General features: G+C 46.3%; 1 protein-coding gene across 1 annotated transcript; it reads right to left on the bottom strand.

The window, feature by feature from the left end:
* Positions 1 to 79,922: 79,922 nt before the first annotated feature.
* GUCA1C (guanylate cyclase activator 1C) lies at positions 79,923 to 323,427 on the bottom strand. The gene is made up of 4 exons (XM_075333828.1): positions 323,173 to 323,427; positions 197,135 to 197,284; positions 101,011 to 101,098; positions 79,923 to 80,056 (listed from the first exon to the last, which is right to left on the bottom strand). Exons 1-4 carry the CDS (start codon positions 323,425 to 323,427, stop codon positions 79,923 to 79,925), a joined length of 627 nt encoding a protein of 208 aa, XP_075189943.1.
* Positions 323,428 to 442,535: the final 119,108 nt, after the last annotated feature.

Raw genomic sequence — 442,535 nt, 5'->3', positions numbered from 1 at the left:
CGCAGATAATCGGTGGATCCTGGTGATCTGGTTTTTACAATCCAGTTCCGGGCCGTATTTTGGTTCCCATACGAGGGGCTGCTGATAAGTCTTTGGCTTTACCCAGAAAGAAGCAAGATGAGATGATGAAACTGTATATTTATTCAACATACTCTCCACTGATATCAACACACTTCTTACATCGGTATTCCAAGTTCTGTAAGACTAGCAAAAGGAAAGGATTTCTGTTGTGCCTCAAACCAGGCATCTGTAGCAGCCATAACATCATAAATGGTGTGAAATTTCTTACCTTTGAGGTGTTTCTTCAGATTTGGAAACAGATGATAGTTGGAGGGAGCTAGATCTGGTGAATAAGGTGGATGGTCAAACAGCTGGAAGCCCAGCTCTGCCAGTTTTGCCGTGGTCAATTGTGCAGTGTGAGCGGAGGCGTTGTCTTACAGGAACAAGATTCTTTTGGACAGCTTGCCGCTCCTTTTGGCCTTTAGAGCTGCCTTCAATTGGTCCAAAAGTTCAATGTAATACCTTGCATTGATGATGGAACTCTTTTGAAGGTAGTCCACTATCAGCAGGTCCTACTTATCCAAGGACACAGACGCCATCACCTTAGTGGCTGGGTTTTGCACCCTGAACTTCTTTGGACGAGGAGAACCACTGTGCCTCCACTCTTTTGACTGTCCCTTGTTTTCAGGGTCATGCAAATAAATCCAGGTCTCATCCATAGTGACCAGTGGATCCAGGGAGTTCTTATCAGTCCGGAAACGCTGACAAATAGACTGGGAAGTTTTCACTCGCATGCTTCTCTGATCTGTTGTCAAACATTTGGGGACCCAGTTTGCAGATAGCTTCCTCATGTCTAAATGTTCATGGATAATGACACAAGCACGTTCACGGGAAATCCCCATGATGTCTGCTATTGCTTTAGCTGAAAATCGTTGATTCTCCAGTATGAGGTTGTGCACAACATCGACGATCTCTGGAGCAACAACCACTCTCGGTCGTCCAAAATGTTCCTCTTCATTGGTGCTGAAGTGGCACGTTTTAAATTTGGCAACCCAGTTCTTAACTGTGAAATAAGAAGAGCATTGATCCCCCAATGTCTACGACATATCACCATGAATATCCTTCGCTGGCTTTCCTTGCAGAAACAAGAATTGTATCACTCCTCTGCGTTACTGTGACTATCGCATTAGACTCCGCCATTTTGTTTTCCCAAATGCGTAAAACACTGTTGCCATAAGCAACAAACAAACACATTTTGAAAACCTACAGTACAGACCAAAAGTTTGGACACAAACACCTCATTCAAAGAGTTTTCTTTATTTTTATGACTCTAAAAATTGTAGATTCACATTGAAGGCATCAAAACTATGAATTAAAACATGTGGAATGAAATACTTAAAATAGTGTGAAACAACTGAAAATATGTCTTATATTCTAGGTTCTTCAAAGTAGCCACCTTTTGCTTTCATTACTACTTTCCACACTCTTAGCATTCTCTTGATGAGCTTCAAGAGGTAGTCACTTGAAATGGTTTTCCAACAGTCTTGAAGGAGTTCCCAGAGATTCTTAGCACTTGTTGGCCCTTTTGCCTTCACTCTGCGGTCCAGCTCACCCCAAACCATCTGGATTGGGTTCAGGTCTAGTGACTGTGGAGACCAGGTCATCTGGCGTAGCACCCCATCACTCTCCTTCTTAGTCAAATAGCCCTTACACAGCCTGGAGGTGTGTTTGGGGTCAATGTCCTGTTTAAAAATAAATTATGGTCCAACTAAACGCAAACCGGATGGAATAGCATACCGCTGCAAGATGCTGTGGTAGGCATGCTGGTTCTGTATGACTTCAATTTTGAATAAATCCCCAACAGTGTCACCAGCAAAGCACCCCCACACCATCACACCTCCTCTATGCTTCACGGTTGGAACCAGGCATGTAGAGTCCATCCGTTCACCTTTTCTACAAAGACACGGTGGTTGGATCCAAAGATCTTAAATTTGGACTCATCAGACCAAAGCACAGATTTCCACTGGTGTAATGTCCATTCCTTGTGTTCTTTAGCCCAAACAAGTCTCTTCTGCTTGTTGTCTGTTCTTAGCAGTGGTTTCCTAGCAGCTATTTTACCATGAAGGCCTGCTGCTCAAAGTCTCCTCTTAATAGTTGTTCTAGAGATGAGAAGGTGTGTCCAAACGTCTGGTCTGCACTGTATATTAGACACATAAGGCTTTCATCTGATGTATCATTCGTTACCATAGAAACAAAAAAAGATCACAAAGCCAAAGACTTATCAGCAGACCCTAATATAAGTCTATGGGGATCAGAAACCGCCAATTAAAAATGTTGGTAGAAGAGATAGGGGGATAGGAGCAGGCGTGCTGTACTTATGGAGGGTCCGGCACAGCTGTACACTGCCTCCAGGCTGTCTATTCCCTTCAGGTGGCGCACATTAGTGTTCATTGCATATGCACTGCTTTCCCCGCCCACCGGTGCCTGTGATTGGTTCCAGTCAAATGCGCCTCCACCCTGAGTATCAGTGAGTCAGCTGACACTTCCAATCACTGGCGCTGTCTGCTGGTCTATCGTCCAGTAAAAATAAATAAATAAAACATCTGGCGTAGGGTCCCCCTTATTGTGACACCAGCCATGCGCTTATCTTGGCTGTGTATCAAAAAAAGAGGAACTGCATGCGGCTTTTTTTAAAAAAAATTATTTAAATAAATAATTTTAAAAAATCAGCGTGCGGTTCCCCCCCAATTTTGATACCCAGCCAAGATAAAGCCAAACAGCTGAGGACTGGTATTCTCAGGATGGGGATGCCCATGGTTATTGGGCCACCACCAAGCCTAAAATTAGCAGCCTGCAGCCACCCGCGATTGTCACATCCATTAGATGCTACAAACCCGGTGCTTTACCTAGCTGTTCCCGATTGCCCTGGTGCAGTGTCAATCAGGGTAATATAAAAAGTTAATGGCAGCTCACAGTTGCCACTTAGCTCTAGATTAGTAATGGGGGGGGGGTCTTTGAGAACACCCCTCATTACTAATTAGTAAGTGAAAATAAACACAAACACCGCAAAAAATTTTTTCCTTTGAATAAATTACAAAAACATATTCTTATTCACCATTTTATTAACCCCCAAAACACCCTACAGGTCCAACATAATCCACACAAAGTCCCACGACGATCTGCTACATCTGAAGACACAGCGCATGGAACATGACTGCCCACTGTGAGCTCCAGGCAGGGAATGAATGAGCCACATGATCAGCGGTGACATCACTCAGGTTAGTTGCGGTCGCAGCTGTAGTTTCCCACGGTCCTCCACCTGTTACCACAGGTATCCTGACCTCAGAGGAGCTCAGGTGACCTCATTAAACTCAGTGAACTAACCTGTATCTCCTGGCAGAAAAACACATTTTTTTTGCCATGAGAAGCAGACTTGGTGCTGAATATTTTACACCACATTCTTGCACCATTCTACACCTCCTGGCAAAATATTGCATCACTAGCACATCACTACCGCATGCGGTTTTGATGCGTTGTTTTGCCAGGAGGTGTAGTTTGGTGATGACATTTTTACAGCATATTCATACACCCAATCTACACCTCCTGGCAAAAAAAGCATAAAGACCGCATGCTGTATAATACGGTAGTGATGCAGTTTTTTGCCAGGAGGTGTGGACTGGGTGCAGGAATATGGTGTAAAAATTTCAGCAAAAGGAAAAAAATAGTCCAGCTCACCCCAATATAAACGTCTATGTGTCTGACGTCCTGGATGCACGAGATCCCACTGCTGTTTTCAGCATACTTGACACTAAGAAGAAAGAAGGATCCAGCTTCTGGTGGGTGTATTCAGGTAAAATCAAATCTTTAATAAATTCTTTAAAAACAGTACAAAGCTTGTAGTTCTCACATGTATTGACAGGAGTCACAACCAGTGGCGGAACACCAGACGCGTTTCTATTAAAATCTGATCTTAGACTTGGTGAATATGTGAGTTGGTCTACACACAGAATTAAGTAGACCAATTCATTATAAATAATAACATATGTTAAGTGAACCATTGCCTAAATAGTTAATAATAACTACTTAACAATTTATGCAATGATTCACTTAACACATGTTATTGATTATTTCTAATTAATTGGTCTATTTAATTGTGTGTGTGGACCGACTCACATATTCACTAATTCTAAATCAGATTCTGATCAAAATGCATCTGGTGTTCCGTCACTCATGACTCCTGTCTATACATGTGAGAACTATAAGCTTTGTACTGTTTTTAAAGAATTTATTAAGGCCCCATTACACAAGACGATATATCGGGCGATATGTCGTCGGGGTCACAGATTCCGTGACGCACATCCGGCATCGTTTGCGACGTCGTTGAGTGTGACACCTACGAGCGACTCTGAAAGATCGCAAATAGGATGAAAATCGTGGATCGTTGACACGTCGTTAATTTTTAAAAAATTGTTCGGTTTTGGCGATGCAGCCGACATCTTGCTCCGTTTGACACCCTGCCAACGACCAACAACATTCAAACGACCGCCTGGGTCCAACAATATATCGTTGATCGCTGATGCGTCGATTTTGAGATCGTTACATGTGACAGCAAATAAACGACCTATGAGCGATACCGGCAAATCGTAAATACGATCTGGGTGTGTCACGTCACTCATGAGATCGCCCGATATATCGTCTCGTGTAACGGGGCTTTTAGATGGATTTTACCTGAATACACATATATATATACAGGTAGAGGGCCATGGGAACCTACCGCTGGGACCGAAAAAACCCTGAGACACGTCACCGCTGATCGCACGGCTCATTCATTCTCTGCCTGAACCTCACAGCATTTGGTCATGTACCATGATCACGCGCTGTGATCTGTAACTGTGTGATATGTAGCAGAGCTGGAATCATCATGGGACCTCGTATGGATTACGTCGGACCTGCACGGGTGTTTTGGGGGTTAATAAATTGGTGAAAGACGGTGTTTTTTGTATTTTATTTCAAATAAAAGATTTTTTCAGTGTTTGTGTTTATTAACTTTCACTTATAGATCTTTAAAAGGAGGGTCTCACAGACCCTTCCTATCACTAATCTAGGGCTTAGTGGTAGCTATGGGCTGTTATTAGCCCCTTATTATTCTGCTTAACACCGCACCATGGCAGTTGGGAAGAGCCGGGTAAAGCACCAGGATTATCGCATCTAATGGATGCGACAATCCTGGGTGGCTGCAGGCTGATATTTTTAGGCTGGGGGACCAATAAGCATGGGCCTCCCCAGCCTGAGAACAGCATCCCCCAGTCGTCGGGCTTTATCATGGCTGGGTATCAAAATTAGGGGGAATCGCACACTCTTTTTTAAAAAATATTTATTTAAATAATTAAAATAAAGCTGCATGCTGTTCCTCTTATTTTGATACACAACCAAGATAAGCATTTGGCTGGGGGCTGCATCCTGTAGCCGTAGCCTATATCTGTACTTATAATACAGGGAGACCCTATCTGTATGGGGGGACCTTTTATCTGTGGTCATAATATGGTGGGACCCTATGCCAAATATTTTATTTATCTTTATGCCACGATACTGACCCGTAGACAGCGCCTGTGAGTGGTGCAGTTAGACGCTGTAACACAGGCTGGGGTGTGCACCTGACTGCAACCAATCACTGACACCAAGATGGCTGGTGGTCGTGAAAAGCAGTGCATATGGATGAGCAATAATCAGCGGCCCAGGAAGTGAGGGAGAAGCCGCGGGAACAGTGTACAGCCTTGCTGGAGCCTTAGTAAGTGTGAAGCGCTTGCTTCATTCTTATTTTCTTTAATTTTCCTTTATTTTTTTTTTTATAATTTCCTCAGCGCCGGATCAACACCCGGAATCCCGGGCCCAGATCCGGCACCAGGTAGCTTTGAAATTGCGCAGATCCGGACTTTTACAGTCCGTGTCTGCCCATCACTAATCAAGATGCTGATTAGACAGCATGATTATTCTACAGGGGTGCCTTAGGCAGGCCACAATTAAAGTCTCAAGTGGGTTTTACATGCAACGACATCGCTAACGAGATGTCGTTGGGGTCACGGAAGTCGTGATGCACTTCCGGCCTCGTTAGCAATGTCGTTGCGTGTGAAACGCATGAACGCCCGTTAAATGATCAAAATTACCTAATCGTTGATCATTGTCCGGTCGTTCTAATCCCGATTATCGTTGCTGTTACAGGATGCAGGTTGTTCGTCGTTCCTGCGGCAGCACACATTGTTATGTGTGACACCGCAGGAACGAGGAACATCATCGTCCCTGCAGCCGCCCGCAATGAGGAAGGAAGGAGGTGGGCGGGATGTTCGGCCCGCTCATCTCCGCCCCTCCGCTTCTATTGGGCGGCCGCTTAGTGACGCCGCTGTGACATCGAACGAACTGCCCCTTAGAAAGGAGGCGGTCCGCTGGCCACAGCAGCATAGCTAGGCAGGTAAGTATGTGTGACGGGTGTTAGCGATGTTGTGCGCCACGGGCAGCGATTTGACCGTGACACACAACCGACGGGGGCGGGTGCTTTCACCAGCGACATCGATAGCGATGTTGCTGTGTGTAAAGCCCGCTTCAGTTCTTTGAGTTCAATTCTTGAAAAATGGTAGCAAAAACAAGTGTTGCCTTGAAATTTTTGTTCAGTATATATTTAATCATTACTGTAGTCTCAGGTGTCCTTTCAAAATCAGCTGTGTGTAGATAAAGAATAACTACTTAGGACCTTTTGTATGCTACGCTTTTCAGAAGCTTCCCCTCTACAGATTCAAACTTTAATTAACAATTTTCAGAGCACTTTGCTTCAAGAAGGCAAGAGACTTGCTGCTTAGAAACTGTATATCATATGCACAGCACATGTAAAAATGAGGAGATCCCACTTCTCCTGTCTCTCATAACACAGAAATGCAATAGAAGCATAGTGAAAATTATTACAGGAGTAATAGGGATTGTTGCCATATATCTAACACTGAAGTGAGGCAGTCAAATGTTTCATAGTCTCTGCAGCTGCTCCCTCTTCCTTCTCCACACAGTTGTGCGAAAACGTTTCAAGACTGACACAAGTTTTGGTGTTCAGTAAGTTTGCTGCCCAGTATTTTTAGTTCTTTTAGCCCGATCTTTCTATATTTACTAAAGTACAATTATAAGCATTTAATAAGTTTTAAACCTTTTATTGACCAATAAAAAACTAAATAAATTGCTGATCCTTCTGCAATTTGCCATGGTTGGTTATCCCATTCTAGACCCAATCTGTAAAATGTTATCCAATTCTTGTGTAAGTAGTGCTTGGTCTTTATCACAATTTCTGTGTTTTGATTGTCCCCCACTTTTTTGAGAATTAACAATAGGTCCTCAATGGGATTGAGATTTGGCGAGTTTCCTGGCCGTGGACCCAAAATGTAAATGTTTTGTTCATCTAGTTAACTATTTTGTCTTGTGACATGGTGCGTCATCATGCTGAAAAAAGCATTGTTCATCACCCCATGGCGACTAGTTTGCAGGGATAAGTTGTAAAATGTTTAGATACCATGCTTTATTTATAACAGTGTTTTTGGGCAAAATTGTCAGTGACCACACTCCCTTGGATGAAGAACAATTCCACACATGAATAGTCTCAGCATACTTTGCTTGTGGCATGACCCATGACTTGCACCGTGTCACCTGGCATGGCCTGCCGCTCTCCTGACTGGAGCAGGTCGGCTGCATGTATTTCTATGCAGCTGAGATGCTCCTGTCTGGAGAGCGTCAGGCCATGCTGGGTGATGCTATGTAAGACTTGCACAAGTCGCTCGCAAGTGTGACTTCAGTCAAATGAATACATGAACTCCAATATTGCAATAAACATTTAAAACACAAGGTACTTCGTTAGCATTTTTTTTATCATAAAGAGTGCAAAGGCCATCCAACCATGTCAAGATGTATCTTTAATATGAATGCTTCCTAAACACTATTGTACTACCTCTCCATGTCCGCTCTTTGATCAAAAACGTTAAGTATTTTAAATTTTTGTTTGTAGCAATATTGGAGTACATGTATTCATTAATTACAGTTGTGCTGCTGCACCTTGTATGTATAAATCATTCTTCCACATGTACCAAACTGTCTAAAGGGGCCTTAGTAAGCTAAACTAACTTTACCTCAGTCCTCGGCAGTCCAATCCTTGAATTTCTTGTGAGTAAGTTTTCTGATGCAGTCTTTGTTACTCATACACTTTTTTTCTTTTGTTATTAATTTTTTCCCACTGTAAATGGGGCATGCATAGGAGACCCAGTTACAGAAAAAAAACAGCCATTTTCTTTGCCACATGTCACTGGTACAGTTGGTCTAGGTTTGCTATGACCCAGCAGCTCTGCTCTGCCAGGCAGAGACCTCGCAATCATGTGATTGCCATGACCTACAGAAGCATGATATTAGCTGTGCTATCTTCTATCTTTTTTGCAAGGTCCATGGGTGTATCTCACAGCTGGGGACCGGATCTGCTTTTTGCTAGACTGCAGAAGCTTGAGCTGTATACAGCATTTATAAACTGGTGTGTGGAATAACAATAATAATAATACAGGAATAAGCATCGTAAATTAATTGGTCTTGGTAATTATCTGGTCAAGTGACCTTTCACCAATTTGATGTATATAAGCAAAAACTTGGGAAAATGTTGTGTTGTCTTTCGGGGTTCAATAAAAAAGTCTGAAAAGGTCTAAATTTACATTGCATTTGTGAATGTAGCAAAAATAATATAGTGGGAGCTTTTCTCAACAATATACTGTGACTTTGCAAAATTTCAGAACTCTTTAAAAAAAAAATTTGGTTTGTGCCTCCATTTTCTGAAACTCATTACTTCTTTTTTTCTTTTGATTGAATAAAAAGTGGCCTTGTATTTTTGTGTGAACGTTTTTTATTGGTGCTACTTTAGGGTATATATAATGCTTTGATGGTGCCAAACTGTCCCTAACATGTCACTTCTGGTTTTTTTTTTTTCTTTTATTGTGGCATTTACTACCTAGGTTACATACATCATTTTGTATTTTGACAGATCAGACTTTTACTAAAATATGCTTATTTATTTTTACTCATCTGTCTAAGAAAAGGAATGATGCATGGTTTGAGCTGTTTTTGATTTTTTTTTTGTTTTTGTTTTAAACAATTTTTCACAGTTTTTTTTTTTAATTCCCCCTTAAGAGACGTAAGTTTGCAATATATACTGCAATCCTTTTGACCAAGATGATGGTGACAGAAACCTTCAGGAGGTCCTAAATGCCAGCTATCCTGGGCCAAATTGGGCCAACTCTAGGGTCAAATTGGTGCCTGAGCAAATCCCTCTCATATTAAGTCACTGAAACGCTGCTGTCATATATTGACAGTACTATTGAACTGGTTAAACAAAGATATGAGCTACCTCTTATTAGTGATGTTAAAGGTTGCTCCATACACCTGCAGGCGACATCTGATGTCCATGTGTGTCACATGTTGAGAAGGGGTTAATTAATATTATCTTCTAATTCAGATATCGCCTTTAAATAGAACCAACCAGCAGGATTGTCATGTACAAAGTAAAGCCAGTGCTAAACAGGCGCTAGGATGCTGAATGTAAGTATACTTTTTGTTCTGGGATTGGATGTTTTATTTCAGAAATGTGTGCAAGTACAGTCTCAGAAATGCACTGCTATTTGATAGGTGCAACAGGAAGAGAATATGTGAGTTGGGTTTTGCTATCTATTCCCACCCTGTCTACCTCCCTGGCCTTTATAGATGTTAGACTGTATGGACTGTATTTTGAACACACCCCTATCTCGTGACAGAAATACCTGGAAGGAGCCTATACAGTCTATTATCTACTAAGGCCAGGCAGGCAGACAGGGGCGGGAATAGATAGCCTGACCCGACCCACATTTTCTTACCCCTATTGCACCTGTCAATCAAATAGCAGTGCATTGCTGTAACTTTACTGGTACATATTTCTAAAATAAAACATCCAATCTCAGAACAAAGGTATGCTTAGATTCGGCATCCTATTGCCAGTATAGCACTGGCTTTACTTTATATATAAAAATCGTGATGGTTCGTTCTCTTTAAGCCTTTTAGTAAAGGTGTGCATCAGAAGATTTCCCAACATAGACATACAGTGGCAATATAATTGGTATTCATAGACGTACATTTACATGGGCTTCTTTGTTGAAAATAAAAAAGTTCACTTTTCTCTACAAAAAAATGTATATTTATGTTTATTAATAGAACAGAATAGACAGATTGCTGGGTTGGGATGGTGAAAACCCAGCAGTCATGGTGCACATTGAGAAAGTTAGAGGGCCGTGGAAGGTCCTTAAAACTTATACTTGTACTTATAATGAAGTGTCCAAGAATGAAAAGAAACCACTATGGATAAATAAGACCTTACTAAGTGTAATAAGGAATAAGGCAAAAATAAAGGGCATTCAAAATCTTGAAAGCTGAGAATACAGAAATAGCATTTCAGGACTATAAAGTTCTCAATAGGAAATGTAAAAAAGAAATTAAGCAAGCAAAAGAATAATGCACCTAGGACAGAGTAATCCTATTGCTGCATATACATTAAATGAAGTAAACTCGGAACTGCAGAACAGGAGAAGGACTTGGGTATTTTGGTTCCAAGTAAGCTGAGTAGCTTGACTCAATGTCAAGCAGCGGCTGCAAAAGCAAAGAAGATTTTAGGGTGTATAAAAAGAGAGGTTAGATCCTGTGATTCCATTCTATTGTTACCCCTCTTTAAATCATTTGTAAGGTCACATCTGGAATATGGGATCCATTTTTAGGCTCCACATTTTAAAAAGGATATTTAGAAGTTAGAGTCAGTTCAAAGTCAGGCAACTAATTATTAGAAGTGACGGAAGGCTTCCAATACAGTGAGAGGTTGGAGAAGTTGGACTTCTTTAGCTTACAAAAAAAGACGTCTCAGAGAAGATCTCATTTAGATCTATAAATACATGTCTGGTCAGTATGAAGGAGTGGCACATGCCTTATTCCTTCCAAAGACCATGCTAAAGCTAAGGGGGCGCTCATTACGGGTGGATGTACAGTTAAAGCAGATAGACTGTGGAATGTCCTATCACAAGAGTAGTAATGGCAGACATTATAACAGCTTTTAAAAAAGAGATGATTTCTTTAGTACACATAACATTGTTCTTCATTGTATTGCAAATATAAAATTGGCTATTTTGAGTTCATACATTGTTAAATGTCACAGAGTGGGCGTCTGTAATTGGATGCTTTAGTAACCTAAAACTAGTCCATACATTCTAGCATCTAGAAAGTATGGGAAGATTCCAGGTTACTCCAACAGCCGATCACAGACGCCTATTCTGCGTGACAGCGTCTGAGATTGGCTTTTGGGTCCCTAACATATATAGTAGTGTAAAAATAAATAATTTAAAAAAATGATGCAGCACTCCATGGTACTTTTGATTCTCAGCGCAGATAAAGCAGACAGCTACGGGCTGCTACCCCCATCTGCCTGGCTTTACCTAGCCTGGCAATCAAAATACAGGGAAGCTCATTAATTTTTTAAAATTATTTAATCTGTAGGCTCCTGCCGTATTTTGATCGCCAGTCAGGTAATAAAACCAGGCAGCTGGGGGCTGGGATTCTCAGCGTGGTATGTCCCAAGCATTCTGGGCCCCCACGCTTAAAATTGCAGTCTGCAGCTGCCCCTGGAAATGGTGCATTGTTTCTACCGGCCCTGATGGCAGTGGCACGCTGGGTAATAAAGGGGTTAATACCAGCTTTCTATTCTCAGCTGGTACTAAGCCCGAAATTCATGGTGTCACGCCAAATTAGACATGGCCACCATGAATTTCTAGTAAACAGTTAAAAAAAACCCACAACACACACATTTATTTTTACTAGAAATAAAATAAAAAAAATTTAGAGACTCCATCTCTATTATAAAAAAATCCTTAGCCCGACATAGTCCACAGGGAGAGCAATGTCAGCTCTGCTTCATTGCTCTGTACAGACAAGTGTCTATACAGAGTGAGAATCAGGATGACACTGAGGGTATGATTCCACTTGCGTATGACTTGTGCGAGTCTCGCATCGGTATCACCCAGCACGGTGCACACTCTCCTGACAGAAGCGCCTCAGCTGCTTAGAAATACATGCAGCCGCCCGCGCTCCTGTCAGGAGAGTGTGCACCGTGCTGGGTGATACAGATGTAAGATTCACACAGTGACAGTCAAAGTTCAGCTGAGTCCATGGCTCATTCATGGACTCGGGTGAACCCTGACGTCATCGCGAACATGGCCGAAAACAGCTGAAGACTGGCGAGTGACGAGCAGTGCAGTGAAAACCCACGGAAGTTATTGATCGGACCTGGAAGCAGAAGCGGCTGGGAGACAGGGGCTGAGTGGGTCTGTAGGACGCGTTGCGGGAGCAGTAAGTTTAATGACAATGTTTATTATTAACTATATTCTTTTTTTACAGACCCCCCCCATCCCATCCCATAACTGTAAAGTCCAAGTTCGGAGTTTGGATGCAAGTTTGCGTTATCTCAGAACCTGAACTCGAACTTTACAAAAAGTTCGGGCAAGTCTCCTGAACACGAACATCGGGGAGTTCGCCCATCACTAGATGTAAGTACTTAAGCTTTGTGTGATGGTGTGATATTGTGGGTTATGTACCATTTGGTGTGGGTTGATGTTTGGACGTGGTTCACTGGCCATTGTTTGTATTGCTTGTGTGTACATTGTATTGTCTGCAGGGTTATAACTCCTTGAGTCACTTCTGTCCCTAGGTGTGGGGGGAGGTGAGCCTGGAATCCACCTAACCTCTTTGCTTACCTGGGGGAATGAGGCAGTCTGTTTGAGAACTTGAAGAGAGAAGGACGAAGGTTGATTCTCTGGGCTGAAGGTGACACCCCAGACAGACTGTGAGAAACCCCGATTTCCCTGGAAAAGGACTGCTGGAGGATTGTGACTTATCCCCTAGACATTTATGCAATTACTAGAATATTTTACCCTCTTTGTGGTGGATTATTTGATGGACATTCTGGATTGCATGGAATAGATATGCTTTGGATTGCTCACTCATCTCTCGCTCTGTTGATTGTGTGATATGGGAGAAGGACCCTGTCACAGTTTGTATGTTAATATACAAAAGTGTACGCAATATCATACTTTTAAGTCTGTATTTTACTTTAAACTTTATAATAAAATTACCGTATTTTTCGCTTTATAAGACGCACTTTTGTTCCCCCACATTTTGGGGGAAAGTAGGGGGTGCGTCTTATAATCCAAATATACGGGGGGGAGGGGTGTATATATATATTTACTAGCGTCCAGGGGAGGTGGGGGCAGTTCTGGAGCACTGCTGGGGGCTGGTGAAAGCTGCAGGAAGGCAGCGTTAGATCTCCTGCTCCCGCTCATATAATATGCACTGCCGCTGTCCATCACTGTGGTGCTGAAACCGCACCGTGGTGATGGGCTGGGGCAGCGGCGCATATTATATCTGTCCGCACCCCCCATTGATGGCACATGCCCTCCCTGTGTTAGATATGGCCCCCATGCTGCTGCCCATAGTAAAATAAAAAACTATTTACCTCCTCCAGCGCTGATCTCCGGTGTCTCCCCAATCTCCTGCTGCCACTGTGATCAGGCACGCAGAGATGATATCACTCTGCTGTGCCGATCACATGACCAGCACCGAGAACCAGGAAGTGCAGGAGATCAGCAGCACGGAGGGACACACGAGGGAGGACAGCACTGGAGAAGGTAAAGTGTTTATTTTACTATGGGCAGCAGCATGGGGGCAATATCTAACACAGGGGGAGGTGTGCCATCCATAGGGGGCCATATCTAACACAGGGGGAGGTGTGCCATCCATAGGAGGGAATATTTAACACAGGAGGAGGTGTGCCATCCATAGGGGGCCATATCTAACACAGGGGGAGGTGTGCCATCCATAGGGGGCCATGGGCAGCACAGGGGGACGTGTGCCATCCATAGGAACCTGTGCCAGCTATAGGAGACGTGTGCAATCTATAGGAGACCTGTGCCAGCTGTAGGGGATATCTGCCAGGAATAGGGGACGTGTTCCAGCACAAGGGGACGTGTGGCATAAATAGGGGACGTGTTCCATCAATAGGAGACATGTGCCAGCAATAGGGGACGTGTGCCATGAATGGAGGACATGTGGCATCACTGGGGGACGTGTGCCAGCACAAGGCGGCTATATTCAGTATATAGGGGCCATATCCAGATTAAGGGGGCTAACTTTAGGATGGGGGGGCTATGAGGGACATATACCCTTTATGATTTGTTAGATGGACACTGGCATTATAAGACGGACCCCATTTAACATAAAAAAAAATAATTTTCTTTTCCTTCACCAAATTTGGGGGTGCGTCTTATAATCAGGTGCGTCTTATGTTCAATCTATTTTCATTGTAAATATATTATATTGTACATATACAGCATGTAAAACTGAATGACTGACATGTCAAACTTTTTATAAATTGCATAGAAAAGAAATCAGGTTTTCTCAATCTTTCTCAATTTGACCGAATAATGAACACTTTTCATCGATAAACCTCAATAAACATCTTCAAATTAAATTCCAACGAGAACCCAGGAAAAGGAAAGGAGAAGAGAGAGAGAAGAAAAAAAAAAGAAAGGAAAAAAAAAGGGGAGAAGGGAGGAAAATTAGAGGGGGAAGTGGGGGGGAGGTAGGTAGCAGTGTGAGTAAGCTGGGAAGACAAAGGAAGACACACAAGGGAAAGGGGTGGGTAATTTGATTTGATTAGGTTGGGTAGCCTCGTTTGCCTGAGACCCCAACTCTGATAAGAATACCGTACAGAAGGGAGACTGTGTGTTCAGGGGGGACGTTTTTAGTAAACAGTTCTTCAAAGGCACTATAAGTGCCCTGAACTCGACCGACGGATCTCCCCGGAGAGACAAATGTGGGCAAGAGGAACTCCAACCATTGTGAACTTCTAGACGGGAGTTGTGTCCGAAAGATTTGGAATGAGGGTAATTTACCATCAATCAGTATGTGCCCCAAGCGGATGTCTTCCTCCGCCCTCCAGCCGAAGTAGTTTCTCTGTTTATATCCAGGGCGAAATGATGGAGTATAGAATAAGGAAGCAAGGGGACTAACTGGCTGTGGAGGGGACATTTTTTTGGATACTATGTGACTAACTCTGAGCGTTTCTTTGATAAAATCTGAAAGCAGCCCCACGCTAGGAAGGTCTGAAGGAGGTATCCAAGGAAGGTGTTTGAGAGGGATCTCCAGTCCTTCTTGCTCTACCCATATCCATTGCTTATAGTCACTGTTGAAATGCCAGTCTAATATACGGGTCAAAGCTGCAGCCTGCATGTAGACTCTGAAGTTAGGAAGGCCCGCTCCTCCACATTCCTTTGGAAAAGTAAGAGTGCGTAAGTTGATTCTAGGTAGAGATGAGCGAACCGGTCGTGGTTCGGCTCGAGTTTGGTTCGCCGAACGGAGGTCTCGTTCGAGTTCGGTTCGTCCGAACCGCATAGGAAACAATGGCAGGCATTCACAAACACATAAAAACACCTAGAAAACACCCTCAAAGGTGTCCAAAAGGTGACAAACAACTCACAACACAACACAAACACATGGGAAAGTGACAAGGACATATACTCATGCGAAAACAAAAGAGCTGGATAAGGAAAAAGAGGAGGAGACACAGATATAGGCATGGCACGCCCTTCTAAAATCATGTAAAACACCGCAAGGTGACTCCAAGCGGAGTCTCCCTTTTTTCCAAAAATTGGGCCACACACACACCCCATCAGTGGCAGCACTTGTGCCCCAGTTGTACACTTCACAGCTAGATTTGCATCAAGCACATTCAAAAATACGCCATACTTAACCGTCCCCAGGATGACCCCGGGGTAGGTAGCAAAGTCTTTCCTGATCCCAGCTCTGTTCATCTTGGCACCTTTTTAAACACTGTAAGCAAGGGTTACTCCAAGCGGAGTCTCCCTTTTTTCCAAAAATTGGGCCCCACAGACACACCCACCCCTTCAGTGGCAGCAGTTGTGCCCCAGTTGTACACTTCACAGCTAGATTTGCATCAAGCACATTCAAAAATATGCCATTCTTAACCGTCCCCAGGATGACACCGGGGTAGGTAGATAAAGTCTTTGCTGAACCATGACTTGTTCATCTTGGATCATTTTTAAAAACAATGTAAGCAAGGGTTACTCCAAGCGGAGTCTCCCTTTTTTCCAAAAATTGGGCCCCACACACACCCACCCCTTCAGTGGCAGCAGTTGTGCCCCAGTTGTACACTTCACAGCTAGATTTGCATCAAGCACATTCAAAAATACGCCATTCTTAACCGTCCCCAGGATGACACCGGGGTAGGTAGATAAAGTCTTTGCTGAACCATGACTTGTTCATCTTGGATCATTTTTAAAAACAATGTAAGCAAGGGTTACTCCAAGCGGAGTCTCTCTTTTTTCCAAAAATTGGGCCCCACACACACCCACCCCTTCAGTGGCAGCAGTTGTGCCCCAGTTGTACACTTCACAGCTAGATTTGCATCAAGCACATTCAAAAATACGCCATTCTTAACCGTCCCCAGGATGACACCGGGGTAAGTAGATATAGTCTTTGCTGAACCATGACTTGTTCATCTTGGATCATTTTTAAAAACAATGTAAGCAAGGGTTACTCCAAGCGGAGTCTCCCTTTTTTCCAAAAATTGGGCCCTACACACACCCACCCCTTCAGTGGCAGCAGTTGTGCCCAAGTTGTACACTTCACAGCTAGATTTGCATCAAGCACATTAAAAAATACGCCATTCTTAACCGTCCCCAGGATGACACCGGGGTAAGTAGATAAAGTCTTTGCTGAACCATGACTTGTTCATCTTGGATCATTTTTAAAAACAATGTAAGCAAGGGTTACTCCAAGCGGAGTCTCCCTTTTTTCCAAAAATTGGGCCACACAGACACCCCATCAGTGGCAGCACTTGTGCCCTAGTTGCAAACAGGATGTTTTGATTTGCATCAAGCACATTCCAAATCCACAAGCATTTACTCTCCCCAGGATGACACAGGAGTAGTAAATTCCTTGTGGATCCATGACTTGTTCATTTTGATGAACGTTAGTCTGTCCACATTGTCACTGGACAGACGCGTGCGCTTATCTGTCAGCACACACCCAGCAGCACTGAAGACACGTTCAGAGACAACGCTGGCAGCTGGACACGACAAAATCTCCAAGGCGTAACTGGAGAGCTCTGGCCATTTTTCAAGATTTGAAGCAAGGCTCCATTTGCAAAGTCATGGCATCAATGTTCATTTGGAGATACTCCTGTATCATCCTCTCCAGCCGTTGACTATGTGTCAGACTTGTTGTCTCTGGTGGCCTTGCAAAGGACGGTCTAAAAAAATTCTGAAAAGATTCCATAAAATTGCTGTTACCAGCACCAGATACGGTGCTACTGGTACGGGTAGACTGTTGAAGATGACGAGACCGTCCCATGTTTGGCAAGTTACAACTGGGAGATTCACTTCCTGCACCTGCACGGTTGTTTGGTGGAAAAGCTGAGCTAAGATTGAGTAACAGCTTCTGCTGATACTCCTGCATACGTGCGTCCCTTTCTATGACTGGAATTATGTCACAAAATTTGGACTTGTACCGGGGATCTAATAGTGTAGCAAGCCAGTAGTCATCATCACTTCTAATTTTGACAATACGAGGGTCATGTTGGAGGTAGTGCAGCAAGAAGGCGCTCATGTGTCTTGCGCAGCCATGCGGACCAAGTCCACGCTGTGTTTGTGGCATAGAGGTACTAACCGTTCTTTCTTCCTCTGACATCTCCCCCCAACCTCTTTCAACTGAAATTTGACCAAGGTCTCCCTCATCCGCTGAGTCTTCCATGTCCATGGACAGTTCGTCATCCATTTCTTCATGTTCTCCTGCACCTTCCTCAACATTTCGCCTGCTACCATGCGCCCTTGTTGATCCCTGTACCCCATGGTCCCATGCCTGCCGCGTTGGTGATGATGAACGTCTGGACCTTGGTGATGTTGTTGTCCCTTGCGCATATGAATCCTCCTGTAGTTCCTCCCCTTCCTGTTGTCCCACCCCCTGACTCCGAATAGTGTTTAGCGTGTGCTCCAGCATGTAAATGACTGGAATTGTCATGCTGATAATGGCATTGTCAGCGCTAAACATATTCAGCGCCATGTCGAAACTGTGCAGAAGGGTGCATAGGTCCTTGATCTGAGACCACTCCATCAGGGTGATCTGCCCCACCTCTGCATCTCGTTGGCCCAGGCTATACGTCATGACGTATTGCACCAGGGCTCGGCGGTGCTGCCACAGTCGCTGTAACATGTGGAGAGTCGAATTCCAGCGTGTCGCCACATTGCATTTCAGGCGATGAACCGGCAGGCCGAAAGACTTCTGGAGCGATGCAAGTCGCTCAGCTGCGGCGGTTGAATGGCGGAAGTGAGCAGACAGTTTTCGTGCCCTGGTCAGAAGGCCATCTAGGCCGGGATAGTGTGTTAAAAATTGCTGGACAACAAGGTTCAACACGTGAGCCATACAAGGCACGTGTGTCTCCTTGCCCAGGCGAAGGGCCGCACCCAGGTTTGCAGCATTGTTGCACACGGCCTTACCAAGCTGCAGGTTGAGTGGAGACAACCATTTATTAAACTCGGACCGCAGAGCTGACCACAACTCCTCAGCTGTGTGACTCTTATTCCCAAGACATGTCAAGCTAAAGACCGCCTGATGCCGTTGCGCTCTGCTGCCAGCATAGTAATGAGGGGTGCGTGATTCCTTCTGCGTAGTGAGAACGCTGGTGGCCTGACCAGGCAGGCTTGGGGCGGAGGTTGAGGACCCATATGAGGTGGAGGAGGCAGAAGCAGTGGCGGAACTTGGACAGACAGAGGATTGACACACAAGTCGTGGGGACGGCAAGAATTGTGCAGCAGACCCTTCACCATCTATCACCATAGTTACCCAGTGCCCAGTCAGCGACATGTAACGTCCCTGTCCATGCTTACTGGTCCTAGTATCGGTGGTGAAATGCACCCGTTAACACACAGAGTTTCTAAAGGAAGCGGTGATGTTGTGTGTGACATGCTGGTGTAGCGCGGGCACACCTTTCTTAGAGAAGTAGTGGCGACTGGGCATCTGGTACTGGGGCACAGCGACAGACATAAGGTCTCTAAAATCCTGTGTGTCCACCAGGCGGAAAGGCAGCATTTCGGTAGCCAAGAGCTTACAGAGGGATAAAGTCAACCTCTTAGCTTTGTCATGGGTCGCAGGAAATGGCCTTTTATTTGTCCACATCTGAGGGACAGAGATCTGGCTGCTGTGTGTAGACGGTGTTGAGTAGGGTGTCCCTGAAAAAAATGCAGCTTTGTGAGGAAAGTGCAGGCGTAGACATGATGTTGCCTTCATCCAACGTTGGTGCTATTGATGTCTGAGAGAGCTGTACACATGCACTTGTTTCCCCTTCCAAACCAACTGACGACCTACCAAGCAAACTGCCTGTTGCGGTTACAGTGGTGGAAGTTGTGCGTGGAAAACCAGGTGTGACAGCTGTCCCCACAGTCCTAGAAGATGAAGAGCGCGCGGATGCACTAGAAGGGGCAGGCGGTGGATGGTTCGCTCCGCTAGGCCGCAATGCAGCACGGTGAGCTTCCCACCGGGACATATGATATTTATTCATGTGACGATTCATGGAAGAAGTTGTCAAACTGCTGAGGTTTTGATCTCTACTAACAGAATCATGACAAATTTTACAGATCACATAATTTGGGCGATCTTTTGCTATGTCAAAAAAGGACCAGGCTAGGCAAGGCTTAGAGGGCATGCGACCTGCTGATCCACCCCGACTAGTGCTCAGAGGCAGAGTGGTGGCTGAGGATGCAGTTGTAGACGTGCTACCAGTACTCCGACTCTGTCCAGGAAGGCGCAAGGTAACTTCGTCATCAGTTGCATCCTCCTCCACCACCTCTGTTGACCTCCTCGAGTGCCTGACTGTGGGTTGACAGTAGGTGGGATCTAGAACTTCCTCATCAATTGTTGTGTTTGCACTCCCCTCACCCTCAGACCGAGCCTCTTCTTGCCCTGACCGAATATTTAAGTTGTCATCCCAATCTGGTATCTTCGTCTCATCGTCATCAGTATGTTCCTCATTGTCTATAACAACAGGTGTTACAGTTGGTGAAAAAGGGTCAACATTATGCTCAGAAACTTGGTCCTCATGGCCTGAATCAGAGTCACAAAGGTTCTGGGCATCACTGCAGACCATTTCCTGGTCTGTACTCACTGTAGCTTGGGAGCAGACCTCTGATTCCCAGGCTATAGTGTGACTGAACAGCTCTGCAGACTCAGCCATCTCAGTTCCACCATACTGTGCAGGGCGGATGGAGACTTCAGAGCTGGGAGAAAGCAAGTTTGATTGGGATGACAACTCAGAGGACTGGTGTTTTTTGGATGCGGTAGTTGAGGTGGCGGAGAGGGCACTTGTTGGACCACTTGAGATCCATTCAAGCATTTTCCTTTTTTGGCCATCATCTACCTTTGTTCCAGTTGTCCGTGTCCGTAAAAAAGGGAGCACATCGGATTGTCCACGGTAAGTAGTAGACATCTTACTTTTGCTGGAAGATGGTCTATCTTCAGCAGATGTTAATAGAGCTTTGCCACCTTCCCCACGGACAAACCCTTTTTTTCCTTTTCCAACACACCTCTTACCCTTTCCACCAGCATCTGTCATTTTGCCACTCATTTTGATTGCGACAAGATTGTGCACTTAAAATGTGGTAGTAAAAATTGAGAGGTGGTGTAGATTACAGCGGTGGTCTATCTTTATTAACAGCAGAATAAACAACAATAATTATCACTGACAATGCAACTACGGCCCTTAAACTGGCAGCAGTGTTTGCTAGTATAATGGCTTAGTAACAATGAGTTTGAGTGTGCAATGCAGGCAGACGTTCTGCAAATATCTTTGCACTTGTGGGACAATACAGAAGTCCAACAGCCACGTTTAGGATGCCACTAAGTTCACTCAGTGTTTGCTAGTATAATGGCTTAGTAACAATGAGTTTGAGTGTGCAATGCAGGCAGACGTGCTGCAAATATCTTTGCACTTGTGGGACGATACAGAAGTCCAACAGCCACGTTTAGGATGCCACTAAGTTCACTCAGTGTTTGCTAGTATAATGGCTTAGTAACAATGATTTTAAGTGTGCAATGCAGGCAGAGGTGCTGCAAATATCTTTGCACTTGTGGGACAATACAGAAGTCCAACAGCCACGTTTAGGATGCCACTAAGTTCACTCAGTGTTTGCTAGTATAATGGCTTAGTAACAATGAGTTTGAGTGTGCAATGCAGGCAGATGTGCTGCAAATATCTTTGCACTTGTGGGACGATACAGAAGTCCAACAGCCACGTTTAGGATGCCACTAAGTTCACTCAGTGTTTGCTAGTATAATGGCTTAGTAACAATGAGTTTGAGTGTGCAATGCAGGCAGACGTGCTGCAAATATATTTGCACTTGTGGGACAATACAAAAGTCCAACAGCCACGTTTAGGATGCCACTTAGTTCACTCAGTGTTTGCTACTATAATGGCTTAGTAACAATGAGTTTGAGTGTGCAATGCAGGCAGACGTGCTGCAAATATCTTTGCACTTGTGGGACGATACAGAAGTCCAACAGCCACATTTAGGATGCCACTATGTTCACTCAGTGTTTGCTAGTATAATGGCTTAGTAACAATGAGTTTGAGTGTGCAATGCAGGCAGACGTGCTGCAAATATCTTTGCACTTGTGGGACGATACAGAAGTCCAACAGCCACATTTAGGATGCCACTAAGTTCACTCAGTGTTTGCTAGTATAATGGCTTAGTAACAATGAGTTTGAGTGTGCAATGCAGGCAGAGGTGCTGCAAATATCTTTGCACTACTGGGACAATACAGAAGTCCAACAGCCACGTTTAGGATGCCACTAAGTTCACTCAGTGTTTGCTAGTATAATGGCTTAGTAACAATGAGTTTGAGTGTGCAAAGGGCAAGAGGGTACAGTGGCAGGGTTGTGGGTCTCTGGGTAGAGGAAAGGAAGCCTGCGTTCTATCCCTTCTAATGGGGAAATGCAGCGAGGAAATCCCTGACCTTAGCTACACAGACGCTGTCATCTTGTGTAGCTGTTAAACTCTGTTTTCACGGACCTGTCACCTATGGCTCTGAGCCTGCCGGTATGAGCCCTTAAAAGGACTGATAGAAAGTGCTATCCCTATGCTGTACAGCGCTGTGTATGGAGCGTACACAGCAGTATCGGCGATAGGAGCTGCGCCAGTGATGACTGACACCAAGGACGCAGAAGGCAGATAATGGCGTGCTGGAGGAAAATGTCCGGTTTTATAATGCAGGGACATGTGACATGGACATCCTATCACACATGCTGTTGCTTCTCTGGCTAAAAGTCCACTTAGCTGTGTGTGTTTCTGGGATTGGCTGACATGCTGGCCCGCCCCACTACACGCGCGCACTTAGGGAAGGAAGACAAGGAAAAAAAAAAAAAAAATGGCGATCGCCATTATCCATACAGCAGTGATCTGAATGCGCTGTTCCCGCACACTATACACTGAAATTTCATAATAGTGTGAGTCACAGAGTGACTTACACTATTACAGCGGAAAGCCAGCTAGGAATTAGCTGGTCTTTTTGCTGCTAGAACCGTTTTCGACGTATCTAGAACTATCGAGCTTTAGCAAAAAACTCGAGTTCTAGTTCTATCTAGAACAGCCCCCAAAATCACTCGAGCCGCGAACTGGAGAACCTCGAACTGCGAACCGCGCTCAACTCTAATTCTAGGTTTAATTTTACCCCATATGAATCGGATAATAGCAGATTGAAGGGTACGAAAAAAACTACTGGGAGGAGAAATGGGGATGGTTTGAAAGTAGTACAAAAAGCGTGGCAGGATATCCATTTTAAGGACATTCATCCTGCCCATCCAAGACAATTTCAGTCCCCCGTAAGACTTTAGGTTTTTGATTGTACCTTCTAGTAGTGGTAAGTGATTAAATGTATATAGTTTGGAGAGGTCCGCTGGGATTGAAATACCCAAATATTTAATGGCCGAAGGTCTCCATTTGAATGGGAAGTTAGACATTGCCTGGGAAACTTCAGTTTGGGTCAAAGAAATGTTTAAGGCTTCTGATTTTGATAGATTAACTTTAAAGTTACTAAGGAGGCCGAATCGTTCGAATTCCAACATTATAGACGGGATCGATATCTGAGGTTGAGAGATGTATAACAGGAGATCATCTGCATATAATGCGATTTTATGATGGGCATCCCCGATCTTGAGTCCCTTGATGTTACTATTCCCCCTGAGAGCATTAGCTAAGTGTTCCATGATGACTACATATAAAAGCGGGGATAAGGGGCAGCCCTGTCTGATCCCGTTTCGTATAACAAAGGCGGAGGATAAAGCCCATTAACCCTGACCTTAGCGGTTGGGTTATCATATAAAGCGCCAATTTTCTGTATAAATCGGGGTCCCAGTCCCAACTGACCCAATGCTGCCCTCAAAAAGCCCCAAAGGACTCTGTCAAAGGCTTTCTCAGCATCGATGGGTAGGAGACCCAGCGGGGTCGAATTGCTTTTAGCTTTAGCAATAAGAGACAAAGTTTTAATTGTATTGTCTCTTGCTTCACGGCCTTTCACAAACCCCACCTGGTCTGTGTTAATGACGGAGGGCAGAAAAGGGGACAATCTATCAGCCAAAATCTTAGAGTAAAGTTTTAGATCCACGTTCAATAATGAGATAGGGCGATAGCTTGCAGCTAATAATGGATCTTTCCCCGGTTTGGGGATCATGCTAATGTGTGCTTTTAGAGACTGAGGGGTTAGCCTTGTGTCTTCATCAATAGAATTAAATGTTTTGGCCATTATCGGGGCTAATTGGTCCTTAAGCAATTTGTAAAAAGCCGGGGTGAACCCGTCGGGGCCAGGGGATTTAACTGAGGGAGTAATTTGAATTGAGTTACAGATTTCGGATTCCGATATATCCTCCAGGGTCTCTATAACATTGCTATCTAGGGAGGGCAAGGCTGTCTCTTGTATATATCTCCTGATTTTATCTGCCAGGTCAGTGGGTGGAAGCTCCGCATACTGCCCTTTAATATTATATAGGTCTTCGTAGTAGGACTGAAAGACCTCCAGGATCTCTGTTGGATCATATGATTTTTTGTCTCCTTTGGTGTTGATGCATGGAATGTATGAAGTGTTGGCCCGGACATGCAAGAGTCATGCCAAAGGACGACCACATTTGTCAGATGAATTATAATAAAAATTTTTAACTCTCTCTCTATGGCAGAGAAATTTCTGGTCCAATAGGGTTTTTAAGTTCGTTCGTTTAAGGTCGAGTTCAGGCAGAACTGTGGGGGTACGTGTCAGTTTATGTGTATTTTCCAACTCATGGATCTGTGTTAACAAGTTATCAATCTCTTTAGCTCTTTCCCTCTTGATCCTAGAGCCATGCTTAATCAGTATTCTACGTAAGACACACTTCAAGGTCTCCCATTGGGTGCGCTGAGAAGTTGGGTCAGACCTATGGACTTGCGTAAAGGAGTCGATTGAATCCCTCAACTCCGTTATTCAGAGATTGTCTTTGAGTAAGTTGTTGTTTAACCTCCAGGTCCATGAGCGTTGGGGGAGGGAGGGTACCTGAAGGGATAGGTAGACTGGGGCATGGTCGGACCAAAAAATTTCCCCTACCTCTGCAGTGGGATGCCAGGCCAGTGCTCCGTGGCTTACCAGAAAAAGGTCTATCCTGCTGTATGAGTTGTGTGGTGGGGAATAGTATGTGTAGTCCTTACCTTGAGGGTTTAGGGTTCTCCATACATCAATCAGTCGGAGGGTGTGAAAAGTCCGCTTTAGGGCACAAAGTTCCTTAGTGCGGACATTGCTCCGTCCAGAAGAGGAGTCCATGGCTGGGTCTAGAGTAAAATTGAAGTCACCGCCAACCACCAATGTCCCCTCTGCAAAATCAGATAGCTGCGTCAGAAGGGCTCTACAGGTAGAGATCTGATTAGTGTTAGGTAGGTACCAGTTTGCGATTGTAAACATCGAATTTGCGACCTTCAGTTTAAGAAATATGTAACAACCCTGCTCGTCTATACAGGAGTCGACTATGGTGTGCACTAAGTGTTTATGTAGTGCAATCGATACTCCTTTAGATCTGGCCTCTGGGTTAACGCTGTGAAACCATACTGGATAAAACCTATCTCGTAGTATGGGTACATGATCTTTCTTGAAATGCGTCTCCTGTAGTAAAAGAATCTGAACATTTTTTTTGTGCATAGAATACAGGTCCTGTGAACGCTTTTGAGGAGTACTAAAACCCCGTATGTTAATCGAGCAAAAATTGAGGGTAGTCATGTTGGTCCAAGGGTTTCAGAGGGCGTGAAGGGATCTGGGAAAGGGAGGGGAAGGGAGACAAAGAGACGTGGACAAAGAAAGAGAAGAAGAGGAGGAAAGAGCGGGGAGAGAGAAGGAAGAGAAAAAAAAGGGGGGGGGGGAAAGGGGGGGCCCTCAAAGAAGGTAAGATGTGTAAGATAGATAGGATAGTCTACCAAGAGACAAAGAAGAAGGCACAAAAAAGGAAAAGTACAGGTAAATCAACAATCGGGAGGTTAGTATAATCTACACCTGCCCGCAGTGTGTAGACCTCCAGAGGAAAGTAGGCTTTCAACGGAGGTCTGCTCCTCCCGGGCCGACCCACGACCCAGTTTAAGAATTGTACAAAGTACTGAAAACTGAATAAAATAGCAACACACCTAGCTCCATCAATTCCTGAATAGCTTTAGTAAACATTTAAACCTCTAAACATTTAAATGTTTAGCCCTTTTAGGCTAGGTTCACACACTGCGTTTTTTTGCCGCTGCGTTTTTGTGCGTTTTTTGCGGCAAAAAACGCACAAAAACGCACCCGGGTAAAAAAAAATGCGGCAAAAAACGGGCGCGTTTTGCTGCGTTTTTGCTCACTGCGTCTTTATGCGTTTTTTATCAGTGAACAAAAAAAAAAAGGTCTGATGTCATTTCCTTCTTCAATATGTTCTTCATTCTCCACTAGTGTATGCAGGAGAGCAGACAGCTGCAGAACTACAAGGCTCAGCATACTCCATCCAATAGTGTATGCAGGAGAGCAGACAGCAGCTGCAGAACTACAAGGCTCTATCCATGACTGTATGCTGGAGGGAGAGTCAGGGGGAGCAGACCTACAAGGCTCAGCATCCTCCATCCAATAGTGTATGCAGGAGAGCAGATAGCAGCTGTCGAACTACAAGGCTCAGCATCCTCCATCCAATAGTGTATGCAGGAGAGCAGACAGCAGCTGTCGAACTACAAGGCTCAGCATCCTCCTTCCAGGACTGTATGCAGGATTTCTTTGCCCCCCCCAAACAAAAAAAATGACGTAGGCTTCGCCATATTTTTGTATGCTAGCCGGGTACAGCAGGCAGGTACGGGCTGCCCCCCACCCCCAGCTGCCTATTTGTACCCGGCTGGGAACCAAAAATATAGAGAAGCCCTTTTTTTTTAATTATTTCATGAATTTCATGAAATAATTAAAAAAAAAAAAATGACGTGAGCTTCGCCTAATTTTTGTGTTCAGCCGGGTACAACTAGGCAGCTGGGGATTGGAATCCACAGTGCAGGGTGCCCATGCTTTCTGGGCACCCCTGCTGAAAATTGCAGTCCGCAGCCACCCTAGAAAATGGCGCTTTCATAGAAGCGCCATCTTCTGGCGCTGTATCCAACTCTTCCAGCTGCCCTGATGCCAGGTGGCTCACTGGGTAATAATGGGGTTAGGGATAGCTGTATATTATCAGCTGGCCCTAAGCCCGAAATTCATGGTGTCACACCAATATTAGACCTGGCCACCATGAATTTCTAGTAAAGATAAAAAAACCACAACACAGAAAAATATTTTTATTAGAAATAAAACACAACACAATTAGTGACTCCATCTTTATTGAAATAAAGAACCCCCCCTCCGCAGTAATCCTGGATCCGCGCCGTCCAATCCGGATCCAATATCATCTGATCGGTTTGCTAGAAGGCGAGTTTGATCCCGTCCGATCGCTGCAGGAGCTGCCGGTAATCAGGGATGAAGTCTCCTGACGCATCCACTGTTAGGTTAAACCGGCCGGCCGCTGGCGTCACCCCGAGACTTACGATCAGCTGATGCGTCAGGTGACTGCATCAGGTGATCCATCGCCAGGTCCTGCATCCTGTAGGCATACGTACCCGGGGAGACTGCATACACCCGGAGCGGCGGTACCGGGAGGAGATGGGAGCGGGCATGGCACCGGGAGTCTGCAGACAGGTGAGTATGACTTTTTTTTTTTTCTACTGTTCACTTATGATTTCGCAGCCGCTTCCACCTCCTGCCCGTACATGACGCCGCACGGCAGCATACATGCACAGGATTGGAGGTGGAAGCGGCGGTGACGGTACCGGGAGGATTCACGCTTCTGTGTTTACTGACAGAAGGAATCCTCTTCCTGTACATGTCACTTTACTACCCACCTCCTGCGTTTATAGCTGCGTTTTTGGTCTTTGAAACGCACCAAAACGCACCAAAACGCAGCTATTTGCGTTTCTCATTGCGTTTTTCAACATCCCATTGCACTCAATGGATGAAAAGCGCAGTGAAAAACGCGGGAATAATTGACATGCTGCGTTTTTGTGGCACCACAAAAACGCAGCTGAGAAAAACGCTGTGTGCAGACAGCAAAAATGAAAACTCATAGACTTTGCTGGGGAAGCAAAGTCATGCAGTTTTCTGAGCAAAAACACACCCGAAAACTGCGCAAAAACGCCGCGAAAAACGCACTGTGTGAACTTACCCTAAAGGATGTTTAGCCTAGGATAACTATCTGGGCATGTGAGATAATGAGATATATCAGGGCAAGATTTTATCCCTAAAGCCATTTTACGTGGACCTTTAAAGACCATTTTTCACACCTAGCGCTGGACATAAGCCTATATGGGAAAGAAACAATAAACTCAATAAACTGAGTCTCCAGATGAGGCAGGAGGGATAGACTCCTTCTCTCTTCTTCTCTGCGAGCCTCGATTCCTCCTACATGCCCCATCCCGTTGTGGCAGGGGGACATTGGCCTTCATCCCAGAGTTACCGTGAACATAAGGTCAGTCTGTAACCAGAATGTGTATAATGGGTATCTCAAGGGCCGTGCAAAAGCTTGGAAGATCTTTTAAAGAATCAAGCACATGTAGGAGTCCAGCATGTCGGACCTGTAATTTGAATGGAAATCCCCATGAGTATAAGATATTCCTTTGTCGGAGGGCATCCAGGAGAGGCCTCAAGACTTTGCGTTTCTGTAGTGTATGACGGGATAAATCTGGCAACAGTTGGACTGGTGTATTTTTAAACAGAATGGAGTCCTTCTGTCGAGCCTTGTTTAAGATCTCTTCTTTCTTTTTATATTTATGCACTCTGCAGATGACATCCCGGGGGTTGGAGCCTTCCACTGGTTTAGGGCCCAGGGATCTGTGTGCCCTATCTAGTTCCAGACGAGGGTCTCGTGGTAGGCCTAATATGGAGTTGAATAGGCGCCATAGAGATTCATCCAGATCTTGGGGGCAAGAGACTCAGGGAGACCCCTTATCCTAATATTGTTACGCCTACCCCTATTTTCTAAGTCATCCAGCAGATCTGTCAAATGCTCAATCTGAAGAGCTTGCGTAGACAGGGCCTGTGCTTGAGAAGCAAGTTGTGTTGAGATAGAAGCCGTGCAGGATTCAGAGGTTGCCATGCGTTCATTTAGCTGTTGCATCTCTCCTTTTATAGATGCTGACTCTGCTTTATATGAGGCCTCCAATCTAGTTATGTAATTTTCCATTTCTTCTCTAGTTGGTATGGATCTAATTCGTGCCTTGAGGTCATCCCATACACAGTCCACCTGAGTATCCATTTGTGCATCTCCATCTGTGAGGCTGTGTGGAGGAGATCTGAGAGCAACAGGAGTTGTGCCTCTTTCTGGGAAGGAAGGGGTCTCTTGTAATAAGACACTGCCTGACATATCTGGCAGCGTGGGAGGAAGTCCCAATGTTACCCGTCCAGGGTGTTGCATATATAGAGCCAGCAAGGGGTCACACAGTGCAGGGCCAGGTGTATTGCCAGTGAGATAAAAGGCAGTAGCAGAGTGTTTATTCTGAGCACCAGAAGCACTCTCCAGCTCCGTTGGTGCAGGAGCTATGGCAGGGGAGCTGGATGTCTGCTCTGGCTGCTGGGGCTGCGGTGGCATAGCTGCTGATTTTATTACTGTTGTGGACTGCGATCGCTGAGGCAGCAGGGGTTCTCCCTGCATCTTACCCCTGTCCTGTGTGTCCTGTTTGCCGTTGTTCTGCTCCATAAGATGGTGAGGTGAACCCCCGTCCAGCGCGGCCATCTTAGGTAAGAGGGGATTTCCCTCATGTCGCGTTTCTCTGCTGAGGCTGGGCTGCTGCTCACCGCCGCTTGGTCTCTGAGAGGCTTTATCTGCTGCAGGGGTCCCAGGTGTCTGCGGCCGTTCTGTGTGTCGGGTCAATTCCCTGCTGGTTGATGGAGGGGCTGTAGCTGGAGAGGACGCTGTCGCCATTTTGGGATCGACGGAGCCAGGCCCGAGCTCCTAAGGAATCTCTGAATACTTGCAGGGGAAGGCACCGGGTGGTCACTCCTCGGTCTGCTGTAATCTCTCTTCTTCCTGACCGGAATTGAATGTGTTTGGAGCAGGGTGTGTATCTTTATAATGGGTCTAGGGCCACTCCGGGCACGGGAGCTAGAGTGATCAGTGTCCTCACTCCTCCATTGCCAGGCCACGCCCCCATCAGGTGCGTCTTATAAAGCGAAAAATACGGTACTTCATTGCCTTCTTTAAAGTTGTATTTGAACCTTAGTGTTAAAAATATGTCAAAACAGTTATAAATAATTTAGTTGCCAGCTAGGGAGCCAGCTGTCAATCAGCATGACATCGGCTGTCCCACCTCATTCATCTATAGAGTAGAGAGGAAAAGAACGTCCCTCTGTTGACTAAAGGTCTAGTCACACTAAACAACTTACCAGCGATCCCAACAACGATAGGGATCGCTGGTAAGTTGCTAGGAGGTTGCTGGTGAGATGTCACACTGCGACGCTCCAGCGATCCCACCAGCAACCTGACCTGGCAGGGATCGCCGGAGCGTCGCTACACGAGTTGCTGGTGAGCTCACCAGCAACCAGTGACCAGCCAGCAGCGCCGCGTGGAAGATGCTGCGCTTGGTAACTAAGGTAAATATCGGGTAACTAACCCGATATTTACCTTGGCTACCAGCGCACGCAGCTACACGTGCAGAGAGCAGGGAGCAGCGCACACTGAGCGCTGGCTCCCTGCTCTCCTAGTTACAGCACACATCGGGTTAATTACCCGATGTGTACTGCAGCTAAATGTGCACAGAGCAGGGAGCAGCGCACAATGCTTAGCGCTGGCTCCCTGCTCTGCTAGCTATAGCACACATCGGGTTAATTAACCCGATGTGTCCTGCAGCTACATGTGCACAGAGCAGGAGCCGGCACTGACAGTGAGAGCGGCGGAGGCTGGTATCAAAGGTAAATATCGGGTAACCAAGGACAGGGCTTCTTGGTTACCCGATGTTTACTGTGGTTACCAGCCTCCGCAGAAGCCGGCTCCTGCTGCCTGCACATTTAGTTGTTTCTGTCTCGCTGTCACACACAGCGATCTGTGCTTCACAGCGGGACAGCAACAACTAAAAAATGGCCCAGGACATTCAGCAACAACCAATGACCTCACAGCAGGGGCCAGGTTGTTGCTGGATGTCACACATAGCGACATCACTAGCAACATCGCTGCTACGTCACAAAAGTTGTTCGTTAGCAGCGATGTTGCTAGCGATGTTGCTTAGTGTGATGGGGCCTTAAGCCACTGTATCGCCAGGAGTAGTGTTCTGTAACTGCTCTGTGCTAGCGACGGACAGTGCAGGGTACAACAATCAGGTAGGTAGCAATTAACAACCTTTCTTTGCTTAGGCACATTTTATTTATATTTTTTTAAAATCCCAGATACACCCTTTAACTGTGATTCAGAACTCCAGCAACTGATATTTGCAAAAGTGATTTTAAACTGCACAGCATTTTTTCTGGCTGCGGAAATTTCTAGTTTAGCAATATAGTTGACTAATTTTCACTTATTTTAGGGTTATATAAAGTTGAAATCATATTTTTCATTTTGCTCCATCTTGGTGTATTTGGTGAGGTTCGCGAAGTAAAGGGTTGAGACAACCTATTGTAAAGTATGGTGAACTTTTAAAACACTTATTGTCACCCTTTGCTAAAATATACAGTACTTGTAAATACTTTTCAAATCCACTAATTGAGAGATGCACTATATTAATCCTTTATATATCGCATACAGTCAATTTTGTCTTTGCCTAATGCCCTTGCTTAATCTTCTATATCGATGCTCTTACTAGAGCTGGGCTTTTCTCTTTGTATTTTAAATTCTCTAATGTTCTTTGTTATCTAAAAAAATCAATATCTCAGTGTCACACCAGAAATAGCCTCAAAGCTTTTGCTTTTTTTTATAGTTTTGACAGTTGAATGAAAATACAAAAGGTGAACTTTTAACAAACTTAAAAGTTTTTGCTCTGTTAAAAGAAAGCACATTCTAGTGAAATTCACATGGAACATGTAGGAATATATTCTTCTTCATTAGGGAAAGTACTTTCACTTATCTCAGTCCTGGGGGCCAAGATATTGGATATTACTAAGGTACAGTGCCTACAAGTAGTATTCAACCCCCTGCAGATTTCGCAGGTTTGATAAGATGCAAATAAGTTAGAGCCTGCAAACTTCAAACAAGAGCAGGATTTATTAACAGATGCATAAATCTTACAAACCAACAAGTTATGTTGCTCAGTTAAATTTTAATAAATTTTCAACATAAAAGTGTGGGTCAATTATTATTCAACCCCTAGGTTTAATATTTTGTGGAATAACCCTTGTTTGCAATTACAGCTAATAATCGTCTTTTATAAGACCTGATCAGGCCGGCACAGGTCTTTGGAGTTATCTTGGCCCACTCCTCCATGCAGATCTTCTACAAGTTATCTAGGTTCTTTGGGTGTCTCATGTGGACTTTAATCTTGAGCTCCTTCCACAAGTTTTCAATTGGGTTAAGGTCAGGAAACTGACTAGGTCACTGCAACACCTTGATTTTTTCCCTCTTGAACCAGGCCTTGGTTTTCTTGGCTGTGTGCTTTGGGTCGTTGTCTTGTTGGAAGATGAAATGACGACCCATCTTAAGATTCTTGATGGAGGAGCGGAGGTTCTTGGCCAAAATCTCCAGGTAGGCCGTGCTATCCATCTTCCCATGGATGCGGACCAGATGGCCAGGCCCCTTGGCTGAGAAACAGCCCCACAGCATGATGCTGCCACCACCATGCTTGACTGTAGGGATGGTATTCTGGGGGTCGTATGCAGTGCCATCCAGTCTCCAAACGTCACGTGTGTGGTTGGCACCAAAGATCTCGATCTTGGTCTCATCAGACCAGAGAACCTTGAACCAGTCTGTCTCAGAGTCCTCCAAGTGATCATGAGCAAACTGTAGACGAGCCTTGACATGACGCTTTGAAAGTAAAGGTACCTTACGGGCTCGTCTGGAACGGAGACCATTGCGGTGGAGTACGTTACTTATGGTATTGACTGAAACCAATGTCCCCACTGCCATGAGATCTCTCGGAGCTCCTTCCTTGTTGTCCTTGGGTTAGCCTTGACTCTTCGGACAAGCCTGGCCTCGGCATGGGTGGAAACTTTGAAAGGCTGTCCAGGCCGTGGAAGGCTAACAGTAGTTCCATAAGCCTTCCACTTCCGGATGATGCTCCCAACAGTGGAGACAGGTAGGCCCAACTCCTTGGAAAGGGTTTTGTACCCCTTGCCAGCCTTGTGACCCTCCACGATCTTGTCTCTGATGGCCTTGGAATGCTCCTTTCCTTTGTCTTTCCCATGTTGACCAAGTATGAGTGCTGTTCACAAGTTTGGGGAGGGTCTTAATTAGTCAGAAAAGGCTGGAAAAAGAGATAATTAATCCAAACATGTGAAGCTCATTGTTCTTTGTGCCTGAAATACTTCTTAATACTTTAGGGCAGTGATGGCGAACCTATGGCACGCGTGCCAAACAGGGCACGCAGAGCCCTTGTTGCTGGCACGCGTGCTGTCGCCATATTCAGCCACTCTGCACTGTCTGTGTGGTCGCGCCGACATGCAAAGTGGTGTTGGAACAGAGGAGATATTTCTCCTCCCTCTGACACGCCTCCTCTCCTGGGCTGCAGGCCTGTTGCCTAGGAGATGGAGGAGCGTCAGTAGGCGGTGCCGGCATCTTGTGGCCGCGCGGGACCTGAACTAACTGAGGACGCAGCGATGGAGCGGGTTCTGCAAGGTGAGTTGTTTTTTTTTTTTTAATTTTTAAGCTGTGTGCGGCTGTGCCAAGGTGTGGGGGACAGAGCCAGCACGGGGGGAACATGGAGCGCACGGGGGAAACATAGAGCGCACGGGGGATACATGGAGCGCACGGGGGATACATGGAGCGCACGGGGGAAACATGGAGCGCACGGGGGATACATGTGGAGCAAAGGGGGAACATGGAGCGCACGGGGGAAAGATGTGGAGCAAAGGGGGAACATGGAGCGCACGGGGGATATATGTGGAGCAAAGGGGGAACATGGAGCAAAGGGGGAACATGGAGCGCACGGGGAAACATGTGGAGCAAAGGGGGAACATGGAGCACACGGGGGATACATGTGGAGCAAAGGGGGTACATGGAGCGCACTGGAGATACATGGAGCGCACGGGGGATACATGGAGCGCACGGGGGATACATGTGGAGCAAAGGGGGAACATGGAGCACACGGGGGATACATGGAGCGCACGGGGGATACATGGAGCGCACAGGGGATACATGGAGCGCACGGGGGAAACATGGAGCGCACGGGGGATACATGTGGAGCAAAGGGGGAACATGGAGCGCACGGGGGAAACATGGAGCACACGGGGGATACATGGAGCGCACGGGGGATACATGGAGCGCACGGGGGATACATGGAGCGCACGGGGGATACATGGAGCGTACGGGGGATACATGGAGCGCACGGGGGATACATGTGGAGCAAAGGGGGAACATGGAGCGCACGGGGGATACATGGAGTGCACGGGGGATACATGGAGCGCACGGGGGATACATGGAGCGCACAGGGGAAACATGGAGCGCACGGGGGATACATGTGGAGCAAAGGGGGAACATGGAGCGCACGGGGGAAACATGTGGAGCAAAGGGGGAACATGGAGCGCACGGGGGATACATGTGGAGCAAAGGGGGAACATGGAGCGCACGGGGGAAACATGTGGAGCAAAGGGGGAACATGGAGCGCACGGGGGAAACATGTGGAGCAAAGGGGGAACATGGAGCGCACGGTGGATACATGTGGAGCAAAGGGGGAACATGGAGTGCACGGGGGAAACATGTGGAGCAAAGGGGGAACAGGGAGCGCACGGGGGATACATGGAGCGCATGGGGGATACATGGAGCGCACGGGGGATACATGTGGAGCAAAGGGGGAACATGGAGCACACGGGGGATACATGGAGCACACGGGGGATACATGGAGCGCACGGGGGATACATGGAGCGCACGGGGGAAACATGGAGCGCACGGGGGATACATGTGGAGCAAAGGGGGAACATGGAGCGCACGGGGGATACATGGAGCGCACGGGGGATACATGGAGCGCACGGGGGATACATGGAGCGCACGGGGGATACATGGAGCGTACGGGGGATACATGGAGCGCACGGGGGATACATGCGGTGCAAAGGGGGAACATGGAGCGCACGGGGGATACATGGAGCGCACGGGGGATACATGGAGCGCACGGGGGATACATGGAGCGCACGGGGGAAACATGGAGCGCACGGGGGATACATGTGGAGCAAAGGGGGAACATGGAGCGCACGGGGGAAACATGTGGAGCAAAGGGGGAACATGGAGCGCACGGGGGATACATGTGGAGCAAAGGGGGAACATGGAGCGCACGGGGGATACATGTGGAGCAAAGGGGGAACATGGAGCGCACGGGGGATACATGTGGAGCAAAGGGGGAACATGGAGCGCACGGGGGAAACATGTGGAGCAAAGGGGGAACATGGAGCGCACGGGGGAAACATGGAGCGCACGGGGCAAACATACAGAGCACGGGGCAAACATACACAGCACGGAGCAAACATGGAACGCATGGGGGAAACATGGGAGCACGGTGCAAACATGTGGAGCACGGGGCAAACATGGAGCGCACGGGGCAAACGTGGAGAGCATGGGGCAAACGTGGAGAGCATGGGGCAAACGTAGGGAGCATAGGGGAATAATACAAAGCACGGGGGAAACATACAGAGCACGGGGGAAACATGGGGAGCACGGGGCAAACATGGAGCGCACGGGGCAAATGTGGAGAGCATGGGGCAAACATAGGGAGCACGGGGCAAACATACAGAGCACGGGGCAAACATACAGAGCACGGGGGAAACATGGGGAGCACGGGGCAAACATAGGGAGCACGGGGCAAACATACAGAGCACGGGGCAAACATACAGAGCACGGGGCAAACATACAGAGCACGGGGGAAACATGGGGAGCACGGGGGAAACATGGGGAGCACGGGGCAAACATGGAGCACACGGGGCAAACATGGAGAGCATGGGGCAAACATAGGGAGCACGGGGCAAACATAGGGAGCACGGGGCAAACATACAGAGCACGGGGCAAACATACAGAGCACGAGGCAAACATGGAGCTCACTGGGCAAACATGGGGAGCACGGGGCAAACATACAGAGCACGGGGCAAACATACAGAGCACGGGGGAAACATGGGGCAAACATGGAGCGCATGGGGCAAACATGGAGAGCACGGGGTAAACATAGGGAGCACGGGGTAAACATAGGGAGCACGGGGTAAACATAGGGAGCACGGGGCAAACATAGGGAGCACGTGGCAAACATACAGAGCACGGGGCAAACATACAGAGCACGGGGCAAACATGGAGCTCACGGGGCAAACATAGGGAGCACGGGGCAAACATACAGAGCATGGGGCAAACATACAGAGCACGGGGCAAACATACAGAGCACGGGGCAAACATACAGAGCACGGGGCAAACATGGAGAGCACCGGGCAAACATACAGAGCACGGGGCATACATACAGAGCACGGGGCAAACATACAGAGCACAGGGCAAACATACAGAGCACGGGGCATACATACAGAGCACGGGGCAAACATACAGAGCACGGGGCATACATACAGAGCACGGGGCATACATACAGAGCACGGGGCAAACCTACAGAGCACGGGGGCAAACCTACAGAGCACGGGGGCAAACCTGCAGAGCACGGGGGCAAACCTACAGAGCACGGGGGCATACATAGAGAGCACGGGGCATACATACAGAGCACGGGGCAAACCTACAGAGCACGGGGGAAAACCTACAGAGCACGGGGGCAAACCTACAGAGCACAGGGGAAAACCTACAGAGCACGGGGCAAGCAAACAGAGCACGGGGCAAACATAGCTGCAAGGATGGGAGAAACATGCAAAGATGGAGAAAAATGTGCAAAGATGGGGAAACATGGCTACAAGGATGGGGGGGAAATATAACTGCAAAGATGGGGGGAAACATGGTTGAAAAGATGGGGGGGAAACATGGCTGCAAAGATGGGGGGGAAACATGGCTGCAAGGATGGGGGAAACATGACTGCAAGGATGGGGGGAAACATGCCAGGATGGGGTACATTTAGCAGGAAGCGGAACATGCCAGTAAGGGGTACATTTACCAGGATGGGGGGAAACATGAAAGGATGGGGGGAAATATGCCAGGATGTGGGTACATGAACATGCCAGGATGAGGAAAAATGCCAGGATGGGGAACATTTAGCAGGAAGGGTGACATTTATCAGGATGGGGTACATTTACCAGGATAAGGGAACATGTCTGGATGAGGTACATTTACCAGGATGGGGTCATTTAACAGCATGGGGAACATGCCAGGGTGGGATAGATTTACAATGATGGGGTACATTTACCAGGAATGGGGTACATTTACCAGAGTGGAGGACATTTACCAGAAATGGGGTACATTTACCAGAGTGGAGGACATTTACCAGGAATGGGGTACATGCCGGGATGGAGGAACATTTACCAGGATGGGGCCATGATGGGGACAAATATACCAGAATGTAGAAAATATATATCAGGATGGGGACATGTTTACCAGGAAGTGGCCGAGTATGGGGGACATAACTTCAGAATGAAAGGGGAGGGGATCAACTCGTACGTCTTTATGGGATTTCAGGATGTTCAGACTTTGAAATGTAGATGTGGATTACAAGGTGACATCTGATTGCATTCCAGGCTAAAATCTCTGTCTAATATGCTGCAATTTTTTTCCAGAGGGATCAATCCAACTGCTGTGTCTGGAAAGGGCAGGGGCTCAGCTCCAATGTGTGGTAAGCATGCATGAGCGTGATGCCCCCTGCTGAAGAGAAGGGAAGACGGCAAAAATAAGATTACAATCAATTATTTACATAATAGGATTGGTTGGCACTTCGGAAAAAAAAAATGGGTTTAGGGCTACAGTTTGGGCACTCGGCCTGTAAAAGGTTCTCCATGACTGCTTTAGGGGAACCAAACAGAATTCTGGTGGATTGAGGGGTTGAATAATAAATGACACTCTGAATAAACTTTTCACAATTTAAAACAAAAAAAAAAAGAAATAACATTCTTTTTTGCTGCAGTGCATTTCACACTTCCAGGCTGATCTACAGTCCAAATGTCACAATGCCAAGTTAATTCCGAATGTGTAAACCTGCTAAATCTGCAGGGGGTTGAATACTACTTGTAGGCACTTGTATATTCACATTAGTCAATTTTGTTGCAGAAATTTCTGTAACTATTGTATTTATCTGCATGGGATTTAAAAATTCCCATGTGATTGCAGCAAAGGGGACCTCATTCACATGTATATCATGTGTATAATAACTACCTTATGATGTATCAGATGGGTCAGTTAGCTTGGTTGTTAAACCCTTAAATTCCACATAATCTGTAAAATCCGGCATATAGTTTGTTTGAAGGAATCTATCAACAGGGTTAATATTTATTACTTTCTTCACATTAGGCTGACACTTTTGGTTCTGTATAGTTCACTTCTTATGCCTGCTTTACACGCTTCAATAAATCTTTCAATCCGTCGTCGAGGTCAAGTTGTAAGTGACGCACATCCTGCATCGTTCGTGACGTATTTGCGTGTGACACCGACGTGCAATCAAGATTGAACGAAAATACGGTGATCGCATACACATCGTTTATTCCTCATACATTGGACGTTTTGTTGTATGAACCTAGTGAATTGTAACGTGTGACATCCCTCATACGATTTTGGTGTCTGATGCTTTGTGCGCAGGTGTGCGCTCTGCACCGCAGCTTAAAAAAGGTCCGCTTCAGAGCGCAGCTGAAAAGCTGCGTTCTGAAGCGCCTCACAATGTCTGTCATGCACTAATCTCTGTCAGTCGGTCACTATCTCTGTCCCTCTCTCTCTGTCCATGTCAGTCTATCCCTCTTACCCCCTCTCTCATACTCACCGATCCCCGATCCCCGGCCCGGCTCTGCACGGCATTCACACTGCTCCGGCGGCTTTTACTGTTTTGAAAAAGCCGGCCGCCCATTAAACAATCTCGTATTCCCTGCTATCCCCTTTCACCGGCGCCTATGATTGGTTACAGTGAGACACGCCCCCACGCTGAGTGACAGGTGTCACACTGCACCCAATAACAGCAGCCGGTGGGCGTGTCTATACTGTGCAGTGAAATAAATAATTAAATAATTAAAAAAAACGGCGTGCGGTCCCCCCCAATTTTAAAACCAGCCAGATAAAGCCATACGGCTGAAGGCTGGTATTCTCAGGATGGGGAGCTCCACGTTATGGGGAGCCCCCCAGCCTAACAATATCAGCCAACAGCCGCCCAGAATTGCCGCATACATTATATGCGACAGTTCTGGGACTGTACCCGGCTCTTCCCGATTTGCCCTGGTGCGTTGGCAAATCGGGGTAATAAGGAGTTATTGGCAGCCCATAGCTGCCAATAAGTCCTAGATTAATCATGTCAGGCGTCTATGAGACACCCTCCATGATTAATCTGTAAATTACAGTAAATAAACACACACGGCCGAAAAATCCTTTATTATAAATAAAAAACACAAACATATACCCTGGTTAACCACTTTAATCAGCCCCAAAAAGCCCTCCTTATCCGGCGTAATCCAGGATGGTCCAGCATCGCATCCAGCGCTGCTGCATGGAGGTGACCGGAGCTGCAGAAGACACCGCCGCTCCGGTCACCTCCACACAGCAAATGAAGACAGCCGGCGATCAGCTGAGCTGTCACTGAGGTTACCCGCTGTCACTGGATCCAGAGGTGGATGCAGCGGTGGCCGCGGGTAACCTCAGTGACAGCTCAGCTGATCGCGCTACTCACCTCAGTTGCTGCGTGGAGGTGAGAGGAGCGGCGGTGAGTAGCGAGATCAGCTGAGCTGTCACTGAGGTTACCCGCGGCCACCGCTGGATCCAGTGACAGCGGGTAACCTCACTGACAGCTCAGCTGATCGCGCGGCACTCTTCAGTTGCTGTGTGGAGGTGACCGGAGCAGCGGCGGTGTATTCTGCAGCTCCGGTCACCTCCATGCAGCAGCGCTGGAAGCGATGCTGGAGCATCCTGGAGTACGCCGGACATGGAGGGCTTTTTGGGGCTGATTAAAGTGGTGAACCAGGGTATATGTTTGTGTTTTTTATTTCTAATAAAAGATTTTTCGGGTGTGTGTGTTTATTTACTGTAATTTACAGATTAATCATGGAAGGTGTCTCATAGACGCTTAACATGATTAATCTAGGACTTATTGGCAGCTATGGGCTGCCAATAACTCCTTATTACCCCGATTTGCCAACGCACCAGGGCAAATCGGGAAGAGCCGGGTACAGTCCCAGAACTGTCGCATATAATGTATGCGGCAATTCTGGGCGGCTGTTGGCTGATATTGTTAGGCTGGGGGGCTCCCCATAACGTGGAGCTCCCCATCCTGAGAATACCAGCCTTCAGCCGTATGGCTTTATCTGGCTGGTTTTAAAATTGGGGGGGAACCGCACGCCGTTTTTTTTAATTATTTAATTATTTATTTCACTACACAGTATAGTCACGCCCACCAGCTGCTGTGATTGGGTGCAGTGTGACACCTGTCACTCAGCGTGGGGGCGTGTCTCACTGTAACCAATCATAGGCGCCGGTGGGCGGGGAAAGCAGGGAATACGAGATTGTTTAATGGGCGGCCGGCTTTTTCAAAACAGTAAAAGCCGCCGGAGGAGTGTGAATGCCGTGCAGCGCCGGGGATCGGTGAGTATATGAGAGAGGGCTGCTCAATTCAGTTACTCAGGAGTTTAGCGGTCACCGGTGAGCCCTTCACAGGTGACCGCTAATCAGGGCGCGACACAGACAGAGCCGCAGCATGACAATGAAGCCGGGTGAAGTTCACCCGAGTTCATTCTGACAGTGCGGCTCTGTCTGTGTCTGCTGTCAGCGGCCATTCAGCTCTGCTACATGGCTGTCTGTGTCTGCTGTCAGCGGCTATGTAGCAGAGCTGAATGGCAGATGACATAGTAAAAACGCATCCCTACACAATACACACGCTTGGCAAGTCAATAAATAAAAAAAAAAAAGGTGCCCAATGCATACGTCACAGAACACATGATCTAAAGGATCGCACACAAAATTGATCAATTTAACATAGACTACTAACGCACGTGTGACAGCAAATGAACGACCTACGTGCAATCTCATTCAATCGCATATGCGACCTGGGCGTGTCACATCGCATACGAGATCGCATACCTAATTGTAAGGTGTAAAGCTGGCTTTAGCAGTCATCATATTACCATTACAATTGCTGTGAACAGATTCTACAAAATACACAATACTAGTATAACTAGAGATGAGCCAGCCTCTAGAGGCTCGAGTTCGGTTCAGTTCGTCGAACGGAGGCTGCGTTTGAGTTCGGTTCGGAGAGCCGTTCGATGAACCTCTCAAACCCCATTGAAAACAATGGGAGGCAATCACAAACACATGAAAACACATTATAAATGTACACATACAGTTAATAAACATTGCCATTACCCTTACCGGTCCCCGCAACTCGTCCTGCACTCTGTCTCCTGCCGCTTTTCCTTCCGATAATCGCTGCGTCCTCCCAGTAACCAGCACTGATGATAGGACCTTCCGTGATGTCAAAATAGCTATGTGACCAGTCACGTATCTATTATCTCATTGGCTACAGACTGGTCACATGACTATGACGTCATGCTAGGTCCTGGCAGTGCATCTCTCTGGTAAGCGATGCTCCTTTGAGCATGTCCTTTTACCGGCGAGATAATCTGGCACATGATGGGCATCCCCGTCCATGCATGTCGGCGCTCTTTACAGAGTCAGGCCACATGCAGGGACTAGCTGTCACAGCCGGTAAATAGCTGCACTGGGGATCACGTGATTGGAGCACCGTTGCTATGGTAATCCATCTGTCAGCAATGACGTCACCATTTACAGCCAGCAGCCTCTGATCACTCACGGAGTGAAAAGACTGCACGGGAAGCAGCAGCGTCTTCCTCCCATGCAGTGCTGTCTGATGTAGCAGAGCTACATAGGTTGAAGGGGAAAGAAGACAGAAATGCAGGATCGTGGAGGGGTGACAGGGAGTAATAAACATGGAGTCTCTAATGTGTCTGTGTATTTATTTCTATTGAAGTATTTTTTCTCTGTGTGGTGTCTTTTTTTTAACCCTTTATTGGAGATTCTTAATGGCCGGGTCAAACTTGCCTGACATTAATAAGAATCTCTGGCTTAATACTAGCTAGTAAAACAAAGCTAGTATTAACTCATTATTACCCAGCAAGCCACCCGGCTTCAGGGCAGCTGGAAGAGTTGGATACAGCGCCAGATGATGGCGCTTCTATGAAAGCGCCATTTTCTGGGGTGGCTGTGGACTGCAATTCACAGCAGAGGCGCCCAGAAAGCTCGGGCTAACCTGTGCTGAGGATTCCAATCCCCAGCTGCCTAGTAGTACCCGGCTGGACACAAAAATAGGGCGAAGCCAACGTCGTTTTTTTTTTTTTAATTATTTCATGAAATTCATGAAAAAATTAAAAAAATGGCTTCCCTATATTTTTAGTTCCCAGCCGGGTACAAATAGGCAGCTGGGGGTTGGGGGCAGCCTGTACCTGCCTGCTGTACCTGGCTAGTATACAAAAATATGACAAAGCCCACGTCATTTTTTTTTTTAGTTTTTTGGCAAAAAAATAAAAAATGCTTCCCTAGATCTTCCATTGCCAGTGAAGGTAACACCAAGCAGTGGGGGTTAGCAGCCAGTACCTGCTTGGATTACCCTTAGCTAGCAATACAAAAATTGCAGCAGGAGCCTATATATATTTTTTTAATTATTTATTTAAATAACTAAAAAAAAAAAATGGGCTTCCCTGTATTTTGATTGCCTGACATCACAGTACTGTAAAAATAAATCATTAAAAAAAATGACGTAGCGCTCCGCGGGATTTTTGATTCTCAGCGCAGATAAAGCAGACAGCTAAGGGTTGCCACCCCCATCTGCCTGGCGTTACCTTGACTGGCAATCAAAATACAGGGAAGCCCAATAATTTTTTTTATTTAAAAAAATAGTTTAAAAAACAATGACGTTGGGTCCCCCCATCTTTGATAGCCAGCTAGGGTAAAGCAGACGGCTGTAGCCTGAAAACCACAGCTGGCTGCTTTACCGTGGTTGGTGATCCAATGTGAAGGTCACCCCAGGCTCTTTTTTATAATTATTTTATAAATAATGATAATTACAAAAAAAAGTAGGGTCCCCCCCAAATTGGATCACCAGCCAAGGTAAAGCGGACAGCTGTGGTCTGGTATTCTCAGGGTGGGATGGTCCATAGTTATTGGCCCTTCACAGCCTAAAAGTAACAGACTGCAGGCGCCCCAGAAGTGGCGCATCCACTAGATGCGCCAATCCTGGCACTACACCCCAGCTCATCCCGTGCCCTGGTGCAGTGGCAAACGGGGTAATAAATGGGGTTGATACCAGCTGTAAGGTCACCTGACATCAAGCCCAGCAGTTTGTGATGTCATGGCGTCTATCAGATACTTGACATCACAAACTGTCAGTACTAACAAAAAAAAATGTATTTGAAAAAACACTCCCCAAAACATTCCCTCTTTCACCAATTTATTGTAAGGAAAAAAAATAAGGGGGTCCCACGACGACTCTGGACCATCTAGAATATGGGGTGACATGCTCAGGGAATGTATCCCCCATTTTCTAGGAGTGCAGACCCTCCATGTGAGGAGTGTGGGTGCAATGAATCTGCACCCACTCTCCCCGGGTCCACAGCAGCAGAGTCCATGTCATAACTGTTGCTATCAAAGCTGCAATGCCCTGCTCATGAGATAAGGGCATGCCTATTCAGGAGAACTATTCTACATTTCCAAATATTGGTATTTGCTGATATTATTGCTATTCCACCTACTTTATATTGGGTATAGGATCTTGGAGATGGAATTACCCTTTAAGTCCAGTTATCCAGCTGAATGAATACTAAACAACAGAGCTCGATATTTAGATATGTTTTCTTGTGGCATATAACGGACTCTCATGTTTGGTAGTCGTTCAGCAGGGCAACTACTATAAAATCAAATACCTCCATTTGGAAATGTAGTATAGCTCTCCTGATCAACTATGTTCCTTACCTCATGAGCAGGGAATTGCAGTAGCTTACAGATGCATGGTTACCACCACTCACTGTGTCTGAACACAGGAAGTTGAGCTTACAGCCGCTCTGTGCATGCGGCAGCAAGCATCTATTGTGAAGAAGGGGGCTGCGGGGGAGGAGTTTTCTGTCGCATGTGTCATGGCACATGCGACAGAAATCAGAGGAATAGGGTGAATGCGGCCAGCGCGCTGCTGTGCATGCAGCCATCTTGGATTTCCGGGAGGGGGTCGGGGGGGGGGCACTTTGGCGACACCAGGGGACCTGGGAGGAGATTTATCTCCCATCTGACATGTTTGTTCATGCCAGATGGGAGATAAATAATTTTTTACCGGCGCTGTCATTTACTGTAACGTGATCATCGGTATACGGTGTATACCGGTGATCACGTGAGCGGGGACTGGAAAAACCGGCCTGAATCATGATCTCCAGGGTCTCAGCTACCTCCTGAAACCCCGGAGATTTTCTGACGTTGGGGGGCGCTATTCACTTATTTCTGCCTGCTGTTTATAAACGGCAGATCAGAATAAGGCTACATTCACACGACCGATCCGTTTTTGCAGTCCGCAAAGAAAGGTCAGTTTTTTCCACAGGTGCATCCGTGTGGCATCCGTTTACGTTCCGTATACGGTCCATATGTCATCCGTTTGTCATCCGTGTGCCTTCCGTTTTTTTGTGTACTGCAAAAAAACTGAAGGAGGGAAAATACATAAATTTACCCAAGATCCATAGCTTCAACCTACATGAGGCGGTCACATGTTCACTCCAGTGCCATTTTCTACTGGTTTTCACAGCGTAGAGCGCTCTGGTGATTTTCCTGTGCTTGTACACTTCATATCAGTCTTTTTTGTCATTATAATGGCAGAAAGACACATAATGTCCCACTCTCCTGCATTTTGTAATTTTGCACCCTTTGGTGCCTTTCATGTGGCACTAAGGGGTGCTTAGCCTTGTATTTAGCAAAAAAAAAAGAAAATTAAAAAACAAAAATATTTTTGATAGCCAGCTAGGGTAAAGCAGACGGCTGCAGCCTGCAGACCACAGCTGGCAGCTTCACGTTGGCTGAAGGGCACCCCACGCTGTTATTTTAAAGTGGACAGCTGGGGTCTGATATTCTCAGACTAGGCAGGTCCATGGTTATTGGACTCTCTCCAGCCAAAAATAGCAGGCCACAGCTGCCCCAGAAGTGGCGCATCCATTAGATGCGCCAATCCTGGTGCTTCGCTCCAGCTCATCCCGTTTCCCTGGTACGGTGGCAAACGGGATAATATATGGGGTGAATAGCAGATGTGTAATGTCACCTGGCATCAAGCCCTGGGGTTCGTGATGTCAGGCGTCTATCAGATACCCGACATCACCAACCCAGTCAGTAATAAAAAAACATAGACGACAAATACATTTTTATTTGAAAAAACACTCCCCAATACATTCCCTCTTTCACCAATTTATTAGAAAGAAAAACAAATCCAGGTCTGGTGTAATCCAAGGGGTTCCCATGACGATCCATACCATAGTCAATGTCCCAGTCAATGAAGAACAGAATGTTCCATATTGGCTGGGAGAGCAATGCGGTGACCTGAGCTAACATCAATAGGTCAGCCCAGGTCACTGCAGGGCATGACAAGTGCTGCTGTCAGGAGGATAGCGAGGTACATTACCTGTGGTGATCGCTGCACTACTGATAGCAGAGCTGTCACTGCAGGGCATGACGAGTGCTGCTGTCAGGAGCATAGCAGATACATTACCTGCGGTGATCGCTGCACTCCTGATAGCAGCGCTGTCAACAAGAAAGCCTGCAGAGACACCATCACATGTTTCTCAACGCTGGCAGGAAACTAGTCAGGTCTTTCACCGGGAAGGAACAACCACGGAAGAAAATACCCCGAAACAGCTGTCAAAAGAAAAACAAATCCAGGTCTGGTGTATTCCAAGGGGGTCCCATGACGATCCATACCATAGTCAATGTCCCAGTCAATGAAGAACAGAATGTTCCATATTGACTGGGAGAGCAATGCAAATCATATTACAGCAAGGCCGCTTGGACCTATATATAAGGAGCTCCTTATATATAGGTCCAAGCGGCCTTGCTGTAATATGATTTCTTTTCCTGAGGAAGGAGACGGATGTCTCTGAAACGCGTAGGAACTGTCCAATTAAAAGGAAATATTTTAAGTTACACGCATCAGTGTTTTTTAGCGCGGCATAAACCGGGTCTTCTCTTCTACCTGTGTGATACAAAATTCCTCTCCCGGGGCTGCAGCTAAACCACCGGGCACTCACAGGCTATCATAAGTGGTTGGGACTGGCACAACCTCACCAGGTGAGTGCTTCTTTGTCTTGTTTGTCCACCCTCATACCGGGTAAGACCCTATTGCGCTTATTTCCCCCTTACAGTTTTACAAAGAGTGCAGGAGGGGGCGGAGCCGAGCGGGGAAGTGTCGGCTCCCTGCACACGTAGCCAGGGTAAATATCGGGTTACTAAGCAAAGCACTTTGCTTGGATACCCGATATTTACCTTGGTTACCAGCTTACCGCAGGCTGCCAGCGATGGCTCCCTGCACACTGTAGGTGTAAAAAGCCACGCTTTTGGTGATCGAACCGTTCTCGAACGTAACTCGAACTGTCGAACTTTTAGCAAAAAGCTCGAGTTCGATCTCGAGCACCCCCCAAAATCACTTGAACATGAAATTGGCGAACCTCGAACCTTGAACATCGCTCAACTCTAATAATAACAGAACATAGCTGCTGCAATCCTTTAATCAGCACTAGATGATGTCCACTGCGGAAGCGTAATATAAAGCATAAAAAAAGAGTATTGATGTAGGGTACGCTGACAGTAAGGAAAGGTCTTAATACTGGGGAACATGTTCATAAAATGTGCTCCAGTGCAATACCCAATTATAAAAAAATGCATATAAAGCCACACTTATGCATGTGGGCTAAAAAAACCTGCCTCCCCTAATGGTAGAGGTTAGGCTAGTGTGCAATAAAATACTATGAATGCCATAAATAGATACAATTTCACAAGAATAAACAAACATATACTACAATAGAAATAAGAAAATGTAAAGTAAATATAATTTAAAAAACAAAGGTGTGTTTGGTAAAGTCATGTGACCAGCTCGATAACCTGGAAGTACAAACTGTCTGAACGTGATAGGAGTAAAAGTATATAAATGACATTAGCAACTTCTAAACGTGAGAACATAATCCAGATTCACTGACAATGATAGAAAAAAAAAGCTATCATCAGACAGATATGAAACATACAGTGAGGAAAATAAATATTTGATACATTGCCGATTTTGCAAGTTTTCCCACCTATGGAGAGGTCTGTAATTTTTATCGTAGGTACACTTCACCTGTAACATAGAGAATTCCCCAAAAATGGTGTAGGATTTTTAAATAATTAGCATTTTATAGTATAAAATAAATATTTGACTCAATAGAAAAACAGAACTTAATATTTGGTACAGAAACCTTTGTTTGCTATTACTGAGGTCAGATGTTTCCTGTAGTTCATGACCAAGTTTACACACATTGCATTGTAGCATGGATTTTGGTGGACTCCTTCATACAGATCTTTCAGGTTTCAGGGCTGTCAATGGGCAACATTGAGTTTCAGCTCTTTCCAAAGATGTTCTATTGGGTTCATGTCTGAAAACTGGCTAGGCCACTCCCAGACCTTGAAATGGTTTTCACGGAGCCACTCCTTAGTTGCCTTGGCTGTGTGTTTCAGGTTATTGCCATGTTTCAAGACTCAGCCACAACCCATCTTCAATACTGTTACTGAGGGAAGAAAGTTGTTGGCCAAAATGTCGGGATACATAACCCCATCCATCTTCCCTTCAATATGGTCCTGTCCCCTTTGCAGAAAAGCACCTCAAAAGTATGATGTTTCCACCACCATGCTTCACGGTTGGGACGGTGCTCTTGAGGTTGTACTCACCCTTCTTTTTTCTCAAAACATGGCGAATGGAGTTGATACCAAAAAGGTCGATTTTGGACTCATCTGACCACATGCCTCCTCTGGATCATCCAGATTGTCATTGGCGACCTTCAAACAAGCCTGGACATGTGCTGGCATGAGCAAGGGAACCTTGTGTGCCCTGCAGGATTTTAACCCATGACAGCATAGTGTATTACTAACTATACAAATTGTCTCCTCAGAGAGGAAGACACCTTGAACTCTTATGCCACCTATTAGTGTGTTACTGGCTGTAATGTTTGCAACTGCGGTCATAGCTCTATTCAGGCAATTGACCAGGTCCTCCCGTTTAGTTCTGGGCTTATTCCTGACTTTTCTCAGAATCATCCTTACCCCACGAGGCGCGATTTTGCATCGAACCCCAAACCAAGTAAGATTGACAGTAGTGATGAGCGAGTACTAAAAAGCTCGGGTGCTCGAGGCTCGGGCCGAGCATCCCAAGATACTCGTGTACTCGGCCCGAGCACCGAGCCCAATGTTATCCTATGGGAGACCCGAGTATTTTTGTGAAATGACCCCCGGCAGCATGTAGAAACCCTAAAAATGGCACAAAAGTCTCAGAAGAGTGCTCAAATGACATGGCAACAGTATGGGGAAGATCCCTTGAAGCATTTATCACTCAAAAGTTACAGCTGTGAACAATTTTGTCCGCGTTTTACGCCATTTTTACGGACTCACCAGAAAACCTTCAAAATTGACACCAAAATGAATTTTCATGGCGGAAATGTTAAGGGCACATACCCAATAGTGAGATAGAGCTAATGTATGTTACTTTTTGAGATTAATACATGAAAGATTTTACGTAAAACATTGTGTGGCACTCCGATGTCCCTGAGAAGAGACGTACATAAAGGCCTCTGAGTCTAATGTGCCCATTTTGAGGAAGTGAGTCATTGTAGTATTTTCCTTTGCCAGGGCAGTCCAAAATTGTGAGGTTCACCAATGCCCCTGCATACAGACGTGCATGAGGGCCTGTAAACCTGAAGTGCCCATTGTAAGGAAGTGGGTCTATTGTAGTATAGCCCTTAGGCAGGGCAGCCAAAAATTGGGAGGCTCCACGTTGTCCCTGGATAGAGACGTGCATGAGGGCCTGTAAACCTGAAGTGCCCATTGTAAGGAAGTGGGTCTATTGTAGTATAGCCCTTTGGCAGGGCAGCCAAAAATTGGGAGGCTCCACGTTGTCCCTGGATAGAGACGTGCATGAGGGCCTGTAAACCTGAAGTGCCCATTGTAAGGAAGTGGGTCTATTGTAGTATAGCCCTTTGGCAGGGCAGCCAAAAATTGGGAGGCTCCACGTTGTCCCTGGATAGAGACGTGCATGAGAGACTGTAAACCTGAAGTGCCCATTGTAAGGAAGTGGGTCTATTGTAGTATAGCCCTTTGGCAGGGCAGCCAAAAATTGGGAGGCTCCACATTGTCCCTGGATAGAGATGTGCATGAGGGCCTGTAAACCTGAAGTGCCCATTGTAAGGAAGTGGGTCTATTGTAGTATAGCCCTTTGGCAGGGCAGCCAAAAATTGGGAGGCTCCACGTTGTCCCTGGATAGAGACGTGCATGATGGCCTGTAAACCTGAAGTGCCTATTGTAAGGAAGTGGGTCTATTGTAGTATAGCCCTTAGGCAGGGCAGCCAAAAATTGGGAGGCTCCACGTTGTCCCTGGATAGAGACGTGCATGAGGGCCTCAAAACATTAAGTGTCCATTGTCAGGAAGTGGGTGTATTATAGTATAGCCCTTAGGCAGGGCAGCCAAAAATTGGGAGGCTCAACGTTGTCCCTGGATAGAGACGTGCATGAGGGCCTCAAAACATTAAGTGTCCATTGTCAGGAAGTGGGTGTATTATAGTATAGCCCTTAGGCAGGGCAGCCAAAAATTGGGAGGCTCCACGTTGTCCCTGGATAGAGACGTGCATGAGGGCCTCAAAACATTAAGTGTCCATTGTCAGGAAGTGGGTGTATTAAAGTATAGCCCTTAGGCAGGGCAGCCAAAAATTGGGAGGCTCCACATTGTCCCTGGATAGAGACGTGCATGAGGGCCTCAAAACATTAAGTGTCCATTGTCAGGAAGTGGGTGTATTATAGTATAGCCCTTAGGCAGGGCAGCCAAAAATTGGGAGGCTCCACGTTGTCCCTGGATAGAGACGTGCATGAGGGCCTCAAAACATTGTTCCCATTGCAAAGGAGCGGGTCTCCTGGCGTTGTAATGTCCATTCTGCAAAGAATGGGCGAAAAAATTTACCACTGGGGGTATACCTGAAACAAAGGCCTAACTATTGTAATGGTCATCATTGTGGCGCATGAGGAGAAGGAGCAGTCCAGCGATTATCCAAAGTCCAGAAGTGTGTACCCATGGGTGAGTGGAGGTACATGGCAAATTCCCGTTACAAACTTTAAATTCCGCTCTCATTTGCTGGTGGTGTGGTGAAGTCTGGCCCAATCCAACCCTTGTTCATCTTGATCAGAGTCAGCCTGTCAGCATTTTCAGTTGACAGGCGGGTGCGTTTATCTGTAATGATTCCACCTGCGGCACTAAAAACACGCTCTGACAAAACGCTAGCGGCAGGGCAGGCCAGGACTTCCAAGGCGTAGAGAACCAATTCATGCCACGTGTCCACCTTGGATACCCAATAATCGTAAGGCACAGAGGAATGTCGGAGTACAGTTGTTCGATCTGCAAGGTACTCCTTGAGCATCTGGGCAAACTTAGGATTTCTTGTGGCACTACCCCGCACCTCAGGGGCTGTGGTACGTGAGGGGCTGAGAAAACTGTCCCACATCTTAAAGACTGTTCCCCTACCTCTGGCGGATTGGACTTGTGCCTCTCTCAGCTGTACGCCTTGGTTGTCCACTGATTCCTGACCTATGCCGCTAGCGTTTTGTGAGGGGAATGCTTTGCCTACTTCCGTGACTATGGCCTTCCGGAACTGCTGCATTTTGGTTGACCTCTCTGCCTCGGGAATAAGAGACATAAAGTTCCCCTTGTAGCGTGGGTCTAACAGTGTTACCAACCAGTAATGATTGTCGGCCAAGATGTTCTTAACGCGAGGGTCACGAGACAGGCAGCTTACCATAAAGTCAGCCATGTGTGCCAGACTCTTAACAGCCAGGACTTCAGTAGCCTGACCAACACGATGACTGAACATGCTGTCCTCCTCCTCCTCCTCCTCCTCCTCATCTACCCTGTCCTCTGGCCAGCCACGCTGAACCGAGGATATGACTGGTGTGCATGTCATATCCTCAATTTGGCCGGAGAGTTGCTCCATGTCTTCATCCTCCTCCTCGTCATAGTCCTCCACTGCACGTTGTGATGAGACGAGGCTGGGCTGTGTGTTATCACCCACACCCACTACTGTTTCTTGCTGCAACTCATCGCGCTCCGCCTGCAATGCATCATGTTTGTTTTTGAGCAGAGACCGTTTTAGAAGGCAGAGTAGCGGTATGGTGACGCTAATAATGGCGTCATCACCACTCACCATCTTGGTGGAGTCCTCAAAGTTTTGGAGGATGGTACATAGGTCGGACATCCATCTCCACTCCTCAGGTGTTATGTGTGGAGTTTGACCCATTTCCCGACGGCTTAGGTGATGCAGGTACTCAACAACTGCCCTCTTCTGCTCACATATCCTGACCAACATGTGCAGAGTTGAATTCCAACGCGTGGGGACATCACACACCAGTCTGTGAGCCGGAAGATGCAAACGGCGCTGAAAGCCGGCAAGGCCGGCTGAAGCAGTAGGTGACTTTCGAAAATGTGCAGACAGGCGGCGAACTTTTACCAGCAGATCAGACAGCTCTGGGTATGACTTTAGAAACCGCTGAACCACGAGGTTGAGCACATGGGCCACGTATGGAACATGTGTCAGCTGGCCTCACCTCAAAGCCGCCACCAGGTTCCGGCCATTGTCACACACGACCTTTCCTGGCTTTAGGTTCAGAGGTGTGAGCCAGTGATCTGCCTGCTGTTTCAGAGCTGTCCACACCTCTTCTGCATTGTGGGGTTTGTCACCTATGCAGATTAGCTTCAGCACAGCCTGTTGCCGCTTCGCCGAGGCAGTGCTGCAGTGCTTCCAGCTTGGGACTGGTGTGGAGGGTAAAGTGGATGAGGATGTGCAGGAGGAGGAGGCTGAAGAGCATGACATTCCGGAGCTGTAGAGTGTGGGTGAAACCCTGACTGAGGTAGGGCCTGCAAACCTTGGTGTGGGAAGGACGTGTTCCGTCCCTCGCTCAGACTGGGTCCCAGCTTCCACAATATTAACCCAGTGTGCCGTCAACGAGATGTAGCGGCCTTGCCCACAAGCACTTGTCCACGTGTCTGGGGTTAGGTGGACTTTGGGTGAAACAGCGTTGTTCAGGGCACGTGTGATGTTTTGTGACACGTGGTTATGCAACGCGGGGACGGCACACCGGGAGAAATAGTGGCGGCTGGGGACCGAGTAACGTGGGACAGCTGCCGCCATCAGGTCGCGGAATGCTTCTGTCTCCACCAGCCTAAAAGGCAACATTTCCAGCGCAAGCAGTCGCGAAATGTTAGCATTTAGAACTGTGGCATGTGGGGCGTTGGCAGTGTATTTGCGCCTGCGTTCAAAGGTTTGCTGAATTGATAACTGAACGCTGCGCTGGGACAAGGACGTGCTTGATGATGGTGTTATTTCTGCGTAGGCAACTGCAGGTGCAGGACCGGAGGAGGCTTGTTCGCAGGCAGCATGGACAGGGGATTGGCTCGCATGCACAACCAGCGAAGACGTAGCAGTGACATCAGCAAGCACTGCTCCTCGACTCTGTTGTACTTCCCACAAAGTCGGGTGCTTGGCTGACATGTGCCTGATCATGCTGGTGGTGGTCAGGCTTCTAGTTTTGGTACCCCTGCTGATGCTGGCACGGCAGGTGTTGCAAATGGCCTTTTTAGAATCATCTGGAGCCAACTTAAAAAACTGCCAGACTCGGGAAGACCTAACATTTGTACAGGCACCTTGTGTCGTGTTGTTGTTCCGGGGAACGGTTGCCTGACTTCTGCCTGGAGCCACCACCCTGCTTCTTACTGCCTGTTGGGATGCTACGCCTCCCTCCCCCTGTGCACTGCTGTCCTCGCTCTGCATATCCTCCTGCCAGGTTGGGTCAGTTACTGGATCATCCACCACGTCGTCTTCCTCTTCCGCACCCTGCTCCTCCTCCTGACTTCCTGACAATTGTGTCTCATCATCGTCCACCCCTTGTTGAGACACGTTGCCAACTTCGTGAGAACATGGCTGCTCAAATATTTGGGCATCTGTACATACGATCTCCTCATGACCTACTTCAACATGAGCTGGCGAGAGGCCAGAATGTGCAAATTGAAACGTGAACAGCTCTTCCGAGTGTCCAAGTGTGGGATCATTAATGTCCGAGGACGTGTACTCAGCCTTGTGGTAGGAAGGAGGATCAGGTTCTGAAATGTGCGGTGCAGTATCACGGCTACTGACACTTGACCGTGTGGAAGACAGAGTGTTTGTGGTGGTGCCATTCTGACTGGAAGCATTATCCGCTATCCAACTAACAACCTGTTGACACTGGTCTTGGTTCAAGAGCGGTGTACTGCTGCGGTCCCCAAGAATTTGGGACAGGACGTGCGAGCGACTAGATGTGGCCCTTTGTTGTGGCGAAATTAGAGCTTGCCCACGACCTCGGCCTCTGCCTGCACCACCATCACGTCCACTTCCTTGTTCCTTGCCAACGCCCTTGCGCATTTTGCAATGCTGTGCTGTGCTGACGTGTATTATACACTAGACTTGTGCATTATATAATAGTTTGTAAAAAACGCACACAAGTGCACCTGTACGCTGCCACCGACAGGCACACACGTGCGGTTTTTAAATGCAAGCACGGACGCACTAAGAACCTAACAGGTTTTTAGGAGAAAAAATTACTGAGAAGTCTGACACTATCAGACACTGCTGACTGACATGTATTATACACTAGACTTGTGCGTTATATAATAGTTTGTGAAAAACGCACACAAGTGCACCTGTACGCTGCCACCGACAGGCACACACGTGCGGTTTTTAAATGCAAGCACGGACGCACTAAGAACCTAACAGGTTTTTAGGAGAAAAAATTACTGAGAAGTCTGACACTATCTGGACTGTTTTAGACTGTGTACACCAGCCCCAGATATGATGAAGGCTGGTATATGGTCACCACTAGGAATGGCTATATACCCTCCCTGCCTGCCTGCCTGCCTGCCTGCCTGTATACTGCTACAATAGTCCTGACAAGGACTTTTCTGGTCACTCGCCTGTATTCCGACCTGGCTATACCCTGCCTGTATATAGCAACAATAGTCCTGAGAAGGACTCTGCTCCTGTACTCCGACCTGGCTATACCCTGCCTGCCTGTATACAACTAGAATAGTCCTGAGAAGGACTTCTGGTCACACTGTTTGCAGCCCTGCTACGGAAATAGCTATAAAGGGCCGCAAACCTTTCCCTGAAGCAGCGACACTCTCCCTGCACTGACTGTCTGGATGGCTGTGAGCAGAGCACAGCGCGCCCACCGGTATAAAGGCTCGGTCACGCTGTGCGGGCCGGCCAATCACTGCAATTCCACAACTAACAGGGCTGTGGCATTGCAGTGGTCTGCCAGCCAATCCCTGCATGAGGGCTGGCTCTCAAAAGAGCGCCAACATGCAGGGATGAAGACCACGAGTACAGCACGAGTATCGTGAGATTACTCGGTCCCCGCCGAGTAGCCCGAGTACAGTGATACTCGTGCGAGTACCGAGTAGTAACAAGCATACTCGCTCATCACTAATTGACAGTCATCTTGTGTTTCTTCCATTTTTATAATAATTATGTCAATAGTTGTTGCCTTCTCACCAAGCTGCTAGCCTATTATCCTGTAGCTCACTCTAGCTTGTGTAGGTCTACAATTTGGTCCCTAGTGACTAGAGTTGGGTGCGGTTCACGGTTCTCCAGTTCGCGGTTTGAGTGATTTTGGGGGCTGTTCTAGATCGAACTAGAACTCGAGCTTTTTGCTAAAGCTCGATAGTTCTAGTTACGTTCGAGAACGGTTCTAGCAGCAAAAGCAGGGCTTTTTACAGCTACAGTGTGCAGGAGCCATCGCTGGCAACCTGCGGTAAGCTGGTAATCAAGATAAACATCGGGTATCCAAGCAAAGCGCTTTAGTTAGTAACCCGATATTTATCCTAGTTACATGTGCAGGAAGCCCACACTTCCCCGCTCAGCTCACTCCGCGTCCCCTCCTGCACGCGGCGTGTACACACACACACACTCACACTCACCTGTCCCCAGCCATGCAGTCCACGACACTGACGTCCTTAGCGCCACATGGTCCCGCTAGGCTCCACCCACTTCACACTCTGCCGCCTGCACACATAGCCCCGCTAGGCTCCGCCCACCTGGCACTGTGCACACATGGTCCGCTAGGCTCCGCCCACCTGGCACTCTGCACACATTGCCACGCTAGGCTCCGCCCACCTGCACTCTACACATATGGCACGCTATGCTCCGCCCACCTGGCACTCTGCACACATTAATCCGCTAGGCTCCGCCCACCTGGCACTCTGCACACATGGCCCGCTAGGCTCCGCCCACCTGGCACTCTGCACACATTACCCCGCTAGGCTCCGCCCACCTGGCACTCTGCACACATTGCCCCGCTAGGCTCCGCCCACCTGACACTCTGCACACATTACCCCGCTAGGCTCCGCCCACCTGGCACTCTGCATACATTACCCCACTAGGCTCTGCCCACCTGGCACTCTGGACACCTGGTCCCGATAGGCTCCGCCCACCTGGCACTCTGCACACATGGTCCCGCTAGGCTCTGCCCACCTGGCACTCTGCACACATTACCCCGCTAGGCTCCGCCCACCTGGCACTCTGCACACATTACCCCGCTAGGCTCCACCCACCTGGCACTCTGCACACATGGCCACGCTAGGCTCCGCCCACCTGGCACTCTGCACATATGGCCACGCTAGGCTCCGCCCACCTGGCACTCTGCACACATGGTCCGCTAGGCTCTGCCCACCTGGCACTCTGCACACATTACCCCGCTAGGCTCCGCCCACCTGGCACTCTGCACACATGGCCCGCTTGGCTCCGCCCACCTGGCTCTCGGTGCACATGGTCCCGCTAGGCTCCGCCCACCTGGCACTCTGCACACATGGTCCCGCTAGGCTCCGCCCACCTGGCACTCCGCACACATTACCCCGCTAGGCTCCGCCCACCTGGCACTCTGCACACATGGTCCCGCTAGGCTCCGCCCACCTAGCACTCTGCACACATTACCCCGCTAGGCTCCGCCCACCTGTCACTCTGCACACATTACCCCGCTAGGCTCCGCCCACCTGGCATTCTGCACACATTACCCCACTAGGCTCCACCCACCTGGCACTCTGCATACATTATTCTGCTAGGCTCTGCCCACCTGGCACTCTGGACACCTGGTCCCGATAGGCTCCGCCCACCTGGCACTCTGCACACATGGTCCCGCTAGGCTCTGCCCACCTGGCACTCTGCACACATTACCCCGCTAGGCTCCGCCCACCTGGCACTCTGCACACATTACCCCGCTAGGCTCCACCCACCTGGCACTCTGCACACATGGCCACGCTAGGCTCCGCCCACCTGGCACTCTGCACATATGGCCACGCTAGGCTCCGCCCACCTGGCACTCTGCACACATGGTCCGCTAGGCTCTGCCCACCTGGCACTCTGCACACATTACCCCGCTAGGCTCCGCCCACCTAGCACTCTGCACACATGGCCCGCTTGGCTCCGCCCACCTGGCTCTCGGTGCACATGGTCCCGCTAGGCTCCGCCCACCTGGCACTCTGCACACATGGTCCCGCTAGGCTCCGCCCACCTGGCACTCCGCACACATTACCCCGCTAGGCTCCGCCCACCTGGCACTCTGCACACATGGTCCCGCTAGGCTCCGCCCACCTAGCACTCTGCACACATTACCCCGCTAGGCTCCGCCCACCTGTCACTCTGCACACATTACCCCGCTAGGCTCCGCCCACCTGGCATTCTGCACACATTACCCCACTAGGCTCCACCCACCTGGCACTCTGCATACATTATTCCGCTAGGCTCCGCCCACCTGGCACTCTGCACACATTACCCCGCTAGGCTCCGCCCACCTGGTACTCGGCACACATTACCCCACTAGGCTCCGCCCACCTCGCACTCGGCACACATGGCCCCGCTAGGCTCCGCCCACCTGGCACTCTGCACACATGGCCCCGCTAGGCTCCGCCCACCTCACACTCTGCACACATTATCCCGCTAGGCTCCGCCCACCTGGCACTCTGCACACATGGCCCCGCTAGGCTCCGCCCACCTCGCACTCGGCACACATTACTCCACTAGGCTCCGCCCACCTCGCACTCGGCACACATGGCCCCGCTCGGCTTACCCGCGGTGATGAAGTTCCGCCCTCCCGACCTCAGCACTGTCACTGTCCTCCATGGCCGCCGCTTGTCACATCACCTTCTCTCGCTTCCGACCCGAGACTGTGGCTAGCGGTGGCGTCACGGGCCTCTCGCGATACTTGACTGTGAAGGTCATTGAACTCAGTGACAGGTGCTGTCAGTGTGCTGGAGATCAGCGCAGGTAATGTACCTCGCTGACAGCAGCACTTGTCATCCCCTGCAGTGACCTGGGCTGACCCATTGATGTTAGCTCAGGTCACTACACTGCTCTCCCAGCCAATGGGGAACATCCTGCTCTTCATTGACTGGGACAGTGTGGATCGTCATGGGAACCCCTTGGATTACAGCAGACCTGGATTTGTTTTTCTTTCTAATAAATTGGTTAAAGAGGGAATGTATTGGGCAGTGTTTTTTTCAAATAAAAATGTGTTTGTCGTCTATTTTTTTTTATTACTGACTGGGTTGGTGATGTCGGGTATCTGATAGACGCGTGACATCACGAACCCCAGGGCTTGATGCCAGGTGACATTACACATCTGGTATTAACCCCATATATTACCCCGTTTGCCAACGCACCAGGGCACGGGATGAGCTGGGGCGAAGCACCAGGATTGGCGCATCTAATGGATGCGCCCCTTCTGGGGCGGCTGCGGCCTGCTATTTTTAGGCTGAGGAGAGTGCAATAACCATGGACCTCCCTAGTCTGAGAATATCAGACCCCAGCTGTATGCTTTACCTTGGCTGGTGGTCCAATTTTGGGGGGACCCCCACGTGTTTTTTTTTCTTAATTATTTATTTAATTTAAAATAACAGCGTGGGGTGCCCTCAGGTTTGGATTACCAGCCAAGGTGAAGCTGCCAGCTGTGGTCTGCAGGCTGCAGCCGTCTGCTTTACCCTAGCTGGCTACAAAAATAGGGGGAACCCCACGTCATTTTATTTTCATTTTTTTGGCTAAATACAAGGCTAAGCACCCCTTAACCCCTTCAGCCCCCGGGCACTTTCCGTTTTTGCGTTTTTGTTTTTTGCTCCCCTTCTTCTGAGAGGCGTAACATTTTTATTTTTCCATCAATCTTGCCATATGAGGGCTTGTTTTTTGCGGGACGAGTTGTACTTTTAAATGAAACCATAAGTTTTACCATATAGTGTACTGGAAAACGGCAAAAAAATTCCAAGTGCGGAAAAATTGCAAAAAAAGTGTGATCGTACAATAGTTTTTGGGATATTTTATTCACCGTGTTCACTATATGGTAAAACTGAGGTATCTATGTGATGCCTCAGGTCGGTGCGAGTTTGTAGACACCAAACATGTATAGGTTTACTTGTATCTAAGGGGTTAAAAAAAATTCACAAGTTTGTCCAATAAAAGTGGCGCACGTTTTGCGCCATTTTCCGAAACACGTAGCGTTCTTATTTTTAAGGATCTATGCCTCAGTGATGGCTTATTTTTTGCGTCTCGAGCTGACGTTTATAATGGTACCATTTTTGCGCAGATGCTACGTTTTGATCGCCTGTTATTGCATTTTGCGTAAAACTTGCGGCGACCAAAAAACGTAATTTTGGCGTTTGGAATTTTTTTGCGACTACGCCGTTTACCAATCAGATTAATTGATTTTATATTTTGATAGATCGGGCATTTCTGAACGCGGCGATACCAAATATGTGTATATTTATTTATTTTTTAACCCTTTAATTTTCAATGGGGGGAAAGGGGGGTGATTTGAACTTTTAGGTTTTTTTTTTTTTTTTTATTTTTTAAAACTTTTTTTTTTACTTTTTTTTTTTATTTTACTAGTCCCCCTAGGGGGCTATAGCGATCAGCAATCCGATTGCTGATCGCTATCTGCTGATCACAGCAATACCGCTGTAATCAGCAGATTCAGTCACTTTGGTTTTCCCTCTGCTCTCGGCCGAGGGAAAATGAAAGTGAAACATCGTAGCAGCAGGCGTCATCACATGACCCTGTGCTACGATGGCAACCACCGATAGTCACGTGATAACACACATGACTTCCGGTGGGGGCGGCGGTGAGTAACAAACATGGCCGCGCGCATTTAAATCTTGCTGCCAGACTTTGGCAGCAAGATTTAAGGGGTTAATGGCCGCGGGTGGAAGCGATTCCACCCGCGGCTAGCAGGCACACATGTCAGCTGTTGAAAACAGCTGATATGTGTGCCGATCCACGCCGCCTGCCCGCGGCAGGGGGCGGGGCTTAACGGGACACGATCCTGGACGGATAGATCCGTCCAAGGTCGTGAAGGGGTTAATGCCACATGAAAGGCACCAAAGGGTGCAAAATTACAAAATGCAGGAGAGTGGGACATTATGTGTCTTTCTGCCATTATAATGACACAAAAGACTAATATGAAGTGTACAAGCACTAGAAAATCACCAGAGCGCTCTACGCTGTGAAAAGCAGTAGAAAATGGCACTGGAGTGAACATGTTACCGCCTCATGTAGGTTGAAGCTATGGATCTGTACCGCCCTGGGGGCTCGGCTGCTCTCCGCCGAGCCGCTCGGATCCGGGCTTGGGTTGTTGGTGGCTCGAGCGCCTCCGGACCGGGGGCCACGTCGCTTTGGAAAGGGGGGAGGGTGGTTTTTTGGTTTGGGGTGGACCGGTTTCACGGCCGGAGCCGCGGTGACCGGTAACAGTTCGTGATGGCACCCACGGGTCGTGATGAGGTGATGAGCACCACCGCTGCGGTGAGGGTGCGGGGGCTCGTCCGGGATCGGTGGTGGGTCGCAGCTAGGTGTTGACCCCTCCGTGGGTAGGGGGTTTGTTGGTTCCGGGCCAGGTTGCAGGAGCGGGGTGTTGCAGTACGCAGGGGCTCGCTTGCAGCGCGGTGCCTGATGGCACTGGTGTACTCACGATTAAACCACACAGAGTCAATGATAAACCAAGTTCGGTGTAGATCGGTGCCCGCAGCCGGCTGCGTGTGTCCCCAGTGAGGTTGGTGATGTCGCCTTTCTCCTGCACTTTTAAATTTGCTTTAGTGACTCCTATGCTTCAGCAACGGTAGTCCGCTCCCCGGCTTTTGGGTACCGGAGGAGCCCTTTTGCCCGCAGGCGCTGGCGCTTTGGATCTCTGGCCCTTGGCGGTGGCTCTTATCCGGAATCGGTGGGCTTTTGCCGTCTATCGGGACTTTGGGTGGGAAAGAACCCCTGAGGTCCAGACCGCAATCAGTAGATTTGTCTGAGCCCGGTTGCTTCTGGGCTAGAACGGGGTCTGAGTACCCTGCCTGGTGCTCCGGTTGACTTGTTAGCTCCCTGGTTCGGGTCTGAAGGGTCACCACCCTCTTCTTGATCCCTACGGTTCCGCAGTTCAGTCCCTGACCGGACTCCTGCAGACGGCCACCACCGTCTGCCTGCCTGACCGTTCCAAGGGGTCCTAGGCTCCGTCCTAGGCCCCTGACTTTCAGCTCGCCACTTTTACTCCTCTCACTACGCCTCTCCCCACTCGACTCACTTGTCCTTTCCCTGCCTCAGGCCAGCAGACTCCTCGGAGGGCGTGCCTATCCGCCTGGCTCCGCCCACCTGGTGTGCCTTGCTAAACATGAGGGAGGCGGTCAGGACTTGTTGGCTGCTGGTGCCTCACTAGGGTGGGGGTGTGTGTGGTGTTGTGTGTTGTTACCTGTGACCCCTGGGGGTCCAGGGCATCACAGATCCTGGGTAAATTGATGTATTTTCCCTCCTTCAGTTTTTTTGCAGTACGCAAACAAACGGAAGGCACACGGATGACATACGGACCGTATATGGAACAGATACGGATGCCACACGGATGCACCCGTAAAAAAACGAACCGCAAAAACGGATCGGTCGTGTGAATGTGTGAATGTAGCCTTATTCTGATCTGCCGTTTATAAACAGCAGGCAGAAATAAGTGAATAGCGCCCCCCAGCGTCAGAAAATCTCCGGGGTTTCAGGTGGCTGGTGAGACCCTGGAGATCATGATTCAGGCCGGTTTTTCCGGTCCCCGCTCACGTAATCACCGGTATACACCGTATACCGATGATCACGTTACAGTAAATGACAGCATCGGTAAAAAATTATTTATCTCCCATCTGGCATGAACAAACATGATAAAACTCCTCCCCGGTCCCCTCCGGTTCCCCGGTGTCGCCAAAGTGCCCCCCCCTGACCACCTCCCGGAAATCCAAGATGGCCACGCGCAGAGCAGCGCTTCGGCCGCATTCACCCTACTCCCCTGATTTCTGTCGCATGTGCCATGACACATGCGATAGAAAACTCCTCCCCAGGTCCTGCCAGGTCACCCCCTATAACCCCACCGGTGTTCCCCGGTGTCCCACGGTACCTGTGCAGCGTTCATCCCCCGCGGCCCTCTCCTTCACAATAGACGCTGCTGCATGCACAGAGCGGCTGTCAGCTCAGCTTCCAGTGTTCAAACACAGTGAGTAGTGGTTATGCATCTGTAACATAAATGGGCGGCACGGTGGCTCAGTGGTTAGCACTGCAGTCTTGCAGCGCTGAAGTTCTGGGTTCAATTCCCACCAAGGACACCCTCTGCAAGGAGTTTGTATGTTCTCCCTGTGTTTGCGTGGGTTTCCACTGGGTACTCTGGTTTCCTACCACACTCCAAAGACATACAGATAGGGAATTTAGATTGTGAGCCCCAATGGGGACAGTGTTCCCAATGTATGTAAAGCGCTATGGAATTAATAGCGCTAAATAAATTAATAAATTATTATTATTACTGCAATGCCCTGCTCATGAGGTAAGGAACATAGTTGATCAGGAGAGCTATATACTACATTTCCAAATGGAGGTATTTGATTTTTATAGTTGCCCTGCTGAACGACTACCAAACATGAGAGTCCGTTATATGCCACAAGAAAACATATCTAAATAGCGAGCTCTGTTGTTTAGTATTCATTCAGCTGGATAACTGGACTTAAAGGGGTATTCCATCTCCAAGATCCTATCCCCAATATATAGTAGGTGGAATAGCAATAATATCAGCAAATACCAATATTTGGAAATGTAGACTAGTTCTCCTGATTAGGCATGCCCTTACCTCATGAGCAGGGCATTGCAGCTTTGGTAGCAACCGTTACGACATGGACTCTGCTGCTGTGGACCCGGGGAGAGTGGGTGCAGATTCATTGCACCCACACTCCTCACATGGAGGGTCTGCACTCCTAGAAAATGGGGGATAAGTTCCCTGAGTGTCTCCCCCCATATTGTAGACGGTCCAGAGTCATCGTGGGACCCCCTTATTTTTTTTTACAATAAATTGGTGAAAGAGGGAATGTTTTGGGGAGTTTTTTTTCAAATAAATTTTTTTTTGTCGATTTTTTTTGTTAGTACCGACAGTTTATGATGTCAGGTATCTGATAGACACCATGACATCACAAACTGCTGGGCTTGATGTCAGGTGACTTTACAGCTGGTATCAACCATATTTATTACCCCGTTTGGCACTGCACCAGGGCACGGGATGAGCTGGGGTGAAGCGCCAGGATTGGCGCATCTAGTGGATGCGCCACTTCTGGGGCGCCTGCAGTCTGTTACTTTTAGGCTGTGAAGGGCCAATAACTATGGACCATCCCACCCTGAGAATACCAGACCACAGCTGTCCGCTTTACCTTGGCTGGTGATCCAATTTGGGGGGGACCCTACTTTTTTTTGTAATTATCATTATTTATAAAATAATTATAAAAAAGAGCCTGGGGTGACCTTCACATTGGATCACCAACCACGGTAAAGCAGCCAGCTGTGGTTTTCAGGCTACAGCCGTCTGCTTTACCCTAGCTGGCTATCAAAGATGGGGGGACCCAACGTCATTGTTTTTTAAACTATTTTTTTAAATAGAAAAAATTAATGGGCTTCCCTGTAGTTTGATTGCCAGCCAAGTTAACGCCAGGCAGATGGGGGTGGCATCCCATAGCTGTCTGCTTTATTTGCACTGAGAATCAAAAATACCGCAGAGCGCTACATCATTTTTTTTTAAAGATTTATTTTTACAGCACTGTCATGTCAGGCAATCAAAATACAGGGAAGCCCTTTTTGTTTTTAGTTATTTAAATAAATAATTAAAAAAAATATATATGGGCTCCCGCTGCATTTTTTGTATTGCTAGCTAAGGGTAATCCAAGCAGCTACTGGCTGCTAACCCCCACTGCTTGGTGTTACCTTCACTGGCAATGGAAAATCCAGGGAAGCATTTTTTAATTTTTTTACCAAAAAACTACAAAAAAAATGACGTGTGCTTCGCCATATTTTTGTATGCTAGCCAGGTACAGCAGGCACCTACGAGCTGCCCCAACCCCCAGTTGCCTATTTGTACCCGGCTGGGAACTAAAAATATAGGGAAGCCCTTTTTTTACTTAATTCATGAATTTTATGAAATAATTAAAAAAAAAAAAAAAAATGATGTAGGCTTCGCCCCATTTTTGTGTCCAGCCGGGTACAGCTAGGCAGCTGGGGATTGGATCCGCAGCACAGGTTAGCCCAAGGTTTCTGGGCCCCTCTGCTGCGAATTGCAGTCCGCAGTCGCCCCAGAAAATGGCGCTCTCATAGAAGCGCCATCATCTGGCGCTGTATCCAACTCTTCCAACAGCCCTGGAGCCGTGTGGCTTGTTGGGTAATCATGAGTTAATACTGGCTTTGTTTTACTAGCCAGTATTAAGCCAGAGACTCTTAATGTCAGGCAAGTTTGACCCGGCCATTAAGAATCTCCAATAAAGGGTTAAAAAAAAACACCACACAGAAAAAAAATACTTTAATAGAAATAAATACACAGACACATTAGAGACTCCATCTTTATTACCCCCTCTCAGCTCTCCACGTTCCTGCTCTTCTGTCTTCTTTCCCCTTCAACACATGCAGCTCTGCTCCATCAGACAGCACAGCTGCATGGGGGAAGACGCTGTGCTCCGTGCAGAAATCACTCTGTGAGAGTGACCACAGGCTCCCAGCTGTAAGCGGTGGCACGGGTTGCCATAGCAACGCTGCTCCGATCAATTGATTCCGGTGCCGCTGCGTGCTGGTAGCGGGACTTCCCCGTCACCTCTACCAAGCGCGTTGCTATGGCAACGGTGATCTCCGTGATTGACCGGCTGTGTCAGCCGGTCAGGAGCCGGTTTTTACGGACGCTGGTAACTACGGTAAACATCGGGTAACCAAGAAGCCCTTTCCTTGGTTACCCGATATTTACCTTCGTTACCAGCGTCCGCCTCTCACACTGTCAGTGCCGGCTCCCTGCACACATAGCCAGACTACACATCGGGTTAAATTAACCTGATGTGTGCTGTGGCTAGGTGTGCAGGGAGCCAGCGCTAAGCGGTGTGCGCTGGTAACCAAGGTAAATATCGGGTTGGTTACCCGATATTTACCTTAGTTACCAAGCGCAGCATCGCTTCCACGCGTTGCTGCTGGCTGGGGGCTGGTCACTGGTTGCTGGTGAGATCTGCCTGTGTGACAGCTCACCAGCAACCCGTGTAGCGACGCTCCAGCGATCCCTGCCAGGTCAGGTTGCTGGTGGGATCGCTGGGGCGTCGCTTAGTGTGACGGTACCTTAAGGGAACGGGGAAGCAGAGCAGGGAGTCGACCGTGTGCTAGAGCATGTCACCGGTACACGGCGATACACAAACGTGCACCGTGTAACAGAGAGATGCAATGACAGGTCCTACATGACGCGTCATAGTCATGTGACCAGTCTGTAGCCAATGAGATAACAGACACGTGACTGGTCACATGGCTATTTTGACGTCACGATAGGTCCTGCATCACTGCTGGCAGTGCTGGTTACCGGTAGGATTCAGCGATCATCGGATGGAATAGCGGCAGGAGACAGAGTGCAGGAGATCGCGGGGACCGGTAAGTGTTATGGCAATGTTTATTAACTGTATGTGTACATTTATAATGTGTTTTTATGTGTTTGTGATTGCCTCACAGTGTTTCCTATGCGGTTCGAGTGGTTCGCCGAACCGGTTCACCGAACCGAACTCGAACGAGACCTCCGTTCGGCGAACCGAACTCGAGCCGGACCACGGCCAGTTCGCTCATCTCTACTAGTGACCTTAAACAGCTCTTTGGTTTTGGGAAGGTTGGACAGGTTGGAGTATGATTGATTATGTGGACAAGTGTCTTTTATGCAGCTCAGCTCTCCAAACTCTACATCCATACCCTTTTCCCATCATTCACCAAATGTTGTCAGGAAAGCATCACCTGATGCAATAGTAAGCAGGCTGCTCTTTTCCCCACCTATAGTGAGGAAAATAAAATATTTGATACAATACAGATTTGCAAGTTTTCCCACTTACAAATAATGGAGAGTTCTGTAATTTTATCATCGGTACACTTCATTCAACTGCTGTGACAAATAGAATCCAAACAAAATCCAGAAAATCATTGTATGATTTTTAAATAAGTAATTTGCATTTTATGGCATGAAATAAGTTTGATTTTTGAAATTTGATCACCTACTAACCAGCAAGAATTCTGGGTCTCACAGACCTGTTTTTTTCTTTAAGAAGCCCTCCTACTCTGCACTCATTACCTGTATTAATTCAACCTATTCGAACCCTTTAACTGTATAAAAATACACCTGTCCACACTAGAGATGAGCCACCCCCTAGCGCTCGAGTTCGGTTCGGTTCGTCGAACGGAGGCTCCGTTCGACGAACCACTCGAACCCCATTGAAAACAATGGGAGGCAAACACAAACAAATAAGCACAAAGCAAAGCAAAGCACAAAGCAAATAAAAACACATTATACATGTTCACATGCAGTTAATAAACATTGCCATAACATTTACAGGTCCCCGCGACGCGTCCTGCACTCTGTCTCCTGCCGCTTTTCCTTCCGATAATCGCTACCTCCTCCCGGTAACCAGCACTCATGATAGGACCTATCGTGACGTCAAAATAGCATGTGACCAATCACGTGTCTATTATCTCATTGGCTACAGACTGGTCACATGGCTAGACGTCATTGCTGGGTCCTGTCAGTGCATCTCTCCAGTAATCGTTCAAGCATCTCCGTGTACCGGCGAAATGCTCTGGCACATGGTCGACTCCCCGTTCCTGCATGTGGGCGCTCTTTACAGAGTCAGCCCACATGCAGAGACTATTCAAAGCAAGAAAGCCTGCGGAGACACTATCACATGTTTCTCAACGCTGGCAGGAAACTAGCCAGGTCTTTCACTGGGAAGGAACAACCACGGGAAGGGCAGTCTCCAGTCAAGGAGACCACCTATGCCAAACATGGTATCCATCCACAGACAGCTGTTTCGGGGTATTTGCCCCTCATCAGTGTGGAGTAGGAAACTGGGCAGTGGGAGCAATGCCTAGTAGAAAACTACATAAGCAAGGATGGTTGACCTTAGGGAGATCAACATCCAACACTGCGGAGACACCATCACGTGTTTCTCAACGCAGTGATTCTAGAGCACTGCCCCCTGGGAAATTTTCAAAACAAGAAAGCCTGCGGAGACACCATCACATGTATCTCAACGCTGGCAGGAAACTAGTCAGGTCTTTCACCGGGAAGGAACAACCACGGAAGAAAATACCCCGAAACAGCTGTCAAAAGAAAAACAAATCCAGGTCTGGTGTAATCCAAGGGGGTCCCATGACGATCCATACCATAGACAATGTCCCAGTCAATGAAGAACAGAATGTTCCATATTGACTGGGAGAGCAATGCAGTGACCTGAGCTAACATCAATAGGTCAGCCCAGGTCACTGCAGGGCATGACAAGTGCTGCTGTCAGGAGGATAGCGAGGTACATTACCTGCGGTGATCGCTGCACTCCTGATAGCACCGCTGTCACTGAGTTCAATGACCGCCGCCTTCACAACCAAGTATCGCGGCTGCCTGTGACGTCACCGCTAGTGACAGTCTCGGGTCGGCAGCGAGAGGAGATGTGACAAGCGGCGGGCATGGAGGACAGTGACAGCGCTGACGTCGGGAGGGCAGGACTTCATCACCGCAGGTAAGGAACTTTACTAACCTCCTGACGGCAGCACTTGTCATCCCCGCGGCTGCGCCACCTTAACAGTGTTCAGGTGATCTTTATTACATGACCGGTGCCAGATTTAAAAGCGACACACAGCATATCCTGGTACTACGGTCTTTTTCTTTCCCCTGATGAAGCTGCTCTGTCACCAAACAATGTGAAATGTACATCAGGGAGCCTGATCCTGGGACTGCACTCACACTAACTACTTGGTGCCAGTTAGCCCTCGTGCCACACATACACCGCTATGTAACTACGAGTGTTTTTCCTCCTTATCATGCTGTGGCTTTTGCCTTAAGACTGTTACAGGTGTCCATCGTAAAGGGTGCTTTACACGCTGCGACATCGCTAGCGACATCGTGCGCGATAGCACCCGCATCTGTCGTTCGTGTGACATTTGGAGATCGCTGCCGTAGCGAACATTATCGCTACGGCAGCGTCACATGCACATACCTTTTCAGCGACGTCACTGTGACCGCCGAACAATCCCTCCTTCAGGGGGAGGTGCGTTCGGCGTCATAGCGACGTCACTGCGGCGTCACTAAGTGGCCGCCCAATAGCAGAGGAGGGGAGGAGATGAGCGGCCAGAACATGCCGCCCACCTCCTTCCTTCCTCATTGCCGGTGGACGGCAGGTAAGGAAATGTTTGTCGTTCCTGCGGTGTCACACGTAGCGATGTGTGGTGCTGCAGGAACGACGAACAACCTCGCTACTGACCAGACACCGATTTTGGGTAAATGAAAGACATGTCACAGACCAACGATTTTTAAGTCTTTTGCGATCGTTTAAGGTCGCTCCTAGCTGTCACACACTGCGATGTCGCTAACGACACCGGATGTGCGTCACAAACACCGTGACCCCGACGATATATTGTTAGCGATGTCGCAGCATGTAAATGGCGCTTTAGTCATCACCTATTTGTGCACTTTGATACTTTTGTTGCATTTGCTGTATACCCTTTTTTTTCAGTTATATTATAGATTGTCTTTCTTACGGTCTATCTGCAATATCCTGTCAATGTGATCCGTGTGCATATGTGCAATATTGTAACTGTCAGTGTGTCTTCTTTCCCAGATCGCATTGCTTTTTTCCCTTGTAAACTATTGGTGTTTTAACCTGCCACTGCACTTAATAAAATAGTTATTGCATTCCCTACTCCTTTCCTCTTCTTTTTTGATTATGCATCTGGAGTGTGCTTTCTCCCTTTTTGCTGCATATTTGTGCAGTGTGGCATTATCCGATTAATCCATATGGATATTGTCATTTATTCAATCAAAAACTTGTGGGTAGAGTTGAAGAAAAAACTGCATACATAAAGTGAGTTAACCAGTATATAAACCAACATTAGGAACGTGCAGAAGAGACCTGGGATCAGTGGAGACATGCTTGGATCTCATCGGGAGCATGTCCAGTGTTGAAAGCCAAAGCTGGATTTACAAAATACTAACAAAATAATAAAATAAAAATTTAGAATTTTAGGAGCAAAACAGTAACAATGCAGTGACATACCAAGAATCTGCATAACTAATCATATGCTAAATACTGTAGTTTCAAGTCAAATTTATGTATGAGCTAGCCAACATGATTGTCTGTAAAATGAAGGTAGTCTCACTCTCAAAGAGGTCATGGAGAATGAGATATGGAGCCTGAAACTGAAAAGTTCAAAACATTGTTACGCTTTTGCTCAGCAATGTAAATGTGTGTGTAACGTGCAGTGTTTGTATCACATGCAGTGTGTGTATGTAGCATCCACATGCATAAATACTGGCAGCATAGATGAGAGTTTCATAGGTATAAATATGTCAATCACTCAGCGAAGGAGCCATATACTGCTGATTTATCGGGTGATTGAATTGTTTATGCTGGAAGAAAAATTGTTTTCAAAAACACATTGCTGGTAGTGTAAACTGCAAATGAGCTGCTCATAACATGATATTTGTACTGCCCCGAGCTCGGCTGCAACCGAGCCACTCGGATCCGGGCTCGCTGGTGGGTGGCTTAAGCGTCTCCGGACCCGGGGCGGTACACATATCATGTTATGAGCAGCTCATTTGCAGTTTACACTGCCAGCAATGTGTTTTTGAAAACAATTTTTCTTCCAGCATAAACAATTCAATGGGTTGTGGTGAAGGTGGACACCACAGCTACATTTACAGGGCACCCGGGGGGAGATGTTGCGCAGCAAGATGTTAACCCCTCCGCGGGTAGGGATGGTGGCCCCGGAACCCGTTGGGGGAATAGTTGGGCAGTGCAGGCAGATTGGCGGCCGGAGGGCACTGGTGTACTCACGATTAGTAACACACACAAGTCTCTGGTAAACCAAGGTCATGGTGGTCGGTGCCCGCAGCCGGCCGCAGTCTGGTCCCCCACCCGGTTGATGGTCTCTGCCTTTCTCCTGCACCTGTTTGAGTGTTGGTGGACTACCTGAACTTGCAATACAGGAGTCCGCTCCCCAGCTTGTGTATGTCGGAGGAGCCCTTTGCCCATAGTCGTTGGCCCGTGGGATCTGTCTGCCGTGGCGGTAGCTTTCTATCCCCCTCGTTAGGCTGTTGTCTTCAGTCGTTTCCACCGAGCTATGGGGAGATAAGGTATGCACACCAGTGACTATGTAAGGAGAATACATGGAATAGCAGAAACTGCTGTGTGAATACTGACTTGAAAAATCCAATAGCTATATGTAAGAGTGAAAATGTGAAAAATGGAATCTGCATTACTGCCATGAACATATGAATCAAGAGAAATTTAGCTACTGAATTGATCAATGCAATAGAGCCCCAACACTACGCCAAAGTATTTCTCTACGTTGGGGTCCCTAGCTTGTGTGTGTCCTCTCATGCAGTTAAAAAAAAACTTACCGTGTATGGGAAGCTGAGACCCAGGCTATTTATGCGTATGATATGGATTGGCAATAGGTGTGGTTGGGGAGGGTTCACAAACGAAGAACAACTAACAAATAAGGAATAATGTTTGGAACACCATTCTAAGTCTGAACTGGGTGCAAAAACCTAAAAAAACATCACTATGGGGAGATAAGGTATACACACCAGTGACTATGTAAGGGGAATACATGGAATAGCAGAAACTGCTGTGTGAATACTGACTTGAAAAATCCAATAGCTATATGTAATTTCTCTTGATTCATATGTTCATGGCAGTAATGCAGATTCCATTTTTCACATTTTCACTCTTACATATAGCTATTGGATTTTTCAAGTCAGTATTCACACAGCAGTTTCTGCTATTCCATGTATTCCCCTTACATAGTCACTGGTGTGCATACCTTATCTCCCCAGTGATGTTTTTTTAGGTTTTTGCACCCAGTTCAGACTTAGAATGGTGTTCCAAACGTTATTCCTTATTTGTTAGTTGTTTTTCGTTTGTGAACCCTCCCCAACCACACCCATTGCCAATCCATATCATACGCATAAATAGCCTGGGTCTCAGCTTCCCATACACGGTAAGTTTTTTAACTGCATGAGAGGACACACACAAGCTAGGGACCCCAACGTAGAGAAATACTTTGGCGTAGTGTTGGGGCTCTATTGCATTGATCAATTCAGTAGCTAAATTTCTCTTGATTCATATGTTCATGGCAGTAATGCAGGTTCCATTTTTCACATTTTCACTCTTACATATAGCTATTGGATTTTTCAAGTCAGTATTCACACAGCAGTTTCTGCTATTCCATGTATTCCCCTTACATAGTCACTGGTGTGCATACCTTATCTCCCCATAGTGATGTTTTTTTAGGTTTTTGCACCCAGTTCAGACTTAGAATGGTGTTCCAAACGTTATTCCTTATTTATTGGTTCCACCGAGCTGTCTTCCCGGCTCCTGCAGGCAGAGGCCTCCGTATGCCTCCTAGCCAAAGTTGTCCGGGCTCCAACCCTGGCACCTGTTAGTCTGCTAGAGGCCTGTCACACAGGCCTGACCTCCTCCACTGAACTCTCAAACTGAACTGTTTGTCAAACTGCACTGTTTTGCTGCCTCAGGCTCTCTGAACTCCTCGGTGGACATGGCCAACTGCCAGGCTCTGCCCCCTGGTGTGTCCATCAAGCACTGAGGGCGGTGACTAGGGTTTAAATGGTTCGCTGCTGACACCTTATTAGGGGACTGGTGTTGTGTGGGGCTCTATCTGTGACTACCTGGCTGGTCCAGGGCATCACATATGCATGGGGGAAAGAATGATTTATTAGTGATCTTTCTGTGTCAGTCTGTATAAACAGACTGGTAAAAAAAAGCCAAATTAGCTGAATTTTGCCGATCGATCGCACTCATTTCACCCTTTCATGCCGTGGCCATTTCCCATTTCTGGCTTTCATTTTTTCCTCCCCTTCTACCAAGAGACATAACTTTTTTATTTTTCCATTAATATAGCCATACAAGAGCTTAATGTTTGCAGGATGAGTTGTACTTTTGAAATTCCAGAAGCAGTGAAATTGCAAAAAAAGTGCAATTCAACAATGGTTTTTTGGGTTGCTTATTTGCCATGTTCACTTTTGGGAAAATTGACATGGTAGTATGATTCTCCAGGTGAGTATGAGTTTGTAGTTACCAAACATGTATAGTTTTTTTTTATTCAAAGTTTTTTTTTAAGTGGTGAAAAAAATTCAGAAATTTGTAAAAAAATAATAATAAATAAATTTGCATTTGTCACCATTTTCTGAGATTCGTAAAATTCTCATTTTTTGGGATATGCGGCTGTGTGATGGCTTAAAAGGGTGGTTCACCCATATTTTTTATTGTCTAGATCGATATTATATTGAGAAACAATGTTTCTCTCAAATACCTTGTGTTGGCAATAGTGCCTGTCAGAGGCACTATTGCAGACCGCTGTTCCCCCGTCCAGTGACGTCTCCATCAAGTGCTGCGCACGTCACATCCGTGCAGCCGGCTGCATTCTGAGCCCATCTGCTCCATGCTCCTCTTCCCTCTTCCCTCACAGCACAGCGCGTCTCTTGCTTGCAGCATTCTGCGAGGAGGGAGGAGAGAGGGGGAGCAGGAGACGCGCTGTGCTGTGAGGAAGGAGGGAGGGGGGAGCAGATGACGCACTGTGCTGTGAGGGAGGAGGGAGGGGGGAGCAGATGGGCTGTGACAGTGGTGAGACACAGCTCACAGCTCAGAGTCTGGAAGAATGTAGCCGGCTGCACGGATGTGACGTGTGCAGCATTTGACGGTGATGTCACTGGACGGGGAACAGCGGTCTGCAATAGCGCCTCTCACAGGCACTATTGCCAACACAAGGTATTTGAGAGAAACATTGTTTCTCAATATAATATCGAACTAGACAATAAAAAATATGGATGAACCACCCCTTTAAATGTGTGATAAGCTGATGTTTTTCCTGATACCTTCGTGGACGAGATACAATATTTTGATTGCCTCTTATTGCATTTTTTTTCAATATTGTGGCTGCTCCAAAAAATTAATTCTGAAGTTTTTAATTTTTTCCCATTGCCTGTTTACCAATCTGTTTAATTTATTTTATATATATGTTACAAGCATAGTATGAAAACCCAGCATTCTATAGAATACCTAGGCAATGTATACAATTCCTGTCATTTTCAGGCAAGATATGAAATATCTGCATTCTATACTTTCCTTAGGCATTATAATACCTAGACATTTTACGTAAAGAATGACAAGAACTGCTCAGGGCAAAGTCTGATATAATGTCCAGATTAGAAAAGTTAGCCATTACATAAAATGTCTAGGTGCCCAGATTGGAAACGTTAGCCATTACATAAAATGTCTAGGTATTATAAAGCATGACAAGAACTGCTCAGGGCATTGATCTGATATAACGCCCAGATTGGAAAAGTCTTTAGTAGCAAACAGTCAAAAAACTAATGAAAGAAGTAACAAACAGTCAAAAAACTAATGAAAGAAGAAATCCTAAATGAACAACAGGATATCTTTACTGAGAAAAACACAAAGAAACAGAAGTATCATTCCTGACTATAAGGGGCACTTTGCACACTACGACATCGCAAGCCGATGCTTGCGATGCCGAGCGCGATAGTCCCCGCCCCCGTTGCAACTGTGATATCATGGTGATAGCTGCCGTAGCGAACATTATCGCTACGCCAGCTTCACATGCACGCACATGCCCTGCGACGTCGCTCTGGCCGGCGAACCGCCTCCTTATTAAGGGGGCGGGGCGTGCGGCGTCATAGCGACATCACACGGCAGGCGGCCAATAGAAGCGGAGGGGCGGAGATGAGCGGGACGTAAACATCCCGCCCACCTCCTTCCTTCCACATAGCTGGCGTGAGCCGCAGAACGCAGGTAAGAGATGTTCCTCGCTCCTGCGGCTTCACACACAGCGATGTGTGCTGCCGCAGGAACGAGGAACAACATCGTAACATCGGTCATTTCCAAATTATGGAAATGACCGACGCTACACCGATGATACGATTATGACGATTTTGCGCTTGTTAATCGTATCAAAAAGGCTTTACACACTACGATATCGCCTGAGACGCCGGATGTGCGTCACTTTCAATTTGACCCCACCGACATCCCACCTGCGATCTTGTAGTATGCAAAGTACCCCTTAGTCTTTAGTAACAAACAGTCAAAAACATGAAAAATGAAATGAAAAATGAACAACAAGATATCTTTGCTGGGGAAAAAAAGGAATCAGAAGTGTCCTTCCTGACTATGTGTTGCAGCATGGGAGGCTAGAATGGCATTTTAATGCTAAGGGCAACTGAGCCAGTTTCACAGATCTGCTTTTTTGCTTTTTTTTTGCTTTTATATAAATATTACAATATATTTATATTTTAATTTCTGAAAGTGATACCAAATGTGCTTTTTTATTAATTGTTTTATTTTTAATGGGGCAAAAGAGGGGTGATTTGAACTTTTGTAAGGGTTTTTTTTAGATACTTTTAAAACCTTTTTTTTTCTTTTTGCGTTTTATTGTATTACTAGTCACTTGTTCTATATAGAGCACTGCATCAGCACTGCTCTGTATAGCTGAAATCATGGTCTCCTATGAATACAAGCTCTCTATTTTTATTATACTAGTTTCAAGCAACTTTAAATAATCTACAGTTTCAAAAACCAACTCTAAATCTCAAAGTGTGGGTACATTCTATATTATTTATCTCGGTCGTTGAACTACGTTCTATATTTGAGGCAGAGGCAAAAACAGAAAAAACACTACCAATGCAGATACACATGCACCAACTTCCCAATATTATTTGAAGACTGACATTTTCTTTTTCCGGTCAAGGAAAGAGTGTCTCAAAATGTATCAGGTCAGATGCATCTCAGTTTCTACTAATCAGGCCAGTTACCATTTTTTCCCCATACAAGCAATGTTGTAAATTAATGTATATTATATCTTTATATTTTGCAAATATAAAAACTATTACGGTTTGACCAGGGGATTACATTACAATAACAAAACACACTGGTGACAGACCACTCCTTTGGCCAAGAGCGACTCACATTGGTCACTGTTCGTAACTGCAGGGATCTCTCTACTGACTCAATTGACAACTTTATTCACTTCCGTTTCTCATTATTGACTCAAACAGTTATCAATCTTATCATTGGAAAGTCATGGGGACCCAGGGAATTCCAGCAGGTCAAGGTTGCTGCTGTACCCTGGTTGGTATTTATTCTCAGAAACAAAAACAGGTATCATAGTCTAGAATTCAGCTTGCACCGACAAGCAATAGGGTGACAATGTTTTGAACTTTTGATTTTCAGGCTCCATACCTCACCATCCACTACATTTTTTAACTTGATTGAGACTACCTTCATTTTTATAGACAATCATCTTGTCTATCTCTTACATAAATTTGGCCTGCAACCATTTAGCATATAATTAGTTGTTCGGATTCTTGTTATGTCTCTGCATTATTACTGTTTTGATCCTAAAAATCTAAATTTACATTTGTATTATCTTATTAGTATTTTATTAATCCACCTTTGCCTTTCAACATTGCTTGAATCCTTCTGGGCATTCTCTCAATAATTATCAAGCATGTTGCTACCAAAATCTGTTCTCAGATGAGCTCTTCTACACATTACTAATGTTGGTGCATACTGGTCGACTCACTTAGCGATGTATCCTTCGGGTCGTTGTTCTCCTGGAACACTACGTCGTCCTTTTCATACCCATAGTACTCGAGTATCTCATCTTTTAGGATCCTAACATATAGCTCAGCAATGAAACCACCATCATTCCTGATCAAGTATCCTACACCTTTGGCTTTGAAACAACCCTATATCATCAGGCTTCCTTCACCAAACTTGACAGTTCCTTAAATTTCTTGTTTTGTTTTTTCCCTTGTTTTTTCTAGACCCATTTGCACCCATCATAGACTAGCCTATTGACTTTTGTCTCATCGCTCCAAATCACCCATTTCCAATTTTCTATTGTTCACTTTTCTGCAAACTCAAGTCAATGCTTCTTATGACGATATTAAAGGCAATGCTTCCTCACCTTTATTCAGACCACCATTCCAGACTTGTGTAACATGCATCACACAGTGCTTGCATGGACATCTGTGATCTCACTATTGTGAAGCATACGCGCCTCCTCCACTGCTGTGTTTTTTGTGCTAGAACTTATAAACCTTGTGATTAGCTGACTTGTCGATACTGATATTTTGCCCGTATGTTCACCTCTTGGTTTTGAATGAATGGGAATACTTAATTTCATATTCTTCCAATTGTCATGGCACTCACATGATGAAGTTACTAAGAAATATACACTGTCTTATGTTCCATATCAGCACACTTTGCACAAGGTCTGTTTGGTATATTAATATGACATGTCCCTGCAAATTATAGCATCATCTTGTCTTTATATTGCTGTACCGTAGACTGTGAGCCCTCACAGAAAAACAAACTTTCAGCCAATAAAGGGAAATAGCAATATATCAAAAAGTAAAAATTATATAACCTAATATTATTTTTCCCAAACAATAGTGTATAACAGGCTTAATGATCAAAAGAACAGAAAAAAAAATAATTAATTAGCCAGATAGTAATAAAATATCATTTTATTAAATGTATTAAAAAAGTATTTGGCAAATAATAACAATGAGAACACTAGGAGAAGGGCGCCTTAGACAAGCTGGATGGGGACACAAAAATATCGTAAAGTTTAGCATCCTGGTGGTCCATATGAATATGATATAAATGATAAACTAATGAAATCATAAAGATACATAGAGTAAAACAAAGAGCAAACCTGCCTGCATGTTCCAAATGACACTGGAATGGCACCAGAGACCCGATGCACGCATTTCGACTTGGAAACCTTTGTCAGGGGGCATTGTGAGTCCTCACAGGCAGAGTCCTCTTTCCTCCTGTACCTTGTATTGTTTATGATTATTGTACTTGACTATGTATGCCCTCCCTTTTCACATGTAAAGCACCATGGAATAAATGAAACTATAATAATAAATAATAATTTATGCAATTTTACAGTTTTTTTATATAATAAATACCGTATTTTGCTGCATATAAGACGACTTTTTGACCCCTGAAAATCTTCTCAAAAGTCGGGGGTCATCTTATACACCGGGTGTTGTCCTATACCGCTGTACGGTGCACGGTGCTGCATGAGCCCATTGTTTAGTAATGCCCTCCTACCGGTCCCCTTCTTACACACAATAAACATTATTCTCACCTGTCCTCCGTTCCAGTGGTGCCTTCATCTTTTTCTGGCAGACTGTAGACCCATAGATCCCTCCGCGATAGCGTCCTGTACATGGGGCCACTGCCGCTGCCGTCATGGCTTTACTGCAGTTGAATGCTTTGTGGTGCCGTAAAGCATTCAACTGCAGTAAAGCGCCGACAGCAGCGGCGGCAGCCCCGTGTACAGGACGCGATCGTAGAGAGGTCTATGGGCCTGCAATCCGTAAGAAGCACTCCTCCATGATCGCATCCCATACACAGGGCCACTGCTGTCAAAACTTTACTGCAGTTGAATGCTTTACGGCACCGCAAAGCATTCAACTGAAGTAAAGCCATGACAGCAGACAGCAGCCCCGTGCATCGGATGCTATCATGGTGGAGGGGTCTGTGTGCCTTGCAGTCTACAAGAAGCAGCTGAGGTCACTGCTGGAACGGAGGAGAGGTGAGAATAATGTTTATTCTGTGTAAACAACGGCATAATAGGGGAAAAGAAGGGGACCGGTAGGAGGGCATTACTAAAACAATAGGCTAATTACTACAAGGGGGGGATAAGGATGGGCACATTACTAAACAATGGGCACATTACTAAATAATGGGCACATTACTGCAGGGGACATTACTAAGCTATGGGCACATTACTGCAGAGGACATTACTAAACAATGGGCATATTACTTGGGTCGGCTTATACTTGATTATATACAGTATATCCCAAACTCAAAATTTTAACTGGAAAAATTGGGAGTCGTCTTATACTCCGGAAAATATGGTAGATTTTGGGTACAATATACTCATTTTGTTTTCGGCTTTTGTTATCAAGCTTGATTTAAGATTATACATAAAATAGCATGCAGAGCATAGAATCCCAGAAAATTCTTTAAAATTCCATAACAATCTTCAAAGACTAACTAGAGAAAGTTTTCCCAATGTAGGAGAGCGTGTAAGACAAATGCGTATGTACATTGTTTTTTTTGTATCTTTTCAACTACAAAAATGCCCTCTTTTTAGATCTCAGAAGGTGTTCTTGAAATCTCAGTTGTGCCTCCAAAACATTTTAGCGCAGTCCTAACTCCAATATAAAAGTTTCTAAGATTCAGTTTACAACCATTGAAAATGAAAAAGCACAGCTTGTGATTTTCAACAATCATCAATTTTTAATGTAGTGTTTATTTATTTTAAACCTTTTATGAATATAGATATTCTGTACACAAATGTAGGTGTTTCTATATAATATAGCAAATTTCGGAATATATAGCTTTATTATAGTTTAAAGACAAACAGTGTGCCCACCCATCTTTGTCACACCCCTCAACAAGTTTTGGCAGACCTGAAGACTTTAACCCTTTCTTTTTTCTAACTTAAGTATGTAATATAAGTAGACAAAGAGAACTAGGTCAACATGTGTGGATAGTGTCAAGTAGATGAGAGTATATGTGAAGTGCAGTGAAGTGTAGGTGAGAGTAGACACAGAGATGTAATGTAGGAAAACAATTGGGATAAAATATAGAGAATAACTAAAAAAAAGTGAAATGTACAAAGCAATCGTTTAACTTAAGAATATTTAGAAATTGTATGAAGGCAAGTGTGTGAAAGAAAAAGGAATGAAGTATATACAGTAAATAATAAAGTATTGATGTCACCAATGAATTATAAATGTGCACCTGAATGTTGCCAGATGTTGTCCTTTATTAAAGAAACAAAGACAATAATAATATATGTAGTGCCTGGTAAGAAAATGCAAATAATACAATTGAAAAAAAATAATAATCCCATATTCAACTTTATTGGAAATGAAACAGTGTAAACAACAGTAAAGAGCATTCAAATTACAGAATATAAAGCTACATTAACAAGTAGATGCTCAATTTAAAAGAAGAACATGTAAAATTGCATAAGTTTAAACTAGTGAGGAAAAAAGGGCTATCTAACAGACAAAATCGGCTTCTAGTAGCTATATGGCATTCGTCTGGAAATGTGTTAATGCAAAGCTCAGAAGATTACACAAGTGCAGCTATAGTGTTTGTCCCAGATAGATCATGATGTTATAGCACTCTCTACATGTTGGCATTATTGAACTCTGATCATTCATATCATTCTGTGACAGTCCCCTTGCTATTTATTTTAGTTTGTAGTATTTAGCACCACAATTTTCTGTATTTTTTCACATTATCGAAAAAGTACAAATTGTGTCCCTAAAACAATAGTATTGAAAACCAAAATGTATGCAACCGACTTGCCCTGTATCCCTTTTATTCATTCTACATTTTCCAAAAATGTAAACCTTTACTTTATTTTAACTATAGAAACATATAAGCATATACAGTGAACACTTGTGTGTATTCACTTACATCAATGATACTCCGCAATATTCCTTTTAAATTGATGCTAAATGTGTCAAATGAGCTTAGGCTTCTTCCGGTATTTCAAAGGATTTTTATTAACACTTTAAGGTTATGTGAGAATCATCTGGACCTTTTAAAATAACCTTTGAGTCTGAAAGTTGAGCAGAGATGTTGTATAGCTAATTTAAGTAGTGGTTAGTTACATTGAAAGGTCAGACAATGTCTCCTCTATTCTTGTCTAATCCAGATAGAAGTCAATCTCCTCTAAAGTCATTTAAACTGGATTTAAATCAACGAGTCCCTGAGAGATTACTTTTTTTTTGGTCTAGTACAGACTGGTACGGTTTTATGTTACATAATATAAATATTCCTTCAAGGCAATATCTGGAAAGTGCACAAAGCATACAGTTTGTTCCTCATTTGCTGTTTTCCTCATTCAGTTTTAGTAACCTCCATCCTAACAAAAAAAGAATCCCTGAATGATAAATGCATAGATCCGCAGAAAGAAAGACATCCTCATATGTAAGACAGTTATGCAGAGATCCCAAGTTTATGACCCTCCATTTATGGAATACTTCTCCGTCTTCCATTCTGAATGATTTTCAATACATTTGAGAGGTCAAAACTTTTTGAAATTATTTCCAAAAGCTCCGAATCCTTTTCTATTCCACCGATAAACTCTTCTAAGGTCAGCTCACCTAGAAACAAAAGGGTAGTATATGAGAATGTATGTAGATTTCCGTTTTTACTGAGATTGAAAATGCAGTTACTACAATCAGGCTATAAATGAAAAGAAAACCAAATACTAGTGATTCTTATTAAAGTAGTTGATTCTTAGTCATTATTATTATTTTTTTTTTAGAGATTGGAATTTTTCTATTCAATTTAATTTCTATTTTAATGTGATGACAATTTCAACAAAACTAGCAGCAGGAACTGCAGCCATATTGGTATGCAGCTTTAGTTTAGATTAACTTAATTATAGTAAAGTGCAATACCAATGTTTTGCCAAAGCGTAAGGATATCCAGCATGCAGCGTGACACAAGGGGAATGACAGGAATGCTATAGAAAGAAGGCCTTGGTTATTAGAAAGAGGGGGGGCACCTTCTGCAACTCACCTGAGTCTGTACCCTATGCTCCCTAACATCCCTATAGAGGTCCTTCCCCATTAGCATAGCATGCTTAGGCCCTTGCTTGTCTTGAACTCACCTTGGCTAGTGAGAAGGTTGGTAAGAACACGTCTCACCACTGCAATGATATAACACAAGGTAAGGGAACAGATATAGGGAAAATGGACACAAAAGGGAAAACATTCCAAGCTCCTCCAATGCAGCTAAACACCACAGCTGCAATAGTCATGACTCCTCAGCTTCTTCCACAGACAGGTTCCTTCCAAAGTGGACAGCACAGAAATGAGAATCAATAACCGGCATTTTAAGGTAAGACACATGACTTGCTATAGTGAAGGGAAGTGGTCCCAAAAGAGCTGCACCTGAGATTAAGGCTACCAAGGACAGCCAGATAGGAGAGAGTCCATAACCCATGCAGCACTAAAAGAAAGTAGATTCACCCAAATACAAGCTGTAGACCTGCAAACACTAAGGCATTGTCCCAAACTCGCCAGAGGATTCCCCAGAATGGGACACACTCATGACAAACATTCAGAACCCATGAATAAGATTAATATTTTTACTGAAAAAGCAGATCATCTTTCAAATTGGACAGAGTTCCTCACTCTTTTATTATAAAGGGGACATTGTGTAAAGGCCACTTTACACACAGAGATAAATCTGCGGCAGATCTGTGGTTGCAGTGAAATTGTGGACAATCAGTGCCAGGTTTGTGGCTGTGTACAAATGGAACAATATGTCCATGATTTCACTGCAACCACAGATCTGCCAAAGATTTATCTCTGCACGCATACACACATATTATGTGGTCTTAGTTACCCGATGTTTATCTTGGTTACGTGTGCAGGGAACCGGCTCCTAGCAGCTGCAGACGCACGCAACTAATGTAAATATCGGGTATCCAAGCAAATTATCCGATGTTTACCTTGTTTACGAGACTCCACAGCTGTCAGAAGCCGGCTACCAGTCTTTCACGTTCAGTTCCCCTCACTCCCGATCACATGACTCCAATGCCCGCCCATAAACTTAAAGTGACAGGATCCTGCAAAATAATACATGCGTTTGCATGCGTTTTTTTGCTGTAAAAGCAGGATCCTCTTTTGCAGCAAAAAAACGTTCATGACGCATGTTAAAAAAACGTAGGGTGAAAGCAGCCTAAGGGAAATAGTAAAATCAATAAAAAAAAATTAAAAAAAGTTTTTAAAAATATGAAAAAAAATACAAAAAACCTGAAAGTCCAACTCCCCCCTTTTGCCATATTGAAAATAAAACAATAATAAAAAATACAAATCTTTGGTATTGCTGCTTTCAGAAATACCTGATCTGTCAAAATATAAAATCAATTTATCTGATCAATAAAGGGCATAGTGAGAAAAAAACCCCCAAACTGTCTGCATTACTTTTTTTTGTCTGCTGCAACAATGCATTAAAATGCAATAACAGGTGATCAAAACATCGCATCTACCCAAAAAATGGTACAATTAAAAATATCAGCTCAAGCCGCAAAAAATAAACCATCACTGAACCCCAGATCTTGAAAAATCAGAACACTACGGGTATCGTAAAATGACGCCAAAAGTACAATTTTTCTGACAAACTTCTGAATTTTTTTTCACCACTTAGGTAAATGTAAAACTATACATGTTTGGTGTCTAAAAACTCATACTGACTTGAGGAATGATAATACTTGGTCAGTTTTACCATATAGTGAACAATTTAAATAAAAACAAATAATTATGGAATTGCACTTTTTTTTGCAATTTCACCGCACTTGCAATTTTTTCCCTGTTTTTCAGTACAATATGTGGCAGAATGAATGGTGTCATTTAAAAGTACAACTTGTTCTGCAAAAAAATAAACTGTTATATGGCTATACTGACTGAAAAATAAAAATGTTATGACTCTTGGAAGAAGGGGAGGAAAAAAACAAAAACGGAAAACTGAAAATCACCTGAGGGTGAAGGGGTTAAACTTTTCCACTTTTTTTTAACTTTACATCCACAAACTTAAATGTATCTTATTGGGATTTTATGTGATATACCAACACAAAGTAGCAAATATTTGTGAAATGTAAAAGAATTGATACATGGTTTTCTAAATATTTAAAAAATATAAATCTGAAAATTATTACTTGGATTTGTATTTAGCCCCATTAGGTGTAAAGCCCTCAAATAAATTCCTGAGTTACCAATTGCCTCCAAAGTCACCTAAATAGTTATTTGAGTTTACCTGTTTGTAATTTATTCTCAGTACAACTACAGCTGTTCAGGGGTTTATTTGAGAACATTAGAGATCAAACTGGATCATAAAAATCAAGGAAACCACTAGACAGGTCAGGGACAAAGTTGTGTAGAAGAGTAAACCAGGGTTAGGTTATAAGAAATAGCTGCAACTGCAAACCTACCAAAACAAGACCATCCAACTAAACTCACATCCCGAGCAAGGAGGGCACTAATTGAAGCAGCCAAGAGGTCCATGGTCACTATGGAGGAGTTGCAGATATCTACAGCTGAGGTGGGAGAATCTGTTCACAAGACGACTACTAGTTGTATACTCCACAAATCTGGCCTTTATGGAAGAATGGCAAGAAGATGGACATTTTTAAAAAAATGCCATTCGAAGTTCCATTTCCAGCTTGCAAAAAGCCATGTAGAAGACACAACTGTGGTGACCCATGGGTGAGGTGCCAGATATGGGATATGTAGTTCCACTGGTATCAGATGGTACTGTCACGGTAATTGAAGTGTGTCGCTGGACCCCTAAGCGCTTCCCTCGTGTCCACAACAATTGTCAATAGTGAGGTGACACTTATGTATATGGTATAGGACCTCCCTGGGGGCACTCATATGGAGGTGGTGTCTGGGTGCAAGTGTTGGAGCACCAGTGATGTTTCTGCAGTTGTAAGCAGCCAGACACAAGGAAGATCTTGCATTAACAGTTTACTGAAGGAGAAAACAGGCTTACAGTTTCTCTCTTAAAGGTAAAGAGGCAGCAGTTCACTGTATACGATACACTTAGAATTTTGTCTATGAATTAAAGTTTTTCTCCTCATGAAACAAGCAAGTTTGAGCCTCTCAGGGCATCTGCAGTACAGTTCTCCTCACTTACTGTAGGAGGTAATATAATGCACAGTCCAGTTAATGCTTCCCTGATGGCGGGACCTTCATGGCTTGGCTCCCCATGGTGACACAATAGTGGTATCAAGCTACTCACGGTTTTGGAACAATTCTGTATTGCAGGGGGTACGGCAGACAGAGTTTGTGGCATAGAAGTCACAATACACTGGTTCTTGCTGGACGCACACAAGAAACCAGTATGCAGAAGAGCTCATGTTCACCTTTATCTCTCCTGGCTGTATGAAGCTTCACTCCTCTGTGGAGGGGATTATATGAAGAAAATGATGTCCTGTCCCCTCAGCATAGACTGGGTTAGAGATTCTGGGAGCTTCTTCTCTGTCTCCTGACTAGACCTGTTTGAACCAGTTTACTGATTATGTCAGCACTGAGGTGGGAGACTCCTCCCAGCCATTTTCATGGCAGCTTGTTGTGAGGAGAATGAACACCTAACTTTCATACGCATACATTGACGAGTAGATGGCAGCAAAGTACATTTCACAATCCTCAGTGTCCGCACATCACAACACAGTGCAATTCACACTGCCTGACTCACAGTGCACAAAGTAATTCTGGCACTCTGAAACAGATCTACTGCCACACAACAACTGTTTAACTTAGAAGCAGCAGAATGGGTACCGGGACAACTAGACCAGACAACTACCATGTGGAAGAAGATGCTCTGGTCAGATGAGATCAAAGTAGAACTTCTTGGGCTACATGCAAAACCCTATGTGTAATGGAAAACTAATGAAGCACATCCCCCAATGCACAAAACACCATACCCTCATCAAACTTGGTGATGGCAGCATCATGCGGTAGAGATGCTTCTTATTAACAGTGACAGGAAAGCTGGTCAGAGTTGAAGGAAAGATGGATGAAGCTAAATACAGGACAATCCTGGAGAAAACCTGTTATAGTCTGCAAAAGACTTGAGACTGGGGCAGAGGTTCAGCTTCCAGCAAGACACGGACCCTAAACATTCTGCCAGAGCTACAATAGAAGGGTTTAAGGGTACTTTACATGCTGCGATATCGATACCGATATTGCTAGCGGGCGTACCCACCCCCGTCAGTTGTGCGTCACGGGCAAATCGCTGCCCATGGCGCACAACATTGCTAACACTCGTCACATGGACTTACCTTCCCTGCGATGTCGCTCTGGCCGGCAATCCGCCTCCTTTCTAAGGGGGTGGTTTGTGCCGTGTCACAGCGACGTCACACGGCAGCCATCCAATTGTAGAGGTGGGGCGGAGATGAGCGACCGGAACATGGCGCCCACCCCCTTCCTTCCGCATTGCCGGTGGACACAGGTAAGGAGATGTTCGTCGTTCCTGCGGCGTCACACATAGCGATGTGTGCAGCCGCAGGAACGACAAACAATATCGTACCTGCAGCAGATATTTGGAAAAGGAGCGACGTGTCAACGAGCAACGATTTTTCACGTTTTTGCGCTCGTTGATCATCGCTTCTTGGTGTCACATGCTGCGATGTCGCTAATAGCACCGGATATGCGTCACTAACTACGTGACCCCGACGATATATCGTTAGAGATGTCGCAGCGTGTAAAGCACCCTTTAGAGTATAGAACAATCATCTGTGAATGGCCCAGTCAAAGTCCAGGCCTACATCCTATTGATAATCCTTGACAAGACTTGAAAAGTCCTGTTCACAGACGCCTCCATCCAGTCCCAATGAGCTAAAACTATTGTGCAAAGTTGGGTGAGACATACCTCAAAAGACTTACAGCACTAATTGAATTGAAAGATGGTCATACAATGTATTGACTTAAAAACAGTAGTATTTATTAACACATATGCCACAAAGTACACACTTAAAAATTTTTGGGGAAGCACCACAATGAATAACCAGGTATGTTATGGGAGATTGACATATATTGATTTGTATTTTGGTGACCTAAGCTTGTGCAATGGAATCACATGAGTGATGTTGGATATGATTTTGGTATTACAGAGGAGTTATTTTCGTCTGTGAAATTTGGCATTTCAGGATCAGGATATAATATAGGTATGTGCTGGATTGTTGGGACAAGCTGTATGAAATATTTGTATTCATGTGATATTTAATGGCATAATGGTTGCAAAACAAGATTTGACTCTTGTTATAGCGTACACTAATACTGTAATTGGGGTGGTCTGTTATATTTATATTTACAGGCAGAATTTATTGATTGAATTTGGACAATGTGTTCATATCAAATGTTTATTTTTAAGGCTATACTCTCAGTGGAAAGAATTTGTTGATGCATAGTCAACTTGCTGATGCTGATTAGCCCGGACCAGTGGCTAAGTATACAAATTTTAGGCGCATATATTTGCTGCCTGCATCAGGTATACATGTACACCAATTGGTCCTGATAGATCAATTTATGTGTGTTTTTTTTAAATCTAAATCAGTCCACTTTCATTAATTCCCAGATACACTGGATGATTTAGCTATGATCCTGGAGGAGGGACCCAAGTATTACGAGTTTCTTGATTTCTTTAACAAAAATGGTCAGTATACTATAATACAAGTGTTATGACCGGTTTGTAGACCTCCAAACTTGGTAACAGTGGCCTATACATTATCTTTTGTTCTAGGTTTTGAAGCTGTGATTCAAATGTCAGGGATCCATGTTGTTATACCCCTGATGAGCCCCAATTATTAACGGGAGGGCGAAACGCGTAGGGTGCATCCTGGAAAATAATACAGCATAAGTCATCACTGATTGTTGATATTACTGGTAGTCGACTGAGTCAGACCCTGCCCCATAGACATAAAAAGACACATACTTTGCAACAAAGAGGATGATACTGAAATATTGGTTGGAGTCAAAAGTACCATCTTTCAAAGACGTAATAATCCACATAAAACGGCTGATGGAGTTAGAGAGCCTTGATGCTGGAAGGAAGTCGGGACGATTGGGTAGTCACTTCAAAAAGTGGAGGGAGTTTATTATAACCTACTTCAATTCGGAGGAAATAGAACGCTTAATGTCACCATTTAAGGAGATGGCGTGGTATCACTCTGAGAAATTAGGTGGTACACTTTGAGGATTGGATGTGGGAGTTGAAAGTGACTAGGTGAGAGTGGGTTTGAGTAGAGGGGAGTTTGGGGGGAGTAGGAGAGTTTAACAGGATGGTTGCAAATTCATTCATATAGTTAGTTATAAGGGTTTCCGTGAGGTATTAATGGTTCTGAGTCTTACTGTGAACACTGTGAACATTGATTAGATGTTGTAGTACTGAATTGTAAAAGGAGCGATATACGACTTTCTTGTCATTTTGCTGATAATATTGTTGATATTATTAATATTATTTGCTCTATGTAATGATTTGCTTGCTTTTGAAAATCAATAAAAATTATAATTTAAAAAAAAGACACATACTGACGGACTGGCACACACTATCCCTGTGGGCTCTATTTTGGGTGTTTCACCTTACCCACTTTTATCTAGGAGCACGGGATCTATATAGAGTGAGTGGAGGGTCAGCACAGGACTCGAGTTGACGCGGAACGGGGGCGTCACGAATATTTAGGACGCCGACCCCTGTATGATAGGAAGGGTGAGAGTTAGATGACAATAATTCCCACCTTTCTTCTCAACACAAAAAATGTTTATGTGTGTACTTTGTTTGTGGCATATGTGTTAATAAATACTACTGTTTTTAAGGTAATGCAAGTTTTTTGATTTGATAATCTACCTTATTAAATTTGATTCGGTTTTTGGTCATACAATGTATTGACTCAGAAGTGCTAAAGACAAATGTATATCATAAATTTCAGATTTACATTTTTAAATCATTTAGAAAACCATTTATAATTTCCTTTACATTTCACAAGTACTTAACATTTAAAGGGAATTTGTCACCAGGATTATGCCAGCTAATTTGATAGCAGCATAATGTAGGCGCAGAAACCCTGCTTCCAGCGGTATTTCACTTACTGGGCTGCTTTGCGTAATTTTGAGAAAATAACAGTTTAATTAGCAGTAGATTATCATTAGAGGACTGCTTGGTGTGCTGCAGGTAGTCCAGCATATTCTTGAGCTCTGTGTAACTGCTAGATCTGCAGCAGAGAAAACATTCATTTTATCAAAATGACAGCAAACATCTCAGTAAGTGACACATTGCTGGAATCAGGGTCTCTGTCTCTACATGTGGAGTGGGGTAAGTGAGCCGCCTGCAGTAGTTATTTACATGTCCAATTTTGAATTTCAGCTACATGGTGGTGAGTGGTCTAAGGTCCAACTTGATATCTAGTCTGGTCTGATGGCTTTTAAGGGCTTGGATTCTGAATGTAATTTATGGTCTGTTCTGGTATGTGAATTAATTTTAGAAACTAGCCTATGATCTGATTTATTTTTAAAAGTCTAAAGTCTGAATATATTTAATATTCTAATTTTGTAATAATTTTTTTTGTGTTGCAGTCAACTCTTTGGATTTATCACATTTGTTGCCCTCCTTTGAACTCGCTCAAATTGTACTTTATCTATGTGCTTCTATGAAGTGGAAAGTCAATAGCTTTAGGGGTGTTTCACACACAGCGAGATCGCTGCTGAGTCACGGGTTTTGTGACGCAGCAGTGACCTCATTAGCGATCTCGCTGTGTGTGACACTGAGCAGCGATCTGACCCCTGCTGTGAGATCGCTGCTCGTTACACACAGCCCTGGTTCCTTTTTTTATTGTTGCTCTCCCGCTGTGACGCACAGATCGCTGTGTGTGACAGCGAGAGAGCGACGAAATGAAGCGAGCAGGGAGCAGGAGCCGGCATCTGGCAGCTGCGGTAAGCTGTAACCAGGCTAAACATCGGGTAACCAAGGTGGTTACCCGATATTTAACTTCGTTACCAGCCTCCACCGCTCTCGCTGCTAGTGCTGGCTCCTGCTTTCTGCACATGTAGCTGCAGTACACATCGGGTTAATTAACCCGATGTGTACTGTAGCTAGGAGTACAGGGAGCCAGCGCTAAGCAGTGTGCGCGGCTCCCTGCTCTCTGCATATGTAGCTGCAGTACACATCGGGTAATTAACCCGATGTGTACTGTAGCTAGGAGAGCAGGGAGCCAGCGCTAAGCGGTGTGCGCGGCTCCCTGCTCTCTGCACATGTAGCGACGTTATGATTGCTGCTGCGTCGCTGTGTTTGACAGCTAAGCAGCGATCATAACAGCGACTTACAAGGTCGCTGTTACGTCACAGAAAATGGTGACGTAACAGCGACGTCGTTGTCGCTGTCGCTATGTGTGAACCCAGCTTAAGTAAGCAAGAGGCTTAAACTGGTTTCACATTGATGTAAAGAGCAAATTTTAGTATGAAAATATATATACAGTGGCATGCAAAACTTTGGACACCCTAGCCAAAATTACTGTTATTGTGAACAGTTAAAGCAAGTTGAAGATGAAATGGTATCTAAAAGGCATAAAGTTAAAGATGACACATTTAGTTTGTAATTTAGACCATTTGTTTTTATTTTCATCTTGCACATTTTAAAATTAACAAAAAAGAACAATGGGCTGATGCAAAAGTTTGGCACCCCCACATGGTTAATGCCTAGTAGCACCGCCTTTGGCAAATATCATAGCTTGTAAATGCTTTTTGTAGATATTCAGGGGTTTTTCAATTCTTGTTTGAGGGATTTTCATCCATTCATCCCTGGAAAAGTCTTCCAGTTCTGTCACATTCGTGGCTCATCTTGCATGCACTGCTCTTCTGAGGTCTAGCCACAGATTTTCAATTGTGTTCCGATCAGGGGACTGTGAGGGCCATTGTAAAACTGCAGCTTGTGCCTTCTGAGGTAATCTATTGTGGATTTTGATATATGTTTAGGATCGTTATCCATTTGCAGAAACCATACTCTTTCCAACTTCAGCTTTTTTTTTTTTTTAAACCAAAATGTTTTTATTAAAGATTTTATACAATACATAAATCAGACAAAATCGGGGTCAACATAACCCCAAAATCCCCATCCTTCCCTCCCCCCAAGTGGAAAGAAAATAAAAAAATCACGTATTTGACTGTTCACCACGTATGATGAATAGATGTCGCAGTTCTCTTTAGAAAATACAATGTCCAAGGGTATACAAGAGGACCAGAATCATCAACATTCTCATCCCGGCTAACATCATGTATGCCAAAAGTTAGATAAAAGCAAGCAATGAGTTCATAGAAGGAAGTTACAGTTCCCGCATCCATACAACATTTCAATTATTTATACCATGGCTTAAAACAAGCCCAATCGGAACCTAAATAAGTCCCTAGATGCCAGACCGGAGTCGTCTATCCACGGGGCCCAGATCTTTTCAAATGTGGCCATACAATTCCGTTTTAAATATATTCCCTTCTCCAGGTTTACCATCCAATTGATCTTGTTAACAAACTCTGATGTGGTTGGAACTTGATCTGAAACATGATTAAGACTATGTGTCGAAACGCGTAGTTCTGTGGGGTTCCTCTCTATGTCCCCTATACTTTTCTAGCTGACCGCTTTGTACACCACTTATTTTTAACGGATTTATCAAATAAAAGAAACAAAAAAATTTAATTGCAAATTGAGGACTGCGCTGGACTTTTTTTCATCCTGAATATGAGACTGGCAGCCTAGCCTTCCGTGCGCGGATCCACATATACAGCGGATTACAGCAACTCAGTGAGCTGATTTTCTCATTTATTGAAATCCAATATTGTGCTATTAATTTCCTTGTCATATATAACATACAGGCAACCGCCACTTTACCCTCATCCTCCATCTTCAGGTCTTCAATATAACCCAGGATGCATACAAAGGGGGTGAGGCTCAGATCTATGGTATACACTCTATTAATGGTTGAAGTCATGCCTCTCCAAAACACCTCCAAACTAGGGCAAGACCACAACATGTGGAGCATGAACGCTGAGTCCGCCCCACATTGTGGACAAGTGGAGTCCGGTGTGGCACCTATGTCAAACAAAAATTTTGGGGTACGATAGACTCGATGAATCACATACAGCTGAGACAATCTGTGGGCTTCCCCCAGAGACAGATAGGGTATTCTTTCCAATATTTCCACCCACTGATTGTCCTCAATAGGACCCAACTCCTGTTCCCATCTCCCTTTAGAGTTTGGTGAATGATGCATTAATAACCTGTCCAGTACTTCACCATACAATACAGATATTAAACCAGATGAACCACTTGAGAAAGCTATTCTCTGAATTATTCTATTGCATTGGATCGCATGGCCGGCTATACTGACTTCAGCACGGTATGCATGTCTTAATTGAAGGTATTTATAGAACTCGCCATTCAAAAACCCAAACTCCAATTGTAACTTGGAGAACTTTTTAAAGCTATCCCCGTCCAGTAGCTGTGTGAGTCTGACCAACCCTCTCCCCCTCCAGCCTCCAAACACCTCTGGCTTATTTAGGTTGGGCAGCCATGGGGTATCCCAGACAGAGGTAAACTGCGAAGGTCCCTTCATGTCCTGCATATCTTTAATTTTATCCCATAACTTATGTATCAACATAAGGGTAGGTGTAGTTTCCAGGGACGAGTGAAATCTACCTGATTCCAGGACCTCGTAAAGACTAGATGATTTGAAATGTTGCTGCAATAAGACTCTTTGCGGGTCCCCCCCCCCGGATCATCCCACCCTCGGATATGTTGCATTGCAAAGTACACCCATGGATTCGCCACTGAGAGTCTTCCTTTGCATTTATTTCTCTGTAGCATTTCTAATTTAATTCTTGGACTATGTCGTCCCCAAATCAGCTCCCTAAAAAGTGAATTAACTTCATAGAAATATCTCTGGAGTATCCAGTGTGGAGAATTATGGAGGACGTACAGCAGCTGGGGAATCCAAATCATTTTCACCAGGTTCGCCCGTCCGACCACCGACAGAGGTAGCTGGGTCCATATGTCAACTTTATCCTTAAATATTTTAAGAATTGGGGTCAGATTGAGTTTAGTATAATCATTCACTCTGGCGATAACGTTAATTCCCAAGTATTTAAATTGCGAGGAGATCTGCAGTCTCTATCTAGGGATATTATTCAAGTTTTCTACAGGGAGTAGCACATACTTCCTCCAATTTATAGCTAGCCCAGAATAACTTCCAAACTGCTGAATCAACTCCATGGCGAATGGTAATGAGACCATTGCATCTAACAGGAAGAGGAGAGTATCATCCGCATATAGAGCCACTTTTTCCTCTCGATCCCCTCTTCTAAAGCCCGTTATATTTGGATGTCGGAGCAGAATCTCAGCCATGGGCTCTATAGCCATTGCAAACAGAAGAGGTGAGAGAGGACACCCCTGGCGAGTGCCCCTAGCCAAATTAAATGTTGGGGTAAGCCTGCCATTAACACGAATTCTGGCAGTGGGCCCGCCGTATAATAATTTTACCCAGGAGATAAAGTCCTCACCCAGCCCAAACTTATGAAGAACTGCCCACAAAAAGTTCCATTCAATAGAATTGAAAGCTTTGGCTGTGTCTAGGGAGCAGATAACTCTGTCCCCCCGGATTATCTACTGGAAGTTGTAAATTGAGGTGAAGGCGCCTAATGTTAACCGCTGTAGATCTAGAGGGGATAAAGCCGGACTGGTCAGAATGAATCAGAGAGGAAATCACCTTGTTTAATCTAGATGGCAACACCAATACCTTGGCTATGATTTTGATATCTGTGGTAAGGAGAGATTTCGGTGTATATGAATCAGGAAGTAAGGGGTCCTTACCTGGTTTAAGTATGACCACCACGATGGCCTCCTGCATTGATGGAGGAAGGCAGCCCCGTCTGAACCGCCCCTCGGAACGTATCCGGAAGCTGCGGCAATAGGATATCCCCGAATTTTTTGTATATTTCTATGGGAAGACCATCCGATCCCGGGAACTTCCATTAGACATGGAAGTCACTGCCAGCTGCAGTTCCTCCAATTGCAGTGGGCCATTCAGGTAGGTCCGATCCGCCTCAGAGAGCCTAGGAAGAGGTATACCCTCAAGATATGAATCAATCTGGTCCTCATTAAAGCTTAGTTTGGAAGTATATAATTGCTGTTAAAAGTCAGTAAAAACCTGCAAAATCCTCTCCGACTCATTAACCACAGATCTCGTGGAGTCCCTTACTGCCCCAACAAAGGAATTTCCCTGCTGTGCCCTAGCTATTACAGCTAATAGATGCCCTGCCTTTTCCCCCTCTTCAAAAAATGTGTGCTGTGAGAACATCCACCTATTCTTGGCCTTTTTTCCTGAGGTGAATATCATATGACTTCTGGGCCTCCTTCCACTCCAACAGATTCTGAGTGGTTGCCGATTCTATGTACTGACGTTCTGTAGACTGAACCCTGTCCCTAAGAAATACTCTAGCTGACCGGGTCTTAGATCTGCTAATCCCCTGTATTAATGCCCCCGCAAACAAGCCTTCATGGCATCCCATAAAACATTTTGAGAAATATCCTCCTGGACATTTTCTTTAAAGTAATGGTTTAAGGTAATAGCAATAGGGTCAGCCTCAATAATTTGCAGCCAAAAAGGGTTCAGGGACCAGGTGTCAAGGGCCGGGTCAGGCTCAGGGAGAAGTCGGAGGCAGGTCACCATGGGCGAATGATCCGAGATGGCTCTAGGTAGGTAAGATACCCACTCCACTAGTGGCAACACTCCCGCAGACCCCAGTGTCATGTCAATTCTAGATAGGGTTTCATGTGACTTAGAGTAACAGAAGAATTAGCGAATCCCAGGGTGTCCAACCCTCCACACATCTGTCAGTGCCAGATCTTTTAGCGTCTCACCAAAACTTGAAATGGGCAGTGTCGCCAGAGACAGGTCATTGTTAAATTTGTCCCAATATGGGTGAATAGTGTTATTGAAATCCCCAATACATAGCACCTGTACATCCGAATTCTCCTGCATAGCCTCCGCCACCATCTTTATGACCTCGTTATTGTAGGGTGGAGGGATGTATACCCCTATTAGTAACAACTCTTTGCTCAGAATTTTACACTGGACCCAAAGAAACCTCCGCTCCTTGTCTACTTTTGATGCAATGGGTTCAAACGGTATGGCTTTATGTATCAATAAGCTGACCCCCCTGGAGTAAGATGAAAAAGTAGAATGGTAACTATAGCTAATCCATGATCTATTCAGGTATGTTATTTTTTCCTTATCTAAGTGGGTGTCCTGTAGACAGACTATAGCAGGAAAATGATCCCTGACAAAGTCCATAACTGCCACCCTCTTTGTGGGATCACCCAGACCACGGACATTCCACGTTAAGATATTAACCTTCCCCGCCATACCAAACAAGTAGAAACATTTTGCATTCCCAACAATCCCTCAATGTCATCATACAGTCATGGCCAAAAGTTTTGAGAATGACACCAAAATTATATTTTCACATGATCTGTTGCCCTCTGGTTTTTAATTGTGTTTGTCTGATCTTTACATCACATACAGAAATATAATTGCAATCATATTATGAGTACCAAAAGGTTATATTGACAGTTAGAATGAGTTAATGCAGCAAGTCAATATTTGCAGTGTTGACTCTTCTTCTTCAGGACCTCTGCAATTCTCCCTGGCATGCTCTCAATCAACTTCTGGACCAAATCCTGACTGATAGCTGTCCATTCTTGCATAAGCAATGCTTGTATTTTGCCAGAATTTGTTGGTTTTTGTTTGTCCACCCGTCTCTTGATGATTGCCCACAAGTTCTCAATGGGATTAAGATCTGGGGAGTTTCCAGGCCATGGACCCAAAATCTCTATGTTTTGTTCCATGAGCCATTTAGTGATCACCTTTGCTTTATGGCAAGGTGCTCCATCATGCTGGAAAAGGCATTGTTGGGCGCCAAACTGCTCTTGGACAGTTGGGAGAAGTTGCTCTTGGAGGACATTCTGGTACCATTCTTTATTCATGGCTGTGTTTTTAGGCAAGACTGTGAGTGAGCCGATTCCCTTGGCTGAGAAGCAACCCCACACATGAATTGTTTCAGGATGCTTAACAGTTGGCATGAGACAAGACTGGTGGAAGCCTCTTCTTCTCCTAATAAGCTGTTTTCCAGATGTCCCAAACAATCAAAAAGGGGATTCATCTGAGAAAATGACTTTACCCCAGTCCTCAGCAGTCCACTCCCTGTACCTTTTGCAGAATATCAGTCGGTCCCTGATGTTTTTTTTTTCTGGAGAGAAGTGGCTTCTTTGCTGCCCTCCTTGAAACCAGGCCTTGCTCAAAGAGTCTCCGCCTCACAGTGCGTGCAGAAGCACTCACACCAGCCTGCTGCAATTGCTGAGCTAGCTCGGCACTGCTGGTAGTCCGATCCCACAGCTTAAACAGTTTTAAGATACGGTCCTGGCGTTTGCTGGTCCTTCTTGGGCGCACTGGAGCCTTTTTGGCAACAATGGAAGCTCTCTCCTTGAAGTTCTTGATGATGCGATAGATTGTTGACTGAGGTGCAACCTTTGTAGCTGCGATACTCTTCCCTGTTAGGCCATTTTTGTGCAGAGCAATGATGGCTGCACGTGTTTCTTTAGCGATAACCATGGTTAACTGAAGAGAAACAATGATACCAAGCACCAGCCTCCTTTTAAAGTGTCCAGTGGTGTCATTCTTACTTAATCATGACTGATTGATCGCCAGCCCTGTCCTCATCAGCACCCACACCTGTGTTAATGGAACAAATCACTGAAACAATGTTAGCTGCTCCTTTTAATGCAGGAATGCAATGATGTTGAAATGTGTTTTGGGGGTTAAAGTTCATTTTCTTAGCCAATATTGACTTTGCAAGTAATTGCTGTTAAGCTGATCACTCTTTATGACATTCTGGAGTATATGCAAATTGCCATTAGAAAAACTTAAGCAGTAGACTTTGTAAAAATTAATATTTGTAGCATTCTCAAAACTTTTGGCCATGACTGTACACTCTTGGTCCCATACCCGTAGAACCCTAACAGACAGAATCATGTACAGAACTACGACATTAGCAATATCATACATTCTTAGTTTCCCATAAAGCCCGAACGAAAAAACACATTCAAAAACATTGAAGCCGAACAGAGGACACCAGTTCATCCTGCAACCTGGCATGAAACTCTAAAAAAAAAAAAAAAAAGAGGGTGCAACAAAAAAAAAGAGGCGATCACCCCCGGAGACGCTGCCTCCTCAAAATGACATAGCCAAATTCTGTGACTACTGGGCCATAGTGGTTCTAAAGAAGAACAAAAGGAAACAATCCTGCAGCCGTGAATATCTACCGATTATTGACCGGTAGCACTTGACCTTGAGAAGAAAAAAAAAAAAAAAGGAAGAAGTGGAAAGAGATTTTTCTCTTTTTCTCTCTTTTCCCTTTATATCTCCATAAAACTAAATTAAACATCCCCTGGATTTCTCCTCCTTGTAGCAGAGGTTGTAATTTAATTCAGCAGCACCAGGGTTTCTCCTCTCCCTCCTCCTCATTGTTGCAGAGATTGCTTGAGTCGCTGCTCATTCAGATCCAGCCACCGGAGGGCATCCTTCGGATTTTCAAAGAAAAAGATCTCGTTTAGTGCTGCCACTCTAAGGGGTACTTTGCACACTACGACATCGCAGGTGCAATGTCGGTGGGGTCAAATCGAAAGTGAATCACATCCGGCGTCGCTGTCGACATCGGAGTATGTGAATCCTTTTTAGTACGATTAACGAGTGCAAAAGCGTCGAAATTGTATGATCGGTGTAGCGTCGGTCATTTCCATAATTTCGGAAGGACCGATGTTACGATGTTGTTCCTCGTTCCTTCGGCAGTACACATCGCTGTGTGTGAAGCCGCAGGAGCGAGGAACATCGCCTTACCTGCGTCCCGGCTGCAATGAGGAAGGAAGGAGGTGGGCGGGATGTTTACGTCCCACTCATCTCCGCCCCCCTGCTTCTATTGGCCGCATGCCGTGTGACGTCGCTGTGACGCCGCACGACTTGCCCCCTTAGAAAGGAGGCGGTTCGCCGGCCAGAGCGACGTCGCAGGGCAGGTAAGTGTATGTGAAGCTGCCGTAGCGATAATGTTCGCTATGGCAGCTATCACAAGATATCGCAGCTGCGACAGGGGCGGGGACTATCGCGCTCGGCATCGCTACCATCGGCTTGCGATGTCGTAGTGTGCAAAGTACCCCTAAGCCTGTTCTCTAAGTCGTCAGTTTTGTACATCAGGGCTGCCAGCTGTTGTTCATGACTGCTCACCTTTCTGGTCACTTATTCTTCCTTCTGAAGCTGCGATTCTGTCAGATGCTTTTTGCAGGCCCTGACTTATATGAGATATTTCCTCTCTGAATTGTCCCGTCTGGGTATTTAGAGTGGTGCCAAATTGCTTAATAGCAGATAATATGTCCTTCAGCGTGTGCTCCTCACCCTGAAAGCTCACATCACCCATAATGACCTGTGTCTCTGTTGTGGCAGGATCCTGACCATTTTGCAGCAATGGGGACATCACTTCCTCCATAGCCGATTCACTGTCCTCCTCCCCCTCCTTCTCCATTAACACAGCATACTGGCCCGGATTTATTAGTGATTCTTGCCTGCTTGAACCTGCTGGGCTTTGTAGTACTCCGTGACTGCTTGAGCCTGTCGGACTTTGTGGTGCTTTGTACTTGCTCAAGTCTGCTGGGCCTTGTAGTGACCCTTGTTTGCCCAAGGATGCCCAAGGATGCAGGGCTTTTTGTTATCCTGCACTTGCCCGGGTCTGCTGGGCCTTGTGGTGCCCCTTATTTTCCCGAGGCTGCAGGGCTTTTCGATACTCCACACTTGCCCGAGTCTGCTGGGATGCATGGGCTTGCTGAGCCTTGAGGTGCCTCCTGCCTGCTCAACTCCACTGGGCTTTGCGATGCCCTGTGTTTGCCCGAGCCTGCTGGGCTCTGTAGTGCCCCCCCAGTGGAGGGGGTTCCCCCACCACCAGGAGCCTTTGCAAATCCCGCCAGCTTCACTGCCGCATTTACTGCCACACTCCTTCCCGCCTTGGCACTCACTGTTTGCTGGCCAACGCCATTTTGGGACTTTCCCCGCTCTGTGGCTGCTGCTTCCCGCTGCCGTCTGCTAATCCCTCCGGTCATGGCTCCGCACTTTGAGGTAGGTAATATGATCAGGGAGGTGTCCAGTTTCTATTTAGTTAGTAAGTTCAGTCCTGTGGGCCCAGTGGAATCAGTAGTTTGCAGCCTCCCCAGGAGCTCTCCTTCTATGCTTCCTCTCTCATGCCCGGTCAGGCCCCGCCCCCCCAACTTCAGCTTTTTGACAGATGGTGTTATGTTTTCATCAAGAATTTATTGAACTTTCAATAAATCACTCTAGCTGTGAAATTTTCCCTGTGCAATTGGCTGCAACACAACTCCAATGCATGACTGATCTACCTCCATGCTTAATGGTGGGCAAGTTGTTCTTTTTCTGAAATTCTGTGCCCTTTTCTCTCCACACACACCTTTGATCATTGTGGCCAAAGAGTTCTTTTTTAACCTCATAGATCCACAGGACTTGTATCTAAAATGCATCAGGCTTGTTTAGATGTCGTTTTGCATACTTTTGATGCTGAATTTTATGGTGAGAATGCAGGAGATGATTTCCTCTGATGACTGTATCATGAAGGCCATATGTGTGCATGTGTCTACAGTGCTGGCCAAAAGTATTGGCACCCCTGTAATTCTGTCAGATAATACTCAGTTTATTCATAAAAATGATTGCAATCACAAATTCTTTGGTATTATTATCTTCATTTAATTTGTCTTCAATGAAAAAAAAATTAAAAAATGTCATAAAGCCAAATTGGATATAATTCCACACCAAACATAAAAATGGGGGTGGACAAAAGTATTGGCACTGTTTGAAAATCATGTGATGCTTCTCTAATTTGTGTAATTAACAGCACCTGTAACTTACCTGTGGCACCTAAAAAGTGTTGGCAATCACTAAATCACACTTGCAGCCAGTTGACATGGATTAAAGTTGACTCAACCTCTGTCCTGTGTCCTTGTGTGTACCACATTGAGCATGGAGAAAAGAAAGAAGACCAAAGAACTGTCTGAGGACTTGAGAATCCAAATTGTGAGGAAGCATGAGCAATCTCAAGGCTACAAGTCCATCTCCAAAGACCTGAAAGTTCCTGTGTCTACAGTGCACAGTGTCATCAAGAAGTTTAAAGCCCATGGCACTGTGGCTAACCTCCCTAAATGTGGAAGGAAAAGAAAAATTGACGAGAGATTTCAACGCAAGATTGTGCGGATGGTGGATAAAGAACCTCGACTAACATCCAAACAAGTTCAAGCTGCCCTGCAGTCCGAGGGTACAACAGTGTCAACCCGTACTATCCGTCGGCGTCTGAATGAAAAGGGACTGTATGGTAGGATACCCAGGAAGACCCCCCTTCTTACCCCGAGACATAAAAAAGCCAGGCTGGAGTTTTCCAAAACTTACCTAAGAAAGCCTAAAACGTTTTGGAAGAATGTTCTCTGGTCAGATAAGACAAAAGTAGAGCTTTTTGGGAAAAGCCATCAACATAGAGTTTACAGGGAAAAAAAAGAGGCATTCAAAGAAAAGAACACGGTCCCTACAATCAGACATGGCGGAGGTTCCCTGATATTTTGGGGTTGCTTTGCTGCCTCTGGCATTGGACTGCTTGATCGTGTGCATGGCATTATGAACTCTGAAGACTACCAACAAATTTTGGAGCATAATGTAGGGCCCAGTGTGAGAAAGCTGGGTCTTCCTCAGAGGTCATGGGTCTTCCAGAAGGACAATGACCCAAAACACACTTCAAAAAGCACTAGAAAATGGTTTGAGAGAAAGCACTGGAGACTACTAAGGTGGCCAGCAATGAGTCCAGACCTGAATCCCATAGAACACCTGTGGAGAGATCTCAAAATGGCAGTTTGGAGAAGGCACCCTTCAAATCTCAGGGACCTGGAGCAGTTTGCCAAAGAAGAATGGTCTAAAATTCCAGGAGAGCATTGTAAGAAACTCATTGATGGTTACCGGAAGCGGTTGTTCGCAGTTATTTTGGCTAAAGGTTGTGCAACCAAGTATTAGGCTAAGGGTGTCAATACTTTTGTCTGGCCCATTTTTGGAGTTTTGTGGGAAATGATCAATGATTTGATTTTTGTTTCACTCTCTTTTGTGTTTTTTCATTGCAAGCAAAATAAATGAAGATTATTTTTGGCCAGCACTGTATTAACAGTAGAACAATGTACCACAACTGCAGAGTCTGATAAATCTTCCTGAAGGTCTTTTGCAGTAAAGAGGAGATTCTGATTTGCTTCTCTAGAAATCTTATGAGCAGCTCTCACAGAAATGTTGCTTCGTCTTCCAGACCTTATCTCGACTTCCCCTGTTCCTATTAAATGTTATTTCTTAATTATATTTCAAACTGAGGAAAGGGCAACTTGAAAACACTTAGCTATCTTCTTATAGCCTTCTCCTGCTTTGTGGGCCTCCACCATTTTCAGAGTGCTAGGCAGCTGCTTAGCAGAATCCATGGCTGCTGTTTTGTGGCACAAGGTTGGAGAATGTTCGCTTTCTATAAGGATTTGAAAGTTGCATCACCTGGTCTTTCCTACTGATGACAGTGAACAAGCCATAACTCCAGCAGGCAAATCAAGGTCTGAAAGGTTGGTCAAACTATCTGAGCACACAAATCTGAAAGGGTGCCCACATTTTTGCATTGGTCCACTTTCCTTCTTGTAATTTACAAAATGTTAAAGGATTAAAATAATATATATATATATATATATATATATATATATATATATATATACATACAGTATATATACAGTGTATATATATATATATATATATATATATATATACACACATATATATATATATATAATTTTTTTTTCCTAAAATACAAAGGAATAGTGTTATCTTTAACTTTACGCCTTTTATAGATCATTTCATCTTCAAGTTGCTTATCTGTTCACAATAACTGTAATTTTGATCATGGATGCCCAAACCTTTGCATGCCACTGTAAGTTTGCAAAACATTAATTTCCCTGTTGGTTCTGCGTAACAAAAGCAAATGTCGATCATATAACCAGTTTCTTGTATTCTCTTGTGAGGTACTGTTTCTTATTATTGGGGTGGAAAAAAATAACTTGCTGCTCACCTTTCCCACTTTTGATCCTACATGCATTAAGTAAAAATGATGGAGGAGCACAAGTGGAGTATTGTTGAATGGACTGTGGCAGTGAAACAGGAGAGTAGAGAGGTATTTTTTAATGGCTCTCAAAAATTCAGAAAAGTGGCAGCCGGATGCCGTTTTGTTGAAATAGCACAAGGGAATTTGCAGAAAAATAGTATTTAGGCGAACTTGAAGTGTTTGTAAAATTTGAGGTGAAATCAATTTGCCTCAAACATATCAACTGATTTCTATGATTTCTACTACTAACTCTTCCAAACACGAAAGCAAAACAGGTGAACGTTAGTCAAACATACCGTCTCCATTGACATCAATCTTTTCAAACAACATTGATGTGAATTCCTCAGGACTTATTCCCTGGTGACCATTTATAGATTGAACTGCCTAAAAAATAAAAAAAATACCATAACATGTAAGATAAAACTGCTCAAGTTGCATTGTTTTTATTTAGAGAATCATATGAATGTATAAAGAGCCAAGCATGAGGAACCTATCAGCACAATATTAAATGGAAAGCTCTAAAAATAAGATGCAAGGCCATAGGAAACAAAAAGTAAAATATAGAATTTTATTGAATCAATTTTGTTTTAAATATATGGTAAAACATAGTAAATTAGAATTGAGATTTTTTCCATAAATGTAAAATCTCACAAACCAGCGCTGAAAAATAAGAGTAAGGATTATTTTAATATTTTATTACCACCAACACTCCTAATCCCTAACAATATAGACAAAATTCCTTTCTACAAATAGTAGGAGACAAAGGACAAAAATATACACATTGATGAGCACAATATAACTGTAAAAACGTGGGGCCCCGGCCGGTGGCAACCACGATTATTAATAAAGGTTACTGATGTTAATAGTCCGATTAAAAAAAGGGTGACTTTCTCAAAAATAAACAGTGAATAACTGCAGAAAGTTTTTCCAAGGAGGTACTACGACCGTACCAGCCCGTGTATAAGGGCAATCCTCCTGCTTACGGGTGCCTGCACCGAAGTTAATAATTTACTGTTTGTTAGATTGTCACTGACAGCCACGCTACACTCATTCACGATCCCTGGTTAGGGTTGAAGATACCGCGCTCCTGACAAGGAGTCTAGCGGTAAAAGCATCAGTGCACCGGGGGCCCGTTACAGGTCCCCAGTGTATGTTACCTGACACCGATGCTAACAGAGGGAGCTCCGTGAGATGTGGTCCTTGCGTGGAGTGATTTTTTTCTCCTGTCTGGAGAGGAAAAAGTTGATGCTGAGTCGCAGTGTACAAAATCCTCAAATCCAGAGTACAGGATGCCGATTAAAGATTACTAAAGCAGGGCTGTACTGCCCTGGGTTATAGGCTCCTCCGTGCACCTGCTTGGGCATTTACCTGCCAGTGAACCGACAGGTTCCGTAGTCGGTGGAGAGCAAACAGACAGTTACGTCTACTTCACAGCACTGGACTGAGCAAGATCCGACGCGCGTTTCGGGGGCGTTACCGGTCCCCTTCCTTGAGGATCCTGTACTCTGGATTTGAGGATTTTGTACACTACGACTCAGCGTCAACTTTTTCCTCTCCAGACAGGAGAAAAAATCACTCCACGCAAGGACCACATCTCACGGAGCTCCCTCTGTTAGCATCGGTGTCAGGTAACATACACTGGGGACCTGTAACGGGCCCCCGGTGCACTGATCCTTTTACCGCTAGACTCCTTGTCAGGAGCGCGGTATCTTCAACCCTAACCAGAAATCGTGAATGAGTGCAGCGTGGCTCTCAGTGACAATCTAACAAACAGTAAATTATTAACTTCGGTGCAGGCACCCGTAAGCAGGAGGATTGCCCTTATACACGGGCTGGTACGGTCGTAGTACCTCTTTGGAAAAACTTTCTGCAGTTATTCACTGTTTATTTTTGAGAAAGTCGCCCTTTTTTTAATCGGACTATTAACATCAGTAACCTTTATTAATAATCGTGGTTTCAACCGGCCGGGGCCCCACGTTTTTACAGTTATATTGTGCTCATCAATGTGTATATTTTTGTCCTTTGTCTCCTACTATTTGTAGAAAGGAATTTTGTCTATATTGTTAGGGATTAGGAGTATTGGTGGTAATAAAATATTAAAATAATCCTTACTCTTATTTTTCAGCGCTGGTTTGTGAGATTTTCCATTTATGGAAAAAATCTCAATTCTAATTTACTAAATTTATCCAGGCAATTTTTGGGGCAGTTTTTGCCTAAAAACCAGCTGCAGAATTATAAGCTAGCCTTTTGGGTCAAGCGCTTACTATTGTCTTAGGACAACTTTTTATGGTAAAACATAGATACAAAAGGTATCAATATAGAAATACAAGACTGGCAATTGGAAGAATAATATTTCCAAAAGATGTACAAAATAATATGAAGGGTATATCAAGTAATAGTATTGCGAACGGATACTCACAATGCATGAAAAATATTAGTGACCAAGCAACACAGTAATAGAGAGAGGTGTAAGAATGTTTAAGAGAGGCAAAAGAAATGCACAAAAGAAATATAAAAGTACCGTATTTTTCATTTTATAAGATGCACCGGATTATAAAACGCACCCCAAATTGAGATAAAAAAAAAGGTAACAAAAATAATGGGGTTCATTTTATACTCCAGTGGTGTCTTACCGGAGGGGGGGTGGCAGCGGTGGTGGAGTGGAGTCACTGGAGGCAGGGGCATTGGTGGAATAGGGCAATGATACTGCCAGTGATGGGATCTGTGCTGGCAGCAGTGGGGGCTGTACTGGCTGTGTGGAGAAGGCCAGTGCAGCGGGTGTCCCAGATGCTTTGTCGGCGGTGTGGGCTTCAAAGAAATGGTGCCTGGAGCGGCGCGTGCACAGATAGAGCTCTCAGCTCAATGACAAGCTGAGATCTCATCTGCACATGCGCCACCTCCGGGCACCATTTTCATTAAGTCCGCTGGTGGGAGATCAACGTGCGGGAGACGGCGCATGCTCAGATGAGATCTTGAGCTGAGAGCTCCATCTACGCATGCACTAACTCTGCACGCTATTATTCGAAGCGAAGCATCTGGGACACCCGCCGCACCACTCTGCTCCACACACCTACCACAGCATGCACAGCCAGTTGCCCGCACAGGCAGCCAGCCGCACTGACAAACAGACAGCCAGCTGGCCGCCCGCACAAGCAGCCAGCCGCCCACACAGACAGCCAGCACAGTGCCAATTCTCCACCTCCTGGTAAGCTATATACGGATTATAAGACACACTCCTCATTTTCCTCCCAAATTTTTGGAAGGAAAAGTGCACCTTATAATCCAAAAAATACAGTAATACTATGGGGTCAAAGGATTAGGAGTGGTGATGGCGATAACGAAAAATAAGATTAATAAATAACCCATCAAGTTAAAGTGCCATGTGGAGTGAACTCACCAGTCAGGAAAAATGCACCAGAAGCGCGTTTCGCATGTAGCTTCCTCTGTATGGATGTTTTAGATATTTATATATTTTTTAAACAATTCAATAAAATTATATAATTTTACTTTTTGGTTCATTTGGCCTTGTACCTTATTCTTATAGGTTTCCATTATTTTGATTTCGTCCATCTCTAATATTTGATAGAATGTAAAATTTTAGCACCGTGATATTCTTTATGGAAAAATCTGGATAATGTACTTTTACTATAAAAAGCATGCTCTGCAGTAAATAAAGTAAAAGTTGCTTCGATGACATATTTATTACATTTTAATGCTTTTCACTATTTCATTTTACAATATCTCCAATGAATATTGGCATAAAATATTTTTTGGTCAAAAGTTCTGTTTTCTATATATGTTTTTTAGTCCTGTAAAAGAGTAACAAAAAGGGGGTCAAATTAATTATAAATGTTTATTGACTTGCTATTCAAATATTGTCATGCATGAACTAGAATATACCGGGATCATGGGTTTGAATCAATGTATTGGAGATCTCTATTATCTACTATGTCTGCATGCTTTTTTTCCCCAGGATGATTGATATTTTTGACCACATCGCAAAAACAAAATTAAAGTAATTTTTACAGAAATCCATTTATGGCTACAGTGGATATAAAAAGTGTACACATACCTATTAAAATGGTAGTATTTTGTTATCTATAAAAATATACCAAGAGAGATTGGGAAACTAACTGAAATATTTTTTAGGGGTGAGTAAACGTAAAACAATGTTGTGTCATAGGTGGTAACACCCTGTTATAATTGGAGATGTCGTTACATAGTTACATAGGTTGAAAAAAGACCTAGGTCCACCTCAAGACCCATCTCTTCCAACAAGCCTACAACATACAATAGCCCTCAGTCCAGTACACCACTGCGCAACCAGCTCTGTCCTCACCTATTATACCAACACCCATTCCCTGTAGACTGTGAGCCCTCGTGGGCAGGGTCTTCTCTCCTCCTATACCAGTCTGTTTTGTACTGTTAATGATTGTTCTACGTATACCCTCTTTCACTTGTAAAGCGCCATGGAATAAATGGCGCTATAATAATAATAAATAATAATAATCTAGTTCAACCTTCCTTCATTAATTATATATTTCGTCATTAAGTCATTTAAAATTAGCCATTCACATTTAAACTCATATTAAATAGTAGTCAATATAAAGCTGCCATCATTTAAAGAGATTTTATTTAACTACATAAAAAGTGTATCTATGCTAGTAGGATTTTCCTGCCATTTTCTTAGTTTAATTTTACAGCAAAAGCCATAGTCCATAAACAGCTTACCACACAGCAAAGGGATCTCATTATTAAAAGTTATCAACCAAATTTACACTGTAAACCTGTACACTGCTTGCTTTACATTGTAATCAAAAAGTCATATCTTCAGTGTTGTCCCATGAAAATATAATAAAATATTTACAACAGTGAGAGGTGTACTCACTTTTATGGTATACTGTAATTAACTCTGAAAAGTAACAAATTGTTAAAAGTCTTACAGAGGGAAGCAGCATTCTTGGAATTGCTTAAATTTTGGGTTGGAATAACAGAATAGTCAAAAGTTTTGTTGCAAATAGTCAACAAGGTCAAAGTGGTGAGAAAAAGAAATTCACATTAACTGGCAAAAAATTGAGAAGAATGAAATGTGAGGCAATCAGGAACCCATTATCCCCAAGTTCTGTCATATTTCAGAACTGAAACCTCCCTGGAAGTCTAGAAGTACAGTGCTGAGAGACATGGCCAAGTTAAAGAAGGCGGAAGCCCGACCACCACTAAATAATAAGCATTCAAGTATATACAGTTTAGAGTTGGAAAATATGCATAAGGATGATGATATGGTCAAAATACTCACTTGCCTAATAATTGTGCACACAGTGTATACAGTCATTACAGATAATCTTGTAGCCATTAACCATTAAAAAAAAACAAAAGCAGTCACCTATTGAAGACAAAGAGACATTGCCATCTGAGTAAATTCAGCCTATACCATAGAGGTGAAAAAAGCATATTAATCACTTGTGAATTATTCAACAAGTGTGTTTGATGGCAATGTGCTTGTAAAGTCTTGTGTTTCTTTTCATTTCTCACATGCATCAAACCTGCTCTGCATTGTGTACAGATCCAGTGTCGAAAACCATGCAGGAAAACATAACAGAGCTCAGTTCTTTGCATACAGTTGGGACATAAAACATAGAAAGCTCATGGACCAATATTAGTCAATGTATTAGTTCACATGCACATTTTTTGAACACGGACCAGCTGTGGAGAATAAAAATTGCAAGATTTGCTAGTTTCATCTGTTTTTTAAAAAATGGGATTCACTTATGCGTTTTAATGGATGTGCAAACAAAATGATGCAATAACACTCTCGCACCCCTACAATCTATCCTCAACTCTGCCGCATGACTAATCCATCTCCCCCCCCATGCTGCCCCAGACTCTCCTCTGCCAATTCCTTCACTAGCTTCCTATTGTCCAAAGACTTCAGTTCAAAACCCTAACCATGACATGCAAAGCCATCCACAAACTGTCTCCTCCATACTGCTAGTCTCCCAGTACCTACCTGCACACAACCTCCAATCCTCACAAGATCGCCTTTTCTACTCCCTGCTTTTCTCCTCTTCTAAAAATTGCAAACAAGATTTCTCCCATGCATCCCCCATACTCTGAAACTGTCTTCTCCAACATATCAAACTTTCACCGAGCTTGGAAACGTTCAAAAGGAACCTGAAAACCCAGGTTTTCCGACAAGCCTACAACCTGCTGCAACCCTCAGTCCACTATACCGTTGCATGACCACATCTGCCCTCACTTACTGTATCCTCACCCACCCCCTCTTGCAGGGCCAAACTGGGACTAAAATTCAGCCCTGGCATTTGGGGGTACACAGGCCTACTTGTCACTTGGTGAATGTGTAATAGCTTTGTGCACTTGTAGATTGTGTAACACGACCATATAACATGTAGTCATGACTGCATCCAGTATTACAGCTCAGTCCTATTTATTGCTCTTACAGTGCTGGCCAAAAGTATTGGCACCCCTGCAATTCTGTCAGATAATACTCAGTTTCTTCTTGAAAATTATTGCAATCACAAATTCTTTGGTATTATTATCTTCATTTATTTTGCTTGCAATGAAAAAACACAAAAGAGAATGAAGCAAAAATCAAATCATTGTTCATTTCACACAAAACTCCAAAAATGGGCCAGACAAAAGTATTGGCACCCTTAGCCTAATACTTGGTTGCACAACCTTTAGCCAAAATAACTGCGAACAACCTCTTCCGGTAACCATCAATGCTCTTCTTCTTACAATGCTCTGCTGGAATTTTAGACCATCGTCTTTGACAAACTGCTCCAGGTCCCTGAGATTTGAAGGGTGCCTTCTCCAAACTGCCATTTTGAGATCTCTCCACAAGCGTTCTATGGGATTCAGGTCTGGACTCATTGCTGGCCACTTTAGTTGTCTCCAGTGCTTTCTATCAAACCATTTTCTAGTGCTTTTTGAAGTGTGTTTTGGGTCATTGTCCTGCTGGGAGACCCATGACCTCTGAGGAAGACCCAGCTTTCTCACACTGGGCCCTACATTATGCTGCAAAATTTGTTGGTAGTCTTCAGAGTTCATAATGCCATGCACACGGTCAAGCAGTCCAGTGCCAGAGGCAGCAAAGCAACCCCAAAACATCAGGGAACCTCCGCCATGTTTGACTGTAGGGACCGTGTTATTTTCTTTGAATGCCTCTCTTTTTTTCCTGTAAACTCTATGTTGATGGCTTTTCCCAAAAAGCTCTACTTTTGTCTCATCTGACCAGAGAACATTCTTCCAAAACGTTTTAGGCTTTCTCAGGTAAGTTTTGGAAAACTCCAGCCTGGCTTTTTTATGTCTCGGGGTAAGAAGGGGGGTCTTCCTGGGTATCCTACCATACAGTCCCTTTTCACTCAGACGCCGATGGATAGTACGGGTTGACACTGTTGTACCCTCGGACTTCAGGGCAGCTTGAATTGTTTGGATGTTAGTCGAGGTTCTTTATCCACCATCCTCACAATCTTGCGTTGAAATCTCTCGTCAATTTTTCTTTTCCTTCCACATCTAGGGAGGTTAACCACAGTGCCATCTGCTTTAAACGTCTTGATGACACTGCGCACCGTAGACACAGGAACTTTTAGGTCTTTGGAGATGGACTTGTAGCCTTGAGATTGCTCATGCTTCCTCACAATTTGGATTCTTAAGTCCTCATAGAGTTCTTTGGTCTTCTTTCTTTTCTCCATGCTCAATGTGGTACACACAAGGACACAGGACAGAGGTTGTCAACTTTAATCCATGTCAACTGGCTGCAAGTGTGATTTAGTTATTGCCAACACCTGTTAGGTGCCACAGGTAAGTTACAGGTGCTATTAATTTACAAATTAGAGAAGCATCACATGATTTTTCAAACAGTGCCAAAACTTTTGTCCACCCCCTTTTTATGTTTGGTGTGGAATTATATCCAATTTGGCTTTATGACAATTTTTTTTTTTTTCATTGAAGACAAATTAAATGAAGATAATAATACCAAAGAATTTATGATTGCAATCATTTTCAAGAAGAAACTGAGTATTATCTGACAGAATTGCAGGGGTGCCAATACTTTTGGCCAGCACTGTATTTGCAGAGCTGGATCCCATAGATAATGAAGAGGATGTTGCGCTCTCCATATAAAGCTTCGGCCTCATCATATAGCTGATGGGCAGGGATCTAAATGATCAGATACCCCTGAACTAATATTGAAATGACCTATTCTACAGATTGGTGATCAGAGAAGCTGTATTTCACTAGTGCTAATTGTGGGTGCGCACCACTTAGGGAAGGTGCAATAACATTTTTGGGGGCAGATCCCACCATGGAAACCACTATGAAAAATTGCAAATGAATGACCATCTGCATCTACCCGCTGTGCACAGGTTCAGGCTTTTGACCATTTTTTTAACCAGTTCAGGTTCCTAAAACCGCGCAGTGGTTAAAAGAAGTGACCGCTCCATACTTCTGGTGTTTTCCAGTCAGAAGAGGCTCTATACTTTACAATGGGAAGGCTCGGAAGATGCCCAGACGTCTTTTGTTGTGTTTACCATCACTTTTTCTTAAAAGTGCAGTAAAAAATATGTGACAAAACAATGGGAAAACACTAAAAGAAAAACCAAAGATGGTCAAAACCATTGAAAAAATATCCAGGAAACGACTGTAAAACTACACAGAAGATGTGTCAGGAAAAAAATGCCACGGTTTTCAACATCTTCTGCTTGAGAAACATGGCGGTTTTGCTTGAGTTTAAAATCCCTTGTGTGCATATTCCTTTAGATTTTCCAGCTTTAAGTGGGATTTACACGCTACGATATATCTAATGAGATGTCAGCAGGGTCACGTCGTAAGTGATGCATGTGGAGACACGGGGCTCAGTGGGTGCTCTTGTCCACTAAAACCCGCCACCTTTAGAAAGACATCGTTGCTCAGGGCTCATCCCACCTGAACGCCGGCCTCCTTAACCGTGGGCGTAACACTACTCAGACAACACAGGGTGAGGGAATCACAATAATTAGACTTTATTGGATCCCCAAAATATTAACGGCACATAACACATAACCAGCAAAACACACAAATGTAACAGGCAACAGAGTCTCACCCTTCCGCTGGCTCACCAGGGATTTAGAATGTCCATGCTTCAGAGCTTCCAGGGCCGCTTACTCCAATCCAGCAGCACCCCGCTTTCGGCGGGCACCCACCGAGAAAGGAATAGCGCCAGATTTAGGAAGCTGTGTGAGGTCTGAAAAGTCTGTAGCCAGGTGACCGGATTGTCCCAACCTGAGTGTCCTCCTTAGGTAGTCCTGATATAATGTTACAATTCTGGCAGCCGGAGTCGAAATCCCTAGGCTGTGGATATGGTCTCCAACCGGAACCGGAGTCCCTAGATTGAAGCCATAAGATATCCTGATCCTCTAGTCAGCTCCAAAGAGCTTAGACTGGATCCATCAGCATCCATCAACAACCTGGTGGCTTAAAGAAATCCCTTTTATAGCCACAGCCTTCCACTTGGATACATTGCGTCCTCATCGATTGGTTGGACAAGATCGCCTCTCCCATTGGATGAATCTCAAGCTGCATGGACAATGTTCATCCAAATGATGTCTACAGAAAGACTGAGGATATCTACATGAAGTCTGCAAGTCACAGACTCGACAATGGCTACTAAGGTAATCACATTAGCAATACACAACTACGTTACAATGGTTACTGAAAGAGTCTGGAGAAACAATACGTCTGGCTTTCAGTGGCCAACACAATTACATGAGTCAACAAGAGTCTTGTAGAAACAATGAGGGACTTATCCCCTGTCTATAAACAATCTATCATCCTGTCTGGCTGAATTTTAAGAAACTTTAACCCATGAGAGTCCATGTCGTCACATTCCTGCCCCTTCTTAATATTAGCCAGACATGATAGGCTTCCGATCATCCTTCTCCTCTTGACGGCATTGTCCTTTTTAATGGTGAGGTCAGCATCAGAGGCTTGCATCTATACACCTCCCCCTGATTACCTCCCCCAAGTTGAGCAGCCATATTGCGGACAAGCACTAAGGTGGGGTCCATGAGTTGGGCTTGCATACATTTCTTACTATCAATCTTCCCCCAGCCAATAGTCACGATGTGGTTAGGCTTACTCACGTTTCTTGGCTCAGAAGTCGATGCTGGAGACTGGGAATGTGAATTATCCTTGGAAAAGATGTTAGAAACATCCACATCAGGGTCCTGCTTGGCTTGGAAGTGGGTGATGGCTGCTTCAAACTGACTGGATAGTCCTTGTCCTAGGTCATTCTCCAAAATGACAGGTGTGAGCAGGTAATCCCCAAGCCCCACTTTCACTTCCCTTTGAGTGGTATCCGAAACAACAGGCTTGGTGGGGCCATCTATGAACCCCACTTCAATTTCCTCCTGGCTAGTCCCCGAAACAACAAGTGTGGGGAGGCTGTCCATAAACTCCATATGGACCTCTTCCTGGTCAGACCCCAAAGTAACTGGTGTGGGGACGGTGTCCATAAGCTCCACATCAGCTTTGCTCTGATTAGTCTCCACAATGACAGGTGTGGGGAGGCTGTTCACAAGTCTCACATCAACCTCTCCCTGGTCCTTTCCCGAAATAACTGGTGTGGGGACGGTGTCCATAAGCTCCACATCAGCCTTGCTCTGGTCAGTCTCCACAATTACAGGTATGGGGAGGCTGTTCACAATTCCCACATCGATCACTTCCTGGTTGGTCCCCAAAATACCAGGTGTGGGGAGGCTGTCCACAAGCTCCACCTCGACCTCTCCCTGATCGGTCCTTAGGTCCAACTGCACACATGCCAGAGGAATGTCTGAGCACTGGCCCTCAGCCAGGGAGATGGATAATTGGGAATCTGGTACGGGGTCTTCTGGGGAAACAATAACTGGGCTTACCAGGGTAATAGAGGAACCAGTGTCTCGTAGTCCCTGACTCTGTATGTCACAGACCTTGACCGGCTGAGCTGGTAGATGGGCTCCAAGCATGCGGCCTCGGTTTTGGAGACAATCTTTATCTATATGTCCATGGCGCCCACATGTATAACAGCGCCATAGATTGGGAGAGTCACAGGCCCTGTTTGTAGTCCTTTGTTTTGGCGCAGCTTCTGCTGGGTAGCGGGACCATCCTTCTCGACCGGCTGGTGTTAGCAGTACTGCAGCTGGAATCCCATAAACATATTCCAGAACATAAGCCCTCTCTTCTCTTGAGGATCTAGGCCCCAATGCATCCAACAACGCTGTGGCTTGGGCCATTTTGGACAAAGTTGATTCCCGATTGTCACTAGATCCATGATGTGGCACATAGTTTAAATCCTCTGGGTCAATATCGGCGGGATCCTCATCGTCCTCTGCATCATGCTGGGCATCCCAACGGACTAATTTCTGGATCAAGTCTGACCGAGTCTCAGCGTTCCAGTAGATAATCTTTCGCCTCTGGCACAGATCCTGTAGCATCCATTTACTGCAGCGGTCGTAACTCCTCTCTTGTCCTTGTCCCATGGCTGAGCTGGTGGGGTTGGACATGGCAGCAGCATCCGAAACCTGAATGCCTCCCCTATGGCCTGCTGGGTATGCTTATGTGCCTCCCTGGTTGTTGAGCCCTGGACGGTGTCCGAAAACACCAGTCCGCTGCAGCTCCCCTGGGTAAACCAGGCTGAGTAGTATCCCACTGCTGCCACCAATTGTGGAGACACGGGGCTCAGTGGGTGCTCTTGTCCACTAAATCCCGCCGCCTTTAGAAAGACAGCGTGGCTCAGGGCTCATCCCACCTGAACGCCGACCTCCTTAACCGTGGGCGTTACACTACTCAGACAACACAGGGTGAGGGAACCACAATAATTAGACTTTATTGGATCCCCAAAATATTAACGGCACATAACACATAACCAGCAAAACACACAAATGTAACAGGCAACAGAGTCTCAGCCTTCCGCTGGCTCACCAGGGATTTAGAATGTCCATGCTTCAGAGCTTACAGGGCCGCTTACTCCAATCCAGCAGCACCCCGCTTTCGGCGGGCACCCACTGAGAAAGGAATAGCGCCAGATTTAGGAAGCTGTGTGAGGTCTGAAAAGTCTGTAGCCAGGTGACCGGATTGTCCCAACCTGAGTGTCCTCCTTAGGTAGTCCTGATATAATGTTACAATCCTGGCAGCCGGAGTCGAAATCCCTAGACTGTGGATATTGTCCCCAACCGGAACCGGAGTCCCTAGATTGAAGCCATAAGATATCCTGATCCCCTAGTCAGCTCCAAAGAGCTTAGACTGGATCCATCAGCATCCATCAATAACCTGGTGGCTTAAAGAAATCCCTTTTATAGCCACAGCCTTCCACTTGGATACACTGCGTCCTCATCGATTGGTTGGACAAGATCGCCTCTCCCATTGGATGAATCTCAAGCTTCATGGACAATGTTCATCCAAATGATGTCTACAGAAAGACTGAGGATATTTTCATGAAGTCTGCAAGTCACAGACTCGACAATGGCTACTAAGGTAATCACATTAGCAATACACAACTACGTTACAATGGTTACTGAAAGAGTATGGAGAAACAATACGTCTGGCTTTCAGTGGCCAACACAATTACATGAGTCAACAAGAGTCTTGTAGAAACAATGAGGGACTTATCCCCCGTCTATAAGCAATCTATCATCCTGTCCAGCTGAATTTTAAGAAACTTTAACCCATGAGAGTCCATGTCGTCACAACGCACATCCAGCATCGTTAGTGATATCATAGCGTGTGACAGCTATGAACGAGCAGAAATACTCACCTTCTCGTTCATCGCTGACACGTCGCTCATTTTCTAAAAATCGCACGTCCTGTTGTTCATCGTACCCGGGCAGCACACATCGCTCCGTGTGACACCCCGGGAACGATGAACTGCAGCTTACCTGCGGCCGCCGGCAATGCTGAAGGAAGGAGGTAAGCGGGATGTTTACGTCCCGCTCATCTCCGCCCCTCCGCTTCTATTGGCCGGCCGCTGTGTGACATCACTATGACGTCGAATGTCCCACCCCCTTCAGGAAGTGGATGTTCGCTGCCCACAGCGAGGTCGTTTTGAAGGTAAGTACGTGTGACAGGGGGTTACAGGATTGTGCGACACGGGCAACAAATTGCCCGTGCCGCACAAACGATGGGGGCGGGTGCAATTGCAAATGCGATCGCACAATCAGTTGTAATGTGTAAAGCAGGCTTTAGAAACCCATTCCCTGCATTGTTTGTTTGTTTTATTCCCTCTCCTTGTCTGCTATTGTCTTCAGCGCTGATGTCACATCAAAATTATAGCACTGCAACCACTCAAGGAGCTCAGCAGCTAACTGAACGGCTACAGCCCTGCTGATGTGATGTCAGAGATGCAATTATAGACACCAGATACAACAGCAGTTTGTATTTTTTATAACAAAAAGGACGCATCAGACATCAAGAGGATGGGAGCACTCAGTCATGGAAGGGTACTTACATGAATATATCACTAGAGCCAAAGATTTGAGGAGGATTTGGAGACATTCTGCTTAAAAAAATGTGTAAACATATGCTAATTTACACTGTTTTGGAGCAGAAACTGAGTAGAATCTTGACAAATTCTCCTCATAATCTCAAAACAAACTTTTGATAATTTTTAAGCTTTAACATAGCCATGAAACTTGCTTTGGATTGTCAAGTTCAGAACCCCCATCAGCACATGAATGCCACACCAGAACCACCATCAGCACACAAATGCTGCACCAGAACCACCATCAGCAAATTAATGCTGCACCAGAACCACCATCAGCACATAAATATAGCACCAGAACCACCATCAGCACATGAATGTAGCACCACATCCCCCATCAGCACATGAATGTAGCATCAGAACACCCATCAGCACATGGGTGTAACATCAGAACACCATCAGCACATGAATGTAGCACCACATCCCCCAATCAGCACATGAATGTAGCATCAGAACCACCATCAGCACATGAATTTAGCATCAGAACCCCCATCAGCACATGAATGTAGCATCAGAACATCATCAGCACATGAATGTAGCACCAGAACCCCATCAGCACATAAATGTAGCACCAGAACCACCACCCGCACATGAATGTAGCATCAGAACCCCCATCAGCACATGAATGCAGCACCAGAACCACCATCAGCACATGAATGTAGCATCAGAACACCCATCAGCACATGGGTGTAGCATCAGAACCTCCATCAGCACATGAATGTAGCATCAGAACCCCCATCAGCACATGAATGCAGCACCAGATCCACCATCAGCAAAAGAATGTAGTATCAGAACACCAGAAGCATATGAATGTAGCCCCACAACCATCATTAACACATGACTGCAGCATCAGAACCACTATCAGCACATGAATTTAGCATCAGAACCACCATCAGCACTTTAATGTAGCATCAGAACCACCATTAGCACATGGATGCAGCCCCACAACCATCGTCAGCACATGAATACAGCACCAAAGCCACCATCAGCACATGACTGCAGCGTAAAAACTAACGTTAGTACATGAACCATGCTTAGCCCCATTTACAATTGGATTGTATGAACCTACATCTCTCAGTTTGTCCTTAATAATGGTAAAGAGATTCTGAGCGTTGTTCTTATCAATAATTATCTGACTGCGGACCATACTGGAACCACAGTACTGATAAGATGCAGCAGTATCACAAATAAACTTTTACATCCAGGTACCTTATAGATGACAGTCTCTGATCAGAGTCATTCCTGTCCCTTTTATCTTCACGTAGTATAGATGCCATGATGAGATTTGATACCCTCAGTTCGTTTCTGAAGACCTACCTCTTTGTTTTTCAGCAGCACTTCCTGACACAGTGCCTTTAAAATTAAAAGTATCATTATTCTGACCCATTAATATAAATATTTCCCATGCTGTGACCCTGAATAAATAATTGCTGTACTTCCTTCACAAAATATCTCCACCCATATACACACTGCCCCTCTTCATAATATACCCCCTACGCTGCCACTCTCCTTAATATACCCCCATGCTGCCACTCTCCTAAATGTACCCCCATGCTGCCACTCTCCTAAAGGTACCCCCATGCTGCCACTCTCCTTAATGTATCCCCCATGCTGGCACTCTCCTTAATATATCCCCTCACTGCCACTCTCAATATGCCCCCCATGCTGCCCCTCTCCTTAATATACCCCTACACACTGCCACTATCCTTAATATACCCACCAAATTGCCTCTGCAAAATATTGCCCCCCCGCCCTTTTGTAAAATATCCTCCCACTCACACACACTGCCCACTCTGAATAAAGTACTCACCTCACTACCTCTCACAAAGCTGTGTCCCTTTCATTTCCCTCCACCGTATCCAATTCAAACTTCTAACACTGACCTACAAAGCTGTGCATAATCTTTCCCCTCCGTACATCTCCGAACTACTCTCCCACTACACTCCAACACGTCACCTCCGGTCCTCCCAAGATCTCCTCCTCTCCTCCTCTCTCATTCGCTCCTCACGCAAACGACTCCAAGACTTCTCCCGAGCATCCCCAGTCTCCTGGAACTCGCTGCCTCAACACGTCAGACTATCCCCTACCCTTGCAAACTTCAAACGGAACCTGAAAACGCACCTGTTCAGAAATGCCTACAATCTACAATGAACTCGCTGCCGCCCGACCACCGTGCGGAGCTGCCGCCCGACCACCGTGCGGAGCTGCCGCCCGACCACCGTGCGGAGCTGCCGCCCGACCACCGTGCGGAGCTGCCGCCCGACTACCGTGCGGAGCCGCCGCCTGACCTACACCCCACCTATTGTCTCCTCCCCATAATCCTATAGAATGTAAGCCCGCAAGGGTAGGGCCCTCTTCCCTCTGTACTAGTCTGTCTACTGTAACTTGTATACGTATTTTGTATGTAACCCCCCTTCTCATGTACAGCACCATGGAATTAATGGTGCTCTATAAATAAATAATAATAATAATAATAATGATTGTGCACCCCTTCCCCAGCATCCACACTGATTACACAGTTCATCTTCACCTCCTCCATGCAGCACTCACCGCTGCCCGACTTTTCTCTGTTGCGCCCGCAGCAGTGTGATGACGTGAGCAAGGTGCTGATCTCATCACGCTGATGCACGTCGGAGCCCAGACCTGCGTGCCGTGCTCCACTGTTCAAATGTATTTACTACGGCTGAGAGATGCAAATACATTTAATCAGGAAGAAGAAAGCTGCGGTCACCAGCGCTGCCCTCAGCAGTGAGTATGCCGACCGCAGGACCGCACAGCAGGGCCGGCATATGTGCTCAAGCCAAACTAAGGCTGCGCGGCGTGCACACTGCTGTGGAGAGGGGCGGTGACTGAAGATTGAGCGGCCCACTACAGACACCGGCCCATCTGGCATTTGCCAGACTTGCCCTATGGCCAGTCCAGCCCTGCCTTCTTGATTGTGAGCCTTTACGGTTGTGCGGGCATCACACGAGACAATCTATCGTGCGAGCATGAGCGATAGCACCCGCCCCCGTTGTTTGTGCGTCACGGGCAATTAGTTGCCCGTGGCGCACAAAGTCGTTAAACCCCCGTCACATGCACTTACCTGCTGAGCGCTGTGGGTGGCGAACATCGTTTTCCTGAAGTGGGTGGGACGTTCGGCGTCACAGCGACGTCACAGAGCGACCGGCCAATAGAAGCGGAGGGGAGGAGATGAGCGGGATGTGAACATCCCGCCCACCGCCTTCCTTCTGCATAGCCAGCGGGACGCAGGTAAGCTGTGTTCACCATTCCCGGGGTGTCACACGGAGCGACGTGTGCTAACCCGGGTACGATGAACAACTGGCGCAGAGAAGAAGAAACGACTTTTTGAAAATCAGCAACGTGTGAACGAGCAACGATAAGGTGAGTATTTTTGCTCATTCACCGTCGCCCGTAGCTGTCACATGCTACAATATATCAAACGATGCCGGATGTGCGTCACTTATGACGTGACCCCGCCGACATATCGCATGATATATCGTCTCGTGTGACGCCTACATTAGGGTCCTCTCTCCTCCTGTACCAGTCTGTGCCTTGTGTTGTTCACAGTTCTTGTTCTTGTTTTTTTATGTATACCCATTTTCACATGTACACCGACATGGAATAAATTGTGTTATAATTATACAATTATACTGTGGAACAAATTAAAAAAAATGTTTTGGTGCCTCAGGTATTAGCCTTGATTTTAGGTATATTCAGTCCTCTGAACTGACTATCTACTTTTTGAGATAATGTAAAGTTGCCTACACATTAATTTGTTTGTTTTTTTTCCTCGACAGCAGTATTAATTATAGAATCAAAGATAGTTTGTAAGGTATGTGACAAATGCTTGTAAACCTATTAGATACAATGCGCATTTAAATAACTATTAAGATATAAGGCTTTCTGATGAAAATGGGCATATCACAATATCGACTAAGCAAATGCCAGCTGTTCCTTGACAGTTCTGAGTGGAGCCTAAAATGTGTGCCAATAGGTAACTCAACTAAGATAACTGAAGAGCAAAACACAATTGCTCTGGCCCTACAGAAAATATCATACAATCACCAGTAGCCAATCTAGTGGATTTAAAAATGGTAAATATTGTCATGGGACAGCAGATACACCAAGTATCCCTGTTTTTTCTGTCCCTGGCATTGTATATAAAAATGAGCACTGGATGAGAAAACAGTGGCCTCGAAAGAACACATGATAGTAGTAGAAAAGAATATAATTGCAGAACCATTGTTTGACAAGAACAACATTATAGCGCCCCTAAAAGTCTCAGGGCACTACAAGGAACTGCATCCTCTTGGGGATGCAGGACCTACCCCCTGGGACCTGGAGTACCAGTGCCGATTCCACCAACACACATCTAAATCCTAATTCTCCTCTCCACACTGGGCATAAAGGGTTAACCATGCAAGGGGATGGTCACCATGGGAACGAGTCCCTGGGTATAGCCAGCCTGGTGGGAGGGGTCATAGAGTCAGAAGCAGTCAGAGAAGTCGGGAGCACACAGGAGAGGTGTGCGGACGTGCCTGAGCTGGGTCTGTGTAACGGTAACCCCGGGGGCACAGGAGAGAGGTTGCCAGGATGGGTACCGGGATACCGCTGGGACTGGAGCACGCATGGGGCACAGGGCCCTGGGTCAAATGTCAAGTTTCAAACGGTTTGATAAATGCCTGCACGGTGAGGACACCTTCACGGACTTCATGTAACCAAATAATCTGGGGGCATCAGCAGTAAACTAGGATCGGGGTTCGGACAATTACCTCCCTGCAGGGTCCGCACTGTCCGCCGTACGGAGAAGGAGACTGTACCCCAAAAGGGACAGTCGGGTTTCCCAATTGCTCCACGCTACGGGGGCTCAATCTACAAAGAGTGTCGGGGACAGAGCAACCTGGGTCACTACATTGGCACCGATACTCCTGCGACCGGAACCAGCAAGCCGAGGGTCCATGTGAGTAGAGACTGTTAAAGTTAACCTGGTGTGGTCTCAATCATTATACACCATACATCTCCCAGGCACAGCCCAACCTGCGGAGGGCCTACCACCATAGCTGCCAATACCACCATCCCTGGGAGTACCCACGTTGAGCAGCGGCGGTTCTCCACTCTTAACCGCAACCCGCAGGTGGCGTCACGAACATTAACTCTATTATACCCTGTAATTACTCCCCCTTTTATTAAGCGTCCCCAGGGCATGGGACCGGGTAACGGCCACCTGAAGTGACATTCCCGTTTGCAACCGCCCGCGACCGAGTACTCCCTTCCCTGGGCGACACAACATCACTATAAAACCACTGCACATTTCATAAACACTCTTAACAAAGAGAGAAAATGCTTTAACTATATCTGCAGAAAATTTCTAAAGGTGGGTATTTTTGACAGTCTTCAAATCAGAAGACTCATAAAAGATCCACACTTCTAAGAGTAATTGAACCATGCTGTGACCGATGCATAATACCCTTTCACTATAATTGTACAGAATTTTTTATTTAAATCTAAAGTAGACAGTTACATTGAAGTAGTAGAAATAATGCTATCTTCTTTCCATCACTTTGGCTGTACAATGAGTATTTGTCATGGTGATAGGGGAAAACAGGGGACTAAGGTTCCAAGACAGGCCCTCATACTAGTGGGACTCTAGCTATGCCTTATCTCAGAGTTACCTCTAAGGCCCCCTTCACACGTCCGTGATACACGTGCGTGTTTGGTCCGTTTCCGTATATACCGGAGACACGGCCAAACGTGCACCAATGTTAATCTATGATTGTGGTCACACGTGCGTTATTTCATTATGTCCGTGTGTGCGTGTCCGTGATCCGTATGTGTTTGCGTTTTGCACGGATGCATGTCCGTTTTCTGCACGGAGCACGCACACGTGGACACAATGAAAGTCTATGGGTATGTGCACACACGTTAGTAAACACGTATGCATCTACCTATAGTCCGTGTCCGTTTGGTGTTTTTATTTCTAGTGATGTCGGCTATTCTGTCTATTTCTGTGTATGTCGGTCAATCTCCCTGAGTCCATCGGTCGGTCTCTCTGTCTCTCTGTCGGTCTCTCTGTCTGTCTGTCCCTCTCTCACAGTCTGTCGGTCAGTTTCCCCCCCTCTCTCATACTTACCGTTCCCCGATCTCCGGCGCAGCGCTCCACGGCATTCACACTGCAGCGGCGGTTTTTACTATTTTGAAAAAGCCGGCCGCTCATTAAACAATCTCCTATTCCCTGCTTTCCCCGCCCACCGGCGCCTATGATTGGTTGCAGTGAGACACGCCCCCACACTGAGTGACAGGTGCCTCACTGCACCCAATCACAGCAGCCGGTGGGCGTGTCTATACTGTGCAGTAAAATAAATAAATAAATAATTAAAAAAAAACGGCGTGCGGTCCCCCCCAATTTTAATGCCAGCCAGATAAAGCCATACGGCTGAAGGCTGGTATTCTCAGGATGGGGAGCTCCACATCAGCTGAGCTGTCACTGAGGTTACCCGCTGTTACTGGATCCAGTGACAGCGGGTAACCTCAGTGACAGCTCAGCTGATCGCACGGCTGTCTTCATTAGCTGCGTGGAGGTGACCGGAGCGGCGGTGTCTTCTGCAGCTCCTGTCACCTCCATGCAGCAGCACTGGATGCGACGCTGGACCATCCTGGAGTACGACGGACATGGAGGGCTTTTTGGGGATGATTAAAGTGGTGAACCAGGGTATATGTGTGTGTTTTTTATTTCTAATAAAGGATTTTTTCTGGTGTGTGTGTGTTTATTTACTGTAATTTACAGATTAATCATGGAAGGTGTCTCATAGACGCCTGACATGATTAATCTAGGACTTATTGGCAGCTATGGGCTGCCAATAACTCCTTATTACCCCGATTTGCCAAAGCACCGGGGCAAATCGGGAAGAGCCGGGTACAGCCCCAGAACTGTCGCATCTAATGTATGCGGCAATTCTGGGCGGCTGCTGACTGATATTGTTAGGGTGGGGAGCTCCCCATAACGTGGAGCTCCCCATCCTGAGAATACCAGCCTTCAGCCGTATGGCTTTATCTGGCTGGCATTAAAATTGGGGGGGACCGAACGCCGTTTTTTTTTAATTATTTATTTATTTATTTTACTGCACAGTATAGACATGCCCACCGGCTGCTGTGATTGGGTGCAGTGAGGCACCTGTCACTCAGTGTGGGGGCGTGTCTCACTGCAACCAATCATAGGCGCCGGTGGGCGGGGAAAGCAGGGAATAGGAGATTGTTTAATGAGCGGCCGGCTTTTTCAAAATAGTAAAAGCCGCCGCAGCAGTGTGAATGCCGTGCAGGGCCGCGCCGTGGATCGAGGAACGGTGAGTATGAGAGAGGGGGGGAAACTTCAGTCACTCGGGGGAATAGCGGTCACCGGTGAATCCTTCACAGGTGACCGCTAATCAGTACTCGACACAGACAGAGCCGCGGTATGAGGATGAAGTCGGGTGAAGTTCACCCGAGTTCATTCTCATCGCGCAACTCTGTCTGCTGTCAGCCGACATTTATAAACGACATTGTGCATCACACACACGGACATTCCACACGGACATTACACGTACACATACACGTTAATTCCACACGCACACACGGACGTTCTGCACACAAACACGGCTAGCATACGCAATTCACACAGGTGCCACACGGACCATAAAAACGGACACAAAAACGGGACACGGACCCGAAAAACGGCCCGTAACACACGTGCGTGTTTTTCACGGACGTGTGAAGGGGGCCTAAAGGTGAGGATGTCTGAGATGCCTTCTAGACCCTGCTCCTGACTAGCCCCAATCTTATACCCCCTTCATCCAAACCCATGGGGAGGGCTGGGAGAGGAGTGTGATAACACCAACAGATATAGACAAATGGGAAACCAAAACTCTATCTCATAGCACGATCACACAAAGTAAAAGGTAATAATAAGTAAGGAGGAAAATAGGAGCAGGGAGGAAACAACAAAACGATGAGAGAATTGCACAACAACTCCAAGCACCATGCAATATAATCACCAGCAGGACTGGGACACACCGGCACACAGACCAACACAGCAGTAAACTATAGTCAGTGTGGGAAGATGGATTCTACCAGCCTATAAAGGCGGGAAATAAATGTGATTTACTGTGATTGAGGTTTCCAGCAACATGTGATCTTAGAGGTAACCAGCAGGCTAGCAGAGATTAAAGGCCCCATCACACACAGAGATAAATCTTTGGCAGATCTGTGGTTGCAATGAAATCATGGACATATTGTTCCATTTGTTCACAGCCACAAACCTGGCACTGATTTTTCACAATTTCACTGCAACCACAGATCTGCCACAGATTTAGCTCTGTGTATGACAGCGCCTTAACTCTTGCTAGCCTGATCATTAGTGAGCACACAGCTGGTCGACGCCTGAGTTTGGCTGTGTATCTGAGAAACAGCAGAGAAACCACAATATGGAGTGTCAGAATCTGTAGTGTGAACACCATCTGATGCTGCCATGAAACTCGGCAACTTTTGAGCAAAATTCTGTGTGACAGTTGTGACGACATGGACCCTCATGGGTTAAAGTTTCTTAACATTCAGCCAGGCAGGATGATAGATTGTCTATAGACGGGGGAAAAGTCCCTGATTGTTTTTACAAGACTCTTGTTGACTCAATGTAATTGTGTTGGCCACTGAAAGCCAGACGTATTGTTCTCCAGACTTTTCCAGTAACCATTGTATTGTAGTTGTGTATTGCTAATGTGATTACCTTAGTAGCCATTGTTGAGTCTGTGACTTGCAGACTCCATGTAGATAGTTTCAGTCTTTCTATGCACATCATTTGGATGAACATTGTCCATGAAGCTTGAGATTCATCCAATGGGAGAGGCGCTCTTGTCCAACCAATTGATGAGGACACAGTGTATCTAAGTGGAAGGCTGTGGCTATAAAAGGGACTTCTTTAAGCCACCGGGTGGTTGATGGATGCTGATGGATCCAGTGTAAGCTCTTCGGAGCTGACTAGAGGATCAGGATATCTTATGGCTTCAATCTAGGGACTCCGGTTCCGGTTGGAGACCATATCCACAGCCTAGGGATTTCGACACCGGCTGCCAGGATTGTATCATCATACCAGGACTACCTAAGGAGGACACTCAGGTTGGGACAGTTCAGTCACCTGTTACAGACTTTGCAGACCTCAGACAGCTTCCTAACTCTGGCATTATTCCTTTCTCGGTGGGTGCCCGCCAAAAGCGGGGTGCTGCTGGACTGGAGTAAATAGCCCTGGAACCTCTGAGGCATGGACATTCTAAATCCCTGGTGAGCCAGCGGAAGGGTGAGACTCTGTTGCCTGTTACATTTGTGTTTTGCTGGTTATGTGTTATGTGCTGTTAATTGTTTGGGGATCCAATAAAGTCTAATTATTGTGGTTCTCTCACCCTGTGTTGTCTGAGTAGTGTTACGCCCACGGTTAAGGAGGCCGGCGTTCAGTTGGGATGAGCCCTGAACCACGCTGTCTTTCTAAAGGCGGCGGGTTTTAGTGGACGAGAGCACCGACTGAGCCCCGTGTCCCCACAACAGTATCAAGGTGAATTATCTCAATAGCCACTTAGATCATTTCCCAGAAAACCTTCATAGCATAAGTACAGAGCAGGGGGAACGGTTCCACCAAGCTTTAAGAACTTTAGAAGAAATATTCCCGGGGGCTGCAGTGCTGGGGCCGCCGGCACTTTAAATCACCACATGTGCTACTTGTACGAACCAATGGGCTCTCCCACTGTCCAGTGTCAGCGTGCTCAGCGGTGTGTGCCTACCCCCTGCTATCGGAGCGGTGTGCCTGCCCCTCTGCTCTCTGGAGCGGTGTGCCCGCCCCTCTGCCCTCCGAGCAGTGTGCCCGCCCTTCTGTCCTCTGAGCAGCGTGACGGCCCCAATGCTGTGTATCACCCCCAGTGTTGTGTTCCCCCAGTGATGTCCGTGCCCCTAGTAGTGATGTCTGTGCTCTGAAAGTGCTGTCCGTGTCCCCAGTTCTTCCAGTGATCTGTGCCTCCCCAGTGATGTCTGTTCCCCCCCAGTGATGTCTGTGCCCCAGCCCCTCTTGTGATGTCTGTGCCCCCAGTCCCTCTTGCGTTGTGTATGTCCCCCCCAGCCCCTCTTGCGTTGTGTTGTCCCCCCAGCACCTTTTGCGCTGTATATGCCCTCAGCTTCTCCTTTGATGTGTATGCCCCATCAGCCCCTCTTGTACTTGGCTCCAGCGTCTCCTGTGACTCATACATCGCATTGGAGATGCTGGGAGCATATACATCACAGGAGACACTGGGGACATACACAACACAGGAGGGGCTGGGAGAATATACATCATAGGAGGGGCTGGTGGCATTTACATCACAGGAGGGGCTGTGGGCATTTACATCACAGGAGGGGCTGTGGGCATTTACATCACAGGGTATGGGGGCATATATAGCCTCTCATGTAATGTATTTGTCCCCCAGTGTCTCCTGTGATGTATATACAGCAGTCCCAGCATCTCCTATCTGATGTATATATGTCAGTCCCAGTGTCTCCTATGTGATGTATATGCCCCCAGGACCTCCAGTAATGTATGTGCCTTTAACATCTCCTGTGATATATATACAGCAGTCCCAGTGTTTCCTATGTGATGTGTGTACCTGCAGCATTTTCTGGGATGTAAACACAGCGTCTATTATGTGATGTATATGATTTACCAATCTTATTATCACAAGGAGTTGACTGTGCTCCAGAATGAAACAAACCTGAAAAAGCAGCTCTGAGAAGAAACATGATTAATATCATCAAACATCTCAGCCGCACCACAGAGAAGCTTCTCCGGCCACCACAGTAGGGGTGTAGGGGTGAGTTAATTAATTGTTTGACCAAATATAGTAGGGTCATTTTCACATTGATAATTTTGTGCGGCCCCCGAAGGTTGGTAGAAATTTCCAAATGGCCCCCGGCAGAAAAAAGGCTCTCCACCCCTGCACTAGAGCAACTCACTGCAAGAAAATCTTTAAAGGGACGCTTTTGCTAGGTACCGTATCTTAGTAAATGAACAACGTCTCAATGACAACTTTTTATGCATGTTTAATGTTTATTTTGTGATGTAAATTCTTCATAAATAAAAGAAATCTACATGTATATATTTCTTTTAATAAGGAAGAAGACAAAAATAGTAATGTTTAGTAGACATCAGTCCTAGTGTTTGATCATTCGTATACTTATACAATCGGGTATATCACAACTCATTAGCTAGAGTAGATGGAAGAACAATAAGGGCAAATTTAGAATCAGCAAAACAAACTGACCTGAAAAGCATGACATGCACCAATTTTGCTGTTCCCCAGTAAATAATAATAATATTAATAATAATAATAGAAAACTATATTTGGCCTTGTATAACTTTTTACTTATTGATGTATAAAAACGGAAGCCATGAGGAATCGTTGGATCACTATATGAAAATATTTCTTAGGGAAGTCCTGTTCATGGCTAGGAAATTGATAGCCTTAAGATGGATGGGTGGTTCAGATCCAACTGTACAGTCCTGGGTCAAATTAATCAATTCAATCATACTCTATGAACGAGTGGTGTATTACAATAGAGGTGCAAATTCAATCCAAGGAAGGGGGGAGGGGAGGAAGAATCCAGCACCGAAGTAAAAAATACTTGTTTATTCCACCAATTTAAAACATGGATACATGTGCAGTTACGCGTTTCGAAGAGACAAAAAAACTCCTTATTCATAGGCAACATAATAACAAATGAAAGCAAAGATGGCTATAAAGGCTAATCCATCTTGTTACTGAGCCAGATCTACATAAAGTAGTACCATATGAATGTTTAAAAACAACATCGTGAAAATTTCACAAATAGCATTACACAAAAGAGACAGTATATAATATTTACAATATCAATAGATATATAACAGATCAGAACTAATGCCCCCTGGATAACGGGCATTTAGTTTAAGAATCCAATACGCCTCCCTAGCAAACAACATTTTCTGTCAGTTTCCACCTCTATATGGTCTATTAACCCTCTCCACTCCCTGTACTTTTAGTGAACTGATATCACCACAATGGGTGTCTCTGAAGTGTTTTGAAACACCAGAAGTAGTGTGTCCTGTCTGAGAAGTGGATATGGCTCCAGCAACATGTTCACTTATTCTCTTTTTCAAATTTCGGGTCGTACATCCAATATAATATTTTTGACATGTTGTACATGAAGCCATATACACTAGATGTGTGGTATTACATCTACATTTATGTAGGTCCTAATTTCATAATTGTTACCACTATTGTCTGAAAAATGGTCCCCCCTTAGCATGAACTTAGGGGTATTTTACACGCTGCATCATCGCTAGCAATTGCTAGCGATGTCGAGCGTGATAGCACCCACCCCCGTCGTACGGCTGATATGTGGTGATCGCTGCCGTAGCGAACATTATCGCTACGGCAGCGTCACACGCACATACCTGTTCAGCGACGTCGCTGTGACTGCCAAACAATCCCTCCCTCAAGGGGGAGGTGCGTTCGACGTCACCACGACGTCACCGCTACGTCACTAAGCGGCCGGCCAATAGAAGTGGAGGGGCGGAGATGAGCGGGACGTAACATCCCGCCCACCTCCTTCCTTCCTCATTGCCGGTGGCCGCAGGTAACCAGGTAAGGTGAAGTTCCTCGTTCCTGCGGTGTCACACATAGCGATGTGTGTTGCCGCAGGAACGACGAACAACATTGTTCCTGCAGCAGCAACGATAATTGGGAATAGGGGGGCATGTCACCGATTAGCGATATTTAACGTTTTTGCGACGATTCAAAATCGCTCATAGGTGTCACACACAACGACATCGCTAATGCGGCCGGATGTGCGTCACAAATTCCGTGACCCTAACGCCATCGCTTTAGCGATCTCGTAGCATGTAAAGCGGCCTTTTCTGATACTGCATTTTGTATGTCCACATTTGTAAGTACCCTTATAATTCAAGCAAGTTTTATTACGTGGACTTCCAAGGAAAGTAGATGGCGAAATGAAATCCCCAATACTTTTCCCTTTCCTGGCAACATATCTGATTCCATTTTTCAAAATTTGGTCTAATTTTTCATCCAGACATAAAATAGAAAGGTTACGTTTAATTAAATTCTGAAGGACATTGAAGTCTATAGAATAGGGGGTAGAGAATGTTAAAACTTCATTTTTCTTACAGTCTTTGCAATTTTTGTTATTGTTTATTGAGGAGGCTCGCAAGAGTGAATCTTGGGTTTTATTAGCAGCTATCTTTTGAACTCTTGTCACATCATGATGGGTGTAGCCCCGTGTTCTCAATCTATTATACATAGTATTGCTTTCTCTAAGGAAAGCGTCCATACTAGAGGCAGATCTACGTGCTCTAATTAGTTCCCTCACAGGCAGATTTATACAGACATGTACAGGGTGACAGTTATCCGCTCTCAGTAATGTAATCCCACTAGATGGTTTACGATATAATTCAGTATGGATTTTTTTGCTGGTAGGGTTTCCTATCAAAAATTAATCCAAAAAAGGAATTTAATTTTTTTCCACAATTAGCTGTAAATTTGAGATTCAAATTGTTCAAATTGATAAAATCCACAAATGTATTCCTCTTAGCTTGGACAGCAATTTCAGAATCCCCTGGATGATGCTCCCAAATAATGAGAATGTCATCCAGCTATCTACCGTACCAGCGAATCAATTCCAAAAATGGGTTACTAGGTGAGTGGATGGTATTCTCCTCCCACCATTCCAAATAAATATTTGCCAAGGTGGGAGAAAAACTCGAGAAACTGTTATATATCTATTGATATTGTATATATTATATACTGTTTCTTTTGTGTAATGCTATTTGTGAATTTTTCACAATTTTGTTTTTAACCCCTTCACGACCATGGACCGATCTATCCGTCATGGATCGTGTGCCGTTAAGCCCCGCCCCCTGCCGCGGGCAGGGTGCGGCGATCGGCGCACATATCAGCTGTTTTCAACAGCTGACATGTGTGCCTGCATGTTACAAGTGGAATCGCATTCCACCCGTAACATTAACCCCTTACATTTCACTGCCAAAGTCTGGCAGCGAGATGTATATATGCGCGGTGAAGATTTTCACTTACCGCCGCCCCCACCGGAAGTCACGTGAGTGATCACGTGACTTTCAGTGGTTGCCATGGTAGCACAGGGACATGTGATGACGCCTGCAGCTATGACGTTTCACTTTCGTTTTCACTCGGCCTGGAGGCCAGTGAAGCAGGAAGTGACCATATGTATATGCAGTTTACAGCTGTATAGCTGTGATCAGCAGATTGATCAGAGCGATCGGATTGCTGATCGCTATAGCCCCCTAGGGGGACTAGTGAAATAAAAAAAAAAGTAAACAAAAAGTTTTAAAAAATTAAAAAAAAACCCTAAAAGTTCAAATCACCCCCCTTTCACCCCATTGAAAATTAAAGAGTTAAAAAAAAAATACACACATATTTGGTATCGCCGCGTTCAGAAATGCCCGATATATCAAAATATAAAATCAATTATTCTGATCAGTAAATGGCGTAGTGGCAAAAAATTCCAAACGCCAAAATTACGTTTTTTGGACGCCAAAATTACGTTTTTTGGACGCCGAAAGTTTTACGCAAAATGCAATAACAGGCGATCAAAACGTAGCATCTGCGCAAAAATGGTACCATTAGAAACGTCAGCTAGAGACGCAAAAAATAAGCCATCACTGAGCCATAGATCCCAAAAAATGAGAACGCTGTGGGTTTTGGAAAATGGCGCAAAACATACACCACTTTTATTGGACAAGCTTGTGAATTTTTTTTAACCCCTTAGATACAACTAAACCTATACATGTGTGGTGTCTACAAACTCGCACCGACCTCAGGCATCATACCCACACATCAGTTTTACCATATAGTGAACACCGTGAATAAAACATCCCAAAAACTATTGTGCCATCACACTTTTTTTTGCAGTTTTTCCACACTTGGAATTTTTTTGCTGTTTTCCAGTACACCATATGGTAAAACTTATGGTTTAAAAGTTTAAAAAGTAAAAGTAAATTTAAAAGTACAACTTGTCCCGCAAAAAACAAGTCCTCATATGGCAAGATTGACAGAAAAATAAAAAAGTTACGTTTAATAAAAAAAACCACGCAAAAACGGAAAGTGCCCTGGGGCTGAAGGGGTTAAACATTCATATGGTACTACTTTATGTACATCCGGCTCAGTAACAAGATGGATTAGCCTTTATTGCCATCTTTGCTTTCATTTGTTACTATGTTGCCTATGAATAAGGAGTTTTTTTGTCTCTTCTTTGTCTCTTCTGTTCTTTTGTACGCGTAAGGCGTAACTACACATGTATCCATGTTTTAAATTGTTGGAATAAACAAGTATTTTTTGCTTTGATCCCCCCCTCCTCCTTGGATTGAATTTGCACCTGTGGATGCCAAACCATTGGATCTGAGCACTAGATTAGGAGCTGCTGAGCAACACATAGAGTGGTGAGCTGAACAATTACTCTATTAATTACAATAGGGGGGCATCCAGAAAAATGTATTAAAATCTGGGACCTGTGGAACGCCTCCCCTAGCAGATTAACAGAAGCCTACAGACGATCACTATGGCACTGATGGATTCCTCTGGGCGTTAGAATGTAGAATATGGTATGCTGTCCTACGGTATACTGAAACACTACGTAGCTGTTATTGTTGGCTTTGTTTTGTTTTTTTATGTTGGTTCTTAGACCATATTTATCAAGTTGTCTGTGTATTCCATATAAAACTTGATGAATGCATAAATGTTAGGATGTATGGACAACAACATCACTCTGTTTTAGGTATAAGCTGACGCCATGGAAGCTGTGAGAATTTATTAATATGCCTAATCTTGATGTAGCTTTCTGTTTACCGGGCTTGTATAACGTTGTACACAATGTAAGATGTACTATTTTGATGTGATTATGTTGTTAATAAAACGAAGTTAAAAAAAAACAAAAAACGGAAGTCACACTAATGTTTACAAAGGGCATACAATTAGAATTTATTCTACACTTTTTTTTTAAATGGTCAATTTATCATACACTTATATGACATTAGGCAAAGAGGTATACATGTGCATAAGCTCTTGCTCCACAAAACCGAGGACATATGAGGCGTGCATTTATTTGACATAATGGAAGGAATCACACTGTTCTGTTGGCCAGAAACAAATGCAGATATTTTTAAGCTGAACAGGAAATACAAGACAGTTGGCAGCTATGATATTTACATATTCAGTGTATAATAGTACATACTTATCTGGTATTTTCAACTGTCTGTGCCATCTGTTAGGATCAATTTGCATTAAGTGAACGAGTCAAGGTGTTTTTATGGTAATTCGGTCTCAATTTTGCAGTTATATCTGAGAATATGTCTATTTTAAGGGCGCAGCTAGGCACTTAAATATTGGGCCAACGTCCCATATCACTAGTTTTTTGCCCTGAATTATACTCCGCATTGCTGTACTAAACTTACTTCCAGCCCAGTGCAGGAAATAAGATGAGTACTGCCTGATTGTCTGCACTTCTCTAAGCACTTAGTAGTCTTCTGCCTTACGTCATGATACAATTAGCCAATCACCAGCTATGAGAACAACATGCAATAATGCTTCTCAGTGTGATTAGCCCCTGAACAGGATTGCTACCAGCATCTAGTGGGACGTCCTGCTGCTTCATTCTGCAGTATATCTTCAACTTCTTCTCATTCCATCTTCTAACCTTCCTAAACCCGATATATCCCTTTCTGTGTGCGGCACCACAACAACGCCTAGGCAGCAGGCTCGCTGTCTGGGTGTTATACTTAACACCAATCTCTCCTTCACCTCTTATATACTATCTCTTGCCTGCTCCTGCCGCTTGCACCTCAAGAACATCTTTAGAATCTGCCCCTTTCTCACAATGGAAATAACAAAATTTCTCACCGTGGCCCTGATCCACTCCCACCTTGACTACTGTAACTCTCCTATTAATTGGTCTCCCCCTAACTAAACTCTCTCCTCTACAGTCTATCTTTAATGCAGCAGCCAAGGTCACCTATCTGGTTAACTGTTACTCGGATGCCTCTGCTCTGTGCCAGTCATTGCACTGGCTGCCCATATATCACAGGATCAAATTCAAATTGCTTGTTCTCATCCACAAAGCTCTCCACAGTGCGGCACCCCCCTACATCTCCATTCTCATCTTTCTCTATCACACTACCCGTTCTCTACGCTCTGAAAACAACTATCAACTAACATCCACACTAATCCAAACCTCCCACTCCCGGATCCAAAACTTCTCCTGAGCTGCACCAATCCTCTGGAACGCTTTACCCCAAGAAGCTAGGACAAATCACAACTTACTCAGAATCAGATGCTCCCTAAAAACACATCTTTTAAGGGTGGCCTATCACACGCCCTAATCAAATTAAATTCACATATTCCCTCCACGACCTCTCAGAACATAACTCTCCATCAAACTCCACCGCATCTAAATGCATCTCAAGGATCTGGCAGACTGGTTCAGGAAACCTTTATCTATCTCCCATTTCCTTGAGATGGCTAGATTGTCACTGTAAATAACCACCTGTACCTTGTCCCCCCCCACCTCATTGTAGATGTAAGCTCTCACGAGCAGGGTTGTCATTTTTGTTCTAATTATAGTATTTTCTATAACTGTTACTTGTTTGTATATGAACCTCCTGAATTGTGAAGCGCTGCAGAATATGTTGGCGCTATAGAAATAAAGATTTATTATTATTATTATTATATCTTCTAGGCCTGTCTGCTGTGCCTTAGGCCTCTGTCACACTCACGTGAAAATCACACACGTGCCGTGAGACACGTATTTTCCTTGCGTGTTGCGTTTGGTAAGTACGTGTCTCCAGTACGTGCATGCTACGTGTGTTCTCCGTGTGCTTTCCGCGATAACACACGGAGAACCGGTAATTTTAGTACTCACGTGGTCCTTGCTGCTGTCCAGGGTACTGATTTTCGGTTCTAGCCCCGCCCACTCCCCGCTGATGCTGCTTCCAGCCGAGCGGAGGGGCGGAGATTAGAGCCCATGACATCACGCCCACCTCCTGAACACGCTCATAATGAGCGGCGGTCGCCAGCAACTGTTTGCAGTGGAAGATTCTGCAGGGCTGGTGGAGGTGAGTATGTTTTTTTTAATTTTAAAATCATGACACGTGTTTCTCCGGCGCGTGTCACACGGGACCACATCCACACTACATCTGTGTGGTACGGGTGCGGGCCGTGTGACACCCGTGATCCGGAGAAAAACGGACATGTCGGCGTGAAAAACACACGGACACACGTAAGTACGGAACGGACACACGTTCCATTCAAAAATATTTACGTGTGTCCAATATATTAGGAATACATTGGTCCATGTGTGTATGTGTCTCCGGTACGTGAGAAAACTGGCAAACACGTACCGGAGGCACGAACGTGTGACAGAGGCCTTAGACTGGAAATATATGCAGCTGACCCGCCCTTGTCAGGAGAGCTGACTGCGATTCCAAACAATGCGATGTGCTCCTCACGTGGGTCACACAGGAGGGTGATTCCAGCCTTCCTCATCTATATAGGAAGATTTATTCCTAAGGTCCATTTAAACTGCAAGACTATTGTGAATGAGTCTACCTACCAAGACTTGTTTCACGATAATCTGACAGTCCAACCAGGCTCCGAGCAAGCAAAATGAAATTATAGTTTATATTGCACTGCAGATCATTGTTTTTGGCAGCGCATTATGCTGTGTAAGGGTATGTGACCATGATCTGTGTTACTTGTGCTTTTATCGCTGGGTCAAAAACGCAATGTTTTATCATAGAAGCAAAGTGGATTAATAGAAATGTCATGTCCACTGTGCCTTTATTTTATGCTGTATAATAGAATTTGACTTGCGGTGCATTTTTCCAAGCTGCAGCATGTCAATTTATCTTACAAGTACGCAGAATTTTCAGTGCAGACTTTCCAAATAGACTTGCATTAGATGCGGAAAATATAAAACGCATATGTGTTTTTATAGCATTTATGCCGTGTGAATGCACGAAAAAGCGCATCTAAACAAAACATATCAGGTGTCAATAAAATTGATTGAATCACAGGCAGCAGAACAAACAGAAAGATGTCCAAAGCAAAGAGTTCAACATCCCAATTCACACAAACACACACATACAGACAGACACACACACACACACACACAAAAAAAAAAGATATAGCTAAATAGGTGATAGAAAAATATTGGATAGAATAGATACAGTAGAGAGATAAATATCCTGCAGCTATATAATGTCACAGCCCCCCACATATCATACACTTACATCGTTTAGTGCCTTTTATGTGGCACTAAAGAGTGTTTAGCCTGGTTTGACATAATAAGTAAATGGTTTAAAAAAAATGATGTGGGGTCCACCCTATTTTTGATAACCAGCAAAGGTAAAGCAGACATTTACACGCTGATATTATAAAGCTGGGAGGGCCGTGGTTATTGGGCCCTTTCTAGTCTAATAATACCAGCCATCAGCCACTCCTGAAGTGACGCATCACATAATATGTGCCAATTTTGGTGCTTCGCCTCAGCTCTTCTAGATTGTCCTGGCGCAGTGGCAGTCGAAGTAATGGTAGTTGGGGTTGATGTCAATTGTGACTAAACAGTAGAAATAGGAGGGCACTCACCATATATAAGCAGTAAAAAACTTTGGATTTATTGATTACAAGGAGCAGGCATAAAATACAGGACCGAGGGGAGAAGGACTGACCCCACAAAGACGACAGCTGTTTCGCACCGGCAGTCGGCGCTTTGACAAGTCCCTAGTGGATACGTCAGTTCCTCACTCTTTTAAGGGAGTGGACTAAGGAATGACGTCAGTGTATTAAAATCACATTAGTAAAATACTAAACATATCTAGAAAAATACAAAACAAAATTTACAGAATGCAACAATTAGCAGTATTAAGGAACTTTTTCCAATAGTAAAGCAGCAGAAAAAAAAAATCATTACAAAAAGACAAGCATGTCATTTTTATCGTTAAGACCAAGTGGCCCCATTGCATCAGTTTTTATAATCTACCTTGATTCCTGCCACAGTAAAAATGTATGGGTATCACCCCCTGCAGCTGCGGGAACAATTCTCTCAAAGCCGGTTGTGTAGTGTCAGCTGGCATCAAGCCCTGGTGTTAGTGTGATGCCCTGGCAAAACCAGGTAGTCACACATTAGGCTCCCACATAACACCTTCCCTCACCTAGGTTACACACAGCCGACCTGAAACCCTAGTCACCCCCCTTTAGGGCAAGACAGGCACATCAGTGGGCGGGATCAGGTGGTAAGGGAACGCCCACCTAGGGGTCTAGACAGCCCGGGGCGGGAAAATAAGCAGATAAGTTTGTAGTTCGAGTTGAGAGGAGTGTGGGCTTGAGCTAGGTGTAGCTCCAGCAGGGAAAGTTCAAGTTGAACGGTGCCAGGGTCAGAGACCTGGTACCTTGGCTAGGTGGCAGACGGTGGTCTCCGTCAGCAGGAGACGGGAATACGGCTTGGCAGATCCGAGGAGGACCGGAGAAGGGTTGGAGCCCACCGGTACCGACACCGGAGACCCGACCGGAAACTGTGCATAGAGGGGGTACTCGGACCCTGAAGCCAGGACCGAAACCAGCGGCCTAGCTAATTAACCGATTGAGGGCAGGATTATAGGTCCTGTCCCAACCAAAGTCCCAAAAGCAGACAACCACCCACAGAGAGGGATAGGGCAACCGCCAGGGCCCATAGTTCCCACGGGTCAGCGTCAGTGGGCATGGCTCCTTAGGCACACAGAAAGCCGGGAGAAGACTCCTGAGTTCCAAACCAGGCAGGCCACAATACACAAAAACAGTGCAGAGGAAAGGACAGCGACCACCAGCCCAGGTGGGGGACCAGAGTACAAGCGGCCGCGGCGGCTGGCCACCAGCACCTTGGTTTACCAAAAGACTTGTGTGATTCATTCAATTGTGAGTAACTAACTATCCCCTGGTTCATCTGGGCGTGCAAGGTCCTGCCGTCGCCAAACCCTGCACAGAGACACTGGGCCCCGGGGCAACCATCCCTACCCACGGAGGGGTTAACATCCGGCTGCCATTACATCTCCCCCGGGTATCCCACAACAGCAGCGGTGGCGTCCCACTTCACCACACACCGTGGGTGGCGTCACAGACATTCTACAATCAATCCCGTACAAATACGTCCCCCTTTTATTCGCAGTGACCGCGAGACCCCCGGGTCCGGGGAACCCCTCGAGCCGTACCATAGACCCCGGATCCGAGCAGCGCCGGCTGCTGGCACAGGGGCGGCACATTAGTAATGGAGAAGTGTCTATCAGACACCCCCATTGTTAACTCAGTAAGTGAAAAGAAAAAAAACACACACAAATATAGTTCACTTGAACCCCCCCCCCCCCACAATTTCCCTGGTTCACTATTTTATATAAAAAAAATCCATGCAGGTCTGCTATAGTCCAGGGATTTCAATGTAGTCCAGAAATAGAAACCTGAAATACATGAATAGAGAGAAATAAAAACAAGAGACTGTCTCTCGTTCACCAATTTATTAGAAAGCAAAGTTACCAGCTCCAACATAGTCTAGCGGTTCCCACAACTATGAAGCATCAGTTTCAGGCGCTATAGGCTTTGAGCAGCACCCAGTCCCCGCTCATGCTGTGCACCGCGAGACCCGGCACTCTGATGAGCGATGGCATCGGAAACATCACCACTCATCACTCTGATGAGTGACATTCCCAGTGACTTTTTCTGAGCAACCTCTCTTCTGCAAATAAGAATTTTAAATGGATGTGTTTGGTATTAGTTCTTGCACATGTATTAGGGATGATTAAATGTTTTTAAAGTCAAATTTGCTACATTTTTCTGAATAATCTGATTCTCAACAAATTGATTCACAGTGAACTTCAATACTAGAAAGCTTCCAATTGCCTGGAAAAGACGTGTAACACTCCAAGGTCTCCTGATACTGTACTGATTCCATTGAGAGCTCTTATATGCAAGCACAGCCTTAATCAGGCTTTACACGCCAGAACAACTCTAACGATGTGTCGGCGGGGGTCATTATCGCTACGGCAGCTTCACATGGACTCACCTGTCCTGCGACCGTCGCTCTGGCCGGCGACCCGCCTCCTTATTAAGGGGGCGGGTCGTGCCGCATCACTGCGACGTCACACGGCAGGCGGCCAATAGGAGCGGAGGGGCGGAGATGAGCGGGATGTAAACATCCCGCCCACCTCCTTCCTTCCGCATATCCTACGGAAGCCGCAGTGACGCCGGTAGGAAATGTTCCTCGCTCCTGCGGCTTCACACACAGCGATGTGTGCTGCCGCAGGAGCGAGGAACAACATCGGACTGCCGCGTCAGCGTAATCATGGATTACGCCGACGCTGCACCGATGATACGATTACGACGCTTTTGCGCTCGTTAATCGTATCATCGAGCCTTTACACACTACGATGTCGCATGCGATGCCGGAAGTGCGTCATTTTCAATTTGACCCCACCGACATCGCACCTGCGATGTCGTAGTGTGCAAAGTACCCCTAAGTGTAATGATGATCTGTGCGCTCTGACCTCCTATCTCTAGACTGTAAAACTGTAAAATAGACCTTTCTCTATCACCCTCTTTTATGGTGGCTGTGATAGTTTCCCTGATTGGCTGCAATAGACCATGTGGAGAAGCTCACACACCCACACCAGATGTCATATGCTCCTGTTTTTTGGCTGATGCAATCTGTTTCAATATGTCGCCAGGTATTTTTTATTGACTATTCACAGGAATTGAATTTTATATTGTTCGAATTTGCTTGGATATGCCAATTTCACAAAATTTGATTAGAGGTCGATTCCCAGCAGATGGATGTGATAATCTCTAAGGGCTGATGCACACGTTGCGTCCTGGCCAGTGCAGAAACTTGACGCTGCGTTTTGACAAAAATAATGCATCCAAAAACGCATGTATTTTGGATGCATTTTGCTTGCATTTTACATGTGTTTTGGATGCATTTTTATCAGTGCGGTCCCCCGGCAATTGAGCTCTGCTACATGCCCGCTGACAGCAGACACAGACAGAGCCGGGCAATGAAAATGAACTCGGATGATCTGCACCCGACTTCATTGTCATCCCGCGGCTCTGTCTCTGTGTGCTGTCATGAACTCAAATGAACCTCCAAGGTCAGGGGTCCGCAGCAGTGACATCAGAGCTTCACCCGATTTCACTGACATCGTGCGGCTCCCTCTCTCTGTGTCGCAGCCTGATTTGCGGTCACACGTGAAGGACTCACCTGTGATCGCAAATCCCCTGAGTGACTGCAGTGAGCCGCGCGATCAGCTGTGCTTTCACTCAGGTTACTCGCGACCACAGCTGCAGTCCTCAGTGACAGCACAGCTGATCATGCGATTCACTTCAGTTGCTGCATGGAGCTCACAGGAGCGCCGGTGTTCTACTGCCGCTCCCGTCAGCTTCCAATGTAGCAGAGCTGAAAGCGTCGTGGGACCTTGCGTGGATTACGTCAGACCTAGAGGTGTTTTTGAGGGGTTAATAAAGTGGTGAAAGAGGGTGTTTTTTGTCTTTCATTACAAATAAAGGATTTTTTGGATGTGTGTGTTTATTTTCTTTAACTTACAGATTAATCATGGAAGGTATCTCGGGGAGACGCCTGCCATGATTAACGTAGGACTTAGTGGCAGCTATGGGCTGCTGCCATTAACTCCTTATTACCCCGTTTGTCACCGCACCACGGCAATTCGGGCTGTGACGGGTAGAGTCCCGGGACTGTTGCATCTAATGGATGCGGCAATTCCGGGCAGCTGCTGGCTGATATTGTTAGGCTGGGGGTCTCCCCATAATGAGGAGCTCCCCATCCTGAGAATTCCAGCCTTCAGCCGTGTGGCTTTACCCTGGCTGGTATCCAAATTGGGGGAGACCGCACATCGTTTTTTTTTTAAATTATTTATTTATTTTTTTTACTGATCGATATAGACCCGCCCACCAGCGGCAATGATTGGTTGCAGTGACACAGCTGTCACTCAGCGTGGGGGTGTGTCTGACTGCAACCAATCTTAGGCGCTGGTGGGCGGGGGAACCAGGGAATACGAGATTGAATAATGAGGAGAAGCCGCCACAGTGTGAACGCTGTGCAGCGCAGCGCCGGTGGTCATGGATCGGGGAGTATGAGAGAGGGGGTGGGAGGGAGAGACCGACATGGACAGAGAGAGAGAGATAGAGACAGAGAGAGAGAGAGACTGACCAACAGACCGATCGACAGAGAGAGAGAGAGACCGAAAGACCTGCGTTTGTTATGTTAAAAAAAACATGCGAATCGCAACAAAAATGCAGTGCAAACGCACTGCTTAACATTTTGGTAGCGTTTTTCTACAAATCATTGATTTCAATGGGTGTCGAATGCTGCCAAAACGGAGAAAAGAAGTGACATGCTGCTTTTTTAAACGCAGAGATTTTGTCAAATTTTTAATTTTTTTTAAAAAAGCTTCTTGCGCCCAGATTTTGCATGATTCTCATAGACTTTGCTGGGGAAGCAGAACGCATGCATTTTGACAATGTGACGCTAAAGCTTAAAACACTGCAGAAATGCAAAAAAAAATACAATGTGCACATGAGCCCTAATACTTATTGCTCTCTAAGTTGGCACTTTCTCCCTAAAAATGTTTCAGTGTTTAGCAGAGAGCTGAAGTCAAGCCATTTGGTGGATAGTAACATGAAGCTTTGTAATTGCAGAACTTATTATGTTGAAAGTGCATGTAAGAAGATACAATGGCCTTTCTATTACCAACCAGAGTTTCCTCGCAAGGATATATGAGGATGAATACCTGCTAGGCTGAGGGCTTTATTAAAATTCTGTTTGCTCCAGTGTAAAATCTTTTTCTTGTGGTATAAAGCAGTATTGAACAAGTAGCTCTGGATTCTAATCCTCATAAATGATGTATAATAATCTATTCGTGAAAAGAGAATACATTCAGACTTTTTTATCCTCTACAGATATTTCCATAGTTTTTTTATATCTGTGCTCAAACCTGATTTTGTTTTGCACTGGGACTGGAATTTGCGAGTCTTCATTTTCTTCCCTTTCCGTCCCTGACTTTGTGATATGAATTTTTGATTAAATATCAGAAAATATATTTGTCCAATATTTAGAGACACAATTATGTAGACCATTTATGTCTACTGACTATGACTTAGCTGGTTATGGATATGACTAGAAGGTGGCCCGATTCTAACGTATCGGGTAGTCTAGAATGTGTATGTAGGTTATTCAGATTTAATAATAAGGTAATGAATGGACTGGATGGGTTAGGTTTAATTTAGTATTCTTATAATTGTTTATTGGTTTTAAAATGACAAACAACAGAACAGTTTTAATAGATGAGTCTAATGTTTAATGATGTCCATGGCTGGTAATGAAAGAAGGCCATGAACAGTGTACAGTTAAGTAAAAATATGCTGATGCTGTGATGTGGCCCAATGCTGGTATGTGCCCCCATAATGGTGCAGCCACCATCCTGACATGTGCCCCCATCCTGCGGGGTAAGGGCGCTTTCACACTTGCGTTCAGTGCAATCCGCCACTATGGAGAATAGCGCAGTCTGTTAATGCACTGCGCTATTCTAGAAACTTGTATTGACGACGTACTGTAACACAAGTGTCTGCGTTGCATCCGCTGGATGACGCTGAGTCGTTATTTTGACGCAGCGTCGGGCAGAGGGAACGCTATATGTAGCGTTTTTGGGTCATTAAAATAACGCACATTGACAGATTCCGTTGGAATCCACCAAGGTGTCTAATGATTGTCTATGGTGGCGGATTTCGCCGCTATGCGCTAATCGGTGGAATCCGCTGACAAATTCCATCATGTTCTACTGAGCATGCTCAGCATGTCCAGCAGAACGATCTAAATCGTTTAAAATCACCCCTGGTCTCTCTCCCCCCTCTCACCCACCTCTCTCATACTCAACGATCACGGGCGCAGCGCTGCACACGGCTTTTCCTCTTTTGAAAATTCCGGCCGATCATTATTCAATCTCGTATTCCCTGCTTCCCCCGCCCACCGGCACCTATGATTGTTTGCAGTCAGACATGCCCCCACGCTGAGTGACAGCTGTCTCACTGCAACCAATCACAGCCACCGGTGGGCGGGTCTATATCGTGCAATAAAATAAATAAATAATTAAAAAAAAAAAACGACGTGCTGTCCCCCCCAATTTTGATACCAGCCAAGATAAAGCCACACAGCTGAAGGCTGGTATTCTCAGGAAGAGGAGCCCCACGTTATGGGGAACACACCAGCCTAACAATATTAGCCAGTAGCCGCCCGGAATTGCCGAATCCATTAGATGCGACAGTCCCGGGACTCTACCTGGCTCATCCCGAATTGCCCTGGTGTGGTGGAAATCGAGGTAATAAGGAGTTAATGGCAGCAGCCCATAGCTGCCACTAAGTCCTTAGTTACTCATGGCAGGCATCTCCCCGAGATACCTTCCATGATTAACCTGTAAGTTAAAGAAAATAAACACATACACCCGAAAAAATCTGTTATTTGGAATAAAAGACAAAAAAACCCCTCTTTCACCACTTTATTAAACCCCCAAATACCCCTCCAGGTCCGACGTAATCCACAGAGGTCCCACGACGCATTCAGCTCTGCTACATGAAGCTGACAGGAGCGGCAGTAGAACACGACTGTTCTTTATCAGCTCCACAGAACAGCTGAAGTGAGCCACGCGATCAGCTGTGCCCTCATTCAGGTGACCCGCGGACACAGCTCTGGGCTGGAGGACTGCAGCTGTGGTCGCGGGTCACCTGAGTGACGGCACAGCTCATCGCGTGGCTCACTGCAGTCACTCAGGGGATTTGCGGTTACCTCTCTCTCTCTCCTCCCGACCGGAAATCTCCTTTTCCCGGCGTTAGCATTAAAAAAACCCCCAAAAAAACGCAAAACGTTCTTTTACAGGAATCTGTTACTTTATTAGCACACTATTTGCAACGCATCCGTCACATGCGTCACACAGCGCACTGTGACGGATGCCTCACAACGCAAGTGTGAAAGCAGCCTAATGTGTGTGGGGAGCGGAGTGCGGGATGGGTGGAGCCGAGCAGGCCCATGGCGCTGAGAACGTCAGTGCCAGGGACTGCATGGCTGGGGACAGGTGACTATCCAGGTGTGTGTATGTGTGTGAGTTCAGTGTAAATAGGAATAACGTTTGGAACACCATTCTAAGTCCAAACTGGGTGCAAAAACCTAAAAAAACATCACTATGGGGAGATAAGGTATGCACACCAGTGACTATGTAAGGGGAATACATGAAATAGCAGAAACTGCTGTGTGAATACTGACTTGAAAAATCCAATAGCTATATGCAAGAGTGAATATGTGAAAAATGGAATCTGCATTACTGCCATGTACATATGTGAGTTCAGTGTATACATGCGGAGTGTGTGGGGGGGGCGGGCGTTGTCCTGTCAGCCCATAGTTCGTGCTGTTCAGTTAGGCTCCCTGCACACGTAGCCAGGATAAATATAGGGTAACTAAGCAAAGCGCTTTGCTTAGTAACCCGATGTGTACCCTGGTTACATGTGCAGGTAGCCTTAGCTGAGCCGTTGGTCGCAGGCTCGTTAGCGCACGCGCTGTGGCGACGGTTGTCAATGTAATGACGTCATTTTGGAGCAAGACAGACAGACAGACAGACAGAATAAGGCAATTATATATATAGATGATCATGTCATAATGTGGCCAACACTCCTCATTTATATTATCCTCTTCATCTAAACATGTAGCTTGTAACTATAGTCTATAACATTTTCTACTGATTGATTCAGTGGTGATGATTCTCCTTGGTCATTAAAGAGATTATCCATTCTTTTACATTGATGGCCTTTCCTTAGGATAGGTCATCATCATCAATGTCTGATGGGCTGGGGTCCGACCCCCACCAACCCCACTGATCAGCTGTTCTCTATGCCGGTGGCAGCAGGCGGCCGGAAATACTCGGCTCTGGAGCTGCCCTGTCTTTTGATAGCGATCGCGGCTGGGCACTGCACATATGCCTCCTATTGATTTGTCTGGGACTGGATCTGCAGTACCCGGCCACAGTGGCTATAAGAAGATGAAGCAGCTTTGAAACTGAGCATTTCCATCCACCCGCTGCTGCCGGCACTAGAAACTGCTGATTGTCGGGGATGTGGGGTATTGGACCCAGGTCAAACAGACATTGAAGACCTATTCTAAGGATAGACCTTCAATGTAAAAGTAGTGGAACAGCTCTTTAACTGTGAGCTTTACATATACCTGCATTGTAGCTGAATGGTTCCAAACCTACAGTTGCAATAAAAATTATTGAAACCCGATTACAAATCAGATTTATTTGCAAAATGTATATGATGTTTTCAAGAAACCAAACAAGAACAATTAAAATACTTCAAGACAACTTGCCAGGAACGCTGCCTACAGCTGGTTTCTAGTTATGCATCACATTTGTAGCAGGTCATAACAGCCAAAGTGGTTCTACTAAGCTCTAACAACACTTGTCATAAAGGGGATGAATAATTCTGAGACATCAGTAGTCATTAACAGTGAATTTGAAGAAACCACTTGTAAAAGTTGTGATGATGTATAGTTGTATAGTATAGTTCTTGATGTATGATATAGCATATATATATATATATATATATATATATACTAGAAGGTGGCCCGATTCTACGCATCGGGTATTCTAGAATTTACGTATTGTGTAGTTCATGTATGATTTTTGTTATATATATATATATATATATATATATATATATATATAGATGTTGTTATGTGTAGTTACCAAGTGTTTGTGTAGGGCGATGTACATGTTCCGGGTGTTGTCTGGGTGTGGCGGGGGGTGAGAGCGGTGTTGTATGTGTGTTGCGTGTGTTGCGTTGTTTGTGGAGCACTGTGTGTCTGTAGCGTTGTGTGTGTGTTGCGCGGTTTGTGTGTGTGTGGTGTGTTTTGGGGGGAGGTATGTTTTGTGCAATGTGTGTGTTGTGCGGTATGTGCGTATATTTGTGTGTGCAGCGTTGTCTGTGTGTGTGGGTGTCTGTGTAGGGCAGTTGTTTGTGGTTCCCAGTGTGTGTGTGTGGTGTGTTGTGCAGTGCGCGCGCGTGTGTGTGTGTGTGTTGGGGGGAGGTGTGCACTTCCCATCGTGCTCCATCCCCCATGCAGCGCACTCCCCATCGTGCTCCATCCCCCATGCAGCGCACTCCCCATCGTGCTCCATCCCCTATGCCGCGCACCCCCCATCGTGCTCCATCTCCCATGCTGCGCACTCCCAAACGTGCTCCATCCGCCATGCTGCGCACTCCCAAACGTGCTCCATCCGCCATGCTGCGCACTCCCAAACGTGCTCCATCCGCCATGCTGCGCACTCCCAAACGTGCTCCATCCGCCATACTCCGCACTCCCCATCGTGCTCCATCCCCTATGCTGCGCACCCCCCCATCGTGCTCCATCTCCCATGCTGCGCACTCCCAAACGTGCTCCATCCGCCATGCTGCGCACTCCCAAACGTGGCCCATCCGCCATGCTGCGCACTCCCAAACGTGCTCCATCCGCCATACTCCGCACTCCCCATCGTACTGCATCCCCCATGCTGCGCACTCCCAAACGTGCTCCATCCGCCATGCTGCGCACTCCCAAACGTGCTCCATCCGCCATGCTGCGCACTCCCAAACGTGCTCCATCTGCCATGCTGCGCACTCCCAAACGTGCTCCATCCGCCATGCTGCGCACTCCCAAACGTGCTCCATCTGCCATACTGCGCACTCCCAAACGTGCTCCATCCGCCATGCTGCGCACTCCCAAACGTGGTCCATCCGCCATGCTGCGCACTCCCAAACGTGCTCCATCCCCCATGCTGTGCACCCCCCATTGTGCTCCATCCCCCATGCTGCACCAGCATCAGCCTCTCTACCCGCAGCATCAGCCTCTCTGCCCGCAGCATCAGCCTCTCTCCTCCCAGCATCAGCCTCTCTACCCGCAGCATCAGCCTCTCTCATCCCAGCATCAGCCTCTCTGTCCCCAGCATCAGCCTCTCTGTCCCCAGCATCAGCCTCTCTGTCCCCAGCATCAGCCTCTCTGTCCCCAGCATCAGCCTCTCTCCTCCCAGCATCAGCCTCTCTGTCCCCAGCATCAGCCTCTCTCATCCCAGCATCAGCCTCTCTCCTCCCAGCATCAGCCTCTCTCCTCCCAGCATCAGCCTCTCTCCTCCCAGCCTACCCCAGCCTCAGCCTCCCCCAGCATCAGCCTCTCTTCTCTCAGCCTCCCCATCCCAGCCTTCCCCAGGATCAGCCTCTCTCCTCCCAGCCTCCTCCAGCACGCCGTGCTCCTCTGCCGACACTCACAGATCCGATCGCATACACTCACACACATCCACACACACCCGATCGCATACACTCACACACACCCGATCGCATACACTCACACACACCCGATCGCATACACTCACGCACACACACATTGACGATATTGCACATACGCGCTCATACTCACAACATCCGGTGATACCACATGCTTCTGGCCATGTGATCCTCCGGCAGGTCCTGGAAGCTCACAGCACAATATCGCCGCAGAGAAGCAAGCGATATCCCAGGATGTTGTGAGTATGTGGATGCGCTGGTAACTATGCTACCATGGTTACCAGCGTATCTCGTCCCCCGCTCGCACGGGAGCCCACACCAGCATACGCCGGCCAGCCCCAGCAATGCGAGGGTATGTGTCGGCTGGTTTGGCGGCGTACGCTGGTAGTCGGCGGGTAGTCGTGGCTCCGTGACCGTGTCGGTTCGGGGAATGCGAGGGGGGGGGCGGGGCCAGAGCTAGCGTGCATTGCGTGAGGGGGGCGGGGCGTGGCCGAGTTGCCAATGCCTGCAGGGTGCCGGGGCGAGAGGCCAATCTGTGGGGGGGCGGAGCCTGGGCGAGCGGCCGGCCAATCCGTGTGGGGGCGCAGCCTGGGCGAGCGGCCAATCCGTGCGGGGGGGGCGGGGCCATGGCGAACCCAGAGGCCAATCAGCTTTGTGTCACCGTAAGGACACAATTTTGGAGCAAGACAAATAATTATTAAGTAGAGAAGTGTCTACTGCATTAACAAAGGCAAGAACCAGCTGAAGGAAGGAGGGTCAACATCTAGCCTGACGTTTTTCACTGCGTCACTATTTCCTATTTTCAGTATCACTGTGTTTGGCGTTTTTTCTTTGCTTAGTTTGTTAGAATGTTTTGTTTTAAAATACAAAAAACATGAAGGTTGTCCACCTTTGGGGCAAAAAAACATTTTGCAATTGGGTTTCATTAAAAAGTTTGCCTTCTATAGTCTCTGTAGTACACTGTCTATTGATGGCCGTAGAATGATTTAATGGCGTTGGCCACATTATCTTCATTCTGAAAGATGTGCTGGGGACATGATTTTGTGTCACTTACCATTATATGGATAGGACAGGTTTTCCTCCTGCTTCTATTAGTACATCTTTCCTCACAGATGGCACAGATCTCCAATCTATAAAATGGTTGGTGGCGGAAAACCATGTGAAAAGTCCTGTCCAGCAGCCTTGTCCAATTGAAAACCTCTTATGAGAAAATTGCTTTTCTATTGGAGGAGACTGATGGACAAATTTGGTCTCGTGTTCCTCCACCACCAGCCATTTTATAGATTGGAGAACCCCTTTAACTATTTGTGCATCATTTATAGAGATTTAAGATTAGACTTTGGGTATACCACCCCCTAAAAGGACCTCCCAAGGTGAAATCCAGGTACAATTTGTCAGGTATGTATAATAATAATAATAATAACAATAATAATAAAAAAAAATCTTTATTTCTATAGCACCAACATATTCTGCAGCGCTTTACAATTTAGGGGGTTCATATACAAACAAGTCATAGTTATAGAGAATACAATAATTAGAGCAAAAAAGACAACTCTGCTCGCGAAAGCTTACGTCTACAATGAGGTGGGGTGGGGGGGACAAGGTACAATCGCTTATTTACAATGAGAATCCAGCAATCTCAAAGAAATGGGTGATAGGTAAAGGCTGCCTGAACCAGTCAGCCAATCTTTGAGATGCTTTTGGGTACGGTGGCGTTTGACGGCGATTTATGTTCTGAGAAGTCGTGGCGGGACTATGTGAATTGAATTCGATTAGGGAGTGTGATAAGCTACCCTAAAAAGATGTGTTTTTAGGGACTGTCTGAAGCTGAGTAAGTTGTGATTCATCCTACATTCTTGGAGTAGTGCATTCCAGACTATTGGTGCAGTGCGGGAGAAGTCTTGGATCTGAGAGTGGGAAGTTCAGATTAGTGTGTCGAACGTCGTTTGCAGAGCGTAGAGAATGGGTAGGGTGATAGTGAGAGATGAGAATGGAGATGTAGGGGGGTGCTGCAGTGTGGAGAGCTTTGTGGGTGAGAACAAGAAATTTGATTGGATCTTGTGATATATGGGCAGCCAGTGCAATGAAAGGCACAGAGCAGAAGCATCCGAGTAACGTTTAGCCAGATAGGTGACCCTGGCTCCTGCATTGAGGATGGACTGTTAAGGGGGTGTTACACGCAGCGATATCGCTAGCGATATCGCTGGTGAAAGCACCCGCCCCCATCGTTTGTGCGTCATGGGCAAATCGCTGCCCGTGGCGTATAAAATTGTTTGGAGCCGTCACACAGGACTTACCTGCCTAGCGATGTCGCTGTTGCCGGCGAACTGCCTCCTTTCTAAAGGGGCGGTTCGTGCGACATCACAGCGGCGTCACTAAGCAGCCGCCCAATAGAAGCGGAGGGGTGGAGATGAGCGGGACATAACATCCTGCCCATCTTCTTCCTTCCGCATTGCCGGCGGCCGCAGGTAAGCTGCAGTTTGTCGTTCCCGAGGTGTCACACATAGCGATGTGAGCTGTCTCGGGAACGACGAACAATCTCCGTCCTCTACAACCAACGATTTTTGAAAAGGAACAACGTGACAACGATGGACGATAAGGTGAGTATTTTCCATCGTTAACGGTTGTTCCTTGCTGTCACACGCAATGACGTCGCTAACGATGCCGGATGTGAGTCACGGAATCCGTGATCCCGGCGATATATCGTTAGATACGTCGTTGCGTGTAACAGGGCCTTTAGTGTAGTTTATTCATTCTACATTGAACATTTAGGCCCCTATGGTACTCTGACACTCTTCCAAGGTGCTAGAAGGACACCTCTCTGTATGTGATTATTATACTTTTGATGACCATGCTATTTTGGGTTTTGACCCTTTTCTTGTTTTTGCATAACTGCTTCAAATGCATAAGATTTGGGAAAGAAAATCAGTTCCATTTATCTTGCAGTTGTTTCAGGGACAGGCACATGGATTTCTGAAAGCTCCGTTCAGATAAATGGGACACATGCAGAAGATCACAAAGAGTTTTACTGAGGTATAAAAATCCAATTCAGAAATCTATAATTTTTTCTAGGAGGTTTTCAGATCTAAACTGTACTTTAAAGTGTTTTTTCACACACACTTTTTGTCAGCATTTTGACTTGGTAATGCCTAAATTTTAGAACATTTCATGAAGAATTCCCTTCAAAAAAGGGATGTTTTTTCCTCCGTGAAGTATTCAAAGCAACATAAGGAAAAATCTTCAATTAAAATCAATATGAAGGATATTTAAATATTTTGATCTGGATCGTTGTCAAAAATTCCTCTGTGAACATACCCAAAGTGTAATCTTCCTATTGATATCCATGGATAAACATATTGCACCTGGTGCGGGGTTTTTTTTTTAAACAATTTTTCAGTGAGAAAAAGAAACTACAAATTTTGAGTAATTTCAGCCTGAAAAAAATAAGCCACAAAAAAAAAAAACGATTCACCAAAAAAAATGTAATAAATTTTTTTTCCTAATGTGGTTTTGGATGTGGATTATTTGGCCAGCAAAATCTAATTAAAAAACTCTGTGTGAACAACCTAAAACATGTTGTTGTGACGTGTGAGTTCACATGACAGAGTCAGATTTTTTTGCCGAGTGGTCAGCGAAAATAATGAAGAGTTTTTGAATCTGTCATTTTTGCAAATTCACATTGAAGTCCGGTGCACAAGCTCAGTGATAGTGAACTACCACTGTCTTGTCTGAATAATGGATGGCGTTAGTGCACGCTCCATTTTCCCATGGGTGCTTTAGCAGATTGACTTACATTGGTGCAGTCCTTTTCTACATTGACAGTACACTGACCAAAAATATGCTAATCTGAAATAGGCCAAAGAAAATTTACATACATGTCTGGATATGCATTTAGTGAGACTGTTGGCATTATCATTCTCTGGAATACTGGGTGTGCTATAAGAGTACAGGGGTGTTTAGCTCAATAGGAGGCTGTCCGTGGATGTTTTTGTATTTATAGCACCATGCAATAGTTGAACACATTTGTTAATACAATTGTTTTCTTTATTCTCATTGGAATGTGGACCTTGTAGATTCAGACTGATTGCAGCAAAACCACAAAGGAGCACATATGGAAGCAAAAATACATAACTCAGCATTACTTGTCTAAAGAAGACTACGGGATGCAGAACTTTATGATCGAATTGCTGCAAAAAAAAAGTTACAACCGTGGACCGTAAATAAGAAGAAGAGTTTTTTGGGCCAAGCAACACAAGGAATGGACATTAGATCACTGGACATCAGTACTGTGGTCTGATGAATCAAAATGTTATATTTTTATTACCAACCTCCATACCTTTGTGAAAAGTTGAGTTGTTTTGAATTGTTTTACAGGGGACACTGTTGGTGATTTATTTCAAATTCAAGGCAAATGTAGCATGGGCACCACAGAATTCTGCAATGACATTCCACCCCATGTGGCCAATGATCCAAAAAGCATCTTCAGACTTTGTAAAGGCCAAAATATAGAGGAATGGTGTGTTGTGTCAGGTGACATGGCCTCCACAATCACCAGACCTTAACTCAGTTGAGATGATTTGGGATGCATTGGACTGAGGAGCGAAGGTAAAGGTGCCAACAAGTGCATAGCACCTCTGGGAACACCTTCATTACTGTTAGAAAGCCATTCCAGTCGAATGTCTGATAAGCCTGCTTTAGAGAATGCCAAGAGAATGTAAACTTGTGGTCAGAGTAAAATTGAAGTGTTTTGATGTACCTAAGGTTTAACACATATTGCGGTTTGTTTCACATGTCTCTTTATTCCATGTTTCCATATATGTTTCTGTATGGTTTCAATCTGTATCTACACTGTGCACTTTCTAATAAAAACAAGGAAAACCATTGCATGAAGTGTATCAATTCTTTAGACTGCTACTGTACATATTTTCCAGATTATCATTTTGGTTAAGATGAGTTGTTTTTGTTTTAGAACTTAATTAATATGTTTATGATTTTCAAAAAAGAGACAGATGGAAGGTATGGTAAAGCATAAAGAGTTGAATTACTTGTTTTACTGCTCACTGTCTTCTTTTAACACAATATTTTTACACCTACAGACTTTTATTTTTAACATGTTTGTCTAAAATACTAAAAGAATGCAATGAGGTATACTTGTGATAAAGTTAATATACTAGGGTATGTCATCTGTAATTCAGTTAGATTAATTAGGTTAGAAAGTACTTTATTAATGTTGCAACATACTGAAATCCAGCTAAGGACTCATTCAGATATCAGGGAAACTCATCCAAGTATTAACCATGATATCTACATAGAGAACTCATGCCCATTATTGTCTATTCGCATATTCACATGTTTAAGCTTTTTAATGGTCTGCAAAAAAACAAAACAAAAAACAGAGACGTGTACATTTTTCATTCTAGTCTAAGATCAAACATGCCACAGTAAATCTATGTGACCTTGAAAAAAAAAGTGGGAAAGGTAAGCACTCCATAGTTGAGTCGATAAAACGATGGACTTTTTTGGGAGACAAAGATAGAGGAACAATAAGCGTGAGGGCACATTATGGGGATTAGTATGCAAAAGAGATAAAAGTGAGAGGGGTACAGTTCAGAAAGGGGCGGTGTTGGGAAGGGTATAGTGAGAGAGGACATTGTGGATTGATGGCACAGTATGGATGGAGGACACAGTATAGAGAGAGGGCAGTGTGGATTGATAGTATGAAGGAACAGCATAGAGATGGGACAGTGTGTTAGCACAGTTAAATAGGAGATAATGTTGAGAGGCAGCATGGAGATCGGTACAGCATGAGTGGAAAGAGTGGAGTGGAAATCTCTTGAATTTGGGACAGTTTGAAGGCCATAGCTCATAAAGGTGACGTTGTGTTGGTTGTAATTTATAAGGGAGAAGAGTGTTGTAAATATAGCTGATTAGAGCAGATAGTGTGGTAAGCCTCTTTCATAACGGAGGGTGGTGTGGTGGTTTTAAATCAAAATGGCAGTGTGGAGGCAATGTATCATAAGAGGGCAGCATGGGATTCACGTAATTGTACAGGTAGCATTGAAAGGCAAGTTATTTATCCCGGGGCATAGCGTGGGTGATAGTTTTAGAATAATACTTTGATTTATGAATTATTAGAGGGTATATCTGTGACTTAAAAAAAAAAAAGTTCCCAAGCACTAACAGGCAGGTAGTTGCTAGCTGCCTGCCTGTTGTGCCTGGCGCCAATCACCGCTGACACAGATCAGTCACAGACCACTCCTGTCAGCAATACGATGGCTTTGTCAACCGAGCAGAGGTTTCTTTTCCACTTTGCTCTGTAGATGAGGTGGGACAGTCGACATCATACTGATTTAAAGCTGGCTCCCTGCTGCCTAACTGGGGGAGCTGGCTGTCAATCAGCATGATATTGGCAGTGATGCCCATCTGCAGAACAAAGCAGATGAAAAACTGCAGCTCTGTTGTCATGATGTCAGTTGCAGAAGCTGCAGAATTGATAGCAGGAGCTGTCTGTGACGGCTCCATGTTGGCGAACAATGGTAACAATGGTTAGGTAAGTCTGCTGAAATGAGTTGTGACTGTCAAAGTCATCATGGCATCTGCACCCATTCTACACCTCCTGGCAAAAAAATTGCATCACTACTTCATCATACCTCATGCTGTTTTGATGCTTTTTTGCCAGGAGGTGTAGATTGGGTTCATTAATATGGTGTAAAAAATTAATAACCGAATTTACATCTCTTGGCCCATTAGTAATCTAGGGCTTAGTGGCAGCTGTGGGCTGTTATTAATCTCAGCTACCGTGTTTTTCCAAAAATAAGACACTATCATACTTTTTTTGCCCTTCAAGAAAACACTAGGGCTTATTTTTGGAGGAGGTCTTATTCTTGGAGAAAGATGGTTGGGGGTAAGTTTACCCCCCCAAAAAAGCAGACACCCCACTTCCCAGGATATTTATACTTATCAGACCCGGACGTCTGCGTGGCTCCCAGGTCCTCCCTGTGTTCTCTGGTGGGTGCTGCACGCCATCCTCCCTTGCTTCTGCCCGACACACTCACACACTCACACACTATCTATATATATATATATATATATATCTATATATATATATAGATATATATATATATATATATATCTATATATATATATAGATAGATATATATAGATATATATATATAGATATATATATATATAGATAGATAGATAGAGATATATATATTATATTATAGCTTCCTCAGAAGGGGCTCAAACATTACGCTAGAGCAGGGTTCCCCAACTCCAGTCCTCGAGGGCCGCCAACAGTGCATGTTTTCAGGATTTCCTTAGCATTGCATGGGTGTTGGAATCATCAACTGTGCAGGTGATTAAATTATCACCTGTGCAATACTAAGGAAATCCTGAAAACCTGCACTGTTGGCAGCCCTTGAGGACTGGAATTGGGGACCCATGCGCTAGAGTGTGCAGCTATATAGGGGCAAATGCCCTATGAATGGGAAGGACACTGCTTTCAGCATTCCTCCCAACCTTTGAAGGATAGAAAGAGGGACAGAGTATGCGTTGTGCACCATGGCAAATTTTGACTACACCCCTAGCTACACCCTAGCCACTCCCCAAGCCACACCCCAAACCACACCCATTTGGCAGTGAGGGATGTTCAGCAGATGCCCTGGACTGTTCTTTCGTGTCAGTCAGAACTTTCTCACATTTATATAAGCTTCACTATAGAACATGTTGATTTTTTGTGTCTGAAAGGCTATGTTCACAAGTTGCATAAATCCGGTGTTTTTTTGTTTTCTGCCACTGTCGGCACCAAATTATACAACTTATACGATAACAATCTTCTCTGATTGTTGCTTTTGTGCTGTATTTTCTATGCTTCTTCCCCATTATTTCATGCATTTTTGGTGCAGATGTGAATCTGCTTTTTATAGTACAGAAAAGCTTTGATTCTGCACTTAAAAAAGTAACTGGAGGTTTTTCCATGTGGTTTTTTAAGCTCCACATAGAAGCCTCTAGAAAAAAAAGCACCAAAACTGAATTCAGCGGCGTCTTTTCATGAAATCCACTTTGTTTCGACATTTAAACACAGCAGAATTTATGTGCAAAAAAGCAGCAGAAAATCCCGGCATTTATGCTATTGGGACGCCTCTGGACTATCAGGTCGTCACAGGGTATTGCACAATCTGCCCTCCTATGCAGTATCCACCTCCTTATTGGTTATGAGTCCCCAACTATATGGTGTTGCCTACATTAGCTAATCAAATCCTAGGTACACTCTCCACCACACCCATCAAACACACCAGTGGACGGCTTGAGTGGAATAGAGTCGCCCACTTGGGGGGGGTTAGAGAGGGGAGGTCAGGAGTGTCAGGAGTAGAGAGTTGTGTGTTGGAAGTGAAATAGAGAGGAGATCAGGAGGAGGGCTCCTAGGAAGCTATCTAGGTGGCAGACGGTGGTCTGGGCCTAGAGGAGTTGGACCCCCGGTCGCAGATGATCGTGGTGTCCCGCCCCCGTGTCAGCAGCCGAGCTGCTTGGATCTGGACCCACGGTGACTCGAGGGGCGTCCGGACCCGGGGTCTCGTGGCCACTCGAATGAAGGGGGGTATTTACAGGGGGTATGGTATATTGAGAGTTTGTGACACCACCTGCGGTGTGTGGTAAGATGGAGTACCACCGCTGCAGCTGGGAGTACCCGGTGGCGATGGAGTGGGCAGCTAGTGGGGATGCCCCAGGACTCAGTGGTGGTAACAGGGAGGTGCCGTTGGGGAGGTAAGGGTCACTTGCGTACTCACTCAGTCCAATAATGCTGACACGACAACTTTAGTAAACCAATGTTCTGGACACCGCTGTCGCTGAGGGGGAGCACGTTTCGGTCCCGTTTCTGTTGGTGTTGCCTGTTGATCTGTGACCTTTTCCCGTGGCACCTTGTTTCTTTTTGGTTGGTCCCTGTAGCCTAAAACTAGTCAGGTCCCGCTGCCCAGTATGGCTAACTGAGGGAGCTTGCTCTCAGGGTTCACCTTTAGAATCTCTTGGACAGTATTTGTGGAAAATCCTATCGCTCTTGTTGCGCTAGTATCCTGATTTTGGAGCGGGTGGAGAGTGGATCTTGAAGGCTCCATTCTTGTCGGGCACATTGTCAGGTTGCCTGAAGCTATTCGCTGACCTAGGGTCCACGTACCCCTTTGTGCCCTGGTCTAAGCCCGGTGATGGTACAAGGCCGCCGGCTGTCCTCCATGACAATGCTGTGTCCCTTGTCATGATCCCCTGCGACCGGGGGTCCAGCTCCTACCAGGCCAAGACCAACGTCTGCTACCTAGTAGTTCCAAGGAGCCCAGCTCCTGACCTACTCTCACTTTCACCTCCAACTCTTCACTCTCCCTTTCTCTGACTCCTTACACTCCTGACCTCCCCTTAACCAACCCCCCAAGTGGGCGACCCTATTCCACTCAGGCCGTCAACTGGTGTGTCTGGTGGGTGTGGTGCAGAGTGTTCCTAGGATTTTGATTAGCTAGTTTTGGCAACACCATTTGTTAGGGACCCGTAACCAAGGAGGAGGTGGATATTGCACAGAAGGGCAGATTGCTCAATACCCTGTGACGACCTGATAGGCCAGTAATAGATGGTGGGAGGCCACTCAGATGGGCAGACCCAGCACATCTATCAATAACATTGACAGCAATTCATTGTATCTTCAATCAGCTGTATATTATATGTGCATGCAATTGACATAGTCCAGTGTCCCGGATCAACTTATATATATATATATATATATATATATATATATATATAAAATTGGGAAAATAAAACAAATATAGTAGTTTAAGGTTCTTCAGAAAAAAAAGGAGAATAAAGTTAGGTGAAATTGTCTCTTTGCTGTCTAATTACGCTGCCTGCAGTGAGACTTCCTGCTTCTCAGTTGCGAGTTACCACAGTGTGTGGGGGGTGGGTGATTGGAATTGTGCATCATCTAAACATAAGTGAGATGTATTTTGCTGTCTTTTTGCTATTTCATACTTCATATAGAATGTTATTATGAAGAGGCAATGTAAGAATGATTCCTATGTATTTAAGAGCAGCAGAAGGATGCTAGAAATAGTGATTGAGGGAAATCCTGTCACGGCATGCTGTGGCTATCTATATGTGTTCAGTATGTAGCTAGAAACTCAAATATTTATAGGCAATTGATTCCTTCTTATGGAGATTAACCCTTTATAAGCTGCTATACCTTTGTTCTTTATCTGCACTGCATAATGCTCGGAGATATCTTATTAAATGGCTGGCATGTTTCAATATTCTGTATATTGTGAAGTTCAGGCAACTGGTGAGAAGTGAGACAAGTTTCTGCCTGTTTCTGTTTCCCTGATGCATTGGGATGCGTGGTTAAATTAATTCATCATGTGTGTGATATTATTTAGTGAATGTATTGCATTTATGAGAAATTTAGGTGTGCAAAGTCTCTCATTACATTCTTAGGAGCAGCAAGTTGCGAATATGGCGAAAAAGGGCAAAATATGTTAGATATGAGAACAAGTTGGGGGAATTTAATTTGGCTTGCTCTCATGTGGAGGGATTAGAAACAGTGGACAAATGCAGTCCTTGTCGAATTTAATCAGCGTAAGTCTGCTGCATTTTCTGTGGACAGGCGTGTGCTCCTATCAGTGATGATTTCCCCAGCAGAACTGATAATACACTCTGACATCACAGTAGAACCCGGGAAGGCCAGCACCTCCAAGCCGTATAAGAAGAGGTCAGGCCAAATGTTCAGCTTGGACACCAATAATTAAAGGTAACTGAAGCGTCAGAAAGGGTGCAGTTATGGTCACTTATGTACCCCTTGACCATGTTGTGTAACTTCTCCCTCCTTGGCATTGTTACAGGCACAGATAGCCCTTGCTGATGTGCTGGTTTATTGAAAATGGCCCAGTTTGCACACATTTTCCCCCTACCTCTGTTGGACCTTGTGTGCGTGTCTCTTCCTATTAATCCTTGGTGTTGAAAAGAGTCGGTATCTCTGACGCCAGTGTTGTCTCAGGGTGATGTTTTAAGCAACTGATCTACAACGAACAACCCTCTTGAAGGCTTCCATTCTGCAACCCTTTGGTGACTACAAAAGGAGAGAAGGACATTTCTCCTTGTACAGTGGGTTCAGAAAGATGGCCAACCAGTATACATAGTTACATAGTTACATAGTTACTTAGGTTGAAAAAAGACCTAGGTCCATAAAGTTCAACCTTCCTCCACCAGTTCTACATTTAGTCACTAAGTCATTTATAACCAACAATGTTTTGTGTACTGAGGAAATCATCCAGCCCTTTTTTAAAAGCTGTTATAGTATCTGCCATTACTACCTCTTGTGGTAGGGCATTCCACAGTCTGACCGCTCTAACTGTAAAGAACCCTTTCCTATTTAGGTTTCGGAATCGCTTTTCTTCCACTCGCAGTGAGTGCCCCCTTGTCCTTAGTATTGTCTTTGGAAGAAATAAGTCATGTGCCAGTCCTTTATATTGACCACACATGTATTTATACATATAAATGAGATCTCCTCTGAGACGTCTTTTTTCTAAGCTAAACATATCTAACTTTTTCAACCTGTCATCATATGGGAGGCCTTCCATTCCTTGTAATAGTCTAGTTGCCCGCCTTTGAACTGACTCTAACTTCTGAATGTCCTTTATAAAATGTGGAGCCCAAAACTGGATCCCGTATTCCAGATGTGGCCTTACAAGTGATTTATAGAGGGGTAACAATACGTTGGGATCACGGGATCTAATCTCTCTTTTTATACACCCTAAAATCTTGTTTGTTTTAGCAGCTGCTGCTTGACATTGAGTGCTGCTGCTCAGCTTATTTGTAATGAGAATACCCAAGTCCTTCTCCTGTTCTGTAGTCCCGAGTTTACTTCCATTTAATGTATACGCAGCTATAGGATTACTCCGTCCTAGGTGCATTACTTTACATTTATCAACATTAAATCTCATTTGCCAAGTATCTGCCCATTCTGACATCTTATCCAGATCTTTTTGTAATATTGTACTATCCAGGTCAGTTTTTAATATCCTACATAGTTTGGTGTCATCGGCAAAGACTGACACTGTACTATCAATCCCATCCACAAGGTCATTAATAAAGAGAGTAAAAAGAATCGGTCCAAGCACAGATCCCCGCGGCACCCCACTGCTGACTATAGCCCATTTAGAGAATGTACCATTTATGACTACTCTTTGTTTCCTATCTTTTAGCCAATTCCTTACCCAGTTGCATATTGTGTCCCCTAGTCCTTGCTTCTGGAGCTTTAGTATAAGGCTATTATGTGGTACAGTATCAAATGCCTTTGCAAAGTCCAAATAAATCACATCCGCTGCATTACCAATATCCAGGTTTGAACTTACCCCCTCATAGAACCCCAACAGGTTGGTTAGACACGACTTATCTTTCATGAATCCATGCTGTTTGTCAGTTATCATATTATTTTCTGCAATATATTTTTGCATGTCATCCCTTAAAATGCCCTCAAAAACTTTGCATACTACTGATGTCAGGCTTACTGGACGGTAGTTGCCTGGATCTACCCTCTTACCTTTCTTAAATATCGGTACCACATCAGCAATCCTCCAATCCTGAGGCACCAACCCTGTTACAAGTGAGTCTAAAAAGATGAGATACAGTAGTCTGTTGATTACGGAGCTCAATTCCCTCAATATTCGTGGATGAATGCCATCTGGCCCTGGGGATTTGTCAATGTTTAATTTACTCAGACGTAGGCGTACTTCATCTTGTGTTAAATTAATTATATCGGGTGGTGGACTTTGATTTTTCACTTGTTGAATGATCCCTGGTACAGTCAGTTCCTTGGTGAATACAGATGAGAAATGCCTATTTAATATCTCAGTCTTTTGTTTGTCCTCTATAACTAACTTGTTATTATATTTTAAGGGGCCAATACTATCCTTTGTTTTCCTTTTGGCATTAATGTATTTATAAAAGATTTTGGGATTTATTTTAATGTCATTGGCGATTTTTGTTTCAGTAGCTAATTTTGCTTTTTTGATTTCTTTTTTACATTTCCTATTGATATCTTTATACTCCTGCAATGCTATTTCTGTATTCTCAGCCTTTAAGATTTTAAATGCCCTTTGTTTTTGTTTTATTATACTTTGTACAGTCTTATTTATCCATAGTGGTTTCTTTTTATTCCTGGACATTTTATTACCAGAGGGTATACGTTTTTTACAGGACTCTAGTAGTATATCCTTAAACTTACCCCATTTATGTCCGGTATCCCCAGTTACCATGACTTTGTCCCAATCTACACATTTAAGCTCTTCCCTTAATTTGTTGAAATCAGCTTTCCTAAAATTCCAGGTTTTAGCATTCCCCCTTTGAAATATTCTATTGAATATTATGTTGAAACTTACCATATTATGATCGCTGGTGCCCAAGTGCTCCCGGACCTGTAGATCTGAAATTGTATCCGGTCTATTTGACAGGACCAGATCTAGCAAATTATCTCCCCGTTGTTGGATAAAATGTGTATAACATGCAGGGTCGGACTGGGATGCCAGGGGCCTACCAGGGAAATTGCCTCTAGGGGCCCACACTATAGCTACCATAAACGTTTTTTTTAGTTGATCATTTCCGGCTTCTCTCAGTATAACGTGCGCCTTTTAGCAAACCCTACAGTTCGCATAGAGCTCTGTCCTGTGCCTGCAGATAGCACAGGATTTCTTGTAGCCTCTTATTTATTGTAGTTAATAATGGAATCTATTATTTACAGTCAGCCACAGTTTTTCTTACACACGGACATTCCTTGTCCTAGGAAAACCACCGAATCCATCAGCCAAATAATATTCCAAGTTAAACAAAATGTTATCCAGCATCTTCACATGTAAAAGATTACTAAAATTAATCCACCTCTGCCTCCATCTATTCCCCCCATATAGGGTCTGCCCTAACTGACTTGGGAAATCCCCTATAGAGTCAGTATGTGGAGGTGCGCAGCATTAACACCCAATACTCTTGATTTGGAGACTGGTGAATTCTCTTCTCTTTCCGCCGTCACACATTACATCATTATCAGGTATTGATCGGTCCCCAGTGTCTGTACTGGATGTGACCAGTCATTCTGGGGGGACAGAGGCCTAGAAAATCTAGCCGCACTATGGTTTCCACATTAGTATTACATGTTGGATAAACCCTTTATTAGTCCTGTGTATGTCGCGGGCGGGGAGGAGGGTGTCAGCACACCGCGCTCACCCCTTCTGCTCGGGTCCGGCAGTTGCTCCTGGTGGCTCGAGCTGTGGGCCGGATCCCGGGGTGTCTCGAGCGACACTCCTCGCCCGTGAGTGAAAGGGGGTGTTTGTTGGGTGTGGGGATTGTTCTAGTTCGTGACGCCACCCACGGTTGTGGTGATTGCACCACCGCTGCTCAGTATGGGGGTCCCGGGGATGATGATGCGGAGCAGCCAGGTGTTGTGTTGCCCCTCCGTGGGTAGGGGTTGGTGATCCCGGGGCCCAGTGAAGAGGTGTAAAGTGTAGGGCCCGGTGGGCGCAGGGACGCGGGGGCAGCGCTGTGCCTTGCGGCACTGTGGTACTCACTCAGCCTGAGACACGGACACAGTTTGTACGGTAAACCAACGGCTGGTAGGACGGTCCCACAGACGGCTGCACCTGCACTCCCGGTAGGTGACGGTGACGTCTCTCTTCCTTGCACCTGTATTGTCTGATGGTAGCGGTGGATTCCCTCCGGTTACCCGCTCCCCGACTGCAATCTGGGCCGGAGGAGCTCTACACTTTGCCCGCAGGCGCTGGCCCTGGGGAAACTGGTGCCCTGGCGGTGGCGGTGTCTCCCCGGTAATGGTCGGGCTGTTGCCGTCAATCGGGACTTGGTTGCTGGGGGATCTACGTCCACTTCACTGACGGATTTGGCAAATCTGGCGACTCCTAGCCTTGCCGGGGTCCGAGAGGCCCCTGCCCTGGTGCTGACTGTCCTTCGGAACACTGCTCCAAACCACCGGGCACACAGCCAACGGGGTCCTTCCAGGAACTTCCAAACGGTCCCCCTCCAAACAGTCACCGCTGTCGCTGACCTTGCTGTTCTGGCCCTACACAAAGCTGGGCTCCCAGGCTTTCTTTCCTTCTGTCACTTTACTTGCTTTTCTCCTTTACACTTCTCTACTTTCACCACTTTCACTTAGCTGTTTACTTTCTCACTTCAGCTCCTCACACTTGCCCTGCCTGGGCTACTCTTCACTCCTTCCACTTCCTCCTCCCTGACAGAACTGCCTGGAACTTCCTGCCTCCAGGGCTGTGAGCTCCTCGATGGGCGGAGCCAACCGCCTGGCCCACCCCCTGGTGTGCATCATCAGACTCCTGGAGGAAGGCAACAAGGATTTCTGGTTAGCATGGTGTGCCTACCTGGAGTGTGGGGTGTGGTGGTGTTGTGACCCGTGTCCCCTGGCTTGCCCAGGGCGACACATTCCCCCTTAGCAAAATGCAGACCGTCCGCGGGCTGCCGTCCTACACCGGTTTTATTTTTCTGTAAAAAGGGGATAACAGGGTTAAGCAAAACATAAACACATTTTTAATCAAAACTCTTCCCAAGACGTGAGGCACATTTACTTAAACGTTGCAACGGTTTACGGCTACGGTTTCCGCTCTCTCCCACCCAAGCAACCTGGCCCTGATGCTGCCCCTAAAGCCCAGGCAGCACCCCTTGACCCACAGTCCAGCACAAGTTACCCGAGCGGGATCTGTCCTTCCCCTCCAGAGGGTAGCCACCGTTTCCTTTGGTGGCTGGGCCCTAGCCTGCTCCGCTCAGGGCCCTCCCTCCAACCTGCCTCTCCGGAGGCGGCATTGCGGAAACGGTAACGGTACCCAACATATTTACAAGCCACTTAACGTTTGTGGTGCCCTGCAAGTTCACGGGCTTGTCCATGGATAGTTCCCATGCATTTTAAACGGTCCCCACGGGGACAACGGTGCCGGCTCCTGCCGGTTCAATCACAAAAGCAAATCAGATGAAAACTCGGGGATCATTTTCCTTATCATTCTTCAAAACTTTTTAAACTTTTTCAAACAAACAACAACTTCAGTGATGGTCCCCACGGGGACGGTGCAACGGGCATCCGCTGCCCTACTCCGGTCCTTTTGCTGCTTCATCCGAGGGAGGGGATGCAGAGCTCACCTTGCTCTCCGGGCTGCCCTTCAACTTTACATCCAGGGCAAACCACCCCCTCTCTCCGCAGTGCCGGGTGTAACGCACCATGTCCCCCGGTATAAGATTGCGGCCAGGATGCTCCTCGGGCAGATGGGCATTCACGTCCCGCCGGGCCACAAACACTTCGGCCTCCAGGCCCGGTTCGTATATGAATCCGTAACCCCGGCGGACATCAAACCGCCTCACCTGCCCCTCGTAGAACGGGCCCCGGACACGGAAGGTCGCTTGCCGCAGGTTTTCCTTTTCCCGAATGGCTCGGGCCACCAGCTCGGCTTTCCTTCTCTCCCTCTCCGCGATCTCCAGGCCCAGCTTTGTCGGCTCCCTGTCCCAGTATGGCGCTGCTGCCAGCTCCGGCGCACGGGTTGAGCCCCGCGGGACATCCAGCACGTTACCCACTGTCAGGAAGGTGGGTAGCGTATCCCGCGGTGTCATGGCCTTGGGCGCTGCCTTGCAGCAACAACCCGGCGCCACCTCAGCCGAGGTGTGGGGGATGGGCACAGGGGCTTTCCGCAGTTGGGCCTTCGGCTCGGATCGGGTCATCGGCTCCGGCTCGGGAAGCTGCTCGGGGACTGTCTCTAGCACAATCTTCGGGGCCTTCCAAGGTAATGCCTCCGGTTTGTTACGGGCTCCGGCTACAGGTCGGTCCGCTGGGGCGGACGGGCTGGGTATCGCTACCGGTGGCGGTGGTAGCGGGCCTAGTGGCGGGGTCACGGCCCCCGAGACGGGTGGCGAGGGAGGCAACGGGGGGAGAGGGCTTGGACCGGGTCCCTCAGCCGCAGCGACCGGTCCCTCCGGGACATAGGGGCGTGGGTCACTCACCCTCCCTTCCTCCGCTTCCTCCTCGCGTCTCCGCACGGTGGCTATAACATCTGCCATGTCGGTCTCCCACTCCTCCAAGAGGAGCTGCATTTTGACCTGCAGCCTTAGATGGAGCTGCGCGGTCCGGATTTCCACCCACGCTGCGGTTCCCGGTACGGGGGCCACGGTGTTTCGGGACGGCATCCACATGGTGTCTTTTCTGTTTGCTTCCAGGAACGGTCTTCTTGCAAGGTCCTGGCGTCCCTGCTTTTATAGCGGCGACTACATGCCGCCAGCCGCCATCGCGTCCCCTTTAGCTCTTTCCGGCCCCTCCTCTCTCGGGGTGGGGTTTTGGCCTTCGCGCCTCTACTGCTCGAGAAGACGCTCGAGCGGGAACTTTTCGCGCCAAAGATGGCGGCTTCTGAAATTTTTCTGCCGGATACCTCCGGCGGTAACAAGGCGCACCTCTACCAGACGGCAGAGCGGTAAGATCCTATTCGTGACGCCAAGTTGTCGCGGGCGGGGAGGAGGGTGTCAGCACACCGCGCTCACCCCTTCTGCTCGGGTCCGGCAGTTGCTCCTGGTGGCTCGAGCTGTGGGCCGGATCCCGGGGTGTCTCGAGCGACACTCCTCGCCTGTGAGTGAAAGGGGGTGTTTGTTGGGTGTGGGGATTGTTATAGTTCGTGACGCCACCCACGGTTGTGGTGATTGCACCACCGCTGCTCAGTATGGGGGTCCCGGGGATGATGATGCGGAGCAGCCAGGTGTTGTGTTGCCCCTCCGTGGGTAGGGGTTGGTGATCCCGGGGCCCAGTGAAGAGGTGTAAAGTGTAGGGCCCGGTGGGCGCAGGGACGCGGGGGCAGCGCTGTGCCTTGCGGCACTGTGGTACTCACTCAGCCTGAGACACGGACACAGTTTGTACGGTAAACCAACGGCTGGTAGGACGGTCCCACAGACGGCTGCACCTGCACTCCCGGTAGGTGACGGTGACGTCTCTCTTCCTTGCACCTGTATTGTCTGATGGTAGCGGTGGATTCCCTCCGGTTACCCGCTCCCCGACTGCAATCTGGGCCGGAGGAGCTCTACACTTTGCCCGCAGGCGCTGGCCCTGGGGAAACTGGTGCCCTGGCGGTGGCGGTGTCTCCCCGGTAATGGTCGGGCTGTTGCCGTCAATCGGGACTTGGTTGCTGGGGGATCTACGTCCACTTCACTGACGGATTTGGCAAATCTGGCGACTCCTAGCCTTGCCGGGGTCCGAGAGGCCCCTGCCCTGGTGCTGACTGTCCTTCGGAACACTGCTCCAGACCACCGGGCACACAGCCAACGGGGTCCTTCCAGGAACTTCCAAACAGTCCCCCTCCAAACAGTCACCGCTGTCGCTGACCTTGCTGTTCTGGCCCTACACAAAGCTGGGCTCCCAGGCTTTCTTTCCTTCTGTCACTTTACTTGCTTTTCTCCTTTACACTTCTCTACTTTCACCACTTTCACTTAGCTGTTTACTTTCTCACTTCAGCTCCTCACACTTGCCCTGCCTGGGCTACTCTTCACTCCTTCCACTTCCTCCTCCCTGACAGAACTGCCTGGAACTTCCTGCCTCCAGGGCTGTGAGCTCCTCGATGGGCGGAGCCAACCGCCTGGCCCACCCCCTGGTGTGCATCATCAGACTCCTGGAGGAAGGCAACAAGGATTTCTGGTTAGCATGGTGTGCCTACCTGGAGTGTGGGGTGTGGTGGTGTTGTGACCCGTGTCCCCTGGCTTGCCCAGGGCGACACATGTATTCTGACAATGCTGCTCTATGGGCAGATCTTGTATTTTTTTTTTTTTTGCATATACAGTATTTATACTGAAGCCCCGCCTGTACTATCATCACATATAGAAGCCGCCTAAAGAGTAATTACATATAGCCTAAGATAATGACACGGACACTGGGGGTACAGAACAATGACACTGACACTGGGGGTACAGGATAATGACACTGACACTGGGGGTACAGGATAATGAAACTGACACTGGGGGGTACAGGATAATGACACTGACACTGGGGGTACAGGATAATGACTCTGACACTGGGGGTACAGGATAATGAAACTGACACTGGGGGGTACAGGATAATGACACTGACACTGGGGGTACAGGATAATGACTCTGACACTGGGGGTACAGGATAATGAAACTGACACTGGGGGTACAGGATAATCACACTGACACTGGGGGTACAGGATAATGGCACTGACACTGGGGGGTACAGGATAATGACACTGACACTGGGGATACAGGGTAATGACACTGACACTGGGGGTACAGGATAATGACGCTGACACTGGGGGGTATAGGATAATGACACTGACACTGGGGGTACAGAATAATGATAATGACACTGGGGGTACAGGATAATGACACTGACACTGGGGGTACAGGATAATGACACTGACACTGGGGGGTACAGGATAATGACACTGACACTGGGGGGTACAGGATAATGACACTGACACTGGGGGTACAGAATAATGATAATGACACTGGGGGTACAGGATAATGACACTGACATTGGGGGTACAGGATAATGACACTGACACTGGGGGGGTACAGGATAAGACACTTGATATCAAAGGGAAAGCTGAAAGCTGAGGACAAGATGGATATGTATCAGACCATAGAAAAGATGGATGATTAGGAGGAAAAAAGCTTCTTTCCCTCAGCACAGCACCCAGCTTTCCCAATCCCATCCCATGCTGTGACTGCTGCTATCCCTCTTTCCTTAATCTCTACTACTGATATATGGCTACTGAGTGGACTTCGCACACACCATGCAGCACACTACCCAAATCACATGGCACACATCTTTTTCCGTATATTATTATATTACCCCTCTCTCAAACACAATGAAATCGCATGTGCCACACACCCTGTATCCCTTAACACCCCTCTGTCACAGTCTGGACCCATCATATGCCACTCACCCTGCACACTTCCCCCTCATGTCCCACTCATTCCCCCCCTCACCGGACACTTCTTCCTCCAGCACATCATCCCTGAACGGCAGCTCCTGCCCGGCTCCTCCCACACGGTCACATGGGCATGAGTCATCGCAGGTCCTGCACCACTAGAATCTGTCTTCTTCCTCCCGGATGGATCCTGCTCTGCCCCTGCCGCGCTGAAGCTCAAACGTTGGGGTGCCTCCAGGTCAGGAACGTCCCTCCCCCCTGCTGTCATCTGACTGCAGCCTGCAGCCTGCATACAATATTATCACCTGCGGTGGCATCTGGCGAGCCGTGGCCGCAGGTCATTGTAATACACCCTGCGGGGGGCCCTGCAGGCTGCCGGGGACAGCTAGATTACAGACAAGGGTGGGGCCTACTGGGGGTTTCCCCGGTACCCCGCCACGCCAGACCGAGCCTGATCACATGAGTGTCTTGCCACAGACACTTACACATGAACTATGCCATGTGGATCAAGCTGCAAATAGGCAAAGGTTCTGTGTCCCCACCAGGAGGAACAATACCCATCCTCTCCTCACATTGACTTGCCTCCTCCTCCTCCTCCTCCACCTCCTCCCTAGCCCATCCATGCTGGACAGACATGATACTGGGGTTGAGAGTCACCTGTATAGCATTGGGAGTCACCTCAGTAGCACAGAAAAACAAGTCCTCTCCCTCCTTATCCTCCTCATCAATTCAGCACTCAATGTTGCCTCAGAAAATTGGCTCGGCTGGGTAGTATCACCCATTTTGAAATCTGGCTCCATAGCCACATTCTGGACACTCAAAGCTTCCTCCTTGAGATTATGCAATGATTGTTTCAACGGACACAGCAGCGGGATGGTTATGCTGATAATAGCTTGATCACCGCTCACGAGCTTGGTGCCGTACTCAAAGTTCTCAAGAACCTCACAAATGTCAGCGATTCACAACTACTCGACAGTTGTTATGTGTGGTGGTTGACTCTCAGTCTAATAGGCATGTTGAAGCTGGTATTCAGCTACTGCCCTCTGCTGCTCACTAATCCTTGTTAACATATGATATGTAGAGTTCCACTGCATGGGCAGTGGGCACATGACTCGATGACTTCAAATGACAAATTCAAGTGCTTTTGCAGCGCTATAAGACCAGCAAAAGTGGTAGAGGAATGGCGGAAATGGTCACTAATATGGCGCACCTTCTCAAGTGAACATGAGCTTACATGTTGCATGTACACCAACTCATACTCAGGCTCTCTTTGTTGTTTTTGGGGGTTTTTTTACCTTCCCAAGTAGGTATGGCAAGTCAGGGTATGTTTTCAGAAATTCTTTATAACCAACAATGTTTTGTGTACTGAGGAAATCATCCAGCCCTTTTTTAAAAGCTGTTATAGTATCTGCCATTACTACCTCTTGTGGTAGGGCATTCCACAGTCTGACTGCTCTAACTGTAAAGAACCCTTTCCTATTTAGCTGTCGGAATCACTTTTCTTCCACTCACAGTGAGTGCCCCCTGGTCCTTAGTATTGTCTTTGGAAGAAATAAGTCATGTGCCAGTCCTTTATATTGACCACACATGTATTTATACATATAAATGAGATCTCCTCTGAGACGTCTTTTTTCTAAGCTAAACATATCAAACTTTTTCAATCTGTCATCATATGGGAGGCCTTCCATTCCTTGTAGTAGTCTAGTTGCCCTCCTTTGAACTGACTAACTTCTGAATGTCCTGTTTAAAATGTGGAGCCCAAAAGTGGATCCCATATTCCAGATGTGGCCTTACAAGTGATTTATAGAGGGGTAACAATATGTTGGGATCACGGGATCTAATCTCTCTTTTTATACACCACACCCTAAAATCTTGTTTGCTTTAGCAGCTGCTGCTTGACATTGAGTGCTGCTGCTCAGCTTATTTGTAATGAGAATACCCAAGTCCTTCTCCTGTTCTGGTTTCCTGAGCTTACTTCCATTTAATGTATACGCAGCTATAGGATTACTCCGTCCTAGGTGCATTACTTTACATTTATCAACATTAAATCTCATTTGCCAAGTATCTGCCCATTCTGACATCTTATCCAGATCTTTTTGTGATATTGTACTATCAAGGTCAGTTTTTAATATCCTACATAGTTTGGTGTCATCAGCAAATACTGACACTTTACTATCAATCTCATCCACAAGGTCATTAATAAAGAGATAAAAAAGAATCGGTCCTACCACAGATCCCTGCGGCACCCCACTGCTGACTATAGCCCATTTAGAGAATGTACCATTTATGACTACTCTTTGTTTCCTATCTTTTAGCCAATTCCTTACCCAGTTGCATATAGTTTCCCTTAGTCCTTGCTTCTGGAGCTTTAGTATAAGGCTATTATGTGGTACAGTATCAAATGCCTTTGCAAAGTCCAAATAAATCACATCAGCTGCATTACCAGTATCCAGGTTTGCACTTACCCCTTCATAGAACCCCAACAGATTGGTTAGACACGACTTATCTTTCATGAATCCATGCTGTTTGTCAGTTATATTATTTTCTGCAATATATTTTTGCATATCATCCCTTAATATGCCCTCAAAAACTTTGCATACTACTGATGTCAGGCTTACTGGACGGTAGTTGCCTGGATCTACCCTCTTACCTTTCTTAAATATCGGTACCACATCAGCAATCCTCCAATCCTGAGGCACCAACCCTGTTACAAGAGAATCTAAAAAGATGAGATACAGCGGTCTGTCAATTACGGAGCTCAATTCCCTCAATATTCGTGGATGAATGCCATCTGGCCCTGGGGATTTGTCAATGTTTAATTTACTCAGACGTAGGCGTACTTCATCTTGTGTTAAATTAACTATATCGGGTGGTGAACTTTGATTTTTCATTTGTTGAATGATCCCTGGTACAGTCAGTTCCTTGGTGAACACAGATGAGAAATGCCTATTTAATTTCTCAGTCTTTTGTTTGTACTCTATAACTAACATGTTATTATATTTTAAGGGGCCAATACTATTCTTTGTTTTCCTTTTGGCATTAATGTATTTATAAAAGATTTTGGGATTTATATTAATATCATTGGCGATTTTTGTTTCAGTAGCTAGTTTTGCTTGTTTGATTTCTTTTTTACATTTTCTATTGATATCTTTATACTTCTGAAATGCTATTTCTGTATTCTCAGCCTTTAAGATTTTAAACGCCCTTTGTTTTTGTTTTATTATACTTTGTACAGTCTTATTTATCCATAGTGGTTTCTTTTTATTCCTGGACATTTTATTACCAGAGGGTATACGTTTTTTACAGGACTCTAGTAGTATATCCTTAAACGTACCCCATTTATGTTCAGTATCCCCAGTTATCATGAGTTTGTCCCAATCTACACATTTAAGCTCTTCCCTTAATTTGTTGAAATCAACTTACCTAAAATTCCAGGTTTTAGCATTTCCCCTTTGAAATGTTCTATTGAATATTACATTGAAGCTTACCATATTATGATCGCTGGTGCCCAAGTGCTCCCGGACCTGTAGATCTGAAATTGTATCCGGTCTATTTGACAGGACCAGATCTAGCAAATTATCTCCCCTGGTCGGTTCACCTACCATCTGAGAGAGGAAATGGTCTTGAATAGTAGATAAGAACTTACAGCTTTTAGCAGAACCAGAAGATTCTATGTCCCACTGTATGTCTGGATAGTTGAAATCCCCCATAATAAGAACCCGATTATTAATATTAGCTGCCTTTTCAATTTGTTCCAGCATTTCACCCTCTATTTGTTCAGGTATGTTAGGAGGCTTATAGCAAACTCCAATTAGCATTTTTCCATTATTCCCCTCCCCATGTACATTTACCCATACTGACTCTGATTGTTGCAATGTCATAATTCAACACAGGTTTTAGGTTACATTTGATTAATATACACACCCCACCACCTTTTTTGTCTTTCCTGTCCTTCCTAAATGTAGTATAACCCTGTATGTTTGTCACCCAGTGATATAGAAGGGTTAATAGTTTCTCTATTTCTTCATTAAAGATATTTTATTGTTATTAGTAAGTATATCTGATGGTAGTTCATAGTCATTATTGAGCCTACGGAATAAGAGACAGGCTCAAGGATTATTATTGTCTCTAAATGTTCTTCTTATCTTCTTCTTATCTCATATGCATGACTCTACATTTTTGTTTTGCTAAAACTTAAAGGTCATATGAGCAACTTGTAAAGTCCAGCTAGAAGCTTTTTTTGCAATATCACATTGATCTGTAAATGGTATAAATAAACTGTACTTTGGTTGAATAAACAGAAAATTGATCATGCCCACATGAATGCAGGTCTTTTTCTCCGAGCGCTCGATCTTGATTAGGTCTGAAGAGGCCTAATTCAGAGGACCTCACTGGTGATCACATAAGCTGACTTGTGACAAAACAGAACAGCTACAACAGTTTTTGGTGCCCAACGTGGAGCCGTGGCCAACCAGCCTATTCGGAAGAAGTTTTGGGGACTCTTGAGACAGTAAAATTTCAGCTGGAGCAAGGTGAGAAGCTTTATTCTTACACTTTATTTCACTCTCTCTGATTTCCCAAATATTCTGGGTAAGGCTGTACACACGGTTCAAGAACTCTGGCATCACCAGTGAGTATTGTTTTTTTCATGCATGTCTGAATGAGAGTTGAAATATAGAGTAATAAGATAATCTGAGGCGCTGAGCGAACTTTTAAATACGGACTGGGATAATAAACTCATTCGCCACGATATTTCTCTTACTGAGGACATGGAAGGAGAAAAGCCAAAAGACTTGGATCTGCACACACAGTCCTATTTCTTCAAAGACTATGCCTTACTTAGCCTTACCTCTGGAACCACAGGAGGTATTGGTACCAGACTGTATATACAATGAAACCTGGACTCAATCTAGATTTTTGGGAGAAGATGTACCTCGTGATGTATCTGCTACATTGACTATAGTTGGATGGGTCACTAAACCTTGGTTCCAGCTAAATATCACACGGCCCGATGGATACTCGTGGTGTATGGAATACGATTCAGACAAGGGCATAATTGCCAAAATAAAGACTAAGATTCCTCATTCGGGCCCCATTCCCCATGATGGATTATGGTTCAGTCTTCAATACAATGGTGTTGGAAATTGTGGAAAAGACAATAACTGTTTCTATATACATACACATGACTTAACCAAGGACAATGAGATAGTATATCAGAAGGGTATTGAGGGCTGTACATCATCATTTATTAGACGGACTTTTAGGAGGGAGCGGGGTAGCTGTATCTCGGGTATGACCGGAAAACAAATGAACAATACATGGTGTGCTCATAAAGTCGTGAAGGGGCTTCTGAATCTGCTTTATTGTGTACAAAGTCAAACTCACTTTTGTATTTTCCCAGAGGGAGTGTTTTTGGTTTGTGGGAATCGTGCTCACAAGTGGGTGAGCCCTGACATGAGAGGGGTTTGCACACTTGCCAGACTTACACCAGCCACTTTCATAGTTCCTCATAGTAAAGTAGATGTAGCAGCTGTCCCAATTCATACCTTGTATAAACGAGCAGCAGATAATAAACCCTGGCCAAATGGTAGGCCTCATGTAGTAGAAATGGGAAAAGCAAATAAGGTATTTAGTGCTATTTTCATACACCCTTTCTTAATGCAAATGTGGGACAAGCTAGTAGAGTCCACTGACTACCTGGATGATCAAATTTTTCGGGTTCTTGAGATTCTAAATGCTACCAATGCTATACAAAAACAATTAATTGTAGTCACTAACCAGCATACTATAGTGCTAGACTTTTTGACAGCAAAAGACGGCGGAATGTGTCAAATAATTGGTCCTGCCTGTTGCCAATACATTGACCCTGCAGGCAACCTCCAGGTTAGAGCAGATATACAGAAAACAAGTGAACTTAGGGATAAATGGTTAAAAGAGCACGATGTCAACAAGGACTCCTGGTGGGGAAATACATTTTCTTTTATGAATCCAGCCAATTGGTTTAAGGGCCTAGCAGGTTGGGTTTCTGGCATTATACAAACCTGTATGCAAATATTGTTGTTCTGGCTACTGCTTTATATAGCTGTAAAAACATTGATATATGCATTACCTAAACTACTGAATAATGTATGTGCTAAGAGTCCCAGCATTGAACCCTCTGTAGTTTACTACGGACCCCAAATGGCCTCTGCTGACGGGGAGTAGGTGTCCACACTGAGGGTGGATGGGTGAAGTGGTAGGAAGACCCCTCATGGGTACTAGGCCCATGAGCCAGCAGCTCCTGTTTGGACGCCTACTTACCCTGTAGTGAAGGTTATACCATTTACAAAAGGGGGAAATTGATATAGAAGGGTTAATAGTTTCTCTATTTCTTCATTAAAGATATTTTATTGTTATTAGTAAGTATATCTGATGGTAGTTCATAGTCATTATTGAGCCTACGGAATAAGGGGTGCTTCACAAACAGCGAGATCGCTACTGAGATCGCTGCTGAGTCACGGTTTTTGTGACCTCATTAGCGATCTCGCTGTGTGTGACACTGAGCAGCGATCTGGCCCCTGCTGTGAGATCGCTGCTCGTTACACACAGTGCTGGTTCATTTTTTTATTGTTGCTCTCCTACTGATAAGCACACATCGCTGTGTGTGACAGCGAGAGAGCAACAATCCTGAATGTGCAGGGAGCAGGAGCCGGCGTCTGACAGCCTATGGTAAGCTGTAACCAAGTTATACATCGGGTAACCAAGGTGGTTACCCGATATTTACCTTCGTTACCAGCCTCCGCAGCTCTCACGCTGCCAGTGCCGGCTCCTGCTCCCTGCACACACTAAGCTAAGCGGTGTGCGCTGGTAACTAATGTAAACATTGGGTAACCATACCCGATGTTTACATTAGTTACCAGTGTCCGCAGCTACCAGACGCCGGCTCCGTTCAAGCGCAGCGTCGCTTGCACGTCGCTGCTGGCTGGGGGCTGGTCACTGGTCGCTGGTGAGATCTGCCTGTTTGACAGCTCACCAGCGACCATGTAGCGATGCAGCAGCGATCCTGACCAGGTCAGATCGCTGGTCGGATCGCTGCTGCATCGCTAAAGTGTGAAGGTACCCTAAGAGACAGGCTCAAGGATTATTATTGTTTCTAAATGTTCTTCTTATCTTCTTCTTATCTCATATGCATGACTCTACATTTTTGTTTTGCTAAAACTTAAAGGTCATATGAGCAACTTGTAAAGTCCAGCTAGAAGCTTTTTTTGCAATATCACATTGATCTGTAAATGGTATAAATAAACTGTACTTTGGTTGAATAAACAGAAAATTGATCATGCCCACATGAATGCAGGTCTTTTTCTCCGAGCGCTCGATCTTGATTAGGTCTGAAGAGGCCTAATTCAGAGGACCTCACTGGTGATCCTGACTCGCCCACCCCAGGGCTATGGGACACCCGGTGCCGGGCCGGACTAGTCCGGTGGTAGTCAGTGGTGGCTGGGCCCGGCTCCGTGGCCCTGGTGGGTGTCAGTAGAATATGTGGCTTGCTTGTTAATGGTTGTGTTCGTGACGCCACCTGTGGTATGCGGCTATTAAGCCGCCGCTGCTGTGTGAGGCCTCCGGGATGATGATATAGCAGCTGTGGTAGTACTGCTCCCCACAGGTGGAGCAATGCCCGGGGCACAGTTGGTGCTTGTGGAAGTCTATGGTGCTGTGTGACTAACACGGTGCAGGGCCGACAAGCAATGAAAGAAACAGGCACAAACAGTAGTCTCTTTACCTTCTCCTCTTTTACTCGGCAGAAACTTAGTCCAGGGAGACCGTCACAGATGGTAAAGATGGTCCGGCCGGCCTGGAAGTGCCTGGGGTGATCTTTGGCCAGTTGAGTATGAGGCCTACTCCTTAATCTTTCTCTGCTGTTTTAGGACACTGCACTTTAGGTTTGCAATTGCCCTCTTGCTGCTGGGACTTGTTGTTCGTCCCCTTTTCTGTGTGGTAGACTGCGCAGGCCCTCTCTGGTGCGTCTCTGCTGGAGCCCACACCAGGCCCTTGGAATGCAGCTGTACCTTCAGATTGCTTCTGGGACAGGGGGCTTGCAGCTCTCCTGCCCTCCGGATTCAGCTACCAGGGATGGATTTTATGCCCTGGCAACTACAGACTCCGATGTCCGAGTCTCTGCTGTGCCTCTCTGCTCCCCTTGCTTCCCTGGGCCAAGCTATGCAAGCTCTAGGCCCCAGTTTCACAAGGCAGCACTACTCTGCGTCTGCACTCTTTCACTCCTGTCTCCAGACTAACTACCACTTCCTCCTTCCAGCCAGACTTAAGGAATGCTCCCTGAAGTTCCAGGTTCAGAGCTCCCCCTGCTGGCCGGAGGGAGAACTGCGGTTGGTGTTACACTTACTGGCCAATAGATCTCCCAATTACCTCCAGGCTCAGCATTAACCCTTTGGGAGGGCAATGCTGTTGTGGCGACCAGGTCCTGGGGCGCCACACTCCCCCTTAGTTAAATTCAGTACTCCCGGACTGTAGAAACAAACATGACAAGTTAGAACATTTCATCCCATTATGGGAGGCGCAAATACTTTAACGTTACAAACTTAAACATTACTATAAGAGTCCAGTGTGGCTCCCTGCCGGGTGTCCATTACACTGCTCCATGGGGGACCCGCCGCGTTCAAACCCCCAACGTAGGCTCTGGGCGTGCGTCAGAGCATTGATGACCCCACTCTATGCACGCCGGACGGGTTTTTCTTCAGGGGTGTTGAGCACACTGGTGCTAACTATGAACAATTTAGGTGTTGGCCACCCATAGTCCAGTGGCCCAATTGTCCATTTTCGCAATCAAAGAAAAAGAAAACATTTTGTACACAACATGACAGACATTTTGCATAACTATTTACATTCTAATAAGTACTCTTTCCCTTATACAGTTGACTCTCTATACCTTAGAGGGGGTTGTCCCCGAGTGCTGCGCTGGGACCTACGTAGCTCTGGTGTTTGCCCCTGACTACGTGGTGCGTCTTCTATCTCAGCACTACAGGTGGGCCTAACCCCAATAGGTAAGCGTGATGGTTGCTTTGTGATCTAAGAGTCGCCAAGGGTATGACAGGTTCACCACTGACAGGGGGTTGATCCTCCTGTTCCACTGCTGGCGTGTCATCTCGTGCTGGAGCGGACGGTTCTTTAGGTGGATCCGGAACCTTTTCTGTTTCTGGCTCGACCAACTGCGGAAACGTCAAAACTGGTACCACTATGGCATTGTTTATTCGGGTCCAAGTTTTGGGGAATTTTCCAAGGATGGTTTGAATCATCTCCCCTTCTTTCTCTTGACTTTGGGGGCTTCCTTGTACTCCTTCCATTTCTCTTTGGATTCTGCACAGTTCAGGACACGCTTTCAGGCGGTCTCGAGAAATTGCTTGATAGGTCTTGCCTTCATCCTTGCTTATGAGGCATACCTTACTATTGTCAAAGTTGGAGGGGATAATGGTGTAGGGCTCGTTTTCCCACTGATCATCCAATTTATGCGTCCTCCGCTTCTTCTTGAGGACTTGTTCTCCAGGTGCTAAGGGAGTTGCTGGGGCAGTTTGATTGTAATGCTGCTCTTGTCTCGTTCTTGCTTGAGACAGGCTCCTCTCTACGCACTCCTGGACCTTACGGTACCGCTGCTGCCGTTCTGTATCCCAATCCTCTATTTCTTGAACCGCCTCGGGCGACACAGTCCCCATCTCAAAGTCTACAGGCAACTTGCCAGGTCTGGCTCGCATCAGGTAAGCGGGGCTGCAGTTGGTCGAATTCACTGGGATATGGTTGTACAGGTCTACCAGATCGGGCAACTTTTCCGGCCATTGGTTCCTTTCCTCCAGCGGTAGGGTCTTCAGCATATCAATAACCACATGGTTCATTTTCTCGCACAGTCCATTGGTTTGGGGGTGGTACGGTGTGGTTCGGATTTTCTTACAACCGTACATGTTACAGAACTCTTGGAACACTTCAGCCTCGAATGCAGGACCCTGATCAGTCAGTACCCTTTCCGGATAGCCGTGAGGTCGACAAAAGGATGCCTGGAACGCTCTAGCTGCTGTCCTGGCTGTCTGGTCCTTCACAGGCACTACTACCAGGAAACGAGAGTAATGGTCCACAATGGTGAGGGCGTACACATAGCCTGACCGGCTTGGTGTTAACTTCACGTGGTCCAGGGCCACCAACTCCAGGGGCTGCTTCGTGACAATTGGCTGTAGGGGAGACCTTTGGCTGGCATCATCCTTCCGCCTCAGGTTACACGGGCCACAGTCTCGGCACCACTTCTCGATCATCTTTCTCATGTGCACCCAATAGAACCGATCACGGAGTAGGGCCTCCAACTTCTTCCACCCGAAGTGTCCTGCGTTATCATGATACGCTGCTAGGACCATTGGAGCATCCCTCTGCGGAACCACTATCTGCCAGACAAGTTCATTTGTTCGCCAGTTGACATATCTCTTGCAGAGCTTGCCTTGGTAGGTGAACAGTCGTCCCCTCTCCTTCCACAGCTGCTGGGCTTCCTCTGGAGCGTCTGGGCCAAGATGGGTCTCAGCTTGCGCTAGCTTCTCTTTGACCAATCGCACGGCCGGGTCACCGTTCTGTGTTTCTTCCCAATTATGGTGGAGTAATGGGTTGACCGAGACCTCGTGCTGGCTTGAGCGCTTCACTCCCACCGCATGCTCACACTGGGAGACACCTTGGTGATGGAAAGCCGGTAACTCTATCTCTTCGAGTTCATCCATGTCTTCTCCAGACTCGGGTAAGTGAGGCATTCTGGACAGCGCATCAGCATTGTTATTCTTCTTGCCAGCCCGATACTTGATGGTAAAGTCAAAGTTAGACAGCCGGGCCATCCATCGCTGTTCCATCGCACCTAACTTGGCTGTTGCCAGGTGTGTCAACGGATTGTTGTCCGTGAAGATGGTGAACTTGGCCGATGCCAGATAGTGCTTGAAGCGTTCAGTCACTGCCCAAACAATAGCGAGGAACTCCAGCTTGAAGGAACTGTAGTTTTCTGGATTCCTTTCTGTGGGCCGAAGCTTCCTACTGGCGTACGCTATCACCCTCTCTTTGCCTCCCTGTACCTGGGACAGAACTGCTCCCAGGCCCACGTTGCTGGCGTCTGTATACAGTACAAACGGTTGGCTGTAGTCAGGGTAGGCCAGAATTTCTTCTCCCGTGAGAGCCCCTTTCAGCCGGACAAAGGATGTTTCCAGTTGGCTGCTCCATTCAAATGGAGGGCTCTGCTTCTTAGCCTGCTTTGGCTGGCCCACCAGGAGATCTTGAAGGGGCGCTGCTATCTTGGTGAAACCATCAATGAACCTTCGGTAGTAGCCCACCAGTCCAAGGAACTGCCGCACCTCCTTCACTGTGGTGGGTCTTGGCCAGTCCTTGATTACAGTGACTTTCTCCGGATCAGGTGCCACACCTTCTGCGCTGACCACATGACCCAGGTACTGTACCTTTGGCTTCAAGAGGTGACATTTGGACGGCTTGATCTTCAGGCCATATTTCGACAAGGACTCAAACACTTCTGCTAAGTGCTTCAGGTGGTCCTCATAAGTCTTGGAGTAGACTATGACGTCATCCAGGTACAACAGCACGGTTTCAAAGTTGTGGTGGCCCAAGCAGCACTCCATCAACCTTTGGAATGTCCCTGGGGCGTTGCAGAGCCCGAATGGCATACAATTGAACTCACAGAGGCCCATTGGTGTCGTGAATGCAGTCTTCTCCTTGTCCGCCTCTGCCACGGGAACCTGCCAATACCCACTGGTGAGATCCAAGGTGGAGAAATAGTTAGCTGACTTTAAGGCTGTTAGTGACTCCTCTATTCTGGGCAGTGGATAAGCATCTTTATGTGTAATGCGGTTAATTTGCCTGTAATCGACACACATTCTCATCGTACCATCTTTTTTCTTTACGAGCACTAGTGGAGCTGCCCAGGGGCTACAACTATCTCTGATAACCCCAGCCTCCTTCATTTCCCGTAACATTTCCTTGGCACACTGATACTGTGCGGGGGGTACAGGGCGGTATCTCTCTTTAATGGGATGATGATCACCCGTGGGGATTTGATGTTTAACCCCTTTCACCTGCCCAAAATCTAGGGGGTGTTTGCTGAAGACCCGCTCGTACTCCTGTACCACCCGGTAAACCCCATGCTTTTGGTGCGAGGGGGTGGAGTCGGTGCCTACATGTAATTTTTGGCACCAGTCTTCCGGCTGCCCCTTGGAGCCATTGTCTTCCGCCTGGTCGGACGGGATCAAGGGTTCCACTGCTTTAATGGTATTGTTGCTGACAGTGTACAGTTTTGCTACAGTGGCGTACCGGGGCAATTTGGCCTCCTCCTCCCCACAATTCAAGACACGGACGGGCACTCTCCCCTTGCGGACGTCCGCTACCCCTCTGGCTATCAGGACTCCAGGCCTACTGTCTGAATACACCGGTTCTACCAAGGCATGGTAATCCTGACCCTTGAGGCCTATTGCTGCCCGACACCATATCAACATTTCACTTCTTGGGGGTATTACAATGGGGAGGGGGTCACTTACCCTCACACTGCCAATTTCTCCTCCGGCTAGCTCTACCTGCTGCCTCCTCATCAGGGCTCTGATCTCCCTCTGTAGGACACGCTGCTGCCCGGAGCTGGCAGTTTCAGACGCCTGTTGCAACAAAATTATCACTTCGGCAATACAATTTTCTATCACATTTGTACCAATGGTTAGCAGTGGGTCAGATTCTTTGCGATCAATATCTACAATTATCATCCCCTGACATGGCAATTCCACCCGCCCCACTTTAATGGTTACTTCTTTGTACCCAATTTGAGGTAAGGGCTGACCATTACTGGCCACGATTGTTAAATCATCATCTGGGCCATGGTCAATGTCTGAATCAGCCCAATATCTTTTGTACAGTTTGTGGGGGATGGTTGTTACCTGGGACCCCGTGTCCAGGAGGGCATTCAAAGGGATCCCATCCAGCACAATGGGAAGGACCGGTCGTCCTCCCACGTACTTGCTGCGGCTGGGGTTTGAGCCGGGCTTCCTTACACCTGGGGGTTGGCTCCTGGCCCCAGGCTCAGCCCGTTTAAAGGACAGCGTCGTGCAATGTGGCCCGCCTGGTTGCAGTGGCGGCAGATCGGTTGACCTGTTGAATCATACCGGTCTGTGTCTCTGCCTCGGGTCGGCGGAATCCTCCTCTGTCGCATCCATGGGACGTCCTCTGGGCTGGAGGCCAACTCGATTTTTGCAGGCGAGGGGGTCATTTGTAGAGACTGCACGGTCTTGGCAAGGGCAGCCACAGTCTTGGTCAGCTCCTGGAACTGCTGTCTGAGCTCTGCAGTGGGATCCTTATCCAGGGACTGCGCCTCAGCCCCTGCAGTGGCTCGTGTTGCAGGCACCACCCCGGGGTACGTGATAGCAAGAGGCCGGAGGGGTACTGGGTCATTCGGTGTAGATTCTCTCAGTACCCTGATGGCCTGGTCCTTAAACTTGGCAAAGTCCAGAGCAGGGTTCTGCAGGACCAGGATACGCAGCTGGGTCCTGTGGGCATCTGACAGGAGCCCCTCTATGAACTGCTCAGTTAGGAGTTTGTCTTCTTCACGTACACTCTCTGGATCCACCTGTTTAACTGCTTTCAGGGCCTCCTGCAAGTTTAAGGCATAGTCCCTTATGCTGTCTGTGGCCCGCTGCTTGCACCCAAAGAATCTCATCTTTATCTCTGCTGCGGTGCGGGTGTCAAACGTACTCTTTAGCTTGGCCAGTATCTGGGCTGCTGTCCCTTTATCTGTATCAGGCCAGGACTTCGCTTCACGCTGGGCTGCGCCGGCTAGCTGTCCCATTACTATGCCCACCTTCTGGCTCTCAGTCAGAGGATACACCCGGAACAAGCTGTGCAGGCTTTCTCTGAAGTCACTCAAGGTATGGGACTCCCCGGAGTACTGCGGCAGCCATTCTGCTCCCGGTATGTACGGCATGGTGATCGGCATTACCGGCGCTACAGTGGGGGCTGGGGCGACGGCGACTGGGACTACTTCGGCCGGTGCTGCGGCGCCTTGGGCGATGGCAGCCACCTGCTCTCCCTCGGAGTCGGACATCTTCCTCCCCCTTAGTGAACCTTACCAGGCTCCGTTCACTTTTCAAATTTTCCTCTGGGTCGCGCGGGGTTAACAGCGCTCTGCTCTGATGGCGCGCTCCCTTCGCGCTCTTTGTCAGGCACGCCCCCCTTCTTCCTGCGCTCGGCGAGGCTAATGGCGGCGGCGGTTTACAGACAGTACACAGTCTTTTAAGCACAATTCCTGCAGGCGCACAGTACCCAGTGTGACCGGGCACGAAATCCTGTTCGTGACGCCAAAATTGACTCGCCCACCCCAGGGCTATGGGACACCCGGTGCCGGGCCGGACTAGTCCGGTGGTAGTCAGTGGTGGCTGGGCCCGGCTCCGTGGCCCTGGTGGGTGTCAGTAGAATATGTGGCTTGCTTGTTAATGGTTGTGTTCGTGACGCCACCTGTGGTATGCGGCTATTAAGCCGCCGCTGCTGTGTGAGGCCTCCGGGATGATGATATAGCAGCTGTGGTAGTACTGCTCCCCACAGGTGGAGCAATGCCCGGGGCACAGTTGGTGCTTGTGGAAGTCTATGGTGCTGTGTGACTAACACGGTGCAGGGCCGACAAGCAATGAAAGAAACAGGCACAAACAGTAGTCTCTTTACCTTCTCCTCTTTTACTCGGCAGAAACTTAGTCCAGGGAGACCGTCACAGATGGTAAAGATGGTCCGGCCGGCCTGGAAGTGCCTGGGGTGATCTTTGGCCAGTTGAGTATGAGGCCTACTCCTTAATCTTTCTCTGCTGTTTTAGGACACTGCACTTTAGGTTTGCAATTGCCCTCTTGCTGCTGGGACTTGTTGTTCGTCCCCTTTTCTGTGTGGTAGACTGCGCAGGCCCTCTCTGGTGCGTCTCTGCTGGAGCCCACACCAGGCCCTTGGAATGCAGCTGTACCTTCAGATTGCTTCTGGGACAGGGGGCTTGCAGCTCTCCTGCCCTCCGGATTCAGCTACCAGGGATGGATTTTATGCCCTGGCAACTACAGACTCCGATGTCCGAGTCTCTGCTGTGCCTCTCTGCTCCCCTTGCTTCCCTGGGCCAAGCTATGCAAGCTCTAGGCCCCAGTTTCACAAGGCAGCACTACTCTGCGTCTGCACTCTTTCACTCCTGTCTCCAGACTAACTACCACTTCCTCCTTCCAGCCAGACTTAAGGAATGCTCCCTGAAGTTCCAGGTTCAGAGCTCCCCCTGCTGGCCGGAGGGAGAACTGCGGTTGGTGTTACACTTACTGGCCAATAGATCTCCCAATTACCTCCAGGCTCAGCATTAACCCTTTGGGAGGGCAATGCTGTTGTGGCGACCAGGTCCTGGGGCGCCACAATCCCATAAGCTGACTTGTGACAAAACAGAACAGCTACAACACCCAGTCATGGCTTTCATCCAGCCAGGTTTCCGTAATGCCCACCACATCATAATCCATGGTTGACATAAGAGTCTCCAATTCATTCATTTTGTTTGCAAGACTTCTTGCATTTGCCAGTAGACATTTAATACTATTAACAGCTTTATTACTCCTAGACTCCCTACGTTCCTTGCATGTCCCATCCCCCCCTACTCCTTCATTGACCCCTACCATCTCACTGTCTCTATGTGCTCTATCTATCCCCTTTTTTGCTCCACTACCCTCCCTCCCCTCAGATCCTAGTTTAAAAGCTCCTCCATCCGTCTGACCATTTTCTCCCCCAGCACAGCTGCACCCTCCCCATTGAGGTGCAGCCCGTCCCTACCGTAGAGCCTGTAGCCGACTGAGAAGTCGGTCCAGTTCTCCATGAACCTGAACCCTTCCTTCCTGCACCAATTTCTAAGCCACGTATTTATCTCCCTAAGCTCCCGCAGTCTTTCTAGTGATGCTCGTGGCACCGGTAGTATTTCTGAAAACACCACCTTGGAGGTCCTGGACTTCAGCTTCTCTCCTAGTTCCCTGTAATCATTTTTAAGGACCTTCCACCTGCCTCGAACTTTGTCATTAGTACCAATGTGCCCCAGGACCGCTGGGTTTTCCCCAGCCCCACCCAGCAATCTGTCTATCCGATCCGCAATATGCTGAACCCGAGCACCAGGCAGACAACACACTGTTCGGCATTCACGGTCTCGGCGACAGATGACCCTGTCTGTCCGCCTAATTATAGAGTCCCCTACCACCAACATCTGTCTGGGCTTTGCTGCACTCCTATTTCCCCTCCTTCCTACAGCAGTTGTTTTCCTGGTTGCTAGGAGCTGCTGTAGTGACCCTTGTCCTGGCCCTTCATTCCTAATATCAGCCAAACAGGCATATTTACTAGGTTGTGCCAGGTCAGGACTAGGCTCCCTGACACTTTTCCCCCTACCTCTTCTTCTAACTGTTACCCAGCTACCTACCTCTGGGTCCTGATCTTCTCCACCTCCACCCTCCTCCATATCACTGGCCCCAGCCAGAGAAAGCTCAGTGAGCTCTAAACTCCTCTCCAGGTTTGCAATGCCCCTGAGTGTTGCAAGCTGCTTATTTGATCAGTTACCTTGGCTTCCAAATACGCAACAAGCTTGCATCGAGTGCAGACATATTCACCCTCGAATGGCTGCTCAAGGCATGCATACATCTGACAAGATACACACTTGGTAGCATCGTCCATGGAGCAGCTATTAAATGGGGATAAACAGTAAAGTAGAAAAACAAATAATGGGAAACGTATAAGGATAAATTCAAACTATGTTCTTGTGTCAAACTATGAGATTGTGTTAAAACTATGCCACACTTATCTTCAATCGCATCACTTTACTTAAGCACCTCGCACGCTCAGCACCTCGCTTGCTCTGGCTGGTTTATATAGTTCTACAAGGACTACCAGAAGCTGCTAGAAGCTTCTACAAACAGGTGTGGCTAATACTACTGATTAAATCACTAGAAACACTTTTTTTTTTTATTTTTCACAGTACCACATACAAACACAGACAAACAATTCCCTAATGAAATTAAACAGTTACAGTTATCACCACTATGAGATTGTGTTAAAACTATGCCACACTTATCTTCAATCGCCTCACTTTACTTCAGCACCTTGCACGCTCATCAACATCAACCTAAAGATAAAGGTATTTATAATCCGTAGATCCCAAATCAAAGGGTAATGACGGGTGGGTCTCCAATCGGGATAGATAATGTTAAATACTATACATTATTATGACAAGTGTAAAATATCACACGTGAACTGACCAGAGTAGCCCATGATTTTGATTGGCTTCCTGGTCCATGTGACCTTGATTGGCGCCGGCTTTTAAACCCGGACATCCTGTGATCTGTGCACACAGCCTTGGATTACTCCTCCAGTGACATCTATAACCTTCCAGCCTCCTGATGATCCTTATATCTTGGGAAAGGATAAACACGTTGAGGCAATGCAGAGCATTCATCTAAAGGGAAGTAACTAATTCTTTTTACCTTCCCTGGGTGTATTTTCCACCCTTATTCTTATTGCTCTATAATGATTTTCTGATTGCTTTTAACCACTATATTGAATGTATTCACATTGTTTCCTTAGGGTTACACAGTTTTTTCTTTGCAATCCTTTTTAGTGATGAGCTTATCCATGTATGATTGCCATATTATATTCCATTAGGACAGGGGAGGAGAAACTGATTGATGGAACTGTTGTTTTCCATCATAATGTTATCCTCCATTATATTAATGTAGATTGTATGCCATGTATCATGTACTATTCTCTTCCCAAACTTTTCATTATATTGGGGCTTAGCATGTGATCATTCTGTTCTGTATGGCTTATTTTTGATTGGAATTTATCATTTTTTGCTTACATTGTGATTAATCAACACTTTGTGCATCATACATTCCAACATTGATATATGGCCATCTATAGTGTAATTATAATTTTAAGTCACTAACTCTATAGGACATAGTGAGGGTAAGCCGATGTGGAACGGGAGCGCTCAAAACATTTACGGTGTCACACCCTCTGTTGGCAGGTAGGATATAGGGATCCCATATATTTAGTTCCTCCTCTCATTTGTCCTTGTGTGTGTTTATAACCACTGGGTGTTTTTTCAATTTTAATACATATCAATAAAGGAATTATTTTTAATAGAACTTTAGTTTTTTTCGTTTCTGCATATTTGACTCAGTTCGGTCATACTGTATACGGTTTTCTTTGATTTTATGGCAGGTTTCCTGTCGGGATCTGTCGGGGCAGACAACTGGCTAGAGGACGCGGTTCAAGCTTTGTCTACTGAGGATAGCAACTCAGGATCAAATTCTCCAACTTTAAGGAGCATTTTTAAAGAACTACAGGACCTCTATTCAGAAACTTGAGGGCCTGGTGGGAAGTAAAGGCTCTAGAAAACTATATCAAACAAAGTATTGTTCCCAGGGGGCTGAGGATAAATATCAATCCCTCCCCCAGACTACATGATCCTGAGTTCCTATCAAATTGGGAGAAAGAATTGATAGCATCCTCGCTTAGGTTTATGCAATTACTCTTGGATAAAGAAAAATTTAATTATAACGATTCTCTGACTAAGTTGGATTTATTGAGTAAAAAAGCCCTTGAATTGAAGGGTGATCCTGACTTTGGCAGAAAAGAGTTCTCTCTACAGAATAACATTGAAAAGTATCAAGTCACTTTGAAAAAACGTAAACATAAACAGTTTTTGCGTGACTTTAACAATTTCAAAGATAAGAGAGCATATAATTTCACTGCATCCACTGAACCGAAATTATATACAGACATATCCTCTTCTGACCAAGAGTTTTCAGATACAGAGAGGGCGGGTCCCACCTTTTCTGGAGATCGTAGTAAAGGAAGGGGGTATATAAATAGACCGCCACGAAGACAGTGATGGTGCAATCAAAGGGGAAATCGTTCCTCCTATGGCCCAAATATGGCTTCAAGAACTTTCCAAGGTCCACCACAGCCCCCCAAAGGTTCTACCTCATCCTATACGCCCTCCATGTCAGTTGTTCCCTCTTTTTTAGAGAAGGGAGTTCCCAACTCCTACAATCTCAGGAGTCGGGATCAATCAAACCAAAGGACCTAAATGATACTCAGGTGATAAACCTCTCCTCATGCACACTCACGGTTGAAATGCTATCTTTTCTTAGAAGGGGTTTGTCCTTCGTGCCCATGCAATCCTTTGATAAATTCTCTTGGATGAAGGATATTAACCTCTTCTGTAGAAAATTAAAATGGAAACATTTTTTTAAGAACAATGACCAAGAGAGGTGTAAACAACTGGGGATTGAGGTTTCAGACCTAGAGGGCATAAACATCTTGACCAAACTCCTGGAAGAAGGAGAGTGGGACAGCGGATGGGTACACTTCACGGGACTTAAGAATAAGAGCCAGAGATTGCCGCCATCTAATGATCTATCATTGACATCTTTTTGAAGGTAGTTGAGGAGGACATTTCCAAAATTCATGGGAATATTGACATCTATAACCTCAATGAGGGAGAGGGAGGCTCTGCAATTGCTTAAGAACAACCAAACTATTATTGTAAAGCCTTCGGACAAGGGGGGAAACCTTGTGGTGATGGATCATGGACCCTACGAGAGTATATGCAGGTCTCTTTTGGATGATCGGACAGCTTATGGGGTACTTAAGACTGATCCAACAACCCCTTTTCTATCGGAACTTATGGGTATTTTGGATCAGGCTCTTGAGGCACATCTGATCTCTAAAACCGAATACGAGTTTATGCTACCAACTAGACCCACAGTAGAAATGTTTTATGCACTCCCAAAAATCCACAAGGGGTATCCCCCACTTAGGAGGCGCCCTATTGTTTCAGGAGTGGGGTCTATTACTCAAAATGTGGGAGTCTATATTGATGACATCCTTAAGCCCTTTGTTCTTACCCTCCCATCCTATATCCATGACACTTCCGACTTACTTTCAAAAATTGATGGGGTTACTGTGGAAGCTGGGATGTTTTTGGCATCCATTGACGTTGAGGCTTTATATAGCTTCCTACCTCATCAAAAAGGTGGGGATGCAGTACAACCTTTCTTGCGCTCGAGGGCAGTGTATCTCCAGGCCCAAAACAACTTGGTGCTAGAACTTTTGGTCTACATCCTGACGCATAACTATGTCATTTTTGACGGCAAGTACTTCCACCAGCTCAGGGGCTCTGCGATGAGGAGTTTTTGTGCCCCATCGTATGCTAATTTGCTCCTTGGTTGGTGGGAGGAAAGCGTCATTTTTCCTGATGACTCCCCCTGGTGGGTCCCATTGATCCACTTTTGGGGGAGATTCATCGACGATATTTTTATTATTTGGTCAGGAAACAAGGAGTACTTCCATCAGTTCATTAGGGACATAAATAGCAATGAATTGGGTTTGGCATTTACGAGTGAGATCCATACATCCTCACTTTCCTTTCTGGACATCTCGTTTACTGTTGACGGCCTTGGGCACCTTTCCTCTAGAACACACAGGAAACCCACCTCAACTAACAGTCTCTTGAGGTAGGATAGTTTCCATCCGACCCCCCTTAAGCGTGGTATTCCAAAAGGGCAGTATCTCCATATGAGGACAAACTGCTCAAATAAAAATGACTTTTTTGATCAGTTGAGAGACTTACGAGATTGATTTCGACAAAGAGGTCATCCTGATGTGGTTCTACGAGGAGCCTTCAATCATGCCCTTGGCAGTGATAGGGAATCCCTCCTTCAACCGAGGGTGAAAGAGAAAAGTGAGGATGTTATTCGAGTCATAGGCACTTTCGATTGTCAATCAGAAAGGATCTATGGTATACTCCGGAAACACTGCAGGATCCTTCTTGCGGATCCTGATATTTGCGAAAGCATCTCCCCTCGCCCCTCTATCACATATAGATGTGGTGGTTCACTCAGGGATCAACTAGTCCACAGCCACTATCAGAGACCAACTCCCCCAGGTACTTGGCTGGATAGAAGACCCACTGGGTGCTTCCAATGTGGTGACTGCAAGTATTGCAATTGGATCTTGCCATCAAAAATATTTCTGAGTGCTAGCACAGGTAAAAAAAACTCCATTAGAGATTTTTCCAACTGCAAGACTAGTGGGGTAGTCTATATGGCCACGTGCAAATGCCCTTTAAACTATGTGGGTAAGACCACAAGAGAATTATGCAGACGTATCAGAGAACATTTAGGGGATATTAAACATAAAAGGGATACACCCCTGGCCCAACACGTCCAGGAATTCCATCAGGGCGATAATAGATCAATCTCCTTTGTTATTCTGGAAGTTGTAAAACCTGGTGCTAGGGGAGAGATCTTGACAGAAGGATCCTCCAAAGAGAGTGCCGTTGGATCTACTACCTTAAAACACAAGCCCCACTGGGCCTAAATGATAGGCTGACTTATTCCCCCTTCCTCTAAAAACTGCCCTCTCTTATCCTCTCTTTTCCCTATAAGATGGGTCAGTTCACGTGTGATATTTTTCCCTTGTCATAATAATGTATAGTATTTAACATTACCTATCCCGATTGGAGACCCCTCCGTCATTGCCCTGTGATTTGGGATCTACGGATTATAAATACCTTTATCTTTAGGTTGATGTATCATGGTCATTATACTCTGTTTCTTTAATTTATTCTTTATATTTTTTTGATCATTGAATTATGATGATAATATATGACGTCTGGTCAATAAAGGGTTAATCTTTGGAGTGGCATGATCTTGTGATAATCATACAGCTGCTGCCTATTATGGTATATTAATCCCCTGTCTATGGTAACCTAGTGGCATGCAAATTATGCAGTTACTACTTATTTATAAGGTCCCTATGGCGTGGAGGGTGTTTATGCAGCTGCAGTTTACATAGGCACGCAGGCACTATATACACGCCTACTGAGTACGTATTTGTATTCAATTGGTGTCAGTGTAAATCGTCATCTGATACTTCCGGGTAAAGAGCTGTGTTGCCTTACTGCGTCTCCATGGCGATAGGGGCGTTTACGTAGGTGGTACCGGTATGACACATCGCTGTAGCTTTACAAAATCACGCCCCCTGGACATGCGCGCTGATACTCCCTGGACACTATGAATCTGTGTATTGAAGCGCGGGCGCGCCTGCACGGTCATGTTCCTGGAACCTCTTGTGTCCAGGACTGATATGACATGTGCAGTTTGATTTAAGAGACAGAGTAGCCCATAATTTTGATTGGCTGCCTGGTCCATGTGACCTTGATTGGCTTTTTTAAAAGTTTTTAAAACCCGGACATCCTGTGATCTGTGCACACAGCCATGGATTACTCCTCCAGTGACATCTATAACCTTCCAGCCTCCTGATGATCCTTATATCTTGGAAACTGGAAACGCGTCGAGGCGATGCAGAGCATTCTTCTAAAGGGAAGTAACTAATTCTTTTTACCTTCCCTGGGTGTATTTACACCCTTATTCTTATTGCTCTATAATCATTTTCTGATTGCTTTTAAGCACTATATTGAATGTATTCACATTGTTTCCTTAGGGCTATGCAGTGTTTTCTTTGCAATCCTTTTTAGTGATGAGCTCATCCATTTATGATTGCCATATTATATTCCATTAGGATAGGGGAGGAGAAACTGATTGGTGGAACTGTTGTTTTCCATTATATTAATGTTATCCTCCATTATATTAATGTAGATTGTATGCCATGTATCATGTACTATTCTCTTCCCAAACTTTTCATTATATTGGGGCTTAGCATGTGATCTTTTTGTCCTGTATGGCTTATTTTTTCTTGGAATTTAGCATTTTTTGCTTACATTGTGATTAATCAACACTTTGTGCATTATACATTCCAACATTGGTATATGGCCATCTATAGTGTAATTATAATTTTAATTCACTAACTCTATGTGTATCCACAGTACACTGTGTAGTCAAGGAAGATTTGTTGCTCTTTGAGAAATGCGAAGAAACCTTGTTGTCTGTCATCCAAGGCAGAATCTGCTCTCGCTATTCTGGCTTACACACATGTTTACGTTCCAGACTGGGAAATTTGAGGAGGAGGAAGGTAGAGCCCAGTGCCACAATGGGCGTATTGTAAACTGCTATGGAATATGTATTCCATCATCTGAGTCTCAATGGTGGAGGGACTGCCCAAATGTACAAATAAGAGCAGTCCCTCCCAAACGTATGTTACTAGGCCACCTCAGGGCCCTCACCAAACTGAGCCTTCCTGACACCTGCAGGCCCTCTGAAAACTTGAATTGAGGGCTGCAGAATGACATGGAGGAGGAGAAGGTTAAAGTCCATCGCTACAATGGGCACATTGTAAACTGCTATGGAATATGTATTCCATCATCTGAGTCTCAATGAGGGAGGGACCGCCCAAATGTATAAGTAACTGGAGTCCCTCCAAAACGTATGTTACAGGACCACTTGAGGCCCCTCAGGTGAATGATCAACATACCAACGGCCTTCCATAGTACTGGGGAATAGCTGACTAGAAATTATGTATGATAGAGGGACCTACAAAATATATCAGGGCCCTCCCAATTGTAAAAGTAAAAAAAAGTCAAAAACACTACATGTGAATAAACGCTAAAAGGGATATTTTTTTCCCCAGTTTATTTAGTCTTATGTACAAGTGATTATGCAGGAAAAACTGTTTCTTAACCTTTTTGGCCTGTAAAATGCAATTTGAGCTAGGTTTGGTAGGGGTTCTTGTGCATCTGTAATAGTGGTATAATACTGTGACATCTTTATTCCCAGAAACCATATATGAGTCAGAAATGCATGCAGGCATTTGTGGCGCCCCTGAGGCTTCCGTCGCCACAGAGATATTGCACCTCAGCCAGAGGTGTGATGTCCCATCCTGGGTAAGAATGGGGTCATATGCCGGTCCACAGACTAAAACTTGCAAATGTGTCGCCCTGGGCAAGCCAGGGGACACAGGTCACACACCACCACACCCCACACTCCAGGTAGGCACATCACAGCTAACCAGAAATCCTTGTTGCCTTCCTCCAGAGGTTGATGATGCACACCAGGGGGTGGGCCAGGCGGTTGGCTCCGCCCACCAAGGAGCTCACAACTCTGGAGGCAGGAAGAAACCAGGCAGTCAGCTCAGGGACGAGCTTGAGTGAACAGCAGATTAGCCCAGGCAGGGCTTGAGTGCAGTTGAGTCCAGGAGGAGGAAGTGGAAGGAGTGGAGGAGTAGTTTAGCCCAGGGCGAGGTTGTGTCAACAAGTGAAGCCCAGGCAGGGCTAGAGTAAACAACAGAGAAGTGAAAGTGGTGAAAGTAGAGAAGTGTAAAGGAGAAAAGCAAGTAAAGTGACAGAAGGAAAGAAAGCCTGAGAGCCCAGCTTTGTGTAGGGCCAGAACAGCAAGGTCAGCGACGGCGGTGACTGTTTGGAGGGGGACCGTTTGGAAGTTCCTGGAAGGACCCCGTTGGCTGTGTGCCCGGTGGTCTGGAGCAGTGTTCCGAAGGACAGTCAGCACCAGGGCAGGGGCCTCTCGGACCCCGGCAAGGCTAGGAGTCGCCAAATTTGCCAAATCCGTCAGTGACGGGGACGCAGATCCCCCAGCAACCAAGTCCCGATTGACGGCAACAGCCCGACCATTACCGGGGAGACACCGCCACCGCCAGGGCACCAGTTTCCCCAGGGCCAGCGCCTGCGGGCAAAGTGTAGAGCTCCTCCGGCCCAGATTGCAGTCGGGGAGCGGGTAACCGGAGGGAATCCACCGCTACCATCAGACAACATAGGTGCAAGGAAGAGAAACGTCACCGTCACCTACCGGGAGTGCAGGTGCAGCCGTCTGTGGGACCGTCCTACCAGCCGTTGGTTTACCGTACAAACTGTGTCCGTGTGTCAGGCTGAGTGAGTACCATAGTGACGCAAGGCACAGCGCTGCCCCCGCGTCCCTGCGCCCTCCAGGCCCTACACTTCACATCTCATCACCAGGCCCCGGGATCACCAACCCCTACCCACGGAGGGGCAACACAACACCTGGCTGCTCCGCATCACCATCCCCGGGACCCCCACACTGAGCAGCGGTGGTGCAATCACCACAACCGTGGGTGGCGTCACGAACTATAACAATCCCCACACCCAACAACCCCCTTTCACTCACGGGCGAGGAGTGTCGCTCGAGAAACCCCGGGATCCGGCCCACAGCTCGAGCCACCAGGAGCAGCTGCCGGACCCGAGCAGAAGGGGTGAGCGCGGTGTGCTGACACCCTCCTCCCCGCCCGCGACAACTTGGCGTCACGAACAGGATCTTACCGCTCTGCCGTCAGGTAGAGGTGCGCCTTGTTACCGCCGGAGGCATCCGGCAGAAAAATTTCAGAAGCCGCCATCTTTGGCGCGAAAAGTTCCCGCTCGAACGTCTTCTCGAGCAGTAGAAGCGCGAAGGCCAAAACCCCGCCCCGAGAGAGGAGGGGCCGGAAAGAGCTAAGGGGGACGGAAACAAGATGTCTGCGCCCGACGGAGCCGCTGGAGGAGCGGTGGTCGCAGCCGCAGCGGCACCCGCGGATGGGAATGGGCCTGCGCAGGTCCCGGTCGTACCGGCGGGAGGTGCCGCGGCCCCCGCGCTTGCTCCGGTCATGCCGTTTTCCTTGCCCTATGCGCCCGGAGCTGCCTGGCTACCGCAGTATGACGGGAAACCGGATGCCCTACAGGCCTTCCGGAAAAAGCTTAACCCGTTGCTAGAGCTGTACCCCCTAAACGATAAGCAACGAGCAGCGATAGTGCTAGGCCAGCTAACCGGCGCGGCGGAGCAGGAAGCGGAGACCTGGACCGAGGGGGACCGGCTCTCTGTAGCCACCATCTTTGAGAAGCTACAGACTGCCTTCGAGACCCGGACTGAAGCTGAGTTGAGGATGCAGTTTTACCAGTGCCGGCAACGAGCTGGAGATAGCATTCGGGACTATGCTCTACGTCTGCAGACCGCCCTCCGCACGCTGAAGCGGGTGAACTCTATTAATGAGGCGGATAGCAACAAGATGTTAGTGGAGCAATTTGCGCAGGGGATGAGGTCCCCTGAGGATCGTAAACAACTCCGGCTGTGGGCCCTGGAACACCCTGATGTGGACTTTGCTGTGTTAAAGGAGCGGGCTATCAAGGCACTACAGCCCCCAGCTGCTGAAGTCCTGGAACCCGTCCCGTGGCCCGTCGAGACAGCTCCCGTTGCGGCGGCCTCCGCCAAACCAACCTCCTTAATACCTGCAGCCCCGAGCAGCACCGTGGAAGAACTGGCAGCCCAGGTCCGTCGCCTGGACGGAGACCTTGCCAAGATCCTTGCTGCGCTACAACCTCTGACCAGATCTCAGCCTCCAGCGCAGATACAGCTTGCTGACAGTCCCGAAGATGTTCCCTGGATGCAGCGGAGAAGCGCTAACAACCCGCGGAGCAGACCCCCAATCTGCTACAAGTGCCGTAAGCCGGGTCATATTTACCGACAGTGCCCGTTAAACGAGCAACCCCTGGGGCCCCGGGCCAATCCTTAGGAGTAGAACACCGTGGCCCCCCGGACTGGCGAGACCGATATGTCGGGGCCCGCCCTATCATTCCCGTGGCTGTGGACGGCATACCGGTGATGGCCCTCTTGGACACTGGATCACAGGTAACCACCATACCGTACACGTTGTATCGGCAGTATTGGGCCACAGACGAGCTGGCGCCTCCAGACAATAGTATAAATTTGATTGCCGCTAATGGACTTCCATTGACCCAGGTGGGGTATAAACAAGTGGCCATGACAGTGGGGCAAGCTGAACTGCAACACCAGGGTATGATTGTGATCATGAACGAACCCAGTGACCATAACCCGAAGACCCATGAGAAGATATGCCAGTTGATCGTTCCTCAAGCTGAGGTCGCTACTGTCCTGCGGGCATACCATGATGGTGCTGGCCACTTCGGGTGGAAGAAGCTGGAGATGCTGTTGAGGGAGCGGTTCTATTGGAGTGGGATGCGTGAATCGGTGGAAGCCTGGTGTCGAGAGTGTGGTCCTTGTACACTGAGAAGAAAGGACGAGACCAGCCAGAGGGCACCGTTACATCCCATAGTCACTCATCAGCCGCTGGAGCTGGTCGCCCTGGACCATGTTAAGCTCACCCCTAGCCGAAGTGGGTACACCTACGCATTGACCATGGTAGACCACTACTCAAGATTTATGGTGGTAGTCCCCGTTAAGGACCTAACTGGTCGAACCGCTGCTCGAGCGTTCCAGGCTTATTTCTGCCGACCCCATGGGTACCCCGAGAAGGTGCTGACTGACCAAGGCCCGGCTTTTGAAGCAGAGGTGTTTCACGAATTCTGCCAGTTGTACGGCTGCAAGAAGATCCGGACCACTCCGTACCACGCCCAAACCAACGGCATGTGCGAGAAAATGAATCACTTGGTCCTGGGGCTCCTCAAGACGCTACCGCTAGAAGAACGGAACATGTGGCCGGAAAAGCTACCTGACTTGGTCGACATGTATAATAATATCCCGTCCAGCTCGACGAAGTGCACCCCAGCGTATCTGATGAGGGCTCGGCCTGGCCGCCTGCCGGTGGATCTGGAGATGGGGTTGGAAGCCCCAGAAGCACTCCCTTCAACGGCAGAGTGGGAAAGTCGGAGGAGGGCACAGTACCGGCAAATCCAGGAGTATGTGGAGAAGAACCTCAGTCGAAGCCGAGAGCAGCAGGAGCACCGGTTCAACCAGAAGGCGCCCGCAGGTCCTTTCCAGCCAGGGGATGTGGTGCTGAAACGGAAGAGGAAAACCCACAAGCTGGATGATCAGTGGGAGCAAGTCCCTTATGTCATACAACCCACAGAATGGGTAGACGGGAAGACTTACCAGATCAGTCGTGACCAAGGGGACACCCTAGCCACAGTTTCCCGGGACCATCTAAAGAAATGCCCCCCAGCGCTGAAGGCAGAGGCCGAAGTACCGGTTCCTCCACCAGTGGAAAGGGCAGCAGAGGTAATCCACACTGTAATGGGTGACTTCCCAGCAAACTGGCCTACACAGAACGGCGCGGTGATACTTCCAGTGATACTGTTCCCACAACCCGTGAATGAAGAAGTAGTGGAAGCGGTCAACCGTGAGCCAGAACTAGTGCCAGTGCCCAGGGATGAACCTGTACCCAGCTCCCCTGCACCTCCGCCTGCCCCACACTGTAGCAGGGAGGAGGAACCGATTGTTCCCTCTACCCCACTGTCTAGTACCACTGACACCGGGCCCCGAAGGTCCACCCGTTCCAACCTAGGTAGACCCCCACTTAGGTACAGGGAGACCGTTCTATGAATGAAAGGGGTCCGCAAACGTAAGAGTGTTGCAGTTTGTTTGAAAAAGTTTTGAAAAAAAAAATTCTGCAAATGATAAGTGAAAATGATCCGAAGTTCACCTGATTCACCGTGTGATTAGCAACCGGCAGGAGCCGGCACCGTTGTCCCCGTGGGGACCGTTTAAGTTTATTTGCATGGGAACTATCCATGGACAAGCCCGTGAACTTGCAGGGCACCACAAACGTTAAGTGGCTTGTAAATATGTTGGGTACCGTTACCGTTTCCGCTATACCGTCTCCGGAGAGGCAGGTTGGAGGGAGGGCCCTGAGCAGAGCAGGCCAGGGCCCAGCCACCAAAGGAACCGGTGGCCACCCTCTGGAGGGGAAGGACAGATCCCGCTCGGGTAACTTGTGCTGGACTGTGGGTCAAGGGGTGCTGCCTGGGTTTTAGGGGCAGCATCAGGGCCAGGTTGCTTGGGTGGGAGAGAGCGGAAACCGTGACCGTATACCGTTGCAACGTTTAAGTAAATGTGCCTCCCGTCTTGGGAAGAGTTTTGATTAAAAATGTATTTATGTTTGTTTAACCCTGTTATCCCCTTTTTACAGAAAAATAAAACCGGTGTAGGACGGCAGCCCGCGGACGGTCTGCATTTTGCTAAGGGGGAATGTGTCGCCCTGGGCAAGCCAGGGGACACAGGTCACACATCACCACACCCCACACTCCAGGTAGGCACATCACAGCTAACCAGAAATCCTTGTTGCCTTCCTCCAGAGGTTGATGATGCACACCAGGGGGTGGGCCAGGCGGTTGGCTCCGCCCACCAAGGAGCTCACAACTCTGGAGGCAGGAAGAAACCAGGCAGTCAGCTCAGGGACGAGCTTGAGTGAACAGCAGATTAGCCCAGGCAGGGCTTGAGTGCAGTTGAGTCCAGGAGGAGGAAGTGGAAGGAGTGGAGGAGTAGTTTAGCCCAGGGCGAGGTTGTGTCAACAAGTGAAGCCCAGGCAGGGCTAGAGTAAACAACAGAGAAGTGAAAGTGGTGAAAGTAGAGAAGTGTAAAGGAGAGAAGCCAGTAAAGTGACAGAAGGAAAGAAAGCCTGAGAGCCCAGCTTTGTGTAGGGCCAGAACAGCAAGGTCAGCGACGGCGGTGACTGTTTGGAGGGGGACCGTTTGGAAGTTCCTGGAAGGACCCCGTTGGCTGTGTGCCCGGTGGTCTGGAGCAGTGTTCCGAAGGACAGTCAGCACCAGGGCAGGGGCCTCTCGGACCCCGGCAAGGCTAGGAGTCGCCAAATTTGCCAAATCCGTCAGTGACGGGGACGCAGATCCCCCAGCAACCAAGTCCCGATTGACGGCAACAGCCCGACCATTACCGGGGAGACACCGCCACCGCCAGGGCACCAGTTTCCCCAGGGCCAGCGCCTGCGGGCAAAGTGTAGAGCTCCTCCGGCCCAGATTGCAGTCGGGGAGCGGGTAACCGGAGGGAATCCACCGCTACCATCAGACAACATAGGTGCAAGGAAGAGAAACGTCACCGTCACCTACCGGGAGTGCAGGTGCAGCCGTCTGTGGGACCGTCCTACCAGCCGTTGGTTTACCGTACAAACTGTGTCCGTGTGTCAGGCTGAGTGAGTACCATAGTGCCGCAAGGCACAGCGCTGCCCCCGCGTCCCTGCGCCCTCCAGGCCCTACACTTCACATCTCATCACCGGGCCCCGGGATCACCAACCCCTACCCACGGAGGGGCAACACAACACCTGGCTGCTCCGCATCACCATCCCCGGGACCCCCACACTGAGCAGCGGTGGTGCAATCACCACAACCGTGGGTGGCGTCACGAACTATAACAATCCCCACACCCAACAACCCCCTTTCACTCACGGGCGAGGAGTGTCGCTCGAGAAACCCCGGGATCCGGCCCACAGCTCGAGCCACCAGGAGCAGCTGCCGGACCCGAGCAGAAGGGGTGAGCGCGGTGTGCTGACACCCTCCTCCCCGCCCGCGACACACACACCAATTGGTAGGCATACACTGGGTCAGGAATAGTGGCAGCAACCCCCACAGATGTATTCCAGGGGCCGTAAGTCCCATTCCTGGTCCCCAATAGTGTGGGTGGGGCCCAGCCAGTGGGTGTGTGGGAGGAGTCAGAAAGTGTGAGTAGACAAGGGAACCAGGAAGTTCAAGTTCAGTCAGTCTGGTAGAAGAGCAGTCTGTGAGAGGGAGAAGGAGAGGGAGGTAGTTACCTCAGGAGAGTGAAGGAGAGAAAGTGACAGCAAGAAGTTCCTAGTGGAGATCCTGGGGTCTAGTTAGGCCCAGGTGACATCTGAAGAAGGCAAGAAAGGATTCCAGGGCCACGGAAGGGCATATTGGCTCGTGGCCTGTTCCACAGGAAGATCGAGTGGAGGGATCTGGCTGCATTCGGGGAAGGTCCCCAGACAGAGGGAAGAAAGACATTTCCTCATAAAGTAACACCGAAGGCCTGGGGTGGCTGCAAGCGCCCAGGGCCACAACCTGCCGTAGATCCCCTGGGAAGAAGGCAAGATTCCAGTCAGGCAAGCCCCCTTGACCAGATTCTATGGTAGAGGCCAAGACAAGTTCATCTATCAAAGTCAAGGCTGTGAAGCCAGCCAAGGAAAGAGACATAAAAGTGGTGTACCGGTATTAACCCTAAGAATTACCTGGGATCGGCGGAGGCACTGGACAGTGGATCCCAGCATATCATGGGCAACCGGACAGCTGCCGTGTTAAAGAACACAGTGAGTAAACATCTGAAACTGCAACCTCTGGTGTCACTTCCTTTATTCCGCCCTGCACCGCATCATTCACAAAACCATCATAGACTCTTACAAGCACCAACGGTTGTCCCGGGGTACCGCTCCACCTGTGGGGGGGGCAGAACCACCATAGCTACCATTAAATCAGCCCCGGAGACCCCATCCAGCAGCGGCGGCTCCATAGCCGCAATCGACAGGTGGCGTCACGAATATATATTTCCACAAACTTTATTATTGATCATCACCCCCACAGCCGCCATATTAATTGACCCCGCCAGGGTCACAGAGTCGGGCCCCGCCACCGCTGACTACCCGGGACTAGTCCGGCCTGACACCGGGTCACCCAAAGCCCTGGGGTGGGCGAGTCACATTTTCTCCAGGCTCTCCCCATTCAGTTTCATCACTCTCCCATCCATTTCAGCCTTTTCCTTAGACCCCAGACCTCTCTGTTGTGTCTAGCAGAAAATTACTCGCATTTCCCATTAACTTGCATTGTACTCGCTATTTGCAATGAATACACAAATATTACAAAGTACTCAATACGAATATAGCAATTACAAATATTACGGTACTCGCTCATCTCTATTTGTTGCATCTTTGGCGTCTATATTATTTCAATATTTAGATTTCAGTGTGTCATCATCAGAGAATAGCAAATTGATTCGGAACAAAAGAAATTTGTTGCACTTTGTGAGTCCATTGTGAGAAAAACACAATATAACTGTTTTATTTGTTCTTGACATTCATTTTTCATCATTTGATTTGCCCAAATCCAGGAAAATGGTGTCCAGCTGGATTCTTTTGCGGGATCTCGACTTATCATGAGAAGTGATTTAAAAACGATCTGTCTGCTTTCTTTTAATATCTGTTTTAGAATATCCACAGCATAAGAATTATATGTTTTTTGAACACCTTTTCTGAGAACCCTGCATTGTGCTGTTACGCTGCATTTTCCCCCCTAGAGATGCACTGTATTTCGAAGGGACTGACAGCACAATGCAGAGGAAAATGCCCAGAAATGAAGCAGGTCGGGAAATCCTCTTGAACACACAGAAATGGTTGTTTCCACTTCGATTATGTCTTACATTCTCTCTTTCCCTCTTTTACACATTTAACCTTTCACTTTTTCTATTATCACAAAACTGGACCTAAGAAGGTATAACATTTATGCCATACATAATTCTTTTCTCATAAAAAAATTGCCAGAAACCAAAGCTTCAGTGACTGCACTAATGTAAGCTGAACTTTCTTTGGCCTCATTATTCCCTGTTGAATTCTTATACCACGTCTGAATCATGCCACAAAAATGTATCTTTCACTTGGGTCATATAAAACATTGGATAGAAACTTTAACAGACAAAGTAAAGATGAGTGATAACTAAAAATAATGTACATTTACGTCTATAAACAGTCTTCAATCCCGAGAGAGAAACTCACTTTTCCTTACCGTTAGTATACTTAGCAATTCTTTTCGGTCAATTGCACCATTTCCATCTGCATCATATAGTTTAAAATACCACTTTAATTTTTGATCAATTTTTCCTCGTAAAACCAGGTTTATTGCAGCAATAAATTCCAAAAAGTCAATAAATCCATCCTGAAAGAGAGCAAAAAAAATACCAAGTAAGTACAGGCAGCAAGAAGAACCTTTCTATTATTGCTTTGCATGTTAGTTTTTTATGTGCATTATTATGTGTTTTATGTTACATACCCTACATTTGGAGCTGCTATGTTACGTGTCCTGCATTATTCTGTGTTTGTCTCTGTACACAAGGCGTCAGCACCTGGCAAACTCGGGCAAGTGCCGGGCCATGGACCACCGGGGGGGCCCACACACAGTTGGCTGGGAGGGCATACCACTAATGGCAGCAAGCCATGTGACCGCTATGGGGTCCGTGTGTCAGGGGGGCCCGGTGCCAGTGCTGCATTATGACGTCACTACTGTGCGCCTGCTCTATCTGTACACACTTGCATTGACATTCCTGTTCATATCTGAAGCCACAACATATAGGCAGATACATTGGATGGCAGATACCTCCTGCCTCAATAGACTTTGCTCATAAGGAATAACGTTTGGAACACCATTCTAAGTCTGAACTGGGTGCAAAAACCTAAAAAAAATCACTATGGGGAGATAAGGTATGCACACCAGTGACTATGTAAGGGGAATACATGGAATAGCAGAAACTGCTGTGTGAATACTGACTTGAAAAATCCAATAGCTATATGTAAGAGTGAAAATGTGAAAAATGGAATCTGCATTACTGCCATGAACATATGAATCAAGAGAAATTTAGCTACTGAATTGATCAATGCAATAGAGCCCCAACACTACGCCAAAGTATTTCTCTACGTTGGGGTCCCTAGCTTGTGTGTGTCCTCTCATGCAGTTAAAAAACTTACCGTGTATGGGAAGCTGAGACCCAGGCTATTTATGCGTATGATATGGATTGGCAATAGGTGTGGTTGGGGAGGGTTCCCAAACGAAAAACAACTAACACATAAGGAATAACGTTTGGAACACCATTCTAAGTCTGAACTGGGTGCAAAAACCTAAAAAAACATCACTATGGGGAGATAAGGTATGCACACCAGTGACTATGTAAGGGGAATACATGGAATAGCAGAAACTGCTGTGTGAATACTGACTTGAAAAATCCAATAGCTATATGTAAGAGTGAAAATGTGAAAAATGGAATCTGCATTACTGCCATGAACATATGAATCAAGAGAAATTTAGCTACTGAATTGATCAATGCAATAGAGCCCCAACACTACGCCAAAGTATTTCTCTACGTTGGGGTCCCTAGCTTGTGTGTGTCCTCTCATGCAGTTAAAAAACTTACCGTGTATGGGAAGCTGAGACCCAGGCTATTTATGCGTATGATATGGATTGGCAATAGGTGTGGTTGGGGAGGGTTCCCAAACGAAAAACAACTAACACATAAGGAATAACGTTTGGAACACCATTCTAAGTCTGAACTGGGTGCAAAAACCTAAAAAAACATCACTATGGGGAGATAAGGTATGCACACCAGTGACTATGTAAGGGGAATACATGGAATAGCAGAAACTGCTGTGTGAATACTGACTTGAAAAATCCAATAGCTATATGTAAGAGTGAAAATGTGAAAAATGGAATCTGCATTACTGCCATGAACATATGAATCAAGAGAAATTTAGCTACTGAATTGATCAATGCAATAGAGCCCCAACACTACGCCAAAGTATTTCTCTACGTTGGGGTCCCTAGCTTGTGTGTGTCCTCTCATGCAGTTAAAAAACTTACCGTGTATGGGAAGCTGAGACCCAGGCTATTTATGCGTATGATATGGATTGGCAATAGGTGTGGTTGGGGAGGGTTCCCAAACGAAAAACAACTAACACATAAGGAATAACGTTTGGAACACCATTATAAGTCTGAACTGGGTGCAAAAACCTAAAAAAACATCACTATGGGGAGATAAGGTATGCACACCAGTGACTATGTAAGGGGAATACATGGAATAGCACACCTATTGCCAATCCATATCATACGCATAAATAGCCTGGGTCTCAGCTTCCCATACACGGTAAGTTTTTTAACTGCATGAGAGGACACACACAAGCTAGGGACCCCAACGTAGAGAAATACTTTGGCGTAGTGTTGGGGCTCTATTGCATTGATCAATTCAGTAGCTAAATTTCTCTTGATTCATATGTTCATGGCAGTAATGCAGATTCCATTTTTCACATTTTCACTCTTACATATAGCTATTGGATTTTTCAAGTCAGTATTCACACAGCAGTTTCTGCTATTCCATGTATTCCCCTTACATAGTCACTGGTGTGCATACCTTATCTCCCCATAGTGATGTTTTTTTAGGTTTTTGCACCCAGTTCAGACTTAGAATGGTGTTCCAAACGTTATTCCTTATGTGTTAGTTGTTTTTCGTTTGGGAACCCTCCCCAACCACACCTATTGCCAATCCATATCATACGCATAAATAGCCTGGGTCTCAGCTTCCCATACACGGTAAGTTTTTTAACTGCATGAGAGGACACACACAAGCTAGGGACCCCAACGTAGAGAAATACTTTGGCGTAGTGTTGGGGCTCTATTGCATTGATCAATTCAGTAGCTAAATTTCTCTTGATTCATATGTTCATGGCAGTAATGCAGATTCCATTTTTCACATTTTCACTCTTACATATAGCTATTGGATTTTTCAAGTCAGTATTCACACAGCAGTTTCTGCTATTCCATGTATTCCCCTTACATAGTCACTGGTGTGCATACCTTATCTCCCCATATCAATAGACTTTGCTGACTTACAAAGGAGTCCTTTAGGTTCCGCCAAGTTATTTGTTGTTATTACTAGAATAATAGTGGTGCATTCAGCCCTGAAATGTGATTGAATCTGCCATGGAGGATTCCAAGAGAGCATTCTGCACAGATGTGAATATAGTTATATATCTGTTATGTTTTTATGCAATATTACTACATTAAAAAGAACCTGTCATCAGGATTTTGAATGTTAAAAAAAAGTCATGGCCATAATATTGCTGTTATGACACCGATTTCATAGATACCTCCAGTGAAGAAATCAGCGGGTTGTTTTTTTATTAAATCATTAGACGTTTTGGTTGTCTAAGCTTTCGGTACTTTGGGACGGGACTGTGGGTTGGATCTTTGGCTCTGCTCTGGCCCCTCCACTACCTCTGGTGTCTGTATCATCTTCCTGTTTTATATTTTCTACTGGTGCTGTCCTTAATATGGGTGAAACTTAATCAGGTTGATATTGTGACAAATCTTAGTAAAATGGTGGCGGTGGAGACGCATGTGCAGGTTAACCTGCCGATAGTCTTCAGTACGCAGATTGAGATCTCGGCATGTGCCATCATTGGAGCCATCTTCCTGAAGACTGCCAGGGAGATCAATCTATGCAAGTGCCTCCTGGCTAAATCAGCACTGGCACAACATTTAAACCAGTCAGAAGATACAAGATACAGACACCACAGGCAATGGAAGGGTTGGGGCATAGCTGGGGAAGACCCTACCCATGGTCCCTGCACACAGTCCTGCTCCAATGCACCGAAAGCTTAGAAAATCAAAACTTCTAATGATGATTAAACAACAACCAGGCTGAGGATTTCATCACTGACAATATTTCATAAATCAGTAGAACAGTGCCAATATGGCCATACCTTTATTTTAACATGTATAATCGTGATGACAGGTTGTCTTTAATATGTGTACAGGTGTTATGTGCACTGTGTTATTAGGACCATTTTTTATAACCCAGGCTGTAGTTGCAATATTATCTGTATTATAGTATATGTTATAGATTTGTTCTACTACTTATGCAATATTTCATGTTCTGTAATGTGCATTGTGTTGCATGTAGTATATTAAACATGCTATAGCATGCATCATACTATATGTACTTTATTATGTTTGCTGTGTTAGGTGTGTTGTGTTATGTGTGCTATATGTCTTGCATGTGCTATGTTATATGGTGTATAAGGTGAATATTTAAATGCACTATGGTAATTTGCATCTGTGCATTTTCTAAATTGTTCACATTTTTTTTGTTTCAATTATATAACATTAATTTTTCACAAAACAAATGTAAAATAAAACTGCAAAGTAAAATGTACTCTTTAGTTTTACTAGTTAGTCATTTTTATCCTACTGAATTTTTAATTTGCTTACAGCTGAACAATCTGTAATATCCATGTAATCTACAGAGTTATGAAGTAACAGATAGCTCGTACAGTATATAGTGGTTACAACACAGGATCTGTATTTGGTAAACTATACTCTTGAAAACATAAAACTAAAATTGTACTTGTCTAAGGTTTTGTTCATTCCGGTTACAGTAGTTGTTTTTACAGGATGCACAAAAGGTCCAGTCACACTAAGCAACTTACCAGCGATCCCAACAACGATAGGGATCGCTGGCAAGTTGCTAGGAGGTTGCTGGTGAGATGTCACACTGCGACGCTCCAGCGAACCCACCAGCAACCTGACCTGGCAGGGATCGCTGGAGCGTGGCTACATGAGTTGCTGGTGAGCTCACCAGCAACCAGTGACCAGCCCCCAGCGCCGCGTGGAAGATGCTGCGCTTGGTAACTGAGGTAAATATCGGGTAACCAACACGATATTTACCTTGGTTACCAGCGCACGGAGCTACACGTGCAGAGAACAGGGAGCAGCGCACACTGAGCGCTGGCTCCCTGCTCTCCTAGTTACAGCACACATCGGGTTAATTACCCGATGTGTGCTGCAGCTAAATGTGCACAGAGCAGGAGCCGGCAGCACAGGCAGTGAGAGCGGCGGAGGCTGGTAACAAAGGTAAATATCGGGTAACCAAGGACAGGGCTTCTTGGTTACCTGATGTTTACTGTGGTTACCAGCCTCCGCAGAAGCCGGCTCCTGCTGCCTGCACATTTAGTTGTTGCTGTCTCGCTGTCACACACAGCGATCTGTGCTTCACAGCGGGACAGCAACAACTAAAAAATGGCCCAGGACATTCAGCAACAACCAACGACCTCACAGCAGGGGCCAGGTTGTTGCTGGATGTCACACACAGCAACATCGCTAGCAACGTCACAAAAGTTGTTCGTTAGCAGCGATGTTGCTAGCGATGTTGCTTAGTGTGACGGGGCCTAAAGGATATGACCAGGTCCGTATTTGATGTTTATGCTGCTCTAGGACGTTTAAGTTGTCACGCCCCCAACTGGTAAGTCAGACTAGAGGCCCCTTTACACACTGCAACATTGCTAGCTATATCGCTGTAACTTCACCGGTTTTGTGACGTAATAGCGACCTCCCCAGCGACATTGCAGTGTGTGACACACATCAGCAACCTGGCCCCCGCTGTGAGGTCGCTGATCGCTACAAGTCATTCAGGACGATTCTTTGGTCCTTTGTTTCCCACTGCGCAGCATGTATCGGTGTGTTTGACACCGTTACAACGACATAGTTAGCGACCCAGCCCATAGGCGTGCTAGCGTTCCCTTTCCAGCAAGGTCGTTCTGCAGGTCCGTATCGCTGCTGCGTCGTTTGCCAGATCTGCCTGTTTGACACCTCACCAGTGACTGTTAGAGACTTTCCAGCGATCCCAGCCAGGTCGAGATCGCTGGTGGGATCGCTAGAAAGTCTCAGTGTGTAAAGGGGCCTTTTAGGTATGTACACACAACATCTTTTTAGGCAGATTTGCTCCATAACCCACCTGAAAAAGTGCTAAATAGATGCATTGTAGTGTAAAAATGATGATTCTAAAGAATTATTCTAAAATGCACGTTAATCTTTTCAGCTGAACTTAATGTGACCTTCTCTAAACTTTTGAATGCACATGTCCAACTGCTCAATATTTCATTACTTTTTACCCAAATTGCTGTTCTCCAACAAGAAGCTTAATGGCAAAATTCACAGAAGGTGTTTGATTTGTCGCGGGCGGAGGGGCCGCGCTCGCTATGCTCGGCTCCCGGGCTGCTGCTGCTCGGTGGCTCGAGCGGTGGGCCGGATCCGGGGACTTGAGCAGCGCTCCTCGCCCACGAGTGAAAAGGGGGTGGTTGGTTTGGGGAGATAGTTCGTGACGCCACCCACGAGTCGTGGTGATAATGGGCACCTCCGCTGCTGGTGACGGGGATCCCGGGAGCGATGGCAGGGAGCAGCTAGGATGTTGGTTCCCCCTCCGTGGGTAGGGGTTGGTGATCCCGGGGCCCGGTGGTGGTACGGGGAGGTAGGAAGCTGGGGTGCAGGGTTGCGGAAGCGGCGCGGCGCGGTGCCGGATAGCACTGTTGTACTCGCACAAATTCACAGAGTCTCTGGTAAACCAAACGGCTGGATGGACGGGTCCCGCAGCCGGCTGCAGTGTCTTTGCTCTCCCCGGACAGGTTGATGGTGGCTGTCTTTCCCTGCACCGCTGTGTATGAATTGACTCCGATGGTTTCCCACTGGTAGTCCGCTCCCCGGCGTGTATGTACCGAAGGAGCCCGTTTTGCCCGCAGGCGCTGGCCCTTGGATTTCTAGCCTATGGCGGTGGCTTTTTATCCTCACTGTGTGGACGGTTGCCTTCTGTAGGGTCTTGGGTGTTAGGGAACCCCTGGGGTTCCGGTCACTATCGGATTTGACCGTTGTCGGCGGCTCCCAGCCTGGTCGGGGCCTGATGGCCCTGCCTTTGTGCTTGGTGCAGATCTGCTCCCCGGCTCGGTACCAGCGGGCCATCGCCTGTCCCCGGTCCTACGGTTCCGCTGACTTGCACCACCTGTTGCAGACGGCCACCACCATCTGCCGATCTTGCTGACAGTGCCTGGGCTCCTACCCAGACACTAACAGTTTCTCTACTCCACTTCTCCACTCCACTGCACTTGAACTCCAAAACTCCACTAACTGAACAAACTGCTTTTTCCCGCCTCCAGGCCTGTGATCTCCTCGGTGGGTGGGGCCAACCGCCCGGCTCCGCCCCACCTGGTGTGGACATCAGACCCTGGAGGAGGCAACAAGGATTTTGTTTGACTGTTGTTAACTGTCCAGGGGAGGGTGTGTGTGTGATGTTATGTTTGTGACTAACTGGCTAGTCCAGAGCGTCACAGATCCATGAATCGCCCAATAAATTACGTGGTTAAAATTGGCATTTAAACAGTCCTCCTCATCATGCTGTTCACTTTTTGACATCATGAGACCAAGACAACAGATAACAATTGATCAACAGTATTTTGCCATTGTGAGACTTCAAGCAGGATGTTCTCAGACAGAAGTGGTTACTGAGTTTAGAGTGTCACAGAGTGTCATCAGCAAGTTGAAACAGAGATACAGAGAGACTGGAAGAACCAGAGAAAGGCATAGAGGTGGACGTCCTTTTGGACGGATGATAAATGCCACACAACTCCATGCACATTTAAGGGCAGAAAGACCATTCAAAACATCAGCGTGGTCTGCCTGCTAAATGACCTGCAAAGGTACCTGACCACACAACAAGACACAGGCATCATTATCATGCTGGAAGAGGGACCAGTGGGCCTCAGTGCTTTTCACTGATGAAAATTGGATCACGCTGAGCCGAAATAATGGTCGCCAATGATATTGGAGACATCAAGGAGAGTGCTATGCATCAGCCACTGTTGTCACTAGATGAGCCTTTGGTAGTGGTGGTGTTAAGGTGGTGTCACACACAGCGACAACGACGTCGCTGCTACCTCACCATTTTCTGTGACGTGACAGCGGCGTCCCGTTGCTGTCGCTGTGTGTGACATCCAGCAACGAGCTGGCCCCTGCTGTGAGGTCACCGCTCGTTGCTGAATGTCCTGCTTCATTTTTTGCTCGTTGCTCTGCCGCTGTGAAGCACACATCGCTGTGTGTGACAGCAAGAGAGCGACGAACTGAAGTGAGAAGAGGAGCAGGAGCCGGCTTCTGGCAGCCTGCGGTAAGCTGTAACCACGGTAAACATCGGGTAACCAAGAAGCCCTTTCCTTGGTTACCTAATATTTACCTTAGTTACTAGCACCGCCGCTCTCACGCTGCCAGTGCCGGCTCCCTGCTCCCTGCACTCCTAGCCAGAGTACACATCAGGTTAATTACCCGATGTGTACTCCAGCTACGTGAGCAGGAAGCCGGCACTGGCAGCGTGAGAGCACACCGCTTAGCACTGGCTCCCTGCATACGAAGCCGGAGCCGGAGTACACATCGGGTAATTAACCCGATGTGTACCCTGGCTAGGAGAGCAGGGAGCCAGCGCTAAGCGTGTGCGCTGGCAACCAAGGCAAATATCGCGTAATGGTTACCCGATACTCACCTTAGTTACAAAGTGCAGCATGGCTTCCACAGCGACGCGTGTCGTTATGATCGCTGCTGCGTCTGCTGTGTTTGACAGCTAAGCAGCGATCATAACAGCGACTTACTAGGTCGCTGTTGCGTCACAGAAAATGGTGACGTAACAGCGACGTCGTTGTCGCTGTCGCTATGTGTGAACCCAGCTTTAGAGCATGGGCAGGTGTGTCTAGTCAATACAGAACAATGAATAGTACAATGACAACCCTCTTCTACTTGAATAACATAATTAATGCAGTCATTGTGCCTTTGCATGAACAACACAGGCCTAATTTATCTTCATGGATGACAATGCTCCAGCTCATCAAGGCTGCATCATTACAGAACATCTGTTGGAGACTGGAGGACCTCAAATGGAGTGGACTGCATTTTCTCCAGACCTGAATCCCATAAAAAGCCAATGGGATCAGCTGAGTCACCATTTACAGGCTCGTAACTCTGTATTCCAGAACCTCAATGACCTGAGGGCCATCCTTCAAGAAGAGTGGGATGCCATGTCTCAGCAGACATTGTGAACAGCAGGGGACATTGTTGTCAAGCTGTAATTGATGTAATTGATTAATGACAAGTTAGAGACATTTACATTTTTTGGGGGGTATACCCACCACTGTTGTTGGCTTTTGTTTCGATTAATTGTTTGAGATGAGGAAATCACCATTGCATGCGTCTACTTAAACGCCCTACTTTCATGATAAAACATCACTGTGGCGTGAATGTTTTACGTTTTACATATATTTCAATCAAAAAGCAAGTATCATTAACATTTTGTGAGTAAAGTATGTTCATTCTTTTGAGTTTATTTTTTTTTAAACACAAACTTTATTTCAGTTTTCAAATTACACGCACAGACAATGCCCAAAAAAGGAAGTATGGACAACATAATGTATATAACGTACATTCCCCGCTTTTGAGGGTTTTCAAACTCTTAAAACTGCATTGCCACTCCATACTGCAAATTTTATTTAACAGCCTATAAAGTTTACATCCAGAACCTCTCCTTTGTTACACTAACGAGATTTCCATGAATACTAGTGCCGTTGTTTACACCCTCTGTGTATGAACCTTCAATTCCTGCAGGGTACCCTGAATATCTTCCCAGAGGTACCATTCCATGTATGTGAAGGGCGAGACTATTGCTTTTATGTCTGACTCTGTGTATTGTTTCAGCATAAATTTTCTCCATTTCTTGAAGAAATTCTCAGTCAGTATATCTTTGTTTTTTTCTGCCTCCAGTTTTTCTATTTTAATAGAGCTTTAACCTGGCCCACTACCTCCTCCAAGGATGGAGCAGTGCCCTCTAACCATTTGTGCAGTAAGCTCCTTTTGCGTATCATGGCTATACTATGAAATAGTTTTGGTATGGTAACCTTGCGTGACCCTTCGTCTCTCTCCTCTCCCGCATCTTTGTAATGGAAAAGCCACAACATCGGGTCTAATTCCAGTTCAACCCCCCAAATAGTCACGACTAGTCCCCGTACCTCCCTCCACAATTTCTGACTCTCCACACATAGCCATATCCCATGGAACAGATCTTGCACTTGGGGCAATGCTGCACTGTATTTATCCTTGTCTATCAGGCACATGGAAACCATATATGGCCCTATGTACAAGCTGGAATTGGGTATCCCTCCACCCTTCATTGATTAACGCCTTTTTCATGTGCATCCACCCTTGCAGTATCTTGTCCCCCGCTTTCACATCCCCCAACTGTCTGACCCAGGATTCCGTGACCTTAACTGAGCTGGGTGGTGCTAAAACTTCTCTCAGGTCTCTGTAAAGCACCTATATATTTATTTCTGCTAAATCTTTTATAATGACCCAGTCTATGTCATTTGATAGTTATTCCCTTTTGACATCCCTGAGAAGCTGAATAACTCCCATGTTGACTTGCGCATATTATCTATTCTGAAATGGAGAAAGCCCATACCTTCCCACCACTTCTCTAAAAGTTAGCCATCTGTTTTCTGTTTCATGAAACAAGTCTGCCACTACTTTTATTCCCTTTTCTCACCATTCCGTGAAGAGCCCTATCCAATCGGAAATCTGAAAAGCCCCATGTGTTTAGGTACTTGGAAATTCCCTAAGACAGATCATATTTCTTTCTCACCACCTTCCATGTCATCACCGTGTTTCTATATACCATTGAATGCTTGATTCTATATGGAATAATTGTGAGAGAGGTGTGGAGTAGTGCCTCTGGGTCCCAGGGTGTGCAGACCTCCGATTCTAATATAAAACCAGAATATTGGCTGGATTTCCTCAGCCAATCAATTATGTGGCACATCAGGCACACGAGATTGTAACCCCTAATATTGGCAATTTGATCCTTTCAGCACTAATTCTTGGTCTTTTGCCCCTCCAAAGAAAGACTGCAAACGCCTTGTTTAGTCTATTCAGATCTGTATGCGAAAGGCCCAGCTCCAGGGCCGGGGGGTACTCGTTACCGGGCCGGACTAGTGATGTCGCGGCAGCGTGGCTCGGTTCCGAGACCCTGGTAGTGTCTTTCAATAATAAAGGGTTGATGATTATAATGATGGGAGTTGTAGTTAAAAGTAAAAGTTCGTGACGCCACCCGTGATACTGCAGTTATGTGGGCTGCCACTGTGCTGTGTATTCCCAAGGGCAGGCTAATCATGGTGCAGCTGAGGTGATATTGCTCCCCACAGGTGGAGCAGGACCCTGGGGCAACCATTGGAAAGTCTATTTTTGGCAACTGGTGGGTTTCAGGGTGCAGGGCCAGGGATGTGGACAATAACGGACAAGGACTGCAGTTTCGTTACCTTTCACTTTACTTGGTTACTGGTGAGGAAGTCCTGGGAGACTGGTAGAGATGGTAATGATGGTGGTCCGAATAGCCTGGAAGTAGTCGGGGAAGCCTCCCAGGCCAGGTGGGTGTGAGGATTACCCGCTACGCTCTTTCCTGGTTTTCAGGGCCCCTGCTGCGTTAGCTAGACTGAGGCCCTCTCCTCTGTCACTTGTGGTATTTCTCTCACCTATATGGCAGGTACCGCTTTACTGACAGCGGCTCCCGGTCCCTAATCTGTGGCTTTGCCTTCAGGTGGTCTGTGGGAGCCAGGAGACTTGAAATCCTCCTGCCCTCCGGATTTAGCTGCCGGCGCTCAAGGACCCGAGCAGGCATGGACTCCGGTGTCTGGTTTCTAGCGTGCCCTTCTGGTATGAGCCGGCTTAGCTCCACTCCCCACAGTCTTCCTCCTTTTTGCCTCTTTGTCAGACTCCGTTCCTGTAGGCCGAGCTCCCTGACCTCAGGAAAAAACGGTCTGCTTTCCTCAAACTCCTGGCTCGAACTCCTCTATTTCCAACGGTCAACTCCCAACTGTCACTCCTCTAACTCCTCCCCCAGGTCAGAGCTTCTGGGAAGCACCCCAGAACACCAAATTTAGAGCCCCCTTTGCTGTCCCGGAGTAGGAACTGTGTTGAACATAGGTACTTACTGACCAAGGGACCCCTCACTTGCTTCCAGGCTTAGTATTAACCCCTCTGTGGGGGCAACACTACTGTGATAACCAGGCCACTGGTGTGCCCCATATGCTTCAGTAATAAGGGGATGGTCTGCATTGGATAGAGTAACTACGGAAAACTCATCATTTTAATGAGGTGGTTCCTGCCCAGCAGGGATAATGGTAAGCCCACCCAGGCCATTAATTCCCATTCTATTTTCCCTATCAAGGGCGATCAGAGAATAAGCCGGTCTTTTGAGCGTATTTTAATTGCTTCAAGTTTCCAAAGATGCAAAGTGGTTGAACGAAGTGATCCCACATATACATTCATCAAGTGATATACAATTATTTTTTAATGCAATTTAATAAAAAAAGATCCACAAAGGATGGAAAAAAGGATGACTGAAAAGAAGCTCCACACTGCCCCCTTTTTCATACTGAACCCATCTCACACCACCCTCTTTTCCAAACGGAGCCTACCTCTTGCTGCCCCCTTTTTCATACAGTGCTCATTTTACACTGCTCGCTTTTCCACACTGAGCCCACCCCACGCTGACTCCCTTCTCGTAGTGAGCCCATCTCATACAGCCCCCTACACCATAGAGAGCCTACTCCATGCTGTCCCCTTTTCGATACAGAACCTACCCCACGATGCTACCCAATGTTGCTACCCCACGCTGCTCCCTTTTCTATAGTGATCTAATCCCATGGTGCCATTTTTCCACACTGAGTCCACTGCATACTGCCCCCTTTTCCATACTGAGCACACTTCCCCCTTCATCCACAGTGATCCCACCGCACACTGCCCCATTTTCCCTTATAAACATAAATGACGCTGCCCTTTTTTCCATTATAAGCCCACCCTATGCTGCCCCCTTTTCAATAGCAGATTGCTACTTCTGTACACTGAGCCTTATTGAAATAAGCCGATGTCACCGATGTCACATGGAGATCTCGCGCATGCGTGCGTCTCATTACTGGCTTCAGACTTTTTCTTCACATGGTTTGAAGCGCAGGAGACTTTGGATCATGTACACTGCGCTTGTGAAACCAACACGTGTACACCCGGCTAAGGGGGCCAAACGACACTGCGGAAATGAGATGCGCGCATCCGCAAGATTTCCATGAGCCGGCGGTGATGTCTGATTGAAATCATCGTATCATGCCCATAGAGGTGTGATACCACGGAAAGAGGGCAGACTAGTCAGGGTGGAGCAACGCCCTTGTGAATAGTCCCAGGGCTTATTAGCATTGGAAAAACGTAAGTTATAAACCCTTTTTTTATACTTTGCTTTTACAGAATATTATTAGACAGGGATGGTGTGGCAGGGATTTTTAGCTCACAAATGTCCCTGCTGCTAGGTTAGAAGGCATATAGGATCTGACAGGTTTACTTTAATATATATTTTTTACCCCTACATTAATTATGCTGTGGGGCCTGGAGAGACACCAGAGCATAAGGCCATGTGCACAACTTGCGTTTTTTCTTTCGTTTTGGTTGTGTTTTAAACTGCACTGTGTCATTGACAAAATGCATGCGTTTTGGTTCCCCAGCAAAGTCTATGAGAAGTCAGAAATTCCATCCGCACGTTGCTTTTTTTTAGGCAGTGTTTTGGTTGACAAATATTTGTCAAAATCATAGCCTAACAAAAAGCAGAATGTTCATTCTTTTTGCGTTTTGGTCACGTTTTGTCAAAATTCAACCAATATCTTAGCTTTACGTTTGCACTGCATTTTGGTTGTATTTTGGATTCATTTTTGTCAACAAAAATGCAGGTCACCAACTTTTCTCCATTCTCTCTCTCTCTCTCTCTCTCACTCTCTGTCTCTCTCCGCTTCATACTCACCGATCACTGGCACTGCGTGGCTGTCACATTGCTCCCACAGCCTCTCTTGCTCCTGAAAGTACCGGCCACTCATTAGGCTCATTTCATATTCATTGCACCCACTCATTAGAATCATTTCATAATCAATGCTTTCCCCGCCCACCGGCGCCTATGATTGGTTGCAGTCAGATGCACCCCCATGCTGAATGACAGCTGTCTGACTGCCACCAATCACAGCCGCTGGTGGCGGGTCTATATCGTACAGTAAAATAAATAAATAAATAATTTAAAAAAACGACGTGCAGTCTCCCTCAATTTTGATATCCAGCCAAGATAAAACCTCACAGCTGGAGGCTGGTATTCTCAGGCTGGGGAGACCCACGTTATTGGGAGCCCCCCATCATAAAAATATCAGCCAGCAGCCACCTGGAATTGCCGCATTCATTAGATGTGACAGTCCTGGGACTTTACCCAGCTCATTCCGATTGCCCTGGTGTGGTGGCAATCGAGGTAATAAGGAATTAATGGCAGCCCATAGCTGTCACTAGGTCCTAGCTTAATGATGGCAGGCGTCTATGACAGACACCCCCTCATCACTATTCTGTAAGTGAAAGTAAATAAACATGAACACGGAAAAATCCTTTACTTGAAATAAAATACAAAAAAATCAACCCTCTTTCACTACTTAATTAACAGCAACACAACTCTCCATGTCCAACATAATCCACACTAGGTCCCACGATGCTTCCAGCACGGCTACATCTGACACTCACAGCGAGCGCCATAGAACAGAACTGCCTGCTGTGAGCCCCACACAGCAACTGAAGTGAGTCGCGCTATCAGTAGTGACGTAACTCAGGATAGCCGCTGCCACAGATGCAGTCCTCCACCTGTGACAGCAAATCACACGAGTGACTGAAGTGAGCAGCGCAATCAGTGGTGCCGTCACTCAGGTGATTTCCAGTCACAGCTGGAGTTCTTCACCTGTGACCGCAAATCAGGCTGCAACACAGAGACAGAGCTGCGTGATGAGAATGAACTTGGGTGAACCTCTGACGTCACAACTGCGGGTCCCGTACTACTGCCTCAGTTCATTTTTATCGCATGGCTCTGTCTCTGCTGTCAGCGGGCAGTCATGCTCTATGGTGCTTCCTGTGACAGGACAGGGATGTAGCAGAGCTGAATCGCTGTGGGAGCTCCTGTGAATTACTTCGGACCTGCAGGGTGTTTTGGGGTTAATAAAGTAGTGAAAGAGGGTGTTTTTTTGTATTATATTCCAAATAAAGTATTTTTTGGTGTTCATGTTTATTTACTTTGACTTACAGAATAGTGATGGAGTGGGGTCTCATAGACAACTGCCATCACTAATCTAGGACTTAGTGGCTGCAACTCCTTATTACCCCAATTGCCAGAATTGGCGCGTCTTATGGATGCACCACTTCTGGGGTGGCTGTGGGCTTCTATTGTTAGATTGGAAAGGGACAAATAATGATGGGCCTTCCACGTAATAATATTAGCCCCTAGTTGTCTGCTGCACCTTGGCTGGTTTTAGAAAAATGTAGCTAAGGTACAGCAGACAGCTGAGGGTTGCAGCCTGTAGCTGCTGCTGTTCCTGTGCTGGATATGAAAAATAGGAGGGACCCCACATCATTCTTTTACCAAAAAATATTACTATATATATATATATATATATATATATATATATATATATATATATATACTGTCACATTTTGACAGCGCAAACTAAGGGTTTAACAGACATGGGTGGATTGCGGATCCAACTGCACCTACTGCACACTTCTGCTGTTCACATCAACTTACCGCAGCAGCCAGTGGTAATCACCCTTTCATGATTTATAATGTACCGTCACATCCTAGGTCATGAAGGGGTTAATAATGACAATCGAGGGTCTGCTGAAGACCACTGTGCCTGTCATTTATGATCCTCCTATGAAAGCTAGCCTGGAACTGGCATTCATAGGAGATCATGGTTTTAGCTCTACATAGCAGTGCTGTAGCACAACTATATATAGCACAAGCGATCAGACAATAGCAGTTACAAGTCCCCTAAGAACTATTAAATACAAAAAAAAGTAAAAAAATAAAAATAAAATTACAGAAAAAACAAGAACACAAAATTTCAAAATGACCCCCTTTTGCGCCATTAAACAATAAAATAAAAAAAAAAACCAAACAAAAAAACCCAAAACATATTTGGTATCGCTATGTTTGTAAAACTCCGGTCTATTAAAATATAAAATAAATAGTCCGATCAGTAACAACATTGCAATAAAATGCAATAAGAGTTGATAAAAACATTGTATCTATTCCAAAATGAACAGCAGCCGGCATGATTATTTTCCCCACTGTATATCTAATATATAAAGCTGAATGTGTGTATGTGTGTATTTATGTATGTCCGGGATTGGCATCTGCACCGTCGTAGCTACAGCCACAAAATTTTGCACACTCACACTTCTGGACCCCGAGAGCGTCATAGGCTATGTTTTGAGGGGAAATTTTAACCCCGCGCTTTACAATAATTCACCAAAAAACCTGCCTCCATTAAAGCGAATGGAGCTGGGAGCCACAGTGCAGCCAGAACTACAGAAGAATGTGCAGCCACGCCCTTATATGGAATGTTGGCGTGTCACAATGCAGCCAGGGAAAGAGACAGACACAGACAGGGAAAGAGGCAGACACAGACAGGGTAAGAAACAGACATAGACAGGGTAAGAGACAGACACAAAGAGAAAGACACAGAAAAAGAGACAGACTGACAAGGAAAGAGACACAGGGAAAGAGAGGGAAAGAAAGAGACAGGTTAAGAGACAGACACAGACAGGTTAAGAGACAGACACAGACAGGTAAAGAGACAGACACAGACAGGTAAAGAGACAGACACAGGGAAACAGACAGACAGGGAAAGAGATGGAAAGAGACAGACAGGGAAAGAGAAGGAAAGAGAAAGGGAAAGAGACAGACAGGGAAAGTGACAGAGATAGACAGACAGGGAAAGAGATAGATAGACAGATCGGGAAAGAGATTGAGACAGACGGAGAAAGAGACAGAGACAGACAGGGAAAGAGACAGACAGACAAAGAGATAGACAGACAGAGAGATATATACAGAGGGGGGAGAGAGACAGAGAATGGGAGAGAAACAGAGAGACAGTTACTATTCCGGGCAGCGCCGGGTGCTATGTTGTGAGGTGAAATTTTAACCCAGTGCGTTCCAATTTACCAATCAATTTTGCCCCTATCTACATAATGGGGAAAAAGTAAAACGAAAAGTGTTGGGGGCAAATTGACAGCTGCCCGATGTGAACAAGGGGGACTTAAAGAATGAGAGCGATGGCGCCAAAGAGTATATACCGTACAGTTGCTAAGGTGGGGCCCCGACATGGGATACTCACCACAGGGGCCCCGACATGGGATACTCACCACACTCGGGGATTTGAACACACACACACAAAATGCGTCACACATTACCACGTACTTGAACACATATACCACCCTCAGCACACATCTCACCACACATACACCAACCTCGCCACATAATCGCCCTAAACACACACAAGTCTGGTATTATCCTTCAAAAATAAAAATCTGATTAATAAGCAGCCAAACTACAAGAACAACAAATGTACCATATAGGAAATATGCCAGCTGTCAGTCACATGACCTGTCTATTTTGTGTATGTGTGAGCTAATATATACTGTCAGGGGGGAGGGCTTTCTGTTGCCTGGAGATTTATCAGGCTGGCAATAGCAACCAATCACAGCTTAGCTTCTATTTTGCTACAGTTAATTAATCTAAGCTCTGATTGGTTAATATAGGCAACAATTTAATAATTACATTTCTATCTATTTGTTTTTGTGTGCAGAATACATTATTGTTAATACATTCTATTTTGTTAACAGCAGTTATTAACCCGGGCGAAGCCGGGTAGTACAGCTACTCTACATATATAATTGTCTAATTCTGTCTGTTTGTAACGGAAATCTCGCGTCGCTGATTGGTCGCGCTAGCCGCCCGCGACCAATCAGCGACGGGCGCAGATCAAGATCAGTCCTGGCAGGATAAGTACTGGGACAGTCAGGCCTATCATATCTTTCGTTAATACCCCTATTCTATGCGTCTCCCCAAGAGCTATAATTATATAGTTAATTGCATAACCGGGGATTGATACATATAATATTTGCATGATATTTGGGTTATTGGACCATGACCTACGACACATGACTATTAATCACTCCAACACACTTCACTTGGTGGTGGTTTTAGGCCAGGAATAGGGACAGGGACAAATAGGGTAAGCCGCCGAGGAACGGGGGGCACCCAAAAACTTAAGGTGTATCTGACCTCCGTTGCTAGGAAGGGATAAATATAAGGGAATATCAGGTCCCCCTATCCCACTATCGCTATTTTCCATTAACAATTTACTTGTAATGGGTGGTGCACGCCCCTGTCCACTACCCTATTTCAGGGCCTCACATATCATTACACTTCACGATTTGTTGAGTGACCGTAACAAATGGACATTACTCCAGGGTTTTTAGATAGAGATTGACTATTTTAAGTAATACAATAAATGTTATTTTATAGAGGTTTTTTCCTGGTTTATATAGAGTCCAAAGTAGAACTTTTAGAGCTAAATGCAAAACACTATGTGTGGCAGAAAACTAACACTGCACATCAACCTGAAAACTCAATTCCCTCCGTAAAACATGATGGTGGTAGCATCATAGTTTTGGGATACATTTCTTCAGGAGGGAGTAGGTCAGCTGTTATGATTCAATAATTTTTTATTAGGTTTTCAAAGTTTATACATAAAACAGTTCTAACAAAAACAATAAAACAAAGTGCTGTATAGCATTACTTCATGCTATATCAAACAAATAATATACAGTAGACATATACAAAAGGAGAAACAAACTAATAACATTGGTAAAAACTATGATATACAGTCGGATTAAGTAGTTACAAAGTATGATATTCAAATAATATGTCAGGAGATAGATGTAAACAAACAATTTTCTTATTAAACTAATTAAATAAGTATAGTGTATTACGTTTATACAAGAATTATAACTAGATTAGATTTAAAATTTTATGTATTGTTGTTAATAAAGTCAGTCCATGGGTCCCATTTTTTATGAAATCTGTTCCAAGAGTTATTAATTAGAGCATGCTTCTCTTCATAGAACTTATGAAGGGATATTTTTTCTATTAGATCGTAAATATTTGGAATTTTATTGGATTTCCAACGTGCCGCCAATTCGATTTTGGTAACTAGAAGGATATGAATTACGATGGCCCTGTATTTTATGTTTATTGTATCCGAATCTATCGATAAGAGAGCTAATTGTGGGGTTAGACTTATTTTTGAGTGCATTATCAGATTTATTATTTTAGACACTTTCTGCCATAAGCTTCTGATTTTAGGACAGCTCCAAAAAATATGAACAATGTCACCTTTTGTATCACAACCTCTCCAGCAGGTTGGTTTTTGGCTTGGGAATATTTTAGCTACTTTGTCCGGAGTGAAATACCATCTGGTATAAATCTTATAATAAGCTTCATGTAATGTAGTGCAGATATTGGAAAGGTATGTGTTTTTAAGAGCTTTATCCCATTGGTCTTGGGTGAATTCTACTTTCAAGTCCTTTTCCCAACTGGATATGTATATCATTTTTCTTGTGGTGAGTTCAGATTTGTAGGCATGATAGATGTTCTTATGACTCCATATTAGTTTGTTATTTGGGTTGTTTATCAATTTAAGTATGAATTTGTTTATTTTACATTTGGGTTCTACACGTTTCCGGATGGTTTTCCTTATTTCTAGGAAGAAGTAAAGATCTTTATCTGGTATATTGTTTTGTAGTTTAAGTTGTAAGAATGAGGTGAAGTTTGTACCATCGTATATATTTTTTATGTATTTTATCCCTGACTGGATCCATCTATCTACTGTCTCGGTATTGTTTGACAAATCTATATTTTTTATCTCAGTATTTTTAAAGACTTCAAAAGTCATTTTGTCTTTGGAGATTCTTGAAATATTTTCCCAGGAAGTAAATGCAGCATTAATAGTGCTGCTATCATAGGTATTTGATTTTCGTCCTCCAAAGCTTAGTAACTGTTCCAGTAAAAGAGAGCGGAAAGAATTATTTCCTGATAATATTAGTTCCAAGTTAACCCAAGTTGGAGTATTTTCATTTTTTAATAACTATTTGTTGGTTTGTTTTAATAAATTTGAGTAATAATATGCTTGTATATTAGGAAGGCCGTATCCTCCTCTAATTTTTTTTTTGAATAATGTATTTTTGGCCACCCTTGCTTTACTATTATTCCAGACATATTTGTTGATCAATTTTTGCAATTTGACTAGGAATTCGTCTGGGATGATGATAGGTAGACATCTAATTGTATATAAAATTTTGGGTAGAATAAACATCTTAGCTACCAATATTCTACCAAGCCAAGTCGTTTCGGTTTTGTTGTATGTTGCAAAGTCTTTTTCAATCTGAGATAAGAGTTTGTTCATGTTGAGGATTAAGGTGCTTTTAATATCTTTTGTGAAAGTAATACCTAAGTATTCAATAGCGTCTGTAACCCATTCATAATTAACATTATTTCTAAGATTTTCTTGTGCTGTTGGGATGAGGTTAAGAGCTAGCATTTTTGACTTTTTCTCATTAATTTTAAAGTTTGAAACAATGGAGAATTCTTTCAAAATGTTGTTTATTTCATTGATGGAGTTTAATGGGTCGCTAAGAGTCATAATTACATCGTCCGCAAAAAGACTTATTTTAAAGTTTTCTTTCCCTATGGAAATACCTTTAATTTTTTCATTTGACCTGACACATTCTGCCAAAGGTTCCATAATCAGGGCAAAAAGTAGCGGTGATAAAGGACATCCCTGACGAGTTCCATTGGTTATCATAAAGGTTTTTGAAGAGTGGTTGTCTGATTTAATTGTGACTGAGGGGCAGGAATATAGCACCATGATGGCGTTAATGGATGTGTTGTCAAAGCCAAATTTTTTCAGGGTGTTTTCCAAGAATTCCCACCCCACTCTATCAAATGCTTTCTCAGCGTCAAGCGATAAAAGTAGGGTGGGTGTTCTAGATTTTTTAGCGTATTCAAGAATGTTTAGTAATCTTCTAGTACCGTCTGATGCTTGTCTATTTTTAACAAATCCTAGTTGGTCTTGATGGATCAATGATGGGAGAATTTCTTTTAATCTTTCGGCTAATATTTTTGAATAAATTTTTACATCTGTATTAATTAGAGAGATGGGTCTATAACTAGTCACTAATTCAGGGTCCCTATTTGGTTTAGGGATGAGGGTTATATTTGCCTGGAGCATTTCTGCAGGGAATTCTCTGGTGGAAGCTGCGTGATTAAAAATTTTACAGAGGTGAGGTACAAGTAATTGGGAAAAAGTCTTGTAAAATTCATTGGAAAACCCATCTGGGCCTGGGGACTTGTTTATTTTTAGGTTTTTAATTGTTTGTAAAATTTCAGAGTCAGTAAATGGACGATTTAAAATATTTAGCTGATGCTCATTTAGTTTAGGAAGATAGATTTTGTCCAAGAAGTTATTCATTTTGTTGAGGTTATCATTCTGGTCAGAAGGAGTGGAATTGAGGTTATATAGTTTTTTGAAATTACTCGCAAATGCTTTTACGATGTCTTTTGGATGGGTGTAGGTTAGCTTTTATTGGAAAAAGGATTGAGCTATATACAGGGCAGTCCTGGAGGAAAACCTGTTAAAGACTCGAGACTAGGATATAGATTCATATTCCAGCAGATCAACGATCCTAAACATACTGCTAGAGCTACACTGGAATGGTTTAGATCAAAGCATATTCATGTGGTTGAATGGCCCAGTCAAAGTTCAAACCTATATCCCATTGATAATGTGTGGCAAGACTTAAAAATTGCTGGTCACAGACCCTCTCTATCAAATCTCACCAGCCAGAGCTATTTTGCAAAGAAGAATGGGCAAATATTTCAGCCTCTGAAGGTGGCTCAGGGAAGTAGTTACAGCAAAGGGATCTCTCCATTAGTCCGTGCCCCAGCGATCTCCACAAAGCAAGGGGGTTCATGTTTGCGGTGGTCCTGGCTGGGTGATTGGTCTTCCAGGGTGCAAGTCATACCTTTTTTAGATTGTCTAACAGGCTATGACCCATCCGCAGAAAAGTCACCGACACATACCGGGAATTCTTTTTTAACAGCCTTTTACTAAATGTTCCGCAAAGTTCTTTCATCCCATTGATGCTTTAAAGTGTTCTTTACAGGACACCTCATTATAGAGCACACTTTTCATTTGGGCTTCTCCATAACCTTTGATACTACAGAAGTGGCTAGTCCATTCTCTTCCATACTGCTCAGCATCACTCTCCCGCATGTCAGAGTCATTAAGACCCCATTGGCTAGAGGTTGGCATCCCAACCACAGGGATTTGTTCACTAAGGATACATTCATTGACCGGAGTGTACAGACTATTCACCTTGTCTAATGTCCATTACTGTATCGAGCTGTTCACCCAGGTCTATGCTGCACGTCCTCCTGAGGACTCATACTATTGGAGACGGTCTGTTGACAGGATAGTCTGCTTAGAGTCCAGGGCCTGGAGTACCTTGTAGGAGGATGGAACTAGTTCTCCGTATGTTCTCACTCTATAGGCTGCTTTACACGCAGCGACATCGCTAAAGCGATGTCGTTAGGGTCACGGAATTCGTGACACACATCCAGCCGCTTTAGCGATGTCGTTGCGTGTGACACCTACGTGTGATCGAAAATGGTTCCAAAATCGTTAATCATTGACATGCTCCCCTATTCTCAAAAATCATTGCTGCTGCAGGTACGATATTGCTCGTTGTTCCTGCGGCAGCACACATCTCTATGTGTGACACCGCAGGAACGAGGAACCTCACCTTACCTGCGGCTGCCGGCAATGAGTAAGGAAGGAGGTGGGTGGGATGTTTGTCCCGCTCATCTCCGCCCCTCCGCTTTGATTGGGTGGCTGCTTAATGACGTCGCTGTGATGCCGAACGAACTGCCCCCTTAGAAAGGAGGCGGTTCGACGGTCACAGCGACGTTGCTAGGCAGGTAAGTAGTGTGACGGGTCCAAACGATTTTGTTTGCCACGGGCAGCGATTTGCCCTTGATGCACAAACGATGGGGGCGGGTACGCACGCTAGCGATCTCGCTAGCGAGATCGCAGCGTATAAAGTGGCCTTATGAGTTCTTTGCAGGAGCTCCATAATCTCTGTCCACTAGATGTTGCTGTCACAAACACCCCCTAGCTGCGGCCTAGATATTCCAAACGGCTTGCACATCTGACTTGTCACAACACTACTCTTTAGTAAACTAAGGCCTGTTCCCATATCCGGCTTTTCAACGGTTTGGCAGATGCGGCACACGCCAGTACAGTGTATACAATACACTGGCAGCGCAACAAGCGCCGGTCACATGCTGTCATGTGACCGGAGCATGTGACCGGGAAGTTGCGGCGCTGGCACTGTACTGTATCATACTGTACTGGCGTGTGCCGCATCTGTCAAACCGGCGAAAAGCTGGATGTGTGAAACCGGCCTAAGAGGGAATCTACTCCCTACCCCTAGAGACTAGTTCCACCCCCAGTGGGTTGTCCCACAACTTAACTTCTGCTTGTCCTTACTGTCATCTGTTTCTACAAACTCTATATTAACCAGCCCCTAGATGGTGACATTTCCTGCATAACAATTGTATTTTATATTTACATTTATACATAACAATCCTACTTTTTACATTTGCACTTCTGTCACATACATTCAATACAGCAATATGCTTGTGGTTTAAGGGGTAGGAATTCAACCACCTTTTTACACGCTACATGTGCAAAACTTGTAGAGCCATACCCCAAAAGATATACAGCAGTAATTGCGATGAATTGTGGACTTACAATGTATGGCCTAATACAAATGTACATCACAATTTTCAGATTATATATATATATATATATAAAAATAACATTTTTTCAGATTTTATATATATATATATATATATATATATATATATATATATTTATATTTAATATTTAGAAAACCACTTCTAATTTCCTTTACACTTCACAAATATTTGATACTTTGTGTTGGTGTATCGCCTAAAAAATTCCAATAACATACATTTTAAGGGAACCTGTCATCAGAAATTTAGCTTGAAACCTAAAAGTTTCCCCCTCTGCAGCTCCTGAGCTGCATTCTAGCAAGGTTCCTGTACTTTTTGTGGCCCCTTTTAAACCAAATTAAATACTTTATAAACTTGTACCTTTTGCTATGCAAATTTTGTAAATCGTCCATGGGGGCGTGCTCTCTGCTGACCGTTGCTGTTCCTCCAGCACATTGACGCCGTCCCCCCACGCTCCATTTCATCCATCAGGACGCCGCCCACTGCGCCCGAGGTGCCGCCCACGCCAGGATCGCTGGTGACGTGTGTCACAAGCACGAGATTATGGGCGGCGCTGTGATTGCATCGCAAGTGCCCGCCCATAATCTCGTGGACGCGCTTTCCCCCACTGCCTCCAGCGTTCTGCGCAAGCGCTCGCCAGCCAAATGACCTGATGTCACCTCCATGGGAAAGAGGTGACGTCAGGTCATGTGGCCAGCAAGCGCTTGTGCAGAATGCTGGAGGAAGAGGGGAAAGTGCGGTCACGAGGTTATGGGCGGCACTTGCTGATGACACTCACAGCGCCGCCCATAACCTCGTGCCTGCGCAACACGTCACCAGCGGTCACACGTGCACACAGTGCACAGTCCCGCTACAGTCGCGCAGCGCATGCGCGGGACCACGGGCGCCCAGGGGCGGCGTCCTTAGATATGAAATTCAGCGTTGGGGGGCAGCGTAAATCTGCTGGAGGAACAGCAACGGTCAGCAGAGAGCCCGCCCCCATGGACGATTTACAAAATTTACATAGCAAAAGGTACAAGTTTATAAAGTATTTAATTTGGTTTAAAAGGGGCCACAAAAAGTACAGGAACCTTGCTAGAATGCAGCCCAGGAGCTGCAGAGGGGGAAACTTTTAGATTTAAAGCAAAATTTCTGATGACAGGTTCACTTTAAGTTTCAAGGCACTGCATATGTTACCATAAGCTCTATCATAACATGTATTACCAGTAGCAGCCATTCAAGTTACTCAATTCTGCTCACTGTTAGGCAATTAAATTACTATTAGTATGAAATATAATATAAATAAATATAATATATAATAATAGAATAGAATAGAATAGAATAGAATATATAATATAATAATAAATATAATATTTTAATATAATATGTTAATATTAATTTTAAACATAATTAAACATAATTAAACAATTAATTTCACGTTATATTTAAAGATGGGAAAACAGCTCTCAGGGTCACAATTAGACATAATATATGAATAAGGGAGAATGCTATAAGGTTTTATGAGCGTATTTCTGCTTTATACTAGGTAAGATAATGAAATATTAAGTTTGAAAATTAAATTTTAAACCCTTCATGACCTTTGACGTACTTTACATCAAAGATTGTGTCCCTGCCTGCATACCTCCTAACTGTCCTGAATTCAATGTAACTGTCCTGATTTGAGGGCTCACTCCCACAGTCCTGCTGTTCACTGCTCTTGCCCCGACCCATCCTCTTCAGTTCAGTGAATAAATTAACTCAAGAAGAGCAGTGCATAATTTACGGTAAACTCTCAACTGCTCTGGTGTCCCACAACAGGACTAGAACTGATTGTGAGCTCTGTTTGCATAGGAAGCAGCACTAGCATTGAGCCACTGCTTGTACTACAGGAGCATAGGAAGATTTGGTAATCTTGACCAGTATTGCAAGCAGAGAAGCCAGAAGCAAATTATTCAGTTACATAGAAATATAGATAGATATATACTGTATCTCTATGTAGGTGAAGAAAGAAGTCAGATTCTTTTATTCCTATAAAACTACTATAAAGAAATGAGAAAAAAAAGACAAAATTTAAACCCCCCCCCTTGGAATCAAGCCAATAACTTTTAAACACATTACAGCAACCTTATCTGTTCAGCTACAGGCTCTGCTGACATCAGAGAGAGGATTCTATATAGATAAACCTGCATTGCAGTCTCTGACTCCACAGCAGATTACACTGGACATAGAGATCCATTGTACAGAGCAGTGTTTCTGTGTCCTGTATTCTAGAGGGAGAGTAAAAGATATTTTTTCTTAAAGAAAATCAATAAAAGAATAGAGTAACTTTGATTGCACTTTTTTTTAAAAAATAATAAATATCACAAATCAGCAAATAACATGGACATATTTGGTGTCCCTGTAATCATAACGGCCCGAACAACACAGCAATCAGATTATTTATGGGGATCGGTAAATGGTGCAATTGATTATTTTTGTCTATTAAAACCTATAAAAATTGTAATCAAAATGTAACACTGAGGCTGTGTTCACAGTTCACACGTAGTTGTCACGCTCCCCGGGTCCTTGGCTCCCCTCCCCGGGTCCTCCGCTCCGCTCCCCGGGTCCTCAGCCCCGCTCCCCGGCTCACCTGCCACGCTCCCCGGGTCCTTGGCTCCGGTGCCCGTCCTTCCCAGGCCCCCTGGTCTCCGATCGCGGCGCCCGACGGCCTCCCAGGCCCTGGCCGGCTCCCCTGCGTCCTCTTCTCAGCCTCCTTCCCTGGCTTCTGGCACCCGGGCTGCGCGCATGCGCATTAGGGCGCGCGCGCGGTCACTGACCCTTTCTTAAAGGGCCAGCGTCCATTAACAGGAAATGAGGCTGAACAGGTACAGGGTATATAGGGGTGTATTGTCCAAGAGGGCGGGGCCTGATCTTCGTGTTTTCCAAGCTAGGAGTCAGGTCTCCTTGTGTCGTCTTGCCATACTCACGTATCTCTCTTCTAGAGCTGATCCTGCCTCGCCATCCGGTCCTGCTGAATCCCGAACCCCGCACGCTGTCCGTCTGCCATCTGACAGTCCGTACCATCTCGGATCCCTGCGGTGACCCGTCATCTCGCTCCAAAGGTTCCGGACCCCGCCTGACATCACCTCGGCTTCCGAACCTGAGCTACGTCACCCGGACTACCATCTGTGACTCCGCGGTCCCAGGGACTCCTTCGTTACACTCACTGGCACGGACTGTTCTACTGCCCATAGTGCTTCAGCTACCGGACTCCTTACCACCATCTTAGAGTTCGGCCCAGTGGATCCACCTCCTGGGTCTGCCCGACCGCCTGGCCCTGACAGCAAGATCAGGCCATGGATCCCGCTGCAGCACTAGCGGCCTTGCAAGAGGAACTCCAACGCCAGCGTGAAGTCCAGACCCGCATGCTGAACTTTATGACGTCCGTGGACACTCGCCTGACCACGCTACAAGCGGCAGTCACGTCTTCAACATCCAAAGCCGCCACTAGTCAAGCCACGTCCCCCGCTCCCGTGGCTGCCTCTTCGGATGCTTCCCGACTGCGTTTGGCCTCACCACCCCGGTACGCCGGAGATCCCAAGACCTGCAGGGGGTTTATAAACCAATGCTCCCTCCATTTCACGCAGCTGCCACATCTGTTTGCCTCCGACCAAGCCAAGGTCGCCTTCATCATGTCTCACCTGGAGGGCGAGGCACTGGCGTGGATGAACCCGTTGTGGGAGAAGGAGGATCCTATGACCAAGGATCTTCAAGAGTTCCTGCAGGCCTTTCGCAGCACCTTTGACGAGCCGGGACGCGCCTCTGCGTCTGCTTCATCTCTTCTCCGATTACGTCAAGGAACACTGACGGTGGGCCAATACGCCATCCGTTTCCGCACTTTGGCTTCAGAACTCGGGTGGAATAATGAGGCCCTAACAGCCGCCTTCTGGGAGGGACTCTCGAGTCGCATCAAAGATGAGTTGGCGGGTCGTGACGTGCCCTCCACCCTAGATGCCCTGATTGCCCTAGCAACTCGAGTGGACATTCGTTTTCAGGAGCGCTCCAAAGAGCTGTCTCGTGAGAGACGTCCGGTACGGCATTCTTCTCCTCCACAGAAGCCCTCCGTACCTCAGTCATCAACAGCTGGGATTCCCGTCCACGAGCCCATGCAGATCGACTGAGTACGACAGTCTGAACAACGTCGAGCAGAGCGGCTCGCCAAGGGCCTCTGCTTTTACTGCGGAGAGGGAACACACCTCCTACGCTCCTGTCCAGAAAGGCCGGGAAACTCCAAAGCCTAGGGTTGGTAGGAGAGGCCACCCTAGGTGCTGGGACTCTCTCAGATCCGGTTATGTGGACTGTGCAAGTGTCTACGGGAGAGACGCACTTCACGGCTGAGGCATACCTCGATTCTGGAGCAGCAGGCAATTTCATCCAGCAGGCCACTGTGGACAAGTACCAGCTGCCTGTTACTCTACTCGAGAAGCCCCTAGTGATTGCCTCTGTGGATGGGAGACCCCTCTCTGATACCATCTCCTGGGTCACCAGACCGGTCGAACTGCGTATCGGTGCCCTGCACACCGAGAACATCGCTCTCTACGTCCTACCACACATGTCCCATCAAATCCTGCTGGGACTTCCCTGGTTGCGGACACACGAACCATCAGTCAGCTGGGGTACTGGCGAAATCACCCGATGGGGCCCTGCTTGTCATGAGAAGTGTCTGAAATCCATACAACCCATCCGACGACCTCCGGTTCCAGAGAACCTACCGGAACTGCCCTCGGCCTATTGGTCCTTCGCAGACGTTTTTGACAAGAAGGAGTCTGAGGTACTTCCGCCACACCGTCCCTACGATTGTGCCATCGACCTGCTCCCAGGAACAACACCACCTCGAGGACGGATATATCCGTTGTCTCCCGCCGAAACCAGGGCCATGTCTACCTACATCACAGAGAGCCTGGCAAAGGGATTCATCCGGAGATCCTCCTCTCCTGCGGGAGCGGGCTTCTTCTTCGTTAAGAAGAAAGAGGGTGACCTACGCCCATGCATCGACTACCGGGGTCTGAATCAGATCACCGTCAAAAACAAGTACCCTCTGCCGCTCATCCCCGAATTGTTCGACCGGCTCAGAGGAGCCCGTGTGTTCACCAAGCTGGATCTGCGGGGTGCATACAACCTAGTTCGTATTCGCTCCGGGGACGAATGGAAGACCGCGTTTAATACTCGCGATGGGCACTATGAATACTGCGTGATGCCCTTCGGCTTGTGTAACGCACCAGCAGTCTTCCAAGAATTGGTGAACGACATATTCCGGGACCTTCTCTACATCTGTGTAGTAGTTTATCTGGATGACATCCTTATCTACTCTCCGGACCTCCAGACCCACAGAGAGAACGTACAGCTGGTTCTACAAAGACTGAGAGAGAATCGTCTCTACGCCAAATATGAGAAGTGTGTCTTTGAGCAGTCTTCTCTCCCTTTCCTGGGATACATCATCTCGGGCACTGGACTGCAGATGGATCCAAAGAAGGTCTCCTCCATACTCAACTGGCCTCCCCCTTCTGGACTGAAGGCAATCCAACGGTTCCTGGGATTCGCCAACTACTACCGCCAGTTTATCCCTCACTTCTCTGCCCTGACTGCTCCTCTCTCCGCTTTGACCAAAAAGGAGGCTAATCCAAAGGACTGGTCACCTGCGGCCGACGCCGCGTTTTGCTCACTGAAGCGAGCATTTGCCTCCGCGCCTGTACTCCACCGTCCGGAGTTAAACCGCCAGTTCACCTTGGAGGTGGATGCCTCCTCCTCGGGAGCCGGAGCAGTGCTCATGCAGAAGTCCTCCTCCGGCAAGATGGTGACGTGCGGTTTCTTCTCCAAGAGCTTCTCAGCACCTGAACGCAATTACACCATCGGTGACCGAGAACTATTGGCGGTCAAACTGGCTCTGGAGGAGTGGCGCTACCTCCTGGAAGGAGCAGTGTACCCCGTGATTATCTACACGGACCACAAGAACCTGGAATACCTGCGGTCCGCTCAGCGACTGAACCCACGGCAAGCCAGGTGGTCCCTATTCTTTGCCAGGTTTGACTTCCAGCTCCATTTCCGACCCGCGGACAAGAACGTACGCGCTGATGCTTTGTCTAGGTCTTTCATGCCCATGGAACAGGAGGAAGAGACTACCCAACCCATCATCTCTCCTAGCAAGATCATTTCGGTGGCCCCTGTCACCCTGGCCCAGATACCGCCCGGAAAGACCTATGTCTCTGAGACTGACAGGCAAAAAGTGTTACACTGGGGTCATGCCTCAAAAACAGCCGGTCATGCAGGCCAGAAGAGAACATGGGGTGCGATTGCACGCCATTACTGGTGGCCATCCCTTCGCAAGGACGTCGCTGCTTTTGTCTCTGCCTGCTCCTCTTGTGCCAGAAACAAGACGCCCAAACACCTGCCCTATGGCCGTCTTCTGCCTCTGCCTATACCCTCAGTTCCCTGGCAACACATTGCGATGGACTTTATTACGGACTTGCCATTATCCTCTGGACACACAGTCATATGGGTCGTGGTGGACCGGTTCTCCAAAATGGCCCACTTCATCCCCATGGCTGGACTGCCCTCTGCTCAGGAACTCGCGGAAGCCTATATCCATCACATCTTCCGCTTGCATGGCTTTCCATCCCACATCGTGTCCGACAGAGGAACTCAGTTCACCTCCCGCTTCTGGAGGGCGCTCTGCAAACACCTGGGAGTAACTCTGGACTTTTCTTCCGCATACCATCCTCAGTCTAATGGCCAAGTGGAGAGGGTCAATCAAATCTTGACATCCTTCTTACGTCACTATGTCAACACCCATCACGACGACTGGTCCACGCTTCTGCCTTGGGCTGAATTCTCACATAACCACCACATCAGTGAGTCGTCCTCCAAATCTCCCTTCCATGTCGTTTACGGACTTCAGCCCTCCGTTCCATTGCCTATATCCCCTTCTTCGGATGTTCCTGCGGCTGATACTGTAGCCCGTGACTTCGCTACCATTTGGGACTCTGTCAAGGCGTCCCTTGGACGCGCTTCCCAGCGGATGAAGAAACACGCTGACAAGAGGCGTCTGGACCCTCCGTGTTTCTCTCCTGGTGACCTGGTCTGGCTTGCTTCCCAGTACATCCGATTGAAGATACCTTCCTACAAGCTGGGTCCTCGCTACATCGGGCCGTTTAAGGTCCTCGCCAAGATCAATGAGGTCTCCTACAAGCTACAGCTCCCGGCCACGATGAGGATACCCAACTCATTCCACGTCTCCTTGCTCAAGCCGGTTGTCCTTGGTCCCTTCTCCGCTGCTGCCAGTCCGGCTCCTCCACCTATTGCCGATGACGACATCTATGCGGTAAGGGATATCGTGGCCATGAAGACCGTACGAGGTCGACAGTTCTTCCTGGTGGACTGGGAGGGGTATGGTCCTGAGGATAGGTCCTGGGAGCCCAGGGAGAACGTGGGCACTCCTCTGATCCGTGCCTTCATGTCCCGGTTGCGGGGAGGGGGGCGTGGGGGGGGGTACTGTCACGCTCCCCGGGTCCTTGGCTCCCCTCCCCGGGTCCTCCGCTCCGCTCCCCGGGTCCTCAGCCCCGCTCCCCGGCTCACCTGCCACGCTCCCCGGGTCCTTGGCTCCGGTGCCCGTCCTTCCCAGGCCCCCTGGTCTCCGATCGCGGCGCCCGACGGCCTCCCAGGCCCTGGCCGGCTCCCCTGCGTCCTCTTCTCAGCCTCCTTCCCTGGCTTCTGGCACCCGGGCTGCGCGCATGCGCATTAGGGCGCGCGCGCGGTCACTGACCCTTTCTTAAAGGGCCAGCGTCCATTAACAGGAAATGAGGCTGAACAGGTACAGGGTATATAGGGGTGTATTGTCCAAGAGGGCGGGGCCTGATCTTCGTGTTTTCCAAGCTAGGAGTCAGGTCTCCTTGTGTCGTCTTGCCATACTCACGTATCTCTCTTCTAGAGCTGATCCTGCCTCGCCATCCGGTCCTGCTGAATCCCGAACCCCGCACGCTGTCCGTCTGCCATCTGACAGTCCGTACCATCTCGGATCCCTGCGGTGACCCGTCATCTCGCTCCAAAGGTTCCGGACCCCGCCTGACATCACCTCGGCTTCCGAACCTGAGCTACGTCACCCGGACTACCATCTGTGACTCCGCGGTCCCAGGGACTCCTTCGTTACACTCACTGGCACGGACTGTTCTACTGCCCATAGTGCTTCAGCTACCGGACTCCTTACCACCATCTTAGAGTTCGGCCCAGTGGATCCACCTCCTGGGTCTGCCCGACCGCCTGGCCCTGACAGTAGTGTAAATGCTGCGTTTTTTCTGCAGGTGTCAGCACCAAACAACGCAATATGAATCTTCTCTGATTATTGTGTGTTTGTTGCTTTGTTTATGCATTTTCACTGATATTTGATACAGGTTTTGTGCAGATGTGAATCCGGGTTTTTAATGCATTTTAATACTACACTGTATGCAGAATTATTAGGCAAGCTGTATTTTAGAGGATTTTTTTTTTATTATAGATCAACAGCTATGTTCTCAATCAACCCAAATATCACAGCTTAATATTTTTGGAAGTTGGAGTGTTTTTTTTTTAGATTTGGCTAACGTAGGAGGATATCTGTATTCCCATCTCACTTGTTTATTTTCACCAGGTAAACCAAATATAACTGCACAAAATTTAGAAATAAACGTTTCTGACATACAAAAACAAAACCCCAAAAAATAAATTACCAATATCGCCACCGTTCTTTATGATGACACTCAATAGCCTACCATCCATAGATTCTGTCAGTTGCTTAATCTGTTTACGATCAATATTGCATGCAGCAGCCACCCCAGCCTCCCAGACACTGTTCCGAGAGGTGTATTGTTTTCCCTCCCTGTAAATCTTACATTTTATGAGGGCCCACAGGTTCTCTATGGGGTTCAGATCAGGTGAACAAGGGGGGCATGTCATTATTTTTTCCTTTACTGGCCAGCCACGCTGTGGAGTAGTTGGATTCCCTTTGATGGAGCATTGTCATGCATGAAAATCATGTTTTTCTTGAACGATACCGACTTCTTCCTGTACCACTGCTTGAAGAAATTATCTTCCAGAAACTGGCAGTAGGTCTGGGAGTTGAGCTTCACTCTTGCCTCAACCTGAAAGGGTCCAATAAGTTCATCTTTGATTATACCAGCCCATACCAGTACCCCACCTCCACATTGCTGGCGTCTGAGTTGGAGTGGAGCTCTCTGCCCTTTACTGATCCAGCCTCTGGCCACCCATCTGGCCCATCAAGAGTCACTCTTATTTCATCAGTCCATAAAACCTTTGAAAAATCAGTCTTAAGATTTTTCTTGGCCCAGTCTTGACGTTTTATCTTATGTTTCTTGTTCAAAGGTGGTTGGTTTCAGCCTTCCTTACCTTGGCCATATCCCTGAGTATGGCACACCTTGTGATTTTTGATACTCCAGTAATGTTACAGCTCTGAAATATGGCCAAACTGGTGGCAAATGGCATCTTGGCAGCTTCACGCTTGATTTTCCTCAATTCATGGGCAGTTATTTTGCACCTTTTTTTTCCCAACACGCTTCATGCGACCCTGTTGGCTATTTGCCATGAAACGCTTAATTGTTCGGTGATGACGCTTCAGAAGTTTGGCAATTTCAAGACTGCTGCATCCCTCTGCAAGACATCTCACAATTTTGGACTTTTCAGAGCCCATCAAATCTCTCTTGTGACCCATTTTGCCAAAGGAAAGGGAGTTGTCTCATAATTAAGCACACCTTAAATAGGGTGTTGATGTCATTACACCACACCCCTCCTCATTACAGAGATGCACATCACCTGATTTACTTAATTGGTAGTTCGACTTCGACTCAGACGCCAGCAAAGTGGAGGTGGGGTACTGGTATGGACTGGTATCATCAAAGATGAACTTGTGGGACCTTTTCGGGTTGAGGATGGAGTGAAGCTCAAGTTTCTGGAAGACAATTTCTTCAAGCAGTGGTACAGGAAGAAGTCGGTATCATTCAAGAAAAACATAATTTTCATGCAGGACAATGCTCCATTACATGTATCCAACTGCTCCACAGCGTGGCTGACCAGTAAAGGTCTAAAAGATGTCAAAATAATGACATGGCACCCTTGTTCACCTGATCTGAATCCCATAGAGAACCTGTGTGTCCCTCATAAAATGTGAGATTTACAGAAAGGGAAAACAGTACACCTCTCAGAACAGTGTCTGGGAGACTGTGGTGGCTGCTGCATGCAATTTTGATTCTAAACAGATTAAGCAACTGACAGAATCTATGGAAGGTAGACTGTTGAGTGTCTTCATAATGAAAGGTGGCTATATTGGTCACTAATTTTTTGGGGTTTTGTTTTTGCATGTCAGAAATGTTTATTTCTAAATTTTGTGCAGTTATATTTGTTTACCTGGTGAAAATAAACAAGTGAGAAGGCAATATATTTGTTTTTTATTAAGTTGCCAAATTATGCAATAATAATCTTCCCTGATTAATGCAGTTTTGCTGTATTTCTTATGCCTTTTCCGCATTATTTCATGCGTTTTTGGTGCGGGTGTGAATCTGTGTTTTTAAGCGTTTTTATAATACAGAAAAGCTTGGATTCTGCACCCAAAAAGGTAACTTTCTGTTTTTTAAGCTCCACATAGAAGCCGCTAGAAAGCGAAAAAAACGCAGAGTTCAACGGCGTCATCTCATCCACTTTGCTTGGTCATTTAAACACAGCAGAATTTATGTGCAAAAAAAGCATTAGAAAAACCCAGCACTCTATCCATATTGAGGATAGAGTGAAGCTCAACTCCCAGACCTACTGCCAGTTTCTGGAAGACAATTTCTTCAAGCAGTGGTACAGGAAGAAGTCGGTATCGTTCAAGAAAAACATGATTTTCATGCAGGACAATGCTCCATCACATGCATCCAACTACTCCACAGCATGGCTGGCCAGTAAAGGAAAAAATAATGACATGCCCCCCTTGGTCACCTGATCTGAACCCCATAGAGAACCTGTGGGCCCTCATAAAGTGTAAGATCTACAGGGAGGGAAATCAATACACCTCTCGGAACAGTGTCTGGGAGGCTGGGGTGGCTGCTGCATGCAATATTGATCGTAAACAGATTAAGCAGCTGACAAAATCTATGGTTGGTAGGCTGTTGAGTGTCATCATAAAGAAAGGTGGCGATATTGGTCATTTATTTTTTGGGGTTTTATTTTTGCATGTCAGAAATGTTTATTTCTAAATTTTGTGCAGTTATATTGGTTTACCTGGTGAAAATAAACAAGTGAGATGGGAATATATTTGTTTTTTATTAAGTTGCCTAATAATTCTTCACAGTAATAGTTACCTGCACAAAATAGATATCCTGCTAAGATAGCCAAATGTAAAAAAAAAACACTCCAACTTCCAAAAATATTAAGCTGTGATATTTGTGAGTCTTTTGGGTTGATTGAGAACATAGTTGTTGATAAATAATAAAAAAAATCCTCTAAAATACAACTTGCCTAATAATTCTGCACACAGTGTATATCCTGCTCTCCTCCTCTTCCTTAACTCTTTCCCTGATCACCCAGGTGCAAGGACAGCCGTACTACCACACTGCCACCTGGTGGCCATTTACACAATACACATACATATTATCACATTAGACATAGATCACCAGTGTGCTGGCTACTTCTGCAAGGATGGGCATAGCCCTAACCTCACTACAACACTGGTAGCATTGGTCTCTGCATACCTCCAGATACATTGAGACCACTGATAATGTTCGCTGCTCTATATTGCTGTCTCTATGGATCTAAGCTGGCAACAGAGCAGACGCTGTCACTGTTTAGATCACACATTGCACAGCAAGCAGGGAAGGACAGGGCAAGGACACCGCAGCCTCTGAAACGAGCGTCACTGATGACCCGTCATTATAGGAGGTGGTATAGGCTGTGACAGTCACTGCAGCCTCTGCCCCCTGCTTTGATGACACTTAGGGCGGCTTTGCACACTACGACATCGCAGGTGCGATGTCGGTGGGGTCAAATCGAAAGTGACGCACATCCGGCGTCACTTTCGATGTCGTAGTGTGTAAATCCTAGATGATACGATAAACGAGCGCAAAAGCGTCGTTATCGTATCATCGTTGCAAGCTCTGACTTTTCCATAATTTTGCTGCAGCGATGGTACGATGCTGTTCCTCGTTCCTGCGGCAGCACACATCGCTGTGTGTTATGCCGCAGGAGCGAGGAACTTCACCTTACCTGCCGCCGGCGGCTCTACGGAAGGAAGGAGGTGGCCGGGATGTTTACATCCTGTTCATCTCCGCCCCTCCGCCGCTATTGGCCGCCTGCCGTGTGACGTCGCTATGACGCCGCATGACCCGCCCCCTTAGGAAGGAGGCGGGTCGCCGGCCAGAGCGACGGTCGCAGGGCAGGTGAGTGCATGTGAAGCTGGCGTAGCGATAATTTTCGCTACACCAGCTATCACACGAGATCGTACCTGCGACAGGGGCGGGGACTATCGCGTGCGACATCGTAGCATCAGCTTGCGATGTCGCAACGTGCAAAGCCCGCCTTAGAGTATCCCAGCATGCCCTGGGATTCTCAGACGAAACGTCATCAAAGGAAGTAGGGAAAAAGAATCAATAGTAGTTAGATACTATAGTCGTGGAAGGGTAGGAAGTTTTTAATATAGACATATTAGAAATTAGTTGAGATTGGGACAATAAATAGGGGTTTAGATTAAAATTTCTTCAGCCTTCGGACCACCTCTTTAAGTTTTTGCAATGTTGACAGGTCACTGAATCTATTTCCTCCATTTGTTCTCAGTTAATTGCTGTAGGGACATAATGTCCTGTTTAGGAATATATCATAGAATAGATATAAAGATGTCGCACAAAGCTCTCACAGCCAGAAACCTCTGGGCTGACTTTAAGTCATATTTTGTCATTTTTGACTGATAATTATTTCCGTCCAATGTCTGGAAATAATGCCAGTGGTCATGAAAGCACAAGGAAAACTCCTTTGAAAGTTACTTTTACATAAGCAAACTTGTGGATGGATGATATCACCATGTCTTATGATGATCACATTATGAATAGTTCCACTTGTTGGTCCTTATCCGTGACAAATAGCATTTCCAGGTATCCACAAACACACAGCATAGAAAGGAACAGTTACTTCACATTTTGACATAACGGCATGATTTTCTACAGGTTTATATTTGGTAAAAGAAAATATCATCCCATGGAAAAGAAGATTATATGCTCAGATCAACTTGAATAATGCTCTTCTTTCATCTTCCTAACAGACACAGAAAACTACTGAAAGATGCTTATTATTACAATTTAAAATAGGGCCATTTATGAAGAAACATTGCAGAGCAATTTTCAATGTATTTTGGCTAAATCAATATATTTTTTGTCCTAAAAAATAAGGATGATATACGTGCATAAAAATTACATTTTCACGGCTGTGCTTGGAGTATATGGACAGCTCATTATTCTGTGCAAAGATCAGGGAAAGGACATGAGGCACTGGATCGTCATCATTGCATAAATTAATTGTTTATATTAGCCTATGCCTAATGACTATTCAGTAAGAACCCATAAAACTTCAGCTCTCCCTCACCATTTTTGCCCTACAAGTCATGGTATTTTCTCACCAGTTCCTCTACAATTTATTTTAAATGCTTCCATTTTGTTCTCATGGCTCATATCCCATTAACTTCCCCTTCATGGGCACTGAGAAGGCTGGTTCATGTGTGCCCCTTAAAATATGTAAGGTACATTGATTCTTGGTGATAGAGTGACTCCAGAGATATACAATATATCAAAAAAGTGAGTACACCCCTCACAGTTTTGAAAATATTTTATTACCGTATATCTTTTCGTGAGACAACACTGAAGATCTGACACTTTGATACAATATAAGTGTACAGCTTGTATAACAGTGTAAATTTGGTGTGCCCGCTAAATAACTCAACACACAGCCATTAATGTCAAAATTTCTGGCAACAAAAATGAGTACTCCCCTAAGTGAAAATGGCCAGGTTGTGCCCAATTAGCCATTTTTTCTCTCTGCTGTCATGTGACTCATTAGTGTTACAAGTAGGGATGGGCAAACCCGAACTGTAAAGTTCAGAGTTCATACAGGATACCTTGTGCCCGGTGTTGAACCCCGAACACAAACATTTTACTGTATGTCCGGTCCCTTTTCAGGTTTGTCACCCGAATGAAGGCTGTTGAAAGGTTGCAGAGCAGCCAATCAGCAAGTTTTTAGGCTTTGGGCACTTCCAGAAATATCGCAGCCATGCCAAATGTTGGCATGGTTGTTATTGGTCAGGGAAATTACTGTAAAAACAAATAAAAAATGACGTGGGCTACAAAGGGAAGTAAAATAGTAGTAAGAGCAGGAAAGTTAGGCCTAAAACACATGGCATGAAAATTGGGCCGAGTGGAATGTGATAAAACATTGCATTCCACTTGGACCAATATTAACCTATGTGTCAGCACCCATGAGTGATTATTTTCTCGGCCCCAACTGGACCGAGAAAACAATCGCAGCATGCTGCGATTGTAATGCGAGACTCTTTCTCTCGCACCAATTCAAGTCTATGGGGCGAGAGAAAGATCCCACTGCACTCGCGGTACACCGGTGTACCACAAGTGCAGGGCGAGAATGGCAATAGCCGACAAAGGAGGAGAGAGGGAGATAAATCCCTCCCTCTCCTCCTCTGCGCCGGCGCATTCTCCACAACGCTGGCCCGCCCTTCCTCACTGCCGGCCCGTCCCCCGCAGCTGAAGTCGAATCGCATAATCGGACCTCAGTCACAGTGACACTCGCATGACACTCGGCTCCGGCTGTGCTGCCAGCGAGTGTCATGCGAGGATTGCATTAGTCCCCGTGTGGCCCCGGCCTTATGCATACCGTGTTTCCTGAAGGATCACACTGCAGTCAGACTCTTTTCCATGCCCGCTAATTAAGGTTCATCAATATTTGCTCCTTCCTCTGCCCATCCTCTGTGCCAGTTTCTGTGATTGATTGCAGACTGATATACATTTCTCCCACTTTATGTCCGTGTCTGTGATTGTGATTGCAGTCAGTTTGCTATATGGTAAGGTAATATAAAAAAGCAAAAAAGAGTAATAAATATCATTCCTTACAGCAAAGATGGAACTGCAGCTTTATATTACCCAGGCCAAAAGACTACTTCTACTCCAGCAGGATACAGCTAAACCCCCACTAAGTGGAGGTGTTCTGGGGGGACCGCTGCCGCTTCTCTCTCGGGAGGTCCGGCTCAGATCCAGGTTCGCTGCTGCGGCTCGAGTGGTGACCGGACCCTGGCTCGCACGGCCGCCCGTCCTCACAACCGTTGGAAAGGGGATATTTACAGTGGATTTTGTTTGTGACGCCACCCGTGGGTGGCGGTGAGGGATGGTGAAACCGCCACTGCCTGGTGATGGGGCTCCTGGGGTTGACGGAGTAGGGCAGTAAGGTGGAATCCCCTCCACGGGTAGGGGAGGTGTAATCCCAGGGTCCTGGGTCGGAACACGGGAGTGATGGCTGCTGGAGGTGGCGCGCCGAGCTGGGCTGGGGGACAATGGTGTACTCACAGTTCAGTAATTTCACACAAGTCCAGTAGTAAACCAAGTTGCCAGTGGCCGGCTGCCTTAGGAGGGTGCATTTGGGTCCCGCACCCAGGTTAATGAACAGGTATCCCTTCCTCATGCACTTTGCGGTTTTCCTTCCTTTTGGACGACTTCGCATGGAACGGAGAAGTCCACTACCGGTTCTGTGTGTGTTGGGAGCTGTGGCCCGCGAAAGCTGACCCTTGGGATCTCAGTGGGTTCTGACGGACAGCCTATCCCCCGCGTTGGGCTTCCGTTTCGCTCTATCTAGGCAATTAATGGGACAAAGTCTGGAACCTTGTCCCCGGCTGGTAAATTGGAGAGGGGCTTGCAACCTTCCTCGCCCTAGAGTCCAGGCACCCCGAATCCGGACCGGATTCACGCTGTCGGCACCGGTGGGCTACAACCCTGCCCCGGTCCACTTTAGGTCTCCCGCGACCGGATCTCCATCGCCTATGGCCCTGTTCACTCTCTGCCACCTAGCCGGGTAGTCAAGGGGCCCCTACCCCTGACTACACTGCACACTTCGCTCCTCTCACTTCAACTGTCAAAACTGAACTCAACTTGAACTCCAAACTCACTCACTGACGTTTTCCCGCCCCTGACACCTCAGGACCCCTGGGTGAGCGTTCTCATCCGCCTGACCCCACTCACTGTTGTGTCCTTATTATCATGAGGGGGTGACGAGGATTTTAATGGCTGTGTGTTATGCCTAAGTGTGGGTTTTTGGTGGTGACAAGGAGGATGTACACTTTTGTGACTACCTGGTTTTGCCAGGGCGTAACAGAGGCATCACAGGTGCAGGAGGAGCAAATCACACACACTTCCAAACATGGAGGAGGGGATTGCTGGACGATAAAACTGCACACTGATGGCTTGCATAGAGCACTGTTCACACTAGCAGACGCACAGTCACAAACCCGCAGCCTATTAGGCGACGCCCATACTATTAGATCAGGCAGGCTGCCAAGCCGTACCCCAACTGTGCACTACATAGGGACAGGAACTCTAATAGCAAGGCCTAACAAAATGGGGGCCTGGCTGTATCCCGTACAAAAAAATATGAGTTTTTTTGTTAGCGTTATGGCCATAAGACGGAAGCCTACAACCCTCGTAACGGGAACCTCATGCTTGTAGGTCCCTATACTATATATAATATACATATATATTGTTTTATATTTGCTCCTTTGCCCTGTGATGCCTCCACTTAGTCGGGATTTAGCTGTATCTTGCTGGAGTAATAGTAGTCTTTTGGCCTGGGCAATATACAGCTGCAGTTCCATCTTTGCTGTAAGTAAATAGTAAGGTAAAAATAAATAATTAAAAAAAAATAATGCAGACTCTCGCCATAGTTTGATAGCCATTGCAGGTAAAACAACAGCTACAGGTTGTAGCCCCTACCTGTGAGCTTTACCGTGGCTGGATATCAAAGTAGAGGGGATCCTACAGAGTTTTTTTAAAAGATTATTTAACCTTTGTCAGGCTGCATAATTTTACAACGTTAACAGACTGCAGAGGTACAATTGTACCTTCATATATACCTCCACTGTGGGAAGACTTTCTCCTTTACTTGGTTTCAGAAACTAAAGTTCATTCAGCTACAAATGTTATGCTGATATCTATTGGCCAGTGTTGTTACTGCTCACTTATGTTGCTGTCAATTAAGTTGATTCAAACTGGGAGTGGCTTCTACTTCTCTTCCTGCCTCCCTCCTCTCAGTAGCCATTTTGCTGTTCATCTCATTGCTGTGAGCACACACATTTCTAGGCTTGTGAAGTCTTCAATTTCTTGGATACGAAGGTAGGAAAGTCTCACAGCATCTAACAGCCAGTTATACCTTCCTTTGCCTTATGTGGGGACAGAACAGTCAGAAATTGTCTTTGAGCCTGGACTTGGCTTACATATATTTTGTATGAAACTTATCACTATAGATATGATTTTTATACGAAAAATGGATAATACTTAGTATCTACATATTGTTTTACGATGTTTTACTTATATTTAGCACAAAATAAAGATGGTGGCTCTGTTACAATTTTCCAATTGGTCGAAAAAACAGTCAAAGATGGAATGAAAATTCTGAAACCGTATACGGTTTACATAATATATAAATGAAATTTATAAATAATTATCACTAGAAATAATTTACTTTTTTATCTGCACTTTAGAATCGAGTTTCATTCTACTTGCCACATGTTACTGAACTAAATTACGAAGCCAAAAATTCAACTACCAAGTCATCATGAGTGATAGTGATGTTGGATCTAGTTTCCGCCATAATCCAAGAAAACGTGTTTGCAGGTTAGTATGATTTTGTGATAAGCCAATAATGTAGTATTGTGTAGTATTTCGGAAAATTATTTATTTTTCATTTTTTCATATTTACAGATTTACGTCTGACGAAATAAAGCGAATGCTAGAAGAATCTGATTCTGAGCATGAGGAAGAACCATATGTTGCATCTGATGATGAAAACTATGTACCACAAGTGGATGTTACTGAAGAAGATTCAGACATTGAACAAGAAATGGTCATAGAGCAGGAAAAAGAATACGACTCAGACGAAAGTGTTGAGGATGAGTCTGTGCCTCAAAGTGCAGGCGACATTTGGACTGCTAAGGATAAAACTCAATGGTGTAGTGATCCACTGCCAAATGCACAAACAAAATCTCGTAATGTCCTACGACAAAGAGGTGGCCCTGCAGCAATCAGCAACCTGTATACAGCAAAAGAGCTATTCAAGTCAATCATGACTCCCGAGATGTGTGACATCATATTACGAGAAACGAATCGAAAGGCCAAGAGAGTTTGTGATGCTTACAACAACGAACTGGTACAACGTTTTCCTGATTCTTCTGAACGGCCACCACAAAAAACATTCAAGCAATTTACTGAAACTGAATTCCATGCATTTTTGGGCATACTGATTGTTCTGGTATGCACAGAGACAACAAAGAGAATCTGGAGGAAATGTGGAATGTTGCTGCTCTGCCTCTTATACGTGCAGCCATGTCTCGTGACCGCTTCAAGATGATACTCAGATTTATCATATTTGAGAACAAAAATACACGTGCAGAACGTGTGCAAACAGATAAAGCTGCACCAATACGGGACATCTGTACAATGCTGAACAGAAATCTGAAGAGAGTCTACAAGCCATATATGTATGTATGTCACGCTCCCCGGGTCCCCTGTGCTGCCCCCCGGCTCACCTGTCACGCTCCCCGCTCTCCAGCACCCCTTGCCAGCGCGTCCCCAGCGTCCTGGTCCCCGCACCCGGCGTCCGTCGGCTTCACAGCCCCATCCTGGCCCTGCTGCTTCCTCCTCGCAGCTTCCTGCTCTGGCTTCTGGCACTCGGGCAGCGCGCATGCGCATTAGGGCGCGCGCGCGGTCATTGACCCTTTCTTAAAGGGCCAGCGTCCATTAACAGGAAATGATGCAAAACAGGTACAGGGTATAAAGGGGGTTTATGTCCAAGGGGGCGGGGCCTGATCTTCGTGTTTCTTAAGCTAGGAGTCAGGTCTCCTGGTGTATATGTGTATATACTCACCTATCTCTCTTGTAGAGCCGTGCCTGCCTCGCCATCCGGTCCAGACCGAATCCCGAACCCCGAACGCAGTCCATCTGCCATCCTGACAGTCCGTACCATCTCGGATCCCTGCGGTGACCTGTCATCTCGCTCCAAAGGTTCCGGACCCCGCCTGACATCTTCTCGGCTTCCGAACCTGAGCTGCGTCACCCGGACTACCACCACTGACTCCGTAGTCCCAGGGACTTCTCCGTTATACTCCTGTGCACGGACTGTTCTGCTGCCTATAGTGCTCCAGCTACCGGACCCCTTACCACCATCTAGGAGTTCGGCCCAGTGGATCCACCTCCTGGGTCTGCCCGTCCACCTGGCCCTGACAGTAAGATCAGGCCATGGATCCCGCTGCAGCACTAGCAGCCGTACAGGAGGAACTCCAACGCCAGCGAGAGACTCAGACCCGCATGCTGCAATTTATGTCTTCTGTGGATGCCCGCCTGAACACGCTACAAGCGGCAGTCACGACTTCAGCATCCCGGGCCTCCACTAGTCAAGCCATGGCTCCAGCTCCCGTGGCGACTTCGTCAGATACTTCCAGACTTCGTTTGACCTCACCACCCCGGTACGCCGGAGACCCCAAGACCTGCAGGGGATTCTTAAACCAATGCTCCCTCCATTTCACGCAGCTGCCGCATTTGTTTGCCTCTGATCAAGCCAAGGTCGCCTTCATCATGTCCCATCTAGAGGGTGAGGCACTGGCGTGGATGAACCCCTTGTGGGAGAAGGGGGATCCTGTGACCACGAACATCCAGGACTTCCTGCAGGCATTCCGTGGCACCTTTGATGAGCCCGGACGCGCCTCCGCGTCTGCTTCGTCTCTTCTCCGGTTGCGTCAGGGGACTCTGACGGTGGGCCAATACGCAATCCGGTTTCGCACCTTGGCTTCGGAACTCGGGTGGAACAACGAGGCCTTAACCGCCGCCTTCTGGGAAGGACTCTCGGGGCGAATTAAAGATGAGCTGGCGGGTCGTGACGTACCGACCACCCTGGATGCCCTGATTACCCTAGCGACTCGAGTGGACATCCGCTTTCAGGAGCGATCCAAGGAAGTGTCCCGTGAGAGACGTCCGGTACGGCATTCCTCTCCTCCGCAGAAGCCCTCCGTACTTCAGTCATCAACAGCTGGGGTCCCCGTCCACGAGCCCATGCAGATTGACAGAGTGCGGCAGTCTGAACAACGTAGAGCTGAGCGGCTCACCAAGGGCCTCTGCTTTTACTGCGGAGAGGACACACACCTGCTACGCTCCTGTCCTGAGAGGCCGGGAAACTCCAAAGCCTAGGGTTGGTAGGAGAGGCCACCCTAGGTGCTGGGACTCTCTCAGACCCGGTTACATGGACTGTGCAAGTGACAACGGGAGAGAGGCGGTTCACGGCTGAGGCATACCTCGATTCCGGGGCAGCAGGCAATTTCATCCAGCAGGCCACGGTGGACAAGTACCAGGTGCCTGTTACTCCACTTGACAAGCCCCTCGTGATTGCCTCTGTGGATGGGAGACCCCTCTCTGACACCATCTCCTGGATCACCAAGCCGGTGGAACTGCGTATCGGTGCCCTGCACACCGAGAACATCGCTCTCTACGTCCTCCCACACATGTCCCATCAAATCCTGCTGGGACTTCCCTGGTTGCGGACACACGAACCATCAGTCAGCTGGGGCACTGGCGAAATCACACGATGGGGCTCTTCGTGCCATGAGAAGTGCCTGAAGACTATACAACCCATCCGACGACCTCCGGTTCCAGAGAACCTACCGGGGCTGCCCTCGGCCTATTGGTCCTGTGCAGACGTCTTTGATAAAAAGGAATCCGAGGTACTTCCGCCACATCGTCCCTACGATTGTGCCATCGACCTGCTCCCTGGAACTACACCACCTCGAGGACGGATATATCCATTGTCTCCAGCCGAAACAAGGGCCATGTCTACTTACATCACAGAGAGCCTGGCAAGGGGATTCATCCGGAGATCCTCCTCTCCTGCTGGAGCAGGTTTCTTCTTTGTCAAGAAGAAAGAGGGCGACTTACGCCCATGCATAGACTACCGGGGTTTGAATCAAATCACCGTAAAAAACAAGTACCCTCTGCCGCTCATCCCTGAATTGTTTGACCGGCTTAGAGGAGCTCGTGTGTTCACCAAGCTGGATCTTCGGGGTGCTTACAATCTGGTCCGCATCCGCTCTGGGGACGAATGGAAGACCGCGTTCAACACTCGCGATGGGCACTATGAATACTGCGTGATGCCCTTCGGCCTGTGTAACGCCCCAGCCGTCTTTCAAGAACTGGTGAACGACGTCTTCCGGGACCTTCTTTACGTCTGTGTGGTAGTATATCTGGATGACATCCTTGTCTTCTCTCCGGACCTCCAGACCCACAGAGAGAACGTGCAGCTGGTTCTACAAAGACTGAGAGAGAATCGTCTGTACGCGAAGTATGAGAAGTGTGTCTTTGAGCAGTCTTCTCTCCCCTTCCTGGGGTACATCATCTCTGATACCGGACTGCAGATGGATCCAAAGAAGGTCTCCTCCATTCTCAACTGGCCTCCTCCTTCTGGACTGAAGGCAATCCAACGTTTCCTGGATTCGCCAACTACTACCGCCAGTTCATCCCTCACTTCTCGGCTCTGACTGCTCCTCTCTCCGCTTTGACCAAGAAAGAGGCTAATCCAAAGGACTGGTCACCTGCGGCCGACGCCGCGTTTGGCTCGCTGAAGCGGGCATTTGCCTCCTCTCCTGTACTTCACCGTCCGGAGTTAAACCGCCAGTTCACCTTGGAGGTGGATGCCTCCTCCTCAGGAGCCGGAGCAGTGCTCATGCAGAAATCCTCCTCCGGGAAGATGGTGACTTGCGGATTCTTCTCCAAGAGCTTCTCAGCGCCTGAACGCAACTACACCATCGGTGACCGAGAGCTCTTGGCAGTCAAACTGGCTCTGGAGGAATGGCGCTACCTTCTGGAAGGAGCAGTGTACCCTGTTATCATTTACACGGACCACAAGAACCTGGAATACCTGCGGTCTGCTCAGCGACTGAACCCACGGCAAGCCAGGTGGTCCTTATTCTTTGCCAGGTTTGATTTCCAGCTCCATTTCCGACCTGCGGACAAGAATGTACGCGCTGATGCCTTGTCCAGGTCTTTCATGCCCATAGAGCAGGAGGAGGAGACTACCCAACCCATCATCTGTCCTAGCAAAATCATTCCGGTGGCCCCTGTCACCCTGGCCCAGATACCGCCCGGGAAGACCTATGTCTCTGAGACAGACAGGCAAAAAGTGTTACACTGGGGTCATGCCTCGAAAACAGCCGGTCATGCTGGTCAGAAGAGAACATGGGGTGCGATTGTACGCCATTACTGGTGGCCATCTCTTCGCACGGACGTCGCTGCTTTTGTCTCTGCCTGCTCCTCTTGTGCCAGGAACAAGACGCCCAAACACCTGCCATATGGCCGTCTTCTGCCTCTGCCGATACCTTCAGTTCCGTGGCAACACATAGCGATGGACTTTATTACAGACTTACCATTGTCCTCCGGACACACAGTCATATGGGTCGTGGTGGATCGATTCTCTAAAATGGCCCATTTCGTCCCTATGGCTGGATTGCCCTCTGCTCAGGAACTCGCGGACGCCTACATACATCACATCTTCCGCTTGCATGGCTTTCCATCTCACATCGTATCCGATAGAGGAACTCAGTTCACCTCCCGCTTCTGGAGGGCTCTCTGCAACCATCTGGGAGTGACTCTGGACTTTTCATCTGCATACCATCCTCAGTCTAATGGCCAAGTGGAGAGGGTCAACCAAATATTGACCTCTTTCTTACGACACTACGTCAACGCCCATCACGACGACTGGTCCACGCTTCTTCCTTGGGCTGAATTCTCCCATAACCACCACATCAGTGAGTCGTCCTCCAGCTCTCCCTTCCATGTCGTTTACGGACTTCAGCCCTCCGTCCCATTGCCTGTATCCCCTTCTTTGGATGTCCCTGCTGCTGATACTGTAGCCCATGACTTTGCAACCATTTGGGACTCTGTCAAGGCGTCCCTTGGGCGTGCTTCCCTGCGGATGAAAAGACACGCAGACAAGAGACGTCTGGACCCTCCGTGTTTCTCTCCTGGTGATCTAGTCTGGCTTGCATCCAAGTACGTCCGATTGAAGATACCATCCTACAAGCTGGGTCCTCGCTACATCGGGCCGTTTAAAGTCCTCAACAAGATCAATGAGGTCTCCTACAAGCTACAGCTCCCGGCCACGATGAGGATACCCAACTCATTCCACGTCTCCCTGCTCAAGCCGGTTGTCCTGGGTCCCTTCTCCGCTGCTGCCAGTTCGGCTCCTCCTCCTATAGCCGATGACGACATCTATGCGGTAAGGGATATCGTGGCCATGAAGACCGTACGGGGTCGACAGTTCTTCCTGGTGGACTGGGCAGGGTATGGCCCTGAGGATAGGTCCTGGGAGCCCCGGGAGAATGTGGGTACTCCGCTGATCCGTGCCTTCCTGTCCCGGTTGCGGGGAGGGGGGCGTGGGGGGGGGGGGTACTGTCACGCTCCCCGGGTCCCCTGTGCTGCCCCCCGGCTCACCTGTCACGCTCCCCGCTCTCCAGCACCCCTTGCCAGCGCGTCCCCAGCGTCCTGGTCCCCGCACCCGGCGTCCGTCGGCTTCACAGCCCCATCCTGGCCCTGCTGCTTCCTCCTCGCAGCTTCCTGCTCTGGCTTCTGGCACTCGGGCAGCGCGCATGCGCATTAGGGCGCGCACGCGGTCATTGACCCTTTCTTAAAGGGCCAGCGTCCATTAACAGGAAATGATGCAAAACAGGTACAGGGTATAAAGGGGGTTTATGTCCAAGGGGGCGGGGCCTGATCTTCGTGTTTCTTAAGCTAGGAGTCAGGTCTCCTGGTGTATATGTGTATATACTCACCTATCTCTCTTGTAGAGCCGTGCCTGCCTCGCCATCCGGTCCAGACCGAATCCCGAACCCCGAACGCAGTCCATCTGCCATCCTGACAGTCCGTACCATCTCGGATCCCTGCGGTGACCTGTCATCTCGCTCCAAAGGTTCCGGACCCCGCCTGACATCTTCTCGGCTTCCGAACCTGAGCTGCGTCACCCGGACTACCACCACTGACTCCGTAGTCCCAGGGACTTCTCCGTTATACTCCTGTGCACGGACTGTTCTGCTGCCTATAGTGCTCCAGCTACCGGACCCCTTACCACCATCTAGGAGTTCGGCCCAGTGGATCCACCTCCTGGGTCTGCCCGTCCACCTGGCCCTGACAATGTATCACCGTCGACGAGCAATTATTTCCATTTAGAGGCAATACTAAATTTACCCAGTATATACCTTCAAAACCAGCTAAATATGGCATAAAGATTTTCTGGGCTTGTAACTCGTCAAACGCCTACCCATTACAGGGTCAGCTCTACACTGGGAAACCAACTGATGGTCCTCAACAAGTAAACATTGGTGAACGAACAGTATTGGACCTAGTGAGCTCGTATAAAGGCTCTGGAAGAAATGTCACCACCGATAACTTCTTTATAACCATGGAACTAGCTAAGGTATTGAACTCCTGGAACATGACACTAGTTGGTACAGTGAGAAAAAACAAAAGGTTCCTACCTAGCAACATGCAGCCTGCCAAAGAAAGGCCTGTAAACTCGACAAATTTTGCCTACAATCATGATGCAACAGTCTGTTCATATGTACCAAAGAAGAACAAATCAGTCGTGCTTCTATCATCTATGCACATGACGGGAGAAGTTGAAGAGACACTAGCAGCCAAGCCAGAGATAATAAAATACAACAACAAAACAAAAGGCGGAGTTGATGTTATGGATAAAATGTTGGGAGAGTACACTGTGAAACGACGAACATTACGTTGGCCTCTGGCATTTTTCTACAATATGATTGACGTCACTGGGTTAGCATCCTATATCATCTACAGAGAACACAATCCAAGCTTCAGGACAAAGGATCAAAGGAGAAAGTTCCTGAAAAATCTCGCAAATCAGCTGTGTATGCCTGCAATTGAAGATCGTAGTACAAACCGAATGATGATGAGAAACCATTTTCTTCGAGGTGCAGTAGAAATGGTGCTTGGACGATGCATTCTGGTAGCATCGCAAGCAGCAGCTGGCCCTCAAATACCTCATGGTAGTCGTGGACCCTCCCCTGTTGTTGGTAGTTGCTGCCGAGACCTGAGGTGAAAACAACGTAAGACTAGAAAGTCTTGTGTGGTTTGTGTGAAAACCATTTGCGATGAACACTCGGTAGCAAAGACAACATGCATTACTTGTGAAGAAAATCAATAAAAAAAGTTTCTTATATTTTCTTTTATAATGTAAATGAACAGTTGTTTTACTTGTTTATAATAATAAAATAGCATTATCATTAAAAAAATATTATTCTTTTTTCCTTGCATTATCTTCATTCAAAATATATGAGGGTACATTTGTACCTATGCAGCTTCTTATGGATGCAAAAATATCTCGACCCCTTATCACGGAAGGGGGTAGATATATTTTATTGAAATTTGGCCAATATATTCTGGACCAAAACTGCAGAGATGTCACAAAATTTCAGCCCTCTACGGCTTTTCGAAAAAAAGTTATTGAAATTTTAAAACGGAAAAGTTACAATTGTACCTACTCAGCCGGACGAAGGTTAAATAAATGATTAAAAAAAAGGCGCAGAGTCCCCCCCATTTTTTATAACCAGTCACAATAAAGCAGATAGGTGGGGGTTGGTATTATCAGTATGAGAGTAGCCATGGATATTGGCCCCTCCAAGCCTAAAAATACCAGCCCGTACCTGCCCAGAATTGGCACATCACATTAGATGGGCGAATCCTGGGACTTTACCCCGTTCATCTTGATTGCCCTGGTGCAGTGGAAATTAGAATAATATAAGGGGGTAATGACAGTTGTGATTTGTCAAAAATCCCAGATGTCATCAAGCCATCATTTAGTAATTGGAGGCATCTATGAGACACCCCCATTACCAATCCTGTAAGTGAAAAGAAATAATACACAAACACCGAAAAAATAACACACCTCTTTCACCCCTTTATGAACCAGCAAAACACCCTTGCAGATCCGAAGTAATCCATATTAGTGTGCCCTATAAATAACCCTGCCATCATTTATATTCGCATACTTTATAGTCTATATTTGGAGGTGCGGTAGCTCTCATCAGTTGTGCTTTATTACTGCTTACTTGGCCATCACACAGGGCCGTCTTCCTACCAGCAGCTCCACCATCTTTTCTGTAGCGCCGACGATCATCTTATTGATTTTGTAACTTTATCCACCTGTGTGTTTCTCTGTTTGCAGCTCATATATGGCTATTTCCTTATGGAGAGATAGAGGGGACCATTTTGACTGGATCAAAAAAATCTTTAACCCTGGTACAATATCTCAGACACCTTTAGTTGACATTGAGAAAGCTAGAGTTATTTTAAGAACATTGGAAAAACATCTTTTTATTGAGATGAGAGACCTATGGGTATACCTCCCAACGATCCTGGATTCAGCAGGACTATCCCGATTTGAGGGCTCTTTCCCACATTTCTGCTGTTCACTGCTCTTGTCCCTGCTCCTCCTCTCAGTGCAATGAATAAATTAACTCAGTACAGTGCATAAGTTAAATTCTCATCTGCTCTGGTTTTCCAAGGACTGGAACTCATGAGCTCATTGTCCATAGGCCGTTCTACCACTACGCCACTGCCAGTATTAGGATGCATAGGAGAATTTGGTAATCTTGAACTGTATTGCAGGCTGAGAAGCCAGAAGCAGATCATTCAGTTACATAGATCTAAATATACATATATATATACAGTTAGGTCCAGAAATATTTGGACAGTGACACAAGTTTTGTTATTTTAGCTGTTTACAAAAACATGTTCAGAAATGCAATTATATATATAATATGGGCTGAAAGTGCACACTCCCAGCTGCAATATGAGAGTTTTCACATCCAAATCGGAGAAAGGGTTTAGAAAGGGTTTAGGAATCATAGCTCTGTAATGCATAGCCTCCTCTTTTTCAAGGGACCAAAAGTAATTGGACAAGGGACTCTAAGGGCTGCAATTAACTCTGAAGGCGTCTCCCTCGTTAACCTGTAATCAATGAAGTAGTTAAAAGGTCTGGGGTTGATTACAGGTGTGTGGTTTTGCATTTGGAAGCTGTTGCTGTGACCAGACAACATGCGGTCTAAGGAACTCTCAATTAAGGTGAAGCAGAACATCCTGAGGCTGAAAAAAAAGAAAAAATCCATCAGAGAGATAGCAGACATGCTTGGAGTAGCAAAATCAACAGTCGGGTACATTCTGAGAAAAAAGGAATTGACTGGTGAGCTTGGGAACTCAAAAAGGCCTGGGCGTCCACGGATGACAACAGTGGTGGATGATCGCCGCATACTTTCTTTGGTGAAGAAGAACCCATTCACAACATCAACTGAAGTCCAGAACACTCTCAGTGAAGTAGGTGTATCTGTCTCTAAGTCAACAGTAAAGAGAAGACTCCATGAAAGTAAATACAAAGGGTTCACATCTAGATGCAAACCATTCATCAATTCCAAAAATAGACAGGCCAGAGTTAAATTTGCTGAAAAACACCTCATGAAGCCAGCTCAGTTCTGGAAAAGTATTCTATGGACAGATGAGACAAAGATCAATCTGTACCAGAATGATGGGAAGAAAAAAGTTTGGAGAAGAAAGGGAACGGCACATGATCCAAGGCACACCACATCCTCTGTAAAACATGGTGGAGGCAACGTGATGGCATGGGCATGCATGGCTTTCAATGGCACTGGGTCACTTGTGTTTATTGATGACATAACAGCAGACAAGAGTAGCCGGATGAATTCTGAAGTGTACCGGGATATACTTTCAGCCCAGATTCAGCCAAATGCCGCAAAGTTGATCGGACGGCGCTTCATAGTACAGATGGACAATGACCCCAAGCATACAGCCAAAGCTACCCAGGAGTTCATGAGTGCAAAAAAGTGGAACATTCTGCAATGGCCAAGTCAATCACCAGATCTTAACCCAATTGAGCATGCATTTCACTTGCTCAAATCCAGACTTAAGACGGAAAGACCCACAAACAAGGAAGACCTGAAGGCTGCGGCTGTAAAGGCCTGGCAAAGCAGTAAGAAGGAGGAAACCCAGCGTTTGGTGATGTCCATGGGTTCCAGACTTAAGGCAGTGATTGCCTCCAAAGGATTCGCAACAAAATATTGAAATTAAAAATATTTTGTTTGGGTTTGGTTTATTTGTCCAATTACTTTTGACCTCCTAAAATGTGGAGTGTTTGTAAAGAAATGTGTACAATTCCTACAATTTCTATCAGATATTTTTGTTCAAACCTTCAAATTAAACGTTACAATCTGCACTTGAATTCTGTTGTAGAGGTTTCATTTCAAATCCAATGTGGTGGCATGCAGAGCCCAACTCGCGAAAATTGTGTCACTGTCCAAATATTTCTGGACCTAACTGTATATATATATATATATATATATATATATATATATATATATATATATATATATATTTACTGCATCTCCAAGTAGGTAAAGGAAGAGGTAAGATTATTTTTTTCCCATGAAACTACTATAAAGAAATGGAAAAAAAAAAGAGAATAATACAAATACAGTATATAATTTTTTTTCACCCACCCCTGGAACCATTCCAGAAACTTTTAAGCATGTTCCAGAGAGCCCTAGCTATTGAGCCACAAGCACTGATGATGTTGGAGGAAGGATTTGATATAGTTCAAGCAGCAATGCAGCCTCTTCCTCCACAGCAGATTACACAGGACATAGAGCTCCATTGTATAGAGCAGCATCTCTATGTCCTGTATTCTAAAAGGAGAGTAAAAGAGTTTTTTTTTCTTGTAATAAAATGTAATGTAATTATGAATGTGCTTTTTTTTTTTTTATAAAATAATAAACATAACAAATCAGCAAATAACATGGACATATTTGGTGTCCCTGTAATCGTAACGACCCAAAAAACACAGTGATCAGATTACTTATTGGGATTGGTAAATGGCGAATAAATGTAGTATTTCATTATTTTTCCCTATTAAACCCATAAAATATGTATTAAAAATGTATCGCTGAGGCTGTGTTCACACGTATTGTAAATGCTGCATTTGTTCTACAGGTGTCCGCACCACGAGCGCAATAACAACCCTCTCTGAATATTGCGTGTTTGCTACATTTTTTATGCATTTTCCCGTATATTTCATACATGTTTGGAGCAGATGTGAATCAGGGGTTTTAATGCTTTTTTAATACTACAAAAAATCTTTGATTCTGCGTTTAAAAATACAACGGCAGGTTTTTCACTTCAGTTTTTTTCAGGCTTCACAAAGAAGCCTTAAGAGGAAAAAAAACACCAAAAGCACATAGTTCTGCAGCGTCTTTAGACATACTAGGGCAGAGATTTCATGAGGTTTCATTCCCCTTTGCTTAGACATTTAGCCCGTGTTCACATGTAGCATAAATGCTGCATTTTTTTCTGCTCTTTTTTTGCACATAAATTCTGCTGTTTTTAAATATCCAAGCAAAATGGATGTGATTTCATGAAAAGACATTCACTGAACTCTGCGGTTTTGGTGCTTTTTTTTTTCTAGTGGCTTCTATGTGGAGCTTAAAAAAATGCAGGGAAAACCTGCTGTTAGGTATATAGGTGCAGAATCAAAGCTTTTATGTACTATAAAAACGCTTAAAAAGGCGACTTCACATCTGCATCAAAACACATGAAATAATGCAGCAAAAATGGAATAATCAGAGAACATTATTATTGTATAATTTGGTACAGACTGCGTCAGAAACAAAAAGACCACAGGATTTATACAACGTGTAAACACGGTCTTAGGCCGCTTTCACACGTCCATGAAAACCACGCACATTTTTCACGGACGTGTCAGAGGTGCGTTTTGCCCTCCGTGAGCCGTGTTTATGGCCTACGTGTGTTCTCCGTGTGTTCTCCGTGATAACACACGGAGAACGGGAACTTTCTGCTCACCTGTTCCTGGCGTCGCTGTCCGTGGTGGTGAGCTTCGGTCTCCGGTCCTGCCGACTCCCTGCTGCTCTGCTGCTGCTGCTTCCGGCCGCAGTGAAGTGAATATTCAATGAGCATAATGAGCGGCGGTCGGAAGCAAGTGACAGCAGCGGCAGAGACAGGAGGGCTGGAGAAGGTGACTAAAGATTTTTTTCTTTTCTCAAACACGTGTGTTTTCTACGGCGCGTGTCACACGGAACACCTCTGTGTGGTCCGTTGCGCTCCGTGTGACACCCGTGATGCCAGAGGAAAAAGGAAATGTCTACGTGTGGAGCACACAGGCACACGTATGCTCCACACGTACACACGGTCCATGGCAGAACACGCACGTGTGCGCAGACCCATTGATTTTAATGGGTCTACGTGTGCCCGTGTCTCCGGTACGTGAGAAACGGACCTAATACGTACCGGAGGCAGGTTCGTGTGAAGGGGGCCTTATAGACACAAAAAAAAGCAACATGTGTGAAGTGAAGCCTCTATAAATATGAGAAAGTTCTGGCTGCTCTGAATGAATGAATAATCCGGGGCATCTGCTGAGCGCCCCTTACTGCCAAATAGGTGTGGCTTGGGGTGTGGCTAGGGGGCATGGATAAAGTTTTCCACGTCGCTCTGCAGAATTTATCCCTCTTTCTGTTCTTCAAAAGTTGGGATGTGCCTATGGGAAATGTCATCAGCTGAAAAATACCTACATACAGATTCTGTACCAAAAGGTTTGGATGTCACTAAAACCTTGGCATGGGATTTTGGAAATACGGCTGTGCAGGAAAAATGGAACTTGATGTTTAAGAAATTGTCTAAACAAATTCTGCTATTTGTAGTTGATCAGCGTCCAAACAATCTAACTTGAATGCGGACTAAAGAGGAAATATTTATAACTGTGACTCCCCTAGTATTCTGCATCCAGTAGAGAATGTCCAGATTTCAACATCTAATCATTATGTCAACCTATCCACTCTAGAGGAGGAGATGGAGAATGTTAACATTCTGGTGGATGACATAGTACACCAATTAGATCTAAAGAAACTGCTAGCTCTAATGTCCCTTTTAGAGGTCAGAACAGAATTTTCTACATCTGTAAATCCCAGTCGTAGTAATCCTATTAATAGCAACAATTCTAATACCACTATGTATGCTTTACTAATTCCAAATTGTACCAAAAGTACTGTCATGAAGAACACTACTAAGGCCGGTTTCCCACTTGTGATTGCCTCGTGTGTATCTTGTGTGAGTTTTGTGGTGCATCACCTGTCATGGACTCACACTTTGCTCACAGGAGCGGGTTGGTTGCATGCATCTCTATGCAGCCGACCCACTCCTGTGAGCAGAGTGTGAGTCCGTGACGGGTGATGCACCGCGAAACTCGCGCGAGATACACGCGAGGCAATCGCAAGTGGGAACCCGGCCTTAAATTAAAACTCCATATAGAATCAAAGGGAGTAATAGATGCTTCAAATAAACCCAAGTCAAGCGGGATTTTTTTGAAAACCCAAACTGAAAACAAAAAGAGGTATGAGGGGGAGGCAATTCGCAAAAAAAGAAAAAAGGTATTGTACAACCAGCCCAAAAGTCATTGCAACAACAACAAAAAAAAATTTAATTTAGGCTCTCGTTATCTAACCAGTGAGAATTCCCTTCTTCAAGAAAAACTTAAATTCTCCTCTTACTCTGAAGTAAAATCTTGTAACTTATTTATTAGTATAAAAAAAGTTAAGAAATCTAGCTCTAAAAAATACTCTTTAAAAAAATGAGGGTCAATACAATAAAAACTAGATCTATACTACTATTGACAGTCATCAATGCACTCAACACTAACCTGGCCAATCCATCTACCATTAACCCACTTAATGAATATTCAAATGCTTTCAAACGGTTTGAACATTTGGTTACAACAGACATTCCCAGTATTAAAAACAGGAATTCGAAATATGTCCCAAACAATCTCACCAATAAGGGAAAACAAGTCATCACCCTCACCAACCTGCAGATAAAGGGGTGGGATTGTCATTTTAAAGAAATCTGCATGTGATATGGAATCCATTGGACTATTGGAAGACACCAAAACCTGCAAAAAGTTAAGAACTGACCCCACATTCCTTTTTATTAAAAAGTTGTGATTGCTTGCCCTAAAAGGCAAAGAATCGTGCATTCTAAATACTAAAGAATATAATTATGTATTTAATAAAAGTACCTCTCTCGCGGTCTTTTACTACATCCCAAAAATATCTAAAGATCCAATTATTCCCCCTAGTAGACCAATATTGAACCAACTGGTACTTCACAGAATTTGATAATCTTAGGTTGCTATATTGAAAATTTTTTTGTTTTTACAAAAAATGTTGTTTAGCACCAAATTTCTCACTTTTACAAGAGGTAACACAAAAAAGTAGACCCTAAAGTTTTTTTTTACCCCATTTCTTATGAGTGCGGTGATACCCCACTTGTGGAAAAAAAATTCTGTTTAGACAAAAGGGAGGGCTCAGAACCGAAGGAGCAATATTTGAATTTTCGAAAAGCTGAATACAACCATGTTGTATTTGCACTAATGTACCTAAACAGCAGAAACCCCCTTAAGTGAGCCAGCTTTCTGAGTATGCACAGGACTTGTTTTACAGAAGACAAGGAGAAGGGGCCATGGGGACTTGGTGCATATGAAGCTACTGGGAGGGGTCGGGGACCGGGAAGGACAGGGGGTGACATGGGGAGACCTGGGTGTACCTATGGAGGACTTCTCTCTTCCATCTGGGTTGTCAGATGGTAGAGAAATCAGAGGACAAGGATGATTGTGGTGGGCACACAACTCATGCACCTGCCATTTTAGAAAGTCAGAAGGAGGGGGGCCAGGGGGAATTTGGCCCCACTGAGGGTGGGGGACCAGGGGAGGATATTTCTCCCAACTGACATGTTTGATAACATCAGATGGGATAGAAATAATTTCTTACAGGCGCTGCATTCACTTTTACATGATCGCATTATACTTAATGGTTAATAATGGCAATCACATGACTGGGGACCGGAAATGCCATCCCAGATCATGATCTTCAGGGTCTCAGATATCACCAGTAGCTGAAACCCTGGAGATTTTTCGATGTTGGGGGTTGCTATACCCTTATTCCTGAGTACCCTTAAAAAGCGGTGCTGTGGAATAAGGCCTCTTAACTAGAGATGAGCGAACCGGTCCCGGTTCGGCTCGAGGTCGGTTCGCCGAACGGAGGTCCCGTTCGAGTTCGGCTCGTCGAACGTTCGACGAACCGAACTCGAACTGCATAGGAAACAATGGCAGGCAATCACAAACACAGAAAAACACCTAGAAAACACCCTCAAAGGTGTCCAAAAGGTCACAAACAACTCACAACACAACACAAACACATGGGAAAGTGACAAGGACATATACTTATGCAAAAACAAAAGAGCTGGACAAGGAAAAAGAGGAGGAGACACAGATATAGGCATGGCACGCCCTTCTAAAGTCATGTAAAACACCGCAAGGTGACTCCAAGCGGAGTCTCCCTTTTTTTCCAAAAATTGTGCCCCACACACACCCACCCATTCAGTGGCAGCACTTGGACCCTAGTTGTACACTTCACAGCTAGATTTGCATCAAGCACATTCAAAAATACGCCATTCTTATCCGTCCCCAGGATGACACCGGGGTAGGTAGCAAAGTCTTTCCTGATCCCAGCTCTGTTCATCTTGGCTTCTTTTAAAAACAATGTAAGCAAGGGTTACTCCAAGCGGAGTCTCCCTTTTTTTCCAAAAATTGTGCCCCACACACACCCACACATTCAGTGGCAGCACTTGTGCCCTAGTTGTACACTTCACAGCTAGATTTGCATCAAGCACATTCCAAAATACGCCGTTCTTATCCGTCCCCAGGATGACACCGGGGTAGGTAGCAAAGTCTTTCCTGATCCCAGCTCTGTTCATCTTGGATCATTTTTAAAAACACAGCAAGCAAGGGTTACTCCAAGCGGAGTCTCCCTTTTTTTCCAAAAATTGGGCCCCACACACACCCACCCCTTCAGTGGCAGCAGTTGTGCCCCAGTTGTACACTTCACAGCTAGATTTGCATCAAGCACATTCAAAAATACGCCATTCTTAACCGTCCCCAGGATGACAGACACCGGGGTAGGTAGCAAAGTCTTTCCTGATCCCAGCTCTGTTCATCTTGGATCATTTTTAAAAACAATGTAAGAAAGGGTTACTCCAAGCGTAGTCTCCCTTTTTTCCAAAAATTGTGCCCCACACACACCCACCCATTCAGTGGCAGCACTTGGGCCCTAGTTGTACACTTCACAGCTAGATTTGCATCAAGCACATTCAAAAATATGCCATTCTTATCCGTCCCCAGGATGACACCGGGGTAGGTAGCAAAGTCTTTCCTGATCCCAGCTCTGTTCATCTTGGATCATTTTTAAAAACAATGTAAGCAAGGGTTACTCCAAGCGGAGTCTCCCTTTTTTTCCAAAAATTGTGCCCCACACACACCCACCCCTTCAGTGGCAGCAGTTGTGCCCCAGTTGTACACTTCACAGCTAGATTTGCATCAAGCACATTCCAAATCCACAAGCATTTACTCTCCCCAGGATGACACAGGGGTTGTAAATTCCTTCTGGATCCATGACTTGTTCATTTTGATGAACGTCAGTCTGTCCACATTGTCACTGGACAGACGCGTGCGCTTATCTGTCAGCACACACCCAGCAGCACTGAAGACACGTTCAGAGACAACGCTGGCAGCTGGACACGACAAAATCTCCAAGGCGTAAGTTGAGAGCTCTGGCTATTTTTCTAGGTTTGAAGCCCAAAAGGAGCAAGGCTCCATTTGCAAAGTCATGGCATCGATGTTCATTTGGAGATACTCCTGTATCATCCTCTCCAGCCATTGACTATGTGTCAGACTTGTTGTCTCTGGTGGCCTTGCAAAGGAGGGTCTAAAAAAATTATGAAAAGATTCCATAAAATTGCTGTTACCAGCACCAGATACGGTCCTACTGGTACGTGTAGACTGTTGAAGATGACGAGACCGTCCCATGTTTGTCAAGTTACAACTGGGAGAATCACTCCCTGCACCTGCACGGTTGTTTGGTGGAAAAGCGGATCTAAGATCTAGTAACAGCTTCTGCTGATACTCCTGCATACGTGCGTCCCTTTCTATGGCTGGAATTATGTCACAAAATTTGGACTTGTACCGGGGATCTAATAGTGTGGCAAGCCAGTAGTCATCATCACTTCTAATTTTGACAATACGAGGGTCATGTTGGAAGTAGTGCAACAAGAAGGCACTCATGTGTCTTGCGCAGCCATGCGGACCAAGTCCACGCTGTGTTTGTGGCATAGAGGTGCTAACCGTTCTTTTTTCCTCTGACATCTCCCCCCAACCTCTTTCAACTGAAATTTGACCAAGGTCTCCCTCATCTGCTGAGTCTTCCATGTCCATGGACAGTTCGTCCTCCATTTCTTCATGTCCTCCTGCACCTTCCTCAACATCTCGCCTGCTACCATGCGCCCTTGTTGATCCCTGTCCCCCATGCTCCCATGCCTGGCGCCTTGGTGATGATGAACGTCTGGACCTTGGTGATGTTGTTGTGTATTGTGCATATGAATCCTCCTGTAGTTCATCCCCTTCCTGTTGTCCCACCCCCTGACTCCGAATAGTGTTTAGCGTGTGTTCCAGCATGTAAATGACTGGAATCGTCATGCTGATAATGGCATTGTCAGCGCTAAACATATTCGTCGCCATGTCGAAACTCTGCAGAAGGGTGCATAGGCCCTTGATCTGAGACCACTCCATCAGGGTGATCTGACCCACCTCTGCATCTCGTTGGCCCAGGCTATACGTTATGACGTATTGCACCAGGGCACGGCGGTGCTGCCACAGTCGCTGTAACATGTGGAGAGTTGAATTCCAGCGTGTCGCCACATCGCATTTCAGGCGATGAACCGGCAGGCCGAAAGACTTCTGGAGCGATGCAAGTCGCTCAGCTGCGGCGCTTGAATGGCGGAAGTGAGCAGACAGTTTTCGTGCCCTGTTCAGAAGGCCATCTAGGCCGGGATACGGTGTTAAAAATTGCTGCACGACAAGGTTCAACACGTGAGCCATACAAGGTACGTGTGTCACCTTGCCCAGGCGAAGGGCCGCACCCAGGTTTGCAGCATTGTCGCACACGGCCTTACCAGGCTGCAGGTTGAGTGGAGACAACCATTTATTAAACTCGGACCGCAGAGCTGACCACAACTCCTCAGCTGTGTGACTCTTATTCCCAAGACATGTCAAGCTAAAGACCGCCTGATGCCGTTGCGCTCTGCTGCCAGCATAGTAATGAGGGGTGAGTGATTCCTTCTGCGCAGTGAGAACGCTGGTGGCCTGACCAGGCAGGCTTGGGGCGGAGGTGGAGGACCCAGATGAGGTGGAGGATGCAGAAGCAGTGGCGGAAGTTGGACAGACAGAGGATTGACACACAAGTCGTGGGGACGGCAAGACTTGTGCAGCAGACCCTTCACCATCTATCACCATAGTTACCCAGTGCCCAGTCAGCGACATGTAACGTCCCTGTCCATGCTTACTGGTCCAAGTATCGGTGGTGAAATGCACCCGTTCACACACAGAGTTTCTCAAGGAAGCGGTGATGTTGTGTGCGACATGCTGGTGTAGCGCGGGCACACCTTTCTTAGAGAAGTAGTGGCGACTAGGCATCTGGTACTGGGGCACAGCGACAGACATAAGGTCTCTAAAATCCTGTGTGTCCACTAGGCGGAAAGGCATCATTTCTGTAGCCAACAGCTTACAGAGGGATAGAGTCAACCTCTTAGCTTTGTCATGGGTCGCAGGAAATGGCCTTTTATTTGTCCACATCTGAGGGACAGAGATCTGGCTGCTGTGTGTAGACGGTGTTGAGTAGGGTGTCCCTGGAAAAATGCAGGTTTGTGAGGAAAGTGCAGGCGGAGACATGATGTTGCCTTCATCCAAAGTTGGTGCTATCGATGTCTGAGAGAGCTGTACACACTCACTTGTTTCCCCTTCCAAAACAACTGACGACCTACCAAGCAAACTGCCTGTTGCGGTTACAGTGGTGGAAGTTGTGGGTGGAAAAACAGGTGTGACAGCTGTCCCCACAGTCCTAGAAGATGACGAGCGCGCGGATGCACTGGAAGGGGCAGGCGGTGGAGGTTCGCTCCGCTAGGCCGCATTGCAGCACGGTGAGCTTCCCACCGGGCCATATGATATTTATTCATGTGACGATTCATGGAAGAAGTTGTCAAACTGCTGAGGTTTTGACCTCTACTAAGAGAACCATGACAAATTTTACAGATCACATAATTTGGCCGATCTTTTTCTATGTCAAAAAAGGACCAGGCTAGGCAAGGCTTAGAGGCCATGCGACCTGTTGATCCACCCCGAATAATGCTCAGAGGCAGAGTGGTGGCTGAGGATGCAGTTGTAGACGTGCTACCAGTACTCCGACTCTGTCCAGGAAGGCGCAAGGTAACTTCGTCATCAGTTGCATCCTCCTCCACCACCTCTGTTGACCTCCTCGAGTGCCTGACTGTGGGTTGACAGTAGGTGGGATCTAGAACTTCATCATCAATTGTTGTGTTTGCACTCCCCTCCCCCTCAGACCGAGCCTCTTCTTGCCCTGACCGAATATTTAAGTTGTCATCCCAATCGGGTATCTGAGTCTCATCTTCATCAGTATGTTCCTCATTGTCTATAACCACAGGTGTTACAGTTTGTGACAAAGGGTCAACATTATGCTCCGAAACTTGGTCCTCACGGCCTGAATCAGAGTCACAAAGGTTCTGGGCATCACTGCAGACCATTTACTGTTCTGTACTCACTGTAGCTTGGGAGCAGACCTCTGATTCCCAGGCTATAGTGTGACTGAACAGCTCTGCAGACTCAGCCATCTCAGTTCCACCATACTGTGCAGGGCTGATGGAGACTTCAGAGCTCGGAGAAATCAAGTTTGATTGGGATGACAACTCAGAGGACTGGTGTTTTTTGGATGCGGTACTTGAAGTGGCTGAGAGGGCACTTGTTGGACCACTTGAGATCCATTCAAGCATTTTCCTTTTTTGCCCATCATCTAGCTTTGTTCCTGTTGTTCGTGTCCGTAAAAAAGGGAGCACATCGGATTGTCCACGGTAAGTAGTAGACATCTTACTTTTGCTGGTAGATGGTCTATCTTCAGCAGATGATAATGGAGCTTTGCCACCTTCCCCACGGACAAAACCTTTTTTGCCTTTTCCACCACGCCTCTTCCCCTTTCCACCAGCATCTGTCATTTTGCCACTCATGTTGATTGCGACAAGATTGTGGACTGAAAATGTGGTAGTAAAAATTGAGAGGTGGTGTAGATTGCAGTCGTGGTCTAGCTTTATTAACAGCAGAATAATAAAGAATAAATATCCCTGACAATGCAACTACGGCCTTTAAACTGGCAGCAAAAATTGCTAGTATAATGGCTTAGTTAGAATGAGTTGGAGTGTGCAATGCAGGCAGACGTGCTCTGCAAATGTCTTTGCACTAGTGTGACTATAGCAAAGTCCAATAGCCACGTTTAGGATGCCACTAGGTACACTGAGTGTTTGCTAGTATAATGGCTTAGTTATAATGAGTTGTAGTGTGCAATGCAGGCAGACGTGCTCTGCAAATGTCTTTGCACTAGTGTGACTATAGCAAAGTCCAATAGCCACGTTTAGGATGCCACTAGGTACACTGAGTGTTTGCTAGTATAATGGCTTAGTTATAATGAGTTGTAGTGTGCAATGCAGGCAGACGTGCTCTGCAAATGTCTTTGCACTAGTGGGACTATAGAAAAGTCCAATAGCCACGTTTAGGATGCCACTAGGTACACTGAGTGTTTGCTAGTATAATGGCTTAGTTATAATGAGTTGGAGTGTGCAATGCAGGCAGACGTGCTCTGCAAATGTCTTTGCACTAGTGTGACTATAGCAAAGTCCAATAGCCACGTTTAGGATGCCACTAGGTACACTGAGTGTTTGCTAGTATAATGGCTTAGTTATAATGAGTTGGAGTGTGCAATGCAGGCAGACGTGCTCTGCAAATGTCTTTGCACTAGTGTGACTATAGCAAAGTCCAATAGCCACGTTTAGGATGCCACTAGGTACACTGAGTGTTTGCTAGTATAATGGCTTAGTTATAATGAGTTGGAGTGTGCAATGCAGGCAGACGTGCTCTGCAAATGTCTTTGCACTAGTGGGACTATAGCAAAGTCCAATAGCCACGTTTAGGATGCCACTAGGTACACTGAGTGTTTGCTAGTATAATGGCTTAGTTATAATGAGTTGGAGTGTGCAATGCAGGCAGACGTGCTCTGCAAATGTCTTTGCACTAGTGTGACTATAGCAAAGTCCAATAGCCACGTTTAGGATGCCACTAGGTACACTGAGTGTTTGCTAGTATAATGGCTTAGTTATAATGAGTTGGAGTGTGCAATGCAGGCAGACGTGCTCTGCAAATGTCTTTGCACTAGTGTGACTATAGCAAAGTCCAATAGCCACGTTTAGGATGCCACTAGGTACACTGAGTGTTTGCTAGTATAATGGCTTAGTTATAATGAGTTGGAGTGTGCAATGCAGGCAGACGTGCTGCAAATGTCTTTGCACTAGTGGGACTATAGCAAAGTCAAATAGCCACGTTTAGGATGCCACTAGGTACACTGAGTGTTTGCTAGTATAATGGCTTAGTTATAATGAGTTGGAGTGTGCAATGCAGGCAGACGTGCTGCAAATGTCTTTGCACTAGTGGGACTATAGCAAAGTCCAATAGCCACGTTTAGGATGCCACTAGGTACACTGAGTGTTTGCTAGTATAATGGCTTAGTTATAATGAGTTGGAGTGTGCAGAGGACAGGAGGGTACAGTGCCAGGTTTGTGGGGCTCTGGGTAGAGGAATGGAAGCCTGCCTTTCTATTCCCTCCTAATAGGGAAATGCAGGGAGGAAATCCCTGACCTTGGCTACACAGACGCTGTCGCTGTTTTCAGGACCTGTCACCTATGGCTCTGACCCTGCCGGTTTGAGCCCTTAAAAGGACTGCTAGAAAGTGCTATCCCTATGCTGTCCAGCGCTGTGTATGGAGCGCATACAGCTGTATCAGCGATAGGACAAAGGACGGAGCTGCGACAGTGATGTCTGACACCAAAGACGCAGAAGAGATAATGGCGTCCTGGAGGAAAATGTCCGGTTTTATAATGCAGGAACATGTGACATGGACATCCTATCACACATGCCGTTGCTTCTCTGGCTAAAAGTCCACTTAGCTGTGTGTGTGTCTGGGATTGGCTGACATGCTGGCCCGCCCCACTACACGCGCGCGCTTAGGGAAGGAAGACAAGGAAAAAAAAAAAAAATGGCGATCGCCATTATAGAAACAGCAGTGATCTGAAGGCGCTGTTCACGCACACTATACACTGAAATGTCATCATAGTGTGATTCACAGAGTGACTTACACTATTACAGCGGAAACCAAGCTAGGAATTAGCTGTTTTTTTGCTGCTAGAACCATTCTCGAACGTTTCTAGAACTATCGAGCTTTTGCAAAAAGCTCGAGTTCTAGTTCGATCTAGAACAGGCCCCAAAATCACTCGAGCCTAGAACTGGAGAACCTCGAACCACGAACCGCGCTCAACTCTACTCTTAACTAAAAGGTGTATCAGCAGTTGTTAAGGGGTTAAAGGAACAATTTATTACTACTGGTTATAAGGCAGAATTTTTAGAAAAAACTTTATCTGAGATACTAACTAGAGATGAGCGAACCGGTCGCGGTTCGGCTCGAGCTTGGTTCGTCAAACGGAGGTTGCAATCGAGTTCGGTTCGGCGAACCGGTTCGACGAACCACTCGAACCCCTTAGGAAACAATGGGAGGCAATCACAAACGCATAAAACACCTAGAAAACACCCTCAAAGGTGACCAAAAGGTGACAAACAACTCACAACACAACACAAACACATGGGAAAGTGACAAGGACATATACTCATGCAAAAACAAAACAGCTGGACAAGGAAAAAGAGGAGGAGACACAGATATATGAGTATATGCAAAGGAACATCGATGCCATTACTGTGCAACTTGAACCTTGCTCATTGTAGGCTTCTAATCTGGATAAATTGCATGAGCTCTCCACGTACGCCTTGGGGATCTTGTCGTGTCCCGCAGCCAGCGTTCTCTCGGAACCTGTCTTCAGTGCTGCTGGGGGTGTGCTGACAGATAAGCACACGCGTCTGTCCACTGACAATGTGGACATACTAACGTTCACCAAAATGAGGAAGTCATGGATCACAGAGGACTTTTCTTCCCCTGGGTCATCCAGGGGAGGCGAAAGGCACGTGTATTTTTGAGAGTGCTTCATGCAAAGCATCTTTTTAATTTTGAAAATGGGGGGTCAACTGATGCCAGTCAAGTGGGGTGTGTGTGTGGCCCAATTAGTGGAAACGAGGGAGACTGTGGTTGAAGTCCCCTCGCTTTTGAAAAAAGAACCAAGATGAACAAGTCATGGGTCACAGAGGACTTTTCTTCCCTTGGGTCATCCAGGGGAGGCGAAAGGCACGTGTATTTTTGAGAGTGCTTCATGCAAAGCATCTTTTTCATTTTGAAAATGGGGGTCAACTGATGCCAGTCAAGGGGGGTGTGTGTGTGTGTGGCCCAATTAGTGGAATTTGAGGGAGACTGTGGTTGGAGTCCCCTCGCTGTGTTTTACATGATTTTCGAAGGGCATGACATGCCTAAGAGGTTGAGTTTCAGCATCTGCAACTTGTTGGCTACAGAAAGGCTGCCTTTACACCCTTTTGAGACCGAGGATTTTCGAGACCTTATGCCCATTGCAGTGCCCTAAGAGCCGATGCCCAGTTGCCACTCCTTCTCCAAGAAAGGCGTGCCCGCGCTACCACAGCAGGTCGCACACAATATCACCGATTCCTTGAGAAACTCTGTGTGTGACAGGGTGCATTTCACCACAGATACTTGGACCAGTAAGCATGGACAGGGGAGTTACATGTCGCTGACTGGGCACTGGGTAACTATGGTGACAGATGAAGAAGGGTCTGCTGTACAAGTCTTGCCGTCCCCACGAGTTGTGTCAATCCTTCCTCTGTATGTAGAAGTTCCTCCACTGCTTCTGCCTCCTCAACCTCGTGTGGGTCCTCCACCTCGGCCCAAACCCTGTGTGGTCAGGCCACCCGCCTTGTAACTGCGCACAAGGAATCCCACACACCTCCTTACTATGCTGGCAGCAGAGCTCAACAGCATGATGCGGTCGACTCTTTACTTTGAAATGTCTGGGAAATGTGAGTCATACCTCTGAGGAGTTGTGGACGGTAAGCTCTGGAGAGTGAGACCGAGTTTCATCAATGGTTGTCTCCACTCAACCAGCAGCCAGGGAAGGCCAGGTGCGACAATGATGCAAACCAGTCTGCGGCCCTTCTTCAGGGCAGTGTGACACACGTGCCTTGTATGGCTCACGTGTTGATCCTTGTTGTCCAGCAATTTTTAAACCACTATCCCGGTCTACATGGCCTTCTGCAGAGGGCACAGTGTAACGCCTGCCTGGATCGACACACTCAGACGGGCTGTAAAGGATAGGCTAGAGGGAAGCCACTCACCAAGCAGGACACCCAGAAACCTTAAACCCTTTAACCCCAATACAGGGATTTGGAATTACCCAGGGCCCAAGGTGATCAATACCTGTGGAATGCTGCAGTCCGAGAGAGTAGTAGTCAGGCAGGGTCAAAACATTAATTGAGGAACATGAACAGAATGGGACGCCCAGGACTTAATCAGAAAACAAGCACAGGTGAAATGCGGATTGGCCAACGAGGTACATAAACAGCAGGCAGGAAATGTAGTCAGGAAACAAGCACACAAAATCACAAAACAGAACTGGGGGTAACAGTAACCAGAGGTTCATAGCTATGTGTGGCAGTGGTCAGCAGACAGGATGGGCCTAAAAAAGGGTGTGGTGTCGTCCCATTGGTTGTAGCTGAATGATGGTACTTCATCTGTGAGACACCCACCACCTACATTCAGCCTGTGGTTCTGCATCTGTCAAGGTAACGCAGCCCAGTGGGTGAGCATAACCTGCGTCCAGCTGCACCGCTGGCATCGACTTCTCTGCCATCATCAGCACTATGCACGAAAGGAACACGTTGTCACCTGGCGACCGGAGTACAAATTGATGGAGCGGACTCCGGTGGTGACTTAACAGCTGTGTGCGGCAATGATGTAAACCTGGCTGTGGGCCTTTGTCAGGGCAATGTGACACACGTGCCTTGTATGGCTCACGTGTGGAATCTGATTCTCCAGCAATTTTTAAAACACCATCCCGGCCTACATGGCCTTGTGCAGTGGGTACGCTCGCTATGTGCTCACTTCCATCATTCGCATCCAGCAGCTCAACAACTTTCATCGCTCCAGAAGTCTTTTGGTCTGGTGGTTCAACGCCTGAAATGCGATGTGCCGACACACAGGAATTTGAAACAGCACATGTTGCAGCGTCTTTGCCAGCACCGCCGAGCCCTGCTGAAATACGTTATGACGTATACCCTGGTCTAACTTGATCCAGAGGTAGTGCAGATCACGCTGCTGGAGTGGTGTCAGATCAAGGACCTATGCACCCTTCTACACAGTTTACAAATGTCGACGAAGATGTTTAGCACTGGCGATGCCATTCTCAGCGTGACAATTCTGGTCATCTACATAATGGAGCACACTGTAAGCATTATTCGGAGTCAGGTGTTGGGACAAGAGGAAGGGGAGGAAGTACAGGAGGAGTCATATGCGGAAGGGATAACAAGATCTCCAAGGTCCAGACGGTCAGCGACACCTAGGCAGCAGTCATGGGACGGTGGGGGAGAGGGATTAACAAGGGCGCATAGAATCAGCAAAACTGTTGAGGAAGGTGCAGGAGCCCATGAAGAAATGGAGGACGAACTGGCGATGGGCATGGAAGAATCAGCAGATGAGTGAGAGCTTGCTCACATTTCTGTTATGATCCGGAACCATGGAAGACCACCATAACTCATTGGTAAAAGGTGACAAGAGCATTGGCAACTAATCTGGCCGCCATCCCCTTACTAACCATCAACACTAAAAGTAGTCGAGGGGTGAACTAACATCCTGTGCACCGCGAACCCAGCCGGAGAACTAGCTATCCTAAAGGAAGGAAAGATAAATAACTCTCTGCCTCAGAAAATAGACAAAGAATAGCAAGCCTCCAACATTCAAAGACTGCGGTGATATAGGAAAACACAATACACAGATAGATGATAGGATTAGCAAAAGGTGAGGCCCCCACTGACTAAAATAGGAAAGGACAGGAAAGGGGCTGATGGTGGCCAGAGAAAAACCCTGCAAAATTCCAAATTCCTGATAGTACAAAAAGGCCCTCAGATCGCACGTCTGCACTCCGTCCTATACCAGGCACTCTTGTTATACCAATGACAGCAATTACTGCTGCTACGCTGAAGGATTAGCAGGTAGTAGGCAACAGAATAGATTGTTCTATTATTTCAATTTTATGCATGGTTCTTATTGTTTGTTTTTGGGAAAGTTAAACAATCATTTATCAACCCAACTGCCTAGAGTCTTTTTCCTGTTGCGTGGTTTTGCTGCATACTGGGGAGCCCACCCTGTACACGACTTAAAATGAAGCATAAGTCGTAATGGGAATTTCATTGTGCTACAATGCGGCCTAGCGTGCCTGTGCAACCACCGCCTGCCCCATCAAGTGCATCTGCGTGCTCTCATCCTCTGTGACTGTGGGGACAGCAGTTACACATGCTTTTTCACACTGAACTTCCACCCCGTTACCCGTAAGCAGGAGTGTGATTGGCAGGTCGTCACTTGTTTTGGAAGTGGAAACAGATGGTATTGTTGAGCTGTCAGACATCGAGAGAACCACCATTGGATGAAGGCAACATTATATCAACGCCTGCACCTTCATCACAGATTGGCTGGACTACCTGCAGTTAATAATTGCTTTCCAGAAATGGAAAGGAGTGTAGAATGCACATGTGTTGTACCTTGCTTGGCAGCAAAGGAACACTAACTTAGTATTCCAAACAATTGTTATATGCCCCTAAAAGTGTCAGCATTAATGTAAATTTAAATCGCGTACCACTAAGGGAAAGGAGTGTATAATGCACATGTGTTGTACCTTGCTTGGCACCAGTGGGACACTAATAGAGTACAGCAGCCACTTTTTGGATGCCACTAAGTTTCAGCACTGTTCGCTATTAAAATAGCTTAGTAAAAATGTGCAGGAGGGTGGAATGCAGAGGTGCTGGAAATTGCTTGGCACCAGTGGGACACTAATGGAGTACAGCAGCCACTTTTTGGATGGCACTAACTGGCAGCACTCTGCAATTAAAATGTCTTTGCAAAAAAGGGCAGGAGGGTACAGTGGCCGGGTTGTGGGTCAGTGTAGAGGAAAGGAAGCCTCACTTTCTATCCCTCCTAATGGTGAAATGCAGAAAGGAAGTCCCTGACTTAAGGTACACAGACACTGTTATCTGAAGCTGTATACAGCGCTTCCACGGACCTGACTGTCACCTATGGCTCTGAGCCTGAGGAAATGAGCCCTCAAAAGGGCTGAAATAAACTTCTTTCCCTAATCTGTAGAGCGCTATGTGTATAGCGTACACAGCAGGACCGGCGTCAGGAGCTGCGTGAGCGGTGACTGTCACCCAGATGCAGAAGGCAGATAATGGCGTCCTGAGGGAAAATGGCCGTATTTATAATGCAAGGACATGTGCCATTCACAGCCTATGACACATGCCCTTGCTTGTCTGGCAAAAAGTCCACTTAGCTGTGTGTGTGTCTGGGATTAGCTGACATGCTGGCCCGCCTAACTACACGCGCGCTTAGAAAAAAAAAAAAAATGGCGATCGGCATTTTCTCAGCACCACAGATCTAAAACCTGTCCCCCCCGCACACTATACGCTGAAATTTGATAATAGTGTGAATCAGAGTGACTCACACTATTACAGTGAAAAGCCAGCTAGTAATTAGCTAGGCTTTTTGCTTATAGAACCGTTCTCAAACGTAATTCGAGCTGCCGATTTTTTAGCAAAAAGCTCGAGTTCTAGTTCTATCTAGAACACCCCCCAAAATCACTCGAACCTAGAACTGGCGAACCTCGAACCACGAACTGCGCTCAACTCTAATACTAACCTTATCAAGGTTGGATTTGATCAATAGAAACAAAGAGCCAATCATACTCCCTAGCACTAGCAAACAGATAAATCAACTACCCATCATTATACAATACCATAGCAAACAGTATTTTCAGGAAAATCATTCATAAATACTGGCATATTCTATATGTTGACAAAACTATTGTCACCCTGCTTCAAACAAAACCTAAATTTGTATTTAGAAAAGCCTGAACCATTGGCAATCTGGCAGCCTCAACAATTAAAGATGGGAAATCAAAACATACGAGATGCAGAGTATTTTTAACCCCAGGGTGACTAGCAAGTACAGAATCATGATGCTCCCCCAGAACCTTAAGGTGAAGATTCGGGGAACAAACAACTTGTTCATGGAAGCCCCAAATGCCACATTACCTAGAGCCTTGGCAATCTCAGACTCCACATCAGTACTGAGCGCCAACACCACCACTATCTTCGGAAGGAGAAAGGTTCCTCAAAGGGTTCCCGTCCTACCCCACCCCCTCCCAGAAAACTCGTAGACATAGCATTGGCTTTAATGTTTTAAAAACCAGGGGGATAAGTAACAAAAAAAATTAAACCTATAAAAAAATAATAACCATCGAGCTTGTCTTGGTGTAAGACATTTAGCCGACTCAAGGTAAAGAAGTTTTTATGGCCAGTAATTACTGTAAAAGAATAAGTAGCTCCCTCCAGAAAATGTCGCCATTCCTCAAATGCTACTTGATGGCCAGTAATTCACTGTTATCAATACCATAATTATGTTCGGCCCATATTCGGCACATGGGCACAGTTTACCAAGAGATGGACTTTGATACAATACAACTCCCACCCCCACTTATGATGCATCAACCTTCACCATAAAAGGGTCAGATACATCAGGCTGTATCAATATGGGTACCAACAAGAAACACTTCTTATGACAGTCGAAAGCATATAAAGCACCCATCTAGAAAAGTTCGTACCCTTCTTAGTCATGTCAGTAAGCAGTCTTGCTATAGCAGAAAAATTCTTAATTAACTTCCATTAATAAATAGAAAAACCTAAAAAAGTTGCACGGCTTTAAGGTTCTCGGGATGGTCCCATTTGATAATAGCCTGTAATTTAGTGGGATTCATTCGAAAACCTGCAGCTGAAATAATGTAACCCAAAAACCCAAGTTCTTGAACCGCGAAGATACATTTTTCTAGCTTCACATATAATTTATTCAATCTGAGAATTTGTAATACTTCTGTGACATGTTCAAAATGAGACCCAAAATCCTATGAATATACAACCCCTTGCAAAAATTATGGAGTCACCGGGCTCTGAGGATGTTCATTCAGTTGTTTACTTTTGTTTAACCCCATTACGACAGCCTTACGGAGATAAACGGCGGCAGAATCAGGTCCTTATTCTGATCCGCCGTCTATAAACGGCGGTCAGAAAAAGGTAAATAGCGCCCCCTAGCGTCAGAAAATCTCCGGGGTTTCAGCTACCGAGGGTAGCTGAGACCCTGGAGATCATGATTCGGGACGGTTTTTCCGTCCCCCGGTCACGTGATCGCCGTTACACACGGTGTAACAACGATCACATATAAGAAAATATAATCGTTGCTGAAAAATGCTTTTTCTCCCATCTGACATGATCAATCATGTTAGATGGGAGAAAAATGTTCTCCCCAGATCCTCTCCGGTCCCCCGGTGCTGGCACGGTCCCCCACGGCCCCCCCCCCGACCCCCACCATGTTTTTAGCCTCCAAAATGGCGACCGCCAGCTCTGTGCGGCCGCCGAGAAGTGTCACAATCTGGTGATCTCTTTCACATCTAAGAGAGATCACCGGATTGTGACATAAGTAAAAGCTCACCCGGTCCCCTCCGGTCCTTCCCCGGTGCTGGCACGGTCCCCCACGCCCCCCCCCCGATCCCCACCATGTTTTTAGCCTCCAAAATGGCGACCGCCAGCTCTGTGCGGCCGCCGAGAAGTGTCACAATCTGGTGATCTCTTTTACATCTGAGAGAGATCACCGGATTGTGACATAAGTAAAAGCTCACCCGGTCCTTCCCCGGTGCTGGCACGGTCCCCCACGCCCCCCCCCCCGATCCCCACCATGTTTTTAGCCTCCAAAATGGCGACCGCCAGCTCTGTGCGGCCGCCGAGAAGTGTCACAATCTGGTGATCTCTTTTACATCTGAGAGAGATCACCGGATTGTGACATAAGTAAAAGCTCACCCGGTCCTTCCCCGGTGCTGGCACGGTCCCCCACGCCCCCCCCCCCCGATCCCCACCATGTTTTTAGCCTCCAAAATGGCGACCGCCAGCTCTGTGCGGCCGCCGAGAAGTGTCACAATCTGGTGATCTCTTTCACATCTGAGAGAGATCACCGGATTGTGACATAAGTAAAAGCTCACCCGGTCCCCTCCGGTCCTTCCCCGGTGCTGGCACGGTCCCCGACGGCCCCCCCCCCCCGATCCCCACCATGTTTTCAGCCTCCAAAATGGCGACCGCCACCTCTGTGCGGCCGCCGAGAAGTGTCACAATCTGGGGATCTCTTTTACATCTGAGAGAGATCACCGGATTGTGACATAAGTAAAAGCTCACCCGGTCCCCTCCTTCCCCGGTGCCCAAGTACCATCAATGCCCCCTCCCCCGTTCTCCTCCAGCTTGTCTAATAGCGGGCGCATGCGACCGCTGCAATCAGCTTCTTCTGTCCCATCTAACGTGCTCAAACATGTCAGATGGGTCAGAAGTGTGCTCCCCCGGTTCCCTCCGGTTTCCCCTGGTACCTCAATAAAATTACAAGTCCCCCGCGGCCCCCCTTCTTCTCTCCTGCTCCAATATGGCGGGCGCATGCGCAGTGTGTCCACAAGAATCTGCCTCCTCCACATAGCAACCAGTTTCATTGGTTGCTGGCATTTTATCACTGTGGTAGATCCTATCACAGTGATAAAATACCCAAAATATTTACAGAAATGGCAGCATTTGGGTCTGCCTCCCTCCTCTCTCCCTTGTAGTTGATCTGGGAGAGAAGAGAGAGAGAGACTACATCTGCTGCTGCTTCTTGTCAAAAAAAAAAAAAGAATAGTTTATCATAAATTCAGCAAATATCCTCACCCCAAATATCCTCACCCCAAATATCCTCTCCCCAAATATCTTCATCACCTCTTTCAGCATTCCCCTTAGTTAGAATTTTTCATTTTCTATTTTAGATCAGGGTTAGTGTTAGGGTTAAAAAAAAAAAACCAAAAAAAAAATTGTATTTTTTCTTTTTTAGTTAGACAGTGAAAAAAAAATGGCTCGCAGAACATTCACTGCTGAGCAGGTATACACGCTGCTTGCCGCCAGCAGTTCAGGCTCAGATACAGAGTCTGCCTCTGAAATCGAGGGATTTTCAGATAGTGACGACTCCGCTTCCTCCACGGGATCCCGCAGCCCAATGGTAGCGGAGTCGGTCGCCACTGCTAGAGCTTCGGCGGCTGGCCCTGTCACTGCTGGAGCTTCGGCAGCTGGCCCCGTCACTGCTGGAGCTTCGGCGGCTGGCCCCGTCACTGCTGGAGCTTCGGCGGCTGGCCCCGTCACTGCTGGAGCTTCGGCGGCTGGCCCCGTCACTGCTGGAGCTTCGGCGGCTGGCCCCGTCACTGCTGGAGCTTCAGCGGCAGGCCCAAGTACTGCGGTCCCACCTGAACTATGGTATCCCAACGAATCATTTTCCCCCCAAATTCCCCCTTTCATAGCAGCCCCTGGAACCAAAATAAACATAACCAATTTTGCCCCCTTCGATTTTTTCAAAATCTTTGTAAACCAAGATGTACTAGACCTTATTGTCCAACAAACCAATTTGTATGGCCATCAGTATCGCTCCCAAAACCCCAACTCCATCCATTCCCGCTCTTGGATCCCCACAACCGTCTCAGAAATAAAAAAATTTTTAGGCCTTACCCTCAACATGGGTTTAGTAAAAAAACCCACTCTCCGCTCGTACTGGGCTACTAAAAGTGTCCACAGCACCCCTGTGTTTGCAGCCGTAATGCCCCGATCCCGATATGAGACCCTTTTACGATTCTTGCATTTTAGTAATAATGCCCAAGCCCCCCAAAGAAATGACCCAAACTATGACCGCCTTCAAAAATTGAGACCCCTAATTTCCCTCCTAAAAGCTTCCTTTCTAAATTCATACACCCCTGAAAAAAATGTTTCTGTAGACGAGTCCCTTATGAGTTACAAGGGCCGTCTGTCATTCCGCCAATTTATACCCTCCAAACGTGCCAGATATGGTATAAAATTATATAAAATGTGCGAAAGCACAACCGGGTACACATGCACCTTTCTAATATACGAAGGTAGGGACCGCCAAACTAATCCCCCAAACTGCCCCCAGACAATTGGCATCCCAGGCAAAATTGTCTGGGAGCTAATGACCCCATTTTTACAGCAAGGATACCATGTGTACACAGATAATTATTACACCAGTATCCCCCTTTATAAATCCCTCCATGCTGCAAACACAGGGGCCTGTGGCACAATCCGTAAAAACAGAGTTGGTCTACCGTCACAGTTGGTGTCCAGACGTCTGGAGAAGGGTGCGTCCTGCTCACTGGCAAGTGACCATCTTCTTGCCATGAAATGGAGAGATCGCAAGGACGTATTCATGCTCACCACCCTGCATGCGGGCACCACAGTCAGAGACGGTCAGAGACAGGGGCACCACCAGGGACAAAGAGAAGCCAGTCTGTGTTGCAGACTATAACAAGTATATGGGAGGCGTAGATCTGTCGGACCAGGTGCTTCAGCCTTATCTGGTCAAGCGGAAGACAAGGGCCTGGTATAAGAAGGTAGCAATCTACCTGATCCAAATAGCTACTTATAATAGTTTTGTGCTCTATAAAAAATCGCAAGGACCACTTGCCTTCCTCCAATATCAGGAGACAATTATTGAGCATCTCATTTTTGATTCTGAGGCACAGGAGGAAGCCTTCCAGTCGGAGGATGTGCGAAGACTGTCGGAGCGCCATTTTATTCACCCCATCCCTTCCACTCCCACCAACAACCGTCCTCAAAAAAGATGTCGGGTTTGTAGCAAACACGGCAGGAGGAGAGATTCTCGCTACTACTGCCCCATGTGCCCGTCCCAACCAGGCCTTTGTCTCTCCCCCTGTTTTGAGACCTTCCACACAACTAACCATTATTGAATTGCCATCACTTCCCCAAAATTGTATAATTTTATTTTTTTGCACATAATTGATATTTTTGGTTCATTGGACCCCAGCAGAGATTCTATTATTACATGTCAAATAAAAATTACTATTTTCATCAGAAAAACACATCTTACCCCATTTCACAAATAATTCCAGGACACAATCATCAAACTATTATTCAGACAAATCCTTGTCCACATGCCCACGTCGGCATACTCAAGAATGTGGACCCCACTAACGTTCTTGAAAAGTCTGATCATTTGACAACTTTCCAGGACTCGGTCACTCACAAACATTTTTATTTTACCATTTATCTTAGTTTGACGGTATTTACGACTGTCATGCTACACAAAACTTGTCTTTGCATTTATATTACTTCTTTATCTTGGTGATATGGGCACGATCATTTTATTGGAGGATCTCTAGTAATGAGGCTGTCCCATATTCATACGCTATGGGCTATACTGTATGGTTTTTGCCGAACCTCCTGGACAGGCCATAACTTTTAGCATTCTGTACGATATTGGTTATTTTGTGCACATAGCGGTTCCTACCTTGGCGGGCAGAAACTTGTTATGATGTACCACGTCGCTTGGCACATTCATCCCTCATATAGGGATTGATGGGGCTAGGAAGACGTTGTATGACCAGTCTCTTTGAAAAATAAACCTGTCCTTCTTGCCCCGCTGGTGTTCATTCATCTTTGGAACAGACTCAGGTTTCCCACATAGTGGCTGCTTATTCCTCCATATTTTGCCCTTCACTCTTTTCTTCCTGCTACAATAGCAATTACGCAATAACTGTTTTCTTAGCAAGACCAAGTTTTATAATCAACAAACATGTTTTTAGGGGCATGCCGCCCTTTGTGAGTAATAACTCCTGGAAAGATTTTCTTGTTTGATAGCTCAATATCTCTGTAATCCTTGAATGATCCTGGAATTCCATCAGTTTTACCCTGAAGATCAAATGGTGCACCATCTATTATAGGCACATGCATGTGTTGCATCAACTGCATACAAAATGGTGGTGGCAAACTAGTCACTACCATCACTAGATAAATACATTACAGGGTATAATTTTCAAAAAATACATTTATGTGGGTTTTATGTTGTTCTTGTACCACATAGGCTCTGAAAATATGACAATCTACTATTCCAAATAGAGATAAATTTGCTTTCAAAAATTGAAATATTGCTCCTTTCCTTCCAAGGTCTGCTGTTTGTCCAAACAGAACTTTTTGACTACATGTGAGGTATCACCGCGCTCATAAGAAAGTGGGTAGCAAACTATGGGGTCCAAGTGTTGGTGTTACTTCTTGAAAAAGTGAGAAAATTGATTCTAAAGCAACATTTTTGTTAAAAAAAATAAAAATTTTCAATATAACAACCTAATGTTATCAAATTCTGTGAAGTACCTGTTAGTCCAAAATGCTCATTATACCCCTAGATAGAAGCCTTAAGGGGTCTAGTTTCCAAAATGGAGTCACTTGAGGGGGGTTTCTGCTGTTTAGGGTACCTTAGGGGACCTGTAAATGCAACATGGTGCCCGCAATCTGTTTCAGCCAAATTTGCTTTCAAAAATTCAAATATTGCTCCTTTCGTTCCAAGCCTTCCCATTTGCCCGTACAAAGGTTTCTGACCACATGTGGGGTATCAGCACACTCATAAGAAAGTGGGTAACAAAGTGTGAGGTCCAATTTTTGGTGTTACCTCTTGAAAAAGTAAGAAAATTAGTGCTAAAGCAACATTTTTAGGTAAAATGTTTTTTTTTGTTTTTTTTCATTCCATATTACTTTAGTTCCTGTGAGGCACCTAAAGGGTTAATAAACTTCTTTGATGTGACTTTGAGTACCTTGAGGGGTGCAGATTTTAGAATGGTGTCACTTTTGGGTATTTTCTGTCACCCAGGCCTCTCAAAGTCACTTCAAATGTGATGTGGTCCCTAAAAAAATGGTTTTGTAAATTTTGTTGAAAAAATGGGAAATTGCTGATGAACTTTGAACCCTTCTAACTTCCTAACCCCAAAAAATTTTGTTTCAAAAATTGCGCTGATGTAAAGTAGACAAGTGGGAAATGTTATTTATTAACTATTTTGTGTGACATAACTCTCTGGGTTAAGGGCATAAAAATTAAAATTTTGAAAATTGCAAAATTTTAATTTTTTTTGTCAAATTTCAGATTTTTTCACAAATAAAATAAAAAAATATCATCCTAAATTTACCTCTAACATGAAGCCCAATATGTCACGAAAAAACAATCTCAGAATCACCGGGATCCATTGAAGCGTTCCAGAGTTATAACCTTATAAAGTGACACTGGTCAAAATTGCAAAAAATGGCCTGGGCATTAAGTACAAAACTGGCTTCGTCCTTAAGGGGTTAAAAAAAGCAGATCTCAGACATGGCACAAAACTAAAGTCATTTCAAATGTCAACTTTCTGGTTTTAAGAAACACTAAAAACATCATCATCAGGTGATGAATCAATGTCAAACAGCCTTACCATGTCAGATAAATCCTTCACCTCTAACCCAGCAGAATGAACAAACTGTTCATCTATTATTCTTGCCCCTGAACCGCTAAACAGAAGGACCGTAAGAGAGACATCTAGGCCCTCAAACGTAACCCTTGTATGTATTCAAATTAAGACACCATAGTGGAGGAAATACATAGACCCAGATTGGAATGCCCAGCTGACCTTGGTCTAAAACTTTTTCAACTGCTTTTTTTCCTTGGGCATGGAAGGGCAGGTACTGAAAAAGTGTCCCTTTTTGCCACAGAAAAAACAAACTCCTCCCCATTTAGGATTAAAGGCGTTTCTTCCCCCCATGGGATGTCTTCCCAAACTGCATGAGGTCAAGTGAGGCCTCCGAAGGTAATGTCAGTACAGTAACCCCCTCCCAGAGAGTCTTCATTTTATGAGACCTCGGCTGGAAACGGCGATAAATACTTATTAGTAGAGACATGGCACACTCAAGAGAAGGAGGAGTTTCATACATTACCAATGCCTCCTTAACCCTCTCTGAGACACTCTTGAAAAATTGACTTTTGAGCGCAGGGTTGTTTGATTGATTGAGTGTCTATGGACCAGCGCTGAAATTTGGCGCAATAAACTTTTGCCGCTCAACATCCCTGTTGCAGTGAACTGATTTTAGACTTGGCTAAAGATAATTTGTTTGGATCGTCAAAGATAAGCCCGAGTGCTGAGAAAAATCTGTCCACCGACAAAATAAGCGGTGGCTCAGGGGACAAAGAAAAAGTCCATTCTTGTGGACCCCCACTCAAGAGCGAGATAACAATTTCCGCCTGCTGCGCCTCCCTACCAGAAGAGTAGGGATGTAGATGGAAGTATAAGTTACATGCTTCTCTAAAGGTAACAAACCGGCCAGCGACCAGAGCATGATTGTGTCAGTGTGGCAAACTGTACTTGTTGCTGTACCGCCCCCTTTTATTCAGCCACCTGGAGAGACAAGGGTTGCAATTGTCTTGATAGTACAGCAAATGGGCCCATGCTGGAATTAAAGTATGGCCAGCTATAATGCCACGATGACTTTGGGATAGCGGGGATCCAGGGCTCTTAAGCCGTCCCTCAAGACAAGGGACCCTATGCTATCCCTAATCTCAGGGATATTCCTAGTGAGGGCCAGATGGCCTGAGTCTCCTTCTTGCCCCTGCTCTTGACCAGTCCTGATCTGATTCCCCCACTCCCCAGGAAGGGATGGGACAGGAGTGTGTAGAAAACCACAGATAAAGACAGACAAGGGAAAACAAAAACTCTGTCACATAGAGCACACACACACACACACACACACACACACACACACACACACGGTAAAGACAATAGGAGATTAAGTAGCAAAAACAAGAACAGGAAGAAAGTACAGATCAATAGGGGTAAACTCCACAACTCCTCCAAGAAATAGGCAAAAATAAAGCACGACTTTCACCAGAGAGTCTGGGACAGCACACCTCACAGACCAACATAGAATAAACTATAGATGGCATGGGTAGAAAAATTCTACCATCATAAATAGAAGGTGAGAAGATGTGATAGGTCTCCCCACAACATCTTATTAAAGGAGCAAGTAGACTAGCAAAGATTAACTCTTGTTAACCTGCCTATGGATCAGCACACAGCAGTTCAACACCTGAGTCTGCATGTGTTGATCCCATACACCAGAGAAACCATCAGGTTTAATGTCAGAATCTGCAATATGAACAGAGCCTAATGCCACTATGACAGTTGGCGAAGTTTGTGCAAAACTCCATGTGATATTCGGTGTTCATACCGAATATGGACATTACTACAAAATGAGTGTTCACAGTTCGGGTGTTTTATGTATGCTGATTTGCTGTGTTCAGCTCAGTGCCAGCCATTTGCAGAGTTTAAATGGCTCGCATTTTGGGTAACAACAGCACTATTAAATGTAGTGTGCACCCCTCAAAAAATGGAAACACCCCACTCACCTTTCCCAGGAAGTGTTCTGTTTATGGCTGGCTGCATGTGGGTGAAAACCTGAACTGCCCAATTAGTGACTTCAGTTGGGGTTCAGGTCAAGTCTGGGTCCCAAATCTATCTTTATCTAAAGTCCGGCTGAACCCACCGAGTCAAACTTCCACAGGTTTGGCCATATCTACTCATCAGTTATGCTTTACTGCTAACAGCATCGCCACCTTCTTTTCTGTAGTGCCAGTGATTATCTTATAGATTTTGTGGATTTACAAAATAATAAAAATTAAGATTTTGATTTTTCAGAGCAAAGCAGTAAAATGCAGTGACTTGACAAGAATCTTCATAAATAAATCATATGCTGAATAGTTGCAAGTCAAATTTATGTATGAGATAGTCAAAATGATTGTCTATAAAATGTTGATAGTCTCACACTCAAAGCTGTACTGGATGGTGAGATATGAATCCTGAAAGTAAGAAGTTTAAAACATTGTTACCCTTTTGCTCGTCAGTGTAAGTTGCTTGTGATCTATGGGTAGTGATGGACGGACCCAGACTGTAAAAGTCCAGATCCATGCAGGTCCCAAAGTACCCATGCACCAATCCCGGGCTCAGAGTTCTCAGGGAACTCTGGATAACTATCTGAAACCGGCCACCCGGGCAATTAAAAAAATGAAAGGAAAAAGAAAGAAAATAGGGAAAAACAGGTGCGTTATACTTACCAGTCTCCTGTGCAGCTGTAACACTACTTCCCAGGCTACTCATACTACCGTGTTTTTCCAAAATTAAGACACTGTCTTATATTTTTTTTGCCCCCCAAAAAAGCGCTAGGGCTTATTTTTGGAGGAGGCCTTATTCTTGGAGAAACACAGTTGGGGGTAAGTTTACCCCCCAAAAAAGCAGACCCCCTCCACTTCCCAGGAGACTTATACTCCCCAGACCAGGACGTCTGCGTGGTTCCCAGGTCCTCCTGTGATCCCCGGTCGGTTCTGCACGCCGTCCTACCCTGCTGCTAGCTGACACACACAGCAGATCACAGACACACACAGCAGATCACAGATACACACAGCAGATCGCAGATACACACAGCAGATCGCAGATACACACAGCAGATCTCACACACACACACACACACACACACAGCAGATCACATATATACACAGCAGATCACACACAGCAGATCGCAGGCACACACAGCCGATCACAGATACACACAGCCGATCACAGACACACACATCCGATCACAGGCACACACACAGCAGATCGCAGATATACACAGCAGATCACACACAGCAGATCGCAGGCACGCACAGCCATCACAGATACACACATCCACACATCCGATCGCAGGCACACACAGCCGATCACAGATACACACAGCAGGTCGCAGGCACGCACAGCCATCACAGATACACACATCCGATCGCAGGCACACACAGCCGATCACAGATACACACATCCGATCACAGGCACACACAGCCGATCACAGATACACACATCCGATCACAGACACACACAGCCGATCACAGATACACACATCCGAACTCAGACACACACAGCCAATTGCAAACACACACACAGCAGATCACACACACACATCACATCACATCACATCCAGCACTTACGGCAGCAGGGAATGAGAGCAAGTCATGTGTCCCGCCGCAGGTCCTGTTCGTCGCGCTGCACCGCACTGCCTCTCAGGATTCTCCCGGCGAGAAGAGATCAGTGTCACTGGATGAGGTGAGTGTGTATGCGATCCGATGTGTGTGCGATCCGATGTTTGTGTGTGTGTGTGATTTGATGTGTGTGTGTGAGCCGATGTTTGTGTGTGCGATCTGATTATGTGTGCGATCTGACTGTGTGTGCAATCCGATGTGTGTGTGTGTGTGTGTGTGTGAGAGAGCTGATGTGTGCGGGTGTGCGATCACTGCGAGTCCTGCTGCTCGGCGTCTGGTGAGTGTAATTGCCGGGTGCCACTGTGTATAATGAAGTGTCCTGCAGTATCTGTAACTTTTTTAGCTGCACGGACACTTCATTACTGAACCGCGACTAGGGCTTATTTTCGGGGGAGGGCTTATATTTAAGCCTTTCTCCGAAAATGCTGAAAATCCCTGCTAGGGCTTATTTTTGGGGGAGGTCTTATTTTTGGAAAAACACAGTACTTACAGGGCCGTTCACTATCATTCATAGATATGCACAGGTTCCCCCTCCCACCGGCATTCTTGTCTGTGATGGGTTGCAGTCAGACTGCACCCCCACCCTGTGTGTCAGCATGTCTGATTGCAACCAATCACACAAGTTGTGTGTCTCTATCATGGTGTAATACTAAATAAATAAAAAAAATTGGCGTAGGATCCCCCCATATTATGATACCCAGAATAGATAAAGCATATGTCTACAGGCTGCAGCCCACAGCCGTCTGCTTATCTTGCCTGTGTATCAAAATAAGAGGGACTCCATGTGCCTTATTTCTAAAATAATTTAAATAAATAATTAAATAAAACGGTGTGCAGTCCTCAATTTTGATACCCAGCCATGATATAGCCGACATCTGGGGGCTGGTATTCTCAGGCTCAGGGGGCCCATGATTATTGGGCTCACCTAACCTAAAAATAGCAACCTACAGCCACCCAAAATTGTCGCATCCAATAGATACGACAATCTCGTAACTTTACCCAGCTCATCCTTATTGCCTTGGTGGGGTAATAAAGGGTTAATGACAGCTTACAGTTGCCACTAAGCCCTAGATTATAAATGGGGAGGGTCTATGAGACCACCTGTTACTAATCTGTAAGGGAAAAGAACTAAACACAAACATCGAAAATTCCTTTATTTGAAATAAAATACAAAAAATACCCTTGTTCACACATTTATAACGGCCAAAACACCCAGGTACGACATATTCCACACAAGGGCCCACAACGATTCCAGCTCTATTACATACTGAAGTGACAGTGCACGGGCACAGAACATGCCTACATGCTGTGGCTTCAGGCAGTGAATGACAGAGCCACAACAATGTGCGGTGATGTCATTCAGTTTATTTGCAGTCACAGCTGTAGGTTCCCACGGTACTCCAGCTTTGACCACAGGTAAACGGACCTCAGGGGATCTCATTAAATTCAGTGACCTCATCTCAGGTGAGGTTACTGAGTTCACAGACCTGCATCTCCTGTCAGAAACCACAGTTTTTTGCCAAGAGATGCAGATTTAGTGCTAAAATTTTATATATCATATTCCTGCACCTAATCTCTATTTTCTGGCAAAAAATGGCATCAAAACTACATTAGGCCCCCTTCACACGTCCGTGAAAAACACGCACGTGTGTTATGGGCCGTTTTTCGGGTCCGTGTCCCGTTTTTGTGTCCGTTTTTATGGTCCGTGTGGCACCTGTGTGAATTGCGTATGCTAGCCGTGTTTGTGTGTAGAACGTCCGTGTGTGCGTGTGGAATTAACGTGTATGTGTACGTGGAATGTCCGTGTGGAATGTCCGTGTGTGATGCACAATGTCGTTTATAAATGTCGGCTGACAGCAGACAGAGTTGCGCGATGAGAATGAACTCGGGTGAACTTCACCCGACTTTATCCTCATACCGCGGTTCTGTCTGTGTCGAGTACTGATTAGCGGTCACCTGTGAAGGAGTCACCGGTGACCGCTAATCCCCCGAGTGACTGAAGTTTCCCCCCCTCTCTCATACTCACCGTTCCTCGATCCCCGGCGCGGCGCTGCACGGCATTCACACTGCTGCGGCGGCTTTTACTATTTTGAAAAAGCCGGCCGCTCATTAAACAATCTCCTATTCCCTGCTTTCCCCGCCCACCGGCGCCTATGATTGGTTGCAGTGAGACACGCCCCCACACTGAGTGACAGGTGCCTCACTGCACCCAATCACAGCAGCCGGTGGGCGTGTCTATACTGTGCAGTAAAATAAATAAATAAATAATTAAAAAAAAACGGCGTGCGGTCCCCCCCAATTTTAATGCCAGCCAGATAAAGCCATACGGCTGAAGGCTGGTATTCTCAGGATGGGGAGCTCCACGTTATGGGGAGCCCCCCACCCTAACAATATCAGTCAGCAGCCGCCCAGAATTGCCGCATACATTATATGCGACAGTTCTGGGGCTGTACCCGGCTCTTCCCGATTTGCCCTGGTGCTTTGGCAAAACGGGGTAATAAGGAGTTAATGGCAGCCCATAGCTGCCAATAAGTCCTAGATTAATCATGTCAGGCGTCTATAAGACACCTTCCATGATTAATCTGTAAATTACAGTAAATAAACACACACCAGAAAAAAATCCTTTATTAGAAATAAAAAACACACACATATACCCTGGTTCACCACTTTAATCAGCCCCAAAAAGCCCTCCATGTCCGCCGGAATCCAGGATGCTCCAGCGTCGCATCCAGCTCTGCTGCATGGAGGTGACCGGAGCTGCAGAAGACACCGCCGCTCCGGTCACTTCCACGCAGCAAATGAGGTGAGTAGCGCGATCAGCTGAGCTGTCACTGAGGTTACCCGCTGTCACTGGATCCAGTAACAGCGGGTAACCTCAGTGACAGCTCAGCTGATCGCGCGGCACTCTTCATTAGCTGCGTGGAGATGACAGGAGCGGCTGTGTCTGCTGCAGCTCCGGTCACCTCCATGCAGCAGCGCTGGAAGCGACGCTGGAACATCCTGGATTACGCCGGACATGGAGGGCTTTTTCGTGCTGATTAAAGTGGTGAACCAGGGTATATGTGTGTGTTTTTTATTTCTAATAAAGGATTTTTTCTGGTGTGTGTGTGTGTTTATTTACTGTAATTTACAGATTAATCATGGAGGGTGTCTCATAGACGCCTGACATGATTAATCTAGGATTTAGTGGCAGCTATGGGCTGCCATTAACTCCTTATTACCCCGATTTGCCAAAGCACCAGGGCAAATCGGGAAGAGCCGGGTACAGTCCCAGAACTGTCGCATATAATGTATGCGGCAATTCTGGGCGGCTGCTGACTGATATTGTTAGGGTGGGGGGCTCCCCATAACGTGGAGCTCCCCATCCTGAGAATACCAGCCTTCAACCGTATGGCTTTATCTGGCTGGCATTAAAATTGGGGGGGACCGCACGCCGTTTTTTTTTAATTATTTATTTATTTATTTTACTGCACAGTATAGACACGCCCACCGGCTGCTGTGATTGGGTGCAGTGAGGCACCTGTCACTCAAGTATGAGAGAGGGGGGGAAACTGACCGACAGACTGTGAGAGAGGGACAGACAGACAGAGAGACCGACAGAGAGACCGACCGACGGACTCAGGGAGATTGACCGACATACACAGAAATAGAAAGAATAGCCGACATCACTAGAAATAAAAACACCAAACGGACACGGACTATAGGTAGATGCATACGTGTTTACTAACGTGTGTGCACATACCCATAGACTTTCATTGTGTCCACGTGTGCGTGCTCCGTGCAGATAACGGACATGCATCCGTGCAAAACGCAAACACATACGGATCACGGACACGCACACACGGACATAATGAAATAACGCACGTGTGACCACAATCATAGATTAACATTAGTGCATGTTTGGCCGTGTCTCCGGTATATACGGAAACGGACCAAACACGCACGTGTATCACGGATCTGTGAAGGGGGCCTTAGAGTGTATGCGGTATTGATGCAATTTTTTGCCAGGAGATGCAGATTTTTTCCATAAATATGGTATATAAATTTCAGCCCCGAATTGCATCTCAAGACAAAAAATGTATAAAAACTGTTGTAACGCCGTTTTGGTGCAGTTTTCTGCCAAGAGGTGCAAATTTAGTGTTGAAATATCGTGCACACAGTTCAGCACCAAATTTGCACCTCCTGGCAGAAAACTGCACCGAAACAGCGGCAAAACTGTTTTATTGCATTTTTTTTCCCAAGAGATGCAGATTTGGTGCTCAAATTTATATACTATGCTCCTGCACCAAATCTGCATCTCCATGCAAAAAAAAAACGCATTACTATTGCATCAAAACCGCATCTACGGTCACAGGTGGGGTACTGTGGGAACCTCCAGCTGTGATCGCATATAAACTGAGTGATGTCACAGTTCATCGCTGCACCTCAGTCATTCTCTACCTGAAGCTACAGTGTGCGGCCATGTACTGTGCCCACGCGCTGTGACGTCAGTATGTAGCAGAGCTGGAATCATCATGGGTCCTCGTGTGGATTTCGTTAGCTCTGGGTATTCTGGGGGATAATAAAAAGGTGACGGAGGGAGGTGTTTTGTATTTTATGTGAAATAAAGGATTTTTTTGGTGTTTGTATTTATTTCTTTTCACTTACAGATTAGTAATGGGGTGAGTCTCATAGACGCCAGCTGTGAGCTGTCATTAACCCCTTATTATTCTGCCACCACACCAGGGCAATCTGGATGAGCCGGGTAAATTCCAGGATTGTCGTATTTAAAGGATGTGACAATTCTGGGCAGCTGCAGGTTGCTATTTTTAGGCTGGGGGAGCAATGACCATTGACCTGAGAATATCATCTCTCAGATGTAATTGTGACGCCCTGGCCGGGCCAGGTAGTCACAGATAGGGCCCCGCATTACACCAGTCCCCTAACAAGGTGATAGCAACCAAACATATAAACCCTAGTCACCTCCCTCAGTGCTTGATGGACACACCAGGGGGTGGAGCCAGGCAGTTGGCCACGCCCACCAAGGAGTTCAGAGAGACTGAGGCAGGAAAAAGTAAACAGTTCAGTCTGGGAGTCTAGTCTGGGAGTCTAGTCTGAGAATTCAGTGGAGGAGGACAGGCCTGTGTGACCGGCCTGTAGCAGACTGACAGATGCCAGGGTAGGAGCACGGGCACCTTTGGCTAGGAGGCAGATGGAACCCTCTGCCTGCAGGAGCCGGGAAGATGGCTCGGTGGAACCGTGGTGGACCGGGACAGGGTAGTGGCCCGCCGGTACCGGCCCAGGGAACCGACTCGGAAACCGGAGCACAAAGGGGGGTTCTCAGACCCTGAAGCTAGGTCCAGAAGCAACTGGGGGCTAGCTAATTAACTGATTGCGGCCAGGACTATAGGTCCTGTCCCACCCAAAGTGCCGACGGAAGACAACAGCCCAACGAGGGGGATAGAAAGCCACCGCCATGGCAGAGAGATCCCACGGGCCAGGGTCTGCGGGCAAAGGACTCCTTCGACAATCACAAGCCGGGGAGCGGACTCCTGTAGTTGCAGGCGCAGGTAGTCCATCATCACAAAACAGGTGCAGGAGAAAGGCAGAGACCACCAACCGGGTGGAGGACCAGACTTCAGCCGGTTGCGGGCACCGACCACCATCACCTTGGTTTACCAGAGACTCATGTATGTTTACTAATAGTGAGTACATCAGTGCCCTCTGGCCGCCCATCTCCCTGCACCGCCCAACTACTCCCACAGCAGGTCCCGGGGCCACCATCCTTACCCACAGAGGGGATAACAACTTGCTGCGCAACATCTCCCCTGGGTGCCCCATAACTGCAGCGGTGGTGTCCATCTTCACCACAACCCGTGGGTGGCATCACGAACTCAAACAGGGCTCTGGCCGTACACCTACGTCCCCCTAAACCACCAACCCCTTTTAGATCGGAGTGACCGTGGACCCTCAAGCCACCTACTGAAGGTCCGGATCCGAGCGGCTCGGCTGCCGCCGAGCACGGGGCGGCACATAATCTCTATAAAGGCTGGGTATAAAAATTTGGGGGAACCTCCAAATAATTAAAAAAAAGCCTCATGGGGTGCGTCTTATTTTGAAACACAGTCAAGAAAAGCACATGGCTTGGGACTGCAGCCTTTAGCTGTATGCTTTATCTGTGCTGGGTATCATAATATATAATTAGTGGAGCAAGGTTGAACTAGATGGACCTAGGTCTTTTTTCAACCTATGTAACTGTGTAATATGGGGAAACCCTATGCCACTTCTTTATTTATTTTTACACCCCGATAGGGACACAGAGTCTGTAATTGCTAGCTGTCAGACACGCTGTCACACAGGGTGGGTGCACTGTCTGATTTCAACCAATCAGAGATGCTGGGACTGGCAATGGGCGAGAAAAGGAGTGCATATGCATGAGATTAATGAGCGACCCTGGAAGTAGTGTTACAGCCATGTGGGAGACTGGTAAGTATAACCCGCCTGCTCAAATCCCCCTATCCCGTCTACCATCATTTTAAAGTGCATTATTTGGGTCCCTATAGACTTATATGTGGTCCGGCATACGGTCAGATATCTTGGATCAATTCCGGGCCTGAACCGGGTTTGTTTAAGAAAATTCAGTTGAACTTGCTAATCCCGGGTATCTGTGCCCATCACTATCTATGGATTTTCAGATGGCACTGCATTAAAAACAGACATGATGCAGTCATGCAAATCATTTAATAGGCTCAGGAATACATCGACAAGTAAAACACAAATGGAAGTTAAAGCTCTATCAAGCTTAGAAAAAGCCATACATAAACACAATCAAGAAACGCTGCCATCTTGACTTGACCAAAACTCATTTAAAATGGAATGAGGGAAAATGGAAATTGTTCTATGGTCAGATGAATCAAAATTTGAAGTTATTTATGGAATCCACAGATTCCGTGTCCTGTAGATCATCCAGCTTGTTATCAGCTCACAGTTCAAATGCCTGCATCTCTGATGGTATCTGATTGTACTAGTTCTCATGGCAGTGGCAGACTGTATATCTTGAAAGGCAATATAAATGCTGAGCATTATATAAAGATTTTAGAACAACATATGTTCCTATCCAGACCTTCTATTTTAGGAAAGTCCTTGCATATTTCAGCAAGACAATGATAAACCACATACTGCATCGATCACAACAGCATGGCTTCACAGAAGAAGAGTTTGGGTGATGAACTAACAATCTGCTGTTCAAACCTTTCACCAATAGAAAACATTTAGTGCATTATGAAATGTAAAATCTGGCAAAGAAAACTCAGGAATTTTGAGCAACTACAATCCTACAAAAGACAAGAATGGGGCAACATTGTACTTGTACAATTTTTGGTCTTGCACTGCATTTCGTCTGTTTTCTAGTTTTCAAAACATGTTTTGCCATTTTGCCTAAAAATGTTACACAATCCTGTACATCTGATACTTGGACTTGAGATTAGTGGATTGGTCGACGGATGCTCGAGTTTGAGTCGAATTTCAAGAAATCCACTGTTTAAAACTAATTTAAAGATTTTGACATTGTACTCAGGGTTTACAGAAAAAAACTTGCCTGGCACTATTTTTTACACTGTTGAATTATCAGAGAGTATGCTAACAACAACTGGGATTACCGCATCGGTCTCTGCATAATGTCTTGCAGCTATATTATTTTACTGATTATCATATCTTGTACAGTGGTGGTCAGTTCCTGAACCATTACAGATCACGGGCTCCTAGTGGAGAACAGTTTGTATGGCAGAGTCATTTTAAACCTCCAGAGTCACTAGTAAGTCTTTCTCTTCTAGAACGAGTAAGCACTTCTGGTCAATGGACAACAGGACAACAGGTCAACAGGACAAAATGGTCCACCCAATTTTTTGTGAAATTTCTCATGAGTACACCAGTACACCATGTGTGGTGGAAAACTACTTTTGAGGCACAATGCCAAGTAAAGAAGGGAAGGAGCACCATATTTGAGTTAAGAAAAAGTTGGAATGGTTTGCAGGTGACATGTCACATTGGCAAAACCCCTGAGGTGCCTAAACAGAGGAGCACCCCCAGAAGTTACCTCATTTTGGAAACTAGACCCCTTAAGGTTTTTACCTAGATGTTTGGTGAGCACCTTGAACCCCCATGTGCTTCACAGAATTTTATAACGTTGAGCCATGAAAATGAAAACATGCATTTTTAACCACAAAAATGTTACTTTAACCCCAAATATTTAATTTTAACAAGGGTAACAGGAGAAAATAGATCACACAATTTGCTGTGCAATTTCTCCTGAGTATGACAATATGTAGTTGAAAACAAGTTTTGAGGCACAGTGCAAAGTAAAGAAAGGAAGGAACGCCATATATGAGTACATATTTCATTGGAATGTTTTGCTGGTGCCATGTCACATTGACAAAGCCCTTGAGTGCCTGAACAGCAGAAACCCCACACATGTGACCCCATTTTACAAACAACACCCCTCAATGAATTCATCTAGGGGAGCAATGAGCATAATGACACAACAGCTGTGTCACAAAATGTTATACTATTGGGTGGTGAACAAAAAAATAATGTTTTAAAATGTTATTTTAACCCCAAATTTTCAATTTTCACAAATGGAATAGGTAAAAAGGGCCAGTATTTTGTTACACAATTTATCCTGAATGTGGTAACACCCCACATGTGACTGTACAGTAGTGTTTGGCTGCACTTCAGGGATCTGGAGGGAAGGAGCGCCATTTGATTTTTCGAACACAGATTTTCTTAGAAAAGTTTGTGGACTCCATTTGCAGAGCTACTAAGTGCCAGAATAAAAGAAATTCCATCAAGTGACCAAATGTTAGAAATTACACCCCTCTGGGAATTCATCCACAGGTGTAGTGACGATTTAGTCTCTGGGAAACACCTATGGAGTCAAATGCAGTGAATGTTTCAGAATTAAAAATTTCAAATAAGCTCTTGTCATACCCAGTACAATGTAGTGCTGTACATTGTGCTCAGCTCGTGCTTTTGGAACCCTGCACCCCTGACAGATCCCTTCACTAATGAAGGAGCAGAGTTACTCCAGACTCCGTTTGGTCTGTGTTCCGTCATTTCAAAGGTGAACAAAACTGCTGTTGGCCGCACGTTTGTGCATGTGTAAAAAGATGGTCACTGCCGGGTCACAGGCCAGGCAAGAGTTCAAAATTGACTCCCTCTGACTCATTGTAGGGAATTTTCTGTTGGGAATTTTGTCTGAATCACATTTTCAGATATGTACACAATTCCCGATATAAGTGATCAGCGTAGAGCATAGGATAAATGTGAGCCACGCCATTCTCTGATATTTGGGAAGCAGAATAAAAAAATCAATAGGAGTTGAAGAAATGGATTTCTTTTTTTATTTTTTATGCCATACATTGTGTGGTATAAGTGATAAGGCAACTTTATTCCTCAAATTAATATGATTACAGCGATACCAGATTTATTTAGTTTTTTTAGGCTTGGCTACTTTCTCACTTAAAAAATGCTTTTTTAGAAAATAAAGGTTTTTTGCATCACTGAATTTTGAAGGCTATAATTTTTTCTTATTTTTATGCTGACTGATTCAGGTGAGAGCATGTTTGTTGTGAGATGTATTGGAATTCTTATTGGTTTCATTTTGGGCCACATAATATTTCTAAATCGCTTTTTATTCCACTTTTTGTGAGGCAGGATCAAGAAGAAACAGTAATTGAAGAATTGTGTTTTGTTTTTTTTTTACACCATTTATTGTGTCATAAAAGGGATAAGACAGTTTTATTCTTCAGGTCAGTACAATTACAGCAATTTATATTTTTTTTGCCACTTTTAAACCATAAAAACTATTTTATAGAAAAAAATAGTTTTTGCATTACTGTATTCTGACAGCTAAACATTTTTTATTTATTTTTTGCTAATGGAGCTATGTTGCAGCTTGTTTTTTGGGGGCAGATGATCTTTTCAGCGGTACCATTTTTATTGATATATGAATTTTTTATCATGTTTTTTCCACTTCTTTTGTCAGCTGTATGATGAACAGACATAGTTTTTACTAAGTTTAGTATTTATTTATTAACGTGTTCACCAACAGGGTTAAGTAGTGTGACAGCTTTATAGATGGGCTTGCTATACCTTTTTTTACATAAATTTAAATATTTATTAGAATAATTTATTTTTGTTTTTAATGTTCACATTTTTTTTTAATTTGTACCATTTTTTTCAACTTTGTTTTAACTTTTTTACTTGGTCCATCACCTTATAACACTCAGATCATTTGTTGCACAATCATTGCAGTAGATTAATTGTCAGTGCTGCATCTGGAATGGTGTGTGATGCTTTTTGTAGTTGGGTGACCTTGGGGTCATCATGACGTTGACCCTGGGTCAGCAATCGGTTCCCTGTGATCTTGTCACGTGGGTTTCGATCGCTTGGGAGAGGAGCGCGATCCTCTCCCAGCCACCTAAATGCTGCATTTGCTATTGATCGCACCATTTAGGTAGTTAAATAGCCCAGAGTGGTGTGGGCACCATTTCTATGCTGAAGACCTGGCCGTGATTGATGAGCCCTCACAATCACCATGACATACTGGGTACATCCCTGTCGGGAATACACTGACTATCAGGATGTACACAGTGTGTCCACTGTCACAAAGAGGTTAAACGATCCCGCTCATCTCTAATCCTGACATCATATCCCTGGACTAAAATAGTGTCTAGAACTAAGCCTTATTATCATCAGAGATACTATTTTGGGAATGTTTTTATTTTTGCTGCTGCCTTTTTTTTATAATGTATTTTTGTGTTTGTGTACTTTGATTTAGGAGAGTTCTCCCTATTCCTTGTTGTTACCAATGGATAATTTCCTTTGCAGCTCATTGCATTTCTTATAAAAAAGACTCAATATGCAGAGAATGGAAAGAACACATTCTATTAATGATGTAAAGTTAGAGGGCTGGTAACAAATAACCTACATGCACCATATTTTTTAAATAGAGGGCTATAGCTGTCAGTTTCACAAGTAATGATGGAGAAGGAGTAATAGTAGGTTATAGAGTAAATAAAGGTATGTCAATTTTCTGCAAACAGTGAAAAATAGACCGGCACTTCGATTTCATGAAAAATAGTGAGACAATTGATTCCATCCAGTCTATGTAGTAGTCATCGATGGTGACTATTGACGCTTGTACATGGACTTATTAGAATAAATTTTCCCAACATTTTTCATGAAATCGGAGTGCTGGTCTGTTTTTCATTATTTAAATTTGGATACCTTCCCTATTTGTGCACCATTACTATTTATGTGCCGCATGGAATTTTTTCTATAATTTTCTGCAAACAGAATGGACAAGATGAACTTTAGTAATGAGAGTGGACACAAAGAATTTCATTTCCTGCAAAGGAAAGTTTTTTTATTTAAGAGCTGTGACACTGCTTTCTTTATATATTTTTTTTATTTAGATGACATACAAGTGCATCTCAATAAGTTGGAAGATCATCAAAAGATTATTGTATTTCAGTAATTGAATACAAAAAGGGAATCACATACATTATATAGAGTCATTACAGAGTGATCTATTTCAAGTGTTTATTTCTGTTAATGTTGATGATTATTGCTTACAGCCAATGAAAGCCCAAAAGTCATTATGTCAGAAAATTAGAATATTATATAACACCAACTGAAAAAATGATTGTAAACTCAGAAATGTTGGCCTACTGACAAGTATGTTCCGTAAATGCACTCAATACTTGGTCAGGGCTCCTTTTGCATAAATTAATGCATCAATGCGGCGTGGCATGGAGGCGACCAGCCTGTGGCACTGCTGAGGTGTTATGGAAGCCCAGGTTGCTTTCATAGCAGCCTTCAGCTAATCTGCATTGTTGGGTCTGGTGTCTCTCATCTTCTTCTTGATTCTCTATGGAGTTTAGGTCAAGCGAGTTTGCTAGCCAATCATGCACAATGATACTGTGATTATTAAACCAGGTTTTGGTACTTTTGGCAGTGTAGACAGGTGACAAGTCCTGCTGGAAAATGAAATTTCCATCTCCAAAAAGCTTGTTGGCAGAGGGAAGCATGAAGTGCCCTAAAATTTCCTGGTAGATGACTGCACTGACTTTGGTCTTGATTAAAGAAAGTGGACCTACACCAGCAGATAACATGGTTCCCCAAACCACCACTGATTGTGGAAACTTCACACCAGACCTCAAGCAGTTTGGATTGTGGCCTCTCCACTCTTCCTCCAGACTGTGGAACCTTGAATTCCAAATGAAACGCAAAATTAATTTAATCTGAAAACAACACCTTGGACCAATGAGCAACAGTCCAGTTCTTTTTCTCCTTGGCCCAGGTAAGACGCTTCTGGCGTTGTCCATTGGTCATGAGTGGCTTCACACAAGGAATGCGACACTTGTAGCCCAAGTCCTGGATACGTCTGTGTGTAGTGACTCTTGAAGCACTGACTCCAGCAGCAGTCCATTCTTTTTGAATATCCCCCAAATTTTTGAATGGCCTTTTCTTAACAAGCTTATCAATGCTGTGGTTATCCCGGTTGCTTGTGCACCTTTTTGTACCACACTTTTTCCTTCCACTCAACTTCCATTAATATGCTTGGATACAGTACTTTATGAACAGCCAGCTTCTTTAGCAATGACCTTTTGTGGCTTACCCTATTTGTGGAGTGTGTCAATGACTGCCTTCTGGACATCTGTCAAGTCAGCAGTCTTCCCCATGATTGTGTAGCCTACTGAACCAGACTAAGGGACCATTTTAAATGCTTAGGAAGCCTTTGTAGGTGTTTTGTGGTAATTAGTATAATTTTCTGAGATAAAGACTTTTGGGTTTTCATTGGCTGTAAGCCATAATCATTAACATTAACAGAAATAAACACTTGAAATAGATCACTCTGTAATGACTCTATAGAATATGTGTTTCCCTTTTTGTATTGAAGTACTGAAATTCACTTTTTCATGATATTCTAATTTATTGAGATGCATTTGTATTCTAAAAAAATATTATTTTAAAACAATGATTCATTTGATTAATTTTAGAGGCTACTAAGATTTAACTTGTTTAATGCTAACTAAGATATTGCTAATGCCGAATTTGTAATGACCAATCATCCATACTAAATAATGTATTGTATCTGAAATATTACTACAGTTATTAAAGGAAATCTGTCACCAGGTTTTGGTTATGTAATACGAAGACAGCATGCTGTAAGGGTTAACACAAATAATTCAGAGATGTGTCTCTTGTTACAAAGTGTTTTGTTTACCTGCAATGTTTGTTTTGGCACCAGTAGCTTACTATTACTATGACTAGCTTGCATGAGCGGACTTGTCCAACATGCCCTGCTGTGATTATTAGCTTTTCAAAGTCTATAGTCTTTGTATACAGAGCCTGGCATGGACAGGGGAAACGTAGTCAGACCCGTTCTCGCAACATACCTATAACCGTTATAAAAAAACAATGTTTTTCATATTTGTTAATTGTGTTATTATTGGTTGATATTTTTGTATGCTATATATTATGGTTTGAGATTATTGCGGTACGTGTTACATCATTGGTTGTTGTTTGCAGTGTATCACGATTGGCTGTCTGTGTAACTTACTACGATTGTTTTTTCGATGTTTAAATGCAGCTATATGAGATTAGTTTAACATAATATTACTAAGGGTAGTGCGCCACAATGTGTAAGCAAAGTCTTTGCTATAGATTCCACTGCATGTTTATTGTAATGGACTACTAATAAAAAAAAACACATTATTTTACTTGTGGATGGATATGCTTTCTTTTCTTCCATCTGTGTGTCTACCTATAGTAGAGAAGCAGCACTGCAAAAATATTATAAATATGGTGCCAGAAATCTTAACCATGATCCTATATCATTTTTAATAGAAAAATGAACAACTTGCAAGACACTAAAAGTTACAAAAAATGTAAGGTTTATTCACTCAAATTAGGTTAATATGAGTGAATAAACTTTACAACATGTACCACTGGTTCACTGTAAGGTCTTATTTTATTCTTCTAATCTGTCTCCCTATATATCTAAAAAGGAACTAATCCAGTAGGCAAAAATCAGTATCAAATGAAGGTTTCTCTGTTAGAATATTGGGGATCCAAAAAGTTTAGATATTTACCTACAGTATATAACATGGATTCATCTTCAAACCCATGATATTACGCCATACCTCAATTATTGCCATTTTGTACCTATACAAATAACGGGTGAAATAAGTATTGAATCTGTCATCAATTTTCTAAGTAAAGTGGGCTTTACACGCTACGATATATCAAACGATATGTCGTCTGGGTCACGTCGTAAGTGACGCACATCCGGCATCGTTTGACACATCGTAGCGTGTGACAGCTACGAGCGAGTGTGAGCAAGCAAAAATACTCACCTTATCGTTGCTCATTGACACGTCGCTCATTTTCTAAAAATTGAACGTCCGGTTGTTCATTGTTCCCAAGGCAGCACACATCGCTCCATGTGACAACCCGGGAACGATGAACACATCTTACCTGCGTCCCGCTGGCAATGCGGAAGGAAGGAGGTGGGCGGGATGTTTACGTCCCGCTCATCTCTGGTCGTTTGGAAGGTAAGTACGTGTGACGGGGGGTTACGACTTTGTACGACACGGGCAAGAAATTGCCTGTGCCGCACAAACGATGGCGGCGGGTGCGATCGCACATGCGATCGCACGAGAAATTGATCCATGTAAAGCAGCCTTTAATCTATTTCTAAAGGTGCTATTGACATGAATTCCTCACTAAATGTCCGTAACAACTCATCCAATCCACACACGCAAAGAAATCAAACCATAAATGTCAATATATTAAGTGATGTGTAATAATGACAAATTACAGTAGGTACGGAAAGTATTCAGACCACTTTAAATTTTTCACTCTTTGTTTCATTGCAGCCATTTGGTAAATTCAAAACAGTTCATTTTTTTTCTCATTAATGTACACTCTGCACCCCATCTTGACAAAAAAAAGACCAGAAATGTAGACATTTTTGCAAATTTATTAAACAAAAAACATGAAATGTCATATAGTCATATGTATTCAGACCCTTTGCTCAGTATTGAGTAGAAGTGCCCTTTTGAGCTAGTATAGCCATGAGTCTTCTTGGGAGTGATGCAACAAGTTCTTCACACCTGGATTTGGGGATCCTCTGCCATTCTTCACGTTGGATGGTGAACGTTGGTGGACAGCCATTTTCAGGTCTCTGCAGAGATGCTCGATTGGGTTTAAGTCAGGTCTCTGGCTGGGCCAGTCAAGAATGGTCACAGAGTTGTTTTGAAGCCACTCCTTTTTTATTTTAGCTGTGTGCTTAGGGTCATTGTCTTGTTGGAAGGTGAACCTTCGGTCAAGTCTGAGGTCCAGAGCACTCTGGAAGAAGTTTTCTTCCAGGATATCTCTGTACTTGGCCACATTCATCTTTCCTGCAACCAGTCATCCTGTCCCTGCAGCTGAATAACACCCCCATAGCATAATGCTGCCACCACCTTGTTTCACTGTTGGGATTGTATTGGCCAGGTGATGAGCAGTGCCTAGTTTTCTCCACACATACCACTTAGAATTATCACCAAAAAGTTCTATCTTCGTCTCATCAGACCAGAGAATCTTATTTCTCATAGTGTGGGAATCCTTCATGTGCTTTTTTTTAAACTCTATGCAGGCTTTCATATGTCTTGCACTGAGGAGAGGCTTCTGTCGGGTCACTCTGCCATAAAGGCGCGAATGGTGGAGGGCTACAGTGATATTTGACGTTGTGGAACTTTCTCCCATCTCCCTTGTCACGCTGGGCGTGGGGAGAGACGCCCAGTAAGTGGACTCCTAGGAATAAGGGAGGCTGAAACACAGGGGGTGTAACCAGGGGCTCCTGCGCTGACCCTTACTTTGGTGGGCTCTGCGCTTGCTCTCAAACCACAGGTAGCTATAAGGGTTAGGACAATCGGACAATAAGGGTTTTCTGGACAATCGCTGGGCCCTTCTGCACCTGGTCCCAGCAGCAGCACCTGAAGGTCCAGACACATCCATGACAGTACCCCTTCTCCTAGGAGTGACATCCAGACACTCAGGGCCTGGCTTGACAGGATGCGCCCTATGAAAAGCACGAATCAACCTGGCAGCGTTCACTTCAGATGCCGGAACCCAACTCCTGTCCTCCGGTTCGTAACCTCTCCAATGTACTAAATATTGCAAGGAATTGCACAGAACATGGGAATCCAAGATTCTGGACATTTCAAACTCAAGATTCCCTTCAATCAAAATGGGCGCAGGAGGCAATGGAGACGGTACGGCCTGAGCGACATACTTTTTAAGAAGGGACTGGTGAAACACATTATGGATTTTCAGGGCGGGAGGCAGCTCAAGACGGAAAGCCACTGGGTTGATGATAGTAGAAATCTTGAACGAGCCAATGAACCTGGGATCCAATTTCCACAAAGGCACCTTCAACTTAATGTTACGTGTTGACAACCACACCAGATCATCCACAACCAGGTCTGGATCAGGTACACGGTTTCTGTCAGCCATACTTGGAATCCATACGTCTCAGATTGCTCAGAACCCCCCGCGCCAAACTGATGAGAGAGAGGAGGCAAAACGCTCCTCTTCCGGGACCCCTGAAGACCCCCACCACAAAAGGTACCAAACTGAGGATGGAAACCATTTGCACCAAAAAATTGAGACTAGCCAGTGGACTCATTACGCCGGTTGTTAATGGCAAACTCGGCCAAAGGCAAAAGGATGCCCAATCCTCCTGGTTCTCAGCAACAACACAACTCAAATAGGTTTGCAAGTTCTGGTTGGTGCGCTCCGTCTGACCGTTAGACTGAGGATGGAATGTGGAGGAATAAGACAACTGAACCCCCACACAAATGCAAAAAGCCTTCCAGAACCTGGAGACAAACTGAGTGCCACGATCAGAGACAACATCAGAAGGTAAACCATGAAATCTCACAACCTCATTCACAAACCCGGCGCCAGAGTCTTAGCGTTGGGAAGAGCAGGTAAGGCAATAAAATGCGCCATCTTGCTAAACCTGTCAACCACCACCAATAACACAGTTATACCAGCCGACACAGGAAGATCCGTGATAAAATCAATGGAAATGTGTGTCCATGGCCTATCCGGAATGGTCAACGGCAAAAGAGACCCTGACGGACGAGTATGCGGGTCTGTGGTGCTAGCACAAACAACACAAGCAGTCACAAAGTCGGCTACCTGCTTGTGCAACCCCGGCCACCAAAAACGACAGGACACAAGGTCCGAGGTTGCCTTAGTACCCGGGTGTCCGATAAGCACAGAGTCATGATGAGCTTGGATCAGTCGGTAACGCAGGTCAGAGGGCACAAAAAGTCTCCCTGCAGGACAGGAGGCAGGGGCGTCCCCCTGAGCCTCCAAAACAGCAGTCTCTAAGTCAGGACAAAAAGCCGGAATAACCACCCCTGTTGTAGATGTAGAATGGGAACGGGATTCTCCTGATCACCACCCCCGGGAATGCCACTCCTCAAACGCCAATTTAATAACAAGGAGCTCTCTATTACCTAAGTCATAATTTCTCTCCGCAGTAGAGAGCTTCTTAGAGAAAAATGCACATGGACGCCGTTTACCAGGCAACGGCCCCTGCGACAAAACTGCCACAACCCCTACCTCTGACGCATCAACCTCCACGATGAAAGGCTGCGAAACTTCAGGTTGGCAAAGTATGGGAGTGGGACGCCCTGGCAAAACCAGGTAGTCACAGATGACTGTACCCCCCACAAAGGTTACAGGAATCACTTCCTCCTTGGGAATTAACACCACATCCCACACACAGGAACACCAGCCACAAAGCCTAGTTGCTCCCCATAACAGCCAGGACACACCAGTGGGCGGGACCAGGTGGATGGAAACGCCCACCTAGGGGTCTTGAGATGACAAGGGGTGGGAACCAGTCAGTCAGAGTTGTACAGTCAGTGGAGTCAGACAGAGTCAAACAGTGAGGAGTCTGACAGAGGAGCTGAAGTGCAGTGTGGTCAGGGTTGGAGCCCTTGGACCACGGGAGAACCGACTAGGTAGCAGACAGCAGTGTAGGGCCACAGGCGACGGAGATCCAATCGCGGGAGACCTGAAGTGGACCGGGGCAGAGTTGTAGCCCGCCGGTACCGACAACTGGAATCCGGTCTGGAGGCCGTGCACCGGGTACCTAGACCCTAGGACGAGGCAAGCTTCAGGCCCCTTGTTAATTGACCAGCGAGACAAGGTACCAGGCCTTGTTTTCGAAGAGAGAAGCCCAGAGAGAGCAAACCGGCAGCCCAACGCGGGGGATAGGGTGTCCGCCAAGAACCCATTAAAATCCCACGGGTCAAAGTTTGCGGGCAACGGCTCCCTCTGCGTACAAAGCTGCAGGGGAGCGGATTTCTCCCATTCCAAGCGGGTTTAATCAACACACAGGAAGACACGAGTGCAGGAGGAAGGGTCCCTACCTTGCTAACCCGTGTGCGGGACCAGCACACCTCTCCAACGGCAACCGGCATCCGGCCTTGGTTTACAGTACAGATTCTGTGTGGATTATTCCTAATCGTTAGTACACCAGTGTCATCCGGTCCAACCTGCTGACGGCGCCCCAGCACTTCTCCCTACCTACACCTGGGCTCCGGGACTACACCTCTCCTACCCGTGGAGGGGATACCACCTTGCTGCCCAACACCATCGGTCCCGGACACTGACCCCAAGAGGCAACGGTGATGCCACCATCGCAACCCACAGGTGGCGTCACAGACAAAAACTATCTCCCCTGTAAATACCCCCTTTCTTCACTGTTGCGAGGACGGGCGACTGCATGAGCCCCGGGTCCGGTCACCACTCGATCCCCAGACACGATCCCTGATCCGAGTGCCCTCGAGCAGCCATTTTTCCGCAACGGAGGCGGCACCCGTCCGCGACAGGAGCAGTAGCAAAACACCTCTTCAAAGAAGAAAAGGCCTGCTGAGCAGAAGCAGACCATGTGGAAAAATCAGCACCTTTTTTTGTTAACTCAGTAGTTAGAACGTTGTGGAACTTTCTCCCATCTCCCTTGTCACGCTGGGCGTGGGGAGAGATGCCCAGTAAGTGGACTCCTAGGAATAAGGGAGGCTGAAACACAGGGGGTGTAACCAGGGGCTCCTGCGCTGACCCTTACTTTGGTGGGCTCAGTAGTCAGAGGTTTAACGATCTCAGAGTAATTCTTGATGAATTTACGATAAAAATTCGTAAACCCCAAAAATTTCTGTAGGGTTTTCAGGTTTAACGGACGATCCCAGGCTTCCTTTATAACCTGGCAAGGAAACATAAAAAAAAACTTAAATCAAGCCCTTAAAGGGACAGCATCCTTTAACGTCTGGACGATCGCCGAGCTTCAGGTGCTGCTGCTGGGACCAGGTGCAGAAGCACCTGGTCCCAGCAGCAGCACCTGAAGGTCCAGACACATCCATGACATCCCTACTGCATCCCTGGAGCTCAGCCACACTGATCTTGGGGTTCTTCTTTACCTCTCTCACCAAGGCTCTTCTCCCATGATTGCTCAGTTGGGCTGGACGGAGCTCTAGGAAGAGTTCTAGGAAGAGTTCTGGTGGTCCCAAGTTCTTCCATTTAAGGATTATAGAGGCCACTGTGCTCTTAGGAATTTTGAGTACTGCAAAAAAATTTTTGTAACCTTGGTCAGATCTGTGCCTTGCCATGATTCTGTCTCTGAGCTCCTTGGGCAGTTTCTTTGACCTCATGATTCTCATTTGCTCTGACATGCACTGTGAGCTGTGAGGTCCTATATAGACAGGTGTGTGCCTTTCCAAATCAAGTCCTACCATAAAATGGTAGGACTTGATTTGGACCGGCAAACACCTGTCTATATTAAACACAGCTGGATTCCAATGAAGGAGTAGAATCATCTCAAGGAGGATCACAAGGAAATGGACAGCATGTGACTTAAATATGAGTGTCTGAGCAAAGCGTCTGAATACCTATGACCATGTGATATTTCAGTTTTTCATGTTTAATAAATTTGCAAAAAAATCTACATTACTGGTTTTTTTTTCTGTCACGATGGGGTGCAGAGTATACAGTAATGAGAAAAAAAAGTGAACTTTTTTGAATTTACCAAATGGCTGCAATGAAACAAAGAGAGAAAAATGAAATGAAATGAAAATTAAATACTTTGGAGTAAAACATACTCTAATGGCTGCCGGGGACCCAGTTGCACTATAGACTAGTTGGACAGGTGACTCACTGGCGGCTTTTTCCCATTCGGTGACAGTGACTGAAAGGTTTCTGCCTATTCGCACATGTAGGTAGAAACATGTCAGTTATTGTGAGTGTGCAGGGCCCCCCTGTCCGACTAGTCTAGAGTATGGCTCTGTCCCCAGCAGCGATTAAAGTATGTTCTTCTCTGAAACACCATAGCGTTTCACAGTCAAACATACTTGGATGAGATAAACAGTCAGTGGCTGTAGTCAAGTTTCCTTTAAAGGAAAGCCGTCATTGCAATTTTTTTCCCATAGATCAATAGTACATAAGAAAATGTGCAACTTATTAATATATCTTATCAGAAAAATCTGCTCCTTTCTCCTTCTGGATTTTTTCTTTCAGGGCTAAAATAAGTAAAATCTGTATTCAGCAAATACCGATCTTCTCATTACTGAGATAAGAAATGACAGTTGGTGCTTTTAAAATTCTATGCAAATGGGGGGATAGGGAGGAACTAGAGGCAGACACTGACATTCTGCTACAGTTGAAACCAGAAGTTTACATACATTATCTAAAAAGACACATATGAATGTTTTTCTCACTCTCTGGCATGAAATCAGAATAAACCTTTCCCATTTTAGGTTAAGTAGGAATCAAAATTATTTATATTTGTCAAATGCCAGAATAATCAGAGAGAAAATGTATTAACCCCTTCAGCCCCCAGCCTGTTTTCACCTTAAAGACCCGGCCATTTTTTGCAATTTTGACCAGTGTCACTTTGACAGGTTATAACTCTGGAACACTTCAACGGATCCTGGCGATTCTGAGAATGTTTTTTCATGACATATTGTACCTCATGTCAGTGGTAAATTTAGGCCGATATGTTTTGCATTTATTTGTGAAAATTTCGGAAATTTGGCGAAAATTTTGAAAATTTTGCAATTTTCAAAATTTGAAATTTTATGCCCATAAATCTGAGAGATATGTCACACAAAATAGTTACTAAATAACATTTCCCACTTGTCTGCTTTACACCAGCGCAATTTTTGAAAAAAAAAAAAAATTCCGTTAGGAAGTTAGAAGGGTTCAAAGTTCATCAGCAATTTCTCATTTTCCAACAAAATTTACAAAAAAAAAGTTTTTAGGTACCGCATCACATGTGGAGTGATTTGAGAAACCTAGGCGAAAGAAAATACCCAAAAGTGACCCCATTCTAAAAACTGCACCCCTCACTCTGCTCAAAACCACATCCAAGAAGTTTATTAACCCTTTAGGATCTTCACAGCAACCAAAGCAATGTAGAAGAAAAAATGAAAATTTTACTTTTTTAACACAAAAATGTTACTTTAGCCATAAAAATTAGTATTTTCACAAGGGTATCAGGAAAAATGCATCATAAAATGTATCGTGCATTTTTTCCTGAGTACGCAGATACTTCATATATGGTGGAAATCAAATGTTTGGGCACACGGCAGGACTCGGAAGGCAAGGAGCGCCATTTGAATTTTTGAGTGCAAAATTAGCTGCACTCATTAGCGGACGCCATGTCGGGTTTGAAGACTCCCTGAGGTGCCTAAACAATGGAGCTCCCCCATAAGTGACCCCATTTTGGAAACTAGAGCCCTCAAATATTTTTTCTAGATGTTTGATGTGCACTTTGAACCCCTGGGGGCTTCACAGAAGTTTATAACGTTGAGCCGTGAAAAGAAAAAAAATTTTTTTTACCACAAAACTGTTGCTTCAACCAGGTAGCTTTTTTTATCACAAGGGTATCAGGAAAAAATGCACCATAAAATGTATTGTGCATTTTCTCCTGAGTACGCAGATACCCCATATGTGGTGGAAATCAAATGTTTGGGCACACGGCAGGACTCGGAAGGCAAGGAGCGCCATTTGAATTTTTGAGTGCAAAATTAGCTGCACTCATTAGCGGATGCCATGTCGGGTTTGAAGACTCCCTGAGGTGCCTAAACAATGGAGCTCCCCCATAAGTGACCCCATTTTGGAAACTAGAGCCCTCAAATATTTTTTCTAGATGTTTGATGTGCACTTTGAACCCCTGGGGGCTTCACAGAAGTTTATAACGTTGAGCCGTGAAAAGAAAAAAAATTTTTTTTACCACAAAACTGTTGCTTCAACCAGGTAGCTTTTTTTATCACAAGGGTATCAGGAAAAAATGCACCATAAAATGTATTGTGCATTTTCTCCTGAGTACGCAGATACCCCATATGTGGTGGAAATCAAATGTTTGGGCACACGGCAGGACTCGGAAGGCAAGGAGCGCCATTTGAATTTTTGAGTGCAAAATTAGCTGCACTCATTAGCGGATACCATGTCGGGTTTGAAGACTCCCTGAGGTGCCTAAACAATGGAGCTCCTCCATAAGTGACCCCATTTTGGAAACTAGAGCCCTCAAATATTTTTTCTAGATGTTTGATGTGCACTTTGAACCCCTGGGGGCTTCATAGAAGTTTATAACGTTGAGCCGTGAAAAGAAAAAAATTTTTTTTACCACAAAACTGTTGCTTCAACCAGGTAGCTTTTTTTATCACAAGGGTATCAGGAAAAAATGCACCATAAAATGTATTGTGCATTTTCTCCTGAGTACGCAGATACCCCATATGTGGTGGAAATCAAATGTTTGGGCACACGGCAGGACTCAGAAGGCAAGTAGCGCCATTTGAATTTTTGAGTGCAAAATTAGCTGCACTCATTAGTAGAGTTGAGCGCGGTTCGTGGTTCGTGGTTCTCCAGTTCGCGGCTCGAGTGATTTTGGGGGCTGTTCTAGATCGAACTAGAACTCGAGCTTTTTTGCAAAAGCTCGATAGTTCTAGATACGTTCGAGAACGGTTCTAGCAGCAAAAAAAACAGCTAATTCCTAGCTGGCTTTCCGCTGTAATAGTGTAAGTCACTCTGTGACTCACACTATTATGACATTTCAGTGTATAGTGTGCGGGAACAGCGCATTCAGATCACTGCTATATGTATAATGGCGATCGCCATTTTTTTTTTTTTTTTCTTGTCTTCCTTCCCTAAGCGCGTGCGTGTAGTGGGGAGGGCCAGCATGTCAGCCAATCCCAGACACACACACAGCTAAGTGGACTTTTAGCCAGAGAAGCAACGGCATGTGTGATAGGATGTCCATGTCACATGTCCCTGCATTATAAAAACAAGTATTTGCCCGTCCGGACGCCATTATCTCTTCTGCGTCCTTGGTGTCAGACATCACTGGCGCAGCTCCTATCGCCGATACAGCTGTATTACGCTCCATACACAGCGCTGGACAGCTTAGGGATAGCACTTTCTATCAGTCCTTTTAAGGGCTCATACTGGCAGGGTCAGAGCCATAGGTGACAGGTCCTGAAAACAGAGTTTAACAGCTACACAAGATGACAGCGTCTGTGTAGCTAAGGTCAGGGATTTCCTCGCTGCATTTCCCCAATAGGAGGGATAGAAAGGCAGGCTTCCATTCCTCTACCCAGAGACCCACAACCCTGCCACTGTACCCTCCTGCCCTTTGCACACTCCAACTCATTGTTACTAAGCCATTATACTAGCAAACACTGAGTGAACTTAGTGGCATCCTAAACGTGGCTATTGGACTTCTGTATAGTCCCAGTAGTGCACAGATATTTGCAGCACGTCTGCCTGCATTGCACACTCCAACTCATTATAACTAAGCCATTATACTAGCAAACACTGAGTGAACCTAGTGGCATCCTAAACGTGGCTATTGGACTTCTGTATAGTCCCACTAGTGCAAAGATATTTGCAGCACGTCTGCCTGCATTGCACACTCCAACTCATTATAACTAAGCCATTATACTAGCAAACACTGAGTGAACCTAGTGGCATCCTAAACGTGGCTATTGGACTTCTGTATAGTCCCAGTAGTGCAAAGATATTTGCAGCACGTCTGGCTGCATTGAACACTCAAACTCATTATAACTAAGCAATTATACTAGCAAACACTGAGTGAACCTAGTGGCATCCTAAACGTGGCTATTGGACTTCTGTATAGTCCCACTAGTGCAAAGATATTTGCAGCACGTCTGCCTGCATTGCACACTCAAACTCATTATAACTAAGCAATTATACTAGCAAACACTGAGTGAACCTAGTGGCATCCTAAACGTGGCTATTGGACTTCTGTATAGTCCCAGTAGTGCAAAGATATTTGCAGCACCTCTGCCTGCATTGCACACTCAAACTCATTGTTACTAAGCCATTATACTAGCAAACACTGAGTGAACTTAGTGGCATCCTAAACGTGGCTATTGGACTTCTGTATAGTCCCACTAGTGAACATATATTTGCAGCACGTCTGCCTGCATTGCACACTCAAACTCATTATAACTAAGCCATTATACTAGCAAACACTGAGTGAACCTAGTGGCATCCTAAACGTGGCTATTGGACTTCTGTATAGTCCCACTAGTGCAAAGATATTTGCAGCACGTCTGCCTGCATTGCACACTCAAACTCATTGTTACTAAGCCATTATACTAGCAAACACTGAGTGAATCTAGTGGCATCCTAAACGTGGCTATTGGACTTCTGTATAGTCCCAGTAGTGCAAAGATATTTGCAGCCCGTCTGCCTGCATTGCACACTCCAACTCATTATAACTAAGCCATTATACTAGCAAACACTGAGTGAACCTAGTGGCATCCTAAACGTGGCTATTGGACTTCTGTATAGTCCCAGTAGTGCACAGATTTTTGCAGCACGTCTGCCTGCATTGCACACTCAAACTCATTATAACTAAGCCATTATACTAGCAAACACTGAGTGAACCTAGTGGCATCCTAAACGTGGCTATTGGACTTCTGTATAGTCCCAGTAGTGCAAAGATATTTGCAGCACATCTGCCTGCATTGCACACTCCAACTCATTATAACTAAGCCATTATACTAGCAAACACTGAGTGAACCTAGTGGCATCCTAAACGTGGCTATTGGACTTCTGTATAGTCCCACTAGTGCAAAGATATTTGCAGCACGTCTGCCTGCATTACACACTCAAACTCATTGTTACTAAGCCATTATACTAGCAAACACTGAGTGAATCTAGTGGCATCCTAAACGTGGCTATTGGACTTCTGTATAGTCCCAGTAGTGCAAAGATATTTGCAGCACGTCTGCCTGCATTACACACTCAAACTCATTGTTACTAAGCCATTATACTAGCAAACACTGAGTGAACCTAGTGGCATCCTAAACGTGGCTATTGGACTTCTGTATAGTCCCACTAGTGCAAAGTTATATGCAGCACGTCTGCCTGCATTACACACTCAAACTCATTGTTACTAAGCCATTATACTAGCAAACACTGAGTGAACTTAGTGGCATCCTAAACGTGGCTATTGGACTTTTGTATAGTCCCACTAGTGCACAGATATTGGCAGCATGTCTGCCTGCATTGCACACTCAAACTCATTGTTATTAAGCCATTATACTAGCAAACACTGAGTGAACCTAGTGGCATCCTAAACGTGGCTATTGGACTTCTGTATAGTCCCAGTAGTGCAAAGATATTTGCAGCACCTCTGCCTGCATTGCACACTCAAACTCATTGTTACTAAGCCATTATACTAGCAAACACTGAGTGAACTTAGTGGCATCCTAAACGTGGCTATTGGACTTCTGTATAGTCCCACTAGTGAACATATATTTGCAGCACGTCTGCCTGCATTGCACACTCAAACTCATTATAACTAAGCCATTATACTAGCAAACACTGAGTGAACCTAGTGGCATCCTAAACGTGGCTATTGGACTTCTGTATAGTCCCACTAGTGCAAAGATATTTGCAGCACGTCTGCCTGCATTGCACACTCAAACTCATTGTTACTAAGCCATTATACTAGCAAACACTGAGTGAATCTAGTGGCATCCTAAACGTGGCTATTGGACTTCTGTATAGTCCCAGTAGTGCAAAGATATTTGCAGCCCGTCTGCCTGCATTGCACACTCCAACTCATTATAACTAAGCCATTATACTAGCAAACACTGAGTGAACCTAGTGGCATCCTAAACGTGGCTATTGGACTTCTGTATAGTCCCAGTAGTGCACAGATTTTTGCAGCACGTCTGCCTGCATTGCACACTCAAACTCATTATAACTAAGCCATTATACTAGCAAACACTAAGTGAACCTAGTGGCATCCTAAACGTGGCTATTGGACTTCTGTATAGTCCCAGTAGTGCAAAGATATTTGCAGCACGTCTGCCTGCATTGCACACTCCAACTCATTATAACTAAGCCATTATACTAGCAAACACTGAGTGAACCTAGTGGCATCCTAAACGTGGCTATTGGACTTCTGTATAGTCCCAGTAGTGCAAAGATATTTGCAGCACCTCTGCCTGCATTGCACACTCCAACTCATTATAACTAAGCCATTATACTAGCAAACACTGAGTGAACCTAGTGGCATCCTAAAAGTGGCTATTGGACTTCTGTATAGTCCCACTAGTGCAAAGATATTTGCAGCACGTCTGCCTGCATTGCACACTCAAACTCATTGTTACTAAGCCATTATACTAGCAAGCACTGAGTGAACCTAGTGGCATCCTAAACGTGGCTATTGGACTTCTGTATAGTCCCACTAGTGCACAGATATTTGCAGCACGTCTGCCTGCATTGCACTCAAACTCATTATAACTAAGCCATTTTACTAGCAAACACTGAGTGAACCTAGTGGCATCCTAAACGTGGCTATTGGACTTCTGTATAGTACCACTAGTGCAAAGATATTTTCAGCACGTCTGCCTGCATTGCACACTCAAACTCATTGTTACTAAGCCATTATACTAGCAAACACTGAGTGAACCTAGTGGCATCCTAAACGTGGCTATTGGACTTCTGTATAGTCCCACTAGTGTAAAGTTATATGCAGCACGTCTGCCTGCATTACACACTCAAACTCATTGTTACTAAGCCATTATACTAGCAAACACTGAGTGAACTTAGTGGCATCCTAAACGTGGCTATTGGACTTCTGTATAGTCCCAGTAGTGCACAGATATTTGCAGCACGTCTGCCTGCATTGCACACTCAAACTCATTATAACTAAGCCATTATACTAGCAAACACTGAGTGAACTTAGTGGCATCCTAAACGTGGCTATTGGACTTTTGTATAGTCCCACTAGTGCACAGATATTGGCAGCATGTCTGCCTGCATTGCACACTCAAACTCATTGTTACTAAGCCATTATACTAGCAAACACTGAGTGAACCTAGTGGCATCCTAAACGTGGCTATTGGACTTCTGTATAGTCCCACTAGTGCACAGATATTTGCAGCACGTCTGCCTGCATTGCACACTCAAACTCATTATAACTAAGCCATTATACTAGCAAACACTGAGTGAACTTAGTGGCATCCTAAACGTGGCTATTGGACTTCTGTATAGTCCCAGTAGTGCAAAGATATTTGCAGCACCTCTGCCTGCATTGCACACTCAAACTCATTGTTACTAAGCCATTATACTAGCAAACACTGAGTGAACTTAGTGGCATCCTAAACGTGGCTATTGGACTTCTGTATAGTCCCACTAGTGAACATATATTTGCAGCACGTCTGCCTGCATTGCACACTCAAACTCATTATAACTAAGCCATTATACTAGCAAACACTGAGTGAACCTAGTGGCATCCTAAACGTGGCTATTGGACTTCTGTATAGTCCCACTAGTGCAAAGATATTTGCAGCACGTCTGCCTGCATTGCACACTCAAACTCATTGTTACTAAGCCATTATACTAGCAAACACTGAGTGAATCTAGTGGCATCCTAAACGTGGCTATTGGACTTCTGTATAGTCCCAGTAGTGCAAAGATATTTGCAGCCCGTCTGCCTGCATTGCACACTCCAACTCATTATAACTAAGCCATTATACTAGCAAACACTGAGTGAACCTAGTGGCATCCTAAACGTGGCTATTGGACTTCTGTATAGTCCCACTAGTGCACAGATATTTGCAGCACGTCTGCCTGCATTGCACTCAAACTCATTATAACTAAGCCATTTTACTAGCAAACACTGAGTGAACCTAGTGGCATCCTAAACGTGGCTATTGGACTTCTGTATAGTACCACTAGTGCAAAGATATTTGCAGCACGTCTGCCTGCATTGCACACTCAAACTCATTATAACTAAGCCATTATACTAGCAAACACTGAGTGAACTTAGTGGCATCCTAAACGTGGCTATTGGACTTCTGTATAGTCCCAGTAGTGCAAAGATATTTGCAGCACGTCTGCCTGCATTGCACACTCCAACTCATTATAACTAAGCCATTATACTAGCAAACACTGAGTGTACCTAGTGGCATCCTAAACGTGGCTATTGGACTTCTGTATAGTCCCACTAGTGCAAAGATATTTGCAGCACGTCTGCCTGCATTGCACACTCAAACTCATTTTAACTAAGCCATTATACTAGCAATTTATGCTGCCAGTTTAAGGGCCATAGTTGCATTGTCAGGGATATTTATTCTTTATTATTCTGCTGTTAATAAAGCTAGACCACCGCTGCAATCTACACCACCTCTCAATTTTTACTACCACATTTTCAGTGCACAATCTTGTCGCAATCAACATGAGTGGCAAAATGACAGATGCTGGTGGAAAGGGGAAAAGGCGTGGTGGAAAAGGAAAAAAAGGGTTTGTCCATGGGGAAGGTGGCAAAGCTCCATTATCATCTGCTGAAGATAGACCATCTACCAGCAAAAGTAAGATGTCTACTACTTACCGTGCACAATCCGATGTGCTCCCTTTTTTACGGACACGAACAACAGGAACAAAGGTAGATGTTGGCCAAAAAAGGAAAATGCTTGAATGGATCTCAAGTGGTCCAACAAGTGACCTCTCAGCCACTTCAAGTACCGCATCCAAAAAACACCAGTCCTCTGAGTTGTCATCCCAATCAAACTTGCTTTCTCCCAGCTCTGAAGTCTCCATCAGCCCTGCACAGTATGGTGGAACTGAGATGGCTGAGTCTGCAGACTTGTTCAGTCACACTATAGCCTGGGAATCAGAGGTCTGCTCCCAAGCTACAGTGAGTACAGACCAGGAAATGGTCTGCAGTGATGCCCAGAACCTTTGTGACTCTGATTCAGGCCGTGAGGACCAAGTTTCTGAGCATAATGTTGACCCTTTGTCACAAACTGTAACACCTGTGGTTATAGACAATGAGCAACATACTGATGACGATGAGACGCAGATACCAGATTGGGATGACAACTTAAATATTCGGTCAGGGCAAGAAGAGGCTCGGTCTGAGGGGGAGGGGAGTGCAAACACAACAATTGATGATGAAGTTCTAGATCCCACCTACTGTCAACCCCCAGTCAGGCACTCGAGGAGGTCAACAGAGGCGGTGGAGGAGGATGCAACTGACGACGAAGTTACCTTGCGCCTTCCTGGACAGAGTCGGAGCACTGGTAGCACGTCTACAACTGCATCATCAGCCACCACTCTTCCTCTGAGCACTAGTCGAGGGGGCTCAGCAGGTCGCATGCCCTCTAAGCCTTGCCTAGCCTGGTCCTTTTTTGACATAGAAAAAGATCGCCCAAATTATGTGATGTGTAAGATTTGTCGTGATTCTGTTAGTAGAGGTCAAAACCTCAGCAGTTTGACAACTTCTTCCATGAATCGTCACATGAAAAAATATCATAGGTCCCGGTGGGAAGCTCACCGTGCTGTAATGCGGCCTAGCAGAGCGAACCATCCACGGCCTGCCCCTTCCAGTGCATCCGCGCGCTCTTCATCTTCTAGGACTGTGGGGACAGCTGTCACACCTGGTTTTCCACGCACAACTTCCACCACTGTAACCGCAACAGGCAGTTTGCTTGGTAGGTCGTCAGTTGGTTTGGAAGGGTCAACAAGTGAGTGTGTACAGCTCTCTCAGACATCGATAGCACCAACGTTGGATGAAGGCAACATCATGTCTCCGCCTGCACTTTCCTCACAAACCTGCATTTTTCCAGGGACACCCTACTCAACACCGTCTACACACAGCAGCCAGATCTCTGTCCCTCAGATGTGGACAAACAAAAGGCCATTTCCTGCGACCCATGACAAAGCTAAGAGGTTGACTCTATCCCTCTGTAAGCTCTTGGCTACCGAAATGCTGCCTTTCCGCCTAGTGGACACACAGGATTTTAGAGACCTTATGTCTGTCGCTGTGTCCCAGTACCAGATGCCTAGTCGCCACTACTTCTCTAAGAAAGGTGTGCCCACGCTACACCAGCATATCGCACCCAACATCACCGCTTCCTTGAGAAACTCTGTGTGTCAACGGGTGCATTTCACCTCCGATACTTGGACCAGTAAGCATGGACAGGGACGTTACATGTCGCTGACTGGGCACTGGGTAACTATGGTGATAGATGGTGAAGGGTCTGCTGCACAAGTCTTGCCGTCCCCACGACTTGTGTGTCAATCCTCTGTCTGTCCAAGTTCCGCCCCTGCTTCTGCCTCCTCCACCTCATCTGGGTCCTCCACCTCCGCCCCAAGCCTGCCTGGTCAGGCCACCAGCGTTCTCACTGCGCAGAATGAATCACGCACCCCTCATTACTATGCTGGCAGCAGAGCGCAACGGCATCAGGCGGTCTTTAGCTTGACATGTCTTGGGAGGAAGAGTCACACAGCTGAGGAGTTGTGGTCAGCTCTTCGGTCCGAGTTTAATAAATGGTTGTCTCCACTCAACCTGCAGCCTGGTAAGGCCGTGTGCGACAATGCTGCAAACCTGGGTGCGGCCCTTCGCCTGGGCAAGGTGACACACGTGCCTTGTATGGCTCACGTGTTGAACCTTGTTGTCCAGCAATTTTTAACACACTATCCCGGCCTAGATGGCCTTCTGACCAGTGCACGAAAACTGTCTGCTCACTTCCGCCGTTCAACCGCCACAGCTGAGCGACTTGCATCGCTCCAGAAGTCTTTCGGCCTGCCGGTTCATCGCCTGAAATGCGATGTGGCGACACGCTGAAATTCGACTCTCCACATGTTACAGCGACTGTGGCAGCACCGCCGAGCCCTTGTGCAATATGTCATGACGTATAGCCTGGGCCAACGAGTTGCAGAGGTGGGGCAGATCACCCTGATGGAGTGGTCTCAGATCAAGGACCTATGCACCCTTCTGCACAGTTTCGACATGGCGACGAATATGTTTAGCGCTGACAATGCCATTATCAGCATGACAATTCCAGTCATTTACATGCTGAAGCACACGCTAAACACTATTCGGAGTCAGGGGGTGGGACAACAGGAAGGGGAGGAACTACAGGAGGATTCATATGCGCAAGGGACAACAACATCACCAAGGTCCAGACGTTCATCATCACCAACGCAGCAGGCATGGGACCATGGTGGACAGGGATCAACAAGGGCGCATAGTAGCAGGCGAAATGTTGAGGAAGGTGCAGGAGAACATGAAGAAATGGAGGACGAACTGTCCATGGACATGGAAGACTCAGCGGATGAGGGAGACCTTGATCAAATTTCAGTTGAAAGAGGTTGGGGGGAGATGTCAGAGGAAGAAAGAATGGGTAGCACCTCTATGCCAAAAACACAGCGTGGACTTGGTCCGCATAGCTGCGCAAGACACATGAGTGCCTTCTTGTTGCACTACCTCCAACATGACCCTCGTATTGTCAAAATTAGAAGTGATGATGACTACTGGATTGCCACACTATTAGATCCCCGGTACGAGTCCAAATTTTGTGACATAATTCCAGCCATAGAAAGGGACGCACGTATGCAGGAGTATCAGCAGAAGCTGTTACTCGATCTTAGCTCAGCTTTTCCACCAAACAACCGTGCAGGTGCAGGGAGTGAATCTCCCAGTTGTAACTTGACAAACATGGGACGGTCTCGTCATCTTCAACAGTCTACACGTACCAGTAGGACTGTATCTGGTGCTGGTAACAGCAATTTTATGGAATCTTTTCATAATTTTTTTAGACCCTCCTTTGCAAGGCCACCAGAGACAACAAGTCTGACACATTGTCAACGGCTGGAGAGGATGATACAGGAGTATCTCCAAATGAACATCGATGCCATGACTTTGCAAATGGAGCCTTGATCATTTTGGGCTTCAAATCTAGAAAAATGGCCAGAGCTCTCCAGTTACGCCTTGGAGATTTTGTCGTGTCCAGCTGCCAGCGTTGTCTCTGAACGTGTCTTCAGTGCTGCTGGGTGTGTGCTGACAGATAAGCGCACGCGTCTGTCCAGTGACAATGTGGACAGACTAACGTTCATCAAAATGAACAAGTCATGGATCCACCAGGAATTTACTACCCCTGTGTCATCCTGGGGAGAGAAAATGATTGTGGATTTGGAATGTGCTTGATGCAAATTTAGCTGTGAAGTGTACAACTAGGGCACAAGTGCTGCCACTGAATGGGTGGGTGTGTGTGGGGCACAATTTTTGGAAAAAAGGGAGACTCCGCTTGGAGTAACCCTTGCTTACATTGTTTTTAAAAGAAGCCAAGATGAACAAGTCATGGTTCAGCAAAGACTTTGCTACCTACCCCGGTGTCATCCTGGGGACGGTTAAGTATGGCGTATTTTTGAATGTGCTTGATGCAAATCTAGCTGTGAAGTGTACATCTGGGGCACAACTGCTGCCACTAAAGGAGTGGGTGTGTGTGGGGCACAATTTTTGGAAAAAAGGGAGACTCCGCTTGGAGTAACCCTTGCTTACATTGTTTTTAAAAGAAGCCAAGATGAACAAGTCATGGTTCAGCAAAGACTTTGCTACCTACCCCGGTGTCATCCTGGGGACGGTTAAGTATGGCGTATTTTTGAATGCGCTTGATGCAAATCTAGCTGTGAAGTGTACAACTGGGGCACAACTGCTGCCACTGAAGGGGTGGGTGTGTGTGGGGCCCAATTTTTGGAAAAAAGGGAGACTCCGCTTGGAGTAACCCTTGCTTACATTGTTTTTAAAAGAAGCCAAGATGAACAAGTCATGGTTCAGCAAAGACTTTGCTACCTACCCCGGTGTCATCCTGGGGACGGTTAAGTATGGCGTATTTTTGAATGCGCTTGATGCAAATCTAGCTGTGAAGTGTACAACTGGGGCACAAGTGCTGCCACTGAAGGGGTGGCTGTGTGGCCCAATTTTTGGAAAAAAGGGAGACTGCGCTTGGAGTCACCTTGCGGTGTTTTACATGATTTTAGAAGGGCATGCCATGCCTATATCTGTGTCTCGTCCTCTTTTTCCTCGTAACACTGTTTTGTTTTCACATGAGAATTTGTCCTTGTCACTTTCCCATGTGTTTGTGTTGTGTTGTGAGTTGTTTGTCACCTTTTGGACACCTTTGAGGGTGTTTTCTAGGTGTTTTTATGTGTTTGTGATTGCCTGCCATTGTTTCCTATGCAGTTCGAGTTCGGTTCGTCGAACGTTCGACGAACCGAACTCAAACGGGAGCTCCGTTCGGCGAACCAACCTCGAGCCGAACCGCGACCGGTTCGCTCATCTCTACTCATTAGCGGATGCCATGTCGGGTTTGAAGACTCCCTGAGGTGCCTAAATAATGGAGCTCCCCCATAAGTGACCCCATTTTGGAAACTAGAGCCCTCAAATATTTTTTCTAGATGTTTGATGTGCACTTTGAACCCCTGGGGGCTTCACAGAAGTTTATAACGTTGAGCCGTGAAAAGAAAAAAAATTTTTTTTACCACAAAACTGTTGCTTCAACCAGGTAGCTTTTTTTATCACAAGGGTATCAGGAAAAAATGCACCATAAAATGTATTGTGCATTTTCTCCTGAATACGCAGATACCCCATATGTGGTGGAAATCAAATGTTTGGGCACACTGCAGGACTCGGAAGGCAAGGAGCGCCATTTCACAGCAAAATTGGTTGGAATTATTAGCGGACGCCATGTTGCGTTTGGAGACCCCCCTGAAGTGCCTAAACAATGGAGCTCCCCCACAATTGACCCCATTTTGGAAACTAGACCCCTCATGGAATTTATCTAGCTGTTTAGTGAGCACTTTGAACCCCTGGAGGTTTCACAAACGTTTGTAATGTTCAGCCGTGAAAATATTTTATTCTTTTTTTTACCACAAAATTGTTTTTCAAACAGGTAGCTTTTTTTTCACAAGGGTATCAGGAAAAAATGCACCATAAAATGTATTGTGCAATTTCTCCTGAGTACACAGGTACCTCATATGTGGTGGAAATCAATTGTTTGGTCGCACGGCGGGGCTCAGAAGAGAAGGAGAGCCATTTCACAGTAAAATTGATTGGAATTATTAGCAGACGCCATGTTGCATTTGGAGACCCCCTGAGGTGCCTAAACAATGGAGCTCCCCCACATGTGATCCCATTTTGGAAACTAGACCCCCCCCATACAAAAAAATTAGTTTGGCGAAATAAAAAATACAGACATCAGTAAAAAAAAAAAAAAAAAAAAATGAATAAGAAAAAAAAAATATGAGCGCCTGCCACTAAGACCAGTGCCAAACGTGAGAGCAATGCACGAGTCTCGCATCGCATCATCCACTCCAGTCTGGAAGCGAGCAACTGCGCTGGATAATGCGATGCGAGAGGGCGGGGCGGCAGATGAGAAAGGGCGCAGCGGATGGAAGATGGGAAAGTGCGCAGCGGATGGAGGAGCGGCAGAGGATGGGAAAGGGCGCAGCGGATGGGAGATGGGAAAGGGCGCAGCGGATGGAGGAGTGGCAGAGGATGGGAAAGGGCGCAGCGGATAGAAGATGGGAAAGGGCGCAGCGGATGAAGGAGCGGCAGAGGATGGGAAAGGGCGCAGCGGATGGAAGATGGGAATGGGCGCAGCGGATGGAGGAGCGGCAGAGGATGGGAAAGGGCGCAGCGGATGGAGGAGCGGCAGAGAATGGGAAAGGGCGCAGCGGATGGAAGATGGGAAAGGGCGCAGCGGATGAAGGAGCGGCAGAGGATAGGAAAGGGTGCAGCGGATGGAGGAGCGGCAGAGGATAGGAAAGGGCGCAGCGGATGGAAGATGGGAAAAGGCGCAGCGGATGGAGGAGCGGCAGAGGATGGGAAAGGGCGCAGCGGATGGATGATGGGAAATGGCGCAGCGGATGGAGGAGCGGCAGAGGATGGGAAAGGGCGCAGCGGATGGAAGATGGGAAAGGGCGCAGTGGATGGAGGAGCGGCAGAGCATGGGAAAGGGCGCAGCGGATGGATGATGGGAAATGGCGCAGCGGATGGAGGAGCGGCGGAGGATGGGGGGAGGGAGGTGATCAGAGACAGCGGCGGGGCTGGCGCTGGCGGGCGGGGTGATCGGAGACAGCGGCGGGGCTGGCGGTGGTGGGCGGGGCGATCGGAGACAGCGGCGGGGCAATCGGAGACAGTGGCGGGGCTGGCGGTGGCGGGTGGGGCGATAGGAGACAGCGGCGGGGCTGGCAGGGCGATCGGGGACAGGGGCGGGCGGCGGGGGCAGCAACTTACCGATGGGCACCCGCAGAGACCACTCTCCTCGGCTTTCAGGGACGGACACAGGTCACCGGCACCAGATCCACGGTAATTGGAGAGATCGGTCACAAGACCGGTCTCTCCAATCAGAGCTGGGGGCGGGTGAAGCACCGATCACCCAGCTCCAGCCAATGGCCAGTGCTACAGCAGCACTGATCAGAGCTGGATTTCAATGTTCCAGCCATTTTCAATGGCTGGAACATTACAGTGACTGTAATTGGCTGAGCGGCGTTCGTCAGCCAATCACAGCCTCTGTAGGTTCGGCACCACCCCTCCTGAGGTCAGGCAGAGGTCCCCTCCTTCCCGAATCTACAGTTTAATTAAACAAATTTCACTCCCCGGGGCTCCGGGACCCCGATTTCGCCATGACGTACTGGGTACGTCATGGGTCGTTTAGCACCATGTCACCATGATGTACCCAGTACGTCAAAGGTCGTTAAGGGGTTAAGGCATTTTTATTTCTTTCTGCAAAATCAAAAGTTTACATACACTAAAAGTACTATGCCTTTAAACAATATGGAACAGCCCAAATTATGATGTCATGTCTTTGGTTTATTATCAACATCTGAATTAATTAGAGACACACCTGTGGAAGTATTTTAAAGCACACCTGAAATACACTGCTTCTTTGTGCAGCATCATGAGAAAGTCAAAAGAAATCAGCCAAGATCTCAGGAAAAGAATTGTGGACTTACACAAGTCTGGTTCATCCTTGGGTGAAATTTCCAGATACCTGAAGGTGCCTCATTCATCTCAACAAACAATTATATGCAAGTACAAATAAGATGGGAATGTGCAGAGAAAAAACTGCTAAGGAATGAGACGGGTACTGTGTACCAGAGATGTACATGCTTTGGTCACACATCTGCATATCAACCCAAGAACAAAAGCAAAAGACCTTGTGAAGATGCTGGTAGACGTTGGTAAGATTGTGCCATTATCCACAGTGAAATGAGTACTGTATCAACATGGGCTTAAGGGCCACTCTGCCAGGAAAAAGCCATTACTCCAAAAGAAACATGAAAAAAAGACAGATTAATGTTTGAAAATGGACACAGGAACAAAGATTTTAATTTTTGGAGACATGTCCTGAAGTCTGATGAAATTGAAATTCAACTGTTTGGCCATAATGACCATCGTTACATTTGGAGGAAAAAGGGAAAAGCTTATGGGGGTGGCAGTATCATGTTATGGGCTTGTTTTGCTGCAGGAGAAACTGGTGAACTTCACAGCATAGATGACATCATGAGGAAAGAAGATTATGTGGCAATACTGAAGCAATCTAAATATATCAGTCAGGAACTAAAAGTTTGGTGGAAATGGGTCTTCCAAATGGAACATGACCCAAAGCATAATGCCAAACTGGTTACAAAATGGCTTAAGGATAACAAAGTCAATGTTTTGGAGTGGCCATCACAAAGCCCTGATCTGAATCCTATTGAAAATTTATGGGCAAAGCTGAAAAAGCAGGTTTGAGCAAGGAGACCAATAAACATGGCTCTGTTACACCAGTTCTTACAGGAAGAATGGGCCCAAATTCCTACCAACTATTGTGAGAAGCTTATGGAAGAATATCCATACCATTTGACCCAAGTCATACAGTTTAAGGGCAACAGTACCAAATACTAATGAAATGTATGTAAATTTGTGACTTTGCAGAAAGTAATACAACTGCTTAAAACATTTTCTCTCATTATTCTGGCATTTGGTAATCCTAATTGACCTAAAACGGGAAAGGTTTATTCACTTCATGTCAGATACTGAGAAAAGCATGAATATGTGTCTTTTAAGATAGTGTATGTAAACTTCTGGTTTCAACTGTACAAGTTCTTCTGAAATAAAATGTACACTTGTCTGTAGAGATTTTTGAGCACCAACTGTCATCACTTATCTCAGTAATTTCAAAATCTTTATTCACTGAAGACATTTTTGGAGAATTTGAAAAATGAATGATCACTCACGGAGGAGAAGGAAGCAGATTTCTCTGACAAGATAATTTACAAAGATTCTTATTTTCACTCGTATTATTGATTTATTTAAAAAAAATTAAATAAATTGAATAACATACCAACAGTTGCTGCTAAAGGTAGCACAATGGAGTATTAAGGCCCTGTGCGCACTGAAAGGCCCTGTGCGCAGGCACTGAAAGCAGGGCCGGCGTCAGCACGCGGCATACCTGGGCAAATGCCGGGGCCCTGGAGAGCCGGGGGGGCCCACTCGGCCTCGTCAGTTCTGGTGCCCCTTGGCCGGGGCCCCCTCGCCTTAGTTCTGCTGCCCCCGGGCCGAGTTCCGCAGTCCTCGGCAGGAATCTGCAGCGCCGTCCCTTTAAGGCGCGCAGACTTCCTGGTTTGAACTTCATCTGTGGGCGGAGCTACCGACCGGCCTGCTCAGTCCCACAGATGAAGGAGTTGCAGTGCCAGCCAGCGACCCCCAGCACAGCTCTTCTCTCCGGCGCTGTGTGGGCCCCCTCTCCGGCGCTGTGTGGGCCCCCTCTCCGGCGCTGTGTGGGCCCCCTCTCCGGCGCTGTGTGGGCCCCCTCTCCACCGTGACCTGAGAGGTATGTGCCCTCCCCGCCCCCGATTTATGGGCCCTGGGGAGCTGTATGGATTTCTCCCCCCTTAGGTGTATGCCCTGCCCCCCGGTGCTGTATGTGCTGGCCCCTGGAGCTGTGTGTGTGGGCCCCACAGAGCTACGTGTGTGTCTGTATGTATGTAGCAGAGCTATGTGTGTATGTGTGTAGCAGAGCTATGTGTGTATGTATGTAGCAGAGCTATATGTGTATGTATGTAGCAGATTCATGTATGTATGAAGCAGAGCTATGTATGTAGCAGAGCTATGTGTGTATGTATGTAGCAGAGCTGTGTATGTATGTAGCAGAGCTATGTGTGTATGTATGTAGCAGAGCTGTGTATGTATGTAGCAGAGCTATGTGTGTATGTATGTAGCAGATTCATGTATGTATGTAGCAGAGCTATGTATGTAGCAGAGCTATGTATGTAGCAGAGCTATGTGTGTGTGTATGTATGTAGCAGAGCTATGTGTGTATGTATGTAGCAGAGCTATGTGTGTATGTATGTAGCAGATTCATGTATGTATGTAGCAGAGCTATGTGTATGTATGTGTGTAGCAGAGCTATGTGTGTATGTATGCAGCAGAGCTATGTGTGCATGTATGTAGCAGAGCTATGTGTGTATGTATGTAGCAGATTCATGTATGTATGTAGCAGAGCTATGTGTGTATGTATGTAGCAGAGCTATGTGTGTATGTATGTAGCAGAGCTATGTGTGTATGTATGTAGCAGAGCTATGTGTGTATGTATGTAGCAGAGCTATGTGTGTATGTATGTAGCAGATTCATGTATGTATGTAGCAGAGCTATATGTATGTATGTAGCAGAGCTATGTATGTAGCAGAGCTATGTATGTAGCAGAGCTATGTGTGTATGTATGTAGCAGAGCTATGTGTGTATGTATGTAGCAGATTCATGTATGTATGTAGCAGAGCTATGTGTATGTATGTGTGTAGCAGAGCTATGTGTGTATGTATGCAGCAGAGCTATGTGTGTATGTATGTAGCAGAGCTATGTGTGTATGTATGTAGCAGAGCTGTGTGTATGTATGTAGCAGAGCTATGTGTGTATGTATGTAGCAGAGCTATGTGTGTATGTATGTAGCAGAGCTATGTGTGTATGTATGTAGCAGAGCTATGTGTGTATGTATCCAGCAGAGCTGTGTATGTATGTAGCAGAGCTATGTGTGTATGTATCCAGCAGAGCTGTGTGTGTATGTAGCAGAGCTATGTGTGTATGTATGTAGCAGAGCTATGTGTGTATGTATCCAGCAGAGCTGTGTGTGTATGTAGCAGAGCTATGAGTGTATGTAGCAGAGCTATGTGTGTATGTATGTAGCAGAGCTATGTGTGTATGTATGTAGCAGAGCTATGTGTGTATGTATCCAGCAGAGCTGTGTGTGTCTGTATGTATGTATCTAGCAGAGTTGTGTTGTGTGTGTCTGTATGCATGTATGATGTGTATCTATGTATGTCAGTGTATATGACTGTATAGATATGTCAGTTCTATACGTATTTTTGTGAGTTTGTCTTTAAATATGTATATGTATGTGTACGTATGTGTGTGTCTGCGTGTGGATGGGGCCCACCGGGACTCTTCCGCCCAGGGCCCACAAAAACCTGGAGCCGGCCCTGACTGAAAGATTACCGCACCCGCGGAAAAAAAAGCAAAAAACCACACCGAAATCCGCATGCGCTTTATTGCGTTTTGGTGTGGTTTTGGTGCGGTTTCGGTGCGTTTTTTCCATGGGTTGGTACATGTGTTTTAATGCAATAAAGCACTTTGAAAGAAAAAAAAAAAAAAAGGTCATGTTTTTCTTCTGATATAGATAGATAGAGAAATAGATTGGTAATGGATACATACAGTTAGGTCCAGAAATATTTGGACAGTGACACAAGTTTTGTTATTTTAGCTGTTTACAAAAACATGTTCAGAAATACAATCATATATATAATATGGGCTGAAAGTGCACACTCCCAGCTGCAATATGAGAGTTTTCACATCCAAATCGGAGAAAGGGTTTAGGAATCATAGCTCTGTAATGCATAGCCTCCTCTTTTTCAAGGGACCAAAAGTAATTGGACAAGGGACTCTAAGGGCTGCAATTAACTCTGAAGGCGTCTCCCTCGTTAACCTGTAATCAATGAAGTAGTTAAAAGGTCTGGGGTTGATTACAGGTGTGTGGTTTTGCATTTGGAAGCTGTTGCTGTGACCAGACAACATGCGGTCTAAGGAACTCTCAATTGAGGTGAAGCAGAACATCCTGAGGCTGAAAAAAAAGAAAAAATCCATCAGAGAGATAGCAGACATGCTTGGAGTAGCAAAATCAACAGTCGGGTACATTCTGAGAAAAAAGGAATTGACTGGTGAGCTTGGGAACTCAAAAAGGCCTGGGCGTCCACGGATGACAACAGTGGTGGATGATCGCCGCATACTTTCTTTGGTGAAGAAGAACCCATTCACAACATCAACTGAAGTCCAGAACACTCTCAGTGAAGTAGGTGTATCTGTCTCTAAGTCAACAGTAAAGAGAAAACTCCATGAAAGTAAATACAAAGGGTTCACATCTAGATGCAAACCATTCATCAATTCCAAAAATAGACAGGCCAGAGTTAAATTTGCTGAAAAACACCTCATGAAGCCAGCTCAGTTCTGGAAAAGTATTCTATGGACAGATGAGACCAAGATCAACCTGTACCAGAATGATGGGAAGAAAAAAGTTTAGAGAAGAAAGGGAACGGCACATGATCCAAGGCACACCACATCCTCTGTAAAACATGGTGGAGGCAACGTGATGGCATGGGCGTGCATGGCTTTCAATGGCACTGGGTCACTTGTGTTTATTGATGACATAACAGCAGACAAGAGTAGCCGGATGAATTCTGAAGTGTACCGGGATATACTTTCAGCCCAGATTCAGCCAAATGCCGCAAAGTTGATCGGACGGCGCTTCATAGTACAGATGGACAATGACCCCAAGCATACAGCCAAAGCTACCCAGGAGTTCATGAGTGCAAAAAAGTGGAACATTCTGCAATGGCCAAGTCAATCACCAGATCTTAACCCAATTGAGCATGCATTTCACTTGCTCAAATCCAGACTTAAGACGGAAAGACCCACAAACAAGGAAGACCTGAAGGCTGCGGCTGTAAAGGCCTGGCAAAGCATTAAGAAGGAGGAAACCCAGCGTTTGGTGATGTCCATGGGTTCCAGACTTAAGGCAGTGATTGCCTCCAAAGGATTCGCAACAAAATATTGAAAATAAAATTTTTTTTTTTGGATTTGGTTTATTTGTCCAATTACTTTTGACCTCCTAAAATGTGGAGTGTTTGTAAAGAAATGTGTACAATTCCTACAATTTCTATCAGATATTTTTGTTCAAACCTTCAAATTAAATGTTACAATCTGCACTTGAATTCTGTTGTAGAGGTTTCATTTCAAATCCAATGTGGTGGCATGCAGAGCCCATCTCGCGAAAATTGTGTCAGTGTCCAAATATTTCTGGACCTAACTGTAGATAGATAGAGGGATAGATAGATAGATAGATAGATAGAGGGATAGATAGATGATAGATAGATGGATAGATAGGTAGATAGATAATAGATAGATAGAAGGATAGATAGATAGATAGAGGGATAGATAGATAGATAGAGGGATAGATAGATAGAGGGATAGATAGATGGATAGATAGGTAGATAGATAATAGATAGATAGAAGGATAGATAGATAGAGGGATAGATAGAGGGATAGATAGATAGATAGAAGGATAGATAGATAGATAGCAGGATAGATAGATAGATAGATAGAAGGATAGAGAGGTGGATAGATAATCAATAGATTGATCTGTCCTCTATCAATCAATAAATAGAGTCCCTGTGAGGACACTGCAGTTCTCTCAGTCGGTAGTGTGTTCACATCACCGACCGTGAGAAATGACCTGTGGTTACCTCTGCAGGCTCGTTACGAGGCTGCATTCTGTACAGTGTGACAGTCGCGGCTGGATGCAAGCGTTGTGGGATCTCGGTGGATTACACCGGAGCTGTGTGTTGGGGGGGTTAATAAAGGGGGTGAAAGAGTGGGCTTTTATTTAAAATAAAGGATTTTTCGGTGTGTGTGTTTATTCACTTTACTTACGGGTTAATCATGTAAGCGGTCTCATAGACGCTGCCATGATTAAGCCTGGACTTAAATGGCAGCGATGCGCTGCCATTTAACTCCTTACTACCTGGATTGCCACCGCATTACGCCAATCTGGAAGAGCCGGGGACACTCTGTGACTGTCGCATAATGGATGCAACAGTCCCGGGGCAGCTGCGGGCTGATATTCTTGGCTGTGGGAGGGGTGGCATTAACCCTGGCCCTTTCCCTCCCCAGTCTGAGAATACCGGGCCGCCGCTGTGTGTTTACCTCGGCTGGACGGTAAAAATACAGCGAAGCCCGTGTTTTTTTTTTATATATGTACGTTTGATTTCTATGTGTATTATATATGTCTGTGTGTGAGTGCGATATGTGTGTGTTCTATGTCTGTGTCTGATATGTGTGTGTTTACTCTCTTTGTCTTCCTGTCATAATGACATCACTTCCCTGCATAACGCAGGCAGTGATGAACATTATGTCCCGAAACCGCAAAATACCGAAGGGAATAACGCAGGAAAACGCAATGAACCGCACAGAATTTGCTACTTGCACTATTCCCTGCAGGATTTCACAATTACATTACAGTCAATGGAGTGAAATCCCGCAGCTACCCACGGAAAAAAAGTGACATGGAATTGTTTTTGCTGCAGCTGTCAAAATTCGCATAGTGCGCACAGCATTGTTTTTCCCCATAGGATTTGCTGGTGATTCACTGCAGAGATGTTATGAACTGCAGTGAAACATGTAGCAAAACCGCAGGAAATCCACGGCAAAAACCAGCAAGTGCGCACAGGGCCAAGAGGTTTTCCATTACTGTACAATCCATCTTTAATATGTCCTTTGAGCTGACAATAATAAAATTAAATGTAAATATTGTGCTGGTGTGGCCCCAATCTTTTGTAATCAGTCTTCTGTCCCTAGTTGGTCTACTGAGATCAAATTCTGGCAGGGTTTCTCGTGATCACTGCAGTCAATCAGCATTCCTGGACTACTGATTGGTTGCAGTGATCACTTGTGGTCTCCACCAGATGTTGATCCCATTTTACTGTCATGGGACACAGTAATGTCTGGAGAAAAGCGGCACCAGAAGGTGACAGAGTAAGTGATTTTTTTTTTCTCACCTCCCTGGGCCATTTAATACAGGATTGTCCAATAGTGGACAACCCCTTTTAAGTTTTAAAATTACTTTTTCAATTGTGTAGTATTGATGTTCGCTAAATTATTTTTTTTTTTTCATTAAATTCTATGATAATTTAATGAGGTTATCCACTACTTTTACATTCTTGGCATATCCTTAAAATAGGTCATAAACATCCGAACCTGCTGGTCAGCTTTTTACGGTGCTGGTGGTGGCAGCAAGCAAGTTCCATCAATTCAATCAATAGGAGGTTAATGTGCAGTACCCGGCTGTGACCGGTATCAGAAGACAGGGGATCTCCAGAACTCAGCATTTCGGGATGCCTGTTCCCACCACCGACACCTACAACAGCCTATCAGCTGGGTGCCAGACATTGATGACATATCCTAAGGATAAGCCAAGAATGTAAAAATAGTGGTCAAGATCATCAAAGATAAAATAACACATTTATTATGAATTTTAGAAAATTTTGAGGTATGTTATATTAGCAGCACTGATGTAAAGCCATAAATATAAGCACTGACAATTATTTCAGTCTGTTTGCTCCATGAATTTTATCCAACAGATTAACCACTTTGATCAAATAAATTTACCTGCGAATGTGATCTTTCCTTTTATTTTGTTAGAGGAAAATGAATCAAGAATTAATGTGGTGCATTGCCTCTGCCTCGTTATAGATCATGCTGTAAAAATTATGACAAAAGGGCATCAGATGCAAATACTTATTTGGTTCTTGATATAACCAAACCTACTGGCACATGGTGGGTCTAACCACAATATGGACGATATTTCATTGTATTAGTAATAAGATGTCAAACAGCTTGTTTAATTACGTGTATTTGAAAGCATCAACTGTGGAAAAGCTTAAAGCTTATGACCCAATGTTACATTATTTGAACTAAGAACTTAACTTTTGTACATAAATATTCATCATAATCTTAAAATATCCAAAAATCATTATATTGCAAATAAAGATAATTATGAGACCTTGTTTTTTTTCTTCTTTTTAGCTGTATGAGTATTTTATTTCACTATAACTTGTATAATAAAATTTCAAATGAGCCATAACGCTACATCAGAATGGCCGCATTAGATCACGCTTCAATTCCTTCAACCGCCAGATAATGCACAGATGTAAATGTAGTCAATATTAAACACTTACCTTGTTCATATCAAAAGTGCTGAAGACTTGCTCAATGTATCTGTTTGCTTCTGGATTCATGCCCTGTAGGCCAAGTAATCCTTTAAACTCATGCAAGCTCAGTTGGCCAGATGGACACTCTCTCATAAATTTTCCGTACCAGTGATGTATCTCCATAGCATTAATATCATCTGCAGTTGAGCTAGTTGCACCCATTTTGCTTATTTGAGGCAATGCTGTGCTTGGCATTCCACATACAAGGCTCCACAGATTCATCCACTTGTCCCAATGTTTCCCAAACGCGCTCATATCACAGTAAAGATCTGTTTAAACCTCTTAAAGCTTGTTACCGAAATAGATTAGAAGCATAAAAATAGAAACATGGTAAGATTAAGTGTATTGTCAATTGGTTCACTATGAAGGAAGATCAGCCTTCCTAATAGTGCTTATTTTTGGAATTAAACAGAAAGTCCAAAACATGTTTAACCCCTTCCCAATGAAATCAGGTTTGGTGTTTATACCGAACCACTTCTTAATTGTTGCGTTCCAGGAACTACAACTTTTTTATTTTACTTAGTTTTCTGAAATTATTGTTTTTGGTTTTTTTTTTAACAAAGAGTTGCATTTATCAGTGACATCACTCTGAGGTCCACGTATTAAATACTTTTACCAACTACCATACCGTAATTCTAATATCGCCACTTGGACACATTTTCTATCCACATTTCTTTAGTTTTTCCTAAAGCACAGTTTGTAAGGTCCATCCATTTCTGACATTATTTACTTGATCATTGATAGGTTCGTGTCCCACTTGGTGTTTCCAAACAATAAAATTCCCAATTTTTCATGTTTTATTTTTCTTTTTTTCTTCTATCATTCTCTTTTTTGCCTACAATCTAATAAAATATAATCAAAATAAAAAATGTATTTTTATATATGCATCAGACTACCGTATATGCCCCTTTCACCTTTTGAACCCTGACTCTTTGTCATGTGTCTTGTTTTGGCTCCTTTTTTTGAACAACCGGCAGTTTAGTTATGGACTGTGTTACTAACGTCTGTCATTTTGGTGGATTTCCTGATGAAGAAGTGGGGTTTACAGTGTTCCTAAGCGACTTTTTATTAGCATTTTTAAATTTATGCTATTCATCATGCTGCAAAAACTTTATTCCTTAAGGCGATCCAAAATGTGTTAGGCTCCTTTCAGATTGCGTTTTTCCCTACGTCCACAGGTCCCGTCGGAGCATCCGTCCGAACCGCCCCAACCATTTTTCCACTACGTTCGGGTGTCTGTCTGCAGAAAACGTATATGTGCAAAAATGGCACAAAACAGAGCACACGCTAAAGCGGGCTTTACACACTGCGATATCGGTCCCGATATCGCTAGTGTGGGTACCCGCCCCCATCTGTTGCATGACACGGGCAAATCGCTTCCTGTGGCGCACAACATCGCCCAGACCCATCACACATACTTACCTGCCCGGCGACGTCGCTGCCACCGGCGAACCGCCTCTTTTCTAAAGGGGCAGTCCGTGCGGCGTCACAGCGGCGCCACTGAGCGGCCACCCAATAGAAGCGGAGGGGCGGAGATGAGCGGGACGTAACATCCCGCCCACCTCCTTCCTTCCGCATTGTGGCCGGGAGGCAGGTAAGGAGAGCTTCCTCATTCCTGCGGTGTCACACGGATCGATGTGTGCTGCCGCAGGAACGAGGAACATCTTCGTTACTGCTGCAGCAACGATTTTTGAGAATGGACCCCCATGTCACCGATGAGCGATTTTGCACGTTTTTGCAACGATGCAAAATCGCTCATCGGTGTCACACGCAACGGCATCGCTAATGCGGCCGGATGTGCGTCACCAAATCCGTGACCCCAACGAGTTCGCATTAGCGATGTCGTAGCGTGTAAAGTCCCCTTAACGCAGTGTGCTCCATTAAGTGATTGGCCCTGCCAGGTGCATGCGTCCGGAACACGCTTTGCAGAGTGGGGGAGGGGTGGTTCGGACGGATGCTCCGACGGGACCTGTGGACGTAGGGAAAAACGCAATCTGAAAAGAGCCTAAGTCTTATTTAAGCTTTTTTTATTTTAATATAATAAATATCCTCTTTGAAAAACAATCATGGTTTGTTGCAATATTCTAACATCTATAAGTTTACAATTTTATGAACAGAGATGGGTAAAGGCTTATATTTTGTTTGACAAGACATTGTTTTCATTACTATCCTTTTGTGTACAAGCAAATTTGTATGGCTCTTTTGGAGAGGCAAGATTAACAAAAAACAATAATTCTAAGTTCTAGATTTTGTTTTCCAATTTCTTAAAATACGGTTTGAAAAAAGAGAGAGAGGGCGCTCCTGTGTGGGATCTTAATGTACCGAGGTATGTACAATTTGAGGTGCACACTCACCTGTTAGTGTTGTACGTCAGGTACAACACTGATAGTGGTATTGAAGGGGGATCGCAAGTTCACCGCTCCTTGTCAGCAGGGATCCAGTCCTCCTGACTCCGCAGGACTCTGCTCACACGATCGGGGTTTCCACGTGCAGTGTGCAGCCGCCGGACCGGCGTCTGATAGCAGCTCCTCCTCCGGGTCGGATGGTCCCGTGATCACAGATGCGGTGATTCCCCAGCCCCTGGTGTTAGATTCAAACGGATAGTACGATCCTGGTTCTGGCTGCAGCAGCCCCGTGAGCTCCCAAAGGGAGATAAAGATGCAAGGAAAAAAAAAAAATGCACGGTTTCGCTGCGCTGCTCAGAAAGGTAGTGATAAGGTTATTTGGGATGTAGATTTATTAATTATTTACATGCCACTACGCGTTTCGGGGGTACAACCTCCCCCTTCCTCAGGTAGCAGCAAAATGCAGGAAAATCAAATCTTAAATACACAAACTGGATGAAGAGAAAAAAAAAAAAGAAAAAAAAAAGAGAATCCTTATTCCCTTAATCAGATTGAATCCCCATCGGGGTGGGATCATTCAGACAATTAGTTGATTAGGAAGGCTCTCCCCTAGAAGATACCGATCTTTTGCATTCATAAAAAAACAATGGAATATACGGGTTTATAAAAAACACCAATACATAATGAAATAAAATGTGCATTAATAACATTGATAAAAGACAATAAATGTGTATTTTGCCTCCATTTGGTGCAACGCATGTGTGATGCCATATTGGCAATATGGGGAGTGACTAAAAAACAGGAAGGTTACTGTTAGTTAAAAAAGCGATGATATAAAATCAATATAGAGACCCAACTGATTTTCCATCTGAATTTTCATAAAAAAGACTGTTTTGGATAAAAAATTCTTTCGGAAAGATTAAAAAGCTATATATGTAAAAATAAATTGGAAAGGAACTTTTGATAAAAATGTTGTTCCCCATCGGAGACTAAATTAAATTATTTGACTGGAGCTGACAAACCAATATACGTTAAAAATAGGGTAAATTCATATGGAGAAAATTATATGGAGAAAATTATAATTAGTTAGTATAAGAATATAAAAGGGGTAAATGGAGGATTGGAAAAGGAAGGAAAGATGAATCCAAAAGATGGAATGAGGGAAAAAAAAAAAAAAGGAAAAAAAAGAGGAAAATGAAACCAAAATAGGGAATAAAAAAAAAAAAAGAGAGGTATAATAAATAGTTCATTCCCTATGCAACAATGTGGGGATTGGGTGGTTAAATATTGAATTAATGATTTTCAAATATGAGTTTTCAAATTAAGTTTTTTTCTGTAATGGTATTCTGATCCCTCTTATTTAGACCTATTTTACTCGCTCCGTCATTATATTTAGACCTTCAGGATGTAGGGTGGCTAGTTTAAATATCCAAAAGGATTCCTGCTCCACTAGCTTCCAGTATCTGTCCATATTATCTGTCATGATTTCTTCAATGATTACTGTTTTAAAGGTGTCACTGTCCTTATTGTGTTCACACAAAAAATGTTTTGATAGACTGTGTGTAAGTAGACCTAGGTACACATTTATTCAAGTCCAACATCACGGGGGAAGAATTTTCTATAAAGCAACACCTTACCTGTACCACCTCCTATGTGATCTATCTGTTGGAATGTCCCTGCGGCCTACAATACGTAGGTCGTACAACACAAATGTTACACAACAGGCTAAATGGTCACAGATACAACATCCACCATGGTCTACTTACACACAGTCTATCAAAACATTTTTTGTGTGAACACAATAAGGACAGTGACACCTTTAAAACAGTAATCATTGAAGAAATCATGACAGATAATATGGACAGATACTGGAAGCTAGTGGAGCGGGAATCCTTTTGGATATTTAAACTAGCCACCCTACATCCTGAAGGTCTAAATATAATGACGGAGCGAGTAAAATAGGTCTAAATAAGAGGGATCAGAATACCATTACAGAAAAAAACTTAATTTGAAAACTCATATTTGAAAATCATTAATTCAATATTTAACCACCCAATCCCCACATTGTTGCATAGGGAATGAACTATTTATTATACCTCTCTTTTTTTTTTTTTATTCCCTATTTTGGTTTCATTTTCCTCTTTTTTTTCCTTTTTTCTTTTTTTTTTCCCTCATTCCATCTTTTGGATTCATCTTTCCTTCCTTTTCCAATCCTCCATTTACCCCTTTTATATTCTTATACTAACTAATTATAATTTTCTCCATATAATTTTCTCCATATGAATTTACCCTATTTTTAACGTATATTGGTTTGTCAGCTCCAGTCAAATAATTTAATTTAGTCTCCGATGGGGAACAACATTTTTATCAAAAGTTTCTTTCCAATTTATTTTTACATATATAGCTTTTTAATCTTTCCGAAAGAATTTTTTATCCAAAACAGTCTTTTTTATGAAAATTCAGATGGAAAATCAGTTGGGTCTCTATATTGATTTTATATCATCGCTTTTTTAACTAACAGTAACCTTCCTGTTTTTTAGTCACTCCCCATATTGCCAATATGGCATCACACATGCATTGCACCAAATGGAGGCAAAATACACATTTATTGTCTTTTATCAATGTTTTTAATGCACATTTTATTTCATTATGTATTGGTGTTTTTTGTAAACCCGAATATTCCATTGTTTTTTTATGAATGCAAAAGATCGGTATCTTCTAGGGGAGAGCCTTCCTAATCAACTAATTGTCTGAATGATCCCACCCCGATGGGGATTCAATCTGATTAAGGGAATAAGGATTCTCTTTTTTTTTTTTTTTCTCTTCATCCAGTTTGTGTATTTAAGATTTGATTTTCCTGCATTTTACTGCTACCTGAGGAAGGGGGAGGTTGTACCCCCGAAACGCGTAGTGGCATGTAAATAATTAATAAATCTACATCCCAAATAACCTTATCACTACCTTTCTGAGCAGCGCAGCGAAACCGTGCATTTTTTTTCCTTGCATCTTAAAATACGGTTTATAATTGATATATTATCTTTATATGGGGCAAAAAAAAATACAATACCAAATTTGTATATATTTTTTTTTATCTTTTAACACTTTGGGACTCAAAAATCTTTTTAAGAAGATGTATTTTTCATCATCAGCATCTGATACCTGTAACTATAATTTATTTTTATTTTATTTTATTTTTTTGTTAAGAGGAAAGCTGTGGTATTTTCAGGTACCATTTTTTATTTAATTTTTGGTGTCAGAGGCATGGACAAAAAAAAGCAATAAATCTGAAATAAATTTGTAATTATATTTTTTGGACTTCGTTATGCAGTATAATTTACATGTTATCATTGTTCTTTGAGTCAATATGATTATTTTGCAAAAAAATACCCCTTCAAATTTTTTTTTTGTGGCTGTCATAGTCTGAAAGCCATTGCTTTCACATTTTCTATTTACAGAGTTCAATGATGGCTTGTTTTTTTGGTGTAACAAGCTTTAGTTTCTATTGGTATGAGTTTTTGATCACTTTTAAATAATTTTCCATAAAGCGAGATGAACAAAAACAAAAGTTCTGGCATAGTTTTCCTTAATTGGGTCTAAATGGGATTTCTTAGTAGACTTTACCATGCAGGATGAATAATAACATAGTATTAAAGTGTGGGTGGTTAAAAACACTGTGTTACTAAATATGTGTCCTTATTGCAGGAGCTATTTTTTTATTAAAATTAACAATTTTTATTACTAAAACTGGAATTTTGTCTATATAGATTGCCAGATTAGATGATGTGCGCAAATTGAGTATTTGGTTGCAGACATTTCTGCGTCAAATCTTCATCTTCTGGCAAAAAACATACCAAAACCACATGCATTTTGATGCAGTTTTGTTGCTTTTTTGCCAGGAAAGTCAGATTTGGTGCAGAAATGTCTGGCCTTGAGTTCAATTACGTCACCTGAGGTGAGGCCTCTGAGTTCAATGAGTTCACCTCAGGTCAGTTTACCTGAACGCACACCTGAGGTACTGTGAAAACCTCCAGCGGTGACCTCAGGTGAGCTCAGTGATGTCAACACTCACAGCTGCGGCTCTGTCAGTGTGCCTCTGAAGCCACAGTAAGAAGTCACGTTTTCTGATGTGATCACACACTGCAACCTCAAATAGAGCAGAGCTAGGATCATCGTGGAACCTTGTGTGGATTACGATGGACCTGCAGGGGTGCTTAGGGGGTTAATACCATGGTGGCAGTGGTATTGTGGTATGGGCAGGAGTATGCTATGGTGCTGTGAACACATTTGGACTGGGTTCCAGTTTTGGGCTTCCTCTGGTGGCTAATGCTGGTAGTGGAGTTGGCTTGCTTGATAGAGGCCAGACAGCTGATGAGGATGTGAATTCAGGTGGTTATGACTGGCTTACATAACTGTGTAGTGTTCTCGTGTTAATGGCCGGTGCTCAATGTTTCTTCCTGTGTTCTAGGACATCCTAAAGCCAGCCTAACCTTCTGTTTCTACCTGGACTCATTTCAGATAAGTCTGGTCTTTGTACCTTGCTGGTTGCTTCCATTTACTTGTTGCTTGCTGTTTAGGTACTGAGGCATATTTTCTGATTTTTCTTGTGTGGAGTCAGGGTGGAGTTGGATCATTCCCTGCTGGGAATGTCTGTGTACCTTGCTTTATTTTCTGCAGTATATTTTGTTTTGTCATGCTTCGTACTGATTTCTGACCCTCCTGTATATTAGTGTTTTGCTTGGATCTCAGTAACACCAGAGTACTGATATAGTGGGGGCAGAGTCTGTGTGGACTCAGTATTTTTCCATATCAGGCATGTTGGTATTTTCTATTGTTTTGCATGGCTACAGACAGTGCTCTTTCCTATCCTTTCCTATATAGATAGTTTGGGCCTCTTCTTTGCTGAATCTATTTTCATCCTGTGTATTGTGTTTTCCTACATCACCGTAATCTTTATATGTGGGGGACTATCTATATCTTTGGGGGACTGCTCTGAGGCAGATTAGCTTTTCTTGGATTTCTCTCTGTAGGAATAATTAGTTCTCCAGCTGTGTCGAGGCGACCAGGTCATCGTAGGCACATCCCATGGTTACTTCTAGTTGTGTGTTAGTGTGAGGTCTGCAGTCTGCTAAGATTCCACAACTCTGGTGACACTCTGGGATTCCCAGTTTTTGTCCTTTTTTTCTGATTCTCCTCGGTCACTGAATCACAACACTATGGACAACCAACACAGGTGCATTTAATTGATGCTATATTGAATGCATAGAGATACCACGGGATCCTGAGGCCCATTGTTGTGGCATTCATCCATGACCATTACCCCATGTTGCAGCATGATAATGCACAGCCTCATGCTGCAAGGATCTGTGTCCAAAATGTGATGATCATAATTAGAGAACAGCAATAACTCTAGCACGGAGAAATATTATAACTAAATTTTCTAAAGGTAACAATAGTCACCAATCAGTAGGAAGTGTACAGGCCTTTGCTTTGAATGACTTCAGCACATCTGCGACATCACTAGTCTCTCACACTGCTCTGGTGTAATTTTTGTCCACTCTTCTTCCACAGTTCTTTGGTTGTTGTGCGTTTCTTGACCATAACTTTGTCACCAAGGATTTTTCACGGTTTTCTATTGGGTTTAGATCAGGACTCTTGGCAGTCCATTTCATTGTTTCAATGTTTTTTGTTTCAATGAACTGCTTTACCCGTTTTATTGTGTGATGGGGAAATGTCCTGCATGAAAATTGCTGGCAGATTGAGTGATGAACGCAAGTAAGGAACCACGTGTTGCTGAAGAAGGTTCTTCTGATACACACTTGCATTCATTCTGCTATGTAACTGTAGGAGAGGTCCAACTCCTGCTTCAGAAAACATTCCCCAAACCATGACACTTCCTCCACCACCTTTCACTGACTTCTTAACACAATTTGGGTTCAGTCATAAGCATAATGTTTCCCATCATACCTGGTGCTACTTCCTTAATTATCTGACAAACCCTATCTAACTGTCAGCCTAACATTACAGTTTGCACTGACTTTTTGAAGATGGTGTGCTATTCCAAAGTGACTGAAACCCTCCAGCAGCAGGTTGTCAAGATGAAGGCCAAAGGAATGACCCTATCTGCCCCAGCAAGTGAAGTTGGTCGTTCCAAGTTTGTGATTTACAAAATATTGCATCTTTACAACATCACAAAGGCTGGTTACCCTCGAAAGACAAATCCTAGAGAGGACAGGAAAATGCGGAGAATCTCCATGGGTAATCATTTCAACACTGCAGCTGGAATTGCTCGTCAGTTCAACACTGAACAGGATAAGGATCTGTCTCATCATACACTGCCACAACAGTTAAGAGCATTTGGACTGAATGCCCATTCTTTAGGGACCAAAGATCTCATTAGCAGAAAAAATCAAAAAGCTAGACTCACCTTTGGTGAGGAGCATGTTGTGTGGACAGAGAAGAAATGGGCCACAGTTCATTTTAGTGATGAAAGCAAGTTTAATTTATTTGGGTCTGATGGGAAACATTATGCTCATCAATAAACTGGGGAAAGACTGAACCCAAAGACACATAGACCCCTCAGTGACCCGTCCGCTGCACAGAGCTGTCGCTGTAGGCTACTTCATTGTTTTTCTCCAGTTAAATGCTTTACGGCGCCGCAAAGCATTTAACTGCAGTAAAGCCATGATGGCATCCTGCGGAGGTGGTTCCATGCATCAAACGAGATCATGGAGGGGGGCTATGTGTCTTGCGGTCTGGTAAGGTAAGGACACTGCAGGAACGGAGGACAGGTGAGAATAACGTGTGTGTGTAAACAACAGCATAATAGGGGACTGGAATGAGGACATTACCAAAGGATGGGGGGGCCCATTCATACACTGCACAAGGATGGGGGGGCCCATTCATACACTGCACAAGGATGGGGGGGCCCATTCATACACTGCACAAGGATGGGGGGGCCATTCATACACTGCACAAGGATGGGGGGGCCCAGTCATACACTGCACAAGGATGGGGGGGCATTCATACATTGCACAAGGATGGAGGGGCCCATTTATACACTGCACAAGGATGGGGTGGCCCGTTATTACACTGCACAAGGATGGGGTGGCCCGTTATTACACTGCACAAGGATGGGGGGGCCTGATATTACACTGCACAAGGATAGGGGGGCCCATTCATACACTGCACAAGGATGGGGTGGCCCGTTATTACACTGCACAAGGATAGGGGGGCATTCATACATTGCACAAGGATGGAGGGGCCCATTTATACACTGCACAAGGATGGGGTGGCCCGTTATTACACTGCACAAGGATGGGGTGGCCCGTTATTACACTGCACAAGGATGGGGGGGCCTGATATTACACTGCACAAGGATAGGGGGGCCCATTCATACACTGCACAAGGATGGGGTGGCCCGTTATTACACTGCACAAGGATGGGGGGCCCCGTTATTACACTGCATAAGGATGGGGGGCCCGTTATTACACTGCACAAGGATGGGGGGCCCGTTATTACACTGCACAAGGATGGGGGGGCCCATTATTACACTGCACAAGGATAGGGGGGCCCATTCATACACTGCACAAGGATGGGGTGGCCCGTTATTACACTGTACAAGGATGGGGGGCCCCGTTATTACACTGCATAAGGATGGGGGGCCCGTTATTACACTGCACAAGGATGGGGGGCCCGTTATTACACTGCACAAGGATGGGGGGGCCCGTTATTACACTGCACAAGGATGGGGGGCCTGTTATTACTCTGTACAAGGATGGAGTGGCCTGTTAGTACACTGCACAAGGATGGGGGGCCCGTTATTACACTGCACAAGGATGGGGGGGCCTGTTATTACACTGCACAAGGATGGGGGAGCCTGTTATTATACTGCACAAGGATGGGGTGGCCCGTTATTACACTGCACAAGGATGGGGGGGCCCATTCATACACTGCACAAGGATGGGGTGGCCCGTTATTACACTGCACAAGGATGGGGGGCCTGTTATTACACTGCACAAGGATGGGGTGGCCCGTTATTACACTGCAAAAGGATGGAGGGCCCATTATTACACTGCACAAGGATGGGGGGGCCAGTTATTACACTGCACAGGGATGGGGGGGGCCTGTTATTGCACTACACAAGGATAGGGGGTCCGTTACTACACGGCACAAGGATGGGGGGCCCGTTGATACACGACACAAGGATTGGGGGCCGTTGCTACACTGCACAAGGATAGGGGGGCCCCTTGCTACACGGCACAAGGATGGGGGGCCTGTTATTACACTGCACAAGGATGAGGGGCCTGTTATTGCAGTACACAAGGTTGGGGGGCCGTTGCTACACGGCACAAGGATGGATGGGCCCGTTGCTACATTGTACAAGGATAGGGGGCCCCTTGCTACACGGCACAAGGATAGAGGGGCCCGTTGCTACACATCACAAGGATGGGGGGGGCCCGTTGCTGCACAGCACAAGGATGGGGGCATTACATTTTATTGGGGTCTATTTTTATTTTTGAAATTTACCAGTAGCTGCTGCATTTCCCACCCTAGGCTTATACTCGAGTCAATAAGTTTTCAGTTTTTTGTGGTTAAATTAGGGCCCTCGGCTTATACTCGAGTATATACGGTAACTTGAGATGAGGGGGCCTTGGTGGGGGAGGCCTTACAAGTGACATTATGGGGTAGTGGGGGACTTTATGGGGAAATGAAGATCAATATGAGGCAATTATGATGGGAATTGTGACAGGCAGCATAGTATAATGAGGAGCAGAGGTAATTTATGCAGAGCGATATTATAGAAAGGGCACGTTTTAGGGGTACGTTATGGAAAGGGGCACTTTGTGGAGCTATTTTGAAGAGGAGCAGTGTGTGTGGGGGATATTTTGTGCAGGAAGCAATTAACAGCCCCTTCTGATTCCACTTGTTCTCCCAGATATTATTAAATAAAAGGGGCCAGAATGAGGGACATACATTATTAGTTTATGGTGGCACGTGGGGCATAATTACTGTAGGGGCAAATTAGGGGAGATTATTACTGCTATAATATAAGTTAATTTTGAGGATACTGTCTTCCATGGGGGAACAAAAGTCTGATGTAGTATAGAAATTGGGTAAAAAGTGTGGAATGTGCTCTGGGAGTGATCAGCTATAGGTGACTGTGTGTTATTTTCTGTAGAGTTGTGTCATGGCAGGAAGAAATGATGACGGTCAGCGCCAGAAGAAGAGAGAAAGCAAAGATGAACAACTTCAGCTAGAGATGTCACTGGTAAGTCAGTGTATTACATGTACACACACACTGTACACTATATACAGAGCGCCTGTGTATAATGTCACTGGTTATCACTGTATTACCTATATACAGATCTCCTGTTTATAAAGTCATCGGTGACCACTGTATAACCTGTACACTGACACTATATACAGAGCTCCTGTGTATAATGTCACTGATGATCACTGTATTTCCTATATACAGATCTCCTGTTTATAAAGTCATTGATGATCACTGTATTACCTTTACACTGACAATACATACAGAGCTCCTGTGTATAATGGCACTGATGGTAATATTAGTGTTATTAGTATTGTGGTTTTTATTCATGATCATTTATTGTACTATTCGTCACTGTGTAGTAGTAATATGTGGTCTTGTCATGGTGGTATTTGTCTCTTGTATGTAGTATTATTTGGTAGTCTGGTCATAGTGTCGTGGTATTTCTCCCTTGTATGTGGTAATATTTGGTTACTATGTGGTCTAATTATGGTGTGGAGGTATTACTCTCTTGTATGTGGCTTTACTCAGTCACTATGTGGTATGTTGTGTGGTCACTATGTAGCGGTATTTCTCCCTTGTATGTGGTTGTATTCAGTCACTATGTGGTGGTAATATGTATTCAGTCATCATGTGGTGGTATTTCTCCCTTGTATGTGGTGGTCTTGGTATAGTGGATTGTGTTCTGTCTGGAGGTCACTTTTTCTCTCTGATATCAATATGGGGAAGATTCTTTATATCCAATAGTTTAAATATTTGAGCATTTAACCCCTCGCTGTCCTGTGACTATTGCACTGTAGCAAATATGCACTTACAGGTTCTCCAGTGAAAACAAGTAATCTCCTTTACTAAGGCCACGTGCACAAAGTATTTGGTGAGTTTTTTACCTCTATTTGAAGCCAAAACCAGGAGTTGTAAAATCAGAGAAAAAGTATAATAGAAAGACAGACACTGCTTCTGCATTTTTCACCCACTCCTGATTTTGCAAATACTGAGGTAACATACTGACCAAATACTGAAAGTGTGAACGTGGCCTAAGCATGTGTCAAGGCCAGGTGGACGGGCAGACCCAGGAGGTGGATCCACTGGGCCGAACTCCTAGATGGTGGTAAGGGGTCCGGTAGCTGGAGCACTATAGACAGCAGAACAGTCCGTGCACACGAGGATAACGGAAAAGTCCCTGGGACCACGGAGTCACTGGTGGTAGTCCGGGGACGCAGCTCAGGTTCGGAAGCCGAGATGATGTCAAGCGGGGTCCGGAACCTTTGGAGCGAGATGACGGGTCACCGCAGGGATCCGAGATGGTACGGACTGTCAGGATGGCAGATGGACAGCGTTCGGGGTTCGGGATTCGGTCAGGACCGGATGGCGAGGCAGGCACGGCTCTACAAGAGAGATAGGTGAGTATATCACAAAACACCAGGAGACCTGACTCCTAGCTTAAGAAACACGAAGATCAGGCCCCGCCCCCTTGGACAATAAACCCCTTTATACCCTGTACCTGTTTTGCATCATATCCTGTTAATGGACGCTGGCCCTTTAAGAAAGGGTCAGTGACCGCGCGCGCGCCCTAATGCGCATGCGCGCGGCCCGGGTGCCAGAAGCCAGGGAAGGAAGCTGAGAGGAGGACGCAGGGGAGCCGGCCAGGACCTGGGAAGCCGTCGGGCGCCGGGAGCGGAGACCAGGGGGCCTGGGAAGGACGGGCACCGGAGGCTGGAGAGCGGGGAGCGTGGCAGGTGAGCCGGGGAGCGGAGCTGAGGACCCGGGGAGGGGAGCCGAGGACCCGGGGAGTGTGACAGTACCCCCCCCCCACGCCTCCCTCCCCGCAACCGGGACATAAAGGCACGGATCAGAGGAGTGCCCACGTTCTCCCTGGGCTCCCAGGACCTATCCTCAGGACCATACCCCTCCCAGTCCACCAGGAAGAACTGTCGACCCCGTACGGTCTTCATGGCCACGATATCCCTTACCGCATAGATGTCGTCATCGGCAATAGGTGGAGGAGCCGGACTGGCAGCAGCGGAGAAGGGACCAAGGACAACCGGCTTGAGCAGGGAGACGTGGAATGAGTTGGGTATCCTCATCGTGGCCGGGAGCTGTAGCTTGTAGGAGACCTCATTGATCTTGTGGAGGACTTTAAACGGCCCGATGTAGCGAGGACCCAGCTTGTATGATGGTATCTTCAATCGGACGTACTTGGAAGCAAGCCAGACGAGATCTCCAGGAGAGAAACACGGAGGGTCCAGACGTCTCTTGTCTGCGTGTCGTTTCATCCGTAGGGAAGCACGCCCAAGGGACGCCTTGACAGAGTCCCAAATGGTTGCAAAGTCACGGGCTACAGTATCAGCAGCAGGGACATCCGAAGAAGGGGATACAGGCAATGGGACGGAGGGCTGGAGTCCGTAAACGACATGGAAGGGAGAGCTGGAGGACGACTCACTGATGTGGTGGTTATGGGAGAATTCAGCCCAAGGAAGAAGCGTGGACCAGTCGTCGTGATGGGCGTTGACATAGTGACGTAAGAAAGAGGTCAAGATTTGATTGACCCTCTCCACTTGGCCATTAGACTGAGGATGGTATGCAGATGAAAAGTCCAGAGTCACTCCCAGATGTTTGCAGAGAGCCCTCCAGAAGCGGGAGGTGAACTGAGTTCCTCTGTCGGATACGATGTGTAATGGAAAGCCATGCAAGCGGAAGATGTGATGTATATAGGCATCCGCGAGTTCTTGAGCAGAGGGCAGTCCAGCCATAGGGACGAAATGAGCCATTTTAGAGAACCGATCCACCACGACCCATATGACTGTGTGCCCGGAGGACAATGGCAAGTCCGTAATAAAGTCCATCGCTATGTGTTGCCACGGAACTGAGGGTATCGGCAGAGGCAGAAGACGGCCATATGGCAGGTGTTTGGGCGTCTTGTTCCTGGCACAAGAGGAGCAGGCAGAGACAAAAGCAGCGACGTCCGTGCGAAGGGATGGCCACCAGTAGTGACGTACAATCGCACTCCAAGTTCTCTTCTGACCAGCATGACCAGCTGTTTTCGAGGCATGACCCCAGTGTAACACTTTTTGCCTGTCTGTCTCAGAGACATAGGTCTTCCCAGGCGGTATCTGGGCCAGGGTGACAGGGGCCACCGGAATGATTTTGCTAGGACAGATGATGGGTTGGGTAGTCTCTTCCTCCTGCTCCATGGGCATGAAAGACCTGGATAAGGCATCAGCGCGTACATTCTTGTCCGCGGGTCGGAAATGGAGCTGGAAATCAAACCTGGCAAAGAATAAGGACCACCTGGCTTGCCGTGGGTTCAGTCGCTGAGCGGACCGCAGGTATTCCAGGTTCTTGTGGTCCGTGTAAATAATCACGGGGTATACTGCTCCTTCCAGAAGGTAGCGCCATTCCTCCAGAGCCAGTTTGACTGCCAAGAGCTCTCGGTCACCGATGGTGTAGTTGCGTTCAGGCGCTGAGAAGCTCTTGGAGAAGAATCCGCAAGTCACCATCTTCCCGGAGGAGGACTTCTGCATGAGCACTGCTCCGGCTCCTGAGGAGGAGGCATCCACCTCCAAGGTGAACTGGCGGTTTAACTCCGGACGGTGGAGTACAGGAGAGGAGGCAAATGCCCGCTTCAGAGAGCCAAACGCGGCGTCGGCCGCAGGGGACCAGTCCTTGGGATTAGCCTCTTTCCTGGTTAAAGCGGAGAGAGGAGCAGTCAGAGCAGAGAAGTGAGGGATGAACTGGCGGTAGTAGTTGGCGAATCCCAGGAAGCGTTGGATTGCCTTCAGTCCAGAAGGAGGAGGCCAGTTGAGAATGGAGGAGACCTTCTTTGGATCCATCTGCAGTCCAGTATCAGAGATGATGTACCCCAGGAAGGGGAGAGAAGACTGCTCAAAGATACACTTCTCGTACTTGGCGTACAGGCGATTCTCTCTCAGTCTTTGTAGAACCAGTTGTACGTTCTCTCTGTGGGTCTGGAGGTCCGGTGAGAAGACAAGGATGTCATCCAGATACACTACTACACAGACGTAAAGAAGGTCCCGGAAAACGTCGTTCACCAGTTCTTGAAAGACGGCTGGGGCGTTACACAGGCCGAAGGGCATCACACAGTATTCATAGTGCCCATCGCGCGTATTGAACGCGGTCTTCCATTCGTCCCCAGAACGGATGCGTACCAGATTGTAAGCACCCCGAAGATCCAGCTTGGTGAACACACGAGCTCCTCTAAGCCGGTCAAACAATTCGGGGATGAGCAGCAGAGGGTACTTGTTTTTTACGGAGATTTGATTCAAACCCCGGTAGTCTATGCATGGGCGTAAGTCGCCCTCTTTCTTCTTGACGAAGAAGAAACCTGCTCCAGCAGGAGAGGAGGATCTCCGAATGAATCCCCTTGCCAGGCTCTCTGTGATGTAAGTAGACATGGCCCTTGTTTCGGCTGGAGACAATGGATATATCCGTCCTCGAGGTGGTGTTGTTCCAGGGAGCAGGTCGATGGCACAATCGTAAGGACGATGTGGCGGAAGTACCTCGGATTCCTTTTTATCAAAGACGTCTGCAAAGGACCAATAGGCCGAGGGCAGCCCCGGTAGGTTCTCTGGAACCGGAGGTCGTCGGATGGGTTGTATAGTCTTCAGGCACTTCTCATGGCACGAAGAGCCCCATCGGGTGATTTCGCCAGTGCCCCAGCTGACTGACGGTTCGTGTGTCCGTAACTAGGGAAGTCCCAGCAGGATTTGATGGGACATGTGTGGGAGGACATAGAGAGCGATGTTCTCGGTGTGCAGGGCACCGATACGCAGTTCCACCGGCTTGGTGATCCAGGAGATGGTGTCAGAGAGGGGTCTCCCATCCACAGAGGCAATCACGAGGGGCTTGTCGAGTGGAGTAACAGGCACCTGGTACTTGTCCACCGTGGCCTGCTGGATGAAATTGCCTGCTGCCCCGGAATCGAGGTATGCCTCAGCCGTGAACCGTGTCTCTCCCGTTGTCACTTGCACAGTCCACGTAACCGGGTCTGAGAGAGTCCCAGCACCTAGGGTGGCCTCTCCTACCAACCCTAGGCTTTGGAGTTTCCCGGCCTCTCTGGACAGGAGCGTAGCAGGTGTGTGCCCTCTCCGCAGTAAAAGCAGAGGCCCTTGGCGAGCCGCTCAGCTCGACGTTGTTCAGACTGCCACACTCTGTCGATCTGCATGGGCTCGTGAATGGGAACCCCAGCTGTCGATGACTGAAGTACGGCGGGCTTCTGCGGAGGAGAGGAATGCCGTACCGGATGTCTCTCACGGGACACTTCCTTGGATCGCTCCTGAAAACGAATGTCCACTCGAGTCGCTAGGGCGATCAGGGCATCCAGGGTGGTCGGTACGTCACGACCCGCCAGCTCGTCTTTTATTCGCCCCGAGAGTCCTTCCCAGAAGGCGGCGGTTAGGGCCTCGTTGTTCCACCCGAGTTCCGAAGCCAAGGTGCGAAACCGGATGGCGTATTGGCCCACCGTCAGAGTCCCCTGACGTAACCGGAGAAGAGACGAAGCGGACGCGGAGGCGTGGACTGACTAGTGGAAGCCCGGGATGTTGAAGACGTAACTGCCGCTTGTAGCGTGTTCAGGCGGGCGTCCACAGAAGACATGAATTGCAGCATGCGGGTCTGAGTCTCACGCTGACGTGTGAGTTCCTCCTGTACGGCTGCTAGTGCTGCAGCGGGATCCATGGCCTGATCTTACTGTCAAGGCCAGGTGGACGGGCAGACCCAGGAGGTGGATCCACTGGGCCGAACTCCTAGATGGTGGTAAGGGGTCCGGTAGCTGGAGCACTATAGACAGCAGAACAGTCCGTGCACACGAGGATAACGGAAAAGTCCCTGGGACCACGGAGTCACTGGTGGTAGTCCGGGTGACGCAGCTCAGGTTCGGAAGCCGAGATGATGTCAAGCGGGGTCCGGAACCTTTGGAGCGAGATGACGGGTCACCGCAGGGATCCGAGATGGTATGGACTGTCAGGATGGCAGATGGACAGCGTTCGGGGTTCGGGATTCGGTCAGGACCGGATGGCGAGGCAGGCACGGCTCTACAAGAGAGATAGGTGAGTATATCACAAAACACCAGGAGACCTGACTCCTAGCTTAAGAAACACGAAGATCAGGCCCCGCCCCCTTGGACAATAAACCCCTTTATACCCTGTACCTCTTTTGCATCATATCCTGTTAATGGACGCTGGCCCTTTAAGAAAGGGTCAGTGACCGTGCGCGCGCCCTAATGCGTATGCGCGCGGCCCGGGTGCCAGAAGCCAGGGAAGGAAGCTGAGAGGAGGACGCAGGGGAGCCGGCCAGGACCTGGGAAGCCGTCGGGCGCCGGGAGCGGAGACCAGGGGGCCTGGGAAGGACGGGCACCGGAGGCTGGAGAGCGGGGAGCGTGGCAGGTGAGCCGGGGAGCGGAGCTGAGGACCCGGGGAGGGGAGCCGAGGACCCGGGGAGCGTGACAGCATGTGATAACTTATTCATCAGTGGGCTCTGATAACTGGGACCTGCACTGGTCTGCAAAATGTGCAATTTTTATCCCCATTAGAGATAGAGTACGACTCAACCCCTGATCCATTCATTCCCTCAGTGGCTGCGAGTGCTGTGCTTGTTTTTATCTGACCACCCCAAAGAGGATGAATGGAGCTGCGGTCACACATCCCACCTGCTGTTGCATGTTATAATGGGGATATAAGTGTCCTGTCAGGGATAAAAGCTCCACATTCTCCCGATCGGTGCGGATTCCACACTGGTCTGGTTCCACCGATCAATAAGTTATCACCAACCTAACCTGAGGATCGGTGATAACTTTTCACCAAAGACCCTCTACTGCAAACTACTGTAATTATACATCAGTTATGGCGCACAGGAGATGTGCAGGAGCCGCCCGTGTTTTACAGTCCGCGCTCCACTATAACGGGGATAGCGGCTAATAGATATTTGCATGTAACTGTAGGGTGGGCCCCTAGAGGCAATTCCTCTGGTGGGCCCCAGACACCCCAGTCCGACCCTGTTTATATATATATATATGTGTGTGTGTGTGTGTGTGTGTGTGTGTGTGTGTGTGTGTGTGTGTGTGTGTGTGTGTGTGTGTGTATATATATATATATACTGCTCAAAAAAATAAAGGAAACACTAAAATACCATAGTGTTGTTTAAGTGTTCCCTTTATTTTTTTGAGCGGTATATATATTACATATATGTTTACATATATATTATACATATCTATTTCTGAAGCATGAGAATGATCCTTAGGGATTGAAACATTGCCGACACACATTATGGGACAGTAAAGGTCTGATTTTCACTACCGTAGGTTGGAGTGCTCTTTTGCTCTATATCTCGGGTCATGGAATTGTTACCATGCTGGCTTTGCACCCACAATAAGCAGTTTTTTTTACACTTTGTATATATATATATATATATATATATATATATTGTGAGGTAGCAGCGTTGCTTGGGCAAAAACGTGAGGCAGTGAGGCAGCAGCGTGTTCACACCAACAGTCTATTTATTGTTGCAGCATAAATAGATCCAATTTCCCACTGTCAAAGTCTCTTCCGGATCACAGCCGGTGCATATAGACAAATTCCTTGCATCAAAAAGTCTTGTTACCTTAGGACCCCGTTAACCGCAGGGATCTGTGTAAGGTTCTCCTAGGCTCACACTCTTGGCCTGTGTTCACTCCACACAGAGCCAGCCCAGCTCACACGGCATGTGTTAGCTTCACCAAGCCTGGCTCTCAACTGAGACATACCCTGCTGTGCTCTGCATGATTTTAAATGAAAATGCCGGACATGAGGATTGCTACAAAACCTGGACTGGGAGGAGGGATCTGTCTCCCTGTTACCCTTTGTGCTATACTCCCAGTAATAGCTATAGCAAACTCAGAGGGTTTCCAGACACATTCTGGGGGACACATAGCGGTCTTCAAATATTACCCCTGTCACTGCCTCACATATCCCCCCCCTCAGTTCAAACGGGCGGGGTTGAACTTTTGCCAACATACAGGGACCTCTGGACAGGGCATCAGCATTGCCCTGCAACCTACCAGCCCGGTGTTCCACAGAAAAGTGAAAGTTCTGCAAGGAGAGAAACCACCTGGTGACTCTAGCATTTCTCTCCTTAGCATTCCTCATCCAGACCAAAGGGGAGTGGTCTGTCACCAGGCGAAAGTGTCGCTCCAGCAGGTAGTAGCGTAGGGATTCCAGAGCCCACTTTATGGCCAGGCACTCCTCCTCCACTATGCTATAGTTCTTCTCTGCCGGGGTGAGTTTTCTACTCAAATAGGTGATCGGGTGCTCTTCCCCATCTACCTCCTGGGACAGAACTGCACCCAGACCCACCTCAGAGGCATCTGCCTGTACTATAAACTCCTTTTGAAAGTCAGGGTTGACAAGGACAGGCTGACCACAGAGGACAACCGTTAGCGCCTGAAAGGCTTCCTCTGCTCGTGTATTCCAGTGGACCATAACCGACTTCTTCCCCTTTAAGAGATCGGTCAAAGGCGCCGACCTTCCAGCAAAATTGGGTATGAATCGTTGGTAATACCCCATTATACCCAGAAAGGCTCTTACCTGTTTTGTGGTAAGGGGACGAGGCCAGTTTTGAATGGCTTCGATTTTGTTTACTTGTGGCTTGATAACCCCTTGGCCTATCACATACCCCAAGTAACGGGCTTCTTTGAGACCCATAGCACATTTGCTTGGATTCGCCGTCAGACCAGCAGCTCTGAGCGAATCCACTACCACTTGTACCTGAGATAAGTGGGTGCTCCAGTCACTGCTATAGATGATGATGTCATCCAAATATGCGGAGGCATATGGTTGATGGGGTTCTAACACTATGTCCATTAATCTCTGAAACGTGGCCGGAGCCCCATGTAAACCAAATGGCAAGACGACATAGTGATAGAGCCCCCCTGGCGTGACAAAAGCGGTCTTTTCTTTTGCCGCCTCTGTCAGCGGCACCTGCCAGTAACCTTTAGTGAGATCGAGAGTCGTGAAGTACTGGGCCCGTCCCAGTCTCTCTATCACCTCGTCGACCCTGGGCATGGGATACATATCAAATTTCGAAACCTCATTTAACTTTCGGAAGTCATTACAGAATCTTAAAGAACCGTCTGGTTTCGGGATCAGCACAATGGGACTGGCCCATTCGCTCGTGGATTTTTCAATAACCCCTAGTTGGAGCATCTTTTTTACCTCCTCCGCAATGGCTTGCCTACGAGCCTCTGGTACCTGGTATGGCCTCAGGCGTACCCTTACTTGAGGCTCGGTGACAATATCATGGTGAATTACGGTTGTTCGGCCGGGTAGGCTTGAGAACACATCCGTATTCCGCTGCACTAACCTCCGAGACTCCCGTCTCTGCTGTTTTGAGAGAGAATCCCCTATCCTCACTCCCAATTCATCATCAGAGGACTCCTCCTTTGTTGTTGTCAAGGCACCTGAAAAGGTTAGGTCCAACGTTACATCAGCCACCATACATTCCCTGTCTTTCTACGCCTTCAGCAGGTTTACATGGTAGATTTGCTCTGGTTTTCTTCTACCTGGCTGATACACCTTATAGTTTACTTCCCCCACTTTCTCCCGGATCTCATAGGGACCTTGCCATTTGGCTAAGAACTTACTTTCTGCAGTAGGTATTAGGACTAAGACACGATCTCCCGGTTTAAAAGACCTCATGGAGACCTTTCTATTATACTGAGTACTTTGGGCTGCCTGAGCATCCAGCAAATGCTCTTTAACAATGGGCATTATTGCCGTGATACGATCCTGCATACCCATAACGTATTCCACTGTGCTTTTGTGAGGGGTGGGCTCCTGTTCCCAAGTTTCCTTAACTATATCCAGCAGTCCCCGCGGATGTCTGCCATACAGTAACTCAAATGGCGAGAACCCGGTGGAAGATTGTGGGACCTCGCGGATAGCGTACATTAAATAGGGCAATAACATGTCCCAATCTTTCCCCTCTTTGGAGACCACCTTTTTCAACATAGCCTTCAGAGTTTTATTAAAACGTTCCACTAGACCATCAGTCTGGGGATGGTACACTGACGTGCGTAGCTGCTTGATCTGGAGGAGTTTGCACAGTTCCTTTGTAATTTTAGACATAAAGGGAGTGCCCTGATCGGTCAGGATTTCTTTGGGTAACCCCACGCGACAGAACATAGCAAACAACTCCCGAGCAATAAGCCTCGCCGAGGTGTGACGTAGTGGAATGGCCTCCGGATAACGTGTCGCGTAATCCATCACTACCAGGATGTGCTGGTGACCACGGGCTGATTTTACAATGGGTCCGATCAGATCCATAGCAATCCGCTCAAAAGGCACCTCTATAATGGGTAAAGGTATCAGAGGACTACGGAAACGGTGCGTTGGTGCGGTCAACTGACAAACTGGGCAGGACTCACAGAACCTCTTAATTTCTGCGCCGACCCCTGGCCAGTAAAACCGCTGAAACATGCGGTCCCGCGTTTTCTCTTCACCTAGGTGCCCACTCATTAGGTGGTTATGAGCCAATTCCAAGGTCTGACGGCGGTACGGCTGAGGGACCACCAACTGTTCCACTATTTCCCCCCCGGATTGTATCAACCCGATAGAGCAACTCTCGCTTTAGAGCCATGTAGGGAGTTTCCAGCCTGGCACCAGGCCGCTGGGGTACCCCATCAATTACCTGTACATTTCCACGTCCAGGAGCCAATGTGGGGTCCCGGAGCTGTGCTGTTCCGAAATTATCTGGAGACACGTTCAACTCCGGGATTGCCTCGGGTGGCTCAACCTCTCCTGCCATTACCTCTAGGGGGAACCTGGCAGGGTTACACTCTGTCCCTATACTGGTGACCCCTACGGCAGGTATCCCTGAGTCGGGATTGTCCGGCTAAGGGCCTGGTTCAATCATACACCTCGGAGGGCTAGGTCGCCTCCCACATAATGTCCAGAACAGGGGCAAGTCTCTTCCCAAAATAACAGCATATGGAAGTCTTTTCATCACCCCCACTTCATGTTGAACCTCTCCACACGAGGTAGCAATGGTGACCCTTTCCATAGGGTATTCACGTAGGTCTCCATGAATACAAAGTACCCCTACTTTATGTCCCGTAGGGTTTTCCCCGGAGACCAAGGAGGCATGTACAAGAGTCACTACACTTCCTGAGTCCAACAAAGCCTCTGCTGTATAGCCATTAACACGTACTTTGCAGAGATGGGGCTCCTCCCCCATAGTAACAGTGCTTACGGTACAAACAGTATGGGCATACATTGATACCCGGCGAGCGTACCGGCAGTCCATGGGTTCTGATGTGAGTGGGCACTGTGCCATCACATGCCCGAGCTGATGGCACCGCCAGCACATAACAGCAGAGGTGTCCCTGTTTCGGGTGTCTGACTTTGGGGAACCGGGACTCTGGCTGACCTTAGTCTGGGGTTTACTCTCTGCCAGGGCTGAAGACGGGGCAGCACCCGAGGAGGGACAGGAGTCTTTTACCAACTGTGAAGGGGGCGTATCCCTACGGAGTGCCCGCCGTGAAGCAGAGTCCCGGACCAACTCCTGGGTAGCTGTGTAGCGTTCCACCAAATTCACTAGCTGGTCTAGGGTACCGGGGTCCCCCTGTCCCACCCACCGTTGAATGGGGGCTGGCAAAGTCCGCACAAACCGTTCAATCACCACCTGCTCAATTATCTGTCCGGGGTTCAAGGTCTCCGGCTGCAGCCATTTTTTTACAAGGTCCAGTAAGACATGGGCCTGTGAGCGTGCAGGTTTTCCCTCCTCAAAGGACCACTGATTCACTCGTTGGGCCCGGAGATAAGTGTTAGCCCCCATTCGTGCAAGGATCTCACCTTTCAGTGTGCCATAGTCCTTGGCATTCTCCGTGCTGAGATCCAGGTAGGCTTTTTGGGGTTCACCTACCAAGAACGGGGCCACGACATCAGTCCAACGGTCGATAGACAATTTCTCTCGCTCAGCGGTCCTCTCAAACACGGAGAGAAAGGCTTCTGGGTCATCCTCTGCACTCATCTTCGTAAGTGCTGCCCTTACTCTGTCCTGGGCCGCAGGAAGGACTGGATGACCTGGAGTTACCGCTGGGAGGGCTTCTCGCAGAGCAGAAAGCTGCTTAGTCAACAAGCTGTTTGTCTCCTGTTGCTGAACTAACGCCCGCTGGAGCTGGACATTGGTTTGTTGCTGCTGAGCATTAGCCTGTTGCTGCTGAGCATTAGCCTGTTGCTGTTGTGCACTGGTTTGTGCAAAAGCCTGCTGTAGTTGAGCAGTAGACTGGGCCAGCTGCTTTACAAGATCCTCCATAGTGGCTGCTGAGTTAAACTGTAACTTTGCAGGCTTGATCATAAACATGTGAAAACTGGGTTGTTGCCCCTAGTAACCAGGCTGCAACGCCTGTAAGCTTCGTGGACCCGCCGATCCACCGCAAACAGTCAGTTAAAAAATATTTTTTTTTTTTCCGGGTAAGTACCTCTTAGGCCATTGCCCTTAGCAACCAGGCTGCCATGCCCGCATTCTCCACCATAATGTGAGGTAGCAGCGTTGCTTGGGCAAAAACGTGAGGCAGTGAGGCAGCAGCGTGTTCACACCAACAGTCTATTTATTGTTGCAGCATAAATAGATCCAATTTCCCACTGTCAAAGTCTCTTCCGGATCACAGCCGGTGCATATAGACAAATTCCTTGCATCAAAAAGTCTTGTTACCTTAGGACCCCGTTAACCGCAGGGATCTGTGTAAGGTTCTCCTAGGCTCACACTCTTGGCCTGTGTTCACTCCACACAGAGCCAGCCCAGCTCACACGGCATGTGTTAGCTTCACCAAGCCTGGCTCTCAACTGAGACTCACCCTGCTGTGCTCTGCATGATTTTAAACGAAAATGCTGGACATGAGGATTGCTACAAAACCTGGACTGGGAGGAGGGATCTGTCTCCCTGTTACCCTTTGTGCTATACTCCCAGTAATAGCTATAGCAAACTCAGAGGGTTTCCAGACACATTCTGGGGGACACATAGCGGTCTTCAAATATTACCCCTGTCACTGCCTCACAATATATATATATATATATATATATATATATGTGACGCCCTGGACTAGCCAGGTAGTCACAGACATAACAACATACACACCCCCCACCCTAGACAGTTGCAACAGTCAGACAAAAATCCTTGTTGCCTCCCTCCAGGGTCTGATGTCCACACCAGGTGGGGCGGAGCCAGGTGGTTGGCCCCACCCACCGAGGAGTTCACAGGCCTGGAGGCGGGAAAATAGACAGATGAGTTTAGGAGTGGAAAGTGAGAGGAGTGAAACGTCTGCGTGTGCCTGGGTAGGAGCCCAGGCACTGACAGCAAGGTTGGCAGATGGTGGTGGCCGTCTGCAGGAGTTAGCGGTACTCTGCAGAGCCGTAGGACCGGGGTCGGGCGTTGGCCCGCCGGTACCGAACCGGGGAGCGGAGTGAAGCTAAGCACACAGGCAAGGCCATCGGACCCCGACCAGGCTTGGAGCCACCGACAATAGTCAAATCCGAGTGTGACAGGAACCCCAGAGGTTTCCCAACAACCAAGACCCGACAGAAGGCAACAGTCCACACCGAGAGGATATACAGCCACCGCCACAGGCTAGAGATCCAAGGACCAGCGCCTGCGGGCAAAACGGGCTCCTACAGCACCTATACGCCGGGGAGCGGACTACCGGTGGGCAACTACAGGAGTCAGAACATTCTAAAAGGTGCAGGTAAAGACAGCCACCATCAGCCGTCCGGGGAGAGCACAACAACACTGCAGCCGGCTGCGGGACCCGTCCATCCAGCCGTTTGGTTTACCGGAGCCTTGGTGCATCTGTTGCTGAGTGAGTACACCAGTGCCATCCGGCACCGTGCCGCGCTGTCCCTGCAACCTCGCACCTCACCAACCCTGCCTCCCCGTCACACCACCGGGCCCCGGGACCACCAACCCCTACCCACGGAGGGGGAAAACAACATCCCAGCTGCTACCTACCATCGCTCCCGGGATCCCCGTCACCAGCAGCAGTGATGCCCATCTTCACCACATCTTCACCTGAGGTGCAGGGTTACAGGGACAGTGCGGCGCGGTGCCGGATGGCACGGGTGTACTCACTCAGCAAGAGATGCACAAAGTCTCCGGTAAACCAAACGGCTGGATGGACGGGTCCCGCAGCCGGCTGCAGTGTCTCTCCCCGGACAGGTGATGGCTGGTGTCTTTCCCTGCACCTTTGTGTACTGTCTTCGCTACGATGGGTCCCCAACGGTAGTCCGCTCCCCAGTGTTTGGATGACGGAGGAGCCCGTTTTGCCCGCAGGCACTGGCCCTTGGGTCTCTAGCCGTTGGCGGTGGCTGTATACCCTCACGGTGCGGACAGTTGCCTTCTAACGGGTCTTTGGTTGTTAGGAAACCCCTGGGGTTCCTGTCACACTCAGATTTGACTGTTGACGGTGGCTCCAAGCCTAGTCGGGGTCCGATGGCCCTGCCTGGGTGTGCTAGCTTCACTTCGCTCCCCGGTAGGTACTGGCGGGCCACCGCCCGACCCCGGTCCTACGGTTCCGCGTTGATCCACCACTCCTGCAGACGGCCACCACCGTCTGCCAACCTTGCTGTCAGTGCCTGGGCCACAAACCCAGACACTCTCCACTTTACTCCTCTCACTTCAACCTCTCAAACTACTCTGTCTGCTTTTCCAGCCTCCAGGCCTGTGAACTCCTCGGTGGGTGGGGCCAACTGCCTGGCTCCGCTCCACCCGGTGTGGACATCAGACACTGGAGTGAGGCAACAAGGGTTTTGTGTCTGGCTAATGTAACTGTCCGGGGGTGGGGGTGGGGGTGTGTTACCTGTGACAACCTGGCTAGTCCAGGGCGCCACTATTTCAGCGGAGTCCGTCACTATGGAGAATAGCGCAGTCCATTAACGCACTGCGCTATTCTCCATAGACTTGTATGGACAACGCACTGTAACGCATGTGTCAGCGTTGCTTCCACTGGACGACGCAGCGTCGTTATTTTGACGCTGTGTCGGGCGGAAGAAACGCAGCATGTAACGTTTTTTTGAGCAGCGCAATCCGTAAGATTTCACTCCACATGCTCTTTTTTTTTTTTTTTTTTTTTTAAATCACAAACTTTATTTTGGCTCTCGGTGGCCGAACGTTCAGCTGAGCGCCCGCCAGCATGTGAGAGCGCTCAGCTGAGTGACCGGCCGCCGGCATGCCCGGCCGCCGGCATATGAGAGCGCTCAGCTGAGTGCCTGCCGCCGGCATGTGAGAGCGCTCAGCTGAGCGACCGGCCACCGGCATGTGAGAGCGCTCAGCTGAGCGCTCGGCCGCCGGCTATTGAGAGCGATCAGCTGATCGTTCACAATATTCTGCTGCCGGTAACTGTAAAGAAGAAGAAAAAAAAAAAAAAGCTTTCCGTTGTTTTGTACGATCCGTAGCATCCGTTGTGCCACTATATGCAACGCATCCGTTGCATCCGTCACACAACGCAATGCTACGGAAGCCGTCCAACGCAAGTGTGAAAGTAGCCATAAGCAGGTGTATTTTCGTCTGGGAATCTAACATTCAAAGATAAAGTTAGGGAGTCAAGATAATGGATGATCAACGACTGTCTCCAGTATTCAATCGCAGTCTCAGATGGTGCATTACTTCTGTGCATTTGCTTTTCAGCGATTCATGGTACTGATAACTCAACCCCAACTTTCTTCGCGATATGATGTCAGAAACATGCTCAATTTCTTGTCGATCCTTCTTTATGACATCAAGGATTTGGGCAATATGTTTCCTCACCATAATCAAATCCATATTTTTACCTTGTAGAATGTTCACAATGGGTTCCAAATAGGGCTCCCATATTCAGCCCCCCTATTTACATTTTTTTTTACTTGTGGCAGCAGCTCAGCCTCCCAGCAGTCTCCCCAGCTTGTGACTGTGCCGGCCGCTCTGCACTGCAAGACTCGACACAACGGGGTGCAGAGTGATGATGTCAATGTCATCACTCCAGTCCAGTCCCCGCTGTGCTGATTTGCAGTGCAGAGTGGCCGGCAGGCACAGAGGACGGGATTTTACAGCTCCTACTAGGAGCGACTGCGGGAGCAGCGTTCAGCCTGCCCTGCAGTACTAGTGGGTGGCGGGTGCTGATGCACCATGCCGCCCTGTCCTCTCCTCACCGCCTGCACTGCCTGACTCACCCACTACCTGACAGAGACTGGTCATAATAGGTGCGTGCCCCTGCTTCTAGGGGGGGGGGGGGGGGGGAAGCTGCCCCCCCCTGCCCCTCACTGGGTACGCCCATGCATGGAGGACTGTGCATTGTGCATTATAATTCATGGAGGACTATGCGGGGCCATTATAATGCATGGAGGATTATGTGGGGGGCATTATAATGCATGGAGGACTATGCGGGGCCATTATAATGAATGGAGGACTATGCGGGGCCATTATAATGGATGGAGGACTATGTGGGGGTCATTATAATGCATGGAGGACTATGCGGGGGTCATTATACGATATGGAGGGCTATGTGGGGGCATTATACGATATGGAGGGCTAGTGTGACGCCCTGGTCTATCAGGTCGTCACAAGGGTGCCGAGCAATCTGCCCTTCTGCATGGTACCCGCTCCTTCTTGGTTACCGGTCCTCTCAATTTGGTGTTGCTACCAACAGGTGTATCAAAATCCTGAGGAACACTCTGCACCACACCCACCAACCACCCATTGGGCAGCCTGAGGGGAATAGGGCCACCCAGATGGAGGGATGGAAGAGGGAGGGCAGAGATGTCAGTTGTACAGTTGTAAAGTTGTAGAGTGGAAGTGGAGCAGTGAGCAGCGGTGACAGGACAGGTCATTCTGTGGAGCTAGGCTCCTGTACCTGTCCCAGGTGCCAGACGTTGGCCTGGCCAGAAGGAGCTGGAACCCCGGTCACAAGGGGTAGTGACAGGGGGCACGGTGCTGCTACAGAGAGCAGGCCGGCTGCCTTGTGCTACAACCGGGCAGGGGCCAGGGAACGTTGGGGTACGCGGACCCTAGGCTGGGAAGTAGCTTCACGCAGCCCAGTAATTTACCAGACGGGAACGGAATCTTCAGGAACCATTCCCCCCCCGCTCCAGAATCGGGGTACTAGTGTACTGCCCCGCGGCCTCAGCTGTGACCGCCGAGCCACTCGGATCCATGCTCGTACTGCGGGCGGTGGCTCTAGCCTCTCACGGACCCGGGGGTCATGTCGCTCTGCAAGGGGGGTTGCCGTTACGCGCGGGTGAATGCGGGTGTTCGGTTTTGGGATGATTGTTCATGACGCCACCCACGGGTTGTGGTGATGGTGGACACCACCGCTGCAGTGAAGGTACGGGGACTCCCAGGAGCGGTGTAGTGGCGCAGCTAGGTGTTGACCCCTCCGTGGGTAGGGGGATGTTGGTCCCGGGGCCCGGTTGTGCGAAGGTCAGGGTGCAGGGCGCAGGGTTGCGGTGCGGCGCAGCGTGGTGCGGTGCCGGATGGCACTGGTGTACTCACGATTAAACCACACAGAGTCACTGGTAAACCAAACGGAGGGATGGACGGGGCCCGCAGCCGGCTGCAGTTTCCTAGTCGGGTTGTCGATGTCCGCCTTTCTCCTGCACCTGTGTTTGTAGTGTGACCACTGTGCCTGGGCACTGGTAGTCCGCTCCCCGGCGTGTATGTGTCGTAGGAGCCCCTTTTGCCCGCAGGCGCTGGTCCTTGGATCTCTGGCCTCTAGCGGTGGCTACTATCCGGATGGGTTGGGCTGTTGCCTTCAATCGGGACTTTGGTGGGAATGAACCCCTGAGGTTCAGACCGCAATCAGTTAATTCGACTATGGTGGTGGCGTATAGCCTAGTTCGGGGTCTGAGCACCCTGCCTGGCGCTCCGGTATCCTGTTGGCTCCCTGGTTCTGTTCCGGCGGGCCACTACCCTGTCCTGGTCCCTCACGGTTCCACCGGTCAAATTCCCGATCTCCTGCAGGTGGCCACTGCCGTCTGCCTGCCTGACTGATCTGGGGTCCTAGGTTCCAACCCAGGCCCGGCGCAGAACCGTACTCCACTGCTCTCCACTCCACTGTACTGAACTGAATTCCTTGTGCACTGCACTGTGTTCCTGCCTCAGGCCAGCAGACTCCTCGGGGGGCGTGTCTTTCCACCTGACTCCGCCCACTTGGTGTGCCTGTCTGACTCTGAGGGAGGCAATCAGGTCTTTGTGGTTGACTGGTGGTACCTTTCTAGTGTGGGGGTGTGAGGTGACTGTAATAACCTGTGACCCCTGGTGTCCAGGGCATCACACTAGCGCAACGAGGGGGATAGGACTTCCCACAACCGTCCAGAGAATCCCAAGCATGAACCCTGAGAGCAGGCTCACCCTGCTAGCCACGCAGGTGAGCGGGACTCGAATAGCTTCATGTGAGAGGGATCCACAAGTAGGACACACAGTGCCAAGGGACAAGGCTTCAGACCAACCTGCAACACCAAAAGGGCACGGACCCAGTGTACTTGCCCAAAGAGAGCAGGATACTCAAGAGTTTGGTTTACCTCGTGTCAGTGTCAGTGACTTTGGACTGTGTGAGTACCCGATATCCCTGTTCACCCAACGGGTTCCCACTCCACCCATCACCTGGTCCCGGGACATCACTCCCCCTGCCCACGGAGGGGTTAATATCTTGAGCTGCCACACACCATCGTCCCCAGGCTCCCCCCCAAACGACATCGGTGGTCCCTCACGTTACCACACACCGTGGGTGGCGTCATGAACATTATCCCGTTCACCACCCAAAACAACAACATCCCCCTTTTTATTTCCGAGATAGTCTTGCAACCCAGCCTCAGATCCAGAGACTCCTCGAGCCACTGTGGATCCAGGTCCGAGCAGCCCGTCGGCTGTCGCGGGGGCGGCACACTAGTGGGGACCATTATACAATGTGGAGGCCATTATAATTTATGTAGGTACATTATACTGTATGGAGGGTTCTTTATACAGTGTGGAGAGGTGTCGGGGTCACAGTTGGGGATCATACTGGGTTGGAGTAGTTGAAGAAGGTTACAGTAGGGCCATCATACTGTGCGTTTGGAGGGTACTGTGGAGGTATTCACTGTGGGGGTATTGGGCAGTGTTTGTGAGACCCTTTTGTTGACATCATACATGCTTGGTGCAATGAAAGGGAAATCCAGGGTCTCAACAGGAGGAAAATTAGTTTGTAAGGTCTTCAAAGTTGTGTGATATGCTCTCGATGACTGTAGCTGAATAGATATATAGTTAGAAATTCTGCTATGTGGCCTCATGATTTCTACGTACATCCCTGTATATATGTATGTGTGTATATATATATATATATATATATGTATATATATATATATATATATATATAAAAACACAGGAGGTGATAAACTTGAGTGACACTGGGAGCAATGGGTGATTTATAGAGTCGATATAACAGCTTTCTAATAGCAGCACAGCTCTGGTCTCCAATAGATCCACTGACAGAGTGAGGAAAAATGGAGCTGGATACATGCTGTGATTGGGTAGTTACATTCATTATCCGATCACAGCGATCAGAGAGCAAGGGTTGCTTTCATTGGTCCTTGCATCTCTTCATAACCTTTAAAATATCGCAGTCACTCTTGATTGTCATCTGGAGGGTTAATCAGCCTGGGGCAGTGTTGGCACCAGCCCTGGCTGTTAGTGTAGAAGCTCAGCTGTTAGCTGAGTCGAACTCCTGCAGTGATTGTGCAGGAAGTGCTGACATTTTAGAGCTTCCCGCAGGATCATGCTGTTCAGATTGACTGACCGGTCACAACGATCAGAGAGCAGGGACCGCTTAAATGGGTCTCTGCACCTCTTCCTATGCCAGTCAACTATCAGAGACTGCTGTCAACACGGACCTGTCACTGTGTATTTTCACACGGTGACAGTTTTAATCCATGACAAATATAATGCTAAACTGACACTGCTCATGACAGGCTATGTCCGTCAGTTGTCGTTAAGGGGTTAAAGTGGACAACCACCTATAAACAAAATTTTCTCTGAAATGCCATGGCTAAAAGACTTACCTTCTTACAATTGCGCTGACAGGCCCTGATTCATGCTGCCTGCAGTTCCAGCAGCATAAGTATAATGACAGGTTCCTTTTAATATATTTAACAGCTTAATGGTTAGTTTTGTGCTTTCATAAAGCAGAAAAAAATGAAAGATTGGGATTCATCAATCTGTCACCCCAGCATCACATGGAGATTGCATGCTAGACGGTTAATTTAGCGGATGTTCCATTAGTCATGCCAGCTTCATGCTGCGACTGTGGTCTGTTGCAATGAATGTTCCTTAAAAATAATCTACATAATGATATTTCCAAATGGCTCTGAAATACACTGCTAAATGTGACTGGCTTGCGAACTGTAGCTGAATGTATAGGATGCAAACATTTCCAAGATTTTCTTGTAACTTCTTATGAATATAAAAATAGCAACAAAAAGAGGAATAAATATCATTACTTACAGCAAAGCTGGGCTGCAGTTGTATATTGCCCAGGCCAAAAACTAATACTCTAGCAGGATACAGCTAAACCCCCACTAAGTGGAGGCATCACAGGTGCAGGAGGAGCAAATCACACATACACTTCCAAAACATGGAGGGGGCGATTGCTGGATGGTAAAACTGCACACTGATGGCTTGCATAGAGCGCTGTTCACACATGCAGATAACAGTCACAAGCCCGCAGCCTATTAGGTGATGCCTATACTATTAGATCAGGCGGGCTGTCAAATCATATTCCATCTGTGCACCATACAGGGACAGGAACTGTAATATGCAAGGCCTAACAGAAAGGGGCCTGGCTGTATGCTGTAAAAAAAAAAGAGGTTTATATTTAGTGTAGGGACCTACAAGCATGAGGTTCCCGTGACGAGGGTTGTAGACGTCCGTTTTATGGCCATAATACCAACTAAAACCTCATATTTTTTTGTACGGGATACAGCCAGGCCCCTTTCTGTTAGGCCTTGCATATTAGAGTTCCTGTCCCTGTATGGTAGACAGATGGAGTACGGCTTGGCAGCCCGCCTGATCTAATAGTATGGGCCTCACCTAATAGGCTGCGGGCTTGTGACTGTGCATCTGCATGTGTGAACAGCGCTCTATACAAGCCATCAGTGTGCAGTTTTACCATCCAGCAATCGCCCCCTCCATTGTTTGGAAGTGAGTGTGATTGCCTCCCCCTGCACCTGTGATGCCTCTACTTAGTGACGACTTAGCTGTATCCTGGTAGAGTACTAGTTTTTTGCCTAGGCAATGTACACACTGCAGCCCATCTTTGCTGTAAGTAATAACTTCCTATGAACTAAATTATTTATTACGTTTCATCATTTAATGATATTTGCTGTGATATCAATCTGTACAAATGGCTTAATTCAATACTGAAATGATGGTTTTAGTTCTTTCTTTATTTTGGCCCCTTACCCAGGTTAAAGTACAGATTAAGTTAGAGCTCGTCTCCTCCGATGCAAAATTTGTAACAGGATATCCTGTCCACCATGTGTCAGTGATAAATCTGGGGGCTTTTTAAGTGGAATATGGGTGTTTGAGTCCCACTTACTGAGAGTACTAGGACCCTGGTAATAATAAATATTAAAGTGATGCAAAAAGATTTATCTTAAAGTATAGGATATCTCACAAGGATAATGACAAATGTCCTCACAGTCCAGGTACGTAGCCTAATCAAGCAGGATACACTTTATCTGCATCAGTCTATCATGGTGAGCAATGAGAGCTGAAAACATTCTAAACATTAACATGATTTTTTTTGGTTCCCTGTGTAACACGTTCCACTAGCTTGGCTTTTCTCCATGCAGTGCAGAAATAACAATACCATACAATGTCATACTATTATGGTCAAACCGTATGGTGATCCTCTAAAGGAGGCTTTACACGCAGCGATGTCGCTCGTGAAAGCACCTGCCCCCACCGTTTCTGCGTCACGGGCAAATTGCTGCGCGTGGCGCACAATATCGCTAGTACCCGTCACATATACCTGCCTAACGACGTCGCTGTGGGCGGCGAACTGCCTCTTTTCTAAGGGGGAGGCTCGTGCGGCATCACAGCGACGTCACACGGCAGGCATCCAATTGAAGCTGAGGGGCGGAGAGCAGCCGCAGGAAAGTCATGCCCACCTCATTGCCAGAGGACGCAGGTATGGTGTTGTTTGACGTTTCTGGGGTGACACATGTAGCGATGTGTGCTGCCTCAGGAACGACGAACAACCTGCGTCCAGCACATCAACGATATTTGGTATTTGAACGACGTGTCAACGATCAACGATTAGGTGAGTATTTTTGATCGTTAACGGTCACACGCAACGACGTGGCTAACGAGGCTGGATGTGCATCACGAATTCTGTGACCCCAACGACATCTCGTTAGCGATGTCGTTGCGTGTAAAGCCCCCTTTACAGTGCAAAATGTGGCCAAATATTACATTTTATACCACTGACTAAATACCAGTGTTACACAGGATATTAAAAATATTATTCTGTCCTGGTCATTAATATTGGTGACAAACAAAGCAAGATAACATACACCACTGATAATAATAAGTGACAAACAATGCATGATATCTTATACCACATACAGTGTTCATTTCCCGAAATGTCCTTGTCTGGCCAGCTCTACTTTCTGCTCCCTGTCTCCTTTTCAGATTGGGGTTGATCCCCCCAAAATCACCTTGAATCATTATCTTTTTAAATGGGTAAAAACAAGAAACTTGTCTTGTAATTTATATCTTATTGCAAATTCTCTGTTATCATGAATGTAGGGATATTAGGTCATGTTCCAGTGAGCAGAAAAGGTACTTTATGTGGTTTTGGTGCAGATTTGATAAAGTGTTTTTATATTTGTTTTTTTTAGTGCAGAAATGCTGAGATTCTGCAATTAAAATTGCAACTATGTTTTTTACATGATCTCTTCAGGTGTCCTATGATGATCGACAGGCTATCTTACTGGAATGAGTTTTCTGGCATAATGCCTGGATGCCACTTTTCAGATGCTACTAATTCATGATTTAAGAGTGTCTGACCGCAGCATTTCCAAGACCAGTGTGAATAATGCCAGTCTTGATGAATCTGGCCAACAGTCTATAGAAAATACAACACAATCCAGTCTGCAATTAAAGATGTTTTATTTACATATTTTTGAGACTAGCATACCAAACTCTATCTATACAGAGTGCGATGTATTAACTTCAACATTTAAAAGCACAGAGGGCAAGAGTTTCAAGAAATCACATCCCCTTTTAAAAGCAAAAATGCATCCATCGATTCTTCCTATCCTAGAAACATAGCAAAACAGCATTATTTTCATTAATGTGCACTTTATACTTTGTACAATTTGTTTTCCAATACATAAGTACTGGCATAATTCATATACTACCATTTATAGATGAAATGTCCTTAATCATTTTAGGCAAGTATAATTGTTTTTTCAATATCACATCTGGACCCAACAATGATTCATACAATTTATTCATGAAGTCATCAGGAATAGCAAAGAATTCAGTCTTACATGCCTCCCAGAGCAGAGTTAATCTAGATTCTTTGGTTTTGTCTTCCAAGCTTCCTCTTTCATCCTACCCCAAACATGCTGAATGATGTTCATGTCTGGTGACTGGGCTGGCCAGTCCTTGAGCACCTTGATCTTCTTTGCCAGGAGGAACTTTGTTGTAGAGATGGATGTATGAGATGGAGCACCATCCTGCTGCGGAATTTGACCCCTTTTATGATTGGCAATGTAAGAGGTAGCTAATATTTCTTGATATTTTAGACTATTGATATGGCCTCCCACCTTGCAAATGTTTTGCACCACCCTTTACTGAATGTAATCCCAGATCATGATCTTTCCACCACCAAACTTAACTGTTTTCTGGATCCATACGGGCTCCAGAAGGTCTCCTGCAGTATTTGCGGCGGCTGTGGTGTAATTCAACTGAAAATTCATCAGAGAAATCCACCTTCTGTCACTTTACCAGCGTCCATCTGTTTAGCAGGCTGTGGAACTTGGCAAATGCCACATGCTTTTTTAATTGCCTTTTGTTTAGTGCTGGCTTCTGGGCACTGATTCGACCATGGAGGACATTTTGAGACAGAATCCTTCAAACTGTTCTAGTTGACACAGGGACTTGAAGTGACCAGGCCTTTTGGAGCTCTGCTGCGGTGGAAGAGAGGCTGGCTTTGGATTTTCTAACCAACAAACGTTCCTCCTGAGCAGTTGTCTTGCGGGGTCTGCCAGACCTGGGCTTGTCAAAAACATCTCCAGTCTCTTCAAATTTTTTTTTAATTCTTTGTACTCTTAATAATCAAGGCTTTGGTCGTAGGGTGGATTTTTGGCATGTTGTCAGAGGTCAAGTTGTAGTTGAAGTGAAGGTCTGGGGTGCTGGGTTTCTTTTCATACACACTCACTAATTAACCGATCATTTAGTGAGCACATGTGAGGATGAAAACTAGGATTGGGTGCATTATATGACAAGGCGACAAAACTTTTGTCTTGCCAAAATCTGACCTTTCTGTGTTCATTAAATGATCAATATTTAAGCTTTGTAGCAACTTTATTTTCATAACCTAAACCAAATTTGGGAGGGTTTCTGCTTTCAAAAGAGTAATTTATGAAACCAATGGATGCATTTAAAGTCAGGTTATAAGCTTTTACTTACATAACATGGAAAAGCGACAGAACTTTTGTCAAGGACTGTATGCTTTTCTATAACCAAGTCTTCTTTTCTATATGAGTAACAAGATACTGTAAAGCATGTGTACACTGAAGTCTGCCGCTGATGTCTAATACAAAGGAACATAATGAAAATGTTGCTAATGATGATTGCCTGCATCTGTGTAAGTTTGGATCTGTTCTTAGCGGGCTACGTGATAAGGACTTTGCGAGCTATGGCTAAAGAGGAAATCCCAAATATGGACATTATTATAATTATTATTATTATTTTATGCTTTTGCATGTGCTTCTAAATAACCAATGGCATGCTCCTATGAATTTTGCTGAGAGATTAACCCATAATTGCTCTATAAAAAGGCTTGTAACAATAAAGCACGGGACATATGTACCATCTTTTCACTGAGAAAGGAATTCATACCAGCAATTCCTGTGTGGTCTGAATTTCTCTGCCGGCGCTCAGTGACCTTCAATTTGAGATTTAGCAGACATTCACTGCAAGATGGAGATTTCTCGACAGTTGGTACCGTGACTCGGATTGCTCCAGGAAGGAACAGAGACCTAGGAGACCGACACCGGACGTCCCTGTGGTGACTGTGGGTTGCCCAATTCAGAACCTGATGAACTCCAACGGACTATGGTAAGAGTTTTGATTTATAATCATTCTCTTATCTGTGTCCTTGGGTGGCCCCCATTAGCCTGGGGTAGTCTAGTCAGTGTCATGGGTCTATTTCTACAACCGGATCGCCTTCCTCCTGGGCGACCTTAAAGCACCTGAAAAGGTTGTAAGTGACTGTCTACTGAAATTGTTTTCTGAGTGAAATTGGGGATATGTCTAGTTAGCTGTGTTTTCTGATGCTGGATTTTCAGAGTGAATTGCATAGACCAGGTACGGTTGATTGGTAAAAAGTGGCAGACTTTAATGTCATAAAGCCCGGTTAAGGTATCTGCCCTTGCTACAGCCTTCGGACTAGCCGTCTTCTGAGTAGTTTAAAAAGGCTAATCAAGGTCCTGGTTTGGTGTCCCCCTGAGTGGACATTGTGTTAGACACTGTCTCAGGAATCACAACCGGTCGAAAAATTCCCCAACAAATGGACGCTTTTAAGTCCATTTTTAAGTCCGATTGTGGCTTAACCCCCAGACACATGATTTGGTTACCCACCGGGATGGCAATAAACATGAAAAAATGAAGAAGTTGATGCTAATTTGCAGTAAGCCAGAATGTGGTCGATTACAACATGAACAATGGAATAAGGCATTGATAGAACAGAAGGGAACTTGGGAAGATGAAGGATTACTTGGGACAGCCTAAGCTTGGTATAGAGTACCCTGCACAATTGTAAAAGAAGGTTATGTGGAGGAAGAAGTACGTGATAAGAAAGACAATGTATTGTGTTATGCTTGCTACAAGTCTCTGCCACAACCACCGTCCTATAATGGCCCTGAGGGTCCACATTGTTGGTCCTGCCCAAATTGTGCCCAGCAAAACCCTCCCACTGCTTTGTACTGTGTATCTTCCGGGGCGACTCGCCCCTTGCCCACACCACCCTGTATTTCCACACCCTCCGCCCCCTCTGATGTCACACTGCCTTCACTCAGTGACACAATTACCCATGTGGCAAGCTCCTCCCCAGACGGCCATCTTGATACACCCAATGTGTCGAATACACACAGTCCAAGCCATGTTCCGCTATATCCATTACTGGCAGCTGATGGAAGTTACTACATTCTTCCGGAACACGTAGCAGCCCTGTTGAAGGAAAAAAAAAAAGAAAACTGACGATATTATCCTAGGTCACCCTGTCATTATCTTTGCCTCAGATGATTTCAAGCTATTTTCTAAACAAAGTCAATACAAGAATATCTCCTCATAAAGGCATACAAGACTCAAGTGTGCCTTGCTCTTATCCTCCAATGTTACGCTCCAGGGCTGTACTACTTTCAATCCATCAACTTTTTTTTTTTTTTAAGTGGGGAATATGTCTCTACATAGGATATCCCCTCCAGGCCTATGGACATTGACTATGAAGATCCGGACACCCAGGAACTTGATTGCTTTGAACTTATGCGATCTGAGTGCTCCCAAAGTTACAGAGACACCAATGTCAAATGCTGATGTGTCCTTCTTTACAGACAGCTCACGCTATGCGGATGAGGCAGGACGGTTTCACACAAGTTACTCTGTTGTGGTGCCTCCAGATATCATTATGGCGGACCACTCTATTTCTATCAGGAAATACTGATTTGTGGCCTACACCTTTCTCTACACTGCAGGTCCCTATTCTACACTATCGCTCTCCTATCTATCTCAACTACTTATCATTAAAACCCTAGCTCAGCTACCTGTCTAGCAGTGTCGGCAGCAGTACTGGCGGCAGCATCTTCCCTAATGTTTAACATTCACAAAATGGCGCTGATGCCACGTGTCCTCATTTTATATGCAGACAGGCATGTGACTTAGGCAGCCAATGACACAAGCCCTTGTGTCTGAACCTTGTGGATGTTTGCTGTGCCGTGATTGGCTACAGGAACATCTGTGAATAAAATTAAGAAAAAAAAATGGCGCCGCATGCATCTGGCTTCTCCCAGGTCCCCACCCCCTACACTCGTTAAATACTTCCCCCATTCATCATACAGCACCACAATCCTAACCAAAAGCATAACATGTCGCAACTCGCCCTACAAATCAGCAGCTGTCTCCTCTCTGTGAGAGAGGAGCTGAGTTGTTCTGTGGCAAAAACGCGGCCACTATATGGCCCTTGAGTCAGGGGGGTTAAGTGTCAGTGGCAGCACCGGGCCCCCCTTGCCCATCATCGCACACAGCAATGATGAAGCATCGAGTGGCGCGCACCACTCCATACTTCATCATTCTTCCCCTGTGCCTGCGCTCAGTGTCTCAGCACGATGACATCACTCCTGTTCGACTGCTGTGCTGAGACCACAGAGCTCAGGACGCGATTATGCTATGAATAGAGCAGCGGGGGAACAAGGCAAGGTGAGTACTTGTTTTTTTGTTTTTTTTTAATGAGTGAGTATACGGTGGATAGAGGTCTATGGGGCTGCATTATACATGGAAAGCTATGGGGCTATATTATACATGGAGGTCTATGGTGCTGCATTATACATGGAGGTTTATGAGGCTGTATTGTACATGGAGGTCTATGGGGCAGCGTAATGCAATATGAAGGACCCCTTATACATTGACTATAGGGGTGCATTATACATGGAGGACTATGGGAAATGCATTATACATGGAGCACTATGGGGGGTGCATTCTAATATATGAAGGGTTATGTGGGACACTTTATACTATATGGAAGGTTATGTGGAGGCCATTATAGTATTTGGAGAGCTATATACGAGGGGGGGAGAAAAATACAAGCATAGGAAAGTTTTGTGCTGAGGCAAAAAGGCTCTTTCCCTCAGCACCCAGCTTTTCCATTCTCTGCTATATATCTTCACTCAGCACCCAGCTTTCCCATGCTCTAATATGGGAAAGTTGAGTGCTGAGGGAACGATGTATAGCAGAGCATGGGGAACCTGGGTGCTGAAGACAAAATGGATATTAGAACATAGGAAAGCTGGGTGCTGATAGAAAGAGGGATTGCAGATCATGAAAAACCTGGGTGCTGAGGGAAAGAGCCAAGTGTCAGCGTCATTATACTGTACCAGAGTGTCGGCGTCATTATCCCGTACGCCGAGTGTTGGTGTACGTGGAGGTTGGGGGGCCCAGGTCCAAGCTTTGCACTGGGGCCCATCAAACTCTAGTTACGCCACTCTTTACTACAACAAAATAAGAAAAAAAATATTAAATTTAAAATATTAGTTTATATCCACACAGCATAATGTTAACGTCAATACAAATTAGCAGTCATCCTAACAAATGTATTATAACAATATCATTGTTCTTATTAGTGGATATCTTGTATGGAATGTATTTCTATTCCAGTTTAGTAAGTAGTACATAGTGAATCCACTTATGTCAAAAAATAAATCAATTGTTAATACACTATATTGGGATCCAAGAAGAATGTAAAGTGTGTGGGTTCTTCAAAAATAAATAATAATAATAATAATAATAATAATAATATTAAAAAGGCTGTTTGTGTGTTGTGTGTGATTATACAATATTTTGTACAACTAATACAGTAAAACCAAATTATCCTTTCACCATATGTCTTCCTTACCTTGTACAGACACATCCCTCTGCCCTGCAGAATTGCAGAGTCCTATCGTAAGAGTTCCTAAGTAAATGTACAGGCGTCTTAAATATCAAGCCCCAAGCAGTGCAAAAAAACAGCTGCACCTACATGTTCATTTATGTTCTTGACACCCTGATGCTCTTATAGTTTTTGACCTTCTGTATTTCTGGATTACGACCAAAAAAGAAATACAGAGCTGACAAATACAGATAAAACAGTGTGGAATCCTCACCACAACCACCCCTTAAAAGTAAATGTCAAGTTTTGTTTTTTCTTTCTTTTAAAGAGTTTCCGTCTATTGCTATAGAATATAAAAGGTTTTGAGAGTGAATCATCAGTGCAAGAGAGAAAAGGAGAGGAATAGAAACATTTATCTCTAATAAGATATATCAAACTTTCTTGTCTTCCCTTACATTGTTGATTTATGAAAAAAAGTAAAAGTGTAGGTACTATTAAAGTGTCCTTACTCCATTGTGTTGTTATTCTGTTGTCCCCTGTAGAAGGGTATAAGTTGACAAATGGTTGTGTTGCAGATACTGTTTTATCAGTGCTGAGAAATAGTGATGAATGTGCTTGCCACTGCTTGATACTCGATCTAGCATCAGGGTGGTTGGGCACGCTTGGTACTCGATCTAGTATGGAAGGTGCTCATGCGTCATGCTCGAGTTCCCGCCCCTTATGTTTTGCGACAGTTTTTCAGCCACTAAACAGACGTCGATTGCCTATTTGTGGTAATGACGTAGTCATGTTGGCTACTGGCATTACTGTGATTGGCTGGTCATATCGCGTCATCGGGTATATATAAGACTCGGTGACGCCATGCTGGCACACTCTACCCTGGAAACAGTGTAGGGAGAGCTGCTGGAGAAGGGATAGTGTATTAGTTTAACATTAAAGGCATGTAGGCAGGCATTATTTCCACATAGTCCTTAGCTGCATCCTAAAAAAAAAAAAGGCCTTTTCAGGGCTACATATATTCTATTCTAGTCTCTATTAATACAGATCTTTTTTAGCGTAGGGAGAGTTGCTGGAGAACAGATTGCTGGAGAAGAGATAGTGTATTTTAGCATTAAAGGCTTATACCATATTTTCCAGTTTATAAGACGCCCCGGATTATAAGATGCACCCCAAATGTAGAGGAGGAAAATAGGAAAAAATATTTTTTAATGTTATAATGAGGGTCTGTCTTCTAATCCTAGTGTGTGTTAATCCTAATGCTTACCAGGGGGGAGCGGCGGTGGTCAGTGATACTGCGGCCTCAGGGGTGGGCGGGCGCCATTGATATGCTGGTGTGCTGTGGGGGTGTACTGCAGTGGAGGACTCAGGAGGGTCACAGGATGGGGTGTCGGGTAGTCATTGTGGCGCTGGGCGCATAATCTAACGGCAGACTCCATTAAATTGCCTGTTGCAATTGACGAGATGGATGAAGTCCATTGCGTCAATCTGTGCATGCGCCGCCTCCGCAGCCATTTTCTTGAAGTTCATTGTGTCAACCACGGGCGAATCAATAGAACCCGCAGTCAGCTCAATGCAATACTGCAGTGACACCCTCAGTATCGCCGACCCTGCCTCCTATGACCCCGCTACACTGAAGCCACCCAGATAAACCATATCCCCATTGTAAGATGCACCTCCATTTTAACCCCATTTTTTGGGGAAAAAAGTGCATCTCACAATCCGGAAAATACGGTAGGCAGTCATTATTGCCTTACAGTCCTTGCTGATGCAACGTAAAACCAAAAGTCCTTTTTAGCCCTACATCTATCCTATTCTAGTCTTTATTAATGTTGCTCTTGGCTACATTTAGTGTAGGGAGAGTTGCTGGAGAAGGGATAGTGTATTAGTTTTGCATTAAAAGCATATACGGAGGAATTGTTGCTTTACAGTTGTTGCTGCTGCAATGTAAAACCAAAAGTCCTTTTCAGTCCTACATATCCTATGTTCTAGTCCCTATAAATACCGCTCATGTTTCAAAAGGAAAACATGAAGCAATCATGAGCAGTGATGCCCAAATATTTCAGCAGCCATGGTCATGAGAAGAAGATAGTGGGGAATGGCAATTAGTGTCTCAAGATGTAGATGATGAGACACAGTTGCCAAAAAGTCATGTTGTTAATTCAACATGTAAGGAAGAGGACAAGTATGCGGAAGTGGATGATGAAGTCACTGACACTACCTGGTTAGGTGGCATGCAGAGCGAGGACAGCAGTGCAGAGGATGAGGAATCCATAGTTCTGCAACAGGCAAGAAGAGGCCGTGGGGTGGCCAGGGGGAGTAGGCATTAAACTGTTCCTCAGCACACACACACATGGTAAGTTCTCAGGGCAAGGGTTAGGTGTTCCCCGGTCTGGTGCTTTTTTTAAAGAAAGGTAAGGCATAGGCTTTATTAGTCTAAGGGGTACTTTGCACACTACGACATTGCAAGCCTATGCTTGCGATGTCGAGCGCGATAGTCCCCGCCCCGTCGCAGCAGCAATATCTTGTGATTGCTGCCGTAGCGAACATTACCGCTACGGCAGCTTCACATGCATTTACCTGCCCTGCGACATCGCTCTGGCCGGCGAACCGCCTCCTTACTAAGGGGGCGGGTTGTGCGGCGTCACAGCGACGTCACACGGCAGGCGGCCAATAGAAGTGGAGGGGCGGAGATGAGCGGGATGTAAACATCCCACCCACCTCATTACTTCCGCATAGCCGGCGAGACCTGCGTTGACGAAGGTAGGAGATGTTCCTCGCTCCTGCGGCTTCTCACACAGCGATGTGTGCTGCCATAGGGGAACGAGGAACAACATCGTATCGTCGCTGCAGCTACATTATAGAAATGTCTGACACTACACCGATGATACCATTACGACGCTTTTGTGCTCGTTAATCGTATCATAAAGGATTTACACACAACAATATCGACAGCGACGCCGGATGTGCGGCACTTTCGATTTGACCCCACCGACATCGCACCTGCGATATCGTAGGGTGCAAAGTACCCCTAAGAGTTCCACTCTTAAGAATTGCAAAAAAAATTCTGAGAACTTCCTCTATATGTTTACCAGGGTTTATGTTACGGGGCTGCCTGGTATTATAACTAATTACGAGTAACAGGCAGTCAGGGCCTACCATGCAACTGCTGCTAGTGACAGCAGAAAAGGGTGTCTGTACCACAGAAGTCAAAGTGGAGAGGGAGAAGGGGTTAAACCCGCGCAATCCGTCAGTAATCCAGAAGGAGATGTTGATAAATTAAACAATCTTTTATTCCATGGGTCTACGCGTTTCAAGGTCTAAGACCTCTTCTTCAGGACCAGTAAATCAACACAGAGTGTTGATTTACTGGTCCTGAAGAAGAGGTCTTAGACCTTGAAACTCGTAGAACTGGAACTCGCTGGCCCCTGCTGCGAGATCGCTGCTCGTTACACACAGCCCTGGTTCGTTTTCTTCAAAGGCGCTCTCCCGCTGTGACACACAGATCGCTGTGTGTGACAGCGAGAGAACGACGAAATGAAGCAAGCAGGGAGCAGGAGTCAGCATCTGGCAGCTGCGGTAAGCTGTAACCAAGATAAACATCGGGTAACCAAGGTGGTTACCTGATATTTACCTTAGTTACTAGCCTCCGCAGCTCTCACGCTGCCTGTGCTGCCGGCTCCGGCTCTCTGCACATGTAGCTGCATTACACATCGGGTTAATTAACTCGATGTGTACTGTAGCTAGGAGAGCAAGGAGCCAGCGCTAAGCAGTGTGCGCGGCTCCCTGCTCTCTGCACATGTAGCTGCATTACACATCGGGTTAATTAACCCGATGTGTACTGTAGCTAGGAGAGCAAAGCTAAGCGGTGTGCGCTGGTAACTAATGTAAACATCGGGTAACCATACCCGATGTTTACCTTAGTTACCAGTGTCCGCAGCTTCCAGACGCCGGCTCCGTGCAAGCGCAGCGTCGCTTGCATGTCGCTGCTGGCTGGGGGCTGGTCACTGGTGAGATCTGCCTGTTTGACAGCTCACCAGCGACCATGTAGCGATGCAGCAGCGATCCTGACCAGGTCAGATCGCTGGTCGGATCGCTGCTGCATCGCTAAAGTGTTAAGGTACCCTAAGAACTAATCTCTATTATGCTCATAGAGGAAGTGTAATATGACAACTGATAACAGAGAGCAATAGCTTTCTCTGGAATGGCTCAAGTGCAAGTCCCTGTCCAAGCCCCGTGTGCTAACCGCACTATAAGGAGCCAGGGAACTCTTTATGCTATCCGCAGAGAGTAAACAGGAGCGAAGGGGGAGAGGTTCCTACCTAGCCCGACTCCCCTAAAGCATGGGAAGCGGGTATATTATGCAGACTCGCATGGAGCGTCTACTCCCACACAAGCACATGTGTGGCGCCCCTGTGGTTAGGCACTACAGGGGAATACAGCACCTTAACAGCAAGGTGCAGTGTTCTTTGGTCACAGGTGAAAGAGAGAAGAAATGCAGAGTCTTATATTAGATTGAGTAACATTGACTCAGCAGCCCCTACCTTCATATTCCTGGGACTGTTTATATAGTAGGTCCATAGGGGGGTGGAGCCTGGCTGAGTGTGAGACACGACATGGTTGCCAGGACGACTGGGTGACAGTTGGTCAACAGTCAGTCAGTAAGGAGTGACAAGAAGAGACGAAAGTAAATTGATAACTGAAAGAAGGGCTAGAAATAACATAGGCCCGACGTCCTGAGCGAGGGTACCCCGAAAGAAAAGAAAGACACAGGAAAAGGGGTAACCCAGATGGAAAGGGGACGCTTTAGGTCTGGCGAGAGCCGGCTGAAGAGTTCAGGTCGACACCGGTATAATGGAACCGAGGAGGTTTGTCAGGTTTATCCCCAAAACCATTGACCATTAACCTGGGATCCTAAAGAAGAGGAGTCCCGGTACCCATCAAGAGTCTGACTACTAACCCCAAGCCGAGTTCACGACGCTGTTGCGGGATAGATAAAGAAACCGTGCAGCATCAGACCCCTGGGAAAACCAGTGACGAGACTAACGAGTGGGTTAAAGAGGGAGTCACAGAGCCCTCAGAGCAGAGATTGTCTCTTTCTCAAAGAAAGGTTAGCTCAGAGAAAAAAAACTCTGTCATTAAATCTCCTCCGAAATTTGTGACCATTGGCCTTCTGGTAACCAAACTGTTTCTGTGTACTGTGCAAAAAAAAAAAACAGATGTTAGTAAAAAGAACTTGTTTAAGCTGATGTGGACTCGGTGTGTCATCTCTCCGCCATTCGACAGGACCCTGCGACGTCAGAGAAGAAGGTGTGACGCCCTGGACTAGCCAGATAGTCACATACATACCAACATACACACCCCCCACCCTAGGCAGTTACAACAGTCAGACAAAAACCCTTGTTGCTTCCCTCCAGGGTCTGGTGTCCACACCAGGTGGGGCGGAGCCAGGCGGTTGGGCCCGCCCACCGAGGAGTTCACCGGCCTGGAGGCAGGAAAAGTGTCAGTTCAGTCTTGGAGGTGAAAGTGAGAGGAGTAAACACTTGAGGTGTCTGGGTAGGAGCCCAGGCACTGACAGCAAGGTTGGCAGATGGTGGTGGCCGTCTGCAGGAGTTGGTGGAACTCCGCAGAGCCGTAAGGACCGGGGTCGGGCGTCGGCCCACCGGTACCGGACCGGGGAACGGAGTGAAGCTAAGCACACAGGCAGGGCCATCGGACCCCGACCAGGCAACCGTCCACCCAGAGAGGATATACAGCCACCGCCACAGGCTAGAGATTCAAGGGCCAGTGCCTGCGGGCAAAAGGGGCCCCTACGGCACCTATACGCCGGGGAGCGGACTACCGGTGGGCAACCACAGGAGTCAGAAGATACTAAAGGTGCAGGGAAAGACGGCCACCATCAGCCGTCCGGGGAGAGCACAACAACAACACTGCAGCCGGCTGCGGAACCCGTCCATCCAGCCGTTTGGTTTACCGGAGCCTTGGTGCATCTGTTGCTGAGTGAGTACACCAGTGCCATCCGGCACCGCGCCGCGCTGTCCCTGCAACCTCGCACCTCACCAACCCTGCCTCCCCGTCACACCACCGGGCCCCGAGACCACCAACCCCTACCCATGGAGGGGGAAAACAACATCCCAGCTGCTCCCTACCATCGCTCCCGGGATCCCCGTCACCAGCAGCAGTGGTGCCCATCTTCACCACAACCCGTGGGTGGCGTCACGGACTAAATCCCCAAACAAACTACCCCCTTTTCACTCACGGGCGAGGAGCGCCGCTCAAGTCCCCGGATCCGGCCCACCACTTGAGCCACCGAGCAGCAGTAGCAGCGCTGGACCCGAGCGTTAGCGAGCGCAGCGCCCCGCCGCCCGTGACAACTTGGCGCTGTGAACAGGATAGAACCGACCTGCTTATTGGTAGAAGTGCGCCTTGCAGTCTCCGCCGGCGGCGTCCGGCCGAAAAATTTGAAGCGCCGCCATCTTTGGCGCGAAAGTCTCCCGCTCAAGCGTCTTCCCCGAGCAGGGAAGGCGCGAAAGCGAAGTCCCGCCCCCTGAAGAGGGAAGTGCTAAAGAGAACCAAGGGGGGACAGATGGCGTCCTGCCTCATGTAACCAAGGCCATAAAAAGGAAAAAAGTTCCAAAGAGACCTCAATGACTATGCTACAAATAAAATTTATGATTGGCATGAGGATATTTTCTACAACAGGACACCAAAATCCATTCTCAAGAAGAAAAAATTTAATCGAGTTTCACGTGTGAGTTTCAGTTCTTCTGAGGCAGAAATGTCTGATGGACATAATGTGGACACAGATAATGTTTCCAACAACTCCTCCTTCAATGAATTTCCCAGGACTTTTGTACCTTCTAAATCAAAAAACGGAGGAGGGGGAGGAAACATCGGAGGAACCTACAATGTTATAACAAGAGGCAAGAATCCCAATTACCGCTAAATCAGAACAGTGTTCTTAATTTGTCATCGCATCTTTTATCAGATGACCACATTGAACTCCTATCACGAGGTATGAACTTTGTTCCTGCACAGGACTTTAATTTATTTTCAACATTACTGGATATCAACAGATTTATGTGAATTCTTACTGTCAAAAAACATTTTTTTCATGATGATGTTGGAAAGGATTTTTTTAATGTGAATAGTCCTGTCAGTATTAACCCTTATCGTTCTTATGACTTTTCAGAACAATGTGCAGTGTTGTGCTTGGAGGATTGGAGTGTGAACACTGCTGATAATTCCATTGATCAAGCTACCCAGTTTTTTCCAAAAAACCCTGCATTTTATCCAAAAAATTCACGGGTTGAATGCATGGATAGATTTCAGGACCTGATTGAACAGGATTTAAAAAAGCTGCATGACAGTGTTCACACTCTACCTGCCAGGCACAATTTGTCTTTTAAATTAAGAAAAGCACTGCAGGATCTTGAAACAATGACTGACATTGTAATTAGAATGTCAGATAAGGGTGGGGTTGTTGTAGCTATGGATTCACTGGCTTATTGTACCCAGGTTGAATCCATGCTCAACGACCCCACTGTATACAAAAAATTGGATTTTGATCCTACTGAAAAATTTTCTGCATTGATTGTCCGATTGATTGATGAAGGTGTACATTTGAATTACATTACTGAGAAACAAAAGGATTATCTCATTGTATAACATCCTGTCACCCCGACTCTGCATGCTTTACCCAAGACACACAAGGGAATATCACCTCCCCCAATGAGACCAATAGTCTCAGGTATCGGCTCTTCCAATGAACACATGAGTGAATGGCTGGATTCAATACTGCAGCCTTTAACCCATAGAACTCCAGGGTACATCAAAGATAGAGAACTGATCAAGAATGTCAATACTAACAAAATTTGGCAAACAGGCTTTAGTTGGCTTAAGGTCCAGTCACACTAAGCAACTTACCAGCGATCCCAACAACGATAGGGATCGCTGGTAAGTTGCTAGGAGGTTGCTGGTGAGATGTCACACTGCGACGCTCCAGCGATCCCACCAGCAACCTGACCTGGCAGGGATCGCTGGAGCGTGGCTACACGAGTTGCTGGTGAGCTCACCAGCAACCAGTGTCCCAGCCCCCATCCAACAGCGCCGCGTGGAATATGCTGCGCTTGGTAACTAAGGTAAATATCGGGTAACCAACCCGATATTTACCTTGGTTACCAGCGCACGGAGCTACACATACAGAGAGAAGGGAGCAGCGCACACTGAGCGCTGGCTCCCTGCTCTCCTAGTTACAGCACATGTTAGGTTGACCTAACGGTCACAGCTGTTGCCAGCGATGTCCGAATGCAGAGAGGGTACCGGTGACCCCCCCTCGGCTATTCCAGCTCTCAATGAAAACAAGCGAACGCCGTTATACACATAAGACTGGAGATGTGCGGCTCCAAATAGAAAGACTGTATTATTTTGTTTACATTTCAAAGTTATACAAAGTTGATTAGGGCGTAACTATGCAACATACATATTCATTAATCTACATTCATTAAGGCTTGGATTGCATATTCCCAGCAAGAGAAATTAATATAATGACTTATACTCCCATAACAGTCTATGACGTTTCTTTTTCCATAACAAGAATGTTTTTCAGTCGTCTCTAAGTCAAAACATTCTGCGTCCTTGAAGTTGGTCTCATAGTTTATTACGCAAATAAGTCTGGTTCGGTCTTGCCAGGGAGAATGAATTTCTATTATTTTCTAAGTCAGTGAAAAAGGTTAACTCTTTCCTCACAATCCCCCCTATTGGCGTGATTGATGGACAGGGGGCCATCGAGAAGCTTTGGACTATAGAGAAAGCAGGCTAGCCTCCAGATACTTTCTGAGCCGCGGGTTTGCTCAGGGAGTGTCGTCTCACATCCGTCACCCAGGACTGCCTGCATGCCTCTCGATAGGAGTCTCATCATGATACGCCAAGGTGATTTCTAGAGGACAGAGTAGAGAAGAGAAAAAAAGGCATATTAGTGATTTCATATGGGTGCTGAATAATCATTGCATCTACATTGCTTCAAGCAGCGGGAAAACAAAGCCATTAGCAACTTGAACCCTACATAAGCAACTAGTAAACAGAGTAACACTTGGAACACTGATAGTCTGTTGTAACAGCCTCCCCATTGAAACACTTTGTTTATTGGGACTGGTATGGCTAAGTATGGCATGGAAGAGGCTGTCACAAGTGCGTGTGTACATATCCAGCAGTCTGTGATCTCAAGTTTTTCAGCTAACACTTCATGATGGGTCTCAAATTAATTCTGCCATGGTGTAGAAGGCCCCAAAAAGGGAGTACACATAGAAATACTTATCAGCAGTATTAGGCCTTCTTGCAGTGGCTGGCATGGACCCATGTCGATCTCCCCTCAAGTTTGACGGAGGTTGGAGTGGTCAGCTGGACAGTCAAAGGCCCTTCGAATCGTGGCTCAAGGGTCTTTTTCACGTGCTTCTTTAGGTAGACCCGGTCGCCAGGCTTTAGAGAGTGGGTTCCTGGAATGGCATCAGGATCAGGTAGAGAAGAGTAGACCCTTTGATGGGTTTCAGTTAGTCTCTTCTGCAGGGAAACAACATAAGACGTTAGGCTATCACATTGCAGGTGTAACTCCTGCGGGAAGTAGCATCCTAATCTGGGTGCACTACCAAAGAGTATTTCAAAGGGTGAGAGCCTGTGCTTTCCCTGTGGGGTAGTCCTTATAGAGTAAAGAACTATGGGGAGACATTCTGTCCATGGTCTACCAGTCTCCTCCACTGCCTTGGCTAGTTTGAGCTTTAGAGTTCCATTTAACCTTTCCACTTTCCCTGATGACTGTGGGTGGTAAGGTGTGTGTAAGGCTGACTGCATGCCTAACAGGGCACAGGTGTTCTGAAAAACTTGTCCAGTGAAATGAGTACCTCGGTCTGACTCTATGACTTCAGGGAGTCCAAACTGAGGCACCAGCTCACAGGCCAATTTCTTTGCTGTAATTCGGGCTGTGGCTGAACTGACAGGGTAGGCCTCTGGCCATCCTGAGAAGAGGTCTACACAGACAAGTACAAACTCGTAGATGCCATGTTTTGGCAACTGTATATAGTCTATTTATACTCTTTGAAATGGGGCAAACGTCTTTGGCATGTGTCTTTGCGGGGATTTAGTTAGCTGGCCTGGATTGTGTTGTTGACAGATGTGACAATCCTTTATTCTCTGGGAGGCGTATTGTCTGAAGCCGGGGGCTACCCAATAAGGTTGCATCTGGTTCATGATTGAGTTTGTGCTTCCATGTGTGGGATAGTGGAGTACTTGGAAAATGGCAGGGAACCAACTGCGTGGCAGGACGGGAAGTCCGTTTAGGCGCCAAATCCCCTCCACCTTTTCTGCCCCCTTGGCCCGCCATCCGGCCTTTTCTTCCTCAGAGGCATTTTCTTGTGTCTCAAAGAGGTTCTGCATTTCTTCCTCCGTCGTTGACACTGTTTCCGTCTCCTTCAAAGGGAGTAAGGCGGCTTGTTTTGCTATTTGATCGGCCAAGCGATTTCCCCTTGCCTCGGGTGTTTGAGCCTTGGTGTGGGCAGCAACCTTTATGATTGCTAGCTGTTTTGGTATCAAGGCTACTTCCATTAGTTTCTTCACTGAGGCTCCATGCCTGATGGGATTTCCTGTTGCTGTCAGGAATCCTCTTGTCTGCCAGATAGTGCCAAAATCGTGCACAATGCCGTGTGCATAGGCTGAGTCCGTGTAGATGTTCGCTGTTCGTTCTTCCAGAAACTCAATTGCCCAGATGAGGGCAAGAAGTTCTGCTTCTTGAGCAGATATGCGTGGAGGTAGCGGTTGTTTGGCTAAGACTGCATATAGAGTCACTACTGCAAATCCGGTGTGGAACTTGCCTGCTTCATCAGCGTACCTGCTACCATCCACAAAAAGTTCAAAGTCTGGATTTGTAAGCGGTGTTGCCTGTATATTGTGCAGGGGCTTTGCCTCATGTTCAATGAGTTCCTGACAATCATGATCAAATGGTGCACTGGTACGTTTGTCACTCTCTTCTGTCCTCTCTTCTGTCACTCTCTTCTGTCCCCCCCTTCTAAACTTGTAAAGATCAGCAGATCAGCAAGGTTTAGACTTGTAACTCGAGCAAATGAGATGTTTGGGGGTAGCAACAGCATGCACTGGAGTCTGACTTATCTTGCCATGGAGAGGTGTTTCAACTGCACTTGATTGAGAACAGCATAAATGTCATGGCTGGTAAGGATGGTAGTCGGGAAATCGAGTGAGATTTCAGATGCTTTCTGCAGTATGTTTGAAACTGCTGTAACAGCACGGACACAGGTTGGTGCTGCTTTTGTGACGTCGTCAAGTTGAGAGGAGTAGTACCCGATTATGTGATGTTTGGCCGTCTTCTGGGTGAGTACTCCTACGGCAAATCCTTGAAGCTCTGCTACGAACAGATTAAAGGTGAGATCATAGTTTGGTAGTGCCAGAGCAGATGCATCAATCACTAGTTCCTTGAGCTTTTGAAAGTTTTGTCAAGCTTCTTCTGTAAGGGAAAAAGGAACATTCTTTGTGCAATCATACAGCGGTTGCATGAGTAGTTACGCATTGGGAATCCACCGTCTGCATTTATCTCTGCTTGCTTTGCATCCTACTTCTGCCAGAAAGGTAAGCATTCCTCTTCACTAGGGAAGCACAGTAGTAAATCATCCACGTACTGGTAGATGTACTGCGAGAGGTAGCGGGAGGGGGGATTGTCTCAGCTGCGGTGGCGTAATTCCAGGCTTGACTGAAACTTTTACTGTGGGCACGGGTAGTGTGCCGAGGTCAGTTTTTGATGTGGACCAGAGTTTTGCAGGAACTTGTAGAAGTATTGGATCCGTGTTTACTTCACGTGTAACATCAGATTCTGGTTGATCTTCTATCATCTGGAGAGTGCACAGGACTTCTTCTGGGAAATCTTTTGGAATTTGCAGGATAGCAGATCCATCTTCATTGTAGACAATCTGAACTTGTAGTCTTGATAGTAGATCGGCTCCCACTAGGGCATCTCCACCCAGGGGGGACACTAAGAATTTAGACACGAACATGTGTGGTCCCAGTTTCACCTTCAGTGGATGTGTTATTGGGATTATCTGGGCTTGTCCATCAAATCCGGATACTACAGTAGCTTCAGATGAGATGGATCCTTCAGGCACTAGGTTCCTGGGGTTCAGGAGCGTGAGGCTCCTGAGTCCACCAAAGCTCTTATTTCCTTGTTGCCAATGTGAAGGGGGACATGTATAAATGGACCTCTGGCATCCCTATCCCGTGCTGCCGCAAGTCAGGCAGTCTTCTCCTCCTGACTCTCGGGTCGGTTTTGAGTGTCCCTCTTCTTCTTTCTACAGTCTCTGATCACGTCCTCTGACTCCACAATAGTAGCAGGTCGGTGCCTTCTTTCTTGTACCTTCTGGCTGGCCGTCCACTGCTGCTATGACAACTTTCTTGTTGCTCCTTTTATCCTTTGCGTCGGTTTCTAAGCCACTTGCTTTGTTGACTAGAAGATCTATGTCTTCCATGTTCCTCCATTCTGGGCAGCACGCTTTCAATCTTTCTGCCAGAGGTGCATGTATTCCATCCATGAAGGATCTTACCATCAGGCGACGTATTGCACCCGCTTGTAAGTCCAGCTCTTCATCTGTGAATGACTGCATCAATCTGTAGTAAAATGAGCTGACATTCTCCACAGGACCTTGATGCACTGGTCCCATTGTGCCCCTAGTTCTTTGCTCCTGGGCGCAGAAGAGATTGAGTCTTATCATGAAGTCTTGGCCCGATTCCACATTACGGGTATCGTCCGGAGCATGTCCTGTCAGGTGGGCAGTGAGTTTGGCATACAGTTCGGGAGACATTTTAACTCTACACAAACCTTCCATGTCCAACCAAGTGCTTCTGTAGGAGACCTGTATTTGGTTCAGGTAACGTGAAAAACTGACTGGGTTTCTAGTCGGATCTGGAGCATTTTGCAGAAAAGCCATCTGCTCGGCTGGAGTCCAGGGTACGTAGTCTTCATATGTACGGGGAACTGCATCTCTGGGAGCATCTGGATTTTGTGAATTAACAGGTGGTCTTATCAGGACTCTTCTTTCCACTACGGGATAAAGAGGCACTGGTGCTGTGGCTTGTAGCTTGTGCTGTGGGGCTGCACAGGCGAGGCATGTTTCACTCCAGTCCGGATTTTGTTGGCCACAGTTTGTGCAGGTCCATCCCGGGGATTCTGCTATTTTTGGAGCTGTTCCAGGAGTAGCTGACAGGTACGGAGGGGGCTGCGGATCCTTATTAGCTTGCTTCCCAGCTTCCTCCCATGTGTCTGATTCTTCATGATATATCCAACCTTGATCGTGGGCTGTTTTTGCAATGTCAGAAAGAGTTCTGACCAGTTTAGTCCATGATTTATCTGCTATCACTCCTGCTCTAGTAGCTGTTATTGTGTCCCATTTGTTGGGGTCCAATTGATCCTTCCCCTTCAATCTAAATGTCTTAAAAAACTTCCTTGGACTGACTGGCTGTTCTTTTGCCATGATAACACGTAATGAGATGTTGCAGGGTGCATCCAGCTCTTCTGTCTTTTGATATTCCTTGCCCCATTCTTCTTCTTCTTCTTCTTCTATCTTCTTCAGCTTTTAGACCCTTGAACGTCCTTTGGACTAAACCTACCTATCCTGGAGATACTCAGAGACTAACTCCTTTTGTATTCCTACCTAAGGTGAGGTCTAGAACCACCTTTCCTGGAGATACCTAGAGACTAACTCCTTATTTGTATTCCTACTGAAAGGTGGTGTCCTAACTTCAGAGGGGGCTGAGAATGTTGAATGGCGCTGGGTTAGCCTTCTTGTAACAGAGATACACTCTATATCCGATGGCAATGGCAAACAGGGCTATTCCCACTAACACTAGGGCAGTGAATATCACATCCATTGGACAGAGCAGGTACACTATTCCCTTTCAACACTCACTGATGTATGGGATCTATGACAACCAACAAGGACAACAGCACAGAAGTAAAGCACAGGAGAGCAGACCCGCGACACACGGAGAGGCAGAGAAACACAGAGAAACAAACAAACAAACAAGGCACAGAAAACATCAGCTGGCAAGGCTCTCTCAGAGTTCAGTGGAAACCTGCCAATAACCCAGTTTCTACTCACAGTGTACCATTTTGCGCGTTGAGGAGAGGGGAGATCAGATGTGGGGAGCATAAAGAGAAGAATAAGGTTCAACTCTTACCTGGCCAGGTGTTTCTGGTCCCCACGTCTGGTCCACTCCTCCTCTGAATGGCAAGATAGTCCACTGCGTCCTGGGATTACAAACACGGGTCCCTGTTCGGGCGCCAGATAATGTTAGGTTGACCTAACGGTCACAGCTGTTGCCAGCGATGTCCGAATGCAGAGAGGGTACCGGTGACCCCCCCTCGGCTATTCCAGCTCTCAATGAAAACAAGCGAACGCCGTTATACACATAAGACTGGAGATGTGCGGCTCCAAATAGAAAGACTGTATTATTTTGTTTACATTTCAAAGTTATACAAAGTTGATTAGGGCGTAACTATGCAACATACATATTCATTAATCTACATTCATTAAGGCGTGGATTGCATATTCCCAGCAAGAGAAATTAATATAATGACTTATACTCCCATAACAGTCTATGACGTTTCTTTTTCCATAACAAGAATGTTTTTCAGTCGTCTCTAAGTCAAAACATTCTGCGTCCTTGAAGTTGGTCTCATAGTTTATTACGCAAATAAGTCTGGTTCGGTCTTGCCAGGGAGAATGAATTTCTATTATTTTCTAAGTCAGTGAAAAAGGTTAACTCTTTCCTCACACACACACATCGGGTTAATTACCCGATGTGTGCTGCAGCTACATGTGCACAGAGCAGGGAGCAGCGCACACCGCTTAGCGCTGGCTCCTTGCTCTCCTAGTTACAGCACACATCGGGTTAATTACCCGATGTGTGCTGCAGCTACATGTGCACAGAGCAGGGAGCAGCGCACAATGCTTAGCGCTGGCTCCTTGCTCTCCTAGTTACAGCACACATCGGGTTAATTACCCGATGTGTACTGCAGCTAAATGTGCACAGAGCAGGGAGCAGCGCACAATGCTTAGCGCTGGTGTGTCGCCCTGGGCAAGCCAGGGGACACAGGTCACACACCACCACACCCTACATCCCAGGTAGGGACATCTAAGCTAACCAAAAATCCTTGTTGCCTTCCTCCAGAGGCTGATGATTCACACCAGGGGGTGGGCCAGGCGGTTGGCTCCGCCCACCGAGGAGTTCACAGCTCTGGAGGCGGGAAGTACCAGGCAGTCTAGTCAGGGAGGAGGAAGTGGAAGGAGTGGAGGAGTAGCCCAGACAGGGCTAAAGTAAACAGAGAAGTGAAAGTGAAGGAAGAAAAGTAGTAAAGGAGGACAGCAAGAGTGGTGACAGAGCAGAAAGAGCGTGTAAAAGCCTGAAGTAGTCCAGCTGTGTGCAGGACAGGTCAGCAAGGTCAGCAACAGCGGTGACTGTCTGAAGGGGGACCGTTTGGAAGTTCCTGGAAGGACCCCGTAGGCTGTGTGCCCGGCGGTCTGGAGCAGTGTTCCGAAGGACAGTCAGCACCAGGGCAGGGGCCTCTCGGACCCCTGCAAGGCTTGGAGTCGCCATAATTTGCCGAATCCGTCAGTGAAGGGGACGTAGATCCCCCAACAACCAAGTCCCGATTGAAGGCAACAGCCCAGCCAGTGTAAAAGAGACACCGCCAAGGCACCAGTTTCTTAGGGCCAGCGCCTGCGGGCAAAGAGTAGAGCTCCCCCGGTCCAGCTTGAAGCCGGGGAGCGGGTTACCGGTGGGGACCAATCGCAACCAACAAGTACACCGAGGTGCTAGGAAAAGGGACATCACCATCACCTACCGGGAGAGCAAGTGCAGCCGTCCGTGGGACCGTCTTACCAGCCGTTTGGTTTACCGTAAAAACTGTGTCAACATCTCAGGCTGAGTGAGTACCACAGTGCCGCAAGGCACAGCGCTGCCCCCGCGTCCCTGCGCCCACCAGGCCCTGCACCTCCCAAACCATCACCGGGCCCCGGGATCACCAACCCCTACCCACGGAGGGGCAACACAACACCTGGCTGCTCCGCATCACCATCCCCGGGACCCCCATATTGAGCAGCGGTGGTGAAATCACCACAACCGTGGGTGGCGTCACGGACAATAACCAATTCCCACACCCAACAAACCCCTTTCACTCACGGGCGAGGAGTGCCGCTCGAGAACCCCCGGGATCCGGCCTACAGCTCGAGCCACCACTGAGCAGCGGCCGCCGGACCCGAGCAGAAGGGGGTGAGCGTAGTGTGCTGGCACCCTCCTCCCCGCCCGCGACACTGGCTCCCGGCTCTCCTAGCTACAGCACACATCGGGTTAATTAACCCGATGTGTCCTGCAGCTACATGTGCATAGAGCAGGAGCCGGCACTGACAGTGAGAGCGGCGGAGGCTGGTAACAAAGGTAAATATCGGGTAACCAAGGACAGGGCTTCTTGGTTACCTGATGTTTACATTGGTTACCAGCCTCCGCAGAAGCCGGCTCCTGCTGCCTGCACATTTAGTTGTTGCTGTCTCGCTGTCACACACAGCGATCTGTGCTTCACAGCGGGACAGCAACAACTAAAAAATGTCCCAGGACATTCAGCAACAACCAACGACCTCACAGCAGGGGCCAGGTTGTTGCTGGATGTCACACACAGCAACATCGCTAGCAACATCACAAAAGTTGTTCGTTAGCAGCGATGTTGCTAGCGATGTTGCTTAGTGTGACGGGGCCTTTAGTTGCGATGTTATATCACTTTACACTACCATTCCTTTATCTGTAGCTATACAAACTTTGATTTTTCATTTGAATAAATATAGCTCCTATTCTCTAGCGTTTCAAAATTATATCGTACAAGTTGCGCAATTTTTGATGGAGCATAATTTTTTTGTGTTCAATAAACAGTTTTATTTACAGTACCACGGAGTTTCTATGGGTGCTAAATTTTCGCCTTCAATTGCGAATTTGGTTATGGCTCATTGGGAGGAAAAATATTTGTATGATATTAACAACCCTTACTGTAAATTCATCCACTGGTACGGTAGATTTATTGATGACCAGTTATTCATTTGGAACGGTCCCACCTTATTAATTCCGGAGTTCATGAATTATTTAAACAATAATCAATTCAATTTAAAATTTACCCATTTTTGTGACAGTAATAAAATTAATTTTTTGGATTTGACTTTCACAGGCGTGCCTAATCAGATTATTTCTACTTGTATTTATCGTAAACCATTGGCTGGAAATACAATTTTGCACACTATGAGTAGTCATCCCAATCATACAATGAAAGCTGTACCAGTGGGTGAATTTACTAGGGTTTTGCATAATTGCAGTGAGCAATCTGCATATAACAATGAAGTCAGGTCAGCTGAATCCAGATTAAATGCAAGGGGTTATCCATCTTGGACACTTCAGAGAGCACGCAAGATAGTAGATAATAAAAAACGTGATCAATTGATAGATTTTTCAAATAAAAATTCTGAATGTAAAAATAATAATAATAAGAATAATACGAAATTGTATAATAAAATAGTGCTTTCTTTACAATACAGCACACAATTTAATCACATTAAAAACATCAAACGGTATTTACCCGTTTTAAATGAGGATCCTGTTCTTGCAACCATACTGCAATCTGGTTGCAATGTGGTTGCTAAAAAAAAGCACCTTCAGGCTATGTGCGCACGTTGCGTAAAAACATGCAGTTACGCTGCGCTTTGTAGCGCAGCGTAACTGCATGCGTCCTGCGGCCCCTGCACAGTCTATGGAGATTGTGCAGGGGCCGTGCGCACGTGGCGTCTAAGAGCGCAGCGCTTCGGCTACTGCCGAAGCGCTGCGCAAAAAGAAGTGACATGTCACTTCTTTCCTGCGCTTTGCCGGCAGCTCCTGCTCTGTCTATGGGAGGAGCTACAGGCAGAGCGCATGGAATCGGCGCTCACTACGGACATTTCTGCAGCGATCTAAAGCGCACATGTGCTCTTCAGATCGCTGCAGAAATTTCTGCAGTGACTGTACGCAACGTGCGCACATAGCCTCACTGGGCAACATTCTTTCACCTAGTTTTTTTGTAAAAAATAAACCTGTTTCCACCTGGCTTGAACACAAGGGATTTTTTAAGTGTGGCACTTCACGCTGCCGCACATGTGAATTTGCTTTACCCTGTAGCTCATTTTCAAATGCTGGTGAGACTGCCACATATTCCATTTTGGAGGTACATTAATTGTAATACCACTAATGTGGTTTACTGCATTAAGTGCACCAGCTGTAATTTACTTTATATTGGTTGTAGAGTGAGAAAACTCAAGGTGCGTTTTAATGAACACATCCGGGATATTTATAATTCTAAGGGCACTGTTATTCCAGCCAGAAATCTCTCATCGGCATCCAGACATTTCATTTCACATCATAATTGCAATACTAATTCCCTGCGTATTTTTGGTTTAGAAAAAGTTAAAATCTCTCCTCGTGGTGGTGATATCCAACATCAGGTTCTCACACGTGAGGCTTTTTTTATATTTCATTTGGGAACTAGAATACCCAATGGTCTTAATCTGAGACGAGATGTGATGTTTCATTATTAAATCTTGGTAGATAATGTTCACATGTACATTTCGGATGATAAAATTTTTTTTTTTTCTACTTTTTTTTCTTTTTTATGTGGAATTTTAATATTAAAAATTCTTCTTTTTTGTGTATGTGTATATATATATATATATATTATATATATATAAGAGATTTATATATTTTTTATTGTTGAATTTTTGTATTGTTGTTTTGTATGTTATCTACCCCATGTTGGCACATGTGTTTTCTGATTAAGCACACTCCTCCCATTGGTAGGAGTGAGTTTAAATACTTGTGAGCAAGATCTATTCACTTAGGCTTGACAAAGAACGCAGGCAGCGTTCGAAACGCGTAGCCTTATGCCACATATGGGCTCCCTATTTTTGTCATTGTGTCATTTTTCACGTCCTTAAATAAAATTGCAGCAGTTTTACTATTGTTCTGGAAGCTGGACATTTTTTCTTCTCTTTCATGAGGCCATAAAAGCAGGGATGCCAGGACTCTGCAAGCCATATGGTTCCTGGAACACTGCTGCACAAGATGTACCGTCCGTCCAGCACCGCTGAAATCCCGGAGCCCACGCCAGGAACAGCGGCGTGGATGGAGGTCCGGACTGCACAAATGTGCAGCCGCCTGCAGGCCCAAGTGCAGTTCTTCTTGCAAGGATGGGTGGCCAAAATGGCGGAAGTGGCGACGGCCGTTCGGAGACACGAGGTGGAGACAGAGTTGGAGGAGCGGGTAAGCGACCCACGACTCTGTGACCCAGAAGGACCGGTTGCTGCGGCTGAGGGGTCCGGTCTGTGCCCGCTCACCCTGCTCTGCCTCCCCCGCTACCCTTATCGGTTGCTGCTGCCCCGCCACTAGGTCCGCTACCCCCACCACCAGTAGCGGAGTTCCGCCCGTCCGCCCTGGAGGGCCAGCCTGCAAACAATGTCCGCAGATGACCCGCACCGCTGCCATGGAAGATCCAGCGGGAGGTGCCCATCCGCGAAGAGGAGCCATCGGCACCGGAAGTGGCCGCATCCAAGACCATCCCGGCTCCGGTAGTCCGTCCGGTCCAGAAGGAGGCGGAGGTCCAACCGTTGAGGATCCCTGTTCCCAAACCCCAAACCTTGTCTGAGGCTGCGCCGGGTCGCCGCTGCGAGGCAGCACCCCAGGCCATGTCACCGTGGTACCTTCCCAAGAGGGTGCCAGTTGTGGGCAGCATGAAGGAAGTCCCACGGGGCCCGGACCGTGCGCGGGGGCATGCAGACGCCCCTTACTGGGACAGCGAGCCGAACCCACTGGGCCGTGAAATTGCGGAGAGAGAGCGCCAGAGGGCCGAGATGATGGCCAGTACCATCCGTGAGAAGGACCACCTCCGAAATGCCACCTTCCGGGTACGGGGCCCGGTATACGAGGGGCAGGTCCGGAGATTTGACCCTCACCGGGGGTACGGCTTCATATACGAACCGGGCCTGGAGGCCGAAGTGTTTGTAGCCCGCCGGGATGTACATGCCCATCTGCCGACAGGCCACCCGGGCCGTGACCTGCTGCCGGGAGACCTAGTGGTCTACACTCGACACTGCGGGGAGAGGGGCTGGTATGCCCTCGATGTGAAGGTGAGGGAGGGCCGCAGTTTCCAGGCGAAGTCCCAGTCCCTTCCTCCACCTTGCTGTCAGGATGTCGAGGTGGAGAAGGTCTATGAAGAAGTCGACCTAAAGTGAAGGCAGCGGTCCACCATTGCAACCTGTTGTCCCCGTTGGGACCCTCAGCACTTTGAATGAACACAAATCAAACCGAAAAATCACCAGATTACCGCCCGAGAAGAGAACCATCCCCGTTGGGACTGGAGTTGCCCCTTTTATTAAGTTAACTCCCCATACCCACATGAGAAACTCCTCCTGGACATGGCCGAGAACTTGCAGGCCACCCACGAACTTGTGGGCTTGTAAATAATGTTGTGGGATGGATACCGTTGCCGCTTCCGGACAGGCGGATTTGGAGGATGGGCCTGGAGGAAAGTGATGGCCCAGGCCCGCCACTACCATAACCGGTGGCGATCCTCCAGGGGTCAGGGGTTCCCCCGTTGACATGGGGTCCACTGAAGTGACAGTCAGGTGCGAGTTACCGTACCCGTTCCCGCTCAGGCAGCCTGAACCTGCACTGGGGTAAAGGGGTGCTGCCCACTTCTTAGGGGCAGCATCAGGGCTAGGTTGCTTGGGTGGGAGAGCGGAAAACATCGGTCCGTCCGTTATTAAAAATGTTTATGTGTGTTGTAACATTTAAGAGGACCTAATGTATGCTTATTTTTCATGTTTTACCGTTTTTCCCATGTTATTTATATTTTTGCAGTTTGAAAAATAAAACCGGTGATGGACAGGCAGCCCACGGACGGTCTGCATTTTACCAAGGGGGAGTGTGACGCCCTGGACTAGCCAGGTAGTCACATACATACCAACATACACACCCCCCACCCTAGGCAGTTACAACATTCAGACAAAAACCCTTGTTGCCTCCCTCCAGGGTCTGATGTCCACACCAGGTGGGGCGGAGCCAGGCGGTTGGCCCCGCCCACCGAGTAGTTCACCGGCCTGGAGGCTGGAAAAGTGTCAGTTCAGTCTTGGAGGTGAAAGTGAGAGGAGTAAACACTCAAGGTGTTTGGGTAGGAGCCCAGGCACTGACAGCAAGGTTGGCAGCAGTCTGCAGAAGTTGGTGGAACTCCGCAGAGCCGTAAGGACCGGGGTCAGGCGTCGGCCCGCCGGTACCGTACCGGGGAACGGACTGAAGCTAAGCACACAGGCAGGGCCATCGGACCCCGACCAGGCTTGGAGCCGCCGTCAATAGTCAAATCCGAATGTGACAGGAACCCCAGGGGTTTCCTAACAACCAAGTCCCGATTGAAGGCAACCGTCCACCCAGAGAGGATATACAGCCACCGCCACAGGCTAGAGATCCAAGGGCCAGCGCCTGCGGGCAAAACGGGCCCCTACGACACCTATACGCCGGGGAGCGGACTACCGGTGGGCAACCTCAGGAGTCAGAAGATACTAAAGGTGCAGGGAAAGACAGCCACCATCAGCCGTCCGGGGAGAGCACAACAACACTGCAGCCGGCTGCGGGACCAGTCCATCCAGCCGTTTGGTTTACCGGAGCCTTGGTGCATCTGTTTCTGAGTGAGTACACCAGTGCCATCAGGCACCGCGCCGCGCTGTCCCTGCACCTCACCAACCCTGCCTCCCCGTCACACCACCGGGCCCCAGGACCACCAACCCCTACCCACGGAGGGGGAAAACAACATCCCAGCTGCTCCCTACCATCGCTCCCGGGATCCCCGTCACCAGCAGCGGTGGTGCCCATCATCACCACAACCCGTGGGTGGCGTCACGGACTAAATCCCCAAACAAACCACCCCTTTTTCACTCACGGGCGAGGAGTGCCGCTCGAGTCCCCGGATCCGGCCCACCGCTCGAGCAACGCCGGACCCGAGCGTTAGCGAGCGCAGCGCCCCACCGCCCGCGACAAAGGCAGCCATCACCGCTCGGTCGCTTCCCTCCTGGTCAGCGACCCGCTGCCCTGAGATAAAATAGCTCAACCTGTGGGGAGCTGAGAGATCTTAAGCTGCCGTCATCATCGCCTCAGCGGCCGGCCGCAGGCAGCGCTGGAATATCCACTTACCAGACACCACAGGTGGCGTCACGTATTTCCCCAAAATCATCCCTGTACACCATTTCCCAGAGTGAGCGCCCAGGGCACGAAGCCGGGACAGACACCCTGTGATAACCCCATCGAGAGTAAAGTAGCCGTAGTCCCGGCACCAGAGTACCCCTAACGAAAACCCTGATGGTCGACTCACATGTAACGACTGAGCACCGAGAGGCGGGCTCCAGGGCCCTTTATAAACTTGGCTCCACCCACAAGATGGAGGATAATTAACAGGAATGACCCTGGGCCAATAGTAACAAGCAACAACAGAAGTGACATCACCCTCGGCCAATCATGTAATACCACGTCACATGCCGAGGATTATGTGAGTGTGCACACTTACCGGATTTTGTCGCGGATTTTTTGCGGTTTTGCTGCATGTTTTGCTGCAGAAAATGTTCATAACATCTCTGCAGTGAATCACCAGCAAAACCTATGGGCAAAAAAAATCCTGTGCGCACTAGGCGGAATTTGACAGCTGCATGTTTTGCTGCAGGATTCCCGCAGCAAAAACAATTGCATGCCAATTCTTTTCCGCACGTCGCTGCGGGATTTCACTCCAATGTTAATCGTGAAATCCCGCAGGGAATAACGCAGGCAGCAAATTCTGTGCGGTTCACTGCGTTTTCCTGCGTTATTCCCTGCGGTATTTCGCGGTTTACCTCCGGTAATGTACATCGCCTGTCTGCGGTTTTGCAGGGAAGTGATGTCATTACAGGAAGAGGAAGTCATGCAGAGAGTAAACACACACATAGAACACAGACATAGGACACATAGAAAGCAAACGGAAATATAGAAAACAAAGAACGTGGGCTCCGCTGCATATTTACCGTCCAGCCGAGGTAAGCACACAGCGGCGGCCCGGTATTCTCAGGCTGGGGAGGGAGAGGGGCAGGGTTGATGTCCCCCGCCTCACTCCCCCTCCCGCAGCTGAGAATATCAGCCGCAGCTGCCCCGGGACTGTCGCATGCATTATGCGGCACTACCGGCGTGTCCCCGGCTCTTCTTGCTGCCGTGTAGCAGTGGCAGCAAGGTAAAACAAGGGGTTAATGGTGGTGGATCACCGCCATTAACTCCAGGCTTGATCATGGCAGCGTCTATGAGACAGCTGACATGATCAACCCGTAAGTAAAGTGAATAAAAACACACACAGAAAAATCCTTTATTTTAAATAAAACAAGCCTCGTTCACCATTTTATTAACCCCTCCCGCACCAAAGCTCCGGCGTAATCCACAGCTCCAACGTCCTGCGCTGCTTACATCCAGCCGCGACTGTCACAGACACAGCTGAATGAATGCAGCAGAGGTAATTACCGGTCATTTCCCACGGCCGGTAATGTGAACTCACTGTCGACCGTGGGAAATGTAGCGATCTGTCCTCTATCTGTCTATATCTATTCTTCTGTCTATCTATCTACTATCTCAGAATTAAATGACTTTTTTTTTTTTCAATGTGCTTTTATGCATTGAATGCAATAAAGCACATCCCAACTCGCACGCGGCAAACCGCAGCAATACCGCGAACAATACCGCGGTAAAACCACAGCAAACCGCGGCAAACCGCATGCGGTTTTCGGGTGCGGGTTTTTATTGCGGGTGCGGTAATCTTTGAGAGCATGCGGAATTTTCTCAAGAAAATTCCATTTCCCAGTGCGCACATAGCCTAAGGCCGGTTTCACACATCCGGCTTTTCGCAGGTTTGCCGGATCCGGCGTATCTCCCATACAGTGTCTACAGTACAGTGACAGCGCAACAAGCGCCGGTCACGTGCTGTCATGTGACCGGCGCACGTGACCCGGAAGTTACAGCGCTTCACTGTACTGTATTGTCTGTACGGGAGAGCACCGGATCCGGCAAACAGCCGGATGTGTGAAACCGGCCTAACAGGTAAAACCATATGAACAAACCTGGTAAAGCTGGGAATCGGCATATAAATAGAGGCAAAACACCTATACAAAGAATAAGTGAGTTAGCACCACCTGTCACAAATAGAAACATAAGATCTAAGGACCTATAAACCATACCTTATGTGATACAAGACATACAAGCAGGGCCATGCTCCAGTGTGGTGCAATCAGGACACCATGCAGAGATCTTTAAATAGTATAATGACTGGTCTCCTGACCAACCCAGAGAGACACTGACAGTCATGTGTTATTAGACAAAGCAGCAGGAATGAAAGCTAACAAAGAAAGCTGAAGGCTGAAGGCTGAAGGAGCTCATTACCATAACAGTAAATGAATGACAGAGGCAGAAAACAAGAGATAACGTTGTTCCTGCACAATTCTTGGTAGGTGAATATGCAGATTATAGTAAAGCCAGAAAAGGAAAAAAGATTGAAACATAAAACATAAAGCTACAAAAAAAGGAGGTAAAAAGAAAAATATAAAAATTAAAAAAATTGGCTCACCACTTGCTTGTATTTCGTGTATCACATAAGGCATGGTTTATAGGTCCTTAGATCTTATGTTTCTATTTGTGACACGTGGTGCTAACTCACTTATTCTTTGTATAGGTGCTTTGCCTCTATTTATATGCCGATTCCCAGCTTTACCAGGTATTTGTTCATATGGTCTTACCTGTTAAGGTGGTGTCACACACAGCGACGACGACAACGACGTCACTGCTACGTCACCATTTTCTGTGACGTAGCAGCGACGTCCCGTCGCTGTCGCTGTGTGTGACATCCAGCAACGAGCTGGCCCCTGCTGTGAGGTCGCCGGTCATTGCTGAATGTCCAGCTTCATTTTTTGGTCGTCGCTCTCCCGCTGTGACGCACACATCGCTGTGTGTGACAGCAAGAGAGCAACGAAATGAAGCGAGCAGGGAGCAGGAGCGTCTGGCAGCCTGCGGTAAGCTGTAACCAGGGTAACCAAGGGAAGACCTTTCCCTGGTTACCCGATATTTACCTTCGTTACTAGCGTCCGCCGCTCTCGCTGCCAGTGCCGGCTCCCTGCTCTCTGCACATGTAGCTGCAGTACACATCGGGTAATTAACCCGATGTGTACTGTAGCTAGGAATGCAGGGAGCCAGCGCTAAGCAGTGTGCACGGCTCCCTGCTCTCTGCACATGTAGCACAGTGACGCGTGTCGTTATGATCGCTGCTTCTGCTGTGTTTGACAGCTAAGCAGCGATCATAACAGCGACTTACAAGGTCGCTGTTGCGTCACAGAAAATGGTGACGTAACAGCGACGTCATTGTCGCTATGTGTGAACCCAGCTGTAGATTACACCAGCGTTTTATCGGGCTCCTGCACACCTGCTTTTTCCTGTGTCTTCAAGTCTCTTTCTCTTGTTTTCAATGATGAATTACTTTGTGTGTATTCTATTCAATCTTAGCCCTTTTTATATTTATTGTTGTCTTTGTTTCTTTTTTCTTATTTTTTTCCCTTTTGTTTTCTTTTTCCCTTTTTTCTTATTTTTCCCTTTTTTCTTTTTCCTGTTTTTATGTTGTTTTTAAATTTTTTATTTTTTATATATTTTTTATTTTGGTTTTTGTTTTAATTTTTTTTTTCCTTCCTTACATTCCTAATCGGCCTGTCACATGGTTTTTTCTTTTGTATTACAGCCTTACAGGTTATACAGACCTCTATGGGTGCCCATACTCTGTGACCCAGTAAACTTGGGTACATGGGCGCTTACAGTCATTTTTCATGATACACCTATATTTTTTCGTTCTATTATATTATTATGATCCAGTGGCGACTGTTATTGTAATTAAAATGATGTTATATATGGATCTTAAAAAATACATATATACTGATTGTTAATTCTGTTATTTTGTTTATGCAGACCTAATTTTTTGATAAAGGCTATTTAATGCCGAAAACGGTCATGAAATGAATGAATGTTACAACTCGATATTTTGCAAATGAGTGAAGAATTATAATAATAATAAAAATAATAATAATAAAAATAATTTTTGGACCACCATATCTGTTTCGTTTTCGTTTGGGTGTGCCAGAGCTACGCTTTTCAGTACCAGTAGGTATAGTTCTATTCCCCCCTCTACTATGTCCTCTACTGCAGTCATAGGCAACAAGGAAATACAGTGAGAGATTGCCTGACTGTTAAGGCTATGTTCACAAGTTGCATTTTTGCAGATTTTTACAGTACCAGTAAAAGCTAAGAAATTTCATATAGCTAATGCACATGATTGTTTTTTTTCTGACTGAAACTGAAAACTGCTGCGTTTTTGAAAGAAGTGACATGTCAACTCTTTCTGCAGTGTTTTTTCAACATTGAAAGCAATGTGAAAATGCTACTTATGAACATAGCCTAAGGGGTGGAGGAGGTGGGTTTTTTTTTCTTTTTTTCTTTTGATTTATATACAAATCATTATACTGGAAAGAATGTTTCTTAATATTTTTTCCTGTAAAATACATTTTATTTTCTATTTTGTATGTTTTATTGTCAGTTTGTAAAAGTGGAATAATACTCTGTAAATATTGTTACCCGCAGCAATTTGAGAGTCAGAGGTGCACCTAGGCATCTTCTTCATTATGTTCTCATTAAATTTGAGCGCTGTTTCCACCTAATTCACCGATTTTAGGGCCTTTCCTAACCTAAAATGTTTCTGTCTTCTGGAAAAATGCCCTAGTTTCCTTTTACTTCCATTCCATTATACTTGTTGTGAATTGAGCCTGTCAGAGGACCCGACCTGCTCGATTCGAGTATTGCGCATTCAAGCGTTTTAGTGGCCGATCATCATTACTGAGAATGTGAGACTATAGAGACACATCCTATTGACAATAGTATTCGTAACACAGTTTGCAATTGTCAATCAAAAAGCAAAGAATTGTAACACAAAACTCAGTTACAAGAAAAAATGCTCTAGACTAATTTTATAGTAAATTCAAGTATTTGATTGATGGACAGGAAGGAGGGCCAACAGGTCCTCTTTATAGGGTACTAATCTGTCAGCACAAACTGTTCAAACCAAGTACAAATGCTTGGTGCTTCAAATTATGGACAAAACGCACCACGGGGAGAGGAGTTTGGTCTCATGGCCAACGGGCAATTCACATCACACATGCTTTATGAAGGCCATGCATATACAGTTTGGTTCACAAATTTTTGATCAGTGACCAAAGTTTTGTTATTTTAGCTGTTTACCAAAATATATTCAGTTATACAGTATATCACAAAAGTGAGTACACCCATTACATTTTTGTAAATATTTTATTATATCTTTTTATTGGACAACAATGAAGTTATGGCACTGATACAATATAAAGTAGTCAGTACACAGCTTGTATAACAGTGTAAATTTGGTGTGCTCTCTAAATAATTCAACACACAACCACTAGTCTAAACTGCTGCCAAGAAAACTGAGTACAGCCCTAAGTGAAAATGGCTAAGTGGTGCCAAATTAACCATTTCCCCTCCTTGGTATACGACTCATTAGTGTTACAAGGTCTATGGTGTGAATGGGGAGCAGGGGTGTTAAATTTGGTGTTATCGCTCACACATTATTTTATACTGGTCACTGGAAGTTAAACATGGCACCTCATAACAAAGAATTCTCTGAGGAGCTGAAAAAAATAATTGTTGCTCTACATAAAGATGCCCTAGGCTATAAGAAGTTTGCCAACACCTTGAAACTGTGCTGCATCACAGTGGTCAAGATGATACAGCGGTTTAACAATATAAGTTCCATTCAGAAAAGGCCTTGCCATGTGCGCCAAATCAAGTTCTCTTTTGAAAATAGATGTATGAGTGCTGCCAGCATTGCTACTGATGTTAAAGGTTGCGGGGGTGGGGTCAGCCCATCAGTGCTCAGACCATTCGACACATACTGCATTTCCTGAAGGAAACTTTATCTGAAGATGATGCACAAGAAAGTCCACAGATAGTTTCCTGAAGACAAGCAGAGTAAGGACATAGATTACTGGAACCATGTCCTGTGGTCTGATGAGTCCAAGATAAACTTATTTGATTGATATGGTGTCAAGTGAGTGTGGTGGCAAACCAGGTGATGAGTACAAGGCCAAGTATATATTGCCTACAGGCAAGAATCGTGGTGGGAGTGTCATGGTTTGGGGCTGTATAAGTGCTTCTGGCTGGAGGTAACATGTACCTTGGCATACTGTAACTGATAATTCCTTCCCTTTGTATATTTACAGTGGGGAAAAGGTAGTTAGTCAGCCACCAATTGTGTAAGTTCTCCCACTTAAAAAGATGAGAGAGGCCTGTAATTGACATCATAGGGTGACCACAACTATGAGAGACAAAATGAGAAAACAAATCCATAAAATCAGCTTGTCTGGTTTTTTTTTGCAAATTATGGTGGAAAATAAGTATTTAGTCAATAGCAAAAGTTCATCTCAATATTTTGTTATATATCCTTTGTTGGCAATGACAGAGGTCAAATGTTTTCTGTAAGTCTTCATAAGGTTGGTACACATTGTTGGTGGTATGTTGGTCCATTCCTCCATGCAGATCTCCTCTAGAGCCGTGATGTTTTCGGCCTGTCGCTGGGCAACACAGACTTTCAACTCCATCCAAAGGTTTTCAATGGGGCTGAGATCTGGAGAATTGCCAGGCCACTCCAGGACCTTCATAAGCTTTTTACGAAGCCACTTCTTTGTTGCCCTGGCAGTGTGCTTGGGTCATTATCTTGCTGAAAGACCCAGCCACGTTTTATCTTGAATACCCTTGCTGATGGAAGGAGGTTTGCACTCAATATCTCACGATACATGGCCCCATTCATTTTTTCAGGTACATGGATCAATCATCCTGGTCCCTTTGCAGAGAAACAGACCCAAGGCATGATGTTGCCACCCCCATGCTTCACAGTAGGTATGGTGTTCTCTGGATGCAACTCAGCGTTCTGTCTCCTCCAAACACGACGAGTTGTGTTTCTACAAAAAAGTTCAACTTTGGTTTCATCAGACCATATGACATTCTCCCAATACTCTTCTGGATAAAACAAATGCTCTCTGGCAGTCTTCAGACAGGCCCGGACATGTACTGGCTTAAGCAGAAGAACACATCTGGCACTGCAGGATCTGAGTCTCTGGAAGAGTAGTGTGTTACTAATAGTAGCCTTTGTTACGGTGGTCTCAGCTCTATGCAGGTCATTCACTAGGTCCCCCTGTGTGTTTCTGGGATTTTTTCTCACCGTTCTTGTGATCATTTTGACCCCCAGGGTGAGATCTTGCATGGAGCCCCAGATCGAGGGAGATTATCTGTGTTCTTGTATATCTTCCATTTTCTTATTATTGCTCTCACAGTTGATTTCATCACACCAAGCTGCTTGCCTATTGCAGATTCAGTCTTCCCAGCCTGGTGCAGGGCTACAATTTTGTTTCTGGTGTGCTTTGACAGCTCTTTGCTCTTCACCATAGTGGAGTTTGGAGTGTGACTGTTTGAGGTTGTGGACAGGCATCTTTTATACTGATAACAAGTTCAAACAGGTGTCATTACTACAGGTAATGAGTGGAGGACAGAGGAGCCTTTTAAAGAAGAAGTTACAGGTCTGTGAGAGCCAGAAATTGTGCCTGTTTATAGATGAATAAATACTTATTTTCCATCAGAATTTGCAAAAAAAACCATGACAAATCAGAAAAGGTGATTTTCTGGATTTGATTTCTCATTTTGTCTCTCATAGTTGTGGTCTACCGATGATGTTAGGCCTCTCTCATCTTTTTAACTGGGAGAACTTGCACAATTGGTGGCTGACTAAATACTTTTTTCCCCCACTGTAAGTATTAAAGTGCCTCCTAGTAGTATTTGGTCTCCTTCAGGTTTGAAGTTTGCGAAGGTAATGTCCGAGGCAAAAATAGAAAGAAGCTCACCCAGTGAAATAAACCGTGCCAATTACTTAAGTTATATAGTTAAAAAAAACATAATGGTAAATAATCCAAATCTTTCCCTAGTGGGATATACAGTTGAAACCAGGCGTTTACATACACTATCTAAAAAGACACATTTGCATGTTTTTCTCACTATCTGACATGAAATTAGAATAAACCTTTCCCGTTTTAGGTCAATTAGGATTACCAAAATTATTTATATTTGTCAAATGCCAGAATAATGAGAGAGAAAATGTTTTAATTACTTTCTGCAAAGTCAAAAGTTTCCATCCATTTCATTAGTATTTGGTACCATTGCCCTTAAACTGTATGACTTTGGTCAAACATTTTGGATATCCTTCCACACGCTTCTCACAATAGTTGGTAGGAATTTGGGCCCATTCCTCCTGACAGTACTGGTGTAACTGAGCCATGTTTGTAGGTCTCATTCCTCACACCTGCATTTTCCGCTTTGCCCTTAATTTTCAATAGGATTCAGATCATGGTTTTGTGATGGCCTCTACAAAACATTTACTTTGTTATCCTTAAACCACTTTGTAACCAGTTTGGAAATATGTTTTGGGTCATTGTCCAATTGGAAGACTCATTTCTACCCAAACATTAAATTCCCGGCTGATGTCTTCAGATACTGCTTCAGTATTGCCACATAATCTTCTTTACTGATAATGCCATATATTTAGTGAATTGCACCAGTCCCTCCTACAGGAAAACAACCCCAGAACATGATGCTGCCACCCCCGTGTTGCACAGTTGGGATGGTGTTCTTAGGTTTCAAAGCTTCTCCCGTTTTCCTCCAAAAAAAAGGCCAAAGAGTTAAATTTTAATTTCCGCAAACCATAAGACATGTCTCCAAAAATTAAGGTCTATGTTCCCATGTGTATTTGCAAACATTAATCTGGCTTTTTTATGTTTCTTTTGGAGTAATGACTTCTTCCTGGCAGAGTGGCCTTTCAGCAAATGTTGATATAATACTCGTTTCACTGTGGATAATGACACAATCTTACCAGCTTTCGCCAGCATCTTCACAAGGTCTTTTGCTTTTGTTCTTAAGTATATGGGATATGCACATGTCTGACCAAAGCATGATGATCTCTGGTACACAGAACCCATCTCTTTCCTGAGTGGTATGATATCCGGACATTTCTATCTTGTATGTACTTACCTATAATTGTTTGTACAGATGAACGAGACACTTTTAGGTAACTGCAAATTGCACTCAAGGATGAGCCAGACTTTTGCAAGTCCACAATTCTCTTCCTGAGATCTTGGCTGATTTTTTTTTACTTTCCCATGATGCTACACATAGAAGCAATGTGTTCCAGGTGTGCATTAAAATACATCCACAGGCGTGTGTTTAATTAACTCATATTTTGCCAATAAACCTATATGAAGCTTCCAAAGACATGACATTGTCCCGCCACTGTGCCAGCAGCCGGGCTGCTGCTCGGATCCGGATCTGCGGTGGCTAGAGGGGTCTCTGGACCCGGGGGTCTTGCGGCCACTCGATTAAAAAGAGGGGGATATGTACAGGGTTTTTTTTTGGAAAGTTCGTGACACCACGCACGGTGCGTGGTAATGTGAGGGACCATCGCTGCCGTTGGGGAGCCCGGTGACGATGGTGTGGCAGCCTGATGTTTAACCCCTCCGTGGGTAGGAGGTTTGTGTCCCGGGGCCCGTTGATGATGGGGATGGTGTTTGGGTGCCGTTGGGGATAGGAACAGGGGTTTTCAAAGTACTCACTCAGTCTCGGAATAACTACACCGACAACTTGTAAACCAGAATTCTGAGCACCACTGTAGCTTGTAGGGAGCACGCTTGGATCCATGCCCTTGGTGTTGCTGTTAGCCTGTCGCCCTGTCCTTGGCACCTTCGTCTCTGTTGGACACGTGGGTATAAAACTCTTCGGATCGCGCTAACCCGTATGGCTCACGGAGTGAGCTTGCTCTCAGGGTTCACGCGTAGGATTTCTTTGGACTGTAGTGGGAAAGTCCTATCCCATCGGTGCGCTGATGTCATCCCCAAACCGATTTTGAAGCGGGTTGGGGATGACACTTGAAGTCTTCACCCCCGTCGGGTAAATTACCGGAACGCGTGAAGCTACTTTCCGGCCTGGGATCCACGTACCCCGTCGTTCACTGGCCCCTGCCCGGTGATAGATCAAGGCCGCCAGCCGCCCTCCTCGGCAGTCCGTGCCCCTTGACACTGTCCCCTGCGACCGACGTCTGCCACCTAGTACACAGGAGCTCTTCTCCGTGACCTCTCCCTCTCAGGGAGTCACTTAACCTTCTTTCCTTTCACTCTCCACTGCTCAACTCAACTGTCTCAACTCAACTGTCACTTTCCTCACTTTTCCCTCACCAACCCCCCAACTGGGCGGCCCTATTCCCTTCAGGCCCCCAATGGTGTGTCTGGTAGGTTAAAGTGGAAAGTGTTCCTAGGATTTTGATTGGCTAAGCTGATAGCAACACCAAAGGACCAGGATTCGTAACCATGGAGGGTGGATACTGTGCAGAAGGGCAGATTGCACAATACCCTGTGACGACCTGATAGGCCAGGGCATCACATTCCCCCTTGGTTGAACGTAGGTTTATTTTTGTTTTGCTTAAACTGGTGTAGCGGGGTGGGGGTCCCCCAGGGCGACAAAGAGGCAGTGACCCAAAAAGTCCGATCAACACAGGTTTATTGCCATCGCTGAACAGGTAAACGTCCTCCGGGATACAGCCAGGCTATACACAGTCCATAGGATACCACGTCACACAGGTACCGGTTGCTGTAGAAGACGGTCTTGCTATACCTCGCCCTGCTATTTCAGGTGGGCCCACAGACCTGTGTTATCGCTCCACACAGGTCTGAATTCCTCCCAGCTTCCTGCTCTGCAGCTTACAAAAGCCGACTCTGCCCTGCCCAGGCCCTTACAGAGACCTTTTAATTGAACTGTGGTCATGAGCCACCTGCATAACCCGGCCTGGAGATAGTGGACTGACCGCTAAGCAGGGCTCTAATATGTTTCTGTACGCATTCTGGGAGATACATTCCATCCGTCACATATGAATGGCCCCACTATCTCACATACCCCCCCTCCGTTCAAACCCTAGGGGTTGAACAGACGCCCCCAAACAGGCCGCCCGAGACAGGGCATCCGCATTGCCCTGGGATGATACAGCCCGATGTTCCACCATAAAACTGAAATTTTGAAGGGACAGGAAACAGCGGGTGACCCGGGCATTCCGTTCTTTTGCATTTCTCATCCAGACAAAAGTAATTCATCATTTAGAACAAGAGAGAGAGAGCGAGAGACATGAAGACACAGGAAAAAGCAGGTGTGCAGGAGCCAGATAAAACGCTCGTGTAATCTAAGGCTATGTGCACACTTACCGGATTTTGCCGCGGATTTTTTGTGGTTTTGCTGCATGTTTTGCTGCAGAAAATGTTCATAACATCTCTGCAGTGAATCACCAGCAAAACCTATGGGCAAAAAAAATCCTGTGCGCACTAGGCGGAATTTGACAGCTGCATGTTTTGCTGCAGGATTCCCGCAGCAAAAACAATTGCATGCGAATTCTTTTCCGCACGTCGCTGCGGGATTTCACTCCAATGTTAATCGTGAAATCCCGCAGGGAATAACGCAGGCAGCAAATTCTGTGCGGTTCACTGCGTTTTCCTGCGTTATTCCCTGCGGTATTTCGCGGTTTACCTCCGGTAATGTACATCGCCTGTCTGCGGTTTTGCAGGGAAGTGATGTCATTACAGGAAGAGGAAGTCATGCAGAGAGTAAACACACACATAGAACACAGACATAGGACACATAGAAAGCAAACGGAAATATAGAAAACAAAGAACGTGGGCTCCGCTGCATATTTACCGTCCAGCCGAGGTAAGCACACAGCGGCGGCCCGGTATTCTCAGGCTGGGGAGGGAGAGGGGCAGGGTTGATGTCCCCCGCCTCACTCCCCCTCCCGCAGCTGAGAATATCAGCCGCAGCTGCCCCGGGACTGTCGCATGCATCATGCGGCACTACCGGCGTGTCCCCGGCTCTTCTTGCTGCCGTGTAGCAGTGGCAGCAAGGTAAAACAAGGGGTTAATGGTGGTGGATCACCGCCATTAACTCCAGGCTTGATCATGGCAGCGTCTATGAGACAGCTGACATGATCAACCCGTAAGTAAAGTGAATAAAACACACACAGAAAAATCCTTTATTTTAAATAAAACAAGCCTCGTTCACCATTTTATTAACCCCTCCCGCACCAAAGCTCCGGCGTAATCCACAGCTCCAACGTCCTGCGCTGCTTACATCCAGCCGCGACTGTCACAGACACAGCTGAATGAATGCAGCAGAGGTAATTACCGGTCATTTCCCACGGCCGGTAATGTGAACTCACTGTCGACCGTGGGAAATGTAGCGATCTGTCCTCTATCTGTCTATATCTATTCTTCTGTCTATCTATCTACTATCTCAGAATTAAATGACTTTTTTTTTTTCAATGTGCTTTTATGCATTGAATGCAATAAAGCACATCCCAACTCGCACGCGGCAAACCGCAGCAATACCGCGAACAATACCGCGGTAAAACCACAGCAAACCGCGGCAAACCGCATGCAGTTTTCGGGTGCGGGTTTTTATTGCGGGTGCGGTAATCTTTGAGAGCATGCGGAATTTTCTCAAGAAAATTCCATTTCCCAGTGCGCACATAGCCTAAGGCCGGTTTCACACATCCGGCTTTTCGCAGGTTTGCCGGATCCGGCGTATCTCCCATACAGTGTCTACAGTACAGTGACAGCGCAACAAGCGCCGGTCACGTGCTGTCATGTGACCGGCGCATGTGACCCGGAAGTTACAGCGCTTCACTGTACTGTATTGTCTGTACGGGAGAGCACCGGATCCGGCAAACCGGCAAAAAGCCGGATGTGTGAAACCGGCCTAACAGGTAAAACCATATGAACAAACCTGGTAAAGCTGGGAATCGGCATATAAATAGAGGCAAAACACCTATACAAAGAATAAGTGAGTTAGCACCACCTGTCACAAATAGAAACATAAGATCTAAGGACCTATAAACCATACCTTATGTGATACAAGACATACAAGCAGGGCCATGCTCCAGTGTGGTGCAATCAGGACACCATGCAGAGATCTTTAAATAGTATAATGACTGGTCTCCTGACCAACCCAGAGAGACACTGACAGTCATGTGTTATTAGACAAAGCAGCAGGAATGAAAGCTAACAAAGAAAGCTGAAGGCTGAAGGCTGAAGGAGCTCATTACCATAACAGTAAATGAATGACAGAGGCAGAAAACAAGAGATAACGTTGTTCCTGCACAATTCTTGGTAGGTGAATATGCAGATTATAGTAAAGCCAGAAAAGGAAAAAAGATTGAAACATAAAACATAAAGCTACAAAAAAAGGAGGTAAAAAGAAAAATATAAAAATTAAAAAAATTGGCTCACCACTTGCTTGTATTTCGTGTATCACATAAGGCATGGTTTATAGGTCCTTAGATCTTATGTTTCTATTTGTGACACGTGGTGCTAACTCACTTATTCTTTGTATAGGTGCTTTGCCTCTATTTATATGCCGATTCCCAGCTTTACCAGGTATTTGTTCATATGGTTTTACCTGTTAAGGTGGTGTCACACACAGCGACGACGACAACGACGTCGCTGCTACGTCACCATTTTCTGTGACGTAGCAGCGACGTCCCGTCGCTGTCGCTGTGTGTGACATCCAGCAACGAGCTGGCCCCTGCTGTGAGGTCGCCGGTCATTGCTGAATGTCCAGCTTCATTTTTTGGTCGTCGCTCTCCCGCTGTGACGCACACATCGCTGTGTGTGACAGCAAGAGAGCAACGAAATGAAGCGAGCAGGGAGCAGGAGCGTCTGGCAGCCTGCGGTAAGCTGTAACCAGGGTAACCAAGGGAAGACCTTTCCCTGGTTACCCGATATTTACCTTCGTTACTAGCGTCCGCCGCTCTCGCTGCCAGTGCCGGCTCCCTGCTCTCTGCACATGTAGCTGCAGTACACATCGGGTAATTAACCCGATGTGTACTGTAGCTAGGAATGCAGGGAGCCAGCGCTAAGCAGTGTGCACGGCTCCCTGCTCTCTGCACATGTAGCACAGCGACGCGTGTCGTTATGATCGCTGCTGCGTCTGCTGTGTTTGACAGCTAAGCAGCGATCATAACAGCGACTTACAAGGTCGCTGTTGCGTCACAGAAAATGGTGACGTAACAGCGACGTCATTGTCGCTATGTGTGAACCCAGCTTTAGATTACACCAGCGTTTTATCTGGCTCCTGCACACCTGCTTTTTCCTGTGTCTTCAAGTCTCTTTCTCTTGTTTTCAATGATGAATTACTTTGTGTCTATTCTATTCAATCTTAGCCCTTTTTATATTTATTGTTGTCTTTCTTTTTCTTTTTTCTTATTTTTTTCTTTTTTTCCCTTTTGTTTTCTTTTTCCCTTTTTTCTTATTTTTCCCTTTTTTCTTTTTCCTGTTTTTATGTTGTTTTTAAATTTTTTATTTTTTATATATTTTTTATTTTGGTTTTTGTTTTTTGTTTTAATTTTTTTTTTCCTTCCTTACATTCCTAATCGGCCTGTCACATGGTTTTTTCTTTTGTATTACAGCCTTACAGGTTATACAGACCTCTATGGGTGCCCATACTCTGTGACCCAGTAAACTTGGGTACATGGGCGCTTACAGTCATTTTTCATGATACACCTATATTTTTTCGTTCTATTATATTATTATGATCCAGTGGCGACTGTTATTGTAATTAAAATGATGTTATATATGGATCTTAAAAAATACATATATACTGATTGTTAATTCTGTTATTTTGTTTATGCAGACCTAATTTTTTGATAAAGGCTATTTAATGCCGAAAACGGTCATGAAATGAATGAATGTTACAACTCGATATTTTGCAAATGAGTGAAGAATTATAATAATAATAAAAATAATAATAATAAAAATAATTTTTGGACCACCATATCTGTTTCGTTTTCGTTTGGGTGTGCCAGAGCTACGCTTTTCAGTACCAGTAGGTATAGTTCTATTCCCCCCTCTACTATGTCCTCTACTGCAGTCATAGGCAACAAGGAAATACAGTGAGAGATTGCCTGACTGTTAAGGCTATGTTCACAAGTTGCATTTTTGCAGATTTTTACAGTACCAGTAAAAGCTAAGAAATTTCATATAGCTAATGCACATGATTGTTTTTTTTCTGACTGAAACTGAAAACTGCTGCGTTTTTGAAAGAAGTGACATGTCAACTCTTTCTGCAGTGTTTTTTCAACATTGAAAGCAATGTGAAAATGCTACTTATGAACATAGCCTAAGGGGTGGAGGAGGTGGGTTTTTTTTTCTTTTTTTCTTTTGATTTATATACAAATCATTATACTGGAAAGAATGTTTCTTAATATTTTTTCCTGTAAAATACATTTTATTTTCTATTTTGTATGTTTTATTGTCAGTTTGTAAAAGTGGAATAATACTCTGTAAATATTGTTACCCGCAGCAATTTGAGAGTCAGAGGTGCACCTAGGCATCTTCTTCATTATGTTCTCATTAAATTTGAGCGCTGTTTCCACCTAATTCACCGATTTTAGGGCCTTTCCTAACCTAAAATGTTTCTGTCTTCTGGAAAAATGCCCTAGTTTCCTTTTACTTCCATTCCATTATACTTGTTGTGAATTGAGCCTGTCAGAGGACCCGACCTGCTCGATTCGAGTATTGCGCATTCAAGCGTTTTAGTGGCCGATCATCATTACTGAGAATGTGAGACTATAGAGACACATCCTATTGACAATAGTATTCGTAACACAGTTTGCAATTGTCAATCAAAAAGCAAAGAATTGTAACACAAAACTCAGTTACAAGAAAAAATGCTCTAGACTAATTTTATAGTAAATTCAAGTATTTGATTGATGGACAGGAAGGAGGGCCAACAGGTCCTCTTTATAGGGTACTAATCTGTCAGCACAAACTGTTCAAACCAAGTACAAATGCTTGGTGCTTCAAATTATGGACAAAACGCACCACGGGGAGAGGAGTTTGGTCTCATGGCCAACGGGCAATTCACATCACACATGCTTTATGAAGGCCATGCATATACAGTTTGGTTCACAAATTTTTGATCAGTGACCAAAGTTTTGTTATTTTAGCTGTTTACCAAAATATATTCAGTTATACAGTATATCACAAAAGTGAGTACACCCATTACATTTTTGTAAATATTTTATTATATCTTTTTATTGGACAACAATGAAGTTATGGCACTGATACAATATAAAGTAGTCAGTACACAGCTTGTATAACAGTGTAAATTTGGTGTGCTCTCTAAATAATTCAACACACAACCACTAGTCTAAACTGCTGCCAAGAAAACTGAGTACAGCCCTAAGTGAAAATGGCTAAGTGGTGCCAAATTAACCATTTCCCCTCCTTGGTATACGACTCATTAGTGTTACAAGGTCTATGGTGTGAATGGGGAGCAGGGGTGTTAAATTTGGTGTTATCGCTCACACATTATTTTATACTGGTCACTGGAAGTTAAACATGGCACCTCATAACAAAGAATTCTCTGAGGAGCTGAAAAAAATAATTGTTGCTCTACATAAAGATGCCCTAGGCTATAAGAAGTTTGCCAACACCTTGAAACTGTGCTGCAGCACAGTGGTCAAGATGATACTGCGGTATCAGTGCTCAGACCATTCGACACATACTGCATTTCCTGAAGGAAACTTTATCTGAAGATGATGCACAAGAAAGTCCACAGATAGTTTCCTGAAGACAAGCAGAGTAAGGACATAGATTACTGGAACCATGTCCTATGGTCTGATGAGTCCAAGATAAACTTATTTGATTGATATGGTGTCAAGTGAGTGTGGTGGCAAACCAGGTGAAGAGTACAAGGCCAAGTATATATTGCCTACAGGCAAGAATCGTGGTGGGAGTGTCATGGTTTGGGGCTGTATAAGTGCTTCTGGCTGGAGGTAACATGTACCTTGGCATACTGTAACTGATAATTCCTTCCCTTTGTATATTTACAGTGGGGAAAAAGGTAGTTAGTCAGCCACCAATTGTGTAAGTTCCCCCACTTAAAAAGATGAGAGAGGCCTGTAATTGACATCATAGGTAGACCACAACTATGAGAGACAAAATGAGAAAACAAATCCATAAAATCAGCTTGTCTGTTTTTTTTTTTTGCAAATTATGGTGGAAAATAAGTATTTAGTCAATAGCAAAAGTTCATCTCAATATTTTGTTATACATCCTTTGTTGGCAATGACAGAGGTCAAATGTTTTCTGTAAGTCTTCATAAGGTTGGTACACATTGTTGGTGGTATGTTGGTCCATTCCTCCATGCAGATCTCCTCTAGAGCCGTGATGTTTTCGGCCTGTCGCTGGGCAACACAGACTTTCAACTCCATCCAAAGGTTTTCAATGGGGCTGAGATCTGGAGAATTGCCAGGCCACTCCAGGACCTTCATAAGCTTTTTACGAAGCCACTTCTTTGTTGCCCTGGCAGTGTGCTTGGGTCATTATCTTGCTGAAAGACCCAGCCACGTTTTATCTTGAATACCCTTGCTGATGGAAGGAGGTTTGCACTCAAAATCTCACGATACATGGCCCCATTCATTTTTTCAGGTACATGGATCAGTCATCCTGGTCCCTTTGCAGAGGAACAGACCCAAGGCATGATGTTGCCACCCCCATGCTTCACAGTAGGTATGGTGTTCTCTGGATGCAACTCAGCGTTCTGTCTCCTTCAAACACGACGAGTTGTGTTTCTACAAAAAAGTTCAACTTTGGTTTCATCAGACCATATGACATTCTCCCAATACTCTTCTGGATAAAACAAATGCTCTCTGGCAGTCTTCAGACGGGCCCGGACATGTACTGGCTTAAGCAGAAGAACACATCTGGCTCTGCAGGATCTGAGTCTCTGGAAGAGTAGTGTGTTACTAATAGTAGCCTTTGTTACGGTGGTCTCAGCTCTATGCAGGTCATTCACTAGGTCCCCCTGTGTGGTTCTGGGATTTTTTCTCACCGTTCTTGTGATCATTTTGACCCCCAGGGTGAGATCTTGCATGGAGCCCCAGATCGAGGGAGATTATCTGTGTTCTTGTATATCTTCCATTTTCTTATTATTGCTCTCACAGTTGATTTCATCACACCAAGCTGCTTGCCTATTGCAGATTCAGTCTTCCCAGCCTGGTGCAGGGCTACAATTTTGTTTCTGGTGTGCTTTGACAGCTCTTTGGTCTTCACCATAGTGGAGTTTGGAGTGCGACTGTTTGAGTTTGTGGACAGGTGTCTTTTATACTGATAACAAGTTCAAACAGGTGTCATTACTACAGGTAATGAGTGGAGGACAGAGGAGCCTTTTAAAGAAGAAGTTACAGGTCTGTGAGAGCCAGAAATTGTGCCTGTTTATAGATGAATAAATACTTATTTTCCATCAGAATTTGCAAAAAAACCATGACAAATCAGACAAGGTGATTTTCTGGATTTGATTTCTCATTTTGTCTCTCATAGTTGTGGTCTACCGATGATGTTAGGCCTCTCTCATCTTTTTAACTGGGAGAACTTGCACAATTGGTGGCTGACTAAATACTTTTTTTCCCCACTGTAAGTATTAAAGTGCCTCCTAGTAGTATTTGGGCTCCTTCAGGTTTGAAGTTTGCGAAGGTAATGTCCGAGGCAAAAATAGAAAGAAGCTCACGCAGTGGAATAAACCATGCCAATTACTTAAGTTATATAGTTAAAAAAACCATAATGGTAAATAATCCAAATCTTTCCCTAGTGGGATATACAGTTGAAACCAGGCGTTTACATACACTATCTAAAAAGACACATTTGCACGTTTTTCTCACTATCTGACATGAAATTAGAATAAACCTTTCCCGTTTTAGGTCAATTAGGATTACCAAAATTATTTATATTTGCCAAATGCCAGAATAATGAGAGAGAAAATGTTTTAATTACTTTCTGCAAAGTCACAAGTTTCCATCCATTTCATTAGTATTTGGTACCATTGCCCTTAAACTGTATGACTTTGGTCAAACATTTTGGATATCCTTCCACACGCTTCTCACAATAGTTAGTAGGAATTTGTGCCCATTCCTCCTGACAGCACTGGTGTAACTGAACCATGTTTGTAGGTCTCATTCCTCACACCTGCATTTTCAGCTTTGCCCTTAATTTTCAATAGGATTCAGATCATGGTTTTGTGATGGCCTCTACAAAACATTTACTTTGTTATCCTTAAACCACTTTGTAACCAGTTTGGAAATATGTTTTGGGTCATTGTCCAATTGGAAGACTCATTTCTACCCAAACATTAAATTCCCGGCTGATGTCTTCAGATACTGCTTCAATATTGCCAAATAATCTTCTTTACTGATAATGCCATATATTTAGTGAATTGCACCAGTCCCTCCTACAGGAAAACAACCCCAGAACATGATGCTGCCACCCCCGTGTTGCACAGTTGGGATGGTGTTCTTAGGCTTCAAAGCTTCTCCCGTTTTCCTCCAAAAAAAAAGGCCAAAGAGTTAAATTTTAGTTTCGGCAAACCATAAGACATGTCTCCAAAAATTAAGGTCTATGTTCCCATGTGTATTTGCAAACATTAATCTGGCTTTTTTATGTTTCTTTTGGAGTAATGACTTCTTTCTGGCAGAGTGGCCTTTCAGCAAATGTTGATATAATACTCATTTCACTGTGGATAATGACACAATCTTACCAGCTTTCACCAGCATCTTCACAAGGTCTTTTGCTTTTGTTCTTAAGTATATGGGATATGCACATGTCTGACCAAAGCATGATGATCTCTGGTACACAGAACCCATCTCTTTCCTGAGTGGTATGATATCCGGACATTTCTATCTTGTATGTACTTACCTATAATTGTTTGTACAGATGAACAAGACACTTTTAGGTAACTGGAAATTGCACTCAAGGATGAGCCAGACTTTTGCAAGTCCACAATTCTCTTCCTGAGATCTTGGCTGATTTTTTTTTACTTTCCCATGATGCTACACATAGAAGCAATGTGTTCCAGGTGTCCATTAAAATACATCCACAGGCGTGTGTTTAATTAACTCATATTTTGCCAATAAACCTATATGAAGCTTCCAAAGACATGACATTGTCCCGCCACTGTGCCAGCAGCCGGGCTGCTGCTCGGATCCGGATCTGCAGTGGCTAGAGGGGTCTCTGGACCCGGGGGTCTTGCGGCCACTCGATTAAAAAGGGGAGGATATGTACAGGGGTTTTTTTTGGAAAGTTCGTGACACCACGCACGGTGCGTGGTAATGTGAGGGACCATCGCTGCCGTTGGGGAGCCCGGTGACGATGGTGTGGCAGCCTGATGTTTAACCCCTCCGTGGGTAGGAGGTTTGTGTCCCGGGGCCCGTTGATGATGGGGATGGTGTTTGGGTGCCGTTGGGGATAGGAACAGGGGTTTTCAAAGTACTCACTCAGTCTCGGAATAACTACACCGACAACTTGTAAACCAGAATTCTGAGCACCACTGTAGCTTGTAGGGAGCACGCTTGGATCCATGCCCTTGGTGTTGCTGTTCGCCTGTCGCCCTGTCCTTGGCACCTTCGTCTCTGTTGGACCCGTGGGTATAAAACTCTTCGGATCCCACTCACCCGTATGGCTCACGGAGTGAGCTTGCTCTCAGGGTTCACGCGTAGGATTTCTTTGGACTGTAGTGGGAAAGTCCTATCCCATCGGTGCGCTGATGTCATCCCCAACCTGATTTTGGAGCGGGTTGGGGATGACACTTGAAGTCTTCACCCCCGTCGGGTAAATTACAGGAACGTGTGAAGCTACTTTCCGGCCTGGGGTCCACGTACCCCGTCGTTCACTGGCCCCTGCCCGGTGATAGATCAAGGCCGCCAGCCGCCCTCCTCGGCAGTCTGTGCCCCTTGACACTGTCCCCTGCGACCGAGGTTCCAGCTCCTACCAGGCCCAGACAAACGTCTGCCACCTAGTACACAGGAGCTTTTCTCCGTGACCTCTCCCTCTCAGGGAGTCACTTCACCTCCTTTCCTTTCACTCTCCACTGCTCAACTCGACTGTCTCAACTCAACTGTCACTTTCCTCACTTTCCCCTCACCAACCCCCCAAGTGGGCGGCCCTATTCCCGTCAGGCCCCCAATGGTGTGTCTGGTAGGTTAAAGTGGAAAGTGTTCCTAGGATTTTGATTGGCTAAGCTGATAGCAACACCAAAGGACCAGGATTCGTAACCATGGAGGGTGGATACTGTGCAGAAGGGCAGATTGCACAATACCCTGTGACGACCTGATAGACCAGGGCATCACATTCCCCCTTGGTTGAACGTAGGTTTATTTTTGTTTTGCTTAAACTGGTGTAGCGGGGTGGGGGTCCCCCAGGGTCCCCCAGGGTGACAAAGAGGCAGTGACCCAAAAAATCCGATCAACACAAGTTTATTGCCATCGCTGAACAGGTAAACGTCCTCCGGGATACAGCCAGGCTATACACAGTCCATAGGATACCACGTCACACAGGTACCGGTTGCCGTAGAAGACGGTCTTGCTATACCTCGCCCTGCTATTTCAGGTGGGCCCACAGACCTGTGTTATCGCTCCACACAGGTCTGAATTCCTCCCAGCTTCCTGCTCTGCAGCTTACAAAAGCCGACTCTTCCCCGCCCAGGCCCTTACAGGGACCTTTTAATTGACCTGTGGTCATGAGCCACCTACATAACCCGGCCTGGAGATAGTGGACTGACCGCTAAGCAAGGCTCTAATATGTTTCTGTACGCATTCTGGGAGATACATACCGTCCATCACATATGAATGGCCCCACTATCTCACACTGGATAAAGGAAAACAAGTTAACATGTCGCGGGTGGAGGGGACGCGCTCGCCACGCTTGGGTCCGGGGCTTCTGCTGCTGCTCGGTGGCTCGAGCGGTGGGCCGGACCCGGGGACTCGAGCGGTGCTCCTCGTCCACGAGTAAAAAGGGGGTGGTTTGTTTAGGGAGATAGTTCGTGACGCCACCCACGGGTCGTGGTGATTATGGGCACCACCGCTGCTGGTGACGGGGATCCCGGGAGCGTTGGTAGGGAGCAGCTAGGATGTTGTCCCCTCCGTGGGTAGGGGTTGGTGATCCCGGGGCCCGGTGGTGTAACGGGGAGGCTGGATGGCTGGGGTGCAGGGTTGCAGGGGCCACGCGGCGCGGTGCCGGATGGCACTGGTGTACTCACTCAGGCAGTCAATGACAGAGTCTCTGGTAAACCAAACGGCTGGATGGACGGGTCCCGCAGCCGGCTGCAGTGTTTGTGCTCTCTCCCCGGACAGTGTGATGGTGGCTGTCTTTCCCTGCACCTGGTTAGAATGTTCTGACTCCTGTGTTTGCCCACCGGTAGTCCGCTCCCCGACGTATAGGTACCGAAGGAGCCCGTTTTGCCCGCAGGCGCTGGCCCTTGGATCTCTAGCCTATGGCGGTGGCTGTATATCCTCACGGTGTGGACTGTTGCCTTCTGTCGGGTCTTTGTTGTTAGGAAACCCCTGGGGTTCCGGTCACACTCGGATTTGACCGTTGTCGGAGGCTCCAAGCCTAGTCGGGGCCCGATGGCCCTGCCTGTGTGCTAAGCTTCACTCCGCTCCCCGGTTTGGTACCGGCGGGCCACCGCCTGACCCCGGTCCTACGGTTCCACAGAGATCCACTAACTCCTGCAGACGGCCATCACCGTCTGCCAACCTTGCTGTTCGTCCATCCCACACAGGGGAGGTAATGCACTTAACGTTACTAAAATTCTAATATACTAAGAGTTCGTCGACTCAACCTTACCCGTTGCAGCTCCTTCCTGCGACGGTCCAGTCCCAACGTCCCGGATCCCAATAACTCGCCACCCAAACAACCTGTTCCCCCTAAGGTGGGTCCCAAGTTAAGTTAAGGTCCCAAGTGTTGTAATTTTGACGACTCTGGTTGGCACAGGAGGTGCAACTATTACACAGGACACAAGTTTGTCACGCCAGTCCTGTGACCGTGGTCCATTTTTACTTATTTATATAAAAACTTTCAACGGAGTCCATGTACCTGGGTACACATCTTGACAATCTTTTAGCAAATCTGATAACTTTCACCCTTTTCATTAAAACCCATTGATTAGGCACTTATTCACTAACATTTTCTATATGAAAAATAATAAACTATGGAAAATAATAAACGAAAACACCGATACCTAACATTTCTATGGCATCGCAACTACTGGTACTGTAACATTTTTCAACACTAGTAATAGATTGTCGGGTCCCGTAGCCATGCTTCTTTGCAACTACGTGCTACTGACGCCGACACATATCCTCTGCGCTGCGGCCTACGGACATGGAAGGTTTCCTTCCTGAGGTACTCTTTTTCCTTCCAGGTCCGGGCAAGCATCTCCTTCCGTTGTCGCTCTTGCGTAGTCTTCACTGGCATCATCTGTTGCTGGTGTGGTTGTCGTTCCCAGTAGGGGGCATCAGCGTCCGGCCTCCGCTCCCTATCTGGCTCTGGTAGCCCCAACAGCCATCGGGATGCCACGCGGTAATGGAACAGGCAGACATCTTGGTTCCACTTCCGCTGGTGTAGACTGATGAACCGACTGCTCCACAGCCGGGGTTGCAGGGCCCGGGTACTCAGCCTCTGAGGACGGGCCCGGTGATGCGGCTGGGTCTGGTGTGGCCGGTGTCTGGGTGACCGCTGCCGTGGCTGGAATGAGGGCCTTGCTCTGGATCTCTGCAGCTGAAGACTCTGATAAACATACTGAAGGTTCCGCTGCCGGAGTTGGTGGGGGCAGCTCGGCGTCTGCCGAGGACGGGGTAGTCGGTAGTGGAGTGCTCACCGCGAGCCGGGACGGTCCGGATCCCTCAGCCACTTTGGCTGGATTTATGCAATCAGCAGGGACTGGGTAACCGCTTACCCTCTCTTCAATCTCACGGGCTCGCACTGCCACCGCCAGGCTCCTCATCTCTTCCCTCCAGGGGTTCAGAATGAAGAGGAATTGCGTCCGCATCCTCCGGCACAGCTGCTCCGTTTGCTCCTCTATCCATGCCACGGTTCCAGGAACAGCACGCTCTGGGGACCAGTCTCGCTCCGCCATCTTGCCACTGCGTCTTCCAGAAATGTTGTGACAGAGTCCTGGCGTCCCTGCTCCACTTCCGCCATTGTTACATTCCAGCGTCTGGCGCCGACATCTCTGCGTGCCTCCTCAGTCTTTTTGCAGCACTCTCTCGCTGATCGTGGCCCTCTGGGAACTTCCGGTTCCGGCCTCACTAGGAAGACGAGGGGCGGGGCTTCTTTGCGCGCTTTCTCGGAGAAGACGGGTTTTGGCGCGAAAAAATGGCGGAAAATGGCTGAATTGGTGGGAAACAGAATCTTGACTCGCGATCTTCTGCTTTCAAGGCGCACGTCACCCAGGTAAGTATGTCCTGCTCATATCCTGTTCATGACGTCAGGTTTTCCGAGGTATACCGCCCCCGTGCCAGCAGCCGGGCTGCTGCTCAGATACGGATCTGCAGTGGCTTGAGAGGTTCCGGACCCGGGGGTCGCGCGGCCACTCGATTAAAAAGGGGGGGGTATATACAGGGTTTTTTTTTGGAAAGTTCGTGATGCCACCCACTGTGCATGGTAATGTGAGGGACCACCGCTGCCGTTGGGGAGCCCGGTGACGATGGTGTGGCAGCCTGATGTTTAACCCCTCCGTGGGTAGGGGGTTTGTGTTCCGGGGCCCGTTGATGATGGGGATGGTGTTTGGGTGCCATTTGGGATAGGAACAGGGGTTTTCAATGTGCTCACTCAGTCCCCAAATAACTACACGACAACTTGTAAACCAGAATTCTGAGCACCACTGTAGCTTGTAGGGAGCACGCTTGGATCCGTGCCCTTGGTGTAGCTGTTCGCCTGTGGCCTTGTCCTTCGCACCTTCATCTCTGTTGGACCCGTGGGTATAAAACTCTTCGGGTCCCGCTCACCCGTATGGCTAACGGAGTGAGCTTGCTCTCAGGGTTCACGCGTAGGACTTCTTTGGACTGTAGTGGGAAAGTCCTATCCCATCGGTGCGCTAGTACCCCGATTTTGGAGCGGGTTGGGGATGACACTTGAAGGCTTCACCCCCGTCGGGTAAATTACCGGAACGCGTGAAGCTATTTTCCGGCCTTCGGCCACGTACCTCGTCGTGCCCTGGCCCCTGCCCGGTGATAGCTCAAGGCCGCCCTCCTCGGCAGTCCGTGCCACTTGACACTGTCCCCTGCGACCGGGGTTCCAGCTCCTACCAAGCCCAGACCAACGTCTGCCACCTAGTACACAGGAGCTCTAGGAGTGTGCTGCCGCAGGAATGACGAACAACATAATACCTGCAGCTGCAATGATAATTGGGAAATGGACCCCGATGTCACCGATTAGCGATTTTGAACGTTTTTGCAACGATTCAAAAATCGCTCATAGGTGTCACACGCAAAGACATCGCTATTCCGTGACTAATTCCGTGACCCCAACGACATCGCTTTAGCGATGTCGTAGCATGTAAAGCGGCCTTTAGTGTATGCAAGCTTTTGACTTTGCAGAAAGTAATAAAAATGCCTTAAAACATTATTTCTCTCATTTTTTTGGCATTTGGCAAACATAACTAATTTTGGTTCCCAATTGACCTAAAACGGGAAAGGTTTATTCTGATTTCATGTCAGATAATAATAACATTCATTCATTTATATAGCGCTATTTATTCCACAGTGCTTTACATACATTGGCAACACTGTCCCCTTTGGGGCTCACAATCTAAATTACCTATCAGTATGTTTTTGGTGTGTGGGAGGAAACCAGAGAACCCGGAGGAAACCCGCGGAGAACATACAACCTCCTTGCAGATGTTGTCCTTGGTGGGATTTGAACCCAGGACCCCAGCGCTGTAAGACTGCAGTGTTAACCACTGAACCACCGTGCCGTGAGAAAAACATGCATATGTGTCTTTTTAGTGTATGTAAACTTCTGGTTTCAACTGTTTGTACACAATGCATCAGGTCAGAAGAAAAATATAAAGTCTATTTCAAGATTGATTAAAAGTATTTATGAAAATAATGAACATCATTAGATCAGAGCTCAGCAGAATAAAAGATCTGTGAGATAAGCTTTTAAGATATATGGAAGCTGGAGCTAGCAGATCCACCAGAGAGCATTTGACGGTTCCCTCAGAGAGACTGATTGACCAAAGAGGTATTGGCCAGTCATAGAAGAAGCAGGAGACAAGAAGGACATTAGATTTGGGGACCAGGGGTACTGATTTGTCAGCATTGTCCATGTCCTGATGATACTGTGATGATAGTGGGTTTGGACCACTTTGCCAATCTTACCCTGGAGGGGTGTAACTAAGTGACTATGGGGCCTTCATTAGGACCTCTGATGGTGCGGATAGGCTAGGCTGCAGGTAGTCGTCAGGTATCACTCTCAGGACAGTGCCTAGGCCTGAAGCAGCTGACTACTTAGTCAAGGCAGGGGTAAAGGGTACTCTACACGCTGCGATCTCGCTAGGTTGTGCGACAAGGGCAAATTGCTGTCCGTGCCGCACAACCTCGCTTACCCCCGTCACACGCACTTACCTGCCATGCAACGTCGCTCTAGCCAGCGATCCGCCTCCTTTCTAAGGGGGCGATTCGTGTGGCGTCATAGCGACGGCACACGGCAGGCGTCCAATAGAAGCGGAGGTGCGGAGATGAGCTGGACGTAACATCCCGCCCACCTCCTTCCTTCCACATTGCCGGTGGAGGCAGGTAAGGAGATGTTCTTCGTTCCTGCGGTGTCACACACAGCGATGTGTGGTGCTGCAGGAACGAGGAACAACATCGCTAATAAGCAGAGAATGATTTTTAGTTTCAGGACGACCTTTCCGCGGCAAACTATTTTGACCGCTTTTGCGATCGTTTAAGGTCGCTCGTACTTGATACACACTGCGATATCGTTAATGACGCCAGATGTGCGTCACAAACACTGTGACCCCGACGATAATTCATTAACGATATCGCAGTGTGTAAAGCCCCCTTAACACGTAGAGTTGACAGATGGAGACGCAGTCAGGCAATATGAGGTCTGGGCAAAAGCACAGGTTTAGGAAACATAGCCGAGAGATCGGAGGAGCGGAGAGATCAGTATAAATGGAAAGCGAGGTCGATATCAGGAGAAGTAGAGCAGAACACTGCAAGACAGTGCACAAGACAAAGATTAATCCTATCATCAGGCAAGGTGTGGAGGAACAAGCTGTCTAATATAGCAACTGCTGGCAGTGGATAGGCCAGGGAAGCAGAACCCTGCTGGACACAGTGGATATAAATTCTATCAGTCTGGCCACTCCATCCAACAGCCAGGTGAAGAGACTCCAAACAGGAGGATGCAGCAGAGCTGGGAGTGCTGCAAAGCAGTTCATCAAAAAGACCTGCTGTAGAACCCATGGGACCTGCAGGGCATAACTCGTCACCGGGCCAGTGGTTTTGTGGGGTTGCTGTGAATAGCCTGACCCGGCTCCATGGCGCCATTGGCTACCGGCAAAGAGAGAGTCAAAAGGGGGGATGGGAGGGTTTGCTTTTCAGAGACACCCATGGTGCACAGCCAGGGGTTAGCCACCGCTGCGAGATCGAGATGTCGCTCTCCTCCAGGGCTGATGTTACCGCAGCTCAGATAGTCCAGCTCCCCACAGGTGAAACGAGCCCCGGAAAGGACAGTGGTGATGGGGGAAGGGCCGTTGTCGCCGAAGCGCGGGGTGGCGGCACCAGTCAATCAGTGTCTCACACAGGGGCTGCGGTTCCATGTGATTTTACTCACAGTTCGTTTGCTGCGCGCGCAGAGTACTGGTCATCGCCGTGATGGGCCACAGCTAATCCCGAATGAAACAGAGGTCACCACCAGTGTTGTGAAGCGTGTGAGACCTTCCTCCTAGCACCTTGTAGTGTGGATCCCCATGGCGTGAAGCTACTTGGGGACCCCAGTGTCCTTGGTTATAGTTGCCATCCTGTACGCAGGCAGCGCGAAACTTGTTATGGACCCGACCGTGGCCGTGGATCCTGTCTCTATCTGCTGTTGTGCCCCGGGACTTTTGGTGATGGGAAACGGGGCGTGAACTCCCCTTTCCCTGCAGATTAGTTAGAGTCCATGAATTTTCCCCTAACCGAGGGCTCTGCACCCTGACTGGCGCCGGTCCCGAAGGGGCTGTTGGGGGGCTACCGGGTTGCTCCTTTGTCTCACAGCTCCACTTGGTCGTCTCCTGCTTCTCCCAGTCCATCCTGTGCAAACTCAGTGTGGTGTCATGGCTCCTGGTCCTGGGACTAATTCCTCCAGCCTCCCATCCCCAGGACCAGTCTGCTAAGCGCTGCTCTCCTAAGGCTGTCTGCTCTCTTCTGCGTCCAAACTATTCTGAGGTAAAACTCCTTCTAAAGTGAAAATAAGTGTGTTCGCTCAGTTCCCAGGCAGCCCCCACCTTTTTGATGACTCATCCTGCCCGTGAATTTCCCAGCCTGGCTTCCTGAGTAATGTAAGTGCTGGCTCACTAACTGTGTGTTTATGTAAGTATATTGTGTAATTTCCAAGCACCAGAGGTTAACCTCCTCTTCCCAGGGATAAGCATTACATCTTAAGACAGATGCAAAGGAAGAGTAGAGTGGCAAACCCGGTAAGTCGGACGGAACTGAAAAAGCGTCCGAGACGCTGGCGTGAAAATTAACATTTTAGTTATGGTAAAATATTTTTGTTCAATTACTTTTGAGCTCTTGAAAATGAAGAGGCTTTGTAGAAAAATGTTTGCAATTCCTAAACATTTCACAGGATATTTTTTATTTAACTCCTTTAATTAACCTGAAATCTGCACTTCAATTACATCTCAGTTGTTTAATTTTAAATAAAAAATAATTGTATGCAGAGGCTAAATTATGAAGATTACTGCCCAAATATTACTGGGCCTAACTGTGTATTATATCTCTGCCACCGATACTAAAACAAAGAAATAGCTCTAAAGAGCACAGGTTCTCATATAACCAAACAAGTACGGTATTCATAACCACAATTACTTTGCATAGAAAATGGTATAACTTTCAGACTATCCCTGTAGGTAACATACAAGCATACTATATGCAGTTTATATTTGCATGGTCCTTTTCTGTTATTCAGAAATTTTGACACTGAGTAGATTTCTCATTCTTCTTTGAATACTCGGAGCGAAAGCACATTTTTTAATTATAGCCACCCCATGCAGGGCCTGAGGTCATGAACAGAATCTGAATTGAACCTCTCCACAGTCGCTGTGACCCCAAATGCTAGACAGGGTGGGTGCTTGGTTACTACATATTTTTATTTTTTTTTATCACAGAGGGAGAGGCTAAAAAAACAGTAAATTCTGGTAAAGAAGATTTGATTCTAAACTTCTCCAAGTCTTACAGAACACCAGAGAATATCAGAATAACTCCAGGTAATCAAATGGAACTATTCTCTAAAGATTCTCTTAGATGTCTATGCACAGCATTTGACACCGTAGGCCACCAACCCCTACTCTGTATTTCACACACAATTGGGGCCTTAAGCCCGCTACACACGCTTCAATATATCTCACAATCCGTCGTTCGGGTCAAGTTGTAAGTGACGCACATCCGGCATCGTTTGTGAGGTATCTGCGTGTGACAGCTACATGCGATCAGGATTGAACGCAAAACCGTTGATCGCAAACACATCGTATCATTCTCTAGAATTGAGCGTTTTGTTGCACGAACCTAGTCAATTGTAACGTGTGACATCCCTCATACGATTTTGTTGTCTGATGCTATGTGCGCAGGTGTGCGCTCTGCACCGCAGCTTAAAAAAGGTCTGCTTCAGAGCGCAGCTGAAAAGCTGCGTTCTGAAGCGCCTCACAATGTCTGTCATGCACTAATCTCTGTCAGTCCGTCACTATCTCTGTCCCTCACTCTCTGTCCATGTCAGTCTATCCCCCTCTCTCATATACTCACCAATCCCCGATCCCCGGCGCTGCACGGCATTCACACTGCTCCGGCGGCTTTTACTGTTTTGAAAAAGCCGGCCGCCCATTAAACAATTTCGTATTCCCTGCTTTCCCCGCCCACCAGCGCCTATGATTGGTTACAGTGAGACACGCCCCCACTCTGAGTGACAGGTGTCACACTGCACCCAATCACAGCAGCCGGTGGGCGTGTCTATACTGTGTAGTGAAATAAATAATTAAATAATTAAAAAAAACGGCGTGCGGTTCCCCCCATTTTTAAAACCAGCCAGATAAAGCCATACGGCTGAAGGCTGGTATTCTCAGGATGGGGAGCTCCACGTTATGGGGAGCCCCCCACCCTAACAATATCAGCCAACAGCCGCCCAGAATTGCCGCATACATTATATGCGACAGTTCTGGGACTGTACCGGGCTCTTCCCGATTTGCCCTGGTGCGTTGGCAAATCGGGGTAATAAGGAGTTATTGGCAGCCCATAGCTGCCAATAAGTCCTAGATTAATCATGTCAGGCGTCTATGAGACACCCTCCATGATTAATCCGTAAGTTACAGTAAATAAACACACACACCAGAAAAAATCCTTTATTAGAAATAAAAACACACACATATACCCTGGTTCACCACTTTAATCAGCCCCAAAAAGCCCTCCTTGTCCGGCGTAATCCAGGATGATCCAGCGTCGCTTCCACCGCAGCTGCATGGAGGTGACCGGAGCCGCAGCAGACACAGCCGCTCCGGTCACCTCCACACAGCAAATGAACACAGCCGCGCGATCAGCTGCTGTCACTGAGGTTACCCGCGGCCACCGCTGCATCCACCGGTGGCCGCGGGTAACCTCAGTGACAGCAGCTGATCGCGCGGCTGTGTTCATTTGCTATGTGGAGGTGACCGGAGCGGCTGTGTCTGCTGCGGCTCCGGTCACCTCCATGCAGCTGCGGTGGAAGCGACGCTGGATCATCCTGGATTATGCCGGACAAGGAGGGCTTTTTGGGGCTGATTAAAGTGGTGAACCAGGGTATATGTGTGTGTTTTTATTTCTAATAAAGGATTTTTTCTGGTGTGTGTGTTTATTTACTGTAACTTACAGATTAATCATGGAGGGTGTCTCATAGACGCCTGACATGATTAATCTAGGACTTATTGGCAGCTATGGGCTGCCAATAACTCCTTATTACCCCGATTTGCCAACGCACCAGGGCAAATCGGGAAGAGCCGGGTACAGTCCCAGAACTGTCGCATATAATGTATGCGGCAATTCTGGGCGGCTGTTGGCTGATATTGTTAGGGTGGGGGGCTCCCCATAACGTGGAGCTCCCCATCCTGAGAATACCAGCCTTCAGCCGTATGGCTTTATGTGGCTGGTTTTAAAAATGGGGGGAACCGCACGCCGTTTTTTTTAATTATTTAATTATTTATTTCACTACACAGTATAGACACGCCCACCGGCTGCTGTGATTGGGTGCAGTGTGACACCTGTCACTCAGAGTGGGGGCGTGTCTCACTGTAACCAATCATAGGCGCTGGTGGGCGGGGAAAGCAGGGAATACGAAATTGTTTAATGGGCGGCCGGCTTTTTCAAAACAGTAAAAGCCGCCGGAGCAGTGAGAAAGCCGTGCAGCGCCAGGGATCGGGGATTGGTGAGTATGAGAGAGGGCTGCTAACTTCAGTTACTCAGGAGATTAGCGGTCACCGGTGAGTCTTCACTGGTGACCGCTAATCAGGGCGCGACACAGACAGAGCCGCAGCATGACAATGAAGTCGGGTGAAGTTCACCCGAGTTCATTCTGACAGTGCGGCTCTGTCTGTGGCTGCTGTCATCTGCCATTCAGCTCTGCTACATGGCTGTCTGTGTCTGCTGTTAGCGGCCATGTAGCAGAGCTGAATGGCAGATGACATAGTAAAAACGCATCCCTACACATTACACACGCTTGGCAAGTCAATAAATAAAAAAAAAAAAAAGGTGCTCAATGCATACGTCACAGAACACATGATCTAAAGGATCGCACACAAAATTGACCAATTTAACATAGACTACTAACGCTCGTGTGACAGCAAATGAACGACCAACGTGAAATCTCATAGATCCCGTATGCAACCTGGGCGTGTCACATCGCAAATGCGATTGTACAACTAATTGCAACGTGTAAAGTGGGCTTAAGTCTGCATTCACATATCCATGTAGAATGTCCGAGTGCTGTATAATTTTTTATGGGACAGCACTCATTCCCGTAGAGTAGAATGGATGTATTCACACATCCATTACAAACACGAATCCAAGAGTGAGATCTGTCGGACTCGAAGCATACCCTATTCTTATCCTATTTTGAATATCACAATTAAGCCTATAGGGTTCCATGAGACACAGACACAAATTGCAATTTTTTGAAAAAGATTTGCTTTAGTTTTGAAACCATCACTCACAGTTTTGTTGCTTTGTAATAAATTTGAATAAAAAAGTAATCTCCCAGGACTCTTTTTTCTTAGCAAAAACATTTTTAATGAAAAATATGGAAGTAACTAGGATAATACCTGAGAACATCGGTCCATTTCTTGTAGATGGTAACATGTAGCCTAAATAATACTGCTCTCTTGATTTTATTTTGAGCGTTCAGAATAGCTGTACAGTGTATTATTGGATTGCTATTCTTTTTCTTTTTCCCCTCATAGTTGGGGTTCCTCAAGGTTCAGTTCAATGTGTTCTACTCTCTTCTAGTTAGGCCTCCTTCACACATCCATGTAAAAAAAGCATGTTTTACACAGTCCGTTTGGACATCCGTGTGTCCGTATGTGTCATCCGCATGTCATCTGTGTGACATCCATGTGACCGGTACCGGAAAAAAGAATCATACTGACATGAATTGTTTTTTATGTGTAAAAGATGTGCAGAGCCAGAAAAATGAGAGATATATGCTAGTTAGATAATAGATACAGTAGAAAGATATAGATATACAGTGTGTCCACCCATATCTATCCTGTCCACCGCCATTAACTTGTGAACGGCGGCAGCTATAGGCATGGAAGTGGTGTCTAGGTATAGTAAAGTAGCGCTACGCAATGAAACCACTTATTGCGCCACCTAGTGGATAATAATGGAGTTAGCATTTTTCTCTTGAAAACGGAACGAGGTAGAGAAAAAAAGTGAATTAAAAAATTGTGGGGCATCATCAATTCAATACGAATCGATACCTTGCATACAGAAATGCTATGATATGAAACCCATGACCCCCCCCCCAAAACATTGAATGCTGGTCATGCATATGGAGCTCATTTAACTTTGATGCTCAAAGTTGCCACCGTCAGCTGTAATGCACATCTGGACTCTGGACAGCATAGTGTATCTTGCTGCACATTGTAAAATATGGTAGGTGACATGTTTGCACAAGCATCTGTGATACGTCATTGTAGGTCCTGCAATGTTGGTGGAGGGGTTGCATACATCTGCTGTTTGATGTGACCTCACAGAAAGAAGTCCTATGGGGTCAGGTCAGGTGAGCGTGGAGGCCACTACAAGCAGCCACCATACAAAATGACTTGTAGGAAGGCCTCCATGAGGTATCGCTTCATGTCCGCAGCCTTGTGAGTTTTACACGTTCTAATCATAGCATTTCTGTATGTAAGGTGTTGAGTCGTATTGAATTGATGATGCCCTACAACTTTGTAATTCACTTTTTTCTCCATCTCGTTCCATTTTCAAGATAAAAATGCTAACTCCGTTGTTTTCCTCCAGGTGGTGCTATAGGTGGTTTCATTGCATAGCGCATGGCTACTTTACTATACCTAGCACCACTTCTATGCCTATGGCTGCCGCCGTTCTCAAGTTAATGGCGATGGACAGGATATGGGTGGACACACCGTATAGAGAGATAGCTAGATAGCTTGTACACAGGGCCGTATTTACCAATGGGTACTGGGGTCCAGTGCCTAGGACAGCGAGTCATGGGACGTGGTGCCAGGGATTAGAATTACATTTTTTTTAAATCTTCGCTCTCCTCTCCATACTAAAACCAGAGTCATTGCAGAGTGGTTTGAGCAGTGTCCCTGTATTCATTTGTATTGGCATCTTTAAGACGCTAATACATATGAACCTCTGTACCTGCTCCTTGTGCGCCGGCACTCTGACCCGGCGTGCAACAGCGCATGATCACTGATGAAGTCATGGCAGTGCAATGAGTTTATCTCATCGTGCTGCTAGCATCTCCGCAGAGCACCGCTGAGAAGGAGGAGTTGCCGAAGCCAGGAGCAGGAAAAAGCTCCTTTAGTCGAAGGTTCTTGGCAGGCATCCTGATGGGTAGGGTCTGTATGAGAAAGGGGGCCGCATAGGGAGGGATCTGTATCGGAAAGGGGGCTGCAGGACGTGGGTTCTATATAGGAAAGGGAGCTGCATGATGTGGCATCTGCATGGGAATGGGGGTCGCAGAGAGAGGGACCTGTGTTGTGAATACATTTGAATTAGATTCCAGTTTGGGGTTCCCTCTTGTGGTCAGTGCTGGTAATGCAGCTGACTTGCTGAGTAGGAACTGGACAGCTGAGTAGGATTTGTAATCAGGCCATTTAGTTTGGGCTTATATAACTATGTAGCATCCTTTTGTTCCTTGCCGGTGCTCAATTGTATTTCCTGTGTTCTAAGGACTTCTTTAAACCAGCCCTGTTCACTGTGTCTACCAGAACTCCTCTCAGATAAGTTGGTCTTGTATCTTTGCTTATGGTTTTTAACTTTCTTGTGATTTTGTCTGTGTAGAGTTCCTGGTGGAATTGGATTATTCCCTGCTGGGAGTATCTGTGTATCTTGCTCCATGTTCTGCTATGTATTGTGCTTTGTCATGCTTGGTACAATATTCAGTCCTCTCTCTATATCAATATTTTTCTTGGATCTCAGTAACACCAGAGTACTGATATAGCGGGGAGACCCTGTTCAGGCTCAGTATTTTTCCATGTCAGGCGTGCAGGTATTTATTAGGGTTTTTACGGCTGAGGTCAGTGCTCTTTCCTATTCTTTCCTATGCAGATAGTGTTGGGCCTCATCTTTGCTGACTCTGTTCTCTAGCTACGTATTATGTTTTCCTATATCACCGTAATCTTTACATGTGGGGGGGTAGCTATATCTTTGGGGACTACTCCGAGGCAGATTAGCTTTTCTACATTTCTCTCTGTTAGAGAATTTAGTTCTCCGGCTGTGTCGAGATGATTAGGTCGTAGTCCCACAGCTACTTCTAGTTGTGTGTCAGTATTAGGTCTGCAGTCCTTTATGGTTCCAGCCACTCTGGTTATTTTCTGGGTTTCCGAGTTATTGCTCTTTTTCTGATCCTCCTCGGTCACTGGATCACAACAGACCTGTGTGGGAAGGGTGGCCGCTGAGGGAAGGATCTGTATGGAAAAGAGGGCCGCATGATGTGGGATCTGTATAGGGCAGAGGGCTGCATAGGAAGGGATCTGTATGGGGCAGGGGTCCACATAGGGAGGGATCTGTATGGGGCAGGGGGCCACATGATGTGGGATCTGAATGGTGCAGGGGGCTGCATAGGGAGGGATCTGTATAGGGCAGGGGGCTGCATAGGCAGGGATCTGTATGGGGCAGGGGTCCACATAGGGAGAGATCTGTATGGGGCAGGGGGCCACATGATGTGGGATGTCTATGGGAAAAGGGGCCGAATAGGGTGGAATTTCTATAGGAAAGGGGGCCACATATGGAGGAATCTGTATGGGAAAGGGGACCATATAGGCCAGACTCTGTATGAGAAAGGGGACCACAGAGTGAGGGATCTGTATGTGAAAGGGGGCTGCATGATGGAGGATCTGTATGGGGCAGCGGGTCACATAGGGAGTGATCTGTATGAAGCAAGGGGCCACATGATGTGGGATCTGTATGTGGCAGGAGCCCGCATAGGGAGGGATCTGTGTGGGAAAGAGGCCGCATAGGGAGAGATCTTTATGGGGCAGGGGGCTGCATGATATGGGATCTATATGTGGCAGGGGGCCACATAGGGAGGGGTCTGTATGGGGCAGGGAGCCACATGATGTGGTATCTGTATGGGAAAGGGGGCAGCCTGCGGGTGAGATCTGTATGGGAAATAGGGGAAGCCTGCAGGGTGGGATCTCTTTGGGAAAGGGGGCAGCCTGCGGGGTGAGATCTGTATGGGAAATGGGGCAGCCTGGAGAGTGGAATTTGTATGGGAAAGTCGGCAACCTGTAGGGTGGGATCTGTATAGGAAATTGGGCACCATGCCGGGTGGAATCTGTATGGGAAAGGGGGAAGTGTGTTGGGCTTAGTATGGAATAAGACAGTGTGGGGTTTGTCTAGTATGAAAAAAGGGGCAGCATGGGATGGGCTCAGTATGGAGAAAGGTCAACATTGCTAAGTATGGAGAAGTCTAATGGGAAAAAGACAATTCAAAGAGGGGGCAGCATGTGATACAGACAGGGTTGTCGTGGTATATAAGGGGGACAGTGTGGTGGTTGTTTATAAGGGAAGACAGTGTGGTGGTCGTGGTATATAAAGAGGGACAGTGTGGTGGTCATGGTAGTAAAGGGGATAGTGTGGTGGTCATGGTATATAAGGGGAGATGGTGTCATGGCCATTGTATATAGGGGGATGGTGTGGTGGTCGTGGTATATAAGGGGAACAATGTAGTGGTCGCGGTATATAAGGGGGATGGTGTGGGGGTCGTGGTATAAAAGAGGGGATGGTGTTGTGGCCATTGTATATAAGGGGGATGGTGTAGTGGCCATTGTATATAAATGGGATGGTGTGGTGGTCGTGGTATATAAGGGGGGACAGTGTGGAAGCCATGTACTATAATAGGGAACGTGTGGGGTCATTCTTTTGTGCAGGCATCAAAGTGAGGGACAGTTATTTATTTGGGTGCTTATTTAGGGCACAGCATGGGTGATTATTATTTTTCAGGCAGAATTATAATGACACTGTTATTTTTAAAGGCACCATGTTGAGATGTGCTGCAGAAGAGTGGAGAAGATGGAGGTCTGCAGAGATGAACTTTGGATGAAAAACCAGCCAAGGGACAGCAGACAACTGGGGGCTGATATTTTTAGGGTGGGAAGGGCCATGGTTATTTGGCCCTTCCCAGCATGGGTGAAAACATAAAGGTGTGAAAATCTCTATTGACTTTAAATAGTATGCGTGTGAATGTGCCGTCGATACGTGTGAAAACGGACACCACACGGACCAGAGACACAGAGGTGTGAAGAAGGCCTAACACAGGCTTATTCGTTACAATATCATCTATGCCGATGTCTCCCAGATATCATCCCTGTATTACTAGAAAACACCAGTGTCTGTAAACTGTATCTAATATCATGTCTTTTTTCCACTGAAAAAGTAAAAAAAAGCAAAAAAACTGTTCTATTTTTGCCATCTAGAAACCTACCTAAAATTTAAGTTTCAATTTCAATGTATGTTATTATTATAACTGCTGTTTAGTGGAAATATTTTACTATTTTTATATATATATATATATATATATATATATATATATATATATATAATATATATATATATATAATATATATATATATATATATATATATATATATATATATATACCGTATACAGTATATTCACTTGCGGTGGCAGGTCACCCAGGGGGGCCCAATCGCAGTGGCAGGAGTGGCGTACCGCTAGTCAGAGGGGGGCCCGGTGCCCGCGCTGTCACTGGCCTTCCCCCGCCGAGGATCGCGCTTTCAATTGTATCGGTATCGCAGTTGCCGTTACAATTGAGAGCAATGATGAGATGGAGCGGCATGCTCCCTCTCTAATCATTCTCCCCGCTGTGTCTGTCGGCACTCTGACAGCTCAGCAGCGGAGCTCGGTGACGTCATCACTGCGTGCCTGCTGAGAGGTCAGAGCGAGCGACAGCAATGGACGCGCCAAGGATACCGGAGCAGCGGGGGAACAAAGAGAAGTGAGTTTGACGACATGGACTCTGTCAGGCCTAGCATGGGTTAAATTTCTTAAAATCCAGCCAGACATGATGATATCTTGTTTATAAATGGAGGATAAGCCTCTCATTGTTTTTACCAGACTCTTAGGAGTCTAGTGTTAAAGTTCTTGTTGACTCATGTAATTGCCTTGGCCAGTGAAGGTCAGACACCCAAACAACTGAATTATGCGATCCTCCCATTGTATTACGATGTGTATTGCTAGATGTGATGTAACTTAGCTGTCTCTCCCTCGTCTCTGCCAGAGACCATTACTATAGGAATATTTGAATACAGTTTGGCATCTAGCCAATAAGAGCCCAGTCTTAGCCACCAATCGTGAAGACCCCAATGGTCTGAATGGAGAGACTAGGGGTATAAGAAGGAGACTGTCCATTGCCCGGGTAGACTCTTGCTACATGCTACCAATCTAAGATCTGCGGATCCGATTGGCAAGCTATAACCGAACCTGGATTATAATACTACATGGACTTCAAATTGTCTCTCCAGTAAAGGAGACAAACTCTAGCACAGCGCCACCTATTGGAAGTAGCGATCCTAAAAGTCACAAGTGGATTTTCAACAATCCTTTGTAATATGACTCAGGATATATAAGCCAGATCAGAATCCCAATTTGCAGACACGGTGTTTCGGGGTGCTTGCCCCTCGTCAGTGCAAAGTATGGGGGTGTCTGATCTGGCTCATGAGAAAGCTATGTGGGGACCACGGGGGAACACTATTCTCCTTAAGGAGACTTTGCAAGCCAGTCTGGCTGCCAGGTAAGGGGACTTATAGCTGCAATGCCCCTCTGGGAAATATTCAAATTGTCTCTCCAGTAAAGGAGACAAACTCTAGCACAGCGCCACCTATTGGAAGTAGCGATCCTAAAAGTCACAAGTGGATTTTCAACAATCCTTTGTAATATGACTCAGGATATATAAGCCAGATCAGAATCCCAATTTGCAGACACGGTGTTTCGGGGTGCTTGCCCCTCGTCAGTGCAAAGTATGGGGGTGTCTGATCTGGCCCATGAGAAAGCTTTGTGGGGACCACGGGGGACATGGACATGGACTTCAGCATTGAATGCAAGGATTCGGCTGAGATATCAAAGACTACCTAAGGCAGGAATCCAGCTTGGGACAATCCAGTCACCTGACTACAGGCTTTGCGGTCCTCAGCCAGCTTCCTAAATCTGGCGTTATTCCATTCTCGGTGGGTGTACGCCGTAAGCGGGGTGCTGCTGGTTTGGAGTAAGTAGCACTGGAAGCTCTGAGGCACGGACATTCTAATCCCATGTGATCCAGCGGAAGGGTGAGAAACTGTTGCCGGTTACATTTTGTGGTTTTGCTGGTTGTGTGCTATGTGCCGTTAATTGGGGATCCAATAAAGTCTTAATATTGTGATTCCCTCATCCTGTGTTGTCTGAGTAGTGTTCCGCCCGCGGTTAAGGAGGTTGGGCGCTCAGATGGGATGAGCCCTGGGCCATGCTGTCTTTCTAAAGACGGCACCCACTGACCCCCATGTCTCCACAATGAGTATATACAATCACATTGTACTACATGAGGGTGCCTAATGCTATCTGGCTCTGCACTGTGCTATCTGGCTCTGCACTGTACTATATAGGGGCTGTGTACTACATGAGGGTGCCTAATGCTATCTGGCTCTGCACTGTGCTATCTGGCTCTGCACTGTGCTATATAGCTGCTGTGTACTACATGAGGGTGCCTAATGCTATCTGGCTCTGCACTGTGGTATTTGGGTGTGCACTTTGCTATATAGGGGCTGTGTACTACATAAGGATGCTTAATGCTATCTGGCTCTGCACTGCTCTATCTGGGTCTGCACTTTGTTATATAGGGGCTGTGTACTACATGAGGGTGCCTAATGCTATCTGGCTCTGCATTGTGCTATATGCGGGCTGTATATTACATGAAGGTGACTAATGCTATCTGGGTCTGCATTCTGCTATATGGGGGCTGCTTAATGTTATATCGTGGTTGCATAGTGCCATATGGGGGCTGCATAGTGCCATATGGGGGCTGTATAGTGCAATACAATATGGGGGATGCATAATTCTTCATGGGGGCTACATAATATTATATGGAGGACTATGGGGGCTTCATAGCACTATATAGAGGAGTATGGGGGCTGCATACTACTATACCCCTAGAGTTGTATGTCCCCTCCACCCCGGTGCTGTATACCCCCTCGGAGCTGTATGTCCCCCCACCCCAGAGCTGTATACCCCCAGAGCTGCATTCACCCACCCACCTCAAAGCTGTTTGTCCCCCCACCTCAGAACCACTGCCCTCTCTAGAGCTGTATGCCACTCATTGCTGTATACACCTTTCCTCAGTAATATGTATGTGTGACGCCCTGGACCCCATGGGTCACAGGTAACAACACCTACCACATTACACACACCCCCCATCCTCTGTGAGGACACACCCATCACCCAAAAGGGAGACCTGATGCCTCCCTCAGGGCCAGTAGGGCACACCAGGTGGGCGGAGTCAGGCGGAAAGGCACGCCCACCGAGGAGACTACTGGCCTGAGGCAGGAAATAGAGTTCAGTTTAAGAAGAGAGTGAAGTGTAGAGTTTGGAGAGTGACAGAGAGAGGAGTGGAGTTGCAGAGCAGTCAGGGACCCGGGTTGGAGCCTGGGACCCTTGAAACATCAGGCAGGCAGACGGTGGTGGCCATCTGCAGGAGTACCGGTATAGCAACCGGCGGAACCGTAGGGACTTGGCCAGGGTTTGAGCCCGCCGGCCCTGAACCGGGGAGTCAACCGTGTACCGGAGCACCAGAAATTGGGTACTCAGACCCCGTCCTAGCTTAGAAGCCACTGAGTTTAGGCAAATTGACTGATTGCTGGCTGGACCTCACGGGTTCATCCACACTCAAAGTCCCTAAAGAAGGCAAAAGCCCACCGATACCGGGTGAGTGCCACCGCCAAACACCCGACGGGCCAGCGCCTGTGGGCAACCGAGGGCTCCTCCGGCAGTTCAACGCCGGGGAGCGGGCTACCACTGTCCAGGCAGGGGAGTCGGAAAACCACAACAAGAGGTGCAAGGGAAATGGGCCCCCATCAACCTCACATGGGACACAAGCAGCCGGCTGCGGGACCTGACCATACCCGAACTTTGGTTTACCAGTGACTCTGAGTGTGAATTAATCGTGAGTACACCAGTGCCATCGGGGCATGACACTACATCGCAGCACAGCACCCTGCACCCCGACAACAACACCGTCGCCATCAGTCTCCCCCCCACCGGGCCCCGGGACACACCGCCCCTACCCACGGAGGGGCTAACATCTAGGCTGCAGCCGCAACACCGATCCCGGACGAGCCCACCTTCACTCCAGCCGCAGCGGTGGTGCATCCCGTCACCACGACCCATGGGTGGCGTGATGACCCGTAGGACGACAACGCGACCCGCCCGGCTGCGCACCTCGTCCCACACCACCACCCTACTGCCTTCCCCTTAACAGAGCGACGTGGCCCCCGGTCCGGAGGCGCTCGTGCCACCGACAACCCGAACCCGGACCTCGAGCGGCTCAGCCCGAGCAGCGGAGAATCGGCCAGGCCCCTCTCAGGGCGGTACATATGCCCACCAGTAATGTGTATGTCCCCAGCCTTTGTTGTGATGTATACACAGCAGTGTTATGCGGGCTTTACACGAGACGATATATTGTGCGATATGTCGTCGGGGTCACGGTCGTGCCGCACATCCGGCATAGCGCATGACGTCGTCTCGTGTGACACCTCTTAGCGACACAGTATCGCTCACAAATCGTGAGCCGTGTACTCGTCGTTAACTTTCATAATATCGTTTATTTTCATGGGTGCGGGTTGTTCATTGTTTCCGTGGCATCACACGTTGCTCCGTGTGACACCACGGGAACGATGAACACAGCGTACCTGCGTCCCACGGCACCCACCGGCTTAATGGAAGGAAGGAGGTGGACGGGATGTTTACATCCCGCTCATCTCCGCCCCTCCGCTTCTATTGGCCGGCTGCCGTGTGACGTCGCTGTGACGCCAAACGTCCCTCCCACTTCAGGACGTAAAGGCAGCCTTTCTGTAGCCAACAAGTTTGAGATGCTGAAACTAAACCTCTTAGGCATGTCATGCACTTCGAAAATCATGTAAAAAACAGCGAGGGGACTCCATCAACAGTCTCCCTCGTTTCCACTAATTGGGCCACACACACCCCACTTGACTGGCATCAGTTGACCCCCCTTTTGAAAATGAAAAAGATGCTTTGCATGAAGCACTCTCAAAAATGCGCGTGCCTTTCGCCTCCCCTGGATGACCCAGGGGAAGAAAAGTCCTCTGAGAGCCATGTCCACATTGTCAGTGGACAGACGCGCTTATCTGTCAGCAGACCCCCAGCAGCACTGAAGACAGGTTCCGAGAGAATGCTGGCTGCAGGAAACGACAAGATCCCCAAGGCGTACGTGGCGAGCTAAGGCAATTTATCCAGATTGGAAGCCTAAAATGAGCAAGGCTCAAGATGCACAGTAATGGCATCGATGTTCCCTTGCATATACTCATATATCTGTGTCTTGTCCTCTTTTTCCTCGCAACGCTGTTTTGTTTTCGCATGAGAATTTGTTCTTGTCACTTTCCCATGTGTTTGTGTTGTGTTGTGAGTTGTTTGTCACCTTTTGAACACCTTTTGAGGGTGTTCTCTAGGTGTTTTTATGTGTTTGTGATTGCCTCCCATTGTTTCCTATGCGGTTCGAGTGGTTCGCCGAACCGAACTCGAACGAGACCTCCGTTCGGCGAACCGAACTCGAGCCGAACCGCGGCCGGTTCGCTCATCTCTAGTCTCTACCCTTCTGGGAAGCAGAAAGCCAATAACCACCAGGATATATGGCAAGGTCTGGAAGAAATTCCTCTCTAGCTCGGGGGAGAAGCAGTATGGGAAGGACCCTGTAGGTTTCATTCTTGAGTTTCTTCAGAGAGGCTGAGAACTAGGTTTGTCCATTAGCACTCTGAAGGTGCAGATATCAGCCCTGGGAGCTGTATAGAACTACATTCTTGCAGACAGTAGCTGGATTAAAATATTTAATAGGTCATGTAATAGAACGGCACCTAACCCTTCCCCCTTGGGATCAAAATCTAGTATTGGATGCCGTAATGAGTGGTCCCTTTGAACTTCTTGCACAGGCCTCAAATAAGAACCTCGCCCATAAGGTAGTCTTGTTGTAGCACTTACTTCAGCAAGGAGAATTAGTGATATGCAGGCCTTATCTGTCACTCTGCCATAAACTCAGGTTCTGGATGACAGGGTGATTTTGAGGACGGACCCGGCTTATTTATCTAAGGGTGCAAAGGAATTCCATAGGTCCCAGGAAATAATTCTCCCCTCCTTCTATGCTGCTCCCAGGAACCCAAAGGAGGAAAGGCTCCATATGCTAGATGGTAGAAGATCCTTAGTACATTATATCAAGTCAGCTAAACGTTTGAGAAGGAACAAGTCATTATTTGTTTGCTTTTAGGGGGCTAATAGTGGTCTTACAGCCTCAAAAGGCACCTTAGCAAGGAGAGTAAGAGAAGCCATTAAAGTAACCAATTTGGCCATGAATGCCGGAGTGCCGAGGGGGGGGGGGGGGGGCATTAAGGTGCTTTCCACCAGGTCAGTGGCAACTTCCTGGGCTGAGAAAGTAGAGGTTCCTATTGACCACATATATAAGGCTGCAACTTGGTCTTTTTCTTCCACCTTTTTTAAGCACTATAGGCTACATTTGTCTTCTGCAGTGAACTTGACGTTTGGTAGAATAGTTTTATAAGTGGTGGTCCCTCCCTAGGTGTTGGTTAAATCTATTTAAATCTGTCCGGTGGTGCTGTCATGGAGGAAGGGAAAAATCTAAGTTGCTTATCGGTAATTGAATGAGCCCATGACAGCACCATTATAATCCCCCCCCCCCCCCTTTTTTTCTTTTATTCTACACTGGGTGTACAGGCTTTGAGGTGGCAATTAAAAGTTGAGTTGTTGGTGAAGGTATATGGTAATGATTGTCTGGTAGTCCTCTCTTGCTCTGTAACCTAACAGATGCGGAGGAGAGGTGACACTTTTATTTTAGTGGGATTCCTGTCCTAAGATGGGTGGGCCTCTCTCTCTGGTGGTGCTGTCATGGGTTCTGGAAAATCAGATTGCCGGTAAGTAATGTAGATTATTGTTAGGGCTTCTCTTTAATAACAATTAACACATACCATTTCCTAAATTGTTATTGATAATCTATGGCCTTTGTGTGTCACAGTAAATAGATCAATTCAGTTTTTATAAAAAGGGAAACCCTCCGTGAGCTTGTCCAACAGTTGGGTTTGTAACCCCCATTTTCCCCTCACTAAGTAAAGATGTTGAAGAAAGAAGATTGAATCTAACATTGACCTGCTGTCTTGCAATATTTAATCTTATTCAATGTCTTGACAACAAAGACCAGAATATCTAGCAGCACTTTTTCTTGGCTCTTGGGCAGAAAGAAAAAAGTTTTAGTTACCAACTATGAAAAAGATTTTTAGAATCAGAACTGTCAAATATTCTATCATCAAAGCTAGTTTCTGCAGCAAACAAACAAAAACTAAACAAAATATTCAAGGCTACTAAACTTTTTTTATCACGTTTAGAACAGTGACAGCTCAAACCCTTAAGAATTAAACTATTTTGAATCATAAGGATACATTTTTTTTTTATTTTTTTTTTTTCATTGCTATATTTTAAGAGTCATAGCAGTTAATTTATTCTGAACCCAATAGAGGGATTGTTTTATGCAGGATGAGTTATATTTTATTTTGATGAACAATTTTGAGGAACATAAAATGTCAAGGAACTTTTTTTTCTTTTGGTCAGACTCAGAATGTAAAAAAAAATAAAACTTTTTTCCATTTTTTTGGGGGCTCTTTTCACTGTCTACTGTGTGATAAAAGTGACATGCAAACTTTATTCTATATGATTATAGTGATACCAAATATACATTATATCACAAAATGAGTACACCCCTAACATTTTTGTAAATATTTTATCATATGTTTTCATGGGACAACACTAATTTTTTTGTGAGATAAGTTGACATTTTTATTGGTACCATTTTGCGGTATATGTGATTGTCTTTTGTTACGTTCTATATTTTTGTGAAACAATTCTTAGAAAAAAATAATTCTGGCATTTTTTTTTTCATGGCCTTACCAATATGGGTTAATTAGTGAATGTTAATAGCTGGGAAATGGGTAAATAGCAATCTTTGTGACTCCCAAACCGTATGATACTACGACAGTGAATTCCTCCATAGTACTCTCAACACTCACAGTATGATGCCCCAACTATGACCCCCACACAGTCCTCCATTCATTATAATGGGCCACTAGAGCATACAGTATAATGGCCCCAACAGAACTCTTCACACAGTATTATGGCCCCAACATAAGCCTTCACACAGTATGATGGCCCCTCCACTAGCCCTCCAAACAGTATATTGGCCCCATGATAGCCTGGCAACAGTATAATGGCCCCATTCCAGCATTCCAAACAGCATAAAGGTTCCCACACAGCCCTCCACATACTATGAGGGAATCAACACAAACTTACACATTGTACAATTGCTTGCACACAGTATAATGGCCCTACTAGCCCTCCAAATAATATAAAAGACCCATCATAACTGTGCAAGCAGTATAATGCCCTCCATATAGCCCTGCAAACAGCATTATGATCCCACACAGCCCTCCAAATAGTTTGATGGACCCTGCATCAACCTACACACTGTATAATTGCTGACATACAGTGCAATTGCCCCACTAGCCCTCCAAACAGTATAATGGCCCCATCATCGCCCTGCTAACAGTTTAATGCCTGTCACATAGTCTTCCTTATAGTAAAATGGGCCACACATAGCACTTCAAATAGTATATTGGCCTCCACATAGCCCTCAAAACAGTATATTGGCCCTCACATAGCCTTCCAAATAGTATAATTGACACAATATAGCCCTTCATATAGTATAACATGAGCAACTTTGCCTTCCATATATAGTAGAAAGTTTATATACTCTTCCATATAGTATAATGGGCCCAACATAGCCTTTCATATAGTAAAATGGACCCCACATAGCCTTCCATATAGTATAATGGGTCCCTCATAGCCTTCCACATAGTATAATGGTCTCCACATAGCTTTCCCTGTAGTACAGTGGGCGCCACATAGCCTACCATATAGTATAATGGGCCCCACATAGCCTTTCATGTAGTACAATGGGCCCACATAGCCTTCTATATAGTTTAATGGGCCCTACATTGCGCTCCATATAGTGTAATGGGTACCATTTTACCATTTGTATAGTATAATGAGCTGCACATTGCCTTCCATGTAATAAAATAATGTACTATGGCAGGGACAGCAGTGTTACGGTCGAGATGAGTTTGTGGAGCAATTGGACCACAGAGGCCAAGCTTACCATAGAGGGGCATGACTAAGCGGCTATTTGGTCTTCACTAGACCCTCTGGTGGCGATATTAGATTTATGCTACAGGTAGCAGCCAGGTATTACTCTAAAGCAGTCCCAGGATCTGCAGTAGTCTACCCAAGCAGCATCAGGCAAGGCAGAGTTGGAACCAAAGTGGGACAGGAAAAGGTTTACTGCCAAGGTGGATACTGGTACAGGTACCCAAGGTACGGCTGATATAGACTGGACAGGCTCAGGTTTGGGTACAGGTTCCGGTACAGACAGGACAGCTGATACAAACAAGACAGATTCTGATTATCTAGGGTGGTGAGGAACCCCAGAGGCCAGCAGTAGGTTTGGTCAGGGGTCACCATCTCCCCCTTCCCTAGACACAGGGTTTCTCTTCCCTTTTGTCGTTTGCTTGGTACTTTTCCGTACCTAGTGTTACAGTATGACAGCAGCCCAAAATCCCTTTCCGTGTGGCTATCACCTCCGATACATTCTACAAAATCTGGGCAGAGAAAAAGTCCTCCCTTGAATGGTCCTCCATCTGATTGAAAAGGCATACAGAGAAAAGTCACAAAACAGAAAAACATGAATAACCCAGTCCATATTTCGGAAATTTGTATGAAGAGTCACCAAACTAAACGCATAATCCTACAAAAGACCTCCATAATTCATTAATATTTAATCAAATACCATATCAATTTGTATATTGGTTAGAAAAAGTTTTTATTCAATGCAAAATATTAAAGGGACACAAAAGGGAAACTCAAGGTGCAGATGTGCATATATAAAACGGTCGTAATAACAGGGAGGTGTGTCTGAAGTGTCAGAGCCTGGAGGTCACATAGATGCGTCCACAAATGTAATAACAATCCCTCATGAAATTAATCTATATATATAATTGCCTTATTCTGTCTGTCTTGCTCCAAAATGATGTCATTACAGTGACAACAGTCGCCACAGTGCGTGCGCTAAAGAGCCTGCGACCAACGGCTCAGCTAAGTGAACAGCACGAACTACGGCGCGACAGGACGACGCCCGACACCTTTCCCCGCACCCACATGGAGCCCCGACTCCCAGGTGACTGCTGCACCCCCGACAGCCTACACTGGGAACCCAGCCGAGATATTATGCTTTGCGTAGTTACTCGATTGTGTACCATGGTTACCAGCGTAACTCGGCTCCACCCCCCCGCACTCAGTTCTCCGCATGTATACACTGAACACACACACACACACACGCACACGCACACGCACACGCACACGCACACGCACACGCACACACACACACACACGAATAGTCATCTGTCCCCAGCCATGCAGTCCCCGGCACTGACGTCCTCAGCACCATGGCCCCGCTCGGCTCCACCCCCCCCGCACTCCGCCCTCCGCATGTATACACTGAACACACACCCCGACACTACTGCACCCATCATCCCTGCACACACGCAGGCACTACCGCTCCCATCATCCCCACACACAATCCGGCACTACCGCACTCATCATCATCCCCGCACACACCCTGGCACTACAGCACCCATCATCATCCCCGCACACATCCCGGAACTACCGCACTCATCATCATCACCGCACACACAAGCACTACCGCACTCATCATCATCCCCGCACACACACAATCACTACCTGAGTGAAGTCTCCGGTGACAACGCGGCTCACTTCAGTTGCTGTGTGGAGCTGACACAGAGCGGTCGTGTTCTACGGCACTCCCTGTCAGCTTCATGTAGCAGAGCTGAAAGTGTCGTGTGGATTACTTCGGACCTGGATGGGTGTTTGGGGATTAATAAAGTGGTAAATGAGGGGTTTTTTTGTCTTTTATTCCAAATAAAGGATTTTTCGTTGTGTGTGTTTATTTACTTTCACTTACAGGTTAATCATGGAAGTGTATCTCGGGGAGATGCCTGCCATGATTAACCTAGGACTTAGCTGCCATTTAACTCCTTATTACCCTGATTTCCACTGCACCAGGGCGATTTGGGGTGAGCCGGGTAGAGTCCCGGGACTGTCACATCTAATGGATGCGGCAATTCTGGGCGGCTGCTGGCTGATATTGTTAGGGTGGTGGGCTCCCCATAACGTGGTGCTCCCCATCCTGACAATACCAGCCTTCAGCCATGTGGCTTTATCTTGGCTGGTATCAAAATTGGGGGGGACCGCAGGTTTTTTTTTTAAATTTTTTTTATTTATTGTACCACACGATATAGACCCGCCCACCGGCGGCTGTGATTGGTTGCAGTGAGACAGCTGTCACTCAGCGTGGGGGCGTGTCTGACTGCAACCAATCATAGGCGCCGGTCGGTGGGGGAAGCAGGAAATATGAGATTGACTAATGAGCGGCCGGCATTTTCAAAAGCAGGAGAAGCTGCCAGAGCAGTGTGACAGCTGTGCAGAGCCGCTCCGGTGATCAGTGAGTATGAGAGAGGGGGAGAGGGGGAGGAGAGAGGGGGGGAGAGAGGGGTAAAGAGACCAGGAGTGATTTTAAATAATTTAGATCGTTCTGCTGGACATGCTGAGCATGTGCAGTAGAACGTGACGGGATCCGTCAGCAGATTCCGCCGCTTAGTGGATTGCGGCGGAATCCGCCCCCATAGACAATTATTAGACAACTTGGCAGATTCTAACGGAATCTGTCAAGGTGCAATATTTTAACGACCCAAAAAACATTACATGCAGCGTTCCCTCCGCCCGATGCTGCGTCAAATTAACGACGCAGTGTCGTCCAGCGTATGCAACGCAGACACTTGCGTTACATGCGTCGTCAATACAAGTCTATGGAGAATAGCGCAGTGAGTTAACAGACTGCGCTATTCTCCATAGCAGCGGATTGCGCTGAATGGAAGTGTGAAAGCGCCTGAACACACACACACACACACACACACACACCTGGATAGTTACCTGTCCCCAGCCATGCAGTCCCCGACACTGAAGTCCTCAGCCCATGGCCCCGCTCGGTTACACCCCCCCCCCCGCACTCCGCCCCCCGCACACATTACCCCGCAGGATGGGGGCACATGTCAGGATGGTGACTGCACAACGATGGGGGCACATACCAGCATTGGGCCACATCACAGCATCAGCATATTTTTCCTTAGCTTTACACTGTTCAAGAAAAGCCCGGACGCCTGACCTGAAGGGGCTCAAGGGAGGGCAACATGACTGAGGAGGGATGCTAGGCCTGGGGGTTAGCAAGGGGTTAAGGTGTAGGGCATTTTGTGCGGGAAAAATGGGAGGTGGAGTTATAAGGGCTGTGGGGCCATGTAATTGGTCAGGGTGTTGTCAGTGGTAGGGGAGTATATAGGACAGGATATGAGGGGGGAGTTTCATTCACTACCTGGAAGACGTCCGGAATTGTTGCTGAATCTCTTGGATCCTGAAGAAGGAGGGCCTCGTGGCACAGATGAAGAGGACAGTGGAGCAGGTGCAGCGATGGCCCGGCGACGTCGGCGGCGCTGAAGACGGGACCCTCTGCCTCCGAAGCGGCAGCGAAGATCGCGGCCTCCTGAGCGCCTCAGCCCGGAGGCTACACCGAGGAGCCAGCAGCGGTGCAGGAACCCCAGCGGAAGACCCACGGCAGCGGAGGCGGATCCAGGAGACGGACATCGCGGAGCCTGGGCCCGAAGGCGGGCCGCGGGCATCAAGGCAGCGGGGTGGTGAGTGCGGTGGCCGGCCCCCCTTTCCTCTTATGGTTCACGGCGCGCAGTGGTGCGGCTCGCGTCGCGGCGGCATGACGCGTCGCAGCGGCATGACCATTGCGCTCACCTGCCCCGCCGCGCTCACCTGGACCGGCATGCTCGCCTGCCCCGGCGCGGTCACGTGGGCCGGCGCGGTCACGTGGGCCGGTGCGGTCATGTGGGCCTGCGGCGCGGTCGCGTGTGCCGGCGGCATGGTCACGTGCGGATCCAGGAGAGAGGACATCTGGAGAGTTTATCGGAAGTCGGCAGCAAGGCAGCGGGGCGGTGAGTGACGTCACCGGCCTCCACTTCCGGGTCGCGGCGCGATCGGGTGACGCGCACGTCGCGGCCGCGTGACCCGGCGCGGTCATGGGGTCTGGCGACGCGGTCACGTGCTGCGGCAAAGTCGGAAGTGTCAGTTCTCACGCCGGCGGCCGTGGAGCAAGATGTTGAAGAGGATTTCTCGGACCCGGACGGCAGTCCAGCAGCAGTGCGGGCGGTGGTAAGTGACATCACCGGCCCTTGCAGCTTCATATTGTTACGGCGCAGGGGTCATTGTGACACCATGGGCGGCGCGGCTACGTGACCCATGGCGCGGTGCGTGGTCTGGCGGCGTGAGCACATGCCCCTTGCATCTTGGCTATCTAATTCGCCGGAGATTTAGCTGGAGCGGCCGCACAGGGTCCACCGGCGCCATGTCGGGGCTGAGCCGGACCCAGGGGCGGTTGGATCCCTGCACGGAGGCAGTTTTACATCTGCGCGGCCGGAGCCCCATCTACGGCTCTGGGTCTGTGACCATCTCCTGAAGCGTCCTCCGGGTTGGCCAGCAGGTCGAGCTCACCAGCGGTTGCTGGCGGGGTCCCAGTAGCCTGTTTTGCCCAGGAGGAGGACAGTCTGCGTCGGTCGGTGAGGATACCAATGGTGCTCGACGCGGAGGATACGTGACGGCTGTTCCGGGGGTCACCCCGGAGTCAGCCTGGTAAGCTTAAGGTTAACTTGCACCTCGTATTATGTTTCAGTAATTTGTAGGTGGTGGGGGGGTTTCTAACTGTTTTGGTAGTTGACTGGTCCTAGGTTGTACGTTCTTGGGCGTTGCGGGGTTTTTACTAAATGATGTGGTTGTAAAGGGTGGACAGCCAGGGGGCGGTGCTATGGCGAGGTCCAGGGTGGTTTGTGGGGTCGCGGTGATTAGCCGCAACTCTGGGGGTTGCATAACCTAGTAGCGGGCGTGTTGGGGGGTCATTTTGGCAGTCCTTTTATGCACTCATAATTGGATCATTGAGGACAGTGGTGTTTTTCCTTGAGAGTGTGGCTGTATGTATCTATTCTGGATAGGTGTTTCAAAAAAAAAAAGGATGAGTGGTTGTGCGGGGTTTTTGTTGGCTGTTGTTAGATCGGTTGGTGGGTATAGGGAGGTTGCTTATCATCAGACGATGGAAGGAGGGTGTGTTGTCTGCCGACATGATCTTGGTTTCCTCTTCTTTTGCGGCGGCAGCGGATCTCTTCACTGTTCACTGGGGGTTGTTCTGAGGCAGGAAGGCTACTGGTTTAGGCATTATCTACTTGCATGTTGTAATTTGAGCTTATTCAGTGAAACAGGCCATGTCCGGGGAATTGGTGCCGGTGTCTATGGCCGGTTATTGGAGCAGTGGGTGGTATAAGGGGTGGTAGGGACCCCCTTTTAGCTGAATTGGATCTTCTAGGCCATGTTTCACTGGGGGGTTTGTTGGGGTGCATAAGTATAGAGTGCAGTGTTTTGGGTTGTGGGTTATCACCCTATTGGTTCTTGCTATTGTATGGGTGCTAGGGTCGGTGGAAGATGAGTGGCATCAGTAAGGGGCTCATGATTGATCTGGGTCTAGGGGCCGGGTACTGGGCTTCCAAGGGTTCCTTAGTGCTGGGTTGTTTGTATACACAGTGGGGTGTTTGGCTTTTATATTGGCTAGTTACTTGGCATAAATGTCGACGGTTGCTAATAGGCTTTTGGCGGATAGTGGGCTGCTTTTGGGGCCCAAATTATATGCGCGAGTAAGGCGCTTGGTGACCTAACTGGCTTTGACGACGTATTGGGCGTTGCCTATGGGGACGGTCATCAGATGCTACTTTCAGGGTCTGCGTGGGAGAGACCTTCTCTTTGGCTGGCACACTGGCAGGTAAGGTGATTCTACCTGGTCGTTTCCTATGGTAGCAGGTGGGGATTGGATAGGGTGCTTCTTTATTTCCAGCCTTTGAACAAACAGGCACCGCGGCTGCAAGAGGTTCCTTCCATGAGATTTGGGTTATGTTCACTACGGGCATGGGGCTTTAGGCCGCTTGCTGGTCTCGAGGCCCAGGTTTGGGCTGGACTAGGTTAAATTCGCGGCTGGGTAGTTTTTGCCTGGTGGGATTTGTTTCCCATTTTCAGTCCCGGCAGATGGGGGCCGGGGTGCGTGAAGGATGGGTTACGACTGTGGGGGTGTTTTGGCGTGTTGATCAGGGTGGCTGTGGGATCACTGATAGTTTGGTTGAGTTTTATTCGCCAGTCTGGGAGGCCTGATTTGTAACCGGCCATTTGCGCCGGTTCACTGGGCGGGTATTTGGCGCCCGTGGGAATTACGCTTTGATTGCTTTAGGGGGACCGTTTTCACCTACGGGCGGTTGTCACATGGTTGTGATTCAGTCTGTATGCCTGGTGAGTCTGATGCAGTGGTTATTAGGTGCTGGAGGTCGGGAGCTTGACCGTCACATTGTGTGGCCGCTAAACGGCATTGGAGTGGCAATCGCGGTTAAGCAAGCAGCGACTATGGCCTCGTTGCTTAAGGTGGCGGGGTTTGCGGCAGATTCTGACAAAAAGGATCTAGGGATTGTAGACTTCTGTTGATTGGGGTTAAGGGTTTTGGAAGTTGGTGGTGGGTCGGGCGCTATGGCAGCACCTTTGGTGGATGAACTGGCTGGTAGCCCTCCCCAGAGGGTGTTTTCAGTACCGGTGATGGGCAAGTAGTTGGGTTGGATGCCATCTTTTGAATTCGGTTAGCATCCGAGGCTTGTGGCATAAAAGGGCCTGGCGTGGTTGTGGTAGTTTAAGGCTTCGTTGCGGTTGGTGCCGGGTAATGGTGTATTGAGGGTTTGGCGAAAGGTGTGGTTCATGGCATTTTCAGTTCTGGAATAGTAGGGCGGGTCTTTAGACTCATTTGGTATCCCGGGACGGGTCTTGGTCACCTTCAGTTGGTGAGCGTGTATTCAATGGGTCTTTTACCGGGGCGGTTACAGTGAGGAATTCGTGTCACATTTATTTTATAGGGGCGGTGTCTCCCTCTTTGAGGTTCAGGAATGCTTAACGGTCTTCCAGGGTTGTGGTTAAAGTCTTTTGGTACTTCGGGAAGAGCCTTACCGTCTTCTTGCAGTTTGCAACTATTCAGCAGGTATGTAGGCTTTATAGTGGCAGTCTCCAGAAGAATTCGTTCCATTTTGGAAAGGGGCAGTGGCGGTGGCTAGTTGTTCTAGGCTTCCCTTAAGGGATATGATTGGTTGTGATTATGCGGTTGGCCGCGGATGGTACGCCAGACCTTATACGTTTTGCAGGCTGTTGAGCAGGGCACAGCAGTTGGAGAGGTGCTCTCTTTACTCTGGGTTTAGCACATTGGCAACATTAGAGGGTCTTTTCAGGCTAGTTTGGGACATTGGCAACAGTAGGGGGCCTTTTCCGGCCGGAGATTGGTGATTGACTTTGTTTCGGTGTTGCCAGGGTGGTCAGGATAATTAATGGCTTGGTTTGGCAATGGTTATACAGGGAAGTATATTAGGATTGGTGTTACTAATTAGGGAAGAGGGACCTTCGGATGACTTGGCTGGGCACTTGTGGGGAGGTGACTTGGGCGCTGGGAAGTCCCTGGTCTTGTTCCGTTTCATCAGGCATGACGGCCTTGGGCTCCTTGTAGGCCCGCCAAGATGTTGTGCTCGTGTAGTCTGTTGCAGCGGGTCACTTGTTGGGAGGCTTGCCTGGTTGGTCGGCATGGCATGATGTAAGGGAAATGCCGGAGATCGAGGACACCTGGCGGGTGCCCTTTGTTACTGTTAGAGAGGTTGGCTTTGTTGAGTTATCAGTTGGTGTGCTTTTCGAGGGGCCTGCAGTGTTGCGGTCTCAACGAGGCAGAGTTCGCATCCCATCCTTTCGGGGTTGGGTCGGCGACTCAGGGTGCTCGTTGGGGACTGGTCGCGCAGGCCGTGTGAAGGATCGGATCCTGGGTGCCGGCTGGGTACAGATATCATATGTGGTCGGTTCATGTTGCGAAGATGGTTCGGGGCAGGGGAGTTTGAGTCTCTGGTGAATTGTGAGGTCCAATGGGGTTTGGTTTAGTCCCATTGGTATTAATATCAAAGCATTGGATAATTGAGCCGTTGTCACGACCCTGGTTGGTCTTTGGTGGCTGGACTCGCACGTACAAGGTGTCATACGTGCTCGCTGTGACGGAAAGGAGGGGGGTATTTGAAGTCGGTGGATTGCACAAAGAGCGGGGGGGAACCCAGTGCAGGAGCGGGTTACCCCTGGTGGTGCAATGGTATAGTTGGTGGGTCCCTGCTGTGCTCGGTCACAGCGGGACATGTTAACGTGGGACCCTGCTGTGCTGGGTCACAGCAGGGCATGTTAATGTGCTGGGTGTCCTCGAGTCGGTGTGGTGCGGCTGAGGGCACATGGTGGAGCAACACTCGGCTGGGTGTCCTTGAGCCGGTGTATTGCGGCTGAGGGCACATGGTGGAGCTGGTGTTGCAATCATGTACAATGGGATTCTTCACTTATCCCCCCTCCTTTGCTGGTGGTTATGTTTTATGGAGTTATTACTATATTTATGAATAAAATGTTATTGATTATTTTGATGATAATAAACGAGGCTGCTGTGACCTCTTACATCCAATGTCACGCAGTCGGTGTCTTATTTTGGTTGAGAAGCGGTAAAAAGGTGGATAACTGGTTGGGTCAGTACGGCAAGATAGGGCCGACAGTCAGACTTTCCAAAGTCATGGCCTTCTTTCATTACAAGCCATGGAAATTATTAAACATTAGACTCATCTATTAAAACTGTTCATTCTGTTGTTTGTCATTTTAAAACCAATAAACAATTATAAGAATGCTAAATTAAACCTAAAGCCTGCTTTACATGCTTCAATCAATCGTGAGATCGCATTTGCGATCACATCCGCCCCCATCGTTTGTGCGGCACGGGCAATTTGTTGCCCGTGTCGCACAATGCTGTAACCGCCGTCACGCGTACTTACCTTCCAAACGACCTTGCTGTGGGCGGCGAACATCCACTTGGTGAAGGGGGAGGGACATTCAGCATCACTGCGATGTCACACAGCGGCCGGCCAATAGAAGCGGAGAGGCGGAGATGAACGGGACGTAAACATTCCGCCCACCTCCTTCCTTCAGCATTGCCGGCGGGATGCAGGTAAGCTGTGTTCATCGTTCCTGGGGTGTCACACGGAGCGATGTGTGCTGCCTCGGGAACATTGAGCAACCGGACGTTCGATTTTTAGAAAATGAGCAACGTGTCAACGATGAACGAGAAGGTGAGTATTTCTGCTCGTTCACAGCTGTCACACGCTACGATATCACTAACGATGCAGGATGTGCGTCACTTACGACGTGACCCCGCCGACATCTCGTTAGATATATCATAGCGTGTAAAGCCCGCTTAACCCATCCAGTCCATTCATTACCTTATTATTCAATCTGCTAACCTATATACACATTCTAGACTACCTGATACGTTATATAACCACACTTTCCACATTTTGTGTCACAAAAGTGCTCAAAAGACGCATCCTATGAACTGATACAACCACTTATATCCTTGGACCAAGAATATATATTTGATGCAAAACTTCCATAAAAATAAACTTTATTACATATAATAAAAAACACACATTTTTGGACTTAATGGCACTACAGGGTAGCAAGTGTACAAATATAACTCCCCCAAATTGGAGGAAAGGTGGGTTGGGGATTAGAAACAAATCTACCAGGTCTTCAATAAGTACTCCATTTCCTAATTACACAATTTCTTAAACTTGCAGATAATACCATAGCGTGATGCGCAACCATAAGGGCCACATAGAGGTAATACCTAGAAAAACTTCACATAGTAGGTCATAAATGGTTATGTATGCCTATATTGGTCAATCACAAATTCACAACCTTTATGTTCTTCCCTAATTGACCTTGATATTATCAGGTATATAATTCACTCATCCATAGGGCTATGAAGGCTAGAGGCTACAGATAGGTCGATTTAAGATCAAAAATCTCACCTAGTGCATGAATGTCCTAAAATATCTGTTAACCCCTCACAATTCCTCCATGGACTATTGAGTGCACTCACACATTCTCATACTGGGGTGCAATCAGTGCTAAGCCAAGCCTCTATACCTCCCTGCAGATTTTACCAATCAAAATAACAAGAACAGGGCTCTAATAATAAGTCATAAGAGGCTGTATCTACCCAGATTCATGGCCACCAGTTGCATCCCAATTGCTTGTTTTAACAGCACACAAGTAACAATCTGTTCTCACAGAGGGGTATACAAGTAATGGCTACAGAGAATTGACTGTCTAGTAACAATAATCTCACCCAGTATACTGACTGCCTTAACCATC

Source organism: Anomaloglossus baeobatrachus, chromosome 2 (genome assembly GCF_048569485.1).
Source record: "Anomaloglossus baeobatrachus isolate aAnoBae1 chromosome 2, aAnoBae1.hap1, whole genome shotgun sequence".
Lineage (NCBI taxonomy): Eukaryota > Metazoa > Chordata > Amphibia > Anura > Aromobatidae > Anomaloglossus > Anomaloglossus baeobatrachus.
The sequence above is the reverse complement of the archived record's forward strand: the minus strand, read 5'-3'. Positions and strand labels throughout refer to the sequence as shown.

Excerpts from the sequence above, each read along its gene's own strand:
- GUCA1C (XM_075333828.1), bottom strand. The coding sequence starts at position 323,427 with ATGAATCTGTGGAGCCTTGTATGTGGAATGCCAAGCACAGCATTGCCT. Across the intron at positions 101,099-197,134 it reads AATTGCTAAGTATACTAACG|GCAGTTCAATCTATAAATGG; the intron begins GTAAGGAAAAGT and ends TTTATTTTTTAG. Across the intron at positions 80,057-101,010 it reads GATTGATGTCAATGGAGACG|GTGAGCTGACCTTAGAAGAG; the intron begins GTATGTTTGACT and ends TTTTGTTTCTAG.